General features: G+C 41.1%; 1 protein-coding gene and 2 pseudogenes across 3 annotated transcripts; 1 reads left to right on the top strand and 2 right to left on the bottom strand.

The window, feature by feature from the left end:
• Window positions 1-38,675: 38,675 nt before the first annotated feature.
• On the bottom strand, window positions 38,676-361,850 carry FRMD4B (FERM domain containing 4B). Of its 3 annotated transcripts, XM_078076109.1 has the most exons (24): window positions 361,769-361,850; window positions 263,209-263,335; window positions 158,610-158,675; window positions 155,977-156,071; window positions 149,690-149,782; window positions 137,922-138,006; window positions 107,359-107,415; window positions 106,507-106,529; window positions 80,372-80,455; window positions 78,662-78,727; window positions 76,085-76,142; window positions 74,355-74,441; window positions 63,043-63,119; window positions 61,674-61,812; window positions 61,051-61,192; window positions 59,962-60,095; window positions 59,747-59,866; window positions 58,203-58,431; window positions 55,129-55,185; window positions 53,230-53,377; window positions 50,631-50,750; window positions 48,734-49,545; window positions 45,601-45,733; window positions 38,676-41,405 (listed from the first exon to the last, which is right to left on the bottom strand). In XM_078076109.1, the coding sequence occupies exons 3-24, from the start codon at window positions 158,673-158,675 to the stop codon at window positions 41,285-41,287; spliced, it is 2,946 nt and encodes a 981-aa protein (XP_077932235.1). In that variant the 5' UTR covers window positions 263,209-263,335; window positions 361,769-361,850; the 3' UTR covers window positions 38,676-41,284. The 3 variants fall into 3 exon arrangements, with proteins under 3 accessions (XP_077932235.1, XP_077932228.1, XP_077932233.1); XM_078076102.1 differs by lacking the exons at window positions 263,209-263,335; window positions 361,769-361,850 and adding an exon at window positions 211,674-212,099; XM_078076107.1 differs by lacking the exons at window positions 263,209-263,335; window positions 361,769-361,850 and adding an exon at window positions 184,745-184,846.
• On the top strand, window positions 240,619-241,873 carry LOC118553379 (dnaJ homolog subfamily A member 1 pseudogene; annotated as a pseudogene).
• Window positions 361,851-419,486: 57,636 nt separating the features above from the next.
• LOC118553376 (small ribosomal subunit protein uS8 pseudogene) lies at window positions 419,487-420,097 on the bottom strand (annotated as a pseudogene).
• Between the last annotated feature and the right edge of the window lie 26,886 nt (window positions 420,098-446,983).

Raw genomic sequence — 446,983 nt, 5'->3', positions numbered from 1 at the left:
CTAACAGATGAGGACAACCAGCACTTGAATTTCCACTATAAGCGAGGAGTTTAATATTGTAAATAATTTGTTTTTCTTACTAAGTATCCATTAAGCCAGGATAAATTAAAGTGGATCACAAATGAACTGCAACAAAACCCCAAACTGTTAAAGTGCTGGAAGAAACCATGAGAGGATTTTTTTTTTTTTTTTAATATATCCTCAGAGGGCAATATTTATCCAAATGACAAATGCACATTATTTTTTGACCCAGCAATTCCTCTTTTGGGAATGTATCCTACAGATACACTGTAGATAGGGGTGAAATGACAGGTGCACAGAATTATTCAATATAACAGTATAGAACGATATGTATTATATGTAAGGGGTAAAAGAATATAGGCATATATACAAATTTTATCAACATAACAGATCCTTGGAAAGATATACAAGAAACCATTACCCTCAATACTTTTGGAGAGAGGAGCGGCTTGTCTGGGAGACAAGACTAGGAAAGACCTTGTTAACTGTATACCCTCTCATAATTGCCAACTTTGGGACTTTATGAATATAATGCTTAGTTAAGCATTTAATGCTTACTTCAATGCTTATTTGTACATTTATTGTACAAAGCGGGCGCCTGGGTGGCTCAGTTGGTTAAGCGACTGCCTTCGGCTCAGGTCATGATCCTGGAGTCCCGGGATCGAGTCCCGTATCGGGCTCCCTGCTCTGCAGGGAGTCTGCTCCTCCCTCTGACCCTCCCCCCTCTCATGTGCTCTCTCTCTCATTCTTTCTCTCTCAAATAAATAAATAAAATCTTTAAAAAAAAAAAAAACATTTATTGTACAAAGCTTAAGATAACACAGGGAAGTATAAAGAAAATAAAATTTTTCTCTTATGTCATCACTAAGAGCTACCACTATTAATATTTTGGTTCATCATTCCAGTCCATTCATCCAGCATATGAACTAAACAATCTTTTGTCATCTGTTTTTTTTTTTGACTTACAAAAATCAGGATTTTTCCATAGCATTTTTTTCTAACTACATAATTTTTAATAGTTCTCTGTTAAGACTCTCATATGGATATACCATAATTTATGTAAGCAATCCCCAATTGTTGAATATTTGGACTGTTTTCAATTCTCACAAGCACAAGGAGTTCTTTAATAAACATCCCTTGTAGCTAAATAATTATACACATGTAAGATTATTTCCTTAGGATAAGGTGAATATATTTTAAGAAGTGAAATTGCTGGATCCAAGAATATGAAGAAATGGAAGGCTTTTCATATGTCTAAGTGATCTACTCAATATTTTTGCAAATCATCCCCAATACATACATATATTAAATTATTTGCAAGTTACATATATAACTATTGTAATATATCATTTATAGATATTATATTTAGAATATACATGATCAAATATTCTTAAATATATTTATAATTATAAATGTTAATTTTGACATATGTTTTGTTATATATACACACACATATACAGCTTTATAACAAAACATATGCAGAAAAATCAAATGTGAGAAGTCTTAAATGGATGTTCTAATGTTTTCTTCCTATCCCAGTTATTTATTTTGAACACCCCAAGGTTGAGAAGCTTTTCATAGATATGGCTAAATGACTCCCAAGAAATTTATTACCAATTTACTTGAATGATCATGTTTATTTTTTTTAAAAGATTTTATTTATTTATTTATTTGATAGAGAGAGACACAGCGAGAGAGGGAACACAAGCAGGGGGAGTGGGAAAGGTTGAGCAGGGAGCCCAATGCGGGGCTCAATCCCAGGACCCTGGGATCATGACCTGAGCTGAAGGCAGACGCTTAATGACTGAGCCACCCAGATGCCCCGAATGATCATGTTTAAAGTAAAGAACACAGGTGCATAGTGGCAACACGGCATTGGCCTCTTGCCGTCAGGTCTTCCTACTGTCCCTGTAAAAGGGACAGATGTGCATGGCTTCAGGAGGCAGGAAGGCAGACCACTTTGCAGATAACTCATTTTTTTTTTTTTTAAGGATTTTATTTATTTATTTGACAGAGAGAGACACAGCAAGAGAGGGAACACAAGCAGGGGGAGCGGGAGAGGAAGAAGCAGGCTTCCCGCGGAGCAAGGAGCCCGACGTGGTATTTGATCCCAGGACCCTGGGATCACGACCTGAGCCAAAGGCAGTCACTCAACCGACTGAGCCACCCAGGCGCCCTGCAGACAACTCATTTGCAAACCATCATTTCATAGACATCGTTTGACAGTGGTCTAAAGAGACTTGACCAAGAAGAGTCTTGTGTTCAAGGTGGTTTGGGAAATGTAAAATTCTGCTTTTGCCTCTTAGAGATGTGCACAGTACCCGAGTTTTTAAACACTCTGAGAAGTCACACACAAGAGAAACCAATTTGTTTAACCCAATATTCCCCAACCTCATTTAATTCATGCCTCCCCATCCCCACAAAAAAGTCATTTATTAATATCCTGTGCAATTAACTTTCCAAAATTCATACTTTGGGGCATACTGATCTAAATATGAAAGAAAAAGATCTGGCATCAATCTGCTGGATTCATGTTCCAGCTGAACTCTTCAGTGACTATGTGCTATTGGACAACTTACTTAGCCCAATTACCTCATCATATAAAAGGGATCAGAGACTAATAGTTACCATATGCAATTATTGAGAGAACTACATGAGGTTATATATAGATACACAAATTAAATAGGATTGTGCATGGCACAAAGCAAGCCCTCAATAAGTGTTAAATATTACTAGTCTCATCTTTCATGCATAACCACAGAAACATTTAAAGAAAAACAAAGGCAATTACAAAATGTAACACATTTTATAAACCACTTCCATGGGAGAAACCATTGTATTAATGTCAATCAACAAAGGGCTTGAAAAAACTCTTACTACTTTTACAGAAAGCAAGAGGCTTTTAGATGGGACTGTGTATAAGGAAAATAGAACGCCACCATTTGCATGTTAATATACAGCTCTCCCAAGAAAAGGATCTGAATTGTTGCTTGTAAACGTTCAGATTTAAATTCTCTGCTGGTGACCAAATGTTTCTGATGATCAAAAGCAGATTGAGGAACTGCTGTAAGGGGCGCTCTTTCAGCTAACTTCCATCCTGCTGAATAGTTCAGGAAGCGAGTACATCTCTCCCAGTGGCTTCCGCTGTGCATTTTACTCATATGCTGACAGAGAGGGTTTTGCTGGTGTAATTAGCCTCAATTGATGCACAGATGATTGAGTTGTGCTTTCTCTTAACGATGTTGTGCAGTTGCCATCTCAGCAGCTTCTCACATCAGAATCCAACCACCATACCCAAAGAAAGCAGCTTGCTTGGGACTACTGAGTTTTCTAGCCAGGTAGGGCGTCACAGATCAGAATCTCTGGCAAAGGTTACAGAGTGCACTGATACCCTGGGGCCCACCCAGAAGCTACTCAACCAGACTTCTCTGGTTTGGGTTCAGGAATCTGTATTTTTTGAAAGCTCTCCAGGTGATTCGGATGTGTAAATAAGCACGGGAATCACAGGGCTATGGCAAGCCACCCATTTTACAGATCAGGCTCAGATAGCTTAAGGAACTGCATTTGATGAAATTCACAACACACTACCCCCAAATATAGCACCTTGGAATAAGGAATATTTTAAGCTGAAGATGTTTCAGAAAAGGCAGGTGCAGGAAGAACTCTCTGACCTCTGCTTGCCGGCACTCAAGCAGGTCCTAAGTCTCTCATCTGAGAGGTGCCCTCCCTTTACATGGAGCAAAGATGTCACATAAAACTTCTCTTAAGTACATTTGTATGCTTTTCTTCTGTTGATCTCTCTTTTGTCAATTTACAGGGTCTCAGCTGGAGAACCATGAAGGTAATAAGAAAATACTTTCCTCCTCGCCTACACTAGGCATGTCAACTCTGTGCTTCAGTTCATTCATCTGCAAAAGTGGGATGATAATTGTACCTACTTTAGGATTTTTTTTTTTAAAGGTTTTATTTATTTTGAGAGAGAACATGCACACATGATGGGGGGGTTGTGGCAGAGGGAGAGGGAGAAGCAGACTCCCCACTGAGCAGGGAGCCCCATGTGGGGCTCGATTCCAGGACCCCCAGATCATGACCTGAGCCAAAGGCAGACACTTAACTGACTGAGCCACCCAAATGCCCCAGCTACCTTAGGATTTTTGAAAAACCTAAATCACACAATCCATGGTAAACACTTATTTAACATTAATTATTATATTTTCACAAATAAAGTGTATGAATTTTTCTGCCTAGAAAGTGCCTGATTCCTAACAAATATTGTTCAAGACAGAAATAAATGGCTGTTCAGCTCTATTCTTTCCAAACAGCACATAGAATACATGTAAAAGAAATATGTAAAGCTTGACACATTTATGAAAAGTCCTGATGGTAAAAGGAAACATTTCTTCCTTTGATCCACTTATTTTTCCATCCCACATTTATTCAGGATGGGGAAAACTACGGAGAAGCCACATCCTCCTTCAGCCCCGAGCACTAGCTGTAAATGAACACGACTACTATAAATGGTTTCCATATGTCGCTAAATAAATCAGTTCTGTCCTGTTTGTGGCACCCTATTCTCATATGCAATTTCATCTGGATCACCAACATTCTGCTCACTGGCTGCAAAGTGCCTGAAGACTTTGGGAGAGTGAAATAAATGCCTGGCTCTCTCCTCAAATTTCCCTGACCCATAGTTGCATTGCCGCAGGATGGACTCCTAAATTTACAAGGCAAGTGTTTCTCTACAGCCAGAATACCCAGCCTCTCTTGCTTTTACGAGACCCCAGAGTAGCTTGAATTACATGAGGATTTTACTATTTTATCTTAATTGTTTTATAAGCCATCTCAAAATTGTGAAATTGAATTCATTTGATTTGGGTTTAATTTCAAAGGTGAATTAATTCTCTAGACTTCTGAAGGGCATGAGGATGTTAATACACTACCACGGACAGCGCTACTACACTAAGTATCACCATTACTTACTACGGCTACTACTATTACTACTACTGTCGCTACAATGTTTATTACTGTTGCTATTAATAGGACAGCTGACAGCTACTACTGCTGCTATTGATTTTATAGCCACTTGGGGCACCTGGATGGCTCAGTTGGTTAAACGACTAGACTTCCACTCAGGTCATGATCTCAGGGTCATTAGATTGAGCCCTGAATTGAGCTGGTGTCGGTGTTGGGCTCTGCACTCAGCAGAGGGTCCGCTTGAGATCCTCTCCCTCAGCTCCTCCCCTCGTCTTCTCTCTGTCTTTCTCAAATAAATAAATAAAATCTTTTTTAAGAGAGAGAGAGAGTGAGAGAGAGCACAAGCAGGGGGAGAAGCAGAGGGGGAGGGAGAAGCAAGCTCCCCATTGAGCAGGGAGCCCGATGCGGGGCTCGATCTCAGGACACTGGGATCATGACCTTGAGCTGAAGGCAGATGCTTAACTGACTGAGTCACTGAGGCGTCCCAGCTAGAGAGATTTCTTAACCCAAAGTTTAGAACATCCCAATGAGAATTGTGAATTTCTTTTTTTTTTTTAATTATGATACTAGAATTGTAGTGAAAATGAAGCCACCCAAGTGATTTGAGGAAAATACAAGAAATAAATAATCCAATCTTTAAACAAATCACACATCAGTGTGAGCCTCCTATCATTAATTTTTGGTAAACGTTTAAGATAACTGTGAATTTTAAATTGAGAAAATAGTCTTTTCCGAACTGATGACCACAAAAACTTTTTACCATAGGGCATATTATAAGAGTAGTGTTCCTAGGGGCACCTGGGTGACTCAGTTGGTTGAGTCTCCAGCTCTGGATTTTGGCTCAGGTCATGATCTCAGAGTTGTGAGATCGAGCCCTGCATTGGGCTCCATGCTCAGTGCAGAGTTTGCTTGAGAGTCATCCTTTTCCTCTTCCTCTCCCCCCATTCGCATGCTCGTGCATGCTCTCTAAATAAATAAATAAATAAATAAATAAATACAATCTTAAAAAATAGTAATGTTCCTCATAATGCATTTTGTGACATGTTGACCTGATCAAGTCAAATAAAGAAAACAGAATGTATGTATTTACATAGAAAAAAAAAAAGGCTGGAAAGAAATACTCTAAAATGGTACAAGTCCAAGTGGAGGCATTACTAATGCTTATATTTTGTTTTGTTTTTTGATCCAGCCTTTTCTACATTTTCAGAATAACAAATAAATGCTGCTTTTACTTTTTAAAACATAGATAATAACCCCAGAAAATCTTTAAAAGTCAATTTCAGAATAACTGCCTTAATCTTGTCACTTGGGCTATGAATATCCTGCTAAAACAGGTAAAAAAATAAACGCAGGTCTGATCAGACACATAGAACAAAATACTTTAACCCTTAAATCATCAGCATTTTTTAAAACAACGCATTCATATTTTTCTCTGGCATTTGTAAATGCAACAGGCAATGTCAAGATTTTGTTTTTGGATACCTCACAAATATGACATTCCCCAACTACTTTGATAAAAGTCCACATTCTCAAAGGCAGAGATATTTTAAAAATTTAAAAACTGAGAGCAAGCCCAAGATTTCTTGATGGCTGCCTACAACACATTTTGCTATAAGGAGATTTCTTCAATCAAGCTGCACATTCACACTCAGTTAAAAGCAAAGGTGATTGTACAACATTGTGAATGTACTTAATGCCACTGAACTATATACTTAAAAATGGCTAATCTAGTAAATTTTATGTTATGTTCATTTTACCACAATGACAAAAACTAAGGGTAGTGAAATACATTTAGGTAGCATATTTTATTTTGAAAGATCCTCCTCACAACTTTCAATATTTATAAGTGTGTTCACAGGGACACCTGGGTGGCTCAGTTGGCTGAACTTCTGCCTTTAGCTCAGGTTGTGATCTCGGGGTCCTGGGGTGGAACCCCGCCAGGGTTCCTGCTTGGCGGGGAGTCTGTTTCTCCTTCTGCCCCTCCCCCTGCTTGTGCTCTCTCTCAAATAAATAAATAAAACCTTTAAAAAAATTAAAAAATAGAAGTGTGTTCACAGAATTATTTATTACAGTGATCTGGAAACAACCTAAATGCCCAACAATAGGGGACTAATCAAAGTATATCCTATTCTTACCAGCTAATACCTCAAAACCTGTTTTAAAAATTGATATAAAGCTCTTTTATTATGGAATCTTATCTTTAATTTATGGAGTGAAAAAATGCCTGTTATTAAATGACATAATGTGTTAAATTTAAAAAACATATAAATATAATCCACCTATATTTATTTTATATATAAACATAAAAAAAGGCCAGCAGGATCTATATCAATATGAAGCAAGGATCCTTGTTTTCTTCTTTAAACATTTCCAAATTATTTGAATTTGGAAGTGCGTATGTACTTTTATGATCAGAAGAAACCATTAAACCATATTTTAAGTGTATATTAATATATAGGTAATATCCTTATAGGGGTCATTTTTCATCATTAAAATGTAGGCCATTCTGTTTGTGCATTATCATGGAGGGGCTAGCAGGACCCCCCTGTTTTACTATGTTTAAGTGAAAACTTAAGAATAGGTTATACATGAAACTAATATGACATTGTAGATTAATCATACTTAAATAAAAAAATAAAGTGTAAAAGAAAAAAATGGGGATAATTTTTTTTAAGGGAAAGACAAAAAGGAAATGGGTCAGGGAGTTTAATTATATAGGGGAAAAAACAGCAAAATCAGTATTTTGAACATGTGTTGACTGCAGATTAAGTGAATTTATAGATTTTGATAGACTTTTAAAATAATCCTATTTAAGATGTTCAGAAAGAAATACAACTTCCCTTTCAAAATAATTATAAATTACCAAACAAGAAATGTAAAAAAATAAAAATCTTAGAAATAAGTATTATAGCTATGGGAGTAAACCATAGGATAAACTCCAGCTGGACACAGAGTGTATTTCTGAATGGGAACATAGAACTGTGATGTTCAGAATATGGCATGATTCTAGGGCTCCCACATTTTTTTAACAGAAATTCCAGAATAAGAGAGTGGGGAGAATGAGGACGAAGCAGCAACTGAAGAGAAATTATTGCTTATTTTCCAGAAATGAAGCAAGATCTAGGTCCTCTGAGTGAAAGTGTTTTCTGAATACTGAGCAAAATAGGTTTTGAAACATTTAAAACCATCTGCAATTTTAAAACATCTGCACCTCGCCATACTTAGACAACTTGTAGTAAAACTAGAGAACTTCAAAGAAACTACCAGAGAGAAAAGACATTATTTACAGAATAACAGAAACTAAAAGTGACAGTAGACATCTTATTCATAGTAATGGGTGTCAACAGTCAATAGAGTAATATCAAAATATGCACAGGCAAGAGAATCACCAAATTCAGGGTAGTGGCTCTCTCTCTGGGCAGAGAGAGAGGAGTAAAAGCAAAAGGTAACCTAAGACCTCAACGCTAATGATGATATTTGACTCATTCAAAAACTATGTGAAGCACTGTTGATGGGCATGTAAAGTGGCACAGCCACTCTGGAAAACAGTATGGCGGTTCCTTAAAACACTAAAAATGGAACTACCATATGATCTCACAATCCCAAGTTTAGAAGTATATCCAGAAGAACAGAAAGCAGGATCTCAAAGAGGTATCTGCACATCTATGTTTATGATAGTATATTCACAATAACCAAGAGGTGGCTATTGAGCCAACCCAAACACCCATCTACAGATCAATGGATAAACAAAATGTGGTATATATATATATAACTAATAGAATATTATTCATCCATAAGGAAGAAGGAAATTCTGTCACATGCTGCAACATGGATAAAACTTCAGGACATTATGCTAAGTGAAAAAAGCTAGTCACAAAAAAACCAAATACTGATACTGTATGATTCCACTTATATGAGGCATCTACAGTAGTCATATTCACAGTCAGAAGGTGATGGTTGTTGTTAGGGACTGGGGGGAGCAGGAAGTGGAGAGTTGTTTGGTGGATATAGAGTTTCAGTTTTGTAAGATGAAATATTCTGGAGATGATTGCACAAGAGCATTAATATACTTAACACTATTGAATTATACACGTTAAAATGAATATGATAAAAAATGGTTAAGATCCTAAGTTTTATATTACGTGCTTATTACAATTTAAAAAAATATCTGAACAATTGTTGAATGAAAAATATTTAAAGCAAGTAATTAGATGATCAAGATGTGCCTGCTAATATTTATCAAGTGATATTTGCAAGTGACATATCTGATAAAGAGTATCTAAAATAAAGAACTTATAAAATTCAACACCCCAAAAATGAATAATCCAATTAAAAAATGGGCAGGTGACATGAATAATTTTCCAAAGAAGACATACAGATGGCCAACAGACCCATGAAAAGATGCTCAACATCACTGATCATCAGGGAAATGCAAATCAAAACCACAATGAGATATTGCCTCGCACCCCTCAGAATGGCTAAAATCAACAACACAAGAAACAATAGGTGTTGGCAAGGATGCAGAGAAAGAGAAACCGTCTTACACTGTTGGTGGGAATGCAAACTGGGGCAGCCGCTCTGGAAAACAGTATGGGGGTTCCTCAAAAAGTTAAAAATAGAGCTATCCTATGGCCCAGCAATTGCACTACTAGTATTTACCTAAAGAATACAAAAATACTAATTTAAGGGGATACATGCACTCCTATGTTTATAGCAGCATTGTCTACAATAGCCAAATTATGGAAACAGCCCAAGTGTCCATTGACTGATGAATGGATAAAGAAGATGTGGTATATTACTCAGCCATAAAAAAGAATGAGGGGCGCCTGGGTGGCTCAGTCGTTAAGCGTCTGCCTTCGGCTCAGGTCATGATCCCAGGGTCCTGGGATCGAGCCCCGCATCCGGCTCTCTGCTCAGCGGGAAGCCTGCTTCTCCCTCTTCCATTCCCCCCGCTTGTGTTCCCTCTCTTGCTGTCTCTCTCTCTCTCTGTCAAAATAAATAAATAAAATCTTTAAAAAAAAAAAAAAAAAAAAGAATGAAATCTTGCCATTTGCAATGATGTGGATAGAACTAGAGAGTATTATGCTAAGTGAAATACATTAGTCAGAGAAAGACAAATGCCATATGATTTCACTCATATGTGGAATTTAAGAAACAAAACAAATGAACAAAGGTTAACAAAAGAGAGAGAGAGGCAAACCAAGAAACAGACTCTTAAGTATGGAGAACAAACTGATAGTTATCAGAGGGGATGTGGGGGGTGGGGGGTGGGGATGGGGGAAACAGGTGAAGGGGATTAAGGAGGACACTTGTGATGAGCACCGGGTGATGTATGGAAGTGTTGAATCACTATATTGTACACAGGAAACTAATATTACACTGTACATTAACTAATTGGAATTTAAATAAAACTTAAAAAAATGAAGTTCAGTTGGTATCTCAAACAAACATCCAATACAGAAAAAAAGATTCTATTCATTTTTTCTGAACTATTTTACAAAATAAAAAGTCACTTTTTAAACAAGTTGAGGGTATTAAAGCCACCAACAGAAAAATGGATAAAAAATTCTGGTGTAGGGAAGACCACATAACAATAAAAAGGAACTGCTGCTATCCACAGCAACATGACTGAATTGCAAGAACCTTCGGTGAGTGAAAGAAGCAGTCACCAAACAATACATGCGGTAAGATTCCACTTGTAAAAGACCAAAAACAAGTAAAGCAAAACCTTGGAGATAGCAATCATAAGGGCAGTTGCTGATGGGGGGTGGGGATTGACTTGAAAGCTGGCACTGGGGGCAATTTCTGGGGTGACAGCTCTATCTTGATTGGAGTGCTGGTTGCATCCGGGAATCTATTTGTCACGACTCATCTATTTGTACACCTAAGATTTGTACACCTAGGCATTTCATGTAATGCTCATTTAACCTCAATATATAAATAGAATTTTAAACAAAAGGTGGAGCTAGAAAAATATTACAGGCCATTTACTTGCGGAAAAAAGAACCACAACACTGTTGGCCCCAGATGCCCGAGGATACGAGGCAAAGGGCACTTCAGTTGATTGAAATGCAAGAGAAATTTAGATACCACAATTCTGTTACTCAAGAAGCATTCACGACATTGGAGAAAAGGCCAGAGCTTCAAGAAACTTTAGAAGCCTAACCTGAAACCACGTTCAGTGTCTCAAGAATTTTATCAAATCTTACTAAGGTACAAACAAGCCTCTCCTTGGGTGTCTTTCCAAAGAAAAGGCTAAAAAATATGGTCATTAGAAATAAGTTATTTTTTCTCTTTAAATTAACTTGATTTTAATTATATAAATCATACAAATTTATTATAGAAAAATTGGAACTACAGATCATCAGAAATAAAAAATTGAAATAACTGGTTAACAGATAACAACTCAACATTTGGGGATGCGTGTGTGTGTGTGTTTGAAATGTTGTAACTTTTTAAGATTGTTTCCTATCTTTTTGATTATGTAAGTGAGATTCTGCAAATCCCACTTTGCAAAATCCCGTGGCTGTCTTTATTGGGGAGGATCCAACAGTAAGATCATGTAATTCATCATATTTGCCCCTACATTCACTGTGTGATCTTAAAATGTTTTCCTCAGTTTCTCTTTTTCTAAAGATGGGTCTATTGTCATCTAAGAGAAATTAAGATTGTCTTTCCAATGTTACCATTTATTTTTTTTTTTTAAGATTTTATTTATTTATTTATTTGACAGAGAGAGAGAGAGCGAGAGCAGGAACACAAGCAGGGGAGTGGGAGAGGGAGAAGCAGGCCTCCCGCTGAGCAGATAGCCCGATGTGGGACTCAATCCCAGGACCCTGGGATCATGACCTGAGCCAAAGGCAGACGCTTAACGACTGAGCCACCCAGGCACCCCTCCAATGTTACCATTTATGACATGTTACCATTTATGACATGGAACGTATGGTTTTCTTTCAACGTAGTAGTATTTTCCCATGAATGATTTCTTCTTGCAAATATAAAAGCACCATTACCTATACTTGTGTATGAAATTAGACTACAAATGGCTCTAAAACATGATTTTTAAAATGAACACACTAGAGTTTATAAACCCAAATGAGCATTTTCTTATGTGCAGTCTTTTTGATAGGGTGTGTACTTATTTAAATGGTTCTGCCATTCATTAAAGCATCTCTGCAGTGTCTCTTAGAGAGCAACCATTAGCCTAGGGTGGCCTCTGTTAAATATTCTTAATTTAACTGTTTTCCATTAGAACACAAGCAATGTAGGGGCACCTAGATGGCTCATTAGTTAAGCATCTGACTCTTGATTTTGGCTCAGGTCATGAACTCAGGGTCCTGGGACGGAACCCCACATTGGGCTCCATGCTCAGCAGAGAGTATGCTTGAGATTCTCTCTCTCCCCCCCGTCCCTCCCCCACTTCCCCTGCTCTCGTGCTCTCTCTCTCTAAAATAAATAAATAAGTCTTAAAAAAAATAAAAAAAGAACACAAGCAATGTAAAATCAGGGACTGTGTCTGTCTCATCTGCTTTGCTATCCCCACTGCCTAGAAGAGATAAAGAGGGTTTCAAAACTGAGGTGTTGAATGAATGGTAAAATTCCCACTGATTGAAAGTCACTTGATTGCTTAAATAATTTAGTCTCTTAAGATAACTCTTCACCTCCTCTCTCTTTTTCCAGGGTGGTTGGAGGTTAATGAGTCAGGTTAAGAGTGATAGGAAGTGGGTCTGGGGAGGTAGGCAGGGGTCAGATAAAGTCTAGATGGTAAGGAGTTCACATTTTATTCTAAATGCGATTGGAAACCACTGCAAGGGAATTGCAAGGGAATAAAACGGTTTGTATCTTTAGAAAAGCCCTCTGAATACACAAGGGAAATAAATTTTGTGGGGGCAAAAGTAGAAGCAGGGAGATGGTGAAGAAGCTGCTACAGAAACCCGGAAGGGACAAGATGCAGTGTGAGCCAGAGAGGTCCTAATGTCAGTGGTGACAAGTGCATCGTTTCTGAATGCATGCCGGTGGTAGAACAGACCGGGTTGTAGGAATCCAGTCAGCAGGAACTAAGCAGCAGTGTCTTTCACACGTCTTATGGAGACAAATAAATCCCTACCATCCATTCAGTCTGCAGATTTCTCAGTGTAAGATGAAAATTCCAGAGAATGGGCATATGATTATCTTAGCTTAGATGCCTTGGGGAGGTGGGGGTACCTTGACTGGGCATTCCACAAAAACTCCTATCCAGTGAGGAAAAGATCGGTGCCCCAAGAATTACTGGGGTGCTGTTATCTGGAGAAGAAAGAACAGTTGTTGGATTGGCTAAACTACAATATCCCCTACACGTTGTGCTAACTTTATAATCACATCAATGATTCTTTGCTGAACAAGTCACAGCATATTACTGACCATGTTAATACTAGTTAATAAAGAAAGCGTTAGTGCAAGACACAAGGAAAACAGCAGTGTAAAACAATTATGATATTGAGCCCTAGTGTTTTCTCCCACACTGACGCTGCCTCCAAAATCAAGGTCAAATTGGCAAGATTTTGCTAATTTTTAAAATTTTGAGTGACTTCTGTTGCATTAAAAAAAAAAAATTCTACTAGGCTTTCCAGAATTCAGATGAAAACTCCAGGTTCTGTGATAAAATCATGTTTTCTTTAGAGCATACCAGGAGTTGCTTTCTCCACCTCATTCTTTCTGTTCGCTACTCATGTGGCCAGAATAATATGTGCCACTTTGTATTATGTCAGCTAAAACAAACCAGACAACTGTAGGGTAGCAGAAACACCACTTAGTTGGGTGGCAGAAAGCTGGAAACTGTCTCTTAGAAGCTCTTTCCCTCAGGCAAATCACTGACCCTCTAAGCGAAGTTTCCTCATCTGTGAAATGTTATCAAATGTGTACAACTAACAGGTAGCAGGTGGAATTGACATAGAATATGAAGGCATTTAGAAACTTGCAAAGAACTATACAAATGTGAATTACGATTAATGCAGACTATTTCGAAATCAGGAATCCTGATCTCTTTGTATTTCCTATCAAGTTCTCTATCTTGTCCTCCCTTGTTTATACATATGACCTGGAATATCTTCTGTGCCCCATTTTCCTAGCTGCCCTCAATCTAAAATTAAAACAAAAACAAAAACAAAAACCAGCTTCCAAGAACCTGAATCTGTTCTTCCTCTGTCTGTGTAGGATGCTTCCTCTGATCCTCAGCCACCTGTGCTACCTCGCTCAGAATACATGTCACACTGTACTTTGTCAAGGATTTAATGCTGTTATTAACTCTATTTCCTTGTGCATTAATTCTTCCATTTCATGATTTTGTCTTCCTCTCATGTGAGTCGTCTCATCGGTTTGGTGTTCTGTGTGTGTGTGTGTGTGTGTGTGTGTGTGTATGTGCACGCGCGCGCGCGCACCCTACCCTTCACATTTGAGATACACTGTTACCTCTCATGATTGTTAGTATCTGTTACTGCAGGCTGACTACACCGATTATGAATAAGGGCCAGGTGTGTTGCTGGACAGGATATGTCAGTAGTTAGTTCTCCAAATGGTAATGTTTCAATTAACATATTTTTTCCCTTTCTTTACCATGTAAAAGGGAGGAGAGATGGCATTCTCACATATAAAAGATAACTATTAGTAAAATGATATAAAGTTTACTTGGTTAATGTAATAATTTTGTATAGCGACAGAGGGTAACTAGACCTCTCAAGGTGATCGTTTCATAATGTATAAAGATATCGAATCACTGTGTTGTATACATGAAACCAATATACTATTGCATCTGAATTATAATTATAATTCAATTTAAAAAAGCAAAAATAATAAAGTGTGGTTATTCTTTGCATTCTTTTTAAGATTTTATTTATTTATTTGTCAGAGAGAAAGAGAGGTTGCTGCAGGCAGAAGGAGAGGGAGAATCAGGTTCCTCGTTGAGCAGGGAGCCCAATGCAGGACTCGATCCCAGGACCCTGAGATCATGACCTGAGCCAAAGGCAGATGCTTAACCGACTGAGCCACCCAGACATCCCTCTTTGTATTCTTTATAGCAAAAGATATGCTGTCTCATGCATCAGAAAGCTTTGTAAGAACAAGGGCTATCAGTGTTCTTTATGTCTTTTCATGGTTCAGTGCACACAAAAAGTTATCAAGTATTTTGGTTGAGTGAATGAATGAGTCACATAGGTGGTTGGGAGAAAAGGAAGATACGTATGGTACTTATCAAAAGTACAAAAGTGCTCACCAAAAACAATTTGATAAGTTTATGAGGTCAATAGGCACACAAAGCCACAACTCATATGTCCCCCTCTTTGCCTTGCCCTTTGGACCAGACCTTTCCTTCAGAGTCTCTGGTGTGCAACAGAGCTTACACAGGGGAATTTTGCTTCCCACTCCATCAGGACACAGATATCATCACCTTGCAATTGTATGCATCCTGGGGAGCAACAAGAGTATCAGCTTGCACAGCAAGGCTGTTGGAAGTGGTGTGACAACTTTTTAAAACACTTGAACCAAAAATAACCAATCATAGTCCAAAATAGCCAACCATACTGTAGCTGGTCTTCAAGTTGTAATTGAAAGTCACAATCAATTCTCTTTGTGAACTCTTATCACTGTAGATAAAAGTGTGGAATTAGAGGTGAGTCAGTCATTGTTTTTCTGGTTTTTAAGGCACAGACAATATGCAGGATTATTTCAGAGCTTTTCTGGTTCCACTGGTTCATATTACATTCCTCAGTAAACCATTTCACTGGGCCATGAAATCTTTTTAGCAATACAGTTCTTACTATCTTCAGAATTCTGTATTTGAAAACACAGGTTTTATTCCAGGAGTTCAGAAATTTAACCCATCCACAAAGGAGAAACAACCATAAAACTCTTGGGAGAATTAGAATTGGACATGGATTTGTGGTCTCCCCACCACCACCATTGTTTTTAGTCACAGTGAGGTTGTCTCATTGATCCTATAACCAACATCATTCCTTACGTACTTCACATACTTCTATTTTTAAATTAATGAAAGTGTCACATGCTAAATGCTCTCAAGCAAATTTCACACTATTGGCTTCATTTTTCCCCCGATAAACAACACAGAATGATTGATTTAGCCATTGCTCACTGTCTTTGGTTGCCAGACATTCCCTGACTTTGCTCAGCAAATGTTTCCATGTAACACAAACTAGCATCCCTTTAGAAAATACTTGTAGGTATGATGGAGGCTTCTAAAATTGAAAAAAATATTTATCTGCCTCTGCCCAACTGCAATCCACTGAAATGCAATCTGGGGATTATAGAGGGTCAGATGGTGCCTTTACAATAACAACCACCCAGCAACTAGAGGAATAAAAGTGCAAGGCTCTGGGAAAGAGGCGAGGCGATGAGGACATGGTATTTGAATGTTTCATGTCAATGTTGGCATTAATTTTGGGGGAAAAATCCTTCTGCTGCCATTTTAACTAAAACAATTTTGAGGCTTTTTAGATGTCATGGCATGTATAATTTCTATTAACATGATTTTCCCTTTTTTTCAAAATAAATGTTTCAAGAATGAAGAGAAACAATATTCTCAAGTTTCATGAAAAAATAAAACTAAGGTACTCACTAGCATTTTTTGATCTAAAGTAAGTTTATTTCTTTATTTATCCTAAGAGATTTTTCATCTTTCTGGGCATCAAAATATACTTTTAATGCTTGAACGCCTCTTGAGAGCTCCAATATATGGATATAATATGCTTGTTAATCAGTTACTTAAATTACAAGTTTAATGAGTGAAAAGTTAGTTTGGTAAACAGCACAACGCCCCATCTGCTACCAAGGCATCTGAATAGCCTGCCAAGGCCAAGTCAGGGCATGAGCCAGCAGAAAATTACAGCTACTATCACTGGCTGAGGCTTATATTACAGATCAGGATGACAAATACATGACACTTGTGTCGCCACTCCCCTATGTCATGTCCATGACGGACATTGATAACCGACCATGACACGGTCTCAAAGCCCAGAGCAACCTTGGAGACCTTCACAGAGCCCCACACCAGGCAGCCACTATCAATCAGTTTGGTGTCTGAGATGAAATCTCTATTCAGCCCCCAATTAAAACCATGTATTGAGCAAGATAACTGAATAAAGTGTCCCTCATTTGTATCCCTGCAGCAACAGCAATACTTTGTCATCCATCCATGAATGAAAGTGCCTTTATAGAAACTTTGGGATCAAGGTAGGAGATTTTGAGGACGCCCAAACACACACACACACACACACACACACACACACACACACACACACACACACCATCCAGTCCAGGATTAAGGAAAGCAGCTTTATGTCTGGCTGACTCTCAGACCATGGTCTTAGCTACAGACCCAGAAACAGCTTCATACCCCTGAGAACTTAGCCACAACCCTATTTGGCTACTGTTCTGCTACCAGCACCATCTGCCAAGGGACCTAGAAGAAGTAATGCTCACCTGTATGTCAAATAATTGGCATACAAACCTTGCTCCCAGCTGTAGACTCTGAAATAGACCATGAATGGACACCTTCTCTTCTCAGCTGCAGTCTGGGAGCCCCTGGAGGTAAGCCTGCCAAACTTGCTGAGACTATGGATTCTGAAAGGGCCCTGAACCTGGGCTCCAGCCTGTCCCAGCCATAGTCCATGAGCAGGCCTGCTGGCACAGGAACCCAGCGGGACACACTCCTACCTATGTCTAGAGATCCTGAAAGAGCCCTACACTTGGCTCCAGGCTCCTCACAGCTACAGTCTGCCAGTAGTCAAAATGAATTATAAGAGGGGCACCTGGGTGTCTCAGCTGGTTAAGTGTCTGACTCTTGATCTCCGCTCAGGTCTTGATCTCAGGTTACCCAGTGTGGAGTCTACTTAAGAAAAAAAGAAGAATGAAAAGAGACAAAGAAGGTCAATATATAGTGATAAAGGTGTTGATTCATCAAAAGGATATAACAATTGTAAAATATGTATGTACCCAGCATTGGAGCATCTAAATATTTAAAGCAAATATTAAGGGAACTGAAGGAAGAAATAGACAGCAACACAATAATAGTAGGACTTGAATGTCCCACTTTCAATATTGGAAAGATCATCCAAATAGTAAATTAATAAGGGAACGGCAAACCTCAATAACACTATAGATCAAATGGACCTAACAGACATACATAGAACATCCAACAACACCAGAATACACACTTTTCTCAAGCACCCATGGAACATTCTACAGGACAGATCATATGTTGGGTCACAAAGCAAGTCCTAACAAATTTGAGAAGATTAAAATCATATCAAATATCTTTTCTGAACACAGTGGTATGAAATCAGAAATCAGTAACACAGGGGAAAGCTGAAAATTCACAAATACATGTAAATTACACAACACACTCCAGAACAACCAATAGGTCAAAGGAATGTTGTATCTTGAGACAAATGAAAATGAAAACATGGAGTTGAGTGCCTGCTGGCTCAATCAGAGGAGCCTGTGACTCCTGGTCTCAGAGTTATGATTCAAGCCCCACATTGCATGTAGAGCTTAAGGAAGGAAGGAAGGAAAGAAGGGAGGTAGGGAGGGAAGGAAGGAAGGAAGGGGGAGGGGGAGAGAGAGGGAGGGAGGGAAGCAGGGAAGGAGGGAGGGAGAAAAAACACAGTATATTAAAACTTATGGGATGCAGCAAAAGCAGTCCTAAGAGGGAAATTGATAACAATAAATGCCCACACTAAGAAAAGAGAAAGATCTCAAACAACCTAACTTTACACCTCATCGAATTAGAAAAAGAACACAGTAAGCCCAAAGTTAGCAGAAGGATGTAAATAATAAAGATTAGAGCAGAAGTAAATGAAATAAAGACTAGAAAGACAAAAGAAAAAAAATCAATGAAACAAAGAGTTGGTTTTTTGGAAAGGTAAACAATATTAACAAATCTTTAGTAAGACTAACCAAGAAAAAAATAGAGGACTCAAATAAATGAAATTATAAATAAAAGAGGAAATATGACAATTGATACCACAGAAATGCAAAGGATCATGAGAGACTACTATGAATAATTATATGCCAGAAAATTGGATAACCTACCAGAAATGGATACATCCCTACAAACAAACAACCTGCCAAGATCGGATCACGAAGAAATAGAAAATCTGAACTGATCAATCATGACTAGAGAGTTGAAGCAGTAATCAAAAACCTCCTAACAAAGAAAAGCCCAAGATTAGATGTTTTCACTGGTGAATTCCACAAAATATTTTAGGAGTAATAATCCTTCTCAAACTCTTTCCCCCCCCCCAAAAAAAATGAAGAGGAGGAACTCCCAAGCTTATTCTTTGAAGCCTGTATTACCCTGATAACAAAACCGAATAAGGTCACTATAAAAAAAACTATAGGCCACTAAATCACTATGTTGCATACCTGAAACTCATGTATCACTACGTGTCAACTATACTCAAATAAAAAAAAATTACAAAAGAAAACTATAGGCCAATATCCTTGATGAATAGAGATGCTAAAATTCTCAACAAAATTTTAGCAAACTGAATTTAACAGTACATTAAAAGGATTAAATGGGATTTACATGATTAAGTGGGATTACCCCTAGGATGCAAGAATAGTTCAACATACACAAATCAATAAATGTGATACACCACATTAATAGAAAGAAGGATAAAAAAAATCCTGTGATCTTCTCAATTGATGCAGAACATTTTACAAAATGATAAAAGCTCTCAACAAATTGCATATAGAGGGATCATGCCTCAACATAATCAAGGCCATATAACAAACCCACAGCTTACTAAATGGTGAAAAGCTCAAAGCTTTTTCCTCTAAAATCAGTAACAAGACAAGGGTGTCTACTCTCACCACTCCTATTTAACATTTATTGAAAGTCCTAGCCAGAAAAAAAAAAAAATGATAAGAACAGAAAGTCCTAGCCAGAACAGTTAGGCAAAAAAAAGAAATAAAAGACATCCAAATCGAAGAAGAAGTAAAATTACCTGTTTGCAGATGATCTGATCTTCTATATAGAAAATCATAAAGATTCCACCAAAAGTGTCACATGCTGTAAAGTTAACATACAGAAATCAGTTGTGTTTCTATACAAAACAAGGAAATATCTGAAAAAAAAATAAAGAAAAAAATCTCATTTATAATAGCATCTAAAACAATAAAATTCTTAGGAATAAACTTAACCAAGGAGGTAAAAGATCTATTCACTGAAAGCTATAACACACTGACATAAATAAATGGAAAGATACCTCATGTTTGTGGATCAGAAGAATATTGTTAAAATGTTCATACTATCCAAAGCCTTTGATAGTTTTAATGCAATCCCTATCAAAATCCCAATGACATTTTTTGCAGATACAGAAAAAGACAATCCGAAAATTCATATGGAACCATGAAAGACCTTGAATAGGCAAAGCAATCTTGAGAAAAAACAAAGCTAGAGTTAACATACTTTCTGATTTCAAACAATACAGAACAGTAATCAAAACAATTTGTTACTGACATAAAAATAAACACAGAGTGGGGCGCCTGAGTGGCTCAGTCAGTTAAATGTCTGACTCTTGACTTTGGCTCAGGTCATGGTCTCATGATTGTGAGCTTGTGCCCCGCATCAGTCTCTGCACTCAGCGTGGAGTCTGCATGAGATTTCCTCTCTCTCTCCCTCTGCCTCTCTCCCCATTTGCACTCTCTTTCTAAATAATTAAATAAAAAATCTTGAAAAAAATAAATACATAGACAAATCAGTATGTTACCGGCATAAAAATAAACACATAAACCAATGGGACAGAATTGAGAGTCCAGAAAAAAACCCATCCACATATGGTCAACAAATATTTGGGGGATAGTGTTCAATGAGGAAAAGATAGTCTCCTTCGTAAATGGTGCAGGGAAAACTAGATATACCCATGCAAAAGAATTCAAGTGGACTCCTATTTTACACCATTCAAAAAAATTAACTTGAAATGGATTGAAGAATTAAATGTAAGACCTGAAACTGTAAAGGTCCTAGAAGAAAAGACAAAGGAAAAGCTCCTTGACACGGTCTTGGTAACAATTTTTGGATAGGACAGCAAAAGTACAAGTAACAAAAGTAAAAACAAATAAGTAGGACTACATCAAACTGAAAAGCTTCTATACAACAAAAGAAGTAACAAAATAAAATAAACTATAAAATGGGAGAAAATATTTGCAACCTTTATTCAGATATATAAGGAACACATGCAACTCAATAGAAAGAAAACCCACAAATAATCAAATAAAAATGGGTGAAGGACCTGAATAGGCATTTTTCCAAAGAAGACATACAAATGGCCAACAGGTACATGAAAAGATGCTCAACATCACTAATTATCAGGAAAATGCAAATCAAAATCACTTGTTAGGATGACTGTTACAAAAAAGTCAAGAGATAACAAATAGTGGCAAGAATGTGGGGGAAAGGAACCCCTGTGCACTGTTGATGGGACGGTAAATTGGTACAGCCACTACGGAGAACAATATGGAGGTTCCTCAAAAAATTAAACCTAGGGGGCACCTGGCTGGCTCAGTCAGTGGAGTGTGCAACTCTTGATCTCGGAGTTGTGGGTTTGAGCCCCATTTTGGGTATAGAGATTACTTAAAATTTTTAAAAAATTAAAAATAGAACTACCATACGATTTAGCAATCCCACTTATGAGTATATATCCAAAAGAATTTAAACCAAGACCTCAAAGAGATATCTTCACTCTCTGCAACATTAGTCACAATAGCCCAAACAGGGAAACAACCTAAGCGACTCTCCATGGATGAATGAATAAAGAAAACATGGTATATACACACAATGGAATGTTATTCAACCATAAGAAGAAGGAAATCCTGCCATTTGTGACAATATAGATGGACCTTAAGGACATTATGCTGTAAAGTCAGACAGAGAAATATAAATGCTATATGATCTCACTTATTTCTAAAACAAACAAACAAACAAGAGCCAAACTCACAGAAACAGAGTAGAATGGTAGGTTTCCAGGGGCAGGAGGTGGGGGTGGGAGAAATGGGGAGATGTTGATCAAAGGGTACAAAATTCCAGTGGTAAGATGAATAAATTCTGGGAATCTAATGTATATATAGCATGGTGACCAAAGCTAACAGTACTGTATTATATACCTGAAAATCACTGAGATTAGATTTTTTTTTTAAAGATTTTATTCATTTATTTGAGAGAGAGAGAGAATGCGTGTGAGAGAGAAAGCACGAGAGGGGGAAGGTCAGAGGGAGAAGCAGACTCCCCGCTGAGCAGGAAGACTCCATCCCAGGACTCCAGGATCATGACCTGAGCAGAAGGCTGATGCTGAATCGACTGAGCCACCCAAGCGCCCATGAGAGTAGATCTTAAATGTTCTCCCTCCAGCCAAAAAAAAAAAAAAAAAAAGATAATTATGTGAAGTGATGGATGTGTTAACTAACCTTATTGTGGCAATCATTTCACAATATATATGTGTATTAAATCATCATACTGGATACCTTCAACTTATAAAATGTTACATTTCAATTACATCTCAATAAAGCTAAAAAACCCCATTTATCCAGAAGTTAGATTTTTGTTCCTTGCAACTACTGTTAGGGCTTTTCCCTCTTCCTCCTTTTCCCTTTCAATGCTCTGATCCGTGGAGTATATACAGGCATCAGCTGCAAAAAGAGAAATAAAGTGCAGGATTGTACAGTGCTTGCCAAAGTCCCACACTCTAAAGCAAAGCCCTGGACCTGGCTCATGTTCAAGGACTAAGTGAGACTCCTCATTCTCTCTCGAAGAATCGTGGGAACTGCACACTCGGACCTATCTAATGTGTGGGGGTGGAGGAAAGAGATGGAAAGGGGGAGAAGAGTGTCAAAGAGAAGGAAAAAAAGAACAGGGCAGGTCAAGCTCTAAGAGGGGCCCTAAATATACTAAATACATTTTTAGTAAATGGGACACGGTTTTACAAGAAAAATCTGTCATTTATCTAAGATTAAAATCCAACTGAACATCCTGTATTTTTATTTGCTACATCAGGCAATCCTAACCTGGACACATTGCTGCCCAGACAAAACTGTGGGTTTTAGCATAGAAGAAGGGCAACACAAATATCGAGTATGGGATGAACTACATCTGCCACAGGTAAGTATTATTATTATGTCCATTTTACAGATCAGAAGCTAAGGCTTAGAGAAAGGAAGGAATAAATAAAGATAAATACCTAGTAAGTTCTAAAGCTGGATTAGATTCAGTGTCCGTGAACCCAGTGTCATGTAGCCATTACATTACTGGCCTCTGTGACTTAAGAAACTTCAGAAAGCGAGAGAGAGGTCAGGTTAAGAGCTGTTGAACAATGATCACCCCACCAGTGAAATGTGGCCCAATGGAGGTAACACCGTCAACAATCAGATTAGCAACTCCTCCTCTTAAGAGCAGTGGTTCTCTAGGAGGGATTGTGTCTCTCCAAAGGACATGTGGCAATGTTTAGAGACATTTTCAGTTGTCACAACTGCGGAGGGGATGTTACTGGCCTCTAGAGGGTGGAGGAGAGGAACACTGCTCAATGTCCTACGTTGCACAGGACAGCCCCTGCAAGAGAAGTATCTGCCAAAAAAGTCAATAGTGCAGAGGCTAGCAAATTCTGTCCTAGAGGAAAGGGGATGTAGAGAAGTGTGAGAGTAGCCCCTAACACATACCCTCCTAAATACACAGAAGGAACTTGGACAGAGAGCCCAGCATGAGATAGCCCCTAACATGCAGGTCTTAGAGTAGAACACGTCACATGTTATTTTCCCTCCCAGATTTGCACATTTATCTTTTCCTACAACACAGGAGTAAAAGTGAATATGCCAGGTTATATGTCCTATAACTAGAGAAACCAGGGCCCTACAAAGGAATTTTAGAATTTGCAATTATGAGGACAGTTATTGGCACCATTATGAAACTACTTGGTTAAAACAAACTGCAGTATGTACCCAAGCAATGTTTTTTAAAGATTTTATTTATTTGACAGAGAGAGAGAACACAAGCAGGGGGAGTGGCAGAGGGAGAGGGAGAAGCAGACTCCCCACTGAACAGCGAGCCCGATCTGGGGCTCGATCCCAGGACCCTGGGATCATGACCTGAGCTGAAGGCAGACGTTTAACTGACTGAGCCACCCAGGCGCCCCATACCCAAGCAATTTAACATCATTTAACTCGTTTCTTAAGCCAAGCATAAGTAGAAGTAAATCTGCTACTTAAAATCATATTTATAAAACCAAATACTCTATTTAGGTTCTTTGTTTTGGGGGGGGTTTCAAAGATTTTATTCATTTATTTGAGAGACAGTGTGTGTATGTGTGTGTGTGTGTGTGTGTGTGTGTGTGCGCGCGTGCATGAGTGGTGGGGAGGGGCCTGGGGAAAGGAAGAGGGACAAGCAGACTCCTTGCTGAGTGTGGAGCCCTTAGTGGGGCTCTATGTGTGGCTCGGGCTGCATGCGTGGCTCCATCCAAGGACCCTGACATGACTTGAGCCAAAGTCAGATGCTTAACTGACTGAGCCACCCAGGCGTCCCTCTATTTAGGTTCTTTGGATCACCTGCATTACTGTTGTCCTCTACACGGGGAATGAATCGAGAAGATTAGGGTGCACACAAATTTGATCTTCCCAGATTGGCTTTATTTTTGATTTAAGTACAGCCTGTGTTAAGGTATGGTTATGGATGTGTTGATTCATAGATCGCTCTAAATCAATATACGTACCCTTTTCACAGATTATCTTCAAAGGTAGCTAACAGTTGCCTTACCGATGTAGCTAATGGATGACCAAGAGCAGAGAGCTGGATTTGGGCTACTTTTCTACTTGTTAAAAATACATAGTTGATCAGAATCTAGGCACCGTGAGTTTGGAACTACTTTCTCTTGCAGGGCTTATCTGATTACCTAGCTAGTCTTCTGGCATGGTAACTTTTGATACTGCCCTAACAAAGACACCAGGCTAAGGATGTCTATATCCTTTGAGATTCTTGGTAGATCTCCAGCCCAGACCTTCTTGTTCTATGGAGACCTTGCCAGATCTACAGTATTTATCATGTCAATAGCTTTTCAAGGCTAGATTGGACCTTCATTGTTAGTCTAGAATTATTTATGCATCAAATCTACACATTACGATTTGATTATGGAGGTGCTTATGTTAGCTGGAACCAGAATTTTAAACTTATTTAAGACATGAATTCCAAGAGTCTTTTCCAAATGGGATTCTAGCCAAAGGGTATTGGTTTCTTAAGTAACCAAAGGGGACAGTTACAGAGAGAGCTCATTTCTAAAGTGGTTCAATGGCATTAATTCCGGGGAGAGGAACCAGTGTGTATAGATCATCTACCCTGTTAGATACTGTATGGGTGTATTTCCTATCCACTTCTATCAAAACAAATCAGCTTTCTCATTCCCATTTGAGAGATGAGGAGAATGACATTGGGCATGTAACCTAATAAAGCATCAGCTCGTCTATCTATAAAATAGGAGTAATGGTAGTACTCACCTCGTGGGTATATTGTGAGGATTGAATGGGAACCTAATTATATGACAAGAGTGTAACTATTGTTAGGTCTTATTATCATTATTTCTACTAACAAGACCCTTGTGGGAAAGTGACCCCAAAGCCTTTATTCTTCCAACTATGCCACATGACCTCCAAATAATAGGAGTCACAATTTTTTCATTTATTTCTTCTCACTATGCCACATGACCTCCAAATAATAGGACTCACAATTTTTTTCATTTATTTACATGCAATCTTAGGGCTGGCTCAGATGGACCATACACATTGGCCTTTCCCTGTATCCCAAGTTTAACTTACTTTTTAATTTCTAGAACACTCCTCCTCACCCTGAGACCTCAAAAAAGAAGGGAAAAAAAACCATGGGCCAAGCAAGTTGTGCATGCTATTCCCTAATCATAAGGTATTCTTTCCTTCAGATTTTTAGAAAATCATGATTATTTTAGTCTGCCATGCTTGGATTACAGCATGATAAAGCACCCATTATAGTTAAGATGGTTCTGTAGATACAATTCTTGGACAAGAACCCATTACACAGTGGGTGCCCTGCAATGATAATACCAAACTGCTCGCTGTTGACTGTCCTAGGATGGCTACTCCCAGCATTGCCTGATGTTGAGTATTACAAAAGTGATACATTTCCTTTAAATCGAATTAACAAGATAACAGCAATTTTGTGCGCTCGTGTGCGCACGCGCATGCGCGCGCGCGCGCACACACACACACACACACACACACAGAGTCAGAGGACACTTCCTCCAGGACGCTTTCCTTGACTCCACCCTGTCCCCAGTTATGTTGGTTGCCCACACCCAGTTCCCAAAGGGTCCCTGATCATATCATTTTTCACTATATTACAATCACCTCTGAACTTGACTGACTCCCTGATTAAACTGTAAACTTCCAGGGGATGGAGCCCACGTCTGAGACTCTGGTATTTCTGTCTCCTGGCCCATTACAGGTAATAATTTAATAAAATAATAATTCATAAATAATTAATTTAATAAATAAACAAAGAGCATGTGAAAACCGAAGGAAATGAGAATGAACACAGAGTGTGTTTAGCATTGGCGAGAATGAGGAAAGAATGGGGAGAGTTTTGAATGGAGTGGATGGTGGTCCTTGGATTTATTAAGCAGTAAGGCTAGCTAGAATATGGGACCGTAAGTATGCAGACCTCATGCTGTGGACAGTAGGAACCATTTTTTCCCCCATTTCTTTCACTGTTTAAAATACATATTACTTAAAATTTGCATTAAGTACATACAATTCAGCGGCCTTAATTGTATTCACCACTACGTGTTTCTGAAACTTTTCATCAACCCAAATAGAAACTCTGTAACCATTAAGCAAGAAATCCCGATTTGAACCATTTTTCCCCATTTCTTTTACTGTTTAAAATACATATTACTTAAAATTTGCGCTAAGTACATACACTTAGCAGCATTAATCGCATTTACCACTACGTGTTTCCGAAATTTTTCATCAACCCAAATAGAAACTCTGTAACCATTAAGCAAGAAATCCCGATTCACCCCTCCCTGCAACTCCTGGTAACCTCTCATCTACTTCCTGTCTCTATGAAGTTGCCTATTCCAGACATTTCCTATAAGTGGAATCATACAGTGTTTGTCTTTTGGGGTCTGGCTTATTTTACATAGCAAAACATTTTCAAGGTTTATTCACATTGTAGCTTGAGGACCATTTTTAAGCAGAGGAGTGGATGAGAGACAGCAGTATCTTGTAAAGCTGGTGTTAGAAGGTGCCTATTAGTGAGGTGTGGGCTTGTTTTCTTATCACGCAGAGCCTTTAATACATTTAAGGGGCTAGAAAACGAAACATTTCACAAGTGTGGCACCAAATCTTGATCAATATAGAGAATTTGTATTTGCTAGGACTGAGGGCGCACAGAGTTTACGGTGAAACCTGTCAGAGAGATGATGACGTGGCCGGCGTGGGATACGATAGGGAGAAAGGACAGGGGTAGCGGACATCATGTTGGGAAGCAAGCAAACGCTGTGTGACTGTGGGTGTTCTGGAAGAAGAGCACGACTGAGCTGCAGCGGTGGTCACAGGGTAATTACTGCTGGCTTGTTTACCATCTTGTACAGCCTTTAATACTTCCTAGTGGCCGCCCCACGCAGAATTGGAGGGTCTGCGATGTATACAAACATGTGTGATCCAACATCCTGAGAGTGATAACATGCTCCCATTTAATGTGTGAAAAGTCAACTCTACACTCGGAGAGAGACAGAAAAGGGGGAGAGAGAAAAAGACAGGGAAAACCAGTTTAAATTTTGTAAGGGATCCTGATTACTATATCAATCACTCTATGAGCTTATGCCCCAGAATGGATGTGAGCTGGGAAATCTGCATCTATTTTCTCAGTTTCCATAGTGTGATCTTCCTGTGGTGATTGTGAGTCTGGGGTTTACTTTTTATATATTTTTTTTGAGAGAGAGTGCACACGTGTGAGTGGGGGCTGGGGGGATGGGGGAGCAGAAGGAGAGGGAGAGAGAGAGAATCTTAAGCAGACTCCAGGCCCAGCACAGAGTCCAACGTGGGGCTCGATCTCACAACCCCAAGGTCATGACCTGAACCGAAATCAAGAGTCAGATGCTTAACTGGCTGAGCCACCCAGACGCCTCAGTCTGGGGTTTAAAAATAAGTACTCTCCTAACCTCAGGAAACAAATTGAGGGTTGCTGGAGTGGGGTGGGAAGGATGGGGTGGCTGGGAGATAGACATTGGGGAGGGTATGTGCTACGGTGAGCACTGTGAATTGTGTAAGACTGATGACTGTGTAAGATGGTACTTCAGACCTGTACCCCTGAAACAAATAGTACATTATATGTTAATAAAGTAAATAAAAATAAGTACTTTCATGCAATGTAATCATGAAAGAGAAGTTACTACTTCCTCTGTGGCTCAATTGAAGAAGTTCAGTGTATTCCAAAGCCAGCTGTGTTGGATTTACTGCAAGATGGTGTAACGCTTTTTAACGTGGCACATTTCTACTCCATTTTCTGGCATATTTTGACCAGACACAGTTTGTACCTTATGGGCTGACTTTAGAACCTAACCTCTCTTCCACTTCTAGGTTCGTCTTCATTATAGGATATGGTGCAAAAGCTCAAACATGCAGAATATAGTCTGCAATGCTATTGAGATTTGGGGGTTGCAAGTAGCAGGGATGAACTAGAGCTAGCTCAGGCTTAAGAAAAGATAAGGCATTAGTTGAGAATATTTTATAAACATCTGCATTTGTATATGCAGGTATGAAGATGCAAAGGTCACAGAAATGCCTTCCAAGAGGATAATAGACTTTCCTCTAAGTGTGTCTCAAGCTGTAATGCGCACCTTATTAGAAATGCATCCTTATTCAGTCCGTCGGGGCTGGAGCCTGAGATTATGTATCGAGTAACAAGCTCCCAGGTGATGCTCATGCCGCTGGTCCCCTGACAGCTATTCTAGTAGAAAGATTCAAGTGTCAAATTTTGACACCATCTAGTCTGACGTTTTCACTTCCCAATTTCAAATTCCTAAGGGGGGTGTGTGAGTGCCCTAGCTTAGGTCAAGCATGCACCCCTGGATCCATCAACTACACCTTAGGGGGTCAGGTCATGAAATAGCAAAATAACCACCGCCGCTAGCATTCAATGCGTGTTTACTCTGAGCCTGTCATGCGCTATGCATTTTATACCCATCATCCTTAATCTGCACATCAACCCTTGGAAGGGAGGAGAGAAAATAGATTCTTAAAGAAGCCCAGTGACTTTTTCAAGGTCACAGGGCTAGCAGGTGTCAGAGCAGGACCTTGAAGTCACACTGCCTGACTGTAGAGCCCTTGTGCTCTATCAGCTTTAAGTTGTAGCAGAGGAGCTGGGAACTCTGGTGATAATGGGGCGGGCCGATCCCAGAGGAAGAATCACTGTCACCTGGGCAGTTGTGCCTGTAAGATTTAATATATTGGCACTACATAACTATTTATGAATCATTATAAAGGTGGAGACCAATTAGTTTACTGGAGTTTTATGGTTTTTCCAATAAATGCTACCCCCTTTTCAAGTTCAGCAAAAGGACACCGGTGTCATATAGGAAAGTAAAATAGATATGCATGTATAATAGATAAAAGCTGGATCAGAAGGGATGGTTTTAAGATGGCACCATCTTGCTACTTAAAGTGTGGGCCATGGACAAGAAACTAAGGCGTGCATGGGAATGCATTCAAAATGCAGGTCAGGGGGTGCCTGGGTGGCTGAGGTCGTGATCCCAGGGTCCTGGGATCGAGCCCCGCATCGGGCTCCCTGCTCCTTGGGGAGCCTGCTTCTCCCTCTCCCACTCCCCCTGCTTGTGTTCCCTCTCTCGCTGTGTCAAATAGATAAATAAAATCATTTAAAAAAAATGCAGGTCAGACTCCTGACCTTAGACCTCTTGAATCAGAGCCTGCATGTTAAAGAGGCTCCTGGGGACGCAGGCTTCAGGTCAGCCAACATTACCTGGGACTCCGTGGCAGCTCTGCATGGCGGGTCTCTCTCTCGGCGATCTTGCTCGGAGAAACCGTGGCTACACCAGGGCTGGGGAACCGGCTGAATGCTCCAGCTCTAGAGGCAGGCACACTGAAAACGGAGGAAGAGGATTCCCAGGTGAGGGAAGACAAAGGGGCGAGGCCAGCTGTCGCGCACTTGTTCTCATCCCCCACGGTGCATAGTAGCATCACCTGACCACTGAAAACAAAATCAGTGGTTGGCTTCTCCCTCAAATATTCTGATTTAGTCGGTCCACTGTAGGGCTGGAGCACCGGTATGTTTTCTTTTTCAGCTTCTTAGATAGATACAGCATACACGGGCCTAGCTGAAGTCCCTCCTTGGAAACAGAAAGAGTGGGAAGTGAGTGTGCCTTCTTATCACTTCCATATTTCAGGTGCAACACGAGGGGAGGTTATAGAAGGGTCCCTCTCACAGCCTCGGCAGGAACCGACTCTGCCATCACCCTATCTCAGACTCCAGAAGCACGAGACAGTACATTTCTGTTGTTTAATCACAGTTTGTGATTCTTTGTTTATGCAGCCCTAGCAAACGAATCCAGCGTGTATACACCGCGCAATTCCACAAGCACTTGCTAGATAAAGAGTTAATTTTCGATTCTAAATGGAACACATATTCAAATAAGACATGGTCCTTGGTTTCTAAGAGCTCACGGACTAAAGGGGGAGGAGGATAGGCATGTACGCGTGTGCGCGCGCACACACACACACACACACACACACACACACACCAGTATTAATCTGGGAGGGAGCTAGGAAATTTTCACTGTGTGGTAGGGCATGAATTTGAGACTGAAATGGTTGTTCAAGTCATGCAATTTACTAAGAATCCGTTGACAGGTTTTAATGATTCACTCTTACATAATTAAAAACCTAATAATTCAAATAGTGCTTAAAGTTCAGGTTACCCCTGAAATATTTTTCTCCTTCATCTGTATGCAGTAACATTATTAGAGGAAATACTTTCTGACAATATATTCAATTTACTGAGCTCTAAGGGGCTGAAATTTGCTAATGGTTCAGCTCCAGGTGGGAGACATGATTACCAGTTCTTTTAAAGAACAGATTTCATTCGTTCTCAATCATCTTCATTGCACTGTGAATGGAAGCAAATCATTAGGGTTCAGAATATTATTCTGCCAAGGAAATAATTTATGGTGCCTGGAGCCAGAGATCTCAAAATAACAAATAGTATTTGCAGGACACGCAACCCAAAACGCCTAAAGCATTTTCTTTATTTTATTTCAACTCAGGCTTGTAATTTCTTACCCTAGAACATCTCCGTAAAGACCAAAAGAAGCACTTTGTAAGGCCAGATGAGGCTCAAACGGTCCCTTTGCCTTTAAGCGAAGATACTAAGCCAGTTTTCTATTTTACTGGGGGGGGAGAAGCTTGTAACTCTATCGAAGCCATCTACCATTCCTGATCTGTGCTCAGTACAGAAATGGCAGGATTAATCCAGCAGGTTTATTCCATTTTGAAATTGTGAGCTCTATTTATTAAAATGTCTGGTCTCCTTGGTGATGGGGTGGGGAGGAGGGCTGCCAGATAAAATAAAGGATATGCATGGGACATACACATACTAAAAATTATTTGTGGTTTATCTCAACTTCAAATTGAACTGGACACACTTTAGTTCGCTAGATCTGGCAACTCTAAACACAGTACAAGTGAAATGACACCATGGGGTAGAGAACCTTGAGCCTGCATCACTTCGTGAATGGGAAGTATGAACAAGATAGAAAGGGGGCGGGACACGAGCTTTAGAATCATTCAGATCTGGGGGAGATTGCTGGCCCTATAGTTGATTATGTGGGCAGTGCATCTGAGCAGCTCCTCTGGGTTTCTCTTTCCTTATCTGTAAAATGGGTATATAGAACCTGGCCTCTGCTTGTTAGGTTTAAGCACTAGCACAGTGCTGTAGTGCTGAGCCATAATGGAGCCTGAGGAAAAAGGAATGACCAGTAATACTGATCCTGCCCTTCCTGCCCTTACTTAAGATGTTAACGTTTTGTTCTTCATGGATTTTCTTTGTCTAAGTTTTGATTTAAAAAAAAAAAAAAAACCGCATTAAAATATTATTTATCTTTTTGTTTTAAAAAGATTTTATTTATTTATTTGACAGAGAGAGACACAGTAACAGAGGGAACACAAGCAGGGGGAGTGAGAGAGGGAGAAGCAGGCTTCCCGCAGAGCAGGGAGCCCGATGCGGGGCTCGATCCCAGGACCCTGGGATCATGACCTGAGCCGAAGGCAGACGCTTAATGACTGAGCCACCCAGGTGCCCCCAAATATTATTTATCTTGTCAAATGGGTTTTCCGATGCCCCTTTACATTTTCGCACCTGAGCGAGAAGCTCAATCCCTTCACCCAAATCCTGGCCCTGGCATTCAGTGAATCTTAAATATTAATAATATTTACTCTTTTAATTGTATTAACATTTAAATTTAATAACGTTAAATATTATTAATTACAACTCTCTAATATTACACTGCCTTGTAATGTCATATTGGAAACAGTAATGACAAGAAACATTTATGAGGTTTTTCTGTATCCCTGGCATTGTGCTAACTTCCTTAAGTTACAGTTTTATTGAATTTTTACAATACTGCGAGATTGTTAAAATTGCTATTTCCTATTTTATAGAAAAGTGAAGTTTTTAAAAATTTAAACGATTTCCCCAAGAAGACACAGCTAATAAATCAAGGCGTTGGACACTCAAAATTGATTTTTTTTTTTTTTTTTTCCCTGCAAGGCTACTGAAACTTGTTTGTACACACACACAGGATTTTAATTCAGTATCACTGGGAGGCCCATCAGAAACCTCCTGCCTGTGATAACCCAAGCCGGCCTCTAGGTGTCCTCATTGACCAAATTTGCAGGAGCCAGAATTCTAGGCCAGAGAAAAAGTACGTTTTAGGAAAAGTAATTTTCTAAGGCACGCTCTGCTGGAAGAACTTCCACACATTCTTTGCATGTTTTCAGACAAAACTGGGCCTGATCTAGAAGGCTCCTGGTCTGAAGAAAGACTCTGGCTTGAGCAGGGGGAACCTCTTCATGGACCCGGAGGGTGTGACACTTACCTTTCTAGAAAACCATCCACAAGAGCTTCTCAAGCATCTATTATTGTCCCACCTGCCAGTGGGCAGTGGCCTGGCAAATGGGATTGCCAGGTGTCCCATATCTATGGTACATGTTCTGAATTGAATGATTTCGTGTTGTGTCCCTTGGTGAGTTTTTTCCAGGATGCCCTAAATGTCCTGTATCTACCTTTTTCTTTTTTAGTAAATGACAAAATTTGACAGTTAGAGCTATTTTTTTAAAATTGAACTTAGCATTTTGATTTTCATTTGCTGAATCTGGTCCCTCAGCTGGCTGGCTTGTTTGCATTCTTCTGCGCATAAAAGGGCAGGTGTAGTCCTTGAGCCAGCAGCAGAACTAAGCCCGGGGTGAAGCAAGTCAGGCAGCTGGGCACATAGTTTAAGCAGGTAAACTCCCAGGCTCTTGCAAGTGCACGTCACCCTGGGCCGGGCCTTGCATGAGATCTCTGGTTGAAAAGTCTGGAAAACACCTTAATCGGCTTGACTTCGTGGATTAAACCTTGGCGTGTCTTCCATCCATGGCAGACTCCAGAGTGGCACAAAGTCCTACTTTACATAGGTTCTGTTTTATGCATTTGTGAGGTGCAATCCAGGCCTGGGTGCCTTCTAGATATGTAACTTGGGCAAAGCACTTAACCTCCCCGAGCTTTTGTTGGGGATTAATAATTGTAAATTTGATGTAAGGATTCAAAAAGAAAAAAATATTCCAGTATGGTACTATGCCCATGACAGTGCCTGAAATGCAATCAGCTCTTGACAGTGATGAGTAATTTCAAGAGTGGTGTCATTTCAGGCGGTGCCAATCCTCAGAACCTCAACTTTCTAGATCTCGTTTAATATTCAACCATCATTTCCCATCTTTTCTTTTTTTCCAGGAAATAATTTATCTCATGAAGCACCTGCTAGAGACTAGATGTTGTGCCTCACTCTTACATGCATTATCTTGTGCAGCCCACAAATACCCTTGTGTGATGGGTACTAGTGGGGAAACTGAGGCCCAGGGAAGTTAGAAAACTTACCCTAGTTCATAGGGTTCAGCAAGTGGTGGGGCTAGCATTGATTTCAAGCCGGGCAACCCGTCTCCAGGTCTGCCTGACTTCAAAGCCCACACGCTTAACCACTGCTTTATAAAGATGGTGATGTCTACCCAGACACCCACTATCTTCTGGTAATTGAAGGGCTGAGGAGAATGTCCTTCCCAGTCATGGGTTGCCAGTTTCCCTGATGAGATCTTTCTCACTCTGGCTTCCCAATCTTTTATCTCCTTATGGAGCCAATTTCTTTTGAAACTGAGGAGAGGACAACACGAAGAATGTTTTTCCAGGGAATGTTAAGTGTTTGTTTTGCATGGGAGCAGGGGTGGGAGGCTGCAATGCTAATTTAATTCACTATTCACAACCCACTGACCAACATTTCAAGTATATTCCCCACATGCCTTTGCTCTTTTCCCCCACCCTTTTTGCAAAGATAATTCTCCCCCAGTTGGCCCTTCATTAGGAACATCTTCAAGCCACACCCCGATCAGAACTGTCCGACGTGCCTATCTTGAAAACCCATGCACTGCCAACCGCCCTGAAGTCTTTCCCCCTATTTTCACCTTGCTGATCAGATTTCCAACCCTCCCATTGACCCAGGGCAGCTCTTTTGTCTGCTCCTTCCTTTCTCTTGTCATTTTCTTTGGCTTCCATTTAACAGAAGTACTTGGTGAGCAACTGCTTTTCTATAATGTCATGGTTAATAAAGAGCATGAGGTTTGGTCAGACAAAGATGGTTTGAATTTTTAGCTTTACAACTTACTCTGTGGTCTGGTAACTGAGGCCATGGTAATCTTTCTGAGCCTCTCTCTTCATATCCTTTTCCGGGCTAAGACCATCTTTGTCACACAGTTGTAGGAAGGATTAAATCAAATGATAGCACTTAGCCCATTGTTGGGACTATAGTGAGAACTCAAAAATGGCACCTTTCTTTCTTTTTTAAAGATTTTACTTATTTATTTATTTGAGTGGGGGGAGGGGCAGAGAGAGAGGGACAAGCTTGCTGTACGTTGAGCATGGAGCCCCACATGGGGCTTGATCCCACAACCATGAGATCAGGGCCAGAGCCCAAACCAAGAGTTGGACGCTTAACCATCTGGGCCACCCGGGCGCCCCGGCAGCTTTCTTTCTAATTACCTATACTTCTTCAATCCTGGAATAATAAGTCTTCCTATTTTTTTAGTTTCTGAAACTGGCTAAGTTGCTTCTCGCTTTAGGGCTTTGGTGATGCCATGGTAACAATCTCTTTCTCTTTTTTTTTTTAAGAGGGGAGGGCAGAAGGAGAGGATGAGAGAGAGAGAGAATCTTAATCAGGCTCCATGCCCAGTGCAGAGCCCTATGCAGGGCTTGACCTCACAACCTATGAGATCATGACCCAAGCTGAAATCAAGAGTCAGACACTTATCCAACTGAGCCATCCAGGCTCCCCCATAGTGACATTCTCTTAACCCTGGGAGAGCTTCTTTTCCTTCTTGCTTAACTGGACCTTCTCTTACCGATCCCCAAGCCTGGGATGAAGCATCAACGCCCCAAAGACCCCATTGTGTCCCAACAACCTAGGGTATCATCTACATCCTTTCTTTTCTCACCACGCTTGGCTTTCATAAGACTAATGTTCCTTCCAAGTTATTCACGTTGGTCACTTCTGTTTCTCCCTCATTGATTGGACAGCCAGCTTCAGGAAAACATTCTATCCTCACTGCCTGGAACAGTGGCCATCGTCGGTGTTCTACTATTTGTTGGATATATACCTTTTTAACTCATATACAATCTCTCCCCCACCCTCAGGAAACCATCATCTCCTTTCTTCCCTTCAGAATTGAGAAATCTCTCCTTCAAACACTGGAGGGCAGCACCCATAGAAGTGGATTTAACACATTTTCCTAGGTAAGACGCCCAGGGTTCCTCAGTGGGGTCACTTTGGGCAGTTTGGATAGAACAACTATTTATTGTATGGGTCAATCCCATGCCTTGTATCTGTTTAATGTCCCTGGTCCCTATATGTCAGTAGTATTTCCAAATCATTGAGGGATTCTAAAATACAGCAACACATTCACGTTTCCAAATGCCCCATAGCTGGTGGTACAGCCCTAGTTGAAAATCACAGAACTTTTAACCTTGGACACTTCTTAAGAGTAGCAAGCATTTAAGAAGAGATAATTATCTAAAACTCAGAAGTTAAGTCAGCTCCCATCCCCATTCCCTTGGTCCCAATACACCATTCTTGTCAAGACTGCTGATATTCAAAAGCAAACGAAAAGGGAGAAAATGTGTTTGTGTGTGTGTTGATGTTAAGAATCAGCTAAGTACTGCTAAAACAAATCTTGATGCATAGTTCCTATTTTCTTTTGCAGGGGAGATAGACTCCATGAGGCATCAAAAGTAGAAAAGGTGGGAAGTATTAGAAGGATTTTTTGGCACTGGGCTCAGATTCTAATAGGGGATTAATCCCAGATTCACTCTTTCCAAGGAGAATCAAGAGCGAAAGCCCACGGGCACATACATCTGATAGAGGTCAATTCTGAGAGGACTCCTCGGGGTCATGGTAGCAGAGCATATAAACTTCATATTATCCTACTGCCCTGAACCATCAGAAATGGAGAAAGATTGATAGATATTTTCAGTGCTACTGATCAATATTTAGCTCATTATGGTTATCTCTGATTGTAACAAGTATATTCACTGGTGTGAGACATTTTATTGACTTGAAAAGAATTTAACAAATGTACTTGGTCCACTGATGAGCTCATGCAGCAATACATAATGCAGCCTACCAGGCTGCAAGGCTGGGTAGTAACCCAGATAAGGGTTATCTTCACCTGTATTCAGACTGAGGCCTGCCTTTGCCTTTTTGCCACTGGTAATGGAAAAAAAACAAAACAAAACAAAACAAAAAACCAAAAAACAAGGACAGCTGAGCTTAGCATATATTCACTCAATTTTCATTTATATATATATGTATATATATTTTTTATAAAAGATTTATTGATTTGAGAGAGAGCACAGGGGGAGGGGCAGAGGGAGAGAGAGTCCCAAGGAGACTCGGCAGTAAGCGTGGAGCCCGAAGTCGGGCTCGATCCCAGGACACTGAGATCATGACCTGAGCTGAAACCAAGAGTCAGTCGCTTAACTTACTGATCCACCCAGGTGCCCCCTATAATATATTCTTAATAATCTTGTTTGCTACCCGACTGCGGAGAAATTGTTCTTGGAACAAGGCTGCAGTAGTTTAGGATTTGGTGTTGGATGAATCAAAACCCATTTCCTGCTTTTCTCCCAAGTGCTGCACAACTTTTGACAAATGACTTGCCCTTCCCAATTCTCAGATTCAGTAACATGGAGAGAACATCAAGTCACTGGGCTGTCGTGGGGATTGGAGCAGCTCATACGCACGGCACTTCACGGCACACACTGAACCGGAAATCTATGAATGCCAACTCATTTCTGCAGCAGGACACACTTTTCTTTTTGCTGTTCCAGGGTGGCACAAGGATGGGGGGTGGAGAGGAGGCAGAAGAGTCCGATGAGGACCCAGAGGAGGGGACTGGGCTGGAGTGAGAAACATGAGGAACATGAGAGGTAAAGAAAGGGTTTGAGCAGAAAGATGAGTTAAGTTTTGCATCCTACAGGGCTCCATGTATGTGTTAAACAGATTTTTCTCTTTGGAGATGAACTGCAGCTCCATGGCTTATGAGGTAACAGGGGACGAAGAATGACTTGCCTTATTAACATGCATGGATGGGAACCTCCTGTGAAGAGCTCCAAGTTAGCGGTACTCAGAGGGTGGTCCAGATACTCTTACGGCCGTGAGCATTGAGTCAGGCATGGAATTGTTGAATCAATACATTATACACCTGCAACAGCACACGGTATGTTAACTATACTTCAGTGAGAAACACGGGGAGTTGAGAAACTGTTAGTGGAATGTAAATTGCGGTAAGTACAGAAAGTAAGAGTCCGTGTTTAGAATCTGTGATTGTGACTCGACAGAGTAGTTTTATGCCCGATGAATCTAATAATGAGCAGGAATGTATATTTTTGTATCTATTTGTTTTTTTCCACGTCCCTAGGAATTCATTTTTTTAAATTGTTTTCCTTAGTAATTCATCTTCGTCTTCACAAAACTAGAGGCCCACATAGTTGAAAATTTTAAAAACTTGTCTCTCACCACTGATCCTTTGAAAATTACTCTAGAAAAGAATTCTAACTTTTCTACTGTCCTGAAGAAAGTCATTATTCCACTCCTGAATGCTCTGAAGGGCTAACATTTGAAGGAACTCTTAGTCTGAACCTTTGTTCCTAAGAACAGGCCAAACTAATAGTTTGAAACAATTCTGGAATCTTTATTACTTGTAACATTAAGCTTATATGAGTACAAGAAAGAATTTTGAAGAATTTTCTCAAATATAGGAAAAAATATGAACAGCAAGGAAGGTGAGGCAATTGAAAAAAATCCACCTTGTAAAATATACATCTTTATGAGGTAGATCAATATATATTGACACAGAGAGGCCCACGATATGGTAGGTGAAAAAAACAAGTTGTAAACTGTCCTTGCAGTATGATGCTGAATTTTTAAAACATTACTGTATGCATAGAAGAAAATGTGAACTAATAGAAAATAAATGAACAATTCTTACATCTGGTAACATTAGGCTTCCAGGGCATAATTATGTTCTTATGTTATTTATTTGCTTTGTGTTTGAATTTAAAATTTTTTTAATTTAAAATTTTTATCAGGAAAATATGACATCTTGTAATAAGAAACAGATCAATGGTTTATGTTGAATAATTTACCTTTGCCATGCTTTGGTTATTAATAAACATACCAAACATGTGGTAGAGAGAGGTTTTCCTAAAAGGACAGGGGAAAAAAATCAAACAGCAGGCCCACTGTGCTTCCATTTCTGTACCTTCTTTAACCATTTGGGAGCCAAGTTCCATGCATTCTTTCAAAGTGTACTTGCAATTCTGAGCATTCCCTTTCTTAAACAGAAGAAGGTTATTTCCATCTGAGATACTTGCACAGAAATATTAAGGTCTTCCTACATTTCATTTCCTATTCCCTTTCCCCATTGTGCAGGATAAATAGATGTCAGATGAAACACTTTCTTGAATTTAGAAGACCTGTTTGCCAGTCGGCAAAACTAGGATGGATGACTTGTTACAAATAAACAACATCTGCAAGATTAGGAAGCCTAAAAATTCACATCTGTCATCCTCAGTGAGGCAATAAACTACCGTATTTCATCAATTCTAAGACAACTTTATTGTAAGACACAGCATTATTTTATGTAGCACTAAGAAAGAAAAAAACACTGCCAGTTCATTGAGAGCATGCCATCCATCAAAAGATGCATCCTGATTTCAAAGATGTAAATATGAAAAAATGTGCATCTTGGCATCAATAAAATATGCTAATACTAGAACAAAAAATCTGCAATCTTGTCCAACATGATTACTTGAAGTAGAGCACTTTAAACTGCTTTGTCTGAACCCTGAATGTAATGGAAGAATACGTAAACATTTTCAGTAGCACACCTCAGTTTATTGACCTATGTAAAAAAATAATAGGTCTTAAAAAGTCAGAACAGTAAAAGAATATGCAAAAGGGTATTTCTGTTTCTAGAACGCTATACAAGTAGGCAAAAAGGAATAACTTATTATTTTTTGCATGTCTTCTTTTTTGTTCCAAATTTTTCTCCCAAACTTCATATTTAATGATACAAATGACTAAGGACCAGTTTAACAAAGCATTTTTATGTATATATTACATGCTTTGGAATATAGATAGAAAATGTTCCAAAAAAGTTGTTCAGAAACTTCTCTATTCACAATATGAACATGAAACCTGTATAAAAGGGGGGAAGGGAGCACCTTTTATGGACTATTGAAGCAGAGTGAAGATGACAAAAAAGAGCAATCTGGAATATGGAAATATTTGTTTTTGTTTTTTTTAAAAACACTACAATAAACCATAGCTAATTAGTTCTTCCGAGTAAAGTATGAGGTAGTTTTAGCCTCATAATTAAATCTACTGCAGCTTGGAGTTTTTTTGTTTTTGTTTTTGTTCGTTTTGTTTTTTAATGATTAATCTTGTTTTTTGTCATTTGGTGACTTAGAACCCCCCGTGGAATCTGGACAATATGCTTACTTTTCTAATGTTCACCATTTTAAGGCACGCAATTCATTGAAAATGCTGTGGCTTTTGTTTTTTCATTTCGTTTTGTTTTGGGTTCTTTCTGTATGACCTTAAAATACTTTTTCAAACTCTTGGTTAGAAAAACTTTCCATATCAGGTCTGCCATTTCAAATGGCAGCCAAATCGGAGAGTTACCAGCCTGAATAATCACCCATCAGGCCATTGGTATAGAAAGAAAAAAAGGAGCCCAATAATATTGTACCTTAGAACATTCTCCAAGCAGAGTTTGTCAATTATTCAGTGGGCTGCTTTGTTTTCCCCAATCTGCTACCATAAAGTTATATTACAGGATGCTAAGTCTTTCCAGAACCCATTTTATGGTGCTTATGAAAACCATCACTCTTTATAATATCCTAAAAACATTTACACTCATTCAGAACTTCATGAAAATCCAGCTTCTCTTCAAGTAATTTTCCAATACTGTCTAAATTGTTCATGTCTGGGTAGAGATAGCCAAGTTATTCTTCACCGGCTCACAAACCCAAACTTTCTGAAGGTGATTAATGACTAAGGAGCTTCTGTTTCCCTTTCCTCATCATTCTGGATTGTGCTCTGAAATTTCCCGTCCTTCTTTCCTGTCGGGGACCCTGAACGCACTTTTCACAGTTTTGCGGTTTGCCTTCAACAACTTTTATTCCCTTAAAAAGTGCTTGCTAATGATAAACGCTGAGTCCTTTCGTGGCCACGGCTCCACCTTGCTCTGTCACGTGAGTGCCCGGAGTCGGAAGGGCAAGTGGTTCAGGGTCTCTCCGACCTGGGATGCCTTTAGCTTTCTAAAGCCGGATAGCTTTCTGGGAAGACGAACACATTTTGCAAGGCACACTAGTGTGAGAATGCAGTGCTTGGTCAAGAGGTCCAACTGCAGTTCAGACTAATGTTCCAGGCTTTGAATCTTCATGCCAAAAGAGCTTCTGCTCCCTGCTCTCCAGGCTGTCTTCCAACCGGCTTCCATCTGTGCCGTCCAGTTGACTGATCTCTGGGTACTGTCTATTAAAGGAAACCAGGAGAGTTATTACTTGTGGTCATTTTTATTACCAGAGTACAAAGATGACTCTACTCAAAGAATTAGTAGAATTCTAGCACTGTCAAGGCAAAGGATGATGGTGTGTTCTTTCATTGTCCCACTGGCAAATTGTCGAAAAGGCCCATGCAAGGTGTACTTAATTCTCTAGGGAGATATTCCTTTGTCTCACTTATATTTACCATTGATTAGGATCCAGATTGTGGTAAGTTACATGTTAACTTGTAGGTTTTTTGTCTGGAAGAAATACAAATAACTTTGATCTACTATAAAAAGATTATGGTTATAGTTTTATTGCCCTGTAGGCCATTAACTGGTTTTTTAATCTTATTTAGTAATCTTATTCCAGCCTTTTATCTTTCAGTGTGTTCAATTCAGTCTTTTGAATTCTCTTGGAAGCAGCTTTACCATTCTGTTAGTTCTCTCATTAATGAGTTAAACAAATCTTTGACACATGCCTATTTTCTCTCTCTGTGAGAGTCATATTTTTAACTTTTTAAAAAGTATTTTTGAGAGCCACATTTTAAGTATTCTTCAAATTAAGGGAATATACTAGATGCTTTCCTCAGGGACAAAGGAATATATTTAGTGGCAGGCAGGGGCACCCAGGGACACATCTTACATCCCTAGGGCCTATGGGTCGAACATAAATTGGACACAACACCACATTCAAAAATCATAGGCATACTTGGATGGCATATCCAAAGGAAGGCATCCTATAACACACAACATTCCAACAGGCAAAACTTCATTCCTGCAACAGGCATCTAGAATAGGTTAGACAGTTAGTAGGTTTCTTTTTATTTTACATTTCTTTAGTCAAGATGGTTAAAAAGTCACCGGAAGGAGAGCTGCGGAAAGAAATACTATGTGAAACCAGGTGTTTAGTGTTTTCATCTAATATAAACACAAAGTCAGATTTCCATAGCCTCACACACCAGCCAGAACGAGCAAAGCTCCTGCTACGAGGCGAGATGCAGCAGAGGACCTGAGGGCTGGACTTACTACAGCGGCTACACTGAGCAAAAGAGAACTGAAAGCTGAGCTCATTTCGGGAGACCCAACCATTCTCCGCGACAGAAGCCCTCGGCGTTGCCTAGTAGAGGTAGAGTTACATAAGGAAGAGGACGGGAAATGGAAAACAGGAAGGCAAGGGGAAGAAGTTATTTGAAAGCACAGTTTGCAGCACACACAGAGCCAAGGATCTGAGTGCATTATATACTAGGGGAGCCTAAGAGACGTTGACATTTATGATTTTAGAAAGTCTACGCCACTGACAATTCTACCACAGCATACTTGGAAACAAAGTTTTATTGGTAAAAATGTGTAGCTTTCTGTAAATGTTAAGAGCCAGACACTCCGGGGGAAAGGATCTTGAAATACTATGTACTTCATTTGTTTAAAAAATTACTCAAATCTTGAACTTCAGGGCAGATCTAAAGGTTTTCTTTTTGCCTTTATCTTGAAACCTAATTTCTCTCTTATTTTAAAAATTATGTTTTCGGGGCGCCTGGGTGGCTCAGTTGGTTAAGCGATTGCCTTCGGCTCAGGTCATGATCCTGGAGTCCCGGGATCGAGTCCCGCATCGGGCTCCCTGCTCAGCAGGGAGTCTGCTTCTCCCTCTGACCCTCCCCCCTCTCATGTGCTCTCTCTCTCCTCTCAACCTCTCTCTCAAATAAATAAATAAAATCTTTAAAAAAAAATATTAAAAAAATAAATAAATAAAAATTATGTTTTCATCAAAAATAACATAATTTTACAGCAAATTTCTAAAACTTAATGGATGGCTGTTATGATACTTGCTTTGTTAGTAGGTCAAGTTAAGTTGATCACTCGGAGGTATAATAAAAAAAAAAAATCCTAAATAGACAAATAGATGGAAATAAGCACACCCGTCCGTACCTCTGTTGCTGGGAGGGTAAATTGGCAAATCTTTCTGGAAAGCAAGGGCTTAAAAAAATTCACTTTTCAATTTAATCCATTAATTCTACTTATTGGAATGTATCCTAAGGCAATAATCTGGAATTCAGACAAATATTCTGCACAAAGACATTAACAGCCGCATTACAATAAAAAAAAAGAGAGAAAAATCTAAAAACCATTCAAATTCAAAATATGGGAACTGTTAAATAAAGTATGGTATATTTATTGAGTGGAATATCATGTGGATCACATAAAATAAAGTTTAATGAGTTTTTAAAAATATGGGAACATGTTTAAATTGTGATATTAAGTAAAACACTGGGATGCAGAAGTTCATAGACAATGAAAGGTATAAAACTGCACATAAGGGTATCATTACCACCATGTTAAAAATGGACACTGGAAAATGGGGGAATGTGTCAAAATGCTAACAGCTACCATCTCTAGATGGTAGAATTATGGGTAAATGATTTCCTACTTATTTATCCCTTTATTATTTTCCTAATTTTCCACAATGAGCTCATACGATGTGCGTGTGAGCACACACAATAGGGATCTTTAAATAGTTTCTAATTTCCTGTAGATTACCCCACCTCTGACATCAGACTCCACGTCAAGCCATCTTGGGCTGGCTCTCTGAGATAGACAGGCACACTTGGTAAAAACAGACTTTCTCTAAAAATGTTTAGTACTTCCTGAGTTCAGTGAAAGTAGTGTTAAGGATTTTCAAACTGTCTCATGCGCTTTTATATTATTTCTCATGCAGTCCATGAAAAGGAAAGTAAAAGTGTACAAGTGGGGAAAACTATTTGCAAATGAATTATACAAAACGATGAGAACTGACTTAAAAAAGTGCAGCTCCAATTTTGGGCCAAAGCCATTTTAGTTCTTGCTCCTAACTCATTTGCAAGCATTATTTACAGAAACCCAAGCTATCTGAAGTCCCCTGAGGTATATTTTCACTAAAATCCTATTTTGAGCACACCCTTTGTTGAGTTGAGACAATCGGCCTAATAGTTCAAGCCAAGAAAAACTCTCCTTGAACAAGGAGAAGAAAAATAAGGCTTTGGGGTCGAATACCTCCAATTCGTTTGTAACACTGAGTACTTTATTAAGAAATTATGATTTCACTCATATGTGGAATTTAAGAAACAAAACAGATGAACAATGGAAGGGAAAAAAGAGAGAGAGAGAAAAGCAAACCATAAGAGACTCTTAACTATAGAGAACAAACTGAGGGTTGATGGAGGTTAATCAACTAGAATTGAAATAAAAAATTGAAGTAAAAAAAAGAAAAGAAATTTAACCTCTCAAACTCACCAGGCTAGACACTTTGATAAGTTATTGTCTGTGTAAGTCTCCCTATGCCTGAAGCAATTTGACCTAGAGCAAAATTAAATAAAAACAAACAGAAAATGCTCTATTTCTTGGCACGATGGGTGTGAATTATATCCTGTGAAAAGTGATAGGGAGAAATGACCTCTTCATACTTAACTCCTCTTGCATATACAAAGAAGTGAGAAACTCCTCTCCTCTTGCATATACAAAGAAGTAATGCGGAGTTAGCCATCTTTTTTTAAAATCACATTTTAACGAATTGTTCTTGTATGTTTCCTCCTAATGTTTACAAAGAACCACGATTACAAATAGGACAACTGGCTGTGTCTGTAGCTTTTTAAGGAACACAGGATCAGACACAAAAAGGCAGCAAATGTTCACTGAAATCAAGCCCACCAACTGCCTACGAGGAATTTTGATGTGAACAGCCTTTTCTGGAGCAGAGATATTTTTCCTCCAAGGTTCCAGGAGAGTCTTAAATGGATATATCAGTAATACCATTTAAAGTACTGCAATTAAAAAAAAACCTGCCAGACACAGAATTTAAGACCTTACAGAAGACGAGGAACAGAGTCAAATTCGAACAATCTAGATTAGGAGTCAACAAACCTTTTCTTAAAAAGGCCAGATATTTTTGGCTTTGTTGGCCACGAGGGCTCTGTCGCTACTCCACTCTGCCCTCATGGTGCAAAAACAGCCATAGATAAAATGTACGTGAATGAACATGGCCGTTTTCCCATAAAATTTAATTTACAAAAACAGGTGGCAGCTGGTTTGGGCCCCATAGGCTATAGTCTGATGATCCTTGAGCAGTCATAAAAAAAAAAAAAAAAAAAAAGAATTCCTCAATTGTTCTGACCAGGAACAGGCTACTAGAATTTTGGAGCATTGCTTTCTCACCTGCCTGGGGAGGGCAAAGGATTATAGATGTTGCCGTAGCAGCTGGTGTAGGAAGAATGTGCTGGGGTCTCGTAGTCAGATAGCCCTACAGCTATCTGGGTCCTCCAGTTTCCAGAAGCGTTTGTAGAAGATACTAGAAGTAAAAATGGAAAGAGACAAAATTAGTGGGAATAGTCAAAGCAAAGACTGTTTAGGCCATTTAAATGTACATTATAATCATCTATGTGCAGAGATTAAGAGCCAGTGTTTATAATCAATAGAGTTCCTAATCTAATTTAGTCACTTACTGGCCATGTGACCTCGGGCAAATAGTTTATTCTCTTTATGTCTCAGTTTCTTCACCTGTAAAGTGGGGATAATAATGCAAATATATCCTGTATAGGGATGATACCAGGATTGAATAAGTTATATATGAGAATGTCTAGCACTGTGCCTGGTATAAAGAAAGCACCCCCAAAATGATAACTATTGATATTATTAATGGGAATAAAGTTAACTGAAAGGCATGGTGTAAAAAATAACCTAAAAGACAAGTAGGAAAAACATTCTCATATATGGAGAGAGTCTCTCCATTCTGGCTAGGTGGCTGGATAGATAAGGCTTTATTTGTAAAGATAAGATGACCAGTTTGAGTTTCTTGGAGGCCTTTGGAGGAAAAGCACTCTGTAAATTGCCCTGTTGGGTCACGACTTGCTCCTCGGCCCAAGGCAACGCCAGCCACTAGCAGGATCAACACATACTTTTTGCCTTAAAAGAAAAAGTGTGTGTGTGGGAAGGGGCGGGAGGGTAACTAGTACAGGAGGGAATTAGTTCTACTGAGGGACTGAACTGGAACAAGACAAGGGCACCATTTGGGAGCAAAGCCCAGTGAATGTCTCACCGTAGGGCGTTTGTTGTCCTCTCTCTAAAACCAGTCCTGCTCCATGCCCAGGACGCACAAGGTGACCACAACGCCCAGCTGGTGGTCCAAGGCCAGCACCGCTCTAGGATCCTTCCAGCTCCCCTCCATTTCCTGTTTTTGGCAGCCACCTTCCTTGTCTTCTTTCTCACACCCACAAAGCCCTGGTGACCAGCGTATGGCGGACGCCTTTCAAAACTCATCTGTGGCCCTGGATGCCATGAGGTTTTGACTCAAAGGTGTAATTCTCTCACTTCGAGTTTCTAAGAATGTTTCATAACTCTGAGTCAGGGGCCGTAAAGCTTGGTGGTTAAGGTGTCAAGCACTTACTAGCTCTGGGGCTTGGCCAGGGTCATTTCAACTCTCTAAACCAGAACTGCCTCGGCTGCAAGATGAGGACAGTAATAATAGACCTAACAACAGTGCTCACGGTACCCAACTGTTTGCACACATTAGATGGGATGGTGCACACGAAGCACCGAGCATGCGGCGTGGCCCAGGGGAAGCTGCCAAGAGATGGTGGCTGTCATTACTACTAAAATGGAGTCACCAAGAGAGTCTTTAGATGGCTAGAAGGAGCTACAAAACCCCTGACTACTTTGGCAAATAACAGGAAACTCTCCATGATGCATGCCTGTTGTAATACATTTTTGTAGCTATAAAATGTAGACAGGAATGAGCTCTAATTCCATCCCTTTAATTCTTTAACATGGATGGAATGCCTTTTGGTCTGTGGGGCCAAATCCCACGGCTACCAGCCAGGCTCCTACTGGGTGTGAATCAAGAAGCACTCACTCCATTCTTACCTTTGCCCCAGGCACCGAGCCAACCAGCAGTAATGCTGTGGTTTTGGAGGGATGCCTGCTCCTCTCCAGCCTCCCTGCTTAAAAAGGCATCACCCCAGCCCTGGGCCCTGATGACCATCCTTATGCATCTCAGCCCTCCTTGTTTGTTCTTTCTTTCTAACACCCTCTCCATGTTTGTTTTTTGGAAAGATTCTCATGCAGTGCCCTGAACGTTAGGGGGAAGAAAGGCGTTCTCTAGAGATGAGTCATAAATAACCAGGAGTAAGGACAGGAGCCTTTTTGTATGGTAGATGTGGTAATAAATGGGAAAGCCCTAGTGGAAGTCCAAAGTCCTACACAAACAGAAGAGACCGTACACCCAAATAGAAATCTCCATGGAAATGCCTCTGGTCAACAAGCTTAGGATACTTTTAAAGGCACAGTTTTCACCAACTATTACAAGGTGATTCAGGAATCCCTGTGCTGTGTCCTACTAAGGGGTCATGCCTGAAAGAGGGGCAAGAACATAGGACCTCAGGTTTCCACGTAGTTCAAGAACTCATTCGTTTTAGAGCCTCGAAATTGCTTAATTTGCATACATTCCTCTGGCTACTGACTAGACCGTGAGCTCCTCAAGGCCAAAACTGGGTCAACCCTGGTTCCTCAGCATCTGGGACATGCCTGCTTGTTTGTTGAATCAATGTAACCAGAGACAGATATTCCTCTTTCCCCTCATTTCTCTACTCAGCGAGCGGTAAGCAGTAAGTACTCCATGGATTTTAGTGGAGTGAGGGGCCCAAGTCAATGCATGAGGGAACATCTCTAACCAAAATTATCTTTGAAAATCCCTTACATCAACCCTAAAGCAGAGTATATATGATTACTGAATTGAGTCAAGGCACGTGAAGCACGTAGAACAGTGCCAGGAACAGGGCTTACAAATTACTGGCTCCCATCAGAATTACTAAGAGCCTCACACAGCTACCCGAACATTCAAAACAAACTGCCTTTAGAAGATCAAGTTCCTGCTGGTGAACAGGGAAGGATGCATAATCCTAATGCTTTCTGCTCACCTGACGGATTTACTCTATTTTTTTAAAATATATCAAACATCAGTGACCTGAACACTTTAATGACATGGGGAAAAGATAGAATATTTGAAAGCCCCTAACACAGGGCAGCACAGAATAGGTGCTCAATGAATGCTTGTTGGATTGGAATCTACAATTTGCTCCATTGGACTCCTGTGGACTGTGTTCTTTGGAAAGCCGAAGAGAAAGAACTATGTTTCAGTTGGCAATTCTTACTGTGGCCCCACGGAATGGCTACCAGTGTCATGACCTTGGGTACTGGTCCTGTGACCCCTGAGGGGAGTGGTTTGGGGGGAGGGTGGGCCGGGGACAGGAGGTAAATTCGATCTGGGGATCAAGTGAGTAGGCAGTATTCTTACCGGAAGAGTAGGAGGATGTTCGGCTGCTGGGAGAGCAGGGTACTTGCAGCCCCGCAAACCCCAGGCACCTCTGCGATCCCCTGTCTGAGTCAAAGCTAGTCTGTGGGCTGTGCCCCTGATCCTTCTGCCCAGAGGCCCGCTGGTACCAGCCACGCAGGTGCTCTGCAACTAAGGCCTTGTGGATGTTTTTGGTGATGTGCTCTGACTTGGCAGCAGCCTTCCTGGGCAGCCGGAGAGTTGCATATGGGTTGTGGGGCACCCGGTCGACCTCATCCTCATGAAAGGACCTGCTATAGTCCCTTTGGCGCTCGTAGCCGTAGTGGGCCGAGGCCCGGTAGGAAGGATTGACGCTGTACTGTCCCTCCGTGTCGTTCTCATAGACGTAGCCGCCACTGTAATAAAGATCGCACTCGGGATAGGGTGTGTACCCAGCAATATAGTAACTAGAAGAAGGTTGTTCCTGGCTCTTTGTGTAGACGCCATTCCTCAAACTATCCTTTTGTGCTAGGTTGGGCATGCTTCCTGAATTTGAAGTCGAAACACTCTGTTTCTTGGACCTTCTCCGGCCCCTGGCACGAGTGTCCAGAGTCTGGGTAGTGTAATAGGGGCCGGCGACGGGCGTCACGCAGTAATACTCTGTGCTTGACTGGCTGGTGTAGGAAGACCCGTCATCCAGGATTTCCGTACTACTGCTTCTTTGGGATTTGGAGAGGGAGAAAAATGGCTTATCGTTGTCCATCTCAGACAGCAGGTGGGACTGAGATTCAAGGCTTCCACTGCGCTGGCGACAGTGCTGGGCTGAAGATTCGGGTCTGCAGGAGGAGAGAGGCCAATTTGTAACAGGGGAAGAATGAAAGAAGGACCGAAATTTTACAAAATGAACATGGTGTTGAAGGATTTAATCACCCTTGAACTGCCATAAGACTCAAGGTTTCCAAAGCTGACTGCACAAGAGAATCCATTTTTCACACAATCCCTTGGTTCCCACACAGGTTCACTGTGTCATGGTCCAAATGAGACAAGAACCAGGTTCTAACAACCATGCACTCCCAAGCCTCACTCGAGAGGAGGGAAGATATAAACTGATGATGCACAAGTTGCATCAAAGCCTAAAAAGAAAGCCCAGCGCATCTTTGGAGGTTCCTCTCTTCCAACAGGATAGCAGGAGATGCAGACAGGGTGGAGGGAGCACTGCCTGACTCTGATGCCAGACATATCTGGGGGAGTCATGGCTCTGCCATCTCCCAGCTGTGCCAGCTTGGGTAAGACATTTAACCTCTTGCAATCCTCATCCGTAAAATGAGGAGGGAAAACAGGATCTGAGATCTACAGTTCGGCTTGTTGTGTGGACTGAATAATATCAGGCATATAGGGATGCCTGGGTGGCTCAATCGGTTAAGCCTCTGCCTTCGGCTCAGGTCATGATCCCAGGGTCCTGGGATCGAGCCCCGCATCGGGATCCTTGCTCAGCAGGGAGCCTGCTTCTCCCTCTGCCTGCTGCTCCCCCTGCTTGTGTTCTCTCTCTCTCTCTGAGAAATAAATAAATAAAATCTTAAAAAAATTAAAAAAAATATCAGGCATATAAAAGAGCTAGCAAAACCTTCCCTAAAGACGTCAAAGCGTTGCTCAAATCATTATATTCATCCTCACCACTGAATAGCAAACGGTGATGTCTGGTTGGGAAAATTAAGGCACACACACACACACACAAATCTCCTATCTACCCGCTCAAAGCATATTTTTCAATATATTTTCTTTGCCGTCATTGACCCGTTAAGTAGAAAATGTAGATCTGTAACACAGTCCTGCTGAATCAAGTGCCTTAAAATGATTCAGATGCACAGCAAAGGAAAGCAAAACCAACAGTGGCAAAGTCATTGGAACGAAGTGCTCTTACTCCAAGTGGCTGGTGCTGTAGGCGTTGCGGGTCAGAACTGGGGTGGTGGGCATGCTCTGTCCGCCCGGGGGCCGCCGCTCCAGGGTTTTGTAAGGGCTGCCATGTGTCGACAGCATTTCCCTGTGATGGGGAAAAGAAGAAGTCGGGAGATGATGAGCCTCGCGATGTCTCTGGCAAACTCATCATCAGGCGATCTGAAACTTACTGGAAGCTGAAGGAAAGGAGCATTGGAGAAAACGGGGCAGAGTGCCTTTGTGCTTTAGTATCCTTGATCTCTCTGAGTCATACAGATGAAGGAAAATGATTAAAGTGTTTTTAAAAAAGAGTATATTGAATAAAAGAGATCGAAAGCAACTAGAGCAGGGGCAGCAAAGCCTTTTCCTGTAAAGAGTCTAATAGTTAATATTTTTGGCTTTGCAGGCCAGATGTCCCAGTCCTTTACTGCTCTACTGTGCCCTTGAAGGACAAAAGCAGTGTAGACAACATGTAAGTGAATGGGGGTGGCTGTGAGCCAATAGAGATTGACTGTGGATACTGGAAGTCAAGTATCATGTAATTTTCACGTCCCAAAATACTATTGCTTTTGATTTCCCCTCCAACTGTTTAAAAATAATAAAAACCATTCTTAGCTCGTGGGCCATATAAAAATATAAAATAAGTCACAGGATGGATCTGGCCAATGGGCTGTTGTCTGCAGGCCCGTGGACTAGAAGGCAACATCTTTAAATCATTTTGTTCGCTACCCAGCACAGTGAGAACACAATTTGAAGTTAGTTTTTTAACTAAATGTGGCTTTGATTACATTTTTACTTATTACAAAAGCACGTCAAGTTCATTGCAGAAAATTCTGAAAATACAGATAAAAAAGAAAAATTTAAATATCTATAATTAGAAGCCTCAGATATAGCCAATCAGATATTTTTACTAACCATACTTACAGGCATTTACAGTTTTTAACAACAAAAAAATATTATCTTACCCTATATTCTCCTTCAAAACCCACATTAAAAAAAACTAATGTTTTGTGTTGGTTAATTCATTCATAATGTTATTTTAATGACAGTATAACATTCCACTGTAAGGATTTATAATTTATTTAAACAATTCACTAGTTGAGCATTTGGGTTGTTTTCAATTTGTCACTAGTGTAAACAATAATGTGATGAGCATCCTGTACTTAATTAATTCAATAGGAAAAATTCCTCTAAGTGAAATTGCTGGATCACAGAGCAAACCCATCTTAAGCTATTAAGGAAGTAGGTATAGTAATTTTTTAAGATAATGATTTCTGGTTATAATTTTTCCTTTTACTGCAATAGCTTTGTTTTCCCTAATATAATAAATATACTGGTCCAGGGCTGTCCAATGACAGAAATGTGTTATATCTATGCCAATATTATAACCATTAGCCCACATGTGCGCCCATTAGCACTTGAAATGTGGCTAGCACGACTGAGAAAGTTAATTTTTAATTTTATTTACTTTTAATTGAACTGGCCAGCACAGTTCTAGACACTTGGATTTCCATTGTTTAAGGCAACAGTTCTAAATGCTAATCTAACAGAGGGGCCTGATATGGTCTTCGACAAAGGAGAAATATAACAAGGTGCTATTTTCATAAGTGAAGAATTATTTAATCTAAATAATCTTCCTTTATTTTAAGACTAATTTCCAACACCTTCGCTGAGATGCAGTGTGACATATTGGTTAAAAGGTTCAAATCCCGATTCCAACATTTACATGAACCCAACAGGTTATTCAAGCTTTCTGGTCCTCAGCGTACTTATCTGTAAATGGTAATGACAGTTGTCATACCACCAGGATTGCGGTACAGATTAAATTCATTAATACATATTAAAACACTTCGAACAGTGCCTGATATACGGTAGGCGTTCCATAAATGTTAACTTCATTTTATTATTATTATGACAATGGCTGCATTTTTTTGATAGTTACATGTCGTTTTTTTTCCTGAAATCATGGCATTGTTTATTTGAACATTCTGATTAGGCAGAGTAAACATTTGGTAATCCTATCTTGGGTCCTATTTTTCTTTTTTTTTCTTAGTAGTATTGATCCATGCAGCCAAATTCTGAGAATCACTGGTCTGTCATCTTTTTAAAATCTGGTGTTATTGCCCAGATAATATTTACCTGAGACATTTGAGAAAAAAGTCATATTGTCTATTTAACAGATTAAAAATGAGTTGAAGTCTCATTTCTATTTGAAAGATCAGAAGTCATTTCTGTCACTTGCACTGATAGAGTGGTATTTAATGTCAGTTTCGTGAGCGCATGGGTTCTGAAACTGAACTTAGGACATTATATCCAAATCCAGATTATAAATAATGCCCCTGGAACCTAACATAAATCCAGCAGACTTTAAAATATAGGAAACTGCCAAATGCTTTGAAAAGATCTCTTAGAAACACTTGCACTTGCTGTCAACAACAAATAACGGGGTTAGTTTCTATGCTTTGTTTTGCAAGCTAACCCCTTCCGAAAGGATAAATAGGGTAAATCCAAAAAGGGTCAACTATTTTGGAAGGAAGGTGTCATGGCTATGAGGCATCTGCCTTACTAATGCTGTGACTTCTCACCTGGACTGCCTGGTCTCCACAAACTGTTCATTGACGGACGACTTTCTGAAATGGATTCGCTCAATACCGAGAGACTTGGGGGGAAGAATTCTTGGAGAATGAGGTACTGAACTTGGTCGCTGCCCGGCAAGAGTGAAGGTGTCATTAGCTATAATAAGTAAATGAATGAATGAATAAGTAAGTAGGTAAATAAATAAGGCAATAAATACCTTGCCAGCCCTCCAAAAACCAAATCAGAAGATCTGATGTTTTTAGAAGTGTATTACTTTCAGGAAATTTATTTTTATACTGTATACACTAGAAAATGGAAATTACTGAATACAGTTGACCCCTGAACAACACAGGTTTGAACTGCATGGATGCACTTATACACGGAATTTTTTTTTTTTCTGATAAATATAGTATAGTATAGTAAATGCATTTTCTCTTCCTCATGATTTTCTTAATATTTTCTTTTCTCTACCTTACTTGACTGTAAGAATACAGTATATAATACATTTAACATACAAACATGTGTTTATTGTTTAAATTAATAAGGCTTCTGCCAACAGTAGGCTGTTAGTAGTTAAGTTTTGGGGTAGTCAAAAGTTATACTTGCATTTTCAACCATGGGGGGTGTGGCCACACGTAACCCCCACATAGTTCAAGGGTCACCTGTTCTCTTGTGGGCCTGATCCAACTTTTGCCAGTTTAGTAGGTACCACTCTGAGCAAAGAAATCATTCTGGTAGAACGGGTGATACTATAGCTTTTCTAGAGTTATATTAAAGAAAAACCCCAGTGTGTATAGGGTCAAAAGGAAGCTGGCCTGTAAAGTTGGTGTGGATCACTTCTGTTCACGTTTCAAGTTCTTACACCTCTTTGGTTGACCAGAGGCTCATCCTGTCATTGAAAGTGATATAACTGATTTATGCTGAGTCATTAGAGACCTGTTACGTCTCCTGCTGACATGTGCATTTTCAAAGAGGAATGGCAAGCATGACCCAACTTCAGCTCAAAGGAAGAATTTTGGAATGGTGGAGTTTCATGCACCATCAAACTTGGGGTGGGGATGGGGGAGATAAAGCTGTATGGGTTAGTGGCATCCCAGAATTCTTTAAATCATATCAGACAGAGTCACTCCTCTGCTTAAGCACCAGGGATTCCAAGGAAGTACTCTACCATTCGATATGAAATCCATTCCATCATAAAATGTGTTGAACAAACACAGGCCATCCCAACAGATATGGCGTTCCTCTATGAAACCAATACAATGACATGAAACCCAATTTCTTCCTAAGGAAAATAAACTCCTAGCTATCCAGAATACAGGGATAATCAAAGTCTACACTATATTTTCCAGTTTGAGATTAGACTCCAAATATATACGATGTCACCATTGGGAAAAGTTGAGTGAAAGACTGAATTATCTATGCAACTCCCTGTGAACCTGTAATTACTTCAAGAGAAAACATTAAAAAAAAATCCTACAGGGGGGCACCTGGCTGGTTCAGTCAGTAGAGCATGCAACTTTTGATCTCAGGGTCATGAGTTCAAGCCCCACATTGGGTGTGGAGCCTACTTAAAAGTAAAAAAAAAAAAAAAAATAATAATAATAGTAAATAAAAATGCTAATAAAAAAATTCTATAGAGGCTCACAAACCCTTACTGAGAGACTGGCTTAGTTGTGTAATAGTATTTTGATTTCCTAAGTTCAAGTGATTTGTATGTTACTGTATTTAATGCGTAGTTAGCCTCGGTAGAAATTAATCATAATCTCCCTTCCCCAACCATTCTGCATAAATGTAAGTTAGTTCATTCTACTTCTCCCAAAAGAATAACACATAGGCTTTACTTAAAGAAACTGTCTTAATATTTCAGAATATATAACATTTTAAAATGAAAAAGAAGAGCTACTCACAATCATCATAGGTGGTAGTGTCAGACAAGGAGCTGCTCTCTGATGGGATTATGTCTTCTGTGAATAAAAATAAGTGCCCTTAGAATCACAGAGCATTTATACACCTATGGTGAATTTATTTATTTATTTATTTTTTAAAAAGATTTTATTTATTTATTTGACAGAGAGAGACACAGCGAGAGAGGGAACACAAGCAGGGGGAGTGGGAGAGGGAGAAGCAGGCTTCCCGCGGAGCAGGGAGCCCGATGTGGGGCTCGATCCCAGGACCCTGGGATCATGACCTGAGCCGAAGGCAGACGCTTAACGACTGAGCCACCCAGGCGCCCCCTATGGTGAATTTAATAAAGCAATTCTCAATAGAGTCCATCTTATTTTTATTTAGTAAGTATAACTAATTACAGTGCATTAAGAATAATTAATGATTATAAGAATGGAATCATTTACTAGTAAAGATATAAACATCTTAGGCATTGTACCAATATGACACTGGACTATTTCTTAAAATGGAACAGATTTAGGGGATCCTGGGTGGCTCAGTCACCATCTGACTCTTGATTTTGGCTCACGTCATGATCCCAGGGTCGTGAGATAAAGCCCCACATCAGGCTCCACTCTCAGCACAGAGTCTGCTTGAGATTCTCTCTCCTTCTCTCTCTCTCTGCCCCTTCCCCCACTCATGCACTTGCTAAATAAATACATAAATAAATAAACAAATAAATAAAATCTTTAAGAAAAATGGGACCGATTTCAAGGCAGTTTTTTGTTTTCAACTAGTTTTCAATCTAGCTTCTACATGGGATGAAAACTTTACCTTATACATTGAGGGCTTACACCCAACAAACTGGAAAGAAAAATCATGCCATTCATGTCATAAATGCTAAATGTTCTGTAAAATACACTTGAACCCTCATTTGAAAATCTGCTGTTAGTATAAATTATTTTTTGACCCCTCCCTGAAGAAAAGGGCCTTTTCTTAATAGGTGAACACTTTGTGGTGCATGAGCTTTTCAATTAGACCCAGGTTTCTCACGTGGCACTACTGCCATTTTGGACTGGATAATTCTTTGCTGGGGGGAGCTATCCTTTGCATTGTAGGATCTCCAGCCTCCACCCACTGTCTAATAGAAGCACCACCATGTCCAGTTTTGACAACCAAAAATGTCTGTACACATTGCCAAATATTCCCTGGGGTGCAAGACTGCTCCTGGCTGAGAACCACTGAATTAGACAGACCTGGGTTCCCATCTTGGTTTTGACACTTACTGGCTGTGAGACCTTGGGCAAATGACTTAATCCCTCTTACCATCACTTGGCTCAACTAAAATGGGAATAAGAATAGTACGTAGTATGCACTGCTAAGGTGAATGGTAATTAAAATAATGGATGTAAAGCCTTAGCCCAGCTCCTTGTACAGGACAAACACTCAATAAATATTAGCTGTAGTTTTGCTTTTATTACCTAGACACAGCATTCTGGTGGTTGGGAATACCCATAATGCTCCTAAGTATTACTGCTGCTCATCAGATGTTAAAAAATGTATTTAGCAACAAGAGTCATCTCAGATGTGTTGATCCGCCTTGGCAAATCATTCCACACACAGGGGCAAGTCCTGGCAAGGTTACAGGCAAATACAGCACCTTCGTGTAGGCTTCAATGCCATTAGGAAGGGAATCTCTCCCATCTGATCTCAAATGTTAATCTCCATCAGAGCCAGGCAGACTATCTCTTAATTGGACACACAGTGGCGTTTGAAGGCAAGGTGCCAGCGTAGTCAGCTGTCAGGCACACTTAAAAAAAAAATCTACCCAATATATGCTCAACCATTGGCACCATCTGCTGCCCAAATGTCACTCATTATAAAGGAGATCACTCAAATCTTGCACAGTTTGGGGATGAATGGGCCATAACAAATGGTTATGAAAGTTAAGTACACTGCTAATCACCCATCTCTGTAGGTCCAGAATGTAACCACCTCCAAAGCCAACTGGATTTCTCATTCAGAGTCAAAGCCATCCTAAATTCTCCAGCTGTGGCTGACGAACACTTGTGTGTTGATGTCTGTGCATTCACTTTCCAAAAGCCGTATCTCTGCTTTATAAACCATACCGCCCTAAACCCGAGAATGCGCTAAACCTAGTCACCACATTTCATCCAGTCTGACATATATAATTATTTTATGTTTCAGTAAAACAAGAAAAAGTGTTGCCAATTGTAACTGTAGTACACCATCTAGTACAAAAATTATTCAAATTTCACAGATGTTTAAATGTGAAAAAAAATAGTCTTGGAATCAAAGAAATATAATCACATTTCAACCAACAATCAAGGCTGAAAACCATGCCGATAAAGTTAGGCCAACTGGACTTGAAATCTACCTGAACGAGATTTTCAGTGTATTTTTTTTCCTGAATATGAAAATCGTAAGTATATAATGTCAAGAATTTTGAAAATACAGAAAGTATTAAAAGAAAAATTAGTTACTTGAAATTCCACAACTGCTAGTATTTTGAAATATTTCCCAACCAGTTGTTGTATGTAGATATTTATACGACGTCAGGATCATGTTGTGGTTACGGTTTAATACCCTTTGCATTTCATGTTATATCACAAGCATTTGTCCACAGCTTTAAATAGCCTCCACAATGACAGGATGGTAAGAGCTCTTTTCACAAATGTTAGATAGGTCCTTAAAAAAAATGTTATGTCCCTGCATGAAAAACCTTTGAGAAACGACTGGGTAGGCCTAGTACTCTTACCACTCTGTGCTATCAACTCTATTTCCTGCAGTGATGTCAGGCCAGTTAAAGGGGATTACAAACCAATATTGCTATGAATGCTCCTTCATCCTGAAAATGAAAGCAATGCAATAGTATAGTATTACAAAAGTGAGAATGTCACTGAAAACCACATTTATACACTGGCAAGACTGACATCCCAAACCATTTTTACCCTAAGAAACTTAACTTTTAAACCTGTTCTTTCTTTTATCTCTCACCAAATGAACTAACTTGGAAATGCTATGTACCATCACGAACCTTGACTATGTGACTGGAAAAACCTTACTGATTACGAACCTGGTAAAATAACCGTTGCTTTCTGGCTGGGTTTCTTTCCACATCTGATTCGGTATTCATTTATCGCGTTTTCAATCTCCTGAAGCTTTTTCACCGCATCTGTGTAATCTTGCTTTCGTTTTTTCTTCACGGTTTTACAAAGGTCTGGCTCGTTGGCAAGTTTCTTTGCAGCTTCAACCAGCTTTTGCTGTATTAGGAAATTGCTCTCCAGTTCTTGCAAAGCAGGATCCTGCATTTATACAATGATACTGGTTCTTGTACATTCTCAGATCAGATGCTCTTTGAGAATAAAACCTTCCTAAGTTTACTGCATAGGTATCTTCAAACACTTTTCTAGAAGACAAGACCTCCCTCATCCATTTACTTACACTCCTCACTACTCAGACTTTTTTCCTTTTAAAGAAGGGAATGGCCTTTCATTCATGTAGTTGGTTGGGTGAAGATTATATTTTTCAAGGAGAGATTCTTAACCCAAGATTCACAGACACAGAAGGTTATATTCACATACATAGCTTTAGAAACAGATACATTTGGGTTTGATTTCTCTTTCTGGTGGTTCCTGCTTCCATGACCCTGGAGACACTGCTTAATATTTTAATGTTGCAGGTTATTTTCATTCTGCATCTCCATTTCAAATGAGAGAACATCTACCTTGTAAAAATATGGCAAAGATTAAATGAGATTGTGTGTGTTCATTGCTTAGCTCAGGACTGGGTATACTCAATAAATTGCTGAGCTCAGGGGCGCCTGGGTGACTCAGTCGGTTGAAAGTCCAACTCTTGATTTCGGCTCAGGTCACGGTCTCAGGGTCATGGGATGGAGCCCTGTGTCGGGCTCCGTGCTCATCAGGGAATCTGTATGAGATTCTCTCCCTGTCCCTCCGCTCCTCCCCCTGCTCATGCTCTCTCTAAAAGAAATAAATACATCTTTTTAAAAACTTGCAAAGCTCACTCTATTATGGATGGAAACTGCTATCATTTTCTACAGCCAAATGGCTAAATTTGGGCAAGAAACAGGAGTAGGGGCCTACGATCTGATGACATGCAAATAAGAAAGTACACTCTATACTGGAACTTTATTATACCTGAATGCTGTACATGTATTATGTCACTTACTACTCCTCATATCCGTTAGTGGGAAGAACAAAGATTAGCCCCATTTTATGGATAAGGGAACTGAGATCTGAGAAATGACATATCAGAAAGGGCAAACGTATTCATCAAAGGCTTCTCTGTTTTACGTGGAAGCGTCTAATGCTGATGCTGGAGTTCTTCATTCTTATGGTCATGGTTCTCAGTTATAAACATTTGGGGTTTGTTTAACACTCTCTATGCTTGGGAGGAGTAAAGTAGTGAGAAATAACTCAACTGTAATTGGACTGTGCATGAAAGAAAGAATTCGATTTGGTCTACTCTATCACTTTCAAGTGGCGAGATAGAAAGGTACGGCAGGGACCCAAAAACCAAAGAAACAAGTCAGCCACATTCAGCTGAGGGCTTTTCTGTCCGGCTGTTAACAGAAATGCTCAGAGCTGGTGCTCATACCTGTTCACTTGGCAGCAGGTTGTCATCCAATTTGAACGCGGTGCCTACACGCCTTCTGACCTGAGGCGGTTTCTCACCTACGTTCAGCGGATATTCTTTTGGCATTTTGCCGGTGAGCTCCTGTGAAACAGGACAGAATCGAGAGGGGGATAACTGACACTGGCCAGATTGTCAAACACAATGTGACAAGTCCCCCAAAAGCAGAAGACACTCACAGCCTCCCGCAAACAGATCTTCTTAAGCTCCTCGACTTTTTTCAGGAGTTTTTCCTGCAAGAGCTTTTCCTTCTTCTTGAGCTCCAGGATTTTCTCTCTCTTTTGCTCCTCACTAACTTCTGAGTCTTGAGAACCTGGAGGGATTGGAAGGGAGGGCAGGGAAGGTTTATACAAGGCATGTTTCCTTCCTTTTTTAAAGGACAAAGGATTTTTAAGCCTGACCTGCTATTAAATAATAATTTATTTCTTTTCTCCTTGTTTCTGAACATAATAAAAGGAAACTGGAGAACATTTTCTCATGCTTCTGGGCATCCAACACAGCCTGGTAATTATATATACCTTCTGTATTTTGGCTCAGTCATTCTAGAAGCAATGATAAAATGCTTAATGTTTCAGACACACTCAAGGAAGAATTTCATTTTTCTGAGCAAGAGAGAAGGTAAGATGTTCCTGGAGATAGTTGTTTAGAATGTCCTTGTAGAAAGCAAGCAAGCCAAGCAAAGGAATGTTCTGTGCCTCAGATTAAGAGTTGACAATAGGATTTAGATGGGAAAATTCATTTGAGTTCAGTTACATATACTTGGTGATAAGAGATTCCAGAGTTTGGAATGAATCTCTCTCATGGTACAGTTCAATCATTAACTTTAAAGTGTCACCTCCGTCCACAGACACAGGTACAGAGGCACGGCTTCAGGGCAGCAATCACACTGGGAGGTGGGGTTGGGGTGAGGTGTGAAGCTTGTAGTCACGTTTGACTATATATTAAGTAGAGCATTAGACAACTGTCTGAATCAAAAACTAAATATTGGGAGAAGAAGAAGCTGATAGAATAGATGGGGAGAAAATGTCCTTTCAAGTTACCCCGAGGAGTTCACTATCTTTGTAACCAGTGTTGTTTATGCAAGCTGACTATTTATAATTTAACTTTCCTTTTACTTTTTAATACATTGGTTTATGCTGCATGCTGCAGGTTTTGATAGGCTTATTTACTCCCCAAATAATGGGTCTAAAATGCATTTAAAAGTGGTTTATGACCCCCAAAAGTAGTTTAAGACAATAAAAATCATTTGTACTTTCCCAAAATGTTACCTGAAGAGATTAAACTGCCATTGCTCGCCATGATGAACTGAGTTTTGGCCTCCAGTGTCACCATTTTGGAGACCCTCGGTGTTCCTGTCTCGGTCAAATCCATCGCGATATCGTCTAAACTCCTGGCTGAAGGAATTTTTGCCTAAGGGGTATACAACATGGAAACAGAATTCATTCAACTGAACTTATTTCAAATTAATAAAATGATTAAGTTACTATGGAATAAGTATGTCAACACAGAGGACAATTTAGAATTTTTACATGCCCAAGTGACACTTCAGAAGAAAAAAATACAAGACTTAAGCTTTACAATGAAAATGTTTAAATATGCATGAATCTCCCTCATGGTACAGTTCAATCATTGACTTTAAAATGTCACCTGTGTTCACGTATACATGTGCCGAAGAAAAGTTGGCACGTCTCACAACTTCTAAATCAGGCTATATACTGCTCCTCTTTTAAATGTAAGAAAAATTAAAACAGTTGGTCAGAAAGTTTAAAAAGCAAAAACTCAAAGAACAAAATCCCTTGTGCTTGCATCTTTTCTGAGGAAGCTTATCTTCTGAGCAGAAAGCAAATGAAGGAGGGAAGTCTGTTCCTATAGAAACGCTCTAGTGACTTACTTTGCTTTGCTTCCGGTCCAAGTAAAACTGATGCTGACTAATTGCCATTACCCAGATGGACTTGATGAGAGAAGGGTTTGCATACCACGTTTGCACAAAGAGGCCACTTTGCCCAAAGGTTCTTCTTGACACAGAAATCCTGAAAGATTAAGGAAAGCATTCGATTTATTCACCTCTGGCCCAGCACACCACAAAATGTACCCAGTGAGGAATGTGATCATGAAGTATCTTCTTATTTGTTTTCCTGCTGCCGCACTCGGATGTTGAGAGGAGCCAAGCTTCTGATTTTCTCCTTTTATGAAGAAACCCGTTGCACCTGGATAATCTCTTTTTTTTTTTTTTTAAACTAGCATGTTCAAAAATGCATATGCACAAACTCCAAAGGGTAAGAACTACTCAAATTAGGGGCTGTACTAAAAACATTTACTTAAAAACCACAGGATGTGTGACCATCACAAGAGGTCAGGAATCAAGGTGATAATATTTCAAAGATAACGCAACCGAGAGGGCAGGGTCAACACCTCCCTCAAGGTAAAAGAGCATTTCAGATCTAGGTAGACTTATGCAGCTCTGACATTATTAGAGGATGAACATGATAATATTGTCTGCAGATATGCAAGTCTGAAACTGGTCCAGTGTACTGCTTATGTACCAGATAAGAAGAGGAGAGAGGGTCAGAGGAGGAGAGGGTGAAAGGAGAAGGAAGGGGGGGCAGGCAGACGCTGTGGGGAAGGAGGGAGAAGGGTACCAATGTTCTTTGTAGGAATTTGGCTTATCTCTTGGTCCTCTTTTTGTCACAGCTGTTTCCCCAATCCCTCTGACCTCCAAGCATCCATAAACGTATCTGAAAGGCAAACACTGAGGACTGATAATGAATTCCTCTGAAGAGCTCGGAGAGCCTACAATCCTGACTTCAATCCGTGGCAGTAACTTGGCAACTGTTGTTTTAGAAGTGGCCAGGAAAACCAAATTAAAAAAATGAGCAAAGGATCTGAACAGGTATTTCTCTAGAGAAGATATACAAGTGGCCAAAGAGCACATGAAAAGATGCTTAGCCATCATTAGTCATGAGGGAAATGCCAATCCAAGCCAAAATGGGCTATCACTGTATGCCACTAGGGTGACTATTAAAAAAACAACAAAAACACAACTATAAATAACAAGTGTTAGGGAGGATGTGGAGAAAAGGGAACCACAGACGTTGTTGGTGGGAATGCAAAATGGTAGAGTTACCCAGCAATCCCCCTCCCAGCTCTACCCAGGAGAAATGAAAACATGTCAGCACAAAAACGTGCACATGAGTGTCCCTGGCAGCAGGGTTACTGGGATTGTCACCACGACCATATAAAGAAAAGGCTGTCGTCCTCACCTCCGTGGATCGTGAACTTCAACGGCGAATTTTTTCTCACGGAAATATAGGTTCTCCAGCTGTTTCCATTGGAATAACTATGAAATCAAGAATGCAGAAAAGACACACAGCTTTAATTAATGCTGATTTTTCCTAAATCTGGAACTCAGCTTCATCATCAAATAATCAAGAAGGTACACTAAGGCGAAGCACGGATATGTGATGCAGTCTTGTTGCAAATCAACAACCTGAAACCATTTTATTTCTTTCTCTGACAGTAATCTTCACCTTACGAGTAAATCTACCTTGAACGCTAAAACAGGCCAGTGTGGGGAACATGCATACTCTTTTTCCTCTGACTCAACTAAATAAAAATAGTTAGGAAATCCTCACAGATTCCAGTAAGCACATGCCTTCTGATCAAAGATGTTGACTTCATATTCAAATGGAAAGATATTCAAAGGGATGTTTCAGTAGAACCACGGATGAAATTTCAAAAGAATGCAAAGTGAAAGTAAACGGGACCCCAAGCAGGGGTGATTCTCTGTGATACCAGTTTCCCGCCTACGAGAGTTCCCCTAAACGCGACAGAAACCGAGTGCCAGGAACTGGAGCAGAGGTGGGGAGGGGAGTAATGTGGGGTTGCCCTCTTGGTTTCTGAGCTAGAGCCTCCAGTTTTTGTAAATAGAACCCACTTCTATATTCCCAATGCTGACCTTCTAATGTTGCACTCGGTGTCATTTGCCAATTGGTTAGAAGAAAGAGAAGTGAGCTAGCAATGTGCATTTGAAAATCAAATAATTTGTAAAAAGCAGCCCATTCCCGAGGCCGAGTGCCCTGCTGTATTTTCTTTCTTTCTTTTTTTTTTTTAAAGATTTTATTTATTTATTTGACAGAGAGAGAGATAGCGAGAGCAGGAACACAAGCAGGGGGAGTGGGAGAGGGAGAAGCAGGCTTCCTGCTGAACAGGGAGCCCGATGTGGGACTCGATCCCAGGACCCCGGGATCATGACCTGAGCTGAAGGCAGACGCCCAATGACTGAGCCACCCAGGCGCCCCCCTGCTGTATTTTCTTTCCCAACCCCCTGGTACTAGCCTGAGCCTCAGCTTTTCCTCTCAACTTGGAATTTGTCCCACTATTGATGATTAGTAGACTTTGGATGGAGTTTGAATCTTAGGGGAGAATTTGAATTGTCTAATTGCAAAGCACCATCAACACAACCATTTCCTGAAGTACAGGAGCCAAGACTTTTCACGAACATGTGAACCTCACGTAAAGGAACAGCACAAACTTAAAAGTTCCTATGCACATGTAACCAGGAGACAAAAGCGTTCAACCTGGACCCCCAACCCCAAACACAGTGAGAGAAACCAGCACATGCTAAGAACACAGCCCTTCGTGGTCCGATCACGCAGTCAGTGTAACTACAACAATCACCCAGGTGGCAAGAGTTATTAGTGAAAGCTTAAAGCTACATACCCATTTCCTAAAATGTCCGTAGACTGGACGCTTTCATTTCTTTTCATCCAGATTCCAAAAACAGGATAGAAATGTGAAGGAAAACCCCAAGGCTCGCTCCACCTCCCCTCTCCCAGACAGCAGCTCCGGTGAGTTCTGAGTTTCATAAGACACCGAGGTGTAACTCAATTTCACAAACAGAGCCTCCCACGGCTGACACGCTACTGACATCAGCAACTCTAGCGGGTGACACCTCCCCAGTTCTACTCCTTCCTCCGATCAGGGAGAAAGAGGGCAAAGTTCTCCCTGGCAGATCTTCCCAGAAGGGAGACACATTCTTTTAAATGGGCCAGAGCAGGGATCCTGATGATACTTCCCGGGAAATAAGCTGCTTCGAATCCAGGCACAAATTTCACTGGAGACTGTCTCAGGGAGACATTGCTACCCCAGGTTTACTCACCCTGGGCACGAACAGGTTCTACAGGAAGAACCACAATGCAGCTCAGCTGTGTTTTTCTTTGCGTCCATTCCCACACACATAAAAACCAGGGCCGGACTTGAAACATGATCTCTGAAAGCCACCACCTCCCCCTCTTATCACTTACAAATGGGAAATACTAGAGCTTTTGCCTCCATTCAGCAAGTCCCTGCATCGAGAGCAAACATCCTCCCTGCAAGCAAAAGCCCTACTTAAACGGTGAAGGGCTCCAGGTTATTTAAGGAATTTGAAATAATTAGATGGCAACTGGGTTTGCAAAAGAAGTTAATGGTACGAGACTGAGAGTCTTCAAGTCTAGAAGGCAAAGCTGTTTCCCCACCTGAAATCTTAAAAGTTTATGGAAAATGTGATTTCATAGATGTGCCTGTAATAGCCTAAGTGAACTGGAATGACACAGACTTAATTCGCAGTGGCCGTCGCCGCTAGGGTGAGGATGGTGGAGTGTACCAAGGGTTTGCATTCTGGTTCCATCACTTGTTTTTTTGTGTGTGTGTGTCAGGGGGTAACTTGCTTAACTTCTCTGAGTCTCAGTTTTCTCATCTGTAGAATGGGAGCAACGCCTGCTTCAGAGGGTTGTTGGAAGGGTTCAGTGAGGTTACATTTATGAAGCACTTATTCCCAGCATCTGGTTTAGAATAAACATTCAGTAAGTGATAAAGCTAGTTGTAACTGTTATGAAGGACACTCCGTCCAATCCCCTAATGTTATCATGTCTTTGTGAGGATGGGGGACTGCCATTAAATAGCAGAAACAGAAGTAGAAAGAGCTGTCTGGGTCCCACATCTATCTTTCCACTGACGAGAACCAGTCAGGTTCTTCTGTTGACACATCGGGTTTCCAATTCTGTGAGTTTCAGCCTCTGTAAAAACTGCTATATCTCTGTTGATTTCATCGGTGGTTTCCTGATACACCCTCTGGGTAGGAAATCTATTCACTGTTCCTGTATCGTGGAGGTCAGAGAGGAGGAGGGAGGGGTGGGTCAAGGGCACGCCCACAGACAGACGCATGGCAGCAAGCTCCCTCCTGTCTGGGGTACCCAGAAAAGGAACTTGCCAACAATGCTGAGGAGTGTGCACCTGCCACAGGCTCGGGGCGGGGGGGTACCTCCCAGGCTAATAAAAGACTGAGGGAAAGCCTCGGACAGAAAGGATCAAACTGTCTTTTTGAATCTTAACAAATCAAAATTAGAGGTCACCCAAAGGTGTAACACCAGACCAGGATGGGAAAGGCATCATCAGAGGCTTTTTTTTAATAGCACTTATAATATAGGCTAATCATTTAACTGCAAGTTCACATGGAAATGACTAAATTTGGGATAGTCACAGCTGTACTGTATGACTGTACATCAAACAGTGACTCACATCGGGTGATCCCTTGCTGTAACCTGAAGCAAAACCAAATCACTGTATTATTGATTTATGCTTTTTTCATTAAAAAAAAAAAGTTATACTTGATGAATGTACTGTTAGTACTCATGATCAAGTGAGTGGATGAGTTTTGCCTTTTGGAGTCCCACAAAGAATTTTGCAGGATCATGGGCTTTTAGAAAGCCACATTGACCACCTTCTATCCAGCCATCCTTCTATCCATCAAATGCTTATGTGCCTGAGAGTGAGTCTGCCCAATAGCCCTACAGGGAGTTACTACTTAGAGCCTCATTTTGTAAGACAGACCACTGGCTCAGAGAGGTTTACATAAATTGTCCAAGGTCACAAAGCTAAATGGGGGCAGATCTGGTATTCACACCCAGGCACAACTAGGCTCCCCAAACCCCACTGCCTAACCAAAGTACACCATCCTGCCTCACTCATCTGGGAAGAGGACTCAATGGAGATTTTTTTTTTTTTTTTTTTAACAAAAACTTGGAGTAATTCTCAGATCGACCTCACAAGGAAAAAAAAAAGCCCAGCAGTTATAACAGCCATTTGCAGAAAAGGACTCTGGGACCCTCAAATTTTACTTGCACTAGTGGTTCTCAACCAGCAATGATTTACATCACTCCCTACTCTCATCCACAACCCTCAGGCCATTTGGGGAATATCTGGAGACATTTCTGGTTGTCACACTGCAGGAGGGACAGGTGCTATGGGCAGCTGGTGGGTAGAAGCTGGGGATGCTGCTGAATATCAGGCCATGCTCAGGACAGAATCATCTGGCCCCAAATGTCAACAGTGCAGAGACTGAGAAAGCCTGATTCAGAGGATAATTTTTGGTGATATACCTATGCTTTGGTAGATGGAGTGTGTTGATGTAGAAGATGAAATGTTTGCTCCAAAATAATGAATGCTGGGGTCCTATTTTTCTCAGTTAGGTAATCCCCTTAGGAACAAATGGTTGTTCAGATTTTCTAAATGCAAATGTTACCCACCAGAGGGACTGAACACCACCCATCAGACTAGAAGAGGCCATGCTAACAGAGTCAGGTGTGCCGAACAAAAATGTTATAACATACCAAAATGAGACGTACTCCGGTAGCAAAAATTACCTTTTGAGATGTGATATCATAACCCTCCATACATGAAACATCACGTCTTAAATGCAAGGAGTACAACACTTGGAGTATTTTAGAAAAAGTTTAGATGAAGTTCTGGTCATCAGGAAATGCATAATATAAAACTCTGACCATCCAAGGGGATGTGATCTCCCCAGATTTCCTCTGTGGCTGAATCTCTAACCTCCCAAGGCCGACCTAATGACTTCCTGTTAATACTTGCAGTAGAGGGCTCCCCCCACGTGGATGGTACAACCAGGGCCGACCTGCTGCTGAGGGGCACCTGCATGGCTCATTTGGGGGTTTACAACTGACATCCCTTCTCACAGCTTGGTGTCTAGCCCAGTTATTAAATATTTCAGTAAAATCCCTAACTTTGAATATAATTCTGTCTTTCCAGATGGGCTGTCAGGTCCTTAATGACAGGGACTTGGCTTTTTCCTTAAATGGAATAAAGAATATAAAGTACTAGCTCAGGGTCCTTGTACATGGGCTCAATACATTGTTTTTGTTGTTGTTGTTGTTAAAATGTAAAACTGGGGAAAACTGTACTCTCTTGTTAGAAATTTGTTTCCTAAGGATGAATGAATGAAAACCAAACCAATCTTTGGTCATAAGTACAAAGCGAAGAAGCCTTTACTGTTTATGCCCCTTCCTAGAACATTTTTGTCACAATGCTTTCTCTACTCATTGTAGATAAATGTCCAAAGTGGCATTTGGACAAGTCAATCCTATTAAAGTACTATCTTTCGGGGCACCTGGGTGGCTCAGATGGTTAAGCGTCTGCCTTCGGCTCAGGTCATGATCCCAGGGTACTGGGATCGAGCCCCGCATCGGGCTCCCTGCTCAGCGGGGGGGGCTGCTTCTCCCCTTCCCTCTGCTTCTCCCCCTGCTCATATTCTCTCTCTCTCTGTATCTCTGTATCTCGAATGAATAAATAAAAAAAAAAAGTACTATCTTTCATTTCTCTGTATGTGCCAACAATTCAGCCATTCGGTAAATGCCTGGAAATACAAACTAACAGATTAAATAATGAAATTGAATGGTTTTGCCTGTCCAGCAGCCACTTCCTCTTCTTCAAACACCATCTTCTGTTTCTACAGAGAAAACTCTCAGCCTTTAAGCTCTAGCTACGGCGGTATCCTCTCAGTTTTATGACGTGGCTACCCCCTTCCCACCTGCATAGGCTCTTTTCTGACTAGAACGTGTCAACTCATTCTTCATAGCCTGTCTCCTTCCCACCCTTCAGGACCCAGTTTAAATGTCACCTTTCTCAACGGCCTTCCCTGAACCCACTGAGGGTTCCACACCCATCCCATTATTGTCCCTCCATTTTGTTTCCACGAGAAACTATCCAAAATTTATCATTTCTTTGCTCACTCATTAGTTTCTCACTGACCATCCCCCTAAAAGACTTCAGAGAAAACAAACACAGTGTGACAGAAACTACTTATCACCCACAGGATCTTTTTTCCCTTCTTCCTTTTAGTAACAAAACACCTTGAGTTACGGCTTTGCCCATGGCCACCCACCCAAAGACTACCCTTCCCAGCCTCCCTTACAATTAGACTTTATGACTAATCAGGCTGCTTGCCTTGAATTCTTTCCATCTGCTTGCCAGTTGTGAAATGGAAATGGAGACTCACCAATGCCCAACCGATTCTCTGAGAGTTCCTTGTCTTAGAAGAACTGCTTAAAATCCTGTGATGAGCTTACAGAAGGGGAAGAAAAATATCTACAGTCTTCTATAAATCAGAATATGGTAGGAAGGAAAAAAAATCTACTCGGTAAAATTAGTCACTAACCCACTGGGTCCTCACAATGATCTTTGAGGTAGATAGAGTAGACAGAATTATTGGAATTTGAAAGTTGAGGAAATAAAGACCCAGAAAGGTTGAGTGACAGCTCCAGGTCAGCCAACCAGTAAGCAGGAGTGCAGGACTGGTTTCTTATTTCAAACCCAGGTAGGATTTGAGCTCTCCTCCCAGTGACTCTGCAGAAGGCTTTAATGATTAGATTGATTATTGGTGTGGCTGGAGCTTAATTAGACACTTTACAAACAGGATGGACTGGTCTCCAGTTGACATTCTCTAATTCCATTCTTTTCTTCCACACCATACATTATTATGTACCGACGTAGAAAGTGTGACTGGACAGCACATGTTCCTTCTTCTCCTGCAGCTAAGCTCATCCAGAACTTAAGCAGTGTTAGAAGGAGCAGCCCCATCGAGCTCCCTGGTGAGGCGGCAGCAGGTGGTGGAAAAACCAGGAGTGGCGAGAAATGTCAAGATGGCTGTGCTTATTAGAAAAGTAAGCAAGTCCCCGAGTTTAAATGAAATGAACCCTGTACTTTCATGACAAGGAAACAGGAAGACTCCTGTGCTTGTGACTTAATTCATCCAGCTCTAGGCATTTGGGAATTCCAATAGTTTAAAAAAAAATCAGTTAACAGAAGGCTAAGAACTCTTGCCCCACCCTGAAATGCCCCGGGGTGATGATGCACATCACAAGACTTGGTTAGCAGTTATAATGCACAAAGATACTAATCTTGAAAGGCATTTTATCCCACCAAGGTCTGCTGGTGACACCCTGGCTGGCATGACTTTTTTATTTCTCCCATCTCTGACAGGGTCTGGTTTTCCCAGGTCAAATAACTTGCTGGAGGACTACAAATCAGTCATGACATCTATCAATACTTCACTTAGCCACTGGCCCACTCTACCTCTTTGTGAAGAAATGACATTTTTCCTTGAAATACTGAACGAGCAATAAAAACCTAGGGAACACAAGCTTGCATTTTTGTTTTAAATGTAAAACTTCACTGTTTTTAAGTTCAAATGTCCTACGATTTGAAATTAAGTTGACTTCTGGTATGTTTTCACATTCCATAAGAGTTTGCAATGACATATTTCATGCATAAAGGGAGAATTAAAAAGAAAAAAAAAAACTGCTTGTGATCTGAATTTTTAAGACCCTGAATTTTTGTGGTTTGTTACTCAGAATTTTAAAATTCTCTTAATTCGCATCATGCCTTCGGGCATTACAGTTAATAAATTGGCACAGAGTGCTTAAGAGTCTCTGAAAACAGAAAATGTGAGTGTGGACTCTTAGAACGCTAGGGCCACGAGGCTGTAGCAGTGTTGGGTCCTTCTCTAACCAAGCCTATTTCTCATACCTTTTTAAATTGTCTTTCTCTGTCACTACCAACGAACAACAACCAGTTGCGTAGTGATGACTGTGGATGCTGAATATAATCTCATGTAATGCTTACAAACACCCTAAGTCATCAGTTGTATTACCGTGGTGCAGATGAAGACACTGAGTTTAAAGAGAGATTAAAAAAACATGCCCAAGGTCACAGAGCAAACAGACACCAGACACCAAAGACAGGCCATGGGTTGCTTCCCAAATTCTTGCTCTGCATCATTATGCTACACAGACGGAAAACTTTCCCCCATGACTGGCAAAAGCCTTAGAGCCAAAATACATGAAGAATACTTGCTGGGTGTTCTAGCAGGTACGAGAGACATAGTCCCCAACATTCCTAGGCTACAACTAATAGACATTATATGGAAAGGACAGAAAGCTTCAGCTTGTGGGTCTTGGACAAACATTTTTTTCAAAATAGGCTTTGGCATTAGTCAGTCTCTCTTATTATTGGCAAATCTTCCCCCTTCTGGCCTGTTTTCAAGCTACGTAATTATAACTCAGCAGGCATGTGTAACAAGCAGCTCAAGAGGCTGAGCATCTCCAAGGCCTCCCATTCCAGCCTTTGTTTCAGGGTTTGCCAGTCTTGACCTTCATTCCTGCTCGGCCACTGGTAACTTGCTGTGTGCCCAGGTCATGCAAACAGCTGAAGCATGATCCTCCTTTTTACAAGTCAGTGCTCACGGCCTTTTAAATTATGGTCCTTTCATTTGGACCAACTGGGCCAGGGCAGTGACTTGTAGGACATCCTCCCTCCAATTAAACCCATAGGTTGTTTGGCCATGGAAAAATAAACAGATGGAAGCAAAATCCATTGTCGGGTTTTAACAGAAGAAGGAGGATGCAAACAGTGGTACAATGGATGGCTGCAAAAATAACCAACATAGAGAAGAGGCAGTGGTAAACAAGATGGCCCCGTTAGGTCCTTTTTGAATTGAATGGCACATCTTGAAAATGAAAGCGAAAACTCTGCCAATCGAAAAAAGAAAGTGTCTTCTGATCCTTGTCTCAACTCTGGGTTGAACAAGCAAGGCTGATTGTGATCAGTGTCAAACAATATTGACCAATTCCTATAAAACTGTGAATGTAAAGAAAGGGCTGTGAGTCATAAGCAACTGAGAGGAAATTCGCTGCAACTTTTACTGCGCAGATTCTGATTCACCATTATTTTGGGAGAAAGTCTGGTTGTTTTTAGTAGATGCATTTATATTCTGCAGGATTCTCAATTTCATGAAGCCACATTCGCTAAGAGATGACTTGTGAGTTGATTTAAGTTATATATGACATGCAAGATTCAGTGAAACCAGTGAGACTCCTGAATGTTATTTCTTAAAGTAAAATTCAGCAGAGAAATAAATTACCAAAAAATGTTAATATAGGTTGAGGTCTACCTCAAGAAAACACGATAAGCAATGATTTGGTATTATAAAATAGATAAACTAGGGATTAGTTATATGCATTGACTGGGATTCATTATGCTCCTTCTCCCCCCCACGGACCCCCACAGTTAACAACCATAATGTCCATCAAAAGCGAGTCAGTATTTGTATGTATTTCCACATGTTGGATACTGGGCAGCTTTAGACCGAGTGAAGAGAGATGTGTTTATAAAGTAACCTGGAGAAATAGGACATGGGATGAAATCGTGTCCATAGAAAGATTTCTCTCTCTGGAAAGCTCAGGATATACACTGACAAAGTCTCAATGAACCAGTTATCATTCTCCTGACTGTGGTTATCATGGGGAAGGGATGGGAATTGCAGAAGGACTTCCTGCCCTAACTGACATGTTTCTGTAGTTTGTATTTTTGTTGTTGTTGTTGTTTTTACAATGGCTATGTATAACTTTTGGTTAAAAAAATAACTATAAATAGGGGCGCCTGGGTGGCTCAGATGGTTAAGCATCTGCCTTCGGCTCAGGTCATGATCCCAGGGCCCTGGGATCGAGCCCCACATCGGGCTCCTGGCTCAGCAGGGAGCCTGCTTCTCCTTCTCCCTCTGCCTCTCTCCCTGCTCATGCTCTCTCTCTCTCTGTATCTCTGTGTCTCAAATGAATAAATAAAATCTTTAAAAAAAAAACTATAAATAAAAATGATTTTGAAGATGATTTTGAAAAAAATCACATGCCCATCATTTCTAACATTATTTATTTGAAATTTGGTCTTAGAGGCAAATTTTCAAGTATGAACAACATTATTCATACGCTTCCTGGAAATTAAGTAAGTATACCTTACTTCAATTGATCTTAGTCACAGGGCTTATAGAGACACCATTTTGTTATAGGATTACAAATATGCTGCCTTCCTGTCCCTCACACAGATGGATATAGGTTATGAAATGATATTTTATTTTTATCAATATTTTCCAGTAAGAAGCCTCAATGCCCAGCTAGTCTGCTCCGGTAGGGCAGGACTGGCATTAGAAGGGGGTGAGCCCTGGGCCACCCCTTTGTGTTGTCTGTGTCAGCTTCACAATCATAAAATGGGGAGAAAAGAGGAGCTTAATTATTTTAACTCAACGAAAGATTGTGAGCATTGTTAAAGCTGAAAAACCACAAAGAAGATGAAGAACACTGTGGTATGATGACAAAGGCCGGTTTATGATGAATATGGCTGTTTTTCTAACAGACATTAAAGCACGAGACAGATGGAAATGATAGGAGTTATTCAAGGCTTCAATGTTGGGGTGTGATAGCACATGGTCTGCTATTATAGGTCACTGTTTCACTGCCGTGTCGCCCGCTGATGGCAGCAGAGCACAGGGAGGGCGGCGAAACCAACCAGGGGCGGCATGAGTAAGCCTTCGTGTCATTATAATACACGGTTAGGCCAGGGCAGGTGGGTGGCTGTCTACACGGACTCATCCATTCTCATATGGGCAGAAACGGATTATACGCCTGTGCTTGGATCAAGAGAAGAAGTGTCATGGCCACAGTGCAAATGGAAAATAACGTCATTTATTAGGTCTGGAACACCCAAACCTGAGAGAGTGTGACCTTTAATAAACAGCACGGAACTTATTTTTCTTTTGAAAAAAGCAGACATGTTTCGTGTGGAAAACTGTGAACCAAAGGTAAGTGAAAATAGCAGCAGTAGTCAAAAGATCAGTCAGGACTGGATTACTGAGAGGGAGCCAGCACCAAATACTCAGGCTTATGTCTTCACAATTCATCCACCTGTGTATCCATCCAATATCAGTAAGCATATGTATGTATATGTATGTATGTATATATATGTGTGTGTGTGTATATATAATTTATATAAAAAATATATTAACATTATATATAATTATGTATATAAATAAATATTTTATGCCTATATAACAGATAGATATATACAAAACTTGGAAAACAAATGTCATCCTTCTCTTCATATGACCTTAAAATAGAAATCTAATTGTATGCATTTATAAATGAAGTTAGGATCAACATCCTTACAGTTAAGTCTTTGTGCATAACTGGATTCCCTTAGAATAAATGATCAGATATGGAATTGCTGGATGAAAGGTACATAAATTAGTTATAAAAAGCATTTTTCACTTAACCTGAGCCTTCTCTGAACCCATAGCTTCACTAACGAAAGTTACTTGTCCGAGACTATTCTGGTGCCCATTAAAGCAATGTTGCCAAATCCAGAATAGCTTAAGTTCTCCTATGTGTCTAAAATGATTCACACTTACTTTCCGAGGTTTCACTTTATCTTGCAAATCATACTGGCCGATTCCTTTATAGCTGATTCCAAGCCACCAAGGAAGTCCTTGTTTATCCTGGAAGATGGAAAAGCATGAGAACCAAGCCCTAATTGTTCAGTCTTCTAGAGGTGAAGATTTACCAATTTTATCTTTTAACAAATATCAGCAAGTCACAATAAAGCTGTCTTGGTAAACAAAATATTACTTAAAAACCTAACTTGCTATTAAAATGCCTTCAAAAAAGATCTGTAAGTTAGATCAATACTATTAACGCCATCAAAAAGAATGAACCATTACTGTCTTGACTGTTGGAGAAAAGAAAGAAAATGTAAAATTAATCCCGAGTGGAAAGCCAGTTATCCATTTAAAAAGAAAGAAAGAAAGAAAAGAAAAGAAACTAAAAAGAAAAAGAAAAAAAGCTCTCTGTTCTCTTGATCAGTAACCGGCTATAATGGTCAGGGAAGTTTCCAAAGAATTACAAAGATGAGAAAGGTGGCTCCAAACCTGGTGTTTATAAGCCACTTAACAATGAATGTGGGAATACTGAAAAGCTCTTTTGGAGAACTGTATGATTCAATGGCAGGATGTTTGAATCATCACTTTGAGGTACATATGGGGAGGAGAGGAATTTTTTTTTCGTAAATTTATCTTTTAGGTCTTGCCAAAGCGAAGGATGTATTGACATAGGGAAAGAAAAATTTAGACTTAAATATATACCCATATGCAAAAAAATTAAGAATCAGGAGAAACCGAAGTTGAATTGCTACATATTTTTAGTACAAGGTATCCTCATTATGCAAGTATTTATTATTTAATCCCCCATTTTGAATTGCAAATACTGTTGTAACTTGAAAAGTCACTCAAGATTGATCTATGATAAAATTCCTTTCAAACAAGACCCCCTTCTTAATGGTGCTTTATCCCTTACATCTCAAAATAGTTCTTTTTTTTTTTATTATGTTATGTTAATCACCATATATTACATCATTAGTTTTTGACGTAGTGTTCCATGATTCACTGTTTGCGTATAACACCCAGTGCTCCATGCAGAACGTGCCCTCTTTAATACCCATCACCAGGCTAACACATCCTCCCACCCCCCTCCACTCTAGAACCCTCGGTTTGTTTTTCAGAGTCCATAGTCTCTCATGGTTCATCTCCCCCTCTGATTTCCCCCCCTTCATTCTTAATCAATCTCTCCCTGCTTGAAAACACCTGAAAATACTACACAAATATGAAATATACCAACTGAAAATTGCTATCACAAATCCTGCAAAATTTTGAGAACTTTATGAATCTGCTGAAATGACAATGGCAAGTTTATGATTCTCATATAAAGGCTCTATCAAGTGAGTATCCGGCACTATTAGGCAGGTGAACAACTGGAGAAGAGAAATAGCAGCAAAAATAGGTAAAAGGAATGGATGTGCTAAAAGAGAATAATTTGAGTATGTTAGGATTAATAGAGGTTTTGGGAAAACATTTCAATGGAGCAAGTATTTTACAAAAATAATGAGCTTTATAATTTGCTACAAATGACAAGATATAATCAGTCTTTTTTTTTTAAGAAAATCAATCATATTTTAAATGTTGAAATTTATAGAGATGATTTGCATACATATGCATATTAATTTATGTGATTTTAGACTCTGGTACTGTTCACTAACCCACAAACTAACATGGGCATTATGAAAGCTTTGATATGCAAAAGTATTTACCTTTACTGCATAATAATGGACTCCATACGTGGGTAGAGCTTCTACTATTTTCATATACCTATGAAAAATGAATATATATTATAATCTCTTAATAAATTAGAGGATCATTTTGGGAAAAGTGATGTACAGAAATATGATTTGTGGGGCGCCTGGGTGGCTTAGTCACTTAAGTGTCCGATTCTTGATTTCGGCTCAGGTCATGATCTCAGGATCCTGAGATCCAGCCTGCGTAGGGCTCTGCACTCAGCGGAGAGTCTGCTTGAGGTTCTCTCTCCCTCTCTCTTTGCCCCTCCCCCTGCTCGCTCACTCTCTCTCAAATAAATAAATAAATCTTAAAAAAAAGAAAAGAAACACAATTTGTGTCTACTTTCCTCATTACAACCATGGATAATGCCTCTGACTAAAGTAGAAATAGAATAAGCCATTCTAGGGAGTAATATATTTTACCTTACCCAAATGTTAGGAAGTTGCTAACAAAACTTCAATTTCCAAAAGCTATAAGAAATGTTATTTTCTGCATATTAAGATTTCTATGTCTTAGAAACATATTAGACCGTATCATAAACCCAAATTGCAAGTATTTTTAAAACTAAGCACTAAACTAAGCACTTAATGCAAAGCAATGAGAACAACTTTTGGGTCATGCTCATAACAAGTAAAAAGTAAAGCAATCGTAGGGCACCTAGCTGGCTCAGTCAGCAGACCATATGGCTCTTGATCTTGGGATTGTGAGTTGGGAATGCCATGTTGGGCCTAGAAATTACATACATACGTATATACATATAGGCAAAAAAATAAATTGTCAAAAAAAAAAAAAAAGTGATTCCACTTACTGATTGTGGTAAACTCTTAGAAATATATACCTTAACTCTTAGGTCTAAACTCTAAGAAATATGTACCTAAAAAGGATGAATTTTATTGTATATCAAACTGATTTTAAAAAATATACCCCCCAAATAAAAATTAAAACAATGATTTCTCCATTTACTCCATTTACTATTTCTAATCAACAAGTATTGATTGTGTACTTCTAAGGCTTTATGGAGTGGCATAAATTGTGTAAGACTTCCTCTCTGCTCACAAAGAATTGAGGTTCCTGTTTAGTACAAGTGGGCTTTTTAATGACATTTTGAATATCAATTGCTCTGGGTTTTGTAATCAATAATTTGGGACGCTTTTTTACAAAGTAAATGGCCTGTATGTAGATGAATATAAGAGGTTAGGTAAATGGGCAGCAACATGCAGCAAATACACTGCACACCCAAGATTCTAACAAAGCGAGATGGATTCCACAGTCTAGAGCCTTAACCACCAAGCTAGTCTCTTACTTGGAGCCACAACTCCATTCCCTTCATGATTAAGGGAAGTAAAAGGACTCTGCATTTAAACAAGGACACTTCATAACATGCTCATTAGCCTAACCTAAAATCCTTCAGGGAAATTGTTACTCCTCTTCCCCCCACCCCGCCCCCCCAGAAAACAGGCACCATGAGTTAAAATGTCAAGGATTCAACTTCAGGACTGCTCCTTTTTGATTTCTGCCTTGAAGGCCACAGAAGGTGTGCCGTGATAAAAAGGCGATTAGTGCAAGAGGTAGAGGTTGTAAGGGAGATCTATACACTGACCAGGGGAAATGCGGTCTCTAAGTCCTGACTTCAGTTCTCACATGCTCTGAGCTATATTCAGTGGGTTTTTAAAAGAACTTCGATGGCCATAAAAGTTATTCTACAATTACTACAGCAATAATGCTATATTCATTTTTATAATTTTAAAATTATAAAATTATAAATTTAGTTCTTATAATTTTAAAACTTCAACGTAGCTTGTGAACTATTGTTAATAAATGGATGGTGGGGTGCCTGGATGGCTCAGTCACTTAAGTCTCAGACTCTTGGTTTTGGTTCAGGTCATGATCTCAAGGTCCTGGGATCGGGCCCTGCGTCAGGGCTCCCCGCTGATTTTAATAAATCTTAAAAAAAATAAATAAATGGGCGGCAACTCTGTAAGTCTAAAATACAGAGATATGTCACTATGGTCTGTTCTTGGTAGCACGCAGATATAGATTATCCAACACCAACACTGTATGCTCTACCCAAAGTAGAGTCGCAAACCAGACAACCAAACATGGCCTCCAGATAGGTTTTGTTTGGCTTGCATTGTAATAAAATTTTCTTAAAATTACTTTGCAATGTTTAAAATTGGATTTTAAAAATCAGAATTTCCAGCTTTTCATAGAAATATCAGGTCTGATAGCTTTAGGCCTGATTTCTGAGACTGAATCACCTTGCCTCGACTCAGGACAACAGCTCTCCAGTTTACCTCAGTCCCCACCATTCCCTATTGCCCTACACCTGGCCTACATTTCTGTTTTGCTACCTGCCTGACACTGGAAGATATCTGGATTAATAACACCAACTATGGAATGATTCAAGGCATTTTATAATTCATAGTAAGGCTTTTCTAACCAGATGGGGACAATATACACACAAACCACACAACAGAAATCATTTTCAGATGATTTCTTCAAACAGAAGACATTAAAATTCTATCTAAGCAAAAGGAAAGACAGATACTTACTGAACCACAGCTTGACCCCGAGTCAGACCTTTGATTTTCAAATAATGCTCAATTACCCTGTCCTCACTGTAAAACAAGGAAATGAGAAATATGGCATGCACGATTATATGAGGTACAGACTCAGTTTCAAGATTCTCAGCTGGCTTGTTGAGAAACTTGAGAATAAAGACCTTCACCAACTTGTTTGGGAGATAGAAGCTGGCTGACTTGAGTTTCTATAGGACATGGATTTCTGAACCTCAGACATTTGGCTACCTATCATGATTTTTTATTTATATTTTATATGATATATAAATAAATATATCAATACTTTTAAAAACTTAATTTATTGGAAAAGGAAAGGTAATATCAATTTATCATATGAAAAACTGGTATTTTTTGCCATAATTGAATGGGATATAAAATACAAAATAATATTATTAAATACTAATTAGTGAGCCTTGCTAGGGAAATTAAAAGGTTTAAAAAAAAGAGATCAGCATGTGTTAGTTATTAAAGGCATTTTCCTTAAATTATCCACAAAGATTTAGAAAGGATTAAAACTGTTCTGAGTCTGAGTATCCAAAATACTCTCTTGTCACTTGCTACCTGGGGCACACTGCTTTCAGAGAAAACCCTTCGTTATTGTCCCAATATAAAACTTGTTGACTAGAGGGGCACCTGGCTGGCTCAGTCAGTAGAACATGTGACTCTTGATCTTGGGGTGATGAGTTCAAGCCCCACACTGGGGGTAGAGATTACTTACTAAAAAAAAAAAAAAAAAGTTAAAAAAAAAGCCAACCTTGTTGACTAGAAAGGCAAGAACTAGGCTAAAGTCTGTCACTTTTGATGTCAGCTAGTGTACCCTACTTACAGAGACCCATCATATCTCAAGTATAACCTAGAAGGGTAAATGTTTTTATCTCTACACAACCAGTAATCAGTGGTAAACGGTCTTTGTTTTTTTTTTTCTTAAGAAACTATCACTTAACAATGATTTGTTTGGAAGATTCCAGACTCAGGAAGCAATGTAGTCTCAGGACTCACTTTTGCTCTTTCTGTGGGAACTGCATTTCATCTTTCCTATTAAAGCTATTCATGTTGAATATTTATTTTGTAATCAGTTTTTCAGTGGAAAGGAAAACTATCTTCAGGATTCAGAGCCATAAATCAAGGAAACTGTATTTAAAGGGGATGTAACTAATTCAAAGGGGGAAATAAGTACTTTTCTAGGAAAAATGCTGTAAGGAAAATGGGTACTATGGATTCATTATAATATAAACAAATAGAACGACTTGAAATATACAACAATTTTTGGCCACAGAAGACAACTCTGATCAGTCAGGTCATTTCTGGCCATTAAGAAAACCTCCATCCAAGGAAATCTGTATTTTGTAACATGTATATTACACTCTGCTAGATTAAGGCCACATTACACAGCGACTGCACATGTTTACTTAAAAGCACTCTCTACAGACCTTTAACACATGTGAATGAGAAGGCACATAGCCACACTTCACAAATGACTACAGTCTTGGTACGATGATCTCCAGTAAGCTTTGGCAAGACCCTTTCACGGAAAGGATCAAGGTCTACTTATAGTCACTCTGATGCATGTGATGGGCTATTTGATACTTTCTTCACTTATATTTCTTTTAATTTCTTGAAAAGCATGCAGTTCTCAATGGAGGCTATGATATCAAGGTCACCTGTTGTCTTGCTTTGGCTTACCAGTAAGCAAGGGATGGATGCTCCTGAAGAGTTTTGGTTGGAAAGGCTGGTAGGGTCTTTAAATCTTTCCTGGCATTTTCATCACTGAAAAGAAGAGGAATATAGTAATGTCAGTCACCATTATCTAAAATATCATCCAAGCTAGTGACCAGAGGAAATCTGATAAATAACTACAGTATACTGGGCTCTAGCCAAATATTGTCAATACACACATAAGGCTATGGATTCAATTAGAGATAGCCGCCAATTGAACCCCCCAAGCCATCTGATATTTTGAAGTTTTTATAAAGACCAAAAAAATTAAAATAACAGTATTCAGGTGCCATAATCCTATTTTCCTTACTCTCCTGATAAACTTGCAGCCATTTTCATTGTATATTTCCTATGTGTATCTATTCTATTACATAATTATTATTATAATTGTGGATATTCCATTTTTACACAGCATTCTTTAAATTTCATTACATATTTCTGTATGTTCTTATAGCACCCTCATAATGATCTTTAGCACCTACATAATACTGTTGGAATACTGATTATCATCAAACCACCTGTAGTTATCACCAATTTTTCATAATAGATGTCAATTCAATAAGAAGTTTATAGAGGGGCACCTGGGTGGCTCAGTAGGTTAAGTGTCTGCCTTTGGCTCAGGTCATGATCCCAGGGTCCTGGGATCTAGCCCCGCAATGGGCTTGCCGCTCAGTGGGGAGTCTGCTTCTCCCTCTCCCTCTGCCCCTCCCTGTAGATCATGGGCACTCTCTCCCTCTCTCAAATAAATAAATAAAATCTTTAATAAAAGATTTAATAAAAAAAATTTTATTCATTGGGGCGCCTGGGTGGCTCAGTCGTTAAGCGGCTGCCTTTGGCTCAGGCCATGATCCCAGGGTCCTAGGATCGAGCCCTGCATCGGGCTCCCTGCTCGGTGGGAAGCCTGCTTCTCCCTTCCCCACTCCCACTGCTTGTGTTCCCTCTCTCGCTGTGTCTCTCTCTGTCAAATAAATAAAATCTTTAAAAAAATTTTTATTTATTTATTTGAGAGAGAGAGAGATAGCAAGAGAGAACATGAGCAGGGAGGAGAGGGAGAAGCAGGTTCCCTGCGAGCAGGGAGCCCGACACTGGCCTTGATCCCAGGACCCTGAGACCATGACTTGAGCCAAAGACAGAGGCTTAACCGACTGAACCACCCAGGTGCCCCAAATAAATAAAATCTTTTTTAAAAAGTGCATATAGACTTTTCTATTACTTGTTGGTTATTTCCTTACCACACTCTGAAATAAAACAATCAAGTTGGCCAACTGTAGAAATCACCTGAATAGAAGATGACTTGAAAATGTGTTTCTAATGAAACCCACGCTATTGCTCAAATTGCATCAAGTAAACTAAAAACGTACCTCATGTAAGGTTGGCTATTATCTCATTATAAAATGGCAAAATTCTAGTTGTCAAAAGAGAGGGGTGTGGGAGTGCCTGGCTGGCTTAGTCGGTAGAACGTATGACTCTTGATCTTGGGGATGTGTGTTCGAGCCCCATGTTGGGTGTATAGAGCTTACTTAAAACTTAAAAAAAAAAGAGAGAGAGAGAGGGGGGTGTGGTCTTTATAGAACTTAACAGAAGGAAGAACAGGTAATATAACTCAGTCATAGCTGGCCTACACAGTATGAGAGAAAATACTCTCAAAAACTGCCCCAAGTATTTAAGAAGGTAGTCTGTGAGAAAACAGACATGACTTTCTGGGGTCTATCAGAGCTCCGGATAAGTATATAAAGAGCTACTCAAAATCCTGACCAAACTGGTATCCATCTAACAGCACATTGGTAATTCTTTTCCTCTTACTTTCCATTGTTTCATATTTTTACCATGACCTATCCTTTGTTGAGAGCCAGGCATCCTGCAACACACTTTTTTTTTTTTAGATTTATTTATTTATTTGAGAGAGAGAGAGGAGAGGAGGAGGAGGGGCAGAGGGAGAGGGAGAATCTCAAGCAGACTCCCCGCTGAGTGCGGAGCCCAATGCGGGACTCGATCTCATGACCCTGAGATCATGACCCGAGCCAAAATCAAGAGTTGGATGCTTAAATGACTAAGCAACTCAGGTGACCCCATGCAACACACTTCTTAAGTCATTATTTACCTCATAGGTCTCATCACAACTTTTTCCATGTGGAAGGTACTATTATTATCCATGCTTTACAGGCAAGAGTGGTTTCCAGAGGCTAAGCCACTTGCTCAATGTCTCATAGCCACTGTGTAGGGAAGCCAGAAGGCAGACCCAGTCTGCTTGGCTTTAAAGGATAAGACCATAACCTGCTTCCTTGACAGACTCTCAGAACAGTGTCCCAAAGAGCCAACACGCACCTTCTCATTTTGGCAAGGCATAGCTCCCCTTCACCCTCACCTGCTAGTTACAAATGAAAACACTGAACCAATGAATTCCAGGAGCCATCATTCATGCATTTTCACATTAGTTTCCCTGGGGTTTGCCCCAGCGATTCGCACTGGAAGAGATGAACCCCCAACTGGAGGACCAAACACAACCTAAGGTGAATCTCCTCCCAAAGCATTCATTCAACACTCACAGATCAATTGTCACAGATGAATCTGGGGAACCAAGCATGGCCCGCAGATAGGTTTTATTTGACCCACATTGTCCTGTGCTGTATTAGAAATTGCTCACTCCTGTCATCAGATCAGGCTTGGTGTAAGTGGTTCTCCTTCTATGTCTACAGAACTTTTGTCTTTTGGCTTTACCCTCACGTTTCCTGACCGTGCTACAAGGCAATCAGGTGAACCCACTGAGCAAACTGTACATACGCTCACTGTCTTTCAGTAAGAACAGAGAGTTGAGTGTTACCTAGCTTGGAGACACTATGATTTGTACCTGTCAACATTACATTTCAAAATGAAGGTTGCGGCCCTTCCTAAAGGTGAAAGATCCAGCTTTACAAATTACTATAGGAAATAAAAAGTCACTTGGCTCCTGTTCTTACGTAAGGGTAAATATCTCTATTCATTTGAAATCTAAACAGTATGGCTTAACCACATTGACAATCTTGGAAAACAGGTTTGGACTTCCTGAAAACCAAAATATACCACAATCCAATTTATTCATATTAAAGGTCAACTGTCAACTCCCAGTAATGATATTTATTTTTCTTAATAATTTCTTTTATGCTCTGTCCTTCAAATCCCATTTCCTTTTTCAAAGAAGTTAGCTTATGAGTTTTTTATGAAGGGCAAATACAATGTATATATTCTAAAATGATAGGCTAAGGACAACACTTTTTGTTATTCATCATCACCACCAATTACATATGTATTATTATCTTCTGGGTCCATGTGAACCATACGCTATGTTCCAGGAACTTAGCCTAGCACTCAGTTACCTCTTTGGGTTACAGTTGATTTTGTGGCAATCAAGACCTCACTAGAGTAGAATCTGCTATTTACTATAACTTCATTTATTCTTTTAGTAAGTATGTACTGAGCATATACTGCACACCTAGTATGTAGAAGCAAAAGAGAGAGGAGAGGGGACAGAAGTAAGGGAGAGATTTTATCCATCATTCTATTCAATGAGCTCGTGGTTGAGAATAAATGGGAGGTTTGAAGTTGTGGCCCTTTAACAAGGCTTTAGTTCCTGTGTCCTCAAAGCACCAGCATCTCACAACCCTGAGATTTTTCTAGCATTTATTACATGCTTGGTAAACACCAGCAACTTACATGTTAGAGCCTAACTAAAGAAACAGCTACGTGTCTCCACAGAAGAAAATTACTCCGTGTGTTGAATTTATTGAAAGATAAACTCTGGTCTTTGACATGTCATCCTTTCAAGGAATTTTTTTTCTTTTCTTTTCTTTTTAAGAGTTATTAATTTATTTTAGAGAAGGGGGTGGAGATCTCAAGCAGACTTCCTGCTCAGGGTGGAGCCTGACACGGGGCCAGATCCCAGGACCCTGAGATCATGATCTGAGCTGAAATCAGGAGTCGGCCACCTACCCACTGAACCACCCAGGCACCCTTCAAGGAACTGTCAAGAGTAATTTTAACTATACAGTAGTCACCCCCTTATCCACAGGGGATACACTCCCAGACCCCCAGTGGATATCTGAAACCGTAGATAGTACAAAACCCTACATACTATGTTTTTTCCTATATATACATACCCATGATAAAGTTTAATTTGTAAATTAGGCATAGTAAGAGATTAAAAATAATAATAAAATAGACAACAAAGTACTGTAATAAAACTTATGTGAATGTTGTCTTTCTCTAAAAATACCTTATTGTCCTGTACTCACCATTTTTCATATGACAGTATGAGATGAGAAAATGCCCCCGTGAGGAGATGCAGTGAGGGGAATGATGTAGGCGTTGTGACCTAGTGTTAGGGTACTATGGACCTCCTGATGATTTGTCAGGAGGAGGATCATCTGCTCCCAGACCACGGGTAACTGAAACCGTGGAAAGTGAACCCGCAGGTAAGGGGGGACTACAATGAGAACCACCCCAGTTATAAGATGTGATAAGATGTTCTTCATCTGGATGTGGGGGTTGAATAAATCAATATAGTACCAAAGATCAATCATGGGCCAGTATCCTAAATAACGAGTATTCACTCAGTAAGACCTTTCTGGGGTACCAATCAATTTTCAGGAAGCAACTAAAATGTGCATTAATAGGGTTAATAGCTTAGGGTTCATTTTAAGCAGAGTTTAGACTACTTTAAAAGGAGTATACTTGAACAGGTGGAGCCCAAGGGATTTGGGGGCAGTGCACCTATTCTAAATAATACTGTAATGACATACATAACATTATGCATTTGTCAAAATTTATAAACTTGGGGCGCCTGGGTGGCTCAGTTGCTTGGGCGACTGCCTTCGGCTCAGGTCATGATCCTGGAGTCCCAGGATCGAGCCCTGAATCGGGCTCCTTGCTCAGCGGGGAACCTGCTTCTCCCTCTGACCCTCCCCCCTCTCGTGTTCTCTCTTTCATTCTCTCTCTCTCTCTCTCAAATAAATAAATAAAATCTTTAAAAAAAAATTTATAAACTTGTACAACACGGACTGAATCCTAACTTAACTACGGACTTCAGTTAATAATGATCTAATAATATTGATTCAATTGTAACAAATGTACCCCACTAATGCAAGATGTTAATAGTAGGGGAACCTGTCAGGCGTGGGACACGGAAGGGGAAAGAAAGAGAGGGTAGATGGGAACTCTCTGTACTTGCCGCTCAAATTTTCTGGAAACCTAAAACTGCTCTAAAATAATAAAGTATATTAATTCAGAAAAGATAGAAAAAGAAAGAAATGCACTTTAGATTAGTGGCTTTTAACCTGTGCAGCTTTTCTCCTAAGGGGGCATTTAGCAATGTCTTAAGACATTTTTTTAAAAGATTTTATTTATTTATTTATTTATTTATTTATTTATTTATTTGAGAGAGAGAGAGAGAGTAAGCGAGAGAAAGAGCATAAGTAGGGGAGAGGGGCAAAGGGAGAGGGAGAAGCAGATTCCCCAGTGAGTAGGGAGCCCTATGCGGGGCTCAATCCCAGGACCCCGGGATCATGACCTGAGCTGAAGACAGATGCTTAACCGACTGAGCCACCCAGGTGCCCCATTAAGACATTTATTTTAAAGACTTTTTTAAAGATTTATTTTTTTTAAGTAACCTCTACAGCCAGTGTGGGGCTTGAACTTACAACCCTGAGATCAAGAGTTGCATGCTCCACTGACTGAGCCAGCAGGGCGCCCCTTAAGACATGTTTCATGGTCACAGTTGAAGGGAGGCGTTACTGACATCTGCTGAGTGGAGGCCAGGATGCTGTTGTACATCCTACAATACACAGGATAGAGTCCCAACAACAAAGAATTATCCTGCCCAAAATGTTAGCAATGTTGAGTTTGAGAAACCCTGACTTGAATTATTATAAAATTTTTGATAATTCAACCCTAAAACTTTTAATTGTATCTTTTAGACCTAAAGAATTTCTCTCGTGTCACTCTTAGACTATAGATATCAGAACACAAATACACCTTAGATACAAATGCCTATCAGGAGCCAAGTGAGAGAGGCGTTAGACATTCAACTATCTAAGCTAGCTGAAAACAGGCAAGTCAGAGTCAGCATTAGAAACAAGAACACCGGGAGCCTGGGTGGCCCAGTCGGGTAAACATCCTGCCTTTGGCTCAAGTCAGAGCGCTGTGCGCGCACGTGTGTGCATGCACTTTCTCTCCCTCTCTCTCAAGCGAATAAGTAAAATCTTAAAAAAAAAAAAAAAAAGAAGAAGAAGAAACACAATGAGGAATGGTGGGGACTATGAAGAAAAGAAAACGTTGCCCATTTGAAGTATTACTTAGCATACAGACTTGACTTGACCATATGTGACACAGATCAACATTTTAATTAATTTCTCTTTATCTAAAGTCAGACCTAGAAGGGCATGAAATATTCAGGGGCCCAAACTCTTCTCTTGTTGCTTCATCATCGCTGGGATGTTGCTATCCTTCACATGGTCCCAGACAGCCCACCACTGAGCCCACATTTCAGCCATCAGGTCGGAGAACAACAATGAGGGAGGACAAACCCATTATTTAGGGGCAGAACATGAAATCTGCTCACTTTCCCTAAGTCTCTTGGCCAGAACAATCATATGGCTATCCCTAATTCAAAGGACACTGCAATATGTAGTCTTTATTTGGGGCAGCCACATGTCTAGCTAAAAACTCTAATGATACAGAAGAAAGAGAGACTGGATACAAGGGAAAACACAATCTGACTCCAATGCTAATAGGGAGCCACCACTTAGATCCAGGTAATTTCTGCCATGTGGGAATATGGATCCACTATTGCCTAGTGATTACATTTTTTCCCCAACAATTAAGGCAAAAACCTCAGAGTTTTATGTAAGATATCGAAATTTTAAAATACTGCCTCCACCAAGAAACAAACAAACAAAAAACAAAAATAAAAACTAAAACACGGTGCAGGCCATATAAAACATATTGCGGACCATCACTATCACTTTGCAATTTGTGACATAAGCTATTAGTTTAGAATGGATAGGGAGATGCTTTCTCAGCTCCCCAATTTGGTTTTCAGTTTTAAAAAATGTATTAACAGTGCAAATTGTCAGTAGTGCAAAAATAAAAGAGATGCATAAGTGATTTTTGACAAATGTGGAATCTGGATCACATCCCAAATGATTATATTCTTAGGAAAGAACAAAGCCTTATTTTTTTGTATTAGAAAAGTTTCCTATCGTCCCTTCCCATTTAGTCATTTGGGCTGTTGCAGAAACATCCTTTCCTTGTGAATATATAACATCACTTTCCTGTAAGAACCCATTTAATAGCCCATTTCTAACAAGCCACCACAGATATTGAGATAATTGAGCTGTGAACATTAGCTATCAACATTAAAAGAGAAGGACCCAAAGATGGCTGAGACAGGCAGCCTAATGGCAGAAAAATGGGTTAAACCCTCTGAAAAACAAACTGAGGGTTCTAGAGGGGAGGGGTGTGGGAGGATGGGTTAGCCTGGTGATGGGTATTAAAGAGGGCACGTTCTGCATGGAGCACTGGGTGTTATGCACAAACAATGACTCATGGAACAGTACATCAAAAACTGATGATGTAATGTATGGTGATTAACATAACAATAAAAAAAAAAGAAAAATGGGTTAAACCTTTCAACAGTGCACAGAAGTAGAAATCCTGTGGCCAACAGACAGAATCAAGTATTCAGCTTCATAAGTACTCAGGGAAACACAAATTAAACCCTCAGTGAACCACCACTACGTACCAGACTGCCAAACTTAAAACTCTGGCAATACCTAGTCTACATGAAGGTGTAGGGCGATAGAAACTCCCATCTATTGCTAGTGGGGATGTTAACTGGTATGATCAATTTGGAAATTTGCATACCCTGTACACAGAGATCCTTTCTTAGGTATATCCCTAGAGAAACTTAGGCAAAAGAATAAGCTTTGTAGCAGCATTGTTCACAAGAAGACAAATAAGGCGGGTGGGGGTGCGGGTGGAGAGCTAAATGGTTGATGGGTATTAAGGAGGGCACTTGTGATGAGCACCGGGTGTTGTACGTAAGTGATGAATCACTAAATTCTCCTCCTAAAACCAATATTACACTATATGTAAACCAACTAGAATTTAAATAAAAACTTGAAACAAACAACTAAAACCCAAGAAGACAAATAAAGGAAACAACCCAAATATCTTGTAACAATAGGAATGATAGAATTGTAGTGTATTCAAACAATGGGAATACCGTACAGCAAAGACACTAGAGCTTCACACAACATGATGAAATTCACAAATAGTAAGCAAAGAAGCAAGACACAAATTAATATATACATCACAATCCCATGTTCTACAATAAGCAAAATAGGGGCACCTGGGTGGCTCAGTTGGTTTAGCGTCTGCCTTCAGCTGGGGTCATGATCTTGGGGTCCTGGGACTGAGTCCCATGTTGGGCTTCCTACTTAGACTCCCCCCAACTCGTGCTCTCTCTCTCAAAAAAATAACATCTTAAAAAATAAAATAAAATAAGCAAAATTAAACTAGAGATTCATATTTAGGTGATAAAAGTAGAAAGCAAAACAAGAAAATATGTACCATAGAGTCAGAGTACCTCTGGGGAAAGAGGATTTTATTGAAGGGGGGAGGGGCACGGTACATAATGGGGGATGGGGTGGGGTCCTGGCAACATTCCTCCCTGGGTGTGGTTATGTAGCTGTGCATTCTCTGGTTTGTTCTTTAAACCAAACATACATGTGTTATGCTTTCTTCTGCGTGATATAATTCACATCAAAAACGACATCCAATGTGGCTAGCGGGTGGAAGTAAGGTGCTGGAGCGCGAGCCCGCTCCCTGCCGTTTAGAGGAGAAGAACTGCAGCACTAACTAAAGCAAGAGGTCTAACTGACGAACCACAAAGTGAATCCACCAGGGTGTTAGAAACACTGGCACATTATACTAAGGTTAATCCTGATCATTTTCAGAGTTCGGGACCAAGAAGGATTTCACGTCTGAGCGGACTGACAGTAGCTGAGTGCTGATTTGTTCACCCTCTGAAGAACCCAGCCCGGGGAATTTGCCTGGGAGCCGGAGGCCACGTGGATCCACTGAGCTTGCAGGGGCAGCCAGGTCTGGCTTCAGCATAGCCGGGCCCTCCGGGCTGGCAGGCTGGCAGGCAGGCAGAATCCAGAGGGAGGGCTCAAAAGCAGCTGGGAGGTGAGCAGCCCTGGATGGAGATGTCTGTGCCCCAGCATTAAATGCACTCACCCTGACTGGGCGTTCTTGACCTTACTGGCAATGGAAGTGTTATTTTAAAGATGTGCACTTGACCAGAATTGCCAAGAGGGACTGATTTCTCCAGGTCCTGGCCAGAGAGAATACCCGTAAATCTACAAGACTTGTGACTTCTCAGTAACGAAACCAGGAATTACTTTTCTTCATCGTCTCGGCAGGAATTCAGATGTCACACTGAAGAACATACTCTTGTTTCCTCTGATGATCTAGGCAGAACGCCTCCATTAGGCATTCCAGATTCCTATTCTGACGGCTTTCTAGAAGGAAGCAGCTCATGGCCCACCATTTCGCCCCTGTAACTACATTTCAGGTGATGATTCCCTTTGGCATGCTCAAGCCCCCTTTCTTGGGCTGTTGTTCTTCTTCACTGACCTCAAAAGCCCTGGAGGAATGTGCCAACCTCACTCATTTTTTGAGAAAGCCACATGGTTGGCAAGACCGAGGCCACCCTTTGTGTGTGTGGGAGCACTTGTGTGGAAACAGCCACCCCCAGCAAATGTGTGCACCTGTTTGTGGCTAATTGGGAACATGCTCACAACGACAACCAGCCACCTGCCATTCTGAGGCTGGAGCGCAGGCAATTAGCAAACGGTGGGTGCCAGTGTTTTCCAGAGCAGACCAATCGCTGAGGTCCCTTGACGACGGTAGCTGTGTATGCCTGGTGTGGGGGCATCCCTAGGTTTCTAGGACATTTTGGAAAAAAAAAAAAAAAGCCCAACCCCCAAACTTCCCTTTTCCTTTTGAGGCTGAAGCTCTTTCTTACCTGAAACCCAAAGCAAAAGTGCCTAAAAAGCTCATGTTGAATATAATGACCCAAAGGAAATCTTTGTAGCAACTTTACTACACAAAGAAATAAACTAAGCTATTTAAAAAGTACCTTAAGACTGGAGTCTGTTTACCCATATACAATTCAAAACCTGTATTTCATAAAAACCAGCCAGGAGCACCTGGCTGGTTTAGTTGGCAGAACATGCCACTCTTGATCTTGGGGTCATGAGTTTGAGCCCCATTATGGGCGTAGAAATTACTTAAAAATAATAAATAAATTTATTTTACTTATTTATTTATTAACGAAACACCTATGGGTAGATACAATATCTTGCTTAAAAAATATATATGCAAATGTAAAAATGCTATAGTTAATGCCTGTTTGAACACTCAAGATAAAGTCTGCCATATCATCAGAAATTAAGTAAAGGGGAGAAAAAAAATTAAATAAAAAGGTATGAAAAGGGATATCCGGGGGACTTGGGCAAGTTGTCACAGCTGGGAGCTCTATCTAATGCTGTGCTCCATGCAAACTAAAGATTTGCAGTCATTGGGAATTGTGCTAATTAGAAACATTTGCTAGTCTCCCGGCATTGCTCTGTGGAGACCCTGGTGATAAGCCCCTTCCTTATCTAAGCTTGCTAGAGACCGTGCACTTCACTGAAGGACTGGGACATGGTAATGATCATACCAGTTACAGAAAGTGCATTTCATGTCTGTTAAATGGTGTAGTAGGTGCCAACTCACCTACTAAAACATTCAAGCTGGATCCATTGTTTAAGGATGACAGCTTGCTTAACCATGTCATTATTAAAAGGATCTTGGTTACTGTGTATAAACACGGATTTCTTTCACCAATCTACTGGACTGATTAACACTCAGTGATTAGCAGTTTAAGGTCTGTTACCAGTTTACTTAGAGTGGTTTTTCGCTGATGCCTTCAAATCACACTGTTTGAATTTTTTAAAAATCACATTTCTCTCAGTTATCTGGGAACTTGGCTCTCTATGACGAGTCTAGTTTATTAGCTCCTTGATTTAGTAACTAGGGAGTTCTAACAGTAAATTTCTTTCTACTAATTCCTAGGTAAGGGGATATTAAAGGTGACAAGCGCAAAGTTACTACATCACAGTCCCCTGACCAGCAAAATCAGTATTATCTCAGAACCTGTTAGAAATGCAAATTAGTGGGGCCTACTCCAGACCTACTGCATCAGAAGGGCTCAAAGGGGGGACCCAGCAATCTGTCTCACAAATGACTTGAGAAGCACTGCAACAGAATAACAGAATCCACAGATCATAAAACACAAGGAGATTTTCGAAAAAGAGACAGTAATCAACCATTTAAAATAGAAAAGAAGGTCCCGGAGGCTGAGGACATGCTAAGAGGTTAGTTTCAGTAGACTCTAGGGGGCTGACCCAGCAGTGATGCCAAGTGAGCACGTCATTCAGTCCCCAAAAAGAAATGCTTTGAATTTCTCACACTCACTGGGCATTATTAGGTGGCAGAGTTTGGGAGGAAGTCTCTCTCTACAGGTGTATTATGCTATTATCACCGGATCCCCCATTTCACAGATGTGAAAACTGAAATTTAAGAGCGATTAATTTAAACTCACACAGTAAGAAAGTAGAGATGTGACTCCAAACCTGTGCTTTACCCACTTTGCCTAACTCCTCCAGGTTCTGACCAGAAGGGGAAGGTGGGGTTGGGGAAGAAAGGGAAGACTCGTCAGCTTAACTTGGGGCTTCAGAATTCATAAATATGGTGGCCACTGACTGGTTCTAGGACAGTGGTAGTTTCTTGGGTGAGGACAGATGAGGAAGTAAGACACATGTTGTCACTTTCATTGCCGATTATATGCAAAGGCAGAAAGCTAGGGCTCCCATTCACTTAATGTAGTCCAATGCCACTACCGAAAATGGCCAATAATCAGTATAGAAAAAGTGCTTACAGGGGCGCCTGGGTGGCTCAGTCGTTAAGCATCTGCCTTCGGCTCAGGTCATGATCCCAGAGACCTGGGATCAAGCCCTGCATCGGGCTCCCTGCTCAGCAGGAAGCCTGCTTCTCCCTCTCCCACTTCTCCTGCTTGTGTTCCCTCTCTCACTGTGTCTCTCTGTCAAATAAATAAATAAAATCTTTAAAAAAAAAAAAGAAAGAAAGAAAAAGTGCTTACAGACCCGAGGTAATCTCCTAGTAGATAAAATGAAGTGCCCTCCTTGCCTCCCTCCCTTCCAGACCAAAAGGCAGCCAGGCCGTTGGGAGAGCTGAATTCCTTTGGTCCAAACCCTCAGTCCCTGTGGGGGAAACCGGCCCGCCCGCCGCGGTTTGAAGACTTACCAAAGGCTCTGCAGTGAGGTGGCGCTAGGTCTAGAACACCAGCAGCGGGTTGGCTGGTTCCCCGGGACCTGCCCGCCGCGGTTTGAAGACTTACCAAAGGCTCTGCAGTGAGGTGGCGCTAGGTCTAGAACACCAGCAGCGGGTTGGCTGGTTCCCCGGGACTCCAGGTCGGAGCAGCAGAAGGGGGAGAAGGGGAGGAGGAGCCGGAGGGAATTGGAAGGCAGGAGTGGAAGAGGGGAGGGGCCGGCAGCACTCCTCTCCCAAGTCACAAGGTCTTTCCATTCTTTGAGTTTCCTCCCCGTACCAAAGTTTAAACGTTTCGAGATCACACCTCCAGCCAAATCCCTGGAGGATTACATAAACCAGTCTCCTGCCCTCCTGCAGAAGCTCTGGAGCCCCCACTGCTTCCGGGAAAGGGGTGCCCCCTCCCACATCTTGAGAAAATGAAGCTCTTTCACTGGGGTTCAAGGTGTGAACATGCATTTCCAGGCTGCCTCTGATCTCCAGCTCCCTCGGACCCCTCAGCTCCTTAGCAGAACAATAAAAGAACCTGGCCCGAAAGGGGACTGTCCTGAGTGTGTGAAGTGCTCGATTTTACTTATAGGAACTCACTTAATCCTCATAGCGAACCTAGAGGTAAGCACTATTTCTAATTTATATGGTTTAGAAGACTCACCTACCTGCCCCCCATCCGCCAGAGCTTGTCCATGGGCAGCCAGGACCTGGATACGGGCTACTACAAAGCTTCCACTTAGAAACAAATCAACAGACCAACCAACCAGCTGGCTCTGGACCCGTGATGTGCAGTAATAAGGTTTGGACCAAGAACTGAATTCAGTCCCAAGTTTCTGGGTTGGTAGGATTTTTGTGGCCCTAGATAAACTAACCTTTGTGAGCCTTGGCTTCCTCATTATAAAACTGGGGCTAGTGACCTGTCTTACAGGGTTCTTGGGAAGACAGCAATAGAATACTGTGAAGACAGCTGCCTGCGCTCAATAAATGTGTTTTTTCCTTTCTGACAGCAGCATGTGAAACCAAAGAGCTTTCCAAACCCTTTATTGCCCCCACTCTCAGACCAAGCTATGGATGGATGATTACCACCAAGAAGAATCCCCAGTGGGTGATCTAGGTTAGAGTTGTCAGATTAAATACTTAGGACACACTTATACTAAAAAATAAAAAAATAAAAAAAATTAAAAAAAAAATAAAAAAAATAAAAAAATAAAATAAATAAAATTATTCATTGTTGAATCGCTATATTGTGCACCTGAAACTAATATAACACTGTATGTTAGGTGTGGGAATTAACAAAAATATTCATTATCTATCTGAAATTCAAATTTAAACGGTCATCCTGTATTTTTATTTGCTAAATCCGCCAACCTGTGTATTACACAATCCTGTGTAATAAATGACACAGGGAAAGAACTCTGGAAACACCTTGCCAAGTCCCAAGTTGTAAGCAGTTTTAGGATTTGTTCAACAGAATCCACTGTAACTGGTTCAAGTTCAGCCTTGAATCTTGCTCTTCCCACATCATGACCAGTCCACGGAATTTGCATCGGGCCCTCCTTATCTCAGCACTGTACCAAAGATGTAAGGAATCTGCTTGTGTTCTTGATGGGAAACACAGTGTCCTCTCAGCTTGAATTCTTTTGCTATTGTTTTCGTCTGTGGCCTAACTTGAAACAGAGGACAAATTACTCTGTCCATCTGCACGCTTGATAATGATCAACTGTCAAACTATTTTTTTTTTTAAGTCTAAAGAACTTCTAATAATAATGAAAGTGTGATGAGAGGTTTTTCTCAACGTTAGCCAGCTTGCTGAGGATTCTAATCATGTCTACTTGGAAACTTCAACTCTCAGAAGAAGGAAAATTCGTAAGAATGACAGGCTGAGAAGTAGGTTAACATGAAATTCTGTAAACATAGTAAACAAATTCACAGGGACAGAAAGTAGAATGGTGGTTGCCAGGAGTGTTTAATGGGCATAACATTTCAGTTTTGTAAAATGAAGAGTTCTGGAGATCAGCTGCGTAACAATGAGAACATATTTAACACTTCTGAATTACACACTTAAAAATGGTTAAGATGGTAAATTTTATGTTATGTATATTTTACCATAATTTAAAAAAGTGATCTGTCATACAAATCTCAAGTTAGAAAAAAAGGGCACATGGAAGAAAAATAATATGGATCGTGTTTTCCTATAAAGGAATGTAAAGTCAAATAAACCTGTTCCTTTCTTGGGACACTGCCTACAAGACAAGTGAAAATTATGTATGGTCAGCTTGAAGCCCCAAAGCTTTATTCCTTCTTCCTGCATGTGTGACTCAGTGTGTCTGTCCTGATCACACAAAAACTGGATTAACCTCATCAGCCATTTGAACACAGATAATAAGACTGAATGTGTGTTACGTTGTTACTCAGTGTTTCTTGAACCAAACCAAAAGGCACTGAAGTGTGTATCAGTGAGGGAATGTAGAGATCATCCCTTAAAATGCCATCCCTTAGGGCGCCGGGGTGGTTCAGTCATTAAGTGTCTGCCTTTAGCTCAGGTCATGATCCCGGGGCCTGGGATAGAGTCCCACATCGGGCTCCCTGCTCCACGGGAAGCCTGCTTCTCACTCTCCCGCTCCCCCTGATTGTGTTCCCTCTCTCGCTGTGTCTCTCTCTGTCAAATAAATAAAATCTTTAAAAAATAAATAAATAAAATGCCATCCCTTAGCGCAGGAAGACTCTGAATGGCTTACACTTTGGGGAGAGAAGTTTATGTCACGCCACTTTCTATTCCTACTGAACACTAAATATGCAGATGTCTTAGCCGGCCGCTATCTGAAAAGCCCACTGAGGCTGAATTTCTTTTTTTGTATCAAGTAGCAGTGATGGTACAATGGCCCCATTCGCTCCTGGCACAAGACTGATCGTCCCTGTGGGGTTGGTAGCTGTCTAGGGTCTATTATGGTGGAACTTGGGGTCTTTTATTTTTGTTTATTTGCATTGTGTCTTTAAGCTGTGAAAGGCGGGCGCCTGGGTGGCTCAGTTGGTTAAGCGACTGCCTTCGGCTCAGGTCATGATCCTGGAGTCCCGGGATCGAGTCCCGCATCGGGCTCCCTGCTCAGCAGGGAGTCTGCTTCTCCCTCTGACCCTCACCCCTCTCATGCTCTCTCTCTCATTCTTTCTCTCAAATAAATAAATAAAATCTTTAAAAAAAAAAAAAAAAGCTGTGAAAGGCAAAGTGTTCTGAAATGCAAAATACTTAGAAGCGGTGAAATGCAGAGGCCTGGATTCCTAGCCTGATTCTGCTCTTAAATAGTGGATCCAGGCCTCCCTTTTCTGTAAAGTGGAGATGAAACCCCTTTCCTTGCAGGGTCATTTTAAAGTCCAAACAAGACTATACTGGCATTAAAAAAAAAAATTAAAAACAAATGAAATCCAAACAAGATAAGAGTCTGAGAATGAGCTCTGTGAACTGCTAAGAACTATCAGAAGAAATAAAAGTATTTGTTCTACTCAAACACAGGCAATACCTTTCTTTTCTAAAAGCTGGAGCAAAAGAGCTTTTATAGTTAGAAATACTTACTAGGCATGCAACTGAGCATGTAAACATAATCCACCCAAGAATCCTCTTCCACAAATAGGATTACCACCCCCACTTCACAGGTGGAAAAACTGAGCAATAAAGAGGTGAGACTTGTAGAAGCCGACACATCTCCTCAGGTTGGAGCTGAGATGGGGACCCAGGATGACGCTAGGGCCTCAGCTCCTGCAGAGGACGTGACACTGTGGCCAGAAACAAGCCATGCAGACTCATCTGGCCTGTGGGTCCAGGAATCCCCCGTGGTCTGACTGCATTTCATTATCAGCCCCATCCAGCAGATACCATTAAACATCCTCTGGCTTCACTTTTGAAGAATCATCCAAAGAAAAGGCAGGGAGGAAATTCGGAGGAGGGTTCAGATCCAAATTCCGTGTGTGGAAGATAAGGGACCTTGGCTGTCAGCCTCAGTCCCCGCATCTGCAGAATGAGCACCTCAATTTGAGACAAAATGCTAGAAAGAATGTGAGGGTGCCTGGCACCTAGCAGATAATGGTAAAAGCAGTGTGCATAATGGTGAAGTGAGAGCATGGCCTCTGCCATCAGAGGGCCTGGGTTCAAATCCCAGCTCCACATCTTACCAGCTGTGTGACTTGGTCAAGTCACTCAACTTCTCTGGGCCTCAGTTTCCACAGAAATGAGGCTAATCATCATACCTAGCTCTTGGAACTATACAAGGAATAAGGTAGTGAATACTTAGGAAGATTGTAGAAATGAGTATTCTAGGCGCCAGGCACTAGTCCACCTCCTTTATGGGCATTATTTTTGTACATTATTTTTGTACATTTTCACAGGAGCCCTATGAGGTAGAGGTTATGTTACTCCTCGTGCCTCCGACCTGAGAGATCATGCAAAATGGAATCAGAAAGGGCTAAGATGTTCCAGACATCCGCAAAAAAGCTGGCTTGTGGAATTCTGTGTGGTTTCTTCACCCTTCTCAATGGAGCACCCGTTTAGACACCTACTAGAGAACCTCTTCTTTTAAGAATCCATTCAACACCCAGGCCTTCTCCATGCCTTACAATTTTCAACAGCCAGAACCAGCCACACAATTTGCAAGGCCCAGTGACAAATGAAAATGTGGAGTCCCTTGTCAAAAAATCATTGAGAATTTCAACATGGTGACAGAAGATCACCAACCCAGCGTGGGGCCCTTCTGAGCAGGGGGCCCCGTGTGACTGCGCAGGTCACACACCCATGAAGTCCGCCCTGCCAACAGCTCTTTCCCCGGCAGGTTTCCATTGTCTTAATTGCTTCCTTTCTGCCTGCCCAGCCTCGGGCGCCTGTGGCCAAACTGAATGAGCCTGTTGACAAAGGCACACAGGCCTTGGGCACCAGCAGGTCCTGGCCAGGGCCTCCCACATGCTGTGGGGAGTCATGGGCTCCCTGTGGCTCTGGGTGGCAAGGAAAAGCTTAAGCCTTGGTTTTTGGAAGTTTCCGTTAGGCAGAGTGGGTAGAATTCCACAAGTCGTGCTTTCATTTTGAACGGGGATGCAGGGCGAGAGATGTGTAAGTCACTGTGTTAGCTTGGAGTTTTTTTAAAAATACAAAATAACCTCTAAGAAAATTCTGACAAAAGCACTATGTTTTTGATGTTGATAAACAAAAATACAGTGACATGCAAAGAAGGAAACCTGTAAACATTTCTCCGCCCACCATCCTGAGACAATTGTAAGTCATGACAACCATAATCATAGCTTAATTTTTTTCTGCCCCTACCTTAAACTAGGCAGCATGCAAAACGTTGCAATACTGTACTGCCTATCTGAAAGTTGCGAAGAGAGATCCTAAATGTCCTCATCACAAGAGAAAGAAAAGTTCATAATAAATATGTTGACGGGTGTTAACTGGACTTATTGGGGTGATCACTGTGCACTATATACAATTATCTAATCATTACGTTGATTGCTGCATCGGAAACTAATGTTACATGTCAATCATACCTCAAAAAAATGTTTCAAAAGAACTGTAATTATCCCTATACAGATAAGGAAACTGAGTTTTAGAGAGGTTCAGTAACTTAGCTCAGATTGTTCACCAGGGAGAAGTGGAATCTGGAACTAAACTCAACTCCACCGAACTTCAGAATCCACTCTCTTAAGGTCTCTATGGTGGAAAGGTATGTGGGTGTACAGAAAGAAAATATTAGAATTTCCAGTGATATTTATCTGTATCCATTTCTTTGAACGTGTTACTCTATCTCATCCCTTTCCACATGTTATTCTTTTGTAAATATTTTATTCATTTTTAAAAAAGATTTTATTTACTTATTTATTTGAGAGAGAGAGCGCTCGTGCACGTGTGAGTGGGGGGAGGAGCAGAGGGAGAGAGAGAATCTCAAGCAGACTCTGTGCTGAGCCCAGAGCCCGATGCGGGGCTCGATCCCTGACCCTGAGATCACGACCTGAGCAGAAATCAAAAGTCAGACGCTGAACTGACTGAGCCACCCAGGCGCCCCGTAAATATTTTTTCTGAACAGGATGCTGGTATGGTTCTACATGTACATAACTGTTATAAATAAATAAATAAAACATATATAAATGTATATATTAGAAATGAATGTGCTGTATGAACAAAAAAATTCAAAAGACAATGAATGCACTATGCTATAACTTACCAGTTTTATGCATATATCATGTGTTTGAATATACTGATACACATTTTTAAAAAAAAATGGATAATACATATACTTTTGTTTTTTTCCACTACGTATATTGTAATCATTTTTCCACGTCAACAAAAATTCATCTGCAACAATATTTTCAATATAAATACTAGACTCTTTAAGCATTAATTTTGATAGGTAAGATCTGATGATTTAGAACAAGAATCTGAGGTCTGTCCTACATTCCTATGCCCTCACCCCACCTTATCCCAATGAATGGTGGAATATAATTAAGTACCTAGAAGCCAGGGACTCTTTTTAAAAAGTGCATCTCTTTTCCTAAAATAATTGAAATCAGGGTCTCAAAGAGATATTTGCATATCCATATTCATATCAGCATTATTCATAAGAACCAAAAAGTGGAAGTAACCTAAGTATCCATCCATGGATGAGCAGATAAACAAAATGTGGTCTATACATACAAAGGAATATTATTCTGCCTTAAAATAAAAGAAATTCTGATGCATGGTACAACATAGATGAACCACGAGGACATTATGCTAAATAAAATAACGCCAGTCACAAAAAGACAAATATCATGTGATTATTAGGCAAATTCATAGAGACAGAATAGGCAGATTCACAGAGGTGAATAGGCAAATTCACAGAGACAGAATGGTGGTTGCCCGAGGCTGGGGGAGGGGCAGAGATGTGTTAGTGTTTAATGGGTCGGAGTTGCAGCTTTGCAAGATGAAAAGTTTTGTTGCTGGATGGTGGTGACAGTTGTACAACAATGTGAATGTGTTGACCACCACTAAACTGCACACTTAGTAATTGCTAAGATGGTAAGGAAAAGAAAAAAGCACATCTCACTACAATAGATAGAACTTCGTGGAAAGTGGAAGCTAACTGCCAAGTACTCTGACATCTCCACTCCGTACCAGGCACCCTGAAAGGGTTAAGGTTAGGGGTTACGTTAAGGTAACCTCAAAACAAACCTTTTAAAGAAAAGGGAATGGCCTTGCTCTCTTAAAAAAAAAAAAAAAAGAAAAAAAAAAGAAAAGGGACCTTAGATTCAGATGTCTTAAAACAGGCTGAAGGGCATGCCACCAGCAGATTGTCTCTCACTCCCGCCTGCCTGTCTGAGTCCAGAGCCCATGCCTTCCCCTGGCGTCTCCAACAAAGGAGACTGGAAAGCCAGTCTGCCTCCATCATAGCCCTCGCTAGGTCTAGCGCCTCGCACACTCTAGGTATTTAATCTATGCAAAGGAACAGGGTTGAACAATGAGAAAAAGGCAAGGCATCCAAGGGCACTGATGATCAAGAGTTCATTTCCTGCCTTCTCACTCTTCAACTATCTCCTCAAGTGACTAATATTAGACTCAGGGCCACTGCACTGATAACACCACTTGCCAGGGTAGAGTCCACAGCCTGCTGTCCCTCACTGCCTTCCAGCAGGGACAGCAGGGATCCACACAGGCCTGCTTACACAGGTGTAAGTTAAAACGATGACTCTGAGATGGGTGGGGTACACAGACTGCAGGTCTGGTCTTGTCCACCTGAACTGTCATGGATCTGTCACTCCTTAGTTCATCAGCTATAAAATGAGGGTTCAAATGCGTGATACAGGCCAGCTCTATCACTCTATGCTTAGAACAGATGAAAAAGTGCCCATCGTGTGGGATGGCTGATTTTTTCCAAATTTAGAGCTCTTCAGAAAAAGCAAGTTCAGAACTTGATGAATGTTTGCCCTGCCTAAGAGTTAATGGAATTAAAATCTAGGGGAGTAATGAATCTGACAGAGAGTACAAAGAACAGATTTCCCCAAACTGCCTATCTTTTAAAGGCATTTTAATACTGAGCTTTCAGCAAATAAAAAAACCCACCCTTTACAAAGTGAAGTCCAGGGAACATTGTCAGGCAAGATGCTCGCACATCAGGGACAAACCAGTGTAGGAATTACTGTTTACATGTCTTCTTCTAGGACATTAGCTATGTACATGAGCAGATGGGAAACTTACCGAAAAGAACTTGAATTTTAACTCTTAACCAGGTACTTCCCCACACTTAATTGTCCATGGTTCCCCATGTGTTGTTTGCTTGTTTGTTTATTCAACATAACTCTTGACATCTGGCCAAGTCATTGGGGAATGTTAAGCCATAATATGGTAATATCAGTATAATGCCACACAAAGTTTCTTAATCTCGCTTGTAGTGCGGGGGTATTATACCAAGTTCATAGGGTGAAGATGATTAATGAATTAACGTTTGTAAAACATGTAAAACCGCCTAACACTTAGATGTATTTACAAACCATTAAAAATAAATAAAGTATTAATGCACTGAACTGATACACAAGAGCATTTGTTTCTATCTTTAGGTCAAACCTTAAAATAATCATTTCACAGGGAGAGAGAAAAGCCGCTTCTCAAGTTTTTCTTCATAAAAGCCTTTGGCTGATACATTAAATCCCTTGCTTGAAATGAGACAGAAAGGTTCAACTTCTGTCCAGTCAGTCTTCTTTATTCTGCTAGCAAGGAAGGTAATGATTCTTACCGTTTGTGTTGGAATAGGGATCAGGAGACTCCTCACAGCGGTAAAGAGCATGAGGCTTGGAGTCCTAATTCTGCCACTCTCTAGCTATGTGACTTAGACAGAATGCCACTTGCTCACCCCACAACTCAGTTTCCCTATCTGTAAAATGGGGATACTAACAGTGCCTATCATCACAGGGTTGATGCGAAGGTGATGCATTTTAGGAACAATAACAATGCCGTGTCATATTTACTGAGACCAGAAACTGGGTTCCAGAGAGGTTAGTTAGCCAGTTATAGAGCAAGCGTCTGAGCCTGGATTTGAACCCAAGCAGTTAAATTCTAGAGCTCCTGTCTTCACTACTGCCTCCCCATTGATGTAAGGACCCCGCATAGCACCAAGCCCACGGGAGCTGCTATTTTTATTACTGTAACTGATTTTTACAGGCTCTGGAAATGGAAGGACATTTTAGAGGTTTAAATGCTCTAGAGAGGTAGGAACGAGGCGGGAAAGTTCTTTAAAGTCTTTGCTCCCCCCCCACCCCCCATTAACTACACTTAGGGCAGCCACACCAGGTCCTTTCCCGTGGGAAATAGCTGCATTTTGTAGCACAGCTGTAAGTTGTGAATTATACCTTCCCATTTGAAGCTGGGGGACAATATACGCTCATTCTGACCCAGCACTTAATTGTAAATTGTCGTCATTCACTTTTTCGTATAAGCAGAAGTGCCCTAATAACATGATTATTCGGTAACTTCCACCTTTCAGGATCTTAAGAGAAATGAAAAAGAAAAACAAAACAAAACAAAACAAAAAACCAACCCAGTCCTGCTTTTACAAACTCATTTGCGGCTAGCTCAGTGATAAAGCCTTCCCTCCTCGCCCGTGTCAGCTTTCAGGAATTCTCTGCGTTGTCTGTGTTGTGTAACCCAAGCAGCTTGTTATCTTTGCAGCTTAAAGGCTGACTTGGAAATTCAGACTGTCAACTATTTAAAGAGAATGAAAGTCCCCACTCTACTATTTTAATTAACTTCCCAAGAGCAAGGTTTCCTACTGGTTATGATAATGTTCACTTAAAATACTCTTAAGGAAACATGGCAGGAAGCTAAGTAAGAAGGGGGAGGACTGCTGTTTTTCAAGGCATTCCAGGAAGAAGAGTTTGAGCACAGCCATGAAGGGAAAATACTACACAGTACCTGGAGAACCGAGAAGAGAGGCATGAACAGGTATTAAGGAGTATAAACAGTGGAGTATGGGAAATTAAAGTACATAATACAGATTAAGTAGAGCCTTGATGCCAGATGAGAGTGTGCAGGGTAGGCGTTTGTGCAATGAGAAACCGTAAAGAGATTCTTGGTAGTGAACACCAATCACATTTATGTCTCGGGAAGATAACTGCGGTTCTGTGCAGGTGGCTGTGAGGGATGGCACCAGAAAAGATCTGGAAGCTCACTGGCTATGTGACATTGTTTCCCTGGGCCTGATTTTCCATCTGTGAATTTGTTCAACAGCAGTGATAACATTTGTGGTGGGGATTGAATGAAATCACGCATGGACTTTGAAAATAATGTCGTTGAAAGCACTCACACAAACTATACACACACAGCACCGTGTTCGGGTTGTGTGGAGGGGAATGAGGGCTGAGAAAGCAAGCCTTCTGATGAAGGAGAGAGCTGACTAGACAGATGGAGGAGATGGGTGGGAGGGTGAAAGGGAAATCCTCCGAGGTAATTCAAGAGAAAAAGCTGATGTCATACAAGGGGAGTCTGGGAAGAGGAGTTGCTCTGGGGGCTGGGGTGCTGCTGGGTTCAGCTTTGGAAATGCTACATTTGAGAAAGAGGGAGATATTCATAAGGAGTGGGTGGACCAGAGCAGCCTTAAGAAGTAGGTGTTAATCATTGTTTTAATTGAGAAAGCCACATTGCCCTGGTCTTGGAAAGTATTCGGGGACATTTTTTGAGGCTTAAACCTCAGTGAGTCAACTCAGTGAAGTTCTAAAAGCCAACAGCTGCAGCCACCAGCCTGTAAGTCAACAGAAGAGTGGGATTCAGAATGGCCACTGAGGTAATTCTTGATAGAAAACCAAGTTCCCAGGAAGGAGATGCCCTAGCCTATGGTTCTCGGCATCCTCAGTGCCTCAACTGGGGCTGACACATTTTAGGCATTCTGTGGGTGTTACTGGATAAAGCTATGAACTTTGTATAATTTTAACGTAGTGGTATCAAGAATGTGTAAACTCCATTTCAGGACTTTGTATTTTGCCTCTTTAAGGAACTTCCCTCTGCTTGTTTCCACCTGAGAAACATCACATAAGAAAACAATCACAGATCACCACAATCCCAAATACACCATGATGTTCATCACGGCATCATTTATATATCAGCAAAAAATGGGAAACAATTCATATTTGAAACAACAGGGAGGTGGTAAGTCATTCCATTAATACAATGAAATAAGAAAGTGGAGACTGTAGGAACTGTTCTACGGGCTTTGCAAATATTAATTCATTTAATGCTCATAGCAATGCTATGAGGTGTATACCATTAAGATAAGTTCCATTCTACAGATGAGGAAGTTGAGGGCTTGGACAGTTTAAATAACCTGCTCAAGATTATACAGGTAATAAGTAGCAGACCTGGGATCTGAGCAAGGCTGTCTGGTTCTCGCGTCTTTGCTCTAACCATTATACTACATTGCCTCACGGTATCTTATTTTTCTTAAACTAGTTTTGTAACAAATTTTGGGGGGAAAATATATTTTCCCCATTCACAGGAGGAAGCGATCACATCACAGGGAGGGGGTGGGTGGTAGCAAGGAATCAAAATTCTGCCTCATTATAAACGCAATGACAAGAGTTCACAGTTCCTTATTCTATCCTTCACCCCCATCAGTGAAAACTAATGCTTGCTGGCAAAACAACTGATAACTTACAAAGTCGTTCCACGTCATTCATCTCCTCAAAACCACCCTGCCAAGTCACGATTTTCATGAATCCCAATTTACAGATGAGCAAGCTGAAGCCCAGAAGGGACAAACGGCTCACTTAGGGTCACCTTGCTAGTTTCTTGACGCCCAGGCTCATGTTCCTTCTACAACTCAGTGCGGTTTAGACAATTTCAAAACAGTGTCCTCCATCTAATCAGCCTAGTAATCACTCAGGAAACCACCAGGCACAAGGCAAAGTTAAAGAAGAGGATTGGTTTGGGCTTGGCCAGACTAACTCAACAACCTTGAAGTCTTAGACAACCTCTGGACTACCCAAGGACTGTCTCTTCCGAGCCTTCAGTCATAGGCAAGAGATCTTCCCCAAGGAAGGTTTGTGGTATCAACCTTTCTCTTCTGTTCTTCCCCTTAATACACTATTCACCTTCTTCAGACCCACCTTAGTCCCAGTGGTCTCTTCAGAGGTTACCAAGAGACAGGGCAGGATGATGATAATGAGGAGGGCAATAATGATACTAGAATAATTGATAATAATAGTCAAAGTGTTCAGAGAGCTTGCCATGTGCCAGAAACTGCCCTGGGCAATGTTTACAACATTTGATCTCCCACTCTACACCCATTAATCTAGGGGGTAGGTGCCATTTTCCTGATGAGGGTATGAGGCTTAGAGAGTGTCCATTACATGGCTGGTGGAGAGGAAATGGGGAAGGAAGGGTTAGCAGTTCACAGACTGCAGAGGGTGAGCTTTCGGCCCTAAAGCCCTCATTTATAAATCAACTTCAGACTCACCCCCCCACATGATGACATTCCTCGCATATCTGATCTTCCTAGGAAATATGGCTCCTCTAAGAAATCCAAGAGCGGAGAACACAGCAGCATGATGTCAAGGATCTAGAAACTCATTTACCCTCCTCTTATCCCCACATTTTCTTTTAATTAAAAAATAATGGTGTTTATAGATTTTCCTGATATATTTACATATATCAGGAAAATATATTTTTAAATATACTTTTCCTTTCCCTCAAAGCCTATTTCCTAACTTAAACACAAATTTTTAAAAAGTAACACAGCACAAAACAAAGCTAATGAATGTGGTGAGCGGATCGTGGTGTGTTACGTGGACTCCTCAGTCATTTTACCAAACTGAATGGGCAGGTGAGAGGATCTGGAGTTTCTGAGGTGAAGTAGTATGCCCTGACTGGACGTCTTCAGGCATAGAAGGCATTATTCGGTTATCAGCCTGTTAAGGGGCATACTATTCAAAACCTTGGCTGGGAATGAGTACTAGGTCATCTGTAAATAATCTACGGGTAAAGTTTACTAGGAGTGGAACATTAACATGGTAGAGGTGAGGCTTTCAATGGGTCACTGGCCTGTGGGCTGCTTCTAATTGGAGGCCTTGCCTCCACCTTTAACCGTTTCGATTTCTCCGATTCCAACTACTGCATTAAAAGGGGCAGAAAGGAGCAGGTAGAGCATGAACATAAACACTCTGATGAGGTGGCCAGTTAGGCAGTTAGAACAAGTAAGTGTCCCAGGGGCAACAATATCACTGGTAGGTCAAGTGTCTGAAGGGGGAGGCCCCTGCAGGGCAGCTGCAAAAAGCAAGCCCCCATTAATCCCTTAACTAAGCAGCTGATGGAGTTTATCTTTTTGTGCATATGTTATAACTCCTCCAACACAGGATTATTTATAAATTTTAAAAAAGTCAGCACGGCTACCAAAGCTTTTTAGGGATTTCTTCATCTTGCTAGCAGATAACAGAAAACAGAACTCTGGAGGGCTTCTGTTTACAATTCACTGTCACTCTGGCTTGAAAAATTCTAAGAAAGCTTCCTTGCTGGATTCATTCACAAAAAGAATGGGTCCCTATTTGAAGAGGGAAGAGATCTCAGTCTCCCGCCTTGAGATTTACTTTCTTTTGAGTTTGCATCCATTGTTATTCAAAGTAACGGCATTCAGCTAGGGTTCAGCTAGGGTTATTTTCCATAGTAATATCAGAAAAGGAACCATTACCTGGTGTAATCCCCTTTGGCTTCCTGAAATAAAAAACAAAGATAGATGATCAATATGTATTTATGTTAACTAAGCAAATGAATTTCACTCTTGGTCACGTTTCCCTCTTAAAGTGCCTGAGTTTTGTTTTGAAGAGTGTCCACGAGGAACACTTTCTCTAGGGCCACGGAGAAGAATGTGGCATTGGTGAGAACACATTAGTATCCATGAAATACTTCGTATTCTTTTTTTATTATTATTATTCTTAACAGAAGAGACAAATATATCTGAAAAAGCACAGATGATTATGTCTTCTTTTAGGTCTCTAAGATCATGTGATAAATGCTTGTCTATTCGAGCAGCACTTTCTAGTCTGGACACAGACCTTTTAAGCGGGACATAGGTAAATCAACGCGTGCTACTTGTTTTCTCTTTTTTAAACCAGCACAGAACACGCTTGGTTTTTCAGCTACTAGCGTCTTTAAGCATTAAGGGGCTCTTGCCCTCGACCTCAAGAAAAATGTATACAAAAGTTACTTAATTTAAATGAAAATTACAGCTCTTGTAACAATTGCTGCTTCCCAAATTCAACTGTTCCAGAGCTCCTTTCCAGAAGTCCGGTCTACATTCTCTTCCCCCAGAGCAGTCTAAATTTCATTTTCCTTTGCGACATACAATACCACCCTATAGCTCATGCAAATTACGCTAAAACAGAAAACGGTGGCTCGCTCACGTTTTTCACTGGCGAACAACCAGCTGGCTTAAAAAATCTATCAGCCACCGGCCCACGCGAGAAAGTTTCAGAGTTGCAGGCAGTTCACAGAAACCAACAAACAAAAAGGCGCAGGCAAGAGGCAGTTGGTCGATTCTTACCTGTAACACAAGCGCTGCTAACTTGAAGATGGTTTCGCTGTCCGCTTCGATTTGCCCCTGTCGGGGGGGAAAAGCAAAGCGTCACTGGACACAGGCTGCCCTAGGTTGTAGCAAATGGCTGTGGAGTCGGGGAAGCTGTCACGGCTTGGCACCTCCAGTTTACAATCAAACGCAGATCATACCATTACAGGGGAAAGGGAGGGGGGCGTGGAGGGGCGCATCCAGGGTTCAGGGGAAGCCACAATGTGTGTGTGTGTGTGTGTGTGTGTGTGTGTGTGTGTGTGTGTGTGTGTGCGCGCGCGCGCGCGCGCGCGCTCCTGTGCGCGCACACTTTAATTAGCTGTGGGGAATTTTGTTTAGAGAGCAGTATTCTGGAAGAAACACAAATGACTCTGGAGGCTGAAAATTCAGACAACTTCCCAATGAATAATTTTTATCCCTACAGGTTCATTTTTAAGCTCTGAAGATTTTCTTAGATTTGTTCGTTCTGTGTTTTCCTGAGTTTTTTTTTTTTTTTGGTATACACACAATGCAACTGTTATTAAAAATGTAAATTCACTTCGACATCAATGACACATTGTTGAATTAATATTTATACAGTTAGAGACAAAATGTAAAGCCTTAAGAATCAGTTACAGCAAATACTTAGAGAAGACCAAAATTCTGTTCCATTTTACTGAAATCTGATGAACTCTAATTTATCATTTTACCCATTATTTTATTTTTTTCATCCTTTAAGATCTCCCCCCACCCCAAAAAATAAGAATTCTGGGCCTTGGAAAACAGGAATGCTTTTTCAGTGCCCTGGTAGGGATGCATAAGTGTGTGTGGAGGGAATATTGCCTCTAGCAACGGTATTCACATATGCCTTCATTTATTTTGTTAAATATGATCATATACGTTAATACCATTACTGCATCATATACTATAGTACCACAATGAATGGTATAGCGGGATCTTCATTTTAAAAAAATTTGCAAAAAAAATTTGTTGGGTGATACGTTACCTTGTAAGCATTAACACACACTAAAACAATTCCATATAACCTTGCTTACGTGTTGTATAATTAGTACTTGAAAGTGCAGAGTCTTTGAGACTATGGAACTCATGAGCCTAGAAATTGCCCTGAATTCTTTATTTCTCCCTTTTACCTGTTGAATTTGGGCTGAAGAGTTTTTCTAGTTGTACCAGGGCATCAATGGTGAGTAATTAAGTAGTTTTAAAGTAAAGGCGAACTAGGTAGGTTCACAGAAGCAGTGAGCTCACTGAAGATTTCTGAAAGGATTATGCTTTTCTCTCACGTTTCCAAGTGATTTGGATTTGGGGTTCTCAAAAATAAAACAAACTAATAACAATAATTCTTCTAAAAACCACAAAAATAAAATAAACCAAAAACCCAGGGCGTTACAACGCCAGCTGTGATAATTATGTTTCCCTTATGTCACAAAATGAAAACAAATGAATTTCATCCTGCGACATCTAAGTTTCCCTTCCGAAACCTGAGGCAACGGATCTGCTCCAAACTTTTTTGCTCTAAAAGCTGACAGGCCCAGAGCCTTGGAATTCAAAGCTTGCTTCTAATCTCTAGAAACAGATTATAAAATCAAAGAGAAGCCAGGTTGATTGCCCTCTGTCTTTCAGGCAAGAGACAGTGGTTTTCTAATCTGGTGAAAGATGATGAAACATTTAATCCAACAGGTGAGATGGGTGTTGATCAAGACAAAGTTTTACAACGGTTATATTCCTTATGCTCAAAGGAAAAAAAACAACAACTCAGGCAGAGGGAGGGGGTCACAGGGGGAGGAACACTCAAAAACATCTTTGAGTTTGAAATTGCACCCAAACTTAAAGTCCAGTTTGTCTTAAAATCTTACAAAAGAGAAAAAAAATGGGTTGTTTCGGATATTAGCAGAACAAAAGCTAAATAAAATATATTGAAAATGACTGCCAACTCTTCTGACCCCCCATGACCCTCTTTGCCTCAGCAGAACCTTAGGTGAGTCATCCAAACAATATTTGAGACACCAACTTTTCAATTTAGTAAATGGAAGTTCAGCAGATAAAAAGGCCTCAGACAGAAACCCTTAAGAATGCTGCCAAATAATTCTCTACCTTAGAAGGGTCATTAAATATTAAAAATGCCGAAATGAGGAGCTGAAGCATGGAAAGTACCAGGCTCAGACAGCTCCAGAAGAGTGGGGAGGCAAATATGCAACTCACCTGTGGGGCTTTTTTTTTTTTTTCCACCTATGCAAGTTGCCACAACACAATTCTGGTGGAGGAGGGTGATGGTGGGCTGGAGGGGTGGGGCCTACCGAACTCTGGTTCCAGGGAGACAGAAGAAGCCATGGTTTGGCCAAGCCTTACATTCTTTTATATACCTCAGCCCTTACCTCACCTTCCTCCTATCCACTGTTCTGGAAATCCAAGGCAACATATTTTGAATTCTAATACTGATTGCCAAGGTTACCTGACTTGTGCAGGGAGCTCACAAAACTGGATCAAGCAAAAATAATACTATTTGCCTCGTTCTCAGCCATTTCGCATGGTGAAATTCAATTAAGACATATACAGAATTCTGGAATTTCATGCCTGAAGTGCAAAAGTTCTTTAGAAATTGATGTCTGTCCTAGGATAGAAGATTTCTTTTACTTATAACCATGGCAACGCAGGTAACCTTATAGGGACTGGGCAAGCTAACACTTGAGAGAGGGATCTCCTCAGAGAGAGGTAATGGGATCCTTCGTAGGTTTCCATGACTGTCAGGGATAAACAAAGAGGAGCAGAGAAGTGAGTCAGATGATGTGGCTGAATACACAAGGGTAATATGAAACACTATCAAGTCTTGGTGCTCTACCCTCATGGCTAATTTAGGTGCTTTACAGATCCAGTCCCTAGGTCACTAGGTTCAGTCTCTGCATCGGACATCGTATTTTTGTCCTTGGCTTGTTAGCTCAGTTGACCAAAACATCTTGCTAATGAGGTAAACTATAGGTTTTGATTCACAAGTAGAAGTGAATAAAAGAAAGTTTTAGAATCTGAAAGGGAATTTAGTGAAAAAATTACTCATATTATTTTAGAGATGATGGCACTGAGCATCGGGGACATGACGTGTACTACCCAACCCCACAGCCGACCGTGACTCTGGGCTTCTTGTCTAGTGCTCTTTCCATTCCGCCATGCACTAGTTAATTTTCTGACTCCCGTGTCAATCTGTCACCAGGAATCTTCCAAAGGCATGTTTTTGATAAAAACCGGAATCAGAGAAGACTGAAAAATGACTCCAAATGCTCCCTTTCCTATTGATGGGATGGTAAGTTATCATCAAATATAAACACTTAGAATGGGAAAATTATTTCTGAAGACCCATCTGCTTTTTCTGTATTGATGTAGTACTTCATGGAAACTTATTCTGCACAACCATGGACATGAATCACTTGCTCACAAATACTTAAGATTTGGAACTACTTGACAAACTGCTGGGGGAAGTCAGTTTGTTTCCAAGTGTATCACTAATTATCTAGCTGTTCTAGGGTTAAGTCTATTAAAAGAGGTAGCTTGTAGAACACCAACAAATAAATGTATAAGAAATGAGAGGAAAACAAAATTATCATTTACAGTCATCATAGTACTAATTATCCAGGCAATAGTTTTCAATAAATAAAAACTACTGCGTAAAAGTTTGGTGAGAAACAGGACGGGATATTTATATAATCACAAAGTATCTCTCTATGGGGAAATTTAATGATAAGGGGGAAAATGCTAGCTTTTCAATGGAGAAATCTGACAGTACAATCTTTTTTTTTTTTTAAGAGTTATTTATTTTAGAAAGAGAGAGAAAGAGAGAGCCCATGTGCAGGGGAGAGGGGCAGAGGGAGAATGAAACCCAAGCAGACTCTGTGCCGAGCCCAGTGCAGGGCTCAATCCCACGACCCTGAGATCACGAGGTCGGTTACCCAACCAAAACCAAGAGTCGGTTACCCAACCAACTGCCCCACCCAGGTGCTCCAGACAGATACAGTCTTAATCAAGTGATAAGATATCACCAATAACTGGACAGACCGGCATCGTGTGCCTCCCGATAGTATTTATTGAGAAGGACACAACTTCACTTATATACATGGCTGTGTTGGTAAATGTATATGTTTCACAACCAGAACTTGGAGGAAGGGGGGATGATCCCTCATTTGTAGCATCTGTTGATATCCATGGTGCAAATACTCCCACCATAGCTGATTTCAAACTACCAATATGACCTCACAGAACACGTTGCTGGGATGTGATGTGAGAATTGGCTCTCACCACTGGTACCAGCTGGTTCCAGTACACCACTGGGTAGTATCTCTGCCAAAAAATACACCACTAGATCTAATCATGAGGAAGCCTGAGACAAACCCAGATGGAGGATCATTCTATTAAAATATCTGGCCCATACTCTTCAAAAATATCAATAGGATGAATGCCAAAGAAAGGTTGGAGAACCGTTTCGAAGAAAAGGAGACTAAGCAGTTACAACAACTAAATGCAGTCTGTCATCCTATATCAAGAGAAGTTGTCACAAAGGGCATTATTGGTACAACTGGACGGTACATTATGCAACAGTATAGGTTCAGTGTTAAATGTTCTAAATGTGATTACTGTGACATGGTTATATAAGGGATGTCTTTGATCTTAGGCGCGATACGATGAATTATTTAAGGATAAACAGTGTAACTTACTCTTAAATGATTCAGAAAAAATTGCACATCTGCAGGCAAGGGAAGGGAGTGTGAATGTGGCAAAATGTTAATGACCGGTGAATTTGGTTTGAAGGACATACCCCATTTTTTGTGCTATTCTTAAAACTCTTCCGTAAGTTTGAAATAATTTCAAAATAAAAAGTTTGTAAAAAGCTGACATATTTTCTCAGTGTGCTGGGTATCTATTTGTCTTGACTGCCTAGTACCCGTCCCCTTTTCTGGGCAGAAGATCCCATTCTTTTCAGAGCTGCTTCTTTCCCTACTGGCTTGTGTGCAAACACAATCATCGTTCTGTGACAAGCAACGGAAGCTGGTCCAAAGACAGTCCCAGGGATTTTCCAAATTAGAGCCGAGGGAAGAAAGCTCTCTCCCACTGTGTCTCAGGGCGAAGTTGGGCAGATGTGAACCAGAGAGAATCACTGCCCACAGACAGAGAGAAAGGGACTTCCTGACATTGGTAGTCAACTGCATCTACTGCTCAACCAGGCCAGACTTCGAAGTCTGGTTAAAACTCAAAAATTGGCAAGAACAGTGACTTGGATGCTGCTCAGATGCTCTCGCTTTGGTTTACCAGTAAGCCAGCAAACAAAGAGTGTAAAGAACAGATGTGATAAGCACACAAATGAGTGAATGGATGTAGCTCCCAGGAGACTTTTTAATTCCTTCTGTGGACACATCTACATGGAGGAGGAATCTGCCAGATCAGAGAATTCCAGAGATAGGGACTCACTGGTTTCATACAATTAGTCTGGTGGTGGTGGTGGTGGTGGCGGGGGCACATCAACACTTAAGAGCTACCCACTATCTTACAAGGCAGTTCTTGCTGGCCCATAGAAGCATCCTTCCCTGGGACGCCTGGGTGGCTCAGTTGGTTAAGCGTCTGCCTTTGGCTCAGGTCATGATCTCAGGGTCCTGGGATCGAGTCCCACATTGGGCTGCCTGCTCAGGGAGGAGCCTGCTTCTCCCTCTGCCTGCCACTCCCCCTGCTTGTGCTTCCTCTCTCTCTTCCTACTAAATAAAAATAAAATCTTTAAAAAAAAAAAAAAAGAAGCATCCTTCCCTGTGCTAGTTCTGTCTTCTAGGGGTTATGGTGCCCCTAGGAGACCAGGCCATAACTACCACATCTGTACCCCCCATTCCCCTTGTGTAAATGGACCAATACTTTGTCCTTTTTTGTCCAAGCTAGTGGTGAGAGGTAATGTTTCTGGAGGATGGTCTCGATGATGTATATTTTCCATTTGTTCTTCTAGACAAGTTTTGCAACCTTGGCATAATTGACATTTTCAGTTAGTGTTTTTTTGTAGGAGCTGCCCTGTGCATTATAGGGTGCTGAGCAGCACCCCTGGCCTCTATCCACTAGATTCCAGGAGCAGCTTCCCCGCCCACCCCAGTTGTGACCATCAAAATTGTCTCCACACATTTCCAAATGTCTTCTGCATGGCAAAGTTCCCCCAGTTGAGAACCATTGACCTAGATTCTCTCAGTTTTATTCCTGGATTAAGCTAGAAGCATCAGAAACTTACAAAACTGAACCATAAGGCTTGCCCCAAGGTAAAACTGCTTTTGTGTTTTGGCTTCTAGTGAGAAACTATATAGGAAGCAACCCTCAGAACCTCATTATCTTAATAACTCTAGGTGTGTTGTGTTGGATATAGATAATTACATCATGTACTAGTCCTTCATGAGGACCCCTGGGAGAAGTTTCTGGTTTTTAAGACCAGTAGTGACTGCGCTTCTCTGAGCAGCTGCTTTGTTTTTGCCTTAATGACCACTGTGAGTTATGCAAGTGATCATAACTCCCTCTTTGCTGTGGTTCTTAAGAGAAGTTGGGTTTCAAATTCAATGCTTTATATTTTTTTTTTTTTTTTTAAAGATTTTATTTATTTTCTTGACAGAGAGAGACATAGCGAGAGCAGGAACACAAGCAGGGGGAGTGGGAGAGGGAGAAGCAGGCTTCCCGCAGAGCGGGGAGCCCGATGTGGGACTCGATCCCAGGACCCTGGGATCATGACCTGAGCCGAAGGCAGACGCTTAACGACTGAGCCACCCAGGCGCCCTCAAATTCAATGCTTTATATTAACCATGCTAAATGTTCTATACCAACCTTAACCTTGGCAGTATCTAATTATTTCTACTTTTATTTTCTCACAAGTAACTCTGATTTCATCACTGACTATATTTTAAAGTGCTTTTTTCTTTTTTATGGAGGTCCATACAGTAATATGCACAAATCTTAGTGTACAGCATGGTGAATTTTGGCACGTGTATACACTCGTGCAATCATTACCCAGATAAAGATATCAAACATTCTCACTAATTTTTCCATCTTAGGGAAATGTATGTATTTTTATATACCACATCAAATAAAATTATTTTTGCTAATTAGAAAACTATCAATACTGCAAAATTGTTGCAATTTGCAATTCTTTGATTACTAATCAATTTGCGTCTCTCCCTTGCAATTGCATATTATTTGCTATTGCCCATATGTGAAGTGACCCTGTGTTCACTTACCTGTTTGAGAACTTATTTTTGTTTGAGCTACCAATGTTAATCCTTTGTGTTGCCTACTGAGTAAAAACTGTATCCTTCAATCTATTCTCCCTCTCCCAGCCTATGAAGTCAGACGGGCCTGGGGCCCATCTCCCTCACTGGAAGAATTTTTGGGGTTCTGAGCAAGCTATTTTTCTGAAACTCAGTTCCTCATCTGCAAAATGGGGAATGATAATATTGAATTTAGTGGGCTGTTTAGAACATTAATGAGGGGCAAATATAAAACATTTATCATAAAGCCTAGGCTCAAAGATTCTTTCATTGTATTCTCTCTGCACTATGCACCATGTTGCTTCTTACGTTGTTCCATATTACTACATCTATAGTAATCTACTTTGGTCTGGGACACTGTTCAATTTTTGTGTTGTTCTGTAACATTTCATCAATGTTCCATTATAATATAGCTCAATATCTAAGTGCTTTAATTTTCCATAATAATCTTTAACATTCTCTTACACATATCTTTTTAAATTTAAAATAATCTTGTCAAGTTTAAAAAAGTATATATAAATATAATAATTTGTCTTCCTTTTTGGAACCATGTATGTCTCTACTGAAGTGGATTTATTAAAAAAAAAAAGAAATAGCTTTATAGTGACCATAAGGTTTTATGATATACTATAAAGATCACCCACATCCAATGTTAGGGTTAATACTCAGTATTTTATATTTTCCTTTATAAAGGGGCCACCTTTTTCCTTATATTTCCTGGTTGTCATTATGTAAGATTATTATTTTTAGCATATTTGACTTCCATTAAATTTCTTCACCAAAGCTTATAATGCCAATAAGTTTTAGCTTATTTATTTCCATTTTGTAGGCACATAGTGAAATCGTCTTCAAGTAATATTTTGGTGTACTTCTTTGCAATATACTTGGTCCATCTGATCGCACTGCATGAAGTAGACATTTTACTTAACACATCAAAACTATATTCTTCTCATCACTGCTGGTGGATTATAACTTAGTTCTGGACCAACTTTTTGGCAAGGTCTACCAAACCTTAACACACATATGCACGATGGCCCAGCAATTCTGCTCTTAGGTAAACACCTGACAGACATGTTTACATATGTCCCCTAAACGATGGACATAGTGCTATTTGTCATAACTAAGTACTGCAAACTACCCAAATGCCCATCAATGAGCAAACGAACTGTGGTATACTTAGACTATGGACTACTATTCAGCAATGAACGCGAACAAGTTAGCCTAAACTACGTACAATACGGATGAATCTCAGAAACATAATTTGAGCAAAAACAGGCCAAACGTTACAGAGCATATGTGGTATGAATCCAGTTATATGAAATATAAAGTCACCCAAAAGTAATAAATGCTATTAAAAGTCACGGGAGTGGGGGGGATTAATGACTGGAAGAGAACATGTGAGGGGCTACTCAGGTGGTACTATTCTGGTTACTTGATATTGATGTTAGTTGCACAGATGTGTTCAATTTGTGAAAGTTTGTTGAGCTGCACACTTACATTACATGCACTTTTCTATATGTATATATACTATAATATACGGCTGAGAAGCAAACAAACAGAACTCCTGATCTTCCCTAAAGCTTTTGTCATCTTACTTAGTGACAGTTCCATCTTTAGTTGCTTCGGTCCAAGGTCTCATGGCACCTTCGGGCATGGAGCTAAGCAGTGAGCACCTTGTATGAAGTATGTGGTGATCCTATTTGCACCTTCTAATGCATTACACACCTTATCTATTTTCTTTATTGTTTTTCTTCCCACCCACTATCACCCCTGTCTCATAGGTAAGACCCTTAAGGGCACGGGTTTTTATCTACCTGGCCCTAGCTATATCTCCTGGACCTAAAACACTGCCTAGCACAGAGAGGATGTTCAATAATATCTGTAGAAGATCAACTAAAAGAGTAGTGAGGTAAAAAGTTGATGGAAGTATTTTCCTTTCCTTTTAGAAAAGGGAATGCTTCTTGTGTTTCTTGATTCACTATTCAGTTGATTTGCCTGGATTTTCAACTCAGAATGAGTTTCTGAACCATGAGAACACAGCCCAGGCTTCACCAGCTATGGGCACTGTAAGCTAAGTCCTATGTGTCAAGGACTCAATACGCAAACTCAAAACACCAAACACAAGTTGGTGTTAGATGTCAGAAAGTCTTTTGCTCTTCTGGCTTCACTTTCTAAAAACATAAAAGGAAAATAATAATACCTGTCTCACATGTTCCATGGAGTTTGAGGACAAAAAGAAAAACAAGATATAAAAACGCTTTGAAAAAGGAAAAAGCATTACAAGGAAAGCCAATGAGTACAGGTGTTTCTGTGGGCGTGTATCACAGTTTCAAAGACATAAGCATTATGACCAAAGTATCTGGGCAGACTGCTTCTCAGAAACTTGATCACAATGAAGATAGGAGCAAAGAGAAAGAGAAAGTTTTGCAGCATGTGAATTAGTGCTCGTCTGTGGGAGGATAATCAAGGGAATATACGGAAATGGAAATGAGAAAGAAGGGAAACTAGGCAGGCCGCACTTTCCCGAAGATCAGCCCAGGTATGGTTCATGCAATGCATTTTATTTTTAGGTGGACAGGTGACACTTTTTTTTTTTCCCTTGGGATGAACTTCCAACTAGTTTAAATACAAACCAGATCTTGATTTCTAAATACCGTTCTCCACAGAAAGGAAAAATGGCTGATTCCAAGGCTACAGCAATAGGAACATTTTGATCATCAAAATTAATGGCAGAATGGATGATAATACATTGATGGGGTGTCTGGGTGGCTCAGTCGGTTAAGCGTCTGCGTTTGGTTCAGGTCATGATCCCAGAATCCTGGGATGGAGCCCCGCATCGGGCTCCCTGCTCAGCTGGGAGTCTGCTTCTCCCTCTCCCCGTTTGTGCTCTCTCTCTCTCATGCACGTGCACATGTGCTCGCTCATTCTCACTCTCCTCAAATAAATAAGTAAATCTTTTCAATACAAAAAAAAAAAAAACCCAAGGTATACTGACATTGGCCAGCCTCCTTGCAAGATACACTGAGAACCCCCATCACTTACGCGGTATTCCTGCCACAAGGAAATTATGTTAGACTAGTGACTCGCAAACTTTGGTATGTAGCAGAATTGCTGGGACAAGAGCTAATGAAGAATACAGAGGCCCAGGCTGACTGAAGTAAGACAGGATGAAATAGGACAGGGTGTGGGTCTCGGCATTTTCACCAAGTTCCGAGATGATTCTGAGACATGTCCAACACGATACATGTTTTAAACCACTGAATTATACAAATCCATACATCAGAAATGGAGAGACATTCTGCAAAGCAATTGGCCTATACCCTTCAAAAGTACCAGTGGAAGAAAAACTGAAGAAAGACTGGCCACCTGTTTCCAGTTATGGAGACTATAGAGGCACGATGATTAACTGCAATGTGTGATCTGGGATTGGACTCTGGATCAGAACAGGAAAAAACCCCAAAGCTATAAAGAACATTAATGAGACAATTAGAAAAACTTGAATAGGAACTGGATTTTAGATACACACAACTTGTGAAATAGGGTATTCATTGCACAAAACTCCAAACTCTACACAGGCAGAGATCTGTTTTCTGAGTTGTACACCCAGCATCTACATAGTGCCTACCACATCGTGGACAATCAAAAAATATTTTTAATGAATTAATCTATACTTAAGAAAAAAACACTAAACATTTTGAGGACAATGTCCTATCAGATAACGCTGCAAAAAATATCAGGACTATGAGTCTTTCTGCTTCCAACTCTCATTTTTATTCTCCCCCCCCCATTTTGAGATCTTGAGGCTCTGCTCTATTCTTCTTAAGCCCAGAAAGAATGAGATGGTCACATGGTAAGTACGAGAGACACTGGCTCCACCATTCTGCAGTATCTGAGTCCTTTTTATAAACTCTTGCACCAACATAGTTTCAAAGCAAGGGAGCGAATGTTTATGAGACTGCCCTGAAAATTAGGTGTGGTGATCTACAGCCAAATTGTTAGGCGATGCAAGAAAGGCAGGGAGCCTAAATAGGTCAGGCTCTGCTAATAAGCATGGAGGTTCCAAGGCACCCGCATCTGATAAATACGAGGGGAGACAACTGCAGGACAGATGAATAACCGTCATTAAGTAAATACTTAGAACCAAGCTCTCGACTTCTGTACTTACCCTTATGCATTATAAGATGACATACACAGCAGACTTTAATTACAGCATTCTAATTGCTTAAATGCACCCTGGCACCAATTTATGATTACAGTTTGAATTTGTAGTAGTGGGGTGTTCAGCTGAAAAACTAGTCATATTTTTTTAAAAAAAGTGCAAAGTGCTTGCAAGGTAATAAAAGATGAGGAGAGAGAGAAAAGGATGAATCAGGAGAAAGTTATGGTCATGATATTAAAATTAAGCCTTTGAATAAAGAAGCTCTGCTAAAGTCAGTATACTTTCTAGACTTTTTTTTTTTTGCATGAGTAAATATGCAATGATACTTTTATTTTCAGGACTATTGTGCATCCATTTGATTGGGTTAGTTATTATTTTTTATTATTTATTTATTTTTTTTTTTTTTTAAGATTTTTATTTATTTATTTGATAGAGAGAGACACAGCGAGAGAGGGAACACAAGCAGGGGGAGTGGGAGAGGGAGAAGCAGGCTTCCCGCTGAGCAGGGAGCCCGATGCGGGACTCGATCCCAGGACCCGGGGATCATGACCTGAGCCGAAGGCAGACGCTTAACGACTGAGCCACCCAGGTGCCCCTATTTTTTATTTTTTATTATTATTTATTATTTTTTCCAATAGATCATACCACGCTTAAAATATTTTCACCAACATTCTCCTTTTATGCCGTAATTGTGTTTTTTTAATGCTCAAATACTTCTCATAAATGAAAACATCTTGTAACAGAATTTTGGAATAATACTGTCAATAACAACAACAAAAACAAGAAACACTGAAGTGCTAATTATCTATTCCAAGAGGTTGACATATATTAATTCACTGAATCCTCAGGACAGCCCTTTGAGGAGGTAACGTGGGGAGATTGAAGCTTAGGAAGACAACGAGATGGTTGCTCAAGGCCACCCAAACTGTGAGTGGTGGAGCCAGGATTCACAGTGAGGCAGTTGGGAACCCCTGTCCTCAGTGCCCGCCCCCCCCCCCCCCCCATGTCAGGCATTGGGCCATACTTTGGACAGTCTCTCCAAGGAGCGAGCAAACAATCTTGGTTGGTGGCCAGCACGTGTGAACTACTGCCTTTAGCTGAGAAGTCTATCACACTCTTACAGTGTATATTACATGTGTAACTATTTGTGGCCAGTTCAACATGTTTAACTGAAATGGATATCTTAGTCTGTTTCCTAATGAATCCACATTGCAAAACATCACTATTAGGCCTACTTATGAAATGGGAATCTTCTATTCAATTTCTTTGTTTGAAAAATATAAAGATAGCCCTTCAAATCTCCTCCTAAGGCCTCCTGAGCATGTGTAACACTGAAGAAAGGCAAAATATATCTGGCTCTAGTATGGGTTAAACAAAGAGATGACAGATAGCTGATAGGTAAAAAGATGGATATATAGAGAGAGATCTGGTATGGGTAAATTTGTTTTGGGAAGTTTCTTTGCCATATTCCTTCTGAAATCCAAGATGTGTGTCTTCAAGGATGTCAAGCTAAGCATTTTCAAAAGCAGGAAACAAAGAAATTTGATTTCTAGAATAAATTGAGAAAACATCTTACAGAGTCATTTCATTCATTCCTACATTTAAGGTATTATATTTTCAGCTGAATGGACCATCTCCCTCCTCCTGCCTCTGTCCAAGCATTGATCATACTATTTCAATGACTTTTTTGAGTCAAATTTAGCTGTAGTGTTCTTCTTATAGCTCATTTCTGAGATGATGTTTTACCAAAAGTATGAATGCTGAGTTTAAATGTTTTAAGATAATTCATGCTAAATGGCACCACTATGAAATGCAGGCCTTTCAATTGCATTTTTAGTAGCTCTTCTCAACGCAAGACTCAGCTAACTTTTCAATTGCATTTTTAGTAGCTCTTCTCAACGCATTCAACAAATATTTGAGTGCCTATTTGTGCTGGCGATATATCAGTGAACAAAAAATTCATTCTTTGCAAATTTACCCTGGCCAGTGTCATCTGGAAGGCATTTTCCTTGTTATTTACTCTGTGATGAGGTTCTTTTACCTCTACAGACCTCAGTTCTTTCCACTGAGGACCAAATATCTTCCCCTCTACCTCAGGGAGGTGATAAAGGCAAATGAAATGACATGGCACATATAGCAAGTCCCCGAGGATTCAAACTGGCATGTGTTAGAAGCTCTTATTATGAAAACCTGATTCTCACAAATGTACAAGGCAGCAAATATCCAAATGCTCATGGTTTAAGATGCACATAATTTCAATGTCAGGAAAACAGAGGGACAACCACATGAAACAGGAAAAGGTGAAATATTTATTATAAAACTCGCAGTAGCCCTTTAAAATACGATATTAGATTTCTTTGTTCCTCGTGGACTGGCTAGGCTTCAAACCAACTCTGATGTTTAGTTTAGTGACTTCACTTGGTAAATACTGATGGCTGGTTATTATGAGGAGGCACGCTTGTCTCTGTGTAGACAGAACTTACAGCCTGCAAAATTCAATTTCTGTTACTGATCCTTTAAATTATTTCAGCATCTTGAAAAGAGCTTGAGGATTAAAACACACACACACACACACACACACACACACACACACACATTCACTCTTCAAATCCCAAATGTTAAAACTGCCAGGTTAGCAGATACACTGAATATATTTCAGTTCTCAGTGACTACTCAAATTGTTGTTCGGTGAATTACATGCAGTGATTCTGGGACAAGAAGCAGGAATGTGATGCTGAAGTATTGGACTGGTTACAGAGGAGTACGCCTTATGTTCTGTTAGGTTAAATGGAGCTGAGACCATTTCTCTCTCTTAGGACATTATAAATAAGGGGGCACCTGGGTGGCCCAGTAGGTTAAGCATCTGCCTTCGGCTCAGGTCAGGATCCTGGGGTCCTGGGATCAAGTCCCATGTCGGGCTCCTTGCTCAGCAGGGGGGTCTGCTTCTCCTGTCCCTCCCTTTGCTCGTGCTCTCTCTCTCTCAAATAAATAAATAAAATCTTAAAAAAAAAAAAAAAGACATTATAAATAGGGATAGCAGCAGGTCTTTCCATGAATGTGTACTTAAAAAAACATCTCTTTGCCATGACAGGGCAGCTAGACTAGTACTAAATTATCAAAATATCTTTCTAGGTTGTAGGGAATGTTTCCCTCTCAAAAAACAGTCATGTTTTGATTATTCAGGAGCTCATGTATTAACTTTGGGGAGGATTCATTTCTCCAATGTTTCTCCCATCCCTGCTTTTTTGTTGCTTCTATGGTAACTTTGGCTCTAGTAAGAAGGAAAAAGAAAAGTCAATGATATCCAGGGTAGTATGGTTGAATGTGTGGGTGGGAGAAAATGCCAGAAGACTCAGCTAACATGAGGTTTTAGGATTAACTGGATTCCCTCTGCATATACTCTCAATGCTCCTCTGTCCCAGAGGCTATCAAAAGTTGATGACTTATTTCCTTGGAATTCCAAGAGAAGATGTTTGAATTGAAGAGCAGAGAAGTGTGTCCACCTATCCTTGTAGCTGATTTTACAGTGATTCTCCTGAATGTCTCCACAGGTACTTACAGTGAATATAGCAACAAAGGTTACAGTACATATGCTGAGACGCCCGTGCTTTACAAATCTGATCGTGGAATGTCCAAATTGTATTCCAGTAAGTTCAGTATATTAAATTTCAAGGTTACAAGTGCGGCACCAACGCAGGAAAATTGAATTTAGGAGCAGTAACTCCATCTTAAGTAGTGAAAACAAAATAAGATGATTGAAAGCTGAAAAAGTCTAATTTTATGGTTGTTACTCAGAACTGATTTTCGATTTAGCTTGATCTTTTCACAAGCCCATTTTGAAAGATTGATCAATGCAGTTGCTAGTGTAAACTCCATTTACTTTCCTCACTTGACCACTATTTACTGAGGGCCTCTAGCGTAGGCCAGGCTCTGTGCCAGTGATTGGGCCATAGCATGAACAAGGGCTGACCCGGTCCCAAGGACGTAGTCTGGTCTCTGGTCGTGGGCGGCAGATACACGAACAAACAATTCGACACGATGGGCGGAGAGTTAGGAGAAGCATGTAAAGGCTATTTTGGAGCTCCTGTAGGACGCTGGTGATGGTGCATAAGGCGAGCATTGCTCCAGGGGCAGGGGCTGGAGCTGATTTCTGGAGGATAAGCGGAATATTTGCCAGAGGGAAAGGAAGGGAGGGAGAAAGGCAGCCAGCAGGGAAACAAGAACATAAAAGAGAAAAAGACATTCAGCAGGCTAAGTATATTTAAAAAGGCAAAGGCCGGGATGGTCAGGGAACGAGGAGTTATTTCAGTTTGACCACAGGGTGAGTGTGGGAAGAGGCCCCAGTACTAAATCCAGAGCTTGTGTGTCCTCCTAAGGGTCTGATACGGAATGGCAGCAGTAAGAAGAGCAAAACTGCGAACAGCAAAACAGCGTTCCAGACCCTGTTCTATATGCTTCGCATATGTTAACCTACCCATTGAGGCAGGTACTACTCCTGCCCCTGTTTTAACAGTTAAATCGAGGCTTAAAAATATAAGTACCGTGCCCAGGTGAAAGCCAAGGCCGTGTTTTTGAGCCAAGGGTGCCTGGTTGCAGAGTCACCGTGTTCCACCGCCCCTGTAGGCGGCGGGCGGGGGTGGGGGGCAGTGGAGACTGGCGAGGTGCAGAGTCTTGTCGATTTCACTTCCTAAAATGCCTCAACCGGGCTCTCCAGTTGTTCATTCTTTAATCATTCACTCATTCACTTATTCGTCTGTTTAACAACCTTTTACTTGAGAAGGTTCTAGAGGTTCTGACATAAAGAAAATCTGGCCCCTATCCTCCATGTGTGAGTTTATATTTAATGAAATAAAAATGTGTAATGGCAAGGTATCCCTGTACTCCTTCCCCATGCTGCACACTTACTCTCCAAACATAAGAACATAAAGAAGAGAGGGAGAAAAGTGGGCCAGATAAGATTAAAGCAGCCTCAACATACATAAAAAGTTGAAAATCTAACAAAATGTAAAATGTAGGCAGCAAGTGATCTCAACCAAGAAAAATCTATGCTCAAAGGAAAGAAATATGGCAAGATAATACAATTAATGCCCCAGTATTAGGCATATGAATCAATCCCCCCCCCCCTTTTTTTTCCTGTATTTTCTAAATTTTCTACAATGGCCAAGTATTACTTTTACAATTGGGAAAAAAACCACCACTCTACCCATTGTCTTTAAGAGTAGACCTTTTGCTTTTCTAGATAAAGCAATTAGGAATCTTCAACTTCCATCAACTTTGCCCAGTGAGAAAGGTGACTGGGCGTTTTTCTAATAGAGGGAAAGTGATAAGCAAAATGTTTTTATTCTCTTCACACAGCTTTAAAGAGGAAAGTTCAGTGACTACGCTGATTGCTTTTGTCTTTACTTTTTTTAATTTAAAATAATTCAAGCTTCTTGTTAAAAAAAATTATAAAAGCATGTCTTAGGGAACAAAAGTTCCACAACTTCACTCCCAGAGATAATAGAAATTTAGGCTATGCCATACTTTCTTCTGTTTTTCCTTATGTATAAACTCCATTTTATATGCATAAAAGTAAATAATAAAGTTAACAACAATCACAGTATATTTACTGTTCTGTAACTTGATTCTTTTTAAACGTGACAAGGTAGTTTGGACATATTTCCATGTCAGTCGAGCAGAGCAGGGCTGCCCTCCTCTTTGATGGCCACACAGGAGCCTATCACATGTATGAGTTGTCCTTGATTTAACTAAGCCCTGTTGAAGTGTATTTTGGCAGTTTCCAGTTTCCTACTATTAGAAACAATTATTTAAGATCTTTTTATATTTATCTTTTCATATTTCAGTAACATCTTCCATGGGATTATTCCTAAAATTGGTGGACAACTGGGTGAAAAGACATGTTCTTACTTTTAATGGACATGGCCAGACTGCCCTCGAAAGCCACGTGGGCTTTGAAAAGAGCTTTGGTGCCTCCAGGTTCACACACTTAAATGCAAATGGCATTCAGATTCTAAGACCATCATGCAATATGCTCTATCACTCTAAGTGGGGTAAGAGCGTGTTTTAGGGATGCTGGGCTGAGGCTCTCGCCAAGTCTACTAATGAAAGGGCACATATAATAAGGTCTCAGTCAAGAAATGGGGCTAGAGGGAGGATAAGAATAAACATGATTGGATAGTCTTGCAATAACTAATTTTTAATAGGATTACTAATGTTTGGCTCTTTTGTGTTTCTACATTATTCGAGGTACAAAGAGATGAGAGCTTTTGAGAAAAGAAAAGGGAACATAGTGAAATCTGTTAGGGCATTCCTGAGCCAATGTCTGCTCCTTTTTGGTATGGTATATCCTCCTGCTCAGCCTGGAGCAGAGGAAGTCCTAACTGGCTTAGTACCCAGATCACGTCTCTTGACTGAATCCAAAGATTTTTTGTTTAAAGAATCAGAACAGACCTAGGTTCTATCCTGTGGTCAGATCTAACACAGGCTTACAGTTGTCACTTTCTGCTTTATTATTTAACGGTATAGTATATATCCACAATGGCATTTTCACAAGTGTGGTCAGCAGTCCATTAATAAATATCGCTTGAAAGAAAAATTTCATATGCAAGTAAGTTTGGACAATATCGGGTTAAACAAAATCATATGTTTGCATATTGAAGAACTTCTTGAAGTCTTGAACATGTTCAAAGCATGTGGTGAATTTCCAAGAAAGTGGTCTACTATTCAAAGTTTCTTAAACTCTTTTTGGTAAGAAAATAGCTTAAGATCATGAGATAGATTCTTGAGCTGCAGATTTATTTTTTTTTTAAAACTCATTTATTTATTTGAGGGAGACAGAGTATGTGTGTAAGGGAGGGAAAGGGAGGGGGCGAGAGGGGTAGAGAGAGTCTTAAGCAGACTCTATACTGATCACAGAGCCCTACGCAGGGCTCGATCTCAAGACCCTGAGATCACAACCTGAGCCAAAACCAAGAGTCTGACGTTTAACCAACTGCGCCACACCCGGGCACCCTGAGCTGTAGATTTAAAGTACAGTATTCTGTGTGTGCGGGTGATTACAGATTCCTAATTCTGTTTGTGAGATTTCTTGTATTGCAGAGTTAGGAAAATGTCTCACCCTGCTTTTTATATTATTATGAAGGAGTAACAAGATGCATCAATGAATTCTGGGTATGCACAGACTTTCCGGTCCCTGGCATCTTTCAGAAACATTATGTCCTAGAAAGTACCATCATATGTATTGCCTTTAAAGTAAACACAACACACATCTACACACAAATGTACAAATGAAAGAATCCTTAAGACTTAGGACAGGCCATGGGAAGGTACTAGTGCTAGAATACCGATAAGGTAGCTCTCATCAGAAATGCTGGCCCTAAATAGGAACGCAGTAAATTTTTACTGAATGAATGAATGAATGAATGAATGAAAGGCAAATACTATGGTTTCTGGAGCTAGGCTGCCTAGCGATTACTCCATTACTAATGAGAAATTTAACCACGGCCAACTTGTTTAACTTACTTATGTTTCCATTTCCTCATTTGTTAAAGCAATAATAAACAACACTATCAGTTATTGAGAGGATTAAATGAGCTACTAAAAGAAAGAAATCAAGGCCTGCTGCTTGGGGAGCTCTCAGGGAGGTCGAGCTGCCATCCTCGTTCATGTGCATGATTTCCCCCACAGAGCACCTCCTGAACCCCACTTGCTTTGCCTTTTCCTTATAAAAATTTTATACACAGCAAAAGAGACAAGGTGGCCAACACTATTTTAATTTTCTAAGCACGTCTTCAAATCACTGATTTTAAAAAAGGGGTGGTGGTCATCAATGTGCATTGATGACTAAAGTCAGACGTGGTCACGGAGGCCTCCAGAAATGGTAACCAGGGCCACACCTGCAGTCCTGTTTGGGCATTCAGCCTTCTCTCCTAGCAGGCAACAGGCTGCCCAAGGTGGACCGCTGTCCACATGCTGAGCACTGCCAGGGTTCCCCAGTATCAGTTTCGGAATTTCCACATCATTGCCACCTGGCACAGGTGGTTGTTTTGCAAAGGCAAGGTGTGCCCCTCTGCATTCTCACCAAGGAAGCCAAACAGGTTCAAAGAGCCCTCACCTGACCGACGACTCAGACACCAGCACTCTCCCGGGGAACACTTGACCCACACGGGGCCGTTTGTAGCTTTCTGGTAGGTTCTGTTCCTCCATGAGTGCTCATGCGCTTCGGAAAGGAGATGCGTGCTTTGTCGCCCAGCCCAGCCTGTGGAAGGCATTTGGCTCCTGGTGTCCAGGGGCATCTATACCACCACGGGCTAAGACCATGAGTATGTACAACACAGTTCGGAATGAGGGAAAGAAGGAGCTGAAACTTCAGATGACTCAGATCCGCCTCCCCCGTGGGGAGGGGACAGACAACCCTCATCCATCCAGAAGCAGTGTATGTAATGGTTAAAGTCCTAGATTCTGGCATCATACTGCCTGGGACGAGTCCTGGCTCCTCCACTTATTAGCTATGTGACCTTCTGTACGTTACTTAACCTCTCTACCTCAGTATTCCCACCTGTAAAATGGGGGAAAATAATAAAACTTAGGTAAGGTTTGGAGAACTAAATGAATGAATATACGCAGTAAGCACCTAGCAAATTATATGTATTCAGTACTCATTAGGGGCTGTGACCTGCCCACCCTGTAACAATAGCCCCCGAGGTCTAAGTTATGGAGGACAATTCTATTTCCCTGGAGCAATGATCAAAGAAAAGCAGAGACAAATGAGAGGTGCTTTTATGGGCCCCAGTGTCTTGCTGGTATCATTTTCTAAGGATACTTTTCCCATCTCGCTCTGTGATGTTAAGCAAACAACTTAACCCACCTGGGCTGCTGTTCTTTTATTTCTAAAAGGGGATCACACATTTTCTTCTTCGTGGGCTAGAGTGAGAATCAAATGCAGTGAAATGTGTACCACTTAGCATAGTACCGGCACACACATAAGAATGTACAGAAAAGGCTCTGCAAACATTTCTTTCCTTCCAATTAGTCTCAGAGCTGGAAAGCAATTTCATACCTTCCTCTGCTCTCCCATTCTTAAGGGGGAAATGTCTTTCCTATTTTAACTGCCAGGAAAGAAGAAGAGAAATGAAAAGGCATCTTTCTACAGTTGTCTCTGGACCTTGATTCGTATGTCTCAAAGCCAGGTTCAACCCATATTTAAACATTCTGCTTGTTTAACACCCAGAAAACCCAGTGATTCTTCAACTAAAGGGCTCAGGAATATGACCAAAGAACCTTGTTGAAAAGGCTGCTTTCCATCTCTCTCCTCAATTCCGACTCTGTGGTCTGGAGAGGGGCAAGAAGGCAAGAGCTTGCTCATTAAAAATGAGCATTTGTTGTAAATCTGATAAAAGTAGTCAAAGGTCACACAATGAGAAATGCTGCCCCAATCTCACCAGATAATTCTGAAATGGGAAAAAATGGCTCAGCAAGGCAAGGAGAAAAATCAAGAAATCCTCAGAGCATTTCCAGTTATAAACAGCCTCAAATGGTGCTGGCAAGAAGCAGGCACAAAAAGGAAAGTACTGCTAAATAAATACTCTCTTATGTACTCAGTTCTAGCCATGGTTGACTTTGGCCTACATACCAATGGCTTTGTAACTGAAGTCGACCAGAACCAGTTTTCTGTAAGATTACTATTGACATTTAATTGATATCTACAATAACTAGAGAAAAATACAATCGGTTTTTGACTTCTTAAAAAGAAAGTATTAGACTATACATTGAATTTTCTCCCTGATAGGATCATTCTTACTCATTTTTTTGCTGAAAATTGTAATTAGAGTTACCATAGCATTGCTAAATGATATTCAGTAATACCTGGAAAATGAATTTTTAAGCATTGTAGATGTTTAGTTTCTCAGTAACTTTATATACATTTCATAGTTAATGCTAGTCATGTGATATAATAGACAAGCTGTTTTGTTTATTTCTGGGCTTCTTGGGAAACAAGCGTTCATCATCAACAGCATCCATTCATTTATTGCATTGGTCTACAACAATTCATTGAATGCCCAATTCGTACCACACTGTGTACATGGGGATTTGCTTTGGAGTAAACAAAAGTGAAAAATCTCTTTCCCTTTTTTAGACTCTTCCAGGATACCCAAACTCAAAAATGAGGTCCAATATTTCTTTCAACACAAAGCTACTAGTGGCTTCTTTGCTATATAGTATGGGCAATGATATTTACAGAACCATTGGGAACCACCCAGTGTTTCAAATGACATACTCACAGGAGTGAATTTTTAAAATATGAATCCACATTTACGTAGCTATGCAGAGCTTTAGACACTATATGAAACTTTATCACAAGTCATATTTCTTACTAACCAAGCATGCAAAGAGATATTGTGGCTTTGTCAGTATCTGCAGATAAGAGCTCTCTTTCCCTGCCTATATGTTCCTGTCTTCAATGGAAGGAAGGAGTTGGGAGACGGGGACAGCTATCTGGCAGAGAGAAAGAAGTGTGGGTAGTGGATGATTAGAGGTGCTGAACACATCACTGATGGGAAGCATGTTCTCAGCACAGTTTGGAAGGAAGCCCCATTCACTCTCATATCCAGCACTGAGCCCTAAATTAATAGCAGCTATCACATCAGTGACTGATCTTCACCAATCAGTAAACCACCTACGTGTATTCTATAGCTGAGACTATGTTCTCATAAAACTTATTTATTCCTGTGTCCATGATTCAGATGATATTCCCTATGTGTGATGTTCTTAAATTATCATATATCTTAGAAATTACTTGAAAGATGCTTTACCACACACCTACCTGATCCCATTATCTTATCATTTACAGGATCCTGTAACATCTCTTGGGACTGTTTGTTACTAGCCATCTGCATATTACTTAGATAGAAAATATTCAACTCTAAATTCTTACAACTGAATTTAAAAATTTATTGCAATAATATTCATAGGTCATAGTGCCTAACAATACTATATTTTGTAAAAGTTCTAAATTCTTTGACAAGTCACAAAACACTCCCATTTAGAAAGGATGTCTCAAGAACTGACATTCATAAGAAGGAGTGGAAGTTAAAAGAACTCGATTTTTCAGTACTTCCTCAAGACCAACAGAATTGAGCATACAAAGCTACAAGAGAAATATCATGAGTTAAAATTTGCATTGTATCTTTATTTACATAGCAAGAGAGCAAAGAAGCAATCAAGGAAACTGTTTCAATGGACCATGGCCAGCTAGGTAGTGAAAAATATAACAAGCGGTAATTGTACTTTCCCCACAGGAGATGATGACCAACCGTGGTTTATGAAATGTTTTCTCCTCACTCAGTAAAGGCTGCATTTGCTATATAGGTATCTACTTATCAGTCAACACTTGGAGTTCTTAAGGAAGCTCAAGTCTCAACAAAGAGAGGCTATAATAAAGTGTTTGGTGCTGAAGACCTTTTACTTTCTCCAAAGAATTAACCAAAAACTCTGATTTGAATACTTCTGCTTCTAGCCATGATGGATTAACAGGGACCGGATTTACCTTCTCACCAAATATAAACAAACAGACAAAACTGTAACCAAAAAACTTAAAAAAACCAGCCAATAAATATGAAACAAAATTATTAAAACACTGAATAAAAGACAACAAAGGACAGTGAACCTTGAATGAGGTGAACCCCATGACTGCCCCCACTACCTGCCATGAGAATGTTTCTAGGCTGTGAAGGTGTTACACAGATGGAGCATGGTGGACTCTCTGAGTTGAGGAGACAGAGTTGAGAGACTGGGGAGACCAAAATGGATAGAATTTGCAGAACAGAGTGCCAGAGAAAGGAGAGCTTCACAGAGAGAATCCTGAAGATATGCAGAGTACTGATTATTGCATGCATGGAAAGAGACTGCCCAAGGCTGGGGAAAGAAGTATCCAAGAAGATGAGGGGAAGAGTACCTGGTCCTCACACAGAGCTGGTTCCCACAGAAAAAACTCATAATTCATGGGTCATTGAGTAGACTACTTAGGAAGGTCTTACCTCAGTAATCGGGAATAATTAGTTCTAGAGTGAGCACTGCTCTAGGCCAGCCTAACAAATCATAAAACTAAGACTTGAAAAAAGTCAAAATGCATCTAAGTAATTAACTTTTATTCCAATACAACTGTCAAGAATATTTACAGGAATATAAAAATATGCAGCACCCAAAAAGTTAAACAATGTCCAGCATCCATTCAAATATTATCAGGCATACAAAGTAGGCAGGAAAACATGACCCATAATCAGTCAAAACCTACCAGATTTGACACAGATATTAGAATAAGCAGAGAAAGGCTTTGAAACAATTATTATAACTGTATCTCATATATTCAAAAAAATTAAGTAGCCACACGGAAGATATAAAAATTATCCAAATAAACTTCTTTTTTAAATTTTTATTTATTTATTTGACAGAGAGAGAGAGAGAGCATAGCAGAGGGAAAGGGAGAAGCAGGCTCCCCACTGAGCAGGGAGCCTGACGTGGGGCTGGATCCCAGGACCCCGGGATCATGACTTGAGCCCAAGGCAGATGCTTAACTGACTGAGCCACCCAGGTGCCCCACCAAATCAGACTTCTAAAGATAAAAACTCAATATACTGGATGAGACCAATGGCAGATTAGATTGCAAAAGAAAAAATACAAATTGAAGACAGAGCAATAGAAACTATCCAAAATGAAGCATACACACAAAAATAACTAAATGAAAAGAAGAGAGCATGACTGGGCTGTGGGATAACTTCAGATTGCCCAGTATATGTGTAACTGGAGTTTGCAAAGGAGCCATGGTGGGAATAGGAGAAAATATTTGAAGATAAAATGGCTGAGATATTTCGAAAACTGATGAAAACTATAAACTCACAAGTCCAAGATGCTCAATAAATACCAAAAAAGAAGAAACATGAAGAAAACTATACCATAGCACCTCATAATCAAAAGCACTGATAAAAAGAAAATCTTAAAAGCAGGCAGAAATATCAAGTGCTTACACAAAAACAACAATGTTGTGTGCATCTATAACATATCAAAAAGTAAAATATATGGCAGTGATAGCATAAAAGCTGATGGGGGGAGAGAGAAATATACTATTGTAAGGTTCTCGCACTACATGTGAATGGTATTATGTCACTTGAAGGTAGACGTAATAAGTTAAAGATGTATACCATAGGGGTGCCTGGGTGGCTTTTTTTCTTTTTTTTGAGATTTTATTTATTCATTTTTGAGAGAGAGAGAAAGCGAAAGCGCACACACAAGCAGGGGGAGCAGCAGAGGGAGAAGCAGGCTCCCCACTGAGCAAGGAGCCCAATGTGGGACTTGATCCCAGGACTCTGGGATCATGACCTGAGCCAAAGGCAGATGCTTAACTGACTGAGCCACCCATGCGCCCCTAAGCTTCAGACTCTTGATTTCAGCTCAGGTCATGGTCTCAGGGTTGTGGGGTTGAGCCCCCTGTCAGGCTCTGCTCTCAGTGGGGAGTCGGCTTGAGGTTCTCTCTTTCCCTCTGTTCTGCCCCTCCCCCTGCACCCCCCCTCTAAAATAATAAATAAATAAATCTTAAAAAAAAAAAAAAGATGTATACCATAAACCCTAAAACAACCATGGAAATAACAAGAAAAAGAGTTATAGCTAATAATCCAACAAAAGAGGTAAAATGGAATCATACAATGCAAAATAAATCCAAAAGAAGGCAGAGAAAGGAAAAAATAACAGATGGGACAAACAGAAAACAACTAGGAAGATGATAGACTTAACTATATAAAAAATCACACCACATGTAAATAGTATATATATAACCAGTTAAAATACAGAGATTGCCAAAATGCATTAAAAAATCAAGATGCGGGCGCCTGGGTGGCTCAGTTGGTTAAGCAACTGCCTTCGGCTCAGGTCATGATCCTGGAGTCCCGGGATCGAGTCCCACATCAGGCTCCCTGCTTGGTAGGGAGTCTGCTTCTCCCTCTGACCCTCTCATGCTCTATCTCATTCTCTCTCTCAAATAAATAAATAAAATCTTTAAAAAAAAAAAAAAATCAAGATGCAATTATATGTTGTCTACAAAAAACGCACTTCAAATATACAGATACAAATAGTTTAAAAGGATGAGAAAAGATTTACCATGATAACACTAATAGAAGAAACTATAATATCAAACAAAGCAGACTTCAGGAAAAAGAATATTACCAAGATAAAGAGGATCATTTTATAATGATAATCAAGAGGACATAGCAATTCTAAGTCTTTATGCCCTAATAACAGAGCTTTGAAATGCATGAAACAAAACTGATATTTTAACTAGGTCAACTTGCAAAAAGAAATAGAAACGTTCATAGTAATAGCTAGAGATTTCAGTACCCCTCTGTCAATACCTGATACAAGAAGTAAACGGACAATCAACAAGATACAGTTCACTTGAACAATACTACCAACCAAGTCTAGCTAATTAAAACTATGGCATATTCTGGGTCATGAAACAAGTCTCAATAAATTAAAAAGGATTTAATTCATATAAAGTGTGTTCTCTGACTGTAGTGGGATTAAATTAGAAATAAATTTTAAAAATGGCTAAGATAGGGGTGCCTGGGTAGCTCAGTCGATTAAGTGTCTGACTTTGGCTCAGGTCATGATCTCAGGGTCCTAGGATGGAGCCCCGGGGCCAGTGAGGGTCCCTGCTCAGCAGGGAGTCTGCTTCTCTCTCTCCCATTCATGCTCTCTCTCTCTTTAAGAAATAAATAAAATCTTAAAGAAATGGCTAAGATATTTCCAAAATTGATGAAAACTATAAACCCACAAGTCCAAAATGCTCAATAAACACCAATCATAAGAACCATAAAGAAAGCTATACCAACGCACCTCGTAATCAAAAGCAGTGATAAAATTCACAGAACATTCCACACAGGGACAGCAGAATACACATTCTTCCCAAGTGTACATGGATCACTTGCCAAGATGGAACATATTCTGGGCCATAAAACAAGTCTCAATAAATTTAAAAGAATTTAATTCCTACAAAGTGTGTTCTCTGACCACAGTGGGATTATATTAGAAATAAATAACAGAAAGAGCTCTAAAAAATTCCCCAAATATTTGGAAACCAAACTGTACTCTTCTAAATAACAAGAGGCCATCGAAGATATATGAAAGAGGAATTTGGAAATCTTTTGAAGTAAATAAAAATGAAAACACAACATATGAGAATCTGTGGGATACTACAAAATCAGTACTTAGGGGGAAATTTTATATACTAAATGCCTGTATTAGAAAATAACATCTTTTGTTGGCGGGGATGCGGAGAAAGGGGAACCCTCCTACACTGTTGGTGGGAATGCAAGCTGGTGCAGCCACTCTGGAAAACAGTATGGAGGTTCCTCAAAAAGTTGAAAATAGAGCTACCATATGATCCAGCAATTGCACTCCTGGGTATTTACCCCAAAGATACAAAAGTAGGGACCCGAAAGGCTACGTGCACCCCGATGTTTATAGCAGCAATGTCCACAATAGCCAAACTGTGGAAAGAGCCAAGATGTCCATCAACAGATGAATGGATAAAGAAGATGTGGTATATATATACAATGGAATATTATGCAGCCATCAAAAGGAATAAGATCTTGCCATTTGCAACGACGTGGATGGAACTGGAGGGTATTATGCTGAGCGAAATAAGTCAAACAGAGAAAGACATGTATCATATGACCTCACTGATATGAGGAATTCTTAATCTCAGGAAACAAACTGAGGGTTGCTGGAGTGGGGGGGGTGGGAGGGATGGGGTGACTGGACACTGGGGAGGGTATGTGTTCTGGTAAGCGCTGTGAATTGTGCAAGACTGTTGAATCTCAGATCTGTACCTCTGAAACAAATAATGCAATATATGTTAAGAAAGAAAAAAAGAAGAAGAAGAATGTAGCAGGAGGGGAAGAATGAAGGGGGGGAAATCGGAGGGGGAGAAGAACCATGAGAGACGATGGACTCTGAAAAACAAACTGAGGGTTCTAGAGGGGAGGGGGTTGGGAGGATGGGTTAGCCTGGTGATGGGTATTGAGGAGGGCACGTTCTGCATGGAGCACTGGGTGTTATGCACAAACAATGAATCATGGAACACTATATCTAAAACTAATGATGTAATGTATGGGGATTAACATAACAATAAAAAAATTAAAAAAAAAAAAAGAAAATAACATCTTTAACAGTGATCTCAGTTTCTATCTTAAGGAGCTAGAATAAGAAGAACAAATGAATCCCAAAGAAAAAGGAAGAAAGTAAATAATGAAGTTAAAAGGCAAAGATAATAAAGATCATAGCAGAAGTCAATGAAATAGAAACCAGAAAAACAACAGAGAAAATCACTGAAACCAAAAGCTAGTTCTTTGAGAAGCTCAAGAGCGATCAACTTTTAGCCAGACTAATTAGAAAAAAAAGAGAAAGGCACCAATTATTAATATCAGGATCAAAAGAGGTAACAGCCCTCTAGACCACATGTTAAGAGGGCGATAAGGAAATATTTTGAACAACTATGTCTACAAATTTGACAACTAATAAAAAAGCAGGCATACTAGAAAGGAAGAAGTAAAACTATCTTTATTAGCAGATGCCACAAACATCTATAAAGAAAATCCGGTAGAATCTACAAAAAAAGCTACCAAAAATGATAAATGAGTTTAGGAAGGTTGCAGGATTCAAGAGCAATATACAAAAATCAATTGTATTTCTATATACTATTAATGAACTCTCAGAAATTGAAATAAAAAGATACCATTCACAAAGATACCATTCACAATTGTATCAAATAATAGGGAAGATTTAGGGACAAATCTGACAAAAGACCTGTATGCCGAAAACTATAAATACTGCTGAGAGAAATTAAAGATGACTGAAATAAATGGAGATTACACCTTGTGTCCTGGGTCTGATGACTCCATACTGCTAAGTTGTCAATTCTTTCTACATTGGTCTATAGATTCAGTGCAATCCTAATGAAAATCTCATCAGGTGTTTTTCTGTTTTGTTTTGTTCTTTTTTTTTTTTTAAATTAACAAGTTGATTCTAAAATTTATATGGAAATGCAAGAAAACAGAATAAAACAATGTTGAAAAAGAACAATGCTAGAGCTTGTTCTGATTTCAAGACATATTCTAAAGCTATAGTAATCAAAACAGTGTGTTATTGGCAAAAAGGTTGACAAATAGATCAATGAAACAAAATACAGAGTCCAGAAATAAACTCATGCATATATGAACAACTGATTTTTGAAAACCACTTTGGAAAACAGTTTGGCAGCACCTTAAAAAATTAAGCATATCTACCATATGATCCAGCCATTCTGCTCCCAGGTATTTACTCAAGAAAAAAGAAAGTATGTTTATACACAATGACTTGTACATGAATGTTCATTGCATTTTTATTTGTAATAGTCCCCAAACTGGTACAACCAAATGTCCATCAACAGGTGAATGGATCATTTCACAACATATCCGTGTATCAAATCATCCTATCGTACTCCTTAAATTTACAGAGTGTTATATGTCAATTATATCCCAGTAAAGCTCGAAAAAAATGGAGAAAAACCCACAGGGGAATTGAAAAACAATTTAAGGTACATCCATACAATGGGATACTTCAGCAATAAAAAGGAATGGGCTACTGATACATGCAACAACACAGATAGAATCTCAAAATAATTATGCTCATTGAAAGAAGACAAAAAGATGGGGCACCTGGCTGGCTCAGTCGGTTAAGCATCTGCCTTTGGCTCAGGTCACAATCCTGGGGTCCTGGGATTGAGCTCCCCGCTCAGCAGGAAGTCTGCTTTTCCTTCTCCCTCTGCCCCTCCCGCCCCCGCTCATGCTCTCTCTCTCTAATAAATAAATAAAATCTTAAAAAAAGGAAAGTAAACAAAAACATCATCTACTATATGATTCTACCTATATACAACTCTAGAAAATGTAAACTGCTCCACTGTGGGAAAAGGAGATGTGCAGTTGCTGGGTATATTCACTATCTTGATTTTGGTGATCATTTCATGGCTACTATATATGTTAAAACTTACAAAACTGTATACTTTAAACACGTGCGGTCAATTATTTCTCAATACAGCTGTTCAAAAAAATCCAACAAAAACTCTGCCCGGTCTGAGTCTTTAATCAATTAATTCTGTGTGTGTGTGTGCAGTGAGCCACCCTTAATATTTTGGGGGCCTAAGGGAAATGTACCAGTGTAAGTTCCCTAACCCAGATATAGTCTGCCCCCCTTATCTTTCTAGGCCAGGCAATCCTGGGCACCCCTCAGATTTGGGGTGATGTATCTGGACAGAAGGGGCTCCCACTGGCCCTGGAAGTGGGCAGGGGCTCTGAGATCCTGAATACTGAGACTATAACCTAGAATGGAGAAGTTCGTTCCAGATGAACATATCTAGGTTCGCAGACTCCCTGCCTTGGCCAAGGTGTGGTTTGAGGAGGCCAGAGTAGAGGACCTTGAACACAATGATAGTCTGCAAGGAGGTAAGATCAAAATTGAGAATGCTTTATAGCAATTTGACATCCGGGCATGGGATCATTTCTCTAGCAATTCATGTTTACTGTATTTTACAAAAGCAGTGTGTCCTCCAAAGATTGGATACAAATAAAAAACAATAAAGTGGAAAAACCTGTCCCTCACCACAGATAATGGAGACACTGCTTTAAAACATGTGGCTCTGAGCAGAGGCCCCTAAATAAGATTGGTTTTGAATTATGAGAGATGTAGGGCATACTCTATGAAACAAGATTTCCAGTATGACTTTTTTTGAGGTTTCAATCACAATCTGACTAATCCACCTTTGTGTCTTTCTGGAATATTCTGTGTGGAGTACGAGCTGCCTTTAAGGCCATGGTAATTGTCTGTGAGCGTGAGTTCCCTGCAGATGGCTGTCTTTCTCACTCAGAATTTGAGAAGAGCTGGCTTTCATTTAAATTTATTTGTATTTTTTTATGGCAGTGAGAAAGATTATGGCCATTTTTCTTTGTTTGAACATGAAAGTCTAGGCAATACCATTGCCCCCCCTACTCCAGTCAGTCTGGAGTCATTCACTGAATATAACAAATGGGGCATCTTACCTTGTGCACACAGGACTTTGCGTTCAGGAAAAACAGCTCCACTGTGGTTTTATCCTTTAAAAACGATATGCTCTCAATGTAAAACCTGAAAAACAGTACAGAAGTTGGTTTCTTCAGATTTCTTTCCCTCTCTCAGCATGATGTCATGTCCTCATTTAGCTTCCCCCAAAACAGAGGATTATGAGGAACTAGGAAACAGTTGTGCTTTTTTTTCCTTTTAAAAGAAATCTGTAATACATATGTATGCCTACATATATGTACATATACATGCATATGAATGTAGGCATATATGCAGATAAAATCTCTTAACATAAAGTTTTTGTGTCTTGGACGATGAATTCAAGAGGAACCCAAAATGGTATCTAACTGCAAACTGCAAATGGTATCTAACTGCAAACCCAGCTTTATCTGTGTTGATCATTCTTGAACACAAGCGTTCTGGGGGCTCCTAATACCTCAGACAGCTTCAAAACAAAGCCCAGGCAAAAGCAGAAGTAGAAAGTAGAAGTTGACTGAGTTAAGAACTATATAATGCAACACTCATGTCTGCTCTGGTTTTCAGACTTGAGGTGGGTGTGAGGGTGTGAGGGCCCCAGACCCATCTTGCCTGCATTCACCAGGCAAATTTCAATGACACCCTGCTCCTTCCCGGTCATCCTTCCAGGCCAGGGTTTTCTCTTGGCTGGAAGCCAGGCCCTCAGTAGCACTTAACCTTGGACTTTTTGTCATGCAAATCAGAGTATGCCAGGCCTCTCCCCACCCCCTTTCCTGGGCTTTAGTCCACGCTCTAAGGAGAGCTCCGACAGCCCCTTGCAAGGAGGGGAGGGGAGTCCTTCACAATTCTGTCTTTTTTCAAAATCTCCTAATGATGAGGTTGGCCAGTGAACGCTAAGCTCTGGGTGGGTGAGCGGGCCAGCCAGAGGCACAGAAGTTTTTCTCAAGTTTGGAGCCTCGCTTGATGAATAATGCATGAAGAGACCTAATGCCCCAAGACAGCTCACAGCTCGGCTCCTGGAAGAGAAACTTGCTCTCTGATTGGTGAGAGTTAAGATCAACCAGGGCTAAAGTGGCTGGGGAGACTGACCTTAGCTCTGCACCATCATGACAGGCGGTGGGCATCTGTTCTCCACTCCCTTCCCTCCAATAAGGACAGAATGTGGGATAAATAAATGAAACTGAAAAGGACCATGGATGATTTTATCACGGAGATGGCAAAAGCATTTGAAAAATTTCACCTCTAATGTTGAATCATCAAGGGGAGTTCCAGAAAGAGAATAAATCCTTTATATTTTTCCTTACAAGGGTTTATCTCATAAGTGAGATTAATGAGGACTGAAGATGGCTGGTTTGTGAGAAAGGAAAGTGAAGGACTCAGACAGGGAGGAGAATGTGGGGCTGGGGGAAAACAGGCTTCGGAATCAGAAAGATCGAGATAGGGACGCCCTCCTCCATCCTTTATTAGCTGTGTAGCCTTGGGCAAGTTCATGGGCTTCTTTGTGTCTCTTCTAAAATGGGTGTCATGATTGCACTCAGCTCATGGTTTGGGGGGGGGAGGTTCTTGAAAGGATTAAAGGAAGTAATATATAGGAGACAATAAATATTAACAATTGTTAATAAAACCCCATTCTCTGGAATGTCATGCTTTGTGGCCTAGGGGAAGTGACTCCAACTTTGAGTCTAAGATCCCAGCCTTCCAGCAGTGGCGGCAGCAAGCCTCAGGGGCCCCCTGCTTTGTGTCGCTCAGTGCACTCCCTTGCTTCTGTGCCCTCAGCTCCTGCAGCTGACTTGCCCTTCTTCCTCCGACTGGTGGCTTCGGCTTAGTGCCTCCCTCTCTCTCACTCCCTCTGAGGGTCCCAGGCTTGGTTGGGCCACTGCTTATCCCACATAAGGAGCCTCTCTGGGGTGGAGCGCGCTTCTCCAGGCCAGTTAACTCAATGGCTGCATCCTGAAGGACCTTCCGGTTCAACTAGGTGGTGGTGGTGGCAGTTGGCTGCTCTTTGCTGCTACAGGTACTTTATCCCTGTCAACTGAGGTAACGGGGGCAGGTTTCCTGAAAGGGGCAGCCGCAGTGTGCCAGCTACGATCTCCTGAGCTCCTGCTTACAGCTAGCCAGACGCGAAGCGCCTTCCATGCATTGTCTCATTTCACTCGCAACAATCGTTTCACTTAATCTTCAGTACAACCGGACGCCACAGGTAGCGACTTATGAACCCATTTTACAGATGAGGAAACGGAGAGATGGAGGTGTCCCTAAGTCATCTTCTCTAAGCCGTACAGGCAGGAAGTGGGGGAGCCATGATTCGAACTAAGGCCGGTCAGACTTCAAAGTTCCCATTCCACACCCATGTGATAGAATGCTTTCCTACAATAACAATCACAATGAAACGTAACATGCACACAATGCCGTGGGGCCCGAAGGAGGGATGCAGTGAACTCAGCCTAGGAATCAAGAGGGAGAAGGTGGCCAAGCTGAAATCCATAGCACTAAGTGACACAGGACACGAAATGTCCCCTTGGACAACTGGGCTGAGTCTTAAAGAATGCATGAGTTCGCCAGGTAGCCAAGGGAGGAAGGCCATTCCAGGGAGAGGACATAATAGCCAGACCAGTCCTCTTGCTAATCTTCAAGAATTTAAGAACCTACATGCAGGGGGCTGGGTGGCTCAGCCCCAAATCAGCTTGTGGCTTGCCCAGCTCTGAACAGATAGCTTTGTACCAGAAACTGGGTTCCTCTTGTTTCTGAAGCCCAAGCCCCGACTATACCTTCGTTCTAGTAAACAGGTCCCTATCTTGTTTCCCACCACTTTCTGGTGACCTGCCCTGTTGCCTTCTACCTTTCTTCTTTGGCATCTGATTACCTGCTCTCTCAATTCAGAATCCTCTCTCTCCCTCAAGGGGGCCACTGTAATGACTTCATATTTATGTAGTGTATGAAAAGTGCGTATCGTCCTTTGGGAGAATAACTCCCCAGGCACACCTATCAACATGTATCACGAAGTGAAAACAGAATCTAGGGCTTCTTAATGACATAAAACGAACTCTCCCAGACTCATAAAATAAAGACCTTTTGTTTCAGCCCCCTTTTTGGTAAAAGGATACTGTTTCCTTTCTGCACACTTACTGTGAGTGGTTTCACCAAGATTTTGTGAAGTTTAAGCCCCCGGTTCAATTTCCAGCCCTGAAATGAGCTCAGGCTTTTGGACTAGGCATATGTTTTAGAGACAAACCTCATTACAGCTGAGTAAGTACAATTTCTTGAGAAGAGAGTTTGCTTGGAGATGTTTTCCTCTAATTTGTGTGCTCCCCCCACTGGCTGTCTCTGTCCCTTCCTGACGGGACGGGTGGTCACCTAACCGTTTAGCAACGATACCAGAACATCGAACCTCAGTGATGTGAAAAAGATGGCCTGGGGAGGAGGTGGGCCTGTCGGCCCGGTGACAACACAGGTGTGCCAAAAGGCAGAACACGGGAGTTGTTTGGAATGGGCTGTTCTTCAACAGTCACTTACGTGTAGGTGGCCAATATTTTCTTCTTGGGGCATTTATTCATTGTGACCAAAAGTCAACACCATGGAGTTGGGGAGACAGCCTCATCCTGGGGCCTCGAGCTGGCCGTCCGGCTGCTCAGTGCTCCCCTGCTTCACCTGCCCCACATCCCAGAGCCATGAGATGTTTTAAATGTGCTCAATATAGCTGGGGGCATGCCGCTCAGCAGCCAATGGGTGGTGGGCATTATTACTAGATTCTTCTTCTTCTTCTTCTTTTTTTTTTTTAAAGATTTTATTTATTTATTTGAGAGAGAGAATGAGAGAGAGAGCACATGAGAGGGGGAGGGTCAGAGGGAGAAGCAGACTCCCTGCTGAGCAGGGAGCCCGATGTGGGACTCGATCCCTGGACTCCAGGATCATGACCTGAGCCGAAGGCAGTCGCTTAACCAACTGAGCCACCCAGGCGCCCTCTTCTTCTTCTTCTATAGATGGCACTATAATAAAAGGCACTGACTGAGCCGGGAAGCTTTTTTAAAACTTTAGCAAGTGTCCTTCCTAAGCTCTTTCTCTCAAGGACACAAAATGCTCCCCAAGTGTCCATTTTGACCCAGAACAGGAAAATGCCGTGAAACAAAAGTCTTTCTGACCAGTTACGACTTGTTCTCTGCCAACTGAGCATATTTAGTTTTCCAGGGCCTTCCTTATGTCTCTGTGATATCTTCAAAGTTGGGGAATCGGGCAAGAATTGCTCAATGACTTCGCATTCTGAACAATGCTGAGCTTGTGAGTGGAGTCCAGCGAGGGCCTCCTTCTGGGTTTCAGTCAGTCATTGCGGGTAATTTCTGGCACTCACCACAGCGGCGGGCCCAAGAAGATTCCTATCAGATCCCAGGCCACATTCTGAGCAGGGAGATCTCTGCTCATTGCTTGTAATGACCCGGCTACCTCATCGTCTCACTTTATGATGCATGCGGAAGCCAGCAGTGTAATTGAAGTATACTGTACTTTCTCCAAGCTATTATGCAGGGCTCGTGGGAGTCCCAGATGCTCCTTTCATCTCTGGGAGGGGTGCAGTCTGACAGAATTCCCCAAGGAAAGCACAATTTGCTTCCACTATGTGCTCCCTGCCAAAAGACGCTCCCTCACTTCCGAATTTCCAGGCATCTCTAGGAGAACCAGCGAGGGCCCTCCAGATAAGTCTGTAGGAACCTGCCCTGTTGCTCACTGCCATGGTGTGGCTCTTTCTGAGATCCCCGGGGAAGGGCTGGAGGCCCAGGAGGGTAAGGGCCTTGCTGTGACCTGTCTGAAAGGGGTCCAAGGAAGTCTTCTGCCCCAGGCAACCCATAAGTGTCCAAGTGTTGCTTCTTCCCTTCCAAACTGCAAAACAGCCTGCTCCCGTCCTCCACGAGCAAAATAGGGATGCAGGCTTTGAGAAGAAGGCAGGAAGGGAGGCAAGAGAAGGGAGATGGGGGGCAGGGGGATGGCCGGCACTGTGAATGACAAAGACAAACGATGAGATCTTCCACCCAGGGCAAATGTGAATGGGTCTGACTTAAGCCAGACAGTCCCAAACCTTCCACATTTGAAGACCGTATATCATGTTACGGAATTTTTTTTTTTTAACCGTTCCATATGTGATTAAGGCAGTCTCTGTCATTTATATCATAATAATCGTTAACATTTACTGAGGGTCTACATGATATGTTCTTACAGGTTTAATCCTCCAACAAGGTCCATTTTGCACATGAGGAAAATAAGCCACAGAGCAAATAAATGGAAGAACTGGGATTCGAATCCAGGAGAGATGCTAAAGCACCCATTCTCGGTGGGCACAGTGGGGTGCACTGGGCAGTATGGAAGACATTTTTGGATCACCCTGACTTGGAGGGTGTATTGGCATCTGGGTGGTCGATGCCCAGGATGCTGAGACCATCCCACATCCCAGCGTAGCTTCCCACGACGAAGAATTACCTGCCCCAAATGTCAGAAGGGCCCCTATTAAACTCTCTGCTAAAGGCCAAGCTTTAACTTCTGCACGCTACAGCTTTTTGCACTCATTACATTACTCATTCTTTCCTTCTGCCCTTTCGATGTCACCCTGAGGACAGATTACGGAGGAGAGTGAGCCGATTCCCACAGTGTCTGATATTTGATCAGAAAGCACATTGAGAAATATAATCCTGTAAGAAACTGGAATCAGGATTGAGCACGAGTTTTGAAGCGTTCTGTGTCTTTCTGGATCTCTTGTAAGAATTAGGATGTCGGATCCTCACAGATGGAGGCCTCTGACCAAGTGCCTGGAAGGTCAAGAATGGGTTAATGCTCTTAGGAGCTCACGGTCAATATTAAGGCAACCAACAGTCACCTTCTTTATGTTCTGGGATATTGCCCGCTCAGATGGGAGTGTGGTGGCTGGCCCAGAGCTCCAGCTGACCTCACATATCTGCCTCAAAGAGCCTCTGCTGGGCCCATAGTAGGAGGAATCAGTTATTCCTCTGGGCTTTTGATCACATTCTTCCTCGAAGAGATAAACTTTCCTGTCCTCTTCTTATTGTAAGTTACCTACCTTTTGATAGCTTTAAAATAACTCATGGCTAGCCACTCACAAACATTCCAATTTCTCTTCCTCTTATCAATCCTAATGCTTGCATTAAAAAAAAAAATGCTTAAAGTAATGTGTTCATTGTAGGAAAAAAAATAGAGAGAGATAAGCAAAAAGACAAAAAAAAATCATTCCCATAATCATTCTACCCAGAGATTTACTACTGTTTGCATTTTTTAAAAAAAATGCTTAAGTAATGTATTCATCATATGAAAAAATATATATAGATTAACAAAAAGAAAAAAAATCTTTCTCATAATCATTCCACCCAGAGCCTAACTGCTGTTTGCATTTAAAAAAAATGCTTAAGTAATATGTTCATTATCGAGGAAAAAAAAAAAAATATATATAGATTAACAAAAAGACAAAAAAAAAATCATTCCCAGAATCATTCTATCCAGAGATTAACTACTGTTAACGTTTTAAACTTTCTCCCTACTCACGTTTAAGTGTAATCATGTCACACATGCTTTGTGGTCTGCTTGAATTTATCGGGGGCATCTTTCCATATGAACAAATCTCTTTTTTCACCAGAGTCTTTGTTTGTTTGTTTTTACCTGTTGTGTTGTATTTCATATATTTGGCGTTCTTAAAAAAAGAAAAAAAAAAGTCAGGCGGAATGATGGGGACCCACAGGTTACAGTTATGACGCTTCCTTGAGTTTAACCCTTTTTAAAGGCTGAGTGTTCCAGAACCAGGACAGGGGGTGCCGAGAGCACTCTCAAGTTTTTCAAAGGCTGTAGGTTTGCAACAACTTTGGCAGAAAGGTAGCAATTTCCCTTATATCCCTCACATTTCTACTAGAACTCTCCAAGTAATGCAGAGAGTTCTCAGCCCTGAGTGTCACAGATGATGATGCTTTAGGGGTACCTCTGAGTGATCCCTTATAGCCCTAGGGCACAGCAGAGGGGGCTTGAGGAGGAGGAAAAGGGGCAGGAGAGGGAAGACCAGAAGGGGAGAAGGAGGGGGGAGCAACAAGTAGTCAGAAGAAGGGAGTAAAAGACGCTGAGATGCTGCTCGGTGTGGAGCTGGGTGGTACCAGCCTGAGCCACCTCCGCCTGCCCTCCCGTGATGGAATGGGAGCTTTTCCAGTGAGGTCACGCCAAGGCCCCGCTCTCTGATTTAAATGCTTGTGTGCTCACTCACTATCAAGCTTTTCCAATGCTCACATCTGGGCTGCATTACCAAAGAGGCCCATGTGTTTGCAGAAGATAATTTACAGCAGCAAATAACAACCCCCCAGCCCGGAGAAGTCCCCCAGCAACCTGGGGGAGTTTGGACTCACATGGAAATGGAGAATTGGTTCAATGAATTATGGTGCATAAATAAATTATGGGGCGTCTATATACCCAGGTGTCACATGCGTATTTAGCACGTTATCACTGAGCTTTTGTAACTGAAGACAAAGGTTTAATCCTGAAGTTCATAAAGGGAACGCTAAGCACCCTTCACCTTCAGGGTTTTCTTCCATGCAGAAGCAGCCTATGTTTCTGAGCTGCTCCCTGTGCCCTGAGGGGAATTAACCAAGAGAAAGTCACCCCCTCTCCCAGAGCTGCAGGACCCCAGTGTTTAGCTCAGGACCCACTGAGACAATGCACGTCAAATATTTAGCCCAGTGCCTACCACAGGGTTAATGCTACATATCCATAGAGAGAGAACTTCTTGAGAGCAAAACTGAATGGTTTTTTCTTTTTCATAAACACTACAATTTTTTTAAAAAATTGTATTTCTTTATATTTTTTATAGCATTTTGCAAACTCACTTTCTATCCCGATGTCTCTTTATTTGTCACAACCAACTTGAACAAGAGTGCATTTACCATCTCTAGTGCACCGGATCAGAATCTGGGCCAGGAATGTGGGGGATTTGGGGCTTGGAGGGGTATGATTGTCTAGTTTGAAAAATTCCTAGGATGATTCAGATACGCACCCCCTCTCTCTGTGGGGAAACATTGAAATGCAATGTACTTAAAAAAAAAAACACTAATCTCTTTTATTAAAGTGACCAATCGTTCACTGTACGAATGCCATCACTTACTGAACCTAATCTTCATTGTCAGCATTTGGATATTTCTAACCGTTTGCAATGAAAAAAACCGTGATGCACATCCTTGTAATGTGCTACCACTGTGGGGAATCCTTTGTCATTGTGCATTCACTACTTCGTGATTGCACCTGGGTGACTGCTTCCAGTTACGGAATGAAGAAGTTACGGGGATGAAAGGTACAGCATAGGCATACAGCCAATGGTAAGCATTGTGCGGTGACAGAGGACAGCTACATTTGTGGTGAGCACAGGATAACGTATAGGCTCCTCAAATCACTATGTCATACACTTGCAACTAATGTAACAGTATGTGTCAACTATACCTCAGTTGAAAAGAAAAAAAAAAAAGAGGTCTGGTGTATTTCCGGAGGCTCCTGTAGTGACCAATATCCAAATAGAATCAAAAAGCTGTCGGGGTGCCTGGGTGGCTCAGTTGGTTAAGTGACTGCCTTCGGCTCAGGTCATGATCCTGGAGTCCCTGGATCGAGTCCCGCATCGGGCTCCCTGCTCGGCAGGGAGCCTGCTTCTCCCTCTGACCCTCCCCCCTCTCATGTGCTCTCTCTCTCTCTCTCATTCTGTCTCAAATAAATAAATAAAATCTTTAAAAAAAAATATTTAGAATCAAAAGCTGTCTTTGGTTCTATTCTTCAATGACTAAAAGGGTTGGTGGTGGCGCCTGTGGGGTTGTAAGTCTCACCAACAGTTCTGTTCTCCCCAAAGAAGAGGCTAGAGGCCCTCTGAGAGGCACCAGACTTCACAGGGGTTCCTCTAACCCCCTTCGTAAGCCCTCCAAAGAACAACATTCCACTGAGTGACCTCCATCAGTTCACTTAATTCTTTGCGTGCTTTTGCTTTATCATCTCTTTAATTAAGCTGGAGTAACAGCAAGTACTTAATTGGAATAATAACAAAGATTATTATGATCTCACTCTACTGTTGGGAGGAAAAATTAAGTGAATAATTAAAAACTTGATAAGGGTTTTAAACATGCAAGGAGTTAAGGGAAAGTCATGCCATGTGATTATGGGACACTCGAGATAATGCTCAAGTAAGTGCTGAAACTCAGGGGAACAAGTAGCAGGCTGCTCGGGCATCTCAGGAACCTGCTTCCAGAAGATAGGGCCACCTTAGGAATGACTGAATAGAAGGGAAGATAGAGTTTTCTCCCCCTTGTATTTTTGAGACCAAAACTAGACCAGATATCAGCTGTCAGAGGAGTTCACAATCGGATGACTAAATAAATGGTACTTGTTTAAATTCTCCAAACACAGGATTTTGCTGACTAGTTATGCCGCATAGATAACACACGTGTGTGCAAAGATGAAAATGCAAGGATCTTAACCACAGCCTGCATTAAAGCATACATAATTGGAAACAGCCTAAGTGCTTCATAGGAGACTGGACCCCTAAATTATGAAAGTGCAAACAAAGTGGATTTTCACAGACACAAGGAGAAATCTCCAGGTAAAAACAAAGTCAGTCACCAAGCAGCACGTCATCCTTATTTTTCTCTGAGAAGGGAAGGGTGTCAGGGGTGGAGGGGAGGGAGGAAGGCTGGGGAGAGTAAGTTCATATAATTTGAAATGTTTATAGTCAAAATATAATCTTTTGTGAAAAAATTTATTGACGTATGTTGAGCCATTTTTCACACACAAGATTAAAATTTCTGTATGCTCTGACCCCTGCTTAATGACTAATATGCACTTTTTCCTACTGCTTGTAGTTTTTGTTTGTCTTTTCCTCCCATTTCCATGAACACAAGCACTCATGTCATACTCTTTCCAGGAAACTCCTATGTTTTTCTTTAGGATTTCCGTGCAATTCTCCACACCAGCTATGTTCCTGGACAAATGCCATTTATGCTACCTCCTTCCTGGGTTTCAAAAATATGTCTGGTGGTATGAAAGAAATTCTAAGCCAGATACCAAAGCAAAAAGCAAAAAACAAATTGGGGATTGTCAGTACTTTATTCCCTGAGTTAGGAGCAGCTACCATCGACAATCACAATTCATATAAAAAAAGATGCTTAAAAAAAAGGTAGGACATCTTATTACCATACTTTTGGGTTTCATGGAGCAGACGGAAGTAAATGAAACGAAGTAAAAAAAAAAAATTGTGTAAATCAACATGATTTTGCCAGGTAATCATAATAAGAAGCTTCCACTACTATGTCATAAAACAAATCATTTTTCTTCCTTCCTTCCTCCCTTCCTCCTTTCTTTCTTTCTTTCTTTCTTTCCTTTCTTTCTTTCTTTCTTTCTTTCTTTCTTTCTTTCTTTCTTTCTTTCTCTTTCCTTCCTTCCTTCTTTCTCCCTTTCTTCCCTTTCTTTCCTTCCTTTCTTTCTTTTTTTAAGTAAGCTATCAAAATTACAAAAGCATGTGCCTCTGAACTAAACTGTCCAACTGTCAAACATGTCACAACCCAGGGATCAAGAGTTGCATGCTCTACCAACTGAGCTAGCCAGGCGCCTCAAACAAAGCATATTTCAATATCCAAAAAATAACACAAGCTCAGAATACAGAGACATTCTTTAGGTTGATCTAGCTTTATGAAAACTTATTTGGATTCATGGAAAATCTACGACCTTAGCTTATTTTATCAGATTTGGCTTCAGACAAGGAAAACAACTTATCATGAAATTTATCATCAAATTCAGGTAGAGGGGAAAGAGCTGCTAGTTCACAGAAAGGGGCTTTCAGCAAAATTGGGAATGTTTTACTTCTCAAGCTAGGTACGGGAACACAGGTGTTACTTTTCATAACATTTTATTTATTTTAGAGTGTGAATATTTCATGTGGAAAACTATTCCTATCATGGCTTTAAGAAATTACTGAGTTGAATGCCTCCATTTCCGGAGAAAGTATGTATGGAGGCCCCTAGGAATGGGTAAGTGACCTGCCCAAGCAGAGCCAGGGAACAAGTCAAGGACTCCTTACATCCTTCTCAGCAATCTCTCTGACTGCAAGCTGAATTCAGATTTCTGCACTTTTTTTTTTTTTAATGTTTTATTTATTTATTCATGAGAGTCAGAGAGAGAGAGAGAGGCAGAGGGAGAAGCAGGCTCCCCGCCTAGCAGGGAGCCCGATGCGGGACTCGATCCCAGGACCCTAGGATCATGACCTGAGCCGAAGGCAGACGCTTAACCATCTGAGCCACCCAGGCGCCCAGATTTCTGCACTGTTAAGATAATTCTTTCCATGAGCATTTGTTTGCATTTTATCTTCTATTCAAACGGAGGCGTGAAATTGTATAAAATTCAATTCTTGCCACAGTCTCTAGGAAATGTTCATAACGTGTAGTAAATGTTTGCCATATTTCAAATTATAAAAATCCTAAAGTATGCTGAGTTGAAAACAGCCTTAGGTATTAAAACAAAGTACCTATGTTTTCCAGCTTTAAATGGATCCAAAGGACTTTGAGGAATAAAGGAAGGTGATCCTATCCTTCATCTTCAAAGAAAACAGTTCTACATAGTATCTATGGCAACTTCCTCTCCAGACTAAGACAGTAGAGAATCTTTTTCACACAATAATGTTTTGATAGGTCTGTTCTTTTTTTATTCTCTATCTGATCACCAGAATTTTTTTTTTTAAAGGGAGGTAGGAATGCTGGATGTTTCTATGGATACATACCTCACAGCAAAGTGCAAAATGGTGGCACCTGGTTTCTTGGGCAGATCATGGTCAAGAACTCGGTGATCTAACTGTAGCCAGTTCTGCTGACCTCTGTGAGGACAAAGCAAAGAAAAAGGATTAAACAGAAGGTCAGAGAAAGGTTCAATAACACACAATGTTGGGGAGACAGTTACTGTCATACATGGACCGTAGGCGTATAACCTGTTACAACTGGTAATGAGGTTAATTTAGCAATTACTGTCAAAGTTATAAAAGCATCTGCCTCTGAACCAGACTGTTGATTTCCAAGAATTTATCAAGGTAAACTTGCACATGTGAAAAATGGCCCATGTATAAAGTCCCTTACTGTAGCATTGGTTGTAATAGCAAAGAGGCTCAAAACAACCTAGAGAGGTCCAGCAAGGTGTTGTTTAAAAATTAATTTAAACTGAGCAATAACATACAAGAGAGCCATACAAAAGATGGAGAGTGTCTTTACAAACTTATTTTGAGCAATTTCTAAGACATGACGTTAAATGGAAAAACAAGGGGCATAACCGTGAGTACAGTATATAGTCATTTTAAAATTTAAAAATACACACACACACACACACATAAATAAAATATCTCTGAGAGGATAAACAAGAAACTGATACCATCTGGTACCTTTGGAGGTAAAAAACTAGGTGAAACTTAATATATTAATCTTTAAATTCTTATTAAGTGTGGTATCTGAAATATTTTAGATAGTCAAGAAGGGGAAAAATCCTGGTTTCACGAAATCAGACAGACACAAAGAACAGTAATACAGCTTTCTAAAAAGTACGGGTTACATATTCTCTGAGTGCTGTTTCTAAATTATGGACTTCTAATATTTGAGCATGTATTTGTTTATTTACTCAAGAGCCTCAGTAAAATTCATGAATATAAACAGTTTTCCTTAAATTTTGACCTCGGAGGGACCCAAAGGATGACACTGTGGCTTGGAATTGTTTCCAGGTCTCTTCCAAGGGCTGTCCACCAGTTGATGCGTTAAAGACTGCATATTCCCAGAAGGCATAGACTCCATTTTGCTTGCTTATATAAAGCTTAAAAACATGCAAATAGTGGTGGGATGTCAAATTATAACAAAACCTATAATGGGCCAGAAGATATTTTCCAACCCTTTTTGGTCTTTGAATAAATAATTAAAAAAACTCAGAAAGCTCTAAGCTGCATTCATTATAAGTAGATAGGAAAAGTGGACATAAACAATTACAAGAGTAATAGTAATAATAATCATTAATAGTAACAGCTACTCATAATGGTAACAGCTACTCTGTGCCCACCGAGCTGGAAGTTTTTATGTATTAAGGTGTATTTTACAACAAGCTTGCAAAAAAATTGGCAGAGCCAAGATTTGAGCCCAGGACTTGCACTACAGGACTTTGGTATATAGGAGACTAGAAAGTTGAATCAGCTTTTATAACTTTTCGCTGATCTCTGTCACTTATTAGTCTCAACACTGGAAGAAGTGTGTCTTTGTTTCTGCAGTTATAAGATGAGGCTTCCGGTAATTGTCGCTAGCTTTCCTAGGAGGAATATTATAAAGATAAATAAGCTGATATAAGTGATATAAGGGGACGTTCTTAGAAACACTGTTTGTTTAAAAATACATATATAAAGATAGGGGGCTAGAAGGTAAGGGACTCTTCCACTGTATTTCATCCAGTTTAGAATCGCTGATTTAAAGACATATGCCAATTTCAGACATGTCCAAATATGTGTCTTAAAGTACCTAAAATAGTGTATAGTATCAGGTCTTAACAGTTTCTTAGGGAAAATGAGGCTAATTTGGAATTGTTCTTCTTGCTTTTATATAGGAAAGATATGGCATTATTACAAGAGCACAATGTATATTTACATGAACTTGCATGGAATGATGTCCAAGAATGAATAAAACAAGTTGTATAATAACATATACTGCATAAATCAATTATATTAACCAAAGAAGCGCACTGAAAACACTGTTATATATGGATGAAATTCTTACAGTTTTGGAGAGGTATAGAGCAAACTGCAACATTTGGAGTGGGGAGGTAATCAAAAGGGACTGGCTTCAATTATGATATTAAATGTTTTTTTTATAAAAAGACATTCATGTATATGTACCACAAAAATTATTTTTTAAAAAGGATAAATTAGAAATTAGATTTTAAAAATCCACCCAGGGGCTCAGTTGGAAGAGCACGTGACTCTTGATCTTGTGGTCATGAGTTCGAACCCCACATTAGGTGTAGAGATTGCTAAAATAATAATAATAAACTTAAAAAAAACCATCCATAATCTCACCAACAAGATAAAATTAAAAGAACAAAAAATTGAAAATTACCCGTAATTCTATCACTGAGATATAAATAAGGTTAACACGTTGTTTTATAGTAAAATGAGATCAAAAGCACTTATTGCTTATAACCTGCTTTTCTCAGGTTTTTCCATCAGCAAATATACTAGATCTAATCAATATCTCAAAAAAAGACAGCTGATGCTACACAGTCACCTCTATCAAGCTTGCAGCTCAACCCTAAATTAGCAAGCTTTTTTTTGCCTTAGAATCGTATCAGTCAAAAATCCCATCAGCTCACACCCAGCGAATGGGATGGTGATCAAAAGTCACCATTGTGTTGTGAAAACTGTTATTTCTTCATAAACAAAGCTTATTCAGCAAAGCCTTTCAAAACAAGGGAATTTAAAAAAAAATGAAGTGGGTTTAAGGGGACGGGAACCATTTTGGTGAACTTCAGGGCTGCTGCCTCCGGAGGGCGAGACTGCCCTCTGGAGGTAAAAAACTGCCTCTGCACACAGATCACCAGGAGGTACTTCCAAGCGTAATCTCAAGGAACTCTACCCCACCCTCCAACAGGAACATGGATTTATTTTTGTTGGGCACCATCACTACTTTTCTTATGTAATGGTGCAATTCATTTTTTCTATTTCTCTTCTTGGCCTGTGTATGGGGGCATTGACAATAGCTAGTTTCCTTGACAAAATGTCCCCCTCAGCTTTGCCTTACTCTGTTGAGAGAAGTTCACCAAAGGCAGACGGCTGATGTGGCATCTAAGTTGGAAATTCAATTCAGACAGCATCCTGGGAGGGATCCGACTCAGTGGTTTTATGGGGGGCGGGAGAAAGGGAGTGCTGAAAGAAAATACTTTCCAAAAATATTTACCAGACAAAGAAAAAGAGCTAGGCTTGTGACCAAGACATTCCAAGGAGACACCCTTAGACAGAAGCAATTTTCCAGACCTGTTCCCCAGAAAGGTGGAAATGGCCAGATCCTCCCTCTCCCCTCCCAAAGCCCAGCTCCTACTTCTTCTGAAAATAAACACAGCTACAGCCAGAAGACACCTTTCAAACTGGTCATAATTCAAAAATAGACTCTGCTGTCACTTGCAGGGGAGTACACAGAGGACAGTTTGGAGCCAGGCTTCTTGGAAAGACTATAACCATCAACCACTGTCGCCAAACAAGATAGCTGGAGGAGACGCTTGAGTGAGACATTCTTCTCCCAGTAGAGGATTTAGAAAGAAATCCCAGAGCAGAAGAGGGGGGGAAGGTGGCTCAAGACATTAAAGGAAGTCATTCATATCATTCCTTTTCTTTCTGAAGAGAAGAACTTACAGCTGAACGACTGATTTACGCACTGTTTGATTATGCTCACCTGAACTGGGAGTTTTCCCAGAAGCCATCCACATGGCCAGGAACCCCTTTTCCAGCCCATCATGAACCTTGTAGCCTGGGGAACTTGCAACACCAGTCATAAATCATGTAATTCCCGTGCAAACATTCTACAGTGGCCTGGGGGGGGGGGGTACCTTTCCCATCTATGTGGCACACAGGACTCACCTATGATCTTGTCCCTCTTACATCTTGCCCCACCATCAGGCCAGGCTCCTCACCACTGGGCAAATGCACCATATCCATCTCCATGCTCACACACGGGGCCACAAAATGAGTCTTCCCTGGGATGTCATCTTCCATTCCTCTCCCTTCCACCTAAAGTCTACCTGCCCTGCCTTGTCCATTTGTAGTTATCCTCTCGAGTGAATTTCACTCTAGTCATCCTTCAGCCCCCTTCTGGACACTGAACTTACTACCGTACCAACAACAGCATGATAGCTTCCTTTCAGTGTGTGCCTGTGCTATGAGCTGGGCATACCTTACCTGACTTGGCAGTACATAATCCTAGCAACCTATTACATGTGTCTTATGTAGTCCTTATTATATATAAGTACCATTATTATGCCCAAAGTACCAAAGAGAACACTGGAGTGTCAGAGATGTTAAGTAACTGGTCTAAAATCTCATAGCTACCACAATTCTGTAATATCCACTCCCTGCCTCCCTCTGAACCCTTAACTTGCACCACTTTCCTTCTTACTCTCTACATTCCAGTCATATTGGATCTTTTTTTTTTCTTTCTAAAAAATACAAAATAAAAAAACCCAAAGTCAAGCTCCGTCTCGCCTCAAGGCTTTCGCCCTGGCTTTTGTCTGGAATGTGTCCCTCTACTTTTGCAGAACTGGGTCTTGCTTTTTATTACATGTCTCCTCTTAGAAGCCTTCCTCGTCCACCCTATCTAACACTGCCCCCCAACTTTTCTTCATCATGGCCATGATGATGTTCTTCTAAGCACTTACCATTTCAAGTAATTTCTCATTTATCTATTTGTTTACTTGTTCTGCTAGACCATACCATTGCAATATAAGCTCCGTGAAAACAAGAACCTTGTCTCTGCTGTGCACAGCTAAATCTCTAGGACCTAGAACAATGCCTGGCATTTGGTGAGCACTCAAGAAATATTTGAATGAATAAATTAATATTCATGCTTTTTGCCTCTATTCTATGTGACCTCTCTAAATTACCGTCTTTATAGCACTTACAGTTCAACCACATAGCTTTTAGGTTTCATGTCTTATATTGTTTGCAATTATTGCATGCACAATCACTTTCAACCTGTGTGTGTGTGTTTAATCACTAATTTACATGAACTAGCCTTGTCTTTCCAGCTAAGAGCATGTGGTCAATGGATGTCTGCATTTCCTATTTCATCCAGCAGAGGACTGATCATATAGGGTCTCAAATAGTTGGGTGAACTGATAATTTTGTGAATCAGAGTGAGGTGGGTGATGTCTAGCATACTTTTTGTCTAGTGTACTTCCGATTCAGGAAGCATCTTGGGTCTGGGATCAAAGTTTTCAGGTTTTTCTGTCTGCTGACAAGTGGTTGCCTGGTTTTGCCCTGCCCATATCCTGAGCCAGGGGTGGGGTGGGGTGGGGGTGGGGGGGTCCTAGGCTTGTGGCCCACTCAGGCTAGAAATAATCAGAAGCAAGGTGTTAAAAAAAATTAACCCCTTCTTGAGATTATTTTCTCCTGGTTAAACTAAAGAACTGAAAAAACATTTACACTGGGAGAGTTATAGAAAGAATGCTGGGCAGTTGGCCAATATATTTTGTGTCTGGAATGCATTTTCTTGAATTTTAATATTTGAAGAACTCTTTGGATATTATCCCCACAAAGGGGAAAAATTCCTCTGATAATCTACCAGGTTGCAAATAACATAGGCAAATTGGACTGTCATAACACACACACACACAAACACACACACACACACACACACACACACAGGAAAGAACTGGTAAGACCAAACACATTTTTTTACATGGAGTTTTAACTTCTTATGATTTTATTGTTATACACATGCTTCATTTTAGAAAGCATTTAAATCATTGATAAATATATACCATGTCCAAGTTAGCATAAAAAATGTAAGTAGAAGAAAAAAAAGATAGTAAAGAGGTAACATAAAATGACCTAGGGAGAAGTGGAAAAATTCATTCTGTATTAAAACTATAAACATATTTTCCAGGGGGGCCATACATTTGCCTTTAAACTGTCTTGCCGCCAACCACTCAAAACATTAATTCTTGTTTCAATATATTAGTGAATGACGACCGAGTATTTCTATCACTGATACATAACTACAGTATAAAAAATGTGCAGATAGACTCCCAAGAATAACAACCTCATTATAACAAATTTCTAAAACATTAGGACAATATTTTGATGTTTAAAAATGATCAGTATTCCCTTTCTTCTCCCTTTGCAATAGTCCGAGGAGAGAAATCTTGTATTAGATAATCTTTAACTAAGCAGGACATATTCTAATTCTTGGAGCATTTATGTCTTTTTCTGCAGATTGTGAATGACAGTGAGCAGGGAGTCCCCACAAAAGGTAAACAAATGAAAATGATTAAAACACTCACATGTCGTCTGTAAATGTTATTCCAAAGTACTCCTTTTCTTTCAGGTTGAAATGTGAAGCCACAAGGTCCAGCAATTCTCTTGATAAAAGTTTGGGCTGTTAAAATAAAATGTGATATACATACAATGGAATATTATGCAGCCATCAAAAGGAATGAGATCTTGCCATTTGCAACGATGTGGATGGAACTGGAGGGTGTTATGCTGAGCAAAATAAGTCAATCAGAGAAAGACATGTATCATATGACCTCACTGATATGAGGAATTCTTAATCTCAGGAAACAAACTGAGGGTTGCTGGAGTGGTGGGGGGTGGGAGGTATGGGGTGGCTGTGTGATGGACATTGGGGAGGGTATGTGCTATGTGAATTGTGCAAGACTGTTGAATCACAGATCTGTACCTCTGAGACAAATAATGCAATATATGTTAAGAAGGAAAAAAAAAAGAAGATAGCAGGAGGGGAAGAATGAAGAGGGGGAAATCGGAGGGGGAGATGAACCATGAGAGATGATGGACTCTGAAAAACAAACTGAGGGTTCTAGAGGGGTGGGGGGTGGGGGGATGGGTTAGCCTGGTGATGGGTATTAAAGAGGGCACGTACTGAATAGAGCACTGGGTGTTATGCACAATGAATCATGGAATGCTACATCAGAAACTAATGATGTAATGTATGGTGATTAACATAACAATAAAAAAATAAAAAAATGTGATCAGAAGCTACAACCCTTCTCTGCCCCAAATAGTTTAGAGCAGCTTTTGTTTGTTTGTTTTTAAAGTTTTTTAAGATTTTATTTAGTCATTTGACAGAGAAAGACACAGCGAGAGAGGGAACACAAGCAGGGGGAGTGGGAGAGGGAGAAGCAGGCTTCCCGCGGAGCAGGGAGCCCGATGCGGGGCTCGATCCCAGGACCCTGGGATCACGACCTGAGCCGAAGGCAGACGCTTAACCAACTGAGCCAACCAGGCGCCCTTACCCCTGTTTGTTTTTAAATACATCCGCCCCCCTTTTGCTGTTTATGTTAATTGACTATACATTTTCCAAGAGATTGGGAAGGGGAAGAAATTGTAATAGGAACCCCAATGAGATCATCATTTTCATGTATTTTGCAATTCAGTCCAGTACCTTACTTTTTCCTCTAGGGAACAGTATGTTTACTAATGCAATGATACTTTGGAAAAATACTCTTTTATATGTAGTATGGTGCTAGTGACCAAGACCAAGAATATCAAACATCTCACCTCCTGGATTGTAGGAATAACTTTGCTCGGTGAGGACCAGTTGAAGAGTCTGAAGACCCAAGGCTGTGGGGTCACAGATAAAACTACTACTCTACTCCTGGTTACCATTTACTGTGCTGAATTCTTTCTAACCATTGTCTCATTTCATCCTTACAATGAGCCTATGAGATAGGGGTTCTTATTGCCATTTTAGAGATGAGGGGACCAAAGTTAAAAGAAACTAAACACCTGGCTTGATGTTCCAGTCAATAAGGGCAGGGAATTGAACCCAGTTCTGTCTGATTCCAAAACCTAAGCCTTTCATTTCTCTCTAGAACTAGAGTGATTTTACCCATTGTATAGATGATCATCACCAGTGTTTACTAAGTACTTAGTTAGAAGAAGGATCTAATCTATGAGCTTTTGAGAAGCACCAGATGGGTGGCAAGGAGCATGGTTTGGAATCAGGGGGAACATCCAGAGTGACAGTGGACACCTGATTTACAGGGACTCAGGAAGGAAAGGGGGATATGCAGGAGGGCATTTGCATGGGCTCTTTTTGAACTTAGAGCCAAACAATTTAGGGCTCATTATGGTGATTTGAGAGTTGGATGTTTGCTGTTGGGGAAGAAGGATGGTCATGATTTAAAAGAAAAGAAGAAAGAAAGAAACAGGCGGAAATCTGGACTAAGAGGTCTACTCTGGTGAAACAGTGTTGACTGTGCTATTTTCATTCTAATTGAAGCCTGTGCATAGTGGGTGAGAAAGGAGCCTCAGAAGACTTTAGGTTTGGTCAAAGGAGAGAGTTCTAGCTGTAGCTATAGTTGTGGCTGTCAGAGGGGATTTCCACAATTTTTTAAGATCCTTGGTCCACAGTGTTGGGTAAATAAAGAGAAAAGGATCAACAATTAAAATACCACCACTCATAACACTCCGTATAGTTTACAAAAGGATTTTATTCACATATATAAGCTAGCTTGATTTTAGCCACAATTCTACGAGGAAAACTAAGCCTTCTCCATCCCAGTTCACAGCTGATGATGCTGGGTATTTAACTTGGACAATGTCATGTAGCAAGAAAGTGGCAGGATGCAGATTTGCAGCTCACAATAACCCGTTCAGGGAAACATGATGGTGTCCAGCTCACCAACAAGAGGTTCAGAGAAGTAAAGTCACTTCCTGGGGGTCACACAGCTACTGAGTGTCATAACTGAGATTGGAACCCAAGGGTCTCAAATCCATGTCCCCAGACTATAACTACTCTTACACGTAGACCAAGTTGTCGGACTTCGAAGCTGTTCTTTTGCCCCTCAAACAATCCCAAGTCGTTGGCACATATAAGCGAGTGGCCTGACCACAGGCCTGGAGGCTCACAGAGGGAAGCAGTACAGGCTGTCTCTGTCTGGGCAACACCCACCTGAACCAGCAGCTCCAGCCTCCGATCATCCAGGAGGTGTACCTGGCAGTGTCTGCCTTCTGTCATCTGTGGGGACAAGAAAGCAAGAGTGGCATCACGGCTAGCACGGGCAAGCAGACCCTTGAACTTGATTTATAGTTTAGTTTACATGCGATGTGTTCAGCCTAAAAATGGCTTCAGTTGAGTTACTCAACAGCCTTGATCATAAACAGACTTACTCTTTGGCATTAGCTCTTGAATTCATCAATCAATGAATTAATTTGCTCTTGGATTTAAAAGAAGAAAAGAATGAAAAGCAAAGACAGCTCAATATGTTGAAAAAATTATGTCTGTAATAGTGCACACAAGATTATACTATGAAAAGCTGGTTTCCTTCCCAGAGGAAACTACTATATTTTTCATTGGATCAATATTGAATTTTTCAAATGAAAATGCGTATATTCATTGATGTATTTAAATAAATATAATACATTCATAATTATAAAGGAAAACTATGACATTAGAGTTAAAATTGAAAGTCTCCATCTTTGAAATGTCTGTCCTCTTTATAGAACATCACTACTGTAATTAAGAACAGTTAAGATATATAGTTAAGAACAGTACACGTCAGTATAAATTTCCAATTATTTTTACTTTTTTACCACTTATAACGGCAATACTGGGAAATATTCTTTGTAAAATATTTATTTATTTACTTATTTTTTATTTTATTTCATTTTATTTTTTAAGTAGGCTCCACACCCAATGTGGGGCTTGAACTCATGACCCCAAGATCAAGAGTCACACGCTCTACAGACAGAGCCAGCCAGGCCCCCCTGTAAAATATTTAAACAATGCACAGAATACAAAGAGCCCCCTTAATTAACTCATGCTCCAAATCATTTTATCTGCAGAAATCACCACTTTGTCAGTTTGAGGAGAATCAGCTCAAACTGTTTTTACATATATGTTCAGATATATATGTGTACATATTTTCAAAGAATTTCATATTAAATGGTTTGCTTTGCAATGTTATTGGACATATTGTTTTGCAAATGAAGTATTGTTAATATTTGTGTGTGTGTTTGTGTGTATATAATGATCCAGAAATTTTATATATGACTCTGTGTTCATGGGGTGTGTGTACTGTGATGCTATATGTATATATAAACACACATACATGATATATATACATATATATGTGTGTGTATATATATATATATATATTTTTTTTTTTTTTTTCTTCCCAACTCAAGTGGAACTAAGCTATTTCTTGGTGATCTTTCCAATGTCAACACATATAGACCAACTGCATTCTTTTTAAAGGTTCTAGAGTAACAAATAATTGTGTGGACATGTAATAATTTAATGAGTCGCCTGCTGAGAGACACTGAGATGGCCTCCAGTCCTTTGCTATTCTAAGCAAAGTCATGGTGAACAATGCATACCCAACTTTGCCCATGGATGAGGAACTTCTGGGTCACTTTGAAAAAGGATGGGCAGCATTTTCTCTCTCAGCTGCTGTATTAAACTATAAGACCTGGAAACTCAGATATATCTAAACCCAATTTAAAAAGAAAATCACTCCATTATGAAGCACCAGCTATAGACTTCTAATTGTTCCAGGTGTTTTATAGATATCGTCTCTGAGCTGCATGGTCACCATGTGGGACTGCTGACACTATCTCCAATTTAACAGATGGGGAAACTGAGGCTCAGAGTGGGATAAGCAATGTTTTCCGTATGAAAAATACTAATTATTGCATTTACATTTTTTATTAAACTCTGCTTTAAAAGTCTGAAAACTAGCTCAGTTGGTTAGATCATGGTATTATGGAGATCTGGTCCATTGAAACCACTGAGGAAATGTGAAGAGGTGAGTGGGCAAGCTTTACCTTGTCCCATGGCCCCTGATTATGTCCTTAACTCTGCAAAGCTGAGGTGAAATACACACTTTTGGTGGCAAGGAGAAAGGGAACGAATATTTGTTTGTTCCAGGTACTAAGCTGGACAATGTATGTACATTATTTCATTAAAGTTCCACAAAAAATCTATATGACAACATCCCCATTTTACAGACAATGAAACTGAGGTACAGAGTTTAAAGTAATTTATCCAGAGTTATCTGAGCAAGAAAAAAGCCAAGTCAAGATTTAAATTAAGGTCTAACTGAACAACAACAAAAAAGTCATCTTTTTTTCTACTATTCTATTCTATGGGAAGAAAGAAATAAATGCATCAGTTCAAATCACTTTACTTCTCTTGTAAAACCCACACAAACAAATCCCAAATACATGTACTATGATAAGACAAAATAATGCTCAGAAGACCAACTGACACAACATGAGTCCATTAAGGAATATGTCAAAACTCATAAAATATTTCAAGTTACTCTCTTGTTGCATAATCCAAATTATTTTATTTCCTGATTTTCAAAAAGCATCTTTTTTCCTTTCCACTGTACTTTGCTCGGACTCGTCGATTTTCCTTTTGTCAATACCTCATTCTACCCTAGGGAATTAAGTAGAAAATGTTTTTCTGGTGCGTCTGCCCATCTCGGGACAAACACAGGCAGTGGTGGCCATGTTTGTACAACTTGGTCCTACCACTTCTGCTTCAGGTTTCAGCTGACTGGACCAGGGAACAGACACCTGATTCAAGCTGAGCCAATCATATCCTCAGTCCAGGGAATCTGGAATTGAGGCTGAGAGGATGAGAAAGCAGTTGGGTAGGGACAGCTCTCCTCTGCTGTGTGTGGACAAAAAGGAAAGCCATCTGCAGAGAGAATGAAGGACACAAGTAGCTGGAAAGAGGCAAGAGAAATCATGCAACCTGAAAGGGAAAGCTCGAGAGAGTTGCTGTCCGGTTCCTAATGTCCTTCTAGTCACTTGTAGTCACTTCCACTGGTTTGGGTGAATTCTTGCTCTTTCGTTCCATGAAACACCCTTGTGTTCCTTTAATAAATCCACTTTTTTTTTTCTTCCTGAAACTAACTTGAGTTGGATTCTGCTTCTTGCAACTAAAAGCGTCTTCCTAAGATACCACAGGTATCTTTTGGGGGGGGCGCGGCAGAGAGAGAGGGAGAGAGCGACTCTCAAGCAGACTCCCCACTGAGTGCAGAGCCCACGCAGAACTCAATCCCAGGACCCTGAGATCATGACCTGAGCTGAAATCAAGTGTCAGATGCTTCATCAGCTGAGCCACCCCGGCGTCCCACATATCACAGGTACCTACACCTAAATCAGAACAAAAGGTTTCCAAAGGACGGACTCCCCAGATGATGTCATTAATATGGTAAAGTCATCTACTCATAATCACGGATGCACCATCCACAAATGTAACAGCCAGGAGAAAGGCTGACATTTGGTGGGGAGAACTGAACACACGTCTCAGTATGTGAAGTGATAAGAGACCATACAGGACAAGCTGGAGAAGGGCAGTGCAAGTGAACTGGAGGGGAAAAAAAAATGCTACAGTCTTAAGCCCACGTTGGCACATCCGTGCTCTGTATTCACCGAACCCTTTCCTCTGTGGGAGGATGGCTCCTCCGGGAGGCCAGAGTACCGATTTGACCACCACTAGCGATAGAAAGGCCTGCCCTTGTCACTTACTTAAATCAGAGGTTGAAAGGTGGTTGATGTATTTTGTTATGAATAAATTTTTGTTTTGATGATCTCAGAAATCAGAAGATGCCACTTAAGAAAAATTGAGATGGTAGGATTTGGAAACACTGGGCTGGATTTCCTCCATGGCAACATTGGGCCAGGGTGGGGCACAGCAGCTCCCTCTTTAGATGAGATTTGTGGTCCCTGCCTCACCCAAATTTATTATCTGCCAGGTTCCTGGGAGTCACGTCATGAGAATAAGCAAACCCCTATTTAAGTTCACACAGGACAGGGAAGAGACAAAACCCCATGTCAAAGGAGGGCCTCCTGTGCACCAGGCCAAGTGCTTGACACTTGACCTTCATTAACATCTAGGATTTCAACCTCTAAGCAAGCCTCTGAAAGGGGCATCCTCATTTTGTTTGGTTTCATTTTGGGGGGCTTTCCTCAATTTAAGCACCAGGAAACCAAGGCCTGGGAAATGATGTCACTTGCACGAGTTCTAAAGCCAGACTTGGGCTCGAAATCATATTTTCTCTCTTACTAGCTGGGTTACCTTGGAGAAGGTACTTAACCTTTCTGAGCCTCATAAACAATGTCCTGGTAAGCTTTCAATCTGACACCCCTGAGAGTGAAATAAACCACTTCCACAAAGCACAGTTATTATACCCTTTATTTGCTTGAAGCTTAACAAACAGCTAATGAAGCTTCCTATCCTCCATTTATTCTATTAAAAAAAAAAAAAACAATTTTCTAATGGGATGAAGATTACTAACCCATTTTGAAGAAGATAAATGACAGGTAGAGTTAACAAGCACAGAGTAGAAAAATTCTCCAGAGCTGATGGGGCAGACAGAAAAAGAGAGAGGGGGGCGCCTGGGTGGCTCAGTCGGTTAAGCAACTGCCTTCGGCTCAGGTCATGATCCCAGGGTCCTGGGATCGAATCCCACATCGGGCTCCCCGCTCTGCGGGGAGCCTGCTTCTCCCTCTCTCACTCCCCCTGCTTGTGTTCCCTCTCTCACTGTCTCTCTCTCTGTCAAATAAATAAATAAAATCTTTAAAAAAAAAAAAAAGAGAGAGGGGACCACAAGCTCCTGCAAGCCTTCTGTAAGCCTGGCACCTGGTTTGGCATTTTATTTTTATTTTTTAAAGATTTTATTTATTTACTGGAGAGAGAAAGAGCATGCACACACAATGGGGGGGTCAGAGGGAGAGGCAGAGTCCCCACTGATCAGGGAGCCTGATGCGGGACTCGATCCCAGGACCCTGGGATCATGACCTGAGCCGAAGGCAGACGCTTAACCGACCGAGCCACCCGGGCGCCCCCCTGGCCCCACCCCGTTCAGTATTTTAATGACAACACCGATATTACCACTAATCAGTTCTTTCTGTATTCCAAGCCTTGCACTCAGCACTTTTCATGTATTCGCATATCCAACCCTCATGATACCCACACGAGGTAGGCAGTCTCCTCTCCCCATATTACAGGTGAACGAGGTTACAGAGATTGTACATAACAAGATTCATAAATGGCAGAACTGGACTCAAACCCAAAGCCCAAGCCCTTAACCATTTAGCTGTACACCTGCTATTCCATACGCTCTATGGTGACAAATTGTGGGAGAGCCTTCCCACGCAACCATTTTCAACGGACTGGGTGAGTGGGGAGCAAGAGGAAAAACAAAACATTCGAAAGCAGGCATGAAAAATCATGTTAGCTGACATGGGGTAGTTAGAATTTACAACTTGCAAATAGAAAGAGTCTTAGAAGGCATTTAATAACCACTGCTTACTTGGGATATGGGGCAATGAAGGAACGGACGTGTCCAAAGCCACACAGCTAGTTAATGTGAGGCCTGGGATTAAAACTCAGGGTTCTGACTTCCAGGCTGGAGCATAAGTGCTGTGCACAAGGTTACTTGGCTAGGAGATACCATCTTATTCAAATGCTGTTGTTTGCAACAGGCTGAATTTTTCTTTTTATAAAAAAAAAAAAAAAATACTGTAACAACAAAAGGAAAAAAAACCAGGCATTTTAAAACATGACTCCCACCAAAGTTTTCTCTTCTAATTTCAACAACAGGAGTTATATTTGTAGGGAGCTGTTCATGGATCACAATGATTATATCTATAAATACAGAATCACCTTAAAATATAATAGAAACAACAAATTTTATTGAGCATGTTCAATGTATTGAATAGGTAGCAACTCATTTAAAGCCATGAAGTAAATAGCTCTATCATCTTCACTTTACATTAAGGAAACCGAAGCACAGAGAGGCCAAGCAACTTGCCCAAGGTCACAAAGCTAGTAAGAGGTAGAGCTGGGATTCCAACTTAGGCAGACTAGCTCCTGAGTCCATATTCTTCACTACCTCATTACAAAGTGTCTTCTCTCTCTCTCCTCTCTCTCTTTTGATTAACAAATTGCCTTAAGATTTAAGAGTCTGTATTTTCCTATGAGCTCTTCAGGCACCTAATGCCAGACAGAAACTAATTTGCCAAGTTAGGCCACGACACTTCATTTAAGAAGTCTCAAAGGAAGTGCATGTTTCTTTTCATAAGCAAACACAGGATAGTGGGCCATACTCTTTCTCCAGTCTGTGTGTGGAATGATGCTCCACAGAATCACTCGAACCCCACAGAGACTGTCCGAACAGTCTCAGGTGTGACCCTTCCCAGGGGCAGCAACGCCTCATGCGGAACAGAAAACATATTTAAAAAAATCATGTCTTTGGAAAGTTTCACTTACCCCCCACCCAGACTTGAATCCCTTCCTGCCGCCTCCTACATTCAAACCCAGGGACACAGAGGTTAAAATCGTGCAGGTTGGATTAAAACTCCCACCTCAGTCTGTGGCTGCCCTGCGTTTGCTCCCCAGCTGGTAGCATGGGTCCTCAGACACTAAGCACTGGGTGCTGGTGGAAGGACCTTGTCCATCTGGTCACTGGTCAAATGAGGAAGAGCAGAGGGAAGTGAGAATCGGGCACATGACAGACCTCTGGCTTCATGGAGTGTCCTGATATGTAACCCAGAGTGGGGTTCAAGTCTGTGTGAAAACACCCCACCCCAGACACCCAATCCCACTACCTGATTTAGAAGAGGAGAGACAAGGCAGACCTGGTAAGAAACCCAAAGGCAAGTCCAGATAGGGCAGTTTAGGACAGTTCATAATGACCAGGGTCAGCTTAAAAAGCAACAGGAAATAACAACTACAGAAAAAGACCAGAACCTCAGCCTTCTTTGGTTTTGCTTTAGTAGTTCTTTGGAACAAGGAAATATGAAAGCTTGGTAAAGGAAGAGGCAAGCTGCTTTTTTCTTTTTTCTTGTTCCCTTTTGACCTTTTCTGAAAGCCTAGCTTGAGAGGCTCTGCCTCATAAAAATGACTCCTCAGGATTTTTTGTGGAGTGACCCATCCAGAGTCTAATTCCCCAGCGTCCCTTGCCTGGATGTGTGCAAAACCATCTCTCTAACCAGGCTTCATGCTTTTGAGTCCCGTGAGGATCCAATCTCCGCATGGCCATGTGAGCAGCATCTCTAAAACACAGATGAAATTCCTTCACTTTCCTGCTTAAAATTGCCAGGTGGCTTCTCATGCAAACCTTGGGAAAATCTAACTCCTTCCCTTGCCAACGGTGTCCACATAACCCTCTCTAATTTTAATTCCAACCCATCTGCCTTTGCCTTAGCACACCAGCCACACGGGCCTTCCTTTTCTTCCTCAAAATAAAAGCCTGTTCCTCCCTTGAAATTTTACATATGCTGTTCAGTCTGGAATACTGTTTCCCCAGGTCACGGCATGATTGGGTGCTTTTACATCTTTCAGATCTTAAATCAAATGTCACTGTTTCCAAGAGGCCTGTCCTCAAAATACAGTGGAGACTGGATACTCTCCCTCTTAACAAGCTGCTTTATTTTCTTCATAGCTAGTATTTCTTTTTTTGTTTGTTTTGTTTTTGTTTATATCTGTCTCTATCTTTCACCATCAGAATGTAAATTTCATGACAGAGACCCTGATTGATTTGTTCACCACCGTATCCCCAGGGCCTAGAACAGTGCCTGGCACAGGGTAAGAATGTGGTAAGTAAATATCTGCTGAGTGAAGGGAAGTCTTAACTGCTCAGAATCTAGACACAGCCAACAATTTGTGAAATAAATTCACAAATGATTTCCATTGACATAGCATAAGGTAAAGTGAGGATGTTCCAAAACACCTCCTTAAGCCTTGGCCCAGATGGGCTCATACATAACAAACAAGCTTTCCACTCTGAGAACAAGGCGTGCTATTAGACTCCTCATCAGAGGAGAGATTCTGGAGGAACTGGAGAGAGGTAGAAGGGCGTATCTAGGACGTTCTTACTTTGGGATCTATTGAGTGGACAGAGTTTTATATTTCGCCCAAATGATGTCAACCCCAGCCGAACAGGGCTCCTTTATATCATCTCTGGGTGTTGACTGAATATGAGCTATTGACACTCCCGTTCAGAGAATGGCCTAGACTGACACAGATGTCTCCACACCGAGTCAGCTGTGATTTTCCCTCGAGTTGCTTCAAGATGGTGCCTACCCTCCCAATGTCCAATCATTGGGAACCTCTTTTTCCCGTATCAATGAACGATTCTCCTAGCTTCTGTAACCACTGGATGTCATATAGCGCATGGGCAGTATGTTCTTTCATGCTACTTACATCCCTACGAGGTAAGAGGTGTTGCTATTTAGATTTTGTAGATGACCAAACTGAAGTGCCGGGAGGTTAAGTCACTTGTTTTGGGTCGTGTTGCTATGACCTGGGGTGGACTCTCAGGTTCCATTAGCTGCACAAAAGTAGGCCTCTTGCATGCCTCTCGCAGGTTCACTGGCAGAGGAGGATAAAAAAGAGACAATGAGAGACAGAGGCAGGTGGCATAAAAGCAGCACAGGAAGAAAGAAAATGTGCTGGGGTGGGGAGAATGAGAAAGAAGGGGAGAATTCAGGTTCCTGAAGACTAAACTGAGTAACTTGAGTAATCTGACTTAGGAAAAAAAAGTGTTAACAATAACTAATGGCCAGTGACCATGTGCCTGGCACTATTCCAAACCCTTTCTTTTATTTACGTGGGCTGTTTATTTTTTTTAAAGATTTTATTTACTTCTTTGAGAGAGTGAGCAAGAGAGAGCATGAGCAGGGGGGAGGGGTAGAGGGAGAGGGAGAAACAGACTCCCTGCTGAGCAGGGAGCCCGATGCAGGACTTGATCCCAGGACCCTGGGATCATGACCTGAGCCGAAGGCAGACACTTAACCGACTGAGCCACCCAGGTGCCCCTACATGGGCTGTTTAAATTCATTTTCTTTTATTTTCTTTTCTTCTTTTAGTGATCTCTACATCCAACATGGGGCTCGAACTCATCACCCAGAGATCAAGAGTCGAGGGCTCCACCGACTGAGCCAGCCAGGTGCCCCTAGCTTCATTTTCATAACAAGCCTGTGAGGTAGATTCCCATACTAACTCCATTCTATGGACGAGGACGTCGAGGCTCAGAGAAGGTAAATGGCTGACTCCACCCCGCAAGGTCACAGAGCAAGGAGGAGACACAGAAGGTAGAAACACAGACACTGCGACTGAGTGTGCGCCTTTCCCTGCTATTTTGTATTACTTCTGTTCTAAAGTATTTCCCATCTACTAGGTCTGAGAGATGCAAACACCCAGCTTCAGCATTTCCCGTATCAGCCTGACCACCAGGTAAGACACTGTTCTGGAAAAGCCTCATCTAGATTCACCAAACCAGAGTTTCTGGGTTCAGGTCATTGTGTGGCAGCAAGGCCAGGGGAACTTCCCCACTCCTTGGCTACCTCCCGGCCCTGCACTTGCAGAAACATGGGCAGCTGCTAAAAACAGTGTCTAGGTGTTTGCTCTTGATTTTCACTGGGCATCAGGATGGAATTAATCCCCACCTCTTGGGCTGCGGGCTCTGTCACGCTTATGTGGACACTCCGGGTACAGGATGACATTTATCAGGTATGTGACCTCCTGGGTCTGACTCTACAATAGTCAATAGTCTGGGCTTAAGATGCAATCTAGAACACAGCGTGAACTCAGCGTGGGAAAGCTCTGAAACCTGTTTTCACTCATTTGCTCAACCGGGATTCACTGAGCACTTTCCAAGCGCAAGCACTGCTCTGGGTAGTAATATACATCAGCAAGGCTTGTTCTCGAGCAGGGTATCTCAGCTTTGGTGCTAGTATTTGTGGCTAGATGCTTCTTCGCTTGTGGGGCTGTCCTGTGCACTGTAGGATGTTTAGCAGCCTCCCTGGGCTCTACCCACTAGATGCCAGTAACACCTCCCCCATGCTTGTGACAACCACACAATGTCTCCAGACATTGTCCAATGTCTCTTGGACAAAATCGTCCCTGGTTGGGAACAACTGCTCTAGAGGTAAGGAGAAAAGAAATGACTAACAATTAAACAAATATTTTCAGACAATAATAAAGGCTCTGAAATAGCTCAGCTGGCAATGCACTTAAGTTCTGAGCCTCTGCAAAACTCATGTCTCGCCCTGGAGGCCTGAGAAATTAGGAAACTGATAGAGAGAATGTATATTGGACCATTGCTCTTGAGAAGGGGCTCCCAGTACAGGCTGGAGGGATAACGGTGTTTTCTGGACATTAGCATTCAAGTGCAGGCTCCTTTCTGGCAGAGGCTGGAGAAAAGCAAACAAGAAAGGCTGGCCAGTGGATGCCATTTCTGGAGCTCCAGCATCGACCTGGCAGGGAATTTCGGTCAGCTTTGGCAGACACTCCCTGGGGAGGGCATTCTCATAAAAGACAATCGCTTATCAGATTATAGCCTGATCTCTTAAGGCTGGTGAAAAGAAAGGCCAGGTTTCAAAGGAAGAAAGAAAAGAAGAAAAGAAGCAAAACTACTTTTTAAGTCTGGAGCTGAAGGCCATAGGGCAACACCAGCCTAGTGTCTTCGAGGTATGCCAGGATTTAGAATCAGGAGGCCTGGGGGGCGCCTGGGTGTCTCAGTTGGTTAAGCGTCAGACTCTTGGTTTTGGCTCGGGTCGTGATCTCAGAGTCGTGAGATCGAGTTCCGCGTCGGGCTCCATGCTCAGTGCAGAGTCTGTTTGAAGATACTCCTTCTCCTTCTTCCTCTGACCCTCTCCCTGCTCACACTCACTTTCTCTCTCTAAAATAAATAAATAAAATCTTAAAAAAAAAAAAAAGAATCAGGAGGCCTGGGTTGTGTCCCAGCTCTGCCATTTAACTAAGAGTATGGCATCGATATCGTGGTATCTCTCTAAATCTCAGTTTCTGCCCCTGTGAAATGAGACTGCTAAGAATCAATCCTATTTAGCTTTGTCTGTCTCTTGTATTAATATGGATTGAACCTAAAATCTACCTCAAAGGTACAGATGATAATCACATCACCAGTAATACACTCTACTTATTGGTTATAGATTAGGTGTTAGAGTCTGTGTTAAGTGCCTGGCATGCATTATCAGCTTTACTCTTACCCTTGTGCACTGAGCACTATGATTGGTGGAAACGATCTGTAAGCTGTTGAGTGCTATTATGTTAACTGTCAGTGGTTCTTTTAAGTTGGTTAAATGTTTATTTTTCTCAAGAAAAAAGTTCTCCTGGATCATTAAGAGGACAAGTTGTCAAATTTGAGTTGAAAAATCAATCTACCAGGTAAACCCTGGAAAGAGTGGTCAACCCAATAGATGGGGATTAATGCCATTCTGATTTCTCAGTGATAATCCACAGACTAACTCAAAACCGCCATTGTTAACTGCCCTGGTACCCCAAGCTGGGGAAACGCTTATAAACCCTTTCTCCTTATCTGATTGCGACCAGGTTATGTCTTGGGCTGGCTACTTCTGTTCTCACCAACATCCATTGAATGTGCTAACTGCTATGTCTGTGTCATGTGCTTTGACATACATCTTATCCACAGAATTCTTTTTTTTTTTTTTTAAAGATTTTATTTATTTATTTGACAGAGAGGGAGAGAGAGAGTGAGCGCACAAGCAGGGGAGCAGCAAGCAGAGGGAGAAGAAGAAGCAGGCCCCCCTGCTGAGTAGGGGGCCTGACATGGGGGCTCGATCCCAGGACCCTGGGATCATGACCTGAGCCAAAGGCAGACACTTAACCGACTGAGCCACCCAGGCGCCCCATCAGCTGAATTCTTTTTTTTTTTTTTTAAAGATTTTATTTATTTATTTGACAGAGAGAGACACAGCGAGAGAGGGAACACAAGCAGGGGAGTGGGAGAGGGAGAAGCAGGCTCCCCGCTGAGCAGGGAGCCCGATGAGGGGCTCCATCCCAGGACCCTAGGATCATGACCTGAGCCAAAGTCAGACGCTTAACGACTGAGCCACCCAGGTGTCCCCATCTGCTGAATTCTTATGACCACCCTATGAAGCATGTATTTTTGACCCTGTTTTACACTGAAGAAGTTGAGATCCCAAGAAGTTGAGAATAACTTACCCAAGCTTTCTAGCTAATAAGGGCCTGAGTCAAACTCAACTAGGAGCTCACCCAGTGACAAGTGGGGGAAACAGGTGATATATCTTCATGGAAGAAGCTGCAGCAAAAAGCAGGATTGTCTTTATAAATACCGTGTGCTTTTCCAATTAGAAACTCAGCTTAGGCACTGATGAGAGTTTGTCCAATGTTTATTTAAAAAAAAACTGTGCAGGATATATCTGCCATTTCTTTCCAGAAAGAAACATCCTCTTTACTTAAAACCAGTTGTTAGGCTGTATTTTTAGATGTCATGGTACAGTATCGAGTCAAAAAAGAAAAGAAAAAATGGGAGGACACAGATATTGTAAACAGGAAAAGTCACAAAGTGTAACCAAGAAAAGCCAAGAGCACAGCCCATGGCCTGTGAAGGATTTCAGTTCTTGTCTGCAGCTCAGGTTGACCAGAAATGAAGTTCTCCAGTCAACTTGTAGAAAATGGAAATTTTGGCTTTGGTGATTATGCAAGTAGCAGATACCCTGTGGTTTGGAAACTTTTTGCTTGGCCAACTGTCAGTTTTCTCTTCTCCCGTGAAAAACAGCCTGTAGGAATGAGCAAAAGTACTGCGCCTTTCAAAAACTTAAAAGTTAAGACAAGCACAGCTCGGGTAAACAGATTTTAAAAATAAACTGTAGTACTCGTAACTGAAAGATATTCTGGGTACTGTTTATTCATTGTACAGCACATTTGGAAATCTGGCCTGAATGTAAGCCATCCACAGGGCACATAAATCACATATACTGCCCTGGAAACCTAGAACTGAACAAAAATTAATTAGAAAACCAAAATCAACTACATTTGTTTCGGAGTACACGTTCATTGTCAGAATTTTCACGTTTCCATTTTTCATCAACACCTGTTAGAATGTCCCTGATTTATGCTTTTCAAAATCTCTTTGTTCTTTGTGGTCCAAATACAAGTATAGGCTGAAATCAGTCCTTAGGGAGTTTATAAATAATACAAACGGATTGTATTAGGTCCAGAGCACTAGCTGGGTTGGTAGAAATGTCACATTTGGGTAGGGAAATTAGAAAGGCATTACCAAACTGTGAAAACAGAAAAGTCAAGCACACGTAGGACAATATAGAAAATTTCTTAATCACAAATGTCCAGGACTCATTTTACTGTCACAGAAGAAACACCCCCTTCTCAACCTACAGGTTTCTAATATTTAGTGAAGAAACTTTTTGGTCACTTAATGCAGGTTGCGTTGATCAAATGGGATGGCGTCTTTTTTTGAGGCTAACGCAGGCGTCACAGATTAAAACGAAACAAAACCAAAAAAACTGGAAGGCCACAGGTCAAGGAGACAAAGGAAATATAAAAAAGGAGCCAAGAACAATTTCTGGGCCAGAACCAGAAAACGCAACGAGGGGAAAAGAATCCTTTGAGAGAGAGAATGGTGAGTCTCCGCAACTCATGAGAGTCTACTGCCCCATTTTCAAGCTGGTTGTGAAGCATGACCCAATATTAAAAATTACAGTATATAAACTTATGAATTAAATAATGAAGTAATAAGAATAGAATGAAGAAATAAATAAGTAATGAAATAATTACATTAAAAATACAAGTAATAAGGTGCGCCTGGCTGGTTCAGTTGGTGGAGCATGTGACTCTTGATCTCGGGGTCATGAGTTCAAGTCCCACATTGGTCCTGGAGTTTACTTAAAAAAAATTACAGGTAATAAATGCTCAAAACTCATCATTTCCAGTTATTTGGCTACATTTTACTATTATCTTTGTTCTTGAGGTTATTTATGCCTACTGAGTCAGTGTGACAGCAATGCTCCCCAATGGCGACATGTTACTGCTCACCTCTTCCCATTCAGGGAGGTTACAGTGGTAACAGGAGATCGGCCAAGGTGAGGGTCTTCACACCACAGAAACTGGCAAATGCTACATGTCGGCGCCCTTTATCCCAGAGAGCTGTTTGTGAAAGGCACACCAGTATTCCCCTGGAGAAGTTCAGTGGGAGTGAGAGATCTCAGAGAAAGGATGAGTTTCAGAGCACTGTGTCAGGATGCTGAGGCCACTGAGCCACCAGTGACGAAGATGAAATAGCGGTCTTTGGCTTCAGACAGAATTGCATCCAAAGCTCAGCCCACTTAACTCTCCTAAGACTTACTTACCACATCCCAACAATGGGACTCATGATATCTGCCCACAGGGCACCGAGCTTGGCAGACAGAGGTCAACATAAAAGGTAACTGTTCTGCTTTATTATCATGCTTCCCCAAATCACCAGTGACTGGGCTCACCGCTGAGGGTCTGCCGACCAAGGATTGCAGTGCTCCTGTCAAAACGTTCGATGTCATCTGCTTTTCCTGGTTCTTTTGCCACTGGGATGCAAGTTTCACTTACTGCTGCTCTCCTAGCTCCTACAAGAGAGCCGAGCCCATTGCAGGGCTTACTAAAAATGTGTGGAATGAATGAATTTCCCTTAATTTCCATCTGCTGCTCCGCTTCTGAGTTTTCTCCCTCTTTCTGCCAAGGTCACCCCTTTGCCTCTTAATTGCCAGATCCCAACCAGCTGTGTTGCTATCTTGCCGTCCTTCTGGAATCTCTCAAACCATGGAACTCTTCTCCTGCTACAGGAGGCCGCCGTGACCTTAAGGCATAGATGAAAGATGTTTCCAGCTTTTTCATTCACAAGCAGAACTGAGCACGTGTCATTCTGCTCTGTCGGCAAGTTTCTCCCCACTTGTACGGCTGCTCTGTTTTAATCTCGGTTCCGCTCGGCCTCCAGCAGAAGGGACAAGTCTTGTGAGAGGAAATCTCACCCAACACGCACAGCTGTAACCAGGGAACCAAATATTTTCCTCTGTGGCCCTGCCTCAGCCTTGCTTCTTGGACTTGCTGTTCTGGAATAACCTTTTTGAAGGCAGTGAGGGGCTGGGTCATTTAAAAAAGCATGGATGCTTCTGGTAAGAGTGGCCTGGATGGTGGCTTCTGCAAACTCATTGGGAAATCATTACATTCCAGAATTCCTAGTTCCTTTTCAATCATAGTCAGGGGAGTAGGGGGTGATAACACTTCGTGCTGGGCGGTGGTTTGGGAACAGCCCCTCAGAAGTCCGATGGATATTACATCCCAGCCTGACTCTGCCTCTAACTAGCTGGAAACTTCAGGCAAGCCACTTACACTCTCTGAGTAGCTGCTGTGCAATGGGAATATTTTTGCCTCGTGCATCGTAAGCAGCCCATAAGAAGCAGCTAGTATTGCTTTTTCAAATATAGCATTATTATTCCAGAAGTGTGAAGGTCAAGAGTATAGGCTCTGGAGTCAGACAGACCTAGGTTTAAGCCCCAGCTCTGCTCTTCAGTTCCTGTGTGGCCTTGTTCGGGTTACCTCCTTTCTCTTGAGCCTTGTTTTCCCCATCTGAAAATGGGAATAATAATAGCACCCACGGGCGCCTGGGTGGCTCAGTCGTTAAGCGTCTGCCTTCGGCTCAGGTCATGATCCCAGGGTCCTGGGATCGAGTCCCACATCAGGCTCCCTGCTCAGCAGGAAGCCCGCTTCTCCCTCTCCCACTCCCCCTGCTTGTGTTCCTGCTCTCGCTGTCTTTCTCTGTCAAATAAATAAATAAAATCTTTAAAAAAAAAAAAAAAATAGCACCCACTTCCCAGGCCCAGGAGGGTCACATGAGATAATATACATATAATGCTTAGCAGAGTACATGCAATTTCTAGTGATATTATTATACCTTTCATTAATAAAGACCCCTTCAGAGTAGATGTCCTCGAAGGCCACATTCCAGTGACGAGCAGATCCTACTCTGCCCTTGTACTCTTCTGCAGAGAAAGGAACAGGTAGCTCGGGCAAGATCAGACTTGGTCTGAACGTTCTAATTAGGAATAATATCACCTTGCCTGTCCGGAGTGCTTTAAGCTTTCAAAGTGCCTTCAATTCTATTGATTCTTTTAAACTTTACACATTTTAACGTGCCAGAGTGTCATATCCCCATTTTATAGCTGAGGCCACTGAGGCCCAAAGAAGGGGGTGTGACTTCTCTGGGGTTGCAGAGCTAGACAGAGCTGAGACTCCAGACCGGAGCTCCTGCTTTCTCCTGCCCCAATCTCCTGACCCTTATAAAATATTCACCCAGAAGTAAAGTTAGAAAAAAAACACCCACTAAAATACAAGGCAGGTCCTGCATGCAATGCTTCCTCTTGTGCATTTCATAGTGGGAAGGCTTCCGTTAACACTAAATGAGAATTGTAAAGAGAATGTAGCTCTCCCAACGCAGGGGTGCTTTGGGGGATCCACAGTGCTCCATCAGCGAGGTCCTGGCTGCCTCCAGTGCTCACTCACTCTGCCAGGCCCCAAAGCCTTTTATTAGACTGAAGTCAATGAAAAGAAATGCACTTTTTAAAAAACTGGAGAATTTTAAAACAGCCCTGGAGATCAAAGTCTGGGTTTTTCTGGCTTGGGAACTATTATTCTTATTACTGACACCTTTTGAGTCTTGGAGGGTTTAAGGCACTAGAGCAGGGAAGAGTTTTATCAAAGAGAAGTGATTTATTTAAACAAGAAAAGTGGATCCTATGGGCCTGGCAGGGACGGAAGGTGGAGAACCTGCAGAAGTCACCTCCAGATTTCCACGAATATTGTGGCTGGGAATTAGGAGTATTTGTAGAACTTGTGTTTTGTTCCATCATAATGCCATTCCTCCTGTGTTACGGCCAACCGATGCTCTGATTAGTTCCTGCTCAAATTTATACATGTCTCCTTCCTCTGCAACCACAGTGGTTGAAGTTGTTAACAAAAACTACACTGGGACACCTGGGTGGCTCAGTTGGTTAAGCATTCAGCTCTTGATATTGGCTCAGGTCATAATCTCAGGGTCCTGGGATCGAGCCCCGCATGGGGGCTTGAGATTCTCTCTCTTCCTCTCCCTCTGCCCCTCCCTCCTCTCGTGCTCGCTCTCTAAATAAATAAATAAAATCTTAAAAAAAAGTTTAAAAACTTCATTGAAGCCAGTTGGGGCTATTTTTTTTCCCCCTGTAATTGGATGGTATTCTATTTTATCCTTTCTTCCCTCTGATTATATAATACCAAATTTCCACCAAATTGTAGACACTCTCCATTTTGCTGGCTTCATTCATTGGTTGATTTTGTTTGCTTTACAGTGAATGAGTATTTTTTGAGCACCTACTCTGTGTCAGGCTCTCAGGGATAAAATAATAATTGCCCATTTTTGTGGTGGGAGGGGAATCAGACAGATGAATATGATGCCATAAAGGAAGTGACCAGAAATTATTTTTCTTTGATGTACAGATAATGAGATATGCCATTTTAAGTGACCTTCCCGTTTTCCTAAATCAAGATAGGGCGGAGGTGAAAAGGGCACATCTTTTCGCGTCAGTGTCCAGTAGAATTCCCTGGGATGCAGGAAATGCTCTGGGGTGAGTGGGCTGTTGGGTATGGCTGATGCTCTAATGATGATGGAGCTATGGTTAAGGGTGTCAGCCTCGAGGAGAGGTCCCAGAGGAGGAGAAGGAAAATGGTGCGCTTTACAGCCTCTTTAAATCCTGGCTTGGGGCCTCGGGCATTTGGTGAAACGTTTTTGAGCCACTGTTTTCTCATTTGTAAAATGGGAGGATAATACTATCCATAATCCTTCGCATTGATCTCCTCATCTGAAATTAGTGGGGTGTTCCTCCCCCTTTTTTCCTGCTTGTCGTAACCATGGGAGAAAATTAAGTGGTAGGATTAGAATTCAACCACCTGGAAAAAATTTTTGGAAAAATGTGTTCCTTCCCCCTGCCTGTTAGATGACACACGTTGAGCGGGGTCATCTGCTGAACCCAGTAAATTGTCACAGCACCATGCCTGCGAGGTGCCCTCGTTCAATGACCCTGGGGTTTCAGGGGTGCTTACGCAGGAGGCCTGAAGTCTGAACGCCTGGCTTCACATCTCAGCATGACTGCTTTATCAACTGTGTGATTACCATCCATTTATGCATGCACAAATATTTATCAAGCTCTAGTTGGGTGCCAGAATTTATCACAGACTCTAGATATTCAGCAGGGACACAGCTAAGGAGCTCCTTTCTTACACGCTCACTAGTGAAGGAGACAGCCAACAAACAAGGAAACCAACAAATACACAGGATGATTTCAGATCATGCTGAGTACCAGGAAAATAAGAAAACAGAATAATGTGATGCAGGAGAGTTATTACTTTAGAGTAGTCAGGAAGGGGCTATTTGGGGAAATGATACTTAATCTGAGATGGGAATGATAAGGAGTCAGCCTTGGGAATATCTGGGAAAAGAACATTCCAGACAGAGGGCCAAGTAAGTGCTAATACCCTGTGGTAGGAGTATGCTTTGTTTAAGATATGCTGCACAACTTTTTTTCATTATTGCACTCTTAAGGAGCCTCTCTAGACATTTTTTCCCCCTAATACCCTCCTCCTCTATGAAATTTTAATACAATAGATACATTGTATTCCTATTGGGTGGAGTTGAGCTTTGGAGGCCCACAAACTATTATAGTATCTAAGGGGTATCTTTTGCCCCTCAAGAACCAAGGTTCACTCTCTTGGGAGTGAGGTCTCACCACTGAGAATCAACAGTTTAAAAAAAAAATGGCAGCAAGTGTGGCTGGAGCTGGGTGGCCAAAAGGAAAAGGACAGGAGACAGGGTCACAGAGTTAATAAGGGGCTCATCAATGGTCCTCAAAGTGTGTTCCCTACCAACCAGAGCTTGCTGGAAATGCAGAGTGGTGCTCAGCCATCTGTTACGGCAAGCCCTCCGGGTCACTCTGATACATACTGGAGTCTGGAAAACACTGCGCTATGTCATGTACTTCACTGTGGGCCATAGTAAGGAGCAGAGGCTTTATTTTAAATGCAGGAGAAGGCTATGGGAGGCTTTTTGGTATGGGGGAAACATGATCTGGGGACACCTATAAAAGAAAATTCTGGTTACTCTGAGAGAAGGGCAAGGAGAGGCAAAAATGGAAGAAAGAGAAACAAGTCTTCTGGTTTGTATCTGTGACATGGAGATATGACTGAGACCAACTTCATAAGTTTGTAAAGAGGATAAAATGAGTGAATACATGTAAAGAACTTAGCACAGTGCTTGGCACATAGTAAGCACCCAATAATTATTAAAACTGTTCAGTTTTGCCCCTTATTTCTCTTTTTCAACCACCCACTGGTTAGTATCCAAATACAGATTCCCCACCCCCTTTAGATCCCTCTGTTTTTGCCAGTGTTAACCGATTTGGCTGCTGGTGGGCTGGTAAAGTATCTCTGTGGGCTAGTAAACCTGTAACATGTTTACAAGGCTGCTTTAGGTCCTGGTGAAAGTCCACAGTGTTCTATTCAGTTCCCTTTCTTTTTCTTTTTTACCATGAGATTTAACTGTTGGCCTAGAAAAGGAAACTTACTGTAAAAACCAAGCTTTAGAATCAGGTCTATCATGAACTTTGGATGGTTTTCACATCTGTCTAATAGGAAGTGCCCTAGGCAGGGAGGCAACCCACAGTGTAGGGTTAAGCACGCTTGGACTTCGGCACCAGGCAGTCTGGGCGGCAAGACCTGACTGCTGGTGGGACGCTGGGCAGTGAGTGAATGAATACCTGTAAATCGGTTCCTTTATCCGAAAAATGCAGATAGTAACAGCACCTACCTACCTACCTCATGGATTTGAGGCTGAAACACTAGAATGCATGGAAAGCACCCACACAGTGCCTGCCACAAAGTGTGAGACATGAGGATGATGATGATGATGATTGAACCTGCCACAGGTACAACATGGCTATGTGAACCATAACGGAACATGCAGTTCTGCGGGCCCCGGGAAAGGCGGAATACATGTTTGGCTTAGAAAAGACATCAGTGCATCAGGTTGATGATACACATAAAACATCATCAAGCAGGTTGTTTTCTATACATAATAGTAAGTGGATCTGAAAGAATCGTGCCAGCTCAGGAGAACTCCACTCAATGTCTTTATATCACAGGCATGGAAGGTTCCCGAGAGGGTCTTGATGGAGGGGTTTACCTTCAGAACTGACCTAAAGCGCCCATCCCTAATGCCACCCACCTCGCCCTTGCCCTCCTGCTTCCTGCCCAGCCGTCCCCTCCCTCTCTGGGCTCCAGCCACCTGGTCCTCTTCTAGTTTTTCCTCTATGTGATCTCCTTCCCACCTCAAAGCATAAGAGAGTAGGGAATGTGCACTCTAACCCAGTTGGACCAACCCAATTTATCCTTAAAAATGTAGATTAAAAGTCATTTTACCATTGAAGCCACAAACTGTGTAGTTGTTATGATTGAAGACTCGAGAGTCACATTGCCTGGGGCTCAAATCCTGATTCCGTTAATTTGCTAGCAGCACAATCAGGTGCAAAGGACTTCATCCCTTTGTTACTCAGTTTTCTGATCTGCATAATGGACAAAATAGTGGTGCCCTGCTCTGAGGTTTAAATCAGCTGGTGTACATAGAGTATCTGGAATAGCTCTGGGCTCTGTAACTGTTATTATGAGTGTTACTTTTTCTTTAAGCTCTCTGTACTTCTCTTCGCAGTACTTTTCACAATTGTAATTAAATAACGATGTACTTTGTTTACAGTATCTTCCTCCAGGGACCCTATCTATCTCTTAATCCCTCTTCCCCAGCTTGTAGCACGCACCCTATAAAACCAGTCCCTCAGTAAACATCAGTTGAATGAAAAAATGGAGTTGCTTCATTTATTTTTTAAAAATTGAGAAGCAATATAGCCTTTTTTTCATATAAAATATTTAAAAGGATTACTAGTTGATGAGTAGTTTATTTTAAAAAGAAGAAAAAAAAAGGATAATTAATGCAAAGCAAGATTTGGGGGGCGTGTTGGACCTCAGTACTTGCTCTAATAAAGAGGGGTGCTTGCACCTTGAGGTGGGCGCTTGGGGATGTACACGGTTACCACAAACAACATCCCACTGCTCCATCTCAAATGTAGTGGTTACTGCGAAATCTCTGTAGATTTTCAGATGAATCCCTGAAGCCGGATGGCAATTCTCATGGTGAGCAGAGCAATTACCTTCAGGTCCCACTAGAGTGACCTGACTCTCAACTCAACACAAGGCCAAGTACCAAGAGGGAGCCTGCCTCCTCCACACCCTGCTTGTTGCTGAAGTTCTCACGGCTGCTCCCAGAGAAGCTGTATAAATAGCTGCAGAGGAGGAGGGGCAGGACTTGGCTCTTAGATCCTAAATGCCTTCTATGGAGCCCATGTCAATTCCGGGACACCACCCTTCTAGGGGCTAAAAGAAGGTTCTAAAAAAATTCATTTCTTGGGCATCACATAGAGGCCAACTAGTTTCTCACCATGTCTCTGAAAGACACTGTTTATTCCAGTTCTTTAGCTGGGCTACAGAGACAGACCTCTCATAGTTCTACTGAGGTGAGAGGGGTTTGAAAAGATCGCCCCCCTCACCCAATATAAGCACAATGTGCTGGTGAGACTCTTGCCAGGAACACTTTCTATAACTTTGATCAGATTTGTATTGGATCCATATCCTTCAAGTGGTTTAGAACCAGGGCCTTAAAAAGATGGACCCTTGACCTCAAGCCCAAGACTGAAGGCTGCAATGGACACATTGTGATCACTTATTTGTGGACCTCCGCCCCGTGAAATCCGGACAAGTGACTACGGGCTCAGGGAAGCCCACGTGTCCAAAACGACGGAAGGCTGGTACATATTCTTACAGCGGCAAGATGTGCAGAGATCCGAATGTGGGATGGCCGATAACTGGTTCATATTTATGCTATTGTGAACATGAAGGGCCCTGAAGAAAATGACCCATTTATTACTGCACACACTCAATCTGCAGGTGGTGTCTGCCTATTTTCCTGACACTTCATTTCCTGCACTTGGGCTAGATGAATAATAATAATATTATTAAATATTAACTGCCTTTTATTAGGTGTGGCTTCAGTGCCAGAAGCTAGCTCTAATTCCCTCAACGACCTTATAAGGTGATTTTAACTAGCCCCATCAGACGGTCAGAGGTGGTCACTCAGCTCCTAAGAGGCAAAGCAAGGTTTCCAGGTGAAGATGCAGAACACTGCCCTCTCACCACTTCCTCTCGCTCTGGTTTCATTGAGGCAGAGCCTATCAAAAACAGAACCTTTACCAACGGGCCCGCTGGACGTGTTGGCATCACCGCTGGTTGTAGTCGACATTGTCTGACGTCTACCTAAATGCACCCCTGTCGGTTTAATCCTTTGACTTCAAAATCAGGTTAATTAAATTCCACTACTCACGGCCATTTCCCGTCAAGAGCTTTTGCACTCCCCGAGAGTGAGTGGCAAATGAACTACAAGTCTAGCTTGTAAGAGCTCCAGAGAGTCACTGGAGAGTTCCCGTTTGCACTCTCCTGCTGGCCCAGGCTTCCTAAGCTCGCGGTGGACGCACCTCATTCACCCTTGTGAGCCCCCGCCTGGCCCATCATGGAGGCAGCACATACAGGGGGAAATAGGTGTTGACTTCTAAAGAATTATTTATTTATTTATTTGACACACAGAGAGAGATAGTGAGAGAGAGAGCACAAGCTCGGGGAGCGGCAGGCAGGCAAAGGGAAAGGGAGAAGCAGGCTCCCCGTGGAGCAAGGAGCCTGAAGTGGGGCTCGATCCCAGGACCCTGGGATCATGACCTGAGCCAAAGGTGGACACTTAACTGACTGAGCCACCCAGGCGCCCTGACTTCTAAAGAATTTGGAACCCAAGGAGCAGTGTCCCATTTCAGGACAAGAGCTGCATCCACTCTTCACAAGGTCCTGATTTCTTCCTAGAGAGCATTCCAGCATCTGATTCAATTTGATGGTTCAGTCATTCTGCCATTTCCCACTTGGCCTGACTTAATCTGCTCCTTCTCTCCTGCCACTGGGTCTCCCCGCAGCTGGGTCATTGGAGCCCGTGCCCTAAACTCCTTCTTAGGTTAAAAGGAAAATATCAGTGGGGAGGAAGGAAGAAGGGAGAGAAGGAGGAGAAAGAGAGGAATGAGAGAGAGGGAGATGGAGGTTAAGCAGAGAAGAGAGACACAGAGAGCTGCCATTTTTTTCCGGGTGACAGGGAAGTCACTACAATTAATTAGAGGTGGAACATTTCAAAGCTGGAAAGGAGCCTCAGCAGGAGTCTAACTTCTTCACCCATGAATGTGGACTTGGACGTCTGGATGGGAAGAATGAGATCCCCTGAGGCCACAGAGCTTATCAGTAAGTCACCGAGTCAGACCTACAATCCATCCCCTCTCTGTCCACTGTACCGTTCAGCCCCGTCCCACTGCTCTACCAGATAAAGATGCTCTGTTACGGAAGGTCAGCTTCTGGACTAATTCCATTCCTGATTGGAAAACCTGAATCTAAACACATCAAATTGAAAAGGTGGTATTTAGTAAAATCTTGAAAATAAATACAAGTTCTGCTGACTTGTTCATTCTAACTCTCAAAGACAGAAGAAAACAAAACCAAAAGAGAAAATAAACCAATAGAAGAGAACAGAATTGAACATATCTTTACAGCCTCATCTACAAAGACTTCCTTTAGGGGGGAAAAAAACCTCTAAAATAAACAGAATATGCCCAATATCTTACTTTTCTTTACTTGCTTTTATTGGAATGATAAACTGTTTTGCCAGATTAACATATGTTAATGTATATTTTAGCCTATATTCAGCTTTTTCTCTCTAGTTTAAAAAAGTCTTTCATTTAAAAATTTTTGCAGTTTTCCAACATCAAGCGAAAAAAATAAAAAGGTCTTAATTGGAGTTTCATGAAATCCATCTCAGGGACAAACAAAAGTCTCCTACTTGAACTATGATCTTGAGACAGGCCTTTACTAAGAGCTCACTGATATTTTTCGGTTCCTACAATATTTTCAAAGCAAAGAGAAAGTGTTTGAGTATATTTTTACCTAGGACCACAGCTTGTGGTGAAAGTGACAAGGCGGCTGGTTCCTTTTCTTGGGGTCTTTCATGTACTTGCCTATGGGTTTTTGCCAACAGGTGTAAGCAGTGCATAATAAGAAGCAAAACTTCATTTGGGCATTTTTAGTCCAAGTTAGAAGTGCATAAATGAGAAATAACCCTAGTTGCATGTAATTCAGAGATGCTGGAAATTAGACAAAGCAATCAGCTGGTCCTGGAAATGACACAGTGCTGGACAGAGTATAGAATCAGGACTCTGGAGATTCTAGGCTGTGCCCTGCCTTTAATGGAAGATGAGATCTTAGAAACATTCCCCCAGGACTCTGGATTTTAATCCTGTTGGTAATAGAATGAAGGGACTGGGGAAACTTAAAAGATTTCTTTGGGCTCAAATATTCCATGGCATGAACTTATTTTACAATTCTACTCAACCAGTGGTCTTTGTCCACCACCCATCCCCTCCCTCCCAGTAGTTATTGACCACTTGCACTTGCCCCATGGCTGGGGATGGGGTGGGTGGAGGGTGGGGTGGGGGGCATGGTATCTGTCAGGAAGAACCCCCATTCTAGTAGCCACCACTTTCCTGTATGCTCCAAATGGAAGGCCAAATAAATGGTTCCCTGGAACACACAGAAAACGCTCTAGACTGGAATTTGGAATGTCTGGGAATATTTTAGATCTTCTGCTAAGAAACGGAGTTTCTGATTCCTGAAGAGGCTGCATCACAAGAGAGTCTCACTTCTAGAGAGGTCTTATGGTCTGAATCTAAAGAATAGGATCATCTAATGTGAAGCCCTGGGTCACCATAATGCTGGTCTGAGAACCAGGTCAAAGGACTACATTTTGGTTAAGATTATATTCCTTTCTACTCCTTCAGATCATAAGATAACTTTAGGATAGAATTAATTTAGAGAGTGCCGAAAATTCGTTTCTCAGGCCACACTGTGGTGTTATATTATGGCAAGGGGGTATTATCCCAGTGCCTATTGTGATGTATTTATTTCCTTGATGTTTCTCTTCTGTACCAATCCTACCCACTTCCTCCACAGACTTCCTTCTATACCCAAGGGTTTTGCAGCCTCCTGGATGAGACAATTTCCTTTGTTTTCTGAAGTCAACCCAGATTTTCCTCCCCTCCTCCATCTCCGACATCTACCTATCAGAAGAAAATGGACACTTGGAGTTAAACTTGATGAGTTTACCAACACCGCATTACAAGGGAGGAAAGAAAAAAAAAAACTTCCCTTAAATTAGGATGTAGAACTTCCTCTGACAAATCATACAAGTTTTATGAATTAATTAACAGCCATCCCCCAAAATGATATTCCCAAGGTCACTGCCTTGAGCTGTTGAATTCTGATCACATTATGGTCTTCACCATAAACTAGACTCGGGGACAGAAATCACTTTTCCTGCTTCTTTTTCCAGGCAAGACAGGGACGAACATTAATAGGTCCTTTTAGAAAGGCTACTAATGAGCTCTAGATCCCCACAGAATCTTTGCTGCCAAGCGCTCACAAAGATAGAGAAGCGCTAACCACACACATTATACTGAGGACATGATTAACAACTGGAAATCCAAAAGCATTTTCATGCTGCTTACTGACACAGTTCCTGCCCTCTCCCTGTCCTTTCCATATCCATAAAGGAGCTCTAGCCTTTAAAATTAACAACCACAAAAAAAGAAAGTAAGAAAGAAAAGAACAAGGGTATGTGGGGGAAGGGAGCGGTAAGGTAGAAGGACACACTTCAACAACAATTGATAAGTTCCAAAGTGAAAACAAGAAATCAGCCTTTTAGGACCTTTAAGGGAGCAGAGATCGCATTTAAAACAATGACAGGAAAACGCTCCAAAAGATAGGTGTTAAGGACCATCTCCATTTTGGTATCAAACTGGAGCATAGCCAAATCTTTTTTGGAAAGAGTAATTTTTTGAAAAGAGTGGAGATGAACTTTCCTTGGAGTTTCCTTTTCTGAAAGTCAGATTCTGGAATATTAGTACTTAGAGGACTCCACCCCAGTAAAATATTAAAATCTGCCCAAGATTCGGCTACGAATACCAGTGAGAGCCCACAAAGCACCATTACACCTTCTGTAGTCAGAACATTATAAGAGAAATTGTTCTTACCTCCGAATCATGATCTCGGCTCATTTAAAGGGACTGGAGAGAACGTGCAGGACAAAGGACACATGTATTAAGCGCTTGTGATGTGTGTGTGTGTGTGTGTGTGTGTGTGTGTGTGTTTCTCCAAATAAAAGCTGGTGGAAGTAGGGATCTGAAAACCCTGACGCCTTCCGCTGCCATATAATCGCAAGGAAATGACCTTACCGTTTGTTGCTTTGATTAGAAACAAAAGCCTTTCAACATGAGTCAGGAGAGCCATGGGGAAAAAAATAACCCAAAACTTCTATTTCTTTTGGGTACCTAAAGTTTTTCTTCATTACATCTTTAAAACACATGATGAAATGTTGTTTACTATTCTCTGAACTTCACTGATGATGCATGACGTGGGATGGGCTAGGCGATCGAAGACTCCACACTTCAATTTCGGCTCTTCAGTCTGTTTATGTTCTGCACAAGGCAGGCAACCGAATGCATACAAGCAGAAGGAATACTGAACTCAACTATGTCCCCACACCCATCTCATGCCACTAGCTTTTACACTCGGAAAGAAACTCAGAATTCCATGAGACAACCTCAATACTATCTATCAATAGCAGAGATGCCAGACACAAACAAAAAATCTTGGCAGGATGACTGTGGTCTCAAAAACGGATCTATTTCATCATTTGCATTGAACAGAAGCATTACTATTGAAATTACTCAATGCATAGGGAATAATTGCAGTATGTTATACTCCAAGGTGGGGCAGAAAGAAAAATATACAGAATCCAGGAAAAATAATAAGTCTGTGTGTTATTTTTAGAATGGTTAAGTAAGAGCTTGTGACATGGTACCATGCTTCCATCTAAGAAAAAAAAAAAGAAGAACCTTCTGAAATTTTGTGCAAGTGTGTGGTACAGTTAAGGATGTGAATTCTAGAGTCAAACCTGGGGTTTTATAGCTGTGTGTCCTTGGGAATGTTACTTGACCTCTCTGAGAATTTGTTTCTTTTTTTAGTAAGGTGGAAATAAAAATCCCCAGCTTATTAAGGGTGTTGGAGGAATTAAATGAGACGATGCATGCAGAACACAAAGAATTTGCTCGGTAGATAGGCATATAACACATGTATTTAATGAGGAACTCTTCCCCCTTCCCTCTACCAAAAAATATCTTACCCCTGCGCAGTGAGGGAGTGGCTTTACCTTGAAGTCCTTTCAAAGACTCTGATTACTTTGAACCACAATATACAATCCGGGAAGACACAATAGCCTAAAACAACTTCAATCAATGCCAAGTTTGGATGCTTATTCAGGTCACTTGATAAAATCAGTGGAAAAGGTGGCAAAGAATTCAATACAGACTTGGTAATTATTTGTGGGCATGTGACCTCACAATCGGAGGGGCTGGATGTTAGAATAAATGAGTTACTTATACATCACTTTAAAAAAGGCTTTTCAGGGGCGCCTGGGGCGGGGGGGCTCAGTTGGTTCAGCGTCCAACTCTTGATTTTGGCTCAGGTCATGATCTCAAGGTCATGAGATAAGCCCCGTGTTGGGCTCCGCACTCAGCAGGGAGTCTGCTGGAGATTCTCTCTCTCTCTTCCTCTGCCCCTCCCCCTGCTCACATGCTCTCTCTCTCTAAAATAAATAAATATTTAAAAAAATAAATAAAAGGTCACGCAGCAGGTGGATATGCTGGAAGACCATGCATGTGCACCTACAGGATGGATGGGAGAAGGAAAAAAAAAAATGTCATGCGATCATTTTTTTTCATGCAATCATTTTCCCAATGAAATATCACATATGGAGATTCAAAAAAGTGCTGTCACTCCCATGTCTTAGGCAGGAGTGACGATGTGGTTGGGATAGCTACGAGGATGACTCAAAGATGGGCTTCTGTCTCAGGGCCGATGCACAGATGCAGGGCAAGAGGCTGAACAAAACCACTGTGTAAAGAGGGAGAGTGCCAGGCAACAATCACTCAAATTCTCAATCTATAGAAAAAATGATCTGAAATACCAGGAGATATTCCACTACGGAATCTGCATTCTTAAATTTGTATATATTCAAGTTGGCCCCAAACTTGAATTTTTGGTTTTTGAATCTTCTTACTGGGAAAATGGAGAATTTATATTTTGGGGGACTTTCTATTTGTGTATATATAGCAGTAAAAACTCCATAAATGGCAACTTTTCTTACTGGGTTGGAGAGTCTCCTGAGAGAATTAATGGGACATTGCCAACTGTATGGGAAGAAGTTTCTCATGTTAAAGGACAATCAGAGTTTTGATAACCAGTTTCAGAGTTGAGGCAACAGGATGGGCTAAAACCAGGAGGCCAGGCCAACTTGAAGGTCCAGGTGAAGGCCGACATTCTAAATACAGGGGTGGGGCAAGGCCAGGTTATGGCGATGGGAGCACATGGGAGAGTTAAAACGAGGTGACTGTCAGAGTGTCTGTTGGTTTTGCCTGTTCAGAGTCTGATTCACCCTTCCTAATCACAGATCCCTGCTTTTCTATGAGGGTACCATCCACATGATTAGGGTGAGATTAACCTTATCTCCCCCCCCCACCCCACCCCCGCCCCTGCATCATGTGATGAACATATGATTCAGGAATACTGGGAAAAAAAAAAAAAAAAACCACTCTACCCCATACTCAGTTATAGGGATCGGAGAAGTGTGTTTGTTTTTGTTCTGGAATTATAAGGCTCCTGCGCTGAGTCTGGGGCTACCTGGGTACCTCATGCTGGGCAGAAGAGTGGGAGAGAGACAGACTTCAAAGACTGTCTGAATCACTTTAACTCCCACTTGTGCTCAAGCTAGTTTTAATTTTTTTAAAGAATTCACTGACCTCTACCTCTGAAACCAATAATACACTGTATGTTAATTAATTGAATTTAAATTAAAAAATATAAAAAAATAAATATTAAAAAAAAATTCATTAGCAAACAAAACACATCCATCTGTGGGAGAACAGATAGCAATAATTAGATGCCATTAGCCAGGTGACCAATGCTGATCCACAATGGGGTTGCTTATCAACCCAGAACTGGGGAGCTTGGGGGGCTCCGGGTGCAAATCACAGGGTGGTCTCAGTGCCAGGGATTCCATCTTAGGGAAAGGGATAATTCCTGCAGTACTCAGGTATCAGATGAAAGTTCTGGGGGCGCCTGGGTGGCTCAGTCATTAAGCGTCTGCCTTCGGGCTCCCTGCTCGGAGGGAAGCCTGCTTCTCCCTCTCCTACTCCCCTGCTTGTGTTCCTGCTCTCGCTAACTCTCTCTCTCTGTCAAATAAATAAATAAAATCTTAAAAAAAAAAAAAAAAAGAAGTTCTGTGAATCAGTTAGGAACTGGTCCTAGAAAACTGGCAATCCCAGGCCCAAACAGGAAGAGCAGTAAAGCTCACCCTACATCCAACTTGAAACAACTCTTCCAAACGGCTCCAGCCAGGCAGCCAGAGACTGGGCAGGGATGAACCTGGATCTAGGAATGCAGACTTTTGGGAGCCCTGGTAAGGAGTCCCAGTGGAAAGGAAATTATACTCTGGTATAGGTCCCAATGAAGTACGAACATATGTGAAATTATGCCTACAAAATGCAAACTGTGACACCATCACATGACCAACTAACTAACTGGTGAGCCTGGACAAGCATACTTCCACCACTGCTGGAAGCAGGACCAGGGAAGCATGTCCACCAATTTAGGGAAAAATATATGATAGCGTAGTCTTGATTTTTAAAGGTAAAAAGGGTGTTAGCAATCTTTGTGAAGAACTTTGCATTTATCCCCAAATGATCACAGAACACTTTATATACCTAATGAATGCCAGACACATCATAACATCCCATCACAGGCAATGTACTGGTTTTCTAAAACTCTGATGACTGAGCCTCGCTCTGAACCATTTGTCATAAACTGAGAGGACAACCTTGAAGACCGGCTCATCTCCCAAATTCAGTGAGATCTGCACTAAGGAAAGGTGCATTTCCTTCATTACTCCTCATCCTGCTCTCCTTCCTCCTCTAGAACCGATTCAGGTCACTGAGCACGGCATAAGCGCAGGGCCCTGCGAGGGAAGTCAGGGTGAAGATGCTCGGGTCCAGACTCTCAAGGGATTTTGCAGTCTAGATTGGTGTTTTGCAAGGATAGCAGAGGGATCATCTTATTTTTCACCTCACAGCCAACCCCACGGTTAAGAAATTACGCATCCCTTTCATATACATGCTGGTTTCTGTTCTTCATCTCATCAATTTGTATGTCGGAGCTCTTTGGATACCTGGTTTTTCTTAGATTTGCATTCACTCAATAACTTTTTTTTGGTTGTCTATTAGGTGCGAGACCTAAGAATAATGAGCATATGACCAGTGTAGTCCTCCAGGATCCCATGCTCAGAAATGGCCCACGTTTGAGGTCATTCTCTGCTGTCTTGTAATTGTTAATACTTTCTGAACGGGGGCCCCCACAATTTCTTTTTTGCACTGGGCCCTACAAATCATAGCCTGGTTCTGGAGCTGGTTCTCTGGGTACTGGGCTAGGTGGTGGGGGCGCAGGGGTGAAAAGGAGAGACATCCATGGGGCACAAGAAGTAAAAAAAATACATAAATGAATAAATAAAGGTAGTTTCAGATAAGGGAAAGACTCGTGAGGAAAGCAGGAGGACGTGCTAAAGAAAAATGGAGGCTTCTGGGTGGTGACGGTGAGCCTCTGGGGAAGCCTGAAGGGGATGAAGGAGCCAGCCATGGGGCTCCTCCTCTGCCTTGTTCAAGGCACACGGCAAGCTCTCACCTAATCCCATGAATGAATAGAACTTCTGTTTTCAAAGGAAGAGCACCGAATACAGAAAACGACTTCATAATTTATTAGAAGCTGGGACAGCCTCGCTGCCCGATAAGGAACATCTGAAGTTTATTTAAGGTCTCCTTCAGGATCACATGTTGTAGCAGTTGGAGGGGGGACACCATGTCCAGGAAAAACAACCCCGATGGAAAAGTCCATTACTCATGTTCCCCTCCAGGAAGAAAAAAGAGGGAAGTTTCTTGTTCTAGCCAGATTCTCTTGCTTTCTTAACGATAAATGGAAAAACAGAGGTAAAAAAGAGGTAGGGAGAAAGGTAAGCAATGTGAGGGTTTCCCTTATTGTCTGCTTCACGGGGTGGGTGCAGTGTCACCATAAGGCACATGCAGTTTTGTAGGTGATGGACATAAATACTGCAAAAACTGATCTCGTCCCTGTGTTCGGGAAAAAGAACCAAAAAAGGCCTTTGAAGTTCAAAAATCATCCAAAAGGCTCCAACATCCATCGAAAAGTGCATGTATTCACTTCTAATGTTCTTATTTCAAAGACTATGTTCAATAAAATAATAGCCAAGAGCCCACATTTACTGAGTGCTAACTGGTACCAGGTACTAGACCCCGTGCTTGACACAGATTATCTTCTTTCATCCCAACAAAAACCTTCCCAAGTGGGGACTAGTTCATCTCCATCTTACAAAGGAGAAACTGAGCCCTAGGGAGTCTGGCACCAGGAGTTCCCCCCACCAGTTGGATGTAGAACAGGATTCGAACCCGGGGCTTACATTCTTAAATACAGCCTTTCCGCTTGGCTGTTGCAGACCATGAGAAATGCATGCAGGGGTTAGTGTTCAGGCATGCTGCTAGGTTTCCTTCCTGTATTTCTGCACAGTCTGGTGTTTTGTTTTGTTTTCCCCTTTCCCTCTCTCTTTGCATGTCTTTAAAAACAAAACAAAACAAAACTTTTCATGATGGAAAATTTCAAGCACTTAAAAAAGTGACAGACTGGTTCAATGAACCTGCATGTATCCCTCACCCAGTTTCAACAGGTATGAACACATGGCTAATCTTGTTTTATTAATATTCTCACTCAATTTCTGTCCTTCTGTCCTTTTACTTTGAAGCAAATCTAAGCATTCAAATACTTTTCATCTGTGAATATTTCAATATAAAAAATAAGGACTCTTTTTAAAAGCCTAACCCCAATTACCTAAAATGTGTATGTATATATATATATATATGTATATATCTATCTATATATCTAACAATATTCCTTAATATCATCAGATTTCCAGTTAGTGCTCAAATTTCCAATTGTCTCGTTAATGTGTTTTTTTTTTCAAGTTTGAATGTTGATGCAGAAAAGGTCCACACTGCAATTTGTCGATTTTTTTCGTGTCTCTATTAATCTATAGGTTCTCCTTCCACCCATCTCGCTCATTTTCTCTCTTACTGCAATTTATTTATTGAAGAAACTGGAATGCTTATCCTGTACATTCCACCATCTGAGTTTTGCTGATTACATCTCTATGGTGTCATTCAACATGGTCCTCTGTCCACTGTATTTCCCACAAGTTGGTTGAATCTGGAGGCTCGATCAGAGTCCAGTTGGATCTTCTTTGACAAGATTGTCTCACAGGTTACCACTTGTGTCCTTTTATTAGGAGGGCCTTCTCTTTTATGATGTTAGTTCAATAGCTAGATCATTTAATGGATTAAGGGTTGCAATATGGTGACTTTCTAATTCTATAACCCTTTACTTATTAGCTAGAATATTTCTGTACTGAGACATTTCCCCTCATCGACTAACAGGTTACCCAGTGATATAATTCATAATAGGAGACACAGAGCAACCCGACTCTTTATTTACTAGTTTTCACAATAATGACTTGGCACTTCCAATGGTGGCCAAAATATGTTTTTAAGTATTTATAAACACATGTACTTAAATACATTACCTGTGTTTAATTTAATTTAATTTTTAAATTTTTATTTTTTTGAGAGAGAGAGAGCTCTCATGAGTGGGGGTGGGGCAAAGGTGGGGAGAGAATCTCGAGCAGACTTCCTGTCACTCGTGGAGCCTGACTTGCGGCTTGGTCTTCCGACCCCGAGATCACGACCTGAGGCACAATCAAGAGTTGGATGCCCAACCGACTGAGCCATCCAGGGAGCCCTTATATGTGTTTTAAACCATTAAAAGTATTGCCTTTACTGATGCTTGAACTGTTGCATCTTGGCCAATTCCTTGAATCAGCTCCTGAGTCCTATGGACATGACCCTAGAAGTCTTTGACAGCTTCCTGCTACCTGGGATAAAACGATGCTCATTTTGTGTATTCACTACCCAAGACCTGTGCAGCATCTGCTATTGCTTTTTGTTTCATTTTTAAAAACTGTTATGATTTTTATAGTAAAATATACATATTTTCAGTATTAACAATTTGATCGATTTTGACAAATGTATACACCTGTGTTTCCATGCCCCCACCAAGATGTAGAATATTTCCAGAAAATTACTTCTGCCAATCTTCCCCTTAAGCAACTGTTGTTCAGATTTAGTTTTTCCTGTTCTAGAAATTCATACGAATTGAACTGTACAGTATATAGTCTTGTATGTCTGGCTTCTTTTGCTGAGCAAAATGTTCTTGAGATTCATTCATGGTGTTGTGTATATTCGTAGTTCCTTCACTTTTGATTGCTGAGTAGTATTCTACTCTATGAATGTACCACAGTTTATTTGTCCACTCTCTCGTGAATGGAGACCTGAGCTATTTCCAGTTTGGGGGTATTATAAACAAATATTCTATGAATACTCTTTTACAAGGGGTGTGTGTGTGTGTGTGTGTGTGTATACATGTTTTCATGTCTTTTGACTAATACATACAAGTGGAGATAACAGATCATAAGGTAGACATATATTTAATTTTTTAAGAAACTGCCAAACAATTTTCCAAAAGGCCATACCATTTTACACTCTCACCAGTAATGCATGGGAGGTCTTTGCTAACCCTTGGTATTATAGATCTTCTTAATTTAGCCACTCCAGTAACTGTGTAGTGATAGAAGCATCTGTATTGAGTACAGGTTTGGATGATAATTATAAATAATAATAGCAAACACTTATATAGTACTTAATATATGCTGGATCCTGTTCCCATACTTTGTAAGTGTATACCCAACAATACATTTGAGGTGGGGACTATTATCATCATCATCTTTATTTTACAGATGAGAAAATAGAAGCAGAGAGAGGTTAAGTAACTTAAATGAAGCCACACAGGTAGGAAGGAGCCAATGGAGGATCTGAACTTAAACACCTTGGCTCCAGGGTTCAGGCTTCTGACTTGTATGCTCTTTTGCATCTTGCAATTATTAATTAGAATCCCTTCCCTTTCTCTAATATTTTGCTGCAATGTTAGCAAATATATCCCGTCAAGACTACTATCATATTAATAAAGAAACTTTGTACTTTTTAAAGCAAACACTTTTTTTAAAAAGAGTTTTCTTTTACTTCTATCCATCTTACTCTGAACTTAAACATTTTCTTTTCACCAATATATCTCCAGGTCTTTTTCTATTCTTTCCTCAAAAGTTTCTTATTTTGAGCACTTTTTTGGTTGGGCAACTCTTCTGTGAGTCCTGATCTTCAAGTCCCAAGCAGATATTACATCAGAAACTTTTGCAGTAAGTAATAAACAAAAAGTGAAAATAATTTTCATAATATGGATTCACGGGGCGCCTGGGTGGCTCAGTCAGTTGACCCACGGATTCTTGGTTTTGGCTCAAGTCATGATCTCAGGGTCATGAGATCTAGCCCCACCTTGGGCTTGAGTTAGTGGGGAGTCTGCTTGAGATTCTCTCTCTCTCCCTCTCTCTCTGCCCCTCCTCCTGCTCGTACTCTCAATCTTGCTCTCTCAAATAGATAAGTAAATAAATCTTTAAAAAAATGACATGGATCCATTATCTCAGTATCTAAATGTAGATTTGTTCCAAGGTTGGTGAGGTCTACATATTATTAATGCCATCAAAGCCCCAGGTTCCTTCTATTTTTCCACTCAGCATGTTCTTCTCAAGCTAACATTTCCTCCTGGTTGCAATATCCCCTGTCACTCTTCCGGGCATCACATGCCTACTTCAAAAGAAGGACCATCTCTTTCTTCTATGTCTCTTTTTAAGAGTAAAGAGAGCTTTCCAAGAAATGCATCAGCAAACTGCCCCCCACAATCCACTGGCTAGAGCTGGGTCATATGTTTATGCTAAACCAATCAGTGGCAAGAGGAGAAGGTCATCATGGCTCCCCAGACCACAACTTCATAGCCAATATGTACATATAGCAAGCAAGCCCTCACGGCAGCCTGAGACTCTGCATTGGTGACCTCAAACCTTGAGCAGCCTCATGAACGTTGACCCTGGGGGCCACACCAACATTATCATCTTCTGTGTACTTTATCACATGAAGAGAAGTTGGGAAGCACTGGCTGACGGACCAGCTAGGATATTCCCAAGTTACATGGAGGGCCATACTGATTCCTGACCGAATCAGGCCTCTCAGGATAGAAGAAGGAAAAAAGTGGCTCTAGGAAGCAGGCTTAGAAAATGAATAGGAAACAAGAGAAGCCATCAGGGGCAAACACAGCCAGGACCGTGTCATGCACTCATCGTGTCTATGTGGCACCCCACTGCTGCCTGGATGGTTCTGACTTTCCAATGTTCCCTCCTCCAACTCACCACACCACTCTCTCCACTCCGAGGGCAAGGGCGTGCAGGTATCCCAGAGCCAAGTCGAGGCCCTGGGCCTGTCCCCTCGTTGAACTGGAGTGCAGACAGAGGAAGATCTAGTCTCCTTGGCTGCCAGGGTAGGAAATCTGCACCAGGACCTGCCTTTTTGCCATTTGCCTGCTGGGCGCCTCCGGAAGGGAAATGGGGTGCTAGCAGAAGGCCAAGGTGAGTGCTGTGCAGCTAAAACATGACAAAAGCCCTCTTTGAAGGGCTTCCTGTGGCAATTCCAATTTACCTCTGAGTTAGGCCGGCCCTGGTGGAACTCCGTACAGAAATAAACCTGCAGGTCAACCCGTCCTCACCCTTGGGGCGCTATCTCTCGAATAACCACAACATTAACGGGACCAGCAGTTTCCATCATCTACGTAATCAGTTCTGGTGGCTCGCAAAATGGGACGAAAGACAGTTTCACGGTCGCTTGTGGCTATGAAATCTCATTGAGACAATTCAACTCTGGCAAAATTATGTTTACGTTAATAAATATGGATTTAGAGAGCCAAATAAGCTTCAAGGCCTCGGGCATCTAAGATGAGAAAGAGAAAATAGATGGTGCATCATTCTGTTCTCCTGCCCCAAGCTTTATACCCTGTTACAAAATAAATAAATAAAAGCCTTGGTGAGCCCTTTCCAACTTCTCTAAATGAAGTATAGAACATTTACAGAAGAGATAAAACAAAATTGCTGAAATCCACTCAATAGTGAACGGGGAAACCATATTATGACACAAACAGTAGAACAAATGTAAAAAGAAAGAAGTATTCCCCACTATTTCTAAATCTTCAGATTGTAGGGCATGACAGAGAGGCTGAACGACAATTGATCTTTATGATACTGGATTTTAACTGGCAATGTTATGCTCTACATAAACTTATTTTAACTCTACGAGAAAATTCCACACCACTCTGAGATGACAAACATTTTCCAAGACACAAAAATTTGCTCTCAAGTCTGGCTCCAAAAACATGCAAACCACTTGATACTGTGTTAAAATGCAGAATGTGTTTCTCCCCATGTTCTCAGGCAAGAACAGTCCCGGTGTTCTGAGCATTATGGCCCTTAAGAAAGTTATGAAAATTGGACAGCTCCACTAATAAATGAAGTAAAATGAAAAAATGTATAAGAGATCAATTTTTGGCTAGGAGAATGGCATAAATCAAGAGTAGTTGGCTAGAGTATGGAAAAGAAAAGAAGGGCTCTTCTTCATTCAACAGTAGCATAAATTGGTACAACCTTTTTGGAAATCCAAATTCCTTCCACACAAGGTATTTATCTTACAGAAATTCTCTCACAAATGTTTTTCATACAAAGATGTTCACTGTAGCACTGTCTTAGTGAAAATTGGAAATAACCTAAATGCCCATTAATGGGATTGATGAAAGTAATTATGGTACAGTCATACCATTGAATATACAACAGTTATGGAAAATAATGAGAGATCAGTATCTAAATATGTAAGTAAATAAATACATTTCAAGATAAGATGTATATATGATGATCTCACTTTTATAAAAATCTTATATTAATGTAATATGTAGCCACTATACGTTTAAAAAATATTTCATGAATATATACCACTGATAAAGTACCTTCACTTTTTTTTTTTTAAAGATTTTATTTATTTGAGAGAGAGAGAATGAGAGAGAGAAAGAGAGAGAGAGAGCACATGAGAGGGGGGTAGGGAAGAGGGAGAAGCAGACTCCCTGCTGAGCAGGGAGCCTGATGCGGGACTCGATCCCGGGACTCCAGGATCATGACCTGAGCCGAAGGCAGTCGCTTAACCAACTGAGCCACCCAGGTGCCCAAAGTACCTTCATTTTTAAGCCATGCATTTTGGGGCACCTGGCTGGCCCAGTCGGTTGAGTGTCCAACCCTTGGTTTCGGCTCAGGTCATGATCTTAGGGTCATGATCTCAGGGTCCTGAGATCGGGCCCCATGTTGGGCTCTGTGCTCAGTGCAGAGTCTGCTTGAAATTCTTTCCCTTCCCTATCCCTCCCACTCTGCTCCTCCCCCTGCTCACACACACTCTCTCTCAAATGAATAAATAAATAAAATCTTAAAAAAAATAACCCATCCATTTCTATAACAATTATACTTATGGACTTTTGTTATTTTAATGATAAAAAACTATGGTACTCATTTAAATGAGTACAAATATTACTTTTTATTCAATAATAAATCACACCAATAATGACTATTATTAAATTATTATTAAATGGACATAGAAGACAAACACTTGGGGGGATATACTAAATTCTGGGTGCAGTGACACAGGGATAACTGGGACAGATCCCAGTTCCCCAGAAACACTTTTCACAATAGCCTGGGTCAATTGTTTTGAGTAGGAAATTTTACAAAGTGACAAAAAATTACATAAATCCTTGTTATAAAAAATTTAAATTCAGAATTATGAAAGTAAAAGAAGTGGAAAACTCTCCCTTCATCCATTTACACTGCCCAGGGGTAAACATTATTAATGGTTTAGTGTATGTCTTTCCAGCCCCGTTCCCATGTAAAGGAATATATACACACATTTCTTGGGTAATATCTGCATCCCGTTTCTCTCTCTGTTTCTCTACACACACACACACACACACACACACACACACACTCATCCTGTATATTGTTCTGTCTTGTGCTTTTGTTTTTACTAGAACTTATCTCACTGACAATTTGGGGAAGCTGTGATCTATAGCTCTACTTCATTCTTCCTCCTGATCTCATGGAATGCCATGGTACAAAGGTATTACCATTTTATCATGCATTCTCCTATTCACGTCTCCCAATGGTTTGCTATTTCAAATAATGGTGCAATGAAAATCTTGCACATATACCATTATGTGAGAATATTCTTAAGATGACTTCTTAAAGTGGGTATGTTGTCAGAGAGGACACACCTCTCACATTTTGATTGGATACCACTAAACTTTCCTCCAAAAAGTTTGTAGCAACTTAACAGATCAATTATAACTTAATTCTCCTGCTTCGAAATATCCATTTCCTCTCTTATGCTTATTTTAGGTAAGTTCATGGAGATAGAGAGGAAAAGAGCATCCCATTTTCAGCACGCTTGTCCTTGTCTTTTCTACCTATGTTAGTGGTCAGGGCCTTTTCCTTAAACTATAATTTATTGAGTTCTTGTGACACCCCAGGTGCGGGGCTGAGCAGTCCCACAGCATTCGGCATTCTCCCATTTAAACCTGCCAACCATACTATGAGATATCATGTCCCCACTTCATAGATGGTAAGACTGAGGTTCAAAGGAGTTAGGCATCGTGGCCTGGGCCACACCGCCAGTCAGGGATGAGGCACAGGATCAGGGCTCACATTTTTCTGACTCCAACAGCTCCCAAAGGATATGTGTATATCACTCAAAGGAAATAGATAAAGCCTTTCATCTCATTACAAGGTCTATTAAAACAGACAGATGTCATTAAATATCCATAAATAATGAATGAAGCTGCTTTGGCATAGGAAAGCACAGCATTGTCGTTGTCCCCTTCGTCTGTGTTTTTCTTCATACCTTCCTCAAGCCTGCAACTACCCACCTGGTCTTGCACAGGGTGGGTGGTTCCTGGGGAAAGAGAGCAGGCAAGTGCCACATTGTGAGTGACTCGCTCTACTGCCCCCTACTGAAATACTCCGTCCCCCCAAAGCGGCGGCCATGGCATGGCCCCATTTCACAGCCGGGGAGCCGAGCTGGAAGGTGACACGGGACCTTCAGCACATAACCAGCCCTCCGGTTCTCTAGTTTCTTCTCTTTAAACCAATGGAAACAAATGAAGTTGTTCCTTCATTTTCATTTGCTAAACTTCATCAAAATGGATAGCAACTTCCCATGCCTTAAACTTAAAATTGATAGCAACTTCCTAAAAAATACCATCTATTATGGAACTTAACCATATTATTGGTACTGAATAATTATTTCAGTGTCATAACATAACTTTAAAAGTGATGTTGAGGGACACCTGGGTGGCTCAGTTGGTTGGGCGTCTGCCTTCGGCTCAGGTCATGATCCCAGGGTCCTGGGATCAAGTCCAGCATTGGGCTCCCTGCTCAGCGGGGAGTCTGCTTCTCCCTCTGCTTCTGCCTCTCTCTGCCTCGTGCTCTCTCTCTCTCTCTCTCTCAAATAAATAAATAAATAAATAAAATCTTAAAAAAAAAGTGATGTTGAAGATTGGGGGAAAAAAGTAAAAGTTATGTTTGATGAATATGTTAGTTTATGGTTTTCCTTTCTGGAATAACTTCGGATACAGTCATATATTTATACATATATATATGCATACATATTTATACATTTATATGTATATTTGTACTCACATACCTACATATACATATATATGTATATTATAAATTATTCATATCCTTAAGCATGACCTAGTTAGCTCTGAGAAAATATACAGAAAGAAAAAAGGAGAAAAAAGAAAAGGACAGAAAGACCATAATTAAATTTGATTTGTTTAAAACACAATTTACAGCATAAATGTGTAGCATAGTTTTCCTGTATTTGTCACCTAATGTAGTGTAGGAGCCTGAAAAAAAATTAAACGGATCCAGTTTGGTTGTGAATAAAGGGCACTGTTCAGACTCTGGCAATAACATCTCAAAAAAATTTTTTTTCTGGAAACTCGGAGATGGCTTCTGAAGTTTATTAAAGGAAAAACACATTCACTAAAAAATATCATTTCCAAAAGGTATTTGAGAGCAAAATCTTATGAGCTTGGCTAGAACTATATCTGGCATCGAGACCTAAAAATATTAATATATAAAAACCTTCAGGAAGAAAGAACCCCATAAATTTAAATATGAGTTGAGAGTTAAGATTCTTTATATCCTGACCAAATTGTTTCAAACTTAAACAATAATTTCATTTAAAAACTGGTATTAGACTATTTATTAAAAGTAAGTGTACTTTGTCTTCAGGAATTATTTGGGAAATTCCTAGTATTACTCTTTGTGCTGGGGATTATGAGTCTGTCATTATTTGAGGTTGATAATTAGACACAATAACCAGCTCTTGTAACTCAAAGGGTCAAATTCGCTTTATATTGTCTGTGCTTGCAGAATTCTGAAAAGCCCAGACACAGCCAAAGACCTAGGGGAAGCAAGCTTTTAATTAAACACTAATGAAGACCAAGAATCCAGGCAAATCCAAAGGGTCCTCCTATCCTTAACTCCAGTGGATGGGAATGACAGGAGACAGGGTCAGAGTGACAAGCAATGTCCACAGAATGCCAAAAAAAAAAAAAAAAAAAAAAAAGAAAGCAAAATGTCTGAAGTGCCTGTCAGCATTCGTCAGGCAAAACAGGGCACCTTCCAGAACCTAACCACAGGGCTGGGCACAGGAAGCGGTGATCACTTGACAGCCGGAGCTGACAAGAACTGCAGAAGCTGCCAACTTCCCCACCCTGGGCTGGGCACCGCCGGGGACTCGCAGCTGGCTGTCCACAAAAGCCAGGGTCCTCGGGTGAGCCCATTGTCACAGGCCCTGCAGGAAATAATCCACTCTGCTATCCAAAACACTGCCTTGTGAATGAGCTGGGAACACAGACACATCAGAGAACCCAAACAGATTTATTCTCAATCAGCAATACTGAACGTCGGCTTGGGGCTATTTTCAATAGCGAAATACAATAAACACACACATACAAACACATTTCGACCTACATGGCTTTTCCCCCTGTATGAAGTTTCCAGAACTTTATAGACCATCACCTTTCCCTTTGGACAGAGGTCCCCTCATGCTACTTTTTCCTCCTCCAAATTCTTAGTGTCTCCCTGCATCACATGCTGCCGCCGCTCCTACCCAGGTCCCCAGCGTCCGAAACAGCGTCCTGGGGCGCCTGGGTGGCTCAGTCGGTTAAGCGTCTGCCTTCGGCTCAGGTCATGATCCCAGGGTCCTGGGATGAGCCCCGCATCGGGCTCCCTGCTCAGTAGGGAGCCTGCTTCTCCCTCTCCCTCTGTCTGCAGCTCCCCCTGCTTGTGCTCTCTGTCTCTGTCAAATAAATAAATAAAAATCTTTAAAAAAAGTATTAAAAAAAAAAAAAGAAACAGCGTCCTAATTGTCTTACCCTTCCCCAGCCATACCCGGCAGAATGGCTAGAGTGACCTTCTTAAAATGTAAAGCAGATTCCTTTGTTCATTTCGTCACCAGGTATTTCCGAAGGATCTATTAGGTTCCAGGTGCTGAGGCTACTCCAGCGAACACAGCCAAGTCCCGGCACGTCTTCAGCTAACATTCTGGTTGGGCCAACACACAAGAGCATCTGAACAAAGGTCTAATGTCAGGTGGCAATAGAGTTAGGAAGAAAAACAGAGCAGGATAGAGAAGGGTCAGGGGTGGCCTGGCAGGTGGGGTGACATGGTAAGACCTGCAGGTAGTGAGGGGGGAAGCATGCCCGTGGACTCTAGGTGACCGGGTTCCAGGCAGACAACACCCCAAGGGCAAAGGCTCTGAGGCTGGAATGCACTGGACAGAGGGAAGGCCAGTGTCACTGCAGAAGAGTTAGGGGACGAGTGTGAGGAGTTACCACCAGAGGCTGAGTGTGTTTGCTGGCAGCTGGGGGGTGAAGAGAACCCAAGAAAGGGGTGCGGGTTTGGTGAGGCTGGCTTTTTCTGAGTTGGGACGTCACTGGACGGATTCAGATATGAGCATGGCATGAGCTGAATTACTTCTGGAGCCTCGATTGAGAAAATACACCGTTTAGTCCCAACCAGTTCACTGATTCCTGATATGGCTACAGGGTTTGGTAGAGGGAGAGATGGAGCCTGGGGAAGTCCTGGGCGTCAGGTGGGCAAACGGAGCAAAGGAAGGGGCTGAACAGTTTGTAAACTAAGCCCCTTGCACGAGATGGCTGAGGGTATGGGGTTTGTCTTTAGACAGAACTGAGCTCCAGTCTTTGCTCTTGGACAAGTTACTCAGCAGCTCTACACAGTTCCCACGTTTGCCAAGTGGGTTCCATAATACCAGTTACATGTCACTGTCAGGAGAATTACATGAAACGGTGGCTATGAAGTGCTTAGCACGATGTCTGACATATAGAAAATGTTCACTAAGAAATAACCATCGCTAACACTTTTTAAATGCTTACCACGGGCCAGCCCCACTAGTGAAATCTTTATTTATCTGTGTCGGCCCCTCAACAACACTGGGAGATAGGTCCTATTATCATTTCCATCTCATGCATAAGAAGATGAGGCACAGAGAGGTCATGTAATTTGCCCATGTCACACCGCTATGAAATGACTGTGTTTGCAGTTACATCCTGGTCAGACTTGGCACTCATATAACTTTTAGCATGATTACTTAAGGCTTAGAATCAAGTCTGTGCAAGGAGTCCCCATTTTCCCAACCCAAAAGCTACCATTTCTCAACCCATGTAATTTTTAACCTTCCTACCATGTAAATGTAAGTATTATTTATTTTATCTCCTGCGTTGGTAAAGAAACAGGCCCAGAGCAATTAAGCAGCTTGGCTCAAGGTCACACAGCTGGTAAGTCATGAAGCCTTGATTTTAAACCAGGTCCAGCTGACTACAGCTCATTCTATTTCCCTATTTTATCAAGGCCCTTTTCTCTCTCAGATAATAAGCATCTAATCACATTTTAATGAGACAAACTCATTTCTATAAAAATATTTCCTGGCTACATTACCCAAGGGTAGCATGATGCTTGTAATTACTGGGTCTCCTTAGCAGTTGCAAATCTCAGGGTCACATCGGAGGAGAGCTTACCCAGATGAGAGAGACAGCCGTCAGTGGGGTCCCATAGCCTGCGTGCATGAGAGTCTAGGGGTCAGGGTTGAGAAGAAGGAAGTTTAATAGCTTCGGTTGCAGAGAAAGAAAGAAAACAACTAAACAGTTGTGAGCATTTTGCTCTCGTGCCCGAGTCAGAAGATGTCAGTCTCAGGATAAAAAGCTGTGCCATGCAACCATGGGGGAACAGTGTCTCTCTGCAGTGCTCAGGGGCCCCTGTCCTCCTTGCCACCCTAGCCTGTAGTTCTTAATCTGGGGTAGAGAGGAGGAAGGAGGAGCACAGACTTCTGCAGATTGTAGGGGTTTCAGTGGTTCCTCATATACCTAAGACATTGAGCACACCGCACATATAAAGATAACTATTTGCCAGGCACTAATCCGTCCATCCCACCAACCATCCATCCGCACATTTATCTAACACTGCTTACTGAAAATACCAATACAGTGAATTTCGGTAACGGTCCTGGGAGAGAAACACTTTAAGTGAGATACTATAATTATCTATATTTTACAGCAGAAAAAAAAATTTGAGTCTCAGAGAACTCATACGGGTAACAAAAGGTGAGTTAAGACTTGAATTCACAGGCAGCCTGAGTGTATCGACTGTGTTTTTGAGTGCCAGGCTATGTTTCCACCCAATGTTTGCTGAGTGAATGAGTAAGTGAATAAACTGATAAGATTCTATCTTTATGAGTTGTTTACCTTTTCAGAAATAAAGCAGCAAGTCAGTGGCAGGAGGCTGAGCCTTGGAGTCAGCCAGAACACTGTTCAAATTCCAACACCGTGACTTATTAGTTAATAAGTATGTAAAACCAATAAAGTGGGGTTCATGATATCATCCTATAGTGCTGTTACAAGGACAAAGATAAGGCACGATATCTCCTAAAGCTAAAGATCTTCTGTACATACCCTGGAGAAGTTCTTGCTCATAAGCACAAGGAGACAAACACAAAAATTTTCACTGCAGTATTTTGAGATACTGAAAAATGGGAAATGACCTAAGTATCCACCAACAAAAGATCGGTTATATTTATGCAATGGAATATCGGGATTGAAGTGAATTTAGAGACAAATCCTCAAAGCTTGTTGAGAGAATAATAAGGTAGCAGAATAATACATCTTTATATAAATTTGACAGAGAAGTAATATAGATTGTTTATATATATATATATATATATAAAGATTTTATTTATTTGACAGAGAGAGAGATAGCGAGAGCAGGAACACAAGCAGGGGGAGTGGGAGAGGGAGAAGCAGGCTTCCCGCCGAGCAGGGAGCCCGATGTGGGACTCGATCCCGGGACCCCTGGATCATGACCTGAGCCGAAGGCAGACGCTTAACGACTGAGCCACCCAGGTGCCCAGATTGTTTATATATATTAACACATACAAACATATGTGGCAAAATTATAAAAACATGCCCAGGAATGAGAAACACAAACTTCGTGGTAGGATTCTAGAGAGATAGATAGGAGAAGTACAAGAGTGGTTTCAATTGATTCTATACAATTTTATTATATTTCTTTTTTCCCCAATTTTATTATATTTCAAAAATGTATCTAAACAAACATGGCAAAATATTAAGATGTCTTAACACTGAGAGGTAAGTGCGTGGACTTTTACTCATATTATCTTTTATATTTTTCGATATTGAAAAAATCCCCTAAGGGTTTTTTGTTTTATTTTAAGATAACACATGCAAAGTGCCAAGCACGAGGCCTGGCACACAGTACCTACTAGATAATTAGTAGCTATTAGCCAAATCAAGGCAGTGAGACTATAGAAAAGCACCAGTTAAGGAAAAACAGTTATTTAAGCAAGAAGCTTTGCCCAAACACAAAATCCAAGAGACTGAAAATGATTAGGACATTGGGGGGAAATGGCACAATATAATTTATCACATGTATCAGCCTCTTTCATGCCAAGTTTATTTCAAGGATGCCCAGAATTTTTATCTGTTACATATGACCACCTATAGGCACACATACATGTAATCACATATGGATGTCAACTTGAATTTTTTTCATGAGCGTTTCATTTCTGCTTCCTTCCCCTGCGTTACCTATTACCTTGTCTACAAAATTTAGAACTACCTCTCTTGTTTCCCATTCGAATCATTCACACTTTTCCACAACCACCAAATTGGACATCCCCAATATAATGCTCATAATAAACACAGTGGGGGATAAACAGGAAGTTATCCCATGTTGCAGCTCTACCAAGATGAGCCGGTATAAGGAAAAACAAATGCTGATTTGAAAAGGCAGGAGAGTCTATTCTTAGCTTAGTGTTTTTCAAGCTGTGCAACAGAAGCTCCAAAATGCTTCTCAAAGATACGGAGACCCATCTTGTCGATTTTAAATATACAGTCTTTTACAATCTTCCCATCATGTGACGTGATGGGCTAGAACATTAAGATAGTTTTCTTTCTTAGTTTTGGGGATCTCGGCATCTCAGTTCCTCGCCATACAACCCTAGGCCTTGATTACCAGAAAAGATGGCAGATGAATTTTCTCTGTGATGATAAGGAGACTCGTATTTCATTTATCTGCCAAGTTTCGTCTCCTTTCTGTAGGTATTACTGCTATTAACTGACTTCATGGCTGCCTGATCCCTTCAACAGGGTAGGATCCAATCGGGAGACTGCTCTGAGCGGCAGGCCTTGTTCTAAAATAAAGCCAGATTCGGGGCACCTGGGTGGCTCAGTTGGTTAAGCGTCTGCTTTCGGCTCAGGTCATGATCCCAGGGTCCTGGGATCGAGCCCCGCATTGGGCTCCCTGCTCGGCGGCAAGCCTGCTTCTCCCTCTGCCTCTGTCATTCCCCTGCTTGTGTTCTCTCTTAAAAATAAATAAATAAATAAAATAAAGCCAGATTCTACATCCTTCACATCAGTGCAATCCTTACTCCCCACTTCCTTTCCGTGGGCCCTTCCTCAGTTCAGGCTTTGATCCTGGCACCTGTTGAGCAGGCATCCGTAGAAGATGCTGTGATGTACTGTCCAGACTTATTCCCTCACTTGTCGGAAGCATTCTGAGCTGACAGCTCTCAGCCCCCTCTGGGGACTGCCCTCCCTTAAAGAGCTGCCTATGTCAAGGTCACTCCACATTCTCAAGGGCAGCCCACTTCTAATGATGTGTTGATGTAGGTTGGGGGGAAGAACAGCCCTCTTGTTCCAGATGGGGACAGCTCTCTCTTCCAGAGCTACCCATGAGGGCAGCTGAAGCCATTGTTGAGCCTGAATTATAAGTAGCCCAATTTCTCCTCTGCTCCTCCTGCTTCTTTCTAGTCCCTTCTACAGGTGTTGATTGCAGTGCGCTCTCTAGTAAGCATCCAGCTTGCGAATTTGTTTCAGGAACCAAATCTGCATCAGCCTTCATGCGGTACCATGGTAGGCTCGCTTTCCCTAGCCCCTGTGATTGAGTGGGTTACATAATCAGCTCCGACCCACGACCTTCGAGAAGTCACATGAGCTACTTAGAGACCAAGCACTTAATTGCCAGTGTAAAGCCCCGAAGAGCTCTTCACTCTCTATCCTGGTAACTGGTAACGTGCAGGAACGTTCTGTGAACCTCAGTGACAGTGATGAGCAGAGCTTAGAGACAACCTGTGATTGGACAAGTAGTGTGAACCAAAAACAAACCTTTACTTCTTTAAGCCATTAGGATACTGGGACTGTCTGTTGTCAGAGCGAAACCTCCCCTCTCCTGACGGATACACCTGTATCACTGCAACAGCCTCCCAGCTCCCCTTCCTGCCTCCACTCTGCTACCTGCTCCCAAATCTATCAGCCTCACTGCTGCCAGGGATGGGTCTAAATCAACCTCTCCCCTGCCCCCAAAGTTCTGAAGAAAAAAACATCAAAATCCTAAAGTAAAAGATCATTCAAGTTCAGACTTGAATTATTCTCAATCAACATCTCTGTCTCTGACTCCAACTCCCTCTCTCTCTTTCTCTCCCCTCACCCTCTCTCCCCATCGGCCTTAAAAACCTGTTTATAATCCCCCCAAAGCCATGTTTTCCTATGCCTGAAATGCCTTTCTGCCTTTCTTCATCCATCCAACTCCTACTTGTCCCTCAAACCTCAGCTTGAGAATTACCTCCTCCAGGAAGCCTCCTTGACTCCCTTCCCCTCCCTTTTTGCTTTAATCCAGTCTGATTTAGATCTCCTCCACTGTGCACCTAGAGTTTCATTTCCTTAACTATCTCCCTTCCTTGACAATAGATTCCTCAAGGGCAGGAAAAATGCCTATTTTGACTTTGTGTCAAAAGCTAATGCCTTGGCACGGTAGCAGAGCTGGGGTAAGCACTTGGATCATTATTTTAGGTACAAATAAACTAACAAGAGAATGATTCAATCTCTAACTCCAATCATGTTCTACAACGAAGGACCTAGTACAAGTAACCTGAACACTCATCCTGAATATTTGTTCACTAATTTCCTGGCGACTAGGTATTTGATGAGAAAATTCTTTCATATTCCTTCAAGTTCTATTTTTTTCTACAAGTAAATTTTGGACTTTTTCTTCCTCTCGCATTCTCTACCCAGTATGTTGCTTTTTTTCTAGTGTGGGAACTGGCAAACTTTCTGTAAAGGACCTGACAGTAAGTATTTTTAACTTTGTGGCCAATATAGTCTTTTTGTCAACTACTTGGCTGTAAGTAGTTAAGGCACAACGACTCAATTCTGCCACCGTAATGCAAAAGCAGCCATAGACAACATGTACGTGAATGAGCAGGGCTGTGTGCCAATAAAACTTTATTTACAAAAACGAGAGACAAGACAGTTTTCTCCTGTGGGTCGCAGTTTGTCAGCCCCTCTTCTAGTCTGTGTAATTCAGAGGGCTGTGGAGAGTGAAGGCTGGGGACAAGCAAAATATACATGGTTTGAGATGCACACAGGCCACAGAATGCTCAATGGGAAACTTTTCTTTTGGGGGAGTTGGTCTTTCCCAGCCAATGTAGTGGGAGGCAAAGTTCATGTGTTACCAGTTTATGGATCATCAGAGTCTTGGATATAGAGAGATTATTTCCTTAGAGACCCTAATGGGAGCTGTCTATGATCTCCTAGAGTTTTTGTATTGGCTTAAACAAAATTTGGGTCTACTGTATGAATACAAGAGCAAATCCCAAGGCTCACCCTATACACAGTCTCTCTTCCTTAACATCCTTGCCATGGGAATTTAGTTTCCAGAGAACTAGTATCACTTATAAAAACAATAGTAATTCCCTTAGCCTTACCCTTCATCAAGGACCTTCTATGGGTCTGGTGTTAAGTACTATACATACCCAAGAGCTAACATTAATTGAGCATTTGCTTGTGCCAGGCAGGATGTTCAGTGTTATAGATATTATCTCATGAATTTTTCATTCTGCCCATTATGCAGGTACTAAAGTTCTCCCCTATTACCCAGGAGGCTCAAAGAGGGAAAGCAATTTGGTCAAGGTCAAAGTTGCTAAACTTGGAGCCTACAGCCTCTGTTTGGTCTGCTCTGTCTGCTACCCCTCGGGGCCAATTGCCTGCCTCAGGGGAGCTGACCCAGCCTCTTACGGTCACTTAAATATCTCAGATTCTGTCCCCGTTACCTCCTGTTGGAGACGACTCCATTCAGGGTTAGCAAGAAATTCTACCTTTCAGGTGTTGGGGATGAAGGGAAAACTTAATCCCAAGTAACAAACTGAGGGCTTTGTTAGAACATGTCACACTGAATAAAAAGCAAAAGGTGTTGATTTTTTTCAACCACATTCTCCCATCATTTTCCACCTCAGTTGTTTGTTAAACTTAATTAATTGCTATAACGGAACCCATCCAGGCAAGATATCAGCAGGAGAGATATATGGCTGATGAATCAGCTTTTAAGATTTAGTCCCAAATTGAAGGTGAACGTCCCAGCCTGCGACTTTAACCAAATTCAAACCTTCACTCATAAAGTAAGTCTTTGTTCAAAGGCAGCCCTAGTACAGCTTCTGCCTGCTCTTTATTTAGTCGTGTTACTACAGAAATGCCTTATAGCTAGTCTCTTAATTATTCATGGTTTTTGGCAAATTAAGTCTCATGCCTCTCCAGTATCTAGACGTAGAGGAAGTGTTCAATTCCAAAGAAATTATGCCTTCCCAGCTGTACCAGCCAGGCAATGATGTTGTTGCCAAATTCCGTATGAATAGGTGGGGGATCTTATTTCACTTATAGTATATGAATAAACAGAACACCCCCAGGGAACTGCGAGGTATTTCATGTAACGAATATCTCCCGCACCACCCTTATTTCTCTCTGGAGTGACTGAGCCCTGGATTTCCCACAAAGACTATTCAGCCCAAAAGCAAGAAAAATGACACCTTTTTTATTATCAAGATGATAAAAAAATGGGGTTCAATAAAATATGTAACCCTATGGTGTTTCCAGTTCATGTGCCAGTAAACCGGGCAGTACCACTGAACATTGATTTAGAAATCATAATTATTAGATAGCAATAAGGGTGTTTTAATGATGAGCCCCCACCCCGTTAACTTGAATTACTGTGGCAAAATACTTGGAAATGTGTTTGCCATTAATCTTTGTACTTACCTAGAAAAATAACTATTTTGTTTAAAGAGCTCTAGATTTGAGATTCTAAGAAGGCAGGTGCAGTGGACATTGCGGATTGCCCCCCAACCGAGCACTGACCCTCCCCCATTGTTTGGCAGCTATGTGGTCTGCCTGGGACTAACCTCACGCCCAGCTGCAGAAATGGGTCTGCTCCCCCACTGGCCTAAGCCCATCAGTGCAATCAGTGTTTCTCAACGGTTATATTCATTATCATTGTCTTAAGGAGTCTTGTAGATAGTTTTTTGTTTGCTAGTCATCCCCACCCCCTGCAAATTCTAATGCCGAAAGTATACTGTATATCTGTTTAGGTATGTATATCTGTGCTTTATACACAAAAAGAGTAAGATTTTTTTGTGCCCCGTTCCCACTCCCAAGAAATAATTGTTGCTTCTTGGGGGTCCTATCACTCTCACTGAGAATGCCTGAATTATAATCCCATTCCCTGTGCCATTCAGTGCAGGCACTGGGGGTGGGCACCAACCCTAAGTTAACCTATCAGAGCGCAAACTGGGAATTTTTTTTTTTTTTTTTTTTTTGATAGCTGGTGGAGATGAGAAATGTTTTTTTCTTTCTGGATGGGTTCATATGTGGATCTCAGCCATGGAACTGCTGCAGCTATCTGCTGTCATGAGGGAAGAAACCAGCTAAAGCAAAAGCCAATACATGAACAAGACAAGGCTGAAAGAATCATGGGCAACAAGCATAGTGCCTGGATCAAACCATACCTGAAGTTCATTCAACTACTAAACATTTTGGTTTGCCATAAATCCCTTCTTTTTATTTTGTAGGTTAGAGTTGGGTTTCCTATTACTATAAATCCCAAATGACAGAGCAGATAACATTTATTGAATGCTTCCTAAACTCTAGGTACTGTGTTAAATATCTTACGTGTCAATTAATTCTTTCATCAACCTCTGTGATTAGTACTATTGTATTTCCCATTTTATAAATGATAAACTGAATCAGGATAAGATAAAGTAACTTATGTATGATCAAACACAGGCAAAGGTTGGATTTATCCCTGTGTCTGACTTGGAGCCTAAGGTATTAACCACTTCATTTTACTGCTTTTCAGTTCTATACAATTTAAGTCACTACTTTCTTGCTCAGTATTTAAAAGGCATTAATGAAAATGGTGTTTCTTTGCTAGCAATTAACTTGTGTTGTGCAATTAAGAAACCTATGATTCTCCCAAGTTTTAAAATATTTTAAGAATTCTTACTTCTCCCAAAGCACAAGAAACTTTAAACTTAGAGATCATTTCCTACTTATGACTATACTCATAAAAATGGCCACCATTATATCAGATGTCCTTTCTTATTATCATGAGAAGGTACTGGCTCAGTCACCATCCCTTTTACAGAAGAGAAAACTTACAATTTAGTTGGATAGTCCTTCAACTTGCTGTTCTGCTTACAAATAATGATTGATAAAACTCATGGAGGGGGGTCTCAGGATTCAGGAACCTAACCTAATTAGTCACTAATAGCAAAAGAAATAAGCTATATGTCCCCTGAACCTTGGGGAGAGATGCATAGAGGCTGTTTGGTTGGCTCTAATATTCCTGTTCTCCTTTTAAAAAGTTTCTCCAACATTAAAAAGCAAAAACAAAACTCTATGGGGGTCACTTCTCCTACAGACCAACGCAACAATGATTTCCCGAAAGACAAAAAGGCTGAGAGGCAGACACATCTGGCTCCAAAAGGCTAGGTGATCTGTGTACCGTGGCCAGAGGGGATACGTCCACAGCTCCATAATACTCTCAACCCCCACAGGCTGTCCTGCGTCTCAGCCTGGCTTTTGGATTCACCCAAAATGCAAGACATCACAGACATGTTCTCTAAAGCAGGAGTCCTGAAAGCATGAAGTAAATGCTGCTCACATTGTAACAAGGATGATATGGACATCAACGATGACAAGGGGATGCTGATTCTTTACAACCCCCCCCCGCGACCCCCCCCCCGCCATTTAACCTCAGGTGCTGCTCTTTTCATTTTGCTTGATGGATGGAAGACTACAGCTTGTCAAAACCAGAGGCTTGATCACATAGAGGACTCAGTACAATGAGATATAAATGATAGCCATAGTGGGCATGCGGTCAGGGTAGGGGGAATCCAGGAGCTGTAACAGAGCTATTTCTACATCACAGGGAAGGAGACGTGATGATATAGTCCCATAGTAAACACTAGGTATAATACTCCTAAATGCAATGCAGATTTTTTTTTAAACCTCGAAGATATTAACCAATCCAAGCAAAGGACCTTTAAATTCACAAATGACTGTCAAAAAAAAAAAAATCCAGGGAAGCTGCAGTCCCAGAGAAAATGAATGGTCTCCTAGTTGAACAAAGTTGCTGCATTTTTTGCCTGCAGGACGGGACCTAGCAGAGAAATAAAGAGGCTGTGTTGTGTGAGGGGAGTAAACCCGAAGGTAAGCATTCCAACCTTCCACCAGGCAACCCCTCCCTACCCTAACCATCATCCTCCTGCAAAGTATTCACAATTTGCTGTCCTTCCTCCAAAAGCCAGTAGACACAGAATCAGCTTTTCCTGGCTCTGCCTTGCAAGTTGGGGCTGCCTGATGGAAAACCGAAATAAAATCAAAAGAAAGAATGCAAATCCAGCAAGGCCCCTCTGACCGAAAATTGGTGTGAAATCCTTGGTCCTGAAATGCTCCCCCCCATCCACCCCAATAAAACGAAAAAGGAGGAATCATCTGAATGTCCAAGTCGCTTCCCGCAGACCCTCTGCTGCAAAGCAACAGCCTTCTTAGCTAAGTGCCAGGCAGTACACCATCGCTCTGTAAGAGATGTCTGCAAATGCTGGTACTAACTCGCAAGTGTCCCCGTGCCCAATGGGGAAAAATCACAAGCTTTGTCAGGCAACAGTTATCCACAGATGCTGAACATTTGACCCAGGAATCAAGCAGCCCGCTAGGAGTTTAAAAAAAGAGAGGTGGAGGGAGAGAGAGAAGCAAATCATACAGGTGGAACCGGCTTCCCAAGAGCGCCCGGCATCCTGCGAGGGCCCCCGGGCGCCGCGCGCCCTGGCTCACCTGGTACACGTCCCGCAGCCCGCACCACGTCCGCAGCACCTGGTGGCAAGCCCGCAGTCTCTCCGTGTACCATCTCCGCAGCGTGGACACGGTCAAGTTCCACACGAAGCGGCTGCCGCTGAACAGCAGGTCCTCCACTCCACACATGAACACCGAAGCCATGCCGCCTCCTTCCCTGGGACCCCGGGGCGGCCCGGCTCCCGCAGCTGCAGCCTAGCCCAGCCCCGCCGCCGCGGGCCCGACAGCCGAGGCTCCAGCCGCCGGCTTCTGCGGGCAGCCCGGAGGGACGGGGGTTGGGGGGGGGGCTGTCAAGCCTGCCACCAAACTCGTCTTTCACCGTGCGTCCTGGCCAGCCTCCGGCGGCATGCCCCGGGATTGGGCGCCCGCCAGCCAACGGCTGCGGCTGGCACACAGAAGCCCAGTGTCCACCCCCGCCCGCTGCTCTGGCTGGCAGCGCCGAGCGAGCTGCGCTAAGCTCCGCCAGGCGAGCCCTCGGCGCTCCCGGGGCGCGGGAAGCCCTGGCCCGCGAGGACTCCCCCTGGCGCTCCCCGAGTGCGCTGGGCAGAGGGGGACGTGGAGCGAGTCTTTGCAGGCAAAGACGAGAGCTGCATTTCAGCGCTCTTGCTTGCACGTTCTGCAGACACGCGCGCGCGCGCACACACACACACACACACACACACCAGCCCAAGTCTCCTAAACCGCTTTGGGGAGCATCTTACTTTACACTACAGGGGCTTTGCTTTGTACACGCTGATAAATACCTCTGGGCAGCCACAGATGCAGGAGGGAAAAAAAAAATCCTCCGAAGCATCCCTTTGGACCTCACTTCCCTGGGGGAACAGCCCTGAATGTTTCCTTGGTTGTGCTGGAGGCAGGAGATGAAGACACAGTCTCAGAGCAATAGTGTCTGCGAGGCTGCACAACCCGCCTCTGCTCCTCATTTGAGGGTCTCCAAGAAAATGCCAACCTGCCCCTTGTTGCCAGCCAGAGGGTAGGTTCCCTCACCTCTGCACTGTGCTAATTCCAATGCAGCAGTCGGTTCATGAGAAAAACAAAGAGTGTTCTTGGTCTTTAGCAAATAGCTTCCAGTTACCATGTGCTGGAAAATAGAAGCTCACAAGAATCCTTGGTTTGGTTCTGGAAAATTCAGCCTCTGGATATGTCTAGCTGCGGCTGCCAGCACAAACAGCACACAGGTAGTTTATTCCTGACTCAAAACTGAAGGAAACTGTTTGACCACTCATGAAGTCACCGGATGATTAATGTTCTGTTGTTGTTGTTGTTTTAAAGTTCTCCCTGTGGAATTGATATTGCCTAAGGCATTTGGGAAAAGGAAGCCCCACATACCACCAGTCTCTGTTTCCCTTTATTTTTTTTAAAGATTTTATTTATTTATTTGACAGAGAGTGACACAGCGAGAGAGGGAACACAAGCAGGGGGAGTGGAGGAGGGAGAAGCAGGCTTCCCGCCGAGCAGGGAGCCCGATGCGGGGCTCGATCCCAGGACCCTGGGACCATGACCTGAGCCGAAGGCAGACGCTTAGCGACTGAGCCACCCAGGCGCCCCTCTGTTTCCCTTTAGAATGTGTGTAGAATTCAGTTCCATATAATAGTATAACATTTCTTATAGCAAAAGCACTGCAGCAAATTTCAAGATGTTGTTTTTTTCCTGAATCCATTTGTAGGACAATTGTCTGTTTTATTGGTGGTTTCACACCTGGGCTGTTATCTTGGCTATTAAGTGGCAGAGAGGTAAGGTGCCAAAGCCTTTCTCCTGAACTAGCTCAGAAGGCTTCAGAACAGATTATCGACAAGCTGATTTAGCTTTATTTCAGGTTTCAAATGTGCCTTTGGAATCTTACTTCAGGTGAAACTCAGAACGCAAAAATGTGTTCTCAAAGTGCCTATTGTTTTGGAAGTACCCATAATCAGGAAACTTTTAAATGACATTTCTCTTATTACTTTTTACTTATTCTTATTACCAATAAAATCACCTAAGAGTTTTTGTTGAATTAGTTCATTGGACACAAGACCTGATCCAAGATTTGGAAACAATTCTTTGCGGTAAGTCTACCCTATGGGCTCATGAGTATGCATTCTGACGATGTTTTCCAACACAATGGTCACAGTGTTTCCACAGAATCAGCATATACTAGGTCTTACGGAATCAAAAGAAACTGAACTAAGTATAGTTTGAAAATGAAATGTCATCCTTCTAATGGAAAACTACTGAACTTCAAAAATGGAGTTTTAGTATGAGTGAATGGAGGTGGTACATTTATTTAATGATGCAGTGTGACTGTATTCTCGGAAATGTCGGGCAGCAGAGGGAATACCAGAATAAAACCTCCAACAGGTCAATTATCTCTGTCTCATGACACCATGCTCTCAGAAGAGATGCTCTAGAAACCGGGGCTGTTACTTCTCTGTGCACAGGTCTAAAGTCAGTGCTCAGTTCCAACCTCAGTCATTTTCATTCCGGACTTTCAAAGTCGGTGCTTATACTATTTTCTGAAAAGTGGGATGTGGTGTCAGGGTTCTCAAAGTGCGGTGCCTGAACCAGAAGCATCAACATCATCGGGGGAACTGGTGAGAGATGCAAGTTTTCAGCCCGCTCCAGAATCAGAAACTCTGGAGTGAGGTCAGCAATCCCAGTGCTCACGCAGCCTCTGGGGGATTCACACTAAAGGGGGAAAAGCACTGTTGTAGGGCATGGTTGGCAGAAGCCAAGTCTCCTACGAGAAAGACACCTGACTTAAATCTCTGCCCCTTAAGACCTCGTACAAGCTCCTAAAACCCACAGAGCCTCAACGTCCTCATCTATAAAATGGGGATAATATCAGAATCCGCTATCTAGGGTTTTGGGGGAAAATTAAGTAAAAGATTCCATATAAAGTGTTTACTGTAGCTGGCAAGGGTAAGCATCCAAAGAACACAAACTACCACCACCACTCCACCCAAATCATGAATTGTTTCAATTTTTTTGTATGCAGATAAAACAGAAGGTGGGTGTTTTTTTTTTTTTTTCTTAATTTCAACTCATCATCTACATCTATTTTCCTATCCCTTTTTGTGGGTTGGAGGTTACAGTTGGTGGTGATTTGTTGGCGGGAGGCAATTCTGTCACTTTCATTCAAGTTCCCAAAAAGCTTTCTGAAGCTCCATCTTCCCCAGCACAGCCAACCTTTGCTGGGGGACTTGGAGAAGCCGTGGATGCTCAAAGCTGGATGCAAGACAAATAAAGACACCAACGTCCACACTGATACGCTTCTTACCCGAACAGCTTTCCTCTCCTGCAGAAGAAGTTCGGAGCTCTAGGACAGGGAAGGAAGGGTAAGTTCCTTCTTACCAGGGACCAACGGGGTGGGGAGGGGGGGTGGCCACTGAACCCAGATGTGCAACCGTGGAGAAAAGAGCGACCCAAGTGTGGCATCATTCTTAAAATGGACTAACCACATGGGACAAACCAGATCCCAGGCACACACCCTTGAGGCTGGCCTGAAATTTCCAGTGGAAAAGGAGCTAAATCAAGCTGGCTTCAGAATTATCTTGCTCATAATTTTTCTTTCTTTCTTTCTTTCTTCCTTCCTTCCTTTCTTTCTTTCTCTCTCTCTCTTCCTTCTTTCCTTCCTTCCTTCCTTCCTTCCCTCCTTCCTTCCTTCCTTCCATTCAAGAAGAGGACTTTCTTTCCTCTTCAGCATCACCATTCCCTGCAATATGCTGTAATTTCCTGCAGCTCTCTCTGGAGATTTAAAAAGACGCTTCAGGTGACAGCATTACTCATACACCTGGGAGTTCTGCTACAGAGGTAAAAGAGAAATTGTCATTATCCCTGAGGCTCCTGTAGGTTCTCCTTTGAGCAATCAGCAGGAAGAAGAGCACAATGCTGGGAAGACAGCATGAAATGCCAACTCCTGTCTCTAGAAAGAGAGAGCCAGTTGGTAACATAGCTTCCAATGGTTCCCTCTGCCCATGAAAAAGACAGAGTTCACTGCCAGTGGACAATTTTTTTTTTTTTTTAAGACAGAGCAAGCACAATTTGGGTGGTGGTGGAGGGGCTGGGGGAGAGGGAGAGAGAAAATCTTAAGCAGGCTCCATGCCCAGTGCTGAGACCAACAGGGGGCTCGATCCCACAACCCTGAGATCATGACCTGAGCCGAAATCGAGTTGGATGCTTAACCCACTGAGGCACCCAGGCACCCCTGTGCCAGTGGACATTTTAAAACTATACTCTTTACACACCTAAAAAGCCAGTGTGGCTAAATTCTGATAGACTCTGGATATCTGACTTGGGCTTGAGGGGGATGAAAACAAGATCTAGTTCAATGGCTCTCAATCAGGGGCAATTTTGCATCCCTCCCTCTGGGACATTTGTCAATGTCTGGAGACATTTTTGGTTGTCACAACTGGGGGGGGGGTGTGCTACTGGCATCTAGTGGGTAGAGGCCAGGGATGCTGCTCAACATCCTACAATCCCCAGGACAGTCTCCACAAAAAAGGACTCTTCTGCCTAAAATGTCAGTCATGCAAGTTGATGAACCCTGGTCTAGTTAAATGCTACACTCTGCTCTTCCACTCACAAGACTTCTGTAGGGGGAAAATTTCCTCCCTCTTGATATTTTCTCCCCAAAAGGCAGATTGGGGAAAAATGCAACAATCATTCCATGATTGTTTTTGGGCACTTACGAAAGAGCTATAATGAACTTAACACCCTTTGAGAAAGAACTGGAATGCCATTTTCTATTATCTTCACCTACCTTTTTATGATTTATCATAAAAATGAGGAATAGTAATTTTCATCATAAACTATTTATATTTTGGTTCTTTGGCTTTTGGTTTTATCATTTCATTTAAATTAGAGACTCCTTTGTTGGGGCAAAGCCTTTCTTTGGCATATTACAAAAATTCCCACCACAATCACCCCAAGGTGGAATACTGATGCCTTCCTTGGGCCAGGCAATGCTACAAAATCTCTCATGTGACAGGATGTTTCCCCTTCTTCCTCTTTTCTCGATTAGACTGCAAGCTCTATCAGGAAGCCCTGTGGGTGAGGTGGGGGTGGGGTAGCTGGATGGTCTCTCCCCATTGAGGAGTACCCCTTGCATTGGAAAATGTTTTGTGACCCTGGGCTCTGCCAGGAGTGCCCCTGGTCATTATGACATCCACAACAAAAGCATCTCAATGCCCCCAGGTGTGGTGATAGCTACCCCCACTCAGAAACCACTGGTAGAAGTAGGGAAAGGCTCTTCTTATTGTTTCCCTGGTGGCTGGCACATAGCAGGCAATCAGGAAATGTTTATTGAACTGACAAATGAATGACTATTTGTCTCAACAGGGATACAGAAAGAAGTTCATCCATTCCCAAAATACGTACTCTTGTTCCTTAAAAAAATGATGTATTGAGTTTGCATTATGTGTCAGGCAGGGGACTAAGTCCTTAGAATGCACTGTAACAACACAGAGATGAACTCTGTCTCAGGGGGTCTTCGAGTGGAGTGGGGAAGGCAGACAATTGACCAAGTAATAAGAGGAAGCGGGCACTGCCACATGGGTTATAAGGGAGACATGTAATGTAGGATGTGGGGGGGAGGAGGGCCAGGGAATGCATCACATGATGCTGCAGCTGAGATAGAGGGGTGAGTAGGAGACAGCTAGGTGACAGGGGGAGGAGACACGCAAATCATGCTCCAAGGCAGAAGCTCAGTAAGAACGAAGGCTCTATGGCAAGACAGATCCCAGATTTGTGGCAGTAGGGGATGCTCTATGGCAGTAGGGGATGCTTGAACAGTAGGGGGGCCAGGGAAGCCCATCTGGGCAGAAGCTGCCGAGTGCCAGGGGTGAGAAGAAAAGGCTTAGGGTAGGCTTGTGGGAATGTCTACATAACTAAGCCAAAGGAGTCAACATGTCTCTCATCCCCCGCCCCCACCTCCCCGGGACCCCAGCGCATTAACCTGCAGAACAGGGTGAGGATTTGATGCGTGAAGGTGCCCCCTTCAAAGCAACTGTGCAGAGGCAGGCTTCTCATTCAGGGGGTCTGTTTGCCCCTCCCTCTTCTACATCCCACCCCAAGGAGGAGGCAGGAGGGCTTGGCGGGGAGAGAAGTTCTGCTTCAATCCCATTTGAGCCAGAGGCTAGGTGGTCTTGTTCTTCTCTCCATGCCTGCTTTCACTCCTCTTTCCCTTTGGCTGAGAGAGCGAGAAGCATCTTTCAGTCTTGGACCCAAACAGGAGGAGATGGAAGGGAGTGTGCAGAAGTAGCAGAATCCTGAAGGGGAAGGAACCAGTTACGACTGCCCAGCGCTGACTAGTAGGCTGCTTAAGTTCTGCAGCCACCTTCCTGACTTTGAATGGCTTTTTGGCATCATAAAGATCTAAAAACACTACAAAGTAAATAATATCCAGCACACTAAGGCATCTATCCAGCTTCTATCCTTTGGCAAACTCATTCCACTCCTAGAGGAAAAAAACGAAGAAAGAAAACAAAATAAAATCTTCTCATCTTCCTCAAAAATCTCATCTGTTATTTTATTAAACCAAATTCTCCTTGCTCAAAGGAAAAAGGAGGGATGCTATCTTTACTATATGAGGTACAAAAAAGGAAGCAACATGCTAGATCCACAATGTCTCCATTTTTACTAGTTAATTCATTCAACAGATATTGGAAGCTCCTGCCAAGTCAAATTTTAGAAGTCATCTATGTAGATGAGAAAGCACTTGAAAGGGATGTTGGTTCCAAAGAAACCCACACAGGTGAGTGGGAAAGAGCTGACCTTCTGCTTGAAAGAAGAAATAGTATCAATGTTGTGACTTACCTCCCACCCCCATAATTTGTCACCTCTTGTTTACACTTAATTTACATGCACACCAACAAGGACAAAATTAAAATAGTAATAAATTGGTCTATATGGCACCTTTTTTTAGAAAAGATTTATTTATTTGAGAGAGAGAGCGCGAGCAGGGGAGGAGCAGAGGGAGAAGGAGAGAGACTCCCCGCTGAGTGCAGAGCCTGATGTAGGGCTCGATCTCAGGACCCTGAGATCAGGACCTGAAGAGAAACCAAGAGTTGGTTGCTTAACTGATGGCGCCGTTCAGGCGCCCCTATAGCACCCCTTTTTCTAAATAAATAAAGGCAGCTCCACATGTAGCATCAGTTGATTTCCACAGTATTCTCCCAAGGTCAAACAGAGAAAGGCTTTGCTGGCCCCATTTCATGGAAAAACAAACTGAGGCAAAGAGAAGCTGGGTAATTTGCTGAAGATCAGTGGGAAAAGCATTTAAAAGCATCTTAAATGATATAGCTGCTAATTTTTCAATCCTTCTAATTTGAGAGACGAAGGACAATTTCTTTTGTATTGATGTTATTTTCTTTGGCTTCATTCTATAATTTATAGGGTATGAATGGCTCCGGGACTTATTTATTCCTCCAGGAAGTGAATGTGATAAAATGCCCACCCTTTGGACTTACCCAATTTAAGTAAGAATGAAACAATGATGAGAAGAAAAAGAAAACGAAAAGTAATAGAATTTTTTTAATGGGAGTTAAGAGCAGTTACTTGAAACCCAACGGACTTTTACTTCTATACAATAAATGAAAGAAGAAAAACAAAAAGATACATAAAAAATCTTGACTGTCCAAAGATCAATCATACTGTGTATGTGCCAATAACTAGTAAAATGAAAAAGAGAAATCAGCCAAGATCAATGGCTTGCAAGGTAGTAAGAACTCTCAAGACCAGGTATACTCTGGCCATCAAACAAAGAAGTTATAGAAAATAGATAATTTTCCTGTTATTACTAAAAAATACAGAATGAGGGCGCCTGGGTGGCTCAGTTGGTTAAGCAACTGCCTTCGGCTCAGGTCATGATCCTGGAGTCCCAGGATCGAGTCCCACATCGGGCTCCCTGCTCAGCGGGGAGTCTGCTTCTCCCTCTGACCCTTCCCCCTCTCATGTGCTCTCTCTCTTTCTCTCAAATAAATAAAATCTTAAAAAAAAAAATACAGAATGATTTGGTAGGATTATTGCTAGGAATTTTGACTATTTGGCCCTGAGCAGCAAGAACAAAATAAAAGCAAAGTTTGGCATGTAAAAACCAAAAAAAAAAAAAAAAAGAAAAAGATAATAAAAGTATTTATTTTATCTTACTATCCTAAAATTAACTTAAAGTTGATATTAGCGACATATCGTTCTCAACTACAGAAGGGATTGTCAACAAGAGAAAGCAGCATGCTACAGGCCTAAGGCGTATGGATATTTCATAGAGGTGAGAAAACAGTTGTATATTCTTCAGATCAAGAGTTCAGAGAGCTCTAGGCAGTATTTAAGAAGAATGAGGAAAAGAACTTCATGATCTGGTCTTGAATCAATAACAAAGGAAGAAAACAGAAGTTTCACTCCAGAAGGAGCTGGCACCAAAGAGATTTAAGGTAGATGTCCTCACTCTAAAAAAATTCCATTATCATCTCATCTGGTGGACTTGCAGATAATTTTGGTTTATTCTTTGTATGTTTATATATTTTGGCAGATGGTGTCGGCTGTCTATTCATCAACCATTTACCCTCCCCCCCTTTTCAGAGCCTTCATTTTCCATACCCCTGAAATGAACAATGATTGATCTAAGGGAAGGCAAGACACCCCATCTGTCAATAAGATATAAAGTGAAGCTTTCTAAAGAGGTTTTTTTTTTTTTTAGGTTTTATTTATTTATTTGAGAGAGAGGGCACGTGGGGGTGGGGGTGGTGTGAGAAGGGGCAGAGGGAGAGGGAGAAGTAGGTTCCCCGCTGAGCAGAGAGCCCGACGTGGGACTCTATCCTAGGACCCTGGGATCATGACCTGAGCCGAAGGCAGACGCTTAACTGACTGAGCCAGTTGGGTGCCCCACTAAAGAGTTCTGGAAAAGATTTCCCTCTGAAAAAATGGAACACAAGAATTTTGTCAGCATATTCCTGATTCCTGCTTGGGACATTGTTGGATGAAGACACAATGCTTTGAGCCACAGCAGCTATCTTGTGACCAAGAGGACATGTGTTGACAGCAAAGACAGGAGAAAAAGGATGGTAAAAGCCTGGGTCTTTGATGACTTTGTTTAGATGTCAAATCAACCGGGGAGAAGTCTACTTTCAGATGAAGTCTACTTTCAGATGACTTGCAATGAGACTTAAACAGTATAGGGCCTTACATAGTTTAAGCTGTTTTAGTTGGATGTTTTGTTACCTTCAACAGATAACGTTTCAAAACTTACCACAAAGCCATAGAATCAAGACAGACTAGCACCAGCATAAGGATAGATACATAGATCAATGAAATAAAAATCAAGAGAGCAAAAATCAATCCTCATTTATGTTCAATTGATTTTTGACTGTCAACACCACCCAAAGGGAAAGTGTCATCTTTTCAGCAAATGGTGGTGGGACAGCTGGATACTAACATCAAAAGAATGAATTTGAACCCCTACCTCACATCATATACAAGAATTAACTCAATATAGATCAAAGAACTAAGAGTGAAATCTGCAAAACTCTTAGAAGAAAACATAACTGTATATCTTTGTGACACTGGATTAGGCAGTGGTTTCTAAGATACGCCATGAAAAGCCTAAGTAACAAAAGAAAGAAAATAAATAAATAGGCCTTTATCAAAATTAAAAACTTTTGTGTTTCAAAGAATACAATAAATAAAGTGGGGGGAAAAAAAACCCAGCCACTGACTGGGAAAAAATATTTGCAAATCTTTTATCTGATAAGGAACTTCTATCCAGAGTATATAAATAGCTACAACACAATCAGGAAAAGACAACCCAATTTTAAGGGAGGAAAAGCATTTGCATAAACATTTCTTTAAAGCAGATATATGAATGCCTACTAAGCACATATAAAGATGCTCAACATCATGAACCCTTAGGGAATGCGAATCAAAACCACAATGGTATACTACTTCATATCTACTAGAATGGCTATAATCAAAAAGAAGAAGAATAACAAGAGTCAGCAAGGATGTGGAGAAACTGGAATCTCACACATTCCTGGTATGAATGTAAAATAGAACAGCCACTGTGGAAAAGATTAGCGATCTCTCAAAAGGTTAAACATAGCATTACCATATGGCCTGGCAATTCCATTCCTAGGTATATATCCTAAAGAAGTGAAAACATGTGTTTAAAAAAACCAACTTATACACAAATGCTCATAGCAACACTGTTCATAATAACCAAATGGTGGAAGCAACCCATACATCTATCAGCTGATGAACAGACTGAAAATAAAGTGGTATATCCATAATGTAATACGATTTAGTAATAAAAAGGAATGAGGTATATTCCCAAGAGAACTGAATATATATGTTCACCCAAAAAGTTGCACACAAATGTTTATAGCAGCATTATTGGTAAGAGTCAAAAAGTAGAAACAGCTCAAATGTCACTTGATAGTGGACACACACCATGTGGTACAGCTATATAGTGGAATATTACTCAGCCACAAAAAGGGATGAAGTAATGACACAAGCTACAACATAGACAAATCTTGAAAACATTATGTTAAGTAAAAGAAACCAGACAAAAAAGCCATATATCCATAGAGACAGAAAATAGGTTAGTGGTTGTCAGGGTTTTGGGGGGATGGAATGGGAAGAGACTGCCAATGGGTAATGGAATTTCTTTTTTTTGTAATTTATTTTATTTTAAAAAAATTTTTATTTAGAGAGAGAGAAGGGGGGAGGGGCAGAGGGAGAGAGAGAGAATGTTAAGCATGTTCCACACCCAGCATGGAGCCCAATGTGGGGCTCGATCTCACGACCCTGAGATCATGACCTGAGCTGAAATCAAGAGTCAGACACTTAACCGACTGAGCCATCCAGGCGCTCCTGGAGTTTTTTTTTATAGTAATGAAAATGGAATTAGATTATGGTGATCGCTGCACAACCTTGTGAATATACTAAAAACCACTGAATTGTGCACTTTTTAAAAAAATTTTTTTTTAAAATTTACTTATTTGACAGAGAAAGAGAGACAGCGAGAGAGGGAACACAAGCAGGGGGAGTGGGAGAGGGAGAAGCAGGCTTCCCGGCGAGCAGGAAGCCCAATGCGGGGCTCGATCCCAGGACCCTGGGATCATGACCCGAGCTGAAGGCAGACGCTTAACAACTGAGCCACCCAGGCACCCCATGAGTTGTGCACTTTCAAAGGGTGAATTTTTTGATTTGTGACTAAATTAAAAAAATCAAGAATAAATAATCAAGGAATCATAAAAAAATAAATAACAAGAGGAAATACTAATCCATGCTACAAAATGGATGAATCTCAAAAAAACTATGCTAAGTGAAAGAAGACAGCAAAGGTCACATATTTTATGATGTCATTTACATAAAATGTCCAGATTAGGCAAGTCTATAGGGATAGAAAGTAGATAGTGGTTGCCTAGGGCTGGGGGGGGGGGCAGGTTTGGAGGGAGGGTAGGGGAAATGGGGAATGACTGCTAATGGTACAGGGTTTCTTTTTAAGACAACGAAATGTCCTAAATTTAGAGTATAGTGATGGTTGTACAACTCTGTAAATATACTAAAAGCCATTGAATTAAACACTTTAAACAGGCGAACTTTATATGTGAACTCTATCTCAATAAAGCTGTTACCAATAAGCAAACAAACAAATAAATAAATTAAATAGAACACATCTTAACGCTTTACTTGTATTTTCTGAATGTTCTACAATGAGCATGCAATACTTATTTTTCAGGAAAAGGTGTCTGAATTTCTTGATTGGAAAAAAAATGTCTATTATACAAAACAAAGTAAAAATAAAAGCAGGAAATCAGTACTGCATGTGAACTCCACTGCGAAACTCAGTGAATGCAGGCAGATAAAAAAACTAAAGGAAAATACATCAAATTAATGATAGTGATTTTGAGTTAGGTTCACTGGATGCTTTTTATTATGTTTTTTTGGAGGGCTTTCTTTTCCTTCTTTTCTATATCAGTACATATTACTTTTTGATTTCTAATTCTGAAGTGCACATGAAATCAGACAAAATGTTATTCTTCAGTGAACAAAATGTTAAGTCTCTCTCCCATCTGGGTTCCTTAGCTCATTTCCAGGACTGCCATGTAAGATTGCTCAAGTTGTTTACTGCACAATGGCATGTGGCTGAAGAAGTGAGGAGAGGTTATAATCGAGCCTGGCCTCTGCTGGATAAGCCACAACTCATGGCTCTGAGGAAACAATCCTTTTCATCTAAACCACATGAAAATGCTATGTAAGGAGTGGCAGCCCTGCCCATCTCCCCTCCACAAAGGCTACCACAATGCCTAGTTTTTTGTATGCCCCTCCAGACATAGTCTATGTTATCCAAATAGATACATCATGCTGTGTGGATGAAACAGTTATTTAAAAAGAATAAAGAAATACCAGGAAAAGCAATTCAATATAATCAGAATTCAAGCACTTCTAGAGAAGTCATTCAAGGTAAAATAGGATTAAGAGGAAGGGGAAAAAAAAAACCTATTTGTAATAAACAAGTCTTAAGGGAAGAATCCTAAGTGCAAGGATTGTTGGATTGTCTTCCACCTTAGCAGTCTCCAATTCACATACGTTGTTTAAGCAGCAAATGAAACTAACTGAAATGCAGTTGTCAAGTGGGTTGATACTTGGTGCTGTATTCACCATGCTCCCCCCAACTTAGAAGAGTATGGTGGTGTGTGTATGGTCCAGCTTCCACTGTGGAGAGCTTTAGGGTTTTCATCTGCTGAGAAACCTGGGAAAGGAGTGTCTCCATATGAAGCCTGGCACTTCCATTTCATTCACTCCAGTGTCCTTGAAAACAAAGAGAATTGCTCACACAGAAACCTAGAGCACTCTGTTAATCTGTAGTCTAATATCTCTATATTTATTCAACTCGGGCTGAAGCTTCTACTTATTTAGGGAAAATAATGATTAAGCCAGTAAATAATTCAAATAATGAGATCTGATTGCAAGGATTGTTCTGACACTCTGAGGAACCTTTTCGGCTCTTTGCCTGTGTTTCTGTTCCATGTTTTGCCTCCTTACAGAAGGCAATATACTGGTCTTCTTTTGGGTTCCAACTCCTTTGCCCCAGGCTCTTCATCTGCTGTTCCTTCAGTTCTGAACACTCTTCTCCACCCCAGAATTTCATCCAGTGAACTCCTGTTTATCTTTCCAGCCTCAGCTTGAATCTTGATCCCTCCAAGCAGGAGAGTGCCCCATCACAGCAGACCACACACTCCCCGAGTGCCTGCCTTGTCACCATAGCACCTGGCTCATAGTAGGTACTCAATAAACCTGACCTTTGAGTCGACGGACATGCAAAAGCTATCCATGATCCTTGGAGAGCCTCACTCATTTAAACAAATTGAGTGCTATTTAAAAGAAAGCTTAGAATTAACGGAGAGCCAAGAATAATAAGGCTTGGTACTTATTACTCCTTAGGACTGGAAGTGTCTTCCAAGGAAAAAGTGGGGAGAAAATGAGGCTGGATTAGGGCAAATCTCGGATGAAAAACAAGACTGGGAAAAAATGGTTGGGACCTAGGAAGGTGATCAGATGACTTAAGTGCGAGATATTTCTACTACAGCAGAGGACACTGTGAGCTAAGAAGGTGATATGTGGAACCATCTCGATTTTAATTTGACCTGATTCAAATAGGTCTTGACAGTAGCAGCGGGATTATACAAGATATATTTGTCCTCCTAAGTGGCTTATTCTCTAAAGCCCCTTGCAAGAGGGCTTTGGGACGTTCAGAAACTAGTTCTGTTTCTATTTCTTCAAGTTATGCTAGGAGCAGGATAAGAAGACTTGAATTCATTTGCCTTGTGGATTTGTTCTCTGTTTCTATTTCTAAAACAGAATACTTAAGTCTGTTAACTGATTAACTACAACAGTGCTGAGAATGTCAACAGTTACTGGCATTCTTTTTGAATGTCATTTCCCAAACATGCCACTATATAGTTTCAGAGATGATAAAGAATTGAAATTAGTAATTTAAGATATGCAGTATAGAATTAAATAAAATGCAAACATTATATTTACATGATAAAACACAGCTACCAAAAACATAAGATTATGTTCAAGCTGGAGAAGAATTTTCCAAGGCCCACTGTTATTGAAATATGGTTGTGTGGAGAGGAGAGCATCCAGACTAATTTCATTTCCTTCCACAACAGTGAAAATATATGCAGACTGGCTCTCTGCAACTATTCCATTCAAGTAAACTACATGGCAAAGGGAGGGGAATATGTACCTTCAGGGGCCAAGGGTGGGTCCCAAAGCAATTTTAGCAATGAGAAATTGAATTCACCGATTTTATCTTAAAGATTCATGTGGATTTTGTATTCTTCTCCATAATATATCTTTGATTTTCCTTCTAAAAATACACTAAGTAAAACTGAAGGTACAGGAAGATGCACAATGTTTATTTTTGGTTTCCCATAATCTCTTAGGGCACCTCCTAATATCCTGATGAGGACAGAGTGTTACCCCAGTGTAAGAAGCACAGAGGTAGACATTAGGGGATATAATCATTATAGTCTAATCAAACTTCAGAAAAGCTTTTAGGTTAGTTAAAAAAAAGTTTTTCCATCAACAAATGATTAAATATGGTAATCTGGGGTGCCTGGCTGACACAATTGGTTAAGTGCCTCTTGATTAAGTGACTCTTGATTTCGGCTCAGGTCACGATCTCAGGGTTGTGAGATCGAGTTCTGCTTAGGGCTCTGTGCTCAGCACGGAGTCTGCTTGAGTTTCTCTCTCCCTCTTCCTCTGCCTCTACCCACCATGCTCTATCTCTAAAATAAATAAATAAATAAATAAAATCTTAAAAAAAAACAAATATGGAAATCTATATACAGACAATTCTTCTGGAACCTCAGAGATTCCTATCATAGCACATACCAAACTGGAGTGAATTTCTCATTTCTTATTCTATCCAACCGCTGTGGTCCTAGGGCAATTACCCAACATCCATTATACCCAAAATAAATAGCTTAAACTAACTATGGTAATCCCATTCTCCTTCCCATGTGATTGGTTTAGGAAGGGCATCTGATACAGTCTTGACCGTTAAGACCCAAGGTGAAGTCTCCTGAGGGGGTTCTGGGACACTTTTTCCAGAACTGGCAGAGCCACCTTACCACCAGCTGATGATGAAGGCAGACAGAGATTCCATTTAAGCAAGACAATTACCAACAAGGGAAACTGGAGTCTTTAAGCACTGTGTGGGATGCCCACTTCTGTGAGATAATATTGTTTCCCTATTAATTAAGCCAATTAACGTGTGACTTCTCTTTCACTTTAGGAGATCTTTAACAACATACTTTACATTAGACTGGAACTTTGTCAAGGGCAGGATGTATGATTTATTTATTTTTTAAAACTTAATCTTATTTAAATTCAATTAATTAACATTTGGAGTATTATCAATTTCAGAGGTAGAGTTCAGTGATTCATCAGTTGCATCTAACACCCAGTGCTTATTACATCACATGAGGATGTATGATTTATTAACTTTGTATCCCAGAGTCTAACACAGCATCCTACAGATAGTAAGGGCCTAATTAATATATGCAGGACTAATTGAACCAATCATCAAACTTAAGATGTACAAAGTTAATTTTCTCGTCAACACTAGGCCTCCTAGACCTCTGACACCCAAATGAGCCACCCAGATTATAGACACTATGACATGAAGGGAGGTGAGGTTGTTGGCATTTGGAGATAGTACTACAATTGACCTCAATGTATCATTAATAACATATGAAAAACAGGGGCGCCTGGGTGGCTCAGTTGGTTAAGCGACTGCCTTCGGCTCAGGACATGATCCTGGAGTCCCGGGATCGAGTCCCACATCGGGCTCCCTGCTCAGCAGGGAGTCTGCTTCTCCCTCTGACCCTCCTCCCTCTCATGCTCTCTGTCTCTCATTGTCTCTCTCGCAAATGAATAAAATCTTAAAAAAAAAAAAAAAATAACATATGAAAAACAGCAATTGAAAGTGACAAAGAACGCTGGCTAAGGAAGCAGTGAGAAAGATCCAGAGTTATTATTTTGTTTAAAGGAGGCGCCACCTTGGAATGTCTGGATTATGGTACTATTCACTCACATACAGAATGAGGGGAGGAACAGTGCCTGTGTATTTGTAAAACATCCAGGAGGAATACCAGTAGTAGCTGGATGTGTAGATAATACCGACGATACTGTGTGTGCGTATCTACACTGGGGAAACACAAAGGCTAGGTAAGATCGCCACTACCTCATTAGTATGAACTGCTTGGATCGTAGAGGTACTTTGAGGTTTAGTATGGATTGAGGGGCCTCAAATTGGCACATGGATATTCCTTGGAAAAGGAAGATCTACTCCTTACTGATACTCCTTAGAAAAGAAGCTGCATGTCAGGCATTGATTTAGGGAATTGTACACACATCGATCCATCCTCATGTCCTCAAAAACTCTGAAGTATTATCACCATCCCCCTCTTAAACTGGCCTACATGGGCAGTTTCTTCCATTAAACAAGGAAGAACAAATACAACAAAGAATACCATGTAATCTAGCATTCTCCAAGAGAATCTTTTCCTAGCAAAATAAAGGGTTCAGTGATGGGGAAATTTCAACAAGGAAGGAGGAAACCCTTCCCCATCAGGTAAGTGGAGAAGCAGACCTCATTCCTGCCATTACTGCTTACCCCTGAGACTATGAAATATCGGGCACTATTCAAATAGAGTCACAGGATCCTTCACAGGGAGGAGAAACAGGCTGGACAGGTTCTGAAGTGTAGAAACCTTAAATATGTATCGGATGCAATCAGCTTAAAAATAAAAGAGGCTTAAGGACATGGTCAGATCTTACAAGTCCAATGTACTCTAGTTATGAAATACAGTGTAGCATTCTCTCTCACTATTCCACACATGTGTGCATGTATGTAAATGCATGCATGTGCACATACACACACACCACACTGGTCCCTTTTTGCACACTTAATTCTACTTAAAATCAGAGACAAGTCTATTCCTAAGGATATTTTCTTCTGGGTTCTCTTAAAGTCAAATCGAAAATACATTAAAAAAAAAAAAAAAAAAGGAAAAGGAGAAGAAAATCCATGCAAATGTATTTGTTTCCCCTGAGATTTTGGCCTAATAATAGAACTCCAAAAAATTAAAAATTTACAGGCTTTCTAATCTAATCATTTCCATCATATCATTTTCTTTAATGCTAAGGATGAAAAATGTGACTCTACATTTAAACTTGTTTATCAGAGTTAGAAGTATCAGATAGAACTTTGGCTACAGTATATTGATTTCTTGTTATAAAGCACCTATTAAGCCTTTAATTCTCACCACGGTCTATGAAACAGGATTATTAATACCTCAATTTTACAGATGGTGAAACAGACGCATAGAGCAGTGAAGAAGTGACAGGTTCAATTCAGAGACTGGAGACAGACACTGGGGTACCCAGAGGCCAGTAGTCAAGGTTGAGCAGTGAGTTTAGCACTTGGTACTGGGTGGAGTTGAGCCCAACCAAAGAAGGTCAATAAAGATAAAAAGTCAAGTTCATATGAGTGGGTGAGAATGAGGTCACCAACAAAGGAGGATAAGGCATGAAGAAAGGTGAGTTGGTTGGCTCAGAATTCAAAATTCCATAAGAATGGAAAGAAGGTGTAAGGGGTCTTGTTATATCCATGAGTGTCTACCCCAAGGGCAGGGACCAGTGCTATCCCAGTGCTGGCACATTAACAGGCACCCAAAGAAAGCTTGCTGAAGCAGACAGGAATGGAAGGGGTTAGAAATGTGGTCCAGCGACCTAGGAGAGAAATGTGGGGTGCCAGTGCCAGCTACACAGAGCCTGTAATGTCTTTATTTGCCAGAGCTCTTTGCTTGCAAACAACAGAAACATAATTCTAACTCATTTAAGCAAAACAGGAACTATATTGTCTGGGTGTCTGTGGTACCCTAATGTCTACCTCTCTTCCAGCCTCTGAATCTAACCTGTCACTCTCTTAACTTCCCCAAATGGGGGGACAGGCAGGGTCAAATGGGCCTTGAGGATACGAAGAACTTTCTCTTTCTTTCTTCTTGCCCTTGCCATGCTTCCTTTGCATGGTTCATTCATTCTCTCAGGTGTGCTATCTCAACAGGGTATAAAAAAACCACAACCAAAGGCAGCTCCAGGAATATGTGTCCTTCTAGCCTACTAATGAGCCAGCTCTTCCCTGCCAGCTCCAGTAGGTTAAATCATGGGCCAGCATGTGGATTAACTGTCATAAGCACTGTGGTTAGAGTGGAGGGGATGGTGGGGTGCTTATTGATTGGCTCAGCCAGAAGCAGGGGCCATGCCAAGGTCCAGGAGGGTGGGGTAGCATGACTGGCAGCTCTCTACCGAACGACTTGGTCAGAGTGTGGAAAGAACATTTCCCCCAGTGAAGGAAGTTCCTGTTACCAGAAGAAGGAGGTAAAGGGATGCTGGGCAGCAGAAACAGCTGATGTCCACTATGAGGCCTCTTGTCTTCGAGAAAAGCCAACATCCAAGCTAAGGTAGAACCACTGTTAAACCATAATGTCCTTGCCCAGAAATACACCACAGTGTCTGGCTTACTCTGGTACCATATTTTCTAGTCCTTTCTTTATTTGTGCCAGAAATTAAATAATCCACAGTGATGTGTTTTCTGGTCTGTAGAAAGGCCTTCTAGTTCCATGGCAGCCCATCCAACTGAAATTTAAATTTTACTCGGTCCCTCCTAGTGAAACAATCCCCCAGGATATGTACCATATTAATAGTAACAGTCTTCATATTAAAGTGATTTCAAATAATATTCGTTTGCATTTTCAATGATTTGGTTATAGGGCACCTTGGGTATAATACATATTAAATTCTTACATCTGTTCCAGGAATGGATGCATTGCTTTCTCTTTTTTTTCACCCACAGAATATCAATAACACCACATTCTTAATTTTATTGGGATCCCATAAATCTAAAAGCTTAAAATATTATTAAAAAGGCCCTCACCACTGCCACCTGGGAGGGCAATTCTTTCTTATTCCCTTTCCATAAAAGGCACAAGGTGCCAAATGCTAAAACCTTTTGCCAAGGTTGGCTTAAGGTTTTTAAATGGCCAAAGGCATGCTCACCCAGTCACTCAGTTAAAACTTTTAAAGCTTCAGTTTCAATGAACAATGGCTCTTGGAAAAACCTGCACTGGATTCCAGCCGGCACTCCACCGTAGTGCCTACAACTTTGCTGTCAAGATGCCAACTGTGCAAGCCTCAAACCAAAGCATCCCAGTGCATCTGTATCCTTCCAGTCAATAGTTATCATTTTTACACGCTCAGATGCTCCCCAGCCAGGAAGGAGCATCTTTCTCCCACCAACTGCCCCTTTAATTAGGCTTGCTTCGTGTCCTTTGTAAAATATTCACTTTCCTTCCTCTCCTCTTCTCCAACTTCTGGAGGCAAAAAGAAGCAAGAAACTGCAAAGCAATACCACCTCCTCATTTTCAATTTGCCTATCACTTCCTCCTCAGAACAGCCTGTTTTGTGGCAGCAAATATGGTCTTTGGGGCAGGTCACCGCAGTTGTCAATGGATACCTATTTTTAGTCAATTCTTAACTATCACCATTAACATCAGTTTTTTGAAAAATTAATTGCACCAGCATTTGAAAAGAGCGTCTGGGGGGGCTTCCTGAAATCTGAATCAACCAGAACACAGGATGAGTGTGGCTTGCTTTAAGGAAGCTGTAGTAATAATCTAGATGCCTCCAACTCCAGCCCCTGGCAATACTGTATATGAATTTAACAACAGGAGAAAGAGGAAGGGTAGCTATGAGTAAGAAAGAAATAACATAAAACTCCCAGTGGTTCCATCTATGAAGCCACTCAATGAGGGTGACTTTGATACAGGACTCTAGAATATTCTCATTGGACCTCAGTTCCTGGATACCTCTCACAGAGCATTGCACAGAGTCATGAATCTCCTATTTAAGAGGAGGTGGAGGTATTTTTCATATAGCATGGTCCCTAATCACAAGCCAATGACTTCATCAAAGAAACAGAAACAGTGGATTAATTTCCAACTCTGGACTTAATAAGAGATGCTATGTCTGTCTCTGACATGGCAACCAAAAGGAGATTCAAGAATTATTTATTAAACATGATTTTTGTCTTATGTGATTCTCTGACCTGATGGTGGCCACTGGACTAGAGATAGAAAATTGTTTTCCACTCAAATGCCAACTCTGGTTGATTGGTAGGGGCTGCCTGGGCTTTGCTTTGAAGAAGGAATCTGAGGCTCTGTGGGAGAAAGTGTGACGGTTGATTAGCAATGTCTGCCAGAGGCCCAGAAATAGGAAGTGGCTATAGAAGTGTCATTCACTTGCTTTTTTTGAGATTGGACTGAGGCTGAGATTGTGTCTTTCATTTCCAAACATCAGGCATTCATTTTTTTTTTCATTTTTTTTTTTTTAGATTTTATTTATTTATTTGACAGAGAGAGACACAGCAAGAGAGGGAAAACAAGCGGGGGGGTGGGGGGGGTGGGGGAGGGAGAAGCAGGCTTCCCGCGGAGCAAGGAGCCCGATGCGGGGCTCGATCCCAGGACCTGAGATCATGACCTGGGCTGAAGGCAGACGCTTAACGACTGAGCCACCCAGGCGCCCCATTTTTTTTTTTTTTTTTTCTTGATGGAGCCCAGGCCATGTGAGGTTTTATTCCTGGCCATGTGAGGGGGAAGGGAGTTGGGGAGTTTGGGAGGACTATGTATAGAACTTACTGACCTTGATCAGGCTCAGCACTTTTTTTTTTTTTTTTTTTTGTTAAGGGCCAGCTTGTAAATATTTTAGCCTTTTTGGGACAATGGGTCTCAGTTATGATGATGCAACTCTGCCGTTTAGTGGAAAAGTGCCAGAGACAACACGTACACAAATGGGCATGCCTGTGTGCCAATAAAACTTTATTTACAAAAACAGGTCATGGCCTGCCAACCCCTGATCAAGGTGATGGATAGGCGATAATGCACAGATGAAATGGGAGGGTGCAATCAGGAGGAAATTTGTGTCTGAAAAGGAATTCAGGAGCAAACCTGACCTGAACGGTTCCCCTCGAAGTAATGGCGAACTCTGCATTTCTGAGACATGAGACATTCCTTTCAATTAATAGCAATGCAAACATGGACTCCCCCACGTGCAAGCAAAACACTGCTGTCCCTACAACTGCGGTTTAAGAGCCAAATGCTCGCATAGGCACCATTTTGGTAATCTAAAGTTTCCACTTAGTGAGCAAGACACTTTGTCCAGAAGGCCCTTGGAAAGTATACCTGTCTCCATGGAACAGTAATAAAACAACCCACCAGCTTTGGGGAACGTATTAGCTAACAGACAGCAGGGCTATGATGGAGGCAGACTTGGGGCATGCACATTTTGAATGGAAAGTGCTATAAAATAAGGAAATGAAATCAGAAAAGTGTCAGGGCTTGCTGCACTGGATGGACAGGGTGGTAAATAAGACAGGCTCTCCTGAGATGGAGGCCACCAGCATTTAGAAATACTGCATGGATTTTGGCAGAGGGATGGGGACTCTCTCTCAGCAAGGGTGGCTGGGGTTGGGGAGAATTTCAAACAGGGAGGAGAAGAAGACTGGAGTGCTTGGCTCCCAAGTTCAACCTGAGAAGGACGCTCAGAGTGTGTTTATGCAGAAGAGAGAGGTAAGAAGCTCAGGGTTTGAAGTCATATTCTACACAACGTGGGGTAAAAATCCCAGCTCTGCTCTAGCCGCTCTTAGCTCTTGGAGGAATTCTGTTACCCCTCTAGAGCTCTGCTTTGTCATCTGTAAAACAGAGAAACTACCTCCTTCCTAAGGAGGTTAATGTTAATGAGGAACAAACATACAGCGTCTCTAGCGACAGTCCCTGGCTCATGTTGAGTTTTCAGTAAAGCAGTGTCTATTTCTTTACCACTCAGACTGTCCTAGCTGGACACTGCCTTTCACTTGGTTCAGCACTTCTTTGTAAATCAGACACCATAAAAGGAAGAAGGAGTAGGTTACTAGCAAATTCTGGCTTAGTCATTACCCTGGAGCTAGATGCCTGAACTTCTCTCCTTAAGTTGGAGAGGCAAATCTACTGGGCTGTGAAGAGATTTCAAATAAAAATTTGTCAAAAGGAAACCAATAAACCAAGGAGATTCTTAGGCAGGGCTCCATTTCCCCATGTCTGTTGCAGCAATGTTACAATGACTAGGGAGGAGGGGTATTAGTGCGTCATCCATCTGCCCCAATAAGGCACGAAGAACATCATGAGCTACTGCCGAGGGGTTGGCCTGGTGGTGCGGTGGCCACTAGCATTCATACTCCTTCTTGGTGTGATAATCCCAATTTTACACATTATCCACCCTCACACAACCCAAGTGGTAACGGTGGCCCCGCGGTGCCAAAACTCTATGTTGACCCCTGTCCACCCTCAGGGGCAAACCTAACTGGCATAAACTGATGAGCATGGGAGTGGACTTGGGACATAGCCAGTCCATCAGAGAGAGTCTCAGGGCTACTGCTTGGAATTCTGGGCTAAATTCACCCTCTCTTCTCAGTACACGTAAGGCACAGACATGGGGACTAAACTGCCACAGCCAGTCTTGCCACAGTAAAGGAAGAAATGGTGACAATGAAGCCAATGTGAACATGTGGGGAGGGCAAACAGAGAGAATTCAAGGAACTGTGTCAGCCTCTTGATCAAACCTCACCTGAAATTAGAAACTCTTTGGACTTCTCAGTCACATGAGCCAATAAACACCCCTTATTGTTTAAGACAGTTCAAACTGGAGTTTCTGTTGTTCATATGGGTTCTTCTTGCTCCAGGACCCCCAGACCTTCCAGCAAGGGCAACAAAACCCCACCCTTTCCTCAAATGTACCAGATTTCCTGACAACAAATGCAGTTTCCTAGTACACAGAGCAGACCCTGGCTTGCTGCCTTCAGGCTGTGTAGCAAAAGGACAAAGGGATAAAGCTGAACTTTGACAGCTTCCCACCTTCCCCTCTGAGCCCATCTCGTGCTCCTGACTGTTCCTCTCAGTCCTGACATTCCTTTTGGGATGATTTGCCAACAACCAAGTCTGGCCAGCTTCAGGGTTCAAAGCCGATGTCAGCTCTGCCATGCTCATAAGTCTGCATTCTACTGGCATTCTTGTGCAAAGGAGTGAGTGTGTGAGTGTATGAGTGAGTGTGCGCATGTGCATGAGAGTGAGCGCAAGCGTGTGGGAGCAGATGCGGTGTGTGTACAAGCATTTCTGGATAAGCACCTCCCTTCAGGGTAAACTGTCAAACCAATGTCTTCTGATGACAGGAAGTAGTTATGACCTAGGACGGGCCACCAAAAAGAAGAAAAATAGCATCATGATTTACCCAGAAGCCACAGCATTCTCTTTTATTAAGAGTGAATAAGAGAAGAGTTGTGGAAGAAAGAAAAAGGCCATGAGAGTTTTATTGGAATAGAAAACGTTATCATCTAATGTCTGAAAATCGTACCTGGCCTATGGAACAGGGGCTGCAAACCCAAGAGGGTCATGCTGGTGAAACCTATGAGTCCCGAGGGCCATGTTTTCCTGTGGCAAACGAGATGGCATGCTCAATGGAAGGGGGCACTGCCACTTAGCCCTGAATGTTGACAAGTGGTAACAGTGGCCCCATGGTGCCAAAACTCTGAACGTTAAAGAGAGCACACCAGTCGGGTTATCCAGGTTTCTACCTGGACCTTCCCAATTTTCTGTATGGTGGCCACTAATCCACATGGTATTTATACTAAGTCCCCAGTGTGCCACCTATGCTTGCATTCTCAGTTGCTTCTTTAGACTCAAGAAGAATTAACTTAGGACCTCTTTACATTCTTGTGACATATGACTCAACTCACAAAAAGTACAGTTGGCCGCCCCACCTCGGTCTGAAGCAAGGTATGCTTGGGTGATTATAAACGCGCGTGAGCAACACCATTCAAGCCTAGGACAGAGAGGGAGGGGCCCCTGGATTTCTGAATTCTATTTTTCATCCCACAGGATATGAATCACGCAGGGCCCCGTCCCCCAGCAGGGTAAATCTCTTTGTTACAAGCACAAGGAATTAGAAACTGTTCTGTCTCGTTGACTTTGTAAAAATATTTCCTGAGCAAGGTCTCGAGTTCCAAAGCTGACCTTCCACTCCTTTCGAAGGGAACTTTGAAGGAGTCCATCACAATTACAGGAGTGAGGAACTGACAAGGTCCTGGACAACCATCTGGGGACGTGGCAGTAATACAATTTACACCGAAATTCCAGTTCATGATAGACTAGCTTCAATTCCCAGTCTCAACATACACTTCTTAAAGTGGAAGATTTCCAAGGATCATGCTTTTGAACAATCATCTAGATCAAATCCAAACAAATCCCTGACTGAGTGATTTTTAAAGTTGTCTTTAAGCCGAGTTGCAGAAACAAGTGGCTGAGTGCTCAGAAACACAGCAGGAATATTCCCCACTTGCTGATCTAGCTAGAAATCTCACTTCTCTCTACATGACAATAAAATAGTTAACATGTGTTGCGTGCTTACTATGTGCCAAGCACTACTTTAGGCACTTTCAATCTGTGAACTTACTCATGTGCTCACCAACCTTATGAAGTGGGTACTATTATTATCCCCATTTTTTTTTCAGATGAGGCAGAGGAGGGTTAAGAAAATTCCACCAGGTTTTCCAGCCAGGGGGTGGTGGAGCCAGGTTTCAAAACCCAGGCTTAACTGCCTCACTGGGTTGAAATGCAGATTCAAAAGACCTTTTGAATTTATAACAATGGGAAGATAAACTGATGCCACTGACGTCACAGGAAAAGGACACCTGGAACATAGAAGAGCTTGTCTTTGGAGTTAGATTATATGGCAGATTGGCCAACTTTTGGAAGGCTGATTTTATTTTGACCCCTTTCTTCCCTTCCTTCCTCCCTCCCTTCCTTCTATCCTTCCTTTCTAGATTTACTTACATGATAGAGAGACAGAGAGAGAGAGCATGAGCAGGGGGAGGGGCAGAGGGAGAGGGAGAGAGAGAGAGAGAGAGAGACTCTCTAGCAGACTCCCAGCTGAGCATGGAGCCCGAGGCTGATCCCAGGACCCCACAATCATGACCTGAGCAGAAACCAAGAGTCGGATGCTTAACAGACTGAGCCACCCAGGTGCCGCTTTCTTCCTTCCTTCTTCCCTTCCTCCCTCCCTCCCTTCCTTCTTTCCTTCCCTCCTTTTATAACCCAAAAGTTAGAGAGCATAGGGAAGAGAACATAGGTAGACGTGGGAGGGGAAGACATGAAGGTAGAATGGGAAATCCATGTGGCCGAGTTTCAGTCTAAAGCACAAATGGCTATCATGTGAGCTTATCAGACATCCCTACCTTTCCAACTATGAATTTACTCAAGTTGTCTGAGATTTAGAACTTGAAATGAGTCTTTCCAATCATCTAAGTTTTACTGCAGGAAAGTGTTAATTTGTGTCAAATGCTCAGTTGGGGCCTTGTGCAGCAGGGACTGGGATGAGAGCCCTGGGAAGTGGATGGAGGGCAGTCAGAGGATACTTGAGGGAATGCCAACAACAAACTCCTTATTCTTCTCAGACCCTCCAAGTTCAGTGGGAAACTTTATACCTTCTGGGCACTAAAACCTTTGTCATTCCCCACAGTACAGGTGGATCTCAGAGTTATCATATCTCTTCTCTGGATCCACTCTGGTAACCTACTCATATCTCTATTACGGTAATTCCTGTGGTCTATGATAATGGTTCATTACATTCTTGACACTTAGCTCAGTCCCTGACTTATACTGGGCACAAGAGTCATGTTTGTTGAGTGCCTGGATTAAAGATAACCAACTAGATCAACATACGAAACTGGTCAATAATATCAATAAAACAATAGCTAATATTTATTGGGCATTAAGGAACCAAGTACTTCCATGTACGATAATTTCATTTAATCTCCCAACTGCTCTGTAATGGAGACATTATCTTGACTATTTCCATTTTATAGTTGAGGAAACTGAGGCACAGAGAAGTGAAGTGACATACTCAAGGTCACTCAGCTAGCCTGCCCAGCCAGAGGGACCTGGTTTGACCCGTGGTAATTTGATGTTAGAATCAGATGTCTTAGCCCCACCTTGTATCTCCCCTCACCTACTATCCTGCCCGAAGTCAGTTAGCATCTCATGTTCTCTCACCAACTCTTCTCAGATACTTTTCCACCCTCCTCCCCGCTCAAAACTCACCCACACACAGTCACAAATCACTGTAACCCCCGCTTCATATCCAGGCTTCCCCAAATGTCATCTAATCTTAACAGCGGCTTTCAGACAGAGACAAATAGGCAAGATGCTCAGAATATCAAGATTTCCCCTCCTCTTCCCTTTCACTAGTTTTAGAGTTTGCCTTGATTGCCTCAGTAATCTCAAGGGAATGTGATGACTTCACCATGCATCCCAAAGACAGGCAGCATTTTGAGAAGCAGCAGAATGAAGACAATAAAACCATGCATCTCATCTGCTGTGAATTGCACAGGAAGGGACAACAGGAAGAAAACTGTACCAACCGTTCTTAGTTATTTCTCAGAGATAAAAGGGGGAAAAAAAGTGAACAATTTCTGTTTGCTTAATTTCTCCTGTTTATACCAATGGCCATCCTCCTTCCTTGGGGATTTGAAACCTTCTGGAATTTCTTGACTCTGCCTATTTAGTTGAGACTTTGATTACACTGATTTTTTTTTTTTTTTAATAAGGTTGATGTTGGCCTGGGAGAGCGGTATACATATGGAATCATTTCAACTGTTTCTCATGACATGGATGCTCCTACAACCACAGGGAGACAAGAAATCATCCCACAGCAATATTTCTTTCATATAGAGAGGGAATCCAAAGGAGAAAGGTGGTTCTAGGTAATAGATACATATCTGAATAGAACCAGGCTATCTTCTTGTATAAAATACACAATACTCTCCTCAAAAGACCTCAGTCAGGAGGAAATAATGCACTGCTTTAACAACAGAGAGTTAAACACTAGAATAAAAATGCCCATGGAGCAGATGAGTAGCAGAAACCATTCTGCACTTAAAGTACGCCCCCTCCCCTGTAAGGAATGTATATTATGTGGCTGAGAACCATGTATCTTAGAAAACAAATGGTTCTGCCTTTCAGCAAGGAAAAAAATATGCTTCCTTTTTAATTAGAAGGTGTTACTTCAACGAAAGTCCAGGGGTCTACAGCTAGAAAAAGTCAATGGTAATCTTAGGTCTCCGAGAGGGATGAATCAATAGACATTGTTTGTTGCTGCGGGTTAGAAATGCCATTAAATTCGGTTTAATGCGCAGCACATTTCACGGGGCTGCATTTCAACACCATCACAGGTGTTCGCTGGCCTTCTGCAGGCAGCTGTGTTGTCCCCCAAGAATGTACATGGGGACCTTTCTTCCTAATCTTTGCTAGTACTGAGGCTGGAATCCAGCTCATAGCCTTTTAAGGCCTTGACCCCTGCCCAGTGAGAAGAAAGAAATATTGGACATGTATATTTTGTGAACAGGCAATGATACGAGTGAATCACTCAAGTGAACATAGAGAAAGCCCCACAATAGCTTCTTGAGGCTGGGCCATTGCTTCCAAAGGGAAGCAGGGTCACAGGAATTGGTAGACTAGGGAGCAGACCAGTTGTTTTCATTTTAGTGGTGTGTGCTTCGCCTTCCTTCAAGAGTCTTCTGTGTCCATGGTCAGACCCTGACCACCTCTTCAGTCCTACCTTGCTCAACTTTCCCACTTCCCTCTCAGTCTTCAAATGCACCATGCCTTCTGGTCACATGGCGGTGTAGGTTGTTGCCTCCATAAGGAACTTTGAACTCTCTTCCCCATCTACTGGTTGAGTCCTACTCACATTCAGGTTTTTTTTGTTTTTTTTTGCTTTGTAATCAGTATATTAAGGAGACATTCATACATTTCATTTGCTTAATTCTGATACCCAGATTTAAGCTTGTGAACATGACTTTTAAACATACAACTAAAGCTATTCATCATAATTTGCTATACTACCAACATTAAATTGCAGTTACTTCGGAGCATAAGTTAAATGGTTTAAAGTAAGCCTGTAACATACCTAAAAAACACCTTCCTATCTCATACATGAAAATTAACTTCTCCACGTAAATGTCTCTTCACTCTAAGTTACCCTGCTCCCGAAATCACTAGTCTGAAGCTTATCATGGTCCAAAGAGAAGGAAAAAAAGTGTAACCAGGATATATATATATATATAAAAATATATATCAATCCTGGTATATATATATATATATATATAAAGATGGCACAGCAGAAGGGAATGCAGTTCTACAAGTGCAAGCCCTCAAGCAGCAGCATATGATAAACCCCTTCTTTAGAGAGGTATCCTTTCTATCAATGATACCACAGGCCAAATTACATAGCATGCCATCTTCAAGTAACAGCTGAAGCAATAAATGCAGAGGCATCACAATGAATCCCACTTAACTATAGACCAACACTTCTCTACAAATTCTTTGTCTGATTGCCAATTAAATACAAGTTTTAACTTCATAGCTTAACAATTAAGGGTCATACACTGAAGTCAATACATACACCTAGCATTTCAGTCTGAGCTGTTTCATATACATAGAGCTGAAATTAATTACAAGGTATGGCCTAACAAATGCTAGGGGAGATTTTTTTTTTTTAAAGTAGTTTTTACAAGTATTAAACTTGTATCTTGCACACTGAAGTCATCACACATACAGGGCAAAGTCAGAGCTTTTATATTTGAGTTTATTCTTCATTTAACTTTTAAAACACTACTATAATTGAATATTAAAACAAAAACAATAGCAAGTAGTGAGCTATGATTGTAGTCCTTCACTCATTCACTACTGCATATAAAATGCCAGCAGTGTTATTCACTGGCCCCATTCTCGGTGAGACGCGGAGGAGCGGCGGCTGCCCGAGCTGCGCCCAGCAACGCGCTCCTTCCCGCTCCCCCACACCGGCCTCAGCCCTCTCACCGGCTGTAGAAAATGGTGAAAGAAACCACTTACTATGATGTTTTGGGGGTCAAACCCAATGCCACCCAAGAGGAATTGAAAAAGGCCTACAGGAAACTGGCCTTGAAGTACCACCCTGATAAGAATCCAAATGAAGGAGAGAAGTTTTAACAGATTTCTCAAGCTTACGAAGTACTCTCTGATGCAAAGAAAAGGGAATTATATGACAAAGGAGGAGAACAGGCAATTAAAGAAGGTGGAGCTGGTGGTGGTTTTGGCTCCCCCATGGACATCTTTGATATGTTTTTTGGAGGAGGAGGAAGGATGCAGAGAGAAAGGAGAGGTAAAAATGTTGTGCATCAGCTCTCAGTAACCTTAGAAGATTTATATAATGGTGCAACACGAAAACTAGCTCTGCAAAAGAATGTGATTTGCGATAAATGTGAAGGCCAAGGTGGTAAGAAAGGAGCAGTCGAATGTTGTCCCAATTGCTGAGGTACTGGAATGCAAATAAGAATTCATCAGATAGGACCTGGAATGGTTCAGCAAATTCAATCTGTGTGCATGGAGTGCCAGGGCCATGGGGAGCGGATCAGTCCCAAAGATAGATATAAAAGCTGCAATGGGAGGAAGATAGTTTGAGAGAAGAAGATTCTAGAAGTTCATATTGACAAAGGCATGAAGGATGGCCAGAAGATAACATTCCATGGTGAAGGAGACCAAGAACCAGGACTGGAACCAGGAGATATTATCATTGCTTTAGATCAGAAGGACCATGCTGTTTTTACTCGGCGAGGAGAAGACCTTTTCATGTGTATGGACATACAGCTGGTTGAAGCACTGTGCGGCTTTCAAAAGCCAATATCTACTCTTGACAACCGAACCATCGTCATCACCTCTCACCCAGGTCAAATTGTCAAGCATGGAGATATCAAGTGTGTGCTAAATGAAGGCATGCCAATTTATCGTAGACCATATGAGAAGGGTCGCCTAATCATCGAATTTAAGGTAAACTCTCCTGAGAATGGCTTTCTCTCTCCTGATAAACTCTCTTTGCTGGAAAAACTCCTACCTGAGAGGAAGGAAGTAGAAGAGACTGATGAAATGGACCAGGTAGAACTGGTGGACTTTGATCCTACTCACATTCAGCTCCCAACTGAAAAGTCACATCCGGGAGAAAGTCATCCATGATTCTCCCAGACTAGGCACGATTCTTATGCTAAACAACCTCCTCAAAACATGTTTCTTTTCTTCAGTCTGCAATTACACATTTATTCATGGGACTATTTAATTTTTGTCTTTTCATGAGGCTGTGTTTTTTTGAGAACAGGAAACACTGTGTGTTTTTGATCATTATTATATCTCCATCCTCCATGGCACATCACAAGGACTCAAGAAAGGTTTGCTGAATGAAGAAATACCCAAGGTATCTGGTTGACATATTAAAGACCAGATAAAAGATGCTAGTGCCTGTGGAATTAATCACTTACCCAAGGGGAAAATTAGACCCCCTCACTGAATAAAGTAAGAAAGAAAGATTAGAAAGTTAGATTGGGGGACCACTTTTTGCTTTGGCCACGAAATGGCACCAAGTGGCTTGAGGCCAAACTTGTGGTCTGCCCTTAATAACGGGCACCGATGAGCAGGTGATTCTGAGTAACCCATTTCTAAATAAACATCGCAAAAGATGCAAAGCAGGTGCTCTAAGGACCTTGCTGGGAAAAAGCATTCCTTTAAAAGTTAGGCTGAAATTTGGCCAAACTGTCTCTAGGCTCCAAAAACTCAACTGCAAACTGATTCTTAGTCAGTAGGGCCATTATACTCATTTCCTGTGGCTATGGTAACAAATTACCACAGAATGAGCAGCTTAACACAGCAGAAATGTCTTCTCTCACAGTTCAGGAAGTCAGAAGTGCAAATTTAGTTTGTCTGACCTCGAATCAAGGTGTGAGCTGGGCCGCACCCCCTGCAGAGGTGCTAGGATAGAATCCGCTCTCGCATCCTCCAGCTTCCAGTGCCTGCCCGCATTTCTTGACTTGCGGCCACATCGCTCCAACCTCCACCTCTGTTCACATTGCTCTCTCCTCCATGTGTCTCTCTCATCTTCCTCTTGTAAGGACACCTGTGATGGCATGTAGGGCCCACCCAGAGAATCTAGGATAATCCACCCCATCTCAAGAACCTCAACTTCATCACAGCTGCCAAGTCTTTGCCATATAAGACAACATTTACAGATTCTAGGGATTAGGATCTGATAGCTTTGGGGGGCAGTCTTCAGCCTCCTGTAGCTATCTTTTTCAATCCTAAAATGCACACACACACATTATAACTAATAACACATATTTACGAAAAATCTACGTGCATGCAGAACAACTTGACTCATCAATGTATTTTACTGCTCCAAACTGGGTTTAGATCATTTGGTGGGAGGTGAAGTTGGTGCAATAGGGAAAATTCTAACGTGTCCCCATGATTTCCACACCCTGGTGTTATGCCCTAAGTAATCTCCTTCCCTTAAGTGTAGCTAGGGCCTGTAAACTTGCTTTCAGCTGGGAGAATATGGAAAAGATGATGGGCTGTCACTCTGTTCATTAGACTACCTTATGTGCCAAAGGTGATGGGTTGTTACTGGCTGTTATTACTCTATCTTATTAGCAAATTGGAGAGAAAGACAATTTTCTGGTGTCTTTGAAGAAACAAATTGGCATGTTGGTGGGGGGCACATGGCAAGGAACTGCAGGTGCCCTCCAGGAGGTGAGGGCCTCAGTCCTCCAACTGTAATAAGCTGAATTCTGCCAACAGTCAGTGATTTTGGAAGAGATCCTGAATTTCAGATGAGCTCACAGTCCCAGCCAACACCTTAATATCAGCCTGGGGAGACCCTGAGTGGAGGACCCACTGAAGTTGTGTCTAGACTCCTGATTCACAGAAACTGTGAGATAATATGTATGTGTTGTTGAAGCCACCACCTTTGTGGTAATGCGTCATGTAGTAATAGAAAGCTAATACACTTGATTTCAAGTACACCCAGATAGCAAAGTGCACTGGGGGGAAAATGCATGTGGCAAACATGAGGTCATTCAGGGCCAGCAAATGGATGTATAGTAACTGGAAATACACTGGGAGATGGATTTGGGGGAAATTTAGAAAGGGCAGAGTTTAAGCAGAATTCTTTTATTTGCAGAGAACTCCAACTCAAACCAATCAAAGGAAACACAGATAAAGCTAATAAAGATGAATGTGGGGGAGTTTACTGGCTCGCACATCTGCAAAGCCCAGGGTATCTGCCTTCAGGCACTGATGCTCTGGACTCTGTCCCTCTCTGTCTCTCAGTTCTCTCTCCTCAGTGTTGATCCCCCTCTGGCTTCCCAGGGGAGCCCCAGGTGGCTGCTAGTAGGGCAAGCTTACATCCAGCTAGTTTAGCAACTCCTGTGGAAAGAGAGATTCTGTTCCTAATAATGCCAACAGGAGTCATTCAGTTCTTCTTCGCCGGCTCTGATTGGCCAGACCTAAGTCACATGTCCAAACTTCATAGCAGAAAAGGCTGGAGGAGGAGCCTCACCTAAGCCTAAAGGCTAATTGGGTGGGGTTCTCTTAGGAGAAGAAGAGGAACTGGATCCCGGGCAGGCAAGAATCTCAGGTGCCCATTCCCCAGCATGCAAGACGGCAGAAGTACAGGAATACCATCTCCAGCTCCACACTTGGAAAGAGGAGGGAAGAGGGCTTTTTAAGTCAAGAATCAAGTAGTAAATGGAAGTTTCCATGCAGAGTACACAGAGCAGAACTTGGAGAATGCACTGTAGGAAGAGATGTTTGGGGTTAAAATGGGTCGAGGTAATTGATCTGCTGAGTTTATAAACGAGGTAACCCCAGGGAAGGATTTCAGAAGCGGTGTGGTCTGATTAACACGGCAGATCCCTCTCTAGAGGAAGAATGTAAGATGTATGGAAAGGGACGTGGTAAAAATGAACACTCCATTCTTTCCATCTACGGAGTACTCGTTATGTCGCAGGCGCCATGCTTTCTTCTACTTTACATTCATTATCAGATTTATTCCTCACCCACAGCCCTGTGAAGTAGGTATTTTGACATTTGTGGAAATTCAGGCCCAGGAGGTTAAGGGATTTTTCCCCAAGGTCATTGATTTGGCAACTCGCAGAGCAAGGACTCAAGTCCAGGTGAGCATGTTCCCAAAGACACTAAGCTAAACCTCCTCTTTCTGAATTAGCCTTGACCTGAACAGGACAAGAGAACAGAGAAATGCCCAATAAAATTTAACTCTCATTCTGTGAAAGACTATTTCAAAAGCTTTCTTTGTACGTTTAAGTGTTTTGTCCCAAGATTTAATTGACTAGGACTTCAGAGATAAGTCAAAAGGCCTTTACAAAAAGGAAAGTGGACCCAAATAAGCAGAGGAACTGCAGAGATACAGGGAGGATAAACAGCCAACAATGGGTTCTCAGATGCGCCATCATTGACAACTTTGGAAATGTCAACGGTAAACAATGAGACAGGAAGTTGGGGAGGGAAATGGCCAGGGAAAGTTCAGGCCTATATCCCTTCCACGCCCTCACTGCCCATTGTGACTGTCACTGAGTCAGCCCAGATGGGAGGAAAGCAGAGACCTCACTCACCCAAATGTCCAACCTCTCCATGGCCTGGAAGTAGAGGAGAATAGGGCTTGTGAGTGCAGCTCAGACACACCCAGGTACCAGGGGGTACCGCCTCTCCCACTGCCCATACACACCCAGAGATTTCAGTCAGGCTCTGGAGTAGAAAGAGTGCTGGCCAGGGACCTGGATTCTTGTGTGAGCCAGCTGGGCTATTAATTACTGTTAATTACCAGATGACTTTGTGTAAAGTACTTATTATCTCTGGGCTTTAGTTTCCCATGTGAAAATTTGGGGGTTGAATTAGATTAGCAATTGCACATTCAAATGTCAATGGAGACCAAACAGGTAATGAAAATGATGCAGCAGGCTGAGTATAAGGCAATAGGGAGCACTGGGGACTGGAGATCCCATAGCTTGTCCAGAAAGGGCATCCCTGGTATCTCCAGATATATCAATTTCCCATAAGAAGCCAGAATTTGGGTCTTTATATAAAATCCCACAATCTTTAAATGTTGGCAACAAATCCAAACTCTTTAAAAACCCTATTCAAGCCAAACTTAAGAAAGGCTGCAGGCCAGTTTGTCATCTTAAGTCTAAATGCAACCTGCTCCATAAGGTACATAATAGTTCTGCATGTGGCTATTTCGACTTAATTAAAACTGGACAAAAATGAAAAATTCAGTTCCTCAGTCCTACCAGCCACATTTCAAATGCTCAACAGCCACATGAATTAGTGGCTACCATATTGGATAATGCAGATATAGGACATGCCCAGCCATGCAGAAAATTCTCTTGGATAGTCTTGGTGTAAATGATCTCTAAGACAACTTTGAGCTGCTAAAACTCCATATACAGACAAAATAAAATGAACTGTACTTTTTTTTTTTAAAGATTTTATTTATTTATTTGACAGAGAGAGAGACACAGTGAGAGAGGGAACACAAGCATGGGGAGTGGGAGAGGGAGAAGCAGGCTTCCCACGGAGCAGGGAGGCTGACGCGGGGCTCGATCCCAGGACCCTCAGATCATGACCTGAGCCGAAGCAGACGTTTAACGACTGAGCCACCCAGGTGCCCCCCCCTTTTTTTTTGAGCAAGAGAGCGTGCATGCCTGCATGCGCAAGCGGGGGGAGGGGCAGACGGGAGGGAGAGGGCCAAGCAGACTCCTCACTGAGCAGGGAGCCTGATGCGGTGCTCAATCCCAACCCCGAGATCATGACCTGAGCTGAAATCAAGAGTCGGACACCCAACAAACTGAACCACCCAGGTGCCCCTGTACTTTACTAATTGATAGGAAACAAAGCTTCTGGAATTTCATTGCATAATTCCAACACAAAAATTTTGGTGTACTCATTTTTTCTTCTCTGTGATGCATTTCCTCCAGTTGCATTTAAATTGGTTTAAAACGATTTGTTAACAGGAACAACCTGATAGTTTCTAATCTGCTTCAACATGTGAAGTAAATTCTTCAGTTACTTAATTAATAGCAATCTGAAACCTAACCTTGTCTGAAAAGGAAGATGTGGGGTTGAGGAAGGGAAAAGCCCTATTTTCTGTTGCCTAAAACTTACCTCCTCCCCTGCTAGATAGTTTTCCTGCCACACGGAACTTTTAATCGCCTGTGCAAGACCCTACATTGTGGCCACTAGCAATGTTTTCGATCACAGGTCATTAAATTTTTCTATAAAGGACCAGATAGTAAACATTTTCAGCTTTGTGGATGACATAGTTTCTGTGGCAAGTGCGCATCTCTGCCGCATTATAGGAAAGCAGTCATTGACAGTGCACAAATATGCCCATGGGCTGTGTTCCAATAAAACATCACCTTTGGACACCAACATCTAAATTTCATAAAATTTTCAAGTGTCATGAAATAGTCTTCCTTTGATTCCCCCCCACCCCCCATCCATTTAAACTAGAAACAAAACCAAACCAAACCCCTTTCTTAGCTTGGGACCATACCAAAACAGACAGCATGAGGGATCTGGCCCACAGGCTGGAGTTTGCTGACCCCTCACCAAGTTCTGCAAGCTCTCCGATGCAGAGATCGGTGGGTTTCGAGGCAGGGAGGGCTGTGCTCTGGCACATGTATATGATTCACTGGGCATTTATCCAATGGAAGTTCTACACTTAGCTAATGCTGTTCAGGAATGAAGGGACAGACCACATAGGTTCTTTTTTGTTCTTTTTCTTATTTATAAATTGATCCTCATTATTCACGGATTCCATATTTGCAAATTCACCTACTTGCTAAAATTTACTTGCAAACCCGAAATCAAACATGTGCTGCATTTAAAGTCATTCTCAGACAGGGGCAGGGGGCAAAACATGTGAGTCGCCCCTTGAGCAAGGCCCCAGCTAAGGTCAACAAAGATGACACCCTGCCTTCTTATTTCAGTGCACGTGCCATAAACAAGTGTCCTCGTCGTGGTCTTTTTAGCACAGTGTATTTAGCCTTTTTATGTTTTTTGCTGGTGACTCTGCTGTTTAAAATGGTCCCAAAGCATAGCCCCGAGATGCTGGTTAGTGTTCCTAAAAATAAGAAAACTGCGATGTACCTTATGGAGAAAATTTGTGTGTTGGATAAGTTTCATTCAGGCATGAGTTACAGTTCTGTTGACCATGAGTTCAATGTTAATGAATCCACAATATACAGCCAATAAAGTGCCTTGAAACAGAAACACAAGTAAACCAAGGTTATATATTAATTGGTTAATGAGAATGTTGTGACCAGAGATTCACAAGAACCTAACCCTGTATTTCCCTTAGGAGCTGGTTCAACATTTGCTAATTCAGTGCTCATGGCAACTTTATACAACAGAACTACCACAAAAAAATGAGAACGGACTGTCTATATTTTTACTGACTTTAAAAAGAAGTTGCTGTGATATCCTATATGTCCTCTCTCCTTATAAATTGCCTTTAAGGTTTACTGAGGAAGGTTGAAATTACTTTAAATGAAGTTTTTGGATTATTTCATGATATTAGATTTGCATGATTCCCCAGTTTCTCGTTCTCCAGATAAATGGGCTGTTGCCTGGTAAATGGCAGAGAAACCTATTTTCAATAAATTCTTCACTTGCAGATGATTTGAAAGCTCACAAACTGTGCTCCCACTAGTAAAACACCCCAGGACTAAAATCCCAGCAGGATTCTGTCGGAAACTTGGCAGGTGAACATTTTGCCATGTTGTAAATATTCAACACAGTTTTGTAGACTATCTGAATGATATTAAATATCAGTCATAATGAATAACCTCACCCTAAGTATTCATGGCTAAGTCAACTAGGGTTTTATAGGCACCTTTATTATGGGTGTGATTTTCATTAGCAAACGTTGCATAAAAGGCTCTGGCTTTGGCCTCTGGAAACACACATGTGAGGGGGTCCATCAGGGGAAGTGATTTGGAAAAGGAAGAGGATGTTGGGAGTTGATACAACTGAGAGGTGAGGTGTAGGCAGAGCCAAAAAAAAAAAAAAAAAAAGTTTTAAATGCATTTAGAAGAATAGTAACAAGTAAGTTGATGTGTCTTACGGACACATAAACACATTCCTTTTTTGTTAATGACTAACTTCTCCTGACCTGATGGGATCACTGGCATTGACTGAGCTCTTCATCATGACCTTGGCTTCTTCCCCAAGCATTTCTAATTATAGATGACATTATGGTGCTTACTAGATGCCAGGCACTGTTCTAATAACCAACTTTAAATCCCCAAATAATCAAATGAGGTAGGCACGGTTACTGCCATCTTCATTTTAAGATGATAAAACGGAGACAGAGAGAGGTCATGTGACTTGGCCCGGGTCCCACCAACTAACTGGCAGAGCCGGGATTTAAACCTGGGAAGAGTTGATCCAGAGTCCTTTTTTCCCTGACCACTGCTGCTACACTGACTCTCCAGAAAGCACTGGATAATTGTGGAAGAAACCCAGCTCCTATACAAAAGGAATTTATACAGGGACTACTTCTCTTAGCAGCAATATGCAACTCGTAACTCCTCTTTCTCTCTTTTCATTTATTTCCCTCCCTCCCTCCCTCCCTCCTTCCCTCCCTCTCTTTCAGTTCTAATTTTCATGCGTGAAATTCCCATTTTTTGAGTAATTTAACCACCATCACAATCAAGATTGAACAGTTCTATCGCCTCAAAAAAATTCCTCCATGCCCCTGTGTAGTCAGCACTTGCCCACCCCCCCAACCCCCTAGCCAGAGACCAAGGGATTTCACTCAGGAATCCCTGACTCCCAGGGGATCCTTGTAGGGAATTCAAGAATGGAACTTGGCTAAGTGTAAAAATTACATCTTTTAAAAATGTTTTCACTCACTTCTACTTAAAAATCAGCATTCCTTCAGTTATGAATATAAGTAACCAACTACAGAAATATTAGCAGGTCACTCAGTTTCAATAGAAATCCCAGATACTCTTCTATCACATTACTGTGATTACCTATATCCCCAAATATTGTTCACACTCCTGACTAGCTTGAAATTATGGTACACCAGGTCTTGCTCTTCACTGCATTTATAAATAAGCACTTTTGTTATTATATCACAATTTTTTTATATCACAAAATGTTTCTCTGTAAAGGGACTCAACTACCTGAATGATATTTTTCTTGTAAGATTTTATTTATTTATTTGACAGAGAGAGAGAGCACAAGCAGGGGGAGCAGCAAAGGGATAAGGAGAAGCAGACTCCCCACTGAGCAGGGAGCCAAACATGGGGCTCGATCCCAGAACCCCGGGATCACAACCTGAGCTGAAGGCAGACGCTTAACCGACTGAGCCACCCAGGTGCCCCATGAATGATATTTTGGCAGACGGAGTCACTGGTAACTTATTCTACCATCATCCCAACCAACATTTGCCCAGAGTGCAAGATAAAGAAATGAATATAATTCAGTCAATGCCCAGGCTGGTGGAGGAATTATGCATCTCCCTTTCTTAGGCTGAGCCATGCTCCTTCACAGAAAAATGCCCCTGCTGCCTTCTCTCGAAGAGAACTGTCAAGCAGCACCACCCACCTCTTCTATGGGCTCTGCATGGACTGTAGAGACTCTCTCTCCCAGCATTCTGCAACCTGCCACAGGGCTCACAGAGATCATACACACCTCAGAAAGACGAACCGGCCATCTGTGAGCTCCAGATTGACTCCAAGAGGGAGACGTCAAGACACAACACCTAACTATAAAGATCAGGCAGGAGCTGAGAATTCACCTTCTCCAATTGTTTGCAATGGCTTTGTGATCTGGATTGTATTATTAACACCCATTATTTGTACTCTGGTCTGTCAGCCCCGAATCAATGATTTCCTTCTTGATCTATTAATGTAATAAACAAATTGATAGAAAAAGAAGGATGATAATAGGCAATTTTCCTCAGATATATAAACGGCTAGTAAATAGAAGAAAAAATCCTCGACTTCACTGAAAATCAAGAATATTAAACAAACGAGATGACAATATTTCTCTTATCAAAATGTCAGAAGCGGAATTATTTTTATAAGATAAATGAATTGATATAAGACATGTTGGCTACCTTAAATCCTAACATGGAAATTCATATTTGGAATAAAACCCAGCTCTTTTGAATATCCAAAGATGGATTTGAAATTTGCTCAGGTGGACTGGGTTGATTTCTGAGGCTGATTTCAAGAGGCAAGGCTAAAAGAATGAACATGAGATTCAAAATCACAAACCAAATAAAAGCAATATAAAAAAGAAAAGTCATAGATGCTGTCGACTGTAACTTCACTGTTTGGTAATTAGAACTTGGCCACTGTGGCCAGACTGGGACTTCGAACAATAGGAAGGTGGTAGATGTGTTAGTGCTTCCCAAGATTCCCTTGTCTTGCTGTTTTCCGCAGTGTTATCATCCCCCTTCAGCAGTTAATTTCTCATTTATAGTATTTCCATAATGCTTTCTTAACAATTACCCAATGTATCAATGTCGCTGCCGCCTCACGCTTCCTCAAGCACATCGTTTTCATTGCAAAAGCATATAGGTCAGCGAGGACGTCTAGTACATGTGAATTAATTCTGCTGTCCTTAGAATGTGGATGGAGTTAAATTTAACAGGAAACAGAAGCTAGAGAATTCGCGGCAAAGGTGAACTTGCTGCTCACCACGCTGAGCCCCACTCCCCTGAGGGGAAGCAGGACCTTGTCCCCCAAAACCCCGCGGGGGTACTCCTGTAGTCACTCTGTTCCCACAGCGCACCCCACTGGCCGCTGGGGGAAGTTCACCCTACGGGCACAATTTAAAAATTAAATACTGACTCTGCTGGTCTACCACCTAAATTTCGGGTCTAATTGATTTGGAATTCAAGAGCCATGGCCTCCTTTTGCCCCCACTTTTTATGAGGGCTTCTGCTGAAACACCAGTACTTTAAAAGAGGAGTAACAATAGTATTGTTTTGGTGATAGGTGAATTAATTACATGTCTCATTCCATTAAATCCACCCAACGCTGCTTGTCCTTGGTACAAAGTAGAGACACAGTAACATTTATTTTATAAATGAACTGCAACAAGATAGGTATTATTATTGCCCTTATTTTTCAGAAGGCTCAGAGGCGTTACTTAGTAACTCACCAAAGGCTCTAAAGAAATTAAATATGTAGCAAAGAGTGGAAGCCCATCTAACCCCAGAGTTCAAGCTACTCTCTACACTGTACTCTTTTTTTTTTTTTTTTAAGATTTTATTTATTTACTTGAGAGAGAGAGAGTGAGAGTGCATGAGCTGGGGGAGGGACAAGGGAGAGTGACAAGCAGACTCCCCGCTGAGCAGGGAGCTCCATGTGGGGCTCCATGTGGGGCTTGATCCCAGAACCCTGGGATCACAGCTGAGCTGAAGGCAGATGCTTAACTGACTGAGCCACCCAGGTGCCCCTGTATTGCTCCTCTTATTCTTGAATGCTAAAATAAGCTTTCAGCATTACAAGAAAAGAAAAAGAGAAAAAAACAAAACCAAAAAAAAACACCTGTCGCATGACAACTAGCTTCAAAGCCTACCATTACAGGTTAGGACTTTTTACGCCTGACAGTTGCTTAAGTTCCACAGAGAGCACGGGCTATTTCCTGAGCAGCTCATACAAAGGCAACTCCAAGGACAAGCTAATCAAAATGGGGCATAAGCACATGATATCAATACCCACCAGAAGTTAAACAACAGAATGGGCCAAGTTTGGAGCCTCTGGAACATACTGGGATATAACTTCGTCTTCCAATAAGGTGTGGTATTTGTGCAGGGCTCTATACATAAGGTATGGATTAGGCTCTGATGGGCTTATAATAAAGACTTTCATTATTGTGGCTCTAAAATAGGCTTTTAAAAACCTGTGTGTGTGTGTGTGTGTGTGTGTGTGTGTGTGTGTTGGGTAGAGGTTACTGGAGATTACATTCATCTGAGAGAGTTACCACAGGAGTTTCCAGAAGTGGGTGGAATTTATATCCCAGGCTTGGATGAGAGAATTCTCCCACTCACATTAACAGCGACCCATTGGTAATAATGCCTACCTGGAACCCAGTGTCAGGAAGGGCTGTGAGACTGGTTCTGAGTTCTACAAAGAAAGCATGCTTTGCTGATTAATAATGTCTGCCCTGGCAAGGGACATGAGAGCGATCCATTTACTGCACCTTTAGTCATGACTAGAAGTTCATGGAACTGCCATATCTGTTCCTCACCACAGAGATACCTCAGAGCTGCCAACCAGGACTGAGAGAAAAGATCACAGTGCAGACCTGGGACATTTAAATTAGAAAATAATTTGAGCTGTGAAAACACAAGGGTCTATGGGATTTATCCTCAGTTGTGAGAAGGTAAGTCCATAGATGCTCTTTGGGGTCAAGAGGACAGAAAGGTCACCTGGGTGAGAAATGGGAGGGGGGGAAAGGCAAGCAATATGGCTGAGAACTTATATTCCATACTGGCCCAGGAGAGTTTGGCAGATTTGCTATTTCTTCAGGAATTACTATTTCTTGGGTTTCTTATTTTTCTTATTTCTTTTCTTCATCTCTTGAAAGTCTTTAGCAGAGTCTGCTTGGAAAATGTCAGCCTGTCTCATGTCTGCTGAGGGAAAATAAAGTTTTGGTTAAGGTTTGTCAGAATATAAATGGGAGGGAACTGCCCCCTGGTGGTAGATTTGGAAAATCCCTAGTATGTCCAAGATGCCCAAAAGTGTTCCAGGACGCACTCCCGGCTCATGATTTTCCATGGCAGAAGTAGCGGTAGAAGAACCCTGGGAAACAATTGTACATTATATAATATATAATGTACAATTATACATATGATTTCCCTTTCTTGGCAATTCACAATATTTATTAGTATGTTAAGTCCCTAAGAAGTCCTGCAGTAAAGAAGTTCTAACTCCTTTTAATTCATCATTTCCTAAATTTATTTGAACATAGACGTGATTATTTTAAAATTAGCCTAACATTTTGGGAGACATGAATCTTAGGGGGATGGAAAGAAAATAAGAGAATATAAGGTCATGTTTTCTTCCAATATGGAGATTTCCTTTCCAGAGCTTTTCCCTGATAAAGCCTAGAATAGCATTCTCTTGCATCTCCTTCAAGATTGGCAGGTAAATGGTAAAGGATAATTTCCTGTTGGAGATAAAATATTTACATATTTTAAGTCACAAGCTTTTGCTGAAGAAAAGCTAGTGGAGTATCAATACGCTCAAGTTTTTCAAGTATAACTATCCAGTAGAAATTCTAGAAATGATCGCACAGTTTATAGACAACTCTCCTGATACTACAGCTCTTTATAGTTAGTAGACGGGAAAACATGCTGTGGACTCTGGAGCCGTATTTCTGGGGTTTGACAACCAGCTCTACCTCTCACCAGCCGCGTAACCTTGGGCATGTTACATAACCTCTCTGTTCTCAATGTCTTTCCTCATCTCTGAACTGGAAATAACAGTCTGTCCTAGTTCTGTTGAAGATTGAATGAGTTAATACATGTAAAGTCTTAAAAGAATGCCTGGCAGTTGGCTAGTAATTTGCATTTCTGAATTTGCGCTACTGAAGTCAGAAGTAGGAAGCATCATTTACAAGGAAAATAATTTTTTTCCCTTTAAAAATATTGTTCTTTCATTTTGGGCCATGAGACAATGAAGAAATTTGGGCTGACTATAAAGTATCAGGGTGATATTTTAGCTATCAACTTTTTTTCATTTGGAAATCCTTGGAAATATTTCCTCTTCGTGTTTTTTACAGTTGTGGTAAAACATACATAGGATAAAACTTGCCCTTCTAGCCATTTTTAAGTATACAGTTCTGTGGCATTAAGTACGTTTATGTTGCTGGGCAATCATCACCACCATCCATCTCCAGAACATTTTCGTGTTTCGTTTCATGACACTCTGTATCCTCTAAGCAGTGACTCCTCATTCCCCCTTCCCTCCAGCCCCCTGGCAACCATCATTTTGCCTTCTGTCTCTATGAATTTTACAACTCTAGCAATCTCATGTAAACGGAATCATACAATATTTGTCGTATCGTGTCTGGTTTATTTCACTTAGCAGAAGCCTTCAAGGTTCTTCCATATTGTACCATGTGTCAGAATTTCATTCCTTTTTATTCCTGAATAATATTCCATTGTATGTATGTACCACATTTTGTTTACCAATTCACCAATGGATGTTTGGCTTGTTTCTACCAGTGGTTATTGTGAATAATGCTATCAACATTGGTGTACAAATATCTGTTCAAGAAGTCTCTGTTTACAATGCTTTTAGGTATACACCCAGGGGTAGAAATGCTGGATCATATGGTAATTCTAGTTTAATTTTTTGAGGAATCACCATACTGTTTTCCACAGGGGCTGCACCATTTTACATTTCCCCCACCAATTTCTGACCAGCCTCACCAACACTTATTAGAAATACATACATATATATATATATATACACACTATATATACTATCTATCTATCTATCTATCTATCTATCTATCTATCTATCTATCTATCTATCTATACACTAGCCATCCTAATGGATGTGAAATGGTATCTTATTGTGGGATTTGATTTGAATTTTCCTAATAATCAGTGATGTTGAATTATTTAACATTTTTAAATGGTTTTGAAGCAGAATTCCATAGGAAGGGCACATATTTTAATCCCTAGCATTCATTTGACATTTAGATTTTCCTGTATTCATATACATCTTTGATGATTTTAAAGTTATTTCTTGCTTTGAAGGGAAAAAAAGAACTCGTGTCTGTTTTCTATTTATTTTAATTTATTAATTATTATATTTTTCCTTAAATGTAATTTAACCAGACTGTTTTACCCAAAGTCTAGAAGTTACACATTTTCCAGGGGCCTAGAAAGATTATTCTAGAGCTAAAAAAACAAGCAAACTTACTGGCTTCTAAATATGAAAAGAAAACTACCCAATCTAAAGTAACCAATATTTAGGGGCGCCTGGGTGGCTCAGTCGTTAAGCATCTGCCTTTGGCTCAGGTCATGGTCCCAGGGTCCTGGGATCGAGCCCCACATCCGGCTCCCTGCTTGGCGGGAAGCCTGCTTCTCCCTCTCCCACTCCCCCTGCTTGTGTTCCTTCTCTCTCTGTGTGTCTCTCTCTGTCAAATAAATAAATAAAATCTTAAAAAAAAAATAAAGTAACAAATATTTAAATTAATATCTACAAAAATTAACATATTGTCAAACTTTGTTAGTTGGTAAATTGTAGTTTATATTAAATTACATTATATTTTAAAATAATTAAAAAAATTTTTTTAATTCTATTTATTTGTCAGAGAGAGAGAGAGCACAAGCAGGGGGAGAGGCAGACAGAGGGAGAAGCAGACTCCCCACTGAGCAGGGAGCCCGATGCGGGACTCGATCTCAGGAGCCTGGGATCATGACCTGAGCTGAAGGCAGCCGCTTAACTGACTGAGCCACCCAGGCATTCCTAAAATAATTTTAAGTTACATTTTTTACTTGGCATGAATCATCAAGGATACAGGATGAGTCTTGAAGAATTACAGCCAATAATAAATAAACTAAATGAGTTTTGTGAAATAAATAATTTCAAAATCAGAATTAAAAAGTCTTTAAAAAGGGAATAGAGCAAAAAATTTTCTTTAATGTGGGATACGTGTGTATTTTAATATGCTTCATATCTTGAGTATCTAAATGTAAAAATTACTAGGGCTGACAAATACCTTTAAATGTCCCTCACTGTAATAACTCAAATTAAAACAAATTAAACACATTAAAAACCTCTGCCCTTCAGGGCGCCCAGGTGGCTCAGTTGGTTAAGCATCTGCCTTCAGGTCAGGTCATGATCTCAGGGTCCCTGAGCCATGAATCAGGCTCCCTGCTCAGTGGGCTCCCTCTGCCCCCACCCCTGCTCATGCTCTCTTTCTCAAATAAATAAAATCTTTAATAATAATAATAATAATAAATAAAAACCTCTTCCCTTCAAAAGACAACATTGAGAAAAAGAGAAAATAAACTAGACACTGGGAGAAAGTATTTGCAAAGCATACATTTGAGAAAGGACTTGCATCCTGACTATATAAAGAACTCTCAAAATTCAATAAGAAAACAAAACACCCAATTTTTAAAAAGTGCACAAAAGATTGAATCAGACAGTTCACTGAGAAGATATACAGATGACAAGTTAGGACATGAAACGATATTTAACATCAGTTGTTTTTAGGGAAATGCAAGTTAAAACCACAACGAGTTGCTAGTACACACCTATTAGAATGAATAAAATGGAAAAAGACTGGTCATACCAAGTACTGACAAGAATGTGAAGGAACTGAACTCTCTTTCAGTGCAGGTGGGGATGTAAAATTGTACAACCACTTTAGAAAGCAGTTTGGCAATTTCTCAAAAAGTTAAACATACACCTATCATACGATCCATTCCACTCCTCCTACATATTTACCCAAGAGAAGTGAAAGCATATATCCACATAAAGATTTACACATGAATATTCATAGTAGCATTATTTGTAATAGTGAAAAACTAGAAACAACTCAAACGTCCACCAGTGGTGAATAAATAAACAAATGGAGGTTATTCGTATAATGGAATTCAACTCAACAATAAAAAGGAATGGAACATCCATAATACTACAGCATGGATGAATCTCAAAATAATTATGCTGAGTGAAAGATGCCAGACAAAACAATTTGTAGTGTAGGATTTCATTTATATAAAACTGTAGGAAATGCAAACTAATATACAGTGATAGAAACAAGATCAGTGGCTGCCTGGGGCAAGAGAGGGCTACGTAGGGTAGGAAGGGGGGATTACAAAGGTGCATGAGGAGACTTTTGGGAATGATGGATGTTTTCATTAACTTGATCATGGTGACGGCTTCATGAGTATAAACATATGTCAAAATTTATCAAACTGTCCACTTTATTTTTTTATTTTTTTGGCTTCTCAGCTCTAAGCTGCTGCTTTATCTTATTGCCAAAACAGTGCTGAACATGCAATAGAAAATAAGACACGGTTCTCAGATGATCTTCTTCCTTAACTATATTTGAAAATAGTTTGTCAGTTTCAACATTCTCCCTTCCCTCTCTTTGCCTTTTGTTTGTTTGTTTTTGTCTGTTTCAAATTTTTATTTGAATTCTAGTTAGTTAGCATATAGTGTAACATTGGTTTCAGGAGAAGAATTTAGTGATTCATCACTTATATATAACACCCAGTGCTCATCACAAGTGTCCTCCTTAATCCCCATCCCCCATCTAGCCCATCCCCCCCAGCCCCCCTCCAGCAACCCTGTTTGTTCTCTATAGTGAAGAGACTCCTATGGTTTCCCTCCCCCTCTCTTTTTTCCCCCTTCCCCCATGTTCATCTATTTTGTTTCTTAAATTCCACATACGAGTGCAATCATATGGTATCTGTCTTTCTCTGATTTATTTCGCTTAGCATAATACACTCTAGTTCCATCCACGTCATTGCAAATGGCAAGATTTCATTCTTTTTGACGGCTGAGTAATATTCCATTTTGTGTGTGTGTGTGTGTGTGTGTGTGTGTGTGTGTGTGTGTCTATACTTTTTTTTTGTTCTCTTGAGACATTAGTGACACACAGCTCTGTATAAGTTTAAGGCGTACAGCAGAGTGACTTGACATAAACATATTGTAAAAGTATTACCACAACAAATTTAGTTAACATCCCTCCCCTCATACAGTTACATTTTTTCTCAAATTTTGCACTTTATTTTTATTTATTTTTTTTTTAAAGTAAACCCTACACTCAACCTGGGGCTCAAACTCATGACCCTGAGATCAAGAGTTGCATGCTCTATTGACTAAGCCACCAAGCACCCCTGAAATTTTACACTTTGAGTACGTGCAGTTTACTGCTGGTCAGTTATACCTTCAGGAAGCTATTAAAAAAAGCCCTTAGTTGTAACAATTAAACAATGCACAGGTATATAAAGAATCTCCTCTCATCTGACACCATGCATGAGATCATCTCCTTGAGGCCACCAACATGAATAGCCTGGGATGTGCATCCTTCCATACATTCTCTCTACTTATATAAACTTATGACCATGTGATAGGGTTTAAACATTTTGTAAAATGGGGAACCCAGTAAAATGCTATTTTTATGGAATTTTATAAGGGCTTTTAAAAATCTCTTGTTATGCATAAAAATTTCTAGGTATTCTCATATTGAGGCTCATTTTGTATAGCCAACACACCTTAGATGCTTTACCAGCAAAGGGGATATAAAACTACAAATAGAAGCATCTTGCTTTGCAGGAAATTACTAGATAGAGGAGTCCATCTTCAATGAGGGAGGGATAAGACCAAATTCTTTTTATATCAAGAGCCTGTTTTCCACAAGATGTAATTTAATCTAGAAAAGGAAAACGATTTCGCGTTTTAAACTGTAATTAAATTTGCACTCCAGGTTAAACATTGCACAGAGATGTTCAATTGTAAACAGACCTTTCAAGATTGTTTTGGTTGCAAACTAGAAAACTGTACCTACTCCAGCGTTCTACCACAGGTCAGGATGACTTAAAGAAAACCCTTCAATTCAAAAAATTCAAAAAATGTTAAAATATATGCTTCCTGTGAAAAATACACAAGTATATAGGACAAAATTTTCTTCTCTCCTGCTCTGTCCCTCATTTCATCCTTTAGACAATAACCATCAACAATCTGCAGGTATCCTTCCGGACTATACAGTGCCCATGGGCACGCCTGTGTGTGTGCCCGCTTTTATTTTTGGTTTGTTCATTTGCTTTTTCTTTTGTTTTAAAAAATTATGATAAAATAGATAGGACATAAATCTGCCATTTTCATCATTTTTAAGTGTGCAATTCATTGGCATTAATTACAGTCACAATGTTGTGCAACCATCACCACCATCTATCTCCAAAAATTTTTCAGCACCCCAAACAGTAGCCATTAATCACTAAACCCCCCATTCCCCCCTCATCCCAGCTCCTGATAATTTCTACTTGCTCTATGAATTTGCCTATTCCAGAAAATTCATACAAGTTGAATTGTACAATGTTTGTCCTTTTGTGTCACTTAGCGTAATGTTTTCAAGGTTCACCCATGTTGTAGCATGTATCAGAACTTCATTCCTCTTTATGGCTGAAGAATATTCCACTGAAGACCAAATTTTGCTTATCCATCCATTCATCTGTTGGTGGAACACTTGGGTTGTGTTCCTGTGCTTTCAACAAACAGGACCAAAATACACATAATTTCGGCAGGATTTCCCCTTTCACTTAACACATTTCATGGGCCACATTGTTCTATTGGATGGAAATGCCATCACTTATTTACTACTCTTCTATTAATAGATATATAAACTGCTCCCGTATTTTTGCTATTAAAACAACGCTAGAGCGATTGCACTTGTACATACAGCATTTTGTATTCATACCAGTTTGTCTGGAAGATAAAGTTCTATTATCCGGCTAACGGAAATGTGCATTTAACATTTTGATACATACTGCCAAGTTAGCTTCCAAAAATACTGCCCCTACTGACAGGCTCATCAACAGTGACTATGAGAGCCTTTTTGTCCACGTCTTTCCCCCAAGGGGTATTTAGAATTTTTTCTGTCCTTGCCAGTCTGACAGGTGCGCTTGGTTATTTAAACAAGGTATACTATAGGGCGCCTGGGTGGCTCAGTTGGTTAAGCGACTGCCTTCGGCTCAGGTCATGATCCTGGAGTCCCAGGATCGAGTCCCGCATCGGGCTCCCTGCTCAGCGGGGAGTCTGCTTCTCCCTCTGACCCTCCCCCCTCTCATGTGCTCTCTCTCTCTCTCTCAAATAAATAAATAAAATCTTTAAAAAAAAAAAAAACAAGGTATACTATAATCGGGGCTGACATTCAGTAGCAATGCATATATGCCACTGCACTCGATATTAAAATCCTAAAATCTTCTCCATAGCAGTTGGCAAGTGATCACTGCCCTGAGCCCCAACCTTGCACCCCACACACATCCACACAATGCAGCACCGGAAGGGTAAACACCCTGCCCAGCACTACGGGTCTACACCTGTTCAAGTTGGTCCTTATTTGTGTTGACCAGTTAGCGTTTAGAATCTCACTCCTGCCCCCATGAGGCTAATTTTTTGTGAGGCCCATTGATTATCTCCTTGCTCTAATTCTGAACCTCTAGTCCTGTAAAGCAATCGTCAGTCTCAATGACAAGACCTGTGCTCCTGAGATCAGGGACCCCCGTCTCTCTCATTCATTCTGTCACTCCCAGAATGGTTTCCAAGTACATCATCTACAACAGTTGCTGGACCAGGATCCCAGAATATTACCGTGAAAACACCGTCCTGGGCCTTGCAGATCTTAGAGACCAGTAAGGAAGGCAGGAAAAATAACTGAAGAACAAAATAAAGAAAATAATTCCCAGTAAGAATGAGTTGCCAATCCTTGCATCCTCTCTGCTACCTACTTTATTTTTTTTTATTTTTTTATTTATTCATTTGAGAGTAAGTGAGAGCATGAGCAGGGGGTAGGGTCAGAGTGAGAAAGAGAAACAGACTCCCTACTGAGCAGGAAGCCTGATGTGGGACTCGGTCCCAGAACCCTGGGATCACGACCTGAGCCAAGGACAGACACTTAACCAACTAAGCCACCCACGTGCCCCTCTTTTCTACCTACTTTAAATAGCCAAGCTCATCGCCTATCAGATTGGCAAGGACAGAAAGAATTTTGAATGCTTCTTGTTGTGAGGATATGGACAAAAAGGCTCTCATAGTTACTGTTGACAAGAATGTCAGTAGGGGTGATATTTTGGGGAGATGATGTCACGGTTCCCACCCCTTTAGTAGACAGGTCTGAAACAGATGGAAAGGAACATGCAAAGGTGTCAGGTGCAGGGAGGGAGGGCACGCAGGCTGTGCTGGGTAATGGGCGCAAAGGCTCACAGGTGAGAGTGTGTGCAAAAGAGCTCGTGTGATTTAGAGGGACAGAAAGAAGGTCTGAGTGAACCAGAATGCTAAGAGGGGTTGGGTAGAGTTAAGTGGCCAGGGCCGGATCATACCATGCCTTACAGATTACAGCCAAGAGTCTGAGATGACCTGATTTATAATTTAAGATCCTACATCACTTAAGTTTATATTCTGCAATTCTTCTCAAAGTATCTAAATGACTATGAGTTTTAGAGATGCACTGAGATGTACTTTTATCCTTAACCTCACGGGTTCCTATGATAGCGGTCTGGACAGCCTAAAAGCCCAGGGTCAGACGTAGTCCCCTCCGCTTCCCCTACATCTTCCAGGCTCCTCCACATCTCTACTCCACAAAGAACAAACAACGCAAATTTCCATCCCTGGAGGAGACTCTACTTTGCACAATGATAAAACCAGCCACTAACTACTGAGCCCTTTTTATGGGCTCGCCATTCTTCCAAGTGCATTGTATCTATTAACTCATTTCATCCACTCAACCTCATGTAGTCAAGAAAACTGAGGCAAAGGAAGATTAATCATTTTGACCACAGTCACAGAAGTGGTCAGTGGAAGAGCAAGAATCTTGAGTCGGTGTCCTTGACAGCTAGATGACAGTCCTCCCCAGCAGGCATGTGGACATTCAGTCCAACTCTTTATTTCACCCACGGAAGCATTTGAGAGACTGCGTAAATGCTGTCCTGAACTGTTGTACGTTCTGCTGGTGTACAACTCATACTTCTGCACGTTACACATCAATATCCTTCAAATCACCTTTGTGTGTCAAATACAGACTTCTGAGATCAGCTAATGAAGAAACATCCTGAGATACCACATGGTGGGACTGCCTACATGCCTGGCAGTTTGGTTTCCATAGCATTGCCATAATGAAATATTTCATTTCCCCTATTATTATATTATAAAAAGCAGTGGAAAATGGGGCAAAAAACCCGTAAGTGTTAATATTAGAGGTATAAAGCACATCTTTACTACAACAAAGCTCAGGATTAAAATCATTGCATGCATGAAAATAATCAACCACTAGCTTGCTCAACTGCCTACTGGACTTGGCTGGTCAAGTGTTCAACTGTGAACAAAGAGATAGTAATTTTACAACTCAGTGTATAATATATTAGAAATATATTATAGGAAACGGGCCAATGGCACAGTATAGTTAGTACAGTGTTTATTTTGGTTTTTGTTTGTTTTGCTGTCTGAGAAGAGAACCCCTTTATAAAAGGTAAGTCTATCATTCAACTTTTGGGTGTTTTGCTTTTATTTGAGAAAGGGAGCTAACTGCATGTACTAGTTTTCTTCTTCATTGCTGGAACATAAATATTTTGATGTTAGATCATATCATGCATCCTATCCTATTCTATCCTATCCTATCCTATCCTATCCTATCCCCATTTGACAAGTGAATGTACACTCACACACGTACATATAGAAACCTACCTTCCTGTTCTAACCCATCAGAGTTCAGCATTTACAGAGAAGTTCACTTACCTTTACTAGTAAGTATTCTCTTGACCTCCTTTTGTTTTCACTGTAATAATCTTCGGATTTGGTTTGCCATGCACAGATGTCATCTTTTTCTTTCACACATTCTTTCTTCGGGATTTCTCATCAAAACCTGTAACACAGAAAAGAGAGGTTCCTTAATTTCTGTATGTACACAGGAAAAAACGAGAGATCTCAAATCGGTGACACTTCTAATTTATTTCCAATTTTCCCTTGGCTGACTACAGTTTAATCACAGTTTCAGAAATTTACCTAATGAGATTTAAAATAGAGCTATCTCAAAATACAAATGAAATCGAGGCTGTTCTCAACAACTAGAGATCTGGTACTGATTTGGCCTCTTACATAATGCATTTCATTGAAGAGATGGTGTCGCTGTCTCTGGAGGGGAGATGCTGCAGGGCTAAAACTTATCCACAGTCAGTTGTAAAATCAGGGCTGTGAAAGTGGGAGAAATCGATAAAACCTCACCTCAGAATCCATGTTCCAGAATAACTGGAACCAGGATAGTGCTCCCCAATCTCATTTTTAATAGCTGTCAGTTGTGAAGAGAAGGAAATGCATGTCATGAATACTGATGAAATTTAGTGTGTGTGTTGCGTCATAAGATGCTCATTTAAATGTATTTGTCATTTTCCCTATAAAAGAAAGGGAAACAGCTATTCCTCAGAAGCTGTCCTGGGGTCAGGAAGTGTGCTTCTCCTTGTCAACTACGGGCCAAACTGTTTCACACACACCAGTGTGTAAAAACTGGACAAGATGAGGAAGCAGCCGGTGTGGCATTCACTGGTTTGCCATGTGGGTAAATAAAACTCAACTGTCTGACCAGCCCCACGGCACCTCCCCATTCCACCTGCCCCTCAGCTCGCCCTGGACAAGGACACAGGGGTGAAGTGGAATATGGCGGCAGGAAGCAGAAAGAACTAGGTACGATTTGTTCATCAGCACCTTGACCCCCGTCTCCTTACTGATGCCATATGGCCCATCCATATTTTCTAACAGGAGCTCCACCACCAGGACAGCATGGTATAGGTTGGGAATTTCCTGCAGGCAGTATTTTCAGTATCCTTTTAGGACAAAAATAGATTTGTTTCCCTTGCCAGAGGAGACATCTAGAAAAATGTTTCTATTGCTGCTGTCAAAGAGATTACTGCCTATGTTTTCTTCCAAGAATTTTATGGTTTCAGGTCTCACATTTAGCCTTTAGTCTGTTTTATTGTTGTGTCTGGTGGAATGTGGTCCAGTTTCATTCTTTTGCATGTAGCTGCCTATTTTCCCAACACCATTTGTTGGAGAGATGGTCTTTTTCCTACTGGAAAGATTCTTGCCTCCTCTGTCATAGATTAATTGACCATATAATCATGGGTTTATTTCTGGGCTCTCTATTCTGTTCCGTAGATCTATATATCTACTTTTGTGCCAGTACCATACTGTTTTGATTACTAGAGCTTTGTAGTATATCTTGACATATGGGATTGCGATAGCTCCCATTTTGTTGTTCTTTTTCAAGATTGCTCTAAAAGCCTCATTTTAACTTAATCACCTCTTCAATGGCTTTATCTCCAAATATAGTGACATTCTGAAATATTAGGGGGTCAGAGCTTCACCATATGAATTGTAGAACACAATTTAGCCTGGACCACCCACTAAGTAACTACTTCTGGTGCCAAAACAATGCAAACCCAGGTACACGAAAAGTGACAAAGCTGTTACACGCCATCAACTTTCAGTGTCACTCAAAAGATTTAAAACCCTCTAGTATTTGAATTCAGGCATCTAAGGGTCTACTACAGTTTTACATTTAAAAAAATAAAGGAGGGAAAAGTCATGATGCAACAAACTTCGGTCACGATGGTCTAAACCAGGGGTCAGAAAATGATTGCCTGTGAGTTAAATCCAGCCTGCTGCCTGTTTCTGCAAGCACAGTTTTTTGGCACACAGCCACATCTAGTCATTTAAAGACTGTCTATGGTTGTTCTGGAGCTATGGTTGCAAGGTTGAAGAGCTGCGCCAGAGACACAAGGCCGAAAGTATTTACTACCTGGCCCTTCACAGAGAGAGCTCGCTAACTCCTGCTTTAAACTACGTTGAAAAGAGCTGAGATGCCCTTCAACAGATGAATGGATAAAGAAGATGTGGTCCATATATACAATGGAATATTACTAAGCCATCAGAAAGGATGAATACCCAACTTTTACATCAACACGGATGGGACTGGAGGAGATTATGCTAAGTGAAATAAGTCAAGCAGAGAAAGTCAATTATCATATGGTTTCACTTATTTGTGGAACATAAGGAATAGCATGGAGGACATTAGGAGAAGGAAGGCAAAAATGAAGGGGGGGAAATCGGAGGGGGAGACGAACCATGAGAGACTATGGACTCTGAGAAACAAACAGGGTTTTAGAGGGGAGGAGGGAGGAGGGATTGGTTAGCCCGGTGATGGGTATTGAGGAGGGCACGTACTGCATGGAGCACTGGGTGTTATACGAAAACAATGGATCGTGGATCACCACATCAAAAACTAATGACGTATTGTATGGTGACTAACGTAACATAATAAAATTAAAAAAATAAATAAACTACGTTGGTTGGGTGTCTTTATTGTAGGACTTTGCAGGGTCTGGAAAATATACATTTCAAACTTCAAGGGGAGGACATACAATAAAATTGCATCTTGCATAGGAAATGATTTCTAAAGTCAGCTCAAATTGAACACTGTGTATGGTCACAATTAACACTGGGGATCCCTTAAGGAAAGTGCCGCACCATTGAGTCTACCATTGCACATCATCATCAATATGGCCAGTTTTTTCCTCCAAAGTTGCAACAGATAAAATTGTTTTAGAGCACCACATGAAAGAGTTGGCTTTTTTTTTTTTTAAATGGGCCACTTGTATACAAAGATGCTTATCTTTAAATAATAGAACCATTCTCAGCATGATGAGATACTTGAAAGAACTAATAGCTACCAAGGAATGGGGATTCAAGATACCAACTCACACCTACATCTTGAATTTGCTGATATGTACTTGATCTGACTTTGCTGAAGGTTGTTGGGTTGGATTTTTTTTTTTTTTCTCATTGTTTCTCAGTTTAACCTCTCGCATCTCATGTCCCCCAAGCCCCCAATACCAGAAGTTGTAATAGGTCCTGTGTTCCACGGAACACATTTAGGAAAATGCAAAAATACTCAAACCATGGGTATCATGGATCAATCAATTAGACAGAAGACATGTATGATGCTTTCTTAACACTAATTATGAGAAGTGTAGGACAAAGCCACAATAAGACACCACTTCATATCCATTAGGTGGGCTATTTCCAAAATGAAAAAATAACAAGTGTTGGTGAAAATGTGGAAAAGTTAGAACCCCTGCGCATTGCGAACAGGAGTGTAAAATGGTACAGCCGTTATGGGAAGTTCTGGCTAGGAAGTTCCTTAAAAAATGAAACATAGAATTACCATAAGATCCAGGAATTCCACTTCTGGGTATATACCCCAAGGAATTGAAAGCACGAACTCGAATGGACAGTTGTACACCTGTTCATAGCTGCATTATGTTATATTGTTCACAGTAGCCCAAAGACAGAACTAACCCAAGTGTCCACTGACAGATAAGTGAATAAACAAAATGTGGTGTACACGTGCACCAGCACGGTATTCGTTTTTAAAGAGAATGGAATCCTGATGCATGGTACATTGAGGGTGAATCTCAAAAACACTATGGTAAGTGGAATACGCCAGATGCAAAAGGACAAATATTATATGATGCCGCTTGTATGGGGGTGCTTAGAGTAGTCAAATTCATAGAGATAGAGAGTAGAATAGAGGTTATCAGAGGACAAGGGGACTGAGGAATGGAAGTTATTGTTTAATGGGCACAGAGTTTCAATTTGGAATGATGAAAAAGTTCTGGAGATAGATGGTGATGATGGTTGCAAAACACTGTGAATATACTTACTGCTGCTGAATTGCACATTTAAAAATAGTTAGAATGGGGGGGGCGGCGCCTGGGTAGCTCGGTCAGTTGGGTGCCTGACTCTTGGTTTTGGCTCAGGTCATGATCTTGGGGTTGTGGGATCCAGCCCTGTGTCTGGCTCTTCACTCAGAGTGGAGTCTGCTTGAGATTCTCTCTCCTCTCCCTCTGCCTCTCCCTATGCTCACGTGAGCTCTCCCTAAAATAAAATAAATAAAATCTTAAAAAATAAAATAAAAATAGTTAGAATGGTAAATTTGACTTTATGTATATTTTACCACAGTAAAAGAAATGCTCAGGAAAAAAATTAAAAGAAGGGTAGGAGCAGAATTGCAGGGATGGGGATGGAGAGGGCCTAAATTGTTTATACAGAATGTCTCATTCTGCTTAAAAATATGAGCAGCTGACAAATCCTTGGCTTGCTTAGGTGACAATATCGTAGCGTGGAAGACAGAGGAAGCAACAAGGGGAAGTGTTATTCCAGGAAGAACTTTTGGGCGATAGAGAAATGAAGCAGAAAAGTGGTCACATCCCCTTGGAGTTCAAAGCGGTATTGGCAGGGATGCTGGGGTCCTCACTCAGCTCCTCCAGGGCCTGATTGCACATCCAGCTCAGCCTCACTGCCCCCACCCCCATGCTCACCCCCTTGCTCACCTTTCCACTCACCCCATCCACTGTGCACTCAGCAGCCTGAGTGAGGGCGAAAATACAGCATTATGCAGAGGATAATGCGACAAACTCCTGTCCACGTGCCCATTACCGAAAATGAACTAATGTTGTTCTTCACGTTCATCTACTCTTTTAAGAAACAGAACCACACAGAATTTAAACCCCCCCAGTTCACGCATGCATATGCCTGTGTGTGTTTGTGTTACGTGTATCCAAAACAATATACCCTACAGTCTTGTGGTTTTTACACTTTTTATAAATTGTATCATGCTGTATGTTACACTGTAGTCAACACTGTTTTTGAGATATTTTCACTTTGCTCCATACAGATCAGATCTAGGTCATTAATTCTTGTATAGTGCTCTATCATACAACCATATCATAGTTTCATTTTCCTTTCCTGGACTGATGGCTATTTGGACGACGTCCAGTTTTTGGTCCTAACAAAGGATGTTCCAGTGCACACCCTTCATGGTCCTCCTTCGGGTCCCAGATCTCTCCGTTCAGTGACAGAGGCTGTCCCGGCACATTCATATTGTGGCAGCACTATGTACCTGCAGGACGTTCTCCTGCTAAGTGCAACTCTCTTGGGGGCATTTGGAAATGGGGGAGAGTTCTTTTGTGAGTTGGGGGTGGAGTAGGGCTGAGATGCTAAATTTTCTACTGGTGCATGAAAGTCCTGAGTGACAAAGACTTGTCCCTCGCACAATGCCAAGAGCCCCTCCTTGGAGAAACACTGTTGATTGCTTACGGTCTGCAATAGAATCTGTTGTAGAATATGTGGATTTTCAAGTCTAACTAGGGAATGACAACTTACTCTCCCAAGTGCCTGTTTATCTCAACTCCTTGCCAAGTTTGACTTGTCCAACTCAACCTTTTGAATTTCTGCTACTCCGATAGGCATAAAATGCTATCCTGGGATTTTAAACATTTAAACAATTAAGAAATTAAGCATTTCTTGCCTTCATCAGGGATGTGGAAAGCCTTTTCACATTTTCATTGCTCATTCATGTCTCCCCCTCAGGAAAGTGCCTGTGAGTAAGTAGCCATTTTTCTACTAGGTAGTTTGAGTTTTCCTTACCAATTTATAGAAGTTTGCTAGAGAGTCTAGAAATGTAGCTTTTGTTTGTTACATCAGGTTGCAAATATCTTCTATTGGCTTATCAACTGCCATTTCATTTTATGATGTTATTTGCAGAAGTTGTACATTTTGATACCGTGAAATCCATCAAGCTCATTATTCTTGAGTGTGATTTTTGTGTCTCTAGCTTATAAAATCTACTTTATCCTAAGGGTACAAAGATACCTTATTTTTTCCCTCACTAAAGGTTTTGAATTTTTACATTCTATATTTAGGTTTTCAATTTATCTCAGTTTATTTTTGTACAAAGTGTAAATTAGGAAGCTTCTGATAACTCTGATACTTCTGATACTCATTTACCTCTGATAGTCTATGTTTTCCACTCTGAATTTCAACGCCTCCTGTGTCATATAGAAGGGTCCGTATACGTTCAGTCCATCACTGGGCTCTCTATTCTGTCCCACTGATCTATTTCTTAATCCCCCTTCACTAATAACACAGTGTCTTAATTACTATGGCTTTACAAGAAATTTTGACAATTAGGGGAAACCCTCATTCCTTTTTCTTCTTTTGCAAACCTCTCTTATTAAATTCTTGAATTTTTACATTTCCATTCAATTTTAGAATGCTGTTGGGATTTTGTTTAGAATTGCAATGAATTTAGAAATCCTTTTTTGATAAAAATCAGCATTTTATAATACTGATCTTCCCTTTCCATGTATATGGTAGATCTGACCATTTCTTTAGTTCTTCTTTTGTGGTTTCCAATGACTTTTTCTCCTGAAGGAGTTGCACATTTTTTAAAACTTGACTCTAGTTTCTATGTAGTTTTGAGTGCTGAAGTGATTTTTTTCTAAAAACCCAAATCTGAAGATATCAACTATCCCTCCTTGAATGTAGGTCTCCTGAGGCTTTCTATTACACTTAAAATAGAATCCAAGCTACTTACTGTGGCATGATTACAGTATGTGGCTTAGCCCTATCTTCCTCTTGAACTGTATCTTGAATCTCATGTTAGTCATTAAGCTTTAGCCATGCCGGTTTTCTTTATACACCCTAAACACATCAAGCTGACTCCACCTCAGGACCCTGCCCTTGCAGCTTCCTTTTAATGCAAACTTGTTCCCCAGATATGGTTTCTTCTTGCCACTAAGGTCTCAGGTCAGACGTCATCTCTCACACCGTCCCTTCCCACCAGAGAATGGCCCTTCAATCATTCATAATGGCATAGCTCCTTCATTTCTTCACAGCACTTGTCACCATTGGAAATTAACTTGTTAAACTCTATTGGTGTTTCCCCATTATAGACCATAAGCTCTACACAAACAGGGACCCTGCTGTCTTGTTCTCTCCTGTGTCCTTAGCACCTCAAACAGTGCCTGGCAGACACAAGGTATTCAATGAATAGGTGTTGAATAAATGAGTGAGCAAATAAATGAACTAACTTGGATCTCACCTCATCCCCTGGTTGATCCTTCTATGTTCTCTTGTATCAACAAAGAGTGTTCCCTTTCTCCCACTGGCCATACACGTCACTCAAGCAAATAAATAATATTCTGTAGACATTTCTAGTCTCCCAAAGAAATAGCTTGACTGCAGGAATACTTATAAAAAGGAATTCCAAAGGATTTGTGTTCTGCAAATCCAGGTTTCTAAGTTATATAGAACAGTGGAGGCCCCATTCTCTCATTCACCCTATTTCTACTCCCAGAGAAAACCATTGACAATTTGTGTGGAGTCACCAACTTTTTACACATTTACTTAGTATCTCTCTCTCTCTCTACCTACCTACCTATCTATATTATCTATTTATCACAGGTTAGAGAATTTGAATGATTCTTTTTTTTCTTTTATTCTTTTATTCTTATTGACAAACTATTGTTTTTCAATGGATGCATGAATTTGTTAAGAAAGCTATACTGAACTGATTAATCATTGAACATTATATCAAAAACCAATGATGTACTATACCTTGGCTAATTGAATTTAAATAAATAAAAAAGAAAGTTAAAAATAGAACTACCTTACGATCCTGCAATTGCACTACTAGGTATTTACCCAAAGGATACAAAAATATAGATTCAATGGGACACATGCACCTCAATGTTTATAGCAGCATTATCAACAATAGCCAAACTATGAATGAAGAGAGCTCAAATGTCCATCGACTGATGAATGAATAAAGAAGATGTGGTTTATATATACAATAGAATATTATTCAGCCATGGAAAAGAATGAAATCTTGCCATTTGCAATGACATGGATGGAGCTAGAGTGTATTACGCTAAGTGAAATAAGTCAGAGAAAGACAAATACCGTATGATCTCACTCATGTAAATTTAAGAAAGAAAATAGATGAACATGTGGGAAGGGGGAAAAGAAAAAAAGGAGAGAGGGAAACAAGCCATAAGACACTCTTAACGATAGAGAACAAACTGACGGTTGATGTAGGGAGGTGGGGGTGGGAGTGATGGGTATTAAGGAGGGCACTTGTTATGATGAGCACTGGGTGTTGTATGTAAAGGATGAATCACTGAATTCTACTCCAAAAACTAATATTGCACTGTATGTTCACTGAAGTTTAAATTAAAAAAAAAAAGAAAAGAAAAGGAAAAAGAAAAAAGAAAGATTCCTGCTCCCACCTCTAGAGTTGATTTCACAAACCAGGGGTGGGCCCCAGAAATCTTCATTTTCAACAAGGACTCTCGATGACTCTGATGCAGGTTGCCCAAAAACCACTCTTTGGGAAATGCTCATCCAAGTCAAGGCAATTTAACACCATCCTTATTTAAGACCATGTCTCCTCTTGAACACCAGGGGGCAGAGGGAGCCACATGCATGCCCAGCGTTAAGATGTCCCATCCCCTTTGTTCAAAAAGAGGGTGTAGCAGATTCTGCGTCTCCATCAGGTCCCCAAGAATCTAATTGCTTATGAAGCCACATAAACCATCAGGGAAACAGCTCAAAACTGGCCCCGAGGAAACGTGAGCTCTCCACTCCACACTGCCCTGCACCTCAGTTTCTTCACATGCAAAATGAGAAGTTGGATCTGATCATTCAACAAGCCCCTTCCCACACTAGCATTTTATGAGAAACTTCAACATCTCATGGATTTCTTTGGGCTATGGCTGATTTTTTTTTTCCCTGTACCTTCCAAACTGTCTAGGATGGGCTTGTATTATTTTTATAATGCAAAAGAATCCTAAATATTTTAAAAGATTTTTCTCGTTCCTCCAGCAGGATTTTCACAAGCTGAAATGTTTCTGTTTCGGTGCTCATGTTCACTACTCTCCATGAATACAAAGAAACAACAAAAATCTCAATGTACCTAGGTCAGGGCAATTTAATGCCATCCTTGCTTGTTTGAAACAAATTTAAAATTTGCTTAAATAGGCAAAATTGAATCTGTGACTCTATACAAGATGATAAACATGGGAATTAAACAGCCCAAAGATTCAGTCTTAGCCCAAATCTCATACCACATGGAGAAATGAGCAATACTTGAATATTTAATATTACCCTGTAATTTTTTTTTTACACTTCGGAGCTTCAAAATGTCTGACAAAGTAATCCCCAAGCCATACTTAACAAAAGGAGGCAAGCTTCCAAGAAGTCTTCCAGAGCAAAAGTAAACCCCTCAAAGCATGTCCCCTGCCGTGAGTGTGTTGGGCACAGTGACATATGGAAAATAAACAATAGCAGCCAGAAAGAGTTTGGCTATTGCCCTGAACTGATGTCTGTGGAAAATGGCTTTAGGAAAAGAAGGTTGTGATTAGGAAATCATGACATTTCCAGGACCCACGTATTAGCATGTCTAGACAATCACAGAAGAGAGACGACAGGGTCTTTACAACTGGAGTTCCCCTCACAGGATATTTACAAATACTTAACTGCTATTCCAACCTTCAGAGTAATTTGGTCACTGTCCTACTGGCAGACCAAGGATGCAGACACCCAAACCTATCACTGCAGGTGGTCTCCTAAGAAAGACTTCCATCAGCTCGTTGTTGCTCAGGCCATAAAACGATGTATTCTCCCCATCCTCCCCACCCCCGCCAAAACTTCCCATTCCTCAAACCCCGGCAGCACTACTTCTAGGACACGTCACTCTATTTGTTCGTACCTCTTTATTTCCAATGCCACCAGTCCACTCTAAGCCTGATCATCTTTCCCTTAGCCTATTTCAACAGCCTTCTTATTAATTTCCCCACTTGACCCGAGACAATCTCTTCTTCACGTAGTTGCCATATTTATATATCAGATAATTTCTTTCCCCTGCTTTAAACTCTTCAGGGTCTTCTCATTTTCTTTTTTTCTTTTTTTTTTTAAGATTTTATTTTTTTTATTTTCTTCTCATTTTCATAGAATAAAACTTCAACTCTACCCCCTCTCCACCTCTGAAGCCTCATTTCATGATGGTCTTCCTTTCACTCTTGATACTTCCCACATTGGTTTCCTTTTCCTTCCTTACTTTGCCAAGCCCATTCTCGCTTGCTGTCCCCACTGCCCAGATCACTGTTTCTCTAGATTTAGTCACATAGCTGGTTCCATCTCGTCATCCTAACTCAACATGCATGATGTTCCCTGACCACTAGAGCCTAAATAATATCAACCCACTTTTGTGTTATTCTCTACCTCTGTTTATTTCCTGTATGATCCTGAAATTACATTGTTTACTTGATTGCTACTCATCCCTCCACTACAATGTAAGCTCCCTAAGGAGGGAGAACTTGCTTGTCCCATTCACTGCTAAATCCCCAGAGCCCAGGACAATGCACATAGTACTCTGACTTTTTGTCAAATGAATGCCTGTGTTGTTTTAGATTAAATCAGGACCCAACTTTTCAGTGCTCCCTGTCCCTTCAGAATCAAAACTCAATTTCTGGCCCAGGATACAAGTTGTTAATTTACAGAAGAGACATATGCCTCTCTATGAATATCTGCATTGTTACTCTACAACTAGGCTAGATTCTCCGACACAGAGCTCATTGCTCTGAAAGCAGAGGATTCTTTGGAGATGTCAAATGAAATTCAAACCTCATTGACAAGCTCAGATGATCTGTACAGTGTGTCTTGACTTGGAGGAACGATTGTGTAGGTTGTCACTGCTGGAAGTGAAGGGCTTAGTCTGAGTGGGTTGATCTGTACGTCACATGGACTGAGGCAGGTAGATATTTTTAAAACACTAAGGAAATTTGCTAGGATATTCTGTGCTCTTAGCCAGGCATTCAACAGGGGGAAAGTTCATTTTGGGTCCAGATAAGAGGCTCAACTAATTTTAAATGTGCCCAAATCAAGGTAATTTCATTCTGACTTACAGAGTGAACCATATAATGGTAGTGACAGTCAATTTTCTGCACAGTATCATGATTTATAAATCATTTTTACAAATTCATCCTCTCTTTTGTTTCTTAGGGAAGTTCCGAAGGTTGGCCAAATGTAGTTACTATACCTATTTTAATATTATGTATATGAGACTCATAATCTAACAATGGGTAAATATTGAACATCGATTTGGAATCCAGATCTTGGAAGATCAGTTTCTAGAGTACTAATGAACCAACAAAAGATATTGCAAAAGGCATTTTAAAAATCAACTTTGTTGAGGTATAATTTGCATGCAATAAACTACTCCCACTTCAAGTGTTCAGTTCATCAGATGTTGACATAGACACTTTTATACCTATCACCACAATCAAGATATAGAACATTTCTATCCCCTGAAATGTTCCTTCATGTTCCTTCATGTTCCTATGTACTATATCCTCCCTCTTACTTCCCACCTTTGCCCCAGGTAACCACTGCTCTGCTTTCTGTCATTATATATTAGTGTGCTTTTTCTAGAATTTCATAGGAATTGAATCATGTAGTCTGAACTTTTTTGTGTGTCTGGCTCCTTCTGCTCAGCATAATATCTTTGAGAAACACCCACGTTGTTACACATATTAGTAGTTTGCTCTTTTTAAAATTGTTTTGTTTTATTTTGAAGTATTCTATTGTATGGCTATACCCCCAAATGGTTTAGCCATTCATCTCCTGGTGGATATTTGGATTGTTTCTTGTTTGGAGTTATCATAAATGTAGCGGTATGAACACTCCAGGACAAATTTTTGTAGGGATTTTTACATTTGTTCATTTCTTTTCTGTAAATACCTTGGAGGAGAATGGCTAGGTCTTAAAGGTATTTTTAATTTTACAAAAACTGAAAACTGCGTTCTAAAATGGTTTTACCATTTTGTATTCCCACCAGCAGTGTATGAGAATTCTAGCTCTTCCATGTCCTTAGCTACACTTGGTATTGCCAGTCTTTTAATTTTAGCCATTTTAATAGGTATTTGCTGGTATCTCATTGTGGTTTGAATTCGTATTTCCTTGATGCTAATAATATTGAGCACCCTCTTACATGCTTATTGCCCATTTGTATAACTTATGCAAAGTGCAATTTTAGAGATAGGAAATATAAGTAATTTTATCTCTTCTGTGCAAGACTTTGCTTCATTTGAGAAGCAATTTTGAAAAATGTAACCCCAAAAAAGGATATAGAAAATATGCAAACTATAAAGATAAAATATATTGAGGCTATGTTAAAAATAATGAAAACAATAATATGGTCCACATTTTATTGGCACTGTATTCTGTACTATGTGTTCATCTAATGCTCTAAGAAACCAGGGGGCCTGAATTTGCAGAAAGGGGCTGAGACTGAATTAACTTGATCTCAGCAAAGAAGGAAAAGGCTTGGCTCTCTTCACTTCCAATTATTTCTCTCTTCGCTAGACTTCATTTTATAGACCATAGGCTCAATTATTCACAGTATCTTTTTTTATCTAGCCTTGTAAAACTGTAAGGTGAATCATTATAAAATTAATATTCAACAGGCTTTATATAACTCTGCTTAATGCAATGCATAACTCAGATTTTTATCACCACAAGGCCTCTCAAGATCTATAAATGAAACGAACTTAATAAAACACCGTGTATTTTTTTTTCATTCAAACTTAAAACACCATGTATTTTAACTCTAACATTACCTGTGCAATCTCAACACCACAAAACCACTCAACTTAGACTAGACAACCAGACAGACGTCGATGACAGAAATGGACGGTACATAAAAGGCCAAACTGTGCATGAAGACTCTTAGGATGACAACCAAAGTTGTGCTCTAACACATTTGTTTAGAGGGTCTCATGCTTCTAAAGAAAAGGAGATTGTTTTGCTTCCAGAGCATTCACACAGGAATCACTATGCATTTTCTACACCCTGTGACCCTCAAAAAAGTTTCTGACTCCTAAGTAATCATCACCTCATAGGAGGAAAAATGTAGTGAATGCATCTACCAAAATCCACCCCCAATCCCCCCCAAATAAATGTACTTTATTTCTAACCTAGAAGGAATCTTAAAGATCATTCAGTCCAATGATCACATTTTGCAGAAAAGGAAATCAAGGCCCAGACAAGTGAAATGACCAGTTCAAGGTCAGACAACCAGTTGAGAAGAGCTGGGTGTTAAATTCAGATCGCTGACTCCAACTCCAGAGTCTCAGTCTTGTGATTTTTCTTTCCAAGATTTTTCCCTCCTGTTTTCAATAGTTTTCTAGGGTAGATGTAGAAATTTTGTTTTCAATAGTTATACAGGGTAGATGTAGACATTACTGTCTTCTCTGATCTATATCAATGTCCTCAATTTTGGAAATACGAGAGCTAAGGTTCACAACCATGAGGAAACATGGTGTGTCCAAGGTTAGGGAGAGAGTAAGTGGCAAAGCTGAGACCAGGGACCACTCCTTATGGTTTATCGCTCAGGGCTCCTCTCTTCATGCCTCACTGCCTTTCTTCTCTGATGGGCAAGAGGGCTTCCTGTCTTATAACCATTAGGTGGTCGTGGCATGTTACGCTCCATTCAGACACTTCCATAAAGAATAAGTTATGCCAAGATCACTGGAAAAGCCCACCAGTCCTAGGCTTGCACCAAGGCCCTGGCAACCACCAGCACGCATCTGTTTAGGAGGATGCAGGCTCGATTTTGACAAAGGACAGGTGCCTGGTTTTTGTCATGTTGGTCTGAGATAACCTCACGTGTGGAAAGGGAGCGTGCGGCAGGGAAAGAGAGATTTCTTCCCCACACTCTCACATAAATGGATTCTTTCTTTGCATAATGGAGCTCTAAATAAATAAAACACAAAATGCATGTTTACGTGATTACAGTTGTTGAGAAAATGGCTATAGAGTTTTATTCTTATTTGTATCCTCTCCAGGAAAATGGAATTCAACAGGAATTGTATAACGGTGAGGAGAAGAAGGGACAATCATTTATTCCCTCATATGTTCAGTGGAAGTTTCTACATATTTACTGGGTGTCAGGTGTATAGGCAAGGTGTCAGGGCTGCAACAGCATTCCGAAGAGAAACGCTTTCTGTCCTCCTGTGAAGCCTACTGGGAAAGACGGACTATTAACAAGCATGTAATAGGTATGTATATACAAATAAGAAGACAGAGTTTAGGGAGCAAGAGGGCCAGGCTGAAGAATCCTCCACGGTATGAACATGCTGAAGTGGAAAGGGGACACGATTTGGAGCAGACCAAAGAATGTTGGGATTCTGTTTCCTGCCAGAGTAGGTGATCTTGAGCAAGTCACTTAAATTCCCTACTCCAATTTCCTTATCTGCGAAACAAAGCTAATAATTCCTACCCTATAGAGACTATGCCAGCTATTGAGTTAAAGTTTATTAAGTTCCCAGGGGAGCCTGGCCCAGAGTATGAGTTCAACACAAATGAATGAAAGAATCATTATCGAACATGCACTGGATCTCTAATAGTACAAGGGGCACTTGGGCAGAGTGATGAAACACAGAGTAAAGAGACATTAACCCTGTCTTCTACCTAGATAGACTGAGAATATATACTCTATTATACATATATACACACACACGTGTCCATGTGCACCTGCGTGTGTGTATGTATGTAACAAATACATAGCAAAGTCATAAAGAAGCACATTTGATGTGGCTGAGTCAAGGAGTGCTCTACAACAGGACTGTCTAATAGAAATACACCACAAGCCACAAAGGAGAGGCACATAGACAATTTTCAAATTTCAGTAGCTACATTAATAAAAGTAAAAAGAAGCAGATAGAATAAAGTTTAATAACATATTTGACCCAGAGGCCTCTGGGTGGCTCAGCCAGTTAAGTCTCCGACTCTTGATTTCGACTCAGGTCATGATCTTGGAGCCATGTGCAGATTGGTTTTCTGCTGGGAATGGTTCTGACATTTGCTTAGCTCGTAACTCTGCGGCTAGAGAGCAAACTGGGAGCAAACTGTGGATTGAGCCCCACGTCAGGCTCCTCGCTCAGTGGGGAGTCAGCTTGAGATTCTCTCTCACCCTCTGCCTCTCTCCCAACTTGTGCTCTCTTTCTCTTTTTCTCAAATAAATAAACCTTTTAAAAAAATAACATATCTAACCCAAGATAGCCAAAATATTATCATTTCAACATGTAACCATTATGAGTTCATTAATGTGATAGCTTGCATTCTATGTTTTTTTTAAGATTTTATTTATTTATTTGAGAGAGCTCGTGAGAGAGAGAGAGCATGAGCAGGGGGAAGGTCAGAGGGAGAAGCAGACTCCCCGCTGAGCAGGGAGCCCGATGTAGGGCTCCATCCCATGACCCCGGGATCAAGACCTAAGCTGAACGTGGACGCTTAACGGATGGAGCGACCCAGGCACCCCTATTTTTTTTTTTTTTTTTTTTTACTAAGCCTCAAATCCTCTGTAAATTTTATACTTACATTACCACTCAATTTGGCTTAGCCACATGCCAGGTGCTCAGTAGCCACATGTAGTGAATGTCTTCTGTCCTGGACGGTGCAATTCTAGAAGATTCTGGAGATGTGAGAGTTAGCTGAAGACAGAGGCTGCCAGGTGGGCACGTGGAAGGAGTGGAGCAGGAATGGGACAGGCAGGAATAGGAAGACTCGGTGTTTTTAAGCGCTCTCTCCTGGCACAGAGGTTTTGGTGCAGCACCTTAGAGAGGGCTCCTTCTCCTGGCTCATTTGGCCTCAGGAAGTCCCTAAATCTGCTTCCTGCTGGTACGGAGGCCACACGTGGATTTGGTGCTTACTCTTTGCAGGCCCCTTCAGGCTCTCAGATCGTCCTTTCCTTCCTGGCGCTCCTCACCTGCACACTGCCTGGGGTAGGGGAAGCACGGCTACGTATGAGCGATTTCTTCTTTGCACAGTCCGGCTCTAAATACATAAAGACAATGCCAGGTAAAGACTCGAGCTAGCCCACCACTGGCTCCCAGAGCCATGAGGCCTGTCAGAACCCCAGTTTGCTCTCTAGCCACAGAGTTACGAGCTAAGCAAATGCCAGAACCATTCCCAGCAGAAAGCCAATCTGTGCATGGTCTCAAGCAGGGGATAGGTGGGCGCAGGGCCTGGCTGTGGGTAGTGACATTTGGTGGAGAGATGGACTAGGAAAGGGAAGGAGACAATGGTCTGATCCTTTGTGTGCACGTCACGGCTAAGTCCGTTCTCTAAGGTGAGGTGGAGTAGGGAGAACTACTACAGGAATTTATGTACTATAATGGAATTTGGAGGATGAAGAAAGCACAAATGAGAAAGAAGTGTGTGTGAGGAGAGAGGCAGGAGCCCAGAAACCAAGAGTCATCTTGCTGGCTGTCCCCCAACCACTGGTATACCCTCACCTAAGGAAGCCGTTGAAGTGTCCCCTCCACCAGGGCCCATGATGGGTCACAGTGGTGGCTGGACCTACATCTGCCTCCATCCCCTTAGTCTTGTCTTGTGCTGTAGCCCAGCGGTTAATAGCAGGGCCACAAATTCAGGCAAGCAACGAAATAAGAGAAGTGAATTGGGCGAGGAGGCAGGATGCCCATTCTCCCCACACTTCCCTGTCCTGTCCCAACAAAAAGTTACTACTGGTTTGAAAGAGGATGAATTTCAGAGCAGTTGCTAATCTCAGCTCAATAATATCTTTATCTGAATGCAAGTCCGCAGTGCAGAAAGAGCCACCCTCTGACCAACCCCACGGTCAATACGTGGGAACGGGGCCCCAGGGTGCCTAGATCTTGCAAACTTTGCAGCTTTAAGCAGGGACATTTTCCAGTTTTAAAATGTTTAGAACCATGTCGATACATTTTTAAACATCGTACTGGGCCACACTGTGTAAGCCAAAGAAAACAGACTGTGGGGCTGCCAGCTTGAGACGTCTCCTCTAGTTCAAAGTCATGGTCCTGCTCCACCTTCAGGCGGTTTATAGCTTCTCAGCTCCATTTTGTTTGGAGGCTTAATTCAGATCAGGCACGTGAAGGGCTTAGCATAGTTTCTGGCAGACAGTAAAGGCAGTTAATAACTGGTGTCAGCTAGCTCTAAAGAACTTCTGAGATTTATTTCTAACCATTATATAGGGATCAAATCACAGGATGTCCCCAGAGACAAAACATCTGAAAGAGGGCTCCTCTCTTTCTTACTTTGTCAATTCATGAAGCTCAGTTTGGTTGCACAAAGGAAGTAAGGGGAAGAAAAAAAGGTCAGCCCAGGTGAAAGTCTAAGTTGGTGTAAGTTTTCTAGAAAGCAGTTTGGCAATGTCTAGCAAATAAAAGACTGGAAAAAAAAATTGTATGCCTTTTGACGCAGCGATTCCATTTTAAGGAATTCAGCCTAAGTAAAAAATGCCAGTTTTTCATAAAGATTTAATCCCAAGAATTCCTATGACTGTGTAGTCTACAACAGAAGCAATTAAGAAGGGGCGCCTGGGTGGCTCAGATGGTTAAGAGTCTGCCTTCAGCTCAGGTCATGATCTGTAGGTCCTGGGATCAAGCCTCATGTCAGGCTCCCAGCTCAGCAGGGAGTCTGCTTCTCCCTCTCCCTCTGCCTCTTCCCTTGCTTGTGCTCTCTCTGTCTCTCTCTCTCTTTCAAATGAATAAATAAAATCTTTTTTTTTTTTTTTTAAAGAAGCAATTAAGGAAATTAAATACCCGTGAATAGAGAATCGGTTGCAAAATTTATGATACATGAAAATGTTTATCACAGCCCCCCAATGACTTTCAGAGCACTTGCTCAGTTCACTGTGTGTCTCCTGCAGTGAATGCCATAAGAGCAGGGTCCCTGGTCAGTCTTGTTCACATAACTGTACGCACCACTGTTCATGAACTGCCACATAGCAGACACTCATAAATATTTAAATACATACAAGATAGCTTACGTAGTGTGATACCATTTTTGTAAAAAAAAAAAGAAAAGTAGACATATTTTTCTGGAAGAATGGTATTAGTGCTTTTCCCTAGATCAGCCTCAAGCAAACCATGGTCCCTGGACTGGCAGCCAGTTTTTGTCAATAAAGTTTTATTGGAACACAGCCACACTCATTCTTTTACACATTTTCTATGGCTACTTTTGCACTAGAAGACAGGGTTGAGTTGTTGCAACAGAGACTGCATGGCCTAAAAAGTTGAAAATATTGATTATCCGGCCCTTTAAAGATAAAGTTTGTTGACTCCTGCTCTAGATGGTAGAAGTTCTTTCTGACTGGTCTAACACCTCTATATGTATGTGTGTATCTGTGTGTGTCTGTCTATATGTGTATGCATATGTATATATACATATTTTTTTACACTGAACACAAATTATTTTTTTTAAACAAACAAAAATTAGAATTATTTTTACAAAAGAAAGGAAAGGTTGCAGGAAGGTAGGAGGGGGAGAGTGAATGGGAGAGGGAGGGAGGGAGAGAGGGAGGGAATTGCTTATCCATCTTTATCAATACAGAAAAATGTTCACAGTAAGTGAAAATTTTAAATATGCTATGAAGTATGGTTACATTTTTGTAACGACTGGATCAATCACTGAAAGGAAATGCGCAAAAAGGTTAGGTTAGCTGTATCGAGGCAAGGGAAATATAATAATGGCTTTTATTTCCCACTTTGCTCTTTGTTGTATTCTCTAAATTTTCCAGAATAAACATGCTTTGCTTTCATAATAAGAAAAAGAGAAAATAAGTGATGTTGAAAAGAAAGACAGCAAAAATAAAGTACCCAGTCTACAGACAAGGGGACATGTCCTTGGGGTCCCAGGGTGCACACTTTTCAGCATACTCCCTGTCATTATTGAATTCCAATAAAATGAAAACATGGCCAAGATGGAGAGTGTAGTACCCAGGGCCACCTTTCTTCAAAAAGTATTATTGTTGGCCCCCAATCTGACCTGGATGATTTCTCTTTACATTAAAATTTTTTTTTTAATAATCCACTTAATTCTTTCCAAAGCACAGTTTACCATTTCTATCTAGATTACAAAATGTGTTTGGAAAAGAGGTTTGCTGGCTTAGTAGTCAGACACTTACAATGCCCCCTACCATGGTCACAATGCCCTGATTTTAGTCTTAGCCAAGGTGGACAGTTCTGGCAATGCTGACAGCTCTCACTTCATGCATCAACTGTGTACCTCTCTGCTTTTCTGCCTCTGAAGCAGGTAACATAAGGTAACACCCCTGGGGGCAACCTTCAACAGTGAGGGAGTAGTGGATACCCCAGCCTCTGGGCCTCAGGATCCTGGCAGAGATGAAAACCAATTGCCCATAGAGACCATCTTTCTTGGCTTTTTCTCCTTCCCTTCCTCCCCTTCCTGTCTCTCTTGCTTCCTGGAAATCTCCTCTCAAATTGGCTTCCTGCACTGAAAATCTTATTTTAGATTCTGCTTCAGAGAAACTCCAACTAAGAGAGCTCATAAGCAAATATCAAACCAATAACACAGAGCCCCAGAAAGCTCTCAAAGATGGTGTGAAATCGAGTTCATCCATTTCTAGGATCCATTCCTTCATCGTACATCTATTTAGTAGGCTGCTAGATGGGGCCACACACATGCTGGGTGTGCAAAATGAACTAGATAATCACAGTGTATACTCATGGAAGACACAAGATGTTCAACAGTGACCACGCAAACTGTACTGTGATAGTATAGGAAAATATAGGAAAGATTAATGTTGGGGAGGAAAAATAAATTGCCTCTGTCTTTCTGAGTTTTTAGCAGACACCCCTGTAATAAAAGACTAACAGGAGGGACGCCTGGGTGGCTCAGTTGGTTAAGCGACTGCCTTCGGCTCAGGTCATGATCCTGGAGTCCCGGGATCGAGTCCCACATCAGGCTCCCTGCTCGGCAGGGAGTCTGCTTCTCCCTCTGACCCTCCTCCCTCTCATGCTCTCTGTCTCTCATTCTCTCTCTCTCAAATAAATAAATAAAATCTTTAAAAAAAAAAAAAAAAGACTAACAGGAGAAAAACATGCAGAATTTGTTAACATGCACACCTCATTATACACAGGAGATACTCACAGAAAAATGAGTCACTCAAAGAGATGGCTTAGAATTCAGGCTTAAATACCATCTTAATAGGGAAAGGGGTGGGGTATGGAGGCCCCCCCAGGGACAGGAAATAATTTTTAGGAGATGAATGGGCCCTTACAAGGTATGAGGTGGTGTCATGAGGAGGTATGATAGTTTGTGACGAAGTCTGTCTGGGTGTGGTGTTGACTTCTAGTCTCCTCTGCAATGGTTAAGACCCAACCTTCCCTGGTAGGTGATACTCTCAGGGAGGTGATCTATGCCAACTGAATCTTTTCAGAGGACCTATCTTGAGGCAGATAAGGGCAGTTCAGAGAAGGCCTCTTCCTATATCTGCTGCCTTTCAAGGACCTACAGCTCAAAATAATAATAATTAATATACCAAAATAATTAATAATTATTAATATACCAAAGCAGTATATCTTGGGGTGGCATTTTCTGCTGGCCTTCCTTAACCCAGTCTGAGATGATTCAGCATGAGGTGGTGGTTGTTGTTGTTTTCTTTAGAGAGGGAGAGGGAGAGGGGGCATGGAAGGGGCAGAGGGGGAGGGAGAGAGAATCCCAAGCAGGCTCCATGCCCAGGGCAGAGCCCAATGCGGGGCTTGATCTCACAACCCTGAGATCATGACCTGAGCCAAAATTAAGAGTCGGACGCTTAACCAACTGAACCACCCAGGCGTACCCAGCATGAGGTTTTTAAGAAGACTACATGTAAACAGGGCCCTATGGGCCAGTTAGACAAAGAGAGGGAAAAGGCTTTGATACTTCTTCTGTTTGGAAAGACGGAGCAAGGAAAGTGGAGATGTGATGGGTCACATTTAACATGCTGTCAGAGCATGTTAAAGGTTTGAAGATTTCAAAAAAATACATGGTCAGCAAACATTCTCCCCTTTCATCTCACATGAGTTAGATATCCCCAGAACTGAACAGGGGCTTGGACACCTTCAGGGTATTAATTACCGAGAAGACCAAAATTGGCCATAAAGATTTAAACATGGCCCTGAGGAACATCCTTGCTGTCAGAGGGTGTGCCTGGTGAATTCTGTTCTTGTTAACCAGGGAAAACGTGACTCTTCTTCCATTGGGTGGCAAAAAGCACTCTAACTTGTTTCAAAGACCCACAGCTTCAGGTACCCCAAGATGTCACTTTAAATTGGTTTAAAGAGCGCTCGCCTGCTGATTCCCCCAAAGCAGCCTCAGAGAATCTGAACCTTACAAACCCCTAGGGCACACACACTCCCTGAGAATCTGAATCAGCCTGATTCCTCCCAAACATGTGCACTTTTGCACAACGCTTTGTATGCTACGAAAATGCAATAAATACAACTTCGGTGCTTCTGTGTTCATGATCGATTGCCTTTTTTCTTGTAGCGATCTTGTAAGTTTGACTTATTTTTATTATTCTCACTGCATATTAATACTTCAAACATTTTAGTAAATTATGGCTCTCTGGTTCCTACTTCAGAATCATTTAACTGATTTAATGAGCTCTATCTAATTATTGCATTTCACCTTTCATATGAGATTGTAGGAGTGTTTGGGCTGAAATAGTTGGTAATAGCTCAAACACAAGGAAGGGAAGGAAATGAGCATGGGTAATGCTGGCCTCAAGACAATTCGTTTTATGCCAGACATCATTCTTAAGACATCTCATATATTCTTAAGAATATATATATATATATATATATATATATATATATACACACACACACACATATATATACACACACACACACGTATGTAGATATATGAACATCCCCATTAATTAATTCATTCATACATTTACTATCTATGTGCCGGTATCGCCAAAGGCACCAGTCAGCTTAAATGGCTCTTTCTTAGGTCTGTGTCCCTCTACGGGGGCATAAAACACAGTGGTTAGGGACTCTTGAGCTAGACTGTGCATATTTACCTCCTGGTTTTACCATTTCTTAGCCCTGTGACCTTGGAAAAGCCAATTAACCAATGTGTGCCTCGGTTTCCCCATCTGTAAAATGGGGGTTATTATAGCAGTTACCATACTATATGGGAACATGAAATGAGTCAGTACATACAAACCAAGTAGGAGTGCCCAGGGCTAAACAAGCACTCCCTAATTGTTGCCTCTTTTTAGTTACTACTATATTGTGTCTTATCTATAACACTCACAGCAATTGCGCTCATCAATTTCTATCTACTTACCTATCTAATTAGTTATCTATTATTGTTTGCCTCCTTCATCAAATTATAGGATCCATGAAGATTGACACTAGATTCCCTGTGCCCAGCACTGGGCCCTGCAAATGCTTGTTGAATGAATGAACTAATGAATAAATGACTCTCTCCTGGGACACATGATCCTGCCACTCTCGACAAGCCTTTCACTTCAGAGATTTCCTTTGCACATGTCTATCAAATGCCATTTGTTGGAAATTCCACACAGTCTTCTATCCAGATGGTGCCGGTGACAAAGGGAAGGCATTCTGGCATGCAAGAAAGTTATGCTGCCAGATGACAAGCCAATTCACTGTATTATTCATCATCAAATGTTGTCAGCCAGGAAACTGATCATTGTCAGCTGAGCTCCACAGTGGTCAAGTGAAGTGGCTGATTTTTAACAGAAGTTAGGATCACATCATGAGAGATAGAGGGTGCCATGGTAGGCAGTGAGAAGTGAGGAGTTTCTCAGTCTTGTCTCGGCTTTGCAACCTTAGGCCAGTCACTTCACCTCTCTGGGCCTTTCAGCTTCCTGTTTTTATAAATGAAGGACACAAATTGTCAGCAGTAATGCCCAACCCTGGTACTACGCCAGAATGTTCTGGAAAGCTTTTTAAAATACAGATCCCTCTAGGCCAGCAGTCAACAAGCTTTTTCTATAAAGGGCCAGAGAACAAATATTTTAGCCTGTGTGGGCTGTATGATCTGGGTTGCAATTGCTTCTACCCAGGTCCCCCACTGTCTAGTCCAAGCAGCTATACACAATATGTACGTGAATGAGCATGGCTGGATGTGTCCAGCTTGCCTAGGGCCATGGTTTGCTGACCCCTGTTCTAGGCCATGTGTGGCCTCCACAGGGTGAGAACCAATTCTCTGCATATTTGCTAAAGCTCTTCCAGATGATCTATAAGGGAACCACCAGATTGGGTGCTGCAAGTCTCCTTCCAGCTCTTACTAGGAGCTGTGATTCTACTTTTCTTCACTGTGAGAAGTGACTATTCTCAGTCAACACTATTTAGACAGTAATTTTAATATTCCTTCAATGCATCCCGTTTGGGTATTAGCTTTCTACATATGAAGTTTTTACTCTCTCAAAATTCAGTTCTCTTCCAGGAGAAGTTTGAACAGTTCTTTTCATTGTGTTGAAAAACACTTTGTTCTGTGCGTGATATCCCTTGTCAGTTCTTTGTAAGTGACAATTTTATTACTAACTTGAAAATGAGAAATTTAACATTATTCCTTTTGGGCACTAAAGTGATACAATACAGGTGAGCCTTCCCTTGAAGAAAGGATAATACATAAAAATGTGAAATTATGAACCAGTTCAGTTAAGGAGTATTTACAGTTATTTGGGTTATAATTCCTTTGTTTAGAGAATTCCTTTTCCAACGAAGTCATGACTGTTGCCTGACAATACATCCTGGTTTTCTAGAAATAATGCCAGTTTTCACCTGTTGTCTCTTAAATTCACAGAGTACCCATTTTCATTCTCAAACCTACCCAAATTGGATGATAAATTGCATGGTCATCCTTGGTGGTGACTTTGAAGGAAAATAGTCAAAATAATTGCTCCATTTATTTTATACTTACTAAGAAGCAGGCACTGCTCTGAGGGTTTTATCTATATTATCCCAATTGATCATTACAATATTTTGCTGATGGCTGATGTCCTTAGGTTGGGTTTTTCCAAAAGCAGACCCTGACACAAGGACTTGGGGACAAGTAGTTTTCTGGGGAAATGTTCCCAGAAGCAGAGAGAGGGGAGTGACAGAGAGAGACAGGGAAAGGAAGGAAGCCAATACACAGAACATTTTGAGTTGGTTATGGCTGTGAATAACCAGGGCTCAATCTCTCTGGGAACCTTCTGAGAGGTTGTGTGAGCCTGCCTCAGAAGTTTCCCACAGTGGGACAAGGAAGCTGCAGTTTTATTTCATAGCTCCCATCCCTAGTTGGTTGAGGATCATTCCTGGAAATATTCACTCTCCCTCCTGCATATCTGGCCTGTCCACAGTTCAAGGAGCTCACTCCTGTGGTTAGAGAAGGAAGGCCCTCAGGTGAAAGACACAAAGAGCTTTGTCAGCCTGTGTGGGAAGGGTCCACAGACAACCCCCAGGGTAGGCCCAGGAGCACCAATGGCATCTGCTATCAGGACACTGATGCTTCGAGAACTTAAGTCATTAAGTCATTTGCCCAAAGGACTTGAGCCACACAATCTGGCTCTGGAGAGTTTACCCTTAACCATAGTGAATGAGTTTTGTGTGTCTACCCCTGAGTCGATTGTGCATCACCCAGAATCTACACAGTGGCCTTGTTTCTGGCCTGAAAGGCCCTCGCAGTGACCGACCTGCTAAGTTTCTGCAGCTGCATGGCCAGGTGCTGCTGCCTCTGTCGTAACCACAGACGGAGGTACTCGTGCCCAGGGATTCCCTCTGGCCTCTCCAGGGACTGTCAGGCAAACTCTTCTTTCTCCCTCCATCTGTACTATCCTGAGGCTTGGTAATTCCTTCTCCGACAACATCCCTGTGAGATCAAGCCATCAGCTTGTCCCAAAGCCAAGGCCTGCTCCCTTGTATATGACACGCTTCCTTGTATTTGCCTTGTCTCCTTCCCTGCCTCGCCCCTTTTTGCCCTCACCCCTGGTCCCTGGGATTGCACTCTCCAACAAGGTGTCAGCACCTGAGCTTTTATTCTGTAATTGGGCATAATCTACCTGCAGTGAGTTTTGACAAATGCAAATCCCTAGGTAACCCACACCAGCATCCAGATCTAGAACATATCCATCAGCCCAGAAAGTTCCTTGGGCCCTTTCCTGGTCAATCCATTCTTCTCACCCCTCTCCAACCACTATTCTCCTGTCTTTCAACGTTACAGAGTGACCCCCACCATACCATGGGGCTCCTGAGGGAAGAGCACAGCATCCATAAATTCCTCTTGGTGGAGCAGGTGACTCTTGATCTCAGGGATGTGAGTTCTAGCACCACGTTGAGTGTAGAGATTACTTAAAAATAAAAATTAAAAAAATCTTAAAAAAAAAGAAAAAGGAAAAAACCAAATCTAGCCAGAATCTGATCAAACCCCTATATCCAAATACCAGGGACCAATTAACAGAACACAGTGACTTGAACCACGGTGATGAAATCAGCAAAATCCAGACAGGGAGCAACTCTATAGGGTCAAACAACTCAATTTCTCTAACATACAAATTACAAGGGGAAAACAAAAAAGATGGAGGCGAAACTGATAGATTAAAGGAGGTCTAAAAGACATAACCATTCTCAACAGATTGATGTTACTTGGATCTGGATTCAAACAATCTGCAAAAAATTATACATATATATATATGAGACAAAAGACAAGGTAAACAATGATGGAATATATGATGCCATTAAGAAATTATTGTTAACCTTAAAGATATGACATTGGCATTGTGGAAAAAGAGACCTTACCCTCTGGAGATACACACCAAAATATTTACCAAAAAAATGATATGCTATCTGAGATTTGCTTCAAAATGATAAGGAGGTGGGGCGTCTGGGTGGCTCAGTTGGTTAAGCATCTGCCTTCAACTCAGGTCATGATCTCAGGGTCCTGGGATCGAGACCCACTTCAGGCTCCCTGCTCAGTGGGGAGTCTGCTTCTCCCTCTCACTCTTCCTCTGGGTTCTCTCTCTCTCTCTCAAATAAATAAATAAAATCTTTAAAAAAATGATAAGGAGGGGAGAATGGGCATATTGATACAGCACAGCTGGTCATGAGCTAAAATTAGTAGAGCTGGGTGATGAGTACAGGGGTGATCATCCTATCATTTTGTCTTTTTGTATATTGACTTTGTTTTCGTATACGGATGTAAATACATATATTTTGTAGTTGGACTTTCCATAATTCAAAGTTAAAACAAATAAACAGAAAGGCAGAGAACTCTTTTAAAAAACAAAACCTGATGTGGAATCCCCATCTTGAAAAGAGGTTTTTAAACTGCTACTTCTCAGGCAAAGTGAAAGGCAGGGACCCAGAACATGCCTTACTTGCTTCCATCTCCCTCCCCTGCCCCCCTGGAGGCAGCTTGAATCACGCTGGTGGGGCAGAAAGAACTCGGGCCTTGGGGCCAGGGAGACAGGGACTAGTGCCCTAGCTCTGCATCCTGACAAGTCACTTAGGTTCTGTGACTTCAAATTCTCCAGCTCTGGAATGAGGCTAACACTACCACCTTGAGCACTGATTAAGAGAGCCAGCACCTGAGTGGGGAGTACTGTGGTTTGGACCCAAATCCATCTGACTCCAAAACCCATGGTTGGAACCACTATGCCGCACCACCTCCATAATGAGATCTCACTGTTTGGAACTGACCTTGGAGATTCACAGCCAGTCGTTCACTGTGGACAGTAGGACATGTGGTCCCCCAAACCCGCTTCCATTGTTTGAATCCTAGTGTTATCATTACCAGTTACGTGACTGTGGCAAGTCACTTGACCTCTTAAGCCTCGGGTTTTCATCTGTAAAATGGGGTAATAACTACATATGCCTAGGTGTTTTAGTAGGAATAAACACAAGAATATAAGCACAATGGCCATCTGTTCTTTTTGCCTGCCCAGGAAACATGCTGTCTTCCCTTGGCATAGTCCCTTGATGCTCTTTACAAGAATCCGACTGTCCTAGTCAGTGGTGTTTGAGCAGGAATGACACTACTCTTGGTTCCGGGGGGGCGGATAGGACTTGTCTCTAGGAGCCCCACATTCTCCTAGCCATGACTGGCTTAGACATGGGTTTGGGATTCACACTGGGTCAATGGGATCCCAGTGTGGGACTCACTGCTGCCAACCAGAGTAGTCCCTCTCATCTGCACAGGCATTCTATGGCTTCAGTTACCTATAGTCAGCCCTGGCCCAGAGCCAGATGATCCTCTTGACAGATTGGTCAATAGCAGCCTAACCCACTCCGTCACAATGCCTACATCATTCACTTCACTTCATTGCATCAGGCAGTTGTAGGCATTTTATCATTTCACATCATCACAGGAACAGTGAGTACAATACTATATTTTGAGAGAGAATGACCACGTTCACGAAACTTTTATTAGAGTATATTTTTATAGTTCCATTTTATTCTTGTTACTGTTAATTTCTTACTATGCCTAATTTGTACATTAAACTTTACTACAGGTATGGATGTATAAAAAAAAAATGTAGTATAAGAGAGTTTGGGATTGTCCCACTGAGGGTCTTGGAAAGCATCCCCCGCAGATAAGGGGGAGATGCTGACAAAATGGGAGCCAGCCAGGAGCCATTAGGCCACCGCACAAAGAGAGCCCACAAATACGGAAGAGAGTACAAGCAAAAGATGCACCCACCTAGGCCGGAAGCTACTTCTGCAAGTTGCAGTCCCACCAGCAAATAAAATCTCCTGTTGGCCTAAACCATTCTGAACTGATTAATAGAGATCCTGGCAAAGAGCAAACACTTAATAAATGTTAGATAACAGTATTGCTAACATGAAAACAGATCAAATTTCGCATGCTACTTTTTCTTCTGTTGCTTTGCTTAGATTCTTTATTTCAAGGTTGTTGTTGTTTTTAAATTACAGATAATTTCAAATAGATGCAAAAGCAGGGAGCAAAGTCTAATGAACCCCCATGAACTCCAACAGTTATTAATTCAAGGATAGCCTTGTTTTGTCTGTACTCCGCCCACATCCCCTGTCCTATATTATTTTGAAGCAAATCTCCAACATAAACATTTTCACGCATATTTTCTTCCAAATCCTTTTATGTTTCCTTTTGTAGGAGACACTTTTGGCGGTCTACGCATCATCCACTTCCTCAACTATTGCATTCAACATGTGTTCATTTTTTCTCAATGCCTCCCCTACATGGCCAGAGATGCAGATGTTACTCAGGCCCCTGTGGTGGACCCGTCTGGCTTAGGGATAATTTCATTTTCCTTGTCGGTGACAGGGTCAGGAAGGTGACTCAAAATTGGCCACTGAAACATGAATGGAACCCTGCTGGGGAAGCAAGAGGTCTCTAGGAAGTTTTCTGCCCTCCTAAGGCAGCCACAGAAAAAATGGTCTCTCTTTTCCCTAGGAATGTTGTCCTGTCTGGACATGGTGCTCAGGCCTGGAACACCCATATGTGCTACCGGCTTGAGGTTGAAGCTCATATCAAGATTGGTGAAGGACAGGGAGAAGGAAACAGAGGCCTTCATGATATTGTTGAGCCGCTCAATCTGTAACACAAAAAGCCTGCCCCATCTGTGAACTTGATGTTCTAAGAGTTGCAAATCTGCCTCACTGTTTAAGCCTGTGTGTGCCCAGGTATCTGTACTTGCTGATGGAAGCACTCAACTTTGCCGGCAATACAGACCTACGACCTCTATAGCCTGGGTTTCAAAGGCCAATGAAGGAACCAGTTTGGGATGGTGTAGCAAAGATTTTTTTTTTTTTTTTGAGAGAGAGAGAGAGAAAGAGAGAGCATGCGTGCATGTGCAGGTGGGGGTTGGGGGAGGGGCAGAAGGAGAGAGAGAATCTTAAGCAGTCTCCGTGCCCAGCGTGGAGCCCACACGGGGCTCAATCTCACCCTGAGATCATGACCTAAGCCAAAATCAAGAGTCAGACGCTTAACTGACTCATCAGTTGATTTCTTGATTTTCTGGATTTCAAGAATCCAGTTGATTTCTTTCTTGATTTCTTCCTCATAGACAAGTTTGCATAGGTAGTCCCGGTTAAGGGGGCTCTACACTCATCAGAACTAAGTTTGTCCTGCCATCCCTAGCCCACAGCCTCTATCTCATCTCAGCCAGCTGCTCAGGAAGAGGACAGCCTCCAGCCACTGGGAAGAAGACAGAGATGATGCAGACACCCAATGCCTTTAAGACAACCCCAAAATTAATCCCTCACATCACATCTCATTGGCCAGAATGTAGTCACATGGCAACAACCCACTGCGTGGAAGGCTGAGAATGTAGATATGATTCTGAGTGGCCACATGTCCAGTTCTATTCCTACTAGAAAAAAAAGGTGGGGGGAGAAATTACTGAGGCACAGCTAGCAGCCTCCGCTACAGAAGAAGCAGGGAGGGTTAACTGATTTGGTTATTTTTTTCAAATTTTTACAATTTTTCATTAAAACGACTTCAGAATGTAAACAAGATTTAAAAGAAATGTTCTTGAGCACTCCCCCAAATGATTTAACAAAGCCTGTTTACTTCACCCCTTTCCTTTCTTCTTTTTAGGTAGATCTCAGAAGGATTCCAACAATCAGTAATCCCCTGCTACCTCAGTTTAATACCTTGTATACATGAAATTAATACCCAAACGTTGCCAACTTCCCTTAATTCCAAATGTCTTTTCCTTAATTAGACGACATGACGGTGGTTTAATTATATTCTGCTTGATAGTCACCAGAATCCCATAACAAGCTCTTATTTCACAATCCTGTTATTAATCAGAATAATCCAATTTATGGAAAAGTAAAGACAGACAAATAGAACAAAATGACAGAGCTGGCAAGGAGCACGGTATTCTGTCGCCCAGCTGAAATGGCTGTCAATACAGGGTTCACATAGTTAAGATATAAGCGAGACTTTGATTCAGTGGCAGCAGGTTTTAAATGATGCATGAGAAGCCACCAAACCAAATCCCTTTCTCCATGGTCCCCTCAGGGTCAAGTACCATGTTTCAATTATAATTTCACCAAATTGCTGTGATGCAGCAAGTGTTTCAGATTAATAGCAGTACAGCACGGCTCTCTGTGGGACAGAATCAGAAAATCTAGTTCAGAGGTTTGTTGAAATATACCCCAAGACACTCAGCTGCAAAACACATTAAAGGCTCCAAGATGATGGGAATATTTCTGATCTGTATTCCCCAAAGAGGTTACTTTTGCAGAAAAGAAGTTTATCATTTATGGTAGCAAATAAAATTTCTCAGCACGGCCAAGGAGGCTTCTTGCAATTACATCAGGAAGGCACCACCACGCGGTTCATTATGGAAATCCTATTTACATTAATAGGGAAGGCTATTGTTTTGTCAAGATGTGTCTCTTTCTCAAGCATGCTCATGAGGAGCTTTTGGTTTGGCTTTTCATTTCAAATGACTCTATTCCTTGGAAAAGGATTTTGTATAGAAAGACATTGTTTTGAAAGTTCTACCACAAACTACCAGTCAAGTTTTAAGATGTTGTCTAATAGGAGTTTGCCATGGGTCAAATGACCGTGGTCTTGCCATACTGGACACATCAAGAATAGAGAGCTGCAAAGGACGGCAAGTTTTGTCCATACTGGTACCTGTATTCACATTTTCGAGCCTTGAAGTGAGTCTTTGGGAAATTGTATTTTTGGCTAATGCCCTTTCTCTACATTATCTTAAAGAAGTAAGAGCAATTTGGGATCTAACTTCTTTAGTGGTTCTCACTAACTTCACTATTTATAGTTCCAAGTAGAGGACAAAGGACGTTCCCTGAAAGAGATGAAGGCTGGAGGACAAACCTTTGGACTCTCTCTAGGAGTAATTTACTTGGTAAGAATGGCAGAAGACCAATATTAATATACAGCCTCTGCTTTCTTTGACCTTTTCCCCTCCTAAACTGCATACTTAGAGCAAGTGTGCATATTCTGCCTGCCCTACTCTTGGGCTTGACAGAGCTGTTGTAATTTTCTATGGGACTAGTGGGTAAGGGTCTACTACATCACCGCAACTCTTCCCAAGTTTGGGCTCCGAAGTCCAGATATGGAGATGGAATATAATGAAGACCATTATGGTTCAAGTCTACAATGTGGCTTCATCATCAGTAGAGCTCATATCTTGATCCCCACTTCATTCCTCCTTCTGAACTTAGAGAGATGGGAATATGATTATCTCTTGCAAACTCCACACCTGGTAGGGCTTTAGCAGAGTCATCTTGCATTTGATGCTAATTTGCTTCTCCAGCCATATTTGTCTTCTTCTCTAGAGTCATCTAAGGACTATATTTCCATTTCTCCAAAATCCTTATGGTTTTGTGTCTGTTGGAAACTCAACTGATGGTTTATATTCCAGCTGCATGGGTACATGGAGTATTTTTTAATAATGAGTTTAATACAACTTGTGAAATAAAAATTTAGGAGAAAAAGTAGATGAGCTCTAGGCAAGAGACTTGAAGTGATCCAACACAGTGTTTAGTCAAAAGGGAGAAAACCTATCCAATTCAGTAAGGGATGGCTGTTCCTTCCATTGTCACTCCCAGCAAGCCTTAGCTCTTAGGCTACCTTCTCTCCCTAGGCTTCTCCCATCCTGCCATATAACTTCTTTTCTTCATTTCCAACCTTTCCTATATAGTTCAAAAATTAGAGGTTCACTTCGGTCATCCCAGTCTTCTTCCAAAATACAAATGCTAAAGACCACCAGTAATGTATACAATGGTCTGAATTACTTGCTCTCCTCCTGCTTTCTCATATGGGGCCTCGTCTTAGCTCATGTACCTGCTAGGGACTACTGTGTACATGTGACAGAGACCTGTTCTAGCAAACTGAAGTTAATATGTAAGAAAGAAAGAAACATGGCTCCTGGCAATTCATCTATGAGTGTTTCTGACCCCAAAGCTACAAGTTTAAATGCTACGCAGATGATTACAACAGCAAATGTTCAACACAGCAAAAACCAAAGAATTACAATTGGAAGATATGTTCCACTACAATATAGCCCAATTGCCTTAAACTCCACAACACTGCTGCAGATCCCATGTGCTGTTTTAGTCACTCATTTATTTGCCACTTAGGCATAGCAAGCATATGCCATCCAAGAGGCCATAATGAACAAGATACATAGGGTTCCTGTCTTCACAGAGGCTACTATCTGTTTGGGGCAGACGGGCTGTTTAACAGGCACATAAGGCAGGAATAAAATGCTATGAATGGAGAAAGGGAGGGTAGTAGGAAACCCCATAGCAGAAGCAATTCATCCAGTCTAAGGACTGGAAAGGTTTTTGTGGAGGAAGTGGTTTTTAAGCTTAGACCAAAAGGATGTGTTTGAGTGAAAAAGCAAACATCTTGGTGCTAGAAGATAAATTCAAGTTACAGGACTGCCTTACCCTAGCTAGGTGACCTTGGGCACATATCCTTGCTTCTTAGGCTATAGCTCCTGATCTGTAAAATAAGTTAAGGTTTGGAGAACTTAACCTGGAAGGTTCCTTCCATCTTTATAAATCCTGGAAGAGATTGCCAGTCAGTTCAGTCCATCTTCAGTCCATCCTTTACAACAAAAGGCAACTAGCACAAATAAGAGAAAAATCAAAGAATTGTGAGTAGGGAGGTTACATTGGTGAAACTGGGAAAACCAATAAACTCTGAAGTTAGACCATCATAGGTTCAAGTCCTGCTTCTGCCCTTTACTAGCTGGGTAATTCTGAGAATATTTCCTAACTTTTTGGGGCCTCAGGTTCTAATTTGTAATATGGGGAAAGACTATCATAGTTGACTCTTGAACAACACAGGGTTAAGGGTGCCAATCCTGGGGCGCCTGGGTGGCTCAGTCGTTAAGTGTCTGCCTTCGGCTCAGGTCATGATCTCAGGGTCCTGGGATCGAGCCCTCCATCGGGCTCCCTCCTCCGTGGGAAGCCTGCTTCTCCCTCTCCCACTCCCCCTGCTTGTGTTTCCTCTCTCTAGCTGTCTCTCTCTGTCAGATAAATAAATAAAATCTTTAAAAAAAAAAAGGCAGTGCCAATCCTACCCCACGTGGTCAAAAATTCACAGATAACTTCTGACTTCCCAAAATGTAACTACTAATAGCCTACTGTTGACCAGAAGCCTTGCTTACTGATACAACCTTACATAAATAATTGAATAACACATATTTTCTATGTTATATGTATTGTATACTATATTCTTACAATGAAGTAAGCTACAGAAAAGAAAATGTTATTAAGGAAATCATAAGAAAGAAAAATATAATTACAGGGCTGTAATGTGTGGAAAAACACAACAGCTCCCAAGCTTCACCTTTTATAACTTCAGTCCCTGGAAAGAGAAAACCTCAACCTTCAGGGTCCCAAGTTCAAGCATCCCAGGAAGAGGTCCAATTGGTCTACCTGGAGTCAGGTGCCTGTCCCTGGACAAATCAAAACTTAAAAGAGAACAGGGTCCTGTGGTATAAAATGGCTGCTCCTTCAGCAACTAGGAAAATAGACCTTGGCTGGGCAATTCCCCAAAGAAGAAGACTGAAGTAGAGCTGAATAGAAAAGCCAACAAATGTTGACTATCTTTTCTCTGCAAACTGCTTCTCCAATGCCAAAGACATAACTAACTGAAAAATTAAAAGCTAAAATTCTGTTTAGGGGAAAGAACTGTCACCTGGGTTTCAGAAATCACTGAGCACGCATGCATCGGCTTTGCTCATGCCAACAGAGCCCCGTGAACCTGTAGTTCAATGCCCAATTTCAATTTCCTTAGACTTTAGTTTACTTTCTTAGAAGATGGGGAGGTGGGTAAAAGCTGCAGTGAGACACAGAACTTTAAAAAATACCCTAAACAAGCATCATTGCTGAGAACTTTGCTGCAGCCCTAAGAATATCACAGAACTAGGTAAACTGGGAATTACAGGTCATACCCTGGGGACATCTGAAGTCTGCTCCTGCACTTAATGATCACAAACACACTCCCACAGGTGTGTGTTCTGTGAAGATGACTAATAAGCAGTGGGAAGGAGGAAGAGAAGCAAGAGAAAAGAGAAAGGGAAGAAAGGAGAAAGACAAAGAAAGGAGTGAGAGAAAAAAGGAAGGAAGGAGGAAGGGAAAAATTGAAGGAGGGAGACAGGAAAGTTAAACCAGTCTGATCTGGGCCACTGCTGTAACACCTTTCTTTCTTTTTTGTTATTTTTATTTTTTAAAGGTTTTATTTATTTGAGAGAGATTGAGACTGTGGGCAAGAGAGAGCGCAGGAGCAGGGGGGAGGGGCAGAAGGAGAGGGAGAAGCAGACTCCCCGCTGAGCAGGGAGCCCAATGCAATGCGAGGCTGGATCCCAGGACGCTGAGATCATGACCTGAGCCGAAGGCAGATGCTTAACCCACTGAGCCACCCAGACGCCCCCTGTAACACCTTTCTTTAAAGAGCAAACTTCATGCAGGCGTTCACAGTGGAGATATTTTTCTGCAAGTTCACTTACCTCAATTCCCTCTTAACTTAAGGATGAAAGCTTTCACCAACATTTTCTGAAATACACTGGGGGTGGCAGAAACTGCCAATCCATCCAGGGATCGCTAAAGGGTGGTGCTTGTGTCCCTGCTTGAGATGACATCATGGGATCCCCAGAGGGGCCCCTAAGTAACATTGCATCCCAGGGTAAAAAGTTATCAGTTTCTGGTCCTCTTTTAATCCCTCTGAATAGCCCTCGGGCAGTCTCAGTTTGGTGCTATTATATGTGTAGCCCCTCTCTAAAACCAATTCTATCCCCTATGGTACAGAGAGAAAGCAGAGCCTCTGGGGGGCAAGAGGACCTAGACAGAACTGAATAATATTGGTGTGCTTTCATTGCAGTTAATATTCCAATAATGTTCAATTTTAGGCTATGAAGATTGGTATTCCTTTTATAGTAGTCATGTAAAGTTACCCAAGAAAATTTTTTTTTAGTTTAAAAAAGGCAGCAAATTTAAAGAAAAATCTCAAGAGCGGTAGCACCAGATGTAACAATGATTCAATGGAAGTATCTTTTAGTCGGTGAGCATGTACAATTCTGAGGTTCATGGGTCAAAGGAGACCTCGTGTTCCAAACCCATGTTAGTGTAGGAGTAACAAATACTCTGGGTGCCAAAAAGCACCATTGTATTCTGAGACCTTCATCAGAGCTTCCAGCCTTAAGAGCTGCTTCTTCAGCGCAACATTTTCCCTTACGAGGTGCTTACATGGATGATAGTCATGATTACAACCATTTAGAGTCCTAAAGAGATTTCCTCTTAAAATCTTTAGTCTAAGAGGCTATTATGGAGTCACATTAGAAGGAAAGTATGCCAGGTATCCGTATTAGACTAAGGGAAAGCTTCAAATGGATTGTAGATCTGCCTCACCTCATATTAATGATAAAACACTGAAAAATACAGGACCATCTTGGGAACTGGTCACCAACGGGACAGTGCCCGGCACTCCATGCTGGGAAACTTCATGGAGAGAGGAAGACACTGAAAACCTGGAAACCGTTGGTGGAAAAATAGAGACAGGTCCCTTTGCCAACTCCTAAAAATAAAAGCAATAAATGTTAACCAACTGTGACCCACAGAGTTATTTTTAAAATCAACTGAAATAAAATGGAAGACTTAATTTCCATTATGATGACGTTACTGAAAGCCCTGAATTGATTATTTCATTTGAAAGAAAATGTCATTTAAAAATAAAAACCAGTTACATCCAACAAATAAATAATGAAGCCAGAACACTGGTCAGTGACCCTTTTGTGGGTTCAGCTTGCAGATTTGGTTCTCCCTGAAATAAAGTATATCTTATCCCTCTTTTCTCTTTATACATGAAATTATGGCAACCATGTTTATTGCATTCTCTTTGTTTCTTTGGTCCTGGTTCTTTATTTGGATTCCTCTTCTATACCCTTGTGATACAGATCTTTCAAAAATACTACTTTAAATCCATGTAAGCAAAGGGTGGGATATTCTGGTTTTTTTTTTTTTTTCTTTTTTTAAGTAGGGTCCACACCCAGCCCAGAGACCAACTTGGGGCTTAAACTCATGACACTGAGATCAAGAGTCGGACCCTTTACTAACTGAGCCACCCAGGTGCCCCAAAGGGTGGGATATTATGAGCAAGGAATGGGAGGTTAAGTTACCTCTGCATTTATTTAGTATCTTACACATACAAGATTTCACCGTAGGTACTATGCTATGAGCATTTCAGTTTAACAGGCATCCAAGACAAATATACCAACAGTGAAGAGCAATGGAAGAATGATTTAACAGTTCAAGATGACAAAGAAAAATCATAAGATTTTATAGGACTAACTGCCCAGTCAAATTCCCACAGGGGCGGTATGGGAAATGTAGATGAGTGAAGGGTATCAGACACAGGGCAATGGTGCTGGTACAAACACACACACACACACACACACACACACACACACACACACACACACATTTTGGCTGAATGGGACAGCTCAATAGAACAAACATACATAGTGGCCATGTGGGAATGGAATTTTTTTTCAAATTGGCTGGAAATCTGTTTGTTTGTTTTTCCTAAATGTAAAACCTCAGGTTTTTAACTGCTGGCAACTAATGCAAAAAAAGTTTTGAAACACTATATGGATGAAAGAAACATATTTATAAACTGGAGTCAGCCTGTGGATTGCCAGTTTGCAATTCTCCATGATGTAACTAAGCTATTAAGGCTTGGGACTTGGACCCATCATTTAACTCTGAACTAAAGAGAAGATACAGGATTTATATCATCTTGGGAAAAAACAGGGATATTTGTATAAGGAGAAGGGAGGCAGAGTGCCAAACATATTATGGGGGGGGGGCAAAGGGTGAATGAAGCCCCAAGGCAGAAAAGGTCGAGGCATGTCCAGGAAACAACGCAAGAACTGTGTTTGGTTAGAAGTGAAACATGAGTATGGAAGAAGTGAGAGCCCAGGCTTGGAAAGCAAACGAAAGACCAGGTGGACAAGAATGTTGAAGTTTAAGCTAAGTCTAGGTTCTATCCTAGTGGCAATGAAGATTTGGGGGTGCAAAGGCTGATGCAATCAAGGAGGTTTTCCAACAAAATTAACCCAATCTACCTGGAAGATAAACTCCATGGGAAGTGTCTGGTCAGAGGTTACTGCACTATGTCAGGAGAATCAGCTGGAGACCAGAAGAATGGAAATCTCAGGGGTGAGATAAGACCTGTAGCAATGGATAAATTGTTTCCTCTTAGAAGATGTCAGAGATAACTCTTCTGTTTGGGATCTTCGGTATTAGTAGGTGTCCTAGTGTGAATATTCAGGAAGACATTTGGAACCTGAGTTTAGGAGATGATCCAGAGATACTGATGCATTTTGGAGTGTTTACTTACATACGGATGGTCCAGAAAGAAATTTCCCAAGGGAAACGCTTTATTTTTTATTTTTAGATTTTATTCATTTGACAGAAAGAGAGAGCACCAGCAGGGGTAGTGGCAGGCAGAGGGAGAGGGAGAAGCAGGCTCCCCACAGAGCAGGAGGAGCCCAATGTGGGACTCCATCCCAGGACCCCAGGATCATGACCTGATCACTTAATCAACTAAGCCACCCAGGCGCCCGCCCCAAGGGAAAGGCTTTAGGGAGAAGCCTGAATCTTGGAGGATGAATGCCCAGTGTCTATGTTTCTTCCCGCTTATTTCAAAAACCTTGCTAAATTGAGAAATCCTTACCCTTGAATTTGTGTGGTCATCTGATCTCAAATATCTGCCCATTCTGTTCTATTCACATTGTTATATGTATCATTTAATTTAAATGTGCAAACTCCAACCTCTGTAAATCTCATCTCTTCAACCTAGGTTATGTTACAGCAGTAAAAAGGAAAGAGAAAGTAAGCTCTAGAAAAGGTATGGCCCTGTCAAGAATGGCTAAAATGTAGTCCTATCAAGGGTCTAGGAATTGCCTAAGATTCCTTCCAGTGCTGTTAAGTAATACCAGAGCCATCATCCATAAATACATGTTATAGCCCCCCAAAAATGAAGCCCCTTCAATCCAGAATTTATCTGATAGTTACCAGGTGCTTTACTCACCCACCAGAGCTTGGCTTTCTGAAGGCTTCACCCCATCTTAGGAAAACACCATCAATTAAAGATGCATTCTCTTGAGAACCCAGAAATAAACTCTAATGTTCACAGTCAATCGATTTTCCACAAAGGGGCCAACATAGTTCAATAGGGAAAGAATGGTATTTTCAACAGATCATATTGGGACTGGTGGATAGCTACATGAAAAATAATGAATTTGGTTACCTACCTCATTGGATAAACAAAAAAATAACAAAGTATATCACAGACCTAAATTTAAGAGCAAAAACAAAACAAACCAAAACAAAAAACAACCTATAAAACTCTTAGAAGAAAACACAGTAGTAAATCATAGCATCCTTGAGATTTCTTAGATAAGACACCAAAAGCAAAAGCAAAAAAGAAATCAATAAATTAGACTGCGCTAAAATTAAAAATTTCTGTGCCTCAAAGGACACCATCAAGAAAGTGAAAAGATAACCTGCTGTCTTGGGAGAAATATTTGCAAATCATATGTTTAATAAAGAATGTAGCTCCAGAATGTAAAAAGAAACCTTATAACTCAATAATAAAAAGAATACACCCCCATAAAAATATAGGCAAAGGATTTAGATAGACATTTCTCCAAAGAAAACATACAAATGGCTAATAGGCACATGAAAAAAATATTTGTATTATTGGTCATTAGAGAAATGCAAATCAAAACCATGAGCTACCACTTCACACCCACCAGTACGGCTATCACCAAAAAGATGCACAGTAATAGGTGTTACTAAGGATACAGAGAAATTGTAACCTTCCTACTTCGCTGGTGTAAATGTAAAACCATGTGGCAGTTTCTCAAAATATTAAACATAAAGTTTCCAAATGATCCAGAAGTTCTACTGCTAGGTATTTAACCCAAGAGAAATGAAAACATATGTCCACACAAAAACTTGTACACGACTGTTCATAGCAGCATTATTCAAAATAGCCCCAAGTTGGAAAAAGTCCAAATGTCCATTAACTGATGAATGGATATATAAAATGCGGTATATCCATACAATGATATTATTTGGCAATAAAAAGGACCGAAATATGAATAGTGCTACAACATAGGAAAAAACCTCCAAAACATCATTCTAGCGAAGTCAGAAAAGACCACAGATTGTATGATCCCATGTTCAGAATAGGCAAATATGCAGAGACAGAAAGTTGATTATGGTTGCCTCAGTCTAGAGTTGGGGTTGGGAGCATGGAAAGTGACTGCTAATAGGTACTGGGTTTCTACTGGGGATGATGAAATGTTCTAAGGAGAGATGATGGCAATGGTTGCCATAATATGTACTAAATGCCATTGAACTGTACATTTTAAATGGGTAACATTTCGAATGCATAAACATTTTTCATGGGATGTTGGTTACGTAAATTACATCTCACTAAAGCTCTTTCAAAAAATACATCTGCACCATACAGTGTACTAGCCAGAGAGTGCGTGCGATTCTTTTCGTCTTCTTCCTTTAGGTTCCTGAGCCAGTCCTTTTCCTTTGTCAGTAGTGCCTTCATTCTCTTCACCACAAACCGGCTCCTCTTCTCTTTCAGAACAGCTTCCATGTTCCTGTCTCTCAAACATGCCAGGCTTGTTCTTGCCTCAGGCACTTGCAATGGCACTTCCTTCTTGGAAAGCTTTTATCCCAGGCAGATATTTGCAAAGTTGCCTTTTGGTTCAACGCAAAAGCGAAGACTTAGGTTTCTTTAGCTCAAGCAGCCCATAGTCACCACCTTCCACCCGTTGTTTTGCTTCATGGTATGCGTCTGTGCTGTGTTTATTTCCACAGTCACATTTGTGTTTGTTTGCCTGCTTATGGATATACTATCTGTCTTCCTCACTAGCGCTTATGCTCCCAAGCTGTCCGCACCACATGAGGCCTGTAATCAAGTGCTGCTGGCTGCCTAAATTTTAAGATGAATGGAGAACCATTAGGATGCTTGGTTCTACAGGGGTGCCTGGGTGGCTCAGCGGGTTAAGCGTCAGCCTTCGGCTCAAGTTATGATCTTGGGGTCCTGGGATCGAGCCCCACATTGGGCTCCTGGCTCAGCGGGGAGCCCGCTTCTCCCTCTCCTTTTGCCTCTCCCCCCAACTTGTGCGCTCTCTCTTTCTCTCTCAAATAAATAAATAAAATCTTTAAAAAAAAAAAAAAAGATGCTTGGTTCTGCCCTTGTAATCATGTTAGAGTATGCAGTTCAGTTAGGTTCTAACAGGATACCTGGAGGCCAACAACAGGGAAGTCATGGCCAGCTATGGGGAAAGTCAGAGGCCTGTCTGGGCAGCACTCCACAAGAAGGCAGATCACACTAGACAGGCCCAAGATGGCAGGTGTCATGACCAACTGGGAAACCCCTGACCAAATAAGGAAGAAAAAATGGGAAACCTTGTTTCCAAGAAATACCGGCCCCAAGTAATGAATATTCCAGCCCCTAGTTAACAACTGTCAATAAAAAATAGAAATCCAACACCCAGGGTATGCAGCTCTCTCTGTCTCTTGAGCTCACCTGCTCTCATATCTAGAGAGTGTACTTTGGCTTTAATAAACTTTCCCACTTGTGTTGCTCATTCATTGTGCTGTGTCTGTGCTGGAATTCTTTCCCTTGACAAAACCAAGAGCCTTCGGTGACATCTTTGGGACAGGCTGAGTCGAGGCTCCAGGGTCCGGGGTGTCCCCAGTTCACCCAGCAACAACAACAACAAAAAAGGAAAACCTTATTCTTCTCAAAACTCTACCCTTATTCACCACCCCTTACCCCAAAAAGCAGCAAGAATTTCCTCCACAACATTTTACACTGAGAAACCTCGCCCCGAAAGACCAATTTCAGGAAAATAGATTCCTCTTCACCTGGCTGGCTTGATGAAATTTATGTTTCAGTTAAACTAGGGTCTCCAGCAAGATCGATGAGAGGAGAGAAAAGCAAATGACAGAGCCCAGCTCACACGTCGAAGAAAAGGAAAATCAAAGCAGGGCTCAAACAATAGGGTATCAGGAAGCCCCGCAGCCTTGTGCTGTGTTCCTCTTTTCAGTGAGGAGTCCTCCAGTTAGCGATTACCCCGACAAAATGACGATCACTGGGGGAAACAAAGTGGAGAATGAAGCATGGCGCATTGTGGAGTTTCTCAAATTTATAGCTGCCTTTGTGTGGCTAGCCACAAAGCATCGAACCCTTCAATCTTTGAAAAAGAAATAAAGAAAGAGAGAAAGAGAGGCGGTGGCCGGAGGGGGTGGGGAGCCGCGGGGGGAGAAAGAAAGAAAGGGAAGGAAGAAGAAGAAAAAAAATTGTAAAAGCAAGAGTATATCCTCATCTAACATTCTTCCAGATAATAAGAAAATCAAACAAAGGAAATGATACCTATTAGGAATTAAATGTTATATAAAAGCAGCATATCTATTGATTTCTCTTCTGCAAAAAAGAAGGAAACCAGAGCTAAAGTTACAAAAACAAAGCGCTTCGACTGGTGCTTGATTCCTTGTTAACCTAGGACAGTGTTGGGGACAGGTGTGGTCAACAGGGAAAGCGTCGGCAGCCTGTTTCACAACGTTACCTGTTACATCACAACAGACATCACATCCAAATGACATCACATCCAAATAACCCAAGCCAGGGTCGCAAGAAGAGATGAAGACCAAGTTCAGATACAGCAAAACAACTCATACTATCACAACCATGTCTCCAGGCCTGAATGTTTTGAAGACCTCTATATCACATCTGAGAGACCACTGAATATTTAGGACCGTCCTTCAGGAAATGTCACGCTCAAGCAAGAGGAGAACAGAGGTTATGAAGGGATCCTTGCACCTAAGCCTCTTCCTCCCCCTCTCCTGCCCTAACCCCGACACGTCCCAGATGTTCTGCCAAGAACAAGTTTAGTATCAGCTTATCATAGGCTCTAGACTCAGCCCTGCAATTACATCCTGCCTTGGCAGGAAACTGAACCTGGCAATCGAGACTCCCTCTCGGCTCTGATTCCTGCATCTCGCTTGTTTGGGGAGGCAACAGAACATGTGGAATGACTGCATACGGAAGCAAGGGTTTGCAAAGCCCTGCATCTGAATCCTGGTTTGGGCATTTCACCATTTGAGTTTCAGCAGCCGGTAGTTTGTCATTGGTGAAACGGTGCCAACAATCCCTTTTTTATAGGGATATGGAGCATCTAATAGTTCCTGGCTCTCATTAGGTGTTCGTTCCCTTGATATACAGTTTTTGAGATTTTTCCAGCAGTAGATGGGTTTATACTGCCCAGAGGACAAATGCAAATGACCAGAGGCCCGCAGCACAGCAGTGATTAAGAGCCCAGGATCAGAATCAAATTAGACTCGTGTTTCTGGGAATCCTCTGGTCAAATTCCTCTTTGTGACCTGAAAACACCTTAATCCACAGGATTTACATAATGACCCTCCATCAGCCCCTGGACACAAAGGGGAAATCTGAAAACTTAATGTCACACTGGGTTCTAGGCATCCGGACCATTTCTACACATTAAAACACAGGGAGGGAGCAGCTAATATTTGTAAAAATTCTTGAGGGAAAATTTTGGCGACTGTTTCTATTAGAACATGGTGAGGGACCTGCCCATCTAACTGACATACAGTTATGATTGGACATCCCTGTAGCTGATGACCTCTGTCCCAGGGGAGTTCACAAAAGGGTCAAAGCATCTCCTTCCTTGAAAGAGTCACCTGTGTCATTGAGCTTGTTCCATCCTCTGGCCTAGCGAGCTTAGATGTAGGAGAACACAGCGCCCCACTGTGGAGGGCTGTGTGCTCTGGGGACCCTCCACACACTGCTAGGTATAACTCGACTGGAGCAGTGACAAAACCTCTTCTCGCACTGTTGATTACATATCTTCAGGCTTCGAAGAATCCAAATACGACCTGAAGAATCAGGCCATCTCGTATTTGGTCAAGATTTTAAAAGAATGGGTTCAAATTCTAGCTCGATAACATCCTAGCTGAGTGGTCTAGAGGGACTTACTTGATTGTCCTGTCCTTTGGTTTCTTTATGTATAAAATGGGGAGAACAGCAGTACCCACCTATTAATACAGGATCATAGGATACTGAACATATTGTACAAATGATCAGACACCACACGCAGAGCGCCTAACCTATAGTAATGGCACTTTATGATGAGTGGTGGCTACAATGTACCACTTGACACTCTCCCAAAGGAGGACCAGCCAACGTAAAATACACTGAAATTACATGATGTCCTGATAGTAATTTGGCCTCAAGGAAATTTGCTCAGCGTGCGCTAAGATTGAACCCCCATTGATCAAACTGATTAAAATAATATGGAAGACATGATCAATAAAGCCATTTAACAAAATATCACAAAAATCTATCACATTCTCTAGCAGACTTCCAACTAGACATCAACATCTTTTTAAAAAAGAAATACTATATTTCTTGTTGCATGAAGAGTTACTCTCTGTTTTATTATTTTTTCCTATTCAGTACACAAAAAAGAAAAGGGAGAAATATGTTCAAGAGAAAAAACAAGGCTTAAAGATTGGGCATCAGTTAAATGCTATTTGGCAGAAATGAGAAGCAAGACAAGATTGTGAGGAAGCGAAACCATTGCTTCCAACCCAGGGTGAATAAAGAGTCTGCTTTATGGTTTGAATCAAGAATCAAAGGTTATGCATGTAGGAAATCCCGGTTCTTAGAGGTCCGATGCCTCAAGTTTCATTTTGCCACGAGCAGGAACACACATACAATTATTAACTTCAAACCTCGTTATTTCTTCATTGAAATGGATTTTTTAAAAAACCTTAATTTTTCTTATCTCTGAAAAAATAATCTATATTTTGTTTCTTCTATCTTAAACAACTTCAGACAATACATTTTTTTTAGGATTTGGATCTATAGGTCTCCAGAACTCTAAATTCTCAATATCTCTGGATCAAGCCAGATCGTCAGCGTCACATATTATTATTACTATTATTATTATTATTATCTTATGCCCTTGGTTTTTATCAAAGGCTGATACAAGAAGCACCATGGGGACAAAGACAGATGCACAAGGGCACCCACTGAAGCACTGTTCCTAGCAGGAAAAATTAGAAATATTATATTCTACTTGTCCGTATGTCGGGTACTGGTTAAATGGATGAGGGCACAACCATACAATAGAATATTAAGTGGGTCTTAAAACAAGTAACACAGCATCATGTGTCTTGATATGGAGTGACTTCCAATATATATTAAATTTAAAAAGCAAGGTGCAGAAAAATGTATATAGTGTGCTCAAAATCGAAACATATATATACTCACACATATATGCACATACATACGTACAAACATGGTTGCAGCACATGCATAGGATATCTCAGATCTTGAAATCAATGGTTGTTTCTCAAGAGAATCTCAGAGGTAAATATTTTTTTTTTATTATTATGTTATGTTAGTCACCATACTGTACATCATTAGTTTTTGATGTAGCGTTCCATGATTCATTGTTTGTGCATAACACCCAGTGCTCCATGCAGAACGTGCCCTCCTCAATACCCATCACCGGGCTAACCCATCCTCCCACCCCCTCCCCTCTAGAACCCTCAGTTTGTTTCTCGGAGTCCATAGTTTCTCATGGGTCATCTCCCCCTCCGATTTCCCCCCCTTCATTTTTCCCTTCCTTCTCCTAATGTAGAGGTAAAGGTTAAAGGGAGACATATTTTTTTTCACTAAATACCTCTGTGTCCTCTGAACCTATTAAAAAATTAAACCCAAAAAGAATGGCCATTAAGAAGTTCATTCTGACTGTGTGTGTCACAAAAACCAGCTCTTTAAAATGTTAATTGGTGTCCCACAAAAAAAGTATTTATGTCCTACCCATGTTAGGGCTTCACAATGTACATCCTATATTAGAGTCTCTGAGAAGGTCTGCAATCAAGAATCTTGCATAATTTAATTTAACCCAACAGTTCCCAAATTTCTTGGCCATAGAACCTCTCTTCTTTTTTGAGGGGCATTATCTCCGAACTCTGCATCGTGGAGAATACAACATTGCAGCATTTATTTTAAAAGGCTTTGGCCACTGTCTCTAACTGATAGGAAAGAAATTAGCAAGCAGTTTACCTTTATTAACGCTTAGGAATAAGCATACTTTGTACGCTGAAATCATAAGAAGTCTGTATTCACTTAGAATTTTTTTACACTCTGGCAGCCAAGAGGCACAGAGCAGATGTCCCTCAACTTTCTCATTTTTACAATGGGTATAACAGCACCTACTTCGTGGGGAGTTGTGAGGTTGAAATGGATAGCCTGTGTAAAAATGCTTCTCGTAAGTGACATGCAGGAGACGTCAAACACTTACTAGTCCCTGCTAGACTTTCTTCGCTTCTAGGCCAGCAGTTTCACAAAGGCATGGAGCTCTTCCCAAGGGGCTAGTGGAGTAAAGATGAAGGCAAACCCATCAGGAGGACTGACAACAACATCGGGAGCCTCGAGAAGCACAGTCGATGGGTCTTTGTACAAAGAACAAAGTATTTTAATCACTTTTATTGCTTGTGACCTGAAAGATCAGTGGAGGAAGAGACTCCGGGGGTGAAGGTGAGGGCGTCATAAGGAATAATAATAAGCTGTTCTATTCACCATGATTCAATGACTGTGTTTCTGGCTTTGGAAAGATGAAATGCGGCTGTAAATGAGGTGGCTCTCTTATCTGCAGCGAGTTGGTTGCTGCAGAGACCATTCTATTTGTAAACATTATCCAGGATTCACACCAAGTAAGGCTTAAGCTTGGTGTTTATCCACCAGCTGCCTTCCCTGCAGGATCCTCTCATATAATAAAGGAAAAGTGTGACTAGATATTACCCAGGTGGCCACCCTAAGAGTGTAACAGCTATGTTGGATTAAAAACCACAGCATGTAGAAAACAAATTTTCACTTATCTTCAAATTCTTAAAGGAAGGGAAAAGTCAGTTTATCTATAGAACATATTTTAAATAAATAAGGTGATGTGCTTAATGATACTCAGCTGCCTGTGTGCCGTGAAGCCTTGGCTCAAAATTCTTTCAGGAGGTTGGTAGTCAGAAAAATGTACTTAAAAGGGCAAAATGAGACAATTTCAAGAGACCATCTGCTGCTGACAAGTCTTTGTTGATTTTTATTAATGCCAGACTGACTGTAGGGGGTTTCTGGTTGAAATGATAAAGATCGATACAAGTAAATACAGTTAGTTCCCTTTAGGAATACCACTGCCCACCAGAGTCTCAGGCACCCAAAATAGGATAGAATTCACAAGGGATAGTTCTGTAGAAGATTAGGAGCTGCAAATATCGCCTGGTGTCACAGAAACACAAAAGTTTCGTAGTTCATTAGATGAAAAGCAGTGACCCTTCAAATGACAAAAGAAGTAATTAGTGTGCTCAAATGACAGGCTGTGTCAGACGTGTTTGATGATTAAAAGTTTAGAAATTATGTGCATTATGTTTGATGATTAAAAGTTTAGAAATTATGTGCATCATCTTTGACCCAGCGCTTTCATGGTCAGACGTGTCTTCAAAGGAAATAATTCAGATGTGTACACAGATTAATTTATAAACATCACGAACACAGCCCAAATATCCATCACTGACAAATGGAAGAATAAAATGTGTCCATACTATGAGATCTACAGCAATAACAAGAAATTATGTAATAGCAATGTTACAACATGGGCGAACCTCGAAATCATTATGTTAAGTGATTCAAGCCAGTCTCGAAACATGACATATTGTATGATCCCATTTATATGGAATGTCTAGAATTTAGGCAAATCTAGAGAGGCAGGAAGTAGATTAATGGTTGCCTGGGTCTAGGAGGGGTGGAGATGGGGAGGGCTATGATGGGTACAGGTTTATTTTTGAAGTGACAAAAATATTAGATTCTGGTGATGGTTACACAACTCTGAATACACTAAAAGCCATTAAAGGCACACTTTGAATGGGTGAATTTTATGGTATGTAAATTAGAGTTGATCCTTGGAAAACTCAGGCCTCGGTGGTGCCAACCCTCTGGCAGTTGAAAATCCAAATACAGGGCGCCTGGGTGGCTCAGTCGTTAAGCGTCTGCCTTCGGCTCAGGTCATGATCCCAGGGTCCTGGGATCGAGTCCCACATCGGGCTCCCTGCTCGGCAGGAAGCCTGCTTCTCCCTCTCCCACTCCCCCTGCTTGTGTTCCTGCTCTTGCTGTCTCTCTCTCTGTCAAATAAATAAATAAAAAATCTTTAAAAAAAAAAAAAAAAGAAAATCCAAATACAACTTTTGACTCCCCCAAAACCTAACAACTAAAAGCCTACTTTTGACTAGAAGGAAGTCTTACCAATAACATAAATGGTCAATTAACACATGTTTTGTAAGTTATATGTATTATACACTGTATTCTTACAATAAAGTAAGCTAGAGAAAAGAAAATGTTATTAAGAAAATTGTAAGGAGGGGCGCCTGGGTGAACCAGTCAGTTAAGTGTCTACCTTCGGCTCAGGTCATGATCCCCAGGTCCTGGGATTGAGCCCCACATTGGGCTCCCTGCTCAGCAAGGGGCCTCCTTCTCCTTTGCCCTCTACCTGCTGCTCCCCCTGCTTGTGCTCTCTCTCTCTGTGTCAAATAAATAAATAAAATCTAAGGAAGGAAGGAAGGAAGGAAGGAAGGAAGGAAGGAAGGAAGGAAGGAAGGGAGGGAGGAAAGAAAGAAAGAAAAAGAAAGAAAGAAAGAAAGAGAGAGAGAGAAAGAAAAGGAAGGAAGGAAGGAAGGAAGGAAGGAAGGAAGAAAGAAAGAAAGGAAGGAAGGAAGGAAGGAAGGAAGGAAGGAAGGAAGGAAGGAAGGAAGGAAGAAAGAGAAAGAAAGAAAGAAAGAAAGAAAGAAAGAAAGAAAGAAAGAAAGAAAGAAAGAAAGAAAAAGAAAGAAAGAAAGAAAAAGAAAGAAAGCAAGCCATAAGGAGGGGCACCTGGGTGGCTCAGTTGATTAAGCGTCTGCCTTCTGCTCAGGTCATGATCTCAGGATCCTGGGATGGAGCCTGGTTAGTTGGGCTCCCTGCTCAGTGGGGAGTCTGCCTCCCTCTCTCCCTCTGCTCCTCCCCCCGTTCATGCTCTCACGTGTACTCTCTCTCTCTCAAATAAATAAATCTTTAAAAAAAAAAAAAAGAAAATCATAAGGAAAAGAAAATACATTTATAGTACTGTAGCATAAAAAATCCATGCATGAGCAGACCTGCGCAGTTCAAACCCGTGTTGTTCGAGGGTTAACTGTATATTCCAATAAAGCTGTTAAAAAATATTCATCACAGTGTTGTTTAAAATTGAAAAAAAAGGGGCGCCTGGGTGGCTCAGTCGTTAAGCGTCTGCCTTCGGCTCAGGTCATGATTCCAGGTCCTGGGATCGAGCCCCGCATCGGGCTCCCTGCTCAGCGGGAGGCCCGCTTCTCCCTCTCCCGCTCCCCCTGCCTGTGTTCCCTCTCTCGCTGTGTCTCTGTCAAATAAATAAATAAAATCTTAAAAAAAAAAAAGAAAAAAAAAAACATAAATAACCAGCAATAGGGTTGGGTGAATAAATTATTATGAGCCTATAAGATGTTATATTTCATAGCCACTAAAAAACGGGCCTACAATGGAATGTACAATGATTCTAATTAGGCAACATATGTATGTGTGTATATGGAATCTCTAGGAAAAGTTCTAAAAATATGCCAACATATTTTTTACAGTGATCTGAGATGATTATGGATTTTTTTTTTCTCTTTGGTCATTTAAATACAATGACTATTACTTTTGCAGCAATAACCACATGCAATATTTTACTGAGTACTGACAATGTGCCAGGGCCTGGGCTATATATATATATATATATATATATATATATATATTTAAGATTTATTTATCTTAGAGAGCGTGCATGTGAGCCCATGAGAGCGGGAGGAGAAGAGAGAGAATCCCAAGTTGACGCCCCACTGAGCAAGGGGGGGTGGGGGGTCGATCCCATGACCCTGAGATCATGACTTGAGCCAAGCTAAGAGTCAGATGCTCAACGTACTGAGCCACCCAGGTGTCCCCAAGCTTCTGTTTACATATTTTTATCTCACTCATAAAAGCTTGTGTTTGGGACATTTTATGCTACAACATAACCCCCATTCTGCTTACTTCACATCCAGCACAATGCTAAGGGCTTTGTAGATGCTCATGGAACCTTCATAGCAATCGTACAAAGAAACTGAGCTACAGAGCCAGGCTCTTACCTACCATGTCACACTGTGCACAACACAGTAGCATGGTAACCCACATATACTACATACAATTTATAAATAAATAAATGCAAATTTTGGTTTGCTGTTTTTTTTTTTTTAAATGATAAGATACATAGCTAAAAATATAATTGTGTCTTACACATACACAACACTACTTCCCAAGGAATAATGAGACATACAAAGTTGGACTTCCTTTTTGGGAGAAGGTGTGTGTGTGTGTGTGGGGGGGTGTGTTGTGTGTTTAAAGACAACGCCAATCCTATGATTTGGGTGAAGAATGACATTTCCTCTTAGGCTGGTGGGTCTTTGTTTGCCCCTCCTGATCCATCGGCCTCCATTTCCTCCCTCCTCTCTCCTGGCAGACAGAAAGGAGATCACAGGAGAGAGGGCTTGGGTAATCCTTTCTTGCTTCCTCCCACCTTGGGCTACTTCTCTTGGAGTGACTGTACCTGTGGGACTCCTCCCCCGCTGCTGAGGGCTCCTCCTCTGTGGTTCCTGGTCTCACCTGGCTCAGGTTATCACAGTTCTGCCCTTTGTCCCCTTCCACCCTCGGGTTGGTGACAGCTTACTCTGCTGCTAGCCTCTGGGTGGCACCTTAACCCCCTTTGCTCCTTTAGCCCCGCCCATACATCTGTGAGTCACTCCTTCATTAACTCTCTTGCATTTGAGCCATCAGAGGTGAGTCTTGTTTCCTGCCAGGATCCTGACTGATTGACACTCTCCTCTAGGCCCAAATAAGAGACATTACAAAGTTTGAAGGGGTAACGATGACCAACTCAGTGTCAGAGTTCAGATTTCCATCCACAGTAAGAATACATCCAAAGGACCCTCCATGCATCTCCAACCAAGAAATGATCATTGTCAAGCACAGATGAAGTTATAAAAAAATATTTTCCTAAATCCTGATGTGAATTCTGCCAGGAACACATGTGTAACTTCGACCACAGGCCTGACCTTAGTCTCTTGTCTAAAGCCAACTCTGGAGCAGCCTGGGGATAGCTTGCCCTACCCTGCTCTCTGTCCAAACCACAGTGGTGACCCCCTCCACCACAGCACTGAGTTCCGGGGCCTGGCCCTCTCACAGTAGAAAGCCAGGAGACAAAGGGTCCAGATTGTCATCTTCTGGCCTCCAGGGACCATCAGACGCCTTGAACACAGCCCAGATTCCCTTCTGGAAACCAATCTGTCAACGCATGCTAGCGAGCGTGTTTACAGCGTCTTCTTGGGCAAGTCATGACACCAGATCCAGGAAGTGGACTGCAAACAGAAGTCAGCACTGGGCAGCAAGAAGGCCAGTCAGGCCAACATTGTCAAGCTCTGTGTCTTCTTTTAGAACTAAGGAACTGGACCCTAAGGCAGACAGTGTCACTGGTAGAACCAGTGCCCCACAGCTATTAGCAGTAACCCAGTCAGAAGGCTTGGAGCAGACATCTGGGGCAGGCAAACCTGAATGTAAATGCACCCTATAAATATCAATCTCTCTTTCCCCCTGCTTCCTGTAGATAGAATAATAAGATAACACTTCAAAAGGAAGAATTCCTCACCAGAACAGGCAATTAGATACTTGCCTTTCAAAAGAGATTGCTGGAATGTTAAGGAAATCTGGGTTGAATCCTCAGTATAGAGCTTCATGATTTAATCGCTTTGATCAAAAACCCAGAAGTTGCCCTTGTTTCTGTTTTTTATCTCCTGTATCGAATCTACCAGCAAGCCCTGTCAGCTCACATCCAAAAGATACTGAGAATTCACCTACTTTTCTGTTACCTCTCTTCTAAAGTGATGGCCCAAACCACCAGACTTTCTTCTTAAACTCCGCTGTACCTACCTTGTTCATCTGCCACACAGGAACTGGAACGATCTTAAATCCTACTCAGATCATGTGACTTTTCTGGTTTAAAACCTTCCAATGGCTTCCCGCTGCATTTAGAATAAAATCCAAGTTATTTACTGTGTTCCTAAAGAGCTTCTAATCTCTTGACCCCCAAAGATACTCCTCTTTCCTAGGCTCAGACATTCCAGGCACATGGCTTTCTCTTTCCTGCTGTAAAATAAGTCAAGCCGTTTCCTGCCTCGGGCAATTGCATTTGCTATTTCCCCCAACCAAAATGCTTTCTGCCCCCAAAATTCTTTCTCATCAATCCTGTCTCAGCTCAAATATCTTCCCTTCAAAGGTCTTCTTGAGCTAAGTGCCTTTTCTAGTGTGCCTCACCACATCCCTTGTGCCGTTTTATTCTTTGTGGTATAAATACATACATATACTATATTACTTGTTTTTGCTTAGTTATCTTCCCAAAAAGAGCAAAAGCCCTGTGAGGACAAGAAATTTATTATATTATATTGTTTACTTGGAAGCAGTCCTAGCATACAGTAAATACTCAGTAAATATTTGTCAGAGGAACAAGTCCTGGGTATAAATATAAGCACTGAACAATAATGAGTCCCCATGAGTCCATAGCAAGTTAGTTAATATTTATAAGTGATACTAACAAGCGCCCAGTAAACGTTTACTTTTATAACTGTTATAAGAGTTACAAGTTATATATTATAGAGTTATAAGTTATATAACTTATATAAGTCTAAGTGTATGCTTTTATAACTAAGCCTTAACTATAGTATAGTCTGAGAAATATAAACACTGAGCACAGCTGAAGTCGTAAAAGTTTCTCTTCATTAAATTGCAAAGCTAATTCCTTGAAGAGCATGCTGTTACGTGACATCCCTCAGGCTTTGGAAACAGCTCTGACAAGTAAAGAGCACAGAGCATTTGGGGTGGGGGGGTGGGGGGGAGGTGATGGAGAATATTACAGGACCACACAATGACTTTACAATTAGACCCAGAGCTGGACTATTCAAATTGTGTTCTCAAGTGGTACATTACACTCTCGGTGCTTGTGTTGACTTTGGCTATGGACTATGCAACAAATACATTATACTCTGATGTTCAAACACTGGGCTCTCAGGCAACTCAGCTCAAGGGGCAGCAACAGGACATTTTATCACATCCCATTTATCTCTGCCCTAATTTTGCTTAAACTGGGGCATATACTTCATATTATTTTTCATGGTGTGTTTGTGAGGTCCTAGAGGTCAGGGAGGGAGGTTTAAACCCCAGATGTCATTCTCAATCTTACTTCCCTCTTCTCTCTCATGCAATCCTTCACCAAGTTCAATGGAGTTCACCTCCTGAAGATTTCTGATATTTCCACTTCTGCCTCCATGATCACCTCCCCGGTCTGGGCCATCCACATTTCCTGCGGGGCACCTCTGCTCTAGTCCCCTAACTGATCCCATTATTGCACCACATTTCAACACTGAAACCAGATTAATCTCTTCAGACACAAATCTGACCGTGTCATATCCCTGACACAACCAGACAGGGTGACATCCCTTTGGCAAACATCCTCACAGTTCCTGTTACTTTCCTTCCTTGCGGTTATCCTCACCTGATTTCATATTTATTTACGTGATGATTTAATCACCTCTGTTACTTCTTAGACTTTAAGTTCCATGAGGGTCATGGGCAATGTCTGATGTCACTCACCATTGTGTCCCCAAGCGTCCAGCACAGTGGCTGGCATGTAGCAGGTGCTCCATAAATGTTTGCTGAATGAGTAACAGAACGAATGAGTCTCTATGTCCTTAGCCTCTGACAATACCTGAACACAAATTCCCAATAATGTTCCTAAGCCCAGTTTCTCCTTTCCCCTTGTGGTCTCATGTTCTGACCTTTTCTATGTCACACACACACACACACACACCCACCCACCTTTCAATCCAAATCACTCAAAAGACTTACTCCTCATTACCCAGAGATATTTGCCCTAAGAAATATTCCTGTCATAAAACTCCTTATCCTCTTTTCCAAGAACATTAAATAAGTTCAACCAATGTAACATTCACCCTCTAGCAAAACAAATTTGCCAAATGCCACTTGTAAATGAAGAACGTTCAAGGACACCAACTACATTCTGGCATCCTTTTCAGGTCTAACTTAAGGACTAACCCTGCAGGTTATCATTCCCTTTTCATTTAAATTTGGAGCACAAAGACATTCAGAGGATAAATGGCTACCCCACTCCTCAGTATATTCCCTCAACTCCCATCCCACTTTCTCTAAGGCATTCTCCCACTTACTGTTTCCCGGAATGGCACAGATGCAAATTTACAAGTAATGTCTTGGGACCCTCCCCAGAATGCCATCCGTTAGGAGTGGTTAATACTGGTTAATAAGTTTACCTTGGGCCCTACCCAAGGGAGTTGTTACTGGAAGCATCAAAAAGAGTTCATCGGGGCACTTTCTTCTACAACGATGAAAACAAAAGTTACTATTTACTCAGTGTTTTACTATGTGCTCTGCACTGTTTAAGTATGCGCAAAACTCCTGTGAGAAGATATTAGTATTTTAAGAAGGACATTTAGATTCAGACAGGTTCAGGAGCTTACCAGTTATTAAACCACAGGGACAAAGCCCATGTTCCTGATTACCACTACATATAATAGGGTTATGAACACCAAAAAGAGAGAGAGAGAAGCAACGAGTCATCCCAAATTCATTTCTGATAACTGAGGATATGAATGACAAACAACATTATAGATGCTCTACATTTGCATTCAGTTATAAGCTTTGTCAAGCATTAAAAAAATAACAAGTATATTAGTCAGCTTTCGCTAGGTTATGCTTCAGTAACAACAACCCCAAAATATCAGTGATTTGCAATAAAATAAATGTGTTTCTTTTTCATGTTACTTGTCGATCCTGGGTCAGCTGAGGCTCTCCTCCCAATATCTTCTCCATTCGAAGAATCATCGTGGGATTTGATGGCCACTTGGCAGAGAAAAAAAAGGGAAAATGGCAGACCCAATGATAACCCTTAAGGCTTCTGCATGGACATGGCATATGACATTTCTTCCCATATGTTATTGACCAAAGCCAGTGACATGGCCAGGCTTAACATCAATGAGTTAGAGAAGTATTCTCCTTCCAAAGGATACACAATGCCAGTCTCATGGCAATGAGTAAGGATACAGGTTCATTACTGGGAAAGGAGCACATAACCAGTAGTGATAATAAAATCTACCATAATGAATGCAGATGTAAGCTCCTGGAGGTCAGACATAATCAACATCAACTCACCCAAGTTACTTGAAAGTAGATCAAAGTAAGCAACAGAAAACTCAACCCAAACTGGCGTAAGAGCAAAAAGGGGGACTTAACTGACTCGGGTTAATGAAAATTCCACGGAGCCATAGGTGTGGCTTGATAACTTGGCCCAGACACTCAAATGAAATGATGTCATTAGAACCCAATCTCTCTCTCTCCTGCCTTCTCCCTCCTCTCGTTCTCATTTTTCATCTATGCTTTTCTTTATGCTGGCTTCACCCTTAAGTAAGAAGGCCACCCGCAGCTCATGGCTGATAGCCTTATAGCTTCAGCCAACAGAAAGAAACATGTCTCTTCTGATAGATCCTGAGCAAAATTGGCCCTAATTGGACCAACTTGGGTACCTAGACCATCTCTAAATCAATCAACATGGCCGGCGGGTTCAGTGTTTTATTATTCATCCCTGGGCCACTCCCAGAGCAGGAGGTGGACCCTCCTGAACCCCACACACTGAGAGGATTGCCCCCTTTTCTCTAAAATTCCTGAAATAACAAAATCCCTGAAGAGTTACAATACTAACCAATTTCACAACATTCACAGTGACTTGCATAGAAAACAGATTCAAGAGTCTGGCATTTTTACAATATTTACTAAAGCTACCATCTGTAACAATTTTTCTTCTCTTACTTCACAAATCCAACTTGTCTTCATTACAAACAATAACTAATAAGATGATGTGAAAGATTAACTTAAAATTTACTGACTAAAACAGAGGAAATACAAAAAAAACAAAAAACAAAAAACAAAAACAAATTTTGAGTTGAAACCTAATCTAACCTACTTATAAAGGTCAGGCCCAAATATGTTCCATCCGGGATATAAAGCAAAGACTCCTATTCCATTCCCATGCCACAAAATCACTGCATACTAATTTGGGAGATTTTAATTAGGGAAATCTGTGCTGTGAATTATTGGCAAATTTTAATGAAAACAGTGGTCCACAGTTTAGTATTTGTCTCTAGGCAGACAGTAATAAAATAGCTTATATGTCCATTTCATAAGTTAAATAATTACAATGTCTTTAGTGCATTTCTCTTCTTATGTTACTTAAGGCAACACTAGCGACTGTCCCAACCAGACGCTAAATTTTGATGGTTTAACACTAGAGAGCTTTACTTTTCATCAAGGTAACTGTCCACGGTCGGTGTTCCAGACTGACAGGCAGCTTTCCTCACGGCAGTGATTCTGGCATTCCGGCCTCTTCCATCTCTTAGCTTGTGGCTCTCCACCCACCAGGACAGGGTTCTTCAACCTTGACCAACTTTGGACCAGACAATTCTTTGTTGGGTGAGGATGTCTGGCGTATCGTAGACTGTTTAGCAGCATGCCGGGCCTCTACTTATTAGATCCCAGGAACTCCTCAACCCAAGTTGTGACAAATGAAAATGTCCTCAGACTGTCAAATGCCCACTTGTGGGGTGGGAGGACAAAAATGTCCCCTCGTTAGGAAGCACTGGTTTAAAACTAGGCCTGTGGACGCCTGGGTGGCTCAGTCAGTTAAGAGTCCAACTCTTGATTTCGGCTCAGGTCATGATCTCAGGGTCATGGGATCCAGCACCACATTGGGCTCCACACTCAGGGAGGAGTCTGCTTGAGGATTCTCCCTCTTCTTCTCCCTATGCGCCTCTGCCCACTCATGCTCTCTCTCGCTCTCTCTCTCTCTCCCTCTAAATAAATAAATAAAATCTTAAAAAAAAATAAAACTAGGCTTGTTATTAATTTTGTTAAGATTACCAGGTGATTCCAATGTGTAAAGAGGATTGTGAACCGATGTCCTCCTCATAACTACATCCTAGAGAACACATGGAAGAAACACAAGCACTTCTTTTTTTTTTTTTTTTTTAAGATTTTTACTTATTTATTTGAGAGAGAGAGATAGCAAGAGAGAGCATGAGTGGGGAGTGGGAGAAGCAGGCCCCCCGCCAAGCAGGGAGCCCGATGTGGGGCTCGATCCCAGACGCTGGGATCATGACTTGAGCTGAAGGCAGACGCTTAACCGACGGAGCCACCCAGGTTCCCCAACACAAGCACTTCTTAAAAGCCTTGGCTTGGGATTATCAGACGTCCCTTCCACTCACCACACATGAACAAGAACTAATCATGTGTACGTCCTCCTACCTCCCCAGCCCCATGCAGGGGGGATGAATGCTGGGAAATGTAGCCCGTTGCTGGGCAGTCACTTCCTAGCAACAACTGTCTAGAAGGGGAGAGCAAATTTTGGTGGATAGAGGCATCTCTGCCTCATCTCTCAATTTTCCCCCTTTTGATAGAAGGTGGCCTCCTTCCACATAGACAGGACCTCTGTCACAGGTTGAACTCATGACAGGCCTTCCTAGATATGTTGTCTTTAAGTAGAATTGGCAGACTGCATCATCCTCCGCCTCCTGGAATCAAAGCTCTTGGGTTAGGAGTCAGAGCCGCTGCTCACCAAAAACAGTAGAATACCTTCGACGTACCACGTATTATTCTAAGTATTTTCCATTTGTTTGCTCATTTCACTTTTGCAACAACGCATGATGCAGATGCTATTAAGCATGCACATCTTATAGATGAAGAATTTGTCTAAGGTCAAGGGCACAGGTAAGAGTTATACCCAGACTGTGGGATTCCCCAGGTTCATGCTCCTGACCATCAAGGCTACACTAATCTCTATAGGGAATGCCCTCTCCAACAGAGAGACTGCGGCACAGGCAGAGAGAGCTGAAGCCCATGGGCCAGCTCAGCTCCTGCCTTCACACGGGGTGTTTATATGAGCCATATATTCCTCTTTCCCCTTTAGTTAGTTTGAATAATCTTTCTGTTATTTATAACCAGAGACCTAATTGCTATATCATGTGAGAGCATTAACCCACACAGGTTCTCCAGTTCTGGAAATTAAACATTCTCAGATCATGCTCACTCAGGACAAAAAGTGAGCTCTTCTTCTGATAGCCAAGGGTACTGAGCTTAGCCCCTTAGTTACTGGCAATATGGTGTCCTTAGTGGGAGTGAGTTTATTAGGGAATTCAATACCAACGAACGCTAATGCTGGTGTGAGCCTGCCCTGGGCTTCTGAGATTATTCTGCATGGATGCTGAGGCTGAGTCTACACCTTGCAACCATTTCTGGAATTTTAAAATCCTAAACCCATGTTAGATGCGTAGGTGGTTTCTTAGTGCCTTATGCCCACTTGGGCCTTTCTCTCCCCATTCCTCTTCTTACCACCATGTGAAACTCAACCTTCAGCTACTATGGATTTAGTTCTATCATCAGTTGGCTTACTTGTGGCAAGACTGTAGACCCTTATCTGGGAACACTGACCATTCCTAGATTTCTTATTTTTATCTATCATCAGACATCTCTGATGCCAACAGCTTGCTCAGATTACCAGCCATGTCTTATTAGTATCCATAATATAAAACTTGCTATTTTCTGTCTTATTGAATTTCCTTGCAGAACTGGGTCTAGTACCCACACATCCTCAGCCCAGTGACCACATCTATTTCTAAATCTTGGCCCCACCCAATGTAAACCACCCTCGTTGTGGTTAACCACCTGCGGTGAACCATGAGCACCAACAATTTCATTCAACAAATACTTATTGCATCACTTTTATGGCACTAAGTGCTGGGGGTACCAAGATGAATAAGATATGTCACATGATGATAAGATATATCACCCTCTTTGCTTTATCCCCTCAATAATTTTTATGAGGACCAACTATGTGCCTGTCCCTGGCTAGTACTGCTAATTACAACCATGGGAGCAAGATAACACAGTCCCTGCCTTCCTGAAGCTTAAAAGTTGAGAGGGAGGGAGGAAAGGAGGGAGAGAGAGAGATAGAGAGAAAGAGAGGGAGAGAGATTATAAACAGGTAAACACATAACAAAGGAAACTATTTACAGAGACTATGAAAACTGCCACAAAATAGAATAAAGAGACTACTGGAAAATAGGATAAAAGGAGGGAGGGATCTACTTGGATACAGTGGTCAAACTTCTAAGACCTTAAAATGTTTCCCTGTCTTGTACTAATCTTCCATTCCAGTCCCTAGAAATTTTCAAATGGCAGCCAGTCCTGGTCTAAATTCAGCTTTTAGTGTGTTTTGTTTGGCCATCACAATATTTTTTAAAAAAATAATTCAAGTGGGCATGGTTCTCCAGTTTGCTCCAGGGCCATCTCCCTCATTGCTTCTATTGAGCCTGGATTATACACTTATGCGATCTGCCTGATTGGGTTTTACCAGCCTTTCAAGTTTGTAACTCTTGACTCAATCTTTAAAATACTTGAGGCGATAGATTTGATCTCTTTCCCCTTAATTTGATTAATACATAAGTTTAGTTGGCCAATACTCCTCCTCTTCTAAAAGTTAAATTGTAAACTAAGAATCATGTGTGTGGATGTGAGTTTGTGCTCTTGAGTATGCATAAATGGAAGCACATTGTTGGCTGCATGCAAGGTAGAAGAATCTAAGTCTGCCAACTGTTCAAGTAATAGCTCTTGCCTCAATATGAGTTCAGCCAGTCACTCAAGATTCCTAATGGAGCATCTGAGACTGGAGATACAGAGGTAGTTAGTCAGAAACATCTCTCACCCTTGAAGCATGCATACATGAAACATAGAATTTATATCCCATTTAGAAGACCAAGAGCACTAAAATGTATCTGGGAATATTTACCAGCCATAAAGCGGTGAAGGTCTACTTGGAAAGCTTGGGAGTAACTAAGCAGACACACGAGATGTTGCACACATGCTAGATTAGGTCACCAAGCACCAGAGTTTGTTAAAAAAAAATCATGACTGCTTAGATGGAACATTCGGAGTAATTACAGTTGAGCCTTAGCTTTATGAAACCCTGAAATTATAAGTTAGATAAATTAGGAGAGCGGTTCCTTGACAAAATGGTTTCTTCTGGGGTCACAGAAGGGCAGACCATATATTTATTCACAAAGCAAGGTCCCTGGGTCCCTTAAAATATGTACATTTGTATGGGATTTATCTCATGTTTCATTCCAGAAAGATTTACAAATAGCCTGTAATAATCCATAAAATATAATCAGATGATGTAACATAAAGGACTTCTTTCCTCCCAAATCAGAGAGAACTTGTCCAAGTTAGAATGTTGGTTTTTTTCTTAGCTGATATTTTTACCTTTCAAGGTCTCCACTTCCTACTATATAAGAAGAGTAGAATAATTTTGCCTACTTCCATGGGTGGTTGTGGGATTAAATCATACAATCCCCAGAAAGCATGAAATACAAGCATTATAATAATAGCTATATTTGTTATTAGTTTAGAACTCTTAAAAAAACTACACAGATGATAATATCATAACATAAAATGACAGTGTCAGAAGCCATGGCCAAACGAGGAGCAGAAATGAAGTCAGTCCAGAAGTCTCTATACAAAACATTAAGCAGTTTCTCTCACGATGGTAGAATTACAGATGTCTTATTTTATTCTCCCCCTTGATCCTGAATTGCTTTAATATTACTGTTATTATCAGATAAAACAATAAAGCGGTGTCCATTTAGGGTGAAGAAACTTAGAGGAAGTTCAGGTGCATTTGAAAGGACAAGTCAAGGGCAAAACTGGATTCTCCTTTCAAACACTTGATTTCATGCACTCTCTGAAGACATAAGGCCAGCACCATGAGTGTACTTGTAAATTATGGATCTAAATTTACATGTCCAGGGCTACTGAGCTCAAAGATGCAACAGGAAAGTCAAAGGTGTTGATGACAACAGCAGGCAGACTCACACATGGTAATGCCACTCAGTACCCTAGACTCCCATACATTACACTTATATAAGCAAAGCACTTTTGAGACCACCCACATTTATACTAACAGTCAACATACCCAGGGAGTCAAGACTCTTCATGCACTACTGTCATAGTGCCCAGATTTCATGCCTGCCCTTTGCTGACATTTCCTCTTTGCCTAACTTCAAAGCAGTGAGCATGGGAGAATCATCTACATTTTTATAGTTGACCAATAAATCTGACCAATTTTTTCCCCCTGTAGACCAAATAAAGCATTTATTTACATGTGGAACCATTTATAAATAGAGTATTTTATTAAACTCATAAAGATATCTCAGAACAAACACCATCTTTCCAAGTACAGTGAATCAATTCTTAGGTTTAAGATTTGCTTGGGATTCTACCACTTGACCTGATCAACTGCCATAAGGACATTTATTTCATTAAATTTCATTATATGCAAATAATGAATCATGGAACACTACATCAAAAACTAATGATGTACTGTATGGTGACTAACATAATAAAAAAATTTTCATCTAAAAGAGATTTTCAGCAAGCTGGTGCAGCCACTCTGGAAAACAGTATGGAGGTTCCTCAAAAAGTTGAAAATAGAGCTACCATATGATCCAGCAATTGCACTCCTGGGTATTTACCCCAAAGATACAAAAGTAGGGACCCGAAAGGGTACGTGCACCCCGATGTTTATAGCAGCAATGTCCACAATAGCCAAACTGTGGAAAGAGCCAAGATGTCCATCAACAGATGAATGGATAAAGAAGATGTGGTATATATATACAATGGAATATTATGCAGCCATCAAAAGGAATGAGATCTTGCCATTTGCAACGACGTGGATGGAACTGGAGGGTATTATGCTGAGCGAAATAAGTCAAACAGAGAAAGACATGTATCATATGACCTCACGGATATGAGGAATTCTTAATCTCAGGAAACAAACTGAGGGTTGCTGGAGTGGGGGGTGGGGTGGGAGGGATGGGGTGACTGGGTGATGGACACTGGGGAGGGTATGTGTTCTGGTAAGCACTGTGAATTGTGCAAGACTGTTGAATCTCAGATCTGTACCTCTGAAACAAATAATGCAATATATGTTAAGAAAGAAAAAAAGAAGAAGAAGAATGTAGCAGGAGGGGAAGAATGAAGGGGGGGAAATCGGAGGGGGAGAAGAACCATGAGAGACGATGGACTCTGAAAAACAAACTGAGGGTTCTAGAGGGGAGGGGGGTGGGAGGATGGGTTAGCCTGGTGATGGGTATTGAGGAGGGCACGTTCTGCATGGAGCACTGGGTGTTATGCACAAACAATGAATCATGGAACACTATATCTAAAACTAATGATGTAATGTATGGGGATTAACATAACAATAAAAAAATTAAAAAAAAATAAAAGAGATTTTCAGGTTAATGCTCTCAGAGTTATACAACTATCATTACAGATTATTTTTTTGAACTTCATTTTTTTTTCCCCCTTAGGGCACATTCCTCTTTAAACCAGGTTGAAGAAAATTTTGAGAATAAATTAAAATCTTTCTAAAATTTAAAGAATTTTAAATTAATTTTTAAAGACGTTCCAGTTGCTTTGTTTATAAAATGTGCCAGACACTGTGCTAGGCCTTAGGGATACCATGTCAAACACACACAGTCCTCTCCCTCATGGAGTGTAGAGCAACAGAAAGGGAAGTGGCTGTAGAGTCACACGAGCCTGTATAATCATAGGCACGGGGCTCAGAGAGCATATATGGGGGCCAATGTAATACCCCACTTGCATCTCCAACTGCAGTGTGCATGACAGTTTCAGCTGCTGCTGCTACAGAGCCTTGGACTAATGGCTGAGCATGGCAGGGCACATACTGTGCCTCTAGTAGGTGGCTTGCACTTGAGGACCCTCTATCGGCCTCACTGAAATGTTCTTGGAGCTGTGCATAGTTTGAGACTCTTCCCATTTCTTCCTTCTCCTCATCTTTCACAGGGGCCAGATCTGCACCGCAGTCTGAAGGCTCTCCCCATCGATGCCCGCTTCTCCAGCCCCTGCCTGGAAACTGCACAGGCATTTCCCCTAACAAATCCCTTGTACTTCTAATCCCTTTTTGGTATCTGCTCCTCAGAGGATCTGAATTAATGCAGAATATAAGAGAGAAACATGTGTAGTTTTAAGAATCAGGGAAGACTTCTGGGGGGAGGTGCTAACTGAAACATGAATGTAAGTCGAATGCAATGAGGCCAAGAGGAAGAGAAGAGCACTCCAGATGCATATTGGCATGTGCAAAGACCCTCCAGTCACAGGAGAGAGTGTGTCCAGATGGAGAGAAAAGAAGACAGCTTCAGGTGCTTTGCCTGGAATAGAAAGCAAAGAGACAGAGAGAGAAAAGGCAAGAAGAAGGTGCAGAAGTGGGCAAGGACTGGATAAAGAGACAAAAATAAAAATATCCATTCCTGCTCACCACTGTGAGGTACAGTATGGTGCTGGAGTCAAGAAGAAATATCCTGTGAAGGTCAGGGCCCCATTTAATTTTTCATAAGAATTTATTTACTCACTTAGTTTTAATGTCTTACTAAGAAAGGCCAACAAAGAACAAAGCCAACTCTGCATAATTCCTCAGGTTATCATAACACTTTTGGTAAAGTTAAAGTACCAATATGGTACAGGCTAGGCTGTTATCACAGAAGACTACAAAATATAATGGTTTAATTGAGATAAACATGTATTTCTCTTTTACATAATAGTCCAAACAGAAGCAGGTAGTCTACGGCAGGTAAGAAGTGCTGATCTGTTGGACCACACTGGGATCCATGAGGGTGGGCTGGTTCTGCCATCTTTCACAATGGCTTTCAACATGGCCACTATAGATGTTGCAATTTTCCCAGTTCTCACCAATGAGAATGGGCGAAGGAGAGAAGAGAGCATCTTATCAGTCCAAATTTGGAGGAATGGACACAGCTGCCTGCAAAGTGGGCTGAGGAAAGTAGTTTCCAGTTGGGAACCCATATGCCCAGATAAAACTTGGAGGAAGGTTCTATTATGAAAAGGGCAAAAGGTAAACAAGCAATGGTTCAAAGAAGAAATCAAAAAGGAAATTAAGAAAATACCTTGAGACATATGAAAACAAAAAAGCAATATGCCAAAACTTATGGGAAGCATTAAAGGCAGTGCTAAGAGGAGAGTTTGTATTTGTAAAGACATATTTAAAAAAGAAGAAAGATCTCAAATAAACCACCTAACTTTATACCTCAAGGAATAGAAAAATAACAAATTAAACCCAAAATTAATGGAAAGAAGAGAAAAAAAAGATTAGAGCAGAGATAACTGAAATAGAAAACAAAAGAAAAAATTAATGAAATAACAGCTGGTTTTAGGAAAGATCAACAAAATTTAGCTACACTAAAAAAAAAAAAAAAGGAGTAAGACTCAACTAAAATCAGAAATGGAAGAGGAGACATTACAACCAATGCCACAGAAATAGAATTATGAGACTACTATGAACAATTATGTGCCAACACACTGGATGACCCAGAAGAAATAGATGAATTCCTGGAAATACACAAACTACCAAGACTGAATCATAAAGAAATAGAAAATCTGAACAGACCAATAATTAGTAAGGAGATTGAATCAGCAATCAAGAATCTCCCAACAAAGAGCCCAGGACCAGATGGCTTCACTGTAAAGAATTCTGCTAAACATTTAAATAACAATTAACACCAATCCTCTCACAAACTCTTTGGAAAAACTGAAGAGGAGGGAACACCTCCAAACTCATTCAGTGAGGCCACCATTAGCCTAACACAAAAGACGGGTAAATATGTTACAAGAAAAGAAAACCATGGGCCAATATCCCTAATGAATACTGATGCAAAAATCTCAACAAAATACTAGCCAACCAAATTCAATAGCACATTAAAGGGATTACCCCACATGAACAAGTAGAATTTATTTCTGGAATGCAAGGACTGTTCAACATATAAAAATCAATCAATATTATACATCACATTAACATAGTGAAGGACAAAAACTACTTGATCATCTCAATCAATGCAAAAAAATCATTGGAAAATTCAACACTCCAGGATAAAACACTCAAAAACAGAAGGAAATTATGTCAACATAAAAAAAATCATATACAAAAAGCCCACAGTTAACATACTCGATGATAAAAGACAAAACATTTCCTCTAAGATCAAGAAAAAAACAAAAGGATACTCATTCTTGCCACTTCTAGTTAACATAGTACTGGAAGTGCTAGTCAAAGCAATTAGTCAAGAAAAAGAAATAAAAGGCATCTGAATTGGGAAGGATGAAGTAAAATTATCTTTGTTCACAAATGAAATCATCTTGTATATAGGAAACCCTAAAGATTACACACACACACACACACACACACACTCTCTCTCCAAACTATTAAAACTAATAAATGAATTTAGTGAACTTGTAGGATACAAAAAATCAACACACAGAAATCAGTGGCATTTCTTTTTTTTTTTTTTTCTTATTAAGATTGTATTTATTTATTTATTTTAGAGAGAGAGAGAACAAGCGGGGAGGGGCAGAGGGAGAGAGAGAAGCAGATTCCTTGCTGAGCAGGGAGCCTGACACGGGCTCAATCCCAGGACTCTGGGATCATGACCTGAGCCAAAGGCAGACACTTAACCGGCTGAGCTACCCAGGCACCCGCAGTTGCATTTCTATACACTAACAATGAATAATCCAAGAAAAGAAATTAAGAAAACAATTATACTTACAATAGCATAAAAAACACTTAGAATAAACTTAAGCAAGAGGTGAAAGACTTCTACATTAAAAACTATAAAACAGGGGCACCTAGGTGGCTCAGCTGGTTAAGCATCCAACTCTCAATTTCAGCTCAGGTCATGATCTCAGGGTCGTGAGACTGAGCCCCGTGTCAGTCTCTGTGCTGGGCATGGAGCCTGCTTAAGATTCTCTCTCTCCCTCTCCCTTTGCCCCTCCCCCTTGCTCATGCTCTCTCATGCTCTCCCTTTCTCCAAAAAAAACAAAAACAAAAAACAAAACTATAAAACACTGCTAGAAGAAATTAAAGAAAACACAAATTAATGGAAGGACATTCTGTGTTCCTGGATCGGGAGACTTAATATTGTTAAAATATCAATACTACCCAAGGCAATTTACAGATTCAATATAATCCATATCAAAATCCCAACAAAACTTTTTGAATAAATAAAAAAAACCCATCCTAAAAGTCCTATAAAATCTGAAGGGACCCCAAATAGCCAAAACAATTTTGAAAAATAAGAACAGACTTGGAAAATGATCCTTCCTGATTTCAAGACATATTATAAAGCTACAGTAATCAAAATACTGTGGTACTGGAATAAAGATAGATATAGAAGAATAGAGAGCTCAGAAATAATCTTTGCATAAATGGTCAAATAATCTTTAACAAGGGTGACAAAACCACTCAATAGGGAAAGGACAGTCTTGTCAAAAAATAGTGCTGGAAAAACTGGATATCCACATGAAAAAGAATGAAATTGGATCATCTTACATCATATACAAAAAAAAAAAAAAGAAAGAAAGAAAGAAGGAAAAAAACTCAAAATGGATTAATACCAAAATACAAGACCCTAAACTATAATACTCCTTTATAAAAACATATGGGAAAAACTTCATGACACTGGACTTGACAATGATTTCTTGAATATGACACCAAAACCACAGGCAACAAAAGAAAAAATAGGCAAATGGGACTACTTAAAACTTAAAAACTTGACACAATCAACAGAGTAAAAAGGGAACCTATGGAATGGGAAAAAATGTTTATAAATCATTTATCTTAGGAGGGGTTAATATCTAGAACATGCAAAGAATTCCCACAACTCAATGACCAAAAAAAGTCAAATAACCTCATTTAAAAATAGGCAAAGGACTTGAACAGACATTTCTCCAAAGATGATACACCAATGGCCAACGAACATGAAAAGATGTTTAACATCATTAATCGTCAGAGTAATGCAAATAAAAACCACAATAAAGTGTCACTTCATACCCATTAGAATGGCTACTATAAAAACAAACAAAAATAGTAAGTGTTGGTGAGGATGTAGAGAAATCGGAACCACTTAATAGTGTTTAAGATGGTAAATTTTTATTATGTGTTTTTTACCACAATTTTTAAGCTATAAAATGAGGGGAGCAAATCATAGTATAATATCACAACCAGAACACTGATGTTAATTTTACCCAATTATTTATTGTCCAATCTCTTTCAGACTTCCCCTATTTTATCTGTAGTCATGTGGGGGTGGAGATATGTGTATGGGGGGGGATGTGTGTAAAATTAAAGTTTTAATGGCTGAATTTAAAAAAAATGGACAAAACGGAGAACAGATACAAGGACTGCCCTTAACTATACAGTAAACAGCATGCTATGAACTTGACAGTTAGTGGGGCATAGTGACACTTTCTTCATTCATTCCATATTTAGCCATTGTGTGCCCACGCCAAGTTAGCCATGGTGCCAGGCACCAGGGATACCAAAGGGAACATGACACAGTCTTGTGGAACGTACACTCTATTGTGGAGACAAATCATTACAATTCAGTGTAATAAGTGATATTCAGCAAAGTGCAAGGACAGTGGAAATCAAACAAAAGTTTCACTCATCCCAGACATGGGAAACGGGAATAGTCAGGGAAAGTTTTTTTGGAAGAAGTGATGTCTCAACTATGACATGAGAGAAAAGCAGGATTTGCCAGGTAAAGGCATCCCAGGCAAATGTCTGGAAGCAAGAAAGTATGGTTCAACATGGCAAGAGTTGAGTGAAATGGGCCGGGCTGATAGATATCACTGCAGAGGGTCCAATCACAAAAGGGCTGTCACTATGCTAAGGAGTTTACCTATTCCTGGGAACAGTGGGATGTGTCCATTGTAGGAAAGGACTGCCCTTACTGTACACTAAGCAGCATGCTATGAACTTGACATTTATTATCACATTTTATCCTCCTCACTACAATCCACTGAGGTAACTGCTATCTTCGTTTTACAGATGAGGAAACTGAAGACAATCATATTTATGTAGACTGCCCAAGCTCACACAAAAGCTCAGAAGTAACAGAGCTAGGGTATGAACCCAAATTTTTTGGATTCCAAAGCCCATAGTATTTAAAAATTAAATACATGGCAGAAATACTAGGACAGACTTCAGGCTTAGCAGCTCTTGAATCAGGCAGCTAGAGTTTGAATCTTGACTCCAAGTCTTATTAGCTGTGTGACCTTAGGCAAGTGACTCTTTGAGCTTCAATTTATTTTTCAGCATAATAAGTACAATTCAGGGAAATACAGGGGCTGTGGGATCTCAATTTTCCAACTATTTGTAAGAATGAGGATAATAATAAACATAATAATTGCAAATACATAATAGCACTCTAAAATTATTAGCTATAATTATTTTCTAATTCTTCCCGATCTAAATATCATCTCAAAGAGAAGCTGCTAGAAAGAAAGAGGCAAAAGAGGATGAGTATACATTATATAGGTTCTATAAAAACAGAGTGCTGGTGGTCTTAGTTCCATCACTAACTTGCTGACTAATTACTCAGGGTCTATGTTTAATCTCTTATAAATGGGATTACCAATGTCGCAGAAACCAAAACCACAGAGTTATAGTGAGTATCAAGAGGGATTAAGAATATCAAAATATTGTAAAAGTATAAAGGTGGTACATTTGCCTCATTATTATTAAAATGTCACATGGATTCAGTTATTTGACATATTTTTATAAATTTCCACTATACTCTTGGCACTGTGCTAAGGCTATGAAGCTTCTTAAATTGTAGGTGAAATACTATATACTTATTCATGTTTGTGGTTTTCTTGGAACTGGCACCAAAACTTTGATCAGATCCTTCAAAATATGTATGGCCCCAAATAGACTAAGAAGTTTTCTGCCAGATACTATGGACAAAAAAAAGTAAGCAATCCCCACTAAGATCAGAAACAAGACAAGAATGTCTGCTCTGAACCCTTCTACTCAATGTTGTGTTGGAGGTTCTACCAAGCAAGGAAACAAAGCAAGAACAAAAAAGCATCCAGACTGAAAAGGAAAATGTAAAACTACCTCTATTTGTAGATGACATGATCTTGTACAGAGAAAATACTTAGGAATTAAAAAAAAAAAAACACCTATTAGAGCTAATAAATAAAATTTAGGGAGATTGCAGGCTATAAGAAGATAAGATCAACATATAAAAACCAGGTATGGGGCGCCTGGGTGGCTCAGATGGTTAAGCGTCTGCCTTCGGCTCAGGTCATGATCTCAGGGTCCTGGGATTGAGTCCCGCATCGGGTTCCCTGCTCAGTGCAGAGCCTGCTTCTCCCTCTCCCTCTGCCTCTCCCTCGGCTTGTGCTCTTCTGTCTATCTCTCTGTCAAATAAATAAATAAAATCTTTAAAAAATAAAAAAAATAAAAAATAAAAACCAGGTATGTTTCTATACATTAACAACGAATAATCCAAAAACGTAATTAAGAAAATAATTTCATTTATAATAGCATCAAAAAGAATAAAATATTTAAGGAATGAATTCATCAAACAAGGTGCAAGATTTTTACTCTGAAAACTACAAAACATTGTTGAAAACAGTTAAAGAAGACCTATATAAATGGAATGGCATCCCATGTTCATGCATTGGGAGACAATATTGTTAAGATGGCAATACTCACTAAACTTCTCTACAGATTCAGTACAATCCCTATCAGAATCCCAGCTTCCCTCTTTACAGAAACTAAAGCTGATCTTAACATTGGTATTGAAAGACAAGTGTCACAGGATATTCAAAACAATCTTGAAAAAGAACATATTTGAAGGGCTCACACTTCCCAATTTCAAAGCTTATTACCAAGCTACAATAATCAAAAAACTATGTGGTACTGGCATGAGGATACACATGTAGATCAATGGAATTCAAATAAACCCATGTATCTATAGTCAATGGATCTTTGACAAGGGATCTCCCATGGTGAAAGAATAGTCTTTTCCACAAATGACTCCAAGAAAATTGGATATTAGCATGCCAAAAAATTAATTTGTACCATTATCTCATGCTATATACAAAAATTAACTCAAAATGCATCAAAGATCTAAAGGTAAGAGCTAAAATTATGAAACTTGGGGTGTATATTTATGACCTTGAATTGAGCCATGGTTGCTTAGATATGACATTTAAGCCCAGCAACCAAAGAAAAAATGGAGAAAATGGATTTCATCAAAATTAAAAACTTTAATTATAATTTTAATTCCAGTATAGTTAATGTACAGTGTTATGTTACTTTCAGGTGTACAATATAGTGATTCAACAATTCTATATATTACTCCTTGCTCATGACAAGTGTACTCTTAATCCTCTTCACCTATTTCACCCATCCTTTACCCACCTTCCTTCTAGTAATCATCAGTTCATTCTCTATAGTTAAAAGTCTGTTTTTTGATTTGTCTCTTTTTTTCTTTGTTCGTTTGTTTTGTTTCTTAAATTCCACATATAAGTAAAATCATGTGACATTTGTTTTTCTCTCACTGACTTATTTCACTTAACATTATACTCTCTAGATCCACCCATGCTGTTACAAATGGCAAGATTTCGTTCTTTCTTACAACTGATTAATATTCCATTGTATATATACCACATCTTCTTTATCCATTCATCTATTGATGGATACTGAGTCTGCTTCCATAATTTGGCTATTGTAAAAAATGCTACAATATACATAGGGATGCACATAGCTTTCTGATTTAGTGTTTTTGCATTCTTTGGGTAAATACTCAATAGTGGAATTACTGGATCATATGGTAATTCTATTTTTAAATTTTTAGGAAACTCCATACTGTTTCTCTTCTAGTTTTCCACCCAGAATACCACTTTGCATTTAGTTTTCATGTCTCCGGAGGCTCCTCTTGGCAATTTCTCAGACTTTCCTTCTTTTTGATGACCTTGACAGTTTTGAAGAGTATTGGTCAGGAATTTTGTAGAATGTCCCTCACTTGGGGTTTGTCTCATGGTTTTCTCATGATTAAATTAGGGTTATGTGTTCTGGAAGGAAGACCACAGACATAAAGTGCCATCACCATCACCTCACACCAAGGGTACATACTATAAAAAAACAAAAAACAAAAAAAACCTGTTGATGTTGAACTTGATCACCTAGCTGTGGTAGTGTTGCCATATTACTCTCTTCCTCCCCTTTCCATACTGTACTCTTAGGAAGGAAGTCACTACACTTTAAGCACTGAGAAGTTATGCTCCTCCTCCTTGAGGTTAGAGTATCTACATGAATTATTTGTAATTCCTTTGTAAGGGATATTTGTGCATTCTGACCCATTTATTTATTTAGTCATTTATTGCTATCAGTATGGACTCATGGATGTTTTTTCCACCTTTATTGAGACATAGCTGACATGTAATATTGTGTAAGTTGAAAGTGTATAATAATTTGATACATTTATATATTGTGAAAAATGACCACAATAGGGTTATTAACATCTCTATCACTTCATGTAATTACTATTTCTTTTTCTGTGGTTAAAAATCTATGATTAGGGATGCCTGGGTGGCTCAGTCGGTTAAGCGTCTGCCTTCATCTCGGGTCATGATCCCAGGGTCCTGGGATCCAGTCCCGCATCAGGCTCCTTGCTCAGCGGGGAGCCTGCTTCTCCCTCTGCCTTCAGCTCCACCTGCTTGCGCTCTCTCTTTCTCTCTCTCTCTCTCACTCTCACTCTCTCTGACAAATAAATAAATAAAATCATTAAAAATAAATAAATAAAAATCTAAGATTTACTCTCTTAGCAACTTTCATGTATATAATACAGTATTGCTAACTACAATCATCATGCTGTACATTATAACCTCAGAACTTGTTTATCTCATAATTGGAAGTTTGCACACTTTGACCATCTTATAATTGGAAATTTGTATCCTTTGACAAGCATCACCCCATTTTCACCACCCCTCAGACCCTGGCAACCACCACTGTACTCTCTGCTTCTGTAATTCTGGCTTTTTATAAGTGATATCATACAGTATTTATCTTTCTGTGTCTGACTTATCTCACCCAGCACAGTGCCCTCAAGGTCTATGCTTATTGTCAGAAGTGACAGGATTTTCTTCTTTCTCATAGCTGAAAAATATTCCATTGTATCTATACACCACATCTTCTTTATCCATTCATCTGATATTGGATACTTAGGTTGTTTCCATATCTTGGCTTCTGTGAATAACACTGCAATGAACACAGGAGTACAACTATCTCTTCAAGATCCTGATTTCATTTCTTTTGGATTTATACCCAGAGGTGGGATTGCTGGTTCATATGGTAGCTCTATTTTTAATTTTCTGAGGAACTTCCATACTGTTTTCCATAGTAGCTGTACCAACTTGCATTCCTACCCAACAACGCACAAGGATTCCCTTTTCTCCACATCCTCACCAAAACTTCTGATCTTGTCTCTTTGATAATAGCCATTATAATAAGTCAAAGGTGATGTCTCGTGGCTTTCATTTGCATTTCCCTGATGATTAGTGATGTTGGGCATCTTTTCATGCGTCTTTATGTCTTTTCATGGTCATCTGTATGTCTTCTCTGGGAAAATGTCTGTTCAGGTCCTCCTGCTGTTTTTTAATTGGATCAGCATGGGTATTTTTTTTTAATTTTTATTGTTATGTTAATCACCATACATTACATCATTAGTTTTTGATGTAGTGTTCCATGATTCATTGTTTGTGCATAACACCCAGTGCTCCATGCAGAACATGCCCTCTTTAATACCCATCACCAGGCTAACCCATCCTCCCACCCCCCTCCCCTCTAGAACCCTCAGTTTGTTCTTCAGAGTCCATAGTCTCTCATGGTTCGTCTCCCCCTCCGATTTCCTCCCCTTCATTCTTCCCCTCCTGCTATCTTCTTCTTCTTTTTTTTTTTTCTTAACATATATTGCATTATTTGTTTCAGGGGTACAGATCTGAGCGAAATAAGTCAATCAGAGAAAGACATGTATCATATGACCTCACTGATATGAGGAATTCTTAATCTCAAGAAACAAACTGAGGGTTGCTGGAGTGGGGGGGGTGGGAGGGATGGGGTGGCTGGGTGATAGACATTGGGGAGGGTGTGCTATGGTGAGCGCTGTGAATTATGCAAGACTATTTTTGTTTTGTTTTTTGTTTTTGTTTTTGCTAAGTTGTAAGAGTTCCTTACATATTTTGGATATTAAACCATTATCAAATATAAGATTTGCAAATATTTTCTCTCATCCTGTATGTTTCCTTTGCATTTTGTTGTTTCTTGTGCTGGGCAGTGGTTTTTTGTTTGATGTAGACCCAGTTGCTTATTTTTGCTTTCATCACTTGTACTTTTGATGCCATATCCAAAAAATACTGTGAAGACCAATGTCAAAGAGCTTTTTCTGTATGCTTTCTTCTAAGAGTTTTATGGTTTTAGGTCTTATGCTTAAGTTTCTAATTCTTTTTAATTTTTGTGAGTGGTGTAAAATAGGGATCCAATTTCATTTTTTCACATGTGATAATCTAGTTTTACCATTTATTAAAGAAATTATCCTTTCTTCATTGGACATTCTTGGCTCCTTGTCAAATATTAGTTGACCATGTAAGTGGGGGTTCATTTCTGGGCTCTTGATTCTGTTCCATTGGTCTGTTTGTCTGTTGTTATGACAGTACCATACTATTTTGATTACTACAGCTTTGTAATATCATTTGAAATCAAGAATTGAGATATCTCCAGCTTTGTTCTTTCCCAGGATTGCTTTGGTAATTTGAATCTTTTCTGGTTCCATATGAGTTTTAGGGTATTTTTTCTAATTCTGTGAAAAATGCCATTGGAATTTTGAAATAGACTGCACTGAATCTCTAGATGGCTTTGGGTATTTTGGACATTTTAGCAATATTAATTCTTCTAATCTATGAACACAGATATCTTTTCATTTATTTATGCCTTTAAATTTTTCAATCAAAGTCTTACAGTTTTCTATAGACAGATCTTTCAACACCTTGGTTAAATTTATTCTACAGTATTTTATTGGTTTTGATGCTATTGTGAATGGGATTATTTTATCTTTTAGCTATTTTATTGTTAATGTGTATAAATATAACAGATTTTTGTATGCTGATTTTGTATTCTGCAACTTTACTGAAACTGTTAATTAGTTTTAACAGTTATTTGGTGGAGTCTTTAAAATTTTCTATAGATAAGATCATATCAGCAAGCAAAGACAATTTTACTTTTTCATTTCTGATCTGGATGCTTTTTATTTCTTTTTCTTGCCTGATCTAACTAGAACTTCAAGTATTATGTTGAACAAGTGGTAAGAGGGGGTACCCTTGTCTTGTTCCTGATTTTAGAGGAAAAGCTTTCAACATTTCACCACTGTACGATGTTAGCTGTGGGCCTGGTCTGCATGGCCTTTATTATGTTGAGATATGTTTCTTCTATATCCAATTTATTCAGAGTTTTTATCATGAAAGAATGCTGTATTTTGTCAAATGCTTTTGCTGCATATATTGAGATGATTTTATGATTTTTATCTTTTATTCTATTAATTTAGTATATCACACTTATTGATTTGTGTATATTGAGCCATCCTTGCATGCCAGGGATAAATACCACTTGATCATGGTGCATGATCCTCTCATTGTGCTCTTGAATTCAGTTTGCTGATATTTTGTTGAGAATTTTTTATCTATATTCACCAGAGATATTGGCCTGTAGTTTTCTTTTCTTGTATTGTCCTTCTTTGGCTTTGGTATCAGGGTAATGCTGGCCTTGTAAAATGAGTTTGGGAGTGTTCCCTCCTCCTTGATTTTTTGGAAGAGTTTTGGAAGAGTTTAAGAAGGATTAGCATTACTTCCTCTTTAAATGTTTGGAAGAATTTATCAGCGACACCATCAGGTCCTGGGCTTCTCTTTGTTGGGAGGTTTTTGATTACTAATTCAATCTCCTTATTCATTATTGGTCTGTTCAGATTTTCTATTTCTTCATGATTCTAGGAATTTATCCATTTCTTTTAGGTTATAAAATTTGTTGGCATATACTTGTTTGTACTAGTCTCTTACGATCTTCATATATTTGTGCTATCAGTTGTCCTCTTTCATTTTTTATTTTATTTATTTCAGTCTTATTTTTCCTGTCTTCACATTTGTATATATCAGTCACCTCCTCCAGTCTTTACTAACTGACTTTGGAAGATGAATACCTTCCATCAGTCCTGCGAGGGGGTCTGAGGCTTCTATGGCTACACCTCTTCCACACTTCTTGCTCCCTCTTGTGGCAGGATTCTTAAGCTTGTATGCCTTCTCTCAGTCTGGCAGTGCTCCAGGCTGCCTGCTGACACACTCCCTTAGCTTTCCCAAGCTAAAGCTCAAATTTGTGATCTCTTCCTGGCACACAGATTGAGGCCAGCTTTCTGCACCAGCTCATTAGCCATCTGTCAAAGCTCACTCTCAAAGCTGTCAGGAGTGCACAGAGAGAGCTGGCCACAGTGGGAGTGTGTGAGGATAAGGTATGCAGAGTGCTGGGGGTGCTGTGGGCCAGTTGTGGGGGGATCTGTAAGTGAGGTGTCCCCAGTGCTTGTAGGTGGGTTTCTTGATGGAATTTGTGACACAATTAGTAGGATCCACATCCCTTTAATGCCCTCCCACAGTCCTATCTGCTGCTCTCCTAACTTCTTCCTACCCTCCAGTCATGCAGCTCATGACTCAGTACACAGGAAGGTGAGAGAGGAATGGGCCTCTTTGGCAACATGCCACACAGCTGGGGAAGCTGGTGGTCACTGACAGATGCTCACTTCCACAGAGGGAGAAATCACAGGCTGAGAAGGTCTTGCTTGGCACTGAGCAATGCTACCTTGGGGCACAGTGATGCAGGTCAAGACAAACTGTCCCTCTCACTCTTTCCAGAGTGTCATCTTTTTGCTGCAGTGGTGCACTGGAAGTTTTCCACTGGAAACCCGGACTTCCACAAAGGCTCTCTTATCGGTGGGTGACTATCTAACACAATGTCTTCCAGGGGCTCCTGGACACACCCAAGAGAAGCTGGAGCCTGTTCACAGGTTGCTGTAGGGTCCACATTAGGACTGAGGTCTGACTGTCTATGACCTGGCACATGGGTGTGCAAGACTCTTTCCCAGGTCATCTGGTATATGGTACTATTTCCTATAGCTCCCTCAAGGGCACTTTTGTCTGTGGATGAATTCTAAATTGCTATTGTTGAAAGAAGGATACCAGCCAAGGGTATCTTAGGCAGGCAGGTTGGATACACCACTGCCTTAGGGATATTTTACACTTTGGGTTATAATCCAGTATTATTTTATTTATTTTGTTGCTCAAATTGTTCCCGCTTTGGTCATTTGGAATTCTTTCAGTTGGCTCTTGTGTCCATTGATAAACCCCCATCATTGTGGTCAAGTATAATTTTCCAAGTCTTTAATTTTTTTTTTTTAAAGATTTTATTTATTTATTTGACAGAGAGAGACACAGCGAGAGAGGGAACACAAGCAGGGGGAGTGGGAGAGGGAGAAGCAGGCTTCCCGCGGAGCAGGGAGCCCGATGCGGGGCTCGATCCCAGGACCCTGGGATCATGACCTGAGCCGAAGGCAGACGCTTAACGACTGAGCCACCCAGGCGCCCCTCCAAGTCTTTAATTAAACTGCAACTTTTGGGGCTAACTTCTGTCATGAGCAAAATCACTTGCATCTCTGTGGTTAGCAGAATAATGGCCCCTTAAAGATGTCCATGTCCTAATCCCTGGGTCCTGGGAGTATGTTACCTTTCACAGCAAAAAGAGTTTTGCAGATGTGCTTAAGTTAAGGATACTGCAATGGAGGGAATATCCAGGACTGTCCAGGTGGGCTCAATGTAATAACAGGGGACCTTATAACAGAAAGAGGAAGGCAAGAGGATCAGAGTCAGGGAGAGACTGGAAGATGTTAAACTGCTAGCTTTGAAGATGGAGAAAGGAGCTGAGACCCAACAAATATAGGTAGCTTCCAGAAGCTGGAAAACACAAGGGCATGAATTCTTTCCTAGAACCTCTAAACAAATGTTACCTGGCCAACATCTTGATTTTAGCCCAGTGAAACCCATTTAGGACTCCTCACCCCCAGAATATAAGATAATAAATTTCTGTTGTGTTATGGCAGTAAATTTGTGGTGATTTGTTAGCAGCAATAGTAAATTGATATAATCTCTCTTAGAAGGAACACATTTGGGTCATTATCGGTTTCCTGCAAGTTAGCATTTAACTTTACAGAATCTGGGCTCTCATCAATAGTTCATCATGAGTCAAAGTTCCTTCCCTTAGAGAGCTGGATGACCCCTGCGTGGGCTTGACTCGACAGTGCTCTAGTATCATGTTGAAAAGACAAATAGTAATCTTTCTGCTTTATTTTCAAGTTTTGAATAACCTTTCCTAACATCTGTTTGTTCTGCCCGTATTTCTTTTTTCTTTTTTTGAGAGAGACAGATAGAGAGAGTGAGCAGGGAGGGGCAGAGAGAGAATCTCAAGCAGGCTCCACTGCAGAGACCCACCCGGGTGTCGATCAGCCTCATGACCCTGAGATAATGACCTGAGCCGAAATCAAGAGTCGGATGCTTAACCAGTCAAGCCACCCAGACACCTCTGCCTGTATTTCTCCCTGAAACACTTACATACTTCCATTCCTCCTCTCCCTCAAAAATCTCTTCAGCAACCTACTCTGTACATCAGACAGCATCGTTCCTGAAGTTCCAATTCCTAGGTGCATTATTTCTTGTTTTTTCAAGTAGCATACAGTACACACAACACACTCTCTTCATTCTACTTTCCCTCTATCACAACTGTAGCCCAGCTACTATTGGATTGATTTGTTCACAACCTCGTGGACAAAGAGTACAAAGTCATGCACATAAATTTTTTAAATGAATATCATAAAGGCAAAGGAAGAGTTGAACAGAGGAAATAAAATTTTTAAATGAAAGTAGCAATAGGATCAGAGATTCGACCTGAATTCTTCCGAAGAGGAGAAAGACTGCCCAACTATCAAATCTCATCATAAGATAGTCATTTCAAAGGCCTCATTGCATAAGGAGGTCCAAAGCTATCAAAGGCCCCGAGTCATTACTGGGGGTCATGTGTTCCTATACATTTGCAGCGACACTGGGATCTTCCAGAGCCATGCTGCAAAAAGAACCAGTCCTCCGGACTCTGACCATCTGCTTCCAAATCCCTCTGCAGACAGGCCCCACACAGTGATGGGCACCACTTTATGGGCTCAGGCCACGTTGGGGCCTCCTTTGATCCCAGTGCAGCCCCTCAGGGGCTGCTATCATGCATCTGGATCCCCCCAGCTATCTATTTTTAAGAAACCCCAGATGACTTAGTGCAATGGTTTTCCTACTGAAGCATTCATCAACATCACCTGGAGGGTTCATGAAAAACAGATTTCTGGGCCCCACCCAGTGTTTCTGATTCTGTGGGCCAGGGTAGGGCCCAAGAATGTGCATTTCTAATAAGATCCCAGGAGTTGCTACTGCTTCTGTTCTCCACGTGTCTTGCAGAAGCACCACCAGGGTCTGAATGTGGATGACTCTTTTCCCAAGCAAATTTAGAAGAATTAAAAAGTGGCCCCTTGTGAGAGGGGACTTTTGACGTGATGAAAATGTTCCATATCTTTACTGGCACATGGTTACACTGGTGCATACATTTGTCAAACTCATTAAACTGTCCAATTAAAATGAGTGCGTTTTAGTGTGTGTACACGATGCTTTAATAAAATTGACTTAAAACTTTTAAAAATTCATGGAATCATATGGTCCTACATATTTGCAGTGATGTATCTGGTCAATTGTCATTCATTATTTATTGAATTCCTTCTTGATGATATGCCTTCTGGTAAATTCTGGGAATATAAGGACGTAAAAGATGGTGGTCTCATCCTGAAATTTCTCCCAGCTTAATGGTGGATGCTGAGAAGTTTACTGCCAATTACAATATTATATGGTAAATGGTAGGATAGGAGAAAATCAAAGCCTCATAGGACATTGCACTAGAAAGGACAATTTCTCTCAGCCACCATTCTTAAAAAACTACCTGGCCCACAGCCATGGCAGAGACAGTGACATCAGATCAGGTGCCATCTACCTTCCATCCCCTGGGCCACAGCTGGCTGGAGCAGGGAGACCCCTGACCCAACCTGGCTCAATCCAGGTGTTTGGGATGGGGATTTGCAGGCTGAGCCCGTTGGCTTTGGGAGCCACAGCATTTAGGAACGAGGGAGCCATGTGTAAGCAAAGGAAGGTAACCTAAGAGACCAGTGGGGGAACAAGAGACCAAGCTCCTGCACACCTAGGCAGATGTCTGACATGGTTCTGGTTCTTCTGAGTCCTGGCTCTATGTACCCTTTTCACAGAGCATTGGGACAATCTTAAATGGGATTCTTAAATGTGAATGTGCAAAAGAATCATGAGGGCGGCTTGTTCACGGGCTGAGCCATCAGGCTCCTGGTAGAGCAGGTAGGCATGACGCAGGGATGGGTACACCCCGCCGATCCTGATGTCAGTGATCTGTGGATTACATTCTGAGGAACACTACCCTACATCCATTTGTTTGTTTTTCACTTAAACCTCTTTGAGTGGGGGTCTGGTTCTTAGAATCAAAAGCTCTAATGAAGACAGTACACATTGCCAAATTTGGGAAATTAAGGAAAGCCATGAGACAGAGAGGGATGTGGGTCTTCAGTGATGAGGGTGAATCAACCAAGCCAAGTGTGTAGGTGTGCATGGCTGGGAGAAGACGGGGGATAGGGGTGTGGAAGGGACCTCAGTCAAGATTGTCTAGCATATTTGGGGATGTTAGAGTCTTTCCATGTGGCTAGTGCAATGTGTGTGTGTTTGGGTGGGGGAGAGAGAGAAGTGGGGAGTGCTGCCTAACAATTAGGAAACCCTCTGCTAAAAAACAGTTACCTCTTATTTCTTCCCACAGGCAACTCTCTATCCCTCCTCCTGCCTCAGGAATCTTGCTGCCTTTTGGCAGCCATTTTATATTTTCTCTACTTCAACCCTTTTTCTCTCTGGCTAGCTTCTCTGACATTTCTAGAATCCAAACCCAGCATTTTAAAAGAGTATTTAATGCAAAAGCCTACAAGGAAAGAGCTGTGGGCTCTCCGCCCTGGGGCTGGGCACAGGAGGGCTGCCAGGAGTCACTCCGCCGTGAGGCAAGGGCGAGCCCAGAAGTGTGAGGGCGCTGACGCTCACGAAGCTGTCCATGGACAAACACTTCCCTTTTTCTCCCCACGGGTAGAAATTCTAAGGTGCATTTTATATGGCATCTCAAAGCATCCCCAGGGGGACAGAGATCTGGTCGCCCCAGGTGATGGTCTGCATCCTTCTTCCCTATTTCCACAATCTCCTCTCAGACGCCTTGAGACCTCTTCCCCAAATCAACCACAGGCACGCTTGTCTTCAGCTCTACCGTAGGAGAAGCTTATGCTAAGACAGGCAAACAGCAATAAAGAGGAAAGAGAAGAATTCAAGTCAGAAAAAGCAATATTAGAAAGGCTTACTCTCCCTCCTGGTCTTACTTGGACTGTAATGGGGCTTGTTCAGGCTCCTAGTACTCTCACTTTTTCCACTTTGTTCTAGATATTCCCAGGAGGAGACCCTAGTTCTGTCTGGAGCGAGCACTTATTTACACCGCGACTGGGTCCTCTCAGGGCAGTGAGTGGTTCCCAGGGGGGCTGCTCCACCTCTCCCCCACCCCACAATGAATGCTCACCCAGTCTTGGGGTCTGGCCAGGCCTTAAAGCTAAGGGGGAAGGCACTTGGATTTCTGCCTCAGAGACCCTGAGTGGGCTTCGTGACACAGTGAACTTCCTGGCAGATAAACTTCCGCGCAGCCTCTTTTGTCAGTCCTTGGGTTGGTTTCCTTGGCCCCCAAAGCCCTGCCCTTATGCCCTCCCTTTGTATCTCTCTTAATGGGCTTGCCTGAAGAATCTTCTTCCTAGTTCAAGCCCCATCACCACTTGCCTGAAGCATGGTTACACCCTTCCAGCTAACACGCTGCTTTTACTGATGTTCTCACCTAGTAAATATCTCATGCGACTTTTTAAAAAATTGTGAGTCAGATCATGTCACCTCTCTGCTTAGAATAATCCATTGGCTTCCCATTGTACTTAGAATAAAATGCAAACCCTCCACAGCAGTCTACAAGGCCCTCCATGATTTAATCTTGCCTCACCACACTCTCCCCTGCTCACTTCATTCCAGTCATACTGGCCCATTCTCTATTCCTAAAACCTTCCAGGCATGTTCTTACTTCCCTGACCTGTGCTCTAGCCGTACCCTCTGCCTAGGAATGCTCTCCCCCTAGATGTTCACATGGCTGGCTCCTTCTCGGCCTTCTGGCTCAGCTGAAAGACAGACTCCAAAAACATACTTTCCTTCAGAGTTAATCCAAAGTAACACTTCCTCTCCAGATTATACTCTTTCGATCACCTCTTTTCTGATCCCCATGGACACTCACACAGTTGCTATACACATGCAATAAATGTTTCCTTAAGGAATACATGAATGAAAGAACCTTGTAGCGGGTTGTGAAGTTTGCACATGTTTGGGGCACTTTAGTTACCTCCCTTATCATTCTAAGCCACTTTCTGACTTAGATGCTTTGGATTGCAAGAGGCGTTTGTAAGTATGGGACCGGGGTTGGTCTTTCCACTCAAGCACACATTTCCCGGCTGAAGCCTCACTGATATCTGCTGCCATTGCAGAGCTGCACACTTGAGCTGGAAGCAGAAATAAATCCCTTCCCTGTCCTCCCGCATCCCCGTCTCCAGCCACCACCTTCCCCTGACAGAGCCTAATCAGAAGCCAGCTAAAAGGGAACGTGACAAATGTAACCTGTAGACTTCTACCCGATATCCCAGTTCAGAGGAGAAGAGGATGGGCCTGGAGATGAGAAGCAAGAGATGAATAACCAGCAGAGTGTCGAGCTTACTGATTCAACAGAGATGACCAAGAGGCCTCAAACCTCAGGTTACCCCCCAGGTTATTTTTCTAAGGCCTTTTCCAACATCTTTCCGCTGCAAGAACAATCCTCAGGAATCCATCCACAAATTCAGAAAAGCAGCAAACAAGTGTTATTGTATTTGGGGAAAAAAACCACAAACAAACAAAGAACGCTGACCACAAGCAAAGGCTGTAAAATAACAAATGAAAAAGTTAGAGAATAGTTAAACATCAAAAAGTTCAGTCCTGAGTCGGTACAATGGACAGAATGATGGTATCAGTGATTATTCTGTTGGGAAGCTGGACTCCAGGCATCTGCAAGAAGGATGAAGAAATTAACCCAGCCCCACAAGAAGATGAGAGAAGTAGTTTTGTAGTCCTGTGGCATGGCACTTTGAACCTTCGAGGCTACTGAAATGCTTAATGTAAAATCAGGGGAAGGCCAACAAGTACACATAAAGCCAAAATGGTGGGGAGGGGTGATAGTGGGGAGGAGCTTTGAGTGGCACTCAAATATTCACGTGCAGGAGCCATTTCCAGCACAAAGCTCATCCCTCTACGTTCTACTCTGCCATCCTGAGCCCATGGTTTCTCTCTCAAGTCACAAAATAGTTGTTGAAGCTACGGCCATCAAACCAGTGTTCTAGGAAGCAGAAGGAGGAAGATGGAAAAGCAAAAGAGCATGCAGAAGCACCTGAGTCAGCTAAGAACTGGGACCCTTCCCAGAAGCTCCACAAAACATTTGCTCACACTTCCCTGGCCAGCACTTGGTCCCACTGCCATATTTAATAGTGTGGGAGGAAGGGAAATGTAGTCTTTCAGCAAAGCACACTAACTCACCTCAAATAAAATTGGGGGTCTGTTACTAAGAGTGGAGGAAGCAGCTATCAAGTAAATCACTAGCAGTTGTCCCGACACTAAAGATGAGGCTTCCCGGGTCAGCCAGGGAAGAGTGTTGGCAATGAAGATACTTAGTTCTCCCCTGACTAGCAGGTTCCCCAGCCCGTACTTGCCACCCTCACATACCTACCCGGGGTTGTGAGGGATCAAAAGACCCCCGGAGGTCTGTCCACGTCATCATTAGACATATCCTCTGCTCCACTAATTGGACGATATCCTTTACCTGAGGTAAGCAAATGCCTGCTCCCCACAGAGGTCTGAGGGAACATATGGTTTCTGCTGACCTGCTAATTTACCATGGATCACCCAAACCCTCTAGAAATTTGCAAAATTAATTCTAGACCTCAGAGCCAGCAGGTATAAGGTTACTAATACCGCCTTACTGCTTGAGTGGTCAGCGAGCAGCATTGTGAATAATTAATAATGATATGAATAACATCAATAGCCATCTTTCATTGATTGTTGACTATGTGCCAAGCATTGGGCCGGGCATTTTGCCCCCAGAGACCGGCTTTGGAGTATTAAATATGGTAATGCATGCCACAGGCTCAGAAGATGTTTAGATTAATCTCTTATTTGACATCGTCCAGTTAGTAAATGGCAGAGCTAGGATTAAACCCAGGTCTTCCTGGCACCAACTCCCATGATTTTTTGAGTGACTGCCATTGGCTGAGGCTAAGTCATGTATCAAGCCTTTATATCAGTTAAAATATAGGTTCTTGGTTTTAACAAAGACCAAGTAAGAGTCATTTAGATAAGTTCTGCTTCAAGTCCAACTTCAAGTAGATGGCAGGTCTGGCAGGGGGCAGGGGCTGGTAGTACAGCTCTGTTCCACACAGAGATAGCAGGACCCAGACCTCGTTCACCTTCATGCTCTGTCATGCCTTGGTGCTGGAAGTCATGCAGAGGATGTGACTGCTGGTTGATACATAAGTTGGAGCCAGGCAATCAGTGGCTCCTTAACCACCCTCTACCCCCCCGCCGCCCATCCTTGGAATATATGTTCTGCCCAGCATTCCCTCAGTAGGAGCCATTTCAAGGACTCAGCCTTCAGAGGGTGCAGGGGTCTGCCTCTTTCTTCAATCTCCTCTCGCCCTCCATGTAAGGGGATCAGTTTCAGATTTCACCTGGGGAAGTCCCTAGGTTGCAAACCAATGACTGGATTATTGCCTTCACCCCCAGGGTTGACAGTGGCTCGTCACCACTTCCTTGTTCCAGAGTTCAAGGCGAGGAGGGAAGAAAAAGTAGGTGTTTTCTCTCAATGGGAACAGCTAGAACCTGCACATACCACTTCCTCTCCCATGCCTTGAGGTGGATTAGGCCGAACTTGGTCACATGGCCACACCAAACACAAGGCAGGCTGGGAAATATAGTCTCTACGGCAGCGGCCACGTGCCCAGAGAAAATGCATGGGTTATTACCAACAGGAGACAAGCTGTTAGCATCATAAGAAAAACAGAAGTCCTTGCTATTCATGGCACCCAAGCTACATTTATCCTTTCCTCCTTTTGGCTCACAATCCTTTTTCAAACTCCTTTCCTCAGAGCACACAGGGGGGGTAAACTTTGGATTTCCAAATCGAGGAAGAGGTGTCTGGCTCTGTGGGGAAGCAACCACTCCAACTCCTCCCTCTGGACCCAGACTCAGGGGCAGTAGATATCTCAACGGACCTCAGATGGATGGAGCCACCAAGGATACAGCCTATTGTGGGGGGATGGCCAGGCCTGGCATTTATTCCAAGTTCATGATCAACACATGCAGGCTGACCTCCCTTAGGCCTTCCTACAGGTCCTGGGAACAATTCCAGGTCAAGTAAAGATTCACAAAACCCAGACTAAACCTCATAAGTCCTCTCACTGGTAATTATTTGCACAACCATAGTATACCCTCCATAAATGGTGGCCCTAGGCCTGCCTCTGTATATATTGTCTCTGGTTCTAACATCCACTGCAGCAGGGGCTGTCAGTGCTCTTTCCACACTCCCTTCTCCTTACTGCTTCCGGACACACTGTCCTGCTCCCAACCATCACACCTGCATTTCTCTGCCAAGGGCTTTCTGGGGCTGGCAGTCCTAGTTTGCCAGACACAGGATACAAGGGAGGCACCTAGGAATTATCACTCCACCTCTCAGAAGCAGCCCTCGATTGGTGTATAAACACCCCAGCTCCCTCACCCCTCGGATGAGATCACTGTGCTGTGCTGCACTATGGGGCATGTATGCACTGTGCTGGTTTCTGAGTTTCCCCACTGGGATGGAGCTCCACTAGTCCACTGGAATAGCTGGACTGATAACATACTTCTTGTCTGCCTTCTTTTCCTTATCTCATTTCCTGACTCCACCGCTGCTCTTTCCTGCGCTTCCCAAATAAACGACTTGCAGTCTACCTCAGGATAAGCTTCTGGATGGACCCAAGAAAGACCAGCACTGTGAGAAGTAAGCTACGACAGGCTGGCACAGGCTCTGGAGTCAGCCTGACCCAGACTTGAAGTCTGGCTTCATCACTTACTAGCTGAGTGATGCTGGGAAAATTATTTGACTTGCTGGTGCCTCGATTTCCTCATCTGTAAAATGGGGCCAATTATACCAGCCTTGCAGGACTGTAAAATTTTAAATGAAACAATTCCTCTAATGTCCCTAGCACTGATGGGAGTACATATCAGCCACTCAAGGGTCAGTTTCCATTTCTTCTCATGTCTGTTTTATGAATGAGGACACTGAGGCTCAGGGAGGTTCCCTGACTTGTACCAGGTTATAAATGGAGTTAAATGATGGATCTTGGGTTCAAACACAAATATCTTTCTGGTTCCAAACCTACTTATAGAGTCTCACTTATTTACTCCAGGGTCTAAATTACTTGATTTCATACCCCAAATCATGCGAAACTTCCAATTCCCAGGTCTTCCTTCCACATTGTGCTATGCGGACCACACATCTGGTTTCTGATTCTCAGAGATTCCCACATTCTGGTGCCACTCACACCCTTTGCTATTTATGTCCTCTGTCTGGGGGCATGGCTTCCTCTCCTTCATCCAGCTGTGACACTCTTCTAATTTGGGTGCAAAGATTTTCACAAGTTCATTTCTGATTAAAACACGGTATCACTAAAAAGAGATAAATAGCCAGCAGAAGAAAGCTGACAGGTAAGTCAGGGCAGAGCAAATGTACATGGAAGTGTTTTACCCTCAAACACACCAGATTCCCCATTTGCCATTGAGGAGAGTGCTCAGAGCTTCAAATGTGGGGTGCAACCCTGCAGAAGCCCTGCTTGAGTGACAGAGCAGAGGCCATGAAAGGGAAGAGATACTGAAGGTTTGACTCCTTTGACTCATGGTGTCGTGCTCCCCCACAGCCAGCCAAGACCGAACAGCAGCAAAGCAGAGGCACAGACACAAAGGAAAACTGAAGTCATGCCGCTAAACGTACTCAGATTTTTATAATTAGAAATTTGGAAAAGAGTTATTTCATGTCAACATACATTTAAGTTTGGGGTCATTTTAAAAAAAATATGATTTTATTACAAGATATATAAGCAGACATATACACACACATATAGAGATATGAGAGACATAACCTTTCAGGGGGTGGACTCTGACAGGTCCTAGGTGTGACCCGTATCTAGAGTAGGTGACCAGCTTATTTCCTGTTTGCCTGGGATTTTCCCACGTTTAGTGCTTCCCAGGAGAGGTCTCAGCCCCGACCTAATCAGGATAGTTGGTCAACCTATTAGGAAAGAAACTTGACTCTCAGATCTCCTTTTTTAAAATGCGAATCTCTTCAGGCAGTTTAAAACAATCCATCAATCACTGCAGGGGTTCTGGCTGCTTCTCATAGGATACCCCACTAAAATAGTCCCCACTTTAAGAATCCATCAGGATCTTTTACTGAAGGAATCAGAAATTCAGACACCTAAGGGCCAAGACTTCAGTGAGTGACAAAGATCATTTGCACAAAAGCTTTCCATCTATTCTTTACTTACACAATGAAATACATTCCCATTCTTCTAGTACCCTACAGCCCATTCAGTGCTTAACCTTTCCTCCTTGGATAGACATGGGATGGACAACTATTTCTCCACCCGAGCAAAACTGCCCAAGCATGATGAAAAACAAGAGCAAATCTCATTTGGCCTCAGTGGTAGGGACTATGGTTTTCTTAGGCTGATTTCCTCCAGAAGCTTGGACAAGGATTCAACTGTAAGGTGTTTATCTGAGAGGCCATCCCAGGGAACACCAGTAGGAGAGTGGGGAAATGAGAAAAAGAATGACAGACCACTAAAAAACGAGTGTCCTATTAAGTCAACTGTCACTGTAGGTGACTAGAGATTAACCCCATGGCAAGCTCTCGAAATTGGTGTAGAATAACACTTTGGTTATCTCACCAGATGGGCAAGGGAGCTCAGGTGTCTGTACGCTGAACCTTTCATCACTGGAGGGGTGGGCGTCGACTCCCTGGCCCTCACCCCCACCACTTCCGCAGTCAGAGAGACTCCTCAGACAGATGAACACAGGTGCTGGCAGTGGGAAGTCAAGCTGGCCTGTGCTGAAGTTGAAGGGCAAGGATGCGGGCTGGGCACCAGCAGCATCTGCTACAGCAAATCAATGATAGAACCCACGGGCCGCCATTACTCAGCGCTAGCCAACTGTTGCCATGAGGGAATGCAGCCAGCGTTGGTAAAGCTTCTGAATTTTTAAAAGAAACCTGGAATCCAGAATTCTTGCGGAACCTCCTGATTCATTATTGCTGATGATTAATTCAAATTTTTTTAAAAAAACTCTCTAGGGGTTAATGGAGCTCTCTGTAGGCAGACTTCAATCGGTGGGCACACAGTTCACATCCACTAACCGAGGTGAAGCCCCTTATTTTAGAGATGGGGAAAGCAGGGCCCTAGAGGGAAGTGACTTAAAGATTGAACTGCTAAACCCAGTTCACCATAACTCCCAGGCCAGGGTCTCCCCTGACCCACTGCGCTGCCTGCACTAGCAAACCTCCCCCCTCCCTCCGCACACCCATCCTCCACAGGCGGCAGCCTCATGGCCACCCTCCACTCCACTTAGAGCACAGGAAGTCTTGTGCTGTCCAACAACTCCTTACAATACTTTGTATTACTAGAAATCGGATTCCTCATGATTCTGAACTTCACAGAATGTTATACAAGGCTCATTTTGTCCTGGGTACCCTCCTAAGTACTTTACATATAATTCCCTTAATTCTCAAAGCAACCCTCTCGTGTAAGGACTATTAGTTTCCTCATTTTAAGGACAGAAAACCAAGGCACAGAGAGATTAAAATACTTGCCTACATTAGTTAGCCGCAGAGCTAAGAGACAAATCCAGGCAGTTGGCTTCAGAGTCCACGGGCCACTCACTGCCTCTGAACTAACTACCTAGTTAGGCTTTTTAAATATCCTGATTGGTCCTTTCCCCCATTACAACAGGAGTTAGCCAAGAACAGTCCTATAAGCCATCTCCTGCCCACTGCTTGTTTTTCTTTTTTTTTTTCTTTTTGGTGTAGGCACTGTTCTTTTTTTTTTTAATTTTTTATTGTTATGTTAATCACCATACATTACATCATTAGTTTTAGATGTAGTGTTCCATGATTCATTGTTTGTGCATAACACCCAGTGCTCCATGCAGAACGTGCCCTCTTTAATACCCATCACCAGACTAACTAACCCATCCTCCCACCCCCCTCCCCTCTAGAACCCTCAGTTTGTTTTTCAGAGTCCATCGTCTCTCATGGTTCATCTCCCCCTCCGATTTCCTCCCCTTCATTCTTCCCCTCCTGCTATCTTCCCACTGCTTGTTTTTCTAAATAAAGTTTTATCAGGGACGCCTGGATGCCTTGGTCAGTTAAGCATCTGACTCTTGGTTTTGGCTTAGATCGTGTTCTCAGGGTCATGAGATGGAGCTCCCTGTGGGGCTCAGGGCTCAGCAGGGAGTCTGCTTGAGATTCTTTCCCTCTCCCTCTGCCCTTCCCTGTGCTCTCTCTCAAATAAAAAATAAATAAAATCTTTAAAAATCAATCAATCAATCACATTTTATTGGAACGTAGCTTCACCCATTATTTTACATATACTCTATGACTATTCTTGCCCTACGAAGACAGAGTTAAGTAGGTGAACACAGACCATATGGCCTGCAAAGCCTAATGTATTTAGTCCCTGGCCCTTCACAAAAAGTTTGCTGACCCCTGCATTCTGGACTTGCCAAGCATTCCTGATTGCAGGTTTCTTGATTATGTTGCTTAATCATAATGCAGAAAATCCTATAATCCCCCCAAAGCCTTAGCATACGCCGTGATGAATTCGCAGGTTAGAGTTCCAGAAACTGCAATTGTGCAGAATATGTCTGGGAATCTAGGAATCAGCAAAAGTACCCTCAGGACCCCATTTAAGGAAAAAGATACCCAAAATATGACCTGTAAAAGAAGCAGACACCTAATCTTGGGTCCTGACCTGGGCGAAGGTCTTTAAAGCAAAGGGATAGACAGAAATACCCAGATAGAGGCAGAGAGGAGAAACAGAACAGGAGGCAACTCTTGCAATTAGCTATCAACAAGCATTGTTGCACTGACAGACAGGGGGTCAAATCCCAGCTCTGCCGCTTACTCCTCATTTCTTAAACTTCAATTTTCTCACCCATAAATCAGGAGAAATAATCTCATTTCTTGGGGGGTTAGGCAGATTACCAAAACTATAACGTACACGAAGTTCTCAGCACCCCATGCGAGATTTGCTAACTAGTCAGGGGAGCCCTATGATTAGGAATACCGGTAACCATAAAAGAATAGAAATGGGTGATTATTTATACAGAGGCACTCAGTCCCACAATTCAGCTGTCTAAAGCGTAACAGGATGATGGCAAGAAACAAAAAGCAGTGTTTGGCATGAGGAGCCCAAATCCAGGAAATGATCTAACCACCTTTATATATGCCATGTAAAAAAGTAAAGAAGCGTGCCATGTTTTCATCAAAAATAGTTCAAGCAAAAAAATAATGTGGGTAGGCAGAGGTAAGCTTTAATCACCTGGAAAAAATCACTTCAGTGAAACAGATTATTTATTCCTTGACAACAGCCAGATAAATGAAACTGTGTAAGAAGGGGAAGAAGAAAGTTTGCATTGTATACTCTGAAAGAAGACGAAGTTGCATTGTCCCCGCTTATCCTTACAGTGAAAGTATTTACTGAATAGTATGAACCCACTTGCTGACAATCTGTCAACTTTTAAATACCTTTTATCTTTACCATTTTCACAGCTTTTCTCTGAGATCTAAAAAAGGCCAGTGATAGTTTTCTGGTATGCTTTTTCCACATACAATTAAGCATACTGTTAGAAAGTACAACAAGAACCACTCATGATTTGAACTGCTTAAAGCAGCTGAATCATTGCAAAAGTGATTTCTTACTCTTAATTTGTTTCAATCAAATTTTTGACCTCTAAAACACTGGACACTCCCCTTTTTTTTAAGGCAGTGAAAATGCAGCTACATTGAGAACACGAAGGTATATAACATAGCACGCTTTTTTTCCCCCTCTTCAAAGTACATTGAATTAATTTCACACAGTTGGAGCAAATTACCATGCTATGTCCTCAATTTATGTGTTATGGCCCCACTGGGCTAAGGCTCTATGGTCGAAGTCTAGGGGCACATGGTTTTCATTACTTAATCAGGATCCTGCATTTCAACTTGCCCATTTAAATGGATGCAATTAGTTCATTGGTGATGGCCTCAAATACCCTTATCTTTCCCAACTTACCAAAGAAGCTAATGTTTTGAGCTTTGCCTCAATACTGAAAGGTTATTCGATGACAACTTACGCCAAATATTATTTTTACTGCCCAGCAAATACTTTTACTAAGTCGTCCCACCAACATACTGCTGATAAGCAAGCCTGTTTAAGTGCATTTATTTTATACACATTTATTTATCTGGGACTTAAAAACAATAAAAAAATGAGAATAGTATCACAGGTGCAGGTAAAGTACCGCATGCACACATCTGATTGTGCATAGCGTAACGGATTAGAGATGGAGGATGGAGGGAAGCTCAAGTGTCACTACACACTTGACAAACACAGAGCTAATTAACACAGCTCAGGTCAGTCAGGCTGCTAAGATAGGATTAGAACTCAGCCTTTCTGATTCTCCACCCCTTTTTCTCCACAGCTCCTCCTTCGTCTGGCAGAACCTTACCAGAGTATTCTACTTGGATGAACCAGGGTCAGGGCTGGCTCTGTGAGCTTTGCGCCTCCCATTCAGGTCACATATGGTCCCCCTGCTCTTTTGCAAGGACTGAATTGATGGGATGGGCTCAGTCAGGTGCAACAAGGGAAGCCTGGAAACAATCCTCAGGCCACATCCGTTGCGGGTCCCCTACTGATGCTGTCGGCTGTGATAAGCACCAGCTGGAAGATGGATGCTGGTATTCCAGAAAGAACTTTTGCATCAGACGGGGCTGTGACTGGCCCCATGCTGTGACGGAGGCATAATTATTTCCAATAACTGTCTGCCTAGGCTACTTGGTGATTTCCAAACGAAAGGGCCTCCTCCTTGCAACAAAACATGCAGTGCTTCTTTGGGTTGGGGGTTGCAGTCTTGAACTTATTTCTTTTGGAGGGTCACAATGCCAAGAACTTCTGTCTGTTAATCACTTATCTAGCAGGGCAGAAAGAAATACAATCTTTTACAAATAGTGATAAATGATAAACCACTTGACAACTTTGGATGTTTGCTCAGAATCTGTTTCAGAGGGCAGTATCCTCATTTGAAACAAGATGGGCCATTAGAGGCTCCTGGAAGGTATGTTCTCCAGAGAGAAAGCTAGACCTCTCAGGCTGAGACTGTCAGGGATAATGAAGAGCAGAATCTCTTGCAGGGTGGTGTCAAAGAGCCCAGACTCCGTTCCGAGTTCCAATTCCAGGTCTCACTTACCAGCTGTGTGCGTGTTGAACAAGTCACACAGCCCCTCCAAGCCTTGGTTTCTACCTGTGTAAAGTATGGGTAATGGTGGGCCACTGTGGAGATGGGCATCACATACTATATGGAAAGCACTTGGCAAATGCCTGGCACTTACAGGGACTCAACAGACAGGAACTATTATTTCTAGGCAGGGACCTGTTCTTTGAAGAGGCAAGTTATTCAAACTGCATGTTCCAGACTGATTCTCCGTGTTGATCAGATTATGGTTGAAATCCCCACTTTGCAGGTGTAGGCACTTTATCTAGAGTCTTCCCTGTGACTTGCAGCCTTCCTCCTACTCGGCAAGCCTGTCTTGGAACTCTCTACTTGGCTGCCACACATCTTTCAGGCCAAAGGGAAACCCCGCCCCACCCATCCCACTTCAGCAGCTCTGGGCAGACGCGTAGCTGCACCTCTCCTTGCCCGCCATACTTCCTCTGCAAACCTCCCAAGTTCATGCACATCTTCTCTCCCCAGCTAGATTAAGCTTTTGGGAGACAAGGGATACTTTACATTTCTTTGACCCCTCCCCAGCACCCAGCACATGTCCAAGAATTTTCTAGGTTCTCTGATCCCTTGCTAGGCACAGTGTGGTCCACAGACGAGCACCAGCAGCATCACCTGGGAGCTCGACAGAATCTCAGGCTCCACTCCAGATCTACTGAATCAGAATCCCATCCCCGAGTGACTCAAGAGCACAGTGCTGAAGAAACATTGCTCGAGTCTGCTATTTCCCAGACTCCAGTCATTCACAGCTTCCCTTCAAAGGCTTAGCCATTTTTCAGCACCACCTATACTTTGTGTTGTTAATATATATTTTTAAATGATTTTACATTGATATTATATCTTGCTTAGCCTTATCCTAAGCAGTAATAATCCAGTCTGTCAATAGTTCATTCAGCAAGGCAGAAAGAAATATATTCTTTAATAAGATTTGAAGGTCTAAGTGAAAAAAAATCTGTTGGTATACATTAAAATAAATAAATAACCATCAAAGTAAAATGATTCTCCATCTATCATCTAAAATTAACTTACACAGGAGCACCTGGGTGGCTCAGTTGGTTGAGCATCTGGCTCTTGATTTCAGCTCAGGTCATGATCCTTGGGGTCCTGGGATGGAGCCCTGCTTCAGGCCCCATGCTCAGTGGGCAGTCTGCTTGTCTCCCTCTCCCTGTGCCCAGCCTCCCCAGCCTCCCCTTGCGTGTGCAGCCGCACACACACTCTCTCTCAAATAAATAAATAAATCTTAAAAAAAATCAAATTAACTCATACACCACCAAGGGTACAGCTACCCCACTTTAACAAACACAGCTCTAGGCTTTTTGTAGCTGAATTAGAAGACATCTCCCCAATTCCTGATCCTGTGTCTGGATCTGCTCCGACCTACCATGGTTGCCTTGTGACGTAGATGCATCTGCCTGCAAAACACAGATGGTTGTAGGGGATGATGGGAGGCAGAAAATCTGGGTTCTGGCCCTGCACCATCCCTTAATAACTTGACAAATCACAACCCTCTTTGGGGCTCATTTTTGTGGGTTCGCTGATCTCAAGGTTCCCTTCCATATCTAACAATATGACCTAATAAATGATAGCAGAAGCTTCAGAGTCAGAATAACTTTAGGTTGAAATTAAGTCACCCCTTACTTGCTAATTTCATTAAGTCTCTGTTTTCCTCATCCGTAAAATGGGAGCAACAAATGGGCATAACACACATATCAGAGGATTTTTGCAAGAATAAAGAAAAGGATAGCTGAAAAATGCTGAGATTGAAATCTAGCACACACAGTGTTAAATAAAAAATATAACTACTAAAATTTTTTCTTGGCCTCCAAAATAATCATAGCTAACATTTATGGGGTATTTAATATGTAGCAGGCACTACATGAAGCACTTTACACTGTCCTTTTATCCTCACAGTAATCCAATGAAGTAGGAACTTTTATTCTCCCCATTTCATAGATGAGGAAACTGAGGCACAAAGTGTAAGCCACTTGCTCAAAGTCATACATTTCATAAGTGGTGCAACTGGATTTGAGGACAGGTCCCCTGACTTGAGAGCAGTTGTTCATAACCTCAACCCATCCTGCCTTTCTGTAAAATACTGGTCGACACACAGACTTTGGCAATTCAACAAATATTATGGGATCTTGGCAGAGTAATTCTCAGCACAGGTGAACACTTGCTGAACATGAGCCAGTCTAGTTACCATTAGCTCTACTATTATTTATTGAGCCTTCACATCTGAACAAGATCCTACTAGGCATTGGGAGGTCCATCGTATCCTTCAATTATGGTGGGGACCTCTTTATTTTTTTTTGAATGATTTTTTATTAAGTATAACAGATATTTAAAAAATGAACAGCGGTGCTTGGGTGGCTCAGTTGGTTAAGTGTCCCACTCTTGGGTTGAGCTCAGGTCATGATCTCAGGGTAATGACATGGAGCCCCACGTAGGGCTCCACGCTAAGCATTGAGTCTGTTTAAGACTCTCTCTCCCTCTCCCTCTGCCCCTCCCCACTCTCTCTCTCAAAAAACAAAATGAACAAAATATAAATATGCAGCTCAATAATTATCTCCAAGTAAACAGCCATAGAGCCATCACTCGGTTGCCCCAGAAGCTCCTAGATACTTTCTCTCCCTCCTCCTCAAATATAACTACCATACCAGGGTTTCTCATCCCCAACACTATATACATTTGGGGCTGGGTAAGTCTGTGCTGTGGGGGTTGTTCTGCATGTGTGGGACGGGTAGCAGCTTCCCTGGGTTCCACAAGGTAGCGCCAAAAGCACCTTCCCCAAATGGCAACAAGAAATGGTAACAATTTCTCTAGACATTGACAAGTGTCCCCTTGGGGGCAAAATCACTCCTGGTTAAGAACCACTGCCCTATCGTGACCTTTTTGGTAACCACTTTCTTTGCTTTCTTTTTGACTTTAGCCACACAAGCATGCATCCTTAAATATTATCATTTAATCTTGCCTGGTGAAAGGAATTCTTTATACTTTATTAAAAAGGCCTCAAATCAGGGCCCCCTAAAATAACCTAGGTGGGGTGACCATATAATTTCCCATCCAAACTGGAGGCACAGACATTAACCAAGATTGACCTGGGCAAGCCAGCATGATCACCCTACTTCTAGGGAACCTCTGCTGTGAGTGAACATTATTCTCACAGCCGTACACAATTAGGGCCCCCTTACTCACTGGATAATTGTACATGAAGTGGCAGAGGGTAATTAAAAGCAGCACATCCCCAAGGGCAAAGTAACATAGACCCAGATAAATATCTCAAGGCTGAGGAGCTGTGAAGCAGAAAACTCATCGGCCTTGGCCCTTATGAAGGTATATTCTTCAAATAATTTGCTGAAAGATACCACTTAAATATCTTTCACCACATTAGCACAACAAAGTGATTAAAATAAATGCCTTCCAAGATTCGAACATGCAAAAGGATCAAGACCACCCCTTGTAAGAGGTTTAGGGTCTGTAGTGGATTTTTAATCAATATATCTTTTTTTCCCTCAGTGTCATTGGAAAATAGAGCAACCCCTACCAATCTGACCTGCCGTGCATTGTGATCTCCTAAGTCCTGATACTGACCATGTTAAAAGTGACAACTAAGGCTTTCCTTACACACATGAGAAATCAGATTGATAGCCTATTTGCCTGAATATAATTCAGCTCGTCCTCCATTTTTTTGGGCATCAAAGAGAACAGAAATCAGCTTTCACGGACTTAGACACTTGTACATTTCAGCAAATGTTTATTTGACTTCCTCAGCATCCATTTCCCCTTTGTCCAGCAACTGTCTTCATCTGGAGGTCCAGCCCTCTGGTGTCCACGGTCCATGTGGTCTGGGTGAGACTCGACCACAAGGCGAAGCCCTCAACCTCCGCAGAAGTCATTTGGCACAGGGCTTTCCTATAAACCATGCCCATCAAGCCAATCGAACTGGTTTTGAGGCTTTTTGTTCAACAACTGAGCAAAGGAGGCTTATACTTTTCTGTTGGACTTGAACCTGAAATTGTGTAAACCAGCAACTTCTACTGTCAGCTAGCCACCCAACAAGGAGCCCTATACACAGAGGAAAGGAGAGGAAGACAGAGCTGAAGATGAAAAGAAAGAAATCAGATTCCGAAGTCATTGTTCAGCCCTGAACAAGATGCTCTTGAGGCCAGTTCTAGGTACGTATCCTTCAGTAACTTGAACTTGTATGTATGAAAAAAATTTATTTATATTATATATATACACACACACACACACACACATATATATATCTTAATTCCACCTAAATTGGGTGTTTGTCACTTACTAGGAAAATACATCCTGTGGCAACTTTTTAGACAGCAACTCACAGTAAGAAATACATTTTATACTGCAACCCAGAATGTGCATGCAGTCCCAGAGAGAGAACTGACTCAAAGTTTCATGAAACAACAGAACACTTACTAACATATGATGATGCTGATATTTTCTGTCCTGTTATACTTTAAAAAAAAAATACTGGTTGCAGCCCACTATATTGATTTCATGACCTTCATTTTAAAAAACACTGCCTTGTGAGATTAGCTTAAAAATTGATTTCACCAGAAAAAGTGAGATAAGAAACATCATGATAATTTCAATCAGATTATTGAGGAAAATAGGAGGTGTGGCCCCTAAATCAAGCATCTAGCAACAAAAAATTGCTGCTTTACCATTCCTCTCTGATCTACCCAAGACACATGTTGACCAGAAAAGGAAAAAAAAATGTTAATGACCTAGAAATAAATAAATTGCTAAAAAGAAAGCATCTCCTAAAACAAAATAAAGCCCATGTCTAAAAAGAGAGAGATGAGAAATACATTAAGTAAGGAAAGAGACACCCAAGTCCTGTTGCTGAGCTAAGTTACATGATTTATTTATCTATAGGCTGAAGATAGCAATTTCAGTGAACCTCAGCAGTTACTGAGTATGTAAAAATAGTGCCTTCGTAAGATCAGATCTCTGGGGCAGATGTAGAAGGAAGTAGGGAGATAGGAAGAGAGAGAGGTAGGGAGGGAGAGAAAGAGAGAGAGAGGTCACTTGCAGTATAAACCTCAAGCCTTCACTTATGGGTGTATTGTGTGTAAAATAACTACGAAGAGTTCCTGAAATTTTAGGCAATTACCACAGGCTGGATAAGACAGGGTATTTTTAATGGTTTTCCACGTACTTTATTTGTATTGTCACTTAGCCAAAACTTCCTTTTTGTCTGCTCAGAAGCACTGCAGAGTCTTCATTAAATCTGTGGCATCAAATGGAGAAGTCGGATTCTCATGCTTGCTAACAACAGAGGCTCGGGCCTATAAACAACTGAGAAAACTTAGCTGCTTTTATACTCTTGAGTGGCTGTAGCTTTAACTCCTCCCAAATTATTCTAGATTATTAGGCTCCAGCACAGTTGTCGGCCTGTTTGAGAAGCCACGAACCACCCTGCCACCAAGATGAAAGTCTGTGAATTTCAAAGCAGAGTGAAGTTTAAGACAATCACTTGCACACCCCGGAAGAGTGACTTCTGAGAATTTTCCCAGGGAGAATGAAAACCAAACCTCACGATAATGGTGTTTTAGGTAGGTTTCTTCATCTTCCATCATTGTATTTTTCAAATACATTCCACCTGCATTACTGAATTTAAGCAAATAGTGTTTGATTGATATTTGCGATGTCAATAAAGACACAATTAACCTCTCCTGTGTAAGAAGTCCTTGGAATTGCCTGAATCCTTCAGGCCTTAGGAAATGTAAGCACTGTTGAAAGGGGGTGGGGTGGGGTGTGTGTGTGTGTGTGTGCGCTTTACTTTTTATTACAAAATTCTTGGATATACAAAAAAGAAAAAAAGAATCACAGACTCATCAATATAACCATCGCCTAGTTTGTGACATTTAATTTAGAGACTGAAATATAGATACTGAGTGTTTACCTCGGGTCAGTCTCCATCACGTTATTTAATTGAATGAAAAAATATATGAGGTACTTGTTGTTATTACTATTACTCTCTTCGTCATCATTAATGCCATCACAGCATATCCCTGTTAGAGGTACTGTGATGGTTAACCGCCTGGCATCTGGAATCAGACCTCAGGTAAACTCCAAATCACCAATGTGACTTATGGCAAGTTACTTAACCTCCCTCTGGGCTCAGCTTACCACTCCATGGACTATTCATGATGCCCCAAAAGTGCCTACTGGAAGGCCTGACACACAAGAAGCTGTCAACCACCATTCTTAACAGCACGTGTATGGCAGATGAAAGTGCAGCCTGAGGAGGTTAAGTAAGGCGAAGCTGCTTTTCTTCTCCTCCAGATATTTGATTTGGAAGTTCCACAGATGCATTCTCTTTGGGACAGGAAATAGCATGTCCGGGATTGCGCGAAAATCTTGTACACATTCTCCAAATGGGTCGGTAAATTTCTGGGGCAAACACTAGCTAACCTTGAAGGCTCAACCAGCTTTCCGGAGAGGCTGCTTGCTGTCAGCACTCCCCAGTCTTTCTTCTGAAGGGGCCACCTTCCAGATGCAGCCCTCTGGGTACCAGCAAGCACACCAAGTTGGTTCGCAAAGTTCAGAGGAGTTGGCTCTGGTATGTTCACAAGTCCTAGCAGATCGCAGGAATGTTCGGGATAATTATTACCGCACCCAGGAGCGCCCAGCCCAACCCTCTCACATCTGGAAGGAAGCGGCCACACAAAGGAGAGCAAGGGAGACCTCCTCCTGCGGCTGCTTTCTCAGGCTCCGGGAAGATTTCCGAGGAGCTCTCACCTCTTTTGTCAACAACACCAACCACTACTCAGCGGTATCCTTCAGAGCACAGGTCATTCAATGCAAAGGAAGAGTTTATCTTCCAGTCCAAACCGAATGGCATTTCGCAAAATATCATCTTTGTCCCCTCCCCTTGACCCAGAGACGCGCGCACACACACACACATACACGCGCCCGCGCGCACACACACAGACACACACACGAAGGTGAAAGGTGAAATACTCCAGAAAACAGAGAGCGATCCACATGCAAACAGCCTTTAAAAAAAAAAAGGGCAAACAAACCAAGCCCTGAGGATCCTCTGCTAACGCCAGGGATTCCCCCCTCTCCCCCCCGCCCCAGTCCTTGCCCTGCCTTGTTAAAGTATCTGGGATTCATCAGCATTTCTCCCACTTCCCACGGACGCGCAACAACCAAAGCACATGGTCCCTGGCGGCGCGTTTGCAAACCCCACCAGCGCCAACGCCTCGAAACCGCCAAACTTCCTGTGTCCACACCACCAAAAAGCCCAGAGCGCCGCGCCAAGTGCCCCAGAGGCTCGGGCGGAGGCAGCCTGCAGCCCGGGAGCCGGGGGCGGGGTTTCCTGCCCGCCCGAGCGCCCGAGCCCCACACCTCCGCTGCGGGGGGGTCTCCGGACGTGAGCGCTGCGCCCGGGGCGCACGCCGAGCGCCCGCGGTGGCCGCCGCTCACGGCCGCGCCCCAGCAGCGCGCTAGACCCCCGGGGCCGTCACCCACCTACCTGCTCCGCCTCCTCCTCCTTCGGGCGCTCGGGCGCTGCCGACCGCTACTTTATTGTCTCGGTGGCTCACCGCGCGGGACCTGGGGACCCGGCTCTGCGCCAGCGCTGCGAGCAACTCCGCTCGGCGCCGCGCCTTCCCGGGCGCCTGCCTTCCTCTTCTTCCTCCTCTCGGCGCAAGCTCCTGCTCAGCACGTGAGCCGCGCAGCCCGACTCCCGGGCTCGCTGGGCAGCCAGCGCCCGCCGCATCCCCGGCCCGGGGCCGCTCGTCGCCCCCGCCGCCGCTGGCCGCGCGTCCTCGCCTCGGTCCACACTTACAGCTGTGCCCGGGCCGCCTGCCTCGCGTCCTCCCGTCCTTCCGCCCTGCCCGCTGGCTCTCGCTGTCAGCCCCGGGCTCCCGGCTCCGCTCTCCCCAGCTGCCCCCGCCCGCCGCCTCTCCGGGGGCTGGGGCGGCCGCTGCCAATGAGACTCGGCTGATGCGCTGTTCCGGCCCAGTCATTGTATCGGGAGGGGAGGAAGGGGAGGGGAGCGCGAGGAAGGGAGGGGGCGCCCTCGGCCCCCGCTGCGCGGCTGCCGGCTGGGCTCGCCTACCCCGACAGAGAAAAGGCGCTGGTGCCAAGGGGCGCGGAGCGGCTGGCGCGGCCGGGAGTGGGGGAAAGGGAGGGGCACGAGCCCACGCCTCTCCATCCCTCGCTCCGGGGCAGAAAAGCGCGGGGAGGGACTCGGTTCGCCTCCCAGGCTTCAAGCATCCCAAGCCCCGACTGCCCTTAGAATAAAGGGGGTGAGGCGCGGGGGGCTGCGGGCGGCACGGGATCTAGTCCGGAACGGGAGTGGGTCTGGCTAATGACTTGATCGGAGATTCCCGCGAACCTGGTGGCTCCCCTTGAAAGAAAGAGAAAGGAGGAGCAAAGAGGGGAGGAAAGAGGGAAAGAAGGGAGAGAAGGTAGTAAGAGAGAAGGACGAGAGAGAAAGAGAGAGGAAAGAAGAGTAAAAAGGAGTAAGAGCCTACCCCATGCCTGGCATTTTCCCTCCAGAACAGTTCTGTGATTCAGGAGTGCTTCATTATGCTTTCTTTACTGAAGAAGAAACTCCAGAGGTTAACTCGAATAGCTGATACATGACAAGACAGAGATTGCAGCTAGATCTGATGCTGCGTGTGAGGTAGCAGATGAGAGACGAGTGGAGGAAGAAGGGAGGACCGTTTGGGAAGGATCTGCACTTGAGACTTTAACATCATCTCCAAATGAGTTCACGAGTAGAGCGCCAGAGGTGCACCGTCAGGACCGAGAGAAAATAAATTCCCAAACAGCTTTGAATGTGTGTCCCATTGCCGGACCCACTTCTCTATACGCTATGAATTAATTCAATTTTAAAACTAAATCTCTTTTTAAAAGTTATTGTCCTGAGACTGCACAGTTATAGATACCTCTGCGTTTTGTTGGAAGTTTAGTTGATTCCTCAATGGCAATGTTTGAGAGACCACAGTTTCATATAACCTTGGTTTTGGCATTTCTCCTCCTCCTCTTTCTTCTTTCCTTCTTCCTCTTCTCCCTCTCCTTCTTCTTTTGACGATCACCAGGCTACAGAAAAGGACCCGGTGGGGGGAGGGAAGGCTCGCTGGATTTCCCAGGCCCTGGCGTAGCTGCTGTGGACACGAAGTGGAAAGCAAGATGTGAAGCAGTAAAGGCTTGAGATGGAGTGATGTGTAATATTACATCCGTGTGGTGTGAAGTTTAATTAAATTTTCTTCTGGTGTTGAATGGACTGCTTGTTTCTAATTAAATAGAATATATTGAATGAATAGCTGACATCTGTTGAGCAGCTATGACATGCCCCCCAGATCTGAGCTAAGTAGGCACTTCACTTGGTATTATTTCATTTGGTTCTCCTGGGAGAAAAGGGATGGACTAGATGCCCCATGAGTTCAGGGTCTACGCTGGCCTTGTTCAACCCCTGCCACACAGCAGTTGCTCATTCAAGGTCAGTTGACTTAATGGACTTCCATTTTGCAGAGGGGGAAACCTAAGGGTCAGAGAGGTTAATTGACCTGCCCGAGAATAGGAAACTAGAACGTGGTTGTACCTGTCTTTGAATTCCGATCCGAAGACTCCCTAACCACTGCACAATACTGTCTGTTCGGTGTGAACGGCCGTGTAAGGGCCCCAGGTAAGGCAGCAGTGCAAACAGTAATGGCTTACTCTGCCCTCCTAAGTGCACATAATTTCTTTGGAGAGGAAGTCAGTACCTATAGCATGGGCACTAGAGAACATCTCAGGGAGTGTACAGCAAAGTGGAACAATGCAAGGGAAATGAATAGCACAAGGCTTGCCATCCAAAAGGTGCTTGGTGTATGTTTGGGGCGGGGGAAACCAGATGCAGACTATTACATGAAAAATGCAATGTAGGTGATGTCAGTAAGGTTGATTTGGTCAGTCAGAGTAGTCTGGAGAGTTTTCTGGAAGAGGCAGGATATTTACTGGATTTTCTTTTTTTTTTTTTTTATTTTGTATTGTTATGTTAATCGCCATACATTACATCATTAGTTTTTGATGTAGTGTTCCATGATTCATTGTGTGTGCATAACACCCAGTGCTCCATGCAGAACATGCCCTCTTTAATACCCATCACCAGGCTAACTGGATTTTCTTGAAGCAAAGAGGCTCTGGCTTGACAATGGAAGCTTCAAGGCTGTTATATCTGGGTTTGAAGCCCAACTTTTCCAATTACTCAACCTAAAATAGGGATAATAATAATGCCAACCTTATAGGGTTGTTGTAAGGATTGAATTAGCACATAGAAAGCATTTGGAATAGTGTCTGGCACATGGTGACTGCCTAATAAATATTAGCGATTATTATTAAAGGAGAGGCGACAGCTTTCTTTCCAACTTCAACCTTCTGATATTTATAAAATACCCAAAATAGCAAAATTTAAAAACACAATGCAGCAGAACAAAGAAACAAAACTTGTTTTCTTTATTCTTACTCTAGTATAGAATTACTAATTCTGGCCGCATATTAGAAGGGAGGGTTTATTTTTGTTTTTAATAGTTGAGACAGTTAGTCAAGATCTCTGGGGTTAGGGTTGATGAAACCTCACATTCCTGGGTCCCGGCTCCAGAAGGCTCAGGGACTAGAAATCTGCATTTTTAACAAGTTTTTCAGGGGTCCACTTGACAAACACTGCTTTGTTCTTCCTCCACATCCCTCGATGCCTACCCCACCTCATTGACCCAGGGATTTTTCCCCCCACCTTAAATTGTTAAACTCTTATGATGAATTAAATCCTGTGTGTTCATTCCTATTTAATTCAATGCACATTTAGTAAGCACCAATTTTGTGCAAATGACTACAACTCAGCCTAAAGATGGGTAACATCCTTCACGCTAGCAACGAGTTTATGATCTGGAAATAAAAATGGGAACATGAAAAGGTGTAATAATAAGGTTAAGGTGTTTTGAGTGCTTACCATGTACAGCGCCCTGTGCTAAGTGCTTACTTAACCTGTTGACTAGGTGGAAAGCAATATATAAGAGAAGTTCAAAGGGTACATCTGGAAGAAGGAATCCAGAAACAGCTTCAGGAAGAATGCAGCATTTCCAAGGCTTTCCTGAAAGAAATCGCTCCAGTTACAGGAGAGCCTGGTCAGAAGCCTGAACAGAATATGGGCCAAGCAGTGAAGCCCCAGAGATTTGTAAGTTTGAAGAACCAAGCAGAGAACTACTCAGAAATGACAAACTCAGGGACCAGAGAAGTAACATTAGCTAGTAAACTAGAACAGAGGTGAAGCAATCAGGAATGGTGGGGACTGTGGCGAAACGGAGAGTATATTGTCCCCTTCAGAAGGAGGCAGCCAGTTCTCAGCACACTGCCTTGTGGGAGTGTTGATCTGATTGACCTGATGTTTTGATTTTCCAAGAAAAGCTGGACACCTGGATTTTGGTATGAAATCTCCCAGTGTTTAAAAAATCTTGGCAAGCAACTAGAATTTTTTTAAATATTCTATACTCAAAATGAAACCTGTCTGCAGGGCAAATCCACCATGGACTGCCCATTTATAATCTCTACAATGGGCTTGCTAGAGGAACCACACTCAGATTAAAAATAACTAACAATTCCTGTATTTTTGGGATCACTAGTGAATGCGCAACACTGGGCTGGGCCCTGGGCAGAAATAGTGCAACACATAGGATAAGAGAAATGGGTCTCATCTTTCAGAAACTCAGAGTAATTGGTGAGATGAGATAAATACATATCAACAAAAAGAAAGCAATAAGCTTTCAAGAGGAAACAATTCTGTCCTGAAGTGTAGAATTTCCAGGTGACAAATGAGGGCCTCACCAATCACTCTGTACATGATGGAATGTTGGAGTTTGAGATCTTTGATGCCAGATAGTGCTAGAAACTCCTTAGACCCCCACTTTCAAGCTCTTTATTCCATCTGTGAAGTATAAAGGAGTATGTTTTGGTATATGCATCATGAGATTCAGCTACTGAATTAATAAGAACATGTTTCATAAATACTTTATTTCCAAATTAAAACAGATTTATTTATTGGTTTCTGTACATATTTATGTACTTATTTATTTGAGCTAAAGATAGATATATACTCATTAGGCAAGTTTTTGACAATACAAAAAGTACATAAAATAGAAATTGAAAATTACCCATAAGTTCACCACCCTAAATGAGCACCTTAAACAAATGTACTCATAGACTTTTAAAAATGTGCATGCAAACACACAGATCATCTACTATATTGATGTAGTGTAATACATACGCCCAATTCTCTATTGATGTTTTGGTGTATAATTGGGCCTCTTTGATTTTTTGTTTTACGTACTATTTTAAAACCAGATCTAAAGAGAAGTCACATCATCCCTGCAACACCCTGGTCCTCTTAGCTTCAAGAACTTTGTGCTAAAACTTAGGTTTGGGATAAGAATATGAATACTGCTTGCATATTCCGTAGCTAAAGTCTTGTCCATTAGATTTGTAGTAAGAACACATGCACATGTTTGTTAAGCACCTTGTACATGAGGTCTCATTTAGTCAGTCACTATGAAGTAAAGCACTCTTGTTTTCGCCATTCTACAGGTGAGAAAACCGAAGCCCAGAGAGGGGAAATGACTTGCTTCAGGTTACACAGCAGATAAGTCAGGAGCTAAGATTTGATCCCAGGACTTTCTGACTCTGAGAATGGAAGTCTCACGCACTATGACAGAAGGCCTAGCCTTTTTTGGTGTTTTGTTACTAATGTGATGGCTTAAGTACATCACACTGATTTCTGGGGTTCTTTTTTTTTGTTTTTTAAGGATTTTATTTATTTGAGAGAAGGAAGGGGCATGAACCGGGGGGAGGCGCAGAGGGAGAGAGGGACAAGCAGACTCCCTGCTGAGTGTGAAGCGGGATGCGGGGCTCGATCCCAGGACCCTGAGAACATGACCTGAGCCTAAGTCAGATGGTTAACTGACTGAGCCACCCAGGCGCCCCTCTGGGATTCTTAATAGGGACTTAAAAACTAAATCCCGGTAATCTTAGACATATCAATAACCATAGATGTAGCTACTTAGCTGTTCAAGGTCAATTGTTGTGTTTTCTTTCGAAAGCACATTTTAGGTAACCAAGAAGGGTTAATGAGAATAACAGCCGTGTGTTGACACACTCCAAGTTACTTTGCCCATTACCTCCGCATTATGCACTTCTATGTAGCCCTGGACACACACCTCTACCCTGAAAGCACTTACTACAGAAAGAACAGCAGTGACCTGTGGCTCCACATTCCGATGGGGAGTGCTCATTATAATTGAAGCCTTTTCATTTCACCGCATGGCCTTTGCATATACACTGAGATCAATTAAAACCTCTTCTTTCATTAACAGAAGTAGTAAGCCATTATCTTCAATCTTTGCCTATGTCACACGATGTAAATAAACATAAAAAAGTGCTTCATTGTCAGTGTGCTTGTTTTGATGTCCTGAAATTAGAAAATTTTAAAAAAACCTCTTAATTACATTTAAACACAGGTGGATATTAAGTTAAGTCATAGGAAATTGCCTTTGGGGGTTAAAGGTCAAATATCAGCAATTTTTAAAATGAAGCAGTCGCTAATGATTAGCTGTGAACATGAACTTGTGTCACTAGGCTAACTGTGCTTGCTTCCAGATGACGGAAGTAATGTGATCAAACAGGAACCTCACGATAATACATGTGTAACTGTCTTTTGAGGGTACATCGCTAAGCCTTTTTATATGTGAAAATGCTTTTTAATAATGTTCTTTTGGCATTGCACGGACTGAAACACCTTGGAAAGTGGCCAGCATTGCAGTCTGGCTCCTTAGTGAATAGTGTGAGTCCAGTGGAATCTTAAAGCTGAGTGTTCAGAGAGTATCGTCTTTCCTTCCAAAGGGCAAGGACACTCCATGGGAAATAAAACACATGTTTTGTAGCTATTTTGTAGCCATGTTCCCTAATCACAAAGATCCCAGTCTTGTTAGAGTAGATAATGTGGTAGTGACTTTGGGAAGGACTCTTTTTCTCTGGAGAGGTTGCAAACCGGCGTATGTTTTGGACTGCGTAGTGTTTCCAGGTTGCTGGTGATTAAAACTTGGAAATGTTAACATAAACATCTGGATGCGTGTGTGGATGTACCTGACTGTATTTGGAGGGAAGATTCAAAATCCAGTCTGTACAATTGGATGTTATTCCATCATTTCTAAAAAGCTATTTTTAAATGTTATTCTAGACATACTGATTTTCCATGGACTGGCCATTCTTTAACAATTACACTTCCTTTTCATGCTTCTAGGATTATTTCATTAAAAATTCATGATTTTATGATTTCTCTTAAAAATGAATAAAACAAGGAAACAAAATTTCCATTAGCTCAACATAGTTTTCCTCTCCACTCCAGAAATGAATAGAAGCTCTTCCAGTTTCATTTTTCCATATATCTATTTCAGTTTAGGTACCTTGTTAACTGACCATAACCCCTTTTTTGCTGAGCATCAAGAAATGATAAAACTTGAAGGAATTTGGAGAATTTCTGGTCCAGGAGTTACAAATGGAAATGCCTAGAGGGGCCAGGCAAGATGATAAAGGGGTGCAACGGGTCAAGTGTGTGATAACAGGGAATAGTGGAGATTGTGGCAAATTGGGAAGTATACAGCCTGGCTATAGGAACCCCCACTACTCAGTAACAATGTTGTGGGCATAGTGTTGCCAGATTTGCTTTCTAAGAGCAGCCAGAATCCTGGATTTTTCTTAAAGCTTGATTATTAAATGTTGACAACGAATTTGGAGCCATCTTAACCACTTAGCCAAACAAAACATACCTGCAGGCCTGACATGACTCAAGGGCCCCCACTTTGAGACCCCTGATCCACTTCAGTCCTTGCATTTTGCAGATCAGGAAAGTGAGGCTCAGACTGTCAAGGTGACTTGCCCAAGAACGCACGACTATTTAATAGTGGAACAGGAAGTGGGATCTTGTCTGCTTGGCTTCTAGCCTAGGGCTTTTCTAATACAAACATCTGCTTCTATTTTCTTGCAAACATTTAAATGATGTTCCTAATTACATGATTTCAAATGCTGTGCGTTGTTAACAAAAATGATGATGATATTCACTGTCTTTGGAGCACGTAATTGGTGCTCCAATAAATGGCTTTTCAGTCACATGACCACATAGCCTAAATTGGTTCTAACATTTATTAGACCAGTATAGTTCTATTTCCATTCATGTACTGAAGAAACTTTCTGCATTTCTACTTCTCTACATTTTCTCTCCCTGCATCTCTTTACTAAATCTGGCCAAATGTAGAGAAAAAGTAAAATATTTAAGAGGAACCATGTTGACTTCCCTACCATGAATAAGAACTAGGTGGGCAGGAAAAGCAATACACTTGTGAATCAGCAACTGTGAAAACTAAGCCATGCATACAAGGCATCTTGGGGAAGTTTGTTTGTTTTGCCAAAGAAAACAAAATGCACAGTAAACCTATGAGGATCCTAGTACACTTTGGAGAATGAGTAGAGATAATTTTTCTAAGAGTCTCAGTAACTGAAAACCTCCATTATATATCTGACTTTTTATTTCCTTTTTCAGAAATGTTTTCAAAATACAGACTAGTTCAGAATATAAGATAACAAACATCCCTATAGCTACTAGTCAGGATTGGAAATTTTAGCACATTTGCCCATTGTCTTTTGTTTTTAATCAGAAGAAATAAGACTTTACAGAAGAGTGAAGTTGCTTTTGCTTCCTATTCCCTGGCTTTTTTCTTGTTGTTGTTGTTAAGTAAACTCTACACCCAACGTGGGGCTCAAACTCACAGCCCCGAGACCAAGATTCACACGCTCCACTGACCAAGCCAGCCTGGTGCCCGGACCCCAGGCTTTTTCTTACCTCCAACTCCCCAAGAGCAGCTATTACCATGAATTTTGCATGAAGTCTTCCAAATTTCTATATAGGTATGTGTATCTATGAATATTACATAGTATTGTTTTATCTTTGTTTTAAAATTTGCATGTAGGATATCTTACCACATATAAGTTACCATAGCCTGAGTGTTTTATTAAGTATTCGGCTGTTTAAAAAAGTCTATCCAAGTTGATGTATATGGATCCAGTGTGATATTCTACATTTTACTTGTTCATTTCAGTGGATGGCTGTCTAGGCCATTTCCAATATTTGAATCATTTTAAAATATTTAAAGTAGGAATCAGTTTTCCTGGAAAGAATGACAGCCGGTATTGAGCCAGTGGTTTGCTACACTATCCAAAGGGTGAGGAGGAGTGAAAAAACATTCTATACTATTTTCTAGACCCAGAACTTCTGACCCCTCTACTGTGTCAGGGAATACATTGGCCCTTTTGTGTGGAAAATTTGTTATGGGCGGTATTTTTATGAGGAAAGCATCCATGACTCTTGTGAGATTCTCAAAGACATCTGTGCTCCGAAAAGGATGAAGAACTGTCATTTTAAAATGTCTCCTACTTACTATGGGAAGTAATCTTTGGTCTCTGCAATTCTTCTGCCTCTCACCACCAGATTTTGAAGGAAGTGCTGCCTTTCATTGTGGCTTAAATTTAATCTAACAGTTAAGTCTTGAGAATGCACTGAATGCCAGCGCAGACAAGTTGCCAGGAGCAGGGACAAGAATGAGGCAGGAAAAGCCCCGGTCTCACTGACCTGAAAGTTTACTGAAGAAAGGCAGTGCCCAAAGCCCAGTAACACTGCTCAAGGCAGCACTCTTGACCTCTGGTTAGAGAATTCTGTGCCGTGGGAGCTTTCCTGTGCATGAGAGGATGTTTAGCAGCATCCCTTGCCTCTACCCACTAGAAGCTCGTTGACTCTTCCCCACAGGCTGTGATAACCAAAGTGTCTCCAGGCATTGCCTAATGTCCCGTGGGGGGGCAAAATCTTCCCTTGGTTTAATGTGATGAGCAGCGCCAAAGGGAAGTGTGGATTTCCATTCATAAGACACTTTTTTAAATGAGCAATTTATGCAAAATAAAGGCATTCGTTCATGCAGGGCAAGAAACATAGACTGGAATACTTAGAGAAGGGTGTTCTTGTCTTGGCAATGTTACAAATTACATTATGACCTTGGGCAAGTCATTCAACTCTTCTGAGCCTCAGTTCCTTTCTTTGTAAAATGGGATGGTTAGATACTTATTGCTCAAAAATTCAACAGTATCCTTGGGGAATCTGAATCCTTGGGCAACTATCAGGTTGGGGGTGGGAAACTAGAATTTGGAACCTGCTGCTATTTTGGGAAAAATAAACACAAGGAAAGTGTTCTGCTAAAATACTGTATGTCATCAAAAGAACCTTTTTATCAGAAAACATACCCTCTGGACGGGTTTGCCACATTACTTCTTTTTAAATGATCTTGTCAATTGCCTTCCTCATTATAAAGCAATCTTGTAGACTCTATTAACAGGAATTACAGGCTGTTTATCTCTCTTGTAAATTTTGTCCTCAGGAAAGGGAGCTAGATTTATAGCCAACGGCATTTTAGGAGGTCTTTCTCTTAGCCACAGAACAGACAGAGCCGGTGAAAGCTTCTCTTGACCACTCAAACAATGTGATCTTGGATGAACTGTCCTGAAAAATAGAGTAATGCCAGTGCTGCTAACAGTGTATCTTTGATTTCTATTGTGTCAATGGTGATATGGTCTATTTGTACACAAATGGACACCAGAAATACTTATCATTAAAGCAACTACTTAACCTTTAAACAGCTCTGTGTTTCAGTTTCTTAACCCTAGGGCCAGGATTCCAAATGAATAGAAAGGAGATTTGGGGCTGGACATTCTCAAACTATCCCCTATGGTCACTATGTGCATGCTCCTATCCCTACCTGGAATTCATTTCCCCGGGGTCTTTGTTTGGCTGGCTTCTTCTCATTATTCAGGGAGCAGCAAAAAGATCACCTCTTACGAGAGTATTTCCCTGCCCACTCTAGATGAAATAGTCCTCTACACACTCTCCTGCTTTACCTGATTATTAACATAAACCTTATTTTGACTTACTTATTGCTATATACCAGCACCTAGAACAGAACTGACACATAGTAGGAGTTCAGGAAGTTCTTCTCCTCCCCTCCTCCCTCCTTCTCCTTCCTTCTCCTTCTCCTCCTCCTCCCTCCTCCTTCTCCTCCTCCTCCTCCTCCTTCTTCTTCTTCCTCCTCCTCCTTCCCCCTCCTCCTCCTTCTTCCTCTTCCTCTACTTCTCCTTCTCTTTATTCTCTTATCATACATTTATTGTAATCTTTAAGATCTCTTTTTCCAACTCCAGGTCATGCAGATTTGACTCTCTTTTCATTTCATTTCATTAGATCTATGGTACATTTTGAGTTAATTTTTGTATAAAGTGTGAGGTTAGGTAAGAAGTTAATTTTTCTTAAACACATGAATGTCTAATTGTTCAAATACCGCTTATCGAAAAGGCTAGCATTTCTCAGTTGAGTTGTCTTAGTCCTTTGTAAAAACTCCACAGGCCATTTCTGTGTATTTCTGGATCCTCCATTTGGTTCTATTGACCTACGTGTATATCTCTTAGCCGATACCACCCTGCCTTGATTGCTATAGCTTTACAGTAAATCTTAAAACCAGGTCGTATAGTTCCTTCCACCTTGTTTTACTTTTTGAAGACTAAGTAACTCTTGGATGAGTGAATGAATTAAATGCTTTCCTTTCGCTCTTTGTTTTGTTAATTTCTATTAACCATTGGGATCTTAGCTCAGACACCATAGCCTCAGGGAAATCTTTCCAGATAATCCAGGCTGTGTTACGTCACTGTATACTCTGGATAATACCATGAACCTCTCTCTCCTCTTGGTACCTGCTTGGTTCTCATTTGGGGCTGGTTGTGTCCCTCAGAGGATGCAATGTCCAGAGACATTTTTGGAGGTCACGATTGGAGGGGAGAGGTGTGGAGTTCCCCTGTGTGCAGAGGCCAGGGATGCCACTCCACACCCTGCAATACACGGTTAGCCCCTCAACAACAAGGAACTATCCAGCCCAAAATGTCAATAGCACTGCGATTGGGAAACACAGCTCTAAACAAATTGGTAATTTTACATTTACTTGTGTAATTCCTTGCTTGATGTCTGACTCCCCTACTAGAATGCAAAATAATCACTACAACTTGGGATTTGAAACCCATGAAACCTTATCCAGCCACTTTAAAATTGGGACCACCAGGCAGCTCACTTAGCTGTTGACTTTGCCAGTTCCTAGATGGAGTCGATAATGAATTATATTAGAAACAAGCCAAACATTAGTTCTCTTTGGTAGAAACACAGCAGAGTAGATATTTAACCATTTAACTGTGCATAACAGAGCCTGAGAAGTAAACCCCAAAAAGCCAAACACTGGAGAGTATTCAAGTGTTAATATATAAAATGGTCAACCACAGGAATGCAATGAAAGAATTGCACGGTAGCTTTCTCATAAGTAAGACATGCCATACCTTTGGCTTTGGGTATTGATGAGGGGATAAACAAATTGACTCCAGAAGGACCTAAGCATAAAATGTATAAAACAGCATCGCCTCCATTTGAGAGAAGGAAACCTAGTCATCTCCATTTGAGACACGGATAGAGTTTAACAAAGAAAACGAATGAATGCCCAAAAGCCCCCACAATGAAGAAAAGACAGAATGGTTACATAGTGGTCAAAAGAAAGCCTTGTTAGAAACTGGTAGCTCTTTAATACCTGTAATAATGGGTAAAAGCTTCCTCCTCTTTAACTATTTTGATGAGTCCAAAGAGGATGATCCACTTTATTTGTTATGACATCAAATAGGTCATAATAAAGTTAGGAAAATTCATGTATCCTTCCGATTGTTTTCTAAAAATTTTAATAAGCGTCCAAACTATCCAGGGACTCAGTTGTTGGTTCGACAATTTCACTAACAGATTCTATCTAAATTGATGGAGGCTTAACGTAGCAAAGACAGTGTGGCAGCCGATGTACTTCACTCAAATATATACATCACCAAGAGACTGGAAATACACACTTTGAATTGGATTTCCAACAAACAAACAAAAAAAGATTTAGTGTAATCCTCACTGCCTTTAAAGTTATCTGCAAAGGCCTCCTTACTGATTCACTTTAGGGATTCAAAAGACTTAAAATGTCTGTCCTTCTCTACAACTGCAATAATTTGAAGTGAGAGACCGTTAGGAAACAGATGGTAAAAGAAACTTTGTTTATTTTCTTCTTATTTTTGATTTTAATCTTTTCAAGTTTCCAAGGACTCAAAACAGATGTTGGTGACCTGCTTTTTTTTGAACAGTAAAGGGAAGCTGACCCAAAAGTGCTAGGGACAAATCTGTTTAATCAGTAGTTAGATTTGATCTACCAAGTTCCCAGATAGTCTTTTAATCATCAGGACAAATCATGACACACATTTTTAAACAATCTTCTAGACTATGTGAACCTCTTTTCTAAAGAAGGACACTGTGTAAAAATGCTCTGCATTGGTCTTGAAGCAGACCTCAACTATTCACTTCGGTGCCAACTTATAGAGCGGGTTCTATTTATAATCTCCAGAATCCAGATGACATCTTTTATCCTTCACAATTACACTTAAAGGAATAGAAATAAAAGTTCTCTTTTGACACCCACTCTCCCACCCCTGAACCTCAAACCTCTGGAATTTACCACTTAGGATCAGTGGTCCTTACCCAGGGACAATTTTGTCCCTAGGGAACATTTGAGAATGCCTGGAAATATTTTTGGTTGTCACAACTGGCCAGGATGGGGGATGAAGATGTGCTCCTGGCATCTACTGGGTAGATATTTAGCAAAATATCCCGCAATGCACAAGACAGCCCCCATCACAAAGAATTATCTAGCCCCAAATGTCAATAATGCCAAGGTTGAGAAACCCTGATCTATGATTTTTATCACTAGCATTAATGGAATCAAATGTGTATGTGCCTGATAGATGGTTTTTAGCAGCGTATTTTTAAAACAAGATTAGCCTTTACTTTCTTATCTTTCAAGCAGGTTAAAATATTAATGGGGCAATCAATGATTTCCTCAATTAAGACTCCAAACATCAAGACTCCATTACTGACCTTTCAAAATAACTCCTCTATTTTGGTATCTGGGAAAACCATGTGATTATAGCTGGTGCAAGTTCCACCGGAAGAATCATCCAAGGAAATCCGGAGTTGGCACCTTCTCTAAGACTTCAGAGAAAATGCTATTGATTTTCTAGCATCCTTTATTTTTTTTAATGGGCTACCCACGATTGTGGTAAGTTTTTATTCTAAAAATGCCAAAATAACTAAGTGCTGGCTCAAATGGTATCATTGAGGTTTCAATATTTTTAGAACTGCACTATCCCTAAAGATGTGGGCCAAAGGGAATGAAGCCCACGTCTGTCTACTTCCTGGGGTTACCCAATAATTGTGTTCTGTCTACAGGAGGGCTTGATAAATGCTCACTGGCCAATTTGTCCGAGAATGGATTCTCCCTGAGCCAAGAATCAGGTTCTCCCATTAGACATAGCTGAAGGAGTGGGGGAAAGGGGAGGAAAGGGAACAAGCGTGAGATCTCAGGTCCAGCCCCAGCCTGGGCATGACAGTGCAGGGAGTAACGGAGCAGAAACTATACCTCCGACTTTATCCCACCTGGAGTAAAAGGAGCTTGGTTTTTATACCAGTCATCTGCTTCCCTGGGTGAAGGAAGGAAACTCCCTGGCCCTTTGACTTTCCAGGGAGGGAGTTGCAATTCCAAAGGCAATCCTCTGAAGAAAGTCCCATGCAGGAAGAGTGAAAAGAGTCAGGCAGGAGACACTGGTGGTAAACAGGATCCTAAGGGGACCTGTGACTTGCACCGCATCACAGTCTTGATACACAGCAGCTCATGCAGTTTACAGAATCTGAAATCTTCCTTCATGCAGTCAATCATTCATTCAATGAATACTTTTTGCATTTCCACTGTGTGCCATGAGCTGTGTTGTAAGCTGGACATAAATGGTGCACATGAAGTGTGTACAGCAAACGGGCAAGGGCAGCGTGGTGCTGGAGTCAGGGGCCAGCCCACTGCAGGAGGAACACCTAACAGCCCAGGAGAAATGATCCTGAAGGAGGCAATGTTGAGTTTGAGACTTGAAAGGTAAGAGTAAGTTAGCTTGGTGAGATGTCTAGAGTCCAGGGTTGGTCATGAAGACTGTCCTAGGCATAGGGATCAAGGTGGATGACGTCCTGTTTGACACTTTGGAAACTAAACGTAGTGGAGGAATGGGAAGCAAAAGAGAAGCATGTGTTTCACTTGTGACTCTGTAAGCATATACTGGTGGGCTCGTTCCTCCCTGAAGCCAAAGACACCACTGTAATATTTCCTGGGGACACTGTCTTTTGGGGAAGAGTTTATACTTTTCACAGCATTTGTCTCAGTGAGGACCAGGAAGCTCTTGGGACCTGTTAGGTTGGAGGGTTGAGACCATGGGGTTGGGGTACCATGGGTTTCATCATCAAGTGCAGATGTCACCAGAGGTGGGATGTCTTAAAGAGGCAGAAAGAAGGACGAATGTAGGCCAAGGAACCTGCTACTCTCAACTTACCAGATAAATGGTGTCTGTGGGCACCTAGCACCACAGCTAGGTCCTAAAGACCCTCCACTGGGGATTAGCATCAACCCTCAGTCACTGGGTTTCAGGAGAGGGGCTGCAGTGGTCATGGGTAGCAGAGGACACAGAGCAGTTGGGGACAATTGTTTCTTACCAATTAGTATAGAGGTACTTCACTATTTGAAAAACTAGTAGTGCCCCCTATGTGTGTATCAACTGAACACATGAATGGAGGCTGGTATAAGATTTTTAAAAGTCTTCAGTCACATAGTCATTTCTATTCCCTGCATTGGGAACAGGGAACATTTTATTTTTCTCTTGACTATAAGAAAAGTCATAATCTAGTGGAACAGTAGTGTTACATGCATAATACAAGTAGAACAAAGAAAAACTAGTGAGGGCTTAAGATGCTGGCAAACTGGAGAAAGGTACCTACCCAATCTAATGGGAGTGACCACCACCTAGCTGGAACCAGGTGGGAATGCAGGCCCAGTATTGCCCAAACGTTGGAGTTTTCAAGAGAAACCCGAAACTACAAAATTTAAGAGATATCTCCTGATGTTTAAATGTTGGCAGCCAATTAGAATTTTTTTTAAATACTGTGTGAACCAAACTAAAAATATCCATAGGCTGGATTTGGCCTATGAGCCACCTGTTTTCAGGGCTCTGGCTTTCCAAAGAGCCCAGGTCCATGTTGGTCTCATTGGCATTCCACTTCTTTCTCATCACTCTGTCCTTCAATTCCTAGAATTCTGGGGGGTTGATGGAGCAGAGTGGCCAGTTCCCCATTGCTAAGGCAATCCATTGTTTCTTACGATGATGGCCACAGTGGACACAGGTGCCAGGGGACATTTTAGATCTGTCATTCAAGTGGTGGAGACGATTAAGTCTGCTCATGATGACATCTTTGAGAAGGAAATGGCCAGGGCTGGTGGAGATTTCACAGCTGAACTATGACAAGAATGAATGATCGCGGTTAATTCACAAAACTGGAAAATCTGTCACTTTAAGTTCTTGGGAATGGTAACAAAATACTCAAGTGACCTATAAATGGCAAGGTAGCTTCCTATCTACCTTGATTTATCAACCTTGTCTATGAGATACTTCACTCTCTTATGAGCCAGCTCTGCTCCATGTGTGGAGACCCCAACTTGCTTTAAAGTCAGCATTCAAAGAAACACGAGTTATAAAACAGTTATAAAACAGGGGACCATATCACACATGTGCCCACCTTTCTCAAATTTAACTATGCGAGTTTGGCCAAAAGGAAAACATCCTTCAATTTACGCCTTCACCCTTCCACCCTACAAAATAGACTCTGGCCTCCGATGCTTCAGGAAGAGAGAAGCCACAGCCAGAATGCAAAAGAAACAAAAGGAGGTTAATTCTTGGTGTTGGATCTTCCTGGAGTCTCAGCTCTGTTGATTTAAGGACAATTAATGGATCTTCAAGGGATATTTTGAATATATATGATTTTCTTTGGTTTATTTCCTGACTGTCAAAACTGAACTCTTCGTGAGATGAAACTTCTTATAAATGATCCTGATAATGACAATTATAGTAATAATACTTGTCATTTGCTGAGTACCTTCTATTTTATGCTAAACACTGAGCTAAACACATTACAATGTAGGACTCATATGCACTGGCTTATTGGATGTTCCCAGCAACTCTAAAGTGACAGGTCCTAGAATTATTCCCATTTTACAGATGAGAAAACAGAGGCTCGTAAACATACATAGTAATTGGCCCCCATCACATGGCTGTAAGTGACAGAGCCAAAATTGAAACTCATCCCACTCACTTAACACCATACATTCTTCAGAGGGAATGTTTACAGTTATCCCCTTACCAATGTGGCAAAGATTCATTATTTCTTCAATAATAGTAACAATCATGATGATAAGCTCTGGCTAAGAGCTGCATTCCTGGCAGTGAACTAGGCAGTAAAGCACAGGCTGGCAAATAAATAAATAAATAAATAAATAAATAAATAAATAAAATGTGAATAAAGAGTTAAAGCACAAGATGAGAGTCTAATAGAAGTCTCCCCAGAATAATAACTTCTTGAGCTTCTTTTCTTTGTCCACTGTCATCAGTGCTAGCCCTCAGCCGTTAGACAGAAACTCCTAGGTAACTCGTCAAATCTCTGGGTAAAGAATCTTCATTGGCAAGTTATACCTCTGAGCGAGCCAGGTAGCGTCTACTCACCCTCCTTAATTAGTTTTCCCGAGCTTGTTAATAACTGTGGCGTCTGAAACTTTTAATATCTAATTGTTCTGACATCATCTGCAGAGATTTCCTCCTGGGGCATGATTTCCTAGTGTCCTCACAGTTACATTTATACTTTCGTTAACTGAGAAGGCTGCCAAGAATTGGGCTTTGGTGAGGCCGCTAAGAGGTTACAATACAGTGGGACTTCTTTCTTTCTGGAGTCTGGCTGCTAACCCAACGCCATGGAGCAGGCCTGGAAAGAATGTACCATCAAAGCTGCTGCAAAAGCATGAAGCCAAGCCCAGCAATCCTGCCCTGCATAGCAGGCCTTTGGGGGCTTAGATTTCATCAGGGTAAAAAGATAAAGATTGGCCTTCGGCTGCAACACAAATGAGAGTTTGTTACTGACCAGAGATAGGTTTAAGCAAAGATGATTTTTCTATTTGATATATTTGCTGAGAGTATTTTTTTCCCTTGAATTTTGTAAATACGCGGAATATTGCAAATATTGCAAAGAACAGCAATGTTGTTAATATTCCTTAGAGAATATGGTTTCCTGGGAAGTGATATCTCCAGAGGGATTGCTAGAGAGTTTCTGATGTCTTGTAAAATTGCCTTCATAAAGATCTGGGAGCAAGGCAATAAAACACAGAAGGTAGATATGTCTCTGGACATCTCATGATACTCAGTGCCCCAAAGAAATATCCTGTTAAATCTCCATGTTATCTTATTAACATGTATTATGATAGCCATAATTTATCGTGCATTTATGCTGTTCCAGACATTGAATAAGATTTCTATCCATTATCTCTAACTCCAAAGTGAGGCAAAAATGTCAGAATTCAATCTGTGTTGTGGGTCTTTTTAAAAATATGCATTCTCAACAGGACTATCATTCCCGAAGAGATGAATATATGGCTTGGGGGTGAGGGAACTTAACTCTTTTGTTGTTGGTGTTCTGTTTTGTCTTTCTAGCTTTACTGAAACATAATTGACACATAACATTGTATTAGTTTTAGGTGTAAAACACAGTGATTTGTTATCCGTATATATTGCAAAATGATTACCACAATAAAGTTAGTTAAGACATCCATCACCTCACATAGTTACCATTTTTCTGTACTGTTGAGAATTTTTAAGATCTACTCTCTTAGCAACATTCAAGTAAACAATATGGGATTGTTAACTATACTCACTGTGCTGTGCATTAGATGCTTAGGACTTATTCTTCTTCTAACTGAACATTTGTACCCTTTTCCTCAACCCCACCAACCCCTGGTAACCACTAATCTATTTTGTTTCTATGAGTTTGGTCTTTTTTAGGTGCCATGTCTAAGTGAGATCATATAATATTTGTCTTTCTCTGTCTGACTTACTTCACTTAGCATAATGCTCTCTGGTGTCACACATGGCAAGATTACCTTCTTTTGAAGGCTGAATAATATTCAATTGTTTATATACACACAAACACACACACACATATGTTGTTTCTACATCTTGGCTGTTGTAAATAACGCTACAATAAACATGGGGGTACAGACATCTCTTCAAGATGGTGATTTTATTTCCTTTGGGCATAGAATCAGAATACAGGTTGCTGGATCATATGGTAGTTCTGTTTTTAATTTTTTGAGGAACCTCCATACTGTTTTCCAGAGTAGCTGCACCAATTTATATTCTCACCAGCAGTGAACAAGGGTTCCCTTTTATCCACATCCTGGCCAACACTTGTTACTACTTGTCTTTTTGGTAATAGCCTTCCTAACAGGTATGAGATGGTATCTCATTTTGGTTTTGATTTGCATTCCCCTGATGAGAAGTGATGTGGAGCACCTTTTCATGTAGCTGTTGGCTATCTGTATGTCCTAATTGGAAAAAATGTCTATTCAAGTTCTTTGCCCATTTTTAAATTGGATTACTCAGTTTTTCGCTCTTGAGCTGTAGGAGTTCTTTATGTATTTTGGATACTAGGCCCTAATCAGATACATGATTTGCCATTGTTTCCTCCCATTCCATAAGTTGCCTTTTCATTTTAGACTCTTGCTGTGCAGAAAAAAAAAAAAAAGCTTTTCAGTGTGATGTAGTCCTATATATTCATTTTTGCTTTTGTTGCTTGCACTTTTGGTGTCATATCCAAAAAATCATTGCTAATCCCAATGTCAAAGAGCTTTTTCCCTATGTTTTCTTCTAGGAATTTTACAGTTTTAGGTCTTCAATCTTTAATCCATTTTGAGTTAATTTTTGTGATAGGGGACCAGTTTCATTCCTATGCAAATGGATATCCAGTTTTCCGAACATCATTTATTGAAAAGACTATCTTTTCCCCATTGAATTCTCTTGGCTTTCTTGCTGAATATGAGTTGACTGTATATGGGTGGGTTTATTTCTGAGATCTTGGTTCCATTCCATTGGTTTTCATGTCTGTTTTTATGCTAGTATCTTGCTGTTTTGATTACAACATCTTTGTAGTATAGTTTGAAATCGGGATGTGGGTTACCTCCAGCTTTATTTTTTTCTCAAGATAGTTTTGGCTATTTGGGGTCTTTTATGGTTCCGTATGAATTTTAGGATTGTTTTTTCTATTTCTGTTTAAATTGGTGGGGCGCCTGGGTGGCTCATTTGGTTAAGCATCTGCCTTCAGCTCAGGTCATGATCCTGGAGTCCAGGGATCAAGCCCCACATAGGGTGCCCTGCTCAGCAGGGAGTCTGCTTCTCCCTCTGCCGCTCTCTCTGCTTATACTCTCTCTCTCTCCCAAATAAATAAATAAAAATCTTTAAAAAAAATGCCATTGGTGTTCTGATAGGAATTGCATTAAATGTATAGATGGCTTTGGGTAGTATGGACATTTTAACAATATTAATTATTCCAATCCATTAAGATACCTCCTTTTTTAGTATATGAAGCACAGGCAGGCACACATACGGGATATGAACAGATATGCAGTGTATCTGTTGTATTAAAATTTTTATGGAGAGTGGTGATTAGGAACAATAAAATGTCTAGAATGGTTCCTTGGTGGGAGTGATAATGAAGAAAAAATTGAGAAACACCACTCTAAGACATAGCTAACTTCTAGTTTGGTTTTTCTGTTTTTTTGGGGGGGAGGGAAGGGGGGTAAATTTTGTGGTTTTTACATTCTAATGTGACACAGTTTGAGCTATTTTATCATGATGTGGTAAATCATGACTCAAAATTTCCCATTTGTATATCTTATTTCATATATTCTTATGTTAAAGATTCTTTCATATTTTGAAATTTTGGAAGAGTATTTCTTTCCTTGGATTCATGGTCCTTTTCCATGGATCGGGGTACATGGTAACACCAGGGAGGAAGATGTTAGTATTCTCCTGCTACAGATAAAGCAACAGTTTTGAACACTTAAATTGTTCATTTCCCCATGATCCTCATAGCTGGTGTGTGGTAGATGGGATTAAAACCCAGTTCTGGGGTGCATTGGTGGCTCAGTCAGTTGAGCATCTGCCTTTGGCTCAGGTCATGATCTCATGGTCCTGGGATGGAGCCCTGCATCAGGCTCCCTGCTCAGTGGGGAGTCTGCTTCTCCCTCTCCCCACCGGCCCCCCACCCCACTGGTGCACTCGCACTCTCTCTCTCAAATAAATAAATAAAATCTTAAAAAAAAAAAAAAAAAACAGTTCTGGAAGGGTACAATGACTATACATACCAATCCATACCCCAGAATTCTCAAAATGGTAGCCCATGGGCCTCCAGCTCATAGACATGTTTTGTGGCTAATTTGGTATTCTTAAAATATTTGATTTTGTTTTCAGCATTTAAACTGGAAGACCTTTATATGAAAAAATCTGCCTTTCTAACTTCTCTTTAAAAGATTAGTGGCTGTGGGCTTATATCCAACATGTCAACACTACTGATACTAAGTGGTGGATACTTTCTAAAATATGGTATTCATATCCATTTTGCCTAAGTTTCCTGCTCTCCCTTTTATCTTATACACAAACCCCTTCATTCAAAGGCCCTGTAGACATTTGACCCCATGACCCCTGATGAGTGGTGTGTCTGATCTCTTTGAGTCCCTGTGTTTCCTAACAGCCTTGTGTGTTTCTTCAGAATCTTCCCTTTTCACTGATTCATACGATCATTTTAAAGAGTGACTTATGAATCCAGTTTAATTTACTACTTTATTTTTCCTTATTCTCTCAATTTCTCTAGCAGACTAACTTACTCACTTTCAGTAAAAATGAAACCAATTTTCTTTTTCTTCTTCCAATAGCTATGTTATATTTCAACTGAAAATCCTTTTAATTCATTGCTTATTTCCTTAGGGTCTCCATTTCTGAAATTCATATGCTGCTAGGCTTTAAAATATTCAATCTCTCCCAACCTGGAGTTTGAGCTACACTGCCAGGGCATATCAATTATACTTCGCTGTTCGGAGTTTTGATTAATGATTATGTGAGGACTTTTTTCCTCCCTCTGACCTTGTATGGGTTAAACTGAGCTGAGGGGGTCTATATAAAGCTCTTTCCTTCTTGAATTCTTTCCTTCAAAGTGTCTTTATTTTGACTTACAGTACTTGGTGGATTAAGTGCTTGAAAAAGAAGTGGTCTGCGTGCCAGTTGTAAATGAAACTCAAAATCTCAAGAGCTTTATCAGGGAGAAGAAGGAAATGCTCACCGAGTATAATTGGTGGGGGTGTTCTAGTCTGTCAACAGCTCCATGAAGGCATGAGTATCTAAGAAAACAAATGCAAAGCAAAAACCAGCAGCAGATAAGAGGAGGCATTTTCATCCTGGAAGCAAATGCCTGTGTCCTCGAACAGCAGTCTTACACAGTTCCATGTGCTGTTGTAGTAATGCACTTTTCACCGACAACATCTGGTCTGCCAACAGTGATCTAACCAACCGAAGAAAGCACAAACCCTACCAGCACACAAGAGGCTGTATTTTGATATGGCCACCACGACTCTTTCTTCTGTGTCTCTGCTCTAAGCATTCTATTTGTGTGTCAATCTACTTTTAAACTATAAATCAGAGGACATAATTTAACGTTTTTGGCTCAATCAATTATAAACGTATTGCATTCACTATAGGATTCTCTCACTTGCTCATTTGTTCATTCATTCACATGTTCATTCTACAAACATTTAGTGAGATTTTTATCTTTCATTGTGGGGCTTTTAAAGATAGGGATGCTGATTCAGTCAGTGTGTAGTGGGACCCAGGCATTGGTATTTCTAAAAAGACCTGCAGGTATTTCGAATGGTTCGGAACCAGTGTGTAAAGGGAATCTTTTGACACAGAGCTTTTTCCAACAGAAGTGATTGTTTGAAGCATTGCCATGAAAAATTTTTTAGCTTAAGGGTGGAAACACCTGGGGATAAATAATAATAATGTGCCTTAATAACTAATAAGGATGACAATTAGTATTTACTGAGTGCCATAGGTACTAGGCTAGGTAATTCATATCTGGGGACACTTTATTTAATTTCTACATTTGCCCAGTAAGCTAGATATTATCCTTGTTCTGTGATGAAGAAAAGATATTCAGAGAGCGTGCCCCAGGTCCTATGGCTGTAGGTGAATTAACTGTTGGGATTTGGAGTCCATATAACCGACTCCAAAGTTATGGTCTTTCTACTCTGTGCATTCATTCAGAACTTGTGTTTTGAACACACTGATTCAAATAACTGATTTTTTTTTTTTCCCACAGAGCATTTTCAGGCACATGATCTCATTCAATAGTGTTGATTGCATGGAGAGCTTAAGCATGGCAGAGTAGAGGCTCTAGGGCTCTAAGAAGGGGAGTGAACCACTGAAAACCACTCAGCCAGTTCTGCCTGGAACTTGAGTTACATATCCTGGGCTTTTCTTACTGTGTCACTGTGCTTCTTCATGTCTTTTTCATTTTCTGATTCTGTAGGTTTAGGGGGTAATAACTGCTTTGCCCTCTGGGCAATAGAGCTGGGAACACCACCATTTTGTCACAGCTGATTGGATCAAAGGTTGACACATGCTAGATGAGGTTAATCAAATTCATTCTCCCCCCACACCCCCCATATTCAGAACTGGTACTTGAAAATATTGGGAAGATTGTGTCAGTTACCTGCAAGTGTTGAGCTTTTTTAATGTGCATCAGTAACGAATGAAGTCACATTGGGATGGTTTCTTAGGGACCAGGTAAACTGAGAACAGAAGAGATGTTTATGGAGCGATAGACATAGCCTCTGAATCCCAAAAGAGAGAGAAGAGTGAATAGCTCTCTTGACTTCTGAGATGTTTCTAGAGGTCATTTATTCTCCATTGTGATGACTGACCTTATTTCCTGCTGTTGGGTTTTGTGAGTGACCCTCCACTTGATGCAATGAACCCCTCTTCATTTGAGCACATTTAGTGTTTCCCCTGCTGTAAACCCAAAAACCCTTGACTAAGTTAATGGCCATATTTTGGAGCACACAAAAGTTATAATTTGGGGCTACCTTAGAGCAAGTTGCATTCCATACCTAAATATCCTAGCTTGGCTTATTGATCTGGACTATTTTGACTGCACATGGTAGAAACTGAAATCAAACCAGCTCAAGGGTAAAAGGGAAATTCTTTTGGTGGTTGTAATTGAAACGTCCAGGCCTTGTTTCTGGCATGGCTGGATCTGGTGACCTAAACGATGTCATCGGGAAAGTGCCTTTCTCCCTCTCTTAACTCTACTTCCCTCTCTGGAAGCTTTATTCTTGGTCATCAGTGGCTCCCTGAGTGCACACTATTGGTTTAGCAATCGCAAGGCAAAGAGAACGGCTCTTTCCAGCCTGTGCCAGGGAAACACCCATGCCTGATTCTCATTGGCTTATGCTGGGTGGGAACCCATCTCTGAAGCAATCATTGGGGAATGCGAGATGAGGGCGCTCACTGGCCAGAAGTTGGGATGACTCCACCTAGAGCTGCCAATGGCATCTGTTTGTCTTGAACCACCTGGAGTGAAAGGAGGGTGGCTCCCCAGTAGCAAGGTTTGGGATTTATATCTGCAGGGGATTCTGGGCCAGCAAAAGAAAGAGTGCTCCTAACTCACCTACTTGTTAATATTCCAACATATTCTTTACCAGTACTTTGCTTTCTTAATTTTTTTCAAACTTATTCATCATTGCATTCTTAATTTTGGTTGTCTCCTTGTTCTCCAGGGATTCACAGCTGGTAGCTGGCAAGATCATTGTTAGCCTTCTTGTTTAATTAACCACCTGCTTCTTTAATTTTAAAGTTGTGTGTGTGTGCATGTGTGTTAATTATTCTTTTGGCAAGTCATAATATCTTTGTATGAGGCATCTATAAGATCTGTTGGGACAATAATTTCAACACTAATTCAAACATAATGATTCAAGAGCTTGATCCACTCACTTAATTCAGGTTGTTTTAATACCCTTTATGGTGCTCTTTGAACATTTCTTACAATTGACAATGAACAAACCCCATGGCGCTATAAACCTCAAGATCAACAAGTAACTTCAGGAATTTAGACAGAAATTACGTGGGAAAATTTCATCTAAACTTTCTTCTAAAAAAATCCTGTCTCCTCTATGGAAAATTCTGTAACTTTACCAAATCATCCCACTTGCCAAATCCAAAGGACATCTGTTCAGTCCTTAGCACTTTGGAAGTCTGCTGCTTTGGAAATATCTATTGATCCACCTTTCCTTCTTGAAATTCTTTACTTCTTTGGCTTCCATGAAAACATGTGCCTTGTTCTCCTTTCAACTCTGTGCCTACTCATTCTTTTCTCTTTTCTGATTTCATCATCCATCTCCAGCACTTTAAATATGGTGGTCCCCAAGATTCTGCCCATGGCCCTCTGACCCCTCACTTAACTGATATACTTAATCCAGATGATCTCATCCACTTACATATTTCTAGTCTCCACCTCTTTGCTGATGCCTCTTAAGACTAGAGCTGCTCAGCCCTGACCTTGCTTCAGAGCATTTCAGATTTATATATGCAACAGTTGGCAGACTTCTCTATGCACATGTCCCTAGGCACTTTTAGGGTAACACATCCAAAATTGAACTCTGGATCCTTCTCAGAAATCTACTTCTACTTTCTCTTTACCATTGCCATAATGAACACATGTCTCATCTTTCACCCCAACAGCCTTCCAGCTATCCCCCAGACGCCTGTCCTATTTTTCAAGCTCACTCCCAGCCCATGTCCCAAGCCCATGATTTCCTATCACTTTCAGGGTATACTCCAGGAGACTTTTTCTTAAAGACCACCTAGTGAATCTTTTAGGCTTTGCAGACCTACACAAAATTGAGGACATTATGTAGGCACTTATATAAATACTTAAATGATAGTTACTTAAGACAGTGAAAACCATTTGCAACTCATGGGTTGTTCAAAATCCAATGACAGTCCAAATTTGGGTAGTAAGCCCTAGTTTACCTTCCCTTGGTCTTGTCTATTCTCCTCACGGGGTGCATAAGCTCCTGCTTGATCTGGCTCCTCTGTTCCTCTCTGTTCTCACTTCTCACTGCTCTCTGCCTCCACTTGGCACTTCAGCAAAGCTGCATGGCTTTTAGGGTCTTGCTCCATGCTGTTTCCTGCCTCTGGACTTTGCTTATGCTGTTTTCTTTGCCGGGCATGCTCTTTTTCTCTCCTCAGTTCTCCACCAGACCAATTCCTGTGCATTTGGTACAACTCGGCTCAAGGACCTTTTCCCCTAGGGAGAATTCTCATAGTCTTCCCCATCTCTTGGTTAACTCAGAGGTGCCCTTCTGAGTTCCTACAATTCCCTGTGCCCGTTCCCATCATCACTCTTATCACATGGCAGCCCAACTATTTGTTTTTATGTTTGTATCAAGTACTAGACTGTGACTTCCTTGATGAGTGGAACGGGATCTTATTCATCCTATATCCTCAGTGCTTAGCACAAGGCTTGGCACAAAGCACACATCCAATAAATGCCTAGTGACACTTAATTCTGGCACTGTGTATTCTCCTTTAGTAGAAGAAGAGTATTGCATCATAAATAAGTTCCTTGAAACACCTGAATTGCAACTGAACTACCTGCAGTGTCAATGGCCTATTTCTAGCTCAGGGAGCTCCATTCAATTTTAATACTGTAAAAGTCATGTATGGATGACTAGTTCCTTTGGAGAGGTGCATGGCCCTCATAACACCAAGGCCAGGGATTCAATAGCTATTTAGTTGAGAGTACTTTGCCCTGTCGAGTGACCAGAGGCTGTATCTCCAACTCAGCTGGCTGGTTGTTTTTCAGATTCCTGACATTTGTCACATGGAACCGTCGATTCCAGACAAAGAAATCCATCACCCAGGGCTAGGGAAAACTGTTCAAAGGACATGCCTTGGACTAGAAAATAGAACATGCTCCTTGAAGGAGGTGAATAGCATATAAAAAGAATATTTAATATATAGAATATATAGAAAAAGAATAAACATTAAGAAGTTGAAAAAGGTTCAGCCATAATTCCACCAATAGAAGTCAAGCACTGTTAAAATGTGGGCATGGATCTTCTATAATATTTATCATTGCTCTAATTCTCTTTATGCTGTTTTGTTTCTGATTGTTTTCTTTACTTACCATTATATAGAGAGCATTCTTCCAGGCCCCTAAAGCTCTTTGCAAGTGTCACTTTTAATTACCGCTTAATTATATGTAAGCCATACTATGATTGATTTCATCATTGCTCTTTTGTTGGGAATTTCCATCACATCTAAAATAAAAGAATGGATTGTAAAAGTCTTTGTTCTAACCCTCCAATTCAGGCTCAAATGTTAGTGAAATCATTTTTTTTTTCTATGTAAGTAAGCAAAGGATAGCCAGCATGCAGAACTGACATTAGGGTCAAAACAAATGAAGAGATAATTTGATTCTTCCTCTTGTTTTATAGATGAGGAAAAAAAAGGAATTGCGGAGAATGTATGATTTATCCTAGGGACCACCACCAAGACAAGAATTCCACTGCAAACAGTCCAGGGTTTGTTTCATGAAATGTGGCTCAGGATCACGGTGGCTCAGAGAGAAATGAAGCAACCGAGGTAGGTGACCATGTTTTCTTTTCAGCTTATCAGTACCAGGTGTATGCCATGTATCCCTCTAATTGTGGAAGGGGATCACCTTGGGTTCAATGGCATCTTCTACTCTCTCTTATCCCTGAGATCTGCCACCCGCTCCCATTTTCCATCATTAAAAAAATTATATTCTGTGTACGAAAGGGTGAAAAGAAACATACATGTGAATGTGACATAAATTATTACATATATCCCACTCATTTATGGGAACAGAAATATGCATTAAACCCAGCTCATTAGTAGATAGATTTGGTCATTATTTACCAGCAAATGAAGCTCCAGACATGCATCCCATAACCTTTTCTGGGGAGAATCTTGAGAGAGAAAATACCATGAATGAGGAATAAAGACTGAGAGAAAATGTTCACCTGAATTGGACACTCATGAGCAAAAATACAGGATTGCAAAATTCGCATTCTATTTGAGAATCATAAGCATGGAAAGAATGAAAATGAGCAGCCCTTATATATTACTTGCAGACATAAGGTTAACGTTTATTTGTCTTGGCCATCAGGTTTTTCTGAGTGGGAACGTGACCATATGCTTCCTTTTCTAGGAGCACAGCCATCGCTAGTCAATATGCTGGCTAGGGAGCAAAGGATGGCTTTACGGCATATTTAATTCCATCCTTCACTTTGAAATGAAAATTGGTGTCAGTTCCCCCCACCCCACCAAGCCATTTTCCAAATGCTAAACTCCTCTGTCTTTCATTAGACTTCTTCCCATCTCATTTGTCAATGTCCTTTTACTTCCACCAATATTTTCTACTAAACTTAAAATTAAAATGAACTCCTTTCTATCTTACCCACTGTCCCATATAATAGGAGATGAGATAGAAGATAATACTGCCTTAGTTCTTAGAAGACTAGAAAGAGAAGGCCTCAGAAGAATTCCCAAGGAAGACAGTGTCAACCCCATTGTCCTAGGGAAACTCCATGGAAAGAGAGAGAGAAATGTCCCACTTACCCTCCATCAACATCTCCCACAAGAAGGGACCATATAAGTTATTTACCCCAAGTACAGAAAACACTTTCACATTTCAAGTTCAAAAGCCTTACTTGCTACGACCTCTCATGTAATTCCTTTGTAATGTCTCCAGAGAGAAGATGAAACAAGAGTGAAGCATTCAAGAATCAAGGTAGAATAAAGTGAAGCCAAAAGTTTTAATTTACTCAGCATTTATTCTATGCCACTTATTGGTTAAATTCTTCACATGCATTATCTACTTGGATCTCCATGAAAATCTTGGAGTTAAAGGTATTAGTAATGTCCCCTTTTAGATAAGAAGACTGAAGTTTAGAGAGTTTAAAACACTTGCCTAAGCTCACATAGGTAGTAAGTGACACAGCTGGGATCAAATCCAGATTTCATTTGATCTCAGAACCCTTGCTTTTAACTACTAAGTAATGTGCCTTTTTGGTAAAGTGTCCATGGGAGAGGCTGAGCTGAGAAGGGGTAACCAGTAGAAGGATAAAAGGTAGGAACTTGAAGCAAGAAGAAACTGCAGAGATTACCCAGGAAGAGTGGAAAGTGATGGCCTCTCCTTGGGTGGTTCGGAAACATATGCCCGAGAGAATTGTGCTGGCAGAAGGTCAGTCCCAATGGTCCTACCCCTTCAGCTTAAATTTTGCTGAGAAGACATTAGGCAGGAACTGGTATTGATGAAGTATGAGAGTGACAAGGGAAGATCTTTCTGAGGAGGTGACATTTGAGCTGATCCCTGAATAAAGACAAGTCAGTGATGGAAGAATCTTAGAGCAAGGAATTGCGGATGAAGAGAACAAGTACAGAGATTCCAAGATGTGAATAAACTGGAGTAATTGAGAAAAAAGGAGACCCAAGTGGCTGGAATGGAGTGTTCAATGATAATTTCTCAAAAAGGGTAAAAGTATGACTATACACAGGTATAAAAGAAGCATTTGGTAAGGATCTTATTTAATTTACTAATCAGTGATGGAACCTGGCAGATGTTATCAATGGTTCAAAGAAGTCACAACACCACGTATTTATATGGAGTAAAAGAATATTGAAATGAACATGCAAAGGGAGGCAAAACTAGCTTCTTCCACAGGTGGGAAAGGAGGGCAATCGCATTTCTGCTGGACAGCACAGATTTGCATGTCTAGAGGCAAGAATTATTTTGCATTGCCAACTCACAGGGTTGTGAAAATAGTTTCCACAGAATCAGAATCAAATATCCTGGAGGAGTGTCCTCTAAAGTCTAGATAATGTATAGTTTTCCATGGAAGCACAAGGTTTCTCCTAGTCTGATTGAGAGGGATAATAATAGGAGATGAGATAGAAGTAGTCGGAACGCAGATCATGCATGGCCTGTGGACCAAGCAGTGACTGTAGACTTTATTTTATGGGGAATAAGAGACTATGAAAGGGTTTTAAAGCCAAGGAGATGCAGGCTCTGTTTACCCATCTGATAAGGACCACTCTGGCTGCTGGGTGAAGAACCAACTTTTACGGAGTGTTGAAACATCTAAGCAGCTGGAATGTTGTGTTAAACAATTTTTTTTTTTTTAAAAAGTAAAAATCATGATTCTCACACAGATATAAAATAAACCCTTGTTAAAGACTTTATTTAATTCAGTAATTAATGAGGCCATCCATGATCTAATGAGAGATGGTGGTGGTTTGGACCAGGAGATGATGGCAGTGAAGATGGAAAAAGGTGAATGGATTCAGGATGAAAGAACAGGCTCTTTGTTTCATTTTGTTTTGTTTTTGTCTTTTTGTTACCTAGAGTCTTGTTGCTAACTGATACTCAACAAAAAAAACCTTGACCTCTAGGGCTGGGAAAGGAGGATAAGAAAAAGAAGACCATAGCCTTGGATTGAAGGTTGGGTCAACCAGCAAGAAAGAACAGGGCTGAAAGCTATAGGCATCCATTTTTGTTTTCTTTTTTTTTTATTTTTTAAAAATTTATGTATTTGAGAGCAAGAGTGAGAGAGTGAAAGAGAGAGCACGAGTGGGGGGAAGAGGCAGAGGGAAAAGAAGCCTCCTCGCTGAACAGGGAGCCCGATGCGGGGCTCTATCCCAGGACCCCGGGGTCATGACCTGAGCCGACGGCAGACGCTTAACCAACTGAGCCACCCAGGCATCTACCATTTTTGTTTTCAATGGCAGTGAGGCAAAAGTCAAACACCACCAGGAAATGAAACTGTTATCTGTACCACATGAGATGGTGGTTCATAATTATCCTTATCCGTACATACTGCTAGCTTGGAAAGTCCTTCACACTTGGCCAAAATCATGGTGAATTTGGCTCTCCTGGGGAAATGGGACAAGAAGGTACCCACCTGAGAGAGAGAAAAGGGGCCAATGTTACAATCCTTAAGTGTTCATCTGTAGAGTAGAAATCCACCCCTCATGCATTCCTCATCACTACCTGGCCCTGTGATCCAGAAACTCTGCCAGTACAAGTGTCAGCAGGAGGCCAATTACAGGAGTCTTGTTTGGGGGCTGCCTGGGGGGACTGATTCCATGACAATTACCATGCCCTTGTTTGACAGATGGGAAAAATCAAGCCTTGAAGTGGCTAAAAGACCTGCCTAATGCCACAAAGGGGTGGGGCTGTTAGTGGAAACAGAGCCTGTGGCCCCTCATTAGTGCCCCCCTCACTGTACCAGCAGCCATCTCTCTACACTGCAGATTATTATTTCAAGACAATATCAAGCTCCATTCTCCGTATCAGCACTGTGCAAATGCATTTTCTGCAATGATGGAAATGTTCTATAACCATGCTTTCCAATACATCAGCCACTAGCCACACTTGGCAATGGACAACTTGAAAATGTATCAGTGAGGTGGAGGAACCAAATTTTTAATTTCACTTAAATGAATTGTAAATAGTCATGTGCGGCTAGTGTTTCACTGCCTTAAACCAGGCACTTCTATACCATAGCAAGCTGTTCATTTCTTAATAGGGCTATGTTGCGCATATCTGCCTATTGCTTTTTGCATCCCTAATATTTGAACACTTCTCCTGTGTTTGAGAAATAGTCTACTTTCTGAGTTTGCATCTCCCCAAAGTAGAAGCCAGAAATAGTTTCCTAGCCTCCCTTGTATCTAAATGCAGGCATATGATGTAGGCTTTGCCAATCAGATGCAGGCACCCGGTCGACTCTCTTCTGGGGAGGTGGTGGCAGACACTTCCAGCTACCAATGCAGGAATGGTAGAGGGTCCAGTGGAAGGGTTTGGATCAGGGTCAAACATAGGCAATGCAAACGAAAGCCTATGGCCAAACACATCAGCTGTGTTGTCTCTGTTGAAGCTGGCATGCAAAATAGCTTGGTCATTGTTCCTGGCTGAGTAAACCCAGCTTTATTATGGGCCATCCAGACATGTAATGAACCATCTAAAATTGTTCAATAAACTATATCTCTACTTAAATGAAGTAGAGATATTTCTGGTGTTACAACTAAGAGCTCTAACTGTAAATAGCAAACAAATAAACAAACAAACAAAAAACAAAAAATAAAACCTGCCCAGAAATTTTTAGCTAGGAGAGAAGGTGTGTGTATCAGTCAGGGAAGCCAGGTTTAGCTGCAGTAACAAACAATCCAAAACCTCACTGACTTACACCATCAATGTTTATTTCTCATTCATGCTACACATCAGGGCTATTGTTGATTGACTGTGCATTCCATGTTTGTCTCCACTCCAAGATTCAGACTCTTGCAACAGCTTCTATCTGACACATGGTTGTTGTAGGAGAGACAAAGGAGAAAAAAAGTGAACAAGGAGCTGGCTCTTAATGGGTCTTCTTGGAAGCCAGAGTTCTATCCATGATTCATGGGCAGAAGCAAGTCATTTGGCCACTCTTGAGTTCAACAGGGTTGAGATACATAAACTTCCCTTGGAATGTAGACAGGCAATTTGGGACAATAATATATTCTACAACACCTGCAAATGGCTAACATTTATTGTGTGCTTATTTTACATCTGCCAGTAGGCTAAGCCCTTTATAGACAATATCTTAATTTTTATAATGAACCAGTTTTGTTATCCTTCCCATTTTACAGGTAAGAAAACAGAGGCTTAGTAAGATTAAGTGTGTTGCTCTGAGTCACACAGTTAATAAACAGTGCAGGCAGGATTTCAACCTCATTCCCCTTGACTCCAAACCCCAGGCCTGCTTCCTCTTAAATTACTGGCTGCTTTTTTTATATATAAGAGGAATATTTCAGAGAGAAGGGGGGAAAATAAACTAGATTTCTAGAAAAACACTTTCCTTTAAGTCTGCAGTTTAATACTCTAAGATTTTTCTGAAAACTATGAAATCTAAATCAGTTTTCCCTAATATTCCTTTGTTGCCAAATGTTTTAGGACTCTATTTCAATTGTAATAACAATGTTTTACAATAATAAAATTCTTTGGCTAATTTTTACCAATGTGTTTGTCTTTATTTTTTAAATTTTGGTTTAATATAACAAATAAAAGCTTCCCCTCCACTCCCTTCCCCTAATATCAACTGCTTCTCCCAAAGCAAACACCAAAATAGCTGGGGTGTGACCCACCAGACATTATTTCATACATTCATAAACGTATGTACACTGTATATAAAGTATTAAATAATTTGATTTTATAAAAATGGGATTATATGATGCCTGTTACTCTGTTCTTTGTTTATCCTTTTATTGGATCATGAATATCCTTCCATGGTGATATATAAAAAAGCTACCTCTTTCTTTATAATGATCCACTGTATTTTGTAAAGCAGAGTTTCAATTGTGATTATAATAGATCATGTTCTCCTTTTACCCATACCGATCTAGCACTCATACCAAGTTTATAAAAAGAATGCTGGTTCTGAACTTCTTTAAAATGAGCACCAGTCTATTTCCCCTCCTGGTAAAACTCCAGTGGAAATCATTTTTCCCTTGCATATATTTTATTACCTGGCGTGCTTCATTTCTTCCTGCCTGGAGCTGGTCTTCAGTGTGAAGGCAGCTTTGCTGCTACCGATTGTTCTGTTTGAAAAAAAGTGGGTTCCCAGATTAATGGACCAGCATTGTCTTCCAGTAAACCCTTTCAAAATGACCACCTATGCAACCATCTTTATCCATATGAGTATTCTATGAGGAACGGGTAATTTACTATGAGCTGTGGCATACCACCTCCCAATTTTGTGTGTGCAGACTGTAATGAACAAGCAGATTAGTATTTAATGCACTAATCTGTACAGTGCTCTCCTCAATAAAGCTTTAATTATTTAGATGATCGTGAAGGCAGCCAACATGCTTAATACACTGCACAGCGCGATGCGCAAATCACTGGAGCAAGGGAAATTACAAGTCAAAGGAAAATGAATGGTCAGCTCACAGTCAGAGAAGACCAGGTCCTCCCCAGTGCCATTTGATTTGGAGGTGAATAATTTCATTGGGCAGCAGCACTGAAGCTTTTAGCTTGGATGTGCAAGGGGCTTTTAAAAATCATGTACATCCTGAGCATTTAATTTTAAAGGTCCCCATGGGGGGTGGCCTCTGTGAGCTTGACTAAGCTGAAATGTTCTGGTTCAAGAAGGGAGAGACACGGGGAAGGGGTCATAAACCAAGCTCCTGGAAAGCTCCTGGGGTTATGTCTTCAGGGACCAAAGCAGCTGAGGTTTTTTTGTCATGGTTCCAGAATGAATAACTCACACAACTAATTAAGAGTAGTCTCGAATAATTAACATCTGTGCAACCAGACAGTTTTGCCTCAGGACCATTAAGAAGCAAATCCAAAAGTGAATGGTACACAATGAGTGATGGGTGCCTCGGGAGAAATCCGTCCCCCTTTTGTACCCCTTGGCAGACGGTTCTGAGATGCATTTCATAAGGCTCCTTGGGAGGTCCCAGAGGACCCTGCATGGTCACACGGAGTGGTGGCTTTATATTATCTGTCCCACCTTCTCTGTGGCACTCCCCGTCTGTCTCTCACGCCTGCTCCCTGGGGTCACTTCCCACAGAAGCCACTTGTGCACACACTGCGCACGCGCGCGCACACACATATACACACACACACACACACACACACACACACAAGAATCGGCAGGGTTTGGAAGCACAAAAGATGCCTGGGAGGAGGTAAGGGAGAGGATGGAAAAGGTCTCTCTAATTGGTATCAGGAGAGTTGAATTTAAGTTGGGATATATCAAAATAGAATGAATGCGAGCTAAGAGATCCACTGTGATATAAATCCTATACTAATCAGACTAGATTAATTAGAATGATTTACAATTCAACACATAAATGAACTTAAAGTCATTCCTGTTTTATCTCCTGTTTCAAAATTAAACTTTTTCTATGTTTACATGGAAATATATTTGTATAAAAATAAAATAAATGTATATGAAACATTAAAAATAATAGTTTAAAGTATATATTATATATGTTATTAATTTATATATAATATATAGATATACTTTAAGCTATTATATTTCTTATATTTATGTATATTTATACATACATGTACTTATATACATATAAATATAGCTGGTAATAGTGGTTTACTCTGAGGTTGAGGTCTGAAAGTGAAGTGGGTCCCCTATAGACAAGAGAGTTCATTTCTTAGTGGTTCTTAGTACAAACCCTTCTGTATCTTCAATTTTGTATCACATGCATATATTACCTAAGCAAAAATTTAATTTTAAAAACATGCTTTTTGGAACAGTGTAGAACCATATAATATTAGAAGTTGGTCAAACATTCTTCCTTTCCAGGCCTCCCCAGCAGTAAACACTGCCAATGGTTTGGTGTGTATCCTTGTGGATCAATGATTCCTAACCTGGCTGTGTATTGGAAATATATATGTATGTATAATATGTGTGTGTGTATATACACACACGTATATATATAACAGCTCAGTAAGTGTGTGTGTGTATATGTATATACACACACATATATAACAGCTCAATAAGTATTTGCAGACTATTTTATTGGTCATCTAATTTGGCTTTTTGACTTTTTTAGTTACATAGTAATAGGTAATAGATTTTATGTTTGATTCTTACTGAGTTAGTATCACTGGTTCTAAATTTGCCTTCCCAGAGCAATATGTAATAGGAATATGTCTCTCTACATATGTATGTATCTGTAAATCTATATCCATATATCTATATAAATATCATACAGATATATATATACATATATAATCACATATATTACACAGTAAGGCTATATATTGGTAGTAAATATAAAGCTATTTTGGTAGTATATAATTAAAAGATTTATAAATACTTTACCAGTAAATTTTTGCTGTCTAGTAATAATTAAAATACGCTTCAAACTAATATAAGCCAAGGAAAGGTATTTTATATGAAAATATTGATATGCTTCATCGAAGTTAAAGTTAGCTGCTAAAACAAACACTAAATCTTCAATGGCCTAACAAAGTAAAATTTGTTTCTCACTCATTTTATAGATCAATTTGGTCTTCACTAGGTGGCCTTCCACAAACTGCTTCAGAAACTTATTCTCCTTCTAGTTTATAGCTCCACTAAGTCTCACATCCTCCACTGGATTCTTTTCATTGGCCAGTCAATGAACAAAAAGAGAGGGCCTGGAGGGTTCACTGGAGAATTAGGGAGACACGTCTGAAAGTAAACCTTCCTTCTGTCCGTATTCCATTGGCAGGGACTCAGTCACATAGTATGACTTAAGAGCAGGGGAGGCTGAGAAATGTAGCCTAAGTGTGTGCCCAGGAATAAGAGGAGAATGTAGGTACTGATGAGCAGTAGCAACCTCTGTCATAAGCAGGAAATGTAGGTTGGACTACACAAAAATTGGTGAATGTGTAGGATCCCTAGTGGCCATGCTTTCTCCCTTTTCTCTCTGAGGGCCATCATTTGTCTTTGCTTTTCCCTGCAAACTATATCATACTTTTCTGCCTTCCTCTCTCCTCCCCTTCTCAGTCTCTGTCTCTGTGTCTCTTTCGCTTTCTTTCTCTCCCTTTCCAGGTAGACTTGAAAGAAGATTTGTTCTTTTGTCTGTCAGACAAAGTACCTGCTCTCAAAATAAATACCCAGTTCTACTCATAAATGCTACCAAATTAAGAGTTCAGCTTGCAATGAAAGTCTATGATAGGAGTCCTGACTTAGTTGGGGAGGGTTTCTCTGAGGAAGTAACCCTTCACTTGAGATCTGAGGAATGAGTAGGGATAACACAGGGCAGTCAGGGGAATGGTAGAGCACTTCAAGCAGAGGAAACAGCATTTTTTACACAGGTTGTCAAGGAGAGACAAATGGTGCTAACTAGGCTGGTCTAAAGTAGGAACTTCTAGACCATGATAAAAATTTTGGATTCTTTTCCTTACAACATGGGAAGTAAATCCCTCTCTTTAAATATTTATTCCATAGAATAAGGGCCACTCTAACTCTTAGGCTTTCTTTTAAAAAAATGATCAAGAGTAGCATAATTGATGGGCACAGTGGTCTTGACCACACATTTGACTATAGCCATAAGGAGTGGAAAACCCAGCCATGACCAAGGTATGCATTAATGTGCACTAACCACACAGCCCTCTCTTCTTCCAATGAGCTAATCGTGCTATCAAGAATGTGAAACAAAGTCATTAAAAGTTAAAGTCCTGGAATTAAAATCTTGGGAATGATTTTTTATAATGTATATTTGCCTAAAAATTGATAAATATAGCAATTATCAGGCAAAGATTGAGCTGAGACATGCCTATTCTGTTTATACTAAGATTTTGTTTATAGTGTTTTATATAGCTACTCACTGGTTGAAATATTAGTGACATTGATTCTCTGTACAGTACTCACCACAACACATATTTCCTTGTTCTAGATGGAAAGTCAATGGGCAGAAATGTGCTGTTAACGATGTGTTGGTATGTCATTTCCTATATTACAAAATACAGTCTGAACTATTAAAATATCCTCTTATCAAGTGCAAAGTTAAACAAAGTTGTTTGACTAAATGAGTATAAATTACTCAATGCTGGTAGTAACAGTATAAATGTATTAAGGGGAAATGTATCATGACTATATAAACACTGACTAATTTTATACCATTTTTCAAATATTCAGTGAGAAAAAGAAATAAATCTAGCAATATTTTTATAGACTAAGGACTGAATTAAATATAAATCTTACCAAAGAAAGAGTTTTAAATTATCATGAAAATTATACTGTAAGAGTCTTGCTCTGAGTTCTCTAACAATTATTTCATATGCAATCTCAGCTCTAGTATTTCCTGGGTATATGGCCTTAGGCAATTTATTTAATCTCTCTGAGCCTCAGTTTTCTCATCTGTAAAATGGTTATCTTAATTAGATCCTATTCTATTAGTTTATTGGGAAAACTGAGATATTCTAAAGAGCTAATACAATTCCTGGCACTGAATAAGAGTTAGCACTCAATAAAAGATTGTTCTTACCTATAAAAAAATTTCATACAACTCTTCAAAATCAAAGCTTCCCTGTGTTCACTCAATAAAATCTAGTTTTGAGATGCTACTGGGTATTTGGAGGTAGATACACAATGATAGAGACCTCATTTTCCCTACCTTTGAAGAATTTATAGTACTTTTGTGGGTACTATCATTAGGTGAGGTTCAAATCCCTACCAGGAAATACTGTGATTAAGCAATAAACTGCTATCATAGACCTACATTTCCTGAAACTTAAGACCTTTTTTCTTTTTTTTCTTTTTTTTATTATTATGTTGTGTTAGTCACCATACATTACATCATTAGTTTTTGATGTAGTGTTCCATGATTCATTGTTTGCGTATAACACCCAGTGCTCCATGCAGAATGTGCCCTCTTTAATACCCATCACCAGGCTAACCCATCCTCCCATGCCCCTCCCCTCTAAAACCCTCAGTTTGTTTTTCAGAGTCCATCATCTCTCATGTAAGACCTTTTTTTAAAGAAAATTGCTCTCAGACTCCCAGGGTTGACTTGAATTATTTTTATCATAATACTGTTTAAATATGTACAAACATAGAAGCATGTTATAAACCCCTTATTATTCTCAAGTAACCATAAAACAACAAAAATAAGCAAATAAGAGGAGCTCCTGGGTGGCTCAGTTGATGAAGCATCCAACTCTTGATCTCAGTTCTGGTCTTGATCTCAGGGTTGTGAGTTCAAGCCCTGCGTTGGGGCTCCATGCTAAGTGTAGAGCCTAGTTTAAAAAAAAAAAAAAGCAAATAGGCAAAATTAAAAAGCTATAAAATCAATAAAATTCAAATAGATAGCATTTGACGTATTCAATAATGTTGCTGAAACCAAATGGTGTTTTAGAAGCTTTTGATTTGCGTCAGTAGGGAGGCAGGGAAGGCTTTCTGGTAATGAGACAGGGTTTGAGAGAGCAAAGAAGGTGAATAGGAATAAGAGAAGCAAGGTTTCTTTAGAGAGAAGACAGCTGCCTGAGAACCTGGATGGATGGTTTAACAGAAAATTTTGATGAATGGAAAGGAAAAAACAAAGATGAGAAGTAAAGTTTACAAAGTTAGGAAAATTCTCTTTGAAACTAGGGGACATCTGTGCTCATTTGAAGACAAAAAGGAATAACCAACTGAAAGAGAGACACTAATAATCAGATAAACAAACGGGAGACAGCTGAGGAAAAGTCAAGAGGGAAGAGATTGTCAGTATTACTGTGGTTCTACTCTATTTTTTAACTTATATTATTGAAATACAGTGGATATGCAATGTTATATTAGTTTCAGGTGCACAAAGTAGCGATTCAACAATTCTGTGTATTATGCTACACTCACTATGATAAGTGTAATTAATATACATCATCGCATGATGTTATTATAATATCATTGACTCTATTCCCTATGCCACACTTTTCATCCCCATGACTTATTTATAACCAGAAGTTTGTACTTCTTAATCCTCTCTATTTTGGCCATCCCTCCACTCTCCTTCTCTCTGGCAACCACCAGTTTGTTTTCTGTATTTATGAGTCTGTTCCTGTTTTCGTTAATTCGTTTGTTTTGTGTTTTAGATTTTCCATATATGTGGAATCATATGGCATTTGTCTTTCTCTGCCTGGCTTATTTCACTTAGCACAATACCCTCTAGGTCCAGTCCTACTTTCATACTACTCTTATCTATCCAGCACCTTTGCTCCCCTTTCTTCCAGGAACAGACCCTAAACTCACCTCACTCCACTGTGATTGGTCTATGGAGGGGCCTCTGAAACAAGCTAGCCCATCAGATTGTTTCTTCTGAGGTTTTGAAACTTGAGCAGAGACTTCTTATTTCTGGTGCTATCATTTTACGGCACCATCCCCGAGGAAAGAACCACATGTTCTACTGCCAAGTCTTACTAGGTCTTGCTTTTTATTTTTTTTAAACTTTCTTGGCTAAATCAATCTTTGCCCAAACTAGCTGGAGGTACATTAAGTTAAATGAAATCAAAATAACATTAACCAGTACTTTAGTGGGGGCTATAAACATTGATGCAGAGACCCACTCTCCTTTCTTTGGGACCCAAGGGAAGCATAAGGGATAGTTGTTAGTCACAAGCTGACAGGTAGATCAAAGTGTTCAGGTCAAATGACCTCAAGCATCTGAACAAAGTAAGAAGTTGGACCCTCTGCCAAGTGTAAGGTGGAAGAATGTGATTTTAAAAAGAGCTTAACATTTGAAGACATTTTTATCTCCTGATCTTGTGGTGCAAACTCTGTAGAGAAAGATTGAACAGTACTTAGGAGATGCTTGGATGAAACCAACTGCAAGTCTTTGGAACCTAGGTTTAGCAGTTGAGTCCAGTTTTCACAGGAAAAGGGAAGCTAGTCTGTACAATTAAGGGAAGGAAGAAATTGTATCTGGTGTATGTGGGGGGATGGATAGAGAGAATGTTGAGAAGAGTTATAACAGACCTCAGCACTATTTAGAGATATGGCAAGGGAAGAATGTCCCTTTGCATTCCCTCAAAGTGGGAATTTGATGAGAATAGAAATGACTAGTGAAAGAGAATTTACTATGGTTTTTTGCTGAGTGGTGTGTAATTTAAAAAAAAAATCCTCTATATAATCTTGCCTAAGAAAACTCCCATCAATGTTCCATCACTCTTGTTTCTGGGTTGGTAGACATTTGCTTGTGAAGGGGAAGCAGGGAAAGGCAAATGGAAAGGGTTGGAGAAGATGCAGATCTCAAATCGGTTGCACAATAATCACTTGGGAATCAACAAAAGATAATAAAATGTTTTCAAGTCAGAATCTGCCTAAGAAAGAACAAAAGCATCTGCCCTAGAAATAGCTGTTTGTGTCCTAGAACCTGCTCTGACAATGCTGTGGTTAGAGTAGCCTGGAATCAAAAGACAGAACACATATGGACATGGAGGTGGTGTAGATTCTGGCTCTGAGAGGGTAAGGAGGTTGATAAATACTCTTTCCAAAACAACAACAAAAGAAATATAAAACTAGACAAAATTGTCAAAAATGGTCATTTCAGGGTTCTGGAAATGGACCAAAAGGAAACAACAAATTGAAAAGCACATATTCATAAAAAACTGCTGATTTTCGGGTAAGAACAGTAGGAGTCTGTGGCTTTCTTGCCTGTAGCTACTCCCACACCCCACCCCAAATTGGCCAGCATGCCAGTTCTATCAGATGGGACTGACCATGAAAACTAGCAGCCTTGTTGCTGGAGGAGGAGGCTAACTTGATTTAGAGCAGAGAGTGGAAAATTTGCAACCAAGGTGAATGGGAAAGGGCTAAAGCTCTCTGAGCCTGAGATTTCAGTTGCAATGGGGGGGGATGACAGAATGAAGGACTATCAAGAACTTTAAAAGGCATATGAATTAGCCATTGGAAGTCTTAATAACCATTCCACTTAGCAACTGGAAGGCTTAATAACCTTTCCACAGATCACTGGCTGTCTGGGAGCCTACGCTCATACACAATGGAGAATTGAGAGAGTCCATGGAAAGTAAATGCTAGAGCAGAATTGAAAACTGCCTAAATTTTGAATGCATTCCTCAAACCAAACATAGATCCACCAGCAGAGGGTGGAAGCCTTCTGAGCTGAAGGTATTTGTGCACAATCACTGATTGATCACTGGTTGGCCACTAGGCTATGTAGACATAAGCTAAAACATGAAAATAAACAGAGAAAAACCAAGCAGAGGCTGCACACTGTGGGGTGACAATCTAATTCTATAGATTAAGTACAGGCAAGCTACTTAAAACAGCAAAAAACAAACAGAAACAAACAAAAACCATCATCACAAAAAAGGGAAATTACAATCCAGTGTTGCTATAATAAATTATTTAAACTATCCAATTTTTAACAAAAAGTTTTGAGAGCTGGAAAAACAGGAGAGGGTGACGCATATTCAAGATGAAAAGTAGTCAATAGAAACTGTCTCTTCATGGGTTTAGGTGTTGGATTAACAGAAACGATCTCAAAGAAACTATTACAAGTGTGTTCAAATAATTGAAAGATGCCATGTTTAAAGAACAAAAGAAAACGAGATGACCATGACTCAACAATAGGGAATGTCAACAAAGGAACAGAATCTATTAAAAAGAAACAAATGGAGGGGTGCCTGGCTGGTTTAGTCAGTAGATCCTGTGACTCTTGATATTAGGGACCTGAGTTCAAGCCCCATATTGGGTGTAGAGTCTACTTGAAAAAAAAAAAAAGAAAGAAATGGAAATTTTAAAGTTGAAAAATAAAATAATAATAAGAAGAAGAAGAAGAAGAAGAAGAATATAATCCTAATGAAAAACTCACCAGATGGACACACTAGCAGAACTGAGATGGCAGAAGAAAGAATAAGTGAACTTACATGTAAATCAAGAGAACTGATTCAATCTGGAAGACAGGGAAAAAAGACTGAAGGAAATGAAAGTCTCAGAGCTCTATGGGACAACATCAAGTGTAACACATGTAAAATGGGCACCCCAGAGAGAGAAGAGAAGGAAAAAGGAGCAGAAAAATCATTTGAAGAAATAATGGCCTAGAACTTCCCAGATTTGATGAAAAGTATTCATCTACAGATCCAAGAGTTTCAGTGAACTCTAAGTGGATAAACATGGAATTTCTCATCTAGACGCATCAGAGGCAAATTATTGAAAGACAAAGAAAAGGTCTTGAAAGCAACAAGAGTGAAAGGACTCATTATATAGAGTCAAAAAATCCAACTAACTATTGACTACTTATCAGAAACAATGGAGGCCAGAAGGCCTCAAACTGCTAAAAGGAAATGATTATCAACTAAGAATTTTACATTCACCAAAATTATTCTTGAACAATGAAGGCAAAACAGAAATATGTTCAGGTAAACAAAGGCAGAGAAAATCCATTGCTAAAGACCTGCCTTACAAGATATATTAAAGGCAGTGCTCCAGGCTGCATGGAAATATTTTCAGGCAGTAACCCAGATCCTTGAGAAAGAAAAAAAGAGCACAAGAAATGGTAAAAATAAAAGACTATATGGATGTATTTTTCTCTTTTCTACTCTTAATTTCTTAAATAATATAGGAGTGAATAAAGCAATAATTGTTAACACTGAATGCAAATAGTAACCATAGGAGAGCTGGTGTGACAAGATTAATATCAGACAAAATAGACTTGAAGACAAGAAATATTGCTAGAGATAAAAAAGAGAGATTTAATAATGATAAAATGGTCAATATATCATGAAGGTATTACAATTATAAATGTATATATGTACCTGACAAAAGAGACCCAAAATACACAAAGCAGAAACTGACAGAATTAAAAAGAGAAACCAAAAATTTGAAAATTATAGTTGGAGATTTCAATATACCATTGCATATAATTAATAGAATAAGACAGAAAATCTTGTCAACAAGAATAATGAAGATCTGAACACTTCCAAGCACTTGACCTAACTGACATTTATAGAATACTCCACCCAATGACAATAGAATACACATTCTTTTCAAGTGCACATGGACCATTCTCTAGTATAGACCATATGCTAAGGACTAAGACAGTTTCAATAAATTTTAAATGTTAGAAATCAAAGAATGTTCTTTGACTACAAAACAATTACATTAGAACTCAACAACAGAAAGAAATTTGAGTCATCTCCAAATATTTAGAAATCAAAGAATATACTTCTAAATAACCCATGAGAAAGTAGAAGATCTTTTTCACTGAATGAAAATAAAAGTATAAAATATCAAAAATTGTGTGTACAGATAAGGCAAAACTTAGAAATTTATAGCACCAAATGCTGGTAATAGAGCAGACAAAAAAGGTGTCAATCAATAATAGAAGCTTCCATCTTAAGAAACTAAAAAAAAAAAAATGGCTGAGCAGAAATCAGTGACATAGGGGCGCCTGGGTGGCTCAGTCATTAAGCATCTGCCTTCGGCTCAGGTCATGATCCCGGGGTCTTGGGATAGAGCCCCGCATCGGGCTCCCTGCTCAGAGGGAAGCCTGCTTCTCCCTCTCCCACTCCCCCTGCTTGTGTTCCTGCTGTCTCTATCTCTCTCTCTGTCAAATAAATAAATAAAATCTTAAAAAAAAAAAAAGAAATCAGTGACATAGAAAACAGAAAATAGAGAAATTCAATGAAACCAAGTTTGCATTTTAAAAGGATCAACAAAATTGATAAGCCTTTGGTTACTAACCAAGAGATGAAGAGAGAAGACAAAATGATCAAAATAAGAAATGAAAGAAGCGTCATACTACCAATGCTACAAAGATTAAAAGGCTATCTGAGAATATTCCGTACAACTCTATGTATAAAACTCTATCTTAGCAGAAACCGGTGAATTCTTAGAAAGATACAAGCGATCATAACTGACTTGAGAAGAAATAGAAAATCTGAAGACCTATATAAAGAAATCAAATTAGTGAATAAAAATCTTCGTATGTAGAAAAGCCTAAGGTCGGAAGGCTTCACAGTTACCTTCTGTGAAATAGTTAAGGAGAAAACTACCAGTTATCCAAAAATTAAAGAGTATGAAAATAGAAAGTCTCAGGTCTTTGTGCTGAGGAAAGTACTGAGGCAGCAGAAATGGTGCTTTGGCATTTGCCTAATGAAAAAGAATCCTCTTCCCCCTGTTTCCATACCACACAGGCTATTGAACTTGTATGATTCAGAGTTCTTTAGACACAGAGCACATAGGATACCTAGGCATATATAAGACGAGATGTATGACAGGAATAGCCTCATGCAATTATGGAGGCTGAGAATTCACCATTTCTCCACTTTTTTGTTCTATGTGGGCCCTCAATAGGTTGGATGATATCACTCACGTTTGGGAGAGCCATCTTTACCTGGTTCAATTATTCCAGTGCTAATTTCTTCCTGAACCTCCCTTACAGACACACCCAGAAATAATGTTTTACCAGCTGTCCGGGCATCCCTTATCCTATTCAAGCTGACACCTACAATTAATCATCACAGAACTGTTAGGAAAATAATGGTTCTTATCTTTGACAATGCAGAATAAAATGGAGTAAGCATTGCTAAGAGGGTTATTTCAAATGGAGCCAGGAGGACAATGAAGAGGTGGGGCTTAGGCATGTCTCCTGTCCCAAATTCTCAGAACTCTTTCTGAACTCAGCTAAAAGCCCAGGCATCTGCTATAGGTGAGAATGGATGTAAATGAACTTTCCACCTAACACTCGCCCTAGCAACCAACCACCTATGGGTTAGTGTAACTGTAGCTAGACCGGTACCGGTCACATTTCATTCAAAACAATTTATATACATTCCCTCTTTCCTCTTTAAAAACTCTAACCTCCTTTTGTCTCCCCAGAGCATGCTTTCAATTTCAGTAGAATCTATGCCTCCTGGATTGCAATCCCTAAGACCCCAAATAAATGCACATATTTTATTTTGCAGCTTGCAGTTTTGTCTTTTGTTGGTTGACATCTTCAAAAAGTCAAAAGCCTTCTCTTTTTCACCGCTTTCCTCGCCTCCTGCATTCAGGGGAAGGTTAACACTTCCGTAAAATAACATTTCACCTACATATTTCTCGGGTCACAAAGCCAATTTGAAGAAATGATTAATGTAGGTATGTTACTCCTTTAGGGCCAATTTTGTATTAAAATATTTTCCCCATAAAATACTATGGACATTCGTATTTCCTGCTAAAGAGACGTCTGACGTTAAATTCAGTTTTTGTTAACCTGTAACTTGGCCTCTCCCCACCACAACCCCCACCTTGCCTCACTACCTTTCTAGGCCTCTGAGGATGTGTATATTTATTCTTGCAACTCAAAAAATCTTCCGGGATATGCTAAATTTTTCATGGATTAATTTACACAACAGAAACCCCAACCCCTTCCAGAGCTGTTTACACAGGGTTTGGTATCGGTTGTTTTGTTTCAGCTATAGGAGGTTTGCTCCATTGAATTTATTCAGGGTTGCTTCTTTTTTTTTTAATTTTTATTTTTTATAAAGGGAGAGAGTGGGGGGGCGGGGCAGGGGAAGAGGGAGAGGGAGAATGAGAATCTTAAACAGGCTCCATGCCTAGTACAGAGCCCAACACGGGGTTCAATCTCACGATCCTGAGATCATGACCTGAGCCTAAATCAAGAGTCAGACGTTCAACCGACTGAGCCACCCAGGTGTCCCTATTCAGGATTGCTTCTGTTCAAAATAGTCTGGCTCTTTCCTCAGAAGTACCTGCTAGTGATTAAGTATAATCTCCATTCCGGATCCACTGAATTGTCTTACTATCTTTGTCCTTTGCTTTTAAGAATGGAAGAGGATCTTAATTTCATCTTCCACCACAGTGATTTAATTTTCAACAGTGACTATCTGTCTCCATTTTTATCCTCACTGAAGTTTTTCATTCTGCCATTGCAATTTTGATTTTCTCATTATCCCTCCTTGTCCCATTAATCTCATTTTTCATCGTATTCCATTTTATTTTCATTTCAATATGGTTTCCTTGTGGCAACCTTTCTTGTGGTTCAATTAAGGACACCGATTTTCTCATTTTTTCACCCTGTTTTTGTGGTAAGTCACTTTCAGAGGCTAGTTTTTCTGAATTTTCAGATTAACGGTTCCTTTCCCTTTTCTGACATATTTTTCATAAATTTCTAGGGTTTGTTTTTCTTAATGTTTAATTTAATTTTATTTTAAATATTTAATTTATTTATTTGATAAAGAGAGAGCATGAGCGGAGGGGCAGAGGGAGAGGGAGAAGCAGACTTCCGGCTGAGCAGGAAGCCTGATGCAGGACTCCATCCCAGGACCCTGGGGTCATGACCTGAGCCAATGCAGATGCTTAACCGACTGAGCCACCCAGGCGTCCTGGGTTTGTCTTGTTTTTGTCTAGAAGAATGACAGAGTCCATCTGATCTCTTGTTTGCTCATAAATAGGGTGTAAGGATTGCCACTGAATCCATACTTGTCCTCCTGGTTGTATATGCTATAAACATGAATGTCTTTTTTTTTTTTTCAAGATTTTATTTTTAACTAATCTCTACACCCAGCTTGGGGCTTGAACTCGCAACTCTGAGATCAAGAGTCATTTGTGCTACCAACTGAGCCAGCCGGGTGCCCCAACATGAGTGTCTCAATAGAGGCTCTTATTTTGTGCAAACAGCCTTGATAAAGGACAAAGATATAACCTGGGAAAAGCGATTCACGTGTACAGCTTCCAGCTCCATTCTCAGTGTCTGCGTCAAGTGCATTGCTGGTGGCCTGATCTGATCTTAGCCTATAACCACAACCAAGTGTTTCATGAAAAACTATAATTCTCAGCTAGTCCCAGGAGAGACATTTCCTATGTCTTCTCTTGTCGTTCCTCTCAGCTTCCTGTCCATTCGATTTCTGGGAGCTTTGGTCTCTTATTCAATGTGAAACAGAGAGACCTGACTGGGGTAGAGAGAGAGCTAGAATGAATGGAAGGAATACCACAAATACGTCTTTTTCCAAAAGAACACCTGTAGGGTGGAGCAGGGCAGGGGGGAGGGGGGCGGGCAGGAGGGGACATAGCTTAGTTCACTAAAAAGGCTGGTCTGGTATTTTAAAAGGAGAGGTCTGACAGATAAAGGTCTTTCATGGACTATTAAAAAGGCATTACTAAGTAAGTGGGAATTTATATAAGATAGTGGCTTAGATGGACCATCTGGGTTATCGCTCAGCTTTTTCACCTTGCACCACCTCTTCAACTGTATTTTAATGACAAGTTGTGCGAGTGTGAATCCAAGGCTGCTGATCAGATGCTTTTCTAAATCTGAAGCCACAAGGGAAAACTTTCACTGAGCACTTACCCAAATGATGATGAATGTCATGTTCGTAGAGTCTGAAACGCAAAGATGAGAGCAGAAAAATCTTCATTAAAAAAAAAAATTGAACAAGGGTCTCAGTTTCACTGCATTTATTGTTTTCCTTTTGTGGGGGAAAAATAAAATTCTCTAATGGATGCAATAGTACATTTTGTTTTGTTTTGTTTTTTCATCACACCACAGCCCTTCTATAAAATTACAAGTGATCATGACACTGTGAGAATTTATTGACATCATAAAACAGTGAGATTATTTTATAATAGTGTTACTCATTTCTCTTCTCTAAATGCTTATCTTCCGTATTGGTCATTCTCTAGAGGAGACAAAGGATGACTCTAGCACCTCACATTTTAAAGAATTTATTGGTATGTAGTTTAAGAAAAATGGTCAATATTTCTTGCTTCTCCCCATGACGTGACATAATAAACTCATGGATTATTCTTATTCACAGACTCTTTCTATTGGTGAATGTTGCATTTGACAGAGTCCAGGATTTTAATGAAAACACCATTTTTAAATGCTTGTTTGGAAGTCGGGAGCAAACAGAGCCTGTGACAGGCAAAACTGGCTTTTGCTGGGATTGTATGAAAGCTGATCAGATTGCACATGCTACTAACATATGAGCTTCGTAGAGGAGGCTTTCTTAATGTAACAAGCAGTTTCAAAAAAGTATTCAGTGCCATTGTCAGAATCACAGCATTTACACTTGTCAAGGGGAATAAAGAGGCATCAGGCTGCTGTTTTTCAAATTATGAGGCATCGATTTGTCAGACTGCCATGGAACATTCTCCATACACTTGCTATGTAAAAATGTAAATTCTTTTTTTTTAATGTAAATTCTTAATTCAATAATTTTTCTCCAGGCTCCTCCCATCCTCAATTTGTCTTCATTTCTCCAATTCTTTGTAGGAAATTAGGGAACTCATTATTCATGGGTCGGGAAGAATTCAATGAATCCTGGAGAAAAGGTAATTTATGAAGGCAAGTCACTATCTCATCTTCAATGTGCATAAATAATAATAATTTATTGTCATGATACAATGACCTGTTTTCTATTTATGGCTTTGGCCCTGAGAAAAATTAAGTACAATATAATTTCCATGTAAAAAGATGAATTTGTGAGCCACTTGTCTGTCAGAGGAGAGCCTCGTTTGGAAGCAATTGAGTATGCCAGTGAATTGTATTGTTTCTTTCTTTTGGAAACAATACAAGCTCAAAGTTATGACATCTACTCCTGCCCTTTGACAAAGAAAATGATTTCAAGAGTGAACACTGAATTATTTCATAGCAGAGTTCTTTCTGGCCACTATATCTTAGTTTGACTCTGTATGTTCCTAAAAATGTATGTAGGTGTATTATGTGCATATATACATATATACCTATAAACATATGTTTATATGTGTATATATACATGTATATGTATACACATAACACACACATACATATATGGTATATATACACATAAGGTGTGTATGTATGTGTGTGTATATATTTTTCCCAAAGTGTGTGTATCTAAATTATGTCATGCATGTACTGATACCCTCCTGTCAGAGATGCAGCTGATGACATGGTTTTTCACTGAAGTTTGATAAAGCAATTTACATCTTGGTACTATTGAAAGCTATAGCATCAATTCAGTCCAGCCACCATTTTTGGTCAGATCTTCTTTCTCAACTCAGCTAAAGGTTTTTGGTTTTTTGTTTTTTAATTGAGGCATAATATACATGCAGCAGTATGTGCAAATTCTAAGTGTACAGCTTGATGAATATTTGTATAAGTCTACACCTGTGTAAGCACTGTCCAGATGATGATAAGAGCATTTCCAGCCCCATAGAAGGCGCCCTCTTGCTCCTCCTCAAGATATAACCAACACTTTTACCTCTCTTTCCTGGCTTTGAACTCCTCATAAACAGAATCAACAACCTGAACTCCTACGCTGGCCTTGCCAAAGGAGCCAACGTAAGAGAATGAGAGTAGAAAAGACAAATAATGTCTTAGTATTATATGAAAATAGTTTTGACTTTTCAAATACCTAGCAAGAGTCTGGGGGACCCCGCTCAGGGGTTCCTAGGCCATATTTTAAGAAATGCTGGCACAGAGGTTGACAATATGTGTTTTAAACAACTTAAGTTCATCTCCCAACTACACTATCACTGAGATTCTTTCTCTGAGAGTTGGTGTCTTCAGCCCTAAAATGAGTACAATAATACTTACTGCATAAGCTTATGATGAGAGAAATATGGTAAATTAGAGATAGTACATTAGCTAGTCATCTTGGATTGGAAACAACAGGAAACTCAACCCAACTTAGCTGAAGAAAAATGGACCCATTTAAGAGCTCACTTATCTTAGAGGAGCTTTGGCTCCAGTACTGTGTGGTCCAGAGTCCGTGGAGTCATGAGGGATCTACCTCTGTGTCTTGGCTTTGTTGCCAGAATGGCTCACCTCATCATTCAACAATAGTTGCAGAAGTTCCAGGCCATATATCCTCATACTTACTCTCCAGGCAAAAGGAAGTTCTCGGGAACTTTCCATGGAAGAAGGAGACAACTTCTCCCAGTATCTGGGATGGAATCACTGTGCTTTATTTACCTGCCCCTTCTCAAATCAATCACTATAGTCAGAGGAAAGCAATACACTTATTGGAAAGCTATGGGGGCCCATCCCCAGAAGGATGAACTCAATCATATCTAAACCTCATGGCTGCAAGTAGAGAGTGTTGGTTCTCTAAAGGAAAACTGGATACTTCGGGTGGTACAAAGGAGAGATGGTTGCTGGAAGAAAACAGACAAATGGCCACAATAGTCAAAGTCCAGCTTAGAATAGCCAGTTGAAATGTCAGTATCTTTCTCTACTCTGAGGAGTTCTTTCATGATCTTCACCTCTGGGATCACCACACTGGGAAACAGCATAAAGCCTCTCTCTGATCAAATAATTGCATGGGGTGACTGTCATGGGGGAGATACTTGACTCAGTCAAACCAGCATGAAAGCCTGCTTCCCATAGACTGCCAATCTCAACAAACATCATTTTATGCTTTGAGGCATTCTCTAGTCTAATAGTGCTGAGACGGCCAAAGAGAATGTCTCCCAAGGGAAATGAAAACAGCACTGAAGAACGAATAGCCTGTCGGGGGCAGTGGGGGGGGGAGGGGGGGATTGTGAGTTCAGATATTTTTGTATGCCAGGCTGAGATTCTGACAATCAAATGTTAAAGATGAAAATGCTAGCCTTCAACTTCTATAAATAAGCTGTGGCTCCAGGGAAGACCTGGGTACCTGGATCAAAGGAAGCCGTATTTTCCAATCAGCATTACTCTCACATAAAAACTCCTCGCTGAGTTGTTTTCCTACCAAGTGGCATCCATTTTGGTGCAAAAATGTGAACACTTAAAAGGCACACATCAGTAAACGGCTCTCTTTTGAGTATGTTGACTGATTCAGTGTGTGACAGAATAGAGTTTTGACATGTCCCAAGTACCTGAATATCAGCAGGAGCTATAAAAACATTAGAGAGATCAGAGTTGATATGATGTCTCTAAATATCCTAGTTATCAAGCACCAAAAGGAGCATAAGGTCTTTTCCCGGCATTTTTCTTTTCAGATTTTCATTGTAGGATTTTATGGTAGCAACCCCTAACGTTTTTTTCTTGCCAGGAGTTTTATTTATAGGAAAGCCCGTTGTATGTCACTTCTTCTTAAGAAATGTCAGGACCTACGGGCTCCTGGGTGGCTCAGTCGGTTAAGCGTCTGCCTTCGGCTCAGGTCATGATCTCAAGGTCTTAGGATCGAGTCCCGCATCGGGACTTGCTCAGCGGGGAGTCTGCTTTTCCCTCTCCATCTGCTCCTCCCCCTGCTTTTGCTCTCTCTCTCTTTGTCAAATAAAAAAAAATCTTTAAAAAGATGTCAGGACCTAAAGAAAGAAAATGTATTAGGTATAGGAGACACTCAAGAGCTGGCTCAGTGGGACCCCTGCCTTCTCCCTGTCTAGTGCTCACACCCCCCTTTAGAATACTTACAAAAGACAGCTGCAAACAACTATTAAAATGGGAAATCTTAAAAAACAAAACAGGGCGCCTGGGTGGCTCAGTCGGTTGGGCGACTGCCTTCGGCTCAGGTCATGATCCCAGAGTCCTGGGATCGAGCCCCGCATCGGGCTCCCTGCTCCGCGGGGAGCCTGCTTCTCCCTCTCCCACTCCCCCTGCTTGTGTTCCCTCTCTCGCTGTGTCTCTCTCTGTCAAATAAATGGATGGAATCTTTAAAAAAAATAAAAATAAAAATAAAAAATAAATAAAATAAAATAAAAAAACAAAACAAAACAAAACAAAAAACCCAACTTAATCCAGCCATCCATAAAATAAGTCAGCAAACTCATAACTTTTTTGGGACAGATTGTGTAAGTACTGTATCCTTATTACAGAAACTACAAAAATATAGCAAGTGTCATTTAAATAAGAACTACCCACAATCCCACAAAGCAGAGGAAACTAATGGTCTTACTAAACATAGTTTTGTCCTGCTTTGCTCACTCAACATTATGTTGTGAACATTTTCTCATGTCAATAGAAAACTCTTCAAAAAAATTATTGGCAATTCAATGTATTGGCTACTGAAGAGAAAGAATTAAGGGTTTGTCCTGTTTCCTGTATAAACTCTATTTCAAGGCAGTGAAATAGCCATGATCGATATGCGAAAGTTGCTATTTATAGAAGCCTTCTAGCTAAAAATGTGGAAAGAATGAGAGAATTTTTAAAATTACCATTTTGTACTCCCTAATGAAGTAATTGATTCAAAGACCTTCAGTAGATGAACCAATTGATGAAAGATTGGAACGATCAGGCTCCTGCCACCTGAACTTGCTCCACCTTTAGTCTATTAAGAATGGAACAACCAGATATCTTGGGCCAAGATATGAAGCAATATGACAAACATAACACCACCCATAAAATATTCTTCCTTTACAACAAGAAATCCACAACTGGTCAATGGCTAAAATGTACAAGACTGACAATATAAAGTGTTGGTAAAGATGCAGAACAACTTCAACTCTCATACTTTGTTGGTAGAAATGTAAATTAGTCAAATGTTTTGGAAAACAGTTTGAGCTCCCAAAATGAAACATGTGTCCACACAAGGATCTGTTCAAGAAAGTTCACAACAGGCTTTATTTGTAATAACCCCAAGCTGGAAACAACCTAAATGTCCACCAATAGTAATGGGTAAACAATTTTTAGTATATTCATACCATGAAATATTACTTCACAAATAAAAGAAAGGATATATACAATAACATGGATGAATGTCAAACACATTAAACTAGTGGAAGAAGCCAGATATAAAAGAGAATATACAGTTGCGTTAAAAGAAATTCGAGGATTTCCAGAAAATTTGCAACAATTTGCACAGCAATTAGCAATGTTTGACAGCCCTGTCTCAATACACCCACATCATCACTGAGGCTTACCAGTTTCTAAAATCTAGTTGATTTATTGGGTAAAAATAGCTTCTCCTTGTTTTAGTTTGCATTTCCTTGTTTCCTAGTAAAATCAAATCTTTTTCATTTTCATGGGTTTTTTTGTTTTTTGAAAATTATTTTTTCTTCTTGGAAATTATTTATTTATTTTTCATATTTCATTCATCCTTTTATTTTTTTATTTTTTTATTATGTTAATCACCATACATTACATCATTAGTTTTTGATGTAGTGTTCCATGATTCATTGTTTGCGTATAAACACCCAGTGCTCCATTCAGAACGTGCCCTCTTTAATACCCATCACCAGGCTAATCCATCCCCCCACCCCCCTCCCCTCTAGAACCCTCAGTTTGTTTCTCAGAGTCCATAGTCTTCTTGGAAATTATTACTCAACTTTTTTCATTCTTCTATTACTGCCATGCTGTTTTCCTTAATGACTTATAACAGTTCTTTATATATTAAGGTCATAAACACTTTGTAATATTTGTGGCAAGTATTTTGTCTCATTTTGTTGCCTTTTGAGTTTATTTATGTTTTGAGGAACAGAGCCTTCTTCTGTTACAATAGCCAAATTCATTGCTCTCTTCCTTTGAGATTTATCCCATACTTTTATCTCCACAGGTAGAGAAACAAATGTTTGCCTAAATTTTCTTGTAATTTTTAGAATTTAATCTTTAAATAAAAATTTACATTCATCTGGTTTGACCTTAGTATTGGGTGTTAGATATGAACCCTCTTCATCCTTTTTTGTATATATAGACAATTCTGGATCACTTTTCATAATTCATTCTTCTATATCATTTATCATATGTCCTCCATATATTAAGAACTTATATATAGTAGGGTCCGTTATGGACTAGGTAATTATTACACAAAACTATGTATCTATTACTATGTGAGTGCCACACAGTTTAGACACTTGTTGCTATATATTTTAATATTTAATATGGCTTATTAATAATACCTACTTATCTTTGAGAAGTTTGTTAGCTTTTATTATCTATTTTATTCTCCAAACACTTGTTGACTATACTCTGTTTGCCAGGTACTGTGTTAAAAAGTGGGGTTAAGTTTTGAGTTTCCATGTAGAATTGTATGAGTGCTATAACAGCAGGAAACACTTAGTGCTTCCTATGGGCCAGGCAGTATTTCAGTGTTTTACACACTTAATTCTCTAATCATACGAGGTAGGTACAGTTCTACTCTTCTTTATTTATGATAAAAGTGGGCACAGAAAGTAACTTGCCCAAGGCTGCACAGCTAGTAAGCAGCAGGGCCCATATTCAAAACTGGGCAGTTCTAGAAATTAGAACCTCTTACATTGAAGATGGGAATGTAAAATGGTGTAGCTACTGTGAAAAAGAGCTCAGTGGTTCTTCAAAAAGTTAAATGTAAAATTAGCATGTGATCCAGGGGCGCCTGGGTGTCTCAGTCGGTTAAGCATCCATTCTTGATCTCAGCTCAGATCTTGATCTCAGGGTCATGAGTTCAAGCCCCACATTGGGCTCTACACTGGGGCTTAAAAAAAAAAAAAAAGAATTACCATGAGACACAGAAATCACCCTCCTAGGTGGATACTGAGGAGGTATCCGAAAAGTATTGAAAATAAGTTTTCAAACAAATGCTTGTACACGAGTGTTCATAGCGGCCCTCATCCCAATAAGCCAAAAGGTAGATATAACCCAAATGTCTATCAAATGATACACGCATATACACAGTACAGTATACCCATACCGGGGAATATTCTTTAGTCATAAAAATGAACTACTAACATGCTACAACATGGAGAAACCTGGAAAATATGTCAAGAGAAAGAAGAGACACAATAGCCAGCCATATATTGGTCTAGTTCCATCTATATGAAATATCCAGGATAAATAAATAGAAAGCAGTTAGTGGTTTACAGGAGCTGGAGGAGGGAGAAGGGGATGGGAGATTGCTTAATGCATACAGGGTTGCCTTTTAGGGTGTTGAAAATGTTTTGGAACTGGATAGAGGTCATGGTTGCCTAACACTGGGAATGTGCTAATTCCACTGAATTGTACGTTTTAAGAGGGTTAATTTTGTATCCTATCAATTTTACCTCAATAAAAGGGGAGGGCAGTTTGTTTTTCAAGTTCTTGTTCTTGACCACCCACTGCCAAGTAGAATGTAGAGTAGCAACCCTAAGCTTATCTGTTCCTGAGGGTCAGAGGCAGCTTTACATGGGAGCTGATGCTGGACCGTGGTATGGAAGAATGAGTGGGGGTTCACCAGACAGACTGTGTGTGTGTATGTGGGGGAGGGGAGAAGGGGAAGGCAGAAGCATCCTAGTAGAGAGTCTGTGAAAATATATAGGCAGAGGAAGTGAAGATAGTTTGGTGACAAAATAAAAGGCTTTAGTGGGAAAGAAGAAAATGTCAGAGCGGAGGCTGACAGATGATATTAATTCAACACCAATTTACCAACTGCACATTTTCAAAGGTCAAAGATTGGACGTTTCAAGAGGTACCTATGGGTAGCAATATAAACTCATGTTGCTTTAGGGCACCTATTATTACAGTGGTGTCCAAACATATTTAGCTGCCGAAGCCCCATATATAATGATGTGTTGCTTAGGCACACTTGTAGTGTTTGAGCCAATTCTCAACAGACTCAAATACATTTTCTACAAAGGTATTCACTTACCATGCATGGTTCTATACATACACCAACTTAATTTTTACTTACGATGTAGCAGACATCATCAGTGCCCTTCACACATGCCTTTGGCACAGACCATTTCCAGACCAGTTGGCCGGACTTCCAAATGCCATCCCTGAGTCTCCCTGCCTGTGGTCTTCCTTTGCCACAAGAGGGTATACTTTCCATTTTCCTCGCAGGCCTGAAATGCTAGGAATTATACCCCTTGGAAGCAGGCTTCAACAAATGGCCATTGGGAGTGGTCGGATACATACCCCAACGGTCCCTCCTCTTCAGTAAGTCTGAGGGGCCTTTTCAACACAGTCTCTCAGAGTCCCAGGGAGAATTCAGCTCCAGAAGCTTACTGTGGCAGTTTGCTTGATAACACACCCTTGGATCACTTCCTTCTGTCCATTGTCTTATTTCTCAGCTCCCCTACTTTCCTTCAAATCCTTGTCTCAAGGTTTTGTCTGCTTGGGGAGAAAACCCATGCAAGATATCCACAGATTTCATTTCAAATGTACTTCCTCAGTCCATCATTTAGAATCCAGTCAGGAAAAGAGAATCCCCACCAGGTAGTTCAGATATGGGGAGATTTAATACAAGGGATTGGTTACCAAGAGAGAAGGGGTGAACCCCAGATATGAGAAGCTACTCTTCCCTCTGGCTTGAAACCGGTATCCCACCCTGGAGCACAGACAAGTAACCCTCAGGGACGTCTTCCCTGATCCCCAGACAAGGGAACAACCTCTTATTATCTGCTTTAACTTTTATTTCTGTGAATATTTGATTCAGGTCTCTCTTCCCCACTAGACTACAAATCCAAGAGAGTAGGAACAACATCTGTGTTTTGCTCACTATGCCACTCCCAGAGCCGAGCACCACATCTTTCTAAGCACCACAGAGGAGCTCACGAAATATGTGGTTGAGGGAAGGACTCAACAGCGTTGTGCAGCCACGGGCTCAGGCTGGCCCGTGAAAGCCAACTGGGCGATTCTCTCCCTAACTCCATATTCAGGGATGTCAGGTTACAGTTTAAAACTAACCATTGTGGGAGTATTTACACCAGAGACATTGGCAAACACAAATAATGGCTGTTTTGTACCTCATTGTCTTTTTGTGTGTGGGCTTTTCTTTCTTTCTTTCTTTCTCTCTTTCTTTCTTTCTCTTTCTCTTTCTTTCTTTCTCTTTCTTTCTTCTTTCTTCTTTCTTTCTTTCTTTCTTCTTTGTTCTTTCTTTCTTTCTTTCTTTCTTTCTTTCTTTCTTTTTTTCTTTCTTTCTTTTTACTGTTTCTCTTGTTTTATATAGCTACTAGAAAGTTAAATAACACGTGTGGCTCCTGTTACATTACTGGCCAGCACTGCTTAGAAAGGGGGAGAGGAGCCCTGGTGTCCTTCACAGAAGCCACACTACCCTCTTTGGTGGTTGAACTCTTCACAAGCATTCCCCAGGTGAAGTGGCCCAGCAAACTAATTCTTCTCAATTCCAGGAATACATTTGTGACAGGTTGACAGTAAAACTAGGTTTTGTTTTTTTTAAGAGGTTTCAATTTTCTCAATAACTTCTTAGAAACACATATTGCTAAAATGCTACTGACAAGCCATCCAAATTTACTCTGAGATGAATCTGAGTGAGCAGTGGGCTCTAGTCGTCGGCTTCCTGCCTGCTTCCTTAGGAGCACTCACACAGTTAACTGTAGCCAGTCGTTTTTTTAGGGCAGTTCACAACAGCGCATGAAATGTGTATTGTCAAGCTAACACCAGGAAAAGCACCTCTCCTTCCAGGGTTAATTTAAGTTAAGACTCCAGAAGGAAAAGCAGCACCACCTGGACCCCAACCCAGATTCAGCCATCCAGGGTTAGATACAACGTACTCTGGTGAGCCACGAGTGTGATGGTGTGAGTCATCCCAAGGCAAGTCTTCCCTGTTCACTGTGGGGAAGCCGCATTCCCCAATTAACAGAAAGGCTGAACATTGTTGCAGACGCTCTCGCTACTCGGCTGTGAAGTTCAAAATGACTGAGTGAAGCATCAGAGTCCATTGAGGCATTTTATTTGCATGTATGTATTACATCCCTAGGAAAAGAATCCCAGGATTTTCCCTCCTGTGTGTTTTCGTCTTGCTTCTTCATGGTCCATGATGCCAGCTGAGGTTGTCAGGACAATGAAACCAGACTGTGGGACAGGAGCAGGTTGTTCTGCCATTTTTTTAGATCTTCTGGTTGTACATGCAATTTGGGGCTGATCACTCCACACTTGTTTAACCTGCCTGGGAGGTTCACAACAATTTTCTCAGCACTGTGATCATCAATGATGTCAAATTCGCCAACGTAACCGTGCTTCATCATCACAGTGAGAAACCGGACGATGACTTTGGAGCATGGCCTCTCTTTTCAGCATTGTTAATGCTCTTGAGAGCATCTGCCAGGACATTCATGTGCACCATTATGGCAGCACAGAAAGATGGCGGAAAGGGGTTTATTTCATTGTTAAACATTTACCAGCATACCCCTAAGTGAATCCTGCCTAACAATGGAACACATGCAACGCATCCATTTCCATGGCTTCATTAGGCAAATTTTCACTGAAAGTCTTAGCATCCGGCTGTATTTGTGCAAGGAAAGAAAGAAATTTTCATGCAGTTTTTCTCCTAGGCATGACTGGCTCCATGTAACTTCAAGGACGTCTGCTCCAGATGGTTACTGTTCCATTATTTAACAAGTAACGAGAATCAGAGACTGCAAGTTGTGTTGGCACCATGCTCACCACTCCCAGCATTCACGGGCACTTGAGATTCTGGCCCCACAGCCCTCTCAGCAACACGGCGGGACTGAGAAAGGCCTCCAGCCGAGCTGTCTTTGAAACCTCTCCAAGTCCAGACGGGTGCTGATGTGACTGTAATCTTTCCCTAAATTCAGTATTTGAACGTGAATGTATTTTTGTGCATAGGGAAGTGAAGGCTTTCCATGAGATGCTCAGGTTCTGCCCTGTAAGCACCAAGGTACACTGCAGAGAAACTAGTCCCTTCACCTATAAGAAGACTGAAATTACCTTTATGGAAGGAGGAGGTTTGTGAGCATTAGAACGTCTCCTAAAACTGCTCTCTGAACCAATCACTGAAGTTAGGTTCAGAAAGAATACTTTAGAATAGGAGGAAATGGTTGAATATATATTAAGTTTAAAAGCAGTCATCTTTTTTCATTTCCAACCCATAGAAAAACCAGAAAAATACACATTTTTCTTTTGCAATCTCTGTATATGGTAACATTTCAGGTTGTTTTCATGTTCTTCCTTTTTTTTTTTTTTTTTGGTATTCTTAAATATATGTAGATCTGTAAAAAAAAATATTGTGAATTAAATTCAGCAGTTTTTTTCTTTAACACTGACTTTGACTCCATGAAAAATTAGAAGGGTAGTCACCAGTGTGGTCTATTTTATCTCTGCCTTCAGAGGTGAGCACATATTCAAGTCTGGGCCAATCAGAGAATCACATCCTCCAAACCTCAATAATTCATCCAGAGGTAGGCATGTGAGCCTTGGAAAGCACTAATAAAAGTCCTTCCATGTGACTTGACAAATGAAAACTGAGAGAAAGCATGTCTCTCTCTTTTGAATTATAAATGGTATGGATATAAATTTGGGCTGCTGGAAGTTTACTTCCCTTACTTGTAGAGGAATCTTTCTAAAAATGAAATGAAGCCAAAATGCCACGAGAAGAGAAATGAGACCTGACCAGTGGTGGTGTCTGGCGCTATTGTTTGATCTCCTGGATCCACCTGTTCCTGAAGCCAAACCCATCACTGGACTTATATAAGCCAATGAACTAACTTGTGGTTTCAGTTAGTTTCAGCTAGATTCTCTCATTGGTAACTGAAACCATTTTTACTAAAAACAAAGACAGAAAGACTGTATGTTATGGCCAAACTAGGGGAACTCTTAGGTTACCTCTAAGTATATGGTCATTTTAACCAAGGCTTGATTTTCATGTGAGTGTACAAAAGCAATGCCTTATCACCAAATACTGAATCCAATACAACAAATCAGTTACTATCAATTTGCTCTAGTTACTAAGTGCTGGGATACACACAGATGAATATAAAGGTTTCTATCTTGGTGGAACTTATAAGTAAGTGGAATGGTAAGACAAGAAGAATGATGAGAGAGAGACAGAGAGACAGAAACAGAGACAGAGAAGGTACTCTATAGTAGTGGAAGCCAGGGGATTTACATTGCTAATTCTATCTTTGGAACCAATTTGGATAAGCACATTTTTTTGCCTCTTTTTCTGTCTCTAAAATATGAGTTTAGTAATCCTCCAAGTATAGGCTAGGGGGTCAAAACTATTTTCATAGTAATTTTAAAACACATTTGTCTTTTACAGTCATTCCCTCACAAATAGTTCTCCAAACTACAGAACGAGTAATGACATCATCACTGTAACAGGTAATGGAATATAGGCTTGAATATTCTTGTGCTGTCTGCATTCTTCAAAGGTAGTAGGTTGAAAGGTATAAGTACATATCTTTTCGGAGATGAACTCAGATTGTTTTCAATACTCCTACTATGCTCTCACTATCATAACCTCACTGACATCCAACAAATTTTGAAATCCCTGAATTTTCCTTGTATACACACAAAGACACAACTAAAAGGGAGTTTACTAAAAGGCTGGTGGGAAACTTAGAAGTCCCTAGACTATACTTGTCCCATTTTGCAAGAATGTTATAAATTTTTTCAAGAACTCAATTTAAATTTTTATCAAAATTATTTCAGAATTTATATTTTATTCTAAAATGAAAAAAATTTATTTTCTTTATCAAAAGATGGATTGTTGGCTTATAAAAGGGAGATTAAAAGGCTTGCTTTCTGAACCCACAACCACACCAGGTACGTCTGAAGATGTTGGAAAAAATGAAACTGATACTTCAGAGAATTCTGTCTCACGGAAGGGAAGAATATATCGCAAAACACAAAACAGGCAAAGGTGTAAATAACAAAAATACAACATGAACTATCTTTATAGATGTTAACAATGACCTCACTGTGCCTTGTACAACAGAAGATTTTCGGATATTATTATGTGCAAAATTTGGGTGCCAATTGAGACATCACTTTGAGACCAATCATTAAAAGTTTAAAGAAAAAGGAATTGAATATTTTAACCATAGATGTGATAAACTCTTTAAAAGTCAAAAGTTGTTCAATACAGATTTTCAGCCTAGAAACAAAGCAGCTACTGAAGCATCTCCCAGGGTAAGCATCTCATTGGTTTGAGAAGCACATACAACACCTGATAAATAAATCCTGTAAGGTTGACGGTGCCCAGTGCCCGCCGCATGAAAAGTCCATAAAAACAACAGCCACAAGGCCATTTTCCAGGGGTACAGTAACTCAATGATTTAAAAATTTAGCTGCAAACATAAAGATTGCATTAATATCTCATTTTCAAAAGTGTACTTATATTTTGCAAACAGGTGAATCTGAAGAAGAGCTGGGCTTGCCAGTTTGCTGGCAGCCCTCCATCAGCATTGACTCATCATCACATAGTATCTTTTTCTGTGAATGCTCAGCAAACAGATACAAAAAAGGCTGAAATACTCAAATTTTGAATAACGCTTCGAACTTCATGATTGAGTCCTGGAACTATGGTTTTGACCCTTTCATGTCTAGTGCAGAAACAATGATGGGCCAGACTGCTAGGGTAGATCCAAGCAAATGGTACCAAGTTTCCTGCAGTCATTATATTTTTCCACTGATAGGCACTCCGAGGAACAAATAATAATCTAAAAGTAAAAATAAACACCAGTTTCATTAAGAATGCTCTAGATGAATCAAATTTCTAATTTTACCAAAGGCTAACCCTCAGTATTCTGTGTGACAAAATGCAAAGTACACAGGAAAAATTCTTGCTAAATTTTGAAGTACAATGATTGTCTTGAGGAAAGCGCTTATGGGCAACTGTTTGAGTTAAGAGCTCAACTAACTGCTCTCTTTCACAGAGCAGGATCTCAGTTTGAAAGACTACTGACAGACAAACTACGGTTATCCAGACTTGGATATTTGGCTGACAGTTTCTTCAAAATGAACAAAGTGAGATTGCCACTTCGAGGAAAACAACTGACAATATGTGTTGCCAACTGTAAAATTTGAAGTTGCAAGTGCAAATGGGAATTTTGGAAAATTTTATAAGCACCACTGTGAGCTTGACATCGTGTGTTTTTCTAATGAGATTGGTAGCAATATTTATGTGTGTGATTTTTGATATCTTAATGAGATATGCAATATTTGGAAGATCTGCATAATTCAGTGAACTAGGATTTTCCAAATGCTTGATCCATGATGTTATGGAATCACCCATGGTTCAAGGATCTGTTCAAAGTTCAAGTTAGACCCATACTTTTAATGAAACAGAATATAAACAGTTTATTGATTAGGTTACAGATTCCACACTGAATCTAATCTTTAAGAAACTACCTCTTGTCTTCCCATGGTGATAGCAGAGAGATTGCAAGCTCAGTAGCCCAAGACCATTTCAAACTTTTTCTTGCATCTTGCCTTCTAAAATCCCATTAGAAAAACTAATCACACGGGGCGCCTGGGTGGCTCAATCGTTAAGTGTCTGTCTTCAACTCAGGTCATGATACCAGGTTCCTGGGATCGAGCCCCGCATCGGGCTCCCTGCTCAGCGGGAAGCCTGCTTCTCCCTCTCCTACTCCCCCTGCTTGTGTTCCCTCTCTCGCTGTGTCTCTCTCTGTCAAATGAATAAATAAAATCTTAAAAAAAAAACAAAAAAAAACTAATCACACAGGAGAACCCAGAGTCCAAGTGGAGGAAGGAGAGGGGAGAACAAAGTTACACAACCAACAGTGTGGCTATAAGGTGGGGTGGTACATCGAGGTCATTTTTGCAATCAGCTGAGCTATAAGGATCATGGAGCCTGACACTCAGTGCAAAGTGGTTTGCATAAATTAGATCAAATCCTGACAATAACCCTATAATGTGGGTATTTGTGTAAATAAGAATCCTGGATTGCAACGGAATCTTCACACAAACTAGATCAAACAAAAATGTATTTATTCAGTCACATACCTGAGAAGCGAAACTGTTAGGGTTATCTAACATGTCTGAGTGGCTGGATGGATCTAGAAGACCACCGGAGGTCTTTGATGCTCTGTCTACAGCACTCAGTTTTGGTTTCCTCGGTATGTTGAATCCATTCTGCAGATGACATTTTCTCTGAAGCCGAAAGAGTTGTCTCACAGCAACTCCAGTCTACAAGATCCTCTGAGTTTGCAAACCTGGAGGAAGACAGGGAAGGTATCTCTCCCAATCGATTTGTTCCCAATGTCCCTAGGAAGCTCTCACTGGCCTGGCATAGATTGCTCATGCATGAAAAGGAGTCCCGAAGCCAAGAGGGTTTGCGAACTGCTGAACAAGGTCATTGCTAAGGTCCCTTCAGTTCTAAAATTCTAAAATTATTCGGGTATTATTTGCTGTCTCCTGGTTGCATTGTAGTAGACTGCACATTTAGAAATACTAAGATCTGATCATTACAGTGTATTTATTGTATCTCACGATATGCCCCACTCACAATGAGCTGGGACAAGTACACATTAAGTACCACTTGGAAGCTGGTGCAGGAGGACACTGGATGGACCACGCAGACCCCACAGTTCTAACCTTGTCCCCTTCCTCAAATGAAACAGCAAAACTAGGTTTGTCTTGTAAGAGAACTGTGTTGCCAGTAGAATCACATCTTGGGTAGGAAATCTAAATTCACCTATTGATTTTATTATGTACACTTAGATAATCTCTCATTTTTCTATCCCAAAAGGAAATCCCAGCTTAAAGGAGGGTCAGTTAGTTAATCCATTATGCCAGATCCAGCCAACTGGTAGGAGCTTCCAGGATGGTCAGACTGTGAAGGGTCTTGAGGCCAAGGAGAAGTTGGCATTGACCGAAATGTCTGCCATGGATACAGAAGAGAGGAATGGTGGATATGTGCCTTTCCTAACTCAGCTTGGCTTTGCCTTCAGGACCTAACTAAAACACCAGAAATCTTTACATAAGCACTGCACAAAATAGGATTTAATAATTTAAGCAGAAATAAGCAGTACCTACTGAACTAATTTTATAAACTCAAATCAAATAGTCACAAATGTCTCATTCCTTTGTTCGTTCTGTAAACATTGATTAAAAGCCTACCTTAGTCATGCACTATCCCTGGTCCTAGCGAAAACGAGAGGTCTCAAATTTGCTCCAGGTCCCCAGACACCATACAGCCTAAGCTCAAAAAGCCTAAAATTTTGTTTTCTATAAAAGGACTAGCCCTGGCCCTAGGTAAGTTTTGAAGGGCACGTTTTAGGTTATTACTGCTAAACAACAAAGCTGACCCAATATAATTAATATTATGGAATGATCTCATCCAAAGGCAACCTTTTAACATCCACAATAACTTTTTATTCTTAGACTCTACATACTTTTGGCAGAGGCTCTGAAGGAAATTATATGCACACATTCAATTACCTTTATAGGTACAAATTATCCACTGCTGCCTTCTCTAATGAGAGTAGGACCTACAACTTTTACTTGCCTGAAATGAGACCCATTATATCCTAGAGCAGACATGTAGCCGGATGCGTTAACATTAGCTCCTAAGTGCTGATGGCTTTTATTCTTCTGTTTTGACATGTCTCATGGCAGCATGTTACAAACAGAAGGAATGACCGTGGTAGTCTTCACAGGCTCGTGTAGTATGTGATGGGTGATTTCTGCACTGTCATTAATATTTTGGATCCTCACTCACTGGTTTGGCAAAGAACAAAGTAGTGGTCCATGTTTGACAGTGGCAATCCTGACTGGCCAAGCTAATTACGTTGAAAGGGAACACTTGTTCTCCAAAGATCCTGCTGGGGACACAGCTCACGATGAAGTTTTTACCTGCCCGGTCATGGTTGTTCCATGGCGTGTGTGATCTCACCTTTGCAGGGGTCTTGAAGAAAGCCATGGAAAATAGTGAACACACACAATAAAATGCTTCCAGAATGTTCTCAATTGAGCCAGCTGTGTTTGTCTGCAGACTAGTGTTTAGTAACCACAGGGATAGGAAGATAAATAAGCAGTCGGAAAGATGACAATCCATTACAAGAACAAATCACCGGACTCTCGAACTGTATTTTCTGTTAAAATTTCCCTCATGGTCTTTATGTGTGGGAAGCTGCGTGCCTCAAGGAAAGATCATGGGATTTCAGTCAAGCAGCCATGGATGCAAATTCTACCCCTATTTACTAGCTGTGTGCTCTTAGGAGTTTTACCCTGTGTATGTGTAATTTCTCCTCTGTACACCTTGGTTATGATGCTTACCTCACAGGGTTGTTGTAGAGGCTGAATAAATAGTAGATGTAAGGTGATGGGCACCGAGCTGGTGCTCAATAGATGTTTTTCTCCTTCCTCCTGGCTCTCTATCACTTTATAGAACTTTCACATTAAGGGGTATTTTTGTTCACTCACCAACTTTTTATAGTTTCTCAATGCCTTTGATTAAAAAAAAAAAAACTCAACCCAACAACTAGCATTTAGTTAATACAAGTACCAGATAAAACAATGAAGTGGGATGTTTAAGGGTTTTACTGTATTATTTTTAATTCTATCCAGGACAATCACTTTGCCTCTCTCTTACCACTCTCTGTTCTTTTTAGGAGGCAAACACTCAGGCCGGAGCTATTTATCACCTTTGCTGCTGGTGGGGTGACTTGCTCTGTGCACTGTCGAGACTGAAAAGAACAATGACCTGTCATTTCTCCCACCCAGCTTAGCAGGCTCATCTGTCTTCCAGCTGCTGACACCAGCTGCTGTTCGCGATTCATGACTAGGCTGAACAGCAGTGGTTTTAGAACCCACAGAGGACACGAAGACCATTTGTTCTTTTATTCTAGTTCTTACACAGAGCTCTGGCCAGTTTTACTCTGGCAAACTCAGCATGGTTGGGATGAGCCATGGGGTGTTTCCCAAAGCGCGACCAGATTGCACTGCCCAAACCATCAACTGTCAGCTCTGGCCAATGCTCAACTCTCAGAAGGGCCAAAGAGTTATTTTGGGCAAGGACTAGAGAGGTCCATGAAGAATGGACAAGGAGAGTCCTATTTTCTCTTAGTCTAAGCATCAGAACTCTTGGTCCTCCTCCTCTGTGCTCCCCAAATAGGGATGATTCAAAGTATCTCTGTACTCAAAAGGGATAGATTGTGGCTGAATGTGGCCAATGGCTCCTGGTGGGGGTGCCGGGGGGGGTGGTTTCTCAAGTGTCAGGAGCCAATGGAGGTGGAGCTTGACACAAATGTGTCTAATGGCAATTATTCTCCATCTCCCTCAGTGGTTATGGGGGTCAGGGGAATTTTTCTGGTACTTCTGCACAAATTTGAAAACCACCTAAGAACCTTTTAATTTGTCCAATCAATTGTTCGTGTTTCAGCGAAAAGAATTTTTAAGTTCTCCAATTTTAAGTTGTTCATATTTTGGCAAAAAAAAATTCTTGGGGAGTAATTTTCCACAAGTGGCCTTTATTTCTGTATTTTCCCCCTGTGAGTTGCAAAGTAGGGTATTTACAGTTTCTCACTATTTTAATAAGTATAGTTTTGCTTTTTAAGGGCTACATTGGGCTTTGAGAAAATTTGTATTGTGACTGTTTTAGGCAAGCAGCCCTGGGCATTGGAAAGAGTACAGACTTCAAAGCCAGAAGAGAGATTGTGGTTCAAACCTTGGCTCAGTTTTTCTTTTTGATGATGTGACCATGGAAAGTCACTCAATCTTTCAGAGATTCTATTTTTCAGAGAATCTATTTCCTTGTCTATAAAATGGGGACAATGATATTCAAGTGACTTTCATTGTATATCCTGGATCATTTCCTTTGGGTACCTATCTCTTCCACTCACTTTTTATAAGATTCAGAGTTAACCCCAAAATAGGTTGGGAAATGACCTAATCATGTCTAGAGGCTCCATCTTCTTGGTCATAATCATTAGTTCAGGAATAGACTTATGATCCAGGTTCAGCTAATGAAGGACCACCAAGGGACTTTTATGCCAGATCCATTGGGAAGATGCCCTTTCCACCTCTGGAATTGCAAGTAGGATGATGAATTCATATGGATTCGCTCAGGGCTTGCTCAGTTTTAACACTGAAGGTCCCACAACCCAAGAAACCTTTCAATCCTAGACATATCAGGGTGGTTGGTCACACAAGTTGCAAGCTGTGAGAGGATTTAAACCTGGAATTGCTATAAAGAACTTCATGGGAAAAAATTGTCTCCACGATCGATCCAACACACAGTGGGAAACAGTTGAGAGATGGAAAGAGACAGAGCATCAAAGATCACATTTGGGCCCCCATATCCAACCTTGCCACAACTCAGACCTATTAAGTAACCTTGAATGGTTTGCTTCCCAGTTAAATTGACTTTCTCTTGAAATTGTTCCTATGGGCATTCTGTCACTTGCAATCAAGAATCCTTATTATTATAGTAATGGATTATTGTCACGATTTATATAGATTAACCAGATTTATACAAAGCACTAAGCTGAGAGAGAGAGAGACTCCAGGATCATCATCATAGCTCTGGTTAATGGCAAAAAAGGACCCTGACTTATCATCACTTCCTACCTATCCACGCCCTTCACCGTGTAACTGTAGCAACCTCCCACTCTGATTTGTCACTTCTTTTAGCCAGTGACCACACATGATGCTTAGGGGACTGAACTTGCTATGGCTCTCTCTTTCTCTCTTCCATCACCATGACAAGGACATGCCTTCTGTTGGAGGATGAGCTCTTCTATTGGAAGATGAGACCCATGGAGCAGAACCAATCAGCCAATAGCCAGCTAAACCCCACAGATCCCAAACCCCATTCGATTATGAGCTAAATAAATTTGCCTTAGAGTCTGGGGACAATTTATGATAGCACTACTGTGGCCACAGATAACTGACGAAGGAGTCAACATCTATGGAATGCTTACTATGTGCTGGCTACCGATCTAGGAGATTTTATATATATTATATAACTTAATTATTTATATAATGTATAAATATGTATTAGTATTACATAATTTAACCATCACAAAAACTTCCTGAGATATAAACTTCACTTTCCAGACAAGAAAATTGAGGCACAGTGAAGAAACTTGCTTGTAAGCAGCAGAGCCAGGGCTCAGATACTAGGAAGTCTGACTCTAGAGCACTTTTAACCACAGTGCCATAATCTTGGTCTTTACTGCTCTGCTCATTATATGCACACAATAAATCAGTATTTGAAAACAGCAGGCCATGATGCACTAGTGAGTCATGAAATCAATTGATTGGGTCATAACCAGCATTTAGAAACACAGAATAGAAAATATCAGAGTATGGTTTCATGAAACATAGGTTGGTTTTGTATATATTCGTATTTATGTTCATACATCCTGAGAAATTCCTTTTTCACAAGAAGCACAGTGAAAAAGCTTGAAAGCCATTGCAATAAATGTTAGCTATCCCTAATATTGTTTCTAAACACTATTAATTAGTCAAATATTGTTTAAATCATGTTTTTATCCCAGTCTCCACCCACCCACGGTTGGTTCTTAACTCCCGGAAATAAAGAGCAGTTTCCTGGCCTCCCTAGAACAGAGGAGGCAATGTTCTCATAGTCCCTTTAGAGCTGCCATATTTCACATCTCACCATCTGAACCTGCTTTCTCTCCCCTAAGGAGACAGAAAATCCAGTCACTCTGTGAGCCCACAAGATTCCTTTGTGCTAAATGAATATTCTTCAACCAGCCCAGTCAGATGAACAACCATTAGACCAGGCAGGGTAAACCCACCCCAAGAAGACTGTGTACTGGCTGGGGATATGGACTTTTAAATTGGATGGAAGTTTTTAGGTTGCCTTTGTTCTTCAAGAGGCCTCTGGTGGCTTAAGTGTTTTATTCAGTCAGGGAGCTCTGTAACTAAAATTTATATCAAGTCATCCACACCCTCTGAGGACTCATTAAAATCAATGTTGTAATTGATAGGTAGTGAATGGCCATTTTGGACACATCATTTTGTCCATTTTCTCTCTGTTAAATAGTGCCAAGCAAGCAGAAAAGATAAGAAGAGATGTGAAACGTAAAAAATTATGACATAAATAATTCTTCTCCACAATCTTGGTTGTCTGCTATTCTCTGGACCCAACAGGCTACAGCACTTTTTGTCTTCACTGATACTGAATGCTCTCATGTAGATGGGCATGTTTGACAATTCTATTTTGAAGACCCATTTAGACCAGTATAATGAGTTTATTTTGTTCCCTGATTGGTTTTCACGTGAAGATACAATATGCAGACATTAACCTGATGGTATTTTACATTCTGTATCATATACAACAGCTGCTTTGTAGGCCAAGATCCCACTTGGGATTCTCTGCGGGCCCTCTAGGACATGGAATCATTTCTTATTCAAGAGTTAAAAAATTGTGTAAAATAAAAAATCTCCTTGGAAAAAAACCCTGAAGTTACCATAAGGTACAGTGTTATTCTATCCATCATTAGGGCCAACAGTCAGTTTTTCTTCCAGCCTTGGAACAGATGGCTGGTTCTGTGGTTCACACCAGATGAAGTAGTTGGCTTGTGCTGAGAAGCCATGTTGTTTGAGAAATACATCACTTTATACACCAGATCAGACCTCAGGACAAGAAGCCTCTCACTCAACAAGGAGCACCAGGGACATGAAATCAGCTGAAAGACAGATCGTGTCTACCACCTTAGGCTCATTGTGCTTGTCCATTTCGTGAATGGCTCACTGTTCAGTTGTTTTCTCTCCCATCTTTCTCAAGTCCCGTGGAGCCAGAAGACTTCACTGGCATGGAAATTTTGGCAGCCTCATTAAAGGGAATTAGAAGGCTCAAAATGGCACTAAACAAGTCATGAACAATTACAACACTGTCACCGCAACAGTGCAACCTTGTCTTATACTGTTGAGAAGGTCTTCATTTAGCAAGCTATTCACTTGACCTTCCTCTGTGCTCTAGTGCAATGTGAACAGAACCATCCTCAGCTCTAACCGTGCTCTTATATACTGAATAAACACCTTTCTCCTTCAACCTTTATCCAGTCCAGGCTTTGCTTTTAGCTACTTCCAGTGGAGTACTGGTAAACCAGCTCTTCGAGGGAAAAAGAAAACCCTGATGTGTCATTTTTGCTGATTTCTATAGTGTAAATACTCCCACTAAGGCTACTTTTAAGCCAACAACATGAAGTCACTGAGCGTGAACTTGGAAAGACATGAGCATAATCCGTTTTCTGGAGCTGGTTCCAGAAGCCCCTGGTTTCTCTTTCCTTCAGTCTTGCAGTAAATTTTTCCTCCCTTTCCACGGTGTCCCCTGACCCACTCAGCTCAGTATTCAACTACTACAACCACAGGTAATATTCCAGATACCGGACACAATTTCACAGCACATCTACGAAAGCTTTTCAGCACATGGGTGTGGAGGATACACCGGCTGAGTCAGGGCTGTGGGTAGTTGCCAGGGAATATAACTCTTTGCTCTTAACAGATATTCAAAAATCTACTTTGCATCAGGCCAGAGTAGCAGACACCTGGTTACCTGCTGTTGGCTAGCAGCGCTCCTCTGTGAACCCATCAGTGTGTGTCATGGGAGAATGCTCAGGAACAGCTTCATGAAACATGACTACACATACCTCATGGAGGATGTTTTGGTGATTGCTGCCAGCACCCGGGGCTATCGTCCCTATGGAGGTTTTCATCACTTCTTAATTCCAGGAATGGTTGTACTTCTTATGAGCAATGGGTTCTGATTTGCTTAATTGATCAGGTGTCCTGGTTTTGTTTTGTTTTTTTGTTGTTGTTTTTGTTCGTTTTTGCTTTTTTGTCATTGGCAGCCAAGAAATATTGTCTCGAATTTTCACTCTACTCATAGTAAATGTGTCTGTTGATTATGACATCCTTGTTTCTTAGCTTCATTTCTGCATCCTCCTTTATGCATGCGTTCGTTTGACAAATATTCAAGTGCCCATGTGCCAAATACTGTGCCAGAGGCTTGAGATACTCTTAAAAAAAAAATAAAAAGATTCCTTAACCTCTATACTTTTGGAAAAGGGAGTTAGGCATTAAATAAATGGTCATGCAAATAGACTTCTAAATGGTACTTAGTGCTCAGAATTTTAAAAATACAGGATGTTAACTTAGGGGTTAGCACGTTGTGCTACTATCGTTGTTATTTTTCCTCTTTCATCTCAATTTTTAACTATCCCATCATGGGTTTCGTGTATGCTTAAGAATGAATAGCTTTGGGGTGTCTAGGTGGCTCAGTTAATCAGCTGCCTTTGTCTCAGGTCATGATCGCAGGGTCCTGGGATTGAGCCCCGCAGTGCTCTGGGATAAATAAAATCTTTTTTTTACAGATATTTATTTATTTATTTATTTATTTATTTATTTATTTGAGAGATAGAGAAGAATGAGCAAGCACAAGCAAGGGGAAGGGGCAGAGGAAGAGGGACAAGCAGACTTCCTGCTGAGCACGGAGCCTGACACAATTCGGGGCTTGATCTCAGGACCCTGTGGGGCTTGATCCCAGGACCCTGGTATCATGCCCTGAGCCGAAGGCACACATTTAACCAACTGAGCTGCCTAGGCGCCCCTGAATAAATAAAATCTTTTAAAAAATGAATAGCTCTAAGGGTTTTTAAAAAAATAAATAAATGGATGACTAGAGGACCCATGGTAAGTGTCTCCACTCAGACTATAACAGCAGTTGCCATCCAAGAGCAAAGCATGCTCTGGGAAACTCCATATGCATTAAGCAAATTGTAATAAAAATATGATAATAACGATCTTGTGCCAGACATTTTTTTTTTAAGATTTTATTTATTTATTTGACAGAGAGAGAGCGAGAGCAGGAACACAAGCAGGAGAGTGGGAGAGGGAGAAGCAGGCTTCCCGCGGAGCAGGGAGCCCGATGTGGGGCTCGATTCCAGGAAGCTGGGATCATGACCTGAACCGAAGGCAGACGCTTAACGACTGAGCCACCCAGGCGCCCCAGAGGGAGAAACAGACTCCCCGCTGAGCAGGGAGCCCAATGTAGGGCTCGATCCCAGGACCCTGGGATCATGATCTGAGCCAAAGGTAGATGCTTAACCAACTGAGCCACTCAGGTGTCCTCAGACATTGTTTTAAACACGTGTATTTTAGTCATCTTCTAGGACTATTACTGTCTGACATCTCTCAGCAGTCAGCCCTCACCAGGAATTTCCCTTGCTGGAGAAACTTGCATTGCCTAAGATGAAGCCCCTTTACAAGGACAGCCTGTTTCCAAAGAGTGGTGGATGTGAGAGGATAAAGTGGTGGCATCCCACTACAATGTGGTGGTTGGTCCTGGTCACAGGGTCCTGGGATTGAGCGGTCAAGCAGAGGTCTTCCAGCAATTGCTTCCCAGCTTATTTTCTCCTTGACCCATTTCTGTTGTGTACATTCCCTGATACAGCTGATCTGAGGGCACTCCCAGAAAAACTTCCTGCCTCTCATCTTCCTGGAATTTTTTTCCCCCAGACTCCTAACCTGACAATGCATAATTTACATGCAAGCTTCAAATTATTACCCCACTTCACAGATGAAGAAACTGAGGCCTTTATGAAGCAGGATGTGGAATCAATTGCACTCAAGCAACATGGCTATTCCACCTGCCAGACACCCAACAAGTACAATGTGACAGTGATTTATTTCCACCCATTGCCTTTGGCAACAACTTTTTGTGTTTGATTGAGTATTTCAAGGACAAGGAACTCAGTATTTAATAAAACAGTCCATTGCATTGTTATTATTATTATTATTATGTTGTGTTAGTCACCATATAGTACATCATTAGTTTTTGATGTAGTGTTCCATAATTCATTGTTTGTGTGTAACACCCAGTGCTCCATGCAATATGTGCCCTCCTTAATACCCATCACTGGGCTAACCCACCCCCCACCCTCCCCAAAACCCTCAGTTCATTTCCCAGAGTCCATAGTCTCTCATGGTTCATCTCCCCCTCTGATTCCCACCCCCTTCATTTTTCCCTTCCTTCTCCTAATATCCTCTGTGCTATTGCTTATGTTCCACAAATAAGTGAAACCATATGATAATTGTCTTCTCTGATTGACTTATTTCATGTAGCATAATCTCCTCCAGTTCCATCCCTGTCAATGTGAAAGTTGGGTATTCATCCTTTCTGATGGCTGAGTAATAGTCCATTGTATATATGGACCACATCTTCTTTATCCATTCGTCTGTTAAAGGGCATCTCGGCTCTTTCCACAGTTTGGCTATTGTGAACATTGCTGCTATGAACATTGGAGTGCATATGGCCTTTCTTTTCACTACATCTGTGTCTTTGGGGTAAATACCCAGTAGTGAAATTGCTGTCCATTGCACTGTTGCTCAAATCTAATGATTAGAACTGTTTTGCTATAGAAAGCCAAAATCTGTCTTAACTTCTGCCCATTGGTCTAACTTCTGTGGTTTATCGTGATGCAACATGATTTTCCAAATATTTGAAGGAAATTACCATGACTCATTTATTCTTTGCTTCATTGTAAGCCAGAGCCACTTCAAGTGTGGTCCCTGGACCAGCAGCAGAAGCACCTGGGAGCTTGTTATAAATGAAAGTTCTTGGGTCCACCTACAACACCAGAATGCCTTCGGGTGGAGTCCAGAGCTCCGTGACTACATAAGCCCTCTGGGTGATTCTGATGTCTGCCACCAGAAGCAGATTTGAGAAGCTGACTTCTCAGTCATGCAGTGCCCAAACCCATACATGAGGTACTTGGAATTCTCCAAAACATTCAGGAGTTGGCTATTTTACCTCTGGGGAAAATCATAGCCAAGTATTAAAAAACTGTCCATTTTTTGGTCTGTTCACACATGCCTTTTGAGTGCTTTGGATCCTCCCAACTTCAAATCAAATGAGTCATCCACTGTGTTTTGACCCTAAAGCCTGATCTAAGAAGTGACACTAGTAGATGCCTGCTAATCACTCACTTGTGTAAACAGATGGTAGCTAATTGGACCTATTGAAATTTATGGTTCTTTCATGATCCTACTGCTATGCCTGTTTGGCCAGTCCCGGAAATAGCTGCTGATAGGGCTCTCAATCCTACTCTGATAAATTGTGACAGGCCACTTTGTTAGACTAGGTTCATCTTTGGGCTAGTTCTTACCAAGAATGCCATTGAATGTGTTTGAGCTCTTACTAGGCGACAGACGCCGTGCTCAGGCTTTGCAGGTCCTGTCTCATTGAACACTCTCAATGACAAATGAGGAATCTGAACCTTAAAGAGATTTTGCTGTTGTCTAAGGTCACAAAGCTGAGACAGGGCAGACCTCGGAGTTGAAGCAGATCTTTTTTTTCTTCTTTTTTTCTTTTTTCAGAGCCCACGCCCTCTGCCTCGGTGCCATCGTTCTCAGGTTTTAGGTATTGTATTGGTCAGTTATCTATTGCAGAGTAACAAACTACTATAAACTTAGCATCTTAAAACAATACACACTGTTATCTTACAGTTTCTTTTTTATTTTATTTTATTTTTATTTTTTATTATTATGGTTCAATTAGCCAGCATATAGTACATCATTAGTTTTTGATGTCGTGTTCAACGATTCATTAGTTGCATATAACACCCAGTACTCATCACCACACATGCCCTCCTTAATACCCATCACTCTGTTACCCCATCCCCCCACCCCCTCCCTTCTCTAACCCTCAGTTTGGTTCCCAGAGTCCAGAGTCTCTCATGGTTTGTCTCCCTCTCTGATTTCTTCCCATTCAGTTTTCCCTCCCTCCCCCTATGATCCTCTGTGCTATTCCTTATGTTCCACATGTGAGTGAAACCATATGATAATTGTCTTTCTCTGCTTGACTTATTTCACTTAGCATAATCCCCTCCAGTTCCATCCAAGTCTATGCAAATGGTGGGTATTCATCCTTTCTGATGGCTGGGTAGTATTCCATTGTATACATGAACCACATTTTCTTTACCCATTCATCTGTTGAAGGACATCTCGGCTACTTCCACTGTTTGGCTATTGTGGACATTGCTACTATGAACATTGGGGTGCATGTGCCCCTTTTTTCACTCATCTGTGTCTTTGGGGTAAATACCTAGTAGTGCAATTCCTCGGTTGTGTAGTATCTTACAGTTTCTGAGACAGGAGTCCGGGTACGGATGGCCTCAGCAGGTTGTCTGCTCCCGAGTTTCAGCAGGCTGCAATCCAGCGGTCAGCTGGGGCTTCATTCTCATCTGCAGGCTTGCCTGGGTGTTCTTCCCAGCCCCCTCAAGTTGTTTGCAGAATTCCTCTCCCAGCCACTGAAGGACTGAGAGAGTGGTTGTCTTGCTGGCTGTCGGCCGTGGGCCACGTTCAGGTATAGAGACCCTCCCGATGTTCTTTCTATGTAGCTCTCTCACACACAAGTCTCTCCCTCCTTGTTAAAATGGAGACTTATAAAATGTAACGTAATTATGGGTGTGACATCCCATCATCTTTGCCCTCTTCGATTGGGTAGAAGCAAGTCACAGTTTTGCCAGGACTCCAAGGGAGGAGATTACACAAAATTGTGGCCACTACAGGGCAGAAAATCATTAGGGGCACCTGCTTGTCCCTAGAAAACACATTTATAATGATTGTGTAAAACCCAGATTTCTGAACCTCAACCCCAGAGAGTCTGAGTCATAAATTCTATGGGGAGGCCCAAGAACCAGCGTATCTAATAGATACCCAAGGTGTATTGGGAGCCCGGGGGGCAGGAGCCCACACCTAGAGAAATGAGGCTATAAACTTGCCCCAAATTACACCTGCAACAATCACCCAATTTGTTTACCTTCTCCTTAAGGATGTTTCTGAGCAGCTGATCACCATTTATTAAAAACCATCCTATTAAATCTTTTTCCTATGTCTTTCTTGGGAAATAAGCCCCGCTTTCAAGTTTGACCACTGGCAGTTAACAGCTATCTACTGGATTTGTTGCTCTGTTGAAATCTCTCCAGGCTCATTTTGCCTGAGGCACGTGCTCCAATTATTCAGAAGTCTTCTCTGCTCTAGGACAGAGTTTAAAGAGGGCAGCTCTTCCTGGCCCATGGCTCTGAAACTGATAGAGAAACTGAGTTAGGGCCCACCAATCCTGTTTGCCTGGAACTGAGAGGCTGCCTGGAATGTGGGACTAAAACTCAGAAAGTCCCAGGTAAACTGAGACAGGCAATCACCCCACCTTTGTTGCTAACACCGAGTTTAAGAAGCAAACAAACAAGTCCAAGGTTGTTTGGGACATTCCTGGAGCATAAGACTTTTAGTGCTCAAACCAGGATAATCCTTGATCACTATAGCAAGGTAAAAAGTGGTGTCCTCACCCCCAAATATCTACATTCCAATCCCTGGAACCTATTTGAAAGAAAGATACTTGCCAATTGGTTAAATTAAAGATCTAGAGATGAGGATCTTGTTCTGGATTATCCAGGTGGACCCTAGCACCTGGCCATTACAGGAATGAGCCAGGGAGAAACTGACATAGAAGGAGGCGGGGGAGGTAATGTTGCCATGGTGACAGAGGTTCCATTGACGCAGCCACAAGTCAGGGAGTGGGGGTGGCCACCGGAAGCTGGAAGAGGCCAGGAACAGTTTCTCCCCTAGAGCCCCCCAAAGGATCATGACCCAACTGAAATATTATTTTCTTAAGATTTTATTTATTTATTTGAGAGACAGAGAGAACACAAGGAGGGGAGGTGCAGAGGGAGAGAGACAAGCAGACTCCCCGCTGGGTGAGGAGCCCAATACAGGGCTCGATCCTGGGACCCTGAGATCATGACCTAAGCCGAAGGCAGACACTTAACCGACTGAGCTGCCCAGGTGCCCCATGACTGTACTAAAATCTTGATTTCATCTCAGTGATATTAATTTTGGACTGCTGACCTCCAGAACTGTGCAGGGATAAATTTCCGATATTTTAAGCCACCAAATTTGTGGTAATATATTGCAGCAGTCATAAGAAACAATCACTCTACCCAAGTTCCCTCATTCCCTAAATACCAGTTAGGGTCTTTGGTCTAACTCTGGCTAACTTAAGCAAAACAAACCACTTGTTAAACAAACAGGTATGTAAAATGGAAAGAGAGGAGGTGATTTTGGAGGAAATGCTGAAGGATTGGTCTTGGGGAAGGAACCAGGACAGAAACTAATGGGCAATCTCCGTGGGAGGTGGCTGGCAGGATGAATAAAATCAGCTGCTTCCAGTCTTTGGTTCATTCTGGAATCAAATTCCAGAATAAAACAGCATATCTAATTAGCCTCGTTGGGGTAAAGGGAAGGTGAGACATCTTGACTGACAGTTCCTCCATGACTGTATCCAACGATGTGGAAGGAGTTCATGGAAGCTAAAAACCAAAGGTTGTAACTGGAAGACTAGGCAAGAAAAAGCCAGCAGATATATGCTAGCCTTGCTTCTCAAGTGTGGTTCCCAAAACTGGCAGCATCAGTACCACCTGGGAGCTTGTTACAAATGTGGATTTGGGGACGCCTGGGTGGCTCAGTCAGTTAAGCATCTGCTTTGGCTCAGGTCATGATCCCAGGGTCCTGGGATGGAGTCCCACACTGGGCTCCCTGCCCGGCCGGGAGTCTGCTTCTCCCTCTCCCTCTGGTGCTCCCCCTGCTCGTGCTCTCTCACTCTTTCTCTGACAAATAAATAAAATCTTAAAAAAAAAAAAAAGAAAGAAATGTAGATTTGGGGAACCCATGCCATATGTACAAAATCAGAAACTCTAAGGTTGGAGCCCAGAAATCTGTGTTAACAAGCCCTCCTGGTGATTCTGAGGCAGACTGAATTTTGAGAGACATTGACTCATCTAAACATTAGATTTGACAAAATCTTCTCCTTATTGTTGTTCTTCTGCCAGCCTAGCTTAAGGTCAGCCTTCTGTCCCTGTTGCCTGAATGACCTCAGTAGTGTTCTAGTTGGTTGGTCTGCTCATTCTTAAGCCGCACAAATTCATCTCCCATTCAGGGTTCAGAATAAACTACATAAAATACATAGACGACCATGTTATTCCTCTGATTGAAATCCTTTTAAGTGGGAGGTTTTTTTTGATGTCTCTGTCTCTATTTCTGTCTCTCTCCCATCCTATTTGTAATTGCAACACTGTAGCAACCTTTGTTCTTCTAGCCCAGACCCCTGTTATGTTGTATCTCATGTGGTTCTTGTCCCCCAAAGACAGGTGGTGGGTATCACACATTGATCTCCAACCCCTGTCAGGTCCTGGCTCTAGGACTGAGCCCACTTCCTTCCACCTCCTGGTTCTGACCTTCATATAAGCTGGGGACTGAGATCCATCATCCTTTTCCCCATGAAGCCTTCCAGACCTGACAGACCAGCTTAAGTACCCCTCATCCGTGCTCCCACAGTACATTATTGTATTATTTACCACATCATCCTGAAAATAACTGTTGATGTGACTGTCTCCCCATTAGTAAATTTCTTGAGGCTGAAGACTGTGGTTTACCCCTATGTTCCCTAGATATCTTGCACAAACGAACCAATCTACATATGCTTGATGGAGTAAAAAAGTGTACAAAGAAATATGATTCTTACTGTTTTGTGAATATGCACTGTGAAGAGCATATTCAGCAACTAGAATGTGGCTCAAATCTTATAAAATGTCAACTCCCCCACTTTCTTATTGTTTTGTATTGTTATCTAGTGTCAGATTTAGAATATACAACTATTCTTTAATTTTGCAACATGTTACAAAGTGAGTGGGTGTTAGCTTGTTCATTGTTTCATGAGATTTCTAGATTTAGTGGGGCCAGAATAAGGGCAGTTAGTTAAATGTTGCCAATGAAATAAAGTCTAAAGAGGAGTTTAGTTTTGTAAAAATAGCATATTAGTAGTGGAGAGCAGCTCATGGGCTCTTCTGAGACTTTGAGAGCAGGACAGAACTCCAAGATTTCCTTCAATTTCATTTAAATAGCAGAGAAAACACTCTATTTTCTAGCCAAAGTTGCCATAACTGGCAGAAGCTATAGGATTTTCAAGTGTTTTTGGCAATGTTTCCAAAAACACATGTGCTTAAATCTCTTCAGAACTAACACATGTGAATAAATTCATAGCCAAATCTGAAAATGTCAGACATGAGCTTTTTACACCAAAGGATTCTAAGCATGGAATGCCTTCACTAGTTTATCATTCCTTTAAACTAAGCTCTGAACAACTTTCCACCATCAGAACAAACATTATTAGTTAAGAACAGAATTAAATGTGAAGGTTGTTTTGCTATTTATTTATTTACACATTGTACTTTTTACTTAAGAATTAGACATTTAACAATAAAGGGTGTTTGAAAGTTTAGGGAATAGAGAAAAAGATTAAAGAAATTATAAGGAAACAATCTCACAAATTCAGAATGTGGGACCTTCAATAAAATAGCTTGCTTCGTCTCTTCAAAAAGTCAGTGTCATTAAAAAAAATTGGTAGAAAAAAACTGGCCTAGAATAAAGACATAACAACCACATGCAAAATATGAAACTTGATTTGCATTTGAAAAACATAGCCATAAAAAGCATTTGGGAGATAATTCAGGAAATTTTAATATAAACTGAGTATAAGATAATACTAGGAAATTATTGATAATTATCTAGGTTTGATAATGGTATTTTGTTTGTTTGTGTAGGAGGATGTCCTTATTCTTAGGAGATGTAAGCTGGAGTGTTTGTGGTTAAGCATATGTTGCCTATAATTTACTTTGATATTGTCCAACTAGAGAGATGAGAGGAAGAAGGGAGGGAAATGAAGAAAAGAATGTTCAAAGTCTTAAATCTATCCTGGAGCCTATTTGGAGCCATGGCTCAGGCAGAAAGAGAGAGAGAGAGATGAGGTGGAGGAAGGAAGGAAGGAAGGAAGGAAAGAAGGAAGGAAGGAAGGAAGGAAGGAAGGAAGGAAGGAAGGAAGGAAGGAAGGAAAGAAGGAAGGAAGGAAGGAAAGAAGGAAGGAAGGAAGGAAGGGAGGGAAGGAGGGAGGGAGGAAGGAAGGAAGGAAGGACTGAAAGAAGGAGGAAAGAAGGAAAGAGAAGAAAGAAAAAATAGTTAAATCTGTGTTATGTGATGAGTGAATGAGTATTTGCTGATTTTCAACTTTTGTGTATGTTTGACTATTAATAAATTTGAGGGAAAAAGAGCAGGCACTTTGGTTTGTTTGTTTGTTTGTTTATTTTAAGTAGGTTCCACACCCAATGTGGAGCCCAACGTGGAGCCCAACGTGGAGCCCAACTTGGGGCTTGAACTCAAGAGCCTGAGATCAAGACCTGAGCTGAGATCAAGTCAGACACTTAACTGACTGAGCTGCCCAGGTGTCCCAAGGCACTTTGGAGTTAAACCTGCGTCCCTACTCTACCACTTAATAGCTGGACAAGTCACTACTCTTCTCTGCACTTAGATTTTCTCATCTGTAAAGAGAGGTTAATAATAATTCTAATCCATGGAATTGTTACAAGATGAACACATGTAAAGCATGTATTTTGATGTGTATACTTTACTCTTAACTATTACTGTCATTGTAATAATTACAAAGGTAATTATTATTACCTATTACTAGATAATTAATGCCTCTAAGCATTAGTAATTCCTATTACTATTATCAGTTTTTAAGGTGCAATTTAAAATTTCTTTTCTTTTTTTGAGAGAGATTGAGAGGGGCAGAGGCAGAGGGAGAGAGAATCTCAAGCTGAATCCCCGCTGAACCCAGAGCCCAACACGGGGCTCGATCTCATGATCCTGAGTTCATGACCTGAGCCGAAACCAAGAGTTGGACACTTAACCAACTGAGCCACCCAGGTGCCCCCAATTTAGGCTTTTCAAAGCACTTTCATAATATCCTCTTTGAAATGTACACTAAACCTGTGATATAAGCAAAATTGGGGAAATATTTACCATATCATTTACTATTCACTATTACCAAAAATTTTCCACATATTACACTTATTATATCAGGATTATTGAAAATAGATATGATCTAGAATGAAACAAAAACTATTACAGAGTTACTTTTACAAAATAAATACCTGATCTTTAAAAGAAAGCTGTGGGAAATGCTCTGAAAATAGGATATATATTTTTTAAATAACAATATTTTAAGCATTTAAATATTTTAGTGTTAATCCTTGCAAACCAGTCACTTAAGGAAGACAACAGTTCCACTCTCTTTTGTTTAAAACAGCATGAATTAGATGGTGACTATGGCTTCTCAGAGGATAAATAATTCCATTGTATTCTGTTTATAACAAGACTTGAACATCAGAAGTAGGATATGCTTATAAAACAGGATAATGTGATAACAAGAGTAGGTTCTATTGATTTTCAGCATCTTTCTAAAAGATGCATGAAAAGGCTGGATGGGGAAAGAATTAGGGGCATTTGAGAGTCAACTATTGACCTTGGCCTTGTTAAGGCCACCGGTAATGGTAATAAAAACAATACCAATAATATTAGCACCTGTTGATTTGTACTTAGTGAAGCTGGGCATTATCTAAGCTGCATTTCTCATGCTACTTGGGCAAGTATGTCTGGGCTTAATTTTTCTTTTCTGATAAAACTAAATTATTTTTTAAAGATTTTATTTATTTATTTACTTGAGAGAGAGAGCGTGAGCAGGGAGAGGGGCAGAGGGAGAAGGAGAGAGAGAATCTCAAGCAGATGCGTCCTGAGCACAGAACCCAACTTGGGGCTCGATCTCACAACCTTGAGATCATGACCTGAGTTGAAACCATGAGTTGGTTGCTCAACTGACTGAACCATCCAGGCACCCCAAAACTGAACTATTAATAACCTCCTATACCTTCCCCCTCCTATATGAGAGCCAAATGAGGTAATATAAGAGAATATAAGAGAATGTGGTTTTAAAATTGTGAAGTACGTTATTACGTACGACATTAATTTCCCTTGGAATATGAACCTGGGGGGAAGCAGAGAGAAGGATGTCTCCATTCTTCCTTTGTAAGCCTTTGCTGGGGCACCCTGTGAACTCAGAAGTGCTGGAAAGCTATATTTGGAAGACAGAAAGCATTTCTCTGGTGAAATTGGAACGGACAGGTTGCTTATTGTTTCTGAACTTCCCAGAATTTGAATTTTCTTCACCTTTATTCTTTTCGTTGTGTGCCCATAATTTTCAATTTTATAGAAACCCATTTTGTTTCTCCTGAGAGAGGGTCAAGGAAGAAGAATATATACCACCCAGGACTAGGCTAGAAGTGGAAATTTGTAAACAATAAAAATGCTATCTTTATATTTCAAATAAGGCATTTATTAATTTTTTTTCTACATCAAAATTTACTGGCTTATTATAGGATGCCAAACTACTGAATTAATCTCTTAGGAAAGCACACTTTTTAGAGATTAAACATTTTTTGCTCTTCTGCTTTTGGAACATTTCAAATGCCATTGATATTCTACTCATGCCTAGACACCAAAGGGTGAATGTAATTAAAATGCAAGGAGGCAGGGCATGTCAAATAAAAATGTTCTTCACCCACATGTCCCTAGCATATCTGTGCTGTGTGTCACCCCAGAAGGGAGAATCATTACGAATTTCCCTTATTATAAGTGATCCTGAGTTAATAAAGCAAGAAAGACTTTCAAGTAATAGTTGATTCATTCTAAAATTCAAGGCATCAGTGAAGCCTTGGGGTGTGGTGATTTTTCCCTGTTTATAATATGACAATAATCCTTGTGTGTATACTTAAGCTGGATTTCTGACAAGGTCCATGGAGAATTTATTTCTATGCCAGATGTCACAGTGAACAGTCCGCGAATAACTGACTGGTTCTTTCTAGAGACAAAGATGACATTACAAATACATACGACACCTCATAGCAGCAACCCAGATTTTTTTTTTTTTTTTAAGTTTTAAATATCATCAGTCAGCAAGGGTAGTTTCTTCCTGGATTGCAATGAGAATCTTCAATTGTATTATCCTGGGATCCCATAGGAATCTCTGCAGCCGCTAGAAACAGTATTTCAAAGTCAGGCTATTGAGTTAACCCAAACTGCAAACTGTTACTCCATTAGGAGACATGAACTGGGAAACTAGTGGGAGAAATAAGATCTAAAGCCTCAGGCCTTCTGGGATTTGTGCCCTCTGACAGTGTTTACCCAGGAAAACTGTATTAACAGTGTTTCCCAGCTGTGTTAACTCTCCCCTGTTTACCACAAACCAGAAAGAATTGGAAGCTCTCCTACATTGTCTTTGGGAAAACCAATTATGTAGGTGTTCAGACCCTAACTATGAGTGGAAATGCCAAATGTGTATATCCTTTGATTTAGCCATTCCCCTTCTAGGGGTTTACCCTAAGGAGGTAATCAGAGGAGAGTACACAAAGGATTATGTCAAAGAGGTTCACCCAATTTTTTATGATATTACAAAAAAAAATAGCATAATGTCCATCAATAGGGGATTAGTTAAATACATTTTGGTTAATTGAACTTTGCAGATGTTAAAAACAATGAAATAGGTTCATTTGCATTTTGATTATTAATTAGTATCAACATTAATATTCATAAGTTAATATTATTGCATGAAAAGTACCTTCTAGAACTGTAAGGTTTCATGTCAGTAAAGTGTGTGTTTGTATGTAACTACTCAACTGAAGGGCTAATCACCAAAAACGTTACCAACATCTCTCTCTGAATTACCAAGATGTGATTTTTTGTTTTCTTTCTTATGCTTCACCATTTTATTAGGCATTTTATAAACATCATGGGTCATTTTTATCATTGAAAGCCCTTTTTATTGAGAAAAATTATTCTCTCTGCAAAACCCATATTATTTGTTAATTATTTGCTAACACTGGAGCATGAGTTCCTCCACTTGGTAAAGGACTTATTGATTTGTGAAGGAGAGGAGATGGTGAAACTCGACATTGTACGCACTGTCAAAAATGTCCTGGGTCTCAGGAGCCGGGAGACTCAAGGGTGAGCTACAACTTCATCGTTACCATGGCAGACATGTCTGTTTTCTCATCTACAAAATGAAGGTCGTCACCATAGCCTTACTCATGTCAGGAGGTGTTAATAATACCCTCAATGTTACTGCATTTACATTTTCAGAGCATGTCCCTTTCCCTCTGCCCTAGGATGCTCCCCAGTACATGGTAATATCCCCCTTTCACACATGAAGAAATAGCATCTCTGCTTCTTCATCTGTGAAATGGGAATAAATACCACACCTACCCCAAAGCATTCCTGGGAAAAGTGAATAAACTAACATATGTAAAATGCTTGCAACAGGGCTTGGCAGGTAATGAGTTCTCCACCACATTAGCTGTTTTTCCTGTTATCATCGATATCATCATTATTAAGCAGCTTAAATAGTTCCAAAGAGAGCAGGTGATTATGATCTTTTCAAGGCATCTGTTGAAACACTCTTTGAAATGGCAAAGCTGTACCCACTCGTACCTGTGAAGCTGAGAGCCCTGTGGCAGTATCAGCAGAGGTGAAATAATTTATTTAAAGGTCATTTGATAATTAGGATAGAGAAACTCCTTGAGAGTTATAAAAAAATTTTTTTTGCCTCCTTTATATTGAATCTATCCTGATATACAGAGGAACATAATCTAGCAAAAGATAGTTTCTGCTACTTGATCTATTTGAAATGAAAAGAAAACAAAGCCTTATGTTGGGTGCATATGGCTAAGCACTTAGCTGCCTTAGTAACATTTCTTCTTGCTTACTAAGGAAAAGCAATATGATTAAGAAGTCATGAAATCATATTGCTAATTACATTATCTGAACGACGGTATTGTGTGCCACCACTCCATCTTCTGTTTGGGAAGACTATTAGTGATATGAGAACATTTGCACAGTGTATTTACAATTAAACATGAGCAGGCTACAGGGAAGTATATAATTACAATAAAAAGAATAAGAGGGATAAATTATAATAGTACTGGTTGAGCATTGCCCCTGTGACAGGCACTGGGCAATTTTATTCAATCCCCAAAACAACCCTAGCAACTGTTGGATTAGTCCTGTTTTACAGCTGAGCAAAGCGAAGCATAAATAACTCTTTCAGGATCCAGCTGGGATTAGAATCCAGGTGCATCCAAAAGTTCAGGCTTTGATCCACTACGGGGTGTGAGTATGTGTGTAGACAGACGAAAGGTGCAAGAATGAGGAGGAAAGAGTTGAGGGGGAGAGGAGGAGGAGAAGGAGAAGAGGCAACCCGGGAAGATGACCATGTATTTTCAAGGACGCATCGATCTTTCCGGGGGTGACGGGTCTCTTACTGTCCTGATCTGCCCTGCCATTTGCAACAGTAGGCATGAGAGTAAGAGGTAAAAACATATTTTGTTAAGGTCCTGCAAAGTCAACTTCTGGTCACTGCTGAGCCTAGATTCACACAAGACAAGCCCTTGAGGTCAACCTCCTGGGTTTCAGAAAAAAAGATATTCTACAATGCAATTGGAGTGACATCTCCCATGGGCGGTCCTGGCAGGGGAGT

Source organism: Halichoerus grypus, chromosome 1 (assembly GCF_964656455.1).
Source record: "Halichoerus grypus chromosome 1, mHalGry1.hap1.1, whole genome shotgun sequence".
Taxonomy (NCBI): domain Eukaryota; kingdom Metazoa; phylum Chordata; class Mammalia; order Carnivora; family Phocidae; genus Halichoerus; species Halichoerus grypus.
This window is presented reverse-complemented; position numbering and strand designations above follow the sequence as displayed.

Bases quoted from the DNA above. Each gene is read 5' to 3' on its own strand.
- FRMD4B (XM_078076102.1), bottom strand. From the start codon at position 211,835: ATGGCTTCGGTGTTCATGTGTGGAGTGGAGGACCTGCTGTTCAGCGGC. The intron at 158,676-211,673 runs GTGAGCCAGGGC...TTGTCCCCACAG, and splicing joins GGCTGCGGGACGTGTACCAG to ATGACAGAAGGCAGACACTG. The intron at 76,143-78,661 runs GTAAGTATCTGT...CATTTTTCATAG, and splicing joins CGGGGTCAAGCTGTGGTTCA to GTATATGAAAATAGTAGAAG.